The sequence below is a fragment of the Lynx canadensis genome, chromosome F2 (genome assembly GCF_007474595.2).
Source record: "Lynx canadensis isolate LIC74 chromosome F2, mLynCan4.pri.v2, whole genome shotgun sequence".
Classification (NCBI taxonomy): domain Eukaryota; kingdom Metazoa; phylum Chordata; class Mammalia; order Carnivora; family Felidae; genus Lynx; species Lynx canadensis.
Genome location: NC_044320.2, coordinates 21024420 through 21601135, shown reverse-complemented (window position 1 = coordinate 21601135; position 576716 = coordinate 21024420). Strand labels below are relative to the sequence as shown.

Below are 576716 nucleotides of genomic sequence, written 5' to 3'. Positions count from 1 at the left end.
GGTCAATGTTTGATTTGGGGACCCCTCCAACTATGGAACATAAGAACACCTGGCGCTTTTTTTTGCCTTATGTTATATAACCATTCCAGCACATCCACATCATTTGGTCTTTTAGTTCCATCCTCTTGTGTGTATCACTAAGCAACGTTAAGTATTTCAACCTTATTTGGTGTGGGCCATCGCCTTATCTAGTAGGAGCCATCCTAGCTGCAAGTTTGTACCATTTCCTAGAGCCCTTGCCAGGGTATTAAATCCTGTACCTCAAACAAGTGCCCCAGGCCAATAAACTCTCTCAACCAATCTTATGTTTGGACTCCCTTGATCACTCTCCAGCACATAGGTTCACTCCAGCCCCTGTTGATCCCTGATAGCTAGGTCTTGTAGCTCCTTTGAAGTGCAGTTCTTGTTTTCTTTTATAAGATGTAGTTCATCCCTGGCTGCATTATGCTGCTACTTAACTCTGGTTATAGGCTGGGAGTCAGGAAAGCAGAGGGCAGCTTCTCAGGTGGAATACCTATTTTTGTATCTTCTGGCTTGGTGGGGCATGGGAGTGGGAAAGGCTAGCTCTTAAAGGGAGGAGTGAGCAACTTCTTCAAGGCCAGAAGATCAGATAAGTCTGGAAAATCAATCTTCAGGTCAAATGTCCCCATCCCATGTATAGAGTTGTAAGTTTTTCCAATTTGCCTTGACTTTGACAGAACATATCTGGTTCGTTTGAACATTAAATCATCTTTGAAGTTCGGCCACTCTATCAAATCTTGAGCTTGATCTTCAGCTTTTTCTGCTCCTCTGCTGTATAAGTTAACAAAGAGTCTCAATGCAATTTAGTAATAATTATCCAATTCCATTGTTTTGATCTTATTTCTTGGCACGTTTTAAACCCTGAATGATTTCACTGGCCAGTCCATGTCCTATCCCAGCTCAACCTGCCAGGTCACCATGGGTGAAGATTTTAACAACTGGACTACCACCTTGTCCTAGGGGCTACCTATGGGGAATAGGATCCTTATTACTAGCTAGCCAGTGAATGATCAATTTCCAAATTCGCATCTTACCACGTGCTTTTTCAGACCACTTCTGGTACAACTGTACCATTTAGGATTTGCCAAGAGGGAAAGGCTGAGATGGAGTTTGAAATGCAAATAGTTTCTTAGAGAATAACCTCCTATAAAAGGAAAATGAAGGAAGCAAATTGGTCAGAAAAGCCAGTAGGCTGCAATACAGATCTCACAAGCCTCTCCCAGACAAAAGAAGAACTTCAGAGCAAGAACTGCTCACTGAAGTAGCTCCCACACTGGGTAGAAATGGCCAGGCCCTCATACCACCACCTTCCCTGAGACTTCCCTAGAATAGCAAGACCTTGTCTCAAAGGTTGAGGTGGGTCAAGAGGAAACAAACAACTGGAGACCATCAGCTAACTACATCCTTTGCAGCAGGGCAGGGAGTCCTTTCTTGAAAGGGGAACGAACTGCACACCTGCATGTCTGCTATGTCTAGGTTCTCTCATGCAAATGCCTTGGGGGTTAAACAGGCCCAAGCTCTAAATCACAAGGCAATTTTTGTACTGTATTTTCAGTAGATACACAAAACAATCTTTGACTTTTTAGTCAAGGTGAGGAGAGAGAGAAGGAAGACTGGGACTATTTAATTCTAACATAGTGTTTCTCAGCAGGGTTTCTGTGAATTGCTATGGTTCTCAGATTTGTGACTATGGGTTCCACAGCAGATTGTGACCAAAATAAAACACACACACAGACACATTTTTTTAACTTAATGTGCCACTCAGTGTTTAGAGAGGTAAACAGTGAATGACCCTGTTAGGGTCATATTTTGATAAAGGTCTTTCAGTCTTGCATGACAGGGTTTATAGTAGGCCCACATTCATTTGCTTGAGTTAATTTTTAGTTTTTGATGTGGGATTAAGGAGGTCATTGATAACTGGTAAGCATTTCATTGTACAAAAGGAAGGACAGGGGCGCCTGGGTGGCGCAGTCGGTTAAGCGTCCGACTTCAGCCAGGTCACGATCTCGCGGTCCGTGAGTTCAAGCCCCGCGTCAGGCTCTGGGCTGATGGCTCAGAGCCTGGAGCCTGTTTCCGATTCTGTGTCTCCCTCTCTCTCTGCCCCTCCCCCGTTCATGCTCTCTCTCTGTCCCAAAATAAATAAACGTTGAAAAAAAAAATTAAAAAAAAAAACGTTAAAAAAAAAAAAAAAAAAACAAAAAAAAAAAAAACAAAAAACCAAAAGGAAGGACAGAAGGCAAATAGTGTGTCAGCTTATCACTCCCAACTTCCCATCATATACTATCAACTAACTTATGAGAAATTTCTATTCTAAAGAAGGAATTTTTACACGCCATGGCTTAGCCTTGCCACTTTGCTGTTGCTGTGAAGGTTGCAAAATATGAATTGTGTAATTCAAACTCGATTGTGTTGAGAAGTTTTGATGCTTTGGGTGATTTTCTCATTTAATTCTTTTTTATGCCTTTATGTTTTCTAGACTGTTTTAGAAACATCTCTGATGATACAATGTGGTGAGTTTTTAGGGCATGTATAAAATGGAAAAGAGGATTCTAGTCCTTGGCCTACAAACAAGTCTGATACATTTACTGATGAAGAATTACAATCTTCTGAGTCATTTCACTGTGAGAGTGAAACACACACACACACATACACACACACACACATACACTGGCACTACGGTGAAAGCTACTTATCAGTGATTTTAAATGGGCTAATAATCCAAGTTGTCCAATTTTTTGTGCCTCCTCTATGGCCAGAAAGTTAGAATTGCAGCAAAGTTTAAAAGACACAAATATTAATCATACCCTTTTGACAAATAAGAGGGATAATTATTTTAAAGGGCTACTGGAATCTCAAAACAGTAAAGCTTTTGTTAAAAAAAATTAAAATAAGTAATATTCAGTGAAAACGCTCAGGAGCCAAGTTATTTAGCAGTAGAAACTACTGCCCAGAAAAGTAAAAGTAACATAATTGCTAAGCATTTGCCAGCATATAATATTCAAGTGAGTAAAATGTCAGGACATATGCAGTATCAAAAGTTGGAAAGGCTCCACTATTCATATAAGTAGGTCAATGTATTAATGACACTATCAGTAATTTTCATATCATAAATAACATTTATTAAAATCTATTTTCAACTTTAATTTAAATTAAATCTACCAAACCCCTCTTTGGTTGCCTACCAAGCCCCTTTTTTGACTTAAATCATTTATTTAACAGAAATTTGTTATCTTGCCTTATGAGTTTTAAAATTTTGTTAAAAGAAGGGAATCATTTCAAAAGAGGTGAGCTGAGCTTACCTACCTGGTTTTTTGTAAAGAAACTTTGGCTATAGGAGCTCCTAGGTGGCTCAGCTGGTTGAGCATCAGACTCTTAATTTCAGGTCAGGTCATGATCCCAGGGTCATGGGATCGAGCCCCACGTTGTGTTCAACACTGAGTGTGGAACCTGCTTGAGATTCTCTCCCTCTCTCTCACTCCCCGCCCGCCTCTCTCTCTCCCTCTGCCCTTCTCCCCCACTTGTGCTCTTTCTAAAATAATTTTGTAATTAAAAATTAGAAAAAGAAAGTTTGGCTACAAAGATTTTTTTCTTTTTAGTTTTAAGGAGACTAACACTGCTTTTGTACATGTCATCTATCACATTCAATAGCTCCTCAGCAACTGTGTGGTAAAAATTAGTGATCAGACTGTCAAACCTACTTGGATGAGGCTTAAAAAACAATCAAGTAAGAATTCAGAAACCAAAAGAACTGATGTTTCTTCCACCCTCACTACTGACTAGCATTAGCATGTGAAAAGGAAGAAACATACAAAAAGAATCTCAGAAGTTGACTGAATAAACCGATCTACGGAAAATATCTTTTACACCCAAAAGAGCATTGAGAGTTTAGTTGGATTATCATATTTACAACTTACAGATCATACCAATGTATAGAGGGCTAAAGATATAATAATTTTATGCAGGGATTCCCTGAGACCCGAAAATTATTTCAAGGGTTCTTCTGGGATAACAAGTCTAAGAAAGGCTTCTCTGAGTTCTTCCTCACCCTCCCTCTTTCCTACCATGTACAATTTCCAAATCAGGGTGAACATTTCTAAATACTAAATGTTTTTTTAAATGACTTGAGAACAATTTCCTGGATTCTTTGCTGAACTAACAAACATCGTTCCTTCTTTATTAGAGCTTAGTCTGAGACACAAACTACTAACTCAAATACTGGGAAGATAAGAAATATGAATGGTTAAAATGGACAGTTCTTTAGTGAAAGAGACCGAAATATACTCAGGAGAAAGATCTTGGAATAAAATTAAAGTCTAAACTTGGAAAAATAAATTTGGAGTGTTGCCATGGCTGATTTAGAGGCAAGCAAATTAAACTTAGTGAAATTCAAATTAATTTCACAGATGGTATCCAATTCTGGTGTGGCTGGCAAGGTTCCAGGTTATACTGGAAACATAAAGAAAAAGCAAAAATCTTATTTCAATTTTCTTTGGAGATGTGAGATGCCTGATCTTTATAATTGTGTGTTTATACGTATGTTTGTGTGTATGTGTACATATGAGTGTATGTGTTTTTGTGTATATCTAGTAAACATGAGATAAAAATTAAGAAAGGGAAGAAGTCACCAAGTCTGCTGACAGCTAGGAAATAAATTTTCAGACACATGTCAAGGGAAATATCAAGTAAATATTTATTGGGTCTAGGTTTAAGAACTGCCAGATACATCTTGTTATGACATTGAAAATAAACTTGAACCTTACTCAAGGGACAGGATTGTATACTAGTGGCATATATATTATAGCTGAAGTCTTGATTCCATACTTCTTGTATAGAAATTTAAAAAACCCAGCCACCTGAAATATATATGTAATATCTTATATTTAATATCCAATATTATATATATATGCATTTTTACTATCCCAGGCTATTATTTATTGATAGTTACATACATGAGATTATTCACCTCCTGATTGACTCTTGTCCTCTGAGACATGCTGCTCTTTTTAGATATTAGCAAGCAGAACCATGTCTGTTACGAGAACTTCTTGGTCACTCAGCATTCTACAGTTTGGAAGTTCCCACCCAAATCATTTCAAACATGCCAAAATAACCCACATCACATGTTAAATATGGTTTCTCTAGGGGCGCCTGGGTGGCGCAGTCGGTTAAGCGTCCGACTTCAGCCAGGTCACGATCTCGCGGTCCGTGAGTTCGAGCCCCGCGTCGGGCTCTGGGCTGATGGCTCAGAGCCTGGAGCCTGTTTCCGATTCTGTGTCTCCCTCTCTCTCTGCCCCTCGCCCGTTCATGCTCTGTCTCTCTCTGTCCCAAAAATAAATAAACGTTGAAAAAAAAAATTTTTTTAAATATGGTTTCTCTAAAAAAAATTTTTAAGTTTTTTTAATAATTTTTATAAACTGGAGTTTGCTTAAAGATAATTTATTTTCTTGTGGTTTAAACTTACTTACATTTATATTTAGGTAGAGTTGGACTGAATTGTGCTTAACTATTTGACATTACATCCGTAGAAACTTATTTATTTATACTTTTATTGATTCTGATTTTCCAGGAATTATTTTTTCTCCATTTAAAGCTAATGATTTTTTTTTTAATTTTTTTTTTCAATGTTTATTTATTTTTGGGACAGAGAGAGACAGAGCATGAACGGGGGAGGGGCAGAGAGAGAGGGAGACACAGAATCGGAAACAGGCTCCAGGCTCCGAGCCATCAGCCCAGAGCCCGACGCGGGGCTCGAACTCAGGACCGTGAGATCGTGACCTGGCTGAAGTCGGACGCTTAACCGACTGCGCCACCCAGGCGCCCCAGCTAATGATTTTTTTCCAGATCCTAAAACAGCCTTTGACAAGCTCACAGACTAATATAGTCACTAAGCCTATAGTAACCTAATAGATAAAACTGATGTTTAGTTACCATTAATAATGCTGTCTTCTCATTGTACTTGGTATAAAACCAAGTTTTGTATTATGACCTATAATGCTCTGTATGAATTTTACGAGGTCTTCTCTGGCCCCACTTCATGCACGATTCCCTTTTGTACTGTGTCCAAGTCATACTGGCAATCTTGTTCAAAGGACCCTTCATGTGTTGAAAAGAAAAAGGACAGTAGTTTGAAAAAGCATCAGTTGTTGAGGGAAGGGTTTTAGGGTTTTCATCTTTATTTGCATAGGATAGGGAAGACCTCAGCATGCCTATAGGTAGACAGGAAGTAGCTTTGGAAGCAAAAACAACCAGAAAATAAGAAAGGGCCTCTGTCTTTTTTTAATTGAATGACTCCCTAGCTTAGTACCTGGGTAGCACATAGGAGGAGACCTAAAATAAACCTTTCTTGAAGGGCAGTGTGATGCAGTAGATACGTTGATATCAAAGAGAGTGTGCTGCAAAGATACTTTTTTCCAAGCTCCCTTATGTGGTTGCTGATAGGATTCAGTTCCTCACAGGCTATTGGGCTTAAGGCCTCACTCTCTCACTGACAGTTTGCCACAAACTGCCCTCAGCTCCTTCTCACATGGACCTCTCCAAAGGGCATCTCACAATAAGGTAGCTGGTGTCCCTCAGAGTAAGCAAGAGAACAATAGAGGGTAAGCTTCCAGGATAGAAACCAAAGCTTTATACAATCAAATTTTAGAAGGGAAATCCCATTACTGATGCCACACTATTTATCAGAAGTAAGTCAATAAGTCCAGCCCACACTCAAGGAGAGGAGCCTCACAGGCATGAGTATGTGGAGATAAGACTCATTGGAAGCGTTCTTACAGCCACATTCACTATCTAGTAGAAGAGTCAGACATTAAGTAAATAATAGCAGAGGATGTTGAGGAATAATTTAAACAGCAAATAACCTATAATATTTATTCCTATCTGAAGTGGAGAAGAAAATCTTCAGAGAAGGTACTGTTTGAACTAAGACTTGAAAAAAGAAGAGAAAAAAGCATTATGAGAAGAATAGATGCATAGATGTTTATGGTATATTTCTAGGACTTCAAGAATTTCAGCGAGCTTAAAGGAAGTGTTGGAGAATGTGGCCATTGATGAGAGAGAAACAGATTAAAGTAGACCATGTAGCTTCTCATCTCTTAACATCAAAGAGTTTAGACTCCATCTTATACTTAAGAATATTACCAAAAGGGAAGAGATGAAAATCATATCTTAGAAAAAAACTCTAGTAACAGACTGTAGAATAACTGAAAATGGGGCGGGGGGAAGAAGTCATGTAGACCATTTGGGAGCATGTTGTGCCAACCTAGACAAAGATACAATGCACTAGACTAAGGTAACAGCCAGAGGTATGGAGAAGTAGTCACATAATTTGACAGATACTGACAGGAGTTGTTTAAAGAGAGCAAGAAAGGATGGCTTCAATTTTCCTGGCTTACATGATTAGGCAGATGTTAATGCCATGAATCATAGACGTATGAACAAGGATGAATTTCTCTTTGGATAGGTTGAGTTTTGAGCATCCTATAGGACACTGTAGATAGAATACGCATAGGCTTTACTTCACAGACAGGGAAAGGGAAGAGAAATAAAGAACAGTCATTACTTGGATGGAGACCAGCAAAATCAAGTCCAGTTTCACAAATATTTATTGAACCTACTATATTCTTGGTACCATACTAAATGTGGTATCATAGTGAATTATGCCAGAGCATTAATATATAGATTACATTTAAATTTTTTTTTAACATTTATTCATTTTTGCGAGACACAGAGATAGTACAAGCGCAGGAAGGACAGAAAGAGAGGGAGACACAGAATCTGAAGCAGGTTCCAGGCTCTGAGCTGTCAGCACAGAGCCCGACATGGGGCTGGAACCCACAAACAGTGAGATCATGACCTGAGCCAAAGTCAGACGCTTAACTGACTGAGCCACCCAGGCACCCCTATATAGATTATATTTTAAAGATGAAGTAGAGCTTCTGAATTAGTAAGTCATTAAGGTCAGATTCACCACTCCACGTACACTATTCCCAGAGTATAAATTCTAGACCTCTAAAATAAAGACAGGAATCAAGGTGAACATGAAGAAAAAAGTACATGATCAAAATACATGCATGCCAAGCAACTATATTTCAATCATATACACTGTTTCCCAGAGTTTGCCTTTGATATTTATTTTCTTTCCATCCAATTAGGAGTGCAGTCTGTAATTTTGAAGCAGTTCTACATTTTATGTGGCTGAGTTTTCCACAAACCATTAATAAAACGTAGGAAAGGACAATACTCAATGAATCTCTTAGGTATTAACTTGATTACTAGAATTAAGCTGGCTAGTTCCATTAGAAAGTCCTGTTTAACACATAATGTTTATGCGGCTTGGAACAGCTTGCATTTCACAGCTAGTTAATTAAAGTTTGTCATTGTTAAAAATGTAATTGCACAGTACCATGACTGTGGGTCTTTCAAAAATCAAATTATTATTTACCCAAATGACACTGATTTTTAGTGTGTGTGTGTGTGTGTGTGTGTGTGTGTGTGTGTGTGTAGGTGGATATGGATATTTGTAAACACACATGTGTGTATGTTTTAACAATACAATATTTCAGGCTTTTTGTTCTTTATTAATCTGTTTTTGAAAAAAACTATGAGCTATAGCTGCTTAGTTTTGGTGACAGGTTTGTGTGTTCTGTCCCCAGATGTTCCTCTAACCTGCTTTTTCTCACTTCTCAGAAGCACAGCTACAGGACTTTGCTTACCTTCTCAGGATCCTAGATATCACATGTTTTTTTTTTAAAAAAAGTACACACACATACATATTGGGATAACTACCAAATGGCAGTGCAAGATGAATTCAAACAGTTCCCATGGTATCACACTTCAACCAAAGCAATGCTGAAAATTTGCACCTTTCCTTACGTTTAGACCTCAAAAATAATATAAAAGACTTAAAATTGCACTTATTAAGAAAAATGCATTTATTTAACTAGCTTTACCTTTACCTTTAATTCTTATTTACTTGACTTTGCCATTTAGTTGGCTTTTTACAGAAATGTGCTTGTACGAAAATTTTCATTCCTTGAGATTCTCTATGAAGGCTTGAAATGCACCAGGATATATTTTCATTTAGATGCAATCTCACCAAAACTCGGCATAAGTCAAAGATTTCCAGGAAGAAATGCCAGCACACCAACGCAGGACCTTCTCAATATTGGAAGAATCTTGTCTATTTTATTCACCAATATATACCTTGGACATAACAAAAGGCCTGGCACTTGGAAGGCACTTGAAAAATATTTGTTGATTTAATAAATGAAGAGTGAATGAATGAATGATCAGACTGCACAAATGAAACATGATCCTGTATCCAAAACATGAAAGTCAGAGAAGAGAGAGTAGATAGATGCTGAATTAGACCTACCCACTAAGGCACAGCCCTAGACAGATGGGAGGACAGGCTAAAATGAAGTGATTAAGTGTTGAGATGTTAAGTAACTTTCCCAGGTCTATACAGCTAGTAAGCATTTCTTTTTACTGTTGTTGTTGTTGTTTTTAGTTTATTTATTTTGGGAGAGAGAGGGAACATGTGCAGGGGAGGGGCAGAGAGAGGGAGAGACAGAGAATCCCAAGCAAGTTCTGCATGGTCAGCACGGAGCCCAACATGGGGCTCTAATTCATGAACTGTGAGATCATGACCTGACCAGAAATCAAGAGTTCCACGCTTAATCAACTGAGCCACCCAAGTACTCCTCACCTCTTTCTTTAATTGAAGAGTGTGTGCATGCATGGGGAAGGGGCAGAGAGAGAGAGGGAGAGAGAAAATCCCAAGCAGGCTCCGCACTGTGGAGCCAGACGTGAGGCTTGAACTAACGGTTAGATCATGTCCTGAGCCGAAATCAAGAGTCCCACACTTAACCTACTGAGTCACCCAGGCGACCCCAGCTAGTAAACATTTCTTATGTAACTCTGCATATTCTTTCATGGTTGAAGGACTTAGGCAGAGGCTTGGAACTCTCTTGCTTTTGTGAGAGTGACCTTAGGGGATAAGTTGGAAAGTGAGAGGTAACAAGTTGACAATAAAATCTTTCCAGTAATTGAAGGTCTCCTTCTAGCTACAAATCTCTATAGACCTTGAAGGAGAATTTTCATGATAGGGCCACCACCATGGAGATGAACCGAGAAACATTTGAGTTTTACTTGTTTGGCCCCGTCTACAAGTTGAGAGTCGCTGTTCTTATTGAGTGGACACTTCAAACTCACCTTGCCTTGTAGTCAGTGCTTTAATAAAAAATGAAGACTAGATAAAAGAAGTCAAAAGCCAAGTGATTTGGGTTCTCTTCACATCTTACAGAGTTCGCTTTCCTACCTCCTGAAAGTGCCTAGTTAATTCATAGTGACATGAACGGTAATATACTGTTCTTATCCTTTTTCAGTTTCAAATTGAAAACACTGTGTTGGTTTCCCTGACTCTGCATGTTCCTGCTCAGAGTGGGACCCTGCCCTTAGCTTCCTTTCAGAGGTACTTTTTTGGGTCTTCTTTGTCCTTTCTTATCCATCGGCACTATGACCGGTCTTACATTTGTTTATTACATCTTGCAGTGTTTTCCAAGGGGTCCTGATCTCACCTGGATTTTCAGGTTGGATTCTCTGCTCTCATGCAAGTGACAAGAGTCAGGATCTTCTCTTAAATCTTGCCTTTCAAATATCAGCTTCTCTCCTCACCAATGATCTCAGAGTCTAAGAAATAAGAAAAACATTTCTGTATCTCTAAGGACCAATGACTCTTCTACCAGATTGTCTGAGGTTTAAGTGGCACTCATCCTCAAATGTTTTATTTTCATAATCTGCCTTCTGACCATCAGTTCTCTCTTCTGTGTCTGAACACTCATCCATCGCTGGGACGTAACAAGTCCTGGATGAGTGATATCTTCAGATAACTGAAACATATTTCCTGAAGTGTTAAAACACTTTAAAACAAGTGTTAAAACAGTTAAAACACTTAAAGCACAGTCAATTGCATGTGACTTCATAATTTCTCTACCTTAGTGGAAGATATTGAAAAAAAATTTAACCCTTTGGGTAACTCAGGAGCATGAGTTGATATTTCATTACTAGAAATGACATATTAGAGACTATATTTGATTTGAGTCAGGAAACTTGGATTTCTGATCTGGTTCTACCACCTATGGCTCTATAACCTTAGATAAGTTACTTAACTACTTTAAGATATCAATTTCCTCACCTGAAAAATTGGTCACAGTCACGCACAACTCAGGATTGCTATGATGGTTAGATACAATAACACGAAAGACTGCAATTCATGGTTTCCTATTACTGTATGCCTACTTGGTAATATATTATTTATTGATATGTCTTCACAGAGAAATATTCCATTTAAAATATTATGTTTACCTACTAAGATGATAACTTTTTAAGTAACCAAGTAACACAATGTAGTGAGCCAAGAACGGGATTATGAGATAGAAACCATGAGTTCTGGCATCAATTCTACCAACAAGTAGCTAATAACTTCCTGGTCTCAGTTTTCTCATCTTGAAAAATGAAACACTGAACAGGCTGACCCCTTCCAGATTTTGTTATTTTTCCCAGTAAAATCAAGAATTTTTATTATGCCTTTATGTTATATGCCAACATAGTTGTAAATGGTTTAATCTTCCTTGGTATCAACCAGCAGCTTTGGCAATTGGAAGGAAAATGCCACATGCACCTGTCTATCTGCCAAGGGAGTCAGGTCTTCCCTCCTGTTTGTTCTGGATGAGCTGTCCATCCTTCATCTAAGGCCAGCCCCTCCCTTGTGTTCTAGCCTCCGTCCCCTTCCCAACTTTTGTCAGTATTTCTCCACATGGTCTCCTGCATCATCATTTCTTCTTCTTTATTGGGTCATTTCCAGGAGCACCCAAGCAAACATCTTGCAATTTCTCTGATGTTATTAAACTAAAAAAAAAAAAAAAAAAAAAAAAAAAAAAAAAAAAAAAAAGCATTCTTGACCCTATACCTGCCTCCAGCTACCCACAGTTTGTCTACCTCTCTTTTAGAGGTAAATTCCTGAAAGGCATTCTTTACACTCACTGTTGGCAGTTTCTCTCTTCCAAGTATCTCTAAAATACTTTTGCAACCAATCTTTTGGCTCTTTTACTTGGCTTGTTTTACTTTGGCTTGTTTTAATATAGTCGTGATCTCCAACAACCTCCACATTGTTATTCCTCATCTTATTTGGCCTGTTAGCAGCATCTGATGCATTGATTGCTCACTTCCTTGAAATATTTTCTTATTTTGGGTTCCGGGACAAGCTGCTCTCCTGGTTTGTTCCCTACTTCACTGACCATATCTTCCCCGCCTATTGTTCTTCATCTCCCAGATCTCTTAATTTTACAGCACTCTAAGAATCAGTGGTAATCTTGACCATATTCATGGTATTAATTATTATTTATATTCTGATAACTCTCACAATTGTGGCTGTAGTCCAACCCGTCTCCTAAACTCTGGATTCTTGCATCCGACTGCCTACTACTGTGTGTCTGATGGACATTTCACACTTCACATGTAAAAACTATATTCTTGGGGCACCTGGGTGGCTCAGTCAGTTGAGCACCTGACTTTGGCTCAGGTTATGATCTCACAGTTCATGATTTCAACCCCTGAGTTGGGTTCTGTGCTGTCAGCGCAGATCCTCTGTCTCCCTCTCTCTGCCCCTCCCCAACCAACCTGTGCTCGCTCACGTGCATACTCTCGCGTGCTCTCTCTCTCTCTCTCTCTCAAAAATAAATAGAACATTTTAAATAAACAAACAAACTATATTCTTATTCTTTTGTAACATAGTCTTCTCAAGGCCTTCTCTATCTCAGCTAATGACAACTACATTGTTCTTGGTGCTCAGGTCAGGATGTGGGATTCATTCTTGACTTCCTCTTTTCTCTCATTCCACTCAGCAAACCCTTGCAGCTTCCTCTGCAAATGCATCCAGAGTGTGACCACTTCTCTCCCCTTCCCCTGTCACTGCCCTGATCCAATCCTTCAGGATCTTACCTCTGAATTATTTTCATTGCCTCCATTATTTTGTTCCTTTGATCTGGATCTCCTAGAGTCTATTCTATTCACAGAAATCCTGCTGAAATAAGAGTCAGGCCATCTCCCTCTGCTCAAGTCAACCCTCCACCTACCCCACCCCCATCCCCCCCAGGGTCTTCCTCAGAAACAGTGCTCTATGTGCTATAGCGATCTCACTCTCCCTATCCCTAACCCCCTTGCTTGCCATGCCCTGGCCCCACCGGCCTATTGCTGTGCCTTGAATGTGCCCACAGCTCCTTCCTCAGGGCCTCCCCTATGCAGGCCCCTCAAACCATTGGTCTTATACGAAAGATAACAAGCCCTCAAACCATTGGTCTTATAGGAAAGATAACAAGCCATTAAGGACTCTCAAACTGTCTGGGATGCTTTTTACTCAGATAGCCCAAAGCCTGATCCCTCATCTTCTTTAGGTTCTGGCACAAAGATTATCCACCATGTGAGGTATTCTCTGGCTTATTTAAAAAAGCACTATCGGGGCGCCTGGGTGGCGCAGTCGGTTAAGCGTCCGACTTCAGCCAGGTCACGATCTCGCGGTCCGGGAGTTCGAGCCCCGCGTCGGGCTCTGGGCTGATGGCTCAGAGCCTGGAGCCTGTTTCCGATTCTGTGTCTCCCTCTCTCTCTGCCCCTCCCCTGTTCATGCTCTGTCTCTCTCTGTCCCAAAAATAAATAAACGTTGAAAAAAAAAATTAAAAAAAAAAAAAAAAGCACTATCTCCTTTCTCCGACTTCTTTTTCTTTACATACCTTATCAACACTGACATACAATATATTTACTTTCCCCTTTGTTATTTTATTAATTTATTAGTCTATTCTCTGTCTCCCCCACTAGAAGGTAAGCTCATGTGGCCAATAGTGGGTTTTTTTGCTTTTGTTTTTGTTTTTAATTTTCCTCACTGCTTTGACCCCAGGATTCAGAACAGTGTCTGGCACATGTTAGGTACTAAATAAATGTTTGCAAAATGCACACTGAATGAGTCATAGAAAGAAAAAAGCCCTACCCTTTTCAGAAATAACCAAGTTCACAGACATAAACAGAACTATAATGTTATGGATAGAAAAGAATTCAGGAACAAAACTGCTGTGTTTTTGACTCTGAAAGAAATTAAGAAATGTTGAGAAATTTCTTAAGAATATATAAAACTTTAGTATGTATATCCATTAGTCCCCATTTCTTCTGTTGTGAAGCAGAGCAAGAAAAAAAATCTTGTAAGTGAAAGCAGACCATTGATCATACAAGACAGAGAACAGGCAGTTAATGAGTTTCAAGTTGTTACAATGTATGTGTTAAGGCACAACTGAAGGTACTATTAGATCTTTTAAATTCTATATGATTTTGAACTGCCACGGTTATTTCAATGATTCACTTGATCTCACTAAACACTTTCCCAAAGACTCAATTCATTTCAACAAGCATTTATTGAAGGTTTGTGTGAGCAAATACCTGGAATGTACTTTTTGATAAAAGGGGAACTACCTAGGGAAATGAGACTGGGCTTCCCTTTGTGATGCAAATAAAATTCTTCTAAGGCCCCAGTTTTTGTACAGATCTGGAAACCTACTGCATAGATGGTAACCCTTTTGGGAGGGACCATTAACAGCCCCCTAAGTCAAGAAAAGTAAATGATGCCTATGTCAAAATAATACAGAGAGGCAGAGACACACGTGTGTAGAATTCAAGCCCAAGAGGTACAGTGATGAAGGAAGAGGGAACAGGGCTTCAGTGTCAGAGATAAAAAGATTTGTCTCCCAGGCTCCACTGCTTATAAACTGTGTGACACTGCACACTGTGTTTAACCTTCCTGAGCCCCCACTCCCTAACATAGGGACACATAGTTGAAACAAATATTTAATCCTACACACATACAGATTAAAGATAATGTATATAAAGCACCAAGTGCAGTGTCTGGCACACAGTCCATGTTCAATAATGGTATTTATTATAAAGAAGCAGAAAAAAATTAAATATAGTCCATGTATCGGCACCCACTTAAGACCCAAAATACATACTCTGCGGTGGTCAGGAAAACCTTGACACTTTTGTCCTCTCCCCCAACCTCCCAACTTTTGTTTGTTGCGTATATGTCCTTTCATTTGTCTTGGCTTTACATATTCATGAAAAAGCAGAGAGAAAAACAGTGACCTGATCTCTAAATCCCTGCTCTGGTTCTACAGCTATTAGAGCAAGGAATAAAAGAGATAGAAGAATATACGGCAGAGTTTCACTTCCAGCAAGGTGGTATAACTCGTTTATAGATCAATCCTCCTGCTCATAACAACTACAGACCCTGGAAAAGAATTCAAAGCTGAGGATTTTGAAGAGTAAACAAAAGCAGGCAGATTGTGGAGGGCAGTAGAAATTTGCAGCACCAACAAGCAAGTTTGGTGTTTTCTTGTGGCTTTGCCCCACAGTTGGGCTGCAGTTACTGACTTTTACTGTCACCCAGGAAGCTTAAACTATGAGAGAAGCACCACCATCTTTCTGGATAGAAGAGCCAAGGAAAGAACCTGGGCAACCACAGCTGCCCCTGGAAAGTGAGAAGGAAACTCCCAGGGGGAGAAAGTAAGATGAGTGAACCCCCTAGTTCTACATATGAAAACTAAAAAAGGTTCAGGTTGCCCCCTTAGCCACGCATATGACAGATTTAAAGCAACACAGTAAACAATTAAAGAACTGAAGATTTAGAGCACTATCCACATGAAATCATAAAGGAGTTATAGCTTATGTCATTCCTGGTTAACTGATGGTAAAAAAAAAAAAAAATCTTCAGAGGAATATAATAGAGCCCAGAGTCTATGCAACAAAATTTTCAGAATGACTATAACAGACTCCCAAATTACTCAAAATACAAAGAACCAGAAAAATACAACCCATTCTCCATGACCTAAAATTCCACCTCAAGCAGATAAATGTAAATATTTAAAAATTAAATCAGGCAAAGGACTTGAATCCAAAATATATAAAGAACTCTTACAACTTGCCTATTGATACATGGACAAAAGATCTGACAGACATTTCACAAAGGAATATATACAAATGAATAGTAAGCACATGGAAAAAATGTTCAGCATCATTTGTCATCAAGAGAAAATTAAAATAATGATATACCTTTAAAAACCCATGAAAATAGCTTGAATTAAAAAACACTGGCGAGGGGCGCCTGGGTGGCGCAGTCAGTTAAGCGTCCGACTTCAGCCAGGTCATAATCTCGCGGTCCGTGAGTTCGAGCCCCGCGTCAGGCTCTGGGCTGATGGCTCAGAGCCTGGAGCCTGTTTCCGATTCTGTGTCTCCCTCTCTCTCTGCCCCTCCCCCGTTCATGCTCTGTCTCTCTCTGTCCCAAAAATAAATAAACGTTGAAAAAAAAATTAAAAAAAAAAAAAAAAACACTGGCGATACCAAGTGTTGGGATGATGTGTCCTCATAAACTGCTGGGAATTTAAATGGTATAACCACTTTAGAAAATAGTTTGGCAGTCTTTTTTATTTTGTTTTTTTATTGTAGAGAGGGCAAGGAGCAGAGAGAGAGAGAGAGAGAAAGAGAAAGAGAGAGAGAGAGAGAGAGAGAGAGAGAGAGAGAGAGAGAGAGAGAGAGTCTTAAGTAGGTTCCACGCTCAGCATAGAGCACAACATGCGCTCGATCCCACGACCCTGTGATCATGACCTGAGCCCAAATCAAGAGTCAGACATTCAACCAACTGAGCCACCCAGGCATCCAAGCAGACTTTTTAAAAGTTAAACATATGCCATGTATAATCCAGTGGTTCCATCACCTATAACCCTAATCCATATGAAAACCTATGTCCACATAAAGGCTTATTCATAAGTATTCATAGCACCTTCATTTGTAATATTCTAAAACTGGAAATAACACAAATGTTCATTAGCAGTGAATAAACAAAATGTGGTATAATCATACAATGGAATGGTACTCAACAGCCAAAAGGTACTACCTACTAATATATGCATCAACATTGAATGACTTTCAAAATTATCATATCAAGAAAAGAATACAGCCAATAAAAGAGTAATACTATATGTTTCCATTTCTATAAAAGTCTCTAAAATGTAAATTTACCTATAATCCTAGAAATATATCAGTGATTTCATGGCACAAGGTATGAATGTAAGAGGTACACAGAAACTTCTAGATGTGTTAGAAATGTTTGGTATCTTGATTATAGTCATAGTTTTGGGTGTAAGCATATATCAAAACTCATTAAAGTGTACACTTCATATATGTACAGTTTTATTGTACATAAAATTTTAATGAGAAGTAAAATTGAAATAATAAATACTTTTAAAAAAAAGATATCATATCTACTCTCAAAGATTTTTATAATCTAGATCTGGAGATGAGATACAGATGAAAGAGTAAAATAAAAAAAAATTGAGTAGAACAGATACAAAAAGTAGAGCCAAGAACAATAATTTTGAATTTTATGTTAGTCAACCTAAAATCTAATTTTTAGATGAATAAACAGGGCTCATTTACCATTTAATGACTTTCTTCATGCAAAAGTAATCATGAGTCTGATTATTAGTACTCAAAACACAAAGCAAGTCTTATTTGTCTAAGTTTTAATTGAAAAACATTTTAGAACTATGTTTACAAATGGTCCTTAAAATTTCCCCAGTGCTAACTCCAGAGCTCAGTACCTGTGGGCCTTTACTCCTCAATTAGTGGGACAATGATGATAGAAAGCACAGCTCCTTCTACTGAAAAGCTTTATTCCTGATAAAAGTAGTCTAGAGGGGCGCCTGGGTGGCGCAGTCGGTTAAGCGTCCGACTTCAGCCAGGTCACGATCTCGCGGTCCGTGAGTTCGAGCCCCGCGTCGGGCTCTGGGCTGATGGCTCAGAGCCTGGAGCCTGTTTCCGATTCTGTGTCTCCCTCTCTCTCTGCCCCTCCCCCGTTCATGCTCTGTCTCTCTCTGTCCCAAAAATAAATAAACGTTGAAAAAAAAAATTTAAAAAAAAAAAAAAGTAGTCTAGAACTTCAAGGCACCCTGCATCTCAATCTTTTGGTGAAAGGGTCTTGGGTCATCAAGTATTTATTAAATTTTCATAACAAGTCTGGTACTGTGCTAGGCACTCTGGGGAAGAAGGGGTTACATGGCATGAGCCACTGTCCCTACTTCTACTAGTGTATACTAGTGAGCACATAAAACAATTAAGGAATAACAGATAATATAATAATAAATGTCAAGTGTGCTTATAATGGTCAAAGTATACACGCAAAAGATTAGAAAAGAAACACCAAGATAGAAAAAGGAGGGAAGGGTCTTATGTCTGAACTTGAGAGAGATAGATGGGAATAAACAGAAGTGGAGGAACCATTCATTCATTACTATTCATTCATTCATTCAAAGGATATTAAGAATATACAATGTCCTAGGCACTGAGCTAAATGCTAAGAACACACTGGTGAACAAAAATGCACATAATCTCTACCCCACATTGCTTCCAGACTAATGGAAGGAGCAGTCATCAAATAAATAAATATGCAAATAAAAATGTAATTGAAAAATATGATTAATGCTATGAAAGAATGGCATGTGAAGTGCTAAGAATAAAACAGGAATAGTGTTTCAGTTGGGAGGAGCCATGGAAGTGACATTTCACCCAAAACCTAAATGACAGGAAGCAGCCAGGAAAATAATAGGGCTGGGAGTGACTGGGACGATGTAGAGCAATCCATACAGAGAGAAAAATCTGTATGAAAACATAGAGGAGGGAAAGACCTTGGTACCTTTGAAACGCTTCAAGGACAAGGAGACAATGGACAGTGCACGGATGGAAGAGAGGCAAGAGCTGAGTAAAGGTAGGATATGAACAGAACATGCAGGACCCACTGGCCAAGTTCAGGATCCCAGATTTTATGTGCAAAGGTGTTGCTACTTGGTGTAAAACAACATGCCCTCTGAGGTCAAATAAATCAGTGTAGGTAGACAGTACCCTCGGTTATACATTCCTCAAAGGCAAGTTCCCTCCATTCATCCCTCCTAACCCCACCAACTTCTCTGTCTCTCTGTCTGTTTCTCTTGAGGTTCACATCTCCTCCAGCTTCAACCATCTTGTCCCTTTGACTATTTCCTGATTCACTCTTTACCCTTTCAAATCCCTGAGAAAGACTATCTGATTGGCACAGTTCATTACCTCAAGCCTTGTTTGGGCAGAGATTTTTTTGTAAAAAGCCATGCGATGCATTGCTGAGCAGTTTATCAATTGGTTGCCTTTGGGTCACACACCCGTCACTAATCCAATCAGATGTGACCAGGGATCACATGGTACATAAGTGACTGTCACTTCAGTAGGAACAGCAGTTCCTTTAGGAAGGGCCATGAGGATGTCAAGCCGTGTGACTGATCTGCCCCATACAGTGAGAAAAAAGATTGCTCAAGTAGAGTAGGAGTAAAACATGGGAGGCCTTGAAAGGTCAAAGAAACAGACTTTTTATGGCAGTGACCAGAATTCATATGAAGAGATAAACAGAAATTTACATGATGAAAGTAGTTTCAGAAAGAGTAAGTTTATCTTAATTTTCTGCTTCTTTTCCAATTAGGCCATGCACTGAGATTTAAAGGTCATATAAGATGGCCTTTCTTTTAAACTCCTGGATCGTATGTGATGAGCAATATGCACAGAAATCAAAGGGATGAGGATACAACACCAGCCTTATTATTGATAAAGCTAGATAATAGAACAAGGCTTAGCTTTGCCTTCCCCTGGAATTGCCTGCCAGTCCCAGGCAGGGTAGGGGCATAGTCTGAGGGAGAGGAGGAGAAGGCATGCTCTGTGGCAGGGCTAACCTAAGACCAAGGAGGAGAGAAAGAGATTCTGGGTCCAATCTCATTATGCAATTACCTTTCTGACCTTGGGAAGGTGTGAGTGAAAAGGGGGAGCTGTTTGTCATAACTGGTACTTTCTGAAAATTTGGCAAGTGGCAAGTTCTTTCCCCTAATATCATCTCTATCCTAAACACTTGTGATTCTTCACCTCTGATTCATCTGTTTCATCCTCTGCCAATACACAAGATGCCTTCCCCTCCCTCTTTACCATGGTCTGTTACTCCTTTCTAAAATATGCTCATAATTCAATCTGTGTATGATGGCCCCCAAAAGAAACACCTTGACTTAGCATACCTCTATTTTTTACCTCAGAATGTGTAAATATTTTATAATAGGTAATACAGGTAATTTCCACTTTACTTCATCACCCTAACTCAACAAATTCACCCTATGACAACTCTCTCTGATGCAAGGATATTTTTTTTCTAACAAAAGGTCTACTCTTTTTTTGGGTCAGAGCTTCTCAATAGAATGAGTGGGACGTGGGGGGAAATTTTAGCAGAATACAAATATAATTGAGAAGCTAAGGGAAGGAGAGAGAATGGGTGCTATTGAAATAGTTTTCTAGGCATCAGCCAATTAGATACTGGAGCAATAGATTTTGTGTGGTTTAAAACAGGAGGAGTGGAGGTAATATTGATATTTTTGAACAAGTATCCAATCATTTTAATGTATTAAAAATTTTTGAAGACTATTATTTAGGCCATTAACAAAAATGCAGAAGATATTTCTATGTCATACTCTTTGAGAAGTTTGGGGGAAAAAAAACTTCAGGAGAAGTTATAGCAGAGTAGGGTACTGGATATTCTGACAGGTGTATTATTTGCTTTATTTTGCCTTGCTTACTACCCACCTTGAAGTATCATTATCACAAATGCCTTATAATAAGTTTTGATTAGTTTTTGATGACTACAAAACTAAAAAGGAGGAGTAAAATATTCACTTCTAGCACAACACAGGTACATCTATTACTTGGGCATGTGGTCATGAGAATCAATCACAAACAATAGGCAAATTCATATACAGCTTGACTACTTTCATCTCAAACCATGTTTCTTTAATTAAAGCCTCATGCTTTCATTAATGGTATTTACAAATGTCTCCTTATCCTGGCTATTTCTGAATACTAGTCTTTGATGCTCAAAGAGTCCAAAACAGTTTACCAGGGCATACAAATTCTCTAAACTTGGGGGAGGAACCGTTCTTGAACATGAAGTTGTGGTTTAATTCATTCATTTCTTAAGTATGGAATTCTAAGTGAGCATTTGTGAAGCAAAGGAAACCTTTACTAATGAACCTTCAGGGACCAGTTAGCACAGTTTGTTAAATTGGAATACTAATTAGGTTGTAGGCAATAGTCTGAATCAACCTAAATGCTTGTTAGTTTGACCAATTATAGGTGCCCAATAAGTGTTTGTTTAAATTCAATAATTCTATGCCCAGAGGGAATATTCCTGACATGCATGGCTGAATTGAAAAATATAGGCTATTCGTCATGAATAAATTGCATATAAGCTGGGGGGCACTTCAACATAGCTACTGGAAGGCCAACGTCATGGCAGTAATGGTTTACACACTTCCCTTTCCTTTGCTAGATCCAATGCAGTGATATTTCCAAATGCACCTACATTGTTTTGAGGCTTTTCCATGGCTTGTGTAATATATTGAAAAGTGTAAGAGTCTTAGGGTGACAAACCTGGATTATAAGGCAGTCAAGGACCACCCAACTACTTAAAGATAAAACAAGTCTGGTACCCACTGCACTGACTTGAGAGGAGTCTTCCTTCCATTATGTCCCACTACATCTTTCTGTAATCTACATTTCTCCCTTTTCTACTCCCAAATCCCATACTTCTTTCCACTCAGTGTGTTTTCAAATATTGATTTTTTTAGGGTCAGACTAACAACATGAAAAGAAGACTGACACATACCTGTATTCTGGGTGACTTGCTAAAATACCAGAAAACCAGATGTTATTTTGCAAAGGATAAGCCAGGGCAGATACCAGGTAAAAATAGTACTCTCGGTTTCACTCTCTCACTACTTACAGGACTTTGAGCAAACATTTCTTCTGATGAATACTCTCATTCTTTAAATTAAGATAATACCTCCTTCTTGTGAACTATTTTGTTTCACCTCTCAGCAGCATCTGACACTGCTCCCCCTGAGCTCCTTCCTGAAACAATCCGTGCTCCCTGAGACTTCCATGGTGTGATACTGTCTTCATTTTCCTCCAATCTCTCTGGCCAGTCTCAACTTTTGTTGTTATTGTTGCCTCCTTGCCCTCTGTGTCTTAGTGTTCCTATTGGCTCTGTCCTGGTGTAACTTCATTCCTCACTTCCCACTTTACCCATGCTTTTCACTGTGCCACATGGTGAAAGAAAGTATAACATATGTTTATTTACTATATGCACGGAACTGTGAGCACTTTATACATACACTCTAACTTCATCCTATCAACAACCCCAAAGGTAAATGCCATAGTTACCCCCGAGTTTAAGACAGAGGTTGATGTGGTTTGTCCACACTTAGACTGTGCTGGGTGTGAATTTTAGTCCAGGCTACCTGTTTTTGAGCTTACTACTACATCCCACCAATCAAAAACAAAACAAAATACCACATCCCATGAGTATACTCAGTTGCCTACTGCGTAGCTCTGCTTGACTATCTTGTAAGCATTTCCAACTCAAGATGCCCCATAGTAAACTCATACTTCTCTCAATAGTTATTTATTGAGCACTTACTGTATGCCAGGTGTTGCTCTAGGTGCTGAATCTACCAGTGTAACTTAAAAAGACAATCTCCAACTTCATGAAATTTACTGTCTAGCAGGGGAGACAAAGATTAAACAATCAGCAACCATTGTGATCAGCACTATTAAGAAAAATAAAGCAGCATAAGTAGACAGAGAGATGGAGACGGCCAGGTGGTAGGTAGAATAATGGCCCCACAAAGATGTTGACCTTACCCACCTAATCCTGGAACCTGCAAATATGTTTCACAATATGGGAAAAGGGATTTTGCAGATGTGATTAAGATTAAGGACCTTTAGATGGAGAAACTATCCAGCATTATGTAGATGGACCCAATAAAATCATATGGACCCTTAGAAGTAAAAGAGGAAAGCAAAATCGTGAGTCAGAGCGATGTGACAATGACAATGGAAGAAGAGTCAGGAGATAGTCAAAGTGTGAGAGGGACTCAACCCCCATTGCTGGCCTTGAAGATGGAGGAAGGGGCCTCAAGGCAAAGAATGTAGCAGCCTATGAAGGCTAGAAATGGCCCGTAGTTACAATAAGCAGAAAACGGAGACATCAGCCCTACATGCACAAATAACTAAATTCTCACAACAGCCTGAATGAATAGAAAACAGATTCTGCCCCCAGAGTTTCCAGAAAGTAGCACAGCCTTGCCAATACCTTGATGCTAGCCTGGCGAGACCTGTGCCAGCTGACCTACAACTACAAGCTATTACACTGGTGTTGTATTAGGGCACTAAATTCTGATAATTTGTTATGGCAGCAAGAGAAAACAAATTCAGGATATTATTTTAAGGGGGGTGTTTGGGGAAGACCACTCTAAGCAGAGACCTGCAGAGATACCTGGGGGAAGAGCTTTCTGGACCCAAAGGAATAACTCTGAAGTGAGAGGAGATTAGGATATCTGAGGAACAGCAAAGAGGCCAATGTGGCTGGAGTGAAGGGAGAGCAGTAGGTGCTGAGATGGCAGGGGAGGCCAGGGGCCAGCACATGTGAAGCTCTGCAGGTCATGGAGCTTTGGGCTTTATTCTAACCATGATGGGAAGACACTTTGGCAGAGGAGGGACACAAGCTGACTTATATGCTTAAAAGGCTCCCTGTGGGTGTTATAATGAGAGTAGGCTAAAGAGGGCAAGAGGAGAAGCAAGGAAGTTCACTTAGGAAGCATTTTTTTTTTTTTTACTGTTATTCAATAATCTAAATAAGAGAAAAAGACAGCTTGGACCCAGGTGGAAGAGGCAAAGTCATGAGAAGTAGTCACATATAGGATATATTTGAATTTTTAAATTTTTTAATGTTTATTTATTTTTGAGAGAGATACAGAGTGCCAGCCGGGGAGGGACAGAGAGAGAGATGGAGACATGGAATCTGAAGAAGGCTCCAGGCTCTGAACTGTCAGCACAGAGCCCGACGTGGGACTTGAACTCATGAACCATGAGATCATGACCTGAGCCAAAGTCAGATGCTTAACCAACCAAGTCACCCAGGCGCCTCAATATAGGATATATCTGAAAGTTCGAGTCCACTGTATTTTCTGATGGCTTAGAAAGTAAGGTGGGAAAGAGAAGTCAGATGAGCAACAGAGCACGTGGTGGTGCCAGTTACTGAGATGGGGAAAATCATGGAAGAAAGTTGGGGGGATCATGAGTATGGTGGACATGTTGAGTTTTAGATGCTATTTAGCTGTTCAAGTGAAGATGTCAGATAACTGTCAGGTACGTGAGTTTAAAGTTCAGGAATAATTTTGGCTAGAGGCATGTGGTAGACAGAATAATGCCCTCCACTCTGGAGATGTTGATGTCCTGATCCCCAGAATCTGTAAGTGTGTTATGTTACATGCCAGGGGTAGGGGCATTTAAAGTAGCAAACCAGCTTATCTTAAAAAAAAAAAAAAAAAGATATCCTGGATTACCTGGGTGAGTCCAATGTAATCAAATGGGCTCTTAAATGGGATGAGAGAGGCATTGGACTCAGAACAAGAGAAAGAGCAACATGAAATAGATTCAACTGGCCAGTGTTGGCTTTAAAGAAGGTAGAAAGGACCACAAGACAAGGAATGCTGGTAACCTCTAGAAGCTGGAAAAGTCAAAGGAACAGATTACTGCCGATAGCCTCCAAAAAGGAACAGGGTGCTGACGACACCTTGGTATTAGCCCAATGAGACTCATTTCCAACTTCTGTTCTTTCAGAACTATAAAATAATAAACTTTGATGTTTTAAGTCATTAAGTCCATGGTAGGTGGTTTTGTTAGAGCAGCAACAGGAAACTAATACAAGTCATAACTTCACTGAAACGTGTTTTTTTCTTCAGTGTACCCTATTGGTAAATGGCATAAACATCACCCATCTGTTCAAGGCAGAAACATGTGTCATCTTTAGTTCCTTCCTCTCCTTCATGCTCCAATCCAATCGACATCAAGTTCTCTAGATTCCACTTATAAATCTTTACTCAAAGTTACACACTGTACAAGCTCTCTAATACAGATCATCACCACCTTTCTTTGAGAGGGAAAAAGGAGACAGTACATACCCATCATTCTCCATTTAGCAGCCAGAATAAGCCTTCCAAACTGAATATTTCTGATAATTATTCCTCTCTCCTGAAACTCTTCAATGGCTCGCTGTTTCACTCAGAATAAAGCCCAAACTGCTTGACATGCCTTGTCTCTGTCCTCAGCCTTATTTCCTGACCCTTATCCTCATGCTAAATTTCAGACCCTAGAAAGCATTTGGAGGCCTCTTCACTTGCCACTGGCCTTCCTTGTCCCATGACCCTCTCATAGAAAAGGCTCCAATGTTCAGCATCCTCTTCCATTCACCATCAGGGCCCAACTTATTCCCTTCAGATTGTTCCTGATCTCCTAAATTGCTAGCACCTTGGTATTAGAAACTTTAACTTTTGCTTCAAAATACTCATCACAATAATCAGTGTTCTGTTTGTCTCAGGAGGACAGGGCTTTGCCTCACCTGTTCACTACTCCTATCTCCATTCCTAGTACCCAGCATATAGGAGGTAAAGATTTGTGAAATCATAATTGCTCGCTAAGGACCTGTAAATCACTATCGTTAAAATCTCTACAATGATTCCTGTGTAATTTTTAGTAACTGTTTCCTTTATTAAGTACTTACAATACAACGTTCAGATACTTTTTAAAATGCACAACTTCTGTGCCAATCACCATTTTTCACATTCTTGATTCACCCCCTCCCCTTTGCAAATGAGCAGTAAGAGGTAGATGGGAGAATGGCTTTATTTTAATTTTTCCTACATTTATAATGTCGCTCAACATGTAGTTATTGAGTGCTTTCTACATGCAAATCGCTAAGTGCTGAGAATACAGTAAATGAATAAAATAGGCATAGTCTCTGTGTTTAACAGTTGGCATTCTAGCGTATGTATAAGGTGAGGGGAAATCAAAAAGTAAACTTTAAATTATATAGAGCGTGGACTGTAATCAGTGCCAAAGTCAGAAAAGTAAGTAGGTAAGTGTGTGGGAGTGTGTGTAGTGTTAATTTTCTAGAGTGATCGGGAAAGCTATTCGAATAAACCAACATCTGAGCAGGGGCCAATAGCAAATGCGGAGTCCGTATCCGGTTACAGTGAAGCATACAAGATCAGGAATTTCATTTTCTAAATTCAAATCGCAGGTTACCAGTTAAGGGGTATGCGACTCAACAAAATATACTAGCCCCTCTGAGTCTGCAAACGTCACAGACTTGTTACGAGAAATCTCAGCAAGCAAACTAATACAAAATAAGAGTTCTTTTCAGGAATTCTAATGACAGGCTCAGACTCCAGGAAAGAACTCCGGGAAAGCTTAGCCACCTCCCAGCACGAGCACCGCCCTCTGGCTGGAGTACAGCCGATGATTGGCTGCTCAACTCCTCCGTCCCGCCCCACCCGGGCTTCCGGTCCAATCCCGGCCGGCTTTAGGCCGAGTTAAGTTCCCAGGAGGCCACCAAGAGGGCGGTTCCCGTGACGTTGAGATGACGCGTTACGTCACGGTGGGCGGAAGTCCCAGCCGCTGTTTTGAAATCGGGCCGCCGTAGTCTTACCAGCGCCTCTTTCCGCAGAGGCCGGCAACAGCTCAGCCCGAGGCAGACGGGAACCCCTGACGCCCGCTCTCAGGCCCTATCGGCCTGAGGCCGCAGCCTCGCCATGTCCACCCCTCCGTTGGCGGCGTCGGGGATGGCGCCGGGGCCCTTCGGCGGGCCTCAGGCTCAGCAGGCCGCCCGGGAGGTCAACACGGCATCGCTTTGCCGGATCGGGCAGGAGACCGTGCAGGACATCGTGTACCGCACCATGGAGATCTTCCAGCTCCTAAGGAACATGCAGGTGGGAAGGAGGGTGGGCGCGCTCCGGGCCGCGCGTGGAGAGAGCGGATGCTTCTTGGAGGAAAGGGGCGCTGGCTTAGTCGTTACGTGAGGCCGCTGGGCGTTAAACGGGGCTGCCCTGGGCAAACCTCAAGTATAGGGTCGCCCCATTTGTATTCAGAAGTATTCCCCAATGATGTGCCTGTCCCCAGGATTCTGCGATGTTAAGGTGATGTTTTCCAGATAGGACTTCTGGAAGATTGAAGCCTCATCTTCTACATTCCACCGGATTCTCTAGTTATTAGGCAAACTCTTGTACCTTTAAGGGTAACGGTGGGTCTCTCACTCTGTTAACCTCACTAGACTGGCTTAACTTTCATCTCGTTTTCAAACAAAATACAGAGGACCTAAGGAGCTGAAGAATTCAGATTCTGCTACCCAGTTTTGTTAAACATTTTTATTTTGGTATAACTGACATACAATAAAATGCATTTATTTAAAGTTTTGGCATGTGTATATACTTAGGAAACCATTATCCACCACTCCAAAAAGTTTTCCTCTTGCCTCGTTTAAGTCTTTACTCTGGCCTTACTTACATCCGCAGGCAACTTTGGTTTTGCTTTGTGGTACCATATATTCCTTTGTATTTTCTAGAGGTTCATATAAATAGAATTATACACTATGTCGTTTTTTGTTTTGTTTTTGGTCTGGCTTCTATGACTCAGGATATATCAATAGTACATTCCTTTTGATTGCTGAGTAGTGTCCCATTGTATGAATATATGACAGTTTGTGTATCTGTTCATCTGCTGACGGTCATTTTGGCTGTGAAGAATACTATGAATGTTCACCTAACAAATGTTTGTGTGAACACGTGTTTCATTTCTCTTAAGCGGTTAGATGCCTAGAGTGGAACTGTTGGATAATAGGGCAAATATCTATTAACATTTTGAGAAACTTTTCAAACTTTTCTACAATCCCATCAGTGTTTGAGGGTTCCAGTTACTCTTCATCCTTGACAACACTTGTTATTGTATGTCTTTTTGCTTTGCAGATGCCTTCTCCCAGTCTGTGGCTTTTCGTTCTCCTCACATTGCCTTTTGAAGAGACATTTTATCGAATTTATCAATTTGTTCTTTTACAGATTTTACTTTTGACGTCACACCGAAAACAATCTTTGCCTAACCCAAGGTGAAAAAGATTTTCCCCTGTGTTTTCTTCTGGAAGTTTTGTAGTTTTAGGTTTTACATGGAGGTCCATAATGCACATTGACTTTATTTTCCTGGATATCATGATAAATAAGGATCCAAATGCATTTTTTTTGCATTTGGATATCCAGTTGTTCTAACACATACTACTTAATTTTAACGCTTGCTTATCTTACTGGTATGTCATGTGGATGTCATTCTTGTTTTTGAGGCTTCTGGTAGAGAGGTGAAGTGACTTGTGCAAAGCAAGTCAGTGATAGGGTAAATTTGAAACCAGGTCTAAGACTCTTACAACTGATTTCAATAATGTACTGTAATTCAGTAATGTTCTATACTGTACAAGTAATCCAGGTGCATAGAAAATGTTTTAACCATGTCAATAGGCCAGTGTGAAAAACAATACAAAGGGAATCCAAGAGAAGATATGAAATCTGGTAATTATTTAAAAATTAATAGATTAATATCTAAAATGATTATAGTGTTAAATGATTTCTCAGAATTTAGTAAATGTTTATTTAAAATTTTTTTTTATTATGTTTCTTTATTTTTGAGAGGCAGAGAAAGAACACGAGTGGGAGAGAGGCAGAGTGAGAGGGAGACACAGAATCCAAAGTAGGCTCCAGGCTCTGAGCTATGAGCAGAGCCTGATGCTCATGAACCGTGAGATCATGACCTGAGCTGAAGTCGGACGCTCAACCCACTGAGCCACCCAGCTGCCCCATACATGTTTATTTTTAACCTACTATATGCAAAGTAGTGAATTAGGACTAGTAGATCTTCTAGCTAACATTTATCAAGCATTTTCCTTGCTCACACAAACTGTTATAAGGTTCTAAGAAGTATTTTTATCCTTATGTTACAGTTAAGGAAACTGAGGCTTAAATAGAGAAAGAAGAACTTACCAAACGTCACACATAACTGGTAGTTTTTTCCTACTAATTGCTTTATAATACTAACTTGCTGTCAAACACTTTGTATTATTAACAGAGGTATAATACACACCCATGACCTACACTAAAAGAACCAAACTTGGGGCGCCTGGGTGGCGCAGTCGGTTAAGCGTCCGACTTCAGCCAGGTCACGATCTCACGGTCCGTGAGTTCGAGCCCCGCGTCGGGCTCTGGGCTGATGGCTCAGAGCCTGGAGCCTGTTCCCGATTCTGTGTCTCCCTCTCTCTCTGCCCCTCCCCCGTTCATGCTCTGTCTCTCTCTGTCCCCAAAAAAAAAAAATAAACGTTGAAAAAAAAAAAATTAAAAAAAAAAAAAAAAGAACCAAACTTAACAGGAACCCATGGGGGAGGGGAAGGAAAAAAAAAAAAAAAAAGAGGTTAGAGTGGGAGAGAGCCAAAGCATAAGAGACTGTTAAAAACTGAGAACAAACTGAGGGTTGATGGGGGGTGGGAGGGAGGGGAGGGTGGGTGATGGGTATTGAGGAGGGCACCTTTTGGGATGAGCACTGGGTGTTGTATGGAAACCAATTTGTCAATAAATTTCATATATAAAAAAAAAAAAAAAAAAAAAAGAACCAAACTCTTTCAAAAGGTCATGGTCTCACGGTTAGTGAATTCAAGCCCCACATCGGCTCTACACTCACAGTGTGGAGCCTGCTTTGGATGATCTCTCTTTCCCTCTCTCTCTGCCCCTCCCCCCCCTCTCAAAAATAAACAAACTTAAAAAAATTTTTAAAGTATTATCAATAACTAGATTACATGTAGACATATATTCAAAACCAATTTGTAAGGGACTATGGTTGTTATTTCTTGGTGCCTCTTATATTGTGAATTCTGGGGTTTAACTCATGTAAGACTTTGAGACCTGTCATAATTGTCAGAAGAAGAAGCAAGAATGTGATCCTTCATTTCCAAAAAGCTGGAAGAAGAAGTGGAACAAACAGGACTACATGTAACCTAATTATTAATACAGTTTTTAGTATTAAAAATTTTTAAATTACCTTCCATATTACTAATCCAGAAGGATGAAGCACCATAAATACAAACTCCTGAGATTATTATTTTTAAAATTTTTTTTAGTGTTTATTTTTGAGAAAGAGAGACAGAGTGTGAGCAGGAGAGGGGCAGAGAGAGGGAGACACAGTCTGAAGCAAGCTCCAGGCTCTGAGCTGTCAGCACAGAGCCCGACGTGGGGCTCAAACCCACAAACCGTGAGATCATGACCTGAGCCAAAGTTGGACGCCTATCCAACTGAGCCAACACCCTATTTCTAAGTGTTTTTAGAGAGGTGGTTATTAGGTCTCCACTAGCCCCTTAAGAATTTGATGGGAAAGTATGGGTTCTCTTCTCAGAAAAATGCACATCTATATATTCTGAATAAAATTTGAGGGGGAATTTTCTTCAAGGATTGCTAGGTCCCAGGTTAAGCTTCCCTGCGTAAGAAAATATTGCTTTGGTTTTGTTATCCTTTAAATATGAAAAAAATATTTAATATGTAATATATTCAGAATTCACAAATTAAAAAAAGGACATTAAAATAGACAGTATCCCTCCCATCCCTGTCTGCTGGCTCTCTAACCCCTTTCCATAGACAATAAATGTTAATGCTTTTTATGATTATTCTTATGTATCCCTCTAGATATTCTTTGCATATTTTAGCAATGTGTGTATTTATTCTTTCATTTTTTCCTGTTTTTGCACAAATAACAGTATATTATACACAACACTTTGCACCTTGCTTTTTTCATTTGGTATATTTTGGATTTGTTGATATCTGCACAGAATATATCTCCTTTTCCTTTTAGGGTCTATTTACAGTAATACAATTCATGGAAAGACTGTAATTTATTCATCCCATTCTCTAGGCATTTGGGTTGCTTTTAATCTCTCACTGTTATGCTGCAGTGAATAACCTCCTGCATAAATGTGCAAGTATACCTGTAGGATGAATTCTTGGAAGTGGCTCTGTGCTTCTGTAATTAGATAAATTTTGATGAATTGCCCTCCATGGGGATTGTACCAGCTTATGCTACCATGTGCTAACCAAGACCAACAACCGGGCTCTGACTAATAGTGAGTTATATTTTTGGACCTTCGATCATCTGATAGATGAAAATCTACATTTCTTCTAGTTTTTTTTTTTTTTTTTTTTAATTTTTTTTTTCAACGTTTATTTATTTTTGGGACAGAGAGAGACAGAGCATGAACGGGGGAGGGGCAGAGAGAGAGGGAGACACAGAATCGGAAACAGGCTCCAGGCTCCGAGCCATCAGCCCAGAGCCCGACGCGGGGCTCGAACTCACGGACCGCGAGATCGTGACCTGGCTGAAGTCGGACGCTTAACCGACTGCGCCACCCAGGCGCCCCTACATTTCTTCTAGTTTTAATGAGGAATGAGTTTGAGCATCTCTTCATACATTTATGAATCATATTTCCTTTTCTGCTAGCTGCTTGTTTATATTATTTGCCACCCCTTTTTTGTGTGTTTTTTTTGTGTGTGTGTGTGTGTTTTTTGTTTTTTAGTTTGTGGGTTTTTTTTTTTTTTTTTGGTCTTTTTTACCCTCTCCCTCAATTTATAAGATTTGGCTATTTACGTATTAGAAGAACTTGGTCTATGTGATAGAACTTGCAAGTATTTTTCCCCTAGTCTGTTGTTTGCCCTTTGGCTCTGATTATGGAAGTTTTGCATATGTATTTTTTTAAGGTAGTTGAATTTATCAGTCTCTTAGGGCTTTTGGGTTCTATGTCTAGTTAGGAAGGACTTTCCCACTGCAAATTCAGGAAGACTTCTGGGTTTTGTTTCCATTTTTATATCTAAAACTTTAAACCATATGGAATTTATCCTTCTATAAAGTGTGAGGTATGGCCCCAGCCCTTTGTTTTCCAAAAGGTTGAATAATTCATTTTCCTCTTCCATTGATCTCAGATGCTACTTCATACAAAAGAATCTATATCTGGATGCTCTATTACATTTGGTTGCCTGTCATTTATGTAGTAATCCCAAATTTTCTTACATTTATTGTGACTCTATAATCTATCTTATTTCCAAAATTGCCATGGCTATCCTTGTTTATTTTTCCACATGTACTTTAGAATAGCTTGATTAGTTCTGAGAAAAACCTGCTAGCATTTTATTAGGTTGATTTAACCTAGAGAGACCTTACGTCAATGTGATGTTGAATCTTACTAACCAGGAGCACAAATACCTTTTATTTTGTCCTGTGAACTATTTAAGTTTTCTTCTTTATCTTGAAAATTTTAAAGTCTGTTCCTGGATATTTTATCTTTATTGTTGCTATTGTAAGTGGGGTCTTTTTCCTTTCTCATTTTCATTTGTTTTCATATATGAAAGCAAAGCTATTTTCTATTAGTTTTGTGCCCATCTCTTTCTTGACTACCTTTGTTGAGAGTAGCACTTTATCATTTATATCTTATCCATATATAGTGATGATTAGACCACTATCCTTTTTAATGTTTCAACTTTTTCTATTTTTCTAATTGCTTTGGCCAGGGCCTCCAGAATAGTGTTCACTATTTGTATTAGTGGTCTTAATAAACATCCTGTTCTGTTCCTGACTTCAGTGAGGATGCTTTTAATGTTTCTACATTAATCATGCTGCTGAGTTTTTAACCAAGATACATGTATTTTATAGTGCTGGGAAATTTTTACTGTTTTATATTTAAGAATGAATATTGAATTTAATTGAACCCCTTTTTAGTGTCCAGGGATGTGATCATATTTTTACAGATCTTCTTCAGTATTCAAGAGTGAGATGGTTATTGATGAGCTTTTCAGCTAAACGTGTACCTTACGGATATATACCAAAAGATCTTAGGCACTATTACGACTTATATTCTGTGGTAGAGGAAACCTTGCCTCCTATGTTCACTACTGTACCTTAGCTTTTAGAATACTGTCTGACACATGAAAAGTGTGAAAGAATTTTTTGGAGAAATTAAATCTTCCCTTCTTTGAGAATCTAATGCTGTCTATGAAAACTAATACCCAGACTTGGTTAAGTGGGTATACTTGAAGAGGGGGACACTTTGCATTTCAAAAGGATTTTGTTTTTCTTTATGAAAGGATTTACTTCTTTTACATAACACACACTTCTTAGTGAATTTTAAGTACAGATATATGGATAAAATAATTCATTGAAGTAAAATAATTCAGACAGTACTTTAAAACCTTTTGTGGGTATGCACTATACTAAACACAGGTATATAAATGTGAATAACTTACAGTCTTCACAAAGTAGAAAATATGGGCCAAGTACTAAACTTACTATATAAAGGTACAGGTAAAGGTACAGGGCTTTGTATGCAAGATGTAATCATTATACCGCCTATTGTCACCCAAACAGGAAAGCAGGGAGCCTCTGAGACTGTTCTCTGGTTTGTTAGTATTACGAAAGTTTATTAACTGAAGGTTCCTGACAAACTCTACATTGTATTCAGTTCAAGCCCTTTCTGGGGGTGAATTTGTAATGCCTTTTTTCTTTAAAAGTTTCGACTGATTCAGCCTTTGATATTTTATCACGTTTCTTGGAAGTATCGTCCTCAGAGTGTTGAAATGCTTGAGAATTTTTGAAAATTGGGACGTCTGGGTAGCTCAGTCGGTTGAGCGTCCAACTCTTGATTTTGACTCAGATCATGATACCAGGGCCATGGGATTGAGCCCCCCATGGGATTCTCTCTCCCTCTTTCTCTGCTCTACCTTGTGCTCACTCACACACTCTCAAACATTAAAAAAAAATTGCTGAAAATCCTAATAACTCATTTCAGATAATTTCAGAAGGTCCATCTCCTTAACTTATAAATCATAATATTGCAGGAAATTGGGAGATGATAGAAAAGAAGTAATTATTCAAGCTGACTTCCTATTACATGTTTTTATCAACTACTTGTAGGCCTTTCCGGTCCTTTTTTCATGTTTATGGTTTTATCTACTTGCAATGATAGTATCCTGTTTTCTTTTTTTCTCCCAAGTACTGTCCTATGCATTTTTTTTTTTTTGTATTCCTACCTCATCTGTTTAGAAAAAAAAGAGTAAACTGAGGTTTAGAAAGACTAGCTAATCTTATCTATTGGGTAGTAGTTAGTGTCTTGGTTTTAAGTCATTTTAATCCCCAAGATAAGTGTATGAGTGAATGCTTATAATCAAAGCACCTCATATACTAGAAAACATGGTACAGGTATTGTTAATTCAAATGTTAGGATGATTTCACACATCAAATTGTGGAAATAAAATACTGTACAGAATATTTTGATGTACAAAGAAAGGAAGAGCTTGTTCATGAGGTTCAGCAATGCACAAAAGGTGCATTTATTTATAAGTTCTAAATAATAGTCAATTTCCATATGTCTGTGATTTTACCATTTCAATACATACTTTTTTGGCTTCTTTTGATAAAAGTCCTGAATTAAAAATGTATAAGCATCCAAGACAGAGCTGTGATCATAGCAGTTACTTGCAATAATTTATTAATGATCCTCAAGTATAGATTGATTTGCATCTCTCTCTCTGCTGTTGATTTCTTTTTAAAGTAAAACTTTTGGTGACAGCTTTATGCTTTAGTGCATGCCTTGAGCATCTTAATGATCTTTTAGTTATTTTGAGATCATTTTGCAATAGCAGCAGTATACTGTTCCTTTCTTCTGCTGAAAAGTCATGATCTTCACTTTGTATTTTGTACTTTTCTTTTGCTTTTTCGTTTTTAACTTCCCAGTTTAAATTGCATTTTGTTTTTAACTTCCAAGGTAAGTTCAGCAGCTTGCTGCCTTTTTAAAATAGTAAGCAATATTAAAATCATGGCATTATTTTTAAAGTTTTAACATACTTCAAATATTAGAGGGGAAAGTTTTCCAGCTGGACAGAGACGCTTATCATGCAGTTTTTTCCAGAGCTGTTTTACAGCACTGAAGCAGTATGCCAAGGAGCTAACAAATGAGCAAATATTACTCTTCAAATCTTAAAATTTTGCACTTGATTGTGAGGAACAGTTTGCTTTTATGCAGTGCTTAAGAAAATATTTCTGTTCTGCCAGCTTTACTTCTAGAAAATCTCAATGGTCATTACTTCATATTTTTCTTGTTTTTGTTTTGTTTGATAAGCTGCCAAATGGTGTCACATACCATACTGGAACATATCAAGACCGGCTGGCAAAGCTACAGGATCACCTTCGCCAACTTTCTATTCTCTTCAGGAAGCTGAGATTGGTCTATGACAAATGCAATGAAAATTGTGGAGGGATGGATCCCATTCCAGTGGAGGCAAGTGTTAGTGGTAGAGGGAGGATGATATAAGATGCAGGACATTTGTAATGTTTTCCTGTCTCTCTATTTGCACGGTATTTCCAGAGTTTGAATTATATTGGTTTTACTTCTGACTAGAGAAGATGAAAATAGGATACGTACGCATAGAATTAGTACTATCTTTTCATGTTAATACCTTACAGATTTTAACATCTAGGCTTATAGTGAACTTTTGTTGTTAGAGAAGAGAGTGGTCTATGGCAATTTTTATTAATACTGCTGGTGTCTGTATTAAATCAGTACATGATTTTTTTAGCAGGAATTTTAGATACTGTTGTAAAATCCTTTTAAAATAGTTTTCACGTAAGCCCTTTACAGATGAAAGATTATGTTTTCATCGTTATTAATTTAGATTAGCTGAGTGGAATCACTTTAGTTGTAAAATATATTTCTTAAATTCATCTTGGGTCATAGATATATTCAGTTCACTAGGTATATGATATTTTTATAGGTGGCCCTTTCCTGTTGACAAGTTCTGTCTCTGCCAACACAAGTAGCTGGGAAGGTCTGGATGTTCTCACTACATACAGAAAACAATTTTTTGTGTTGAGTGCTTCCTTTTTGAGTGATCAGCATGTAAAGGATGAACAGAGAAAAGCGTAAACTGCAAAACAGCCTGAAAAGAAGTGGTCAGAAATACAGAAGAAAGATCAGAAATGTGGTCGACATTGTCAGATGCTGCAGCAAAGGGAAACAGAATGAAAATTGTCCAGTAGATTTTGCTAGCGGGAAATCATTGGTCTATATGAGCAGAGCTTTGGTGAGATGTTAGCAATTAGAAATCAGATCGCAATGGGTTGAAGATTAAACAGGAAATAAGGAACTGGAGCCAACAAGTAGACATTCATCTTCAAAACACTTAGATAAAAAGAGAGAAAAACAGTAGATGGAAGGATGGTTGGCATCAAGGGTTTGGGGGAAAGGAAAGGAAAAAAGCCGTTAAATGAGAGAGACCAGACATGTTTAGATTATAAAGCAAGAAAGCAGTAGGGAGAGAGACTGGGGGGAGGGTGAAGAAATGAGAGCACAGGAATAGAAATTAATCATCTTCAGGAGGGAGGACAATTCTGCATTGGGAGAGGAAAGGAAGACAGAGTGGTTGTGGATGTGGATAAGTTTATATCTGTCCCAAGAATTTGAAGTTTGGCCAGATGACTCCTGGTTGTACCATGTGTTCACCTCTGGCTGTTCCTACATTGTTAATGTAAGATGGAAAAGACTAAATGATTCCTGAAGTCTCTGTCACATTTATGAGGGCCTTCATCAAATAAACCTTATCATAAGCCATACATGTTTCATTATTAATTCTGATGTTTCATTACTGTATAATTTTTTCTTCTACAAAATATCTTTCTCCCAACCAGTTAAGACATCTAGAAATCTGCATAGACGCTGAAGTTCTACATAGCAAAGTAAATGACATTTATATAATGCACATCCATGAAGTTCCTTTCTTTCTAGTATAGATGAAAGAAAGTCTGTTCTATCTCAATGGACTATACATTTGTTAGGACTATACATTTGTAGGGGCAGGGATCACACCTTACTTGTCATTATTTTTGTAGTATCTCACCCAGTGTCTGGGAACTCAGTATTTGCTGATTGAATGGATAGGGTATTATTTAATTGTAAGCAACAGTTAATGTAATGTTATAAGGGCTGTTTTGCAAAAGAAACCTGAAAAGCTAATGTGTAGAAGGCACTGAAATGATAAACTTCTAATGCTGTTATTTTAGGCTATCACCTGAATTGAAATTTATTTATATACCATTAAAAGAAAAGCATACAAACTAACCTTAATCAGAGACATTTTGTATACCCATGTAATTGCAAACTTCATATCATGTTTTTAACTTTTAACTCTTGTCTCTCATTCTCAGCAACTGATTCCATATGTGGAAGAAGATGGCTCAAAGAATGAGGACCGCACTGGCCCACCTCGTTTTGCTAGTGAAGAGAGGCGAGAAATTGCTGAAGTGAATAAGGTGAGTTATCAGTCTATGTATTTTATATTTTGCAATCATGGATAAAAATTACAAGGGTGTCTATGTAACTCAAAGAATTTGCATTCTAGAATTACATGAAGTCGTTTCTGTGGCAAATGTAACCTAGTTAAGAGTATAACCAAGAACTAAAAAGGTAAGCAGAAAAGCCACCTGAATAGCCAAAAGAGAGATTGCAGAATTCATGCCATAAAGCTCTTAGAAAAACTTCATGGGCATTCAGTCACAACTCATTTACTCTTTTCTTTTCTAGGCAGAATTCTTGCTTTCTAGCTTATGGCATATTTGGAGCAGCAAATGATGAAAATTCACAAATAGAAAATTTTTGCAACACGTTCCCTATAATCTCCTAACCCAGGACATAGTTATTTGATTTCTCACTTGCTATAAAGTAATTGGATTGTAAGATCCTATTCACATTTGCAACAACAAATATTTAGTTAGGAATTACCTCAATGATTTATGTGACTAAACTTGTTAAGATACATAAAAAACGGGTGCCTGGGTGGCTGTCGGGTAAGTGGACTCTTGATCTCAGCTCAGGTCATGATCTCTTGGCTTGGGAGATGGAACCCTGCATCAGGCTGTGTGCTGACAGAACAGAGTCTGCTTGGGGTTCTCTCTCTCCTCCCTTCCTCTACTTGTGCGCGCGCTCTCTCTCTCTCTCTCTCTCTCTCAGAATAAATATAATACAAAATACATAATGAAGTTTTGAATAATTAAAAGAACACATAAAGTTCTTGTGTGGACAATAAATATTCTAAAAATGCCAGTATTGAGTGTGAATTCTCTTAAAAGTACACAAAATAATAAGATTTTAGTGCAGTACCAATGAAAAAACAAATCCAAATAAAATCCAAATTGGAATTTTTTCTTGCAAACAAACTAAAACATCAAGGAAAATTCTCAAAGAGTAATGAAACAGATCTCTTTGCTTCAAAAATTAAAACACAGTATGGAGAATATTGTAAAAAAAAAAAATTGTGAGGGGCGCCTGGGTGGCGCAGTCGGTTAAGCGTCCGACTTCAGCCAGGTCACGATCTCGCGGTCCGTGAGTTCGAGCCCTGCATCGGGCTCTGGGCTGATGGCTCAGAGCCTGGAGCCTGTTTCCGATTCTGTGTCTCCCTCTCTCTCTGCCCCTCCCCCGTTCATGCTCTGTCTCTCTCTGTCCCAAAAATAAATAAACGTTGAAAAAAAAAAAAATTTAAAAAAAAAATTGTGAAATACTGGTATGAGACAGATTAATAAAATAGCCAGAAAAAATAGTCTTCCTATTACATATGAGAATTTATTATGACAGAAGAGGGATTGTTTGGAAAATTTTTCTTTAAAAATAGAAGCTTTAGGGGAAGTTAGCTAGCTTTTACATTATGCCATATGTCAAAATTAATTTCAGAGTTGAAAATAAGACCTGAAAAACAAAATATTGGAAAATTAAGAGAAAAATGTATATCAAAACCAGGAGAAAGGAAAAAGCTGGATTTTATAAAGTTTTATTTCATTTTTTTCATAAAAGGAGAAATACAGATTAAGAAGATTTCAAGAAAATTTGATAGTAATGAATGAGCATAAAGAACGTACAGCAGGAAATCTGTAGGGGGTGAGGAGGTGATTAGGAACTTTTAATTTATATTTTGAAGAACAAATGGTGTTTGGTAGAGATACGAAGCATTCATTTATTAAGAAATATGTTTTGGGGCACCTGAGTGGCTCAGTCAGTTAAGCATCCGACTTTGGCTCAGGTCATGATCTCATGGTTCATGAGTTCGAGCCCCACGTTGGGATCTGGGCTGACAGCTCAGAGCCTGGAGCCTGCTTCAGATTCTGTATCTCCTTCTGTCTGCCCCTCCCCTGCTTGCACTCTGTGTCTTGTATTGTCTCAAAAATAAATAAACATTTAAAAAAAATTTTTTTAAATAAAAAAAAAGAAGTGTTATATGTTTCTGTTGATAATCTATGCATTAATTCACAATAGATGTGCTCTGTTACTTTTTCCTGGAATAAGCCTTTTTTAATAAAATACAATGGATTATGCACATAAACAAAATAGCATTATAGTGGTAACTTTGATTTCAGACTACTACATGTGACATAGAGTTTGTTCTCTACCATAGAAGATTTTATGTATTTTAGAGAAAAAAAGAAGGCTGTGTAAATTAAAGTATAATCTTTCTTAATATAGGTTTCATTTCACTTTTCATTTCTCTGAGTTCCTCTTCTTTTTTTTTCTAATTTGATGGCTTAGAAGTAACACTTGATTTTTTAAAAAAGGTCTTTTATCTAATCGGAATACAGTAATACTTTGACAGTATGTAATCCAAAAAATCTTATTAGCTATTGATTTAGAATTTTGTGAATTTTAAGAGAAGGATATGATTGATACAAAGGATAAGATATATAAAAAAATTTATTTCCCCAGTTGAGGATTTAGCTTTCTTCCAGTCTCTCCCTCTCATGGACCCACCTACATACTTTCCTTACCCCAGTGTTTCCGATACAGTTATAATTGAGGCTCAGAAAATATTCTGTGTATTAAGGCACATAAATATTGTTTATTCCTTAGCCACATATTAAACTAGTGTCCTTTTCTTGAATGATTTTTTTGTCCATCTGGAGTTAATAATTAGCCTCCAGGTTAATAAGTAATTTTTTAAAATTTTTGGTTAGTTCTTTATGCATCTGTAGCAGCATCTCAGTACTGTTTTCCAACTTTCCACAGAGTCAAAATTATCAGGAAATTTATTGGTTCTTTCCCCCCACCCCTACCCAAATCCTCCCATCATCTTGCAAGGTCTGGATTGAATGCTGTCTAGGCCTGCTGTTTAGCATTGTCCTGGAGCTTCCTTCACCCCTTCTGTTGGCTTCACTGTTCTCTCAGTCTCCTGTCTTCCCTTCTCTTGGTTTACTGCCTTGTTGGTTAGGTTCAAATATCAGTGGCTTCTTCAGAACGAATGCAGGGACTTAAGTTTTAGGCTTCCCATAGCTGTCCACTTGATAGTTCGGCTGGCTATAAAAATTCTATGTTGTAAATTAATTTCCCTCAGAAATTTGAAGGTATTCTTCCATAATCTTCTCAAATAGGGTTTGGCAAACTTTAAAGGACCAGATAATAAATATTTTAGGCTTTGTGAGACATTCATGATCTTTGTTGTGATATAAAAACCATCCTTAGCTCACAGGCCGTACAAAACCAGGTCATGTGTCAAGAGTTTGCAACTGCTATCTATTTCATTTTGTTGTCTTTCTAAATTGAGGCTCTAAAAGATCTGGTGAACATCTGATGTTTACTCATGAGCCATTTATATTTTAAGAATGAGGCTCTAGAAAGCTAATAATAGGCTTTGTGAGTGGACTTCATGTCAAGATAGGTGTTCTCCTTGGGGGATCCCCAACAATCATTTTCTGAGGCTTTTTTTTTTTTTTAAGTCTGTTCAGTTTCTTCAGAGAAGAATCTTCCAGTGTCCTACATAGATATGCTCTTGTCCTCTTGCATTCTGCTGTGCTGGTAGGACTAAATCCACAGCTGTTGTGGTTCAGTTTCATAAAAAACAAACCTCCTGATCCTTAGAGGTGGGACAGGGCACAGGGAGAGGGTACTCAGTCACCTGTTTGTAAGGAGTGGGAGTGAGCACGTGCGGCTCTTGGTAGTCCCTGGAGCTCTTTGAGCTGTTCCTCCAGTTTTCATCCCCAGGCCTCACCTGGTGCAGTTTCCATGGCACAGCAGTCTCCCTGCTCTCAGTGGCATCGTCCCTGCATCCACCTGGACTGTAGTTTCCTCCTAAGTCATTTACCACTCCCCTTCTACTTGTCCTCTTAAACTTTACCACCTTGTATCTGCTGCTGCTTCCTTTCCGATCATTTTTCTCCACATGGGTTTATAGCTTTTTTCATTTATCTCCTGCCATTTTATTAGGGCTTTGAGAAAAAGAGATAAGCACAGGTATTTAGTCCACAGTGTTTATCTGCAGCAGGTTTATTTCAATACACAAAATAGATACACAGTATTTCTGAAGGTTTGTCTATTTATGGAATAAAAGCCCATATTTCAAGTTTTGTGTTCCTATCTATACTTGAAGCATTTAAGAACTCTTTCTTTGATTAAATTATTTGAATGCTGATTTTGCTGTTTTAAGTGCTTCTAACTTTGGGGTAAAACTTGTTTTAGTTAACATATTGAAGTTTATTACAAAGAAGAAAGAATCTGTTTAGATGTTTTAATTGAACAGATTTAAAGCTTAGCCCTAGATTTCTATAGGAGCTATTTTTTAAAGGAGAATTTAGGGGGAAAGTATCTTGAGTGGCAGGAGAAATACTCATTTGATGGTCTCATACTCTCTCTTACTTCCTAGAAACTGTTATTATATTTTGAAACAGGAATGGAGAATAAGGCAGTAAACAGAGGTGTAAACAAAAAAGGAGGAGGGACGACTAAGATTTGGTTAACTCAAACTGAAATCCAAAAAATAAGGCAGAAGAGAAAATAGCCAAAACTAAGCAAAGTGGATTTTTTTTAACCTAAAAAAGTTTTAATTCATTCCTGAAATAAAACATTATGTGTGAATTGAATGTAACACATATTTTGACTATTAATAAAGTTACGTGTAATTAGTGCTACTAACGTTATTTTATTTATTCTTTTCTTCCAATTTCATTCAACTTTATACTTCGCTTCTAGAATACAAGATTAAAATGTATAATTGAAAAAATTTTTAATGTATATTTATTTTTGAGAGAGAGAGCGAGCAGGGGAGGGGCGGAGTAAAAAGGAGAGAGAGAATCCCAAGCAGGCTCCGCGCTATCAGCACAAAGCCTGGCATGGGGCTCGAACTCACAAACTGTAAGACCATGACCTGAGCCAAAATCAAGAGTCAGACGTTTAACTGACTGAGCCACCCAGGCTCCCGTAATTGAAAATCTTTATAACACTAAGCTCGTGATCAATGGATATATTTTTCTGCCTTGATGGCACACACACCTGAGTGTTTCTGTGAAGAATATCATTTTTTTTTTAAGAATTTTTTTTCAAATGTTTATTTTTGAGAGAGAGAATGGAGCGAGCAGGGGAGGGGTGAGGTGAGGGGTGGGGGACAGAGGATCTGAAGTGGGCTCTACACTGACAGCAGAGAGCCTGATGTGGGACTCAAACTCACAAACTGCAAGATCACAGCCTGAACTGAAGTGGGATGCTTAAGTGACTAAGCCATCTGGGTGCCCCAAAGAATTTTTTTTAATAGCTACCTACAGATGGTAAAATGTTGCCCTGATCTAATTTTGTGATCATATAGATGCTACTAAAAAATAGTTTAAATTCTTTGATTTGTTTTTTCAACTACTTATAAACTATATTCATAAACTTAAAATTTTACATGCCTTTTGTCTATTATTTTTATCTATTCTCTTTGCTGTTATGTAAAATTTTTATTATTAGGTGATAGTAGTAGAGCTTAAGGTTCACAGCAATCTTAGCTAGTAACACATCAAAGTAATTTGTCTTAGACTACTAAAATGAATAATTTTTAATAATGGCCGTATCTCTTTTTGTTTTGAAATACCAACATACCAGATTTAACTGGAAAACAGAAACAGAACAAGCTTCAAAATGATTGCTAGGGAATTTTTGTTTGTTTATTTTTTCTCCTCTAGGATTTAGAAAGATTTTTCTTTGGCTTTTTGGGGTTTTTTATTGAATATTAAAATACTCCTATATTTTGGTCCCTGCTCTGTGCCAGCCATCATTCTAAGTGTGGAGTTTCTGCCACGAATCAGTCAGGTGTGTTGCCTGGCACCATGCATATTTCATGCAAGTGGTTAGGTGTCTTCTCTGAGGACAGAAGACTCTAGTGGAAGCAAAGCAGCACCCTTTCATGTACCCATTTGTTGTGACAGAGATTTACAAAAATAACTGGAACTTAAATGAAAACATAAATATATACCAGATCATATTTTTAATACATTGGTATTTGCTTATATTAAATGATTAAGTTGCTTTATGGACCTAATCAGTAATAAAATATTCTTGGCATTCAATTAAAATTATTCAACAATTAATTACAATGTATATTTTCCTTTTACTGTAAATAAGCTATGTAAAATAAGCTTTGTATACCCCTCAGTGAACTCTCATTCAGTCATTTTCAAAATACTACTATATCTTTGTGTACTTAAAATTGTACAGTACACCACATTACTGGTATGTTTACTATTTAATATATGGTCTGCCTGGCTTCTAACAATGTATATACCACCAGTACCTACCATAGGCCATGAAATTTGGCGACACAAAATTTTATAATTAGTGTTTGATATAAATCATGAGATGACAGGATGGTCTAGTTTCAATAGTCAGATGTTTGGCTTATTTAAATACTTTTTATTTTCTCTTTGTGCATTCTAGACTCCATAATCCCTAATAACCCAAGTAAAGACTGAACACCTGTTTGAGACTATATGTTTTAAGGACATCAGAATGAGTTCTATTTTGCTTAAACTATTTTATTGATGGAAAAATGAAAGAGTGGGTAGTTTTTACAGGGTTGACATATCATTGAGTCCATGCATTTAGAAATTAAAGCATTTTTTGACCAGTGGTCACAACCTTTATGTGAATATTAAATTACATGGTATGACTTAACATAAACATTTTTAAGTGTCTGCTCTACTTACACATTCACCTGTTAATGTAACAAGTTAGGCACAGCTGATGGATTTTGATAATAGCAGCTGTCAACCTCTGTTAAAATCAATCCGGGCAAGACTGTATATATTAAATCCTGTATCATGTCATGAAAATTTATTTACAGTTTAACCACTCATAAGCATAACTGTCAGCTTTGCTGTTGATAGTTTCATGATGTGTTTTGGCTCTAGATATTTTTCTTTGCTAATTATTTTTAATTTAAAACTTTGTGGCATCTTTGAGAAAAATTTTCCAAGTGCCTTAAAATATACCATATATTTTTTTTTAATTACAGTTACCTAGAGTTGAATATTACCTTGAGAAAACCCTACATTTTTTTAGTTCTCTTTATTTCTTAAGTCATCCATCATTTCACCCAGTTATCTGGGTCCATTTTTGAAGAATGAGGCAAAATTTTTTTAGACAAGTACATTAGAATTTGTATTTCCAGGGGCACCTGGGTGGCTCAGTCGGTTAAGCGTCTGACTTTGGCTCAGGTCATGATCTCGTGGTTTGTGAGGTCAAGCCCCGCATCGGGCTCTGTGCTGACAGCTCGGAGCCTGGAGCCTGCTTCGGATTCTGTGTCTCCCTCTCTCTCTCTGCCCCTCCACTGCTCATGCTCTGTCTCTTTCTCTCAAAAATGAATAAACTTTAAAAAAAAAAAAAAAAGAATTTGTATTTCCAAAGGAATATTCTTTGAAAGTAGTCTTACTGCTAACGCATTTATGCCAGTGATGCACCCACTGTGGGAGCCATTGGACCTGTTTTGATATTGATTTTAAAGTGTATTTTTAACGACTCAAGAATATAATTTTATTACTTCCAGTTACTCCTTAATTTATACTGAAAATTTGATCACTGAGCTTGTTTCACCAAGCTTGGCCTTTGAATGGTTTTCAGTTGTTTTTAAAATTTAAATCATTCCTCTTTCTTCTTTTCCATGGGCACAGATTTGTCACCATTAAAATTATTCAGGAGAATCCATCTCACACATCTGTCTAGTTAACCTTTTTCATTCAAGTTTTAACCATATTTTTTCTTCCAGAACTTTAATGGGCCCCTACTACCAAGCCCAAGTTCCTCCTCCTAATACTGTGCTCACTACCAGTTTTCTGGACCCCTTGTTTGCTGCCCCACCGTCAGAAGTAGGGTCTCTATCTTCTGGGGTCACACAGCATCTGCCTTCCCAGGCTACCAGCCTAGTCACTTGGACATTATTTTCTTCCTCCTTGATGCAGAATTTCTTCAAGGCAGAAACTATTCCTTATTCATTTTTCTCCCTTTACAATGCCTGACCTGGAGCTTTGTACATAACATATCCTCAGTAAATACAGAACAGAATGTGTTACAGGCTCAGAATTCCATTCCAAAGAAAAGTTCTGAAACTTTTAAAAGTAATCATATTCAAGATATGTCAGAAGGTACTAATTTAAATGAGTTTTTTTTTTTTTTTTTTTTTTTAATATCAACTTGCCTTCTTTCTGTTCCTTGTATTCTTACTCAGTAGCTCTTTTGCACTGTCCCTGAAAAATTAGAGAGGGGAGTTGTGGGAATGGCAGCCTCTCATGGTTGGGGGAGTGAGCAATGGCTCAGTGGGGATGGCAGCGGACTCTGAACCATTTTGAAGCCAGCAATTAGTTCACTCAACTAAACTCACTGGCTTTCATCACAGGTGTCTACGTAACTGACTGTGCTCCCAGATATGGGTGTACAGATAGAACTGGCAGGGGCCTCGTCCATTATATGACGCCATCTCATAAGAAAACTGAGGAGGAATTTTTCTGAGATGAAATATCAAGTTAGGGGCAAAGTTAGAACTGGGCCTGAGGTTCCCCCCCACCTCCCAGTATACAGTAGAGCACCTTTACTCCTGTGTCCCTCTGCTTGCTGCTCCCCTTGATGGCCGGCAGAAGTACCTGTTTCTTGATCTCTAGGATGGAAAATACTTTACGGGCCTGGTACCCGCCATCTGGTCACCCATCATTCCACCCAATTATCTGGGTCCATTTGATTAGATTCTCTGCACAGTTGCTTCAATAACTGCCACATACTTGTGACAACAGAACTAGAAGATGGGCCAATCTGAAATCTAAGGAGACTGAGTAGCTAAAATACTAACAGTATCTTTTTCCCAAAAACAGTGTTAACGTGAGCTTCATGAGACTGCATACTGTACACATGCCCTGTGTACTGTATATCCTGTTTTTATCTGTGTTGTGTTCTCTCCTCAAATGTGAATTAAATTTAATATTAAACATTCAAATCTATGTGCATTGTTTTCTGTTTTCCAGTAAAAGTTTCCTGTTCCTCCCTTTTAGCTTCTTCCTGCTCTCTGACTCTAGATAAAATAGGATAACTTAATCCTAGTTTGCTTTTTAATGAAATCAAAATTAAGATTTTTAGACCTCTTTATAATGAATGTACTGCTTTATCTGGAGGTATTTTAATATAGTAGCTTTAAAATTATCTAATTAAAGATATTATTTCCTAATGTAAGGTTCTAAAAGGTCACTGAATAGTAATGATTATTATTATAATAACTAGTAAGTACTTTGGCCAGAAGTTCTCTATTTTGTTTTACCTCAGCAGACATTTGCCACATGGGATTTGAAGGAAGTGCTTACAGACAAGTTTATAAACCGTGGTCTGGTAGAAACCCAGATACGGAGATTCAGAGCCATGTGCGTTCGGGGAGGGCATCCTGCAGATCTTAGCTGTGAACAAGATTACATCAGAGACTGTGCCAATTGGTCTTCAGTTTTCAGAAGCAGAAGCAGATTGCACTTCCTGCTGTGGGCAAGGAGTGGCTTCTGCCACATTTTTCAAAGACCAGTTGCATCAGGCATTGTATTTGCATTAAACTTTATTTCCTGTATTCACGGTTTTTTATGTTCAGTGCCTACGAGGAACATTTGTTGAGTGCTTACTTATATGCCAACCTAATTTTAACATTTATGTGAATCAAATCTTTTAATCCTCATAATAACTCTTAGGAGGTAGGTTCAAATTTATCCCTGTTCTTCTGATGTGGAAACTGAGGCACAGAGAGTTTAAGTAATTGGGCCAACGTCATATATGTAGTTAGTGAAGGAGAGGAGCATGAACCCAAGAGATTCTGGCTCTAGAGGTTATACTCTTGACATTAGGCTACACTGCATCTTAGAAAACCTGTATCTTAGGTTTTATAACAATTAAACGTTTAGCTTAGTTTCTTTGATTGGGAATGGAGGCAGAAAGGGAGGCACATGGGTGGAACCAGAGGCCTCTGTGGGCTGAATTAGAATTCATTATGCCTTTCAGAGAATATATGTGGCCAGAAAAGATAGAGACCTTTTCTGCATGAAGGAAGTATTTAAGCTTATTTCTGTCTGGATCATTAGAGTTCTAACTTTTGACATGTTAATCTTCTCACTTCATGGTCTATAATTCATGAAACATTTTTGATAAATTCTTTTGTTTCTACAGAAACTCAAACAGAAGAATCAACAGCTGAAGCAAATTATGGATCAATTACGAAATCTCATCTGGGATATAAATGCCATGTTGGCAATGCGGAACTAAACTGATATTTAAATTTCCTGCTTTACACGTTATGCTGTTTTTTTCCCTCAAGTATTTTTTCCCTTTGAAGAAGATTATTTATCTGCTTTTATTCTACTCACTAGAATTAAAGTTCCTATTTTTACATTGCGGTTTTACATTAAAGTATTCATTGGCAGTTTTTTTTTAAGCTATTGATTCTGTGAATAATTATTGTAATAAACTTTGATAGCGTTTATGTTTTGGTTAATCTTCAGGAGTTTTTTAAGCAAAATAAGTTTTGTAAATAAATTTTCAACTTGATCAGTGGTGGTTTTGCTCATTTTATTACCCTTTTAGGAGTAAAGGTTTAAACATTTTTGCATATGGAAATATCAAGTACTGTCTTATCTGTAGTACAAACTAATTAAACTTGTAAGTCACCATTTCAGCTTAATTTTTTTTCGAGTCTCAAACAAGTTAATTTTTTGTAAATGTTTTAATGTTTATTTTTGAGAGAGAGAGACAGAGAGAGAGAACACGAATGGGGGAGGAGCAGAGAGGGAGACACAGAATCCGAAGCAGGTTCCAGGCTCTGAGCTGTCAGCACAGAGCCTGACATGGGTCTTGAACCCACAAACCGTGAGATCATGACCTGAGCGAGCCTAAGTCAGATGCTCAACTGACTGAGCCACCCAGATGCCCCTCCCAAACAGGTTAAAATGAGGAAATAATTAACTTGTATATTGCTGTAAATTGATGAAAATTACTTTTAATGTGTGCTTTAAGTGTTGGGTCTTACTTGGAATGATCTATGTCTAACCAGAGAGAACCAAATAATTTGAGTCTGGCACAAATTGAAATCACAACTATGTGCTTATTTGCTACCTGCTTTAGCCCAAGAGGCAACACCCTACCTCATTCTTCAGATACAGCCTAAAGTAACCTTGAGGGCCTTTTGGAAACAGTAAATTTTTAGCAGTTTTAAATGAGATAGCTCTATGTGACAAGTGCTTCTATAGATTGGTGGTCAGTCCACACTAAGTCCTTCATAGGTCTGCCTACAGGAGCACATCTCTCAGATTATAGTGTACTCTCAAATAAGAGATTCAGATTCTCAGACTAATCCAGAAGCCCCTATCTATCTTACTTGCTTCTGACTCAGTAATACTGCTACTCAACTTCTCTTGTATATGGATAAAGTTTCTCTGGAAGGTTACACAAGCTTCCTCTGGTGAGGGAATCTGGACAATTGAGGAAGATGCTTACTTTTCACTGTGTACCCCTTGGTTCCTTTGAAATTTTATATCATGCAAATACTGCCTATTCAAAAAATAGGTGACATTTCATTTTAAGTTCTATAAACTCCCACCTATACCAAGTGGCAGACGCACAAGAAGACAAGCCTAACCGTGTGTGGGCCTCTCCAGACCCTCTAACTTACACTTATCAAAGCAGTTCTCCTGAGCAAGCCCAGTGTTAGATGGGGAGTTAACTGCCCACACTGGGAAGCACTGCAGTTTCAAGCAGAAGTAAAGGCATATGAAGCTAGGACAAGGACAAGAACTAGGACCGATAATTCAATCTACCTCAGAAATCTGTAGTATCTAAGGGTAATATATTTTATTTAGCCTATCACCAATTGGACATGCAAGGTTTTTACAGATGTTTACTAATAATAAATACATCCTTTGCATGGTAGATTGCTGATTATGATTGCAAATTTAGTGTTTGAGTATTGACTAATAAACAGTTATAAAAATAGTGTTTTTTTAATGTTTATTTTTGAGAGACTGTGTGTGTGTGTGTGCGCGCGCGTGCGGGGTTGGGGGGAGGGGCAGAGAGAGGGAGAGAGAGAATCCCAAGTAGGCTCAGTGCTGTCAACACAGAGCCCAACACAGGGCTTGATCCTAGAAACCATGAGATCAGGACCTGAGCCAAAACCAAGTCAGATGTTTAACTGACGGAGCCACTCAGGCACCCCTATAAAAATTGTTTTAACTGAATGGTTTTCTGTTTAAACTGTCACACTCAATTCCTTGTATCATTCAAGGTGCCACAAACTCAGCTCTTGGAGCGAATGTGGAAATCATGTCTTTGGGGCCTTGGTTCTATAGACAGTAGCTCTACCGTGGAGCAAAAGTCAGTGTAGCTACACTCAGCTACAGAACTGTGGCCCAAATTCGGGGAGCGTGCTTTCAGCCATCAGAACTGATGCTGGTTTATCCAGTTATGCACAGATCTACTTGGGACCAATTATGAATGGGTTGGGGGTTATTAAACACACAGACCCCACTAATCCTGAAAGTTCTAGCTTTTTCTTGAGGGAGAGTATGCCAATAGGTAGACCAAAGAGCCAGGAGGGCAGTTCAGTTGTGATAGATGGCCTTGGGCACATTAATCTCAGTTTTCTTGTCTACAAAAGGATAGGTGGCATTTGTTGATCTGTGTTAGAATTTTAGTTGCAAATGTTAGAAACCCAATTCAAGATGGCTTGGGCCAAAAGGGATTTATTAGTTTCTGTGTGGAAAAAAAAAAAAAAAAAAATCTGCAGGAACTCAGGCTTCAAGAATTAGAGCCCAGATTCAATGCCCCAGGATTCTTGGTGCCTCTGTAATTTCTGCTGGCTCTCTGCTCCATTCTTTCTATGGCAGGTAGGCTTTCTCCAAATGGAAAGATGGTTCTCCATCTTCACATGTCTGTACCCTGACCCCCAAGGCTGGGCCACTTCTCTAAGTGGAGAACTCTAGTGGACCCTGATTAGCACAGCTTGGAGCCATATAACCAACCTTTGGACCAACTGTTGCATATGTGGGTACCATGATTAGACTGACCCAGGTTATGAGCCCATCTGTGTAGCCAGGAATTGAGTGTGAGAGTCATAGAAAAGTCATTGAGTGGAGAACAAATATGGGGGGGGAGGGGGGTGAAAGGGCACCAATTAGGAAAATTTGCAAGAAAAACAAACAACAGCAAACACAGTCCACTGATGCCTGCTCTTCCTTCGTTCTACCACTACCTTAAATAATGAGTGAAGCAACTCTCAAAAACCCAAGAAGAGTTTACAGAAAATCAAATGGATTATTCACGATCATGAGAAAACTTAAAATGTTTTCTGAATTTGTGGACTTCTATGTTGACATCTTCCTTTATAGCTGCTCTAATTAAGGACAGTGTGATATTGTCAGACCTTGGTTAGTCTAGCCTGGGTAGAAGCAAAGATAAAGAGCTAAGGAAAAAATAAAATAAAATGAAAACTCCAGCATCATGGTAATAAAATTATCTTTAAAATGAATGGGAAACCTAAGGCCCTGATCATTCAAACATTAGATCCCTTGGCACCATTACAAGCCAAAATGTGTTAACTTGACATTTTGATGTAGTTCCAGTTTGAGTAATTCATTTTATTTCCTAAATTCCCAAGGAAGTTTAAGCTAGATCGAGGAGTCTTTCAGCCTTAAACTAAAATGTGTGCTTGCCCTACAGCTCATAGAGTTTGTTATCCTGAGTGCTCCTAGATTTGTCCAACATAACTGGATGCCTTAAAATTGTTTCTATTCCTATAAAACATTGTGGACCAAGAACTTATTTTTTTAAGCATAAACTGAAAGCTATTTGGGATGCATATATATATATATATATATATATATATATATATATATATATGTATTTTTTTTTTACATGATAGGAATCTTGAATTCTTTCACATCTTTTTTTCTTAACTTAAAGAATTAGAGTTAAATTTATTTAATACCTTTTCAGTTTATATCTTCACACAGGATTAAATTAGGCACTAAGATATTTACGTCAATAAACGTATGCATTGATGATTCACACCTTTTTTTTTTCAAAAATTCTTACTAGTGTCAATAGGTAATCTACATTCCAAAATTAGAATAGTAAGATATTTACAAAGAAAATGTGAACCTATATTTTCTCCATACCTTGAGGTCTTACTCTTCTATGGCATGGAAACCAAAGAAAACCAAATGGCATGCTCTTTGTCAGAACGACCACAATTTGTTTTAAGTCACTCAGTTGCCTTTTTGAGGCAGAATCTCTTCAAGTTGAGTGTACACAAGAATTACTTGGGTGTACTTTTTAAAATACAGATTTTTGGATTGACCACGAATGTACTGAATCAGAATGCCTAAGGGAAGATAAAAATCTGCATATTTCACAAGTTTCCCAGTGATCTATCACTGACACTGGAAAAATATTTTTCTATGCAGTTTAGTGAGTCATTTGAGTAATTTTATATGAAACCTGTTCAAAAATCGCTATATTAATATAAAACAAATTATATTACACCGTATTTAGACTTCTAGCCTTTTGAGTATTTAAAAATAATACTCTATTATCAGCAGTTCTCAACCTTGGCTGCACATTAGAATCAACTGGGCAAATGGTAAAAATCCCTTGTGCCAAGGCCACACCCCAAGCCAATTAAATCAGAATTCTGGGGTGAGATCCAGGCATCGATGTGTTTTAAAGCTCCCTAAGTTACTCCAATGTACAGCCAAGGTAAGAACCATTGCTCTATGTAGATCCATAGGTATGGAAAAGAGCTTGAGCGATGGATTTTTCTAGTCACAGTTAAATATTTGGAGCAAAGAACTTCAAGAAGTCAAAATCCTAAAACTCACCTATACTCACATTATTCTTGTAAGGATACTTGACTAACTCCAGAGACAAAGAGCCCTCACTCTCATCATCCACAAGCATGCCACACAGTCAACCACTTTTACAGGCGAAGGGAAAGACGGAAACAGATGCGTGGTCTCTCATCCTCATAGGTCAGAATACTTCCTAGGCATTAAAGAGGTTGGGTGAAGTCAAAGGGAAGACATTTGTCTCTGTTCTCTGTTCCATGCTGAAGATGGCCATATCTTTTTTTTTACTGATAAGATAACCAACCTGGATTTATAATTTACTCATCTAACAGTCTTTACTGAGCACCTACAGACTCCAGACACGATGGTGGGCACTGGGTATACCAAGACGGAAAGGACCTTTCACTCAAAGTTATAGAATATGAGCTAGAAGAGAGTTATTCATATACACAAACTCTAGGCTAGTCAGGGGACTTCTGTGCATCCACAAGAGGGATGCTTACCAACCAACCCAAAGAACTAGTGAACTCTGTGAAACGCTTATTCCAAGGAGAATTGTGTTTTCATGATGCCTGTAGAGCAGATTATAGAGCTCAAGTTAGAGATCCCCTTCCCATGGGATACCATACAAAAATAGTATCTATGTGGTTAAAAAGTTTTATTGTTGTATATGCCCAGAAGTGTTTAATAGTCTAACTCAGGATAAAGATACAAGAAGGCAACACCATAAAAATGCTCAACTCCGGAAGATGAGAATGTAGCACAGATTTAATTGCAATAAGGTGAGGGAAATAGTTTTCAAAACAGCTTTCGGAGGGGGAAGAAAAGTCATTTGTGAAAGCTCAGTACTTAAAATCTACAGATGGCATAGCTAACAAATAAATCAATTAAAGAATGCAGAGTGTGAACAGAAACATAAATGTGAATTAAAACCATACAAACTTGAAGTTATGTATGAAGTAAGTATTTTAACCACTGGCACTAAAATTTTAAATTGAATTCTCTGATGAAACAGGAAACTGGTATAATTGCCTGAGTAAAGGGTGGTTTGAGAATTACAGCTGGTGGGGAAAAAAATAAATGTGTTTCTGTGTTTTGAATAGACAGTAAAACCATGACAGATGAACAGAAAGGGCTTGCCAGGAAACCAACAATAGTCCAGGTGAGAAATAACTAAGACATAAAACAGTCGTAGCAGTAGACTCTGAATTAAGTAGTAGCAAGTTTCTTTCTTATGATGCTCACCTTGGTGGATTCCTAAATGTTTGTTCTTGCCAATCCACACAAGATGGTAGCAATATGGTCTGGTGACCTGGAACGGTCAGAGAGGGCATTTCCTAGAGCTTCTAGCCTCTTTTCTGAGCACCTAATTTGGTGGGGGGGGGGGGGGGGCAGGGCATACCTCTACAGGATTTTTGTAAGGTATTGGGTTATTTACTTGTTTACAACACTCTCTGTAGGCAGGTATTTGTGGGGGACAGGGAGAGAGTGGATAGGGAAGGGTCTTCCTCTCTCAGATGGTAGAGAATAGGATCACCTGGCTCTTCGAGAATTCTCACCCTGTCCCATGACTGAGTCCTGAATTGTGGGTGAAAGTGTGGGGCCTGGAGACAAACAGCCTGTACCTCACCCATGCTGCTTACCAGCTGCTCCCTGGGTCTAACTGTTCAACTTGCTTAGGACTTGGCTTTCTCCTCTGAAAAAGGGACAAACAGTATTTTCTCCTGTGGATTTTACTTTTAAACTACTCCAAAAACAGGGAGGTTTAGATTTAAAGGATCTACTTAACATCTACCAATGTCTTACCTAACAAACACCTCAATAACTTATGAAAATATGAAAAGGATGAAATAAGAGGAGGTGTATTACTGTTTAGCCCTATGGCCCCCACACAGAAGAGAAGGGGATCTGTAGATATCAGACATTGCTTTCTCTACCTGGACTTCAGTCCAAAGTAAAGGTTTTGAAATAAATTCATCACTTCCACCCCCTCCACAAGCCATTCTCCCTCTAACTGCCTTCAGCAAAGCAGCACTAAATTTCCTCACATTCACAGTGGGATTTCAAAAACTCAATTAGATGCATCCCCATTGCCATTTTCTTTCAACAAGGCCCTAACTCCTTACCGTACCCCGAGCTTTTCTGATCACATCTGTTTCATTCTTTCACTCTTGTCCTCTTAGTCTCCAATTTCTGGCTCTCTTTTATTCCACATGTTTTCTAAATGCTAACCTCCCTTAGACACACTCGGGTAACTACAATGGTTGCCTTTCAGGATGGTCTACTTGTAGCCTATCCACCTCATCTAATGTTGGCAAATCCAACACCGGCTCATCCTCTTCCAAAACCTGGATGCCCTGTGAGCTCTTCCCTTTCTCTGATTAAATCATTAACCATCCTTTGAGATTCATCTGAAACCACACTGCTGCCCCTGACATCATTCCATACTGACTTCCAACATCTCTGAGCTCTGGGGACTCACAGCCCAATCACACCTTGCTTTCTGCTCTTATGTTCCAGTTTCATGTGTGTGCTCTGTCTGCCTGCGTAGATGGAAAGCTCCCTGGGGTTAGGATTAATTCTCCCTCTTTCCCCACCCAGCACAATGCTATGCCCATCACAGATATTCACTTAATAGAGGCTGAGTTTGCTGCTGTCAAAATCCATTGTAGTTCATAAGTTCACACTGCTGAAGAAATGATTTTTACTTTTTACACTGCCTTAAAGGTTTTTTTTTTTCATTATACTTGATGCAAGATAGAATTCTTTTGAGGTCAAAATATATATTAATGAGTATACATATATATTTCATTGAAAAGTTCAAACTCATTTACTGAGAGACCATTTATGAACAGACAGTATATAAGGCAATAACTTACATACATTAAGATAGTAAATCATTGGGGCACCTGGGTGGCTCAGTATCGGTTTAGTGTCTGATGTCAGCTCAGGTAACGATCTCACAGTTTGTGAGTTCGAGCCCCAGGTCGTGTTCTGTGCTGAGCAGAGCCGGGCGTCTGCTTTGAATTCTGTGTCTCCTTATCTCTTTGCCTCTCCACCACACACCCTCTCTTTCCCTCTCTCAAAAATAAACATTCAAAAATTTTTTTAAAAAGATAGTAAATCATTAAGACAACCATAGGAAATAGATATTATCCTCTTTTACAGATCAGGAAGCTTGATACCTGCTAGAAAAGGGGTGAAGACTGAACACAAAAGGGTATTTTTCCTCAGAGAAGATATAATAGAGAATCAAAGATAATAGGTTTTGTGTGCCAGACCCTGTACTACATGTAATGATTCATTCAACCCAAATAACTTCATGAAATAAGATCAATTATTGCTCTCACTTTACAGGCCAGGAGACAGGAGCCCAGACAGGTTGAATAACTTGCCCTGAGCCACTCAGCTAGAAGGTAGTAGAACTGGGCTCAAATCTCAGTCAGTCTGGCTCCAGCATCCTCACTCTTAGCCAGTGTATGGACCATCTAGAGGAGGCAAAAACATGGCTATAACTCAGACAGCTGTGCCACATTAAGACCTCAGTGTCCCTGCAAGATTTAGACTGTTCAGAACTTGAACTCCTCTTTCCCTGAGAAAAAGAAATTAAATGTGATAATATTTGTACACCTCTGACTTAGGCTTGGTTCATACAAGTACTTGGTAAATAAGTACTCCACCACCATGTTCCCATCCGGTACGCTGGGATGACCCGTGCCACTTAAGGACTAAGGTTCCCTAGAACATAAAAACGGCATCTCGCTTGCCTTCTCAGGGTTTCTCCTCACAGAGGGATTTAAAACCCTTTTCTTATTCTCTCCTCCTGCAGTGTCTTAAAGGCCTCTTTGAACAGGTAGGCCATAGAAAGGAAAAAGAACACTATACCTGAAAAAAGAGAGCTCACATCATCTTCCCTTATCTTTTCTGCCCCCAGATTTCCTTTGTACTTTCTTTCATCTATTTTCCTTGTCTCTGGTTACATACTTGCTCGGAAGCCACCAGGCAAACTCAAGGCATTTCACCATAAGGGGATCCAAATGCATCTAGCAAATCAAAGCAATACTTGGGCTAAGCAGAGCACTTCACTATGTGAGGCCTGTTCGGTAAAAATCCAGCAAGCCCTGGGTTCCCAGAATGCTCAGCAGATCTGAGACACTCTCACAAGCCAGGTTTGGTTACAGAACACAAAAGGTGACTGAGAAGGGGTTCTATCCCTGGTAGGGGGTAGACTGCCTTCTTCAGCCAAGGCCGTGCTTTCTGTGGGAAACTGCTCAAACAGCAGCTCATAGGAGGAGATGGAGAGCCGACCAGCAAGCCACACTCTTTCAAGTGAATGGACCATTGTGAACATCAGCAGGAAGGGGATAGTTCCTGGCATGAGAACAGTTCCTGGCGCATAATAGGCACTCAAGAATATTTACTGAATGAACGAGAACTCTTAAGGAGATTATAAAGAATTCATGAAAACAGTATATAACAGGTGCAGATTTCTGTGCCTTGTGGTTATCAACTTGCCTTTACAGGCACTACTAGGAGGTAGCCTTCATGAAAACCCTCAATTTACAAATCACAAAGTGGAGGTGAAAGAACTTGACCTGGGGACACGGAACTAGTAATTGACAGAAGATTCACATTCAGGTCATCATAGTGTAAGATGAATGCTTTTAAGAACCATGCTTTGGGGCCACTCTTGAAGGAGCTGTTTTGCTTGAGTAGGTATGTTCTAGAATGTTCTGGAAAGTGAGTATTGAGTCTGCCTCCAGGAGTTGACACCACTTGTGAAAGCTACCTTTTGGGCAATATTTGGGTTCTGAATTTAGGGAGATGTGACAATCATATGACTTCTATCTACATAGCGAATGTGGGTATGTGTAATGGGGCTCCCTTGCCCAACTCAGCACTAACCTATGCCAGACCAGCTGCCACAGTCACTTTTACCAAAGAGATGGGTCTCTGCATCTTGGAGTACAGTGTACTGCAAAAAAAAAAAAAAAAAAAAAAAAAAAAAAAAAAAAAAAAAAAAAAAAAAAAAAATTCCCAGTGAGGACAGGTCATTTTTTTTACACTTTCTTGAGAAGGAAGACACGGGAGGACTTTACTCAGACACATTAGGAGCAAAACCTTGGCTGCTTTCTGCCCCTGTGGAATTGGAAGAGACCAATGCTTTCTGAATTCTACTTGAAGACAGAGAGGAGGCTACAAGAGCTATTGTTGTCCTGACAATGGAAGATGATTTTCACAGACAAGTTCATCACTTTCTAAGAAGCAGAAAAATAAAGCCAATTTCAGCAACCACCCAAGAGTCTCAGAGTGGCCACTTCTGAAGGGACAAAGAGAGGGGAAACAAAGGAGAGGCAGCTTCCCCAGCAAGTGCATTTCCCCCATCTGGGAGGAAAATGGGTTTCACAATATTTTCATATTAGATCAGTGAGCATCCTGTGCAAGGTTCTGGTAAAGCCTGTGGCCTGCGGAAGCTTATAAAATCTTGGAAAATGTTACCAGGAAAATCTGATAGGATGAGGCTTAAACGAGCCTGGATAGATGTAGAGGGAGCTCTTAATGCAGGGCTATTGAAAGTAAACAGACTGTTTCCTGAGCCTTTAAACTCTGCGGTGAGAAACCTCCTTCCCCAGAGAAAGAGGAAAATAGTCTGCTCCCTAACAAAGCGTTGAAAAACATGTCAGCAGAAAAAAATATATATAAATGTAGTTTATTTACAAAAATGAATAAATGCATATTTATACATATATTGATAAATCAAGTAGTAACATAAAGCAATACAAAGCAAAAATTCATTGTACTGTTCATTCTATACATTAGGAGCCTCATCAAATAGCTGTGGCAATATTCATATTTGGTCAAAAGCTGTGCTTCATGCTCCCAATTTTTCTTCACATTTAACTAAAATGTACTGAGTACCTACTCGGAGGCAGTATTATGTCAGGTGACCTATGCAGATCCAATTATAAAATTATCCCCAACTCTCCTAGGTGGTGCCAGCCTCACTTTTCAGACAAGAGAGTTTAGATTTAGAGAGATTGTAGAACTTGTGTGTCACTCAGGATGCTTTGAAGCACAAGTAACAGAAGACCAAACAAACACTTAAAAAAAACACTTCGAGTTATCACCCAGAACAAGAAGTCCAGAAGTCTAGGCCCCATGGTTGGGTCACAAGCTTAATGATGGTATCACGGACTCCGGCTCTAACAAATAATCCAATTAAAAGTGGGCAGAGGACCTGAACAGACATTTCTCCAAAGAAGACATGCAGATGGCCAAAAGACACATGAAAAGATGTTCAACATCACTCATCAAGGAAATACAAATCAAAACCACAAGGAGATATCAACTTACACCTGTCAGAATGGCTAAAATTAACAATACAGGAAACAACAGATGTTGCTGAGGATGTGGAGAAAAAGGAACCCTCACACACTGTTGGTGGAAATGCAAACTGGAGCATCCACTGTGGAAAACAGTACAGAGGTTCCTCAAAAAATTAAAAATAGAATTGCCATTTGATCCAGTAATTGCACGGAGTACTTACCCTAAGAATATGAAAATACTAATTTGAAGAGATATATGCACCTCTCTGCTTATACCAGGATTATTTACAATACCTAAGTTATGGAAGCAGCCCAAGTGTCCACTGTTAGATGAACGGATAAAGAAGATGTGGTGCACATTTACACAATGGAATATTATTTAGCTATAAAAAAATGAAATCTTGCTATTTTCTTTTTTTTTTTTTATTTTTTTAACGTTTATTTATTATTGAGAGACAGAGCATGAGCATGGGAGGGGCAGACACAGAATCCGAAGCAGGCTCCAGGCTCTGAGCCGCCAGCACAGAGCCCAGCACGGGGCTCGAACCCACAAACCACAAGATCATGACCTGAGCTGAAGTTGGACGCTTAACCGACTGAGCCATCCAGGCGCCACATAAATCTTGCTATTTTCAACAACATGGATGGATCTAGAGAATATAATGTCAAGTGAAAGAAGTCAGAATAAGATAAATACTACATGATTTCACTCATATGTGGAATTTAAGAAACAAAACAAGTGAACAAAGGGGAAAAGAAAGAGACAAACGGAGAAAGTGACTCTTAACTACAGAGAACAAAGGGGTGAGGTGGGTGGGGGGCTGGGTGAACTAGGTGAAGGAGATTAGGAGTACATTTATCATGATGAGCACTAAGTAATGTATAGAATTTTGGATCACTATATTGTACACCTGAAACTAATATAACACCTGCATGTTAACTGGAATTAAAATAAAATAAAATGAGATAAAAAGGACCCTTGCTCTATCCATCTTTTCACACCTCCATCCCTGTTGTGTTGTCGTCTAGTCTTCAAGCTTCCTGTCTCATGATTGCATGGTGTCTGTTGTAGTTCCAGGCTTTGCTTGTTTACACTGCCAACACCACACAGAGAAGGGGATGCGACATGTCTTGCTGTGACACCTCTTTCATCAGGAAAGAGAATTTTACTCAGACCCTCTAACACATTTCTCTTGAACTCTCGTTTGGCAGAACAGGTCACATGCCGCCTGTAGCCATAAGGGATGCCCAACAAGGGGATATATGGTATTTTAGCCACTGTCACTGGAGGCTGGCTTTGCCAGGAAGGAGAAGGTGTTGGCCAAGTTGTTCTCCAACAGCGTCTGGTACACTTAAAAAGATCAGAGGTGGACAGAGCTGGCTCTCATGTCAAAACACAAGTACCTCTTACCCCACAGCATGTTGAAGGGGTGGGAAGCCATCCCTCAGTACTTGCAGTCTACAACCTCAATACCACTGCTGTGTTCAAGCATCAGTGAAAGGCTGCCAGGAACACTGTTGGCACCCATAGAATGGAGATTCTTTCTTTAAAACCTAGGAAATGTCACTCCCTTTCCTGAGGGGCTCTTGAGTTTGAGGTCTCTAGGAAGCCAAGCAGCCTTCCCCATAGGCCACTCAAGGTCATCTACGCCTTGCCCACGTAGAGCCCACACTCCTGGGTCTGAGGAGTAGGGATCTGAGAAGGGCCCCTCAGCCTTGGCTTGCCTCAGACTTCTCATTGGGTCAAGGCACTTGCCAGGCTTTTAAATGTCCCTCAGTTCTTTGCCCATGGCAATGAAAAAAGCTTATCCAACTCCATTCTGCTGTTGAGTTTGTTGCTTTCTCCCTGAGTGCTCCAGGTGTGTTCTCATACCACATCACATACACATTTCTTGCACATCATTCGTGGATTCTATCAGTTGCATATTGAAAATTACATGTAATAACTAGAAAATAGTATTGCAATTTTTTGCAGCACATTGACTGGTATGAACATATAAGTATAAAAATAATGTGGATTTAACATTTTTATTTTATTTTCACTTGCACAGTTATCAGACCCCAAAAAACAAACATCTTGTGTAGACTTTTGTGTATATAAACACATGTGCACACACAAACACACACATACAACTTACCTGGGTACTCCAAGATGAAATAAAGAAAAAAGAAAGGGTATAACCCTTATTGTTAAAAATTTAAAGGTAAGAAGAAGTGAAAGGTCAAACATACACAAAAAAAGGAGAAACAAACTTGGGTTTAAATTCTGTCTCTACCATTTATTCATACCTTGGCACCAGCCATGTTATATCATCTCACTACGCCTCAATTTCTCACCTGAGAATGGGGATTATAATACCGACTCTGCCTGAATGGTAAAGGATTTGGAGAGAAAGCAGATAAAACATCTAGCACAATGATTAACACCCATAAACAATAAAAAACACTCTACTGTCCAGACAATGGGAGGAAATATTTATTATTTCAGTAACAGGCTAGTTTTCTTGGCCCCAAGATTCAGTCCTAACCCTTCAAAGATGTTTGAGGAACCCTAAAGTGGTAAATCTAAAAGATGGAACCCCCACTTTCACTGGACGTCTCAGGTCCTCTGAAGTCCCTTATGGTCTTTATGGGCAATCAAGGTATCATGTCTGTAATCATCTCTAGTAAAGCAGATTTCAGAGTTAGCTTTTGTTAATGATCCCCATTTTCAGATACCTACCGAGGCAGGGAATTTCCCTTTGATTCTGGTCTCGAGGTAAGAGAAATCTTCCTTCCTATTCTAATTATTCCATTCCAGAAGAAGAACATTATGGAACTGGTTGGCCAAATACCAGGACAAGTTTTCTAGTATTTGGAGCTCTCAGTCTGGTACTAGTGTGGCTTTCAACCTCTTGGAATAGTTAAATTTGAGGCTTTGATTGGTATTTGAGGGAAGGGGGCAAAGTCAGTGAATTTGTTTGGACTCTAGGCTGAGGTTCTCAAAGTGTGGTCCTTGGTCCAGCATCAGCAGCCTCACCTAGGAGCTTGTGAGAAACAAAGACTCCGACCACAGCCCAGCCTACTGAACTAGAATCTGCATTCTAACAAGACCCACAGGTGATTCATATGGACATTCTGATAAGCCCAGCCCAGGTCTATAAACTGCAAACTATGTTGGTATTTGGTTTAAATTTCTACTTGAAAAAAAAAAAAAAAAAGACAGTATTATTCTTTTATGTAGCAATGCCATTGTTCCCCGTACTTAAATTTCCCTCTGGGACCACTTCATTAGGGGCTGTCTGTGGTGAGCTAGAGCCAGCTGGCACAGGCTAGTGACAGCCTATTCTTCATGTCGTTTCCATCTTCCTATTCAGTGAGGATACACTGATAGCATGAAATTGGCCATGAAGGGAGGGTGTGCCCCATAGAACCAGGAAAACACTACAAACGGGAGCACTGTCCTCTAGAGAAGTGGGTTATGGCACACCATACACCTAGTCTAAGGCGGGAGTGCTCTCTCATTGGCATAACAGCATCATGCAACTATCCCAATCCTACTGGCACTTCCAAAACATTCTAATTATTTTTGCAGCAGGTCAAGTGCATTTCTGTTTATGCTGTCCTCCATAGAAATGGAGAACAATTGGTTACCACCTAACATGATCTCATTCATAGGCTATAATAGCTCTACAACTTTAATATGCATAAAACTGATCTGGGGTATCTGTTGAAAGTACTATTTTCATGGCCTCACTCCCTGGATTTTTATGTAATAGATTTGGAATCATACTTGGGATTCTGCATTTTAAACATGCACTGCAAGTCATTTTAATGCAGGTGGTCTTTAGACAATACCTTGAAAATCATACCATTCTGGGGCACATTCCCGGGGAAGCAACTTACTACCTTCACCTGGGGATTCTGAGCAATCCCACCTCCTGCCACCGCTCACCACCCCCCCCCCAATGCCCTGTGTCTCCCTAGAGAAATAAAACTCTATTAATCAAACACCTCAAATCTGAACTCAGTTGTACATCACCAAGTTGCAAAGCTTATAGTTGCCACCTGTTCAGACAGTAATGCATGGTTAAGCAGGGTGTTTTCTGAACCCTTGAGTTTGCCAACAGAAAATCAAGACCCTGTTAGAAAGCGGCACGTTGACAGCCTTCCAAGGAGATCAACTCCAGCTGAAATCAGCAATGTATTCTCAGAGCCTTTGGTTCAGGTCTCCCAAGCACATCATTATTATTCTAATGGATTTGGGAAATTACATGTTCTCTAATAATAACCCATGAAAGGAACACACAAATAGAAATACAGAGAGGAGAAGGGACTTGCCACGGACCCTTTTAAGGAGTTGGTGACTGAGTAAGCTCAGCTGTTATTAGCTGATAGAATTAGATTTAGTCTATCGGGCCTCAATGAATAAAAATCATGGAGTTTTCCATTAAAATGTAGATTCTGGGCTTCTAAGAAAGTCAGAAGGTCTGACAACATGAGGCCCATGTTTCCGTGTGCCAAGGGTCCAGGCTGAGGAACGGGAGCTGACTTGGAAAGAGGCATGAATTCTCAGGTTTGCATGGCTCCCATCCCTCCCACCTTTCTTGTTTCCCTAACTGGCCTTGTCCCTACCAGTATCTGACTTTGCAACTTCTATTAAGCTTTTCTTCCTTCCCTGCTTCTCTCCTCCCCTTCCTTCCAAGCTCTCACAGAGGGCCCGTAGCATAACATCCTCAGAAATTTTCCTTCTCGCTTTCTGTTGCAAAGTGGCCTAAGCCCATCTCATGCTTCCAGTTATTAGATTCTTTTCAGTATCAATAAATATCTAAAGTCGGAGGTAGGTGAAGCCTGTAACAGAACTCCTCAAACTTTAATGTGTGCACAAATCGCCTGGGATCCTATTAAAATATCGAGTTTGATTCAGTACATCTGGGGTGGGCCTGATTCTGTATTTCTAACAAACTCCCAGGTGATGCCTATGCTGCTGGCTGCATACACCACATTCTGAGTAGCAAAGGTAGAAGTTTCTGCCCCAAAACTTTGCTTCCAGGTTCTTTTGGAAACAGACCTCAAACCAAAGTTGGCCACTCGTGAGAGTTTATTAGTAAAAGAACAAAACAGTCATACTCTAGAAGCTGAATGAGGTCCCAGATCTTTGCCCTGTTAATTGTTGTGACCGTACCTGTGTATAAACCAAAAGTGGCAGTGTTCTGGAAGCAGAGATTCAGTTAACCTCAGAAAATGAATCAGACGATCCCAGAATTGATTGCTAGACAAAGGAGTTTCAGAATCAAACTCCAGACACCACTGTGAACAGTACAGACTAGGGGTTCCCCCGATTGTTATGCTCTGTGCAAGTGCCATTAGGGTTTCCTTTAAGTTTGAGACAGACAGCATGCACCGGCAAGAGCAAGCATGAACGGGGAAGGGGAAGAGAGAGGCAGAGAAAAGAGAATCCCAAGGATGCTCCCCCCTGTCAGAGCAGCACCCAATTCAGGGCTTCAACTCATGAACTGTGAGATCCTGACCGGAGCCGAAATCCAGGGTCAGATGCTTAACCATCCAGGTGCCCCTAGGGTTTCTATAATATTTATAATATTTCTAGAATCCACATATTTTGAATACCAGCAATTTCATCATTGCAAACCCATCTATAACAACATGCTAATATCTGAAACTCTGGTGTCGCTGGAGATGCTAGAGATAAAGAGAGCTAGATGCTTGTAGTAACCGTCCCTATAGCAAACCAACACGGCGATGTGTGTCCAATTAGGTGCAGCTAGCAGCACCTGTTTTTATCACACTGTCTTGGGTGATATATTTTAAATTACAGCCTACATAACACACTCTTAACAAGAAATAGGCGCTTTAAACAGGTTTCTGCCCATGATCTGAAGCAGGCAGGATTAGTTCTGCATTTGAGAGAGATCAATGTGAAGGAGGCAGGAGGAAATGACCCCCTCTGGTGCAGAACCTTTCCACTGCTGCTTCTTAAGCAGGACTTGAGGGTCCCCTGAGCCAAAGCCCTTGAATCCTTGGCAGACTCGTTTTTCCAATTTATTTTTATCTGGGTCCTTTTCTCTAGCATGTTTTCAGCACAATATACTCTCATGTCACCTCATGAGAAACAGAAAATGAGGCCAAAGCAATCTAGAGATGGCGGAACCAATGGGTTTCCAACCTTAGCCTTGAAACCCTTTTTAAGACCGAACATCGCCCATAGTGCAATCACATCATTCATGTAATTAAGAGAGCTATTCTGGATGAGGCAGGCATAATTGTGAGCAAAGCTGGAACACAACATTTCCCCACCTTCCCCATCCCTTCATGCCTTTGTCCTTGATGGCTTCCAAAGAATATCATTAATAACACTAACCTGATCTGAAGTCACTCTTCTATCACCCGTTTTGCAGATAAGGCAGCTGAGTCCTTGAAGGGATAAGCACTGTGCTCAAGTTCCCATGGTTGGATGGGGCAGAACGCACTCTTTCTGTCCTGGGTCATGGAACACAGGCTTTAGGTGTGTGTGAGGCATGCTCTTGTCCTCAGACCGATGAAGCTCGTCAGGGCTCAGCGGGATAAACAAGTCAGGGGCCAGCCTGGTTGTCTCTCTACCTCTCCCAGAAGAGCACTCATGCCTTTCTCACCGAGTGTTGGGTCAGTTCGTCCCATCTGGGTTTCAGACCCATCTCCCCAGTTCCAGATGACAACTTCTCTCCCTGGTGTCACCTGAAACCATAATAAGGACATTCCACTCTCATCAATGTCCTCCAGCACTTTACAACATGCTGCCAGCCAGATACACAGCAGCTTGTCACGGTGAAGATGATGCGGCTGCTCCTCAAAAGGTGGAGCATTTCCTGACTTTCTTCGTGTGAGTTAATGCTTTTTATCTGCTTCCGTGGCAGCCCATTAGTTGATATTGTATCAACCTGTTCATCCGATTTCCCTAAAGGCTTTCTTTTCTCTTGGTCTCCACCTCTGACTGCATTTTACATCTTTCCAGCCTATCTGGTGGCCCGTAAGGACCTCTTTCATGCAAAATCAGGCCTTTCTGAAGCACACGTTCACATTTTAGGGTTAATCAGAGTAGTGGTGATAATCAAGGATAAATTGCCCCTTCACAAGATGATAATGCACCCTGGGAGATGATTGCACGTGTATGTTCTTTACACCGTGGGATGTCCCCTTAAGGGCTTTCTGTGGCTCTTCTCACCCTTCCCTTCCCACCTTCCTCCTCCTTCCTCCTCTACACAACGCCTCTGCTCTCTTGCCCCTGTCTCCACCTACCTCCCTTCTGGACAAGGGGTGATAAAAAGGTGTGCTCAAGTTTTTTATCATCTATAAAGTACTAACACTGACCATGCATACATTCCCACTCACCACCATGCCACATTATTTATCAAAGTAAGTGAGTCTACAGCTTATTCTTAGGATACAGTCATAATAGTGACATGAGGAGGGTTAATGGTGATAAGAAAAAAAAGAAGACATGAATGCAAAAAAAAAAAGAAGTCTGAAGAGGAAGAAGAATGAGAAGGAAAGAATTAAAGAAAGAAAAATAAGAACTATAGCCAATATCATTAACAGTATGAGCAAATAGCACTGATCATGGAACTTTTTGTATCAAGCACTACTGTGTGTGTGTGTGTGTGTGTGTGTGTGTGTGTGTGTGTACAAGTGTATTTGCAATGAGCTCTTATAGGTGCCCTGTTCTTTTCCCTTTATTTCATGAATGAGGAAACGTAGGTGTGTCCAAGCCCAAGCAGCAAATACAGAGCCAGGATTCGGTGCCAAGATCCAGATACGGGCAGTCCTGTTCCACAGTCGTAGCTCTGCACCCTCAGTACCTATGCGTCGGGACTCAGCACGATGACATGGAAGTATCCACCCATTGGTGGCCCAGAGATTCAAACGTCCAAAGATGTCATGATACCTGAGGTTCCTCCACATCAAGGGCACAGGATGAGGAGGAGTCTGAGTCAAAGACAAAGCTGTTTCTCATCAACAATCCAGAGGATACATTTTTACAGCAGGTGGAGCGATGGGGAGGAAACGGCTAAAGCCTGCTGTGTTCCCTCCCAAGACCTTTGCACTGATGGTTACCGAGACACTCGCCCATTTTAGAAGGCATAAGCTAATCTGTTTTCTTTTGTAAATCACTTCATAAGCTCTGGAGGTTGTTTCTACTCAATTACTGTCTTACTGTTGCCGAATTTCAGTTACCTGCAATTCACATATGGATTATCTGTTTTGTGGACCATTTTTAGGAAGTTTTAAATACTGGCTGGCATAGCTTTCCCAGGACAACCACTGGGCTCCTGCCTCCTTTTTCTATTGCCCAGCCATGGACACAAGTTAATTTTTATATCCACTGCTTCTAAATGATTTTCTCAGACACTGGTCCAATGAACTCCTGCTTATTTTGAATTCTCTAAGTCACTATTCCTCCTCCTTCTCCATCCCCACAGCTGAGAGGGGTTGAAGGGTTGATGGACAGCTATGCCATTGTGCTTTAAGAGAGACTTCTAAAGTGCAGAAATAACATTCATTTAAAATTTGAAGGGATGTCAACACAACCCCTCCTGTAAGGTCCCCCTCCTCCTCTTCATATTCTCCTTTTCAGCACTGTTAGACTATTTCTTTGGGCACATTTAGGAACCCAACATTCTGGCCTCATCTTAAATGAAATAATACTATTAAAACATAAGTGAGAAGACAGACTGATCTCAGAATACAAGTCAAGCTTCCCTGCCATCAAAATCCTACATGCGCTGCTTCCTGCTTCCTGCCTGATCTTCTCTCCTGCACTTTCCTTCCTGTTCTCTCTGTTCTGACTACCCCAGGCCCCTTGCTACACCCGCATATATCTGCCTTAGGGACTTTGTAGTTGTCTCCTCTGCCTGGAATTCTCCTTCCCCAGACATCTGCTCACTTATTCCCATCTTTCTCTGATCAAAGGTCATGCATCAGAAAGCCCTTCCCTGGCAGCCCAGTTTTATAACATTTTCTCTTCCTTACCCTGCTTACTTTTTCTTCACACCATATCCCAGAATTTTATATTTCTTTACTTGTTTGTTGCCTATCTTCTCTTCTGGAATGTAAGATCCGTGAACTTTGTCCACATTAATAAGACAACAACAAACACTACTGTACCCTCAGTGCCTACAACCCACTTGGTATGCAGAAGTATTTGTTGAATGAATGGATGCTGAACTAACATAGGGTAGGGACACCTGCATTCGTGGGGAAGGCATCAAATCTCCAGAATTAGGCTATTATAAGTTTGTGGATCTAACCCTGTCCCTAGGATGTATATTGCTGAATTGCACATGAGAGATGCTTTCACCTCTTCAGGGCCCAGTTCTGCAGCAATTGCTATTACTGAACCCTGATTTCCCCTTCTACTGGACAGCTGCCATCTTTTCCCAGAGGGGTTGCTCCTACTCTTCCTTAACAAAAGAAGACTTTTGCCAAACAGGCCATGGCTGTCACATGTTAAGTGAGTGCCTGGGGCATCACAGTTACAGGTCAGAGGCCAGTTCTCACTTTCCACTTTCAAACCCTTCTGGGTCAGTCTCAATCTGCCTTCTCCCTTGGACACCCATGTGCACGGAACAGGAGAATTCTAACAACTCAGGTGACCCACCCAGAAGAAATCCAAGAGACCTGGCAACATATTTAGTGGCCCGTTGCAACCACAATGCCAAGTTTAGAATTTAACTCACTCTCTTAAGTTTAGAATCAAATGTGAGCATTTAAGTGACACCTAAAACACAGACCTAGAATCCTTTTCCCATCTGTCTCTGCCTCAGTTCTGCTTTGTATTGAAGTTGCCTGCATTATGGTACATTTTGGGAGTGGGCTTTGGAGTCTGAGAGCTCTGTGTTCAAATCCTAGTGTATAATACTATTTGCATTCCTTGGAAACTGGAAAACTTGGAATCCCTCTTGCAAGGGAACCTCTTCTTAGTAGCTAACATTTATTAGGCAGTTACCTTGGCTCTGTGTCAAGCACCCTATAGGTTTTAGCTCTTTTCCTAATCGTCACAATTCCGAGGCAGTTACCATACTTAACCATATTTCACATGTATAAGAAAATCAAGGCTTGGGGAGTTTAGGTAACTTACCTAAGAAAAAATATCAAGGGAATGATCTGAATGACTTTGCTATATTATCACCATCATCATCACTGTTATTATAATTATCATTTGTGATGCGATGTAAGACCCCGATCCATACGTCCAGGCTATCCTGCCCTCCTCCTTGAATGCCTCTTTGAGATTCAGCTGCTCTACCTTTGTTTAAGGAAGCCAGATCATGTCCCACTTGTATAACTGGTGAGGCTCAAAAGCAGCCACAAGCCCTGGAAGAGTGGGCTTTCCACTCTATCAACTTTTTTTCAATAGGAGGAGATAGCGTGACATGATGGACAAAGGCTTTCTCAGGGACTCCTACTTTCTCTAGGGCATGTCCTTAGGAAAGGCTGATCTAACCTCTTTTTTTTTTTTTAAGAGAGAGAGAGGGCACACAAACAGGAGAGTAGGGGACAGGGGAAGAGGGAGAGAGAGAAAAAAATCTTAAGCAGTCTCCATTCTCAGCATGCAGCATGAGGCTTGATCCCATGACTCTGGGATCATGACCTGAGCCCAAATCAAGAGTCAGTCGCTCAACTGACTGAGCCACTCAGATGCCGCTGATCTAACCTCTTGATGCCTCAATATTCTCAACTACTAAATAAGACTCTGGATGAAAATCTCAAAATGAATAAATGGATAATATTTATCTTCCTACATTCAACGATTCTGTAACCAACATCCGACTTCTGATAGATTTGGTTTTCATAACCCCTCTGAGCTGTTTGCAGGGCTCTGTTGACCTGTTTCCTCCAGCACAGAAGTCCTCATTTAGACCTGTGACACTTTACTTCAATCAGGTAATAACAAACAGTAGTCCAGTCACCCAGCTGCCTCCTTAAACTGTAGTTTCACTCTTAACGTCCTCACTGAACTTTCAAATACTACCACAACTATCAGTACTAATGATGGCTGACACTATTGAGCCACACATTGTTCTAATACATTCCATTTAATTAATAACTCCTTTAATCCTCACAACAGCTCCATGAGGTGGTTACTATTACCAATATTCAGCAGTAAAGCAAGGAATCATCATCCTAAATCATTTAAACTCTTCTCCTACGGAATTTTGTCAGCAACCTTGGGCCGCTGGCCTCGGCATCTGTGAGGGCCTCTGGAATTAGTGAGAGGAGCAGGGGGCCACCCAGGCTTCGCAAGGAGAAAAAAGCAGGGAAGCCTCTTCTTAGGGTCCATGCAACAAAAGGCTACCCAGCTGCTGCTTGGGGCTCCTGTGTCCTTTCAACACTGAAAAAGGAGACATCTTCAGATCTCACCAGCGCTGCATAAATCCGGATACTACACAACACTGCCGGCCTCCCTCCTGTTACACAGGCATCTTCTCTCCCTGAGGAGATGCCTCAAAGACTGAAATGTCCTTCTGTTCTGGAATGTCAACAAAAGAGGCTGCTGCTTCGATGTTCTTGTCCTTCTTTACCCACAAACACCCCAAGGGAGCCATCTGGCCCCACCTCAGAGAGGATGCCTTGAGCATTCATTAGGATGTGCTGGACATTCTTATGGTGAAGGTGGTAGGTAGCTTTCTGGAAGTCAACAAAAATGAGAAAATGCACCAGGAGGGAGCTGTGTGCAACCTTGCTCTTTAAACAGCTCTTTCATTTTATAACTAGAGGATGCATTTTCAGGCTTGGTGATAAAGAAGGGGTTGTGTGTAACCATCCATTCAAAGAATGGGACTCAGTTTCAGTGAGCTTTGCCTAATGAGGCTGCAAGATGGCAACCTACCCTTTATGTTTACCCCCTCAAGACTTAGTACATGTTGCTGTTTTCCTGCCAGTAAAGGCAACTCCCACAGTTACATTATTTTTTGCAACAAGAGGGGTTGGAAATTGTTCAAAAGTGACATAAGTTCACCTTTAACTTTGTTCAAGGGGATTGATTTTTGTTTCCTTTAAAAAAATGTTCTCGGTGATTTGGAAGTTTCTTAATCTCAGCAGTTTCCAACTCAAGCTGAGAAAGTTCACGTTTGGTCTTTGCATTCAACAGTTGTAAATACGCAGCCTGCTTAATAAAGCAGCGGGTCTGCTCCTCACAAGTAGCATAGATATCAAACTTTGGGGAAGGAAGTCTATTGCTGTTAACTCACTACAGTGCCAGAGCTGCTGTGTCTCATCTCTCTACAAATCAAGGAGTAGCAGTAACTCCTAGCTCTTTAGATTTACTCCTTCTTTTGATCTTCCCTAGACTCTTTGCTGGAGGTTGATATCTACTAACACTTCAACGTACCAGGGGAGGCTGATATTTAAAGAAGTCCTCACAAACACTTCAATAAACAAAGAAATTTTTCCTGATGCCAAAAATCTATTCATAATTTATCTGCTTTGTTAGTTTGGATTTAGTTCAATAAATCTTTGACATTCATAGAGATATAATCAAAGATCTTCAAGAATTTCCAAATGTGAAAAAGTCATTATATTTTTCATCTCCTGCCCCAATAAAATTCACAAAGTATAATTGAATACTGTAAGTGACATCTTCAGATGCTTTTTTTTTTTAATACAGTATATCCTACTTTTTACTTTATCATGGACTTCAATTTTTTGGATAAGAACCAGTCAATTATGTAGACCTATTCAATATCTTTTTAAAAATTTTATCAATGCCTTTTATTTTTTAACTAATTTTGATTTTTTATCAAAGCAATACATAAACATTTAAAAAGCCAAACAGTAAAGGTTTATAAAAGAAAATGGCAGTTCTGTTTCCCAATAACAACCACTTTTGACTCTTTTAGTTGTTTCTTTCTAGAAGATACCTCCATAATTTCATAATGTGCTGATTCCATTGTTTCATGTATCAATTTGAGACACTCACTACTTATATTCTGGTACATAAAGGTTAGCTCTCCTCCTCACAGATACTGACACACATGGTCTTGCCCACATGCTTGTCCTTTAAAGATATTTCTGTCCACATTTTGTGGTTAAGTCATACTGTGTGTTTATATTTTACAGACTAAGCAAAGCTTCTTTTCTTGAATAACTTTTGTTTTTTCCTGGAGTTTATAGTTGTCTTGTTTTATTCATTTGATTAATCTTCTTAGGTGTCAATCATTAATTCTTCCTTATGGCTCTAGTAGATCTATTCTCCCTCCCTACCCAAAACACACACGCGTGCGCACACACACACACGTGCGCACACACACTATTCTCCACATGGTCAAATGTATCCAATAACCTATCAGCTATTTTCTGGACCCCTCATCTTCCTGTTCAACCTGAGCAGTTGCCTTTTAGGCCAGCTCACTATCTGTTTCAGGACTTTTCTTCATCTTATCTTTATACTAATGGCCTTTCAAGTCTTCTGGGTTTTTCTTTCTTCCTTTCAGCACTTTCCTAAGCAACAGGGCCTGGGAGGTAAAATGTTTGAGTCCCTGCAAAAATGAAAACATTTTTAATTCTATGCTCCCACTTGATCAAGATCTGGCAGGATTTGGGATTTAAAGTTAAAAACATATTTCCTCAGAATTTTTATGATGCCCTTTTGTTGTCTTTTGGGCTAGATTCAAGTGTTTTTCCTCAGAACCCCAGCTTCACTCTTATTTGGGGATCTTTTCTGTATCCCTGGTATCTGAAATTTTATCATAATATGTTTGATGTAGGGTTTTTTTTCTGCTCATCATTGGGCATGCCACAAACCACTTCAGTTTGGAAACTCATGTACTTCAGTTCTATGCATTTTTTATTACTTCTTCAAGAATTTGATCCCTTCCCCTTTTTTTCTTCCAAAATTTCTACATGTTGGATTTTTAAATGTTACAGTGAATTTCTAATTTCCTTACATTTTTTCTTGAATTTTCTTTTCATTGGTTTTTGTTGTCTTCTAGAGCATTACTTCAACTTTATTTTCAAAATTTTGAACTGAAAACTTTATTTTTATCAATCATGGCTTTTTTTTTTTAAAGTACCAAGAGTCTTACCTTATTTTTTTGACTGCTCCTGTTCCCAGCAGGAACACATATCCTTGTTATCTCCCTGAGATAAATATGTGTGTTTTCTTCAGCTCCTTGCATTTCTTTGCCCACTCACATGACTCTCATCCCAGTTCCTTTTTTCTATTTATTATTTTTTTAATTCAAGTTAGTTAATATATGGTGTAGTCTTGGCTTCAGGAGTAGAACCCAGTGATTCATGCCTTACATAGGAACCCAGTACTCATCCCAACAAGTGTCCTCCTTAATACCCATCCCCCATTTTGCCATCCCCTCACCCATCTCCCCTCCAGCAACTCTCAGTTTGTTCTTTAAGAATCTCTTATGGTTTGCCTCCCTCTCTGTTTTTCTTATTTTTCCTCCCCTTCTCCTATGTTCATCTGTTTTGTTTCCTGAATTCCACATATGAGTAAAATCATATATTTGTCTTTCTCTGACTGACTGACTTATTTAGCTTAGCATAACATACTCTAGTTCCATCCATGTTGTTGCAAATGGCAAGATTTCATTCTTTTTCATTGCTGAGTAGTATTTCATTATATAAATATACCAAATCTTCTTTATCCATTCATCAGTTGATGGACATTTGGACTCCTTCCATAATTTGGAAATTGTTCATAGTGCTGCTATAAACATTGGGTGCATGTGCCCCTTTGAATCAGTATTTTTGTATTCTTTGGATAAATACCTAGTAGTGCAATTGCTGGATCATAGGGTAGTTTTTAATTTTTTGAGAATCCTCCCTACTGTTTTCCAGGGTGGTTCCAGAAAGTTTCCATCTTTCATGTTGAAGGTTTTCACCAAAATTCAGGCAGTATATGGATGAGTTACTAAAATTTTAATTTTGTGTGAGTAGGTAGGGCTTCTTGACTGGCAGGCTTTTACCATAGGGTGATTGAGCCCTGAGTTGGCTTTTTCTTTTTTTTATGTTTATTTATTTTTGAGAGAGAAAGTGCACACATGCATGAGTGGGGGCGAGGAAGGTGGGGGGGGGGGGGGGGGGGGAGATAGAGGCTCAGAAATGGGCTCCACACTGTCAGCAGAGAGCCTGACATGGGGCTTGAACTCACAAGCTGTGAGATCATAACATGAGCCGAAGTTGGACGTTTAACTAACTGAGCCACCCAGGAACCCCTGAGTTGGCTTTTTCATTGCAGGGTTCCCTGCATTACAGGCACCAATATCTATAAGTTTTTTCCATAGAGACGCCCAGTTCCTTTACTAACAAATCCTTCCATTTCTTACTCAAGGTTGTATGCATACCTGTGAAGATCCTAAGACTGGGGAGAGAAAGCGACCTGAAGGACCTTCAGTTATGCAGGCTTTCACGTAGCTCCTCCTTCTCCATTTTCAGCTTCACCCTCAACCACTCTTCCTACTATGCTTGGTTCACTTCTGTTTTGCTCCTGTGGTTAAGTTTCTCTAAAGAATAAACTTGCATACATGCATGTGTGTACGTGTGTGTGTGTGTGTGTGTGTGTGTGTGTGTCGAGGGCAAGTGAGGGAGAAACTATCTAGCTGTAAGAGTTAGAGAAAAGGACCTGGGTGTCCAGATGCATACTACATTTTCTATCAATCCATCTGTCTTTAGTCTCGTGCCTTTCTCCCACTTGCCAAGATACTCAGTGTCTTAATCATGCAGTACCTGCATTTGTGGGCACTCAGCATGTAACTTCCTCTGCTCTGTAAATCAGTTATTGGCCCTTAATCCACTGACCATTTTTCAAAATTCTGTTACTATCCTTTGTCTCCTATTGCCTCTTCCTTAGCTCTCTTGGCTCTGATTAGTTTCCACGTTATAAATTCCCTTATTCAGTTTTAGAGAAGACACACACCTATGTATAACCTTCCAATTTGACCCAAAGTCTTCCTGACTTCCATTTCCATTCCCAGTCCATCAAATGGAATACATTGCAGGACTTTTTGCTTTTAACAAAGAAAGCAAGACACTACTCTATCCTAAGAGTTACTATTCTTCTACCACAAAACTCCACTGTGATATGCTTGCTGAGTTGGCAATTAAGTCCTCAATACATAAATAACTCAAACCTTGCAGGAAAAATTTCAAACTTGTGCCTCACCCGAAGGACAAATCATCGCATCAAGAACTTTTTGGGGTTTTGTGAGTCGTTAACACCTCCAAGGTTAATAATCCCCAAATACCTGTCTACAGGCCCAGTTCAGGTGTGGATATGCGTAAAGGAGCACAAACACATTGATACTTGTTTTCTGTAAATCAAGTGAGAGAGCGTTTGATAATATGTGTGACATACAGTGAAACTCTGAAACACAAGTGTGTATGGAGGTTGGGCAAATCTGTTAAGGGCTTGTAATGCATGTGTATACACACACACACACACACACACACACACACGTACACGTTTGCCCTGTGTCCTAATAAGTAAAGAGTATCTGAGTACATAGGAAGCTGGTTTTGGTTCCCAATAGTTTTGAGAAAGAGATTCGTTTTTAAAGACAAGGCACTTATTATCTATCCTGGGACTGTCAGTTCTGTCTCTGTGGCTTGTAACCTTGCCTCTAGGCATCTTTCCTGATTGTTGTTCACCTGGAATGTGTCCTTGCCAAATGGGACTACATTTGCTTTCTACACCCTTCGTCCTCCGCCAAACAAGGACACAGCTGCAATCAATAACAGACTGTTTCCAACTTCTGATATAGTGCAGGCTTCCAGAAAATGAGGGGTTTCAAAACCCAAGTCCCGTAAGAAAATTTAGACCCCTTAATGGAAGATAAAGCCCTCATGTTGCTCAACCGTCAGAGGCCCCCACTTCTTCTGACTCTTTCTCTGGCTGCACTCTAGTATAATGGCCACGCCTCCAGCCACGGACAACTGGGAATTGGGGGCAGAAAAATGCGTACAGGAACCCATCACTGTCAGTAGGGTGTTGAGAAAAATCACCTTGACTGCTGCTTAAAAATATCTTAATCCTATTATAATGAATCTTGTCTATTTATTCTAATGCATATTGTTTCCTCATTTAAAAAGAAATTGGAGGGGCGCCTGGGTGGCGCAGTCGGTTAAGCGTCCGACTTCAGCCAGGTCACGATCTTGCGGTCCGTGAGTTCGAGCCCCGCATCAGGCTCTGGGCTGATGGCTCAGAGCCTGGAGCCTGTTTCCGATTCTGTGTCTCTCTCTCTCTCTCTGCCCCTCCCCCATTCATGCTCTGTCTCTCTCTGTCCCAAAAATAAATAAACGTTGAAAAAAAAAAAAATAAAAAATAAAAAATAAAAAATAAAAAGAAATTGGAATAGTAATTTTTAAGTGTAGTCATCAGAGTGGGAGACAATAAACATGGTCCAGTCATGAAGCTGTAAGGAGTTTTTAAATGGACACCAAGAGTTGAGACAGAATCTCCTGGAAGCTGTGAACTGAAGAAGAAGGACAGAGATGGACTTTGTCAGTCACTCAAATGACCAAAATCAGGTGCGTTTGAAAAGCTTCACTGATAAGGTTTTTTTCTTTGACGTGATTGAACATTTGGGGTCTCATATCCATGTCTTCAATTTTTTTGTGAACTATGTCTTTTTTTTAAATAATAATCTTAGTTGCCAGTCATTCAAACCGCGATGATACATTAATACACCATTATGTTACCAATTCAGATGGAGTCAAAAACAGCTTGAAGAGGCACCTGATTTTGCATACAGAACACAGCACATTGAACTCTATGCTCCTTGAACAAGCAGAGGAATCTGTTCTTCTGTTTATCAGCATTAGGTCATTCGGAGGTGTGGTGCCAAGGGCTCCATTTTAAGCCATGTTTAGTAGCTCCTGAGACAGACAGCCTGGAAATTAACTGGTCAATTAGACATACAGCCTGGATGTACATCTAATTGACAATGAATACTTTTTGATACTATATCTGCTGAGGAGATTATCTACAAATTGCTTTATGCATTGGATGGCTCCAAATTGTTATATGGACATCTGTTTTTGTTGGCCATGAACATGCTATTTACAATAACAGTTTTATCATTAACTCAAATCATGGCCTCACCTACCTTATTTTTCTGTAAATTTTTAACTTTTTAATAAATATCTAGTGTGTGTGTGTGTGTGCATGAAAGAGAGAGAGGGAGGGAGAGAGAGAGGGAGAGGGAGAGAGAGAGAGAGAGAGAGAGAGAGAGAGAGAGAGAGATTTCTGTGGTGAAGGCTTTCTTATGAAATGTGTCCTTCTATTTATTCTTTCAAAACAATGTAGCTGACCTTGCTGTACATATGTACACTTTTCCTAAATGGCTCATTTAAAACTGACCCTGGAGTAGCACAGAAGAATTCATCCCTCATCTGTATGCCTTGGCTCTGGCAATATAAAGCTTATTCAAGAAATTTTCCTGATGATGCTATCATGCGTTTATTTAACAGTCAAAGGAGATCCCAGAGAAAATCATCATACAAACCCATACTAAGAGACATTCTACAAAATATCTGATCAGTACTCCTCAAAACTGTCAAGATCATCAAAAACAAGGAAAGTCTGAGAAACTGTCCAAGTCCAGAAGACATGACAACTAAATGAAATGGTGGAATTCCGGATGGGATTCTGAGACAGCAAAAGGACATTAGGGAAAAATTAAAATAAACACAAATAAATGACAGTAATTTATGACTAATAATGTAGCAATATTCATTCGTTAGTTGTGACAAAGCTATCATACTAATATAAGATGCTAACAGTAGGAGAAACTGGTTTCAGGGTATATGGGAGTTCTCTGTACCATCCTTACAACTTTTCTTTAAGTCTTAAACTATTCTAAAATTAAAATTTTATTTTAAAAAGCTAAACTTATTTTAAAAAGTAAAAAAAAAAGCTAAAAATTTTTACAATTTTACAATTCACTTCTGAGAAGGGCATTTCACTGGGTAAAATTTTTGAGTCTCTAAATTTAATTTTTGTGCTGTAGCTGAGAATACAGATCTGGTCTGAAATCATTTTACTTGATTTCTCTGAAGTTCTGCCTTATTATCTATAAAATGGGAATCATCATGCCCAGCTCATAGATACCTCCAAAGGATCTTATTAGACAAGGTTTAAAAATGCTACCACAGTGCCTGAAAACAGAAAGTGTTCCCAGAAACAGTAGGTATTGTTACAAATAACCAACAGAGCTCCAAGGTCACAAGAAGCTGCTGGGAGGATGAAGACATAAGGCACACTCTATGTAAATGAGGATGGCAGGAGGGATCTCTGTGAAGGGAGGGAAGTTGTTCAATGTAGACTAGAAGCCTCTACTAAACTAAAATGGAGGAAGTGACTTAGAAGCTGCATATAGATTAGTCACAAATTATTACTTGACTTAAATTCGCTGATACATTTGAATGGCAGATTGGGGTGGTGGGAGTAGAAGGCAGAGAGAAGTGAATAAATAAAGCCAACCTTGTCTGTTCTTCTTCAAGCATGTCCTTCCCTGCAATGGTCTACTCATCAAGGCACCATCATCTACATGCTCATAACCATGATGGGTCATTGATTTTCACATTCAGTTTGATACCTGCCTGCTGGTTTGTGACTTGAAAATCTATTCTACTCAGAGGAAGCTACAAATGACCACCAAACACAACAAACCTTGAACTCTACCCAGAAAATGACAGCCTCTGAAATTGATGACCCAATGGTCAAGGGCATTTCATTTTCTATTTCCAAAGCTCTAAGAAACATCAACTCTTTTAAAGGAAGAGTGGACATATCCTCCATTTTTTTCTAATCAACTGACAAACAGAAGTTCTTCTTGGAAAACTATTTTCTGCTTCCTCTAAAAGTCTTAGGAAGGACAAAATTATTTTAATGTGCTACAGGATGAGTACTCAGTACCTTACATTTGATAATTGGCTTACTATACATCCAAACAGTCTCCTGTATCAATAGCATATGAAAATCAGTGCCTAGAATCAATAGTTTAAAGAGTAGGTCAAAGCCAGTATGTATCTAACAATCTACTTCTCTTCATTTTCTCATTATTAACTAGTGGAGAGGCTCAGTAATTGGCCACTTCAAGACAATGCTGTCACATGGTTTCACAAAACCTAGCCAGGAATAGCATTACATTTATTAATCTATAAAGTTCATCCTAGTAAAAACATCACAAGAATATAAGTTACCTTTACAGACAGGCCAGGAAAAAACTGGTATGTTTCCTAGCTGAGAAAAACAATATTAAAAATCCACAACAAATGATGCAAAGCAATACTATTCCTTTCAAGTAAATCAGAGGGGAGCCGATTCTTTAAGAACATAAGCACAGTAATGATAAAAATGGAGTCAACTTACCTATTCAGATGAGATAGATGGCTTATAGGTAAGAACCCATCTTCAATAAGCACCCATTGGAGCATTAGCCACCATTGCATAAAAAGACTCCCAAGCCCTAACCAGGGTCCAATTGTCTTAAGTCATCATCCATTCAAGAAAATTCCTTTACAGTGAAAGAGTCTACACTACTTATCAGGTGTTTTATCAAAGACTCTAAGGGGAAGGAAGAATTAATTTATGGAAGGGAAATTTCAAACCTATTTCAGAAACATACCTACTACATAAGGTGAAATACATCCCAGGAGATTGCCGCTTAGAAGAGAGGACGTACTTTCTCCCTTGAACTCTCTCTAGATCACCTTCTCCCCTTGCTAAGAGAAAGGAATCAGACAGGAGCAGGGGGAGGCGTACTAAGTGTCAGGTTATCCTCAGCAAGCACCAGTCTCACAGTTCCCTATAGTCTCCGCACTATGGCAACACCCCTACCTCTCTGTACCTCAGTTTGTTCATCCTTAAAATGGACATCATAAAGAGCATATGATCTATGCATTGTGATGAGGATTATATGTGTTCATGTATGCAAAGCCATTCAATAAGCATTTACTATCGTTATTATTACTATTGCCTAAGCTGGAGAAGATGATTAAGTTTCCCCATGCAGTGCTAGCCTTATGATGAACAGAGAAATAGAAAGTATCATTTATGTAGTGAGATACTGGGGGCAAGGGAGAGCTGTCCTCCAATATATGAGCTTCACTGGATGGTAGCAGGAGTCCCCAGACCCCTGAACAAAGCAACTGATTCAGGGATGCACACTCTGCCTTAGTTACTCCGGTGAGTGCCCACCAGAAAGGGCAGAGACTTCACCTGCCTTTGCCCACTGCTGTGTCTCCTACCACTTGTTTGAGGAATGTTAAATGAATCTTGGGACTTAAGAAGAAAGAAACACCCACTTTCCATGGGGGGTTGCTAAACTAATGCAATATTTACACCTTAAGCTACTGGTGGCCATTTTACTTTCATGAACGGAAAGCCTGCTAGAGAATGAAGCCAAACCAGAGGACAAGAGCCAAGAGAAAAAAAGACAGTTTCCCAAAGACATTTTAGCACTTGGGTACAGCTATGCCTGAAGGAAATTACACCTGTACTTTTTAGTTACAGTGACAACAAACTTTCTCTCTCTCTCTCTCTCTCCCCCATTGTTATTACTGTTATTATTGTCTTTTTAAAAATCAATTTGAGGGGCGCCTGGGTGGCTCAGTTGGTTGGGCGTCCGACTTCAGCTCAGGTCATGATCTCACAGTCTGTGAGTTCGAGCCCCGCATCGGGCTCTGTGCTGACAGCTCAGAGCCAGGGGCCTGTTTCCGATTCTGTGTCTCCCTCTCTCTCTGACCTTCCCCCGTTCATGCTCTGTCTCTCTGTCTCAAAAATAAATAAACGTTAAAAAAATTTTTTAAAAATATATAAATGAAAATCAATTTGAATAGAGTTTCTGTAACTTGTAACTCACACAGGCCTGACTTTCACTATCTCTGTGCCCGGGTGTGTTCAATCACTGGATTAGATTGAACCAAGAAGCAGAACAGAGTTCACCATCCCAAAGGAGATGGGGTAGGATGTAGAAGACACAAGTGAGGGGTCTTCAGAGCCCTGCTCCCATGGACCCCTGAGGCTCCATCTTTCTCTTGAGTCACTAGGAGCCATAAGGAGAAGGAAAGTTCACTCCTGACAGTTTTCATCAGAGTCCTTGTGGCCAAGGTACTTTCTAGATAATCCAATTGTGCTCCCAGTTTTTGTAGAGAAAGAACCCAGGGTAGCCTTGGCCAACTTTACCTGGCCAGACAATCTTCGCACCGAATAATTTTCATTCCAACCCTTGCAAAGCTGACATGTTTGGAACCACACAGGGCTGGATCAAAATAACATCTTTTTGAAAAACTTTTCTTTTGGGCGTACCTGGATGGCTCAGTCGGTTAAGCATCTGACTTCAGCTCGGGTCATGATCTCACAGTTCATGAGTTCGATCCCCACATTGGGCTCTGTGCTGACAGCTCAGAGCCTGGAGCCTGCTTGAAGTTCAGTGTCCCTTTTTTCTCTGCCATGATGCCCTCCCCACTTGTGCTCTGTCTCTCTCTCTCAAAAATAAAATAAACATTAAAAAATTGTAAAAAAAAAAAAAAAAGAAAAAGAAAAAAGAAAAAAAAAGAAAAGCTTTTCTTTAAAAAAAATTTTTTTTAACTGAGATTTTCCTTTGAAGCGGCCTCAGTCACTTCCACTTTGAGGGAGGAAGCCTCTCAGTCAAAATCTTCGCTCAAGTTAGGGACAACATCTTGGTTTGCATTTTAATTCCTGTTCTGCAGAGCAGCAGCAAACAAGCGCCTCCTTTAATCAATTCCTACAGTGGCCAAGCCAGACATATTTCATCTTCTGATTGGACCCTCAGGGCTGAATTTGCAAAGAATGCATCTTAAGCCATTAAGCCAATAAATGAACCCATTTTCAAAAGGACCATTTAAGTCATTAGTTCGGTTACTTCCAGGGAATTTCACCAGTGTGAAATCACTGGTGTAGGAGAGGAGGAGCTGCAGATCAGAGCTCATCTTCTACTGATACTGAGCTGCCACGGCTCTCCCAGCAGCCACTCAGAACAGACGCCTTGACCAGTCGCTCTGACCACCTGCAACCGGAAACACACAAAAAGATGTCCCTATGACAGCTGTCTCAATAGCAACCTAAGGAAATACTGAAGTTGCATATTCTAGAGCTGTCATCACATGGAATTTCAACGGGAAGTGGTAAGCAGTTTCCGCAAGAAAGAATTTAAAGGCTTAATCTAGGCTGAAAAGCAATGGCTCTGGAATTTCTGCGGTTTTGCTTCAACTTGTGCTAAAGTCCAACAGTTCTCTTTCCTGAAGTGGCAGGTGACCCGGGTTCCTACCAAGCTGAGCTCTGGACCTAAGGAGACCTGCTTGTAGTTATATATAGTTATAAGTGCGGTGTGCTCTGTGAATTGCCATTTCAAAGTGTGGAAAGGTAAAACAAAGAAAAAAAAAAGAATTAGAAGGTTTAATTCCACCCTGCTAATACGAAAATGGTGTCAATGTCTTCTCTTTCTCATGATTGAATCTTTCTGACTCCATGCTTATTATAATTAACTCCATGTTAATTATGATTCAATTATCAAACGGAACCTGATGTCCTGTCTTCTCCCTTGCACTGCAGGGAAAGTTAGGATCTCTCCACTCAGCTTTCTCTCCGTTCACATTCCAACTCTGCCCCCTAAAGATCGGGGGTGTCTTTGAGTTTTCATTCTTGGCTGCACCCCCACACAAGAGTCCTATTTAATGCTCCTGTTTCTCACACAGAAATCTTCCACACTGATGTGTACCTCTCACCAGTGTTCTCCAGAATGTGTTCCACATAAAACTAGTCTTACAGATGCCCTTGGAAAAAAGGGGGAGTGGGGGGTCCCATGATGCAATCACTTTGGGAAACATTCCATGCTATCTATATTCAACCTCCAAGATTCACTATCCCTGGCATAGCATGATAATGGCTTGGAAAGTCCTACAGAAAACAAAAACCCTGTTAGTTAACAGAGATTCACCAGGCATTTCGAAAATTAATTTTGTCAACAGAAACTCTTTGTGGACCTCTATTAAGAGGGCACAAAGGTAACAGTCTGAGGATTCAGGTTTGACTCTGACTTCAGAGACAGGTGCTAAAGCTTTCTTGATGCCCAGAGCTATGGAAAAACAACTTAAAAGCATATTAATGGTATGTCAGTATTTATGCATAAGACTGCATTCATTTATTTAAGACCTTCAGCTTTATTCAGAGGTGTTTTGGCATGAAAATGACTCATCATCATGGTTTTCTGGTCTATAGTATAAGACCACTGCTGAGATATTTTTAAATACATATTTTGATATACTTGACAATATGGTTTTTAAAAATAGCGCTGAAATGCAATTCATAAAAGTTCTCAACACTGATGTTATATTTTGTCTAGGCAGGTCTGTGGTGGGCTCCTCTTGGAAGCCTAAGTCTAATCGGGCTCCCCACCTTCCCACTCAACCAGCACCCCCTTATCCACCATTCCTACCAGTCTGTAGTTTGGGCATTGAGGAAGAAGCAAGGAGGCAAAAGATGGGTGGCAGGAAAAAGAAGGCAGTGACAGAGAAGTGGGAACCACTCAGGAGTGCTGGATAGAATTCAAATGACAGGTAAGTAAATTAATTAATTGGTTAAATGAATACATTAAACATGGAAAGCAATGCCTCAGAGGGGAAAAACTACATTTGGATTCTTACAATATTTTTTATGCTAAAGGCTTACAATGCTTTCATATGATATACATTATTTTTTTATTTTATATTCATAGAAGTTATTTTATTTTTAAATAACTTTTATTTTTAAAAGATGCCTGTGACATTTGGGTATGGATGTAAGTGTTCTCACTTGGTCATTGAGATCACAAAGCTTACCAAATGAGTCAACTGCCCAAGGTCACAGAGGGAGCCACAGGGGCAGGGGAGGGTACCACTTCTTTCTTCTTACCCAATATACTAAATTCTGTTACTACATGCAAAATAAAGCTATACATGTGGCTTTAAAAGGCATTCTTCTTTACTGTCAGTGAAATATCATCAGATGTAGATCAGTCCTAACTATGTCCTCCCTTTCTGTTTCTCAATCCCCACCCCCAAGCTACTAAGTGATTATGTATTTCTGAAAGAAATAATAGATTAATGTCTGTAGAGTATCTTAAACGTCTAAGGGCATTTTATATAACAGCAAAAACCACCATATAAAGCAGAGGAAATTCAATCTACTTGCTGTTTTGTCTACAAATGTCAAACAGCCAAACACCTGGTTTGATTGATTTTCTAAATTGTGTTGATTGAGTGGATTGTAACCAACATGCCACTTAATCGTTCTCTTTCCTAAATGTAGCTTCGTGTTCAGCATCAAAGTCTATTTTCATGGTTATTAGGATGTCCGTGTTAGGAAATATTCCCCACTCTGAAATATGTCACTCCATTGTGTCAAGAGATGTCTGTCTGTGATAGACTTTTTGGCAGTTAAAAATTTTTGATAGATTTTTTTTTGAGTAGAGAATCTCCACACGTCATTGTGGAAAAGACAAAGGTCAGACGGTCATGGCCTCTGCCCCAAGAACTGTGGAAAAGAGATGATCCTTATGCAGCTATCATGAACAACAGAAGTAAGGATCATCAGATGGCTTCACAGAGATGTGGCATTTGACTTGAGCCTACAAGTGGAGAAAGGATTGGAAAAGGTTGACAGGAAGGGAAGAGTGTAAGCAAAATCACCCAAGTGGCAACATCATGTCTTTTTGGCAACATCATGTCTGTTTAGGTCAGGGTGTGACGGCTGAGGGCAGATGCTGTGTTTGGAAAGTTAGGTTGGGGCCAGCCTGCACAGTCCTGGATATTTGGCTATGGAGGCTGAGCCTCACTAGATGTGGGAGGAAGATTTTGATTTCTCGCTGCTCTCTCAGGGAAACAGAGAACAGTGGCTAAGAGCAGGGGCTCGGACCCCAGGGCCACTGTTTCCCGGACTGATTACTTAACCTCCCCTAAATTTAAGCTGTCTCACCTGGAACATAAAAAAAGACAACAGCTCCTTCCTCCTCAGGCTGATATACAAGTTAGGTGAGTTGATTCATTAGTGCACAAATACTTATTGATCACCTACTCTGTGCCAGACACTCTTCCAAGTGCTGGTGATACAACTATGACCAAAAAAGCCAAATACCATCCCTCCAGTGTCTTATATTCTAATGGGAGAAGCAGGCAGGAGAGCAGAGAAATCATCCATATAGATCACGTGAAGTCCTGCGAAGAAAAAATAAATAAGGAAAGGAAGATTTGAAGTAACAGGTTGGTGGACTGTCCAGAAAGGACCTCACTGAGAAGATGACTTTTAAGTAAAGACTAGAGAAGAGTGATTGTGTAACTAGAGATATTGGTTCTCAAAACATCCTATGCAGAGTGGGGAGTATATGCAAAGATCCTGAGGCAGAAATGTGCCTGGGCTGTTTGAGGAAGAACGGGGAAGTCCAGTGTGGCTGGAGCAGAGTAAGAGATGAGTTCATGTAGGTTACAGTGCGGTGGGTGAGAGGGTAGGTGGGGGAGCCATGCAGAGCATCTGAAAAACTTGTCTTTTATTTTGAGTGACACGGGAAGCTATTGAAGAGTTTCAAAAGGGAGTGACATAATCTTAAGTTTTAAAATCCTTCAGACGGCTGGATAATGCATATAAAGTAGTTAGCATAGGGCTGGTGATATGGTATGATTTCAATAAATGTTATCTATTATTCTTATTATTTTTTTAATATTGATATTATATGGTCTGGGGAATACCAGGATCTGTAGGACACCAAAGTCTGTACAAATCCTTTTTTCAGTCCTGTTTTATGACAAGGGCTTGCATAACTGTGACAAATGGGCTGTCTACCTTGATAATAGGATCAGACAGATCTGGCTGTGGGGTATGCCTTCCTTGGTGCACCCCCTGGATTTGCAGGGTGAAGTGATCACACATGTAAATATCAGGCTATTGTCAAGCTGCCATGCACAGACCCAGTTAAAGTGTACAGGCAGGAATTGGACAGGAAAACACTTTTCTGGAAGTGCCAGAAGCTCCTGAATGCTGCTGATGACAGCCTCCCATCACCAAGCAGCCCCATTGTGCTGAAAGCCCCAGAATTACTCGGGGATGGGGAGGAGGCAGCCTCTAGTGTGATTTGAGAACCTATTTGTTCCTTTCTATTCTCAGGAACTAATGATCATATAATGAGTTAAACATAATAGCAACCATGTAATATAACAACCATATAACCACCATAAAATACATTCTATCCACCAAGACCACCACTTTCATCCTTGGCCAGTGGAAGTTTAAATTGGTAAAAACTTTTTTTTAAGGTAATTTGGGTAATAGGTATCAAAAACCTTCACAAAATTCACACTCCTTTATTCAGTAATTCCACGTATGGACAAAAATGTCATGAAGTCATCTATGCATGTAGAAAAAGAACTGAATATCTACTCTGGTTCTCCATCACTTAAAACATAAGGGCTGGATTTTGTGTTTTTCAAGGTGGTTTCAAATGCTTACTCGGCATGATGCTAGGAGGCAGTGCAGTCAAGTAGTCAATGAGTAGTATGAGCAGGAAATAGAAGTGACTCTGGGATACGGTTACCCAAGAAACTACCATGGGCAGGAAGGGCCTGGGCTGAGCCTTGCAGAGAAAATAAGTACACAGCCTCTAAATCACTAGCCATTTTCTCACCAGCTCACAGGCCCCTGGCCTGCATTTTCCAGACCCCACATCATTCTCCTCCTCTCTTTCCACAATTAGAGTTGCTTGCTCACATTTGGGAACCCACGTTTCAGGGAATGAGAGCCTTTTTCCTATGTGAGTATTTTCCAAAATACATCCTACACAATGTTAACAGGTGTTAAGGATACAAATAGATGCTTTGGGAAAGTATTCCACAATCAATTACCTGGGGCGATGTGGTTGAAATTATACAAGCAACTTGGATGCAGAGCTTCTCAGAAATTTCATTATGCATCATGAAATTCTAAGAGTGAGGCATCGTGGGCAGAAGAGTGGTACAGACTTATTTGACTACATAGTTTTGTGGGGAATTTTGCACCTATTAACATTCTGCAAACCACCTTCCCTGAGGAATGCAATATTGGACACTTCTAGATTGGCCAGAATACTTGGACCTTGCCAAAGTAGGAAATAACCTCTTCAGACAAACCCTTGTTACCATGATTTCAGGAATGTAACTTCTAATTACCAGCTCTAGGAAAAGAGTATCCATTGATCAATGAATAACCCAAATATACAGAGAACTGTGATGGTACAAGGCACCAAGAGTTAGGAAGAATCATCCCACTCGAGATCTTAAACCCCTTCTATAAACAACACATGTGCCAGTTGCCAGAAGATTTACATGCTTAGATGACAAGACTTCTGTGCTAGCTGTCAGTCAAGGGAAGCCTGGAGAATTCTCAAGAGGGTTTTTTAAAAAATTCCTCAGCAGATGTGCATCTGGAACAAAATCCCACGTTCCATTCTCACCCTGCATGTTGTCTAGAGGCAAAGAGCCACATATCTAAGAGGACTGCAAAGTTCACCTTATATTGTCAACAGTAAATATGTCAATCATAATCAGAGAGCGCCTGACAGACTGTGATTCACATTTGCATTAAATCCAAAATAGCTGCCTACAGCTGCCTCTGGGTTAGTGTCCTTCTCAGGACCTACCAAGACAAGTCTTTCCCCATCATGTAGTCACTTTCTCTTCATTTAATGTCTTGGGGATATTGGTGGCCAATATTGGATATTGTATTTGGCAGCCATGACTTTGGGAACTTGGGCCTCTGGTTCTGCTTTCCATATCACAACACTGAATTGCACGAGAGTGTGCCCCAAATAAATGGCAAGGAAAACCAAGAATAATGTAAGCCAGACCGGCCAGTCCCTTCCCAACTTTGAATAAGCAAAGCTGTACAGATAGATTCTGCCTGCTGGCACGCTCAGATTTCTGCAGAGTTAGTACCCACAACTTTCGCTGACTACCCAAGTAAGAGCAACTGAGCTTATAGCTAGAAGGTCAGCAGTCGTTCAAGTAAAATTTAAACTTGCATAAAAAAGGAAAGTCAGGGACACTGTCAAGTACATAAGAAGGACTCACCACATTGTTAGCCACTATTACAATCACTTGTTCTCCCTTACTAGGCTTAGCTCAATATGGAGAATATGGGAGCATCTGGGTGGCTCAGTTGGTTAAGATTCCACCTCTTGATTTCAGCTCAGGTCATGATCTCATGGTTTGTGAGTTAGAGCCCCACATCAGTTTCTGCACTGACAGTGAAGAGCCTGCTTGGGAGACTCTCTCTCTCCCTTTCTCTGCCCCTCCCCCACTTGTGTGTGCGCGCACACACACACACACACACACACACTCTTTGTCTCTCTCTCAAAAATAAATAAACTTAAAATTTTTTTTTAAATATGGAGAATATGTATTTTTTTCCTATTTGAAAAAATGGAAAGTCAGGACACTGGATACTTTCTCCAAAGCAGAGAAATTCCCTGAGCCAAAAGTCATATAAAGGATGCTTACATTTTTCTTTTCAAATATTTTCTCTACTTCTCTGCTTCTCCCTCTTGTTCCAAGCACACTCTTCAAAAAATATATGATTCTCATGGGAATATGAATATGACCAAACTTGTCAATTATTGTATACATTAAATATGTGCAAGGTTTTGTATCTCAATAAAAAAATCAGATGAAATTGATTCAACTCCTTTTTTTAAGTTGTTATTTAAATTCCAGTGAGTTAACATCCAGTGTAATACTAGTTTCAGGTATATAATATAGTGATTCAACATTTCCATGCAAAATGGACTCATCACAAAAATTGACTCAATTACTATAAAAAATATGATTTCCTGTGGACAAAACAACTATGCTTGCATATTCCTTTCTTTGTCCAAAATGTGTTTATAAACCATACCAAGCAGATAAGAAAGGATTATATGTATAGAGATAGAGGGTTTCATGCTATTGCTATTCCTGGCCTGCCTGGATACTCTGATTCCTATCAACCTTTCACAGGGAGTTATTTTGAGGACTTTGATGGGTATCTGAGATAAGGTATTTGTTGTTGGCAAGGACTTTCCTGGGGGGCCTTTTGCAGAAAGCTACTTCATTCCATCACAAAGAATGAGTGGATCACCTTAAGACAAAGGGATACAGTAAACAGAAGTCATCCATGACCAGAGGGGCCTGCTCACCAGGGTGACATCTGGCAGCCAAGCTTTGACCTTGGGGGGCACGTGGACACCAAGGAGACAGTCTTCATGCCAAGTAGGACCTCAGAGAAAGTTGGAAAAGAAGTGCTGTGCCACAGGGCAAGCCCAGCATCACAGGGCAAACCAGTAGAAAGTGAGGAGCATGCAGAAGCAAAGTGGAAGGCAAAGCTTAGTCCCGGGAGGTGAGGCACAGGGCGTGCAGAGGCTAGAGCCTGCATGATGCAGAGAGGGCGATGAGCAGAGGAGACAAAGCAGAGGCAGGAGGGAAGTGAGCACCTACGGGTAGATTATATGAGCAATCAGGAGAGCAAAACCTGTGTCCTGGGCAAATCAAGTGGCAGGTGAGGAGCATCTGGGAGCACACAGAGCGAAGATGAAAGAGAAGCAACTCGAGATCAAGAGGTCCCAGAAACTGGGCTGAGACCCTCACCTAGTAAGGCAGAACTGGCCAACCAGAACCAGGATTACACTGTGGCCCTAGGTTCATAACCACTCATAATGTTTAATTTAACTCTTTAGTAATTTGAGTAATATTTAATTTATAGGATTTAATCCATTATTCACAAAGAGATAACTTTTATCTGAAAGTAGGTTTTCAGTACCTTTTAAAAACTTCCAGTTCAAAGAACTGAAACAAGGCAAATGAGCAATGGGTCAGACCCACACATGGAGCCTGGAATGTCACCCACACTGGGGCCAACTGCCCCCCACTGAAGGCCGACTGAGGTCTCCCTGCACCTGTGCCTCTCTAGTGGGAAGAAGCAGAGGCTGGACAGGAGACTTGAAACAGGTGGGTACACCTTCATGTCTAGTGTTCTTAGGTCTCACGGGGATGTTAGCTGTTTTCCCACCATTTTGAGGAAATTTAGGCCTTATAAAGGTTAATATTAAATAGTTTAAGGATATAGAAGATGCCAAAAAACTCCAACTCGAATCCAGAGCTCTCAATCCTTTTGGAAAAAAACCGATATTCAAACCAGTACAAAATTTAATAGCCCATTTTCACTGGCTTTGGGATTAGGAAAGGAAAAAATACCAGTGAATACCAGTGGTACTGGCATCTTTTCCTGCTCCACTGGAGAGCTTTTCAGTAATGGGAAACTGGGCACAAGCATATGATACCGACAGCAATAGCTTCTGTTTATTTATTGAGAACTTGTTTCAGGCCAGGCATTGTTCTAAGCACTTGATAAGTTAATTCATTTTATACTCACAATAATTCTATGAAGTAGATATTATTATTATCATCTCTATATTTACAAATAGAGACATGGAGGCATAGAAATGTAACATGCCTGAGGTCACACAGCAATGATGATAGAACCAGGCCTGGTACCCAGACTAGGCTGGAGAGCCTTTGATCTCAACAGTTACATTCCCCTGTGTGTTATCTGGGGATCCTTGGGCAAGATCTACCAACTATAGTGACTGTATTCCTTACACATTCATAAACCAAGTCTCTAGATTAGAACACTGGCATTTATAGATTCCTGTGCCATGTGTACCATGTAACCAACACCCACGTAAGCCTCGAAAGAAAGAAAGAAAGAAAGAAAGAAAGAAAGAAAGAAAGAAAGAAAGAAAGGAAAAAGAGAGAGAGAGAAAGAAAGAAAGGGGAAAAAAGACCCTGAGCTTCTGGAAGACAAGACCCTTATTCTACCTGGTCCTGTGTTTTTATGGACTAATAAAATGTCTGGCATAAATCAGTTGCCTGTTATGCATTTGGTAAATGGATAAAATAGCTACTGATGAAAATCTGGCTTTTCACCATCAACAACACTATCTGCACAGAACTCTGATTCTTCAGCATAGTGAATCATAAATTAGTAGCCTATACATCTCTCCCTGAGCTCGGGCTTTATGAGCACAGGGACTGTATTTTATTTTTACTTCATCCCGACTGAAAGGCAAAGTGCATGGGGCATAATTGTGCTCAATACCTTCTGGTGAATAGGTAAATTAGGTTTATACACCTACCTACAGGAAAAACTGGATTCAGTACCACCATCAGATGAATATTCCCTGTGATCTCATCTTGACTGTAGGGGGGGATTTGTTGAGTCAAGTCAACCAACACCCACTGAAAGGACAAAAGGCATAGTTCTTGAGCACTGAGCAATGCAGGTGACAGAGGAGGAGGGGTCACGAAAGCTGCTGAATTGGGGAAGATGCCCTTGGCAAAGGAGGGGGGCTCAGTCACTAATGAAATCCCAAGTACTCTTCAGAGGGAACCTTCTGCCCTGAACAAAGGCACATAACTCAGAATGTTCACTGCATGTACTGAGAATTAATGTTTGAAAGAAAGGATGGGACCTATCAGGGAAGACTATCAGGGGCCTTGTCAAAAAGGGGAGTGATGAAGTAAAACAGTGACATGTCTGGAGCACTTCCAGGGCTCTGCTGACAGAGTGGAGATTAAAGTAGGGACACTTGTGTAGAAAGTTCTGGAATAGGGTGGAATTTGTGTGTGTGTGTGTGTGTGTGTGTGTGTGTGTGTGTGTAGGGTGGAATCTTTTTAACTGGTGGAATGTCTGGCAGCATGGATGAAGAAAAAGAGGATCATTTTGAACAAAGAAGGGTCATCTTAGTGTCACAAGTCACACCAACCCTAATATGCAACATGAGATCTTAGAAACAGATCTGCCAATGTCTTATAAAGACAGAGATGGTCCCTGAGAGTTCATTTTCCTGCGGGAGTGCTTGTTTAGCCTTTTCCTACAGGTTCCACAGCCATGGGATTAGACATAGATTATCCTATTTTCCTAAGGGTATTAATTGATATTCTAGAGGGAAAAAATGGTTCCAGGGTCAAATAACATTGGAAAACATAGGTGTAGTGGAAAAAGCTCTGAGCAGAAATCAGAAAATATGAGTTAGAATCCCTATTTTGCCATTTCTTGGCCATATGACCCTGAAAAGTCACTTTTATCTCTTAATTCTCCATGTTTTGAATCTGAAATATATTAACATCAATCACTAATCAAATGAAATAAAGCATGTTGAATGAAGTAAAATCACACAAAAAATGTAATGAGAATTTGCTCGGAAACTAATACTTTTCATTGTATGGAGTGAATTGTGTCCCTCCCCAGTCAAATTCATATGTTGAAGCCATAACCCCCAATGTGATTGTGTTTAGGGATAGGGCTTTTAGGGGGTAAATAAGGTTAAATGAGGTCATAAGAGTAGGGTCCTAATCTGATGGGATGGTGGCCTTATAAGGAGAGAAAGAGAGAGAGAGAGAGAGAGGTTTCTTCTTATTCTTCATATAAAAAGAGGAACCCGTATATGTACTGAGGAAAGGCCATTTGAGGGCACAGAAAGAACGAAGCCAGAAAGAGGGTTCTTACCAGAACACAGTCATGCTGGTGCCTTAATCTTGGACTTCTAGCCTCCAGAACTGTAAGAAAATAAATGTCTGCTGTTTAAGGCACCCAATCCATGGTATTTTGTTAAGTCAGTCTAAGAAGACTAAGATATCCATATATGTTAATATTATTATCCATGCTTCTATTTATATTTTTCCAGTTGATATGAAGCATTCAGAAATGAAAGCTGGCATAAACATGAGAAGGAAACTGCTCTTGTCATAAAAATCCTCTGTGGGAGCAGAACTAGACTTTTGAAACTTGGGAAGGAAGATGAAATGCACAGAAATTTTTTTAAAAGAAAAAGTCTTCAGTGACACAGGTGACCCCTGTTGGAAGTCGGTACAAGGTTTCTAAGATGCAAAATGAAGCTGCAAAGAAGGAAAGTGCCATCAGGAAGACACCAATATGTAAGGCTGCAGAGTTTAGTGAACACTCTTTTTAATATAAGTGCCAATTCAAGGAAAATTAAAATTAATGGAACAGAATAGAGAGCCCAGAAATAAACCCATACTTAATGGTCAATTAATCTGTGACAAAGGAGGCAACAATATAAGACCATGTCTTCAATAAATGGTCCTGGGAAAAGTGGACAGCTACATGCAAAAGAATGAAACTGGACCACTTTCTTACACCATCTACAAACATAAGCTCAAAATGGATTAAAGGCCTAAATTTAAGACATGAAACCATAAAATTCCTAAAAGAAAACATAGCCAGTAAACTCTTTCACATCAGTCTTAGCAATATTTTTTTTGGATCTGTCTTCTCAAGGCAACAAAAACAAAAATAAACAATTAGGACCACATCAAACTAAAAAGCTTTTGCACAGTGAATAAAACCATTCATAAAATGAAATGTCAACCTACTGAATGGGAGAAGATATTTGCAAATCATATGTCCAATAAGGGGTTAATATCCAAAATATATAAACTCATACAACTCAACACCAAGAAACAAAAACAAAAACAAACCCAAATGATTAAAACATGGGCTGAGGACCTGAACAGACATTTCTCCAAAGAAGACATACAGATGGCCAACAGACACTTCAGTCAGATACTCAACATCACTAATCATTAGGGAAATGCAAATCAAAATTGACGTGAGATATCACCTTACACCTGTCAGGATGGCTAGTATCAAAAAGACAAGAATCAGCAAGTGTTGGTATGGATGTGGAAGAAAGAGAACCCTCATGCACTCTTGGTAGGGATATAAATTGGTCAGTCACTACAGAAAACAGTATGAAGGTTCCTCAAAAAGTTAAAAATATAAATACACAATCCAGTAACTGCACTACTCTGTATTTACCCCAAGAAAACAAAAACACGAATTCAAAAAGATACATGTACCCATAGGTTTATTGCTGCATTATTCACAGTAGCCAATTTATGGAAAAAACCCACACGTCCATCAATAGATGAATGGATAAAGATGTGGTATATATACACAATGGAATATAACTCAGCCATTAAAAGAATGAAATGCTGCCATTTGTGACAACATGGATGGACCTAGGGAGTATTATGCTAAGTAAAACGAGTCAAAGAAAGACAAATATCATATGATTTCATTTACATGTGGAATTGAAAAAAAAAATGAACAAACAAAAAACCAGAAAGACTCATGAATACAGAGGACAAACTGATCATTGCAAGAAAGAGGCAGTGAAGGGGATTAAGAAGTACAAACTTCCAGTTATAAGTCACAGAGATGAAAAGTCCAGCATAAGAAATATAGTCAGTAATACTGTAATAACTTTGTATTGTGACAGATGGTAACTACACTTGTGGTGAGCATTTCAAAAAGTATATAAATGTCAAATCACTATGTTGTGCACCTGAAACTAATATAATAGTGTATGTCAACTATACTTCAATTAAATTTTTTTAATTAAAATTGGTATGTTTTACATTTTCTCATTCAAAATAAAAATGACTATTAAAACTCATATTCAAAAATTGTATTCTTGGGGTGCCTGGGTGGTTCAGTTTTTTAAGCATCCGACTCTTGATCTTGGCTCACATCATGATCTCACGGTTTGTGGGTTGAGCCCCATGCTGGATTCTGCACTGACTGTGTGAAGCCTGCTTGGGATTCTGTCTCCTTCTCTCTCTGTCCCTCCCCACCTCTCAAAAATAAATAAACACGAAAAAAATTATATTCCTCCACCTAAGCTTATCTCTTTTACTGAGTAGAAAATTATAAGTGAGATTATTGGTCAGCCCTCTTACCTTCTTCTTTGAGAAATAGGTCTGGAGCTCTGAAACCACAGAGAATTTGCTTATAATGCTAGTCTGCATATTAATCCTCCCTTAAAATGTTAGGTCAATTTTTTTTCATTTTTAAAAAATTAGGTTAATTTTATCTCCGTATGTACCATAGGATGAGGCAGACTACCGGTTTCATAGGCCATTTTTCTCAGATAAAATTCTGGGGAAGAATTTATTATTATTTATTGAGGTAAAATCTACATAACATAAACATAAAATTAACCATTTTGAAGTGTATGATTCCATGATACTAAGTATATTCACAATACTTTGCTACTATCACCTCTATTTCCAGAACTTTCTCACACCCCCAAAGGAAACCCCATATCCATTAACAGGTAGTCCCCATTCTTCCCACCTCCCCCAGCCTCTGGAGCAACCAATTGGTTTTTTCTCTTAAGACTTTATTTTTTTAGAGTAGTTTTAGATTCACAGCAAAATTGAGAGAAAGATAAAGAAGTTTCCCATATATCCCCTTTTCCCATATGCACATAGCCTCCTCCATTATCAACATCCTCCACCACAGTGGTAACTTGGTACAACTGACGAACCTATATCAACACATCATAATCATCCAAAGTCCATAGTTTTACAGTTCACTTTTGGGGTTACACATTCTCTGCGTTTAGACAAATGCATAATGACATGTTTCCATCATTATGGTATCATACGAAGCATTGTCACTGCTCTAAAAATCCCCCGTGTTCTGCCTATTTATCTTTCTCCCTCCCCCAAATCCTGGCAATCACTGATCTTTTTTCTGTTTCCATAGCTTTGCCTTTCCCAGAATGTCATATAGTTAGAATCACCATACGGTATGTAGTCTTTTCAGATTGGTTTCTTTCACTTGGTAGTATGTATTTAAGTTTCTTTCATCTTTTTTTTAAGTTTATTTATTTTTGAGAGAGAAAGCAAGCACCAGTGGGGAAGCAGCAGAGACAGGGTGAGACACAGAATCAAAGGAGGCTCCAGGCTCAGAGCCCAACATGGGGTTTGAATCCACAAACTGTGAGATCATGACCTGAGCCAAAGTCAGACGCTCAACGCACTGGGCCATCCAGGCACCCCTCATCTTTTCATGGCTCCATAACATACTTCTTTCTAGTGCTGAGTAATATTCCACTGTCTGGATAGACCATGTTTATTTTAAACATTCACTGGGGAAGCATTTTAACTTCTCTGTAGGTGGCTGACTTAGTAGCTTAAGAGGATGTATGAAATGTTGCTTTGTAGATCATTACCCACCTCCTCCCACTCTCTTTCTTAATTCACGAAATTAATTCATTAGTTCATTCATTGATTCATTTTTTTCAACAAACAACTATTGTTCATGCTAGTGGCACAGAATTTCATGGAGCTTATAGCATAGAGGAGAGGGCAGATGATAAACAGCTAATTATATCATTAAATTTGTTTAACTATTACGATAATGGCTACAAAAGAATAAGTACTCTGAGAGTGTAAAATAGCATATGTTAACCTAGACCAGGATGGGACAGAAAAGTCTTTCCTGAAAACTTGCTCTTATAGCTGGGAATGTAAAGTATGAGAAGGTGGTAAGAAGAAAAGGAAAAGGCAGAAGTGCCTTGCAGGATACAGGTCAGCACAGGGAAGGAAGAAGGTAAATGTGAGAGCCAGCAAAGACCAATATGACCAGAGTATAGAAAATAACTGGGAGCTTAGCACAGAAAAAACCTGGTGCTGGAGGCAAAGGCCAGGTAACTTCTGACCTTGGGAGCTTTGGCAATAAATTTATACTTCAAGAGCAAAGGGAGGCCACTAAGGATTTTAAACAGGGAGTAGGATGATCACAGGGTAATCTTTCTCTGCTTCCTAGAGCATCTCCTGTTCTATCAGGGCTTTGTGCTCCAAACAAACATAATCCTGGTTAGAGGAAAATGGAAAGTCCTATCTGGTATTGGATAATGCCATGTGCTTGCCAATTTGGGGATTTTGCTGTTCTTTTCTGAACATAGTTAAATATTTAAAGGCAACACACTGGACAGCTATTGACTCTGGCCAAAAAGTAATTATTAATGGCTGCAAAGGGTTTTGTGGATGGAAAACAAAATAAGAAATATCATTACAATGACCCTACATGAGTAGTAGCAGGTGGTAGAGCCTGAGGACAAGCTTTTCTTCTGTGGTGGTCTCCCCATATCAGCTCATCTTGTCCTGCTGCTACATGTAGATAAACACAGACCCTTTTAGGGGAAGAGGAAATCTACAGCATGAGTAAGGCTTTGTTTGCTTCACTTTAATCTCAGATGCATGTTGTCCCATGAAGAACAGTCAAGATGGGCACCCATTCCAGTTTAATACAAAGTCATCAGACGTTGTGTGACTAATGTAGTCATTTCCTGGACAGTATAGAGCAACAGAATCAGAAAATCCTCCAAGCACTACCAACTGTATGAATGCAGACAGGTGACCTAAACAAAATTTAGTTAATTGGCCTTAATTAAGTCAAGCCTTAGATTACTCAAAAAGGTAGATTCACTCATTCACTCATCCATCCATTCACTTAAGTACTCATTCAATTATTTGGTAACTACTTGCTGAATGCCAGGCCTAGTCCTGGAGACAATAGCAAGCAGGACTGAGTTTTCTGGTGCTCACAAGGGAAAGATACGCAAACAGTAAGATAAGTTGTACTAAAAAAAAAAAAACCAAAAACAATAGGAGTTACTGTGAAAGCATATAGAAAATGTTAATACATCTATTTAAAAAATAGTTTTTATCCTGAATTGATTATAGATTCACAGGAACTTTCAAAAATAGCTTAGAGAAGTCTGCTGTACCCTTCACCCAGCTTCCCCCAGTGGTAGCATCTTACAAAACTATGGTACAATATCAAAGCCAGGACGTTGGCATTAGTAGGATCTATGGAATTTATTCAAATTGTACCTATTTTGCATTCTTTCATTTAAATATCTGTGTGTGTATAGTTCTATGAAATTTTATCACATGCACACATTATATAACAACCACTACAATCAAGATACAGAATCGTTCTATCACTACAAAAGAACTTTCTCATGCTATCCTTTAGAATAATATCTTTTTTTTTTTTTAATTTTTTTTTTCAACGTTTATTTATTTTTGGGACAGAGAGAGACAGAGCATGAATGGGGGAGGGGCAGAGAGAGAGGGAGACACAGAATCGGAAACAGGCTCCAGGCTCTGAGCCATCAGCCCAGCGCCTGACGCGGGGCTCGAACTCACGGACCGCGAGATCGCGACCTGGCTGAAGTCGGACGCTTAACCGACTGCGCCACCCAGGAGCCCCATAGAATAATATCTTTTTTTTAATGTATACATGAAGTATGCTTTAAAGACACACAGGAGAAAAATAAAAGTTGTTTCCCTCAAAGATGATTGGGTTGATGATTGGGTACTTTGTAACTTTTGATTACTTACATTGGGACAAAAGTTGATGTTTCTGAGTCTTAGCTGAGGCCACTACAGGAAAGAGGAAGAGATATATTATTTCAGTGACCTACCATATAGTAGGCATCCTGTTGGGAGCTTTACCCTACTAACTCATGTTTATCCAGTAAATTTCCTCTTCTAGGTCTATGGCCCTGCCCATTGCTGAACCACAAATGGACTCAACCAGTTCTCACTGTGGAGCATTTTGTTCTTAAACAATCAGATTCTTAGTGAAGGTCATGAAAAGTCAGTGAGTAGAGATTGGGACACTGAACTTTTTTAGCCAGAGGCTCAAGTTCTCAGTCTCAGTCCTAAGTACCACCAAATTACAACTGCCTCACTGGCAGGAACCATCCCATACACATATTCATATCCTCATTGACCAATGAGCACAATGTGTGCCAACAGACACATATCCAAAATAGATTTGTTGCTCTCTCTTACCTTGGCAATGACTCTCAGCAGAATCATAGAGTCAACCTGGACATTGAGTCAGAGGTAGAGGGTCATATGTGGTGGGGTGATGGGACAATGAACTTTGCTGTGAGTCTTTTTGCCAGGCACAGCAAAGAGTGCATTAGATTACCTAACTGAATTCTACAGTAAGTCTTGAAGTATATATTAATATTCCTATCTTATTGATGAAGGTACAGTGGCACAGAGAGGCCAAGTAAATTGCCAAAACCTATGCATCTACTGAGCTCCATCGGAACCCAGATCTTTGACCGAAGGGCTCTGTTTTTCCACATGGAAGCAATTCCAGGAGAAGGACCTTCCCAGCATCAATGTCCAATGTCCAATGTCCAATTGTCCAATGCCTAAAACTCTACACCTGGCACTCCATTCTTTTTGGTTCGCTCCATGAAAAGGCCAGTGAGACTCAATGCACTTTGCCATTATCAGTCATTTTTACCCAGTGGGAAATAATTTGTAAGCTTTTTTTCTAAACACTGCTAAAAAGCAGATGTGAAAAGTGGAAAGTTACTGAAGGATGGAACAAAATCAGGTGAGCAGGACACTAAAGACAAACTACCTATGTCAGAGGGTGGCCGGTCTACAAATCTAGTTCAGGAAGGACTGACAGAAGTACTGATTCCTCTTACACAGGGCAAGTCTGATTTTGACTGGCTTATCATGAACCATTTAGCAATAAATTATCCTTTTACCTAAAGCCTTCCTGCACAATTGGGCATGGTAAATTCATTGCAAAAAATGGCTCCAATTCTCCATGCCTTCCTGAATCCATGCCCTCTGCATGGGGTTTTGAAGCTCTTCCCATGCCCTTGACTCTGGATTGCCTTTGATTTGCTTTAGCCAAAAAAATGCAGAGAAGGTGAAGGCCTGCCAGTTCCAAATCTAAGCCTCAACAGGCCCTGAGTACTTCCCTTTGCTCTCTTAGACTTTGCCTCACCTGCCAAACAATTGTGGACTAGTCTACTGGAGGATGAGAGACCATGTGGAGGAAAATCAAGGCCACCCGAGATATGCAGCCCCCAGACACCCTGCCAGCTGACCACAAACACATGAATGAGTTCAGATAAGTTCACCCAAGCTTGACCCAGAATAGCAACACCACCTCATCGACCTATAGATACATGAACAAAAACCATGAATGTTTATTAACATATGCCACTGAGGTTGTGGTTGTTTTTATGCAGCATTATTGTGGCAACAAATAACTGACAGAGCAAGGGTCTTAATCCCTTTCCTATGGTGGGAATCTAATTTTCTCTGCCTAGATACAGAGTCCCTAATTCTAGGAGTTATGCTAGATTTCTATCTGTGAGAGTGAGCAGCACCCCTCTGGTAGAATGACAGTGATGTGTTTTGCTCTTGTGTATAATACAGCCCACAAATCTCATGTAGGCTGCTCTCTGGCAGGGCTAGAAGCAGGCTGCTGGCATCATCCTTCAATGTGAAAGAAGTTAAATCGAACGCTAGCTCCTGGGCCCGACCACTTCCCATCCAATCCCCGACAAGAGTAAGAGCTGACTAGGGAACTTCAGCACTCGGTTTCTAGTTTCATAGGCCAGAGGCACAGTATATCCACATGCAGATATTTGTTACAAATATTTATAGGTGGGGGAGATCATCTCTCAACACAGCCTAAATTGTGATACTCCCCACCGTCAGTAGATGTCATGTAACTCCATAGTTTCTCTGACCCTGATAGATTATTTTTGTAAAAATATGCTGCAAAACAGAATATTGATCTTACTAAATTCCTTTTCAGACGCTGAAATTTTCTCCAATAGACAAGGAAAGAATGCATTATGATGATGTATTAACAAGCATTTCACCAATTAATTCTCATTCATACTTTATGGCTAAACCTAGCAAGTCAGCTCGCCCTGTGTACCCTGGTTCCTGATTCCAAACACAAAGCCGTCAATAACTTCTATGACTATCTGCCTTCAGTACCCATCCTCACAATAATCCAATGAAAAGCTTTCATTCCTACGTAAGCCACAAATACAACTCAACAACTCAATACTGCCACTGCTACACATCATCTGACTCAAACTTGCAGCAACCAATCAATACGAAGACTGAGGTCTCTCTCTCTCCAATGGAAAACAGAGTACAAGGACCAAGAATCAGCAAATCAGTCTGGGCGAACCTAAATGCTGTCTCTTAAAGAAACTAACATTTCCCCCTATGCAAAGTCTCCCCACTCCAGGGCTCGAATTGCTCCTCACAGGCTGCACTTAGAGAAAAACGCAGGTCAATGCAAAATTGTTCAGGGGCTGGCTGGCACCTATGAAAACTCGTAGACCAGACTATAGACATCTAGACCCAGCTTAAGTTTTACACCCAGCTACATGCATTAGGCCTACTCAGAAGCTTCCAGAAATGGATATCCCTCCACTCACAGACTGTGTTCTCACTTTTTTAGAAACAGTAGTTAAGTGGTTAAGCTAACCTTAAAAATTAAGCTGAAAAAATCAAAAATAAATAACCATAGAATAATACTCAACACAGGAGTTAGGTTCTAGCAGGCCGAGTTCTGACTGAGAAAACAGTGATTTCACATCTTCCATCTCCTGCTAAGTTCAGGGCATGCATTCACTGAGTTGGTCTTGGGCAAAGGAGCCCACCCCATTGAAATTGTTAAATCTTTGTCTTTCTGAGTGCATATAATCTAACTGGTGACTGTTCATACACACAAAGTGAAATTCCATTGTAATAGTGCTGCAATTATTTCCCTCACTAACTGGGATGTAAGCCCCTTTAAGGTCAGGGACTTCCTATATCACTGCTGTATATCCAGTGCCAAGAGGGGCAGCATCTGACATACCTATGTATGGAAGACATATTTGCTGAATGAATGCATAAGTGAATGCATGAATGAATTAATGCATCACCAAACTAACTAGTGTATCAAGGCTTGTGGTTCATAATACTCTTCTCCGTCAGAGTTTAAGGCTCTCCATATTTATGGCAGCTTCCTTCACCATTCAGCCTGCAGAGACCTCTCTCCCTATAATAGATTCATTGGCACCTTGCCCAGATCCCTTTGAAAGGCTGGTGCACCCATCCTCTAGCTTTTGTGCATGTCAACTTCTAAGGGCACGTAGCTGCACCATTCTCTGGAAAATGTCATCAGTGAACAACAGCTACCTCAACTGTAGATGTCTGAGAAGTTAACATAACCCCTCCCTGGGAGTGGCAAAACAGGCAAAGACAGAATGATTCAAGGATCCAAAAGTGTGGTCCCTGTGGTCCCTTGTCCTGAAGATGGAGCAATCCTGTGTTGTCAGTCACCACAGCTCCCTGTAGGAACAGAATTAGACTAGACTTTAACTGAACTCTCATCTTTGCTTGGCTTCATCCCCTGTCATAACTCGCATTCTCATTTCTTTATTGGTTTCTCCTGAGAACACTCCTTTAATAAATTAATTGCACAAGAATCCCATTTTCAGCTCTAAATGGTAATCAAAGCCCCATCCTCAGAGGTAGATGGGTTATTGAAAGTCCCTGGCACGTGTAGCTATGGACTTGCAATTTCCACCTAGCATGAATTGGATTGTAATTTAGGTAGAAGGGTATGCACTGGCTTCTGTGTAACATCCCTGGCATTCAGAGGCATTGAGGAAGTAGTAATTACAAGGAGTGTCGAATGAGGTAGCTGCTTCATGAAGACATAACATGCAGTTTTGGGTAGATGAATCAACAGTTCAAAGCAAGGTGTGAACATCAAAAAGCCTCTTTGGTTGGTAGTATCTAAAAAGAGCCCTCTCTCCTACATCTTGGGGGGCCAGTTATGCTGAAAATTAAGCCCAAGAACCTAACTTTAAGAGTTAGAAAACTTCACAGGGAATTGAATTCTCAGCATTGACATGAAGTCTCCTAAACCAAGGTCAAGACACTGATAGGGGAAAAGTCATGCCTTGACACTGAGAGTAAGCCTGGGTGTTGTTAAAAGAGGTGAAATATAAAGCTGGATGGAGATAATTTATCAATACAGAGACAGCTCTCATGATGTAGGACTTAACATCTTGGTAAAAGCCTGAGCACTGTTCCTGGTACAGGGCAGGGATGGCTCTCAGAAGCTTAGAAAGAGTAATGGCCAAATTATTACTATTTTTTTAGTGGGAGAGCATAAGTACAGTATAGGTTAGAGGGGGAGGGGGAGAGAGAGAGAGAGGGAGACAGAGAGAGAGAGAGAGAGAGAGAGAGAGGGAGACTCTCAAGCAGGCTCCATGCTCAGCATGGAGCCCAATATGAGGCTCGACCCTATGACCCTGGGATCATGACCTGAGCCAAAATCAAGAGTTGGATGCTCAAACAACTGAGCCACCCAGGCACCCCAGTAATGGCCATATTAAGTGCAGAAGAGATGCCAGAATGTCATTAGCAAAGTATAAAGAGTCAAAAAACTCAGAGAAGTGAGCGTGCAAGAATGGATCTACTCTGTGTGACCAGGAACCCATCAACTGACTATGTTCCTCTCGAGGGCTCAGAGAATAATTTGTTTTTCCAAGCTCTGGTGATGGGGACAGAAGCACCATTGAGAAGCTCTTTGTTGTCTGTCCTCTGCAGAGAAGGACTGACAGCTGGCCATGTTATTATCAAACTAGGCTCCCTGGTAGCAATGGGGATGATAAGGGTCCAAAACAGACAGAAGGCAGGTAGCAGCATTTAACCATGAGAAGGAGGGTGGCCATAATTACCTTAACTGGCATGTAGGTTGGAATTGCTGCCAGGAGGCCCTGAACCACAGCAATCTACAGATATGGCTAAAAGAACATGGTGTTATTAAGGGCAAAATAGATGGACAATCCCTAAGAATACTGCTTAATACAAATAATCAAAATAAATTAAGGATGGCTAAGCAGGCTGAAGTCAACTGCCCCAAAGGAAAATCACAATCCTTTGGAAGGTCCACTGGAAACACGGAACCACCTAGTGCTATTTCCTTGGTTCTCAAATAAGAATGGACATGCTTAGCAGTTGGCAGAAACCTCTCAACCAAGATAATAATTAAAAACCAATATCAAATCCCAGGGGGAAGGGCAGAGAGAGGTGTGATACTGTGTGTCCAACCAGTGGAATACACATGGGTCCAGGAACCAAGGGATAAAGTAAGAATGGTCCTGTTTTCCATCACTCTCAGTGACCTAGTTAGGAATTTGTACTCCTCATCCCTGTAACTTTAGTTTGTGTGGTTACAGAGGTCTTCAATCACAAAGAAAGGATATTTCCATCAGGGATACTGTAAGAGTCTCATTAAACTTAAAACTATCACTCCTGTCCAATAACTTAGATTTTCTACGTGTACAGAGTTAACCGACCCTGTTTATCATGAAAAGTTAGAGCTATTGCTACATAACAAAAGTAGAAATATGTTTAGAACACAGAGAATAAACTGGGCACCTCTTGGCACCACCATGCTCAGGTTAGTTGTAAACAGGCAAGGACAGCAACCATAGCTAGGTAAGTAAGAGCATGGAAACTAGGGACTTAGACCCCCCCCCCCCCCCAAGGATGAAGATCTGGATCACACTACCAAGCAAGCCATATTGACTAGCAGAGATGCTAGATGAGAGGAGGAGAATCCAGAAAGGATAGTAAGGGAGGGATGATGTGTACTAATTATGACCTTGGGTTATTACCTTCACTAAGCCCCAGTCTTGTAAGTTTCCCTAGCAACTATGATCAATCAGAATCTTAGAGGGGCTTTGCATAAATGGAGTAAATATAATATGAGAAATAACAGGGAAATAGAAGCAGGGAACAGGAGTATATGATCAGAGCCCTATTTATATCCCCTTTGTAAGGGAAGTGCACCTATCTCCCAGAAACTGTGACCATGGCTACTGATAATCCCTAGCTATATCCTTCTCTGGAGAATTGCCATTGGTCAATGGGAGCCACCTTGCACAGGAATGTCTGCGAAGTTATACACCTCACCTCAAGCAACGGTCCACAGCAAATGACTAACTGATGCCTCAAGGTGGAATACAGCTGTGATACCATTACTGCTTCAGAGCTCTCACTGAGATAAAGATGATGCTAGCTTAGATTCTTCCTGAGTCCTATCTTGCTTGTCTCACTTCCTTACAGGTTTCTTTGTGAGAACAGCCTCACCTCCGCAAGAATCCCCATCTCAAGCTCAGCTTCCAGGGAATCTGACCAGGATACTAACCTCTAAATTCCTGTGGTTCTTATTACCACTAGTCAAGAACATCCATTGCTAAGACTTGCTGACAGTTGCACTTCCCTTCTGGGCAAGACGAGCTAGATCTGTTTCCTCCAGTGCTCCCTTAGTGTCTATAATTCCCTTTACCTTATCACTGATCCTTTTACATTGAAATGACAGACTTGTCTATCACCAGTATTCCTACTACCCCTGAATCTTAGGTTCAATGTTCATATGAACAGGGTATGAAATAATGAAAGGACATTATGATGAGAGACAGTATCTCTCACACTGAATATTATGACTGACTAGCCTGTAACCAAATACTGTGAAATGTGCACAATTTTAATCAAACTAATATTTTGGCATCACATTAACACAGACACACACACAAATGAAACCATGGGTTACTTGACAGTGTTCAAGTGTAAATTGTCTCTTTTCATTCACTTATATTAAACTGTTTTCTGTTTGTAAATACAAGCTGGGGGCCATCCTGCACTGTGTTCTTGTGTGCGAGGCAATGAAACATGTTCTCAGAGCCATCAGATATTTTGGAAAAATACTTGATTTCAGACCTTGTCTTGTGGAACAATGGCTGTATTAGTCAGGGAAGGCTAACTGCTGTCACAAATATCCCCAAATCTCCATGGCTTAGCGCAGTAACACTGTTTCTCATTCACATCACAGGTGGAGGATCATGCATGGAAGATTTTATGGGCCAGTCCACAAAATGGCATCCCTCCCTTCTGCCCACACTGTGGCATGCAGCTCCACCTACATGAAAAGGGTCTGGTACCATTTAGTACTGTGGCCAGGAAAAAAAGAGAGAAACAAAGCCGTTGGTGAGCACCAGCTCCCTCTACCAGTGTTGTGGCAGACAGAAATTTCCACTTAAGTGCTGTGCCCTGAAGCAACTCCAGAGACATCCAAATAGCCCCTGATAGGAAGGGCTTCTAGGGAAGTTGATTCCCACTTCTCCGAAGCACACAGCTGTCTTCACCAGTGGCAACACCAAGCAGCTCGTTTGCCACCTCATCCTGACATAAACAGATCTCAGGAGTACGTGTTTCTAACATATACCATTCTGGAAACAAAATACTACAGGTTAACTATTTAGGATCTCAAGTTCGGGCAGTACCTTACATTTTTTGCGCCACTGATCATAATAGTTGTTAATGGATCGATAAACACAATTCACAACTGTCAACATTAGAAAGTTCCTCTGCTATTTTCAACACCTCTGCTTCAACACAGTTTGATACAAAATAAGTTTCTACTGCTTGAGAACAGTCTGATTTCACTAAACTGTTATTTCTTTTTCTCCAGCCTGTGCCTTTACATATACCCATCACACTCACGTCTGCCATCATGGGAAGTTAAGGCTTTCACCCTGCATTTTGCCTCCAGAAATACCCTGATAATGTATACCCAGTCTCCTTTTTTACGGTTCCCCTCTGTCTCTCATTTGGTTTTACACCTTCTGTCCACCTCATTGCCAATCCACACTAGGACAGACAACCCAGCTGTCAATTATCTCCCTGGCCCTGATTTTTCAGCCCTTGGCATGTTAAAAGAACAGAAATAATATGGAATTCTCAAGAATGCATTCAATTTATTTGTTGAATGGCTAACATATGCCAAAGTATGATGATGAACAAGAGGGTCATGGTCCCAACTATTACCACCTGTGATGGTAGACACTGCTGACATGGGGTACACACGTCACATGTTCACACACACACACACACACACACACACACACACATTCAAGCATGCATTTATCATCATGACCACCATTATCCTAGCTCCCTTGGCCAGCAAGTCCTTTTCACCATTGGCATTCAGCACTTATTGATTGCACATAAGACTCACTAAGTCCCACTAAGATCACTATACCATATCCAATACTTCTGGCAACACTCATTTCTAGAGAAAATGTTCTAGCCATTCCTCAATGCTCAATACTCCAGAGCAGGCTGTTCAAAACTTATTTAGCTAACATCTGGGTCTGTCACACCATTATCTATCATCTTGTGGAATAAAGAGTTGGACAGAGACTTGCCCATGGAGTAGACACATTGCAAGTCTGGGCTTTTGGAAGACAGCCCAAATATTCCGCCAGCAGGACATGGGTACAGCACATAACTACCAAGGGCCCATCTAGGCTACCAGTGGTCAGACAATCCTATTCCAATTCTTAGTCCAAGTTCAATTCTGGCCACAGCAAATGATGATTTATGTCTCAGTGGGACCTAGGGTAGAAGATCTTGCCTGTCAGACTATAAGGCTTTAGAAGTTTTTCACCTGATTAATATAGACAACTAGTACACCCCGTGTTGGAGAGAGACCAGTCCTCATGACAATAATCTCAGCAAATGAAGCAAAGAGATATACACTGCTTGTTGGTGATCTTCACCTTAGTTCTCGCCTTCCCAGCCTGCAAAGGTATAATCAGGTATATCTTGAAATAAATATCCATACTATTTACTCTTCATATCAGGGTCTCTACTACTATTTGCAAGAAATCTTTGATATTTGCTTATGAATTTGCTTATGAGTTTACTGATGTCTCCCCCTCAGTACAGTCTTTGACATTGTTATTGGTGTGGAGTTTGCTTCTTTTAATAGATTAAAAAATACCAGTTGGCTTCCTCAGAATGGTTACTCAATGCCAGAACTATATCAGACTTCCTCTAATCTGATCACTGTGTATTCTATCATTTCTTCATGTTGTGTCTAAAAGAAAGATATTTTTTAAAGTCCTTGTGGTAGACAACTTCTAAAATGCCTCCCAATGATCCGCAGTTCCTAATGTTCCTCATGTAACTCCCTCCCTCTGAGTGTCAGCTGGGTTTTTTGATTCACTTCTAATGAAGAGAATATGACAGAAAGAATGGGATGTCACCTACCGGCTTAGATTCTAAGAAGACTATGGTTGCCATCTGAGTGCTCACCTGCTCTCTCTCACTTGCTCTAAGAAAGGCCAGCTGCCATGTTGTGAGCTGATTTATGGAGAGGTCTCAGTGGTAAGAAACTGAGGGAGAACTCTAGCCAACAACCAGTGAGGAACCAAGGTCCTCATTCCAACAATCCACGAGGAACTGAATCTTGCCAAGAGTCACATGAATGAGCTTAGAAGCAGATTATCCTCCCATGCAGTCTTCAGATGATTCCTCAGCTCCAGGCCACAGCTTCACTGAAATCTCATGAAAGACCTTGAGCCAGGAACACTCACCGTTATATTTCAGATCAATGGAGACTATGAGATAACAATTGTTTATAGGTTTTTTTTAAGTTGTTTTAATGTTTTCCTTTTGAAATAATTATAGATTCACAGGAAACTGCAGGATTCCTACAGAGACATCTCATGTGTACTTCACCCAGTTTCCCCCAATGATTGCATCTTATAAAACTATAGTACAAAATCAAAACCAAAAATCAAAGCAGGTAGCATATGAGTGTAGAGTTTTATGCCATCTTACCCATGGTGTAGATTCTTATAACCACCAGGGTAATCAAGACAAAGAATCAAGATACAGAACTTCTCTATCACCACAAAGATCTTCATGCTACCCTTTGATTGTCATATCCATCCCATACATCATCCTTAACCCCTGGAAATCACTGATCTCCATTTCTGTAATTTTGTTTTGCCAAGAATGTTATATAATTTATATCATATATGGCCTTCTGAGGTTGGCTTTGTCTTTTGCATGTCCTTCACATGCATCCTTTTTGTTGTTTAAGGCATTGGGTTTTGCAGTGATTTGTTACACAGCAACAGCTAATACACCACTCTCATGGGAAAAATTACTTCCTGATTAAAGTGTGAACTGAAAAAAGATTTCCCATTGGGTATAGGAACATGAACACTTACTGAATGTCTCTTAGAAACAGCCATCATACCACAGCAAAGATATTTACAATAACCTCAAACTCATGTTCCTAAGGGTCCTCTGTTCACACAGCAGAAGGGTTGGACAAGTTTATAATTATATAAATATGAACGAGCATTTCTGAAATGTGTTTCACTAACCGACAGTGCTGTGAGAGGTATCTCCTCGGAGTACACTCCCATTAAGTTAAGTATAAAGAACAAATTAAGACATATTGGTGGTTATGGTTGTCTCCTAAGTGTGCATGAGAATCAATTTAGGTTCTTGGGGAATAAATGAATAACCTGATATCTTTGAGCCCCACACCTAGGGAATCGGATTCCGTAATCTACAGTGGGAAGACCTGGAATTTTTCATTTTTTACAAACTTTTGACGTGCTTCTGAGGCAGATGACCCAGGACCATACTTGGGGAAATACCATTGAATAGCATTTTCTCCTTCTCTTGCATTCTGCTACAAGTCTCGAACACTTCCCACTTCATTCATACTTTCACTTGCTACCTCAGTATTATTCACTGAATAGCAGAGAACAAACGGGATTGAGAGTCATGCAGACGTGAGACATCCCACTATCTCTGCTACCTCCTCCCTGTGCAAACTTGACAGAGTTACTTAAGCGATTTCAGCCTTAGCTGCACATTCACCTCATATAGTTGGTGTGAGGCTTTCAAAATGTTGTATAAATTATGCCGATCCGTGGTAGGAGCGCTTGAAATCCCACCTGATTTGGGTTTCATCCCCTTCCTTCCTTCCATTAATTATCTGGAAGCCCGGCTGTTCCGTGTTATGGTTCCCCAGCACATTTGTCTCTCTTTCTTCAGATACTGGTAGCCCTCTGCTCCTCCACAGTCTCTGTGACACCGACAACCAGAATGCATTTTGTTATTGCTTTTACCACTGTTGTTCAGGTAGCAGCTCCATGGCATGATCCTCCTCCATATAAATCATTTATGGGCCCATTGCCAATAAAAATAACCACAGGAAGTATCTATAGCCTGATTTTGTTTCCTAATACAGTTTCCCTCTTGTAAAAGACCCCATTATTAAAATATTTTTAACAATTTCTGGGACCAGCTCCCTCTTTACAAGAGTCTCTGGTTGGTAATGAAAGAATGAACATTAAATGCTTTTACATAAGTGGCTGGGGGAAAAATAGGAATAGCTGTGTTAAGAAAAACTGTTATTTAATTATGAGCATTTTATGGTGCTCTTAAGGTATCAGAACCCCACAGCTTGCTTTACTAACACTGCATTTCTAAATCTAGCTTGTGCTGGTTTCCTTCCATTTTCAACATTTTGTTTCCTGGGCAATTTGAAAACAGCAGGCCAGTTTGGGGATAAACATTAAAATACAAATACTTCAGCTCTAGTGATTTTGCGAAGCAGCTACACAAAGCACTTGCAGTTTTAAGCATATTTTTTTTAAACACACATTGCTTGGGGACCGCTGTGCCATAATACCTTACCTTAAATAGGTTGTTGATTCGTGGCAACACATTTAATGTCAGTGCTTTTATTATTTAACATAAAATTCAGGCAATGGGCCTGGCCCAGATTCAGCGAGAGAGAAAGCTGACAAGCTCCTGTCTTGTTGATGTGCTGGTTCCCTTTAAGGGAGAACCTGGGTTTGAAAAACACATTGACTTGCCACTTCTAGGGGCTTCCATGGGACCTCCTTTTATGACCATAGGATTCATCATATCACTGTGGTTATTACTTTTGTAAACACAGTTATGACCAAGTATACTAATAAGGAGGTCTCATATATGCTTGCTGTTTACAAAAGGTTTCCTCCTTATGTATTGGCTCAGTGCTCACAATAGCTCAGTGAGGATGATCCTTGAGACTTCCATTATAGAGATGAGGATGTTGAGGCTCACACGACTTAAGCCACACATGCTGAGCTTCTAGCTGGAAAAAATAGAACGTGAAATCAGATGCTTGACCTAGTTGTTAGAGTAGCCAGCTTATCTTCCTTAGTAAATATTTCTCCAAAATGTCAAAATGATTACACATTCCAGCTCAACAGTGGATCCAAGTGGTTGGAACAAGTCAGGCAACTTAGTTATTTGGAAATGCACACTTGGTTTTAAATGGTCATATATGCATTTCCTCCATGGACTCCTCTGTACCCTGCAAAGTCCAGCTCCTCCTCTGTGTACCTTTCCTCAGCTCTGCCAGGAAGGACCCTCCACTTTCATTCTTTCTACAAATAGGTATAAAGTACTTTTGTGCCTGGTGTAGTCCTAAGCACTAGGGAATTAGCAGTAAGAAGGACAGACATGGTCTGGGGTTTCAAGAAGTTATTATCAAGTGGGATGGAAAAATGCAAAAACAATTTTTTTAAGTTTATTTATTCATTTTGAGGGGGGAGGGGCAGCAAAGGAGGGAGAGCAAGAATCCCAAGCAGGCTCTGCACTGCCAGTGCACAGCCCTATGTGGGGCTTAAACTCATGAACCATGAGATCATGACCTGAGCTAAAACCAAGAGTTGGACACTTAACTGACTGAGCCACCCAGGGACCCCTGCAAAAACAATGTTTAAGTTTACATGATAATAAAAGCTACCAAGGATAAGAACATGGAGCGTTAGGGTGCACAGTAAGGATGCCTAGGCTAGGTAAAGAGACAGGAGGGGGCACAGAGATGAGGGGATGGAGGGCTAACTAGCTGCAGTTAAAGAGCCAAAGGTGGTTTCTCTGAGAAAATAACATGGCTCTTATTCTTTGGAGGAGAGCTACTGGTTTATGTTATTTTATGTTATTCTCCCCCATTATTCTGTTTAGCCTTTGATGACAGGAAGCATATTTTATGCATATTTCTTTAACTTCTGAGCTTACAGTAGAAGCTCAATGTAGTTGTTCTGTTGTGCCTGTTGAACCAATGAGCCAGCGACCTTCCCCCTAAACTCCAAGATAAAAGCCCTAGGCTACCAAGTTTCCAGCGGATTGTTACTTGGTGTTCTAGGGAGATGAAGTAACCCAAAAGATTTCTTGCTTGTATTCCCTCAATCACTGCCTCCAGTAATATTAATACCACAATTAATAACCTTATGTCATAGTTTGATGTTGCTGCATGTGCTTAAAGCATATATCATGTTCATCCATCATTTCCTTATGTCAACAGGGCTGTCTACATTTAAGTAATATTAATATAATTAATTGGCATTAATTCAATTAATAATATTAATATTTATGAAGCACTTATTTTCTGCTACATCCTCTTTCTAAGCCCTTCATAAATATTTCCTAATCTTCACAATATTCTGAGGGGAAGAGAATTATTATTCCTACATTTTACAGATGAGGAAACTGATACAGCAAAAGGTTAAGTGATCTGTTCAAAGACCCAATAAAGACAGTGGCGTAATTTAAACTAGGCAATCCACATGTGGAGCCTGCAATCTTGGACACTATTCTAAAGCACGCTCTTCCGTGATTTGTGTAGTCTGGAGCCTACCTAGTCCAGTGGTCTTCCTTACTCAGCATTTGATTGCTGCCAAATTTTACCACTTTATCTAAAAAATCCACTCTGTAGATGTATCACATGAGTCAGTACATCCCAACATCATAACCTCAAAGGACTATTTATCCAATAAGGGAAGTTGGCATTGCCCAGAATCTAAAGATGAGAAGTCACAAACGCTGTATTTGTTGTATCCTACCAGTGAACCATTTGGACTGAATTGACCCATTAACGGAATGGGTTAGCCGTTTGATTAAATAGGCTTCATGGACAATCCAAGGGCTGGGGATGTTTTAACTGGTCAGTCATTCCCAGGGAATTCAAAGCTATTCTCCTATAACTCAAATCTTTGGCAATTCGTGACAAGCGTAAAGTAAAATTTCCTTTTCTTTTTCTTTCAGTTCCATTGATATTTCCCTTCACATTAAAGAAACTGTATGCAGACAGACCAGAATCTGTGGCTCCAGCTCAGCAGGTCCCCATAATGACGCATGTGTCTCTTCTCTAGTAGATGAAGCCCATGGAGATGGGAGGTTCACACGGATTTTCACTGCCCTCCCTCTCTTTTATATAACTGACTAGTTCTGTACTAGGTTTTGAATATGGAGTCAAGAAATATCAAGACAAAAACACCTTTGGTTCATTCAATCATTCATTCATTCATCTCCTTGGAGGGCCATCGGTGTTCACTCCTTTTAATCTTTAACAGACTCCTTTAATTTTAACACTTAAACATTAACATACTTCTTAATGTTCACTTTAGTCACATGCATATCAAATTCTTTTGCTTTCTTAGAATTGCACTCAATCTGCAGATGTCTCTTGCTCAGACTTTCTCTTTATAGGCTTTTCCTAGTTTTCCTCTTTTCTGCTATTCAATTCGAGAGCTCTAGATTGGGTTCTGATTATAAGCCAGTTACACGATTACGTCCTGTCCCAAGTCCTCAACTTTCTCACCTTTAAAATGAGGTGTGGGTAGGTAACTGCATGACCATAAAGAAACATGTTGGTTGTAATTTTTTTTCCCTGTTTCTATTTTTCTAATTTTAGTTAGGTGCTAAGCTACTTAAGGTCAGAGTAGGTGGAGGGATACCTGGGGAAAAGGTGGCTGGGTATCTCCTTGTATGACTTGACCACATTGCTCTGAAGAGGAGAGAGGAAGAAACTCATTCCCAGCTCACCAAGACGGGGTCTGATAAAACAAATATTCATTCCCTCTTGGATCCCTTAAATGACAGAGCACTGGCAGCAAGGATAAACTGGAACTCAACTTCTGCTATGACCACACTCGACCTGTTTGGCATGTCTTATCCAACTGTCTGTCAACCAACAAGAGACGGACACAGAATTATGTATGCCTCTGGATTTGGATGATTCTCCCCGATATTAATCACTTGTCAGTAGATTTGTCCCTGAGCCCAGGGCTGGCACTGGTACTGTGCATGGTATAAGAAACTAAAAGGACAAATTTCATTTATTTCATTTTCTTACAGCTTTATATATCTCCTGGCACAGCTGTAACCCCTACAGATTTGAAGGCCACCCTTCACACATATCCCAAGAGATTCCGGGGCTGTTGGCTCTGACAGGTCTTCTCATTTCTTTCCATTTCTGACTCTCCAAACTCGGACAGGGACAGCACATCACAATAGACACTGATATCTACACTTACTGCTGCAACCATAGGTATCCATTACAACAGCTAGATCCATTCTTTCAAAGCCTTTCCAGTAATCTGAACGAGGAGAGAAAGTCTGGCCTTGGAGCTGACAATCAAAGCCCTCCAACATTAGTCTAGAGCCTCAATTACTGGCCTGACATGTCTTGAATTTTAAGTTGCTGGAATTTTTAATTAAATATTGAAGAATTCTTGTGGTAGAATATGACAGCCTGTTGCCAAATAATTTACACTACCATGTCCTATTACTTTTTTAAAGCACTTTCTCTAGTATGCAAAATCCCGAGACATGCCATCAACCAAAAGCACTAGGTTTTTCCATAAATTGAATTTTAAGAAAAGATACTTGTGGTTTGGGTTAGCATTTCTCCTTCTAAAAGATTCCAGAGAAAAATCTTTCCTCAGCATCAATCTATTTGAGGAATTTCTTTTACAAACTTTTATTGAACTATTGAACACATTTTAATACGCTATCTTATTAACCTTTATAAAAATTCTAGCATAGTAATTCATTCCCCTTGAAGAGATGAGAAAACTGAGGCCCAACTAGAACAGCAACTTGTACAAGATCACAGAAGGAAAAAAGGCAAAACCAGGATTCAAATGGACTTGAATTCAAAATCTTTCTCCAACTCCAAACCTTTTGTGTCTTTGTATCAGTCTGGTTAACAATGTTAAATGTCACTAATTTGAGGCTTTTTATTTGGTTGGTTGTTGGTTGGTCTGGTTGTTTTGTTATCCTCTATACTCAGACTTTTCCTTGAAGCTTATGGGAAGGACGAATGCCCTTGCAAATTTCATTCCAGTCCTATGATCCTATGGTATTAACTCCCTCTCTCATTTCCTTCCTGCCTTCCTTCCACATTTCTAGAACACCTATTACGTGTTACCTGCCAAGCTTAAAGATGAAAATACACTGCACCCACCTTGCTACACATTCAGTATGCTTTTCCAATCCTATGATAGTCTCTGGCATTTCCCCATGCACCCACTCATTCCTTAACCAGGCAAATATTTATCAAGCATCTACTAAAGTAGTATACTAAGCCCTGAGGATTTAACAAATAATTCAGGCTTGGTCCCTGATCTCATGGAGCTGAGGCTCCGCTGTCTCCATCTGGGTTTCTCTTTAATTTCTTTTCTGTCCACATGCTTATTCTATAAGGATTTTTCTGAAACATGAGAGACTGGTAGGGTCATGAACTGAGGGTGCACATTTTTAAGTGGAAATTGAGATTATGAGACATTAGCAGATGCTTATTTCCACTTATTCAATAGTACCTACAGAATCATAGTACCTAAAGATATTTTCATTTATTCATTTCCTAACTTCATTTTATTTTTATTTAACCTTTTATAGCTGCAGTTCACACCTTCCCCAACTCGTCTATATGCTTCTTGAGTCACTCCATGGTGACTCTACTCACAGCATAGGTTATAAAAATATCCATGGGATAAATTCCAAACCCATGTCTTTGTCTCTTGTTGTTGCTATGTGTCTGTAAACATGAGGTAGCAACTCTAAAGTCTTGTTATAACAGGCAAGCCTGTAAATATGAATAATACATATATTCCCAAGCAAGTTCCCTGCCCCAGGCAGCAGATACTCAGTGAAGGATACTACCAGGGGCTATAACTTTTTGATAAATATAGCAAGTGCTCCACTAGAAGTCATACAACTCCCCAAAGTGGATTTTAGACATTTTTCTCCTTCTCAATAAAAACACTGCAGAACTAGATAGGAAGCATGAGGTGGGAAGAGGCATTTGAACAAAAGTTGCCACATTTGTCTTCATCTGTGCCTTGGTTTCCTTATTTTGAATGTATTCTCAGTAGTGAAAGATGCTTGGGGCACCTGTGTGGCTCAGTCGGTTGAGCGTCCAACTTCAACTCAGGTAGTGATCTCATGGGTTCGAGCCCCACATCAAACTTTGGATCCTCTGTCCCCTCTCTCTGCTCCTCCCCCACTCACATTCTTTCTCTCTCTCAAAAATAAATTAACGTTAAAAAAATAACAAAAAATGCTCTACCTACACCTCTTGGGATAGTTTTAACTATCCCATGAGATAAAATGTTAAAGTGTTTTATAAACAATAGCTATAAATCTATGTTGTGAACAAACTTTAAATTATATAGTATGCCACAGACAAAATTTAATTTGTATTCCTTCACTTTTCATTTATGCTTTTGACTTACCAGATTTGTGACCCATTCCCTCTAGGCTATGTTCCCAGATCTGATAACTTACTAAATAACATATAAGATAAGCAGATCAGGTAACATATCAGATAAGCAGATGTTAGTGCCTAATAATGGTTTAACTATCAACTATCTTCACTGACCAGTAAGGTTTAATAAGTGGGTATCCCCATTCCAAGTAGGGGAAATATGGTAGAATAGAGAAGAGTTTTCACTACTCTTCTTGCAACATATAAAGAGGTATCCAATCGGGGCACCTGGGTGGCTCAGTAGGTTAAGTGTTCCACTCTTGATTTCAGCTCAGGTCATGATCTCACGGTTTCGTGGGATTGAGCCCCATGCCGGGCTCTGTGCTGGCAGAGAGGAGCCTGCTTGGGATTCTCTCTGTCTCTCCCTCTCTCTGTGCTGCCTCCTGCTCATGCTCTCTCTGTCTCTCTCAAAATAAATAAATAAAACTTTGAAAAAACAACAAAAAACTGTTTAAAGAGGTGTCTGATCCACCTATCTACTCCCAGGGCCAACCCTGATAGAAGATCAAACTTTGGAATGTTGCAGAACATTCCATTTATTGATGTTTGAAAGGGAATGCACATACCAGTTAACATTTTTTGTACTCTACTGCCTATGCCAGGTATAATTCTAAATGTCATACATAGATTCATTATATCTTCACTGCACCCCTGTGAAGGAGACAATATCACATCCCCATTTTACAGATGAGAAAAGTGATACACAGAGAAGCCAGGAAAACTGTCCAATGTCACTACACTAGCACGAACAAGAGAACCCTGGCAGGCTGATCTCTGAACCCACCCCGTTAGCCACCATGCCACATTGAGAACCCCCACAGTGCTGGCTACAGATGAGTGGCTCCAAGTTTCAGAATCCCCCAGGAAGAAAACAAAGGTCCCTTCCTGTGAAGACTAAAGGTATCTGACTAGCCACCTCTGGTTTCCTTTCTTTTTTTTTTTTAATTTATTTATTTATTTTTGAGAGAGAGAAAGCATGAATAGGGGAGGGGGAAAGAAAGAAAGAGAGAGTGAGAGTGCGCGTGCACGCAAGAGAGAGACAGAATCCCAAGCTGACTCCACACTTTCAGCATGGAGCCCAATGTGGGGCTTGAACCAACAAACCGTGAGATCATGACCTAAGCTGAAACCAAGAGTCAGATGCTCAACTGACTGAGCCACCAAGTACCCCACTTTACATGCCTTCTTATGCCGTCTCGTGCCTTCATTTGTTGTGTACTATGTGCCTCTCACGTTAGCTTAATGCTTATTCATTTTCTAGGAGTTAGCTTAAGGCTCCCCTCCTGTAGACAAATGTAGATGCTTCCCACAACCAGTTCCCATTGCCCAGTACATATTCCCCCTCCCCCCCCACCTTTGGGTGCATTTACCTTCACATACTGCAATCGCCCACTTATCTGACAGCCACTCCTTGAAAGCTGGTATGGGTCTTTTCATCTCCATTTCACCAGGATCTTGCATGACATCTGGCTCAGGTAGAAAGATCTGTACAAGCCCATCAACTCTGAGTGGGGATAGCAGGAAACAGATTTTAAATTAATGAAAACTACATCCAGAATCAGATTCACGTACAAATTCATCTCCACAATTTGAAGGAGAATTCTAAAACAAGAATTCTGGAAAGCATTAAACATTTCTATTTTCTCTTATGGTTTTCCAAATCAGAAAACTACCTGGGAGGCATATTAAATGGCTTCAAAAATCAAGTAATGAAAGAAATCGCTCATTTCTTGTAATCAGCACTCTGCCATGTGCAGCCAGAACAAGATTTAGAAGTGGGTGTTTCTTCAATCAGCAAAACTAAAAGGAAAATCAATGGAATGGGAGAAGATATTTGCAAACGACATATCAGATAAAGGGTTAGTATCCAAAATATATAAAGAACTTATCAAACTCAACACCCCAAAAAACAAATAATCCGGTGAAGAAATGGGCAAATGACACGAATAGACACTTCTCCAAAGAAGACATCCAGATGGCCAACCGACACATGAAAAAATGCTCAACATCACTCATCATCAGGGAAATACAAATCAAAACCATAATGAGATACCACCTCACACCTGTCAGAATGGCTAACATTAACAACTCAGGCAACAACAGATGTTGGCGAGGATGTGGAGAAAGAGGATCTCTTTTGCATTGTTGGTGGGAATGCAAGCTGGTGCAGCCACTCTGGAAAACAGTATGGAGGTTCCTCAAAAATTAAAAATAGAACTATCCTATGACCTAGCAATTGCACTACTAGATATTTATCCAAGGGATACAGGTATGCTGTTTCAAAGGGACACGTGCACCCCAATGGTTATAGCAGCACTATCAGCAATAGCCAAAGTATGGAAAGAGCCCAATGTCTACTGATGGATGAATGGATCAAGAAGATGTGGTATATATATACAATGGAGTATTACTTGGCAATCAAAAAGAATGAAATCTCGCCATTTGCAACTACATGGATGGAACTAGATGGTATTATGCTAAGTGAAATTAGTCAGTCAAAGAAAGATAAATATCATATGACTTCACTCATATGACAACCTTAAGATACAAAACAGATGAACATAAGGGAAAGGAAGCAAAAATAATAATAGGGAGAGGGACAAAACATAAGAGACCCTTAAATATGGAGAACAAACAGAGGGTTACTGGAGGGATTGTGGGAGGGGAGATGGGCTAAGTGGGTAAGGGGCATTAAGGAATCTACTCTTGAAATCATTGTTGCACTATCTGCTAACTAACTTGGATGTAAATTTTTTAAAAAATAAATTAAATAAATAAATCAATAAAAGAAGTGGGTGTTTCTCGGTTTTCCATCTATCCTGTTTTTAATCTGAGTCTTTCCCAAATCAGGTACTAGAATACTTGTGATGCCAAATACAAAATATGGGTGGAAGGGGCAGGCCCAGGAAGGGACAGGCATATAGGAATATCTCCTATGGATAGGAGAAATGACTAAGCCAAAGTCACCATATTGATCTACGTAATACAGAGCAAGGCCATGGGGAGAGGACCAGAGAGAAAAATCAGTAGCATAAGAAGCATGGACTGGGATAGAGGATATGGAGGGGTGGAGTGCCTGGGTGGTTCAGCTGGTTAAGTGGGGTAAGCATCCAGCTCTTGATTTTGGCTTAGATCATGGTCTCACAGTTCATGAGATCAAGCCCTGAGTTGGGTTCTGCACTATCAGCGTGGAGCCTGCTTGGGATTCTCTCTCTTCCTCTCTCTCTGCCCCTCCTTCACTCATACTCCCTCTCTTTCAAAATAAATAAATAAACATCAAAAAAAAAAAAGGCTATGGAGGGGTACCTAGTAAAGGGAATGAGGATTTGTACATTTGCAGTGGAAATGATGAGAAATATGGTATGGCATGGATATGCTTTCTATGAGAGACGGGAGTAAATACAAATTTTTGTTACTATTATTTGTGGTTACTCAACTGCAGTTCCCCTTGAAAAAATAGCCACTTATGTTTCCAGGATACTTAAAATTATATTCATCATTTAATTCCAGAATTTTGGCTATGACTACAAGGGTGCTTTACAAAAATGCTCAAAAGTCAAAAAAGTCTCCGTTTTTAATTTCACTCAAGGGCAATGTCCAGGAGTGAGATGAATTTGCATTTCTTTTTCAATTTATTCCAGCAATGATTTAGCATTCCTTACAGAGGGCACTCCAGGAAGCTAACTCTCTTCTTTCCTTTAACCTGGTTCTGCTTAAGGCTGAAGACATCCTGGATTTAGACAGATTTGTGGCTATTTGCTATGGAGGGATATTTCCAATGTTTTCTAGGACCTGTATCCCTTTGAGAATCCAATGGAAAGTATGGATATTCCTCAGAAAAATAAATGCACACAAGAAAATACACACAAAATTTTGCTTACATTTTGAATAGACTCACAAATGCCCTGAACCGTTTCCATGGACCTCTCAGGTATCCATGGACCCAAGTCACCCTGGGTAACTACATGGATCCAAGTAGGGACAGTTAGAACCTACTGTCCCTAGATGAATTCACTTGCCTATCACGTTTAGCCATGTTAGAACATTTCATCTTACTTCCTGTCTCAAATAAGGAACATCTATAGCCAAAGTTACTCTGGGAAAATCTGGAGTTTTGCTTAACCCTAATGGGATTCTGGTACTCTAGAAATCCCTAATTTGATCCTTTCACTTACCACTGGAGACAAAGAATCACCCAGTGGGTTAACAAAAACAAATGTTGGTCTTTGTAATTTCTGAGACAATTTAAAGTCACAGTCCTGCAGTGGGCATTGTTTAATCATTGATATCCAGTGTGGAGTGCAGGTTCGTGATAAACATTTGAGGTCTTTAGGTAAGAAAGGTCACCTGTGAAGGAAGAGGTGGTTAGAGGAGGTCAGAGATAACAGGTTCCTTCAAATTTCCTGGACAAAAGCACTCAAGGGTACTCATGCTACTATACCAGGTACCATCTGTAATTGATGAGTGGTTTTCAAAGCCGTCCCCAGCTAAAGCATTTTGCAGTAATCCACTCAGGCAATACTTAACTTGCTGCCAATAAGTCACATAATTCAGGCTGTCTACCTGAATCATCCCTCATGGAGTGTAAGTAAAGGCTTCTTCCTCCTCCCCACCTCCTTATTCTCAGCAGCTAGCTCTCAGGAATGGGCCAGCAGTACTGAAGGCCAGTTAAATTCGTCTCTTACCTGACTGCCAAATGAAATGTTAAAATTCCCTCAACCCCCCCGAAGAAGCTTTCAATAATCAAATAACATAATTCCAACCAGATGTCAAATACTTTTAGAGTACCATTTCTCTTACATTTCTACTTCCCTCTAATGATTTTCTGTGGGGAACATTTATAAAAATATTATGCTCTGAAGAATTATATGACACTATTGTTTTTTCCTTAACTGAAGCGTGAACCTTTCTTTTCCAATAAGAGCAAAAGAGCAAAAAATTATTTTAATGCTTAATGCACAAATAGCACTTAACATGCTACTAGGCCAGAAAAAGCCTCCAATATTATATATTACATAACTATATTTACGTTACACAATAAAACAAAGTTTGAGTGAGAAACAAAAGTATGTTGAGTCTCAGACAGTAGATATTAGGCCAGAGCAGAGGGCTGGGCTTTCTTGAGAGACATGAACTGAATATTTTCTGAAACAGAAGAGTCATGTGAAATAACCTAGTCATTTTTTACAACAAGAAATAGAAAAGGAGGAAACTTCAAAATGTGTATGAAAGAGAATGAAGAAAAATATATCAACATCCAGAATAAAGCATACTCAGAATAAAATCAATCCCGCTGAAAACAAAGGGCTCAACTTTTCCGTGCAACGTCAGAAAGTGGTTAAATCTCATCAAGGCTAATTTCTTCCATATCAACCCTCAGTGTGTGTGAGTATATGTGAGTTTGGACCTAACATCTGTGAATACTTTACTCCCTTCAAGTTGAGAGAAATACACTTTCCCTTGCTCCTACCTTCAACAAGACAATAGCAGGAGTGTATTTTGACATCCATCAAAAGCCATCTTGCAACAGACCTCTATCCTTGTGGGTTGTGCTGTATCTGAAACTCATTCCTCCTCGGGGAATTCCTCTCTTTGTGGCAAAGCAGAACTTGTGTTTCACCTCTGGAGATTGCAAAGTCTCCATACTCCTGTTACAAGTCTGACTTGCTTCTAGGTACAAGCCCACAACGTGAGCTCTATCAGTCTGATTCTTGCAGCATGGACTTTGACGGTCACGTAGCAGAGCTAAAAAGGAAAGGTCCTAAAGACAGTCCCTGGCAGTGGTGGTGGTGGGAACAGCAGTAGCAACTGTGCTGACAGTGGTATAGCGTCGGGTACCAGCCACCGCAGCAATGCAAAGGGCAGTATCTAGCGCATCATGGAAGTGGCTGCTCTGTGGCAAAGGTCAAGCTCCTTGATGTTATGTGAAGCACTGTTTCCAGTTCTGAAGCCTTTTGGCCCGAATTTCTTGCAATCTAGGCTGTTCTTGGGCTATTCACTAAGTATCTTCCTCATTGTCTTTAGAGAATTACTAAAGCAAGCTCTTGTAACTAATAAAGCACTGCAACCTTAACTTTGTATAGCTTGCATCATTAAATTTTTTTTTACTAGATATAATTTCAAACTTCCACAAAAGTTGCAAGAGCAGTTCAAAGACTTTCTGGACACCCTTCAGCCAGTTTCCCCAATATTATTATTCTGCATTGCTTTCTTCTGTTTCTCTCTAGAATTCTTCTAAACTGCTTAATAGTAAATTATAGACATGATATCTTTTCCTTAAAATGTCACTTGGTATTTACTTAAAAAAATTATCTTACATACAGCACAATTTTTGTCATATCAGTATGGATAAACTGCTATTATCTAATCTGCAGACTTTATTCGGAATTTGCCAAGTGTCCCAATGATGTCCTTTATAGCAAAAGAAAATTTAAGATCATTCTGGAACTATTTAGTACATTTTAAATAAATTTATGTCCTGCCTCAAGCAGCCAGAGTTGTTTTCTGTTGCTTGTGGCAGATAACCCAAACTGATAAAAACAATTGGAACTGGGAATGAGATTCTGCAAGCGATAGACTTTAAAATGTGCAACTACCGGTGTGGAAAAAGGTAGGGACAGAAGGAAGAGAGGACGCTGGTGTGCTGCACTGGCAAGTTGTTGAACTATTTTTTGCTGAACTCTTGAGACCATCTACATGCCTAAGGAAGGCTGCCAATGCCAGCAATTTCTTAGGGTCATCAGTGGCATCATAAGAAAGAGACATGAGGAACAATGGCCCTTCTTTCTCTAAACAAAGCCATACCTGGAGGTGATGCCTACGACTCCAACAGCCCTTTTGTGACCAGAGAGGGACAAGTCTGAAGGCAAGGACAACCCTTGGAAGACAGCACGGCATCAATGTGGAAACAATGGATCCCTCAGGATATGGCTGAGCTATCCCATCTCTGGACTTTTAGCTTTGTGAGATACATTTTTTACCCATTATTTAAGCCAGTTTCTGTCAAGGTTTTCCATTACATGCAGCTGAAAACACCCTAAAGATAAACATACTCGCCAAATGACTCCGATTCCATGTTGACATTTTGTTTGACGGGTTAGACATTCTCATAAATATAAAACTGGAGGAGGTGCCATTATTCTCTACTGTATCATAAAGCTAGTTTCCTAGATCCTCCTAACATGGTATTTCTTTTTTCATAAGCATCATAGAGGATAGAATAAAATGTGTAAACCAACAATGACATGTAAAATACCACTAGTGAAAATAACAGCATAAAGAAGCCTCTTAAAATGAGTTTCTCAGTGTTTTTTGCATAATATGGATTAAATATCCTGTCAACATTTATTATAGACTTAATGGTACAGTTAACACTCGCACAACATGGATTTGAACTATGCAGGTTCACTTACATGTGGATTTTTTTCAATAAATACAGTACTATAAATATATTTTATCTTCCTTATGATTGTCTTACTAACATTTGATTTAGCTGACTTCATTGTAAGAAGACAGTATATAATATATATAACATACAAAATATGTGTTAATTGACTTCCAGTCAATTATGGGTAAGGCTTCCAGTCAACAGTAGGCAATCAGTAGTTAAGTTCTGGGGAGTCAAAAGTTATATGCAGATTTTTGACTGAGCAGGCTGGGTGTCACCCCTAACCCCCGGCATTGTTCAAGGGTATAAATTAATAATGCTAAAGAAATCTTCTGTGTGGGTTAATTGATTAATCTCCATGATATGCTATGCAATAGTTAGTCCCGTTTTACAGATGAGGAAACAGGATTAGGGAGATTTACCAACTGCATCAAGATCACAGAGATCTTAAATGCTGGACTCAAGATTCAAACTGAGTGAATCCCACTCCACAGAAGGTGTTCTACCTTTCTGATAATTAGGCCAAGGTGGTAACTCTCCTCAAGGGAAAATTAATTTAACAGGTTAAGTTGAACTGAAAACTAGACACATGAGTTGAATGGTGGGTGTGGAGCATTCTTTCCAAACTCAAGATGAGATGACCTCAAGGAGGGGCTGGGGGGTGTCAGTCTGGAGGAAGGGGCTGCCATATCTCCATCAGCACAGACTCCCTGCCCTACTCCCGGGCAGCCACTGCCACCCAACTGCGCCCACAGATGAAAGTGGTTGGCGCAGAGGGACTATAAGGGGAACTGTAACATTTGCAGAGGAATTGTTATGTTTAACAAAAACCTCTCAGAGAGCGGCTAGGGCTAACAGCCTCATTTGCGGGAAAATGAATCCGAGACACTTGCTCAATTATATCCCTGACCCATTCTCTTGTGCTTCAGAGGATAAGGTAGGCTTGTGAGCTGCCCAAAGGTGGGGAAATGCCTGCTTATTTTAACAGAGTTCACGACCCTCTCTTAGTTCTACGGAGGCCCCTGTCCCTACCCTATCTGTTCACTTGCAGCCTGATTTGCCAGTCTCATGGCTGGGCCTGGATAATTCTCCACAGAGAAGCAGAGGTATGTTTCTATCACTGATTCTCCAACTCTTAAAACATCACTTAACTGAATTTTACATATAGTGACTCTGAAAAGGATCATCAGTTTGGGCAGTGAGGACTAAGGTTGCAGGGGGCATTTATTTATTGGTGGAGTGTTTGGCTTCTATCCTATAGCAATAGTAGGTAGACTCACCTCTCCAACATAGTTCTGAACAATTAACCAATTCATCTTCCCAGGATTACTTGATAGTGATCCATTTCCATAGTTAGCCAATTAGCATCAGGGGAAAAGTAATAAAAACTACCGTTTGTGATCTACTTACTTTCGTCCCAGCACTGAGCTTAGTGCTTTGTATATATTACATTAACAACCTCCATAACAAAACTCTGGGTATTCTTATCCCCAGGTAACACACGAGGAAACTAAAGTTCTGGGAGATTAAGAAACCTTCCTACATTCTCATAGCAAGTGAGTTCTTATCATCAGTCATGTCAATGTAGACCCATGACCTTCCTGATCCATCAAGATGCCACTTCATCCACCTCTTATTATAATTCACCAGAAGGGAATAATAATAATACAAACAATGGGGGCACCTGGGTGGCTCAGTTGGTTAAGCACCCAACTCTTGATTTCAGCTCAAGTCATGATGTCACAGTTCATGAGTTTGAGCCCTGAATCGGGCTACGCACAGCATGGAGCCTGCTGAGGATTCTCTCTCTCCCTCTCTCTATGTTCCCCTCTCCTCTAAATAAACAAACTTTTAGAAATTATAAAATAATACAAACAATGACTATTCTGTAAATAACCTCCTTTCCAGTAGGATCAAATGCTAGGGAGAAGGGCATGGTATTGTGGATGTTCAGGAGAAATACAAAGCAGGAAACAGAATTAGGGCATTAATCAAATTTCAGCATTTGACTTTCTTCTTGCAGAAATATCTTTATCACTCTTGATTTTCCTCCAACCCCAACCTTGCTCCTTCTTAATTTCCATTTCTGGTTCCTCCTCCTCTGCTAACCCTTAACTCTGTTGTCCACCCTCTTTTCTCTCCAAATTCCTTCTCTAGGTGATCTCATCCTCTTCCATGGCTTAAAATAACACTTTCGTACTGATGACTCATAAATCTCTATCTCTAGCTCTTAACACTCCCCTGGGCTCTAGATTTATACATCCAACTGCCTACTTGACATCGCCTCTTAGCTGTCTAATAGACATCTCAAATTTAGTTATGTCCAAAATAAAAGTCTTGATTTACCCCCAGCTGTCTTCCTTATCACAGTTGATGGTATCATCACCACCAAGCTTCTTGGGCCAAAATACCTTTTCTCACTCCTCCCAAACAATCTATCAGCAAATCTTGCCAATTCTTATCTCCAAAATACTTTCAAGAGCCCGCCACTTACCACCATCTCCATTGCTCTGGCCCTAATCCCAGCAACCAATATGTCACACCTGGACTTCAATGGGCTATTTCTACTTCTTCCTCTGCAGAGTTCATTCTCCACACAGCAGCCAGCCAGAATGACCTTTTAAAGCATAATACAGGTCAAATTGATTAGGGCTTAAAAGCTTCCAACAGTTCCATTGGACTTAGAGTAAAAAACTCCTCCACATCACCAACAAAGCTATCCATGATACATTTCTTGCCAGTCTCTCAAACATGACCACATACGTCTCTCCTCACCATTCTCCAGCTTCTCTGGCCTTATTCCTAGCCTTCTAGCACACTGAGCTCCTTCATGTCACTGGCCTTTGAACCTGGTATTCCTCTGCATAGACTTTCTTTCCTCAGATCTTCTATGATTACCTCTTTCTCCTCATTTGAGTCTCAGCTCTGATGTTCCCTCCTTAGAATGACTTTCATTGGCCATTCCAGCTAAACTGTCTTCCTCCATTCCTTCCTCCAAGTTCCATTACATCCCATCACCTAATTTTATTAGTTTAAAAAGACTAGGGGTGCCTGGGTGGTCAGTCGGTTAAGGCAGCTGAATTCGACTCAGGTCATGATCTCATGGCCTGTGAGTTCAAGCCCCGCATCAGGCTCTGTGCTGACAGCTCAGAGCCTGGAGCCTGCTTAGGATTCTGTCTCCCTCTCTCTCTGACCCTCCCCCACTCACGCTCTCTCTCTCTCTCTCTCTCTCTCAAAAATAAACAAACATTAAAAAACTTAAAAAAAGACTTACATTATGTGGTAAGTGACATTTTGTGTTCAGTATTTGTTGTCTGTCTCTGCCCCTTAGAACGTAATCTACAAGGAGAGAGTCCAGTCCAAGAGTCCTGGTCAAAGAATAGCTGAGCCCCATGGTGACATAACAGAGGTCAAGCTCCACAGAGATTGGATGAAATATCCCACAATGATACCCACTCGTGATTGAGCAATACTAGTTTCTGGAATCTCTTGACTCAGAGAATAACATGTTCTGGTTAGAGAACACTTAAGTAGACTTTCAATTTTAATTAACAAATCAGCATTTTTATCCATAACTTCTTATGAGTTTGAATGTATATTCCAGTTGCCTGGGACAAAATCATTTGATGACAATCATATTTAAGGAACCTACAAACCTAAGCACTACAGAGCTCTCCCATCCTGGTCAATACAAAAATAAGTGCCTAGAAGTGCAGTAATAACATATCAAAAACCTAAAGTGTGTGGCATTAGCTCAGTGCTCAGCTGGTAGGCAGCAAGGAATCTTTGGTTACAGCTGCAAAATAGATTATCTATTTTGTAAAACTGTCACCTGTGATAACTTAAAAGATAATATACTTTTTGAACTTATAGCTTTACAGGAAGTAATTTGGAAAGAGAACTTTTCTAGCAGGTTGTTGACTGCTGTTGACTGAATGTGACAAGATACTATAATAAAAACGATGAGCTAAGAACAGAACTAACTGATTTGTAAGTAAGCATGGAAAGTAACAGAGATGGTCCAGAAAATAGGAGATTTGCAGGATTGGAACAGACCATTATTTCTTATCATTGATTGGTGAAAAACTGAAAGATTAGAACATAGCCTTGTGTCAAGGGATACATCAAGGGTATGGTTTTCACACCCAGTGTTAAACTTCTGAATGAGTTAAGATGGCACTTAGTTAGACTTACACTTGGACAAAATCATCCAAATAAAAAAGACTGAAGTTGTGGCTCTTTCCAATGAAGGCTGATGGGCTTAATACACCTGCAGTTAAGATGAAACAGAGAGAAGGATGTCTCAATAAAGAACGGTGTATGTGGCTATTGGCACAAGGAGCTGACCAAAATCAAGTATAAAAAGAAGCTGATTAAATTCTTGAGAAACTTGTACAGCCAAAGAAACTATGAGCCTTCTAAAAATGTTTGTGACAGTTTTGCGTAGTCTAAAGACAGAAACTTTAACAACAGTTGGGCTTGTGAGCTTCTATGAGCAAGCTGGAGGCTAAGAAAGCTTCTAAACCTTGAAGGAGGGCACATTCCACAATGCACTTTCTAGAAGTAGCCAAGCCAAATAATAGAAAAGGAAAGGCCCCTAAAGTACAGAGTCAGGGGCCCTGGAGAACAATGGACTCAGAAAACCCCTACCCTGGGGCCCGGTCAGAAACTAATCAAGAAGCTTTCTCACCGCCAGGGGGCTGGGACTTGCAGTTAGATTTCAGAATTGACGTGAAGCAGCGACTTCCCCTTTCCAAACAGGAATGTTGTAGACACCCGGCCCCTGTTCTATTATTGTGTACTAGATATGGGGGAAAGAGAGAATCTATTTTTTTCCAGTTGGCTTGAGGATCAAAAAGAACCACGTCCAGGGGCACCTGGGTGGCTCAGTCAGTTAAGCAGCTGACTCAGGGTCACAGGATCAAGCCCCACATCAGGCTCTGCACTGAGAGTGAAGTCTACTTGGGATTCTCTCTCTCCCTTTCTCTCTCTCTGATCCTCTCCTGCTTGTGCGAGCATGCATATGCACTCTCTCTCTCTCTCTCTCTCTCTCTATCAAAATAAAAAAATTTTTTTTAATTAAAAAAAAAAAAAGAACCACATCCAGACCATCAGGCATTACCCAGAAATCATGGACTTGGGAGTTTTTGATGCTCTGATGGAATAGGACTTTTTTTTTTTAACTTTTCTTTAAAGTTTATTTATTTATTCATTTTGAGAGAAAAAGAGAGAGAGAGCAACCAGGGGAAGGACAGAGAAAGAGGGGGAGAGAGAGAGAATCTCAAGCAGGCTCCAAATCGCCAGTGCAGAGCCCCATACAGGGCTTGAACTCAAGAACCCTGATATCATGACCTGAGCCAAACCCTGAGATTATGACACAAGTCGGATGCTTAACTGACTGAGCCACACAGGTGCCCCTAACTGAACAGGACTTTTGAGTTGTCTCCCTCACTCAGACTGAGTGCGCTGAATATTGGTGACCATGAGTGGTATCTTTAGCGCTGCTTACTGAGTATTTCTAATTCTCTCATTCCCAATTACATGAGAGAATTACACTTCCTTGTTCCCTTTTGGGTGGGTGGGACATGTGACTAGATCTGGCCAATGAGTTATAAGAAGAAATGTCATCTTTTACTTCCAGGTCAGAACATTTCATTCCTTTTATAAAAATGAATTTTGACTCTATGCACTGTTTCATGACCTACTTACAAAACAGTCTCATGCATCTTTTTGTACCATTTATATATTTTTCTGCAACATTATCATTTATGGCTGCTTAATAGTCCATAGTAGGGATGTTATGTAATTTTTACTCTATCCAATATCGGTAAACCTAAATGAGCTGTTCTGAGCTTTTAGTATTATAAGTAACAATATAATGTATATTCTTACAGCTAAATCTTTTTTTTAATATACTTTATTGTCAAACTGGCTAACATACAGTGTGTAAAGTATGCTCTTGGTTTTTGGGATAGTTTCCTGCGGTTTATCCCGTGATTCATGCAACACCCAGTGCTCATCCCAACAAGTGCCCTCCTCAATGCCCATCACCGATTCCCCCTCCCCACCCCCTCATCAACCCTCAGATTGTTCTCTGTAGTTAAGAGTCTCTTATGGTTTGCCTCCCTTCCTCTCTGTAACTTTTCTTTTTCCCTTCCCTTCCCTCATGGTCTTCTGTTAAGTTTCTCAAGATCCACATATGAGTGAAAACATATGATTTCTGTCTTTCTCTCTTACAGCTAAATGTTAACAGTAGGCTCATATAATTTCTAATTCTTATAAGTGAAATTTGTGCAACATTTTATATGCAAAATTGTAAACATTTTGGCATTTATTGATTTATTTATTCAAGTTGATTTTTAGGCATTAAAGATTGCATAGTAATCAAGATGCAAAAAGACTTCACAGAGCAGGTTACTAAAATGTTTCTAGAGAGAATCCACTGATGTGCTCTGATGTACCCTACTACCACCAAAGTATGAGTGCCCACTTTCCCACAGCCTTAGCTACAAAAATAACTTCTTACAATCATAAAACCACCTATTCAGAATGTCCTGCCCAGATTTGAAGATGATGATAATAAGCAAAATACACTTGTCTATTTTCAGAAGAGTGTGCCTCAAAAACTAAAATGAGCAGTCAACATTTTTTTCATCAACTTGGGAAAAGGGACAAAAGCACATGTTCATGGCGCTTTGTTTAGTCCACTTTATAACACTTCTCTCACTCCACAAGTTATTTGTTTATGTCTGTTTCCCTCACTAGATTATCACATCCTTGAAAAAGAATAAGGAAGAAGGAATGTTTAAGGAAGTGTTAGGTAGCCAATCACCCAAGCCACATCTTCAGATAAGGGTAAATCACTTCCCTGCCTATACTCTCCAGCTCCACTTTCTCAGTCACAACAAACATTGAATGTCCATGTTTTCCCTCTGTTCATACCATCCCAGTTCCCTGAAAGGCAAGTTAATTATGCAAATAAAGGAGGAAACTTGTGCTATTGAAAGAAACTGGTCACGATTACTGGACATCTTTTGCAGACTCATAAAATTGGAATAGGAGAAATAGCTGTAGGCTGGCATTATTTATGTGGATATAAACTTTCTACTTACATTGTAAGAAACCAAAAATTTTAAAAAGTAGAAAGCTATAGATTCTTCTTCCATACCAATTCTACAGGCATACACAATGGCCATACACAGTGATGTTACAGAACAGAATCTGGTACACCGAATCCATGGAAGTGAAAACCCAAACCAAAAAGTCCTGCCCTGAAAATTCACTGGCAAATTTGTATGATGAAGCTTTAGTCAGATTATTTTTTAAGCCTCTCAAGGGAGACTTTGGGGGAGAGCATAAAAGGAATATGATTCTAATACTTTATAAGGAAAATATTATTTTTCAATAAGATATAAAATATTTACTATATGCCAGTGATGGCATTCTGAGTGATTTGTAGGTATTACTGTGACAGCATAGTGTTTAAGGCTGCATTTCATCCTACATAAGCAATAATTTGAGCAGTATATCAAAAACCTTAAAAAAAAAACCAAACCCCAGTAGAGTAGAAATGGACTATTTCTGAAAATAAGTGCATGCATATCCTTAATATTATTAGTTTTGGGTTTTTTTTTCAAATATTCTCATTTAGATTTTCCACCAAACTAGTAAATTTTGATCAGACATCAGGAAGTGGTGTGCAATATAAAGATATGAAAAAGGAAACATGATACACTTACTGCCATACTTATTTAATTTGCCAGAATGATTTTCTTTCCTTTTGGGTTCCTTGCTGGGTCCTTGAAGAATACTTTGTCTTTCTCTAGACTGGGAATGCATTGTATAAATCTTCCAAAAACCTGGCTTACACTTTAGTCTCTTGCTAATAGATGAAAATTTCTCCAGGAGGCATTAAGCCTTCTTACATCAATAGCACTCACCTCACTGACCCAATCTCACCCCACCTGCTTCTCCACAGAGGCCCTCTGCTCCACTAGAGGTCATCTCTACCATTTCTGTTAATACTTGTCTAAGCCAACTGTCTCTCTTTCCCTTCTCATCTGCTCGGTTCCCCTTCCCTTGCCTTTTTCCTTGGTTGGTCACACCTAGAGTATCTTCTCTCTACTGTGTACATCCCAACTTCTGTATTTCCTTTAAATCCAGCTCCACACTCACTTCTACCCTTCCATCTTCCTTTTATACTCAATGTTGAATATTCTTCAAAGTCCCCCAAATCAGGCGTGCCTGATGATCCTACACTTGCTTACATGATGACTTGGAATTATTTATTCTCTCACATTTTAGGTGGTAGATATATGTCTGACTAACCAAACTGGTATCAGTAGAAAAATTATTAGAATAGGAATTAGGGATCCTGTGGTCTACCATAAAATTCTTTGAGTATTACATTACACAAATCACCTAACAACTGTTTTTTTTTTCTTTCTCTCTAAAAAAGAGTGTTGAATTACAATAACATCGTCTTTAAAATATCTTCACACTTAGAAGATTCTTTTTAGAGTCACAGAACTGTCTTTTGTTTCCCTGGTATCCCCCATAACATCTACTACAGAGCTGGACAAACAGTAATTTAATACATGTAACTTAATAAATGTAATAGGTGACTACTGGTAGATTGATAGATGAGTGGGTGAGTGGGTATAAGATGCAGCTCTGTGATCTTATCAACTTTATAACCATCCATTTCTCTGAACTAGCTAACATAAAAATCACCAAATATTTAATTTTCTTTTCTATATTGATCACATACATTACTAATGAATATTACTCTTTTTCTTCTCTCGTTTGCTGCCCAAATCTGCTCTAAAAGAAGAAAACTCTCTTCCTCCCTTCAGAAAAGCCCTGTGGAACCTACCTGCTCTAATGAATATACAGAGCTGCTTTTACAACTTTAATTACTAAAAAAGAAAAGATTCAACTCAACACTGAGAGATGTTATGATTTTTTTTTAAATGACTGGCTCTTACGAGATGAGATAATGTTCATAACCAAGACCTGAAATTTGATTCTCATCTATGGTAACTCTGGCTGTTTCAATTTTGTGAAATAATTTTCATCAACAATTTGACAGAGAAAAGCAAAAGAAAATGATTTTGTGTCTTCTAACAGCTGCAGATTTGTGAGCGGAGAGTAAATGACAGGCATATATTTGGATCAAAGTGTGAAGATATTCTTAATTCTCATCCAACACTCTCAGCCCCATTTTTAAGATATAAGAATTAATTCCCATGCACACAAACCAGATTCAGATTTCCATGTGAATCACTGCTTACATTTCCAGGCAAAAAATTGCCTGTGGAAAGCTTCTATGGGGAGAACGTACAGGAAAATTACATCTAGGAATCCTTTCTGGAAGATAGGGATATCTTGCAAATGGACAGGAATATTGCTTTCTCAGGAGCCTCTTCTTCATTGGTCTTTAGTCCCCATAACTACTACCCCCTAGTTTCCAGATTCCATTCCACAAACCAGTACAGGACACAGACCCTTATCAGGGTGACCAGTCACATGGGACAGCAAAAGTTGTTATGACCTAAACCCTTCACCCAAATATTCAACCTGTGAGATAGCTCTCTTCCTCACACAACACTCCATCCCATTTGGGGCATAATTAAAATACCTGTCCACTCCAAAATCAAAATACTCCATGATGTCAGAAGTGGTGACCATGTATTCTGGGTTTTTAAAGAGAGTTCCCATCTTAAATGTCAAATATGACTACTACCTAAGTACATACCCACTTATTAGGCTATATTTCAATTTCTAGTTTCAGTCATATGATCATCACAGCTGTGGGTCATAAACTAATTTCAGTGAAGATCCTGGCAATACAATTCTCAAACTTGTATTCACTCAACAAACATTTCTTAGATAGACATTTATTCACTCAGCAAACATTTATTGTGTGCCCGGTATCGTGCAATGATTTGGAGATACAATGATGAATAAAATGCAATCTCAGCCTTCTAGGATGTAAGCCAGCAAACTCTTTGTAAAGAGAGAGATAGCAAGTATTTTAGGCTTGTGTGCCACACAGTCTCCACCATAACTGTACAACTTTCCTGCTATAGTGGGAAAGTGCCATAGACAACATGTAAATTAATGAGCCTGGCTGTGTTCCAATAAAACTTTATTTACACAAACAGGTAGCAGACTAAATTTGGCCCACTGAGCATAGTTTGCTGAACCCTGCTCTGGTTGTTTACAGCCTAGACCAGTACCATCCAACAGGAATATGATGGGAGGCACAAATGAGCCATGAATATAATTTTAAATTTTCTAGTAGGCACAGTTTAGGAAGTAAAAAGCAAGAAGGTGAACTTAACTTTAATAATGTATTTAATTTGACTTGATATTTACAAAATATTATTTCAAAATGTAACCAGCATTTTAAAATTACTAATTAAGTCATTCATACTCTTCATACTAATTCACTGAAATATGGTATTTTATGCTTACAGCACATCTCAATTCATCCTAGCTACGTTTCAAGTGCTTGATAGCTACTATAGGTGGTTAGCAGCCACCATATTGGATAGCCCAGGCCTAGACAGATGAGCAAAGATCTAGTTGATAGGAATAAGCACAAAATATTTAGAGTGAACACGAAGGAGGAAAAGCCAACCTCATCTCCATGATGGTTGTAGCTGGAGGTCAGAGAGAGTTTCTAAAAAGAGAAGCATCCCATGATATGAAGAGGAGTACTTCAGTTGAGGATAGAGGGAACAGGATAATTCTGGACAGAGGGAAAGACATGCACAAAAACCTGGAGAGAGAGAGAAAGATGCAGCCTTCTTCAAAGTGCTTCAAGTAGCTCGGGATGCACAGGGCCAGGGTGGAGATGTTGACCATGAGCTAAGGCAGTGGCAGTGGAAATGGAGTGCAGTGCATTAGATGTGAGAGATATTAATGAGGCAGTATCGACGGAAATTGGAGATTGATTGGACGTAGGGGATGAGGAAGAAGGATGAGGAAAGGATGATGTTGAGCATTGCAGCTTACACAAAATGCAAAGACAGAGCTGTCATTTGTCAAGATGGGATGCTCAGGAGTAGGAGCAGATCGAGGGAAAGATGAACAGTTTAGCCTTGAACACCCTGGGCCTCGGGAACACACACAAAGGTAATGGGAGACACACACAAGCAGCACCCACACACAGAATATGTCTTCACACTCGGGAAAATCCCTTATGTCAGTGGCTGCCCTCATTCTCTGATCAAAAGTCTGTCTCTCTCTCCCTGCAACCAAGATGTTTTTTCTAGTGGCTTTGCCACCACAAGAAGGGCCTAGCATCCTGCTTCGCTCTGCCTGGAATGCTGGCTTTCTCTACTCCTCTTTATCTAGGTAGCTCCTGTTCATTTTCAGGGCCCAATTCAAATGTCACTTCTCAGAGAGACTCCTCAGATCCCCCCAGATGAGGTCAGATCACCCTTGCTATATAGTCCATGTATCTTCTTCCTCAGTGGCAATCCCCACATTTGTAATTTCACATCTATTTGTGTAACTATTTGATTAATTACTTTCTGCCTTGAAGGTAAAAATTATTCAGCAAGAGCCGTGTCTAGTCTTACTCCACATTGTAATAGTAGCCTCTACCACTTACCTACCACTCATCCACACAGTGGATGCTCTGTGTTTGTATACACACACACACACACACATACATATACATATAGTACTTTATGCATATAGTATTTTAATATAGTATTACAAGTCACTGTTGACATCCAAAATTATCTGGAAAGGATCATAAGCCTTAACATGAATCAGTGCAATGGATTCCAATATCATCTACCAACACAAACAGGCAAGAAATATTAACTTTTTCTATTTTTCTATAATTTCACTGAACTTTTTTTTCAATCCCTCATTTACAACCGAGGTGATAGGAACATAATCCCAGGCATTTCCCAACCTTGCTAGAGGCATTTCCTGCCTGTAACTGGCGTGGATTTTACCAAGAGTCCTATCCCTTCCTTTGAGGGCATAGGCTTTTACAAACTACAGCCAGGAAGACTGACTTTTCCCCTCAGTTTCTTATAATATCCATTTCTTTTGGCAATGTGTGTACAAGGCTTCAGCTGCATGAATGGAGGCGGGGGCAGAAGAGAGAGATAAAAGATAAATGCTGGGGGAGGGGTGGAATGGGTCAATAATTTTAAAATGTTATCCTATCACATTAGTTTATTTAAAAAGTAAGAGATCATAAATGACTGAATCCTAGACCACAGACATTTCATCTGCAGCAAGGAATATATGCAGCTGCAAGAAACATGAAGCAAAAAGCATAAGGTACTTCCCAGGGAAGGTCTAACTACTGAATAGAACAAAACCATGTCTTTTTCACTTCTGCGACCCTCATGGAATGTAGCACAGCATGGCATAGAAAAAGCCCTTAGTGTGTAGTTCCTGAATTAAACAGCATCTGAAATTTCTCCATCAGAATTACTCATGAAGTGCCTGTAGGATCACCACCTCCACCTCTGGACCCTCAGTTCTATCCAGCATGGACACTCAATCAGAGACACCGTGCCTCACCAGCACCTACCACAACGCCTTGTGAACATAAATGTTGGATAAATATTCATTGAATAAATAAATATGTTGAACAGGAAAAGGGCAGATGAAAATGCACAGAGCCAAAATCCTCCTATCCTTCGAGTCCCAGCTCAAACCCTTTATCATATTAGCAGTTCCTTCTAGAGAAAAGTCTTTGCTCCTACCTCTGACCTCTCCAAATGCCTTGGTTATCTCTCTTCTAGCATGTATTAAGGAGCAATATACATAGTAGTTAAGGATACAAGCCCTGGAACCAGAAGGCCATTGTTTAAATACCAGCTAAGGCATTTACAAGATGTGTTACCTTGGGCAAATTATTTAAGGTCCCTGAGTCCCTGCTTCTCATCTACAAAAGGAAGAAAATTATTCTATCAGTTTCATAGGGGTTGTTGTGAGCACCGAGGAGAATAATAATACATCAAAAACTTAATTCAATAGTCAACACAGTCAGCACTCAAAAATTATCCATCAGATTTATCACTCTCTACTTTCATGATGACAGTGTTAAGAACTGCTTAATTTTTTAATGTTTTTAATACATTTAATACATTTAATACATTAACATTTTTAATGTCGATTTATTTAGTTTTTAAATATATTTATAATATAATTTATAATTTATATATATAACATAAATTTATAATTTATATATATAACATAACTTATATAATATAAATATAATATATATAATATATAATAAGTTAAATATAATATATTTATAATATAAAATATAAATGTCAATTTATTTATTTTAATGTCGATTTATTTAGTTTTTAAATATAATTTATTGTCAAGTTAGCTTGTATACATCCATACGGTATGTATACAGCATTCTCTTGGCTTCAGAAGTAGATTCCCATGATTCATCACCGACATACAACACCCAGGGCTCCTCCCAACAAGTGCCCTCCTCAGTGCCTATCACCCATTTTCCTCTCTCCCCCGCCACTCCCCCCATCAACCCTCAGTTTGTTCTCTGTATTTAAGAGTCTCTTATGATTTGCCTCCCTCTCTGTTTGAAACTATTTTTTTCCCTTCCCTTCCCCCATGGTCTTCTGTTAAGTTTCTCAAATTCCACACTTATTGAACACATACTATACTCGGGGGCATGGTGGAAAGTGTTTTATATGGGTTTTCACAGTGAAGTCACAGTTGGTCTCAGGGGTTATTACTTTAGCTACCTACAACTATGAAGCTGATGCTCAAAGGGGTTCATAAATTGAGGTCATACAACTAATCATTACATTCACTGTCATTTGAGCCCAGACAATAATACAGCAACTCCATTCACTCTGTCCATGGATGTGTACACCTTATGTCTTACACTAGGTCATAAGTTCCATTGTGGGCAAGGATTTGATCTGATCTATCTTCATATCCCCCAAAGCATCTAGTGTAATGCCTCCTATGTCAACAGTGGTTAAGTATTTATTAACTGATTAAACATAGAGTGAAGGGACCCCAAGGTCAAATTTTATCAATGTCATCATTTTGGCGCATTGGTTCTATAGAAGCTGTTCACATGCAGATCGAATAGAGCCCTTTCCACATTCGAGCAGCACCTACACGAACACACACATTAAAAAGAGCAGTGTTCCCCTAAGAGAAACACCACGTAAATTGGTCCTTTGTACAACCAAATCCATCTGTGTGTTTGCTGGGTTCATCAAATGTGTAGTATCTTAAAAAATTTGTATTTACACCATGTCAGCAGCATGGCGACACAATTCATTAATGCCACCTACACATGTCAAATTTTATTTTTTTTTTTTAATTTTTTTTTTTCAACGTTTATTTATTTTTGGGACAGAGAGAGACAGAGCATGAACGGGGGAGGGGCAGAGAGAGAGGGAGACACAGAATCGGAAACAGGCTCCAGGCTCCGAGCCGTCAGCCCAGAGCCTGACGCGGGGCTCGAACTCCCGGACCGCGAGATCGTGACCTGGCTGAAGTCGGACGCTTAACCGACTGCGCCACCCAGGCGCCCCTACACATGTCAAATTTTAAAAATGCATTTATGCTGGGTGCAGTAGTCTTCCTCAGAAAACAGCGATGGCAACAATTACACACAATAATGCACTGAGAATACATGAAGCTTCAGATGCAAAACAAGAGCAGCCAGGCAGAGTCACCAGCTCTGAAGATGAGATGACTTAAAGGGAACAGAGTCTGAGTTGACAGGATCACAAAAATGCCAGAGCAGCAGTTCTCAGAGTTTGCCCCACGGACCATGAGGCTCCGCACCCCTTGGGAACTCTGCAGTAGTACCAATTCTCAGGTCCCAGCCAGGACTTCAGAATCAGAAACTCTGATGCGGGACTTAACGATCTGTGTTTGCCGACCCTACTGATGACTCTAATGAACGCCCAAGTTTGATAACCACTGATCGAGAGCAAGATCTGCACGGCACACATCCTAGTTTAGAGACATGAATTATCATGTACACGGTTTCTCCAAGATCACACCGCTAGTTGGTAAAGAACTTCTATCCTCTGGTTCACAGTAAGGAAGGTGGGGAGAGGTGATGGCAGGGACAAAGGGACTTTATGTTCCCTCGGTCTAAGCCCCATTTATACCTAAAGACTGTGTTCATTTGCTTTTATTTGAGCAGTGTTGACACGCGATGTTACATTAGATTCAGGTGTACAACATAGTGATCCCACAAGTCTATAGGTTATGCTGTGCTCACCACAAGCATAGCTACCATCTGTCACCAAACTATTATCATATTATTGATTATATTTCCTGTGCTGTGCCTTTTATTCCTGTGATTTACTCGTTCCATAACTGGTAACCTCTATCTCCCCCTCCCCTGTTCCCATTTTGCCCATTTCCCCTATCCCCCCTCCCCTCTGGCAACGATCAGTTTATTCTCTGTATTTATACGTCTGATTCTGCTTTAAGTTTGTTTGTTTATTCATTTGTTTTCTCTCTTTTTTTTTTTAAGATTACACAGATGAGTAAAATCATATGGAACACATGGCCTGCAATTCCACTCCTAGGTACATACATAAGAGAATTAAAACAGGTGTTCAGCCAAAATCTTATACATGAATCTTAATGGCAACATTATTTAAAGTAGCCCCAAGGTAGAAATAACCCAAATGTCCATCACTGGATGAATGGGTAGATGGAATGTGTTGTATCCATATAACAGAATATTACTCAGCCATTAAAAGGTACTGATATGCACTACAACATGAACAAACCTTGAAAACACCATGCTAAATAAAAGAAGCCAGATGCAAAAGGTTACATACTGCACGACTCCATTTATATCACGTGTCCAGCATAAGCAGAGGTACAGAGGCAGCAAGTAGATTAGTGGTTGCCTAGGGCAAGAAGAGAATGAGGGGTTAGGACAGTGACAGCTACAGGGTACAGGGTACAGGGTTTCTCTTTATGGTGACAAAAATGTTCCAAAACTGACTGTGGTGATGGCTGCACAGATCTGTAAACATACTAAAAACCATTGAGCTGCACGCTCTAAATGAGTGTGTATGAAATTGTATGGGATGTGAATGCTATCTCAATAAAATTGTCACAAGATAGAAATTTTTTAAATATAAATAAATAAATAAATACCGACCATGAAACCATTTAGCAGCCGTTCCTGGGTGAAGCCGGCAGGCACAGGCTCTGACTGCCATTAGGTCAATGGTTGCAAGTACTGCAGTGAACAGAGTTAAGCCAGCATTCTTGGCTGCAGAACATTTAGTAAGGATATAAGTAATATTAATCTTCCAGAGGATAATAGAGTATGTAGCAGTGTCCAAAACTGTTTGACCACAAACTCTATACTAGCTTACAAAAAAAAAAAAAAAAAAGGTAGGAAATGCTGATCTACGTAATGTCTAAACGGTAAACCATTTTTGTTACACAACTGATTGATTTCATTGTTTAAGGGCCAATCACATCAGTCAGACTCGAAGATGCTTAACTTGCAGTCCACAATATCCTAAATGCTGCCTGGCTCTCAGGGATCTGTAAAGCCCCTGAAATTACAAGCAACATTTTATGAATATGTGCAAATGCAATTTTTACTGGAGGGTTTCCAGAGATTTTTATTATGTTTTCTAAGGGACCTATGGTTTATTCAATCACGAGACACCCCAGTTTCATGAAGATACAGCTGATGAAATCTGGGCTTTTCCTTCAGCTTATGTTCTCAGGATTTCTCATTTACACTATTACAAAATTCTCCCGACTGCCATTTCCACTGCCCTTCCAGTCGCTCTCCACCCCACGCTCTAATTTTCTTGAACTCCAAGCCTATTAACATTCCTCCTCAAAACCACTGCCTACCAATTCAAGTGCAAATGTTTCAGACCTCCACAATAGGCTCTGCTGGCCTTGTCTCCCTATCCTTCAGGGCTCCCACACTCAGATGACTCATTTTCCCCAGGCACACTCACCTTCGCCACCTCCACATGTGGAACCACTCAACTCTATTTTCTCTTTAGACATTCTTTATACCCTTCTCTAAAATCTTCTGTTCCATGAAGTCATTTTGAGTCCCCAAATATTCACCAGCTTCTCCTCCACTCATGTCCCCAAAGCAAATACACGTCAGTCTCTTATGATACTAATCATACTCAGAAAATATATAGTCATGACTGGTGTGTTTATCACCCTTCTGTGCTTTAGCACAGTAACTATTATTACTCTTGTTTTTAATTGGTCAGTGAGTCCTTTTGCTAGGTCACCCTGTTCAGGGCTGTCACCAGGAAAGTGGTATTGACTTATCATAAGTTGTATCCTGAAATGATCAGATTTTGTTAGGGGGGGAAAAATGTTCCTTTCTGTTCAGAAACGAATTCTTACCCATTTAGAAATCAAAAGATCCTCAGATGTTTTGTATGGTTTTGTTTGTATTATAACAGGCTGCCTTTGACAGGGGCTGAGGAATGGCAAAAGCAGTAGGAATCATAGGGACACAGAAGCATCCAGCCAGACAGCATGTACAGGCAGCAGCTTCCGTGCAAGCTTATTTCTGAGATGAAAGAATACAATTAAGGCAGATCAATAAAACAACAAAGATTTTCTCTTTGTGTTTGTTCATCTTTTTCCTTGTGATGAAGAACCATCACACGTATTTTCAGAAGTCATGAATCAAAAATAATCATTGTGTTTTTAATACATTAATCAACCTCCGGAATTCATCTTTCCCTGTTCCCACTTTATTTCTCCTTCAGTAGAAAAGCCTTTATTTGAATCAAGGAAAAGAATAAAAACAAGATGTTGGGGATGGGGTATAGGAGGCCAAAGCCTTAATACATTGTTAGAAAAATAAATACAAAATTCCAGACCAGGCTGGAATTTCCCAGGAAGAAGAGCAGAGGATTAGGATCCTATTTATAGACTTTCTAGGACGGCCCTCTTCATAGAGATCGGCAGGGCCCAACCTAAAGCAAGACACATGTTCCTTCCTCCACTCAACGCAGGCTGCAGGCTCTAAGCAGCCTGCTTCAGCCAGAGACTTAGGGTCAAAATCACAGTAAAGTTAGGGCCAGAACAGTAGTGGGCAGTCATGACCATGGAAACAGCATGGAAGGAGCTCGGTGTCAGCTCTATGTTGGGGGCCAAGGGGGGGGGGGGGCACTGCAATGAGGAAGCTAAAATCCCCTGGTGGTCTTGGATCTCTTTTATTCCTTCCAATCAAAAAGGAGGATTATAAGGGCACCTGGCTAGCTCGGTTGATAGAGCGTGTGACTCTTGATCTCAGGGTTGTAGGTTTGAGCCCCACGTTGGGTGTTGAGATTACTTAAAAGTAAAAAGAAGGATGGGGCGCCTGGGTGGCTTGGTCGGTTAAGCGTCCGACTTCAGCTCAGGTCATGATCTCATGGTCCATGAGTTCGAGGTCCATGAGTTCGAGCCCCGCGTCGGGCTCTGTGCTGACAGCTCAGAGCCTGAGCCTGTTTCAGATTCTGTGTCTCCCTCTCTCTCTGTCCCTCCCCTGTTCATGCTCTGTCTCTCTCTGTCTCAAAAATAAATAAACGTTAAAAAAAATTTTTTTTTTAAAAAGTAAAAAGAAGGATTTAAAATGTTTTTTTAAAGTTTTATTTATTTTTGAGGGAGGGAGGGAGGGAGAGAGAGAGAGAAAGAGAGAGAGAGAGGGAGAATGAGCAGGGGAGGGCAGAGAGCAAGGGAGATAGGCAATCTGAAGCAGGCTCCAGGCTCTGAGCTGTTAGCACCACCCAGGTGCCCCTAAAAGGAAGCATTTTAAGTAATACCACTGGCTCTGGGCCTACTGACAAAACCAGACTGTTTTTTGAAATAAAACTAGGCACAGAACTTTGTTTCCACATTGAAAAAAAGTCTATCCTATCCATCACTTTATGCACTTATAAAAGATAATCTGGGTTTACTATTTCCCTTTCCTGTCCCTTCCTTGTCTCATTGGCTAGTGACTGATCTCAATTGGCAGAGACTGGCAAATGCAAACGGGATGCAAACAGAATGATGGTGAAGTAAATACACGCGTTTAATCACCACTCCTCCAAATATTTATAGTTAAGCATCCCAACTACCATTCTAAGAGTCTAAGAATTAAGTTTTCTTTTTTTCAATACACTTTATTTCTTCCTGAGATATACTTTTCCAGCAAATTCGGCTTATATACAAATGAAAAGGATAACCTAGCTAGGTTCTGATCTCCTCTCAAAATTTTCTGTCCCACTTTGGATGAGTCCTTCTCCTACCCACCTGCCTTAGTTACCCTCGCTGCAAAATGGGAATAATGTCTTGCTTTTCTCGTTACGTCTAGTGTCTGCTTTAAGCTGTATGATGCTATAATTCAATAAATGTGAAATGATACTAACAATTTGCATCATATCCTTCAAAAGCATCTTGAGTGCCTAGGATGAATCCAATAAATAAACTATAATAAGTTCGATCCCTAGGAGAATTACTTAATGGAAGAGTAACTGAGATGCTCCCAAGTTAATTACTACCAATCAGGGTATGTGCGAGAGATGATTTGCTTTTTTCCCAACTTCAATTTGAGGGATTGATTTTATGGCTTCTCAGGTCTCTTTCACTGTTGAAATCCTACAAAATAAATGGATAATCAATGAAAGAAAAATCTGCTGGTGCTTAAGACTGGGTTACTATTCCCTCCATCTCCTTATTTTTTCTTTACCAAAATAAGTGTTGCCATCATGGTAAAAACACCCTTTAGATTCTGTTCTGATTAAAAATCTAGATGCATAGTTGTCCTTTTATAATACACATACGTGTAGGTAACAATATTCGTTGCCATGGCCTTTTGCACATGCTGTGTGACATCCCACAATATTGGAAAACCCCACATTCAAATATTAAAACATTTGAGCTTATCCATTGGGTAAGCCATTTGATCTAGACTCTCATTCTGTTACTATGCCTGAAATTTGACTAGTTTGCTGCCTTAGGAACCACCATAAAGTTATGATATTGCAAAAATCATATTTTATTATAATATAAAAAATATGTTCTGCACTACACAATGGCACACTCAGCGACACAGAGTAATGCCTCATTTATCGGGATGGTTGGGTAATGAGGTGGTCCTGTGCGATTTTTTTGATAACCAAGACTGATTCCCTTGTCGTGCCAAAAAGTCTATTCCAACTAATTTTGACGGAAAGATTTCTCAAATGTATGACACAGTTTCCAGCTGAATTAAATATATACAAAAGCTATTAACAATATTCTGTGATAAAGTTAGCACATGGCTATCAGCCATTGCACAGGGCAACATCACAGAGGAAGCCTGGAAGAGGAAGGCTTGCTTGCTCCTTTGCTGAATGTTCTCAACTCTTTCTGCTTTCAGAGTCAGGTATAAGAAAGCTGTAGCCCTTATTTTTTTATACCTTGCATGTCCAGTAACTCACTGATACCGCTTAAGCTGTGCCTAAGTCAAACTTCTTTGGCCAAAGGATCTCTTTCCTTTGATCATGACAGTCAAAAGAATTTATGTGGAGACTGGTCCTCAGAAGCAAAATGTAAAGGCACTTTACATTAATTTACATTAATTTAAATATATCTGGCCCATTTAGATATTTATTCTGAAATTTTCATTTATCTCAATTATTTTCACCCTGCAAAAGTCACTTCAGGATATCATCTTCCTTTATGACATCAATTTTCTCAGCACCAGGTTCTTGATTTGCCCAGGATGTGAAAGTACGCACTTCCCTGGCCACACTGCAAAACATGTCTTGCCTCGGTTTTGATTGCTTCTGAAAACATTCTCTAAACCTGTAATGTGTCCACACCACTTGTCTGTAGACGCTTGGAAAGTGGAGTCAGAGATCTAACTACAACACATGGTAACATCAGACTCTGGTTATCATTTTGCACCTGCACAGGGATTTGTAGAATGACACAGACTTCTACACATTACCTAAGACCAAACCCTTCTGGGAAGTTCTGCTTAGATTCTAATCCTAGACAGTAATTCACTGGGTATCCCCTGTAACATGCCCTTCTTTTCTCAAAGCTAAATTTTTAAACACCCTCTCATCGACCTGTGAGAAAGCAGCTGCAAAAGTTACTTTTGTGACTTTTAAAAATCCAGAATGACCACAGCCTATCCTGATCCCTAAGCCATATTCTCTGTAAACAGAACATGGGAATAACACAATAGAGTCTGATGGCTGGCTGAATATATTTTTACAATAAAATATATGTATTAAAGAGTGAATAAAAATTTACACGTACTTCTGAGAAAGAAATAATAAAATACCCATGTGCTCACCAAAGTTTTGAGATATTCAGCATTATTACCCCATTAGTGCTCTGAGTAGCCCATCCCCAATACTTCCCTTCCTCTCCTCCAGAGGTAACAACCATTCTGAAACTGATCTTTCTGTCTTTCTCTCCCTTTCCTCTTTCTTCCTCTTCTTTCTCTTTTCCTAACAAAATAACAGCTACTTTTTCTTTTAAAGTTTATTTATTTATTTTTAGAGAGAGGAAAAGACAGCAGGGGAGGGGCAGAGAAAGGGAGGAAGAGAGAATCTCTAGCAGGCTGCAGGTTGTCAGCACAGAGCCCAATGCAGGGCTCAATCTCACAAACTGTGAGACCATGACCTGAGTCTAAACCAAGAGTCAGAAACTTAACCAACTGAGCCATCCAGGCGCCCTCCCCCCAGCAGCTACCAGGGTTTTTTTTGCAGAAATTAGCAAACTTACCCTGACATTCATATGCAAATGAAATGACTCAGCAAAACAATCTTGTAAAAGCATAATAAAATTAGAGGACTCCCTCACTTTCCAAAGTCAGAACCTACTACAAAGCTACAGTAACCAGGACTGTGTGGTCCTGGCATATCGGTAGACAAATAGATCAATAGAATAGAATTCACAGTCCAGAAGCGGATCTGTATACATTTATGGTCAATTTCTCTTCAACAAAGGTGCCAAGACAATCCAATGGGGGAAGAACAGTCTTTCAACAAACGATGCTAAAAGAACTGGAGTTCCATATGCAAGAGAGTGAAGCTGGACCACTATGCCATACCACACACAAAAAGTAACTAAAAATAAAAAATACCCAAATATAAAGGCTGAAACTCTTGGAGAAAAAAAAGGTACAAACCTTCAAGACTGTGGATGAGGCAATGGTTCTTAAATATCACAACAAAAGTACAAGCAACATAGGAAAAAATACATAAGTTGGGCCTTGGTGGAGAGTCTGGGTGGGTGGATCTTCCAACTGAGGGGCCACCCCCCACTCCATGTTGGTGGTTCCTCCAGGAGTCAGAGGGCCTGGCCATCCCTCTCAGTGGTTCCTCCAGAAGTCAAAAGGGACGGCCGTCCCTTTTGCTCCTGTGGCTGCACCCCTTCAAGTCTCCCTACCGTCCCCTGCCTGGGGCCGCTATGGCCATGGCCTAGGGTGCCATGGTGCCCACCCATTTGGAGCGGGACGTGTTATTATTACATGTACCTGGAGCTCCTGGCCGTCTAGCAGAGCTTCAGGCAGAACCCCAAGAAGCTCAGGGTCACCTGGATCCTGTGGGTGTCCGACCAAGGAGCCCAGCCCCGTTCCTGAATCCTAGAAGCAGTGGCTGCTGGGCCACCTGACCGGGGCCGCCATCTACAACCGCTGGGGCGAGACCTGCGGAAGGGCCGCAAGACGCTGCTCACCTGGCTGCCGCTGGCCTGGTGCCCGCGCCGAGAGTCCTCCTGGCTTCGAGGCCACCGAGCTGCCCTTCCGCCCCAGGAGCACCACGGGGCAGGGCGTCCAGCTGGTGCGCGCGCTGGGCACGCTGCACGGGAGCTACCGCGAGCGCCCTCGCCGCACGCGGGAGGCCGTACCCTTCACGCCGGGCCTGCGGCGGCTCACAGCCACCTGGTGGCGCTCGCCGGTCCATCTGCCGGTCAATGACAGGACGCCGCCGGAGCAGGAGGTGGAGATCCAGACCCAGGCCGGCGTCGTCCCGACACTCAAGGACCCCACCGGCTGGCTCCTGACCCCTGGAGCGCGCACGTGCAAAAGCAGCCCCGAGGTCCCGCCGGAGCTGTACGTCCCAGAGGCCGAGCGCGGCCACAGCCACCCCGCCTGTGCGCTGGGAAAGGAGCGGCCCTGCCTCCCCTCTACTCCATCAGGCCCGCGGGGAGGAGCGGCCGTGCTCCCCCCGAAGACCCCAGGGCAGGAAGCTGGGGACATTGTAGGAGAGACGCAGAGCATCAGCCAGTGCCTCCTGAGCACCCCCAGGATGTACTGAGGGACGCCCGCCCGCTCTCCAGCCTCCAGTGGGCAGGCCACCCACTGACAGGGTGTTTGAGGAGCCCAGAAGGGAGAAGCCAGATGGTCATGGTGGCTGGGCCCGGTGGTACCCCCACCCCCTGCCACATAGGTCCCCAAAGCACTACAGCCCAAGCGGGGACACCCGATGCCTCAGTACAAGAAAGCATCTTGAAGTTTGTACCCTTTATCTTAATGTCTTTAAAATACAATACTTGATTTTAAGTATATAGGACACTTTGATCTTGAGAATGATCATTTCCCTTTTTGAAATGGCTTTTCTCTTAAGATTTTTTTTTCCCCAAAAGTCCATTTGTACTTTTTCTATTTGCTCACCTGGGGAAATGGTGGCCAGTCTTTCCCAGTTTCTCTGGCTATATGTGCAGGCCTCCAGCCAGGGTCTATATGTTTATTACAAATCAGTTAAACGTGTTGGAGTCAAGATTAGCAGCTTTGTGAGGCAGAACATGGCCCTGACAGTCAGTGCTGTGCACATGGGCACCCATAAACAGCATGTTCATTAGAAAAAAAAAAAAAAGTAAACTAGACATCATCAAAATTAAAAATTCTTGTGCTGCAAATGATACCATCAATAAAGGAAGAATGGGAAGGTATTATTTTAAAAAATCTTTTTATGTTTTATTTATTTTCTTCTATATTTGAGAGAGAGACAGGGAGACAGAGAGTGAGTAGAGGAGGGGCAAAGAGACAGAGACAGAATCCGAAGCACGCTCCCGGCTCTGAACTGTCAGCACAGAGCCCAATGCGGCGCTTGAACTCAGGAACCTTGAACTCAAGAACCCAAGTCGGAAGCCCAATGGACTGAGCAACCCAGTCGCCCCAGGAAGATATTATTTTTAAACCACATTCCTTGCAGGCCCAATATCCAGAATATACAAAGAACTCTTAGAACTCAAAAATTAATGGGGCACTGGGTGGCTCAGTTAAGCATCCGACTTAGGCTCAGGTCATGATCTTGCAGTTTGTAAGTTCGAGCCCCCACCCCCTGCCGTCGGGCTCTGTGCTAACAGCTTGGAGCCTGCTTCAGATTCTGTATCTCCTCTCTCTGCCCCTCCCATGCTCATGCCCTGTCTCTCGCTCCCTCTCGCAGATAAATAAACGTTAACAAAAATTTTTAAAAAAAGAACTCAATAATTAAAAAGACAACCGAATTAAACACTGAATAAACATTTTTACAAAAAAAGATATACAAATGGGCCAAGAAGTACATGAAAAGATGCGCAACATAATTAGCCACTGGAGAAAAACCATGAGATACCACTTTACACTCACAATGGCTATAATAAAAAAGATAGAAGTAACAGGTGTTGGTGTTGATATGAAGAAACTGAAACCCTCAGACACTGCTAATGGGAATGGGAAATGGTACAGCTGCTTTGAGAAACAGTTCGACAGTTCCTCAAAAAGTTAAACATAGAATTACCATCAAGACCCAGCAATTCTACTCCTAGGTACATACCCAAAATAATTTGGTATATGTAAGTATAAACACACATACCCTTTATACCCAAGTACACCCTTGTATATATATAGGTATAAACATATGTCCACACATATGAAAAACTTGCATATGAATCTTCATGAAAGAATTACTCATTGTAACCAGAAGATTGAAACAACCTAACTATCCATCAACTGATGATGGATAAACAGGTGATGGAACAACTGATGATGGATAAACAAGTGTGATATATTCATACAGTGAAATATTATTTGACCATAAAAAAGATGAAGGTCTAATACATGCTATAACATAGTTTTGGTTTTTTTAAGCACTGAAAGCATTATGAAAAGCTTTGAAATCACTATGCCAAGCGAAAGAACCCAGTTTCAAAAGGCTGCATATTGTATGATTCCATTTATATGAAATGTCCACAATAGGAAAACACTCGGTGACAGAATTCATATTAGTGATTGCCGGGGGTGGAGAACTGTCAATAGCTACAGGGTTTCTTTTAGGGGTGATGGAAATGTTCCAGAATTAGATAGTGGTGATGGGTGTACCTATTTGTGAGTCTACTACAAAACATCTTAGTGAATTGTCCACTTTAAAATGGTGAACATCAGGGCACCTGGGTGGCTCAGTCTGTTAAGTGGCCAAGTCTTGATCTCTGCTCGGGTCATGATCTGATGATGCATGAGATGGAGCCTCACATCAGCACTCCTCGCTGACAGCGTGGAACCTCCTTGGCGTTCTCTCCCCACCCCCCTCTCTGCTGCTCTCCCTCTCCCAAAATAAATAAACTTAAAATAAATAAATAAATAAATAAATAAATAAATAAATAAATAAAATGGTGAACTTTATGTTGCATGAATTATATTTCAATTAAAAAAATCAACCTTTGGCTTGTTGATCCTCTCTTTTATGTGTTTGCTTTTTCTTTTATTACTTTCTGCTCTAATCTTCGTTCTGCTGTTATTTTTCTAATTCCTTAAGTTAGAAATCTAGCTCATTCTTTTGGACCCCTCATTATTTTTAATGTTGACATTTAAGGCTACAATGTTTTCCTGTAAATACTGCTTAAGCAATTACTTATACATCTTGATAATTAGTATTGTAATTATCATACAGTTTTAAGTATGCTCTGATTTCCATCATTATTCCATGAGAGTTGATTAAAAACGCATTCTTCGACTTTGAAGGATATAGCTTTCTTTTCCCTCATTTTTTATTCCAGATTTTTAACCTATCTGCAGTTTGTCAGAGAATATAGCTTGTACAATTCTATTTTAGGCAGCTACTTGATATGATGAGCTGTTCTAGAATCTCAGTGGCTTGACACACACACACACACACACACACACGCACACAGCAACTGGTCAGTGGGCTTTTCCAGAGTGGCTCTCCTCTGAGCAACAGCTTATGGGGCCCGGCAGCATCCGTGTCGTAGCTTTGCTTTGCTCCGGCCCCACTGGACAGCCTGCCACACTGAGCTGGCTGGTGAGTAAAGAGAGAAAGTACGTTAAGATCACGTAGGATGTGTGGAGGTGGCATAACCACATTCACCTACTTTCTTTCCTTTGATTGGAATGAATCCCACGTTCCCATTCCAGACACAAGGAGAAAACGTGGGCCCAGAAAGAGGAAGCTTGGTTACTGAACATCTAGCTCGTTCTTTGCCGCAGATGGCCATCTTTTGAAATCTGCTCAGACTAGTTTTGTGGTGGAGCTATGGTAAAATTTCATTAATTTTTTTTATGTTTGCTTGGAAATAAGATGAATTCTGGATTCAGTTGTTGGATACAGGACTCTGTAAATGTCTGTCAGTTTCCCTTCAAGTCTTGAACGCTCTTACTGATTTCCTTATGTGCTTGACCTATCACTTGAGAGAAAAATTGGATCCCCAAAGCGCTACAGTTGCACCTGATACTGAAACAGTCACTTTCTCCTTGTAGTCTTACTAATTTTTGTCGTATATATGTGAGGCTGTTAAGTGCATACAAGTTTAGAGTTATTACATTATCCTGGCAAATTGGATATTTTTTCATTAGTTAGTGGTCACATTTGCCTCTGGTAGTACTTATTTCCTTCAAGTATATTTTGTCAGTTATTGATATAATTATATCAGCTAGCTTCTGTAAAAAATAATACTTATATTAGCTAGCTGAAATGATATGTTTTCAACCGATACAGTAATTTTTTAAAAGATATTTTTACTTTTGATGTACCATTCTTGTGTTACATTAATAAGTTAGGGTTTTTTTAATTTTATAAGATATTTTCAGATGTAGTCTTATAATTTTTTCCTCAAAATATTTCATTCAAGAGCACCTGATGTCATTCTCTCACAACATCTCATAGCTATCAGCTGCCAAGCAGCATGCAATCATGTCCATGTCTACAATGATCTCAAATGATACCTAAGAATGCTGACTTAGTTAACATCACATAGAGAAACTTCTTAATTAATCAGCTAATTCTAATCAGAAATTAGAATTCCATAGTCATAAAACTAGGTTTAAGTGTGTTCTCTGTTCTGCACATATTTAAAATGTGCTCTGACCTAGCTAGACATCAAAATGAGTCATTGATTTTTCACCAATACTTGCTTCGGACTTACATTCACTCCCGAAATCATAAACCTTCTTGATCAATAACTTCAATCCATCAGTTTATTATTTGATCACTTTCCATTGCCTGCTTTTGCTGACCTGTGTTGTCCTGGCAATTTCAAGTATGGTACCATTCCATCAGCAATGAAAACTTTTCATCTCATATATTTCATTGAAGAATGCAAAACACTTTTAGATAGCTCAGTAGGTATTCAATAACCATTTGTTCAATTGAATCATCCTACTTATTCATGATCACCAAATAGGAGTTTAATAATGACACAATCAAGAATTTTCTGTGTGTGGCATTGAATGCCCTGAAAGCTGAATTTGTTCCCAATTTCAACGTTGCATGTCTGCAGCCCCATGAACTTGAAATGTCTGCTGCGATCTCATTCTTTATTATGTGCTAAGAATGCAGCCAAGAAAGACTGCTCACTTCTATGAAGTAAATCTAAGCCAAGGACATTAAATTCCATCTTTACCATTGAATACAGATTTCTATGAAAAGGCCAATCCATTTTTAAAAGCTGAATGGAGAGCCTCGAAGTAATTTACAGCTGATTAATATTTACGAATCCCCCCCCCCCCAAAATCCAGCAGAAGAATATTTCCCAGATTTATTGAACTTTACTCTGATTAGGACTTGATTGAATTTTCATTCACTCAGTTCTTACCTTTCTTCGGTTCTGAACTAGTCAATGGTATGTCGCTGGCCATGTTGAGCTCCATGGTTCTGCCACCCTTATTGAAATGATCTATTTCTATGGCAAGACTGCCAGCTTGAGATAGTCTTTTTCCTGCTGAGCCATTTGCAGTGATAGATGATAGAAGGAACAGTAACGCTTTCCAATTTGGCGTCTTTTAGGCATTAACTGGGTCTTTTATTCCACATCCTTTCAACCCTACCCTTATTTTTCTTTGAGCTCATTGACTTCTAGACAAGAAAATGACACATTTCCTTAAGGAATTCCCGTTAGCTAGGACTTGATGTCATTTTTTAAAAGAACTTTTTAGAAAAGGCAGAAGTGATTCTTAAACCTCAAGTTCTGTTGGAAACAGGGTGGGAATTTTATTAAAATACGTGAACAAGGATTTGTTTACCTAATAACAGACTGTATTAAGTAGAGGGAACCACCTGAAGCTTGAAATAGGGCATTTTACAAAAAGAGAGACTAATAAATCACAACATTTGCAGTAACTTCACGTGTAGCAGTGATTATTGCTGTTTGGCAATTATTTTCATTTCTCCCTTTGCATACACACAGCAGAATTATACTTCCTGGCCCTCTTGTGCTTGGGTGGGCCATGTTTTGCCCAATGAATTATCTGGGCATATGAGTATGTCACTTGTGATCTGGATCGTGTCATGTGAGTTCCTCAATGCCTCTCTTCCCTCTTGGCAGGTAACTGGCAATGGCTATCTTGTGGGTCTGCTTCCCTGAGTTACTACCTTGAGGAGTTAATCCCTGCTAGTTTGCAATAGGCAGGTGGCATGACCCAGAAATAATCCCTTGTTACCTTAAGCTACTGGAATCTACAGGCTATGTGTTATTGCAGCATACGCTCCATTTATGGCTTTATGGTTAAGACATAATTGGAACTTGCTATTGCCATCAGGTAAAAATTACAAATAGGCCCAGAACACTGTTCAGATAAACTTGGAGATGAAGCATCCCTGACAGGCTTTTATGGACTTCTAACTCTTTGAGGTTGTTAATAAGAAAAGACAGCCCTATCTTTTCATAAAATCCTACCTAGTATTGATGAGCAGAACCATAGGTTGGACATTCCAGATGTGGGTAAACTGCGGACGTTTTTAACTTCCAAAAAGTAACATAGTCAGAGGTAGAAAGTATGGGCTTAGGAGCGTGGGTTTTATTTCTGATGACAATCCTTGTGAGCTCTTGTTCTCTAACCTCTTGAAGCCTCAGTTTGCTCATCTGCAAAATGGACGTGATGGTGTTACTGCCCCCATGTGGCAGTTATGGAAAAAAACACCAGTATGCTATTATAGCCCGGTTATAAAAAGGAGTAAGTACCTGTTCCAGGGCTGGACTTAAAGAAGTGCTTCATAAATCATGGTTCTCCTCCTGTGTTGAAGAGCTAATGACACAAATTTAAACCATCATACCAACACTGCAGGGCCATTACTCCAACATAACCATCGACCTACTTTTCTTCCCTTTTCTGTTTGCCCTGAGCCTTTTTGATCCTGCTTCATTTTTCACGGGAAAAATTAGCCTTAGTAGCAACCATCTCATGGTATTGGTGCCTCATAAGTCATTGGTAAGAGAAGCATGGTAATAATAACAGTTCTGCCTCATGTTGTGATGTTATTTTGTGCATCTGGTCTTTGCTCTAGGTACTTTTCATACATTTTCTCCTTACAACAGCCTGGTAAGGTAGACATTTTTGCCTTCATCTTGCAAATGAAAAGGTTGAGGGTTGATATTTACCTACGATCATGTACCTATTAATTGATACAGCCAGAATTTGGTCCAGGATGGTCGGAAGATTGGGCTCTTAACTGCCAAGTAGAGGAAGCATATACCAGGTTTGCCTCCAACAGTCTCTATTTATGTCTAGTATTCTGACATTCCATCTGGCTTAGCATGTGTCTCAGATTTTTTTTGTTTTTATAAGAGTATTATTATTAATAGCTGCATTAAAAAATGCTGGATTCACTTTCACCTCCAGCTTCTGCCACAGTTTCATCTAGTCTATGTGTGAAACGTGCATGCCATAGAGTTCAGAATTTAACAGTTAGTTATATTTGGAAAGCAACCACAGCTGACCTCTTTCTTCTCTTTGACCCTTTCTAGATGCAATGCAATAATACCTCCCTTTGAAGGAAAGGAAATGATATTGTACCCTAGGAGCTGGGAAGATGTGTTCAACACCAGTTCCCCTCCAATGAAGGTAACATATGTGCAGTTGGGGCCGTGGCCAGTCCTACAGCCTGCAAGATGCTTGAGGCCACCAGAACAGCAGGCCATAGAGGCAGAGAAACTTTGGAAATTTTGGATAGGTGTATGTAAAATGTGTGAGAAATAGAGACTGAGCGCCCTTCCATAGAAAGTGTAGAGCATAGTTCCTACTACTGTGATTTTAGCATTTATTACACACTCAAAATGTACAACTTTTTTTATAAAAAAAATTTTTTTAATGTTTATTTCTGCGAGAGAGAGAGACAGAGTGTAAGCTGGGGAAGGGCAGAGAGAGAGGGAGACACAGAGTCTGAAGCCGGCTCCAGGCTCTGAGCTGTCAGCACAGAGCCTGATGCAGGGCTTGAACCCACAAACTGCAAAATCATGACCTGAGCCGAAGTCAGATGCTTAACTGACTGAGCCACCCAGGCATCCCTGTACGACTTTTTATTTATGGTGCTGTTTGGTCACTCACTGCTTTAAAACTTTTTAATAAATCTTTTCAGCAGCAGCGAATTCTAGGAGGGAAATGTACATGTTTAATAAAAAATTTAAGTACTGGGTTTCTAGTTATTAAATAACTTTATGAACACTTAACTCACACAAAATGTTTTCTGGTGTGTGACATCTAATGTGGGGGCCATGATGATATTCGTGACCATATGAAGATTCATGACCATATGAAAACTTACCATGCAAATCTACTAAAAAGGCATCAGTATCTATTTCAAAAGCTAGTAGTTACTTTGCTCAGGTTTGCCTGAAAGTAACAATTTGATGAAACTTATCATGAAAATATCAAAGGAGGAAGTGAATAAACAAAAAGATGAACCCTTGTGTTGTGTATAATATTTAAATTTGAAATTCTAGGAAAGCCTGGGTGGCTCAACTGGTTGAGCGTCTGACTTCAGTTCAGGTCATGATCTCACAGTTTGTGAGTTCGAGCCCCGGGTCGGGCTCTGTACTGACAGCTCAGAGCCTGGAGCCTGCTTTGGATTCTGTGTGTGTGTGTGTGTGTGTGTGTGTGTATGTTCCTCCCCCACTCGCACTCTGTCTCTCTCTCTCTCAAAAATAAAGATTAAAAAATTTTTAATTTGAAATTCTATACATGTACTTTGGAATGTCTCAATTTGTGGTGAGATTCTGAATTTAACTCTTCCTGTTAATTAAATAAATTTATATTCCATACTTGGAATGGAGTGAAAAATAAGCATCCGATTTTGCAACATAGGAGTTTGTGGAAACATTCAAAAAAAAAATCACAAAGACGTCTCAGCCTCTGATTTTGCAATGTAGGAGCTTATTTGAAAATAAGCCTCTGATTTTGCAACATAGGAGTTTGTAGAAACATTCAAAAAAAATCACAAAGACGTCTCAGCCAAAGAGTTTCAATTAAAATATTTTTCAGGGATGCCTGGGTAGCTTAGTCAGTTAAGCATTTGACTCTTGATTTCATCTTAGATCATGATCTCACGGTTGGTGAGATCAAGCCTAGCATTGGGCTCTGTGCTGACAGCATGGGGCCTGCTTGGGATTCTCTCTCTCCCTCTCTCTCTCTGCCTCTCTCTCACTCTCTCTCTCTCTCTCTCTCTCTCTCTCAAAATAAATAAACTTTAAAAAATAAAATATTTTTCAAAGGAAGATATTCTGAATGGAGGCAAAAAGAGCCTAAGTCTGAAAACATTTGGGATGACATATTTACCCATTTTGATTTTAGAATGGAACTGACAACATACTCCATTAGCAGCATTTTCTCTTAGCTACCAAGTCCTTCTGTATCTAAAGAGAATTTTCTTAACTAAAAACATTATGGTCCATAGATGAGTCAATTAAATATGCTAATAATTATTTCAAATTTATTAGCCATAAATTGCAGTTGGAAGAAGACTGTGGGCAGTTTTATGGGAAAAAATTAAAAATGAGATCATTAGAAAAAATACATTTTTTTTAAATTTTTTTAAATGTTTTTATTCATTTTTGAGAGAGAGAGAGAGAGAGAGACAGAGTACAAGCAAGGGAGGGGCAGAGAGAGACACACACACACACAGAAACAGGCTCCAGGCTCTAAGCTGTCAGCACAGAACCTGATGTGGGGCTCAAACTGATGAACCATGAGATCATGACCTGAGCCTAAGTCAGATGCCTCCCCAACTGAGCCACCCAGGCACCCCAGAAAAAATACATTTTTGAGAGTATGAGAATAAAAGGCATTGGAAACAGATAATGCTAAGGAATTGATTAATATATGTAAAGTAGATCAAACATATTCTGTTTATGTTATTTTTAATGTTTCCTATAATCACATAATAACTAATGTAAAACCAAGACATAATAACCAAGTAATAACCAAGGCCTTTTTATTTTGTTTAAATATAAATGGATATATGCTATGTTTTAGAAAGAATTATATTTTTGAAATGTTTTTTTTCTATAGAACTATTCTACAAATACAAATGTGTTCTATAAAAACAAATACATTGATCAATAAGCAAACGTTTCAGAAAGCGTAATTTAAATTTTGAAGCATCCCCTTTTAGTCTAACAATAATTATATGGCCATGCATCCCAAACAGGCAGTCTGTATGCCACCAGAAAGTGGCATAGCCTGTGGGGTGTGGTGACCTCCTGTTTCCTTCCAGCTGTTTCCTTCCCAGCTTTCTGGATATGGTAGGTCAGCTTCATCTCAGGCATCTTGGGGAAGTGTTTTAAGTGAAGAATTGAACATAAGCTTCTCGCTGTCTCTCCTACTTTTAAAAGGAAGCGTCTCTTCTGGGTTCTTTTTGATTCGAAGGTATCAAGGATTCCAGGACACACAGTCACCTGAGAGTTATGGCTGATAAATGTCTTCATTGCCTCAAAGAAATGTTCTGGGGCTGTGACGCTCTCCAGTGTTGCCTGAATTCCAAACAGAACTACATGCCTTTGTGACTTTGAAGATTAATCTCTGTCACTCACAGCTCGTTGGCTTCTCCTGCTCATTTCTGCAATGTCTGCAGATGGTGTGGAGCTGTGTGCCAGAGTTATTTATCTACAAGTTCACTTCTCACATAGCTCCCTCTTTGAGCCATTCCAGGGAGAGTTAAATACTGAACAATTACACAACTCTTCTGTCAACCCACGGGTCTTTGCAGCTCCCATCCAAAAGGGTGACTGTCCAGCAATACCCACTATTCCTGAAGGCTGCTGCTTCTATCTCACAACTGAATGCAACAGGGACGTTGCCTTCAGGAAGTCGCTCAGACCACAAAATGAAACATTTTCAAAATACACATGAGCAACAACAAACTTTTCAGTTATAAGAATTCCCTACTATGCTTCCGGTGCTGCCTACTTCTCTGCTGAATACTTATTCTAGAACCTGAGTCATGGAACTCACCAGTCCTCTAGCTTTTTATTAATTGACAAGTCAGCAAGCATTTTGACACTGGGGACCACAGCTTTGGAAGATAGAGGTAAGGTGGAAGTGAGAGTTGGAAAAAGGAAGAAGGGAACACAGTAATTGTGGTAGTGAGTCCTTCACATTCATTACTAATGTTTCCATCAACTCTATGAGTATTTTCGTATCCCATTTTACTTGTGAGGAAATGGAGACTCAACAAGATGAAATAACTTACACAAAGTCATATCCCTACTAATGACAGAAATAAGGTCCTGAATCCAGGCAGTTTGCATTTAGAGCCTGCAAACATAAACCGTTAAGCTGTATCTCTCCAACACTCTGAGAGAGGGGGAACAAAAGGAAAAGAAGAAAAATATATATGGGGGAAGGAGATGGGAAAGAAGAGAAAACAAGTGGGGGGGTGCCTGGGTGGCGCAGTCGGTTAAGCGTCCGACTTCAACCAGGTCATGATCTCGCGGTCCGTGAGTTCGAGCCCCGCATCAGGCTCTGGGCTGATGGCTCAGAGCCTGGAGCCTGCTTCGGATTCTGTGTCTCCCTCTCTCTGCCCCTCTCCCACTCATGCTCGCTCTCTCTCTCTCTCTCTCTCTCTCTCTCTCAAAAGTAAATAAACATTAAAAAAAAATTTAAAAAAAAAAAGAGAAAACAAGTGGGAAGAAGAAAAGTAGGAGATGATAGAGGGATGAGGAGGAATAAAGGGAAAAATATGGGAGAGACTGAAGAAAAGTGAAATATGGGAGAGACTGAAGAAAAGAGACTGAAGAAAAGAGCAAGAGAAAGGCAGATGGAGTGAGTGATGGCCCTAGAGCCTTCTATGGTTCAAAGCTTAAGTAATCTGTGCCTTGATAAGTCTTGCATAAATTTAACAATTATTAAAATAGCTCCTGTCTTTTTTTTCAATAGCCATCTTTTTTTTTTTTTCATATTGTAAGAGTCTACTGCTGCTGCTTTGCTACAGGAAGCTTCAAGTATTGGAAGAATACTGACTTTCAAATTAGTGAAGTTCATTTTCCTCTTCCAGAAATTGGGAACAAATACCCATCCACCTGACATCTCATAAATAAGGTACTGTAAGTAAAGCCTTGGAAATTACAAGTCAACCTCCTGTACACTAAGTACCATAATTTTAGTCAAGAAATTAAGGTGTAAAAATGGGGAATTGGACAAGGGAAGGACAAAGGAAGAGGAAGAAATAATAATAACAAATAGAATTCATTGAGCACTTGCTATGGGCCAAGGACAGTGTGTATTACCATAATGCACTCAGGAAGTTTAAGGTCTCTTCTTCTCTCCTCTGGAGTGAAAGCAAGCACTGGCTGTTAGTTCCAGACCCCCTAAACCTCAGGCAAGGCGCGGAATATAAAGCAGCATTTTAAGAATAGGATCAGAGCAATACTGGGTTTAATTGCTACTCCACCATCAAGTTCATCATTCTCATTGTCCCCTCAGATGATTCTCTGCTTTGTGCTGACTTCTATGGACTGCACCTCTGGGATCCTTCGTCTTCTAACTTCTGGTTAGATCTGACCATTAGGAAGCACAGGCTCTCCCCTGTGCTCCATTCCTCCCAGCCAGCCAACACATGGTAGGTTTGGGAAGTAAAGAACATCTTCTCCTTAAGGAGACAGCTCACATCCAGGGATCTCTCTCACACACCTGTTTTGCTGTTTCAGTAACACTGTGCTGAAGATGGGAAAGGATTCCAGTTGTTGCCTATCTTTGGAGACCTTGGAGCTATCCTTCAGGGGTTCCCATAATCCTACCCTCACCTCTGTAAACTTTTCTATCGTTGAACTATCTTCAGTTGTCTTTTAGAATCTGCCATCTGTTTCTATCAAGACTTTGTCCAACACAGACATGTACTTAGATGTGATCTTAGATAAGTTTCCTAGCATTATATGCCTCAGTTTCATTACCTATAAAATGGACAACTTGTATTTCAGGAAGATGCCATGAAAATTAAATTAAATTCCATGTCCTTTGGTGCTTAATACCTTTGGTGCTTAAACAGCAGCTGTTATTGTGTGCAGCCTGTGCAGGAAATATGAATGCTTATAAGATCAAATCTTAAATACAAGTCCTCACACCCCCAACACACACACACACACACACACACACACACACACACACACACCTTTACTCTAAGAAGTTCTCTGCAGTATCCATAATTTAAGTGATTATCTTAGTTTTAAGATCTCTGGTAGTTCCTGACTCATTCTATTTCAAATGGGTCTAGGATTCTTAGCATTTTTATTGAGTTTATGAAACGCAGAGTATGAAGGATGAAGGGATATAGGTATATGAGGAACCAGTCTGCCTGGAAGAAAGAACACTGGCCCTTTATCCAACTAGATAGAGGCCAACACAAATTCTAGTAGGTTCTTCCAGAACTCAAGGATCCCCAAAACCATACTGTAAATTTAAGGAATAAATCCCAATTTATTGTATAGTATCGCAACAGTAAATTGGCCCAGTATCTCCAATTATCGCATCTGTTAGATATATTAAATATAAAAACACCCCACTGCTCTATCATTGTTCTGTATCTTGAGATTGCAAATAGGTTTCTTTTTTAAGTTCCAACTCGGATCAATTGGCAGTGGTTGCCTGGAGTGCTGGGTGGAGAAAAATTCTCAGGCCAAGTGCAGGCTCAGCAGGAAAATTAAGTGTTATAATTGATTAACAGTATTTGCTATGGACATGGAATGAGGGGGAGCACTCCCAAGTTGCCTATTTGCTGACCATGCATTAAAGCATTGAGATTTTCTGGAAAATAGCAGAATAGGGTGGTGGCACTCCAGTGACTTTTCCTCTTTCATGTAATGATACTCTTCTTTGCACTCTTCTACAAAACCTATTTCAAATAAAAGGTAATGATGGAGATTACAGATACATTTTCTCATTTGGATCTTCCATTTTTACATCCATTTGCATTCAGCAGTGAAATTATAACACATATTTGGTATCTGTTGTAAGCATCTGGGGATGGTTTATATTAAATAGATTCAAGAAACAGAACTCTCTACTGGACAGTGATTCAGTCAAAGATTTTCAACATAGCTCACTGAGCTCATCTCATCAATGACATGTTCACGCAGCTAAAGGCAAATGTTTAAACATTTACTTAATGGACCATATGTCTTAAATGTTTTAGTTCCATCTGACATTTTTAAAAATCTACTTTAGTGGGAAGACGCCAGGCTAGGTAGCTCTATCTGATATGGTTTATATCCTGAGGGCCACATGGCTTGTTGTAGGCAAAGAGGTCCCTAAGAGAAACCAATTGTCAACCATGGGGGCTCACAGTAGTGGTAAGAGAAGAACAAAATGGAAGACTAATAAAACAAAAGGGACAAGGTCAGAGAGGTCAAAGAAGTGGAGGAGGAAAAAAATGAGAAAAAAGACAAAGGCAAATAAAGAACATTGGCCACAGGATACAGTTGTAACTCTTATTTTTCAGATCACACTTTCCTATGGATTAAAAACAATACATGGGTAAAAATAATAACCATATAACTCTGAGGTTTAGGCATAGTGGTCAGAAACAGAGAATTTTATACCAGATAAATTAAATCTTGCCTCTACCAATTGTCAACTGTGACCTTAAGCAAAGTATTTCATCTCTCTGAGCCCAATTTCCTTATAGGATTGATTAAAATATCAAACAAGCATGGTGGGTGTGTATAAAAATTCAGGTCTGAGAAACAAAAGTAAGTTTTTTTTTTTAAATAAGTGAATTCAACTTAAAGTATAAACTGCCAGTCTGCCTATAGCAGGAGATATATTTTATCACATTCCAGTGCAGTCCATTCTTATTCAGTGATTTTTATAAAGCCAACTTAAAGTATAATTTTCTCCATTTTTATCCCATTCAAATTTAAGATGCTTTTGGGTAAAAATTATTCTTTCTAAAGTTTCTCCTACTGCACCTCACCTTCTACCTTAGGGTGAATAAATTTGTGGAGAAGAGTGTTTTATAATATCCTGGCTTTGGATTTTTGCTGGTTCGCACTTGCGACATCTCATTCTTTTTTTTTTTTTTAACATCTATTTATTTTTGAGAGACAGAGAGAGACAGAGCATGAGCAGGGAAGGGGTAGAGAGAGAGGGAGACACAGAATCTGAAGTAGGCTCCAGGCTCCGAGCTGTCAGCACAGAGCCTGATGCGGGGCTCAAACTCACAAACCACCAGATCATGACCTGAGCTGAAGTCGGACGCTCAACTGACTGAGCCACCCAGGTGCCCCGAGAGATCTCATTCTGTGTGGCATTTGGTGGCTGGCCTCTTTCCTTTCTCTTCAGTTCTGGTAAACGGGGCATCCTAAGTTGGCATCTATTCAAGTAGAGCTGGCCCTGCCTGATTTTTGTGATGTCTTGCTGGTACTCCCAGCCAAAGATCCTTGCCTTCTTCAGCTTCTCTCTCCTTACCTCAGACTTCTTCCTGTCTATCAGTTTTTTCTTTAGTATTGTAGCCCCCATGGGAGTTTGGAGAACTCTTAACTACTCCATCTATACCATACTAGAGTGCATAAGACCCAGGAAGGCTACCTGCAGCTCACCACCTATGCCCATCCATCCTCCACACTTACTCTACCATACTGGACACCAATATAGTTAATAAAAGGACTTCTCTGAAAGGATGTCAGTCTCCCAGTTTCTCTCCAGTCAGTGAAGTAGGAACTCTAGGCTAATCACAAACTCTAGATTTGAAGCTCTGGTCTCTCTACCTAGAGAGGAAGCATTCAGGAATAATCAAATGAAAGAAGAAAAGGATGAGTAAGGAAGCAACTTAAAGTTCATTTCTTGAAATCTAAGTCTCTGAAAAAAACAAAACCTTTCCTGAAAAGGGAAGGGTAATTGTATCAAGTACAAGACACCTCATTAGTTTGGTGATTTGGACAGGCTATGTTTTAGAGAAAGAACCCAGATTCCAAACTCAGGCTGGAAAGACAACCCATAACTTGGATTACAAAGAAGTAAGCTTGAGGTCATAGCCTGGAGTCTACTCTTTCTCGCTGGTGGTCTCAGTGCAGCCAGTGCTGCTCTTTGGCTTGCTAAGACCAGAGACAAAATGGTCAGTCAGTCTGGGAAATGATGAGGATGCAGATCAGAGTGGCAGCCTTTTCTTCCTCTAGACATTAACAAAAAAAAAAAAGCTGCTTAACATCCTCTGGTAATTCAAGGTCATTTTAAGACTTATCTCTACTCCCCCCAAAAGCTCTGCCTGTTGTCTTTGAACTCTGTTAAGAAGAGGGAGGAGAAATGAAAACAGAACGTAAGCAGGGTATGGCTCCCACTTTGTTTGAAAGGAGGAAGGTACCAAGACAAAACTAAAGATATTTGAGGGGAAGGATTGAGTGTGGGAAGATTTACTAAGAGAAGATTATAGCAGGAAGAGTATGTTTGAAAATATTTAATCAATGTATTGTCTTCCCTTTAAACCCTTAATTATTATTCACTTCCCTGTCACCTTTGAGGCATTCAATGTTAGAGACAGAAGCTAGAACATCCTAGATCAAATAAATCATTGCTTGGCTTTGAGTTTTAAAAGATAGATTTGTTGGGATGCCTGGGTGGCTCAGTCAATTAAGCGTCCAACTTTGGCTCAGGTCATGATCTTGTGGTTCGTGAGTTTGAACCCCATGTCAGGCTCTGTGCTGACAGCTTGAAGCCTGGAACCTGTTTCAGATTCAGTGTCTCCCTCCCTCCCTGCCCCTCCCCTGCTCGTGCTCTGTCTCTCTCTCTCTCTCTCTCTCTCTCTCTCTCTCTCTCTCTCTCTCAAAAATAAACAAACATTAAAAAATTTTTTAAAGATAGGTTTGTTGTTGTTCATGGTAGGACAATAGGCTAAAGACAGGCATTTTTAATTTTCAGAACCCAGGATTTTGATAAGGTGTGTTCTTTGAACTCCAAAAAACTGAGCTTTATACATCAGAATGTAAAGCTAGAAAGACTAGAGTACAGGGTTTTAACATAAGCCTTGAATTGGAGAAGTGGAGGATGGGACTGAAGGGCAATTGATGTCACTGGAGTTGAAGTGGAAAATGAGAATACAGATCCTGGGAATGGGGGAAGAGGAGAAGCTGGGGAGCAGATTAAAGTGAATTTGTTTTCCTGTCACTTTGAGATCAATATGGGAGGAGGAGTGGTATCTAAAAACCTCTCATTAGAGTCAGGGATTACAAAGTAGGGTCCTTATTCCTTGCCCCCACCTCCCGAGCTCATGCCTTTCTCAGATGACCTGAGTCTATGTGGCAGCAAGGCCAACAGGATGTCTAATTGTTAGAGTAGAAACGACCTAGGAAAGTACCAAGTGGAAGTGCTCCGGTGCTCGCTTCGGCAGCACATATACCAAGTGGAAGTGCTCCAGAGAACATTCTTCCACCCTCTTCCCTCAACCCTGCCCCTACCTCATTCCCAAGGTCTGTGGAGAATTTGAAGTTCCCAGGAGCCCTAGGGTTGCAACAGGAGTCACAGCCAGCTCCAAAGGACTAGCAGCCCCAGGGATAACTAAGGTGAAGCCCAAGTCAACCATGGAGGAAATCACCAGGCCCTTAAATGTGATGCAAACTAGTTATACTACTGCAAATACTTCAGCAATGGATGTAGCACAAACTCCTTCCCAGGAAAAGATCAGAAGGACCTCATGCCCCAAAACCTCAAGAGGTAAGTGTTCCTCTACTTCCAGGTAGATGCCATCTTGGGAAAGTAGAGGGGAAGGAGTAACTGTACAAACAGTTGGATATAAACCAGAAAGCCAAGAAATCTTTGATTGACAAGATTAACTGCTCTCCCCATCAATATGGTAGGACAACAAAAAGTTAAGTCATAGAAAATAAATGAAATTATGGAAAATAAAGGATTTGAGGGAGGGTTGGTTTTATGTTTGTTTTTAATGTATGTGTTAAATTTGCTCAGACTGCCATAATAGAATGCCACAGATTAGGTGGCTTAAACAACAGAAATTTATTTTCTCACAGTTCTAGAGGCTGGAAATCCAAGATCAAGGTACCCACAGGTTTGGTTTCTGATGAGACCTCTGTCCTTGGCTTACAGATAGTACCTTCTCCCTGTGCCCTCACATGGCCCTTTCTCTGTGCTCACTCTGATGTCTCTTCCCCTTCTTATAAAGACTATCAGATTAGGGGCCTACTTTATAATCTCCTGAGGGCCCCATCTCCAATAACAGTCCTACTGGGGCTTAGAGCTTTAACATATGGATTTTGGAAAGACACAATTCAGTCCTTACCAATATATAAACTAAAGGTGAGTGATAAAAAATATTGTCCATCTTAGATAATTAAAGACCTTAGTCCAGTTCCTGAGCTTGCTAAGTGCTTAACGAGAGGGAATAGTAATAATAATAATATTACATATTATATCATATCATATTATATCAATAAAATTAGTAATTTTAATGTGTACCAGGCATTGTTTTATGTGCTTTGCACTTACTATTGCATTTAATACCACAGTCTTACACAACATATACTATTACTCTCTGACTTTACTCCTATCAGCTCTACTGGAAAAATAACTTTCCCACTCCAAAGCCAAAGTTCAGCCACAGATAATTCACAGTAGATATTGTCCTTGGAACATTAGTTTAATCGCAGACCACAGAGTTTCAATTCCTTTCCTCCCCTCTCTCTTTAACTGTTATGGTGAAATCTTCAGCTACTCATGACATCAAAAATGTCAATTGCCATTGGCATCCACTGAAGACACCAGGGCAACTGCTTTGGTCTGATGACAGTTACTGCTGTTGCTGCTGCCACCACTGAAGATATATATGGAACAACAAGTTTATTGAAGCAGCCACCATTGATGACCACAACCAACCATGTTCCTGTCATCACCAATGTCATCGTAGCTATACTCAACCTGCTGCTTGTCCAAGCAATGCTACCTTGCTATCACCCAATGACCCTTCAGATCAGATTGCTGCTAGAGATTCATTGAGTCCTACTGTGCTACACCCAGAATCAACAGTCCCTTCCTAACTTTTGCATTTTTCCTACTCTCAATTCTACCTATCCTCAATACCTACATTGATATTTCTAAAGTGTATGATAAATACACCTTAGACTCAACATACAGTTGAAAAAGCAAAAGGAGACACAGAAATTGAATAAGAAAAACAACACTCAAAGTGGATAAGCAGTTAGGACTAAGATTGGAAGTGCAAAAGATAAAATAAAAGTAGTTTTGGGTTACATAATATGATGAAGATAATATCTATCAACATGAATGATTTTCTCTGCCATTCAAGAAAAATATACTTTAAATATTAAGTAAAAATAATCCTCTGTACACATTCCACTACCTTTCTTTTTTTGAGCCTTATTTGATATGAAGCTGCCATTTCTTTCTGAACACACCAAAGCTCTGAGCTTACAGAGAGAAATAAATCTGCAGTTCATCTTCCCACAGATATTATTTTGGAGCAACTCCATTAGATGCCTCCTAGATAAAGCAATCAACCCGGAAAGGAATGAGGAGCCCATATACTAAAAAGTGACACATAATTATTACCACACCTATTAAGTGAATAAACCAGCCAGAGCCCAATTACATCTTTGCAACATACAATGAAATACCTCTTAAACAGTTCTTCAACAAAGAAATAAACCTGTCATGGAAGAAAAATTTGCTGTACATCAAGGCTATGTATTGAGGAAGTAATGTTGGTGTCAGGGTCATGCTGGCTGTAATTCAATGAGCAATTAAGGGAAATTAGAGGCAGTCCTCATTACATACATTTTACACTTTGTTTATTGTGCTACAAATTCTGTAGTGGAATCACTGACTTGTAGCAACAATAGCTCATTTAATGGAAAATGAGAATGTTAACAAAGGATGTTTGATGGCTGAGGAGCAGAGCACAGCAATTTACGTTTCGTGCCACGTGTCCCTTCTTCCAAAGCACATATTTGGATTGACTTGAGTATGAAGTAGCCATAGGCAGAGCCAATGTAATATATCTGAAATGTTACTTGAGATTCAAAAGAATAGAAAAAAGACAGAAAACAAAAGTATTTCAATGATATTTAGCCCAAAGAACAAATTTCCAATCAATCATTTAACAAAGAACCAGAAATGAAGTGCACAAAAATGGCTGAGAAGCCATGTTGGACTGAAACTCACCAAAAAGAAAATGCTGGTCAATAAAGATCACTTTTGAAAGCTAATGGTCCCCTCAGGGAATATGCATTGAAAATACCGTAAATCTTAAATTCTGATATATTCAGTCTCAAAACCCTACAGTTGCTTCCAATCATTATTTCCATAAACTTCCACCATCTGATCATAGGCAAATAAAAAATAAGACTAGAAAAAGATGAATTATAAGGTAATAATGTGGTATGCAGATGACTGCCCTGTTGGGAATCTCAGGCTTGAGGGTTAAGAAGAGGATATTGGTCACATTGAGTGTTGGTTTATAAACTGGCCCCTGTTCGTGGAGGAACATACATACTAGGCTTGTCTTGGACATCACAAGATGGATAGATCTCCACCCCCTCCCCACCAGAATCTTAAAAGTTTATATAGAGATCTTAGCTGAGTTCAGTTAGTATACCATCAAGATGGTCTCAATAACACCTTACTCTCTCAAGGCTACATCCTTGGAACAGCTCCTACTGTGGAAACAATGGGAAGAACTTCTATTCCAGGAACAGGCAGAGGGGCTATTGAGCCTCCAGTTGTCCCAATTAAGCTCACAGCTCAACTGGCCCTCACGTCTTCTCAATGACCTCCTCCAACAAGGAATCAGGTAAGCATTTTAACCTGCCTCTTGGCTACTGGATCACTTTGTAAACCTCTGACAGAGAGCAAGTGTTCAATTTCCAAAATTAGAAAGGATTCATGGCTTCCTGTAACCCTACTTAGACTTTGGAGGGAGAATTCAGGTCTGTGGCAGTAGTATCAGGAGAAAAATGAGACCACACAGACTTTGGAAAGCCTCTGACAGGAAATAAAAGTCCCGGATTACTTTTGGATGAAGTCTCTGCCTCTGAGAAGTTTGAGTTTTTCCCTCCCTGGAGCTTCCACAATCTCTGGCATCTTGACTGGTAACTCTCTCCAAACGAATCAGGCGTATGGATATTTGATGCTAACTACCCATGTAATCAGACTACAGTTAACATTATTTTCCTTCCAAAAAAATGAAAATGACCCAATTACATTGAAACATCCCTAGCCCCTTTCATTTTAGAAACTCTTCTGAAAAAAAAAAGGGGGGAGGGGTGCCTGGAATATAAGGTCAAATAAACTCTCACTGATGCTTAGCAACTGCACAGATGTGTGTTGGGTGGGAGAATGGTAGGAAAGGCAGGGAAAGCTGAAAAGAAACAGTAAAATGCCTAAATCACTTGCCAGGATTCTCAAGGAGAGAAGGTTGTGCTTCTGAGCAATTAGAGGCATCCTCCGAAGTCAGAATACTGCCAAGCAGGGGAAGAAGAGCTATTTAAAATTCTGCTTTTCTTCCATGGGGAGAAAAGAGATGATCACATCTTTAACCCTTCCCAGACTTCAAGAAATATTTATAAAATAATGATTTTTAAAGTGTATGTTCTCAGGCTTCTCTTATGCTCTTCTAAAAGTAGGTTTGCATTGCTAGAAAATTTTTCCTGTTAGTACTTTGATACCCAATCTTAATTGGGTCTTTGATTCATTGGAGACTACGGGGGAGGGTGCCTAAAATACTGAAAGGACTGAACTGACCAAGGTTTCAGGAATTTGGCTTCACCTCCCACCTCTTCTCTTTGGGTAAATGACTCAGTAAATGATAAACATCATTTTGAAGTCTTTCTCCCAATTGTCCCTTATGGTGGGTCTGGCTTACTGCCTGGCTCTGCCATCACTTTTATTTATTTTTTTTTTAATTTTTTTTTCAACGTTTTTATTTATTTTTGGGACAGAGAGAGACAGAGCATGAACGGGGGCGGGCAGAGAGAGAGGGAGACACAGAATCGGAAACAGGCTCCAGGCTCCGAGCCATCAGCCCAGAGCCTGACGCGGGGCTCGAACTCCCGGACCGCGAGATCGTGACCTGGCTGAAGTCGGACGCTTAACCAACTGCGCCCCCCAGGCACCCCTGCCATCACTTTTAAGCTATATGTCCTTAAGCCAAGTTATTTCATCTTTTTGTGCCTCAGTTTCTTCATCTGTAAAATATGAGTAATAATGTTCTTTATCTTATAAGCTTGCTGGGAAGAATAAATTATTTAAAACATGTAAATTACTTGGAACTGTGCCTAGTGCATAGAAAAGTGCTGATTACCTATTAGTTATTATTTGGAGAATAGGGAAATGTGTGATTAATTCTGTCTTGATTCATCAGAAGAGATTTAAGCAATGAAGTGCTAAACAGAATAATGTCTGGGACACCAAATCAAAGAATGCCTGGTAAAGAGGATGAGAAGGTACATACATGGTAGAGTGAACCACAAGGGAATGGTTTGGAGGCTAAATCAGCAGAGCGTATTTAGAAAGTCAGAAGAATTTCCAAAGAAAAAAATTAATGGCTTCCAGTCCCCCAATCTCACCTAAATTCTAACCTCTTTTCTTGAACTTTTAACTTAGGAAGATATGGCAGATGGTATTTACCAAAGATGACCACAACAATACCTACCATCCTACATGCTCACCTTACACCATGACCTTATTCCCCTTTTCAAGTCTCCTCCATGTTGAACCTGGGTAGAAAGTTGTTATTGTCTCAACCAATAGAAGAGAACAGAAGGATGTATCAAGAATGTCATTCTTTCTTGCTGTCTCAGAACACTGGCTCTTGGAAACCAGCTGCCGTGCTGTAAGGAAGTCCAATTAGTCCATTCAGAGAGACTAACTGGAGAGGAAACCACATGAAGATGCTCCAGCCAACAGCCTAGCTGAAGTCTCCAGCTGACAGTCAGCATCAACCTCTAAAGATAAAAGATGCTTCCAGATGATTCCAGCCTCCATCTATCATATCACTTCTAGTCATTTGGTTTTTCCAGCTAAGGTACCAGACATAATGCAACAGAGACAAGCCATCCTTACTTTGTACTGTCCTAGTTCCTGGCCCACAGAATCTCTGAAAAAAATAGATATCTGTCATATTCTAAGACATAGGGTTTTAGGGTGGCTTATTACACAGAATAGTAGTTAGGACAGGAGATATTCCTTCTCTTTCTGTGGGGGCAGGTGTTGCTTGCCATGTCACCATTCAAGGCTACCACTCCCATTCAAGGGGTCAGCTCTACCCAGAGCCGCAAGAGAAGCCAACAAAGGTAGGCATCATGAACATCCCCAGAATAAGAGGCTTATCCAGGTAATAACGTCAGGAGAGCAAGCCTGAATTGAGGATAGGGAAAGGAAGAAGGAATGGGCTACATAGTCAATCTTTGATGTCCTCCTTCTCTCTGCCTCCTACTCTGTTTTACTGTCTTACCTTTATACTGATTCTTCTAACATTTTATTATCACTTTTAACAAGTATGCTGTCAATATATTATCTTTAAAACATATTTTGAATACATCCCTTTTGTGGATTGTGCCTAGATTACACCTAGAAACACACCACTTTGGTGTTCAGCCCCAGGATGCTCTAAGAGCCTCACCACTGAATATAAGAAATAAGGAAAGTCACAGCTATACTACATATTATGAGCCTGCTGCCACAGAGAATACCCAGCTGTGAATAAATGCTCAGTAAATATTTCTTGACTGCATAAATGGCCAAGGCAGTTCTCTTTTCAAGTTAATGTTCTCTTTGCCCCTTCTCTCCCAAGCCTCTAAATGGCCCAAAACACAAGCTCAGAGGAAAGCACAGAAAAAAGAGGAAGACCATGGAGAGGTTAAAGCTTTGCCAAGCCACAGTTTGGTGAATATCCCTATTTGGTGTAACCTGATGCTTCCAGAGAAAACTTCAGTGTTCTGGAGAAGACTGAACAGTTGGGCGCAGAGATCTAGTTCAGTCCCAGCTGTCTTCTGGGAGAGCGCTTTGTGGTCCATCACAGCTGGAGCACAGCTGCCGGCCAGAGAACTGATTTCCTGATGGAGTCTGGATTTGGAAATCCCTGTAAGTCACAGCTGTGCCCACCACCTGGCCTTAGCCAACTTTTGCCTGTTACGGGGAAGGCAGTTTGACTTCTGGTAGAAACCTGCAGACTTGACAGAGACAAGAGCTTGTCTGTTTACCTGTAGCACATAACATTCCTTGGAAGACTATTTGAGGTGTGTTTGCAGAGGGGTCTTTGACTCCTAGCCAGAGTGCATAATTTGTGATACCTTGTAGTGTGTCTAACAGTCTTGAAACCCTTCTCTCTCATCACCACTGCTGGCATGAGAAGGTTAAGAAGGCAGCATTGGTTCAGCACTGTTCCTGTCACTATAAAAACAGCTAGAGCCCCTGCCCTCGAAGTACTTACACTAGTTTCTTAATTAGCCTTTTGCATTGAGTGATAACTTCTTGTGGACACAGCAGGAAGGGATGGGAGATTTCAATCAACATCACTTATGTGTTATAAATGAAGATGTGATTATCCTCTGAGGGGTAGAAGAGATAGCAATATTGGTAATAACATATTAGTTGTGGTATTCTTTCTGAACTTTAATGAGGAGGATGGTGCAGTGTGCCTTGGTCTGTGTAAAAGTTTTTCTTATGTGATTGATCTAAAAACAGAGTGACAAGCCATTCCAATTTGCCCACAACTATTCCTGCATTAGCAGTGAAAGTCTCACATCCCAGAAAACCCCTCAGTCACAGACCAAATCAAGACACTTGATCACTCCACGAGTCAGAGGCTCCTCCGGGGGTGGGGGAGGTTGGGGGGGAATGGGTGCACTAAGAGCTTGTTAATGGAAGAATCTAAAATTCCTGCCTTTTTTTTTTTTACATTTTTTTTTAACGTTTATTTATTTCTGAGAGAGACAGAGTGCGAGCAGGGGAGGGACAGAGAGAAAGGGAGACACAGAATCCTAAGCAGGCTCCAGGCTCTGAGCTGTCAGCACACAGCCCGATGCAGGGCTCAAACTCACAAACGGCAAGATCGTGACCTTAGCCGAAGTCAGATGTTTAGCCAACTGAGCAGCCAGGCGCCCATGCCCATTTCTCTTAAAAGGCAAAAATTCCTGGGGCGCCTGGGTGGCGCAGTCGGTTGGGCGTCCGACTTCAGCCAGGTCACGATCTCGCGGTCCGGGAGTTCGAGCCCCGCGTCAGGCTCTGGGCTGATGGCTCAGAGCCTGGAGCGTGTTTCCGATTCTGTGTCTCCCTCTCTCTCTGCCCGCCCCCGTTCATGCTCTGTCTCTCTCTGTCCCAAAAATAAATAAACGTTGAAAAAAAAAATTTAAAAAAAAAAGGCAAAAATTCCTGAAAAGCCAGATATTAACATCTGAGTACAGATCACTATCAAATCATCACACTTTGTCAATTGAATATATATTCAAATATTTATTGGACACCTATTGCAACCCAGGCACAGGATGACTTACTAGGGATATGGTGATAAATCAGCCAGGATGCCCAACCTGAAAGAGCTTAATGGACATGAACACAAGTGGGCAATGACAGCAGAGTAGGATAGCCCCATACTCTCTTATACATGCCGTGATACCAAGACACACAGGAGGGCAGTTACCTGGCCTTGGGGGCAGAACAGGTGTCTGGATGAGGTGACATCTGAGCTCTGAAGTTTACCAGAAATTATTGGAGGTGAAAGTAGAGGTAAGGGAGGGATATTCCGTGGAGAGGAAACTGTAGGAACAATGGCCTCAAGGAAAAAGAGATCTTTGTTTTTCCAGCATATGAATCACAAAGGAATAGGACAAAGGAAAGATGGGTTTTCTTGGTCTAGGATAGGTCAGGGAAAGGATTACTTCTCAGTCTTGTCTGGGGTCAGGTTTTTCATTAAATTAGAAAAAAAAATGTCACACACGCTATGATTATGATTCCTTGATTTTCTCAGAGAAAAGGGTCAAATCTGGTGAGAAAGAGAGATTGAGAATGTATTTGCCAATCTGCTTTCAAATTTCCCTGTTTGTCTTCATCCCGGTGACTCAGAAACATAAACTCAGGCAGCGACTCATATGGACACCTCCCTTCACTTTTCTCCACCTACTTCCTCAGCACTTGGGACTAATCTCAGGTTAGATCTCGAGTTAAGTCTCTAAGGAATGAATACAGAACTTGTTTTTGTTTTGTTTATCAGAGGCTTGACATTTCTTGTGGATGTTTTCCCCACCAGAACCCACAGTACAGTATAATGACATAATAAAGGTATAGTGACATAATAAAATCAATAGTCAAAATTAGAACAAATACCCAAAATAGCAAAGACTAAAAAGAAAAACCTTCCTTAATATTTTTTATTATTAAAAGTAACACATTTTGATGAAAAACTCAAACAGGTAAGTTAAATTAAATACGAAATGCCTCATCCCTCTAACCTTCCTTCCCTCAACCACTTCAGAGATGCCTACTGTTGACAGTTCTCTGCACATCTTTTCAGATATTTTCTATACATACACAGGTTAGGATGGATGGATGGATGGATGGATGGATGGATGGACAGATGGATGGATTTTTTAATGCCAGTTACATTTATTGTTAGGTTATATACTTTCTTCACTAAGCTTATTCCTGACATTAATTTTTTTTCATCTTTTTTATTTCTTTATTTTTTAGTTTACATCCAAGTTAGTTAGCATATAGTGCAATAATGATTTCAGGAATAGATTTCAGTGATTCATCCTCTACATATAACACCAGTGCTCATCCCAACAAGTGTCTTCCTTAATGCCCCTTCCCCATTTAGCTCATCTCCCCTCCCACAACCCTTTCAGCAACCCTCAGTTTGTTCTCTATATTTAAGTGTCTCTTATGTTTTGTCCCCCTCCCTGTTTTTATATTATTTTTGCTTCCTTTCCCTTAGGTTCATCTGCTTGTATCTTATATTCCACATATGAGTGAAGTCATATGATATTTGTCTTTCCCTGACTAATTTTGCTTAGCATAATACCCTCCAGTTCCAGCCACATAGTTGCAAATGGCAAGATTTCATTCGTTTTGATTGTCGAGTAATACTCCAGTGTACATATATACCACATCTTCTTGATCTATTCATCTGTTGATGGATATTTGGATTCTTTCCATACTTTGGCTGTTGTTGATAGCACTGCTATAAACATTGGGGTGCATGTGCCCCTTTTGAAACAGCACACCTGTATCCCTTAGATGAATACCTAGCAGTGCAATTGCTGGGTCATAGGGTAGTTCTATTTTTAATTTTTTGAGGAACCTCCATACTGTCTTCCAGAGTAGCTGCACCAGTTGGCATTCCCACCAGCAGTGCAAAAGAGATCTCTCTCTCCGCATCTTTGCCAGCATCTGTTGTTGCCTGAGTTGTTAATGTTAGCCATTCAGACGGGTGTGAGGTGGCATCTCATTGTGGTTTTGATTTGTATTTCCCTGATGATGAGTGATGTCGAGCATTTTTTTCATGTGTCAGTTAGCCATCTGGGTGTCTTTGGAAAAGCGTCTATTTATCCTGACATTTTTTTGAAGTTAGATGTACCAGTCAGGTTTTGTTGTAGTAGTGCTATATGACAAACATCCTCAAAATCTCAGTGGCTTACAACAAGTATTTATTCATTGCTATTGCTAGATGATGGTTACAGATCATCTGTGGTTCCATGGGCTTCATTTGACTTAGGTGGGCTCCTCTGGTTCTTCCCCAATAAGCTCTGTTCAACTCATTTTCTCATTTTGGAATCTAAGCTAATAAAGTAGCCACTATGTAACATTATGCTCATGTGATAAAGAGTTGGAGCAAAAGGCTTAGCCAAGCTAGGCAATCATATTTTGGAACATGGCATATATTATACCCATTCATATCCAATGGCAAGACATGTGATATGGCCAAGCATAAGTCAATGGAGCAATGAAGCACAGCTAGGATGAAAAGAAATGGAATGATTAAAAAAGAAACAATGCCATCTACCATTCTTCTGAATATCTCCATAATATTCTATGGAGAGGGATATAGATTATACATTTATTTTTATTTTTGCAACCAATGCTGTAATAAATACCCTTGAAATACATATTTTTAAATACTTATGGAAACATATCTATAGGTGGAATTACTGGGACAAGTGATACATGCATTTAATTTTTGTGTTGGACACTCCTAAGTTGACTTCCAAAATTATGGTGAATCCAGTTTCTCTTAACCCAAGGTGAATGAGACAATGTTTCTCCAAACCTTCCCCAAACTCTTTACATGATCAAACTTTTAATTCCAAATATAAAACATTGACATTTTAAATTGACTTTCTTTCTTTAATGATGCAATATTTTTAAATGTCCTAAATTTGGAGATAGTTCTATCATAGCCCCAGACATCAGATTAGCTCAGATCTCTTGGAAAATAACTGTTGTATTAACACCAACAATTTTCCCTGCCCACTACATACACCGAATTTCTTTGGCTTTGTTCCGGAGGAAAACAGGGCAAGTCAGCTTGCCTTAAAACAGAGATAGTAATAGGTTTTCAACTAGAGAACCAAGTCCTATCATTCGATTGTGGCTATGTTTAGTGCCATGATGAAATAGACGGTGAATTGAGAACAGTCTCAGCAGGGAAGAGTGGTATGATCCATTAGTGATGTCTTCCATGAACTTGGGAATGGCAGACAGCAACAAATATAGCATTTATTTGCTGTCCCTGCCTCTGAAACTGCTAGAACTCTGCCAGCATTTTTAACCCCCTCGTCTACCATTTCATTTGTCTCAAGTCACAGATGATAAGTATTGAGCAAATATTTCATGAAAGATAACTTGAGCTCTTTCCCCTCCTATACTACTCATCTGGATCACATGAAATTTTCAGAAAATATCACAGACAGTTATTTGGAAAAAAAGGGCCAGCAAACATTTTGGTAATGTTCTGGTGTGGGCTTCGTTTGGCATCTTTATCTTTGCTGAGCTAAGTGGCTTAGGCTTTTAAAGATACTTTTACCAGCAGAGTAATATTATTTTGATAACCCACTTCCTGGTGATGTTTGAAAGACAGTTAATTATTGTGGGGGCTTTAAATACAGTGTCAAAGTAAATCACAACAGGATTCTTTGGTCAGGCTCAAGGTTAAAGACAACCACATTTCCCAACAACAGAGCAACATAATTGTTCTTTTTCCCACAGATAACCCTGGTCTTCCTGTCAGCCTACAGGAATCCCATTCCCTTTCCCCCAGTGTAACTGGACTCCCTGCCACAGAGAAACAACACTCTCCTCCTTCGCTTCACCACAGGGCAATCAGTCATTGCTACATGAGCCAATCTCCCAGTGCTGCAGTAACCACAGAAACCACACAGAGCTTGGACTGAGCACGTGACTGTGGACACAATCATCATTTTTAACACAGATGAAGTCACTCAGTCTTCTCTCTGATGAAAATAAAATATTGAAATACAGCATAGGAAACAAATACTCTTCCTCCCAATGGGGAAATGTGTGCTAGGAAGACCAGACTCCATTCTACATCTCTGAGTAAAGGAAGCAAAGACCAATGAACAAAATTCCAGGAAAACCATTAAAAACCAGACAGAAGGTAAAAGGGAGGTGACACTATAGGGGTAAAGGAAATTGTCATCCATAGGACAATTAGGCATGTTCTCCCAGAAGAGAGAAAGATTGAGTCACCTCAGTTGCAAAAGGATGGGAATCCCATAGAAGAAAAATAGTGAATTCAAAATCACTGAAAAATAACTAAGCAAAGAAAAGCTTGGCTTTGAAGTGAAATTTTTGTTTCTTCTGGTGTCTGAACAGTAGTCTTCTAAGGAGAATAACAAGAGCCCCTTCCCAACAGACTTTTAAGCTTCAGCTGTGAAAAGGCTATTCTTGGCTCACCGGCTCTGCTGATTTATTCTCACCTTGAGGCAGCTCTGTAACCTTGCTTTCTACCTCAGCTTCCCAGTCAGCCAAGTGGGACATCCTACTTGCAATCTGCTTCATTTGCCAGGATGTCATGAAGATTAATTAACAACATTAATACACTAAACGTTCTTTGGGATGGTCAGGGAGAAAGCGTGATTATGATCATTATTGCTATGGATTACTAGGTAGAATATTGTCAGAACTATTCAAAATGAGATGGTTGCAGGAACTATATTTGGAAGTAGGAAAGCAGGCCAAACGGTGATCTTTGAATGGTTTCAAATACCCCTGGCCCAAAGATACTTCTTTCAGATTCTGGCCCAGGTATTTAAAATTTCCATGAATATGCAAATATAGTAGAAAGTGTACTGGGTTTGAAGAAAACCTATATTCCATTCTATCTTTGCCACTTATTGGATGTGTGATCCTGTAGAACATACTTAGTTGTCCTGAGCCTCAGTTTCTTCATCTGTAGAATTGGCATACTGATGCCTCCAATATTTATATGCCTCACAGTGTTCCTGAAAAGTCTAAATGAAATGTGAATTTTTCAAAAAATTGGGCTGACTATACAAAGATAAAATATTATCTCTGAGAAAAAATGCTTCAGCCGTGGTAGACTATAAATTATTTTAAGAGACGCAATCCACCAACATAAGTACATCTAAGACAGACCATCTTTGACTCTGAAGAAGGACCAGAAATGTTGATATGGTTGTCAAACTGGGGACCTCTGTTAGCCATGGGTCTATTTGGGGTGCCTGGGTGTCAGTGACACCACCAAACAGGGAGATCCCAAAGAGCAACTGTGCCTTTCACTCTTTCCCACATGCATGGAGGGCAAATCTATGATGGCTTAAAATCTTCCTATCTTAAAATGTTAGGCTTGGAAAGGAATTGGAGTTCCTGTTAGTTCAATTCCTTTATTTCATAAAATAGGAAACTTGGCCTCAACCTTGCTCTGAAAACCTCTTTCTTCCTCATACTTAGATGAGGGTTATTCCCATGACACACCATCCCCAATAGGCAGCTAGTTATTAAATGCTATGGGTGCAGCGACATTGAATTATTACTCATACCCACATCTCTCATTCCAATCCCACCGTCCACACCTAGGTCCAAACCCCTAACATTATAGGTTTGAACTAGTATAATAGTCTCATACCCTATCTTCGTCTAATTTCTTCTCTGACCCCTCGTCTTCTCTAAACATTTCTCTCAGATTAACCTTCTAAAAATGTTCACTGAACACTGCCTCCTCTGCTTAAAATCCACTCATGGCCATTGTGTACAAGAGAAGAGCAACAGCAATGTCTGCCTACCCTCTCTGTTCCTGAGGGGGTGACACTGTGCCATCGCCCCTAGTGCTCACATTCTAGAGAGGGATTGACAAAAATGATAAATGCACCACTTCCCTGGGTTTGCTGTTCATCTTAAAAAGAAATCCAATTACAGTTTGCAATTGCATTTTGGTGAAGCATAATGAGCTCTCTTTGGAGTTGCCTTATTCAGATCAAATTACTTCTTGGTAATTTAAAGCACATTACATTTCCCAGATACCTCTCAATGCACCCACAGTGTTCGAGTCTCTGTGTAACTATTACACAAACATTGGCAAGTCAACTCTGGATGAGTTCATAACCAAAGGACCACTTTGTGGTTACCCACAGACAAGCCACTTTTCATTTCCCTCATGTGGAGAGGTCAAAGATCATATAATTCTTCAGGAGCAACTTACTTCTCAAGGGCTAAAAATGGCAAGTTAGGGAGATCATTCCTCTAAAAAATATTATTGCAGAGAGGTCTAGATACTTGTGTATGAATGATCAATGTTATCAGTCAATGAAATGTCTTGGTCAATTATTCCCATATGTTGACATAAATGACACAGAGCCATCTGATGACTAACCAAAATGACAAACCCTGAAAACATCGACCAAGACTCTCAAGGATGACATTTTATAGTCTTTTTCTTCCAAAAAAAAAAAAAAAAAGACATGTGACCAAAAGTTATGTCAGTGAGAGAGAAGAAGTAGAACTAAAACTTTATAATGGCAAATTGTCCCCTGATTTCTCTAGGAAAGTTCAGTGCATAAAACATCAATAGATCTGAATATCATTAAAATTTTCTCCACTAATTTTGACAGGCCAGAAAGGTCATCTAAGAGTTTTTAAAGTGCAGCATGACCTGATTTTTCTGCAGTATTATTGAGCCAGGAGTCTCATAAAGATATGTTTTCCTCCGTGCATACAGTGAGAACAATAGCCGTTAAGATCTTTTGTTCTGGACATTTTCATCTTCATTTCAGAGATTGTGTGCCATTGGACTATATCAACTCTTAAATTTATCCTCTGATGATCCTCTTACATTTATCTCTACTAGTTTTAAGCAAGAGTCTAAGGTTCAAAGGATCTTTGGAAAATGGAGTCAACTTCCACTCAACTGCTAGAGTCACATTTATACCATTTCTGAAAATCACCAAACAATGCTTGGATGTTTTCAATGGTAGCCTTGAATATTTTCAGTTGATTTCCTTTGTTGGACAGTGATCCTTTTAAAAGAAGGTCTGTTTGATTCCATATTAAATGTATGCTCTTTTTGCCTACAGAAAAGAAAGCAAACATATGTAGAAGTACACAAATTTGGAAAATCACAATTAAGTGACTATTGACCACAGACAAAATAGATTGCCTTCTGAACATCAGATTGCAAAATAAGAACTATTGGTCAGAACATACATATGTAGAGACCCTTGATGGAGGAAGGATGGCTTTCAGGCCAACAGAACTTTGAATGTATTATCATAGTTTTGAGATTATGTAGATCTTGAGTTTGAGGATGGAGAAAGGAAGAAATTTGGTCAATTATGAAAACAAAAAAAGGAAATCATCAAAGCCAATATTGGTGGTATCCAGCCAAGCATTGTCCAGGAAGAACAGAGCTTTAGCTATTGGATTTAGAGTATTCTAGTTTATAGAGTAATGTAATTCCAATATGTAGCTGGATAGAGACTGTAGATTTTAAGTGGATTTCATTTCAATTTATTTATGATGAAATAGAGGCCTATATTTAATAAAACTTGATGGTTTGTGACATCTATATTACCTTGTTCCCCCAACCAGAACCACAACTCACACCCATCCTCAACTCACCTTTGACTTTTTTAGCTTCAGGTCTTAGGTTATAAATAAGTTTCTCCTGGAAGGCTTTCTCCAACACACCTGATCTAAATTTGATAACTCTCCTGTATGTTTCTACAGCATCCTACACTTCTTTTATCATAGGCCTTCTTATCAGTATGTTATTATCTGTTCCTTGGTATTTCAAAACTTCTTTAAGATTCCTAATATCAGGAGCCAGGTCTCTCTTTTGTCTCCTTAGAGTCTGAGAAGCTAGCACAGTGTCTGGCACATTATAGATGCTGAATAAAAAGCACTGAATTAATGAATACAGTTTGACTACAAGAAGGGAATGTATTGATTTGGCCAATGTTAATCATTCTGGTTGTGGATCTGCCTCAGATTCCAAAGTGTTGTACTTGGTATGAGTTTTCTCAGGCTTGGTCATCCCTAGGACACTGACCAGAGTAAGACTCTCTTTGGCCCTTTAAGCAGATTCTATTCAATTTGCCTTTCCTTTAGATGGTGCCATTTTTATACATCTTAAACTTCTTTCTAACTTCCTTTATCAACTCCTATATATGCCAGAAGCCCAGCTTATACTTGTATCTCTCAATTTTATAATCTCCATGATAAAAAAAAAAAAAAAACTTGAGTCTTTTAAACTCTATTTACAAATTTTACAGAAAGAACTCCTTGGGGGGGGGTGAGGTAAGGAGAGAGTTTGTTAATCTGATCATCAAAATTATGAATACTAAAGGAACTGTTTTAAGGGACTTCAAAGTGCATGCCAAATACTTAACTGCATTTGCTGTTTACTGTTTATGTATCCTGTTAGAGAAGAACATGAATGAAAGAGTTGAGAAATACTCTCCCACATTACCCTTATAAAAGAGGATGATAACTTCTGAAAATGGATGGTAGAAAGAATGCAAACAGAAAGCAGTAGAGCAGTATGGGGCACCTGGGTGGTTCAGTGGGTTAAGCATCTGACTTCAGCTCAGGTCATGATCTCATGGTCCTTGAGTTCGAGCCTCATGTCAGGCTGTGTATTGACAGCTCAGAGCCTGGAGCCTGCTTCAGATTCTGTCTCTGTCTCTGTCTCTGTCTGTCTGTCTCTCTCTCTCCCCCTCGCTCATGCTCTGTCTCTCCCTCTCTCTCTCAAAAATAAACAAACATTAAAAATAAAAAATAAAAAATAAAGAAAGCAGTAGAGCAGTATGGACTAGAGAAGTGAATGGTCAGAGTTAGGAGAGAAGAATGCAAGAATGAAGGGAAAAGTAAGTGGGGAGAGCACAACAGAGTCTTCTCCTGGAGATTAACTTCAAACGTCCTGGTGAAGGAGGACTACCCTGTACCGACTGCTAAGAATATAAAGGTTCATACTTTGGGGAAGAACACAGCTAGTTCCCCAAAGGGAAGCGACTCATCGAGGTGGCTGGTAAGTTCCTTCTACGGGGCTCAGACCTGAAAAAAGCAATTGCGTAGGTTTGTGGTCTTGAAACATACATCCAAGAAATGGCAGAAAGTCTGACAAGGCTCATTGAGCCCACAAATTGCTACTTACTTTTGATGAATGTGGAACAAATGACAAAGTTGGAGAAAATAATTCAAATGTGTGTCTAAAAATTCTACAATTCTCATTAGGAATCTGACGGCTAGAAAACTCCAGTGGTTTTTTTTCTCTTTTTTTCCTTTTCCTCCCTTCTTCTAGTTATTTTTAGGACTAAGGAAGAAAAGAAGACTTCAGCTTTTACGGTACAGATGAGCAAGGACTATGACTATTTTGTTTAGCACTAAGTGGAAAAAAAAACCCCACAGAGCCTAGTACTGAACATGGAACATAAGTATTTTTTTTTGATTGAAAGAAAATGGAAGTGAATGGATGGCTACATAGATTATATAAAAGAGTTCACTTTCTCATTTAACTATGGCTAAAGTCATTAAAGTAGAAGGGTGGAATGCATATGGGGTGGAGATTGCAATTTAAGATATCAATGAAGATCATATAAAAAGCCCTTCATTTGTTTAATAAGTTTTAACCAACAATCCATAGAGAATTGCATTCCAAGACACTTAACAAAACTCACAGGTGTAATCTCAGAGCTACTGTTATTAACATTCAAGCAATCATGAAAAATGGAAGAGCCTTCAGAAGCTCAGAGATGGTAAAATATTATTCAGGGCTTTAGAAGGTGGGAAAGATGGATGCTGGCAGTGACAAACTAAGAAGCTTGATGTCAATCCATAACCAAATTAACAATTATTTTGCTTGTAGTCATTTAGAAAAGATGGTAGTAATTATGATCACCCATCAATAATGACCTCCAAATGATTCTAAAATTAACTTGAAAGAATAGGAGTACAAGTATTAAGTAGTATTCATAAAAGAACTGTGAGGGAAAATTAAACTTATGAGATCTGTTTTAAATCTTATTTTAAGCAATAAATAAAACTCATATGGTAATATTTCAAAATTAGGAAATTTAATCCATGAAACACAATAATTTAATATATTATTTTAAATTAGTACAAAAGCAAAAGAAGAAATGTGTTATAATATATGAGATTGAGGTAATAGTCTGAGGGAAAACAATGTAGATGTATTCCAGTAAAATTAAAGAATCTTAAATGCTTTCATTTTAATCAAGCAATCTGGGGGAAAAAAACAGATTACACATTTATGCCATCAAGAAGAGATGGTCACTTTGGAGGATTTGAAGCAATAAAATATATTTTTATATAATAAATATTTATTAAGCAACTACTCTATGTACTAGGAAGTCAGTGTCAGTACATAGTGCCCAAGCACAGGGTAGACAGGACCCATGCCTTCAAGGAACCTACATTCTAGGGAGAAGAGTCAGGCACTAAACAGGTACACAGATTAGGAAAGAAGGCAATTCTGAAGAGTGATACCATGACAGAAAGTTATTATCAAATGTGTATACAATAAAAAAGAAACATAGCTACAAGGAAAATATTTGCATCAAAAGTGATAGAAAGGGATGATTCCTTAATGATCTCAGAATGCAACATATATTTTTAGAAACTACCCACAGGACTGCACTAGCATGATTAAATATCAAACAAACAAAATTTACACAAGAGAAAATACAAATAGGAAACAAATGTCTGGGAACATGTTCAAACTAACTTGTAATCAAGAAATGCAAATTTAAGCAACTTTTTAACATCTGCTAAGCCTAAAAAAATGTTTGAAAAAAATAAAAACCAGACTTACAGGAAGGATAACAACATAAACATGGTCTCTATTCCGCATCCCACCCCACCTCCCCCACCCACCCCGGCCCCAGGAAAGTCCTGAAATGACCAAAGTGGAAAGAGATAGGGCAGGGATAAGCTGCCCTCAGCAACCCAGGGAACAAGGGCCAATCACACATAGACCACAAAGTGGAGGATTCCTTCCAGCTTTGGTACGAACAGTGAAAGAAGTAACTACTTTCTCTCAAAGGCAGTTATAGGAAGGAAGGGGATGGAGAATTAGAGTGAAGGCATGGAGCAGGTTAAGAGCAGACAGAAGACAGCCATATCTGGAGTCCACTTCTCCACAGCTAGGGATATACATAGCCCTGTTAGCAAGAAAGGGAAGAGAAATCATGGTGCCATTCCTGGCCATTTTTCTCATCTTTGGAAAATTGTAGTGGCACTAGTCAAGGTGAATATGGGCTTGAGAGGGGAAATTCTCCTGATTTGAAGGGGTAAGATCTAAAAGCAAACTCATACTGTGGGAGAGATGAAGATTAATTAACTGTGAATAACAAGGAAAGGCAGCACTTGGGGAGTTTATATTTGCAGCCACATCTAGCAGAAAGCCCTCAGGCCGAAGGGTTTTTCTCTTAACTGGATTATTTTTAACAGTGTTCCTTTGCTCTAAGCCAGAAGCTCAACACAGGACTGGAAAGACCCTCCCCAAGGGAGGGAAACTCCCCTAGCTCAGTGAAGCCACCGCTTCCACGGTAGTTTCAAGAGAACATTTATGTGAAGTACCCAGGTTTTCAATGTTTATGGCCCATGGGGCCTTTGCACCTTTCTTAGGTAAAACAGACCCACCTGCTCATATGATGTTGCCTCATCCAGCCCTCTACTTATTTCTATGGGGAAAAGCCCGGTCGTACACAAACAACCATAGAAGGAAGCTTACCTATGCATTATTGAGGGATAAAATTTCCCTCATTCAAAGATAAGAAAGGAGAAAACCACCAATATGCATCTAGAAGACAACATAAAGTCATATAGGAAGCATTTAAGCATTGAGTTTCTAGAATCAGAATCCCAGCTCTACCATTTAGTAGCTATACACCCTTGAAGCTTAACCTTTCTATGCCTCATTTATAAAATAAGGGAAATCGCTGTGAAGAAAATGAACATTGTGAAGATTAAATGAGATATGTATGTAAAATATTTCCAAAATGTTTGGTGCATGGTACCTGTTAGGAATTGTTATCATCACTATAGTATTATGCCTTTTGCAAAATAAATATTGGATGTATCATTATGGCTTTTTACCAAGTATTCCAGTTGCTTTCCCAGGTATGTGAACTTCCCATCTCCTTTAGAGTTAGGCAGGGTGGTATGACTTGTTTTGATCATCCAAATGTGAGTAGAAGTCAAGTCTATCCCTTCTGGGGTGCTACTTTGAGTTACTGCATGAATTTGCCAAGCAACTTCTCTCTCTATCACAGGACTGAGCTCCAGCCAATTGCTATCGCATGAAGGCAAATAAAAATCTTATGGTCTTAAGCCACTAAGAAGTTGAGGACTTTTTTTTTTTGTTACTGTAGCACAACTTCACCTGTACTGGTTTACACAGAAGTATAAGGTAAATGAGGAGACTGTTTTTGAAAGGTTACCTCAAGAAAAGAGGAAAAACAAAGTAAAGAAAAATTACACAGAGACCACAAAGATTAAAAAGGCCTATGAAACAATAGTTAAAACGTGAGATAACAAGATATCTGCTTATAGACTGAATGTTTGTGTCCCCCTAAAATGGATATGTTAGAATCCTAAGCCCCAATGTGATGCTATTCGGAGATGAGGCCTTTGGGAGGTGGTCAGGTTCTGCCCTCATGAATAGCATTAGTGCCCTTAGAAAAGAGATCCCCCTTTTCCACCACGTGAGGCTAGAGTGAGAAGACAGTCCTCATGATCCAGGAAGCCAGCCTGCCACCAGACACAGAATCTGCTAATGCTTTGATCTTGGACTTCCAATTTCCAGAAGTGAGAAATAAATGTTTGTTATTTAAGCATTCAGTTTATGGGATCTTGATGATAGCAGTCTCAAAGGACAAAGACAGAATCCAGATGTGATTAACAGTGAGGTAGCAAAGTCAAAGAAAGAAAATCAGGAAACCAGTGTAGCAAGAGCTGGGTCAGGGCTGAGACTGGTATGTGCCATTATGTTGGAGTCAGGCCTTGAAGTTTAGAAAGTCAGCATGGATCTGCCCGAAGATCACTACAAAAATGTTCTTTGCTGTATCATTTAGAATAGAGGAAGAAGTAAGTTGGGGATAACCGAATATCAAGAACAGAGGATTTGTGAGGCGCCGGGGTGACTCAGTCGGTTGAACGTCTGACTCTTGATTTCAGCTCAGGTCACAATTTCACAGTTTATGAGTTCAAGCCCCATGCTGAGCTCTCACTGATAGCACAGAGCCTGCTTAGAATGCTCTCTCTTCTCTCTTTCTGACCCTCTCCTGCGAGCTCTCTCTCTCTCTTCTCTCTCTCTGTCTCCCAAAATAAATAAAAAACATTAAAAAAAAAAGAACAGAAGATTAGTTCAACGAACCTGTGCACACCTTTATAAATGTGTAACAGTGCTGTACAACAAATTTTTTTAGCATTAATGGAAATGTTCCATGACCATGCTGTGTAGTAAGTAGTCACTACTCATATGTGGCTAATGAGGGTTTGACATGTAGCTGGTGGGACTAAGGAAACTGAACTTCTAATTTAATTTCATTTGATATCATTTTAATTGATTTAACTGAATTTAAATAGTCGCACTGGCTAGTGACTTCTGAAAACATCAGCTCATATTTAAAATAAGAGAAATCTGCACTTGTTGGCATAAAAAATATCCATAATATATTGCTAAGGTAGGTCACATAGGGAGTATTTACAGCTCACTTTTTTGTGTGTGTGCACAAGTGTAGGTGCTCATGTACATACAACTGAGGGCTCCACACCTAAATGTCATCATAGATGCCAGAGAGTGGCAATATGGGTGACTTTTGTTTTCTTCCTCAAACTTTTTTGCGTTGTCTGAAGTTCCCAAAGCATATTTTAAGATTTTTATATACAGAAAGGTGCAACTATTTTCATTTTAAAAAATAAAATTGTTAGAAGCTAATACTGTAATACTGCAGGAAAATTGCCAATGGTATCACAAACTGATACAATTACTTTGGAAAAAATTAAGTATGTCTGCACCTCAAGAATGTATCCTAAAATAACTCTCAAAAGAAGGAAAAAAGATTTCCTCGGAAATCTTGTCCTTAGAGAATAATGTTCCCAATTATTTTGCAACAAGTTAATTACAACTCCCTTTAAATGTGTCTATAGGTTATAATGGAATGTAAAAAGGGAAAAATGTTAAAAGCTGCTTTAGGAAAATACAACATTATCTGTTTTGTTTCCCTTTAATGTTTTAATAATACTATCACAAGAAATAAATCTTTGTGGGAGAGCTGGGCATCAAAAGGATAAGCAGCACTAATTATGGAAAATTAGTCCCCTGGCTCTCAGTGACTTAACACAAGTGAGGTTCATCAGTCATTCACATCATAGTCTGATGTAGGTGGGACAGCTGCCCTCATTGGTTGCCTTTTGAGTAGTAACTCCTTTCATTTCTTGGACTCCACTGTCACTATGAAAGGGAGGAGAGAATACAGAGGATCATGCAGGAAGCTTGATGGCCAGATCTACATTCCATTGACCAGAATCCAGTCACATGGCCCAGACTCAAATGCAAGGGATCTTGGTAAATGTAATCTTCCTTAATGCCCAAGAAGAATAAGATCAGGGCATACCTACCCAATTTCTGATAAACTGGCCATGTCAAACCAAATTCATTGGCTTTCCTGATAAGTTTATGAAGTAGGTCAGCCATATTGATGGATGCTGCTGTAAAAATGCCAAAGACTGTATCTTAGTTTTTTTTTTAATATAAAAAATCCCAAGTATAATAGAATTGTTTTAGTCCATTCAGGCTACTATAACAAAATACCACAGACTGGGTGGCTTAAATAACAAACGTTCATTTCCCACAATGCTGGAGAATGAAAGTCTGAGATCTAGGTACTAGCAGATTCTGTGTTTGGTAAGGGCCTGCTTCCTGCTTCGTAGAGGGCTAGCTTCTTGCTCTAACCTCATAGGGCAGAAAGAAGTGAGGGAGCTCTCTGGGATCTCCCTTCTAAGGGCACCAATCCCGTTTTTGAGGGCTCCACCTTCATGACCTAACACCCCCCAAGGTCCTACTTCCAAACACCATCACATTGGGAATTAAGATTTAAGATACAAATTTGGGGGGACAAATATTTAATCTATAGCGATAATAACTTACCCATGTTCCTACTGCCCAGAATTGACCATTTTTAACATTTGTCATATAACATTTTGTTATAATATCATGTTGCATTGTACAGGTCAAGCTGCACATTTTCTTTGTCATCAGTATGTTTTAGGAACAGTGTTCATACTTAGCATTATAGTTGGCTTCTTTTAGTTATATGATGTATTTCATTGCCTGAATATACCATGTGTTTATTTCTCTACTAATTATGGCATATTGTGTTATTCCCATTTTTCTCTAAAATAATTCTGCAAAGGACAGCTTAAGTATAAGCTTAAGTACTTAAGTCTTCTTAAGTATATGTGAGAGGATTAATGCGTAGAAGGGAAATTGCAAGGTCAAAAACACTCAAGTTTTTTCAACATTTTGAATATGTATAACTTGGATACACATATGAAGATGTAAAACACACACATATCAAATTTATAGATGTCACGAACCCAGAAAGGAGAGAGAACGTGTTAGATGACAAAAATCAATGTTCAAACTTTATGTATGTTAGGACATGGGATTGTAACCCCAAGATGGAACTCAAGAAAGACAAGGATAAAATATTGCATTTATTCAAAAGAACTAAATGCCCATTGCAGAAAGGCAGAAATATAACTAGACAAAAGTTTATCTGAGAAATGTGTAGGGATGTTACTTAACCTCTACTTTGCTGTGAACCAACAGTGTGACACTGTTTAGACTCAAAAATTTATGCTGACACAACTTTATTAATAGAAGAATAAGCTTTACAGGGTCTCCAGTCTAAATGTATTCCACTCTACTGAGGCAGAATTCCAAAACATTTAAATGAAACTAATTCATATTAACATAAACAAAAAGGAGAAAGCAGTGACTTCATATACTGCGTTGTAGAGAGGATGAGATTGGAGTCAGGCTATAAGAATTAAACCAGGGCCTCCATGCTGCTATGACTCCATATCTCCCTGTTACTATCTCCCGTCTATGCATCTCTCTGCCTGCTGGATTTATTCTCTAAGCCACCAACTGTGTGAGGCCAGTCATGGCCATAGCAGATCTAGATGATCCTCATCTGCAATTTCAATTCAGAAACTCCCAGGGGAAGCTTCTGCTGAACCAATGCAATGGTCTGAATTTTGTGTGCCCCCAGTTCTCATGTTGAAATCCTAACCCCCAGTGTGATAGTATCATGAGCTGTAGCTTTGGGGAAGTAATTAGGTCATATGGGTGGAGCCCCCATAAATGGGATTAGTGCCCTAATAAAAGTACCCCAGAGAGCTCTCTTACCATTTTTTCCAAGCCATTTGAGGATATGAGAAGTCAGCCATCTGCAACTTGGCAGAGGGCTCTCACCACAACCCAACCATGCTGGTACTCTGATCTTGGACCTCCAGCCTCCCAAAGGGTGAAAAACAATTATCTGTTGTTTGTAAGCCAAGCCAACCTATGGTGCTTCATTATAGCAGCCCAAACTAAAGCACCCAACACAGGTCTTGTGCCCATATCTTGGACAGAGTGGCAAATCAGGATAGAGGGGTCTAGAATACTGGATGGAACAGGAGAGGAACAACTACTTTATAGTCTTAGGAGAATAGAATCACTGTTGACCAGGAAGCCAATCTGTGTCTTCTAAAGTTATTGTCCTTCCTGCTGAAGTCATTAGGAATATAGTTATCTGCAAGCACGTTTACTTTACTTGCTTTTCTTAGAACTATGTTCTGATTCTGTGAGTCTTATTTATGCTGTGTGATCAACATCACGTAGACAACGGGTCCTAGATATATAAAGCTAGAAGAAAACTCCTGATATTTTGTTCACTATGTGATTTTTTCCCCATCAATTTCATATTTTTAAGACTTATAAAAGTAGAATACTTATTTATAGTGGCTAATATCAAGAAAAGTACTTCTATCAGTTGAATGGAGCCTTTGCAAATGTTTGCAGCAGGTATAATCAGAACACCTGCTTGAACTAGGTGTCTGGATCATTACCAGACTTGATATTTATTGAGCTCTGTGTGCAACCCCATAGGTGTGGGGTCTATACCAAGATATTTATAATCTCACAGGTCCAACCAAATTGTGTGGATAACAACCAGAGAAGATGGATCCCATACAGGGGAAGGACTTAATCAGCCACTAGTTTCTGAGCAGCGGTTTCTGATCAACATCAGAACTTCTTAGGGGGCCTCAGTAGAAACCAGGCAAGAAAAAGATACTTGGAAGAAACGAGATTCTAACAGGACATAAAGGAGTAAAAGCAATACATTATAATGAGAGAAAGAGACTTAGGGTAGGACACAGACATGCATTTAAGAATATGTCACTGGACATTCTACATCAGTGGGTCTAAAACAAAGCCTAGTGGCACAATCACCTGAAAAACCAAAATAAATAAAATAAAAAATAAGGATCCTGGGCCCCAACTCCAAAAGTTCTCATCCAGTCCATCTGAGCAGAGTTTCATGATTTATAATTTTAGTAATAATAATAATCGCTGATAATCTGTAGCACTTACTATTTGACAGAAATTAGCTTGTGTTTTATGTATAATATTAACTCTAAATCCTCATTATAACCGTATGAATTAGGAACTATTATTATCATCCTTTATGATAAGAAAACTGAAACCCAGAGAATGCCACATACTGCTGGGATTTGAACCCAGGCAGTCAGGTTGCAGAGCTTGTCTTTAATCGCTGTGCTGTACTGATTCTCAAAAAAAGAAAGTGAAGGCTGCAAATCTCTCTGGGTGATTCTGATGAATCCAGTTGCCAAACCAGCATTTGAAAAGCACAACACTGGAAACGCGAGAAAATTTCATTTACTGAACTCTACAAAAGAGAAGGGACTCCATATTCCTCAGTGCCTGGCATAGAGTATGTGCAGAATGCTGTTGACTATACTCCGGATAGAGGGAGTCCGTAGAAACAAGGAGCAAGGGGAAATCTGGAAAGCCTGCTACCGCAGGAAGAAAGTGGGACAAACTGAGTGACTCACACCGTGTTTCCTGTCCTCATTAAAGGAAAGTGCCAAGAATCAGAGAATAAGAGATGTATCATTTTGACCCCACTTGGAATGCCCTGCCCAGCCTCTTAATCCTTCGCCTCTTTGTGCCACATACTACCTTAATTACTTGGAGAAACAAGGTTCCCGACTTTACTCTTTCAGCACCTTCTTCCTCTAGTTCTATCCTTTTTAGAAACATCACAGACGAGTAAGGAAATGTAAAACTCCAAGAAGCTGGTTTCCCTGCTTGTTAAGAAAGCCAATGAACTGTTTGTACATCATAGATACTTTTTGGATAGGTGAGTGGATGAAAGAATGCACAAAGAGATGGATAGATATCTAATAGTTAACCATGATTTCTGTCACCTATGGACTTGGCAAGACTGGCTTTTCCTCTGGTGACGTGCAATATGATGTTATGATAAGTGCACCATCCTTAGAATTAGGCGGCTTAGGTTCAATCCCGCCTCCACCAGTTACTAGCTATGTGACCCTGAGCAAGTGACTTCTCCTCTATCAACCTCAGTTTATTCTTTTTTTATTTTTTTATTTTTATTTTTTTATTCTTTTTAAAAATGGAGATCATGATATCACTTCACTTAAACCTGTGATAATAACAGCCTTTACTTCCACAAGGTATTGTGAGATAATGTATATGCTAAGCACAATGTCCGGCACGTTCAAAAAAGCTCAATTGTGGATAGTGATTTCATAAGAAATGATATTAAATTTGGTTGCTTGAAATTTCCCTTCTAATATCATTTCATGGGAAAACTTTGTAGGTGTTATTTATTCTGGAAGGTAAAACTTTTTTTGGAATCTGAAAGATAAAGTCAGACTTTATTCAGATTGGCATAGAAGGGGGGAAAAAGAAAGGAAAAGGGGAAGGAAAACATGACAGGGAACAAAAGGGAAGGAAAAATATTAAACAATAGATAACATTTCTTTTTCTGAAAACCACATCAATATTTCTTTATACTCATGCAATTTGAAATGTTTGCCTGCCAGTGATGAAGTTATCCCAATTATAATTCTCAGCAAAGAAACAGTCAATTCCTAAGGTTTGAATATCTAGAAAGTCTTGAGGGCCTAAAGAGTCCATGTTCAATAAAGAGAAAATTTCAAGGTTATGAGCTAAGGTCACCCCAACCAGAGAGCTGAATTAATATCCTCAGGGTTAAGTTTGTTCTAGATATGTATATTATTTATTTATTTATTTAAGAATTTATTTTGGTGCATCAGAAACAGTATAGTACGTTAGAGTTGGACAAACCTTAATTTGAATTCCAGCTCTCAAACATTTAATAGTTGTATGACCCTGGGCAGATTGCTAGCAACAATACACCTCAGTTTCTTCATGGGTAAAGGGGAAATCATGTTACCTTTTGCATCCACATGTTGAGATGATTAAACAAGGTCCTGTACATAAAGCATTTAGCCCCAAACCTAGCATATGGTAACCACGCAGGAAATATTGTCTGTACTTACGTTCATTATTATTATTATTTTCATAATATTTTCTGCTCCCTTCCTTTATGAAGTGCATCATACCCTTGGGCATCAATACAAGTGGCCTAGAGTGGGAAGTCCTCTGGCTTTTGCTTTGTTAAAGGCATACCCAGAGCCCACACATGAAACGAATTCACACCTCCTCTTGCCCCCATCCTAATTTTTCTTTTGTTCCAAATTCTATAACTGGAGATTTCCTCTTTGCCAAAATGGCTTCAGGCTACTTCTGCTCTCTTCCTATACAAAAGTCTTTAAAACCTCCAGTTTGTTTGTTTTCTCTTCCAACTAACTGGAAGTGAAGAAAGATTCCCCTCCCTTCATCTAGCACGGATTTTTTACTTATAATTCCATTTCAACAAAACCACTTGCACTAATGCTTATACACAATGTAAATAATTCATTAGAATTGTATATTTGTTTGATGTTTATGTACTTGCCATGTGTCTGCAGAGTCCGATGTCTCAATCAAGGAAATAATAAAATTCTCAGTCACCAAGAGGGGATGGAAAATCCCCCTCTTTAAACAGATAAAAATTTAAGGGGCATGCAAGTCAATCTTGGAAATACAGAATGCTAGCACAGCAAGGGACTTTGGAATCTATATATTTTAACACTGTCAGTTTATAAATGTGGAAAATAAGTCTATATGACTATAGAAGGCTTTGCAGAATTCTGGATTGGGAGGGAGGCTGGATGCTGAGAAGGGAAAAAAAGATAGGAAGGATAAAGCCAGGCATAAAGTGGCTAAAACCATGATACTGACACTGTGGCTACAACCAGGATACTGACACTGGAGACCACCCTAGGAAGTATTTCACCCTGGGCAAGAAATACCAATATTCCAGTAGTAGATCCTGTTCCTTGTACCTGGAGAGGTAGCCAAGCATTTCTCACCTATCCCAAAAAGAGTGGATTGTCTTCAGGCGCCTGGGTGGCGCAGTCGGTTAAGTGTCCGACTTCAGCCAGGTCACTATCTCACGGTCTGTGAGTTCGAGCCCCGTGTCGGGCTCTGGGCTGATGGCTCAGAGCCTGGAGCCTGCTTCCGATTCTGTGTCTCCCTCTCTCTCTGCCCCTCCCCCATTCATGCTCTGTCTCTCTCTGTCCCAAAAATAAATAAACATTGAAAAAAAAAATTTTTTTTTTAATTTTTTTTTTTCACTAAGTGAAAAAAAAAATTAAAAAAAAAAAAAAGAGTGGATTGTCTTCAAACAGCCAGGATCCTTACCATCTCACTATCTTTCTCACTAAGACCAAGAATGAAACATGAACTGAGAATTAAATTTAATATTTCCTCATACTGAAGAGGGACAGAGTGGTATATTCTCTGCTGAGTTTCTTTACCAAGCAGGAGTGCTGGTAGCCCAAGGTTTCCAGGGCCCAGACCTTAAACCCACATCAGCTATGCCCAGAGCTGGCAGGTACAGCTTAACCTGGGCTGTGTTAGTACTCCATCACCATCTCCGAACATGGCTGTGGATGCCTCAACATAGCAACAGTGAAAGGGACTTGGGAATCCAGAGCAGAAAGTTCTATATGTTTACCATTATTGGCTCTACAGAATACAGGCAACCACACAGCTATTTCAGCAGGACTCACACATGGAGAACTGTGGGAGTGGATAGGGAATATTCCTGTCCATCTGAAAGAGGGACAAGCATATCCCCTGACATCCAGCAGCAAAGAAAATTTCATACTGTAAGGCCTAAGCTAGACAGAGTGGAGAGTGGGCAGAGGTCACTCATGAACTATAAGAAAAAAAAGGGAAAGAAAAAGAAAGAAAAGGAAATTCTAGGCCCAAATGGCTTTATTGGTGAATTCTACCAAATATTTAAGGAATAATTTAAACCAATTCTACATTGCTTATCAACTCAGCCTATGAGGCCAGCATTATTCTGACACCAAAACCAGACACAGACATTTCAAAAAAAAAGAAACTACAGACCAATATCAATACTGTGAAAATAGGTACTGAAATTCTTAACACAGTTAAGCAGCAAAGTTTTATAGTCCCACAGAGCAACTGATTCAAAGGAGCAGGGGAGAAGGAGAAAATTCAGGGAAAGGAAATGTGGGAAACTCAATCCAAAGAAGGTTGAAAGCAAATGATGGACGACATTGTCTATACGAACATCCCAGGCATTTGATCTACTGGAGGGTATTTTACAGAGAGTCCCTACCACTTAGTTCATGAAGATTCTTTGGTTGGGCTATCCAGAGGCAGAGCTTGAGACAGAGATTCTAGTGCACATGATTTGCTGAGGGACTATTCTCTAGGAAAAAATAGATAAACAAGTGAGGGAAAAGGAAAAGAGCAGAAACATAACAAGGATACAGTCCCAGATAAAGTCTAAACTTTACCTGATCCTCAGGGTGTGCTGGAGTCTAGACTGCATGATGGAGTTGTCCCACTTTGAGGCAAGGGCCTGGGCATCATATGTACTCTGATTCAGTCAGTCATTGGATGTGCCACTCAGTATTCCTGTGTTAGATGGATCAGAACCTAAGGGTAATTCTCTGCAGAAGTCAACAGGTATAAGCTCTTAGCTTATACATGCACTGTACCTGGGGGAAGAGTTATAGCAGCTGCAGAGGGACCCCAGCTATGGCACCAAAAGCATCTACCACACAGAACTCAGGACACTTAGAGTCTGAAGTAAGTATGGTGTGGAGTTAGTTAGGATGGGAGGTGTCTAGCTACTATTTAGACTGTAGAATTGGGAGGACATAGAGCTAACTGCATATGAAGGGACAAGGGGAGATTAGTTGATGGACCATAAGAAGTACAAGACCATACTCAGGCCCTACGGAAATGCAGGAGTGGTGGGACCATCTTCAAGATACGGAAAGAAAGGAAAAGGGCAGGACTTAGAAGGATGTATCAATTCTGTCTTGGGTATTTTTAAAAATTTTTCTATGTTTATTTTTGAAAGAGAGAGAGAGAAAGACAAAGCATGAATGGGGGGAGGGGCAGAGAGAGGGAAACATAGAATCCAAAGCAGGCTCCAGGCTCTGAGCTGTCAGCACATAGCCTGACGCGGGGCTCAAACTCATGAACCGCAAGATCATGACCTGAGCCGAAGTCAGACACTGAACCAACTGAGCCACCCAGGCACACCATGGATATTTTCAGTTTGAAAAGGAGATAGATTCCTCTTGAATAGCATACCTGGAGCTCTCTGGGAGGTTCAGGGACCAACCTCATGAGGATGGTGGGGTCAGCAACATGAGAAAAGGACATGAGAAAGTCAAGCGATCTCACCCTAGGTTCCTCATCCTTTCTATACCAGAGTAAGTTCTACTGTCTTGATTTGGTTCCCCCAAATTTAGACTCCCAGGAAGCACAAATACAGATAGTGAAACTGGAAAGGGAGAAAGAGCCACAAGTTGTGTATTAATGAGTAGATTTTCTGAGGACAGCAGAGACAAAGTCTGTTGGAGGCCCTCTGAAGATTTGTGTGGAACTCACCTCAAATATTTCCCACCAACTGGCAGGCATCTAGAGAATTTTTCCACCATGTTCGGAACCCATTGGTTGAGGGCAGCCCTGAGGGGATCACAAACCCCTCAATCCCATACACTCCTGCAGGCCACCTGAGGGAACCTCTGTAGAGGCTATAGAAGAAAACTCACGGGCAGAGAAGCAGGGATACAATCTGCCCATCTTGGCTGGTGAACTCAAACCAGGCCAGTGCAACATGGAGCAAGGCATCTATGGCTCCTGCTACATCTGCCCCTCTGTTTCATATATTGAATTTCCATGTAGGATATATTTTTTAAGAGAAGATCTCCTGTGAGGAAGAACAAGCTGGTCAATAGTTCTAAAATCAAAAGTCCACAGCAGAAGGCATTTCGAAAGAGGGGCTTTTGCCTTCTCTGGTCTCACCTCCAACTTTTCATGCAAAATGAATGACGTACCCTGGGGACATCCCTCCTATTATCTAGTCTTGGTGAAAAGGGACAAAGGTAGAGCAGGATAATCTCTGCCATATCGATTTCCTGTGCAAGCTCCTCATGCCTCCAGGGAGACACCAGTGCTTTCAGTGCCTGTTAGCAGTTGTGTCTTTTAACCTCCGGGTCAGCCTGGCAGTGGGAGTCCAGCAGAGGCTCCAGCTCCAATTACCTCACCAGCACACAGCCTGGCTAGACGGGAGCCCACAGCACCGCATGTCGAAGCTGGAAATTGCACTTTCCACCAACATGGGGACAAGCAGAGAATGACATTCAATAAAGCCTAAGCTACAGCCCAGCATGGCAGGGAAGCAGGAAGGACCCACACACCAATTAGCCAGGCAGCTGTGGCCATCAATCAAGTGTGACCAGGGTTCCCTGCATGCAGGTTGAGTCTGGATCCTGCCATAGAGATCACACTGAAAACCTGTTTCCAGAGGAGGACTGGGACGGCTGACCCTGCAAGTGGCAAAGGCTATCATTCCAACAAAGCAGTCCAATCCCACAACACGAAAAAGAAGGACCATATGACCAGTATGGTACTAAAAATCTGTTACTCTGTATAGGAAATAATTTTTTGTTTGTATCTATTCCCAGGAAATTCTTGGCAAAGGCCCCTACCTTCCCAGGAAAATTAGATATAGAAATGACAATAAAACAGATTGGATATTTAAAGATGTAGAACCACCTCACTGTGGCTCAGACAGAGGTCCTTTTTGATACTTTAACATTTCCTGTAGGTTGGCCTGAGGCCCAAGAGGAAGCTGTAATTATCTGCCACTTATGCGTTTGGTATGGGGCACCTGGATGGCTCAGTCAGTTGAGCATCTGACTTCGGCTCAGGTCATGATCTCACAATTCATGAGTTTGAGCCCCATGTAGGGCTGTTAGCACGAAGCCCACTTCGGATCCTCTGTCCCCCTCTCTCTGCCTTTCCCCCACTCGTGCTGTCTCCCTCAAAAATAAATACATACTTGAAAAAATTTCACAGTGGCCATTTAGTTCGGTACTTCCTATAGGCCTCATTATGCTCTTTACGTAACAGGCAACATTCCTGTTGATTTGTGAATTACTATCCACCTGCACCTTCCCCACTGTTTTCAATGCTCTCTCTTAGACCTCAGAAACCCATCCAGACATACATGCTCCTGGGCTTGGAACTCAGCCCTCTGCTGTGAATATTCATTAAGGGTGGTTAACATGGTACTTCAGAACAGGGCTCTGGAGCCAGACTACCTGGGTTGAATTCCTATTCTGCTATTGATTGACCATGCAACATTAAACGACTTACTTAACCTCTCTGAGCCTCGATTTCATCATCTGTTAGTTGAGGATAATAGTGCCTACCTAATAGGGTTGTTGTAAGAGCACATAAAATCATGCGTGGCCCAAGTGCTAATTTTTATCTCTTATTACTGCATAGCTCTTTCTGCCTGCTCCCCTGGTCACAGTTACAAAAGTGCCCTTGAACTATAAGTCCTCACGAACTACTCCCTAAGTGGGTAATGGAGAGTTGTTGGAGCATGGAAGTGATGAGAACAGTTAACATTTCCGAGAGGCCAGCAGGAAGGTCAGAGTATGCTTCAGAGTCTGAAGCAGCCACAGTGGAGGTAGCCGTAGGCACCCACCATGTGATGGAGCAAATGAAGCCTTGTTCCTGGAGGGAGGAATTCAGTGTTACCAGATGATAGCAAAGGTGGTAAGCATGACCCTGGACCAGAGGGGTGAGTGAGAGACCCAAGCCAGCTAAGAAATTAACACGGGGTTGGGATGAGTTGTGTCAGCAGTGAGGTCCCTCACCATTCTCATTCTCCTCTTGCCACATGGAACGACCCCCACAAGGCCATGCTGCTCATAGGACCTGCCCTCTGGGAAGGGCCTGGTGGAAACCTGGCCTTCAGCATCAGGGAAAAACAGGCCTGTTTTCTCAGTTTTCCCCCTTCCTGACTCCACATTTTCAGAAGCAGGTCCATAGTTCAACCTTAAAAAGAGTTGATCAGAAGAGGGACTTGGGCTTCTGGCTGGCTCAGTCAGTTGAGGGTCCGACTTTGGCTCAGGTCATGATCTCATGGTTTGTGAGTTCGAGCCCCATGTCAGGCTCTGTGCTGATGGCTCAGAGCCTGGAGCTTGCCTTGTATTCTGTGTCTCCCTCTCTCTCTGCCCCTCCTCTGCTCATGCTCTGTCTCTCTCTGTCTCAAAAATAAATAAAACATTAAACAAAAATTTTTTAAAAAGAAGAGGGGCTTACTGTAGTCCAGGAATCAACTAAGAAAACACTTAGAATGAGAACATCTGGAAGACTAACAAAATGTTGGCAAAAAGAGGTGCTCATCTTGAGAGCAGTGGGGGTTTCTAACTCTCTTGACAGATGATCTGTTTCTGCAAATGAAATTTAACATGGAGGTTCAGGGTATAAAAAGACAAGATGTAGAGCTGCTCTGTTGAAAGGGGCCCCTTGGCTGGTCCTCCTCGGACCCTGAGGCAGCTCTGAGAAGTTTTCATCTCTCAGGAGCATGTTAGAAGAGAACTGCTCCAGTGCCTGAGGGACAAACAGAAGAGGAAGAAGAGGTCCCTCATCTTTGGGTCCAGTACTAGCTTCTTACGGCCACCACTACAAAGTTTCCAAACTGAAGAGCTTAAACAATAGACATTTACAGTCTCACAGCTCTAGAGGCTAGAAGTCAAAGATCAAGGTGTCATCAGCAGTGCTGGGTCATTCTGAGAGAAAGGAGGTAGAATCTGTTCTGTGCCTTCTCTTTCCTAGCTTCTGGTAGTTTGGGGGCAATCATTGGTGTTACTTGGCCTGAAGAAGCATCACCCTAGTCTCTGACTTCATGTTTACATTAAGTTCTGGGCATCTGTCTGTCTCTGGGTCCAAATTTCCCATTTTTTATAAGAATATCAGTTATATTGGAGTAGAGTCCACACTAATGACCTCACATTAACTAATTACATCTACAGTGACTCATTTTGCAAATAAGGTCAAATTCTGAAGTACTGAAAATTAGGACTTCAACATACAAATTTTGAGGGACAGCACTCAACACATGACAGTCCCAAGCTTGGACTGCACTTCTGGTACTTTCCAGAGCATCTCATGCTCCTTTTCGACACTGTGCCCCCATCCCACCTCCCCAGGAAAAGTCCCAAGAGCACTGGAAGCCAGGTCAGAACATAAGAGACCGTGAAGAAACCTGAGCTGGTCATGTAATAAGAGCTTGCAGGACATGATGGAAAAGGCAAAAGTGCAGTGGGGAGGTGAAAATGGCATTCTTAGCTGAGAAATTACAGGATCAATGGCTCACGGTAGCCATAGGCCTCCCAAGAAGAGAGCAAGCAGCAGCTTTTCATAAAGGACGTGGCTGACAGTGAAGCCATCTGTGCAAAGACTGTGCTTGAGAAATCCAATGCTTGCTATTGCTACCCTGCCCTTTCTGCCACCAGCTGCATATGCCAGATCTTTCTCCTGGTTAAGGAGGCTTGCACCTCCATGCACCCTTTTTACACTGGCTGCCCCATCTTAATAGGCTACCAGATTCCTGGCAGAAAATACTGATTCTACATGGGTTTGGAGCTCAGCTATTTTAGCCAGCCAGGTGAGAAGCTATTTGGATGTCCCACTCTTCTAATGAAGAATAATGAGACCAAGGAGAATCTAAATGCAGGAAACCTGAAAAACCCACCAAGATGGCGCAGGATTCCCTGCCCATGAGGTAAAAGAATCTCTCTACTCATTTACAGAAAAGCTCCCTTAGGAAAAGGATAAATGTCATTATTGGGGCAGACTTTGAAAAATTCTGATGCCCAGGGTACATCCTAAACCACTTAAAGCAGAATCTGTGGAGACAATATCCAGATGCCAACAGCAGTGCACTACCAGTGCTACCAAGCAGCAGTATCACTGCTTTAGAAGTTAGGGAGGTTTGGGGGTGCCTGTGTGGCTCAGTCATTTGACCATCCGACTCTTGGTTTCAACTCAGATCACGATCTTACAGTTCGTGAGTTCGAGCCCTGCACCAAATCTTACTTAGGATTCTCTTTCTCTTCCTCTTTCTCTCTCTGCCTCTCCCCCATTCTCTCTTTCTCTCAAAATAAACAAATAAAAAAAAAGAAGTTAGGGAGGTTTTACATATATATCTGTAAAATAGAAAATGTATGTATATGTGTGTACATCTGTATGTACATAAATATATAGACTATGCATGTTGTTATATATAAATATGTATGTATATACTATATATATACACATATAATTTGGATATATATCATATATACAGTACATACATATACACATATAAACACACACAAAAATGCACATACACAGATATAAAACATCCATTTCCCAACACTTGGAAAAAAGAAAGTATATCCTTTCTAGCATCATGCTACAGTATTATTTCACAGGCCTACCCCAAAATCATTTAATCACCTAGGGGAATATACCTCTGTTTGACCTTTTCCTTGCTATTGATTAGAGCTCAGCACTTTTACAAGTCAACATGTACATTTTTATCCAGTCCACATGCAAACGGTTCCTGTCCAGCAGTAAAGATAACCCGAGGTTATGCTTAAATTGCCCTATAGGACACTTAGTATCTTTGTATACTTAGTATCTTTGTATACAAAGTATAGACACTTTGTATCTTATCTGACAACCTATTTCTAACCTATCAATCCTATTCAAACTATCTTTGTTCATTGTCTATAAATACCTAGTTCCTCCATTTTTTCTTGAATTAGTTTTGTCATATTATTGGTTCCCTCATTAAAGAGCTGAATACATTTTTGACATAAATTCATGGTATTTTGTATGAAACTCCTTTTTTCAACTTTTAAAAAATTAGGCTTTGAAAGTACTTAGCTTCTTGTATACCCCTTTAATTTGCCTGCCATGATGGCACTCTCTAAAAAACTTCTCCAAACAGCTCCCCAATGCTGGAAATTTCCAAAGCTGGAAATTCCCATATGGGTCATTCACAGTTAAGACTGCATTTCACCTTAGGTGAATGGTTAACTAGATTGTCCAGCTCATCACTCATCAGAGCTCTGTGAGAATAGGGATATGTTTCAGAGAAGTGGCAAGAGTCAAAAGAAGCAACTCAATGCTTAGGAGGAAGGAGAAGGAAGAGAGAGGGTAAAAAATGGTGGCCCTTAGCACCTGAGGATGAAGGGGAGAAGCAGAGCACCTCAACTAAAGATGTGGTGAGAGGCACAGGAAACATCAACTACTATCTTCGCAATTTTGGCCCAGGGCTAGCCTGGACCTGCTATAGAACAGATATAAATGGTTAGAGACTGGATCAAACAGGCTATATTGATCTCATCTCCAAATATGAGCTTCTGGAGCTGCACAGAAGCTCCTGCAGCTTCAGGAAGGATGCCTGCCTGCTGCCCCATATGTGCTCCACTGATATTCAGGACCCACACCTAGACCCAACGATCATTGACCCTGCCTTGTCCCTTGACTCTGACCTTGACAAAGCCATTTGTAGGCTGATTAAAAGGAACCTCAGCCTCAATTTGGAAATTCATCAACCTCTGCCCATTTTCCTACTTAATGATCATATGGTATAATTTACCATGGAAAGTAACCCTTCTTCCTTCTTTACTATTGCTAGGAGGACTTATTCCCTGTGACATTAGCTTCTGAGAGACTCAACTGAGCAAGCAAATTATAGGACTGAAGTCAGGGATATATCCCACTCCGATCCCTGACTTGGTCACACGCTAAGCTGAAGTCAGCATTTTTCAGATAGTTCATCAGCAATACTAGGAGACCTTTCCAGCAAGGTCGCTGTACCACCGAAGCAATCATGTGTGAGTGCCCCCAGCCAGACGGAGCTAATTTAACATGAAGTAATCAGAGATAAGAAAAAGCCACAGGAGTTATAAAAATATACACATCAGGTATCCTTGCTGAGGAGGAAGGAGAAGTTTACTGGAGGTTAAGGGAGTGCACCAAAATGATAAGAAAAGTGAAGTCAAGAATGAAATGAAGATTTTATGAGAAGTTAAGATAAATAATAGAACAATTCTTTTTCTACTATAAACAGAGTAAGAGGCCAACTAGGGACTCAGCAGGGTTTGCCAAGACTAGAAGGAAGGTCACTTGTCAGAGGAGTTGGACATTACAGAAAATATGGATGGATGTGTCTTTTCAGCACTCACCAGGGAGGAAAATGCTCTGAGAGCAAGGCAGAAGAGATTTCATTAAGGAAAACAATGAGTAGTGACAACCACTGGGGTAACAACATCTCCAGGGTAGAGGGAATCTGGAAGTCCACTTGGAAATACTCAAGCCAGGGAATCCCTGGAGCTCCTGAGGAGGAAGAGAAGCTGTTATGAGCACAAGCCCCGTGAGAGAGGCTTAGTCTTCCATACGTTCAGAGTCTTAACTTCAGGAGGTCAGAGATCAGGCATGACCCACCTCTCCAAACTTTAGATGTGGGAGGACCTCACTGCTTGAGCTGAAAGTCAGGGCTGGTTATGAACCCCCTTCCTTACACCCAAATTTCCTTTCAGCCTCTATATTTCCTGCTATTCTGGGGGTAGAGCTGGGATGAACACTTTGGTCTTAAACCAAGGAGAACTAGTAAGGGAGCTAGATAAGAGCTTTGCCAAAAGCTTGTGCTATAAACTTCTATCCCCAAGTTGGCACCAAACAGCAATTTCCAGGGTTTTGGGTTTTGTTTTTTTTTGTTTTTTTTTGTTTTTTTTTTTTTTTTGTCCCAATGGTCTGTTTCAATGACTGGTGTTAAGAAAACTCATTTGCCATTGGGTAAAGATCATCTTATATCTCTACCTCACACCAGACTGAAAAATTAATTCCAGGTAGGCCTTTTAAACCATAAAAATATGAGAAGAAAATATGAGCCAATGTTGGAGACCATTCTTCTACCTAGAAGCAAAGTGTTAGGAAGAATGAAGTGAAAGATGATGTTATGGATGCTGTTGGTACCTCGTCCAGGTCTCCTGGGATCTTTTTTCTCTTGGGAGTGCCATGGCCCCACTTCTGCAGGTACTGCTACCATAGATTTCTCTGGAGAATTGCCCATTGTCAATTTAAGGCAAAGTTGCTGTGACCTTCTGACCTTCTTTCATCACCTGCTTGAAACTGAGGCTGGACTCAACCCAAGAGTATACCCATTCTCCTTCCCAAATTTCACTTAAAGACTTAGTTTTCCCCTGAGAGTATTTCTCTAATAAATCACTTGTAGACAGATCTCCAGTTCAGCCTCTGTTTCTAGGTACCTCAACTATGATACCTGATATAACTAAATAAAAATGTAAATGACTATTATGTGGAAAGATATCATGAATAAATTTGAAAAGATATTTTATCACATGTATGCATATATGTGTGTATAGACATATATCTATGTTATGGGTATAACTGTGTTCCTCCCAAATTTACATGTTAAAGTCCTAAATCTCCAGTATCTAAGAATGTGACTATATTGGAAGATTAGGCCTTAAGAGAGGTGATTAGGTTAAAATGAGGTCATTAGAGTGGGACCTAATCCCATCTGACTGGTCTCCTTATAAGAAGAAACTGAACACACAGAGGCATAGTTGCACATAGGGAGGACCATCTGATGACGCAGTGAGAAGGCAGCTGTCCAGGGAAACTCCCTGTGTTTTTCCTTTACTCACACACACAATACTTCTAACACCAGATGCACGTTCTTTCTGCCCCCTCTCCCCCAAATCAACCAATTCTCTCTCACCAGCTGGGTAACCTGCAATTCAATTCAATTGAATTGACACTAACTGACACTAACTGACTGACACTAACCAATGTAAGAGCAGACCCTCAGTCCCTTAAGACTGCCCCCCAACTCAGATTGCAAGTAGTCAGTCCCCAGGTTGCCCACAACTTCTAACTTGGATATAAATTAGAGGTTCCCACCACACCTTATTAATTCAATTGTTTGCTGCAACACCTCACAGAACTCAGAAAAACACTTACATTTACTGTTTTATTATAGAGTAAAAGATATGATAAACGATATAGATGAACAGTCAGCTGTATCAGATACATAGGGCAATGTTTAAAAGAATCCCAAGTGCAGGGGCTTCCATCCCTGTCGATTTGGGGTTCCCCCATCGTCCCAGGGCATACATATGTTCAACAACCTGGAAGCTCTTCAAATTCTGTACTTTGGGAATTTTTATGGAGCCTTCATCATGTAGATGTAGGTATGATCAATCAATAAGTCAGTCTTCAGCCCCTCTGCCCTTCCCAGAGGATGGGGAGAGAGCTGAAATTTTCAAGCTTCTAACCATGATTTGATCTTTCTGGTGACCAGCCCCCATCCTGAAACTATCCAAGAACCCACCAAGAGTCATTTCATTATAACAGAAGACAGTCCTATCACCCAGGAAGTGTCAAGAGATTTAGGGACGTGTGTCAGGAACCAGGATCAAAGACCAAATGTTAGAATTAAAGATGCTCCTAGTTCTCTAATCACTTAGGAAGCTATAAGGGGTTTGGGAGCTCTGTGTCAGGGACCAGGGACAAAATATTATTTTTCTTCTATTATTTCACAGGTGCCATCTATAAGCCAAAGAGAGAGAGGCCTCAGGAAAAACCAAACCTACAGACATCTTGATCTTGGACTCTGAGCCTCCAGAACTGTGAGAAAATAAATTTCTGTTCTTTAAGCCATCCAGACTGTGGTGTTTAATTATGGGAGTCCTAGAAAACAAATCCAATCTATATAGAGATATATAGATATCTTTCTCTCTCTCTCTCTCTATTTCACACACACACACACACACACACACACACACACACACACACACCATAACATTTCAAAACATAATCAAAAGATACAAAGATGAGCACCTGGCTGGCTAAGTTGCAAGAGCATGTGAATCTTAATCTTGGGGTCATGAGTTTGAGCCCCATACTGGGCATAGAGATTACTTAAAAAATAAATAAAGTAAAACTTAAATATATATATATATATATATATATAGAGAGAGAGAGAGAGAGAGAGAGAGAGAGAGAGAGAGAGAGAATAAGTATTCAAGAAAAAATAGAAAAAAGGACAAAGGACTTAAATGGATAATTCACAAAAAATATCAAATGCCAATAAATATCCAAGAAGATGTTTAGCCTCATTATTTCCTCCTTTTGGGCTGCATATTCTTTATCCTGAGTCCTGTCTCTCTACCATGCCTCTGCATGTTGTTGTCCACTCCAGCTCTCCCTCATTATTATACCCACACTGAGAGCCTGGACAGTTCTGCACACAGGTGTGTATTTAATAACCATTGGCGGCAATTTAATAGTGTTCTGAGGTAGAGAAAAAAAACTAGTTTTAAGAGAATTCAATTCAAGAAGCTATCATAATCGTTCTAAGAAAATCACAAAAGAGAAAGAATAACTAGCTCTAGTAAGTAAAAAAACCCTGTTTATCACAAGTCATGAAAAAAATGCAAAACAAAAGGCAATGAGATTACTTTGCAAATTTGCATAACACAACAAAAAGCTAGAAAACCTTGATACTTGAAGTTCAGTAAAATGTATTTTTAGTTTGTTAGTGGCATCATCAATTGGTAAATACAATTTGGCAATGCATTTTTTAATGTTTATTTATTTATTGAGAGAGAGAGAGAGTGGGGGAGGGGCAGAGAAGGAGGGAAAGAGAGAATCAATCCCAAGCAGGCTCTGCACTGTCAGCACGGAGCCCCACTCGGGGCTTGATTTCATGAACTGTAAGATTATGACCTGAGCTGAAACCAACAGTCAGGTGCCTAACTGACTGAACCACCCAGATGCCCCTCTTTTCTGAAACCCTAAAGACTAAGTCAAAATTTGGAAAAACATCATTTGAAAGACAATGTTTATAATCATGGTTATTTATGACAATCAAAAATTAGAAATACTTCCAAATATCCAAATTGTCAGAAACTACAGGACAGTCACTCAAGGGAATAATGTAGAAACACCAAAAAGGACAAATATAAAGACCAAATATCAATATAAAATTAATATAAATGCATATATTGGGGTATAAAGTTATATATGCATAATGACTATAGCTATGCAAACACATGCAAATAAAAACTAGAAAGAATACAGAAAAGAATTTCAACTTAATTTTTTTTAATTTTTTTTATGTTTATTTACTTTTGAGAGAGAGAGAGACAGACCATGAATAGGGGAGGGGCAGAGAGAGGAAGACACAGAATCTAAAGCAGTCTCCAGGCTCTGAGCTGTCAGTACAGAGCCTGACGCGGGGCTCAAACTCACGAGCCGTGAGATCAAGACCTGAGCCGAGGTCGGGTGCTCAACCAACTGAGCCACCCAGGCACGCTAAGAATCTCAATTTTAGTACTCATCACAAAGATGGTTAGCTGCCCCTCCAAGATGCACACCTTCCCCTCTGCAATGGAGAATTGTGGCTGGGAAGCAGCTGCCAAGCCAGAGGCATTCCCCAGTAGCCCCTATGACTTTGCATCCAGGTGGAGCCACCTTACCAGAAGGCGAGATATACATCCTGTGACAACACAATTTGTCCACAGGGCAAACACTAATCCATACAAGAGGATCAGATCTATAAATTAGTCAAAAGTCTGAAACTAAAGGTGTATGAATAGCAGAGATAATTGTCCTTTTCATTTAAAAAATGGTGTTAAAATATGGCAATATCATTTGTCACCAATTCAACTGCCAACATCTGAGAAATGTTACTTCCCAGGATTGAACAGAGTGCCTGGAAATGGGCCATTTCCTATCCTACTACTGGTGAGAAGTAAGTTGATGCTGCCTTTCTGTGGCTTAGTTTGTCAACATGCATCAGGAGTCCAAAAACTTCAGAATTCTGTAAAATCCTTGACCTAGAGATTCTTTGGGAAATTATCCTAATGAACTAAGAGATCTGAGTAAAAATATATAGCAGAAGTATTGTCAATGTCAGAAATTTTTATAAGACTAGCAGAAGCCACATAAATAGTTATAGGGAAGTGGACAAATTCTACTTTGGCTACACAGTGAGTTACTATGCAACTATTTTAAATTATATTCCAAAATAATATTCAACAGCATGGAATGATCATGATACATTATACAGTGTGATTCCATTCTTACTGTGTTTTTAAAAACACATCTATATCAGGCATGAATTTTCTTCTTCCATACAGGTGCAAGAATTATTACATTTCCTTATTTCTCTAAATGGAATGAAATCTGGCTTAGAGTCCCATCCTGCCTGGCTGAGAGGAAGAACTGTGTCAGGGACTGTTGCCCACCCTCACGCACACGCTGCTCATGCCTTCCTCTGGATCTTCCTATTTTCCCGGGGCTCATGTGGTACCAAGAAATGGAAGAGGTGCCCATCTTTAGACCATGGTCAGTGCCTCTGTCTCCACAGCTCCTCAAAGCACCACTTGCTATTGACAAGGGCTGCAGTTCTGGAGGTGGGAGAAGAGGGGATGCTTGTATCACTGGACTTGTCATTGGGTGGCTATGGGACCCATGTACTGCTGATCTCAAAGCCATGGCTGTCAGTGTTCTATCCCCAAGGATATGCCACCAGAGGTTTTGCCCCTCTGGGGGGGGGGGGTTGGGTGGGAGGGACACAAATCTCTGACTCGAAAGGAGCCTGTGCTATTCTCTCCTCTCTATCTCTTTTAGGGACTTCAGCTGTTTTCTAGGGTCATTCTACCCTTTAATTGCCATTGTATTTTCCTCCCCATTTAAGACAATTCTGCCTTAATTCCATGATCAGTCCAAACTTCCAAACTAAGGCCTTGGTTGGTTATTTCTTCAATGACCCCTGAGATCCAAATAAATTGTCAGTCTCCATCCCTCAAACCCAATCCACATTCACATGCACACTCACAATCAAACCCCACGCAAGCCCACACACAGATGAGCTTAAACCTTAGAATACAAAGGGAAAAATGGTTTTTATATTTTTCTTCTCAAAAGTTTGTGTGTGTTGAGAGAAGAGGATAAAAATGGAAGGCATGGAATGGGAGAAGTGGGGGAATTAATTACATTTTTATCCTCTTTCAACTCAGCACTGAGAACAGGTCATCAAACCTGCCACATATATGTGCATTAAAAAGCCTGAGAGATGTCAGGACACCTGGGTGGCTCAGTTGGTTAAGCGTCTGACTCTTGATTTTGGCTCAGGTCATGATCTCACAGTTCATGGGTTCAAGCCCTGTGTCCCACTCTGTGCTGATAGTGAGGAACCTACTTGGGATTCTCTCTCTCCCTCTCTCTCTCTGCGCCTCCCCCACTTGCATGTGAGCTCTCTCTCTCAAAATAAATAAATACATTTTTAAAAAAGGCCTAACAGGTGTCATATATATATATATTTTTTAAGCCTGAAAAATGTTACAAGTGTTTTTCATTGGGTATTAGGATTATAGGAAAATTCATATGTGTTTCTTTGTATTTATTATCATTTTCTAAATTTTCTACAATTAACATAGGTCATTTTATTATTTAAAGGAATGCAATTAATTTTTTCTTGCTAACAGATCAACTATATCTCTTTTTCTAATTTTCTTAACATCGATCCTAATACACCAATGTATTTTTAAAACAAAGAATAACTAGAAAGCAAAGAGATTTACTTTATTGATGTGCACAGACCATGGCTGTAAAGGGATTTTAAAAAATGAGAAAGAAATTCTAAAAATGTATTTTGAGTGGTAGCTTCACAGAAATCCATGTGTAACCTTCTGAGGTGACTCAGTTAATGTTAGCGTTGATTTTAGGTATACACATCTGGATTGATTGTTTTGTTCACTTAATTTAAATCATTTTCTCTCCTTCTATAGATATTCCAAGCTTGATACCACTGTGGAGGTGTGCACCCACATTGAGACTAAATGTTTCCATCTTTAAAGAAATGACATATAACCATCCCTCCAACTCAAAACACAATCTCATTAGAAGATGGGGCCCTGGATAGCCTAAAGTTCAAGAAGAAATTGCTATCATCTCCCATTTTTCCTCTTTCAGAATCAGAGATTCTCTTGCCAACTGTCAACAGCCCAACCATCAAACAGGAGTAGAGATGGTGATCATCCCACAAAAAAGCCAGAAGCCCCATAGAAGTGCCTGGAATAATGAGAATCCTACACACTCTCCCACTTATTTTCCATTCTAGAGGCATTCTATTTCAATGCTCTCTCCTCTTTTCATACTTGGGCACCCATCCAGCCATTAAAATTCATATCTTCTTTAAGAAATCTCCATCACAACTAATCTTTACAGTTGCCTCTAGCATAGATAAGTCTTACATATGTGGTTCAAAGTACCCCAGAGGGAGACAGGCAGTGGAGGGAAAACAAAGAGTAATAAACAGAAGTATCCAGCAACATGTCCCTCATGTTGGGCCCATCTGATTCAGGAATGTCTCATGTTCAAAACCAAACCCAGGGATGATTTGATACAGATGTACTTAAGGGGTTCTTGTCTTTTTCCTCTTTCTAAGTGGCCCTTAGTCACCCTGAAATTATGACCAGATTTTTTTAGTACAAAGGCAACCCCTACAGACCCAAGGAATGAACGCATCTGCTAGTCATTGGCTCCAAGCTCAGGTACTGTTTCCCACCTGGGTTCTGTATGTCCTTAGTTTTCAGAGAAAATCCTATTCACAGGGAGCTCAGAGAAAGAGAATGTACATGTGAGACACTAAGAAGACAGACCTAGTTCCAACAGTTTGTCCACACCCAGCACATCCAATGATGGCCTTTTAGTTTGCAGCCGTAGCCAAGATAATGATGTTCAGAACATCTTTTCCCAAGTTCACATAGTCCTGAATCTGAACTAATGGACTGTGAGGTCCCTGAGGGTTATGTCTTTAATTACTTCAATATTTATTAAGTAGTACGATAGGCCAAATGTTCTGCATTTTTGTTTTTGTAACACCAGTCTCAGTCATAATAAGCATACAATAAATGTTTGTTTGTTTCAATGGATGAATATTTCCCCAACTAGAATGGGAGCTCTAAGTCAGGGACTTGAACTTGACATATCCTAGGTACTTAAATTTTGTTGAAATGATGGATTAATTAATGAATGAGTGACTAAAGTAATCAACTCATGCCAAAAAAAGTTGTAACCCAACAGTAGTGGAAATAATATATTTGTACAATAGAAATATTTTGGTTTTTGGAGTTAGACCTGAATGCAAATTCCAGGCTTATATTCTCAATTTTGATGTCCCCATCTATAAAAGAAAATAATGATATTTATCTGACTGAACTGTGAGGATTTAATGAATTAACAAACATTAAATGTTTGGCAGAATTAATGAATATAAAGTGCCTGGTTCTTTTTAATAGGTCATAACACCTAGTTCTCCACCTCTATGTCCTGTTTCTGAATCTCAGTTCATTATTTTTAAAGTGCAGGTAATAATGCTTATTTTATAAAGGTGGTAGAAGATTAATTTGCTGCAGAAAGTTCCTGGAACAGTGCTCAACAAATATTCTCTCCCTTCTTTCATTTTCCTCAATTTCATTAGGAGGCGGAAGGGTGTGGTGGGAAGAAAGAAAGTAGATCAGTCCTTGTAAAGAATTTCAGTGCGTGTATGTGTTTCTTAGTCATTAACCCTTCAACAGCCTCCTGGAAAAAGGAGAGTGGGTGGGGTGGGGAGAAAGAAAGTAGATCAGTCTTTGTAAAGAATTTCAGTGCGTGTATGTGTTTCTTAGTCATTAACCCTTCAACAGCCTCCTGGAAAAAGGAGAGTGGGTGGGGTGGGGAGAAAGAAAGTAGATCAGTCTTTGTAAAGAATTTCAGTGCGTGTATGTGTTTCTTAGTCATTAACCCTTCAACAGCCTCCTGGAAAAAGGAGAGTATAACAGAAACTGGTTGTACTCTAAAATTTATGCTTCTCTTTTCCTCAAGGCTAAAATTCCTGGGTTTCTCAGGATGCTCAGAAGAAAACTACATTTCCCAGCCTCTCTTGTAGCTAGCCATGGCCGTGTGACTGAGTTCTAACCAATGAAATATGAATGCACTTCTAGGTCCTGCCTTTATGGGGAAAGGGTGTACTTCCTCCCCTTTCTCTTTCTCATTCCCTGCATGAGACACAGACACAGTGGTGAGCCATCTTGGACAACATGGGCAAGGGCACTACCCTCTGGAAAGTTGACATCAAGATAATAGTAGCCTAAGTCCCTGAACCCTGGAGGAATCATGTTAGCCCCCAAATGATGAGAGAGAAATAAATACCTGTCCTGTTTAAATCAAAGATATTGTCAGTCTTAGTTATTGCAGATGAAAGTAAATCGGATCTAATACAGAAGTATCAGGAGATCTGTGAATATCCCAGACTTGTTAATGACAAATCCTCACCTCAGGCAATTTTTCAGTCTCCCCTGAAGTGCTTTCAGGCACCAGACAAGGCTGGTCTGCTTGGCTGGTGCTGCCTGCCCATCTCCTTACTGGCTTGCTTATCCACAGATTTAAAGTCCTCAGCCGCATCATGGGCAACCAGTCAGAATCTAACCTAGTCATGAAAGCCTCTTCCAAGATCAGCCTTGTTTATGAAGTCATCCTCATCCTCAGTGAATGGCTGCACTCCTGGATCTCTCCCTTGTCTGAGCTCCATAGCAGCTAACTATACCACTATGACTGGGTCTCAATCCCACACTATTTTCTAGGTCATGGGTTTTCATTTCATTTTGTTATTCCTCCTTATCTTAACAGCAAACTCATTGACAGCTAGAACCAAGCTTTTGACATTTTAATCAAATGTTTGTATCTTTATCTGATTTTGGAAGTAATCTTTAACCATGAAGCATCATGCTCTGAACTTTGAAAACATTGTGGACTTTAGTGATTTGTTTATATATAGCCTTAAATTGTGATGTCCTCAAAGGGAAAAAATGTATTATAATAACCTCTGCACTTGATTCATACATGTACCTCAGTAGTACTTATTAATTGATGAATAAATGTATTTTGGTAGCCTGCTAACATTTAGAATGATATCTTGTACTTAATGCCTGCATGGCTCTAGGCTAATGAGTTAATGCAGGTATTGCCAGGGTAGGAAGTGTTTTGATCTTTGGGTTTGGTACTCACATGAGTTAAAACATTTTCAATTGCAAGCAGTAGGGGCTTGATAAACTGACTTATGCAAAAAACAAACAAACAAACAAACAGTTCAGTCTCATATAACAGGGAAGTCAAGTAAGTGACTTCAGATAGTGCTAGACCAGAGGATCAAAATACATCATCAGGGTTCTGTCCCTCTCCTTGTCTTAGATGTGCCTTTCTATGGAGTCTCTTCCTGATTGTTTCCAGTAGCCCAAGATCTAGCCAAGCTACCCCAGCAGCCTAACAAAAACTATGTTCCCTAATATCCATGTCAAAATGAGATCATAGAGTGTTTTCACCGATTGGAACAGGCTGATAACACATGTCCATTCTTGAATCACTATGGCCATCACCATCCTGGAGCTGATACATCTTCCCAGATTCAGTTTGTCCAAAGTTTTTGCCTGGGATCCACACCATTCTGGATTTCTTCTTACCATCTTCTTGCCACTGTTATTATCCTGCAGTCACCTTAAAACATTTCTTTAGTATTTCTCCCTTGCCCGCCTGCTCTACAGTGTCAAATTATAGTTAGTAGTTTACCAAACAGAAAGGGAGTAGCCACCCCAAGACTTGGGAATCTGCTTTACCTCCTAACTGCCTCAAACATAGGGTCTGGGGTAATTGGAGCAAGTCCCTGGTGATGCCACACAAGGGGGCTCTGCTTCTAGGCATTCCTTTCTTGTAGGAAAGAAATTCAGTTTGACCTTAGTGACTTGCCCGATTAGCCTGTCAAGAAAGTACTTGGTAATCCAATGAAGCAGTTTGCTTTTTTATTGAGATCAGAGTTATTCTCTAAACTCTTCAGAAGATACTGAATTGCTCTAGTCACTGTGGGGGAAAAAATGGCATCCATGAATAACAAAAGAATCTCAAGGTCTCTGTGTTCTTAGTTTGCCAAATTTTGTAGCACTTGTTGAACACAGTTGGTTCCCACCAGGAGAAAAGTCTTTCAAGGTTCTGAATTGAGTGGTTAAAAACATGAATTCTGGATATAACTCTGCCCCAGAGTCGCCCTACATTTTCCATGCCCTTGCTTCCTCCTACCAAACCACACCCATGACTTCTTTGAAATCTCAACCTAAGCCAGACTTTTTGCAAGACTCACTGGAGTTCTTTGGCTTGCCTGAGTATTCCCTAAAGTCAGTGCCTTCCTTTGGTTTCTCTCTAGCACTTCCCAGGGTATCTATAACACTCTTGTGATCTTCTTTCATTACTAACATGGAGTAAAAATTCACAGTTTGTAAACCACTTTCCCAAGCATTTTGTATGAGTGTCACAACAGCTCTGAGAGATAAATATTATCATTGTGCCCTGATTAAGGAAGAAATTGAGGCTTAAAAGGAAAATGTAATAACTTGAAGTCACATGGCTAGTTAGTGGCAGAGATAGCTCCTAAACCCAGGCCCTCTCATGACAAATCCCTTGCTTTTCTTCGTATAATGCACTGCCTCTAATTATATTCTATTTGATGATTTTGACTCCCCAGTAAGTCAACTTGAAGGTAGGATGCATGTCCTTTTGCCTTAGGGTTCTACCTGCAGAAAGCCCAGCACAGCACTATGGATTGATACTCCAAAATAACTTGTTGGTTGAGGAAATGGGCACCTGGCTGCTGTTAGCTGGGTCATTTTGGGAATTCAGCCTTGCAGGCAGGATGGTACACACACAGATAGGCTATTTGCTCACTAGCATTTGGAGGATGTACAAAGTGAAAACTTCATCTAATAGTGCTTAGAATTAGCTATTCATGTATCCATTCATTCAACTGATTCTTGTTTTTTGTCTTGTATATACCAGGCACGGTGATAGGTGTTCGCTATATATTGGTAAATAAAACAACTCCAGCCCTGAGGAGCTTATACCTGTGGGAGAGTTTTAGAATCAAATAGGTACAATCTAGTGATAAACTCTTCATTATTCTTATCTGTATTAGTTTTCTATTGATGCAGAACAAATAACTACAAACTTAGAAGTTAAAAACAATATCGACTTATTAACTCACAGTTCTATTTCAGAAAACTGGGCAAACTCAACTGAATTCTCTTCTGAAGGCCTTGCAAGGCCCAAATCAAGGCGCTAGCTCAGCTGAACTATTATCTGAAGGCTCTAGGGAAGAATCTACCTTGGAGCTCATTTCTGGTTATAGGTGGAATCTAGTTCCTTGTGGTTGTAGGATTAAGGTCCCTGTTTTCTTGCTGGCTCTCAGCTGGGGTTTGCTGTCAGCTGCCAGAGGCCACCCTCCAGTCTTTCCCAGGTGACCACATCCATCCATCCATTGTTAGCTTTTGCTGCCAGCTGGAGAAAACCTTCTGCCCCTAAAGTATTCAGGCCCACCTGGCCTCTCTTTTTTATAGTCAACTGTGCCATATAACATGATCTAATCACTAATTGATATGTCATCATATTCATAGATTCTACCCACACTCAAAAAGGAGAAGATTATACAAGTGATGAGGCAGCAAAAGGCAAGCTGACACCTCACAACTACCCTCTCCACCCGCCACTGCTGACTCTTGGGTGGGACTTGCATGACACTCTTCAGGCATTCTTGGCTGCCCTAAAGCTAAGAGAAGGAAAAGACAAATAGCTAACTGATAGAGACCACAGTCATGGAGGATATGAGTCTCCAACTGTTTACAAACAGATATTTGTAGTGAATTACAAGAAAAAAAGCAATCTTATCAATAGCCTAACTTCTAGAAACCCAGACTCAGTTTCCTAGAGCCCTAACATTACCCTCTCCTCCATAGTGATGTGAGGAAGAAAATGTAGATAAAACTAAATTTCTTTATAACCTTCAGCCCACTGATAAATGCTTGAGAAAGGTAGAGGAAAACATTCTTCCAAGAAACTCCTGTCTTGCCTTAATGTTAATGCCTTACTAGAGGGAAAAATAAGTTTAGCTCAACAATAGCAAGGCCTCCAGTATCTTATGAGTCCTCTTTAGCATATGAAAGTCCATTTGGAAACCTCCCATTTCCTTATCCCCACCCCCAACTCCATAGTATATAATCAGTCACTCCTCACAACCCCAATGCAGCTCTTTCTGCCCACAGGTCCTGTCCCATGCTTTAACAAAAGCACCTTTGTGCACGAAAGATGTCTCAAGAATTCTTTATTGGTTGTCAGCTCCGAACCCCAACACTTCAAACCTCATCACAAGGGTATTAATCATTGAGTATCATCTTAGAATCTGCCTACAACACAACCCTGATCAAATTTGGGAATTTAAAACTTCACATGAACTTTTGTTACAACCTAACATGTGCTCTTACCTTGTCTTGTCTCATCCATATTCATCCATATGATGCACCTCTACAGCTTCGCATAGGCCAGTGTCTCTGCTATGAATACTTCCCTTGGTTTCAGTTCCTTCAACAAAATCCTCCTCAGCACCTACCACCTTTTGGGGGGGGGGGGTCTTCTCAGCACCTACCACCCCTCGACCAGTGTTAAATACTCCCTTCTCTGTGTTTTCATGGGACTTTGCCCATCTCGCCACTTCAGAACCTACTATACTAATATAATCTTAGTCACCAAACTGTGAATCTCTGACAGCAAAAGATTCATTCATCTTTGCTTTTCCAGAGACTCCCATGGATCTTGACACATAAATACTTGGTGAATGTTTGTTGAATTGAACTAGACCTTCTATCCTCTGTTGTGGGGATTTATGATCAGAAGAACAACACAGGTATGAAACCTAGTCTATTTAGGGGTAGGGTAGAATGTCTGTAATTTTTACCTCCCCAGCACACATTCATTAAGGTTCTGCTTACTGCACCCCGATTTGCCATTAGGGAACCACCATATTCCCATTTCCATTCATTTGGTTCATGTGGGAATGACCCTATTACCCTTTCAAGGACAGACTCGCATGTGACTCAGGCTTTGCCAGGAAGAAGAACCAGGATTTATTCCAAGATGGACACAGTGCAGTTCAGCTATTGAGAGTCCTTCAGTACTTGTACACTGAAATCTGTGGGAAAGGAGTTCCCCTTTTATGTTGAGTTTATGCAGCCAGTAAAGGCTTAGATGGCTCTCTCTGCCATCTTTTGGGGGAAACTTCCTACATAACAGAAAAGACAGAAAAATGTAAAGCTAAGAGATTACAATAGAGAAATATGGAAATACTGAGTCCTGAAGACATCATGAGCCTCTGGATTGAACCATGCCCAAGGCATGTCATCCTCTGAATTTATGAATAAACTAAATACCCTTTGACTTAAATTTCCTCTAACACAAGCACTTTCTCATTTATTAATTTAAGTTAGGTTTTTGTCCCTTGCAACAATAACAGAAAAAGGTGGGTGGGGGTTGCTGAAAACATGCAGTGGTAATCTAGGGTTGTGGACAAATTTTTTAAAGAACAACCCCCCTCAGGGACTAAATCCCAAGGCCTGAGATCTCTTAGCTCTTTATCAGTCTTGCTGAAAACCAAACAAAAGGGACCATCAGACAATGCAAGAGGAAGTGCCCCTCTGCCTCCAGCATCTCCAAACGAATTTGCTGGGTCCTTTGTATTTTGTTTTGGAATCCAGATAGCAAGGATCTTTGGGCTGATACTGTGTTGACTGATGGGACACAGAGTAATTACTGTTATAACCTTCAGAAACACTAATGTAAGTCTAGTCGCCAAGATTTTCTGAGGGACACCAGGTGTGCAATTTGCAAGCAAATGACAATCGACATGACTATTGATTGCCCTGACTAGCTAATTATGAGCATGTAATTTCCTGGCCCTAGGATTTATCCCCCACTGCTCATACTGGAATCTCCCACAGGATCTCATTTGTTTGCCTTAGGTCATCCCCAGAGAGGAATGTCTCTCATCAGACTTCCCCAGGTCCTTCTCCAGTGCTAGCCTCTCAATAGCTGTGTCACCTGATTTCAAAGGGGGCTTTCAGCTTGTTGCAAAATCAGCTCCTCCCTGAGTCTTTCCCCACCCCCACCATTACCTCAGGGTGCTGGAACTTTGCTAGGAGCTGCTGACAGATCATTAAAGATCCCAGCTGTTCCTGATCCACAACAAACCCTTTCAATTGGGTCTCCTTCAAGGAACAGCTGCAAAAGCTCCAGAAAGGAAGGGAGGAGGAACATTTAGCATGATAACAAATCAGTGGGGAGTGACCACTTTACCCAGAAAAGCTGTGATGCAGATGTATCCACCCTACAGCACTCCCCACACCCCAGGAGAGAGGCCAATGTGTGCTGTCTCTGTGTGAAAACTCTCCCAGAACCAATGGAATGAGATCAAGAATCCCCACCCTTGCTCCCAGGAGAGAAGTTTGAAAAAGCATCCTGCTTCCCTCATAATGATTCACAAAAAGATCTCTCAATGTTTACAAAAAGTTTATTATCGTATACACCCATACAAGTACTATGTACTCATTTATACCAAATTAGCAATATTAAAGAAGTGCTGGTGGCTGACATCTGATGGCATACAGGACACTGGGCAAAGTGCTCTGTATACATTTTCTCATGGATACTCACAGCAAGTATTGATGGGCGAGGAAACCAAGACACAGAAAGATTGAATAATTTACCCAAGTTTGCACAACTCAGAAGTAGTTCACAAGTCTATCTGACACCAGAGCCTATGCTCTGAACTTCTACTCCATTCTGCTGCCTATATGCCAGCCTATCTGAACCCCTGCAGTTCCCTGTTGGACCAGAGCCTGGCAGTGGGTACTCAGTAAAGTTTGGTTGAATGATTATTTTTTAAATGAAGACTGATTCATACCACTATGTATTTATAGAGATTGTTCTCTCTTCTTGAAACACTCTTCACTCACAACTACTTTGTCTACCTGGGAAACCTCAAATGATTCTTCAAAATTTATCTTAGTTATTATGTACAGTATGAAAAGCACCCTTCCCACATCTAGGTGATAGTCTTAATCTTTTTCATAACCATTTCCTTCACACTTTCACATATCTTTATTATGGCACAATTCTTTATTTATCAGAGATTTTAATTATCTCTCTAACCATTACAGCTAACCAAATTTCCTTGAACTCCCCATTCCATGACCACAGGAAGTACTCCCTCAATATTTGTTAATTCCCAAAGGTTTTGCATCTCCTGCCTTGTTCTATCTCTCAAGCTTCATCTTTCCCTATTATTGCATATGCCTGTCATCATACACTTTGAGATGAAACTCAACAGTTTCTTTGATTTCTATAATCAATACCAGGTATTCATGAATCTCATAATTTTGGAGATTTAGGACATCAAAAGGAGTCAGGAAGTGCAGTACTTTGCCTTTTACTGTCTTCTTGCTCTGACCCTTACTTTTTCTCCTCTTTCTTATAAGCAAAATATTTCCTCAAATTCTTCATATGCAGAGCAATTTTCCCCAGAATCCTGATACCAATTACCATCAAGGTCTTGGAATGAAGGAACCATAAAGAAGTAGGCATAGAGTATTGAAAATTGAGAGTCATAACCTACTCCAAGCCCTCATGTATTCAACAATTTTTTATTGAGCACCCCTATATGTGAGGAAATTGGGATACAGAGATGAAGAAAAACAGATGAGAGCTCTACTGTTATGAAACTTACATCCTAGTACAGGGGACACACACACAAAAAAACTGGTAAATGAGATGATTTCATCTTGTGGTGATGTGATATTTACTTGGAGGGGTGGACAGTGATGAATTAGGATAGTGTAGTCAGGCATGGACTATCTGTGGAGGTGGGATATTTGAACTGAGAGTTAAATATACAGTAGAATCAGCTTTGTGATGAGCTTGAGACAAATGTTGTAAACTGAAAGAATTATAAAGACAAAAACTCTGAGATAGTGATAAATTTTGTCTGTCCTGAAAAAAAGGTAGTAAGTGAGAGCATGGCCATAAAAGACAACAATAGACAGGTAGTGGTAGATCACGTAAAAGGCTTAGATTTTTTTCATAAGTTTAATGGAACTCTATCAGAGATTTTTAAGATACCAATGACCTAATTAAATTATCAAACCATTTGTCTGAACAAGACAAGAACTTCTTCATATCTACTTACATATAAGTTTTGCCCACTAGACTATCAGTTCTTTGAAACCAGAAACTGTGTCTATGTTATGTTCATCATTTTATACTAAGGAACTAACCCAGTACTTGGATACATAGTCAGTTGTTTTACAGATGAATAAATAATGGTTGAATAAATAAATTATTCTACAAAAAAAATACTTAGCAAGTATTTTGATATTTCTGTAGTATTTATAAAAGATCTGGCAATGAGGAATTTCAAGGAGAAATCATATTTTTAGAGTAGGCAGTTAATTAGATTTTAACAGGATGCCTGGAGGAGGCCAGTAAAGGAGGAGTCAGGGTCAACTGTCAGCAAGGTTAGAGACCTGTCCTCCTGTCCTGGAAGCACTCCAAAAACAAAGCCACAACAAACTGGATCAAACCAGACAGACCCAAGACAAAGAAGGCCAGAAACCCTCACCAAGTAAAGGAGAAAAGGCATGAAATCCAGCTCCCAAGAAATCCCTTCCCCAAATAATAAATATTACACCCCTAGTTAAGAACTGTCAATAAAAGATAGAAACCCAAACCCTGGGGCATGCAACTCTTTCCTGAGCTTGCCTGCTGTCACATCTCAAGAGTGTATTCTCACTTTAATAAACTTTCTCACTTCTACTGCTTAACCACTGTGTCTGGTCTTTCCTTGAATTCTTTCCTGCTAGGAGATGGAGAGCCTCTGGCGACATTCTGGGGACAGGCTGGGTAGAGGCCTCAGGTCCAGGAGTCTCCCTAGTCCACTTGGCAACCATATCAGAGAGTTCTCGGCTTTTTGTCATCACATTAGCTCCTGCTGTACTTCCCATCCCCCCATTCTCTTTTGTGTCCCCCTTCATCAAATATTAAGCAGAGTCCTTTGCCAGCAGCAAACTAATTGTGGCCCTATCCTGCCCGCAAGCTTTTACCAGAAGAATTCTGGTAACAACTATTAATATAAAAATAAGTAATAAAGCCTTAAAGTAACAACAATATTAATATCTTGTAGTACCCATAACATATATTTACAAAATATATGCTTGATTAATACAAAAGAAGACAAGAAAAAGAAATAAGGAACAAAAAATAGATATAATAAATAATAAGATAGTAAGCATAAAAACTGTATCAGAATTACATTAAATGTAAATGGGTTTTAAAGATCAAATTAAAAGGCATATGTTGTCAAACTAGATTAAACAAAAATCTACATGTTGTATGTAAGGATCAAAAGTTATATAAAAGGTCCACAAAAAAAAAAATGTGAAACTAAAAGAATAAAAAAAAGCTATTCAATACAAACCTAATAAAAAGAAGCTGATGCCACATTTATATCAGATAAAGTAGACATCAAGGCAAACCAAAAAAGAGCATTTCGTAATAATAAAAGAGACAACTCAATAGACAGATATAACATTCTGAATTTTTATGCAATTAACACAGTTTCCAAATATTTAAAGTAATGTTGGCAGAACTAAAAGGTGAAATAAGCAAACCTGAAACCATATGCAAATTGTAAAAAGTCATAAGGAAAATTAGAAACATTTCAAACTGAATGACAATGAGAAGACTACATGTTAAAATGTGTAATATAAACCTAAAACAATGCATATATTAGAAAAAGAGGTTTAAAATCAATGCTCTAAGTTTTTATTTTAAGGGGCTAAAAAACAAAGAAAAATTAAACCCAGAGTAAATAGAAAAAAGTGAAAAATAATCACAAAAGTAGACATCAATTAAATAGAAAACAGAAAGACAATTAAGAAAAACCAACAAAGGCAAAGAAAATGTTTTCTTAAAGATTAACAAAATTTATAAACCCCGAACAATACTGATCAATAAAAAAAGAGACAGAGAAGACACAATATAAGGAAAAAGAGAGAGACACCACTACAATTCCTACAGAAATTATAAGAATATAATACATAAGTCCTACAAAATACTCATAGTCCAAATAATAATTCACACAAATAATAACAAAAAGAAACAATCCAACTTAAAATGTTTTTAATGTTTATCTATTTTGAGGGAGAAAGAGAGAGAGAGAAAAAACAGGGGAGGGACAGAGAGAGAAGGAGAGAGAGAATCCCAAGCAGACTCCATACTCCGCACAGAGCCTGATGTGGGGCTCAATCTCACAACTGTGAGACTGTGACCTGAGCCAAAATCAAAAGTCAGACACTTAACTGACTGAGCCACACAGACGCACCTCCAACTTTTTAAAAGGCAAAATTATTAAAAGACAGTTCACATAAAAGAATATTCAAATGTCAACAAACAAATAAAGGTATTAATCATCAAGGGAATGAAAATTAAAGCCACAATAAGATATCATCACCCCTGCATGAGGATGACTAAAATTAAAGAACTAACTAACAAAACCAAGCTTTGCTGTAGATACAGACAATATTAGGCCAAAGAAACTGGACACAAGCAGATCCATACAAGTCCATTTCTATGAAATTCAAAGCCACAAAACTAATCTATAGGGTCAGAGGTATCCTTTTGGATGGTGCGTCTTGGTTAATAAGAGGCATTAATAGCCTTCTGGGGTGCTGGGAATGTTCTATACTTTGAACTAAATGATAGTTCCATGTGTATATATGTATATATACATGTGTATATATATAAAGATTTATTGAGCATCATACCTAAGATTTGTGTACTTCACTATATATGAATTGTACCTCAGTTAGAAGGTACAAAACAAAAGTTGTGCATTACTTAGGCATTCTTTAAGCAAAGAAAAACAATTAAGGTATTAAAAACAACAGCCATGCAATAATAATAATAATAATAGTCCTTTTTCTTCCTCACAAGGCTATGGGTTCCTCCAGACAAAACAAGAGCTTGTTCACAATTATATTCTTACTTCTTGGCACCTTGTAGGTGTTTAATATGTAATTATTGAATTGAACAGAATTACAATAATGAGAGGGCATAGGTTTATCATGTTTCCCCTTTTAGAGTGCTTTCTCTAACTCATCCGATGATGTAGTTCAGATGGTAAATCTCTAGGAATCCATTGTTTCCACTGTGTTGGGCCAATAAATCATGCCAGCTATCACATGGAGATAGTCAAGGTTTTGAAAACACCAATCCCAAATAAGCCCAGAAACTGAGGGATATCTAAGAATGCTGAGATGTAAAAGAATGTCCAGTGATGTCAAATGGCCTCAGTAAAAGTTTGAAGGGCACCCAATATAAATGAAATTCAACCACAGTAGGCAATAGTATGGACAAAAGTGGAGTGACTTAATAACTTAAAAATGAGGTTACTCTGAACATAACATTACTAAAATCAAGGCCTAAAATATGACCCAAGACATCTGTCAGTGCTGACCAATCAGTTCTTAAAGAGTAATTCCAATCAAGGCAACTAGAGAGTAGTGTAAGGAAGTGCAAGTTATATGAGTGTATCTCAAACTGCATACACACGTCATCAGGGAGAGCCAACTTAGAAAAAAAAAAAATTATTCTTGTAACGTGGTCAGAGCTTTTATCTCATCAACTGCATGAATCTTGTTGGAAGAAAGGATGTGCAAGCATAATGGGGCTGGTGGGCATGCCATCTATAAAAGCCTATTCTAAAGGGAACAAATGTATCAATATTCACCTACCTCGTCTTGACTTTGGATCAGAGGCTATCATGGTTAGTAGAAAGGAGTTAATTATTGAGGGGACAAGTGGAGTCATTGCCTGGATGAAATTTTTTTTAGGTCTAAACACTCATTTCCTCTGATTCCTTTGCTCATAAATGTTTGAGAAAGGTAAAGAGGCTTTGTTTAATTTCCCAAGTGGATCATATACGGGGAGAGAATGGGACCCTGAACATCATGGTCTGATTGCTGGCAAAGGTTATTAGCTAACATTTGTTAATCATTTTGATAAGCTAAATCAGAATAGGCTAAAAGTGCTACATTAAAAAGCCTAAATCTCAGTGGATTAACCCAATAAGTTTTTAAATTTCCACCTCACTTATTGTCAAGCTTATTGTCTTGGGTGAGAAAGAATAGGGAGGCATTAATCCAGGCTTTCAGTCAGACATCCAGGCCTCCTATCATTGGCACCATTGTCCTCCAAGTTCTCAGAACGTATTAATTCAATTGGTCAGTGGAGAAGAGAGCAAAGATTGCACATAGTAGGTATGTTGAGCCCGTCTGCAATTGATGCACATCACATTGTCCACATTCGAATGGCCAGAACTCAGGCACATAGTCACATCTAACTGCAAGAGAAGCTGAGAAATGTCTTTCTGACATTTCTGACATTCTGAGTGCTCAGAAAGGAGAACCTAAACATTGACAGATCCAAAAATTTCTTCCACGTCTACTAACTTCTTTACATGAATTACAGCATGTAATCTTCACCCCATTCCTTAAAAAGTGGTACTCATATTATCCTAACCTTACAAATGAGGAAACTAAAGCATAGCTAAGATGAGTAACTTGTCCTAGAACACAAAACTATGTCTGAACAAAAGCAAGGTTAGAACACATCTCTGGAGGGCTGCCTGGGTGGCTCAGTCAGTTAAGCGTCTGACTTTGGCTCAGGTCAGGTCATGATCTCATGGTTTGTGAGTTCAAGACCTGCACTGGGCTCTGTGCTGACAGCTCAGAGCCTGGAGCCTGCTTTAGATTCTGTATATTCCTCTCTCTCTGCCCTTCCCCTGCTCATAATCTGTCTCTCTCTTTCTCTCAAAAATAAATAAACATTAAACAAAATTTTAAAAAGAACACATCTCTGGAGTCCATATTTTTAACCAATACAGCACATAGCAATTATATTTATTGTGCCAAATTAGTAAACTGGCCTTCAGATTTTAAGCTTTAGTGAATTTATAATCTATGAGCCTGAACACGCAAATGGAGAACTAGATTCTAGAACACAGTTACCCAGTAAGTTTCTTCTCCTGTGAGGCCATGATGGATAGTCAGCCAAACCTCTAGAGGATAGTACATCCTAATGGGTCACTACCACAAATGAGAATATGAGGTAACAGCATATTATCACTTATCACCAAACCAGGTATAACTCTGAATGTCTTACACGAATTGAGTGTAAATGGCTACAAAAACTCTATGAAATAGGCACTATTATGAAGCAGCTGCAACATGGAGAGATTAAGAAGCTTGCCAAGATCACACAGCCAGAAAGAGTCAGGGGCAGGATTGGATGCAAGGCAGTTTTAGTTCTAGAATCCATGCTCTGAAACACTATATTAAAGAAACACCCAATAAAGATGGTACCAACACTGTTATTGGTATGTTGTTTTCCTCCACAGTGGTTCCCGTAATTACCCACATAGAATCAAAACTTGACACCTCTCAGCTAATACCAGCTCCTGTTCCCAGGAATGGACACTTCTTTAAATAGTTACATGGGAAATATTTATGACCCTGAAATTTTTCAATTGTGTTAATTGAAGTTTGCAGTGTGGTAACCTGTTTCCCTTTAGTCTGTGGCCAATAAAATAAAAAGTAGCTAAAGCACTTTATGTAACTCATCTCATTTAAAACTAATAACACCCTGCCATGGATGTAACTTTACCTCCAATTTATAGATCATAACACTAAGTTTTAACATAAGGAAACAAAGTCCAGTGATAACTGACTTAGATATGAGTCTAGCCCTCCTGGTAACACTTTCATAATGAGTTCTAAAATCTGTCTAGATGACAAGAAATATCCTATTCTAGCATTCCAGATATAGTCTGTTAAAAATTCGAACTTTGCTTTCACAATTCTGTCTTTTTTACTTCCAGGGAAGTCATTTCCGTGAAGCACTGGTGTGAACAACAGTCACAAGTGGGAAGAGCAATGGGACAAGGAGAAGGAAGGAAACGGTTCCATAATTTTAGAAAGAGTGTGAAGAAAAAAAGAAGACTTTTAGGTTCTATTTCTGGCTCTGCCTCTGTTTTCTAACCAGCCAGCCATCTCTCTACCTCTCTCTCCATTAATTAGAAAAAGTTGAGAAGAATACAGACTGGGTATAAAGCACTTTGTCGTTTTTGGATGAAAGATCCTGTGTTATGGCCAGCACAAACTCCGAACTAATCATGTTGTGAGATCCACGTTGTGTTATAATATATCACTTTCAAGTTTTACAGGAATACTTTTACTCTGAATTCATGAGGTCAGAGAAGGCAAAATCGCATTTTTAGGTGGGAACACCAAAAGTGGGTATAGCACACTGAAAACAGAACGGTTGTGAGCAAATCTTGTCCTACACCAACTTGTAATGTCAATGAAATCTGTGACCCTTCCTATCCTTTCTCTTCCTGCACTCTTTCTTCTTCATCAAGTGTTCCATTTCCTTATGTCATTTTTTTCACATTATTCTACATCTTCAGTATTAATAACTAGTAGGTTACTTCTCTCAAGAGTGTTGCATATTAGAAGAAATCCCAAGGAAGAATGAGGCTACATGCCCAGCACAGTGACCCATTAACTGCTCTCCTCTTTCATATTCACATCATCATCCTCTTGTTTGGAGAGGATGGTGAAGGAGGAGTAGGACTGAAGAATGCTGATGTCCTTCTCAATACTGTGATATACTCTTCATCTGTGCAGAACACTTGTTGAACTTAAACAATTAATGTTTTCCCTCCAGTGACACCAGGATAGACCATCCTAATTGCTTGTGATCCATAAGCAAACCTTTATAATGTCTAAGTAGTGTCCTTAGAAATAGGGAGATACCTCCTTTTTCACAGTCACCATCATATTGTTAGCCCCTATTTCCCCCAAACAGGACCACTTCTTCTCAAGTCTCACTGGTAGAAATGAGGCCTCCAACTTCTACCAATAAGTAGCCCTTGCACACCCATACCTGAACCACCACAGGGCACCAATATGAATCTATGAGTATGGGTTCAGACACTCAGATATTTTCATCATGTCCTCCAACCCTCTTTCTTTTCATGGACCAAGCATCAATCTCTTTTTAAAAGAAGCCCTCCTGGGGCACCTGGGTGGCTCAGTTGGTGTCCAACTCTTGATTTCCTCTCAGGTCATGATTTCACAGTTTGTGGGATCGAGCCCTGTGTCTGTCAGGCTTCTGAGCTGACAGCACGTGAAGCCTACTTAGGATTCTGTCTCTCTCCTCTCTCTGCCCTCCCCTGCCTGTGCTCTCTCTCTCTCTCTTTCTCAAAATGAATAAACTTAAAAAAATAAAATTAAAAAAATCCCTCCCTAACTTCATATAAATCACCTCAGATAAATAGATGGCTCAAGGCTATTGCCCCCACCACCTCATAATATGCCCAAATATCCTGAATTTTTTTTTAGGCTCACCTGAGACCTTCATCTCTCACCCTACACACAAAAGTACAGAATCTATGTAGCACATTGTCACAATGTCTCCCCTCCAATCCTGTTTTATTTAATTTCTAAGATATCTAAGTACCTAAAAATAACTAATTATCTAATACACATATTTTTAAATACCTAATATCTAATAAAATATATAAAATTAAAACAATCTTCAAAAAGTCCTTAAGACTGAGAACACTTCTTTGAATAACTTAACATGTTTTTTTCTCTCTCTCTCTTTGCTCTACATGCAACAATTCTCTGCTTCCAAATACATAGATGTGACTCTCATAACAACTAAGCTTCTCCTATTAGAAATATTACTACTATAATGTTTGGTCTCAAATCTCTGAATAGTCTCCTTTTGGCCTTAAGAAGTATTATGCAGAGGGGCACATGGGTGGCTCAGTTAATTGAGCAGCCAACTCTTGATTTTGGCTCAGGTCATGATCGCAGGGTCGTGGGATCAAGCCCTGCATTGGGCTCCATGCTGTGCCCTGAGTGTGGAGCCTGCTTGAGATTCTTTCTCTCTCTGTCTCTCTCTGTCTCTGTCTCTGTCTCTCTCTCTCTCTCTTTCTCTCTCTCTCAATCCTTCTGCCCCCTCCCACACTCACACTCTTTCTCTCTAAAATAAAAAATGTTTTTAAAAAGAAGTGTTATGCAGAAAATGTGTACACTTTCATTCCTGCTTTGACACTGGTTGATGGTGTCTCGAGGACTGATGCATCTCACTGATTTTACAGCCAAGATAAAACATAGTTTTTAGTTTAAAACATGAGCAGCTGCGACATACATCCCTGTGTTTTGGTAAATCCATCATTAGAGAGAGAGAGACCTCAGTAAAGATTAAGCCCTTTGTCTTTTTATGTAGCATAGAAATTCTTGGACTAAATTAGCTATGTAGCATCAAGTTCACGCTGGTTCTATGATCTCATTATTTTGGGTCCTTATTAAAAGCAAGGTACTAGTTATTCTAATTTCAAAGTGTTTCCCTGCACTCTCACACACAAAACCTTGGTTAAAAAATAAAAAGCATACTCTTATTCAGACACACAGGAGAAGGTTAGTCACTTTGGTTCATTATTTGTAAATAATGCAACAAGCCCCAGAGATTTTTTCATAAGCTTAGAATGGTCCTGCAAATCTATGTGGATGGTGCGTGTCTAGAATCATGATTGCCTCGTGTCTCTCCCTGGATTGTTTACGGAGAAAAAGGTATGAAAATATATACTCATGGATTATTTGGAGCATTACAGAATTGTAATGATCAGGGACTAACTGTAGCGATTCAGAACAGTATGGGAGCTACACAAGTACCGGCAAAGACAGGGAACCTCCTAAAAGATGGAAAAACACAAACGCCTTCTCATCATCTTCAGATCCTGACCATATATCTTTTACATGGATATTCATTTAACAAATATGGAGTATAAAATGTGCCAAAAGTTGCATAGACCTAGGAGTTACAACAATGAAAATGTGTGGTCTTTTCTCCAAAAGCTCAAACTGTTGGGAGACATTGATTTATAAGGAAGTATAACCATCTATAACATAAGGGATATAAAAATATAGATACAAGGTGCAATGGGAAATCATCATACTAATAGATTAAAGGAGAAAATTCTTAGGATTCTCTCCACAGGTGCTAATAACATTCAACCTCCTAGCCACAAGGTGAGAAACCTTATTTCTTGTCCTCACTAGAAGGACTTTTGTTCTCTAATGATAATGGGGGCCATATGAGAACAAGCACTTAGCTCCCTTATTCCACCAGCTACTGGTTTACTCTCTCAGGAGACAGCAGTCAGGCTAATTAGTTGCCATTGATGGAGCCCCTCAAAGTGGCCTCTTGCTCACTTGGACATTTGTGCTTTCAGGCAGAAAGGGTCTTTCTTTTCTGCTTCTTGCCTCAGTGTGGGAAGGGCTTCCCTACTATACAGGACCTCTCTGTTCCTCTACCCTCATCTCTTTATGTGTTTATCTCCACCCCCACCTCCAACTCCATCTCTTCCTCATCTCCACCTCCATCTTGTACCAGTGACTGTGTGTGTGAATTAGGCCCAAGATTTTAGGCAGGTAAGCTTCTCCAGCAAGGTTACCAGGAGCTCTGAATTATAGGGTAAGACTGACTCTTGCTCAGTATCATTAAGTAGACACTTTGGTCCTGTATGACTTGTGATCCTTATTATCTCTTCTCTATAGTTCAGAACATAGAATGAAGAGGGAAGAGTCTTAGCCTCTCCATCTCCAACATCTTACACTGGCTCACCATGCCAGTCCTCTTTTCTGGTGGACTGAAAATACTCTTACCACTATTTATGTCCTGAAATTTAACTACTGCCAATATCATTCATTCACTCACTCACTCACCAGATACTTGAGTACTCAGTGTCTAGCTCTGTGAAATGTCTTAGAGATTCAGCAGTAAACCAAAGAGATATGGTCTCTGTCCTTGTGAACATATAGTCTGGCTTGGGCAATAGATAGTAAATAAATAATCATTTGGATAATTTATAACTGCACTTTTGATACATGCTGTGAAAGAAAAGTTGAGTAAACAATAGATCATGAGCAAGACAATTTTAACCTGGTCATTGGAGTGATGCAAGGCCACCTTCAGAAAAGTCTACATTTCTGTGAGTGAGATATGAATCACCAAGATTGAGAGGAGGGGAGATAAAGTCCTTGAATAAAGAAAGAATTTGAGTCACAGAAGAGAAGGGATGAGGCTAGAGAGCCATATCATAGAGGGTCTTCCTGATCTTTATAACTTAATCTTAAAAGCAATGGGAAATCACTGAAAATTTTTAAGCAAGAGAGGGACGTGATCAGTTATGTGTCACCCGGGGCAGCCCTGTAATGAATAGATTGCAAAGAGGCTGCTGAGAGACCAGTCCAGAGGCCATTGCTTGGTCCATGATGGAGGCAGCGAAGATGGAGAAAAGTGGATGGAGTCAAGATACACTTTAGAGGTAGAATCAACAACCCTAAGTAGTTGGAGATTACAAAGAATGAGGGAAAAGAAAGTGACAAAGATGATTTCCAAATTTCTGGCTTGAGCAACTGCCTGGATAGAGATGCCATTTTTTTAAAAATGGGAAACTGCAGAAGAAGCCCCTTAAGACCCCAAAGAAGGATCAAGAGCTTCCTTCTAGACAGGTAGAGTTTTAGGAGATGTCCACACAAACTGTCAACAGTCAGGCAGATACCTGAATCTATGGCACGCGCGCGCGCACGCGCGCGCGCACACACACACACACACACAAGATGACTAAAATGAAGATATAAGTTTAGAATTCGTCAACATACAGATGGTATTTAAAGCCCTGTGAGTGAGGAGATCCCCCAGGGAGAGTGAAAATGAAAAAGAGAAGAGATGGAGAGAGTGAGATCCGGTTACCAACAGAATTAACTACTGTTAACTGTCACTGGGGAGACCTTGGCTTTGAATGCTCAAAGAATAACGTACAGGTTTTCTTTCAATTAAAATGATAGGATTAGGATGTGGGGAAGAGAGGATGCCTATGACTTTTCTAGGCCACCCCAGTAGCTGGCATCTCCTCCCTCTCCCAATTCTGAAATTCATCTATAAAAGGACAGCACTTTGGGATGTAAGAGTCCTTGTTAGGTGAGAGTAGAGAAATACTCTCTTGGATGTGTGTTATTTACTTTTGAGGATTAGGTTTTCTCCACATGAGTGCCATCTGCAAATCTGTAGTGTTAATGTTCTCACTAGCCCTGTTAACCAAGTGAAATCTCTAAGGAGTCAGAGAGCAGGTCTCCTACCAAATCCTACCATGCAGATGCTTTACGGAAATTCAGTGAGTAAATCACAAAAGGAAGAGCCAAACACCAAACAGCAATCTTCCCACACACCACTCCCTAGGTTGGTATTTAGGCAACAACCTGTGTCTTCATTTCAAAGACCTCTGAGTCTATGAAGTTTCTGAAATGTAACCAGTTTACTTAAAACTTCACATCAAGAGCCAGTGAGTCTTTGTCACTCAGCTCGTTTCAAGTATGCCAATTTTCATATGCACCTCTTCTTTCTTTTTTTTTCTATGATTCTTGTAAATGGTGCCCAACTCAGCACAGGTCAAACACAAGGAAAAGAGGTCTCAGTGTGAGAAGAAATACGTGCCAGCTAGTGAAGCAGGGCCCTAGTGTGGGAAAAAATAGAATAAGGTCAATTTCAAGTCTTCCCACAGTGCTTTGAAAATATTACCTTGTAAGTCATAATATTTGGGTGTAATCGTGGAAAGTGCTTCATTGCACAGAATTATTATATACCTAAAAATGCCAAATCAATTCACTCAAGGTTATAGTATAACCATCCATTCCCCATTTACTCTTTCCTGGCCTAAAGAAATGAATTAGTAGAAACTACACCCAATTTTTTGCTGCTCATGGGGCTACACTAACTATAGCATATCCTATCCCAGTGGTTCTAAAAGTTGACTATGTATAAGAATCATCTGAAGTATTTGTTAAAATAGTTTAATACGTGCCATCCCCAGAAATTTTACTTCACTAGGTCAGAGCAGAGGCTGTGAACTTGCATTTCCAATATGTTTATAGGTAATGCTGCTGCTGCTGCTACTACTAGGACTATTTTAAGAATTACTTTCTACCTGATCTCCCAGAGGCCCCTGGGGGATTGAGCCCCAGCTGCTAGAAGTGGTAATCTCCTCAACAGGGCACTCTTTCTTTCCTTCCTTGTTTGATATTCCCATTCTTCTACCAGTGTTTCCAGGGATCACCTCCCTAACAGACCACTTGCATTCAAATCCTAGGCTCAGCATCTGCTTCCAGGACTAATCTAAACCAAGACAAAGGCAGAGCCAGAGGCAAATAAACCTCTTATTAGAGGGCAAAGGAAACAGTCAGAAACATGGCATCAGGGTGCCTACCTCTGTTGTTCTGCAGGACACTGCTGCTGACCAGGGGTCCTAAAACATTCCAGGGGTGCATTGTCTTTGCATGCCTCACTCCAGATCCAAAGTCTTAGACTAGAGCCTCAGATGGACTAAGCCTGGGGCACACACCTGCTTTTGGCTGCCTAAATGCCCAGATCCAAAATCTTGAAATAATCTTGGATTCCTTGCTATACATTTACCTTCTTCATACTGATCATTATACCTCGCCAATTCAACCTCCTCATTTCAAAGTTGTCTCCTCATCCATATCATGTGTGTCTGGTTTGGGCCTTCATCCCTTCACAGAAGGCTTTCTGTGATCAAATCCCTGCTTACTTCTCTAGCCTAATTCCTTATTTCTTCAAAGCATATAGTCTATATTTAAGCCATAGCAAATTACTTTCATTTTCCTAAACAGATGTTCTCTTTCACTTCCATGCTTCTCCCCACCTGCCTGGAATTCATTTATTTAACAAATATTTATTGAACTCCAGCTCTGTGACAGTCACTGTTCTACAATCTAGATGGTGGTTATATAGCTGCATAAAAGTACAAAAAAGGTTCTGTCTTCATGGAACCTACCTACCAGCAGACAATAAACAAAATCAGTAAGTAAGATGTCATATGGTGACACATGCCAAGGAGAAAAACAGAGCAAGAAAGAAGATAGGATGCAAAAGAATAAGAAGTTCGGTTTTAAATAGAATGTGGATGGAAGGCCTCAATGAGAAAAATTCTGCTGGAGGAAGTCTTGCAGATACCTGGGGAAGGTCATTCAAGCAGAGGGAACAGCAAAGTTGAAAACCACTCCTTGTCCCTCTCACTCTGCCCAGCTTCTTCTAACTTCTCATCTCTCAGAACTCCTCTTGGGTGCCTCCCACCAGTCAGAGCATTTCCTGACTCCCATTGCCAATTCTCAATTAAGGATCCCATCTCAATGCTCTCAAAACATGCAGGTATATTGTGGTAGCCTTTAAAATATTGGTGATAATAAATTGCAGTTAACATGTATAAAGTACTTGCTGAATAGCAGCTACTGTGCTGATGGCTTACTTGGTTGGGGTCTTTTTATAGTTCTCACCAACACTGGAAGAAGGTATGTATTTATATTACCTCATTTTACAAAGGTAAAAAATTGAGATACAGAGACATTAATTAACTTAAGATTACTATGAATTCTAATCTTTGTTCCATGAGCTCTCGCATAACAGGGACTGTGTGTCCCTCATAGCTGTATGCTTCATAATGGTGTGGCTCTAAAAAAAGAGCCTCTGTCTTAATGCTTTGAATACACATTAACACATTTGTAAAATAAAATGCAAGTGCTATCTGCATGTATCTTAATAAATCACACGAAAATGGTCAGATGAATTTGGACACATTTGGTGAGTACATTTGTGATGGTCTGACTTAGAGGTCAAATTTATTTGGTGAGTCTCTGGGGCCACCTCACTGAGAAAGGCTGGTATCTTTCAGAGAAGTCAAAATTCAATGCCACGTGGGAGAGATCTACTCTGTGTTTTGACTCTATAGACTGAGGACATCAACAGTGGCTTCAATTATGAGTTCCAAATGGAAAGTCATTTATTAGTAATTTTCAGATTTTTGAAACATGGGTGTTAATGCACAATCATGCCGCTTCTTATATTCTATGTTGTTTCCCAGGTAAGTAGCTCCAGGGAGTTATTTGTAATAATAATCAACAAAAATCAATAATCAACAATTCTCCCAAGCAACTCTATATAGGCCTGCAAGTGTCTAATATTGCTAAAGTTCTATTAGCTACTATTTTTCATGTCCAGAATTGTCCCACCTATCTTCCTAACCATTGTTTCTCAATTGGGGGTAATTTTGACCCTTGGGGGACATTTGGCAATGAGACATTTCAAGTTGCGGTAACCGGTGGAGGTGGAGTACTACCGGCATATAGCAGGTAGAGGCCAGGGTTGCTGACAAGCATCCTACAGCATATGAGTAGCCCCTCTATAAAAAGGAAATTATCCAGCCCCAAGTGTCAATAGTGCTACAGTCCTATCTTGTTACCATGTACAAACCCTATTGTCTCTCTTTGATTCCCATCCACTGACACAGCAGGGATCCAATGATATGTCAAGCATTGTCCTTGCTATTGTTTACTCTGGAGAATCCTTGTTGCATTACATAAATTCCCTCATGTCATAATTAGGATGAATCATTGGAGCAAAAATGCCCTCCACCCCCTTCCACAAAGTGAACACTTATTCTTTGTTAAAGCTCCTGAGCGTCACTTCCAATATAAAGACTTCTCTGACACCTCCCAGGAAGAACTGACCACCCTTTCCTTTGTACCCCCAACCATGACTTATGCATGATGCTAGCACGGGAACTATAATACTTTCTTTGCCATTATTGATCATATACTCATCTCCTTTACAACTTCCCCATTAGCTCCTCATTGGAGCTCCGAGACCATGCCTAATTATTTTTACCTTCCCGAGACCTCACCTAGCACAGCACCTAGTCCTTAGTAAGCACTCAGTCCAAGGGTTTGAAATGAATGCATTCTCAGGGGAAATCTAAAGCTGCAGTTGTTTTACATTCAAGGACTCTGATTTTCACTGTAAATGTGACTTTCTTCTCCAGTTTCCAAATAGGATAAAAGCCAAGCAAACTTCACGGTCCATCCCTTTGCCCTCAGCCTCATAGGCCACCGCTAATGTTCATGTTCAAAAGACATTACTCCAATGTCCTCCAAACAACAATAAGAAGTCCTGGTAAGTGTGGGAAAGGATGATAAAAATAGGCTGCTTAAAAATCAAGCACTTTTGCACAGAAAAAGGAGACGCAAACAGCCTCTGGCACCTTCCTGTGAGTAACAGAAGTTTCTATTTTAAAAGAAAGGCAGTCAAATAAGAAGCAACTTTATCACAATGCCGCTTTCCCAGATTTCTTGGCCAAGACAACACATCAGCCTGTATTAGGCTCTTGGCGTTCCATGACGGATCCGGCTCCAGTGATGATTCAGAGCTGCCATGTGAGGAATGGAGGCTTTCACACGAACTTGCCCCTTTAAAACGAAAAAAACAAATGCAGTCCAATATAAAGCCCAGCTCTATCAATCATGCCTGTGGCGCTCAACTTCTCTCCCTGGCAGATAACAAGGTAAGTGATGAGGATTGCCAAAGGCACGGTCTTCCAGTGGGTCCCCAGCTTTCTGCTCTTACGTAGCTAAGGATGTCCACTTCTCCCTCGGCTCTGATGTGCAAATCTCCCAGAAGTTTCATGAACACAGTGGAGAAACTGGCTTCATGAATCGAATCCTCCTCTTTTTTCCTCATCCTGCAAATTTCTTTGGTTTTGAATGGTCTCTATAGTTTCTAGATGAACTTCATGTTAGGCATTAAAAAATAGCCCTACTTACAACATTTCCAGTTACAAGTATTATTTGGTTAAGATTAAGTATGTTTATGCTTCCATTAAGTGAAGGTTCTAGCACCTTCTGCTCCTGATAGGATTTAAGAAACAATGCTAACTGTTTACGAATAAAACAGTGCAGTTCATCTGAAGGAAACAGAAGGGATACATGCTATCCGTAGCCTGAAATGAGTTGATTATCATTCTCTGGCAAAATGTTGGCTTAAAGTTTTCCTGAAACTAAGCCAGAGAAAAGGAACAGATTGGAAGTGTTTGTAAGTCAGCACTGAGGAATTCGAATATTGAGAAACTGGGAGGCAGGCGTCAGCATCTCTTTCCTGAGGGAGCTCCAGGGGCAGCAGGAGCCCCTTCCTGCTCAGCCCTGGAGTGGGAGCTCCCACCCTGTGCAGAGCCCTGGGGGCTGAGAAGAGGTCACACTGGGACTTTCCTGATGATGCCTGGAAACACTGAGTTTCCAATGATGCAACCAGGGCATGGGACCAAGAGAGAAGCACCAGAACCCCAAACTCGGCCTCTGGGGCAGGACAACCAGCATACTGCAGGTTCATTATGCTTGACTTTTCAAAGCAGTCCCATCACGGAATTTCTAAAATTCAGGTAATCCCCTTAAATAGTGAGGTCCTAACAACCCCCATTGCTATTACCATCTATTAAGCATTTCTCATAGGTCAGATGCTGCATTCATTTGATAATGATAATAAGAATGGTAAGAACAGGAATAAGATGTTTATGAAGAACTTATGGAAGTTCTTGGGTGGCTCAGTCAGTTAAGCATTGACTCTTGATTTTGGCTCAGGTCATGATCTTGCGGTTCATGAAACCAAGCCCTGCACTGGGCTCTGTGCTGACAGTGCAGAGCCTGCTTGGGATTCTCTCCCTCTCTTTCTCTGCCCCTCCTCAGTGCTCTCTCTCTCTCTCTCTCTCTCTCTCCCTCAAATAAAATAGTAAATAAACTTAAAAAAAAAAAGAACTTATGGGTGTTGGGTACTGTTCCATCCTCTTTATATATTTTAATGCACAAAGTCCTTTCCACAGCCCCATAGAACAGGTACAATGATTCTAATCTTACCAGTAAGGAAGTTGAGGCATAGAGTTATCTACTGGGGCCACCAGCACATGGGTATTTGACTGCAGGAGGTCTGACAGGAACACAGACAAGGATTCTGCCTCTCAGACCACATTATTATTTTTTTAAATATTTATTTATTTTTGAGACAGAGAGAGACAGAGCATGAATGGGGGAGAGGCAGAGAGAGGGAAACACAGAATCTGAAGCAGGCTCCAGGCTCTGAGCTATCAGCACAGAGCCTGATTTGGGGCTCGAAGTCATGAACCATGAGATCATGACCTCAGTTGAAGTCAGACAGTTACCCAGGCGCTCCTCTTTTTTTTTTTTTTTTTTAAAGCAGTTTTATTGATATATAATTCACATACCATACAATTGAACCATATGAAGTATACAATTCAATGGTTTTTATCATGTTCACCGAGTTGTGCAAACATCACAGTTAGGACATTTGTATCACTCCCAAAAGAAACCCATAACCTTCAACTGTATCTCCCCATCCCCCATCCTCTTTAGCCCTAGGCAATCACTAATCTACTTTCTATCTCTATAGATTTGCCTCCTCTGGACTTTTAATATCAATAGGATCATATAATACACAGTCTTTTATGAGAAATGAACTTTAAATGAAGCTCAGGACCAAGCAGGGTAACTTTAAACAAATCATTTAAACTTTCTACACCTTTCTACTCCTAGACGTGGGAGATGCATGTCAACAGCATTGCCCAGTGCCAGGTACTTCATAAGAGCTTAGTCATTATTAACCCCATTCTATCAGGTTGTATGTGTTGAGGCAGGCCTAGGACAAAGAGGGAGGTTAAGGAAGAAGGAGGAAGAGAAAGCAAACAAAACTGTGAGTGAATGGGACTGTTGAGGTTCTTTTCCTGCCTCTGGCTCTAGCACAAATCAGCACCATGGAACACTTGTGAGTATGACTTCATCTACCCAAAGACATCTGGAGAGGACTCCAGGGAGAGTGGCCCCATCCCCCACTTTTCGGTGCGTCTGTGGGTGCCCTACTTGTCATCTGCATGCTTCCAGCCCTAAACCCATTTGATGCCAAAGAATTCAAAAGCTTTTGGTGGGAGTGGAGACTTCAGTACATTCCCTGGGAAGCCTAAATAGGCTAAAACAATAACCTTAATCCAAGCATGCCAATTACATATTCAACCACATTTATTTCTGCGTTCTCCTTCATGCAATTAGAGAAGATAAGTATTAGGTTCAGGCTTCGCAGTAGGTTTCTGAGTTTTGAAATGAAATCATTTATAATTAATTGAAAATTGTCTTTCTCAAAAGTAATGCAAGCCTATTTTTAAGCTCTTACTAGCAGGCCCTGTATCAATTTGGAAACTGCAGACATAAAACAAGGAATATGGAAAAGGCAACAATTAAAACATGTTCTTTTTAAAAGGGGAGATAAAAGGGGAGGCTAATTAATATTACAAGCTGTAAAAGAGCAAGTTGTTTCAATCACTAAATGGATTTTTTTTCCTGTTGCAAATAAAGCCTTTTATTCATTTATTCAGGTAATGTGCACCTATCATTAAAACGTAGTGGCTCTGCTCCTGGTTTCAGAGAATTCATTCCTTGTCAATAAAATATTTTTTAAAAAGTTGTTCATGCACAGTGAACAGAGGGACATGAGATCTGAGGACATTTTTAGATGGTTCATCTCAGCCTCAAGAAAACTGCACATTTTAGATCTAAATCATTGATCCACCCAGCCTTGGACTCTTTGCACATTAATCTAAAATGTTTATATTTTGGGAAATGGAGGGTGAGGGAAGCAGCACATTAACAAAGGCTTCTTGGCACCTTCCAGGGCTATTTGAAGATTGTGTGCATTGATTCCAAGAATAATTCATAAGAATCTATTATAATGAAGAAGAGAGGCTAATAGGTATAGAATCTGCTCTGAACACAGGATTTTGGTGGCAAATTCTCAGTTCTCACTTTTTTTTAGTAAACCTCACTTTGGTGGCCACTAACAAACCATGAATGCCAGCATCCATGACTTGTGACTTCTTACCTGTCCTACTGCCCCTACTGATCTGGGCATGGCCACAGGACTGGCTTTGGCCAAAGGGACATTAGCAAGCATGATGTAAAGAGAGAATGCTCTTGGAATGCTTCTTTTGGAGACATGCCTACCCAAATCCCAGCCACCATGCAGTGAGAAGCTCAAATGGAGGAGAATTAAGTCCAGCACTGAGAGTGCCAGCTAAGCTCTCATCAACAGCCAGCATCAACTCACTAGCCATCTCTGCTGAGTGAACAACAGTGAGTGAAGAAGATCCTCAGGTCCCTGTTGACCCTCTACAGATGAGCCATTCTAGCCAGTGCTCCATGGGGCAGAGATGAGCTGATTCTCCTAAATCCCATCCAAATTGCAGAACAGTGAATAAATAAATGACTGCTGTAATTTTAAGCTAATGTTTAGGGGTAGTTTGTTATATAGAGTTTTAAAAAAAAAATTTTTTTTTTTTTTGCACAGAATTTTTTTTCTGGGAACTAGCATGAATCTATTACACATTTATGTCCTTTATAGAGATCCACTAGATAGATAGATCAGAGAAATGCTGTAGGTATAGTATACCTGATTTTCTGCAGGACTTTTTGATGAAGTTTTACATGTTGTATTTGTGAACAAGATAAAGAATGTAACACAGAATTTTTTTTATTTTTAATTTTTTAATGTTTATTTTTGAGAGAGACAGAGAGTGGGGGAGGAGCAGAAAGAGGGCAGGACAGAGGAGCCAAAGTAGGCTCTGTGCTGACAGCAGAGAGTCCAATGTGGGGCTCAAACCCATGAACCATGAGATCATGACCTGAAGTCCGATGCTAACCTACTGAGCCACCCAGGAGCCCCTGTTAAATAGCTTTAGATAATCAAAATAGTGATTGGAGCATAGCACCAAACAAGGATGTGAGTGAACTCTGCTTTTCCAGTCCCACATCCATCTTTATGAACCATCAAGAGGAAGAGAGTGTGCTTCTGACATAAGCTGAGTTTAAGAATACTGGCCCATGGCCTGCTGTTCCCCCAAAATTCTATCCTTTAATCAAACTGCAAAAGCATCACTTATTTAGCTCTTTCTAAGTGCCAGGGACTATTCTGAGGGATATATGTGTGTATGTATACACACACACACACACACACACACACACACACACACACAAAGCATACCTCCTTTTATTTTGCTTCACTTTATTACCTTACACAGATAATTGCATTCTTTTACCAAATGAAGGTTTGTGACAACCCAACAGTGCCATTTTTCCAACAGCATTTGCTCACTTCATGTCTCTATGTCCCATCTTGGTAATTCGTGAAATATTTCAAACTTTCTCATTATTATTATATTTGTTATGGTGATCTGTGATCGGTGATTATGACTCCCTGAACGCTCAGATGGTGGTTAGCATTTTTTAGCAATAAAGTATTTTTTAATTAAGGTATGTACATTGCTTTTTTTAGACATAATACTATTGCACACTTAACAAGCTACAGAATAGGATAAACATAACTTTTATGTATGCTAGGAAACCAAAAAAATTCCTTTGGCTCACTTCATTGCCATATTCGCTTTATTGCGGTGGTCTGGAACTAAATCTGCAATGTCTCTGAGGTATGCCTATATAGAATATCATTTTGTGCATGTAATAAGTCTATCAGAAAAAGAAATAACTCTGGAGGCACCGGGGTGGCCCAGTCAGTTAAGCATTGGACTCTTGATTTTGATTCATGTTATTACCCCACAGTTCATGAGTTCAAACCCCGTGTTAGGCTCCGCTCTGGCAATGCAGAGCCTGCTTAAGATTCTCTCTGTCTCCCTCTCTCTCTGCCCCTCCTCTACTCACTCTTTCTCTAAAAATAAATAAATAAACTTTAAAAAAAGGAAAAGAAATAACTTTATATAATAGATGAGGAAATGGAGACTTCGAAAAGTTAAGTCACTTGCCCAAGAGGTTCTAGCCAATAAGTGATACAATTAGGATTCCATTAGTCCTTTACCCAGAATACGCTGCCTCTACCCCAGGAAGGCAATGTTGACCCACCTCCGTAGTCTAGGTATTGCATACCCTTTGATTTTCCTTTGTCTTTATGCATTTATTTATTTTACATTTTATTTTATTGTGGGAAGAACACTTAACATGAGATCTACTGCTTAACAAAATTTTAAGTGTACTAACATTATTTTTGACCAGAGGTAAAATGTCAGCAGCTCTCTAGAGCTTATATTCATCTTGCTTAACTGATACTTTATGTTTATAGATTGGGCCTCACATTTCTTTATCAGCAGATACAAGGGGATTCTACTAACCTTTCCAGTCTCTAGCTATTGTCTTCCCAACTTCCCAAGCATTTTTTTCTTTTTTCTTTTTTTTTTTTTTTTTGTCCTTGTTGTTGTTTGTTTGTTTGCTTGGTTTTGAGATGTAAATGCCAAACATCAGACCACTTTTCTCTTCTGGGAGGGAAAGAAACCTCAGAGTAATTCTCGCCCCTGGATTTTCTCCAGCCACCACACTCCCATCTCAGTCCCATTAGTGACCTGGAATCACCAGTGGTAAACACCACCCTATCCTGTCATGGCCACAGTCCTTTATGTTCACGGGAGACAGGGCCAGGAAAAGGACGTGTGAGGCTTGGGCTCTAGATGCCAGTAATCACTCTCGGTGAACTAGGCTAGATCACATGACACGTCAAGAATGTGCCATGTGTTGGCATGAAAGCCCCTTATGTTTTCCTGCCTGGAGGATGGATATCAATCAAATACATATGTACACAAATACTAATAAAAACTACACATATCCTTTTGCCTTTAGTTGATAAGTATGACTTTTGGACTCTAAGCATATCGCTCTCTTAGGCTCTATCTTTCTGTGGTGTTTTTGTGCATGTGGTAATTTTTGCAACAATTTAAAGTATCCTTGAAATCACTTAAGCCTTTTGAAAGATTTAAGCCTTCAAGAGAAGAAGCAGAGGTGCCTCTCCTTACCCCTCACCCCCTCCCATTTCAAGTAGTTGGGGAAGGGCAGATCTAAAACTGATGTTTAAAGCGTTGAGCTGCAGTCTTTACCATGAGGACCTCTCTCCAAAGCCGCCTCAATCCTGTCTCCAGAGCATTGACTAACAGCTGACAAGACTGAGCATTGAGTTAATACCCTACATTAAGCTAAGTCAAAAATCAAATACATCAATCACTTAACTAAAAGCTCATTTCAAAGGAGGACATAGCCAACTGGATAGCAATCCTGAGCAAAGCTTGTCCTGGCAGGTGTCTGATGAAGACACTACTCTGTAATGCTTTCAAAGTCCTTCTAAGCAATCAGCTTGGCAGTCCACTGTTTTGTTGGAAAGAGACGCCTCTAGTTCCAGGAGCAAGAGCTGAGGAAGGGGAAGGCAGACCACCCACAAACAATAACAGTTTGTCCTATTTTCCTAATGCCACACCAACACTAGCACACTGATCTTGCCTACAGCCTTCACAAAAGTAGATCAGGATCCCCATTCTGCAGTTGAGGAAACAGATATATGTTTTCCTCTCATAGTCAGTGGGTCAGCTTTGCCTCTGAATCCCTGAGATCTGGGATTCCTGCCCATTGGCCACTGCGTCACCAGTGCACTCATCCCCTAAAAACCAGGGCATTGCCACAGCTAAAAAATTAAAGAAGAGGACTGAGAATTGGTGGGATAGGAGGGTAATGGTGCTATTGGTATTTCCCCACCTTCTTCCATGCAGACTTCTCCAGTGTTTCATATGTCCATCATTTCTCTCACCGATCTTCCAGGGAACACTGTCATCCTGGGGTACCCAGGACTACCTGAAGCAGAGAGTAGGTGAATGCTTTTCCCAAGGCCACAGGACAAGCTGTGGGAGGTCCTGATTTGCTCCATCAATCCCCCTTCCCAGATTTATGCTTGAACTCTTCCATCCTGGTGCTCAGACAGAGGAACAGGACACTCAAGTGTGAAACAACAAAATACACTTTCTCTTTCACAAAGCAAAGCAACATACCTCAGTCACAAAGCTTGTCATGATGTTAAAATACAGTGATAGAAACAGACAAAACAAGAGCCACAAGAAAGAGGCTGAGAGCATGTTAGGGCTCTCAAAAGGAAGTGGTATCCCTTGAGAACAGTTCTTGAGATATACCCGTTACTAAAAGATACCCAAGTCACCCACCCTACACCAATTCCCATGTGTGGGTCTGCTATAACCAGGGAGGGTCACAGATATATTCAGTTCTGTAAAAAGCAGCTTTTAAAAATAAAATTCAATTCTTGGCATGTGTTGGAATACTTCCTCTGTTCCAAACTTAATACTGAAGCCACCCACAGGAGTGCTGTCCTAGCCAAATACAGTAAAGGAAACAAGCCTTCTTGCAGAAGGCCTAGATGAACAGCATCCAACAACCAGTCTCAGGCTGTAAAGGCTTCCATGATACAGCACCACCGGACGTGTTTCAGCCAGGCAGGCCAGAGCTGTTCTGCTACTGCTTTCTCCAAGTACTGCTCATAACGACAGTTCTATAGACTTTAGGAAAAGATGTCCATTGGCACTTGGAACTTCGGACTCCAGGGAAGACAATGCGCAGTTTTTGCTGTGAATCCAGTCTCTGCTAGACATGGAATGATGAGCAGAGAAAGAGATCTCTCATCTAATCTCTCTATAATCCACAATGCTCATTCAGTTGCCCTTGAGTATCTACATTCTTACATAATTCACTAATATTTTCCCTATATAATTCTTACCTTCTCAGCTAGGTCATAAGTTATATAAGGGAAGAAACCATCCAGTTCTTGAACAATTTAAGCCATTAGAACTCACCCTCCCAACATACTGTACACTTGGCTTCACATACAAGAAGGCCTTCATTCCATGTTTTACATTATTCACAATAGAGTCCTGAGACATATGTTCTAATTCATCTCATTTCTTGCTTCCTGAACTATTTTTCCTGGTTTTAACCTTCTAGTCTGTCTTCTGATAGATAACCTTTCCTTGTTCCTTGTATTTAGCCTTGAATTTGAGACATTCATTGGTAGTGGGTAAGAGTACAGACTCAAAAGCCAGCATGTCTGAATTCAAATCTTGACACCACCATATATTAACAGTATGACCTTGGAAAAGTTATTTTAATTCTCTAAACTTTAGTTTTCTCAACTGCAAAATGGTGCTCATAAGAGCACCTACATCTTGAAATTGTTGAGAAGATAAAAATGGCTTATATGAAAAGCAATTAAAACAATGCCTGGCACCATAGAATTGCTCAGTAAATGTTAGCAGTTGCAAGGCATTTTTCTACCACTTCTATGGCATGTGGACACTTTCATCAACCTGGCACAGCTCATCATCTCACTGATGCTTATCTTCCAGGTACTTTACACCTGAAAAACCATGCCAAGTTCACTCCAGCAGACAGAGGAGAGAGCACTTATTTCAGTCACGCAAACACATCGTGCCTAATGAAGAGCAAAGCATTACAGCAAGTGCTAAGATTTTCTGATCCAGTGATTAATATCTTGTTGGCTCCAGGTTTTTTTAAACCGAGCTCCACAAAGCCTTAGCTAAATTAAACGCAAAAAGCACATTCCCCCTTTTCACTGGTTTCCTATCAAAGAAACACATGCCTTGCTCTTTAATAGAGAGTAGAATTCACAAATAACCCACTACACTTACCACATGTATACATTTCCAGTCTCCACATTGAAAGGACACCAAGAAAGCATTATTAATTCAATCAACCAACACTTACATGCCACGGATCCTGCCTTTATCTGTTAAGACAAGACTGACACATATGACATTATCAAACAATAGAAAGTATATAATTAAGTAAATATTGATTATAAACACAATATTTCTAAAAAGAGCATATCAGGTAGGGGGTCATGGTAATTCACTTATTCATTCCACATACACATACTGAGCATTATCTAAGTACCATGTCTTGTGCTAGAGATTGGATGTACGGAGAGAGCACTGTGGTCTTTCTTCACTACAGTCCTGTTCTTCCCTGCTAGTATTCCCTGGGATAACATCCATATGGTTAGGGGAACTGACTCACCTAAGCCAATCATGACACACTCATTCATCTTGCTTGTGATTTATTCCTACACGGCCTTTGAGATTAAGAAGAGTTGGCTAGAGACTTCTGGGAAATCTCTTCCTTGGTCTGAAGAAACCATCACAGGAAAACACCTCCCTTTTCTTCTGGTTATGACCTCATATGGATGTAAAGACCCTAATTACTGCTCACATCTTGCCACCAGTTTGAAGACAGAGAAACAAGGGCCAAATGCACTATAGGGAAACAGGATCAGTACTACCAGATTAACTCAGCTTTTAACACTGCTCTAGGTCTGAGTTTCCAATTATTTAATCTCATACATTTCCTTATTGTTCAGTTAGCTTGACTTTTTTCTGTTACTTGCATACATATACATTCTAACTACTAGAACATATGAAGATCAATGAGATACAATCAACTCTCAAGGAACTCACAGCCTAATCTTGGCAAACACACAATCATACAACATTGCAATTTATTAGGATTAGTTATGTACCATGGAATCATGTTCCAGAAGTAAAAGTAGATCAGAAGAAGGAGGAGTTGGTAAAGATGTAAGAAAGGTAGCTTCATCAACTTCAATTAGTCCTTAAAGGACAGTCCATGAATGATGGTAAAACAGTGAGAAATTGGCAATATCCCCAACCTATCACTATAGAACTTGGCTTAATTCTTTTTTTTTTTTTTATTTTTTTTAATGTTTATTTATTTTTGAGACAGAGAGAGAGCATGAACGGGGGAGGGTCAGAGAGAGGGAGACACAGAATCTGAAACAGGCTCCAGGCTCTGAGCTGTCAGCACAGAGCCCGACGTGGGGCTTGAACTCACGGACCCACCGCGATATCACGACCTGAGCTGAAGTCCGACGCTTACCGACTGAGCCACCCAGGCGTCCTGTGGACTTGGCTTAATTCTTACACCTTCACCAATTTTTGTTGTTACTCCAGATATCTTAAAGAAGAAAAGAAGCTCACCTTCCTGGAATTAAGAGCTAAAATACTAAACACGTTCCTTCAGCTTGATTCCTGTTCCTGGAATCAGCCTGAAAGTTTCTCTTTTAAAGGCTATTTTTGATCTCTGAAGACGCAACTGGCTGCAAAATTATAGGAAATCAGAATGCATTGCCCAATGTGCATAGATCTTAGTAATTATGTGCATGGAAGAAAAAATTTTTCTCTCTTTGATATCATTAGATACACTTTTAGTCACCTTTCTGTACAGAAAGAAATGTTTACTGTCAATTTAAAAAGTAGACCCCCCCTTGACTAGACATGTTATTATTTAGTTTACATTCATTACGTGCCTATTACATTGGGGAATTCCAAAACAGATTTTTAGAAATAAAGTTAAAGTCGTGGTGAGGAGGAGCCAGAATATGGAAGCTTTGTTTAGTTGAGGTTCAGAGCCCCAAATTAACTTTCAGCTTTCTCCAAGCACTAGCACTGGAGGGGTATTTAGGTCCTTAGTGTCATGAGTTCAAAGAAACATGGGAACCTTAGAAAGATGCATACCTCATTTAAAGATAAGGAGATGGAAGGATGTGGTGAGGCTTATAGAATTAGTGTCAGATCCTGGCCAAGAGCCAAAAACCCCTTAAGTCCAGACAAAGGGTCGTTACTTTGACCTATGCCATAGTATTGTTCTGTTGGACTCATGCCTCCTCTGACCCTCTCGGTTGGCATAAAGAGAGCAATGGTGTTTGAAATCACACTAACCACTTCATAGAAGTTGTACAAGGGCTAGGATAAGGATGAGAACTATGCTGCTAAAACCAAGGGAAGAAAAGACAGGGCCAGAGAAGGCACGAGAGCACAGAATCCCACCAAAATATATACTCCTCAGTTGCCATACATGAGCAGCACCTCAAGTAAGGAGCTACCAGTTGTTGATATCAGGAGTATGTATTGAACTCTGTTCTAATTAATCAAATTCTGAAATCTTAGCATGGAAAGGGAACTCTATGGTTCTTCCAACTCTTCTCAGATGTTTTACACCATTTGCAATAGGTCTGCCTGGAAGTTATCAGTCTTATTTTAAATATCTCCAGTGAGAAAGAACTCATTGCTTCTTAGGGGAGCTCATTTTGCCTTCCAGCTTTCACTGCAAGAACATTCTTCAATACACTGAGCTAACAGTCTACTCTCTAAATTCTCTGGACTAGTTTTGCCATCTATGGATATCCTCAAGGCAGCTGTCATAACATCCCTGAGTTTCCCTTTTGCCAGGCCCTTCAATCACTTTTCATATGGAATGACCTTTCATTGACATAGGATTTTCTTATCTATCTCTCCCTCTCCATGTAGTTAAGTGTATCAAATTTCCTCATCAAGTAGGGCTTCAGGTACAGGGTGAGCAGCTTAGAAGCCAGAACTTTCCTCGCTCCAGAGTTATATTTATGTGATGTAACTAAAGTTATTAGTCTTTGAGTGCTCACAGCCACCCCCACTCCACCTCCAGTCCAATAAAAATAATCCTACATTGCCTGCTCAGTCCCCACTCCTTCCCAGTCCTGCTAAGGAAGGATTTTTGCTTACTGAAAGAAGCTAAGTCAACCCACATAATAAAATGATAGAAAGAGGGATAAGGAGAATAAAGATCAAAAACTTTACAGCCTGTTACCATAGGAAGAGTTTTTGGGAGCTAAATTTTTAAGAGAGAGATACTGGAGTGGCTACAGGATGTAAGGGAATTGCAGGAAAAAAGGAAAAGTGATGTTACAAAATGTCAAGGTGGCTTAGTAATGGGATTCTCTTTGATGATCCCCAGGAAATGCAAATAGAGATTTCTATTGCTTTTAACTACCTTTAGTTGTTAAATTGTTTCCTTGAATGTGACATACCACTCTTATGATTGGACCATATGGGTCACTGAATTTATTAGGTTATGCACATTCAAAATCATCTTATAACAATTATAATAATTTGTATTCAGAGTGATTTACTATGTACCATGAACTGTACTAAAGATTTTACATTTATTATCTAACTCTTACAGAACCTCTTCGAGGTATCTATTAAATCCTTATTTTTTTGATGAGGAGGCTATAGGAAAACTAAATCCAATACATTATCTCTTGTGGTAGCCAGGGGTCCATTGTTGTCCAAAAATAAAGAGAAAGAGCCAGAGCTACGTGCCTGGAATCTGGGACTCTTCTGATGCCCCAGGGAGCTACCTCAAGTTTCTCGAGAGTGGACAGTCAAGTGCGGATCCAATACTGAGATCACAGCCAAAAGTATAACACACTAGTTGGGATTTGGGGCATATTCCTTAGAAAGAGATTCAGACTTTCAAAAACTTCAATCTCATTTCCCACAATGCTGATTACATAATTTTAGCCCATGGGTATTTTTTCCCTTAGCATATCCATTTAGAAACCTTAAAAAACAAAACTGGGTTCACACAAATGTAATTGATAAAGCTAACTCTTTCCTAGCTGACTTTATGGTTTCAGCTAAAATGCAAGCTAAACCAAATTCTATAATGGACTATACTTCATAATAATTGTAGGCTATTTGTATGCAAATAGCTGAACGGCATCTCTCCATTTCAGGCTCTGGCTGTAAACTCACATCAGTTTTGGGTAGATTCTAATTATGCATCTGATATAATAGGTATTGAATCAATGAGAAATTCTGACACCAGTTTTGAGAGTTAACACTCATTATTCACTATATGAACTTGGGTTCAAAAGATGTGCCTTTATAATAAAATGTGTTGGGTTGTACCATTATTTAGTAACTGTTTAATGTAAAACAGGTTATTTAATTTCTCTGAACCACAGTGTTGTAAGAATGGAAATACTAATGACTCTCTTATAGGGTTATTGGATAATTAAATAAGATAATGTATACAAAATACTTGGACCAATATTTGGATCCGTAAATTACAGTTTTCCTCTTCTCTGTTGCCAGATTACCCTGATGGTGATTGGTACCTGGAGGGGCCAAATCTTAATTCATTGGCTTGCTAAAAACACCCCAAAAAGGGGTCCCTCTATGACTCCAGTCTGACCTTTAACGAGAAGACAGAGCTAACAGTCAGTTGGAACTGAGGGAGCAGGAAGCAGGATCAAGCAGACACATACACAAGGTTTGCTGTGGATCCACAACCTGCTCACCTAGTCTCACATGATATCCTCAGGCATGACTGATGCTTACCTAGCCCTGTATTTCTGAGGACAAGGGCCATGGAAGGAAGAAAACATTCTTTACAGGAGATGTTTATTTTCCCATTAATAAAGGGAAATTACTTTGTTGGTTGGGAGCCCAGATTTTTAAATTACTCCCATGGCTGTATCTAAAACCGATTCAATATTTTAAAACTCAAATTTGTTTGGTATAATAGACTTGAGGATGTCATAACTTGTGACATGGCCAGTCATAAAATGTTCCATGGGAACGGGAGGAGTGGGAAGAGGAAAGTTGCAATCATTTATGTCTAGAAGAGTCTAGTAAATGCTTGGGACAAACCTAGCTTCAGAGAACAGGGGAAAATTCATCCAAATGGGTGGGAGATGCTTATACTATTTGTTGACCATAAAGTGGGATAGAAGGAGGTCAGGCTCTAGAGTTGGACAGACAGATCTTGGCTCAAATCCAGGCTCTGCCCTTTATTTGCTGGGTAATCCTGGGTAAGTCACTGACCTGGCTAATCCTCAGATTCTTTGTCTATGAAATGTGAATTGTAGTATTAATTTCATTATGGGCAAAAGGCTAAAGAAAGCACTTGGTTCAATGCCTCATACATGCTAATTTCTCAATAAATAACAGCTATTGTTAGTGTTAGGTTGTTGTTATTGTTCATGTGTTAGCAGCTACTATGTGTTAGGTCCTCCAATATATTTGTCTATTTTCCTCCAAGATATAACACTCTGCCATATTAATTACCATCTCCATTTTATAGATGAGAAAAATGAGCAACATGTCCAAAGCCACATAGTTAAGAAAAAGTCAAGCTGCAACTGGAACCTAGGTCTAGCTTATTTTAAAGTGCACATTATCTCCATTGCCCATCCTGACACTGTGGAAATGAAAAGTCTCATTAATAAGATATAGGCTGTAATCTAAGAAAGGCTTTGGCCAGTGAAAGGAAGAGGTAGCAGGACATCCTGAGTATGAAGGATCCAGAAGAAAAATCTCTTCAGAGATCTGGACAGACAGGAGGACAATAGGCTGCATTGAGGGCCATCAGAAAAGGAGATCCCAACTCTTGAGGGCTCAAGGCAACATGGCCAGACTCAGAGCAGAACTGGCTTGGATACCAGGGTGGGTGGTGCCAGCTTATCTGGAAGCCTACTAGAGTTCTTCAAATCCCTACTGACAGCAGGAAGGGTTAGGCTCAGGGTATAGGGTGGTACCAGCTGAGCTACAGGTGAGATTCAAGTAGATCTAGCTATGCAGAGGAACAGATGAGAAGACACAAGTCCCGACATCAGCAACCAGTTGATTGGCACATTTTTTAAAGCTTTGCAAACAGTTTCCCTGAGATCATGCAGACATAGTCTTAAACCTGTCAATTCTAGAGGCTCCAGATTTACACATGCACACTGCTCTGTCATTCTCCAAGTACAAGACTGCAGAATGCAATGTATCTTTCTCATTATTGCTATCCACTGTTCCATGACCTTGGGTTTAATGACAGCTGCTTCTCTAGCTTCTTCAAATTAGCCAGTACCTTCTCCTTGAGCATTGGCAATTCTGGAAATTATGTAACACTCCTTGGTCTATGACTTGCACCTGTGATCTATGACCTCAGAGTTTATACAGAGTCAGTATAAACAGGGGAAGTCAGTACCCTTTTAACCATTTCCATGGTAGACATCACTAATCAATCACACCATTCCTTTCAATTTTGCCGAGAAAATCCTCATGACCATGCCCCAGGTGGTCATACCAATGGATTAGATTTTGCAGGTGATAACACTTACTGACACCAGAGATATTTAGTGGTTTACCTTTAAACAAGTCCTGAATTAAAAATAAAGCTAATAATGGATGCTTTAAAGTGACCTCCCTATTAATTCTGTAAAGAAATCTCTGGGGCTCCTAGGTGGCTAGTCAATCGGGCATCTGACTCTTGATTTCGCCTCAAGTCATGACCTTACACTTTGTGGGTTCCAGCCCTGCACTGGGCTCTGAGCTGGCAGCTTGGAGCCTACTTGGGATTCTCTCTCTCCCTGTCTCTCTGCCCCTGCCCTGCTCATGCATGCGTGTGTTTCTCTGTCTCTGTCTCTCTCAAAATAAGTAAATAAACTTACAAAACAAAACAAAACCAAAAACAACCAAACAAAAAAAAATCCTCAAAAACTCATTATATAAGAAGTAATATGGGGGATGCCTGTGTGGCTTAGTTGGTTAAGCAGCCAGCTCTTGGTTTCCACTCAGGTCACGATCTCATGGTTTGTGGGTTCGAATCCACGCTCTGTGCTGACAGCACAGAACCTGTTTGGTATTCTACCTCTCCCTCTTTCTCTGCCTCTTTCTCTCAAAATAAATAAATAAATAAACTTAAAAAAAAGAAGAAGAAATAAGGAACCCTGGATTCCCTCACTAGCTATCTAATTAAATTTAGCTATGTAAATACCCGCTATATTCTAAGGCTATATTCTAAGAGGCTATATTCTAAGAACTTTACATATGTTATCACATTTAATCTACATGACACAGTAAGTAGGGACTTTTAGTATCTTTTTTCACCAATGAATAATGGAATATTAAAGTGGTTAAATAACTTTGGTCACATGAGGTGATTAGAAGCAGCAATGGGGTTCAAAACCAGGTCCACCTAACTTTACAATCAGACACCTCAGAGTTTATACAGAGTTTATACAGTGTAGGTTAAACTCTACATTTATATTGTCTCCGCTAAATATTTGAAGGTCAAAATAAGACAAAAAGCTAAGTTGGCAAACAATGGATACGGTCTAGAATATTCTTAAGGCAGATAAGAGCTGCCAAGACAGTGGAGACTACTGAAAGTCTTCATATGAGTCTGTTGTCTCAGGGACCAGAGAATAATAAACAGCCATGGCAATGCAGGACAGTCACTCTCCACAATACCAGGGGGACCAGGATATCAGAAAATGTTCCCATGGGAAATATAGCAGTTGACCGGGAGATGAAAGAAAGATTACAAGGGCAAACAGCCCACTGATTCTCTCTGCTCTGTCAGGTTCACTGACTTAGCAGAACCTGTCTTCTCTCCATAGCTACGTGCACAACACATCTCCACAGTCTCAACAGATGCCCTTGCCATGGGAGGGAGTCTGAGATATGACAGTCAATGCCAAATTATCAATTACAAGATGGACATCAATCCCAAAGACCTCACCATTCCTAGATCTGTTCCTGCTACCATTCTTTCCTTTCTTTCCTTGGCTCTGGGAGGAAGCATAGCACCAGTCCCAGAGAGACCCCAGTTCTGTACAAATAGCAATTTAATCCCACGAATATTCTCTGGCACTGAAAAAATTGTGGCTACCCCAGCATGAGCTTTCTTGACTTCTTTTCATCTTTCAGATTTCTCTGTTTTCACCTTATCTTCCCTTGCTCTCAAAGGAGAATTCTCTCCCTATTGACCAATGTTACTGCCTTTACTGGCACAGTATTCTCCATTTCTCCTGAAATAATGCTCCTCCCTGTCTTAAAGAGAAGTGAGATAAGTCAGGCAGTTAAAGTTCTCCTCCAGCCTGAAAAGCATACCTTCCCTTGAGCTTGCTACCCTACTAGTAATATTTACTGTTTTTATAACACCAGAAAATTTCTGACATCAAATGTGTAGATTTTTTTCACAACAGCAACCAATTCTTCAACTCTCCAGATACCAACTGGGTGTCCAACAATTCAGTTCAATCCTGACACTAACTACTGGGAGTTGGAGTCAGACCACACAAGTTAGAGGCACAGACCCACAAGACTACTCATACTTCAGATGCCAATTCAGGCCTCCTGTACTTCTGTCTGACCTGTTATAAATCGGGGGTGTTTATGACCCCTTCCTCAGGCTCAGTATATTGCTAAACAGGTCACAGAACTCAGGGAAACACTTTATTTAGACTACTAGTTTATTATAAAAGATGGTATAAATGACACAAGTGATCAGCCAGTTGAAGAGGTACGTAGGGTAAAGTTCAGAAGGGTCTCAAGAGCACGAGCTCCCATAGGGTTTGGGGTTTGCCACTCTCCGGGCATGTGGATGAGTTCACCAACCCAGAAGCTCTCAGAGCCCCTTCATTTGGTGTTTGTATAGAGATGCCATTATGTAGGTATGGTTGATTGAATCACTGGCCATTGGTGATAAAGTCAATCTCCAGCCTCTCTCCTCAGAGGTTAGAGGGTGGGGCTGAAAGTTCCAACCCTCTAATCACATGGTTGGTTTCTCTGGCAACCAGCTCCCAACCAGAAGCTATCTAGGGGCCTACTGAGAGTCACTTCATTAGCATAAACTCAGGTATGGTTGAAAAGGGCTTACTATGAATAATAAGATACTCCTCTCATCCGTATTTCTCAGGAAATTCCAAGGGTTTCAGAAGTCCTGTGCCAGGAACCAGGGAGGAAGACCAAATATATATTTCTTATCATACCACAATATCACACCTACTATAGCCTAATCTCTTTCTTTCCATTCTCCACCAACATTCTTGCAAGAGTAATTTGTACCCACCAGCCTCTGTTTAGTGACAGTCCCTCACTCTATTGTTTCTGTAATATCATGTCTGCTACCACAACTCCAAGAGAAACCACTTCTTGTTGGTTATCCATATGGATGTTTGTATCAGATTATACAATGAGGACTTCTGTTTATAAGGGACAAGAACAAACTCAACTGTTCTAGGATTTAAGGGTGAGAGGGGGCATACTGGTTCACATCCTCAACCCTGGGGAAGGGAAGGCGTGGACCTGGCTAGAGCATCATCAGGATGCTCTCTACAACTCATCCATCTGTCTCATTTCTATAGCTGTGTACCAACAAGGAAACTGGGCTGGAGACCATTCTGACCTCACATTTTCCCCTGTGTCACCAGTTTGTTGGGAAAATCCAGACAAAGGACAGAATTGGCCTGTTTGAGTCACATGGCCACCTCTTGACCCATTCACTCTGACAGGGGAAGCTAATGTTGATTAGTCCAACCTAGGTCCAAGGTCTTTGAAGCTGTCTAGAGTTGGGTAGTGTCCGTTGCTAAAAGAGCTGGGGAGTCACATACACAGCTACTGGGGAAATAATGAACTGTGAAGCCACCATCATTTTGTGTTAACTAAACACATGTAATGCTGAGAATTATGCCCAATAAAATAAGAGATGGCAGAAGTGGGGTCATTATCAATACCAAACAATCATTAAGTCCAAGCAGCAATGTCAAGGGATACTTGTATTTCCAGCCAAATATGTATTTAAGATCCTAGACTTGTGTGGTACGTGAGCTATACCTTTTGAAGGTACACCCAGTAGGGCAAGGCGTCTCTGAATATTATCTCCCCCTACCTGTTGCCTTTTTGCTTCTGGACAGCTAGCTCTTTTAGTTTCAAAATCTTTCAATGAAGCACAAACCCCTATAAGAGAGCTACTATCATAGCTACAAATTAACAACTTGGGAAGGGTAGATAACAAATAACTGAACAAAAGACTCTAGCACCACAACTAGAAAACTACTGGAAATTTGGGGCCGGTGGAAGGTTGAAGAGGAGCTTTAGGGGCAATTCAGCTTCCCCAGCTTGAATTCAGCACACACGGATATCCTATAGCAGGAGAGTGCTTTGAAGTTTTCTAAACGTTATTATCCCAGTACGCCTAGGTGGCTCAGTTTGTTAATCATCCAACTCTTGATTTTGGCTCAGGTCACAATCTCAATCTTGGTGAGATCAAGCCCCACATTGTGCTCTGCATTGACAGTGCAGAGCATGCTTGGGGTTCTCTCTCCCATTCTCGCTGCCCCTCCCCCACTTGTGTTTGTGCTCTCTTTCTCTCTCAAAATAAATATATATATATTCATATATATTATTATTATTATTATTATTATTATCCCAATCAACAGAAATGTGAAGCCAAGAAAGATTTTCTAAGGACTTGCTGTGGGTCAGGTATGCTAATACTCCCCAGGATGGAGTTCAACCCACTTTGCAGATGAGAACACTGAGGTTCAGAGAGCATAAAGAACCTGCCCAAGCGTACACAGCCAGATAGTGACAGGCTTGGGATTTTCACCCAGTTCTATCTGTGCAGCTCCCAAACACTGATGACGGGCAGTTCATAAATAAGCAAATTTATGTCAGAAACTAGGTTTTTTGACTTCCAGTATAGTGCCCTTGTCTACGGAGTACAACACCTTATTTGTGTACGCCATAATGTCAAACAAAGCACTTTCACAAGAGAAGCAGCATTCTTTGATCCCCTTACAACGTAGTCTGTGAGACAGGTGGGTGATTTTCCCCACTTAACAGCTAACGGAGCCCAGCCTCTGAAAGGACAAACTTAACCCACTAAGGATGTCATTCTCAATCCGGAAAGGCTAGGACCCCTGGAAATATCTTTCTTTTGCTTTTAGTAACCACATTCCAACAATTCAGCAGATCCTGGAACCAGGCCAGGCGGGCTGTTTTCTAGTGAACTCATCTGTCCTGTTTTTAGCTTCAATTCCTCATGACTGTTTTATATTCTGAGCCCTGCCCTTATTTTCAGGCTCTCATAAAGAAAAGTTGTTACATTAGAATTGAGTGACTCTGTCTGCCTCCTTCCTCATCTCAGACTGTATTTTTACATTATCAAGTAAATTAAAAGCCATACATTATGTGTACGTGCATTATGGAAGCTCATTTAAAATTCTGTTTAGCACACATTTTCAGAACTTTTGCTGATTCAATGGCTGCCACAATTACCCATCAGGTATAAATCAGCATTTTGCTGTGAGGAATACTGAGGGACTGGCCACCCCAAAGGGGTCCATTTTGTACTTTCTCAAGTTTCAAGTTATCTCCTGGCCTCATGGTCTGAGGAGGTGAGGAAGGGAAAAGCTGAGCTCAGGAAGGCAATGTGAGACTGTGGGGCTCTTGCCCAGGACGTCCCAGCTCAGGGGAAAAGGCGAGACACCCCATCCTTGGGTGGTGGCAACGTCTCCCACAATCACCACCATAATAGGAAGACTGTCAGTCCCCAAGGCTGGCTTGCTGGGTATGCAGCCTGTATGACTGCAAAGCCTCTGGCTCTGAGAGGGACTCATGCTTGGTTTACTTCTCTGCTGTCACCACCTTGAAATTCTTAATAACTTTTTCACAAGGGGTCCTGCATTTTTATTTGGCACTGGGCCTCACAAATTATGCAGTTTCATCATTCGCTACCATTAATGAGCATTTTCTACAAGTCAAAGTTGAGCTGAGGTTTCTCTTGCATCATCTAATTTAATCCTTGTACCATTCTGTTATTTGAATAAGTATTGAGCCATCCTTTAGGTCCACGCACTGTGTGAGATCCCAAGGATATCCGGAGAAACAGGATGAAATGGTTCCTGCCTTCATGGAAATGACATTCAGAACACTACAGACACAGGTGATTTCAAGTTGTAATAATTTTTCTCAAGGAAAAAATATAATAAAGTACTGAGGTAAATATAAAAGGAAGGATCCATGTAAAATAAGGTAACCAGAAAGGGCCTTTCTGAGAGCCTAATAAGTAAGAACTATTGTACTCATTTTATCGAGGAAGAAACTGAGTCTCAGAGTTGGTGAATTAGCCAAGGTCATAGAGTCAGACAGTACCAGAGCCAAGCTTTGGAGTCAAGTCTGGCTGGCTTGGTGGCCAGTATTCGAGAGCAAAACTTCTCAAAATTTAATATGCATAGAGATCACTGGGGACTGTATTAAACTATAGACTGAGTCAGTAGATCTTGGGTGGTGATGATCTTGCTGAGCCCAGAATGACATTTGGAGTACAAGATCCTAAACCCCTGTGCAGAAGAACATGGTTGGGGTGGCTGCAAGACAGAGCATGACATTGAGACCTGGGAGGCTAGCTCTCACTAGGGAAGTCTGGTGGGGTCAGTGCCGTGGACAGGCCTAGAGGGGCAGAGCAGGAACTTGGGGACCACAAGCCCCCAGGAATCTCACGCATCTGCCTAAATCTTGCAGAAAAGAATGGAAAGATCACCATAACAGTTTCTGACCAAGAACTTGGAAGGAGAGAACTGACCAACAAGAAAAGGAGCTTTTTTCTCCTCTCCAGATTCTTCCTAGATCCCAGAGCCTAGGTTTCTCACCTTGAGTGTTAAGAAATGTTTCTTCCTTAGGTAACAACGCAATCTTTTCCACGGTGCTTAAGTTCATTTCCTTTTGCAAAGTTCTCTATGAAGACAGAGCATGGCCAGTTCACATACTCCAGTTAGTTTTAAGTCATCTTTAGGTTTCTAAATTCTAATTTAAACACCTCACTGTCATTTATTTCTGTCCCTATGGGAGTCATTTTTAAATAATCTTTTTTTCTAATTCTCCTACAGTTTCATGAGCCAAATATGACATTATAAGATCTGACTAATTTATAGCAAAAATAACTCCCTCTGAACATACTCCCCTTATTCCCCAACAATGTATTAAATGGAGGACCAGCTGTGAATGCCAGGACTTTCTCTGCCGTATATGTGTGTGTTCTGTCTCTCTGTTCTCTGTAGCTGTGTGTGCGTCTGGTGGGGGCGGGGGGGGGTGTTTGTTCACCTGTTTGCTCATTACTGAAAGCATGGTGATTAACACAATAACTGGCACACAGTAGGTGATTAATAAACATCTGTCAAATTAATGTTATAAACAATCTTGAATTAGTTTCCACTGAACTATAACATGAATTTAAACTATTACCTGTCTTTCAGAATATTAGGAAGCTCCCAAAAGGGGAAGTGACCTCACTTTAGAGCCAAAATGTAAATGGTGACATCTAAGAGATATTTTTCATGAGTAGCGGTTGGCCAAAGGAAGTATAGAATCTGTAATTTTTGAGAAGACAGGGAGAAAATCTGTCCACAGTCTTCCTAGTGGTGCATTTGATCTGCTCTCAAAATTCCCACTGACTTTGTGCACTCGCTGCCGGATAGGGCCCATTTAACCTGCATAACCATCTGACACCAAGGTGGGTAATCAAACGCCCTGTGGATTTTGGGTCTATTCTCCAAGATATCATCTCCCTGAGCCCCAGCTCTCCCTCTCATGTCCTTCAGATAAATCACTCCCTCTTCTACACTTCACAGGGGCCGTGGTCGGGAGATCCTGGCTTCAGAGGGCAAGCTTGCTTCATCAGTCAGCCTCCATTGGCCTCTGCTTCTTCCCGCCTGCCCTATACCAGGAACCCATTTTTGCCAAGAAATTTTGTTTTTGTCTGTTTCTGATCCAGTACACAAGCTTCCCACAGGTATCTAATGTGCCATCTGCATTGGAGCACGTATCATCCCTGCATTCAGCCTGAATCAAGGGCTTTTCTCTCAGCATCTGGAATTTGTAGGTCTGCTGGAGGCATTGGCAGAGCAAACCAGGAGTGACAACAAAACAGCATCTGTGAAATGGGATAACCTACAGACAAAGGCCAAGGAGCTTTGGAGTAAGCAAAGGAGAAAACTGGCTTTGGGTCAGGGACGGGGAAGCAAATGAATGTGGACCCTGGGCTGTGGACCATCTGTGCGCTTTGCAAGGCACTGAGTGCTTTTAACAAAAGTGGGTCATCTCAGCAACTCTGTAGCAGAACTTCCAGTTTACAGATGGAGAAAGTGAGGCTGGGAGAAGGGGGACAATCTGCCCAAGGTTGAGTGACGAATGAGAGGGTTCAAATCCAGGCCTGCTTAACTTCAAACTCATGTTCTTTCATTTTGCATCAAATTGCTATGAGAAACGGAGGAAGAGTCAGGATAAGAGAAGGAGGTACAGGAAAGGAGGGGAGAGGAAAAGGAAAGGAAGGGAAGAGTGGGGGATCATCTATTGCTGCGTCATGTGGCACTCAGGGTGTGACATCGACGTCAGAAAACACCCCCTCCTCACTTTCTGGTTTGGTTCTAGGACAGCCACATTCAACAAGTCTCTGAAGTCTTTCTTTCGTCAGGCTTCTTCTCGCGGCTTTCGCCGAGCAGGTTCAAGTGTCCACTGTCACCTGTCACCTCTTTCATGGCCCATGTTTGGCGTATAGCTTCTAGCCTTGCCCACCTATGTACAGGCGCTACTGTTTAAGAGTCTATGAGCACGCATCCCAAAATGTAGCAGCTTAAACAACATCATCAGTGTATTATAATCTCCGAGGGCTAACTCGACTCAGTAGGGTGGTCCTTTCTCAGGGTCTCTCATGTGGCTTCAGTCAGACAGCACCCGCACTGAAGGTACATATCATCATGGCTTCCTTGCTCACAGGTCAGGTCATTTGAGACCTCACCTGAGGCTGCCTTCCAAAACATCTGTGTGTGGCCCCTCCCTGTGGCTGGAGGTTCCTCACAGCATGGGGCTAGGGTCCAAGACCCCCTGGTGGAAGCTGCACTGACTTTTATGGTGTAGCTTTGAACATCTGGTAGCATGACTTCTGCCATAGCCACAGGCTTTCCCAGATTCAAGGGGGAGGGAACAGAAAGTTCACTTCTCAGTGAAAGAAGTGACACTGTCATGTTGTATAAAAGGTCACGTGAGATGGGAAATCTCGTCATGACCATTTTGGAAACTATATTCTGCCAGAGTCTGCCCTTTGACCACATGCCACCCCTTTCTCGCATACAAAGTACATCTTCCCTTCTCCCAAGACCACCAAATCTCAAACAATTACAGCACTCGTTTGAAGCCCAGGAGTGCATCAACTAAATAAAGTTTAGCTATGGGTGAGGCTCCTGGTATGTCTCTCCCTGAGCACCATTCCTCATTCTGAGCACCAGACTCCTTTCTGTGGTAAAGGAGAAAAATAGAGCATCGTAATTAAACAGTGGAGAGCTTGGACCACCCCTTGACTGGTGATCACAATGAACATTATCAACATCATCAGTGAGAGACATATGGTGATGGCAGGCTTCCAGATGTGGTTCCTGAGAAAGATACCTCTGCAGGATTCTGGCCTAAAATGCATAATCTGAATCTGATCACAATGAAACATCATACAAACTCAAAATGAGGAAATGTTCTTGTTTATTTGTTTGTTCATTTGTTTGTTTTCCCCATGGGGGCAGGGAGGAATGTGGCTTTTACTCTCAAAAATATCAGCATCTTAAAAGAGGAAAAAATAATGTTGTGGAAATATATTCCAGATTAAAGGAGGCTAAGGAAGAGAACTAAATGGAACACTCAACTCCACACTGGATCTTGTACATATAACCTCATTAGGTCAACTGACAAAACTGGAAGAAGGGCAATAGAAATGTGTTGTTAATGTAACTTTATGTAGTTGATAGCTGTACTGTGGTTATGGAAGAGAATACCTCTCTTCTTAGGAAATACCAACTGATATATTTAGGGGTAAATGACGATGTGTGTAACTCACCCTCAAATGATTCAGCAAAAAAATAAATAAATAAAATAAAGATGAAAAATGAGTGGGGGTGGGGAAAAGGCAAATAATAAAGCAAAGGGAATAAAATGTTAAAAATAGTAAATCAAAGTAAACATATGGAGGGGCGCCTGGGTGGCGCAGTCGGTTAAGCGTCCGACTTCAGCCAGGTCACGATCTCGCGGTCCGGGAGTTCGAGCCCCGCGTCAGGCTCTGGGCTGATGGCTTGGAGCCTGGAGCCTGTTTCCGATTCTGTCTCCCTCTCTCTCTGCCCCTCCCCCGTTCATGCTCTGTCTCTCTCTGTCCCAAAAATAAATAAACGTTGAAAAAAAATGTTATAAAAAAAAAGTAAACATATGGAGAATATATGGATGTTCTTTGTGTCGCTTTCGTTTTTGAAAATGTTTAAATTGACAATTATTTCCAAGTAAGAAGTGATGAAAAAGTAACAGTGAGTCAAATCACTAGCACTTTGGCACACCTTCAGGCTGTGTCCCCAACAGCTCTTGTGGCCATCGTACTGCTTTCTTCACCGCCACATGCTAACAACTTTTTAAAGGCCAGTTTCATTTTAAAATGTCATTGATGGGGGCACCTGGGTGCTCAGTCAATTAAGCCTCCAACTTCAGCTCAGGTCATGATCTCAAGGTTCGTGGGTTCGAGCCCCACATCGGGCTCTATGCTGACAGCTCAGAGCTGGAGTCTGCTTCAGATTCTGTGTTTCCCTCTCTCTCTCTGCCCCTCCCCCACTCACACTGTATCTCTGGCTCTCTCAAAAATAAATAAACATTAAAAATAAATATATAGGGGCGCCTGGGTGGCGCAGTTGGTTAAGCGTCTGACTTCAGTCAGGTCACGATCTCGCGGTCCGTGAGTTCGAGCCCCGCGTCAGGCTCTGGGCTGATGGCTCAGAGCCTGGAGCCTGTTTCCGATTCTGTGTCTCCCTCTCTCTCTGCCCCTCCCCCGTTCATGCTCTGTCTCTCTCTGTCCCAAAAATAAATAAACGTTAAAAAAAAAAATTTTAAAAATAAATATATAAATATATAGTCATTGGTGGTGCAATAAGAGTGATTAACTTCTTAAGTCTCAACCCATGGGTACATGTCATTTTAATATTCTTTATGATGAAATGGGAAGTACACCATAAAGCATTTCCATTTTCTGCAAAATTATGATCATTGTCTCATGGAAAAGCATTTGTACAATTGTTTGAGTGCAAGCTGGATTAACTGGGTTTTTTTTTTTCCTCCCATGGAATTCCATTTCGACTCAAAAGGATGACTCACAGATGAACTATGGTTTTTCAGACCTGAGTACTGATTGGGCAGACACTTTCTCAAAAATGAACAAAGTGGGCCAGTCACTTCAAGGAAAGCCACTAACAGTATTTTTGCTACTAATAACACTTAAGACTTCATATAAAACTTAGAAAATATTACAAAACTTAGAATCTGCCACCATGAGTCTGACAGTGTCCCGATGCTTAAATACTTTACTCATGAGATCAGTGGTGATATTAATCACTATGATTTTGCATATTGTAAATAAAGCATGTCAATATTTGGAAGATCTGCATAACTCAGTGAGCCAATATTTTCCAAATGACCAATGCAGGATGATACAAAATCTCGTGTGGGTAAAAGACACATTCAAAGTGCAAAAGATAGTAATGGATTTTAAAGTATCTGAGGAAGAAATGTTTATTAATAAAGTTTCAGATTTTTAAGAAGTTACTATTTGTTGAGTTTTGGTATAATATGAAAGAAGAATCTCCACAATTATGTGAAAGGCTATTAAAATACTCCTCCTTCTTTCTCCTAACATCTTTGTGAGGACAGCTTTTCTCTAAATACTTTAAGCAGAATAAAATATCAGAACAGAGTGAGTGCAATATGAGAATCTAGCTATCTCTCTCTTTTTTTTTAAGTTTATTTATTTATTTTGAGAGAGGGAGAGAGCAAGCGAGCCAGGGAGGGGCAGAAGGAGAGAGGGAGAAAGAGAATCCAAAGCAGGCTCCATGCTGTCAGTGTGGAGAGGCTCAAACTCACAAACCTTGAGATCATGACCTGAGCTGAAACCAAGAGTAAGTTGCTTAACCGACAGAGCCACCCAGGTACTCCTAGCTGTCTTCTATTTAACCAGACATTAAGACATTTGCAAAAAATATAATACAAAATTCTTCCTACTAATGTTTCTGGCTTTATTAAATACAGCTATTTTTATTTTTAAAATATAACATTTATAGGGTCTCCTGGGTGGCTCAGTCAGTTAAGCATCTGATTCTTGATTTCCGCTCAGGTCATGATCTCACAGTTTGCCAGATCAAGCCCCAGGTCAGGCTCTGTGCTATTGTCAGAGCAGAGCCAGCTTGGGATTCTCTGTCACTGTCCTTCCTTCGCTCTCACTCTCTCTCTCTCTCAAAGTAAATAAACATGTAAAAATAAATAAGTAAATAAATAAAAAGAAACTGGTTTATTGTTACTTTTAAGTAAATTAGCAAATAAATATTTTAAAATTTATCGGTTCTAATTTCTAATATGATATCTACACAAGTCAAAGCTCTTTGGGGTCCCCAGTAATTTTAAAAGGGTCCTGAGATCATTTTGTATTCTCAGTGGGAAGGATGGTAAACCCCAGTGCCTGCTCTTCTCCCATGGCTACTGAAGTTGTCCCTGGAGGCCACCTCTATAGGTATTTTGTTAACCACACCATCGAGTCAACCGCAGGCACATAACCTAAGCTTGGCCAATTGTATTTTCTCTTCTGGGGTTTTAATTCTGGGATGAAATAGAACTGTGGCAGAAGGTACGATTTCTGTTCATTCATTCTAATTTTTGAGATGATCTGGAGTTACCTGCTTCCTCTGTTCTAAGCCTGATTTCTTCAGCCTTTCTTTTCACCTGATGAGGTTCCTTCAAGCAGGACAATGCATTTCTTTTTGTTTCTTTCCCTCTAGTTTAGCCAGCATAGGATTCTGTTGCTTGCTCCCAAGGAATCTTAATGATTTATTAATTTCTTGCTTTACCCTGGAAATGCCTTCTCTTTGTGTCTCCTCTAAGCTACAGTTCTACTCTTTACACTGAGTCCTGTGTGTCCTGATTCTGAAGTTTTGTTCTCTGCCTCACCTGATGACCAAAAGCCTTACAGTCTGCTCCTTCTAGTCAATCTTCATGACTGGGACCCAGGATAAAAACAACGCAGAATTGTTGAGAAACACAACTGCTCAGGCATTTCCAGTTAAGCTTGGTTAAATTTCTCTTTGCCTGGAAGAGCCCAGGGCATTTCCTGTTTAGCCAATTAAAGCCCATTGTTTTGTTTTGTTTTGTTTTAAATTTAAGTAGGTGAAAACATTATGAGAACAAAAAGGCACTCTAAAAATAACAATATGGTTTTGTGTTATTATGATGTGGTAAATGAGGAATCAGAGGGACCTCATGGGGATACAGTAAAGAATACTAGATGTGGAATTAGAAAACCAGAATTATACTTCTTTTTAATTCACCCAAGGTATGTCTTTGAGCGAAGACTGGATGATCTCATCAGTCCCTTCCAGCTCCAGTTATATAATTTAAAGTTCAGCAAAGCACCACCAGCTATCACTTCCTCCTCCATGCCTCCCTAAACAAAAATCAATGCCACTTTTCCTTAGCAGTATTCTTTGGTGGTTAATGTGGGACCCAAGGAATTTAACAAAAATCCCCTACCCCTGGACAAGCAGAGCATAACTAACTCCATTTTGTGCTACACCCACCATCTCATGTATAACCCCCACATGACCTACTTATTGCTTAAGACACTCCCCCACCCTAGTCAAGCCGCTGAGCACACCCTTACTGGAAACCGGCTCATATAGGAATGCGGAACCACTAACTGCCAAAGAATGTAAACCCCGCCTTTTGCCCGCCAAACTTGCGCGCCAATTCTGACCAGAGTGATAGGCTAGTTCAAACAGTTACTATAGGGTAAATTGTAATTCAATTGGCCACCTGCATGTGGACTGACATGACTATGCAACTTTCTGTGTGTGTTACAATCTCATTGGACACTGGCCCCTATAAAACTGCTACGCCTCTTAACCTAGGGGTCCAAGTCCCTGCTCCGCTGTGTCAGGTATACTTGGGCCCAAGCTCGAGCTTGCAAATAAACCCTCGTGCATTTGCATCGGTATCGGCTCCTTGGTGGTCTCTCGGATTCGAAATCGGGGGCATTACAGTTAATAGCACAGGCTCGGAATCCTGGTCTACCTGGTCTAGCTCAAATCTGAGCTAAGTCACTTTACTTCTCTCAGTGTCAATTTTTCCCATCTAAAAAATGGGAATGATGATATCAAGGCATTGTTTGTGGATTAACAAGGTGGCATATATAACAAATTTAGCACAAAGCCTGTAATAGAACAAATGCTTAATGAAGGCGATCTGTAATTGTATTATACCTACAGGTGAACATTATCTCCATGGATTATAGTCATCCTGCCACTGAATACATTTTTGCAGACAGCTTGCTATTTCTTCATCTGTAATTCCAAATGCGTTTTACCTACAACTCAGAAAGAGTTAGGCTAAATTTATCACTTTGCATAGAATCAGCAAAAACAGTAATAGGATGTACTGTCAGTGAGTAATGGCATATATTTGTAAGGGATCAGAGCTTCCTGTAAAGAACAGGAGGGATTCAGACCCCATCTAGGAGAGCTCCTTTGCTGCTCTGTTTGCTACCCTTCAGTCTATCACTTTACTGAGAGATGGCTCAGGAAACAAATCAAGAGAGCATCACGGGCAAACTGCTCACACTCAAAAGAAGCTGCCTCTCAGGATCTGTCTTTTTTGTGCCCAGCTATATCCCATCTGTTGTGCCCTGACTTGTGTTCCCTCCAAATCCATGTGTTGAAGCCTTAAATTCCAGTATCTCAGAATGTGTAAATGAATTTGGAGATAAGGTCTTAAAGAAGTCATTAAATCAAAATGAGTTCATTAGAGTAGGCCCTAATCTAGGATAACTGATGTTCTTTTAAGAACAGGAAATTTGGACGCAGACATGTGCCCACATTGCGGAAAGGCCATGTGAGGACAGAAAGGGAAGATGGCCACCTACAAGTCAGGAAGAGGGGCCTCAAACGAAATTGGTCCTGCCAATCGGTATCTTGGTCTCAGTCTTTTGGTCTCCACAACTGGGAGAAAATAAATTTCTGTTGTTTAAGTCCCCCTGCCCCTGCCTCAGTCTGTGGTATTTTGTTATGGCAGCTCTAACAAACTGATCCCAAGGCCTAGAAAAGTGTGTAGCACACAGTAGGTGTTCAGTAATTACTTGTTGAATGAATACAAGGATAAATGCAGCAGCTGATAGTTGACACCCAGGTTTTGGTGAAAGTAGGTCTCAGACCACATGCAGCCACACATTTATCGTGACTAGACAGAAACTAGTCACACAAGCATGTCTGGAAGCTCCGTGGACTCCTAACCCTCTCTCCTATTTGAGGCTCAGAAGATGCTTTGCATGAAAGGTCACTGGGGCAAAGACAATGATACTCCAGCAATGTCTAACATCTAACGACTTCTAACACCCATAGAAGGAGTCAGGTCCAAGTCCATTTAGGAATCAAGAACAGCATGGGGTGCCTGGGTGGCTCAGTCGGTTAAGCATCTAGCTTCAGCAAAGGTCATGATCTCACGTTCATGTAGTCATGCCACTGAATCTTGTCCAGCTAGAAACCTCTTAACCTATTTGGAAGAATCCATGGCTTTCAGAGGAAATGCAACATGAGAGAAGTCAACTTCGATGGCCTCAAGCACCACAACTCAACAGGTAGATTTTGCCATCTTTCCCCAAACTCCCTATTCCTTTTCTTTTTTCCTTTTATGGGTATAGATGCTGAGGCTAACATGGTGAAGCAACCTGCCCAAATCCCAAACTAGTTAGTGGCTGTTACCAATTAAGCTGCTTTCCGAGGCAAGGAATAGTAGTGATTCAAACAGCTGTTAACAACTAGGAACTTTGTTGGTTCACAAACCTGCAAATCCAGAAATAGCATATAATTTAGAATTATTCTATCTAGAAACTCCAAAGTGTGCACAAGCATTCCTGTTCCTTCTGCCAGACATTCACAGTTCAGTGTCACCCTACAGACAGTTCTTTTTATACCCATGGGGATGGTGGCTTTTACTTCACATTTAGTAGGGTCCCTTTAAGAAGACATCCCTGAAGGGTGAGCAAGAATTTTCTTAGAATGCCCCAGCAGACCTCTCCTCATTTCTCTGAGGCCCAATTTGGGTTCATATGCCCATTCATGAACCAATCATTGACAAGGGGAGATGAACTATCTAAAGCCAATCAGGCATATTCCTGAACCACAAAAAAAGCTGCTCTCTTAATGAGAAAGACAGAAAGTATGTGAGATAGGCAATCATCTATACCCACCACCGTGGTCCAACTGGAACATGAAGCAGGTCTGGCTCATGCCAATGCCCAGGCTTTTTCCTGTCTACCTCACTATTCCTATCTGAAGAAACTTCAAAATTTACAAGCCAAATAAATGAGAAAATGGTTAGTCACACTGTTAAACAACTTTTTCCCAACACAAGTGTAGCCTAGTTTCTTTAAATAGTGAGCTTCTCGCTAGCAATTAAAAGTGGCTACAATATAGGAATTTTGACTTACCTAGAACTTTCAAGAATAAGTTACTAACACCAAGCAAGGTCTTTCTGTATACAAACCATCCTCTCCCTTGTCCCCCCTTTCTGTACACTAAATACAACTAGGGCTACTCCAAGAATACTGGAAGCCACTATTTCATTACAAACAGTATTTTGCTGCTCATTAAAGTAGATACATTACTCTTAACAAAGGCTCAGTAAGTTATCGACAAGAGTCTCAGGAGGAAACCATCATGATTGCCAACCTTGTGCTTTCAGCTGCAGAGCATCCCTGGAGGCGGTGTGGGGGCACGCTGGGGGAGCTGCAGCTCCTTCCTGCAGATGCCTTGGCACTGGAGGCTGCTTTCTTCGAGCCCAGCCCTCCAGGCAATTGGTCCTGATCCTTTGGCTCAGAGAATCATTATCCTCTTTAGGTTTTGCAGCAGGAAAGCAATTGAGCCAAATGAAGAAATTAGAACCATACTCAGGCTTCACTGAAGCTTGAGCCCCCGCCCAGAAGAGCCCACTGAGAGAATTCCATACACACTCCACTGCACTTGAACAGCTAATATATCAGGTCAGACTCGAAAGTGTGAGATTCCATAAGGCAGAGAGGCATGGTCCAGGAAGGAGAAGAGATAAAGCCTAAAAACATATAAAGGCGCCACGAGCAATCCCCGAGTCAGTCAAGAACCTAAATCCCAACTCCATCCTCAAAGTCCTTTCTCTCCCTCAATTCTTTTACTCTGTTAATGCTTTCACCATCTGTCAGTCACTCAAGGTTGAAGCCTCACAGTGAGGATGAAGGCGTCCTTCTCCCTCACCCACCATTCCTAATCAGCTGTCAAGACCTGTCACTTCTACCTCCTCGACTCCTCTTCTTTCTGCCTCTTCCTCTCCATTCTGTTTGCTGTCACCCTAATTCAAACCCTTATTAACTCTTGCTTGGGTTATTTAAATGGCCTCATAACTGGTCTATCCACCTCCCATCTCCCTGCTGTCCAAACCGCTCTACTGATAGTTGAATTGACATTCATAAAGCAGAGCTTCAGTTCTGTCACATCCCTGCTTGAAAAACTTCAGTGAATCCTCTCTCCTATGAAAGTAAACCACAATCAGTGGTTTACTTTCAGAGAATCAGAGAATTTCAGTGTTCTGACATCCCAGTCTCACCTCTGTGTATATTTATTCAAACAGTACTTCTCATGATCCTCCACATTTCCCTCTCTGGTTCCTACTCAAGAATCCACCTGACCTGGAATCCCTCAAATCCCCACTTTCATCTGCCATCTTTCCATCCTCTAAGACCCAGCTCTGATGCCATGGCTTTGGAGGTGACACCACTTGGGACCTCTCCATCTTCTGAATATCCAGAAAGTGTTATTTTTTCCCCTATTACATCTACACTTCTTTTTCCCCCCAAAATATAAACCATAGCTTTCTCACTGCATTCAACTCATTTATTCATTAATTCAAGGAGTATTTATTGAGTACACTGCTATTCTTGCTGTGGACACTATGGATACAATAACGAATGTATGGAACAGACCAAAACCCTTGCTTACAGTTTATACTTCATTAGAGGGGAGAAATTATTATATTAAGAAAAATCTGTATTACATTAGATAGTGGTGGGTGCTAAAGAGGAAGGAGAAATCAGGGAAGGGGATAGGAAGTCTGCATGAGGGGTTTGACATTTTAGATGCAGTGGTCAGGAAGGTGACTTGAGTGAAATTCTGAAAGAAGTGAGGCAGCCAGCCATGCAAATATCTCAGGGGAAGAGCACTCAAGGCAGAAGGAACAGAAAATGCAAATGTCCTGAAGCGTAAATTTGCCTGGCATGTTGAAAGAAAAAAAGGATGAGCCCTGAATGGCATGAATAAAGGCTGATGAACAGTGTTCCTGAATACAAAGATTGTGTTTGTAGTCAAAACACAGTAAAATCTTCCCTCAAGTAGACATGAAATAATATTGTCTGAATTAATGAACATATTCCTTCATTAATTTCTGCATTTTTAGGTTTACAAATGGAGTCTTTGTCTTTTCCTTAAGAATTCTCATTACATGCTTCATGCAGGACTGCTGGAAATTAACTTCCTCAGTTTTCGTTTGTGTGGAAATGTCTTTATTTCATTTCCAATTGTGAAGGATATTTTGTTGGGGTAAAAAATTCTATGTTGGTATCATTTTCTTTCAGAAACATAAATATTTCTTCCATTGTCTTCTGGGTCCCATGCATTATGTTAACTAGTCAGCTGACTATTCAATTGAAGCAAAGTTTGAAGTTTGAGCCAAACGGCCCCAGTGGCTGCTTTCTTCAAGCTGAGCCCTCCAAGCAATTGGTCCTGATCTTTTGGCTCAGAGAATCATTATCCTCCTTAGGTTTTGCAGCAGGAAAGCAATTGAGCCAAATGAAGAAATTAGAACCATACTCAGGCTTCACCAAACCCACTGAGAGAATTCCACACACACTCCCCTATACTTGAGGAGCTAGTATATCATATTGGACTCAAATAGGGCAAAGGACATGGTCCAGGAAGGAGAAGGGGTAAAACCTAAAAATGATAGTGGTGCCACAAGTAATCCCAGATCCAATCCCAGCTTTATTTAGTGGTACACCAAATGACAAAGATACCCTCCTTGCCCTCACTTATCTCTCCATCTGTGATAGACACCTAGGCAGAAAACTCCAGCATAATGTGGTATGTGCTATAAAAGCAATATATACAGGATATTATGGTATAACAGGTGAAGGGACCTAATACATTTTGGAAAGAGGACTGGGGAGAATGGATCAGAAATTCTAGAAGAGGGGGGCACCTGGGTGGTTCAGTTGGTTAAGCGTCCAACTTTTGATTTTGACCTAGATCATTATCTCACAGTTTGTGAGTTCAAGCCCTGCATCTGGCTCTGCACTGACAGCATGGGGCCTGCTTAGGATTTCTCTCTTCCTCTCTCTGTCCTTCCCCGGCTTGCTCTCTCTCTCTCTCTCTCAAAAAATAAATAAACATAAAAGTTAACAGAAAAAAAGAAATTCTGGAGGAAGTATTGGCTGAGTTTACTCTTAAGGAATCAATGAAAAAATAGGTTTGGGAAGGAAAGAATCAGATCCCAGGCGGCAGGGACAGCATGAGCAAAGGCAACAGGCTAAAAACAAATAGGAAAGGAAACTTAGAAGGACACAAGAGGCTTCAGTGGTGACATTATGGGAGACCTAGAAAACCATGTAAAGGAGTTTAAGAATCTGAGAATGCCAGGAAATAGAGAATTCTTGAGTGCTTATAGGCAGCAGAGAAATGTAATCAGACATGTTATTTAGATGAACCACTCCACATACTTTTTTTTGTATCTATGCTTTTTTTTTTTTTTTTTTTTACAAAATTGACCCATAGCTTTCATCAGATTCTGAAAGGCATCAATGACACAGAAGGATTATGGATCCCGGTATAGGAAGGAATAGTAAATGTGAGCATATATGAGAAATGGCTGGTCACATTTTAAAATATTTAGATGATAGAACTCACCCCATGCTTATTGAATCAGACTCCAAACATGGGCTTAGTAATCTATGTATATCTGTAAAACTTCTTTGGTAGAGTTCATAGCCAGATAAATTCAGGAATGATTCGTCTGGAACAAGAGGGCTAGGCCCTAACTCTTGCCTCCCGAGGAATCACCCACATTTTCATTTCCTGTCTCTTTTGTTTATTCACATCATGAATGACTTCACCCCTGAAGTGAGGTCCTAACTTCACAAAGAATGTGATTTTACTCTCAAAGGTTACAATAGAATAATCCTAACTGAATAAGGTTTTCATGTAATGGCTATAACCTACTCAGAATAACATAGTGAAGTGATTCTCTTAGATGATCTGAGACCTGGATGACCTAAGGATACTTGGCTTTTGGGTGGCCATCTTGGGAGTAGTTTTTAGCATCATGTAGAATGCCTAAGGTATTCACCTAAATAACATGAAGACAGTTGTTTTTGTAATTAAAGATTCAGTGATATACTGCAGAGTTGTTGCCTTTAAGCAGCTTAAGGCTTTATTTTTATAGACACTATGAGTTGATGGGTGAGGAAAAAGGGGCCTCAAAATAAAGTATTTAGACAATGTTATGCAAAAAATAGCTGAAGGAATTTGTTCCTGCCAATATCTAGAAGCTATAAATAAGGAGTTAGGGAGTGAAAAGAAGAAACCAGCATGAAATCCTTCTGAGATATGCTTGGCTTAAAGAGATTTTTTTCTTCAAAAAAGTTGGAAATAGGTTGTAGATACGATACTCTAAAAAAATCTGAATGTTCTCTTCTTACCTCAGGAAGGGGGTGGAATATCATACCCACTTATTGGAAAAACTAGGTCAGATAATATCTGTGCATAGTCTAAACCAGAGCTAGTCAAAGCACTTGGGATCGTGAAGAAAACAAATTAATTAGCCAAAGAAAATTTTGCACATCTGTCAAAAATACAAAATGTCTACCATCTCATAGACCTGGCCTCTTCTCCCATCTTTTAGAGCAGTTTTATATATCATGGCCATGCAGGCATTTGTTTCTACTAAGTGGTTCTGTGTCATGAATCATATTCTTGGTAATATCTACTCACTGGTTGATCCTTTGACTCAGAGTGACTTATATTTATTTATTTGATTTTTGAGAGAGAGTGTGTGTGTTAGAGAGAGAGAGAGAGAGAGAGAGAGAGAGAATCCCAAGAAGGTTCCATGCTCAGTGTGGAGCCTGATGTGGGACTCAATCTCATGACTCTGAGATCATGATTGTGAGATCATGACCTGAGCCAAGATCAAGAGTCAGATGCTCAACTGACTGAGCCACCCAGGTACCCCTAGAGTGACTTACATTTAGAATTGGGTTCATTTTCCCAGCAAGAATCCAAAGGCCAATGAATTCAACTCCATTTTAGGACCTTAGGTAATTGACACTTTTCATTAACCTTGGGCACTCCCACCAGTTTGGATAGCAAACAGTAACAGAAGGTTTGTTGGGATTTGACATGTTATATTTAGTGGAAATGTCATGTAAACTGGAGGATGAAATGTTCTTACAAAATTACAATCCAGTATTTAGAAAGAGCACTTAGGAAACATGACTGTCTTATTTTGTAAAACTAGGTTCTTGTGCTGTAGCTTTCTATGGCTTTGAGGATTTAGGGAAGCAATTCTTATCCTGGTGTCACTGGAATCATAGGAGCCCATGGATACCTTTCAGAGAGTTCATGGACCTCTTATATAGTGTGTCGAATATTGTGTGAATGTGGCTTATGCATATCTCTGGGCCAGATATCATAGCTCTGATTGAATTTCAAAGGAGTCAGAGACCCCAAGAGTTTGAAAAACAATTGCTTTAGTGTCTCATAGTAGGATAAAACCTTCCTTCCTATGTTCAAATGTGTCACTTTGGTGCACCACCCTACTTTTAAGAAAGGTGCTGCTTTGTCTTCTCATTGGCTAATATTTGAGGCCCTCATTAGCCAAGGTTGGAATCATGGTACCCTATTTTAATTTTTTTTCAAAATTGTGTTTATTTTATTGCTAGTGAATTTACGTATTCTTAACATTTTTAAAAATTGATGTGTATAAATAACACACAATAAAATACACAGATAGGTGTACAATTCCTTGGGTTTTGAAAATTACACACACTGATATAATCATCTCCTATTTCAAGATATAGAAAGATAGCCATCACCCTAGGCTGTTGCCTCATACTGCTTTCTAGTTACTTTCATATCTACCCCAACCTAGAGGCAACCACTGTTCTTATTTTTATCACTGTATATTAGTTTTGCCTATTTCAGACTTCATAGGAGTATTTCCTAATGATGTCTTTTGATAAACAGAAAGTTTTTATTTTAATGGAGATCAATTTTTTTCCTTTATGGTTGGTAATTTTTTTTAATCCTTCGACATTTTGCTTACTCCAAAGCCAAGGTCAAGAAGATTGTTTCTAATCTTTTCTTAAATACCATCAATTTTAACATTTGAACTCACTTTGTTCCCAGCTTTATTGAGATATAATTGACATATAACATTCTATAAATTTAAGGTGTATGATATAATTTAATGTAATTGTAAGTACAATGTGGTGATTTGATATATGTGTGTATATTGCAAAATTATTCCCACAGGAAGATTAGTTACTATATCCATTGTCTCACATATTTGCATTTGTGTGTGTGTGTGTGTGTGTGCATGTGTGTGTGGTGAGAACTTAAGATCTCTCTTAGCGACTTTCAAATATACAATACAGTATTGTCAACTATGGTCACCATGCTGTACATTACATCCCCAGAATTTATTCATCTTATAATTAGAAGTTTTTACCTTTGACTACCTTCTTCACCCATCTCCTCACCTTCACAACCCCCATCGCCTGGTACCACTATTCTACTCTCTATTCCTATGACTTTGGTTTTTTTAGATTTCACATATAAATGAGAACATACAGTATTTGTCTTTCTCTGTTTCACTTATTTCACTTAGCATAATGCCCTCAAAGTTCATCCATGTTGTTGCAAATGACAGGATTTCTTTATTTTCTAAGGCTGAATAATATATATAATTATTACATATATGCAATATATATTATATACAAAATGTTATATATAATATGTGTATATATCACATTTTCTTTATCCATTCATTCATTGATGGACACTTACATTGTTTCCCTATGTTGGTTATTGTAAATAATGCTTCAGTGAACTTGGAGGTATAGCTATCTCTTCCAGAAAGTGATCTCATTTCCTTCAGATATATATTCAGAAGTGGGATTGCTGGATCATATGGTAGTTCTATTTTTAATGTTTTGAGGAACCTCCATACTGTTTTCCATAGTCACTAGTGCAATATAAATTTGCTCCAACAGTTCACAAGGGCTCCCTTTTCTTCACATTCTTGCCAGATGGATGGTTCTATGTATCTCAGGGCATCTATCTTAGCTCTCCTGCCCTGTCCCCAGCTCCCAGTAAGCCAATGACTTGCATTTGATACAGGCTTTGTGTACCTTGAAGGGACTCTCTCGTCTTTCATGCCCTGCTTCCACAATTTGAGGAGTTTCTGCTTTGCATTTGGTGAGGGTCCTGTGAACCTCAGGGGGATTTTTTCTTAATTTTCTTGTCCTCTCCCAGCCTTTGGTTGGTCATGGTCATGTATTAAGTGGAAGTCCAGTGAATCTTGAAGGGGGTCTCTCCTGCGTGTTTTGGGGGGATCTCAGCTTTCCTGCTCTTCCCCCAACCTTCAGTGGGCCACTGTTTTGCACTGTGATGGTCCTCTACATGTTGGGATGAGAAGAATTTTCTGTTTTCCTTCCCTTCCTCCAGATATTCGTAGACCACTGACCTTCACCCAGTGAAGACTCAGTGTGACTCAAATGGTTTCTATGAGTTCTCTTGCCTTGCATTCAGTCTCCTGCTATATAAAATTGGTGAGGATGTCATGGGAAAGAATTGGCAGGTGGGCATGGATCAATAGGCAACGGTATCGCCTGGGAATTTGAGTCCTTCATGCCAGCCTGCACATGGCCACTGAAAGTTTATTAGCAACTCACTTGATTTCTCCTTTCCCCACTCTCTAAGGGAGTAACACTCTGGTGTTGCTAGGATGAAAGCAGCTATAGGATACTCTTCTCTTGGGAATGGATTGTCTCTTCCTAAGATTTAGCTCATTTAAGTTTCTGTTTTTAAGTTACTGTTTTCTGCCAGGCTTTAAATTACCATGATATTGTAACTTACCGGACTTACACTCATTGTCAGGATGAGTATGACAGTCTCCTGCAACTTTCTACATCCTAACCAGAAATGGAAGTCAATTTTTCCATTTCAAAAGTCTTCAGATCCAGACCGTTCCTAAAGATTTTGAGAAGAATATGCTTTCTGCTCCCCTCTGCATACTTTGGTGAGTGCAGTAAAATCAGATATGACCCACAATTTCAGTGTTCTGTACTGAACATTTTGCATTAGGAGAAAAGAAAATGGGATTCAATGAAATTATTACTATTACTATTATTATTACCTCCTTACTCTAGTTTTTGCTGAGAGCACCTGCCATTAGCCACACAGTCGTCCTAAGCCATGTCAGACTGAACCAACCACGTCTTTGTGTGAGGATAATGTCTTTCACAGATCTAGGCTCTCACTTTTCCCTTTCATGTCCCTTTGTAAGTAGTGTCCTTTCCACTCTTTTCTGTTAATTGAATTGATACTTATTTCTTTAAAAAGCCCAGCCCTGGCTTTTTTTTTTTTTTTTGAAGTTTATTTATTTATTTTGAGAGAGACAGAGACAGCATGAATGGGGAAGGGACAGAGAGAGAGGGAGAGAGAGAGAGAATCCCAAGCAGGCTCCAGGCTGTCGGCATAGATCCCGATGCAGGGCTTGAACTCAACATAACTATGAGACCATGATCTGAGCCAAAACCAAGAGTCAGACACTTAAACAACTAAGCCACCCAGGTGCCCCAAATTGCTACTTATTTCTTAAGGTCTCACTTAAACACACATCTTCAATGAAGTCTCCCCCCAAGACATGTGAAATGCCTACTCTCCAACATTTCTGGGATAGCCTTGCTATGCCATTAGTGTAAAGGTTACCACGTTGTATTATGCACATAATGTTAGAGAAAAGATGGTATCTCCTTTTTAAGGTACCAGTGGGGGTGCTTGGGTTGGCTCAGTTGGTTGAGCATCCAACTTTGGTCATGATCTCATGGTTCGTGAGTTCCAGCCCCAAGTCAGGCTCTGTGCTGACAGCTCAGAGTCTGGAGCCTACTTCAGACTCTGTGTCTCCCTCTCTCCCTGTCCTTTCCCTGCTCGTGCTATCTCTGTCTCTCTCAAAATAAATACATAAACTTGAAAAAAGAAAAGACATAAGGGACATGTTACCTAGAAAAAATTTTCCAATATTCAACGAGAGGGCTAATACCAGTAAGCTAGTCCTTCCTGGGGAATGATATCCAACTGTTTTTTTTTAACCACTGAAGATGACCATTTGTTAATTTTGCCTTCATGGACCCCAATTTTAAAAATATGATGGATGCCAAACTGCAATTGTATTTTCTAGACAGCTTTTTATCAGGTCAATTTAAATTTTCTTTCAGTAGGCATTACAGTACATTGAAATATCTTGTGAATATGCAGCAAAAGTCTAAAACATTTATAATATGTGACCTGCTAATTTTAGGTCTATCATTTATCCTAAGAGACTGGTTATGGATGTGAACAAAGATTTTTCTTTGGGAATACTTATCGTAACATGGCTTACATTGACCGAATGTTGATTACAATATTTATCCCATAATTATAAGAAAATTTAAAAAACGTAAATTTCCAACAGTTAAGAATTGGGTAAAGAAAATATAGAATGGCCATAAAGCAGAGTACTATGCATTCATTACAATTTGATTATTCAAGATGTGATGACATAGAAATATGTTTGCTATATATTATGTGTTTTAAAAAGCATGTTATAAAATAACATGTATATATAAATCTTTGGGGAGCAGTGCATATATCTTCCAAGTCTCCCTTTTCATTGCTTAACCTTGTTTTCCCTACTCTGAGATGGGATAACTGATCCTCTCTGATTAAAGACACATTTTAGGTTTGATTTACAAGTAGATTTAGCCAAAGAAACCAGGTTATTTGCCATTTAGTTCGGAAAATAAATTTCAACTTGGCAAATCATTTACATATTGGCAAGAGCACGTTCTCTTTCGTAATGTGATTGAAGCCACCAGGAAAGAAACATTAATAATTGGCACCTAAACTTCCTTTTAGTCCTCAGCCACCTTGACTATATTGCATTTAATGAGAATAAAAAACAGACCATTCCTCAAAGAAGTTCAGCCAGAAAATAAAAACCTGACTTTGTGTAATTTCTGCTGATGGATTGCCTATTCCTGGATGCTATGATGATTTCATGTCAACAGACATTAAAATATAATTGTAGATGAAAACAAGAGATGCCTGGGACACTAGAAAGATCACAGTTTAATCTGGGTCAGTATTAATATCCTGAACATTAAACTCAGAATGTTTCCTTTTTAACAGATTAAGGAAACGATTCTTAAACCATTTTGGCAAAATATTAACTACTGATGTTAGGTAAAACTTACGTACTTCTTATGCTATACTGAATGCTATTTTAAGAACTTTGTGTTTATTAATTTATTTCACCCTCATGAGAACCCTATGAGGTACAGGCTAGTGCAATTCTGAGGAAAATGAGGCACAGAGAGGGCAGGTAGTTTCCATAAGGTCACAGAACTATCAAGACCAGAATCAGGATTCAAACCAGGTGGCTGTGTTCCAAAGACTTTGGGGGTACCTGGGTGGCTTTGGGGTACCTGGGTGGCTCAGTCAGTTAGTTGAGCATCCAATTCTTGATTTCAGCTCAGGTCACGATCCTGGGGTTGTGGGATTAAGCCCAGCATCAGGCTCTGCTTAGTGTGGAGCCTGCTTGAGGTCCTCTCTCTCTCCATCTCTCTCTCACTCTCTCCCCCCCACTCCTTGCCCCTCACCCCTGCATGCTCTCTCTCTCTAAAAATAAAATAAATCTTAAAAAAGAAGATTGGGACTTTAACCAGTGCACTTGAACAGCTCATCTGAGTGAGGTCAAATGCAAATAAAAACCTTGGATCCTCTGTAGTAAACAAATACCTCCATTATATCCTCCAAAGTATAGCTGAGCCTCAAACAGTAGAAGACATAGACTAATTCATTCCCCCTGTATTATGAGTTCCTGCAATCAGACTAACATTAAGGGTGGCCAGTATGGAATGACTCAGGTGTCCATTAATAACTTCTAGTTTTCTCTTGTCATGAAACTTGGTGGAAACGCTCAGATTATAAAGCAACACCATGTTTAATTTATTAAGTAGGTTTGCTCAACGTGTTTTTGCATACTATGCATTCGTTGAAACATCTGTGAGGTAGAGTTGGACTGAATTTTAAAGCTGCTTCTCCAATGGGCCTTCTAATGTGCTCTCACACTTGGGATTCTATCATCAGTAACACCATAGGGCCAGATTTTACAAGTAGCACTGTCAGAACCATAGAACCCCGGACTTGGCAAATTCCTTGCTGAGACTCCTTTGATGGCTTGCCTTGTCCAACCAGACCCTGACCCCTCTCTCCCTTGACAGGGAGTTGGATTTCTAAAAAATTCCCTCCGATGCATCTAGCACAGGGCTGAGTATACAGTAGTTGCTTACAAAATACTTGTAAATAAATATTCGGAAGTAACCATTTTACAGATGGACAAACTGAAACACAAAACATAAACCTTGATTGATACCCGAAAGGAAATCAACACCCCCAAGTGCAGTTGGGCGTTTGCTCCCCTGCAACTTGGTGACATTGGTGACTGATGTTTTTTCTCTAAAAATGTCCCAAGAAAGAGGGTAGAAAAATCGATGAGGAGATGCCCCTGGAAAGGAAGGAGGGAAGAGGGATTGACAGGAGTTTCCTTACTGGATAAACCTGACTACGATGGTCCTGACGCGTGGCGCTGCATTCACACCTGGAACCATTTATAAATTCTTTTGAGAAATGCCAGTCTAATAAATGCTTCGCCAGCCAGTAATTCACGAGCTCTACACAGTAGTTGAAACCAAAGGAGGTAATGGCCACAGCTGTCAGGCTCCAGATGCTCTGGACCTGGCCTCACCACGATGTCCCAGCGCCTGCGTGGAGGAACACTGGGAACTGGGCACATCACCAGCATTCACCCTGGCCAGCTTCCAGCAGCCCCAGCTGCGTCTGGCCTGGAAGACGGCTGCTGGCAGCACCGTGGTGCCCGAGAGGCTGGGCGCTGGGCTGCATCCGGGCGGGGAGAGTTGGACCTGCACCCAGTACATGTGGTCCAACCTCCTCTGCCTGCCCCCCACCGCCCCAAATCTCCCCAAAGCTTTGCCTTCCCCAGCACACAGAGTCCTCCTGAGAACCGACACCTTTCTGTCATCAACAGAAAAGATGGAATGAAAACCACGCAGATGAAAAGTCATGTCATTTATTAATAATCTCTCTCTCTCTCTCTTTTTTCTTCTTCTATAAATTGGAAGGAAACAGTCTTTGGTGACACTTGCTATAAAACAATCTATCTTGGATGGCAAAACTCAGACATAAAGTTACACAGGTCAATGAAGTAAATCAAGATCTATGGCTTTGTATTTCCTCGCACACACTCTCTCCAATGCACTTTAGGGCTTCGTTGCATTAATTAATAGTCTATCACAAATGGGGTAAACACTTCCGAGAAGTCCTGTGATGATACTACAGAGATATCGGCAACATTGTTAGAAAACTGTCCCAAACGTACATCAGACACAAAATAAGGTATATTTCTTTTTCTTTTTTTCTGCTTTACAATTTGCCACCTAAATTAGTTCGTTTTTACTGCCTTTCTTCTACCCCTCAACATATCCTACACATATTTTTCTCTCAAAGTAAACATACAAGGTTCATTACATGGTAACCAGGTCATTTGCATGGCCCCAGTTTTAGTAATAATCACAACCCAAAGGAAAGGGATGTAGTCCTGTAGGAGAAGAACAGAGAACTATTGCAGAAATCAAATGGCCTTTGAAGCCTAAAGGGCAACTTATTACAAAAGTAGAGTGACTGTAAAGCTAGCTTGACTTGATTTTAAACAAGGGTGGGACCATGCCAATCTGAGGGCTTTCTTATGGGCGGCTACTTGCCTCTTGTTCCAGAGGATAACACAGACTTCCTCACCTACTTAACTGGGCTGTGGAGGTCCGCAATTTGGAGAGTTCATCTAGGCTCCCAACATGGAACATGTTGGAACTTTAATGACAACTACAGATAAGAACCTGCTAAGTAAAAACGATGACAATAAAATCCTTTGGTTTCTGGAAAAGGTAAAAAGAAGAGATGGTTTTCAGGAGTCATCTTCATTATTGAGATTACTTTGTAAATAGCAGCTTTTCCATATCCATCCACAGCATCCAGACAGTCTCACGGAATCGATGGGGGAGGCCGTGTTCTCAAGGAGGCTGGATCCCATTTTTAAAAGTAGACCCGGAGTCTAAGAATCATCTAATGTCTGCATGCTGAAGTTCTAAGACTGAGGGAGACAAGTTCAGCACAGTTTGATATTAATGCTTATTGACTGAAAACGCAAGTCAAAACAACTTTGTCCCCCTCAAGCATGCCTGAGAAAATGAGGCCGGCAGTAAAAGAACTTTCTGGGTTAAATCTGGCCAAGAATGACAAAGCCAGCTGAAAATGGAAACTAGGTAAATGAATTCAGCAACGGATGACCTGCCGCACTGGCTGCATGTCGATTCTATTAACTATTAGAAGGCAGGGACATTTTTATTTCAGAGTTCATGGCAGTAAGTGGTACTTTTTTTTTTTTTTTTTAACTGGGGCTCTCAGACCGGGGGGAACATAAGACACATTCAGGTCTGGAAGTTTGCCTCGGCTTTTGCATCCTTAATTCAGCTTGTCCAGCAAGAGTCTTATTCAGATTCTAACCTGGCGGAGTTCTCTGCCTTTTCCCTACTCCTGCCCTCCAAACAGGTTTGATGAAAATTTCATTAGTTCTTAAATCAAGAGCCCACTTAAAAAAAAAAAAAAAAAGAAGGCAGTATATGGGTCTCTTCAGTATATGGGTCTCTTCATATTCATTCATGTCGCCCCCGGTTAAATTAAGTTCAGTAGCCTTTATGAAAGGCCACCGGCACGACAGACCTTCAAGTGACCAGGTATCCAGAACAGCTAAAATAAAGGCTAACATAGCCTACTGGAAATGAAAAACAAAAATCACTCCAAAAGAATAATTGAAGGAAGTCCTTTGAGCAGCAGTGGCAACAAGAAGAAATTAAACCGTGATGCACATGAGATTCCGGGTAGGAGAGATTTCACTTTCTTCTGAAGCATCCTCTGGAGAGTGTGCTTTTATGTCCAGGTGGGTCCACCTAGGTATGTGATATTTTGTGCATGGCTACCGCGGTTCGTTCATAGATTTTTCTCTACGCTCTCCGTTTTCGGTTATCTCGTTTTCAACAAAGGTGATCTATTTCAGGTATGTGCAAACTTGATTGTGTATTTGCAAACCATTTCATGTAAATACAGAAGCCAGCTTTGAAAAAATTATTCTAATGTGGAACTGGAAAACGTGTGGAAATCCTAAGTGGCTGAGTCCTCTACGGAGTTTCTGCATGTAATTCATTATGGGATTGGCATTGTACTCTGGCCTTGGCTTCTTCCCAATTCATGTTGGCCCACTTAGGGACACCTGGTTATCATTAAACTTGACTGAGAGAGATGACTCTGGACACCCTACAGAGATGCTTATGATTTGTCAACTTGCTGCAGTGAAATACAACTCTTGCCTAAGTGAATTAACATTACATCTTGCTGAGCCTCACTGATTTGCTAAGCATTGTTCAATTCCCAGCTGTATGTTCCGAATGGGAAAAGAACATACTAGCTAGCATCCCAAAGAGATTTGCTCAGACAATGACATGAAATGAAACCATGGAGATTTGAAGTGGCTGAGTGTGTCAGATGTTGTTCTCATTTATAATTACTTTTTTTTTTTTCCATGGAACACATACTGTTCGTGGAGAATATGCCCTGTGAGCTTTGGGGCAGGTAAATCTGGCAGGGCAGTCCCTCAAATCCATTCATGTGACTGGTACAATCAGGGACACTGCTCTGCAAGCCAAGTGACAACATGAGTTTCAAGTTGGCTTGGGGGTCATTGAACAAAACATTGCATGCGTTTTTGCAAAAGAGAAAGACGCAAGAATAATTTGGCAGTCCTCAAAAATTAATTTAAATACAAATTTGCAAAGGCCAGATGAGTAAGGATTAATTGCTAACCGCTTAAGTCACTAAGAGTTGCAGCTTAAATGGCAAAGAACCTATTAGACGGGGCATTTCAGAGAAACAAGTGCAGGTACCGTGGACCTAAGAATTAGTTTTCAACAAATACGGAAGACAGAATCACATCCAATTAGGAGAAAACGTCATGCTTGAGAGTGGGCTAAAGCTGGGTCAAACTGGATGAGAGAGAGAGACTTCCAACAACTGTTCTGAGTCATGAGGCTGCAAAGGAAGGCCCCCCCTTTCGCTGAACCTCCTTGCCTGCCCACCACTCACAACACAGCGTCTGGATGTGTGGGCCGGCCCTCGTGCTGTCGTGAGGCAGCATGGAGTCACCTGTCTGGGACTCTGCAAACACCCAGTGTCTGTCCTGTTTGTGGGGGCCCTCCGTCCTTGCTTTCTAGCCCACCCCTCTTTCCCTTCCGGACGTCTACAAAGCAAGAGGAGTTCAAGTCTCCCCGATTTATGGTTCCCACTGACCTAAGCCAGGCACTTGGAATGATTGGAACAGAATTCTGTAATGGGATTTTCTTCTAAGCAACACTAGAAATAAGTTTATGAGCTATATGGGAGTCCAGGGGGAAAGAACTAAAGTGCGCCTTGTTTATTCAGAATAACAGGGGGACCCAATAATGTTCTCCTCTATTCTCTCTTGCCTCTTCCCAGTGGAAGGAGGCATTTGATACCAGAAATCTCCGTCTTTTAGAAGGGAGTGAATGGATACATATATATTTTCTGTTTCTATTTGCAGTTTCACAATAATCAGAGACTGAAAGCAGCATTTGCAGGAATAGAAGTGTTCTTTTTAACAAGAAGCCCTACACAGCTTCTCCACACACCGAAACATTAACGTGTCAGGAAACGGTATTCACATTTGTTTCTGATTATTTTGTTTGCTGGATTCTTGCTCAAAACAAGGTTTGACCAAAGAGTGGTATAAGGATCCCAGTGGTGAGGTGAGGTGTACCCTCAGTTCCTTGTCAGCAATGCTCATGTTCAATGGGGAGAGTGTCTATATGATTACTTCTCATGAGAAGCTTCCGAAACTCGAGGTTTTCACAAATATAAAGAGCTTGTCTTGTGATTGCTGGTCTGCCATGGACACATTCACTGTTCCTTTGCCTCTAAACCAAAGCCTTCCCCCAGCTCTCAGAGGCCCTGTGTCAACGGTTAAAGGTATGATCTAGCCCACATCCCTGAAGAGCCTCGGGTCACTGTTGTGGGTCGCTATTTCCATCTCACTAATATGCTGGTGGATTGGATGGTTCCTTGTGTGTACTGAACATTCTTAATTATACAGTCTTTTCCTGCTACTAACTCCCCCCACCCCCCAATGCCAAAGATGATCAGACCTCTGTGTCTCAAACATAAAGTTTTCTGCTACAACTGTCTACCTGGAGGTCATAATACTTTCTCCCATGCAGCAACATATTAGAGATAGACGTTCAAGTGGATCTGCAAATTCGGAAGTGGAAAACATTTGCACTGGCAAAGTGGAATCATGAACTTGTCTTAAACTTAGGCTCGGTTATTTCTTGACACTGGGTGGAGTGACTTCTTGTGTCTTCCATGAAGTCTGAGCGTCTGTAACTGCTGCGGACCCTGCGTGACCGACGGCAATGATGTTTGTGGGAAGAAGAGTAGCAGCTTTGAAATATTCACAACCAACACAATTTTGATTAAAGAAAGAACTCTGGTTTTTAATAGTTTTGATCATTAAAAAAGTTTAAACCTGCATAGCAATCATTTCAAAAATAATTATTTAATGTTCCATAATTAAACTGTACACAACCTAGTCTTGGGACATAGAAGCCAGTGAGGTGAGTTTGAGCAGTCCTGTGCAGTCCCAGGAGCCAGGAGTCGAGTTTTCATTGGCCTTTTTTTTTTTCTTTTTTCCTTTTTTTTTTTTTTTTTTGTCATTCTGTTCATCTAAGATTATTTGGATACTTGGCACAATCTGGCTCCGCTGCTAGCGGATCTGCACTGGGAAGAGAGAGCAGCCTGACCCCGTCCCTTCTCGCTGCCCCTCCCCCACTTGGCCGGATTCCTCAAAGTCGCTCAATGTCTCGGTATTTCTTCCTCAGAATGGAGACCTGGTCTTTAAAGAGGACAGGGTCGAGCCTCATCTGAGAGTGGATCAGCGGCATGTAGCCAAACCAGCTGGCAAACGTGTTCATGCAGCTCTGTCGCTGGGCAAAGTGGTCGGGGTCAGCCCAGCGGGAAGCCCGAGAAGTCTGGGGAAAGGGAGAGAGACGAGGAAGACAATGAGACAGTGCAAGGTGAGCTGGAACACCGCAGAAAACCAAGTCAGGTTCCAGGGCAACGACAGAGCTTGGGGTCTGGACGGGCCACCAAATGTCCCACGCGCCTGCAGAAGGTGATGACAGCACTAGTCCTGGGTTTCAGCCTCGCCAGAAGGTTTTCCCAAGATATGTGACTTTCCTTGATGTTAAAAACAGGCGAACAGACAAAGCTCCATATTGACTAATTCCCTGGTCTGGAATGATTTACCGGTTGAATTCCAACTACTATGGTCAGTAAACATAAACCTTTGTACTTGCGATCAAATACTGTGACTAACAATGTGTTTATGGTGTCAAAGACAGTTTCTAAAACCTTCTGGTTTACTTGGTTGATTCTGGGTAAGTAGGAAAGATGCCTACCATCTCTTTAGCTCTCTGTGTTTCCCCTAAGGTTGGTTAAATATTTTTAGATCATGTGGATAACACTGATTTAAAAGAAAGCCTTAAATGGCTTAAGCACTGAAATTTAAACAAGCATAATATCTCTGAAACCATGTTTTTATGAAACAAAGAAAAAGGGAGCTACCAGATTATGGGGGAAAAACACAAACACATTTATCAATAGGCAACTGTACAATGATGTATATGCATGTGTGTGTGTTTTTATTCTCATGTACTGTTAGAAAATACTTTCCTAGGAAGGTACGTTTTACTGTGAGAATCACTCAGAGTACTTAAAAACATAAGTGTCAACGTGCTTGAAAGGAATCATTGAGGGTAAACACGAATGTCAAGTTACCTCTGAGCAGCAGAATAACAAACAAAACACTACTTGTAAAGTGTTTCCATGAAGCTCATTTGAGCCTCATAACAACCTGGTCAAGTTATCTACCCAGGTAATAACATCCCCCCCCTGCATAGATGAGGAAGCTGGTTTAGGGAAGTTACATTTACTTGTTCAAGGCTAGAAAGGGGCAGATCTCGAGTTCCATCCTCTACCATTTATGGTAGGAGAACTCTACTTGGTAAGTCAGAGAAAGCTTCTAATTAAGCTGACCAGTTGAGTTCATAGCAGAGCAGACTGTCCCAAAGGGCCAGACTCCCTACCCCCAGACATTTGCTCACATATGCAAATGTATGCAAATGAAACTACTGTCAAGAGCTTGCTTAGTCTCTCTTACAAATGAAAAAAAAAAAAAAAAAAAAAAGAATCCAGTTGAGTCATTCAAGTATCATTTTTGCCTCTAGATTTCAACATTTATTTTTTGGTCAACTAACACCTTAGAGAAGATACATTTCCTGTGTAATAAAAACAATCATACCACATGATATCCATTTACTTCACCAGTCATACATTCAACAAACTAACGTGCATGATAGGAAGCAGGGGCACGTATAGTACATATTAACTAGATACATCAAGTTATACCTAAGGCTGAATTTAGATGTGTCCCCAAATATGTGCAAAATCACTTGAAATACTGGTTTGGTAGAACTGGCAAGTCTATGAAAAGAACATAAAACCAATGCCTAAGAAAACATGTGTTATTAGAGTTCCACCCCTAATTAGTGCATAACCTCAGGGAAGTTCACTGAACTCTCTGAGCAAACAATGTTAAAGGAATGTTGTATCCCTAAGTGACATAGATGAAAATGGCTAGGCACACAGTAGCCACTCAATACATCTTGCTTGAATTTGAATACTCTGTCAGCCTTCAAGATGAAAAATTCTTGCAAATCCTCTTGCTTGTTCTTTTAGTAGTTAGAGGGAAACAAAATTTTCCACTAGACTCTTTGCTCATTAAGGACAGCAGCTCTGGGGGCGCCTGGGCGGCGCAGTCGGTTAAGCGTCCGACTTCAGCCAGGTCACGATCTCGCGGTCCGTGAGTTCGAGCCCCGCGTCAGGCTCTGGGCTGATGGCTCAGAGCCTGGAGCCTGTTTCCCATTCTGTGTCTCCCTCTCTCTCTGCCCCTCCCCCGTTCATGCTCTGTTTCTCTCTGTCCCAAAAATAAATAAACGTTGAAAAAAAAATTTTTAAAAAAAAAAAAAGGACAGCAGCTCTGTCACAACCAGTATCTAAAACAGTGTCCGATACTCTACACATTCATAAATACTGAATTATGAAATTTTATATACTTAAAATCCTGCACGTTTTTTGTTCTTACTAAATTCAGTGAATGAAAAATCATCAATTGTGTTAATATGAGCCCTGGCTAAGTGTTCCTTTGCAAAAAACTAGATCTATATACGATTTTCAATAACGACTGGAACAGGTACATGGGAAGCTCCAAACAAGTGAACTGATAGAACCCTCAAAAGTACATCTTTCCAGGTTGACTCAAATACTGTTGGATTCTCGATTTAACTTGGGTGGATCTAAATGGTCTAAAGGTTTTTGGCTTCTTGTTGGTACTGGGCTCTGTCCAGGACAAATAAAGGCAGATGAACTACAGCATATCTAGATCATCCTGCTATGGAACCTAGAAGTGTAAAATAATGAGCAGTGGAAGGAACAGAGCCTGGGATTCAACTCCCAGTTCTGTCTCTAATAGTAGGTGACTTGTGGCACTATATTTAAAGTCTCTGGATCCTAATTTCCTTACTTGTAAAAAGAGAAAGTTGAATTATATTTCCTTGCAAGTATCTTAAACTTACTACTACTACTTACTACTAACCTTACATGACTCAACAATATTTTACTTTCATAAAAGTTTTCATACATGTCATCCCAACCCCCTGAGGTAGACTTTTACTACTTCCATTTTAAGAAATGAACCAACTGAGTTTCAGAAGGTAGCTGACTTGTGTATAGCCTATAGATGTTAGTTCTAGGTGAAAATCAAGGCTTATGACTCCTGGTCTGTCACTGTGATGCTCACCCAACTCAAGAGCACTTACCAGAAGGCTCTGTTGAAGACAGTATTATTAGCTATTCATTACATAAAGCACCTACAATAAACTTACATAAATTCTTGTAGGTCTTTAACTCTGGATAAGATACATCTTTCTCATGGCACTTTGTAGGTCATATAAGAGCTTTTATGTTCTTGATAGAAAGATACCCTTGACTTAGGTCTTCCTATTCATCCATGTGCCAACGATATACTCCCTTAAAGCTTTTAGGTGTGTGTGTGTGTGTGTGTGTGTGTGTGTGTGTGTGTACGTATGTATGTATAAACACACACATATATTTCTTCATCATGCTTCCTAGAAGAACAGTGAGTCCTTATTACCTTAGGCTGATCCACCAGAGAGCAAAGCAGAGGAGGAGAGTTCTATTCTTACCTGCCCCATCATTGTCTCCTTATACTGCTTCTTCTGGGTGACTTTGATTGGAGGCAATTTTGTCACAGCAGACACCAGGAAATTCATGAGAATGTCCTCACAGTTGGCCAGTTGGTCCACCATGTTCTTCAGGCTGGCTGGCAGGTAATGGGTGTACAGGTAGTGATAATATCTGTAAAAACCAGACAGGTTTCATAGGTGGCCATCATTATATAATGACAAGTGGTCTTCTTTGACAGGAAACCTATACTTACTCTTTGAATCCCTAAATGGATCACAGATGATGACAATAGCTATCACTTACATGGTACTTACTATATGCCACATAATGTTCTAAAATGCTTTACAAGAAAGGCCTCGTGTAACCCTCATAAGGAGCCTATGATACAGGTACCGTCATTACCCGTGCTTCACAGATAAGGAAATAACATGCAGATATGCTTAGCCAGTGTGACTTTAATATCAGGGTGGTTGGTTAGAAGGTGAATATTTAGATGGTAAGAGAAGTTATTCACACATTATCTACCTATCCTTAAAAACTGCTGTATAATTTTAATTATTGGCTTAATCAGAACTGTATTCAACTATCCTATGGCTCTGAGTCCAACAATATTCCATTTTTGTGGCCTATAAACCATACATTTTTACACTGTTAGATCAAAACCCTAATTAATCTGGTGGTCAAGCGTTATGGAGAACCCAAAATTAAGTTGAATTATTTCTCCCTCTACTATTTTTTCTACTATTAAGAGAGATATAATAGCATATATTTATAGGAAAAATCATTTGAATGAATCAGATTCATTGAGTGGTAGGGACAGGAAGAAAGGGAACAATGAACTTTCAAGGGGTAGAGTCTTAAGGGGCACCTGGGTGGCTCAGTTGATTAAGCATCCGATTCTTGATTTTGGCTCAGGTCATGATCTCACAGTTTGTGAGTTTGAGCTTCATGTTGGGCTCTGTGTTGACAGCATGGAGCCTGCTTGGGATTCTCTCTCTCTCTCTCTCTCTCTCTCTCTCTCTCTCTCTCTCTCTGTCCCTCCCTTGCTTGCTCTCTTTCAAAATAAATAAACATTAAAAAAAAAGAGGTAAGGTCTTAAGATCAAGATTCAGTCAACCTAAATGCTTCTACCTTGTACACTTGTAACTCTGTCCCTGAGATGGCAAGACTCTCTATTCTTTACTAAAGAAGACTAGGTTAAGATTAGTGTGTTCACTTACTAAGGCAGAAGAATGGGGAATTTATTAATGACTGAGTCACTAACATTAGCCACCTACACTCACTAATTTGGTAGTCTTACCCAAGTCCTCTGGCTTTAAAGTCCAAATATATTTAAACAACTCCCATATGTGTATCTCTATCCTTGCCCTTTTTCCAACATACCTTTTTGGAGGTCTTAGCATGCACAAGACTGAACTCCTGTATTTTCCCTAATACCTAATTCAGCCATATGAGCTTTTTCCATCTTTTAATGACTCCTATCCATCCAGTTCCTTAGGTCAAAAAAACTTAGTCATCAGACTGGAGCATCTTCAAAATATGCCCATAATCTGATCCCTATTTACTACCTCCAGTGCTCACTTACAGGTCCCAGGCTCTATCATCTCTTGCCTAGATGTCAATCACCTCCTAATAGGTCACCCTGCTTCTACCCTGTCCCCTGTATCATCTGTTCTCATCACAGCACCCAGAGTAGATGCCTAAAAAAGATGTCTCTACTCTGTTCAAACCCTTACACTGGTTCCCATGCCTCTCTCCCCTGCTTTCCACTCACTCCACTCTTGGCACATTCGTCTTCCTGATATTCTGGCTCAGGGCACTCGCTTAGTTCAGCTGTTCCCTACACCAGAGCACTCTTCCTACAAATATCCTCTTGGATGATTTCTTCTCAAGGCTCTGTTCCGATCTCACCTGTTCAATAAGGATCACCGGCCACCTTCGAACCTCCCCTCTACCTTCAGCACTCATGATCCTTGACCTGTTTGACTTTGCCTTTTTGCTATATAACTCACTCCCTTAACCTATTGTAAAATTATTATGAATATTGTGTCCTCCCCTTGTTAAAGAGAAAGCCTACTTAGGCAGGAATTTCTTTTCCTTTTTTTTTTTTTTTTTTTTTAATTTTACTCAAAGGTAAATCCCAAGCACTCAGAATGGTGCCTGGGAATGCACAATTAAGTATTTACTTTTGTAGTTGTTATTCAAAATGTTCAGTTACTCAATGTACATGAGTATGTCCTCCAACTTCAGACAAATTGAAGGTGTTACTCTACCGTTATTTCTGGAAATGCAGTAAGCCAAGGGGTTTTACTGGTTTCAAAGACACATGCTGGCCACATTGACAGAACTTAAACAGTGATGCAAGCTAATTTTTGTTAATACTGTTAACAAGATCTGGCCCAAGTTCCGATTTATGCAACAGCCAGAAGCTAATCTACAGGAGTTACGTAAAAATCTATATGAGAGATGTCTAAATTCCTCACTTGTGGTAAATAGCAGCTCCTGTCAAAACCATGGAGTAGTCGTTTGTCCACTTGGACGTGTACCCCCACCGTTCCTTAGAGTTATCCCAGAAATGGCTGCGCGCAGGGTACCCCACAATCCTCTCGGGGAAGCTCTGCCACACTGTGAAGGCAAAATCCACCTGCAGGCAGAACACAAGCCAAACAAGCAATCAACAGCGTCAACAAATGTCAACAAAACATTACCTTCCCCCTGCTAATTCATAATGCGAAATCCCAGGACTGTTGCGCAACATTAATTCCATGTATTCATCAGCAAATTAAACTGACTGCTTGACATTTTGCCCCATAATTATGCACATTTTAATGTTTTCTGTTGAAGAAACTTCAGATGAGTGTAGAAATGAAAGAAGAAAAGAAATGGCTGATAGGTCCTTCAGAATCCAGTTTGTTCAAGAAAAAACACAAGTCAAAAAAGCAGTTGCTTTCTCCCCTCCTTCCTCTAGGGTGCACGTGACCACTGATTCACACGAGGCACAAATGTGTCTGTTTTATAAAGGGAGATTTCCTGTATACATCCAGAGTATGAATATAGAGCATGCAACATGACTAGCATACGGCAAAGCCAAAGTGACTAGAATCAAAGCATCCTCTTAAGAGCAAGAGAAAAGATGCTTAAAAACCACACAAGTTCTACCAGAAATTCAGAGCAGATATCATAAAGAAATGTAAGTCTGACCTCTCAGCTTTGAAGATGCTCAGTAAAAAGGAAATCTAGAAGAAGGAGCCACAATGAAAAATCACTAAGGGTAAGTGGGGAAAAGCTCCAAGTGAAGCCACATGGTTATTTTATTATTATTATTTTTTGCCACATGATTATTTTAAAGGAAACGCAGGTAAATGACTTTCCAGTGCTTATACTAACCCAAAGCAGGTACTTCTCCAAACATGCTGGAAACTGACATTTATAATTAGCAAATAATCTGTTTTCAAATGTGTGAGCTAATTTCTGACTTGCTATTATTGTTTGATGAATGAAAAATAAATAAAAAATAAAAACAGTAACAGCAAGCGATCAGCTAATGCTCATAATCATGTAATGCTTTGGTGCGAGGTGCTTACACATTTTAACTCATTTAACCCACATAATAACCCTGTGAAGTGGGTAATTTTATAGTCTCCAATTTACAGAGAGGGAAGCTAAGGTATATGGAAGTTCACGTAATTCTCCTGAGCTAGTAAGAGGCAGAGCCAAGATTTCAATCCAGCCATCTGGTTTCAGACTTGGTATGTACTGTTACCATTAGCCTCCTTTTTACCTCTGTTGCTACAGTACTGAGAGCAATTTAACTCTTATACAGGTCCCACATTCACCCCATGACCTGTCTCCAATCTCTTCTCAATAAGCCACGCAAATGGAAATTCCATTTCTTCTACAAATTTTTCCAGTTGCTACGCTGGGATGGTGGCTGGGAACTGAGTGATGGCGGCAAGGCCGGTTCCTACCCCCCAGAGGTTGAAAAGCGTAGCCAGTAACTACTCACAACAGCCAGCAGCGAAAACGACCCAGTTCTATCAACTGATGAATACATAAACCAACCATGGTATCTCCATCCAATGGAGTATTATTCAGCTATAAAAAAGAATGAAGTACTTAGAACATGGCTGAGCCTTGAAAACAGTATGCTGAGTGAAAGAAGCCACACACAAAAGGCCACATATGGTATGACATGCCCAGAATAAGGGAATCCATAGAGACAAAACCAGATCGGCGGTTCCAAAAGCTACGGAGTGACTGATTAATGGATATGAAGCCTTTTTTGGGGTGATGAAGATGTTTCTGAATGACACAGAACTGATGATTGTCCAGCATTGTGAATGTAGTAAATGCCACTCAATTATTCACTTTACAATGGTTAATTTTATGGTTATGTTGTGAATTTTACGTCAAATAAAGAGCACAGAAAATAAGCCTAGATCAGTATTTCCCAAGCATTCACCACATGCATAACATCATTCTCTTTTCTGCCACACTCCCACACCACACAATCACGTATTTAATATTTTTCTTTAAATTGCCTATGTTTGTTTTTTTTCCTTTTCTTACTTAGCCTCATCCTATGTAAACATGTCAGTGAAATCCTGGGTTTCACTGCTGGCTATATTGTTTTCTAGCAAACAGTAAATACAATTGTTGAAATGAAATATGCTTGCCACGAACCACGCAAAACTACTGTGCACAAACCATCCTCTAGGAAACACTGGCCTGAATCATCTGTGTGGGTCCTTCTATCTCTGAATTCACTGGGGGACAGAAGTCACTATTTTTGTGAACAGCCATAAATTCAAAATTTTCTGAATATCTAGTTTCCCTAACTCAAGATAAGAAAGGCTTTTAGAACGTAGCTTGTTCCCCCAAATGCAAACATCGGGCGGGGGTGGGGGGTGGAAAGCAGCCAGGCGTTGGGAAATACATTAAGAAAGCTTGGTGGGGGCAGGGTGTCTCGGAGCCAGCAGCAGGGGAGTGGACCGTATCTGCCAGAAGATTGAAATCGGTTGTGACAACCTGCACACCGTCACTGGCGCTCGATACTAATGGCGCCAACTGATGGGCCCGTATATTATGCAGCCCGGCGTCAAAGAATCAGCCTGGCTGTCAGCGCTCTTTGGGGTTTTCCATTATTCTTTGAAAAGGAAACACACGCACTGGCAACTGCTATAGAACCCGATGGGGTTTTTTTCATCACATGAATTTCTTACTATCTCAAAGCCGTTTCAAGTCATTTCAAAGGAACTGGAAAGTAAATTCAGATAAAACTACGATTCTTGTGATAGTTCTGCTTTCACGAAGATCATTAACACATCAAAGGAGGCAAAGGTCAGCTTAGGGCCTTTTCTCTTAAAAACCAACATCTGTTTCCTTTTGAGAATTTGCAGCAACCCAGATAAATGTAAATAACTGTAAACCAACTATATCTAATACCCTTTACAGAATGCTGTTTAAAAATCTATCCTTAATACTACAGAGAGGCATTTAAACAACCAAAGAATCCTCAGAGAGGGAATAAAATGAACCGACATCCATTCACTTAAAAAGTGGGAAAAGAGAAGTCCTTGCCCTTGGCCGTTTTAGGTCACACAAGCACTTCACGGTCAGCAGGCAAAAGTAAACCAGACCCCTGGCCAACGACGCTGACACCGCTCCCCCCCCCCCCCAACGCTGACTTCTCATTACTTCACACAGGACTCGTGTCCCTCCCAGCACGCCCTGGGCGGTTGGAATTGCCAGTCTTTGAAAAGATGTTCACCAGCCCATGGAAACGTCAAAGAAGCTGCAAGATACCTGCCCGTGGGACAGATAAAAACACCTGTAGAGTGGGACTAAGTGCCTTCTGCCCAGGGGAAGATGCAACGCTCATCAGTATTTGAGGCCATGGGATAATGATTTAAATAGACGCCGCAGATGTCTTGACCACACATTCTACCAGGCCAGCGTGCTGCTTTTCCCCGCGTCTGCTCTCCGACGTCCCCTCCCTGCTCTTCTGGCCATGCTCTGTGGCTGGGCAGGATGGAACCCTACGGATGGCACAACCTGGTCTCCCTTGCAGGCTGCTGGCCGACTGAGTTGGGTCAATGGCAGTCACCAGGAGGAACATGGAGGTGGGACAGAGAGGGAGAAAGAGAGAGGTCCGGGTGTTTCTTCCCAGCTCCCTCCTAGGTTTGGCATCAGAGTTTTGGCAGTTACCATGCCCCGCCGCCATCTACCCTATCCCACAGCCACGTGCCATATCCCGCTGCTGTCGTCCTTACCCCTCCACCATCTTCCCTATCCCACCGCCATCTTCCCTATCCCGCCGTTATCTGCCCTATCTCGTCCCCATCTGCCATATTCCGCTGTTGTCACAGCTCCTGGAGAGCAGTCTCCTCTCAAAGATGATGAAACACGATTTCCTCCTCTCCCTTCTTCACCCCTGGGGGTGGGGGCTGCTTGTGGTTCTTGTCGCTCTCCAGGTACCCGGGCGCCTACAAGCCCGCCCACCTAAGTCATCCTAAAGCCCTTCACTGAAATCACTAGACTTGAATTCTCTTTGCTGCCACCACTGTGATGGCTAGAGGCAGGAGCTGGGTCATCAAGGTACCCGGCGTGGAGACCAGAACAAGGAGATCCCCCAATAAATACTTGAATGAATGTGCTCCTGGGATGCCGGCTTCCCTTGCAGGAAGCAGCAGAAACATGCAAGCTGGAGTGTCCCACACCCTGTACTCCACAGCTGTCTTTCCCTTTGAACATTAGGCACAGCTTGTCCCCCCCCAAACCCCTTTCTCCTGCAGACTTGCACGTGCCGCAACTGGCTTTGTGCTCAGGCTTTAAACACCTCAGCACACATCTCTCCAATCATTCATTCACTGAGTATTTATAGAGCCTGGGCTGCAGAAAAAGCATTTACCAAGGTGAGTGAGGCCCAGGGCATTTCGTCATGGGGTTATTTAGGCAGCTCTTGCACATAACTTCTGTTCAACTCCATTTGATGGAAATTGGAAGCATCCACCGAATTTCAAGAAAGAGGCCGTGGGACTGTTGGCCTAGGTTAACACCAAGCGCTGGCTGCGCAGGCAGCAGGCCATTAGAATCGGTCCAGCGTCCAGGAAAGTGCATGCTGGTAAGTGTCGATGTTTAAATTGGAAAGAAAATGATTATGAATAAGAGGGAGGAAAAAAGGTAAAGGTATAAGTAGCTCAGTCTCTGTGCTTTTTAGCAGCCACCATTAATAATGCATTTCCGATATATGACATTTTTATAGAACTGTCTTTGGTCCCCTCGATGGTTTAAAGTAAGGTTTCTGAGATCAATACTCATTCGGGTTGTAAAAATTGGTTTTCTATCATATCTATCTCTCCTCCTCACACGTTCTTTGTGCAATCTTATTTTTGGCACAAATACCTGAACATCTGAAATAGCAAGGATCTCTGACTCCGTCTTAAGAGTGAAATCGTTTGCTCTTGTGTGGGTGAAGGAAAATGAGCGCTTGAATCCGAGGCAGAAGGCCTGCCTTCAGAACCCAGAATAGTTTTCCCTAACAATGGCAACACACACGCACACAGGCATTAGGATAACCGGGGAAGGATGGGCTGTTTGCTCTGGATTGTGTGGTCTCAAGATGATGCTAGCCAGGTTCCCCACCCCTGCCCCCACTACTCCCCTTGGCTCTGCACACGTGCCCACAGCTGTGCTGTTGAAAAACAAAAGGAGGGCAGGCAGGAGGGGAGAGGTGAGGCACAGCCATGCAAATGAGGAGCCAATTAGCAGAGAAAACAAAGGGGGAAAAAAATGCCCTCATCAGGGTTCCAGGTGGTGGCAAGGTGCTATCAGGAACCAGGTTGATTAAAACCGACTGTGCAGGAAGATTTGAAAAAGGTTTTCAAGTTAGCCGAGGCAAGGGCAAAGGAAACGCTGGCCCCTTGGGGTTTGGGACACCTGCCTGAAGAGCCCACGCCCGCTCCTTACCTCCGTGGTGGAAAGCACAGTGTCCTCATCAAGGCTGAGCACTGCGTCTGTGACGATGTTGTCATAGGGCAGGAAACGGCTGCTCATAACCTGGGGTGGGGAGAAAGCAGACAGGAGGAAAGGAATTAAAGAAAAGAAGTAAATTTGGAGACCCGTTTTCAGGAAAATTCCCCCATCCTCACCTTCGAAAAGAATGTTCTACCACCGTGTCATCCTTCAACACTGAATATTTCCATTTCCCATTGGTGGAGAATCATGTACCCTTACTGGGCACCTACTGTGTACAGACACCTTGCTAGTCAAAGGGAGGACAAGGTAAATAAGACATTTTCTCCTGTCTTGGGAAAGTTCACAGTCTGCAGCCATCGAGATGCCGCTGACCAGTCCTAGCCTGATATGGACCATGCCAAGGGTGCAGAGGACACAGCAGCCAGCCACTTGGAAGCGCAGGTGAAAACCTTAGAGAAGACGGGACATTTAAGTAGGACTTGATGGACAGGAATCCACCGGGTATAAAGAGAAGTGAGGCAGAAACAGCGCTCAGCAGACATAAGGCACAGAGGAAAGAACCAGCACCCTGAGGCCTGGAGAGAGTGGATGGATGGAGCCATGATTCCAAGAGTGGGGCACACACTACTGGAAGGCCATGTCATTTCAGGAGGTGTAGACACACATTTGAAAATTCTACTCTTCACTGATGTTAGCACAGATGAGAAAATATACATACACAGAGATTAGTGGCTATAGCAATAACAGGGAGCAGTAAACTTATTCAAAAATAATTTCACTGAAACGAAAAGTAAGCTGATTTATAGAAAAATATTAAATAAACATAGCACATGTGGTCTATGGATTTAGGCACATTGTGAAGGTACTATATGAATAAAGTTTGGGCAACTCCAGGATAAGGCATGGTGAGGTGTGTGTGTTTTGGTGGGGGTGGTGGTGGTGGTGGTGGTGGTGAGGGCTTTGGGGATAAAGGGACCAGCTGGAAAAATTAAGTCTAGAAAGACTTCTCTATGACAGTCATACCTTCAACCTCTGTGCTGAATGTACCACAGGATAACTAACCATGAGAATGATGATTTAAGAATAACTAACATGGTAAAAAACCCATTTACTTTGTGTCAGAAATGTTCCAAGTTCTTTATACACGTCATCGCATTTCATCTTTATAATAACCCCATTGTACAGCTGAGAAAATTAAGGCATAGAAAGGTTAGATGTCTTGCTCAAGATGGACCCACCAGCATTGCATCCCAGATGGTGAGCTTCTACAGAGCACCTCATCCACCATGCTGGACCTGCCTCAGGTTTGACAAGGACCCCAAAAGTGAATTGGGGGCACATAAAGTGATCTCATATTCACCACCTTCCTCTGGAAATTATATTCACAGTTGTGACATCCTCTCTAAATTCACACTTGGAGACTGAGAGAAAAGGCACATTTGCCACCAACTTCCAAGGCACAAAGGGCCAGGGAATGCAGCAGTTGGTCATTGGGGACAGAGGGAGAAGGGAGACCCTGAACCTGGCTACCAAGGGTCTGCTCTCCACAAATCTGAGGCCCCCAACCCCCAAGAAGCTAGCTCATCCATGAACCCACATCTCAGAATCGGCTTCTGTGCCTGTGTAGCTACTGGAGGGCTTCTGACATCAAAGGGTGGGAAGTGCCCACATTTCCCATCTCTGGGAGCTCAAGGGATGGATCTGTAGCATAAATGGCTCCAGGGTCTGCTCCTACACATCTGTCAACTGGGTCAAGTTTTCTTTTTCTTTTTCAGGCTTTCAAAATAAAATAAAATATAAAGTGATCAGCAACCCCATATACACATGCTCAGAAATCTCAGCCTGAAGCAATTCTCCTGATACTGTTTACATGTCCACTGACTAACACAGAAACCATTAGCTGCCAGCTTAGTGATGCCCTGACCTTTCCCTTGTTAAGTCTTTAGGGGGAGAGCTGCAAAGACAAGGCCTATAAATTCAAAAGAGAATTTTGCAGCCAAAGCAGCAAACACATCAACTCTAAACTCAAGGCTAGATATGGAAATGTAAAATGGGGAATAAGGAGACCTATGACTCCTTTCCCATTATGTTCCCAACCACTGGTTTTAAAAGGATCCACTTCCTTTTTCTGAACATGCTTCATCGACAGAGGTTAAGAGCCCATAATCTAGCCACTTCAAATTCTAGTGTAGAAACTAGATGCTCTCTTTCAAATACCTTGCCTCAGCTACATTCCAAAAGTTGAATGCTTTAGCATGAAAGGAACTGGTGTACTTACAAAGTCAATCCTGAGTGAACTGGCTTTTGCTTGTTAGTTCGTGTAAGAAACAGTTAGCTACTATATACCAGCCCAACCTCTTCTAGGATTAACAAAAATGACTACCAAGACTCAAGAAGTTTATTATCTAATGGGCAAGATAAGAAATATCCATAAGCAATTATAGAAAGAACAATAAGAGTTAACGTTTACCGAGCACTGACCACGTGCACACATACTTCTAAGCGCATTTACAAGTACAGTGTTGTACCATTTGATCTTTTAGCTACCCTGTTAGGTATTATGATTGCTTCCATTTACTGAAGGAGGAATTGAGGCACAGAAAGTTAGTAACTCGTCTTACAGTCCATGATACGAACATTACAATACCTCCGCAGAAGAGTAGCTGACATTTATTGTACTCTTGGTGTATAACAGGAACCAGGCTAAGCACCTATAATGCACTATCTCACTGAATCCTCAAAATGGGCCTGAGTCTTAGCCTAGGGTAACCGGAATACAGAGCCTTAAGCAATACTTAATTGAGTGCAAATGCTTTACTAGGTGGTGCAATCCCAGAGTAGTGGGAGTGAGAGCAAAGGAATCACATGGTCCACTGGAATCAGTGGCCAAGGTGGAGGCTAGGACTCAACAAATGGCAAGACGCCACAGATATGGCGGGGAGAATATGAAGTATCTTATAAGCTACATCTGATAAAACCCACTGTCTCGTAAATAAAGAAACTGGGACTACTTGCAGGGTAAAAATATAAAATCAACCAATGAATCTGTGAGCCATAGAAGTCAGAACGGCTCCCAGTCAGTCTGACTGGAGCCTGTATGGATATTCTAACAAATTCAAAGGAAGACTTCTTTACCAGAAGATCTAGTCACCCATGTAAGCACAAAAACAATGAATTTCCAAGTCCAAAGTTGACAGCATGCATCTGAGCACCGTTCAGGACCTCAGGCATTGACAATGGCGTGAAAGATGTATGGGATTATAGGCGGGAGATTTTTGTGCACCCATCCCTCTTGTAAAACCACATCTGTGGGGAGATGGATTTCATAAGAGTAGGTAAGACGCATGCCGAGAGGCAGGTGATTTTCTAATTGCCATCTTTACTCATTAAATGCTTATGAAGCAGCTCTGGGATACCCACGTCGCTGGATGCCAGCCCTGGGAATGCTGGGATTCTATGTATCGTACTCTACACTGTGTTCCATCACACTGCATGGTGCCCAGCACACAGTAGGCAGTCATAACATTGGAAATGACAGGATAATGCACTGATCATCTTGCCCACATGACAGTCACAGTTCTCACTGCATCATGTTCAACTGTGTGAAACTGCCACTTTTAGCAAGTCAAGTGATTGTTTTGAATGGTCTGACCCAATTGATATTTTTTTATTCTGGCTCAAAGATGTTTTACTTAGTGTGAGACAATCTCTCATGACTGGACTCCTTGGGCACTGACAAAAGAGGTCTCTTGGATGACTGCTTCACCAGTCATCCAAACAGTCTTGGATGACTGTTTTATTTAGGAGCCACTAATTGCCTCACAATGGATTATGGCCTACAAGAAGTAACAAGCAGAAGCTAGAGAAAAAAAGAATGCTGCTAAGAGTGCAAGAAACTCCAAAGGGGAGGGTGCATGGGAGCAGGGATGAAAGAATACATGGGGATTTTGATAACAGAGATGAAGAGTTGAGAAGGGATAGTCAAGACTTAGAGCAAAAGGGAAAGACAAGAATTAGAGGCAGGAAGGCAATTTAGGTAACCGTGGATGATCAAATTTGGTGAGAGGACAAGGTCTGTGGGGGAAAGCAATGAGAGAGAAGACTGGTAAGGCTGGCCAAGAACACATTACACATGGCCTCAAATGTTAATGTAAAGCACTAGCAAACAGAATCCCTTGAGGCTGCGAGATGATTAAGAAGTTCATTCCGCTCTAGGCAAAATGAATTGGAGAATGGAAGCAAGGGGCCAGCTAGGTGGCACCTGTGGGTCTCTGGTGGAGACACGCAAAGGAAATTAAAATGCAAATGTCCTTTGGAGGACAAATGTGAGGACCAGCAACTATTCTGAAAGGCACAAGTAATCCAGGCTAACCAGCCAAGCAAACCTCATGCATCACCAGCATTGGCAGCCTCATCTGGGTACTCATCTTTTATAGAAAGATCACCATTGCCAGGTCCTGAATGCATTTAATCCTAATAGCTACCCTACGAGTATGTGTTATTACTTCTGTTTTATAGATGAGGAAACTGAGGCTCAGAGAAGGAAAATATATTCAGGGTCACAAAGCTCCTAAAGAGTTAGTATTAGGACCCAATCAAAGCTGAGGATATTCAGCGACAGGGACAATTTTATTTATTTATGTATGTATGTATGTATGTATGTATGTATGTATGTATTCATTTATTTATTTATATTTTTGAGAGAGAGAGAGAGCGCACTCAAGCAGGGGAGGGGCTACAGACAGAGGGAGACAGAGGATCTGAAGTGGGCTCTGCACTGACAGCAGAGAGTCCCCGATGTGGGGCTCCAACTCACGAATCGGAGCCACCCAGGGGCCCCAGGGGCAATTTTAGAGAAAAGAGTCCAGGGCCAGAAGCTCCCCTGGGCAGGAAGAAGTAATCTAGAGCCAATGCCCAAAGCACCCCACAGAGAAACAAAGGCTCCATGGTGGTTCCACACTCAGGGCCACCTTCCCATCCTACCTTGCTTTCTCCTTCAATGACGATGACAGGCACAGCCGTGGCAGGCCAGCGGTGTTTGGCTGGTAGAGGCTTGTCACAATTCCATAGAACTATGATCTGAAAGGGAAAGGGGATCGTTAGATGGCTCGGGAAGGCTGGCTTTATATAGGCCTCCAACCCAGCTCCTTCTCGAGACAGAGGGAGAAGAGACGGAAGCCTTAGCAGGAGGCAGACATCAACCTTGAATTTTAAAGAGGGTCCCCTCCCACACAACCTTCAGAACCTGGTGACCTCAACAACTAGAGAGACAGGGCAGAAAGAGTAACCTAACACAACAAGGAGGTAGGGGAAAGCTGGGGAGAAAAGAAGTAAACTTCAGGGTTGCTGAATCTTAATATAGTGGTTTCCTAAGTTCTGATGTCTTACTATGAGCAAGATAACAACACTGACCAAATTAAATAAAAACATATAGTGAGCATCTGAATTCTGGCTATGAGCCAGTGCTACTCCACACAACGTGGGAGAGAGAACAGAATTCAAGAAGGAACCAGCCTGGTAAGCTCACGATTTGGATTCTCCAAATCAGCATTGGTTGCTGATTTTATTGACTTTATTATTTCCAATAAATGTGTTCCAAAAGGCATACTTCAACATGATTTAATTCTTTCCTTGTTTGTAAGCCTTCTTATACAACCTCATTTATAAATCAGAAAACCACTGTTAAGAGTATTGGAGTGACACTGATTTGGAAAATTTTATTGTCAAAGATGTAATCTTCTGCTCCCAATTTTATAATTAAGTCATGGTTGCTATGAAAGATGCATCCTGAAACCAGCAAGTCTGTTCCTTCCATTGAAACTTAGTTTTCTGGGTCCTCCCATGGCATTTCTGATGTTACTTTACCACGGTGACATTTAAAAACAAAATAGTGTGCTTACGCATTCTTTAAAGAATGTGTTGGTGTATATATTTAAACGTAACCCCAGCGGAAAATCTCTTTGTAACCCATCCCTTACCTGTGCTAGATTTCACTTCCAAGAACCTCTAAGTTGATGAAAAGGGAGTAACAAGGCATGACAAATGAAAGGGGAGTAGCAGGGCATGACGTTAGACGAGTCCCAGGGAGCAAAGCGGAGGGCAGGTAAAAGCGGGGGCTGGGGGGGGTCTCGGGTCCACTGAGCTGGAGGAGGCAGGTGCTGCTGGCACCCCCACTCACCTGGGCACAGTACTGGGATTTGGCCGCAGCCACGAGAAGCTTCAACACTGGCTGGGACTGAGAGACCAGGGGGGTCACTGCATGGATGACTGCAGTGAATTTGGAGGGGGGCTTTAAACCTGAAATAGAAAGGGGAGAGGAGCCAATGAAACACTGAAAAACAACACTCAGAAAATCATTCCTCCTCGCTCCATTGCCTCACCCTAAGCTAATGTTCCCTCCTAGCATATTTGTCCTGCACCTCTTATGTCCTGACAGAACAAAAACAAGGTGAAAAGCTGCTAGTTAACTGCTGCCTGAGGCTCCAGGACCTCGATAATTTACAGCTCAATGTGTATCTGCAGGTTCTTCCTTTGATAACATTTTCCTCCCCTGGGGATGCATCTTTGATCACCCGTCTGCTCTTTAGGTACCCAAAGTCTTAACACACACCCCACCACTCACCTCCGTCTACTCCAGAAAGAGTCTATGCTAGTCACTTATATCGTAATATGGATTTAAGAAAATGTACTCTCTCTCCTTGGGTATTTGAATAGCTCTTATTCTTAATAAAGTAGTTAAGGGTTTTTTATTGTTTTTTTTTGTGTGTTTTTTTTTTTGCCTGATTATTACTATTTCAAATTATAACCAGCAAATGGTAAAGGTTAAAAGAACAGCTTCCAGAGCCTCACTGTCTAGGTCTGAATCTCTGTGCTACCCCCCAGTGGCGGTGGGATCTTCCCCTCGGTGTTTCCCCTGCTATGAAATGGGGCTCAGGGTCAGAGCATCAAACCTGTGGGGTTATTATCAGAACTGAATTAAAGGAGTGAATGCTTTATAAGCAGGTAGCAGCGGAAACAGCAAATAGTAAGTGCTCAATATTTGTTCATGGCTATCATCTCCATCACCATCATCATCATCACTGTCATCATCACCATCATTTGGGAGTGGAAGCTTCTATGCTCCCAAGAAGCTCTTTCTGTGCGGTGCTGACAGAAACTGAGAGAATAAGTGTGTGACCCAGACCTCTGCCAACTGTTGTGCTCTGAAGCCTTAGGTAGAAAGGTGTCATAAATATGCAAAACAGGCACTGCCACCAAACCGAAAGAAGTGAGATGGCTTCTCCCTCAAGTGAGTTTTTCCGTAAGAACTCACTAAGAAAATGAAGACAGGTTTAAAAGCTTTTTAAGACTTCACTAGTTTAGACCCACAAATTTTGCATTTTGGTAGCTTAAATGCAAACAAGAGTGTGCAGTGACATTCAAGTTCAGCTTTGGTGTTGGTAAAGGGAAGAATCAGACTATACATATTAAAGAATTCAATGGGTGTTTTGTAGAGCAAATTGTATCTTCCAATTGGTACTTTAATAGCATGTTAGAAAGAAGCTAACTTCCCCACTATCTAGATACACAATCAAAATTTTGCCAAGGAAGAATAAATATGATGGAGGGGTTCCTTTTTCACGGTGAGGACAAGTCACTGCTTTAACGTTTTCCTGTACTAGTTTGAGCAGCATCATGTACACACTTCTAATGTGCTTGCTCCACATGAAGATCTCACTAGCTCTACAAAAAATACGTAGGGATTTTTAACAAATATGGCCTTATTCTAAAAATTACCAAATTCTAAATGTATTACCCAGTGTGGACCATACCCTGGTTTTACTACCAGTCCCCATAACATGTTTGGTTTGGATTAAAGGGTTCTTTGTCACTGGTTGATACTTCGGGCCAGGACTTTCGTTCAGTTTCTTTTTTATCAGTTTCAAGTTAAACACCCACAACTCACGGGTGAGATCGTTATGGGGAACATCTGCACAGGGCGGAAAATCTAGAGTCTTTTCCCCACAATATCTTGAAAGATGCTTTCCTGTCCCAGAGTTTCTCCAGTTTGGAACTGTGAATGAGGGGAAATGTCTAAGATGTTGTTAACACTAGTACAAAGTGGGGCTGCAAAAACGTAAACGTCTATGGCAGTAATAGCCGAGCTCTGTCTAGGACCCTGCCCATTCCCTTTTCCTCATTGGGATTAGATTAGAAGCTGCCAGAGAGCAGAGATTGTGTCTCATCTGATTTTTTATTTCTACCACCTAGCATTGCATTAATGGAACATATAAGAGGAGCACAATAAATGTTAAATGGGTGAATAGGTTTGTCTCTTGTCATACATTATTAAATCTTTCTCCATTCCCTTTGTTAATTCCACTTTTCTTTGGTAGGAGAGAGATACGTTGAGATCGCAAACGAAGAAACAAGAAAGAGTTAGGGAGCGCTCTTCTGGTTCCATTTCATATAAGAGGAGACGTAAAATTACAGCAAACCCTTCGTCATGTTCAAAATGATCCATCATTTGGGGAGCCCATGTCTCAAAAGGGAATGACTCCACTAAATGTGAAGTGCTGCTCAGACAAGAAAGGAGTTTTTTCATCTTGCAATGTTCTGCTAGATTTATAATTCTTGATCTCGATACGCCAGGTATGACAGGGCCCTAGGAAGCAATGTCGCATGCAGGCTGGTAGGAAGACCCTGCTCTAGAACAGAAAAGTCAAGGGACTTTAACCTGGACAACAGCTGGAGGGTAAACACAAGGTAGCACCCTGAAAGGAACTCACTTACCTAAATTAGCATAGTAGTAAGGAAAGTCTCCCAGATAAGATGAATACTGTGGTAGTACGAACAGTCCTCCAGGATGTTTGTTCCATATTAAACTGTTACGTGATATGTGCTTGAATATTCTGTCCTGAATAATCTAGAAAATAAAAACACAGTGTGTGGTGAGGATGAAACCCTGATGGTATTTGATAAGGAGCGTGTTCAGTCCAAATTTGGGGAATGATGACCCTCAAAGTAGCGACTACCCCCAAATTCTTCACAGATAAAAGCGTCTGGGACACAAACAGAGTGACAGAGCAATGGAAGAGAGTGTGAGAGAGAAAGAGATGAATTATGGCTAATCAAATTTCCTAATTAAACTTCAGTTTAACCATAAATTCTACCTTGGCTTTCTATAATAGTAAGTCCATTCTCATTTGAAAGCAGAGTGCATGGAACAGTTGCCTTGATGGTCGAGCCTCCAGCTGTGGTTCTAGATCCTTGCCAGGATGATCTATTCTCGGTCCACACACATATCCATGTGGAGACAGGGTGGGGAGGGTACAGAAGGCATGGCACATTCTAGAAGCTGTTGAAGTTCTGATCTGTTCCTTTAATTTAGGAGGCAGATTTACCTGTCATATTTCATTTTCCTTCCAAAGTCAACTGTAGGACTTTGGCATACTGGTTAGCTGACGTTTTTTACATTTCACCTCAAAAAGCAGTGAGTTAACAATTGCTCCAAACATCCCACATAATAGGACAAGAATCATGGCATATAAAGACTAATAGCCATGCTAGTTCATTAGTTTCTTTGGACTTTGGGACCTCGCAGATCATTAAATTCTACATTTAGAGTCAAACATTCTCCCATCCTGAATCATTTGTCAGATGAACATGATTAGTCCACTTTACAGATTTCTCTCTGTGACTTTCAAACTCTTGTAATTATACCATCCACTCATTAAGATATGATTTGGCAAATAATTAACTTGATACAGGATCTCATGTTTGTAGCAATTTTTTTTTTTGCACTTAAAAAAAAAAAGAAAAAGCCTACCATGCCTCTCAAGAGATTTAAGACCTAAATCATTATTTTCCAGGTTCCCATTTAATGCAACGTGATTTTAAGTAAAGACCATTTTAACTGGAGCTTTATTATTTGTTAAGGTTATTAACACATTTGTCTCATCCCACATAGTGATAGATAAGTAATAAAGCAAGCTACAATTATTTTTGCAAACCTTATCATGTTTATATTTCTTAATGAGAGAGAAGAAAGGAAGCAAGGAGGTAATTTGAAAGAACTCAAATATCTTAGTTTAGTGATTTCTGTATTTTCTCTTACTCCCAGATCAAAACTGCTAATTTTATATGGCTAGGTAATGGTTTCTAATTTGGTGGAGAGTTTAAGAAGCTAGCTAAAATATGAATGTTTACACTCTGTGGTACAACAGGGGTGTGTTAAAAATGCTGTTGTGTAGGCATTAATTATGAGAAACTTCTTATGGTTGTTAAGGGTTTTTATGTGGTTAACGATTTCACTTTCTATACCATTTATTCAAGTTTTATAATATTATTTATACCTTCCAAATCTACTATTTTCCCTTTTAGTTTTTCATTTAGATCCTCTTTTTTTGCTTTCCAAATTTATGTGGTCACTTAAATGAATTTGGACATCAAGACACAGAATAAATTGAAAGTAGACAGCATCATAAATCCGACATATATACGAATGACATGGAGCTCAGGATGCCACAAAGTGGTTCACCATTCACTTCGAGTCTCGGGGCAGTATGCTTCTCATTGTCATACTCCTTCTGGTTCAGTATCACAATATTGTTATCATTTCAAATTCAAGGATACAACAAGTTATAGCAATCTTCTGAGATACCAGTAGGCATGTTATACTCTCTTCAAATGAATCTTGATAGGAAGATATCGGTAAAGTTATACGAGTAACAGGAAATGTTTAATTTAACCTGGGTCAAGCAACTTGCCATCTTTATGTCTCACTTTTCTCATTTGTAGTAAAATAAAATATCATGTAAATTCTAACAACCTCTCAGAATTTGTTAGGAAGAGCTGCCCAAGTTTTTATACTTAAGACTTGACTTTTTTGCCTTAAAAAAAGTCTCATTCCTGAATCCATTTTCTAGGCATAGATTTTTCCATTTGTACATAGTTTTAATATCACAGATATTAGATATTATAGGTGTCTTTCCATATGGTTAATAGTATTCATGGGCTATGTATCCTAAAGGACCAACAATAGTGTAATTTTTTCCATGCAGAGCAATGAATATATTTACGAATTTATGTAAAAATGGAACAATTTATGAATAATTTAAAAATTTCCACATCTAGAATTGATTCATTTTTAAAATGTTTATTTATTTTTGAGAGAGAGAGAGAGAGGCAGAGAGAGGAGGGGACAGAGAATCCCAAGCAGGCTCTGAGCAGACCCCAATGTGGGGCTCAAACCCACAGGCCGTGAGATCATGACCTAAGCCAAAATAAAGATTTGGACTCAACCAACTGAGCTACTCAGGCGCCCCTAAAATTGATTCTTTAGAAGTTTGTCAAAGGGTATAAACACTGTTAAAACAGTTCATATGTACTGACAAATGTTTTCTAAAAGGTTTGTATCAACTTGCCTTCTCAAAAGTCTGAACAAGTATGGATTTCATCTCACCAAACAGAAAAGTCATTCTGTCCCTCTCCTAATGGCCAATTCTCCCTATTGCTACACTGGACAGCTCCTGGGGTCCTTTCAGGGGTCTAGAGCTCAATCTTTATCATTGTGGAAGAAGACACGACATTTAGAAGTTGGGCATTTCTTTGGCTATAAAGAAAATCAACACAAATATACACATAGATACATATACACTCATAATACAAAAGTTCTTCATTATAGACCCAAATGGTACCCTCGATAAGGATAATATTTCTCATTAATAGGAATTCAAAGGGAAGAATGGCAGGCTCCTTATTTTTCTTTTTTTATGTGCCATCTGTCTTCTAAATAATGGACTACTGGTTACAGGTTACAGTCATTCTGTGTGGCCCTGACTTGGTCTTTTGACCAATGCAATATTGCCTCTCACACACAGTGCCACCATATGCCACCTTACTCTGAGCCAAAGCATTCTATTTCCATTATTTCATTGATTTTAATATTTCACTGTACAACAGCATCAGCAATACCACGGTTTGAATGTGCATTGTTAGGTAACTGAAGACAAAAAATTCATAAAACTCCATTAAAAATGTGCTTTCCAAACTACCATTAGCTCTATTCATATATTATTACGATCTAGTGCACTTTTCTTTCACTCACCTTGATTCTGCCTGAGCTCGTATGGTTTAATCATTAGTGCCAGGTCACTGCTGTGCAATATTCTGACAAATAATGGAATCCATGAAGGAGCACTGTCTTTGCAATATTTGATCATTGTCCCATCATCACTTCTCAACTTGCATACACACACAAAAACTGAGCTCCAAAGAGCCCAGCTCTATTAAATAGCTCCTTACTTCCAAGATGCAGAATGAGGAAGTTTCTATCAGACTGGAAATGCTAGCCAACTCCCAAGCATGACAGAGTGCAGTGCAGCGGAATGCACTAACAACTTGACCCTGGCATTGGAGAGAAGACGTCCTGTTTTCAATTGTGTCTAAGCATTACCTACAACACTAAGGCTCATAATCTTCAAAGACTGAGTAATCCCCTTCCATGGCCTCATGTATAGCAAGCAAGGAAGACCCAAAGTTTTAGAGTCTGAGTGTAGAACATCCTGAAAACAAAGGATCCTCAAATCTATGTTGTCTAAGGGCAATTTTGAATTATCCTCATAACTTAGTAGCTCTAGTACAGACTGACTTATATCATCTAAGTTCTAAGCCGAGGAGACATTTTTGATATGTGATACTTAGGTTGTTCTCATAAACATGTTGGCTTTATTTGTGTATGAGGATGGCATTTCTTGCTATTTTCTCTGCTCTTCTAGTTACATTGAATTCTGGGGTAATCTGATTCTGAATTAAAAAGGGAAATTGGATGGTATCTTTCATGCAATTCGGTTGAGAGGTCAAACTGTTACAATCCAATCTTGGAACTATATACGGAGATTTGACAGTTGCTATAAATTTGAATGAAGTATATGGTTCATAGTGTTTTCAAAACAACTGTGTCGCTAAAGAACTGCATGGCTTAAATCCAAGGGGAAGAAGGCCTTTCCAGCAGAGATGACAACAGCTTGACTTAAGATTCTACTCTGATGAATATAACACATCCAACTGTTCTCTCGGGATAACTGCACACTGCTAACTGAATAGGCAAGAGACTGGCTCTATGCAGAATACTCAAAAGAAGTGTAATTAATGAGATACCATCTTTCATCTGGCAAATCTGCAAAGTTGTGTATGTGTGTGTTTTAATTATGATCCTTAAGGCTCACAAGAGCATAGCTAGAGAAGGTGTCCCCCCAGATGGCTTATGAGAGTCCAGACTGATGGATCCTTCTGGAAGGGTAATTTGGCAATGCTTATCATGAACCTAGACTCTGGCTCAGCAAGAATCCCACGTTAAGGACTCTAGCCTAAAGAAATAGAGTTGTAGCCTAAGATACATGCAGAAACTCATTGCTTGGATAAAGATATCTAGATCTAGATCTATACAAAATAAATAACTAGAAACAACATTAATAGTCAATAATAGTAGGTTAGGTAAACAAACAGAGGTCCGCCAAAGGATGACATACAGAGCAGGAAAATGAAAACAAGTGGCCTCGGTATTTTAGAGTGGACAACTAATAGAGCAAAATCAACAGGCCAGAAACAGGGCGCCTGGGTGGCTCAGTTAGTTAAGCATCCGACTCTTGGTTTCGGCTCACATGATCATCTCATGGTTCATGGGATTAAGCCCCATGTTGGGCTCTGTGTTGATTATGTGGAGTCTGCTTGAGATTCTCTCTCCTTCTGCCTCTCCTGTTCTCTCTCTCTCCCAAAATAAATAAACATTAAAAAAAAAAACCCACAAAAGGCCAGAAACAGACTCAAAGATGCATAAATGTGGCATGTGACAATATTGAGGAAAGAAAACAATATGTTGGGACAAACTACACAATAATCTGTCAAAAAAGAAAAAAGATTTTTCAACATGGATCCTATATATGATCATATATATAAAAGTAAATAGGATTAAACAGCTAAATGTAAAAAGTTAACCATGAAAGTACTAGAAAAATATAAGGGAGTGTGTGTATAAATTAAATTATCGGTCAAAAGATCTTTTCTAAACAGTAGTAGCAAATGAAAACGCCACAGATGAAAAGATTGCCTCATAATAGAAAGGGATACTACAAGTTGGGGGAAATATTTGCAACAAGAGAGTCAGAGGGTTAATATTTTTAGTAGAATAAGCTCTTATTAGTGAGAAAAAGTGGGACAAAGTTGTGGCCATTTCTATTTCTTTGTGAGTTGCCTAAGAAATATGAAAAATATTCATTCTTACTAATAGCCTAAGAAATATAAATTAAATAATAATGATTTATCATTTTGAAAGATATAATGTCCAATATTGGTGAAAGTGAAAATTACCCAAAATAATAAAAACAGGTCCTCTCATATAAGCTGGAGGGAATATAAATTAGTTCCATTCTATTGCAGGAAAATTGACAACTTATTAGAAATCTTAGCATTTGTCACATTCTTTGAACCAGGACTTTGAATTCAAGGAATTAATCCTCAGGAAGTCATTTTGAACCTGCACAACAATTTGGTGCTGAGACTATTTGCCTCAACAATGCATATAAATATTTAAAAAGCAGAAACCACTGTAATGTCTTCAAATTGAGGATAATTAAAGAAATTAAGTGATATTATGAATGGAATATTATATGGTCACTAAAATCAGTATAGAAACATCTAACATGACAAAATGTTAACAGCATATTATTAAAAGCAGAAAAAACAGATTATAAATAAGTTTAGATTATATGTATAATCTAAATAAATTATAATCTAAATAAATTATATATATAAGTTATATATATATGATTATATATTATATATATATATATATATATATATATATACACACTGAAATCTTGGTTTGCGAGCATAATTCATTCTGGAAATATGCTTGTAATCCAAAACACTTGTATATCAAAGTGAATTTCAAGAACCATTGGCTCAGCTGTGATGATGTGACATTTGGCATCACGTACTAATATTGCAAGACATCACCCGTTCATCACGTTAAAGTTTAGTAGAAATGTTTGCACGTCTTGCGGAACACTCACAGAACAAGTTACCTGCAATCCAAGGTACATATGTTTCCATGTAGGCTCCATGCTCAATGTGAGGCTTGAACTCACATTGAACAACCCTGAGATTAAGAGTCACGTGCTCAGGAGCCTGGGTAGCTTAGTCAGTTAAGTGTCCAACTCTTCATTTCAGCTCAGGTCATGATCTCATGGTTCGTGAGTTCAAGCCCCATGTCAGGATCTGCACTGATGGTGTAGAGCCAGCCTGCTTGGGACTCTCTCTCTTCCTGTCTCTCTCTGCCCCTCCTCTGGTTGTTCTCTCTCTCTCTCTCTCAAAAATAAACAAATTTACCTTTGAAAAAAAAAAGAGTTGCAAGCTCTACCAACCCAGATAGCCAGACACCCCCGAAAGACTATTCTTTAAATTAAAAAATGCAACATATGTATAAATTCACATAGAAAAAGCCAATATATATGTGTTTGTGCATACCTATACATAAATAGTGATTTTGTATGGGGAGATGATTTTATTTGTATGCTTTAAGTATTTTCCATTATACATGTACTTGTTTAAATAAAAAGCACTCATTCCACAAAGAAAAAGAATTGACATTCAACTTTCCTTAAGAAGGGCCCAGGAAGGGTCTTGGATGGAAGATAGGATAGAAAAGTAAGATCTATTATATATTCAAATCTGCTGCTATGAACAGAAGAGAAAATGCAATCAATGTTAAGGAATAAGAGCTTTGCTTGCAATAAGGAAGCCCTTGGAAGCCATTCTGACCTTGTCCCCTTCATGGACTGGGCCTGGGTCCTAAATAGCCCTTTTCACCTAGGTCCAGGATGAAAAAAAAATGTGCACCACTCATGAGAAGACTCTGACCAGAGCAGGGGCCCAGGCTAGGCTCGGGGCAAGTAAACACCCCACTGTGCTCATGGCATGACCAGCACAGGCTGTGATACCCAGGATGGCAGGAGAACAGTGTTGTGGACAAGACAGGGTGATTTTCAATTTTCCTTGGTACTACTGAGACTTCTCAGTGTATGCTACAAATCCCATTAGCTTCTGGAGCAGTAAACACTTTTCCAAAGTAAATACTCCAAAGTGAGGCCACAAATGCCCCCATTGCATTATGCGAACACCTCAGAATCACCTCAATGCTGTGCCTCACGAGAGGACCTCTGCTCTCCTTCCTGCAAGCCTGTAATTCATGAGTGTGCAGTTTCCTAAATCTTTTCTTAGCTTAGCTTTTTGTGCTAGTGTGGTGTAGCCTCGGGCCATCACTATCTGTTCTACTTCCAAAGGTTTTAATCATCTCCATGCTTCCCTCTCCTTTTTCCCTCCTGCCTTAATAAAAAGCAACTTACAAGGGGCACCCATATGCCTAGAAGATTTTCTGCATTCATAAAGTTTAACACTTTCTGCACCAGAGAGGTGCAATCCTGATTTTCTTCTCGACACATCCTGACGCTGGTTTCTTCTCGACAACACTGATGCTGGTTGGGTTGCGCAGGTGGGGTTGAAAATTACTTTTGTTGTACCCCAATGCCATTGGTGTCCAATAAACTGCTTATATTTTTAGAATGGTAGAACATATTCCCCTACTTGGTCATTATTGGTTTTCTAAATGAGGTCCAGAAATATGTCTTCAAAGGATGTCACTGAGTGTGAAGGACAGTAGGGTAGTCATTAACCACATACTGCTGAAATGATTTAAGACTGAGCCAATCTCTGTGTCAAGGAGTGGAATTTCTCCTCATGTCAGTTTTCTCCTATGGAGCTTTGTTAGGAATGGAGGGATTTGCTTGGGCTTGGCAGGGCAGGTAAAAGAGGGTTAACTGACATATCCAAGTACATAAAATTCAGTTTTGTCGCATTTGACTCAATTACACCTCACCAATAACAGACAAGAAAGCCAACAGAAGTGTATAAAGGACCATTATTCAAGACAAAGAGCTAAGTGGTCTCACTTACCTCTAGTGTAGTTAATACAATCTTCTCAACTGAAGAAAAATAAGCCTCCCACAAGAATTGTGTCTGCTGTCTAAGTGCTAGGATTTTATCCTGATGAATAGACCTGATTGTAGAAGGAATCTGTAACACAAGGTGAACACATAATAACTAGAACTGTAAAACAATGAGATACCATTTGATCAAAATAACCCACCTGGGTTAGGCTTTTATACTTCATAGCATTCAGGTTCTAGCGTACAGATCTCCCAAAAATCACCAATCCTTAAACTGAAATGCCCTTAAGAAGGTGTCAGGTACAGACAAACAATACTTACTGGGGATCAGCTTTAACCACCTTTAATGCATGGAAGTTAAAGTTACCTCTAAGATTTGGTAGCAGCTTATCAGTTGTTCAGGGTTCCACAAATCCTCAGTCCTGCACACAACCACATTCTATAGAGAAAGAAGCTATCAGCTTTGGGGAAAGGCTGGAAGATATCATCCTCCAAACACTTCCAAGACATGCCATGCCAGGGACAACAAATGATCTACAAAAGGGCTTTTAAGGGAATGTCTCTGAGTCTCTCCATTTAATCTGCAGCTGGACAGTCATTTCTATATGCACACACCTGCTACCTCACCCTGAGAGCTCTTCTGCTCCCTGACCTCTCTTCCTGCCTCTAGCACTTACCCCAATGATCTGCCAAACATCATCCATGTTCAGCCATCACTGTTCTCTACCAGGCTACATGATTTTAAAGGAGAGATCTATGTCCTGTCCATCATGCTACACATTTTAAGGCTAGAAGAGTGATTTTTATTCAAGAAATAAGAGTTAAACTGAACATGGCCATCTGAAGCCACCATAGGGATATCATTATTTTTTACCAGCAATATAGCTTAATGATTAAGCACAGGGACACCAGAAGTTAGACCAAAGTGGGATTCTTGGCTCTAACATTTACCAGCTGTGTTTTCTTGGACAAGTTACTTGATCTCTCAAAGATTCTATTTCCTCATTTATAACATGGGGATACTGTACGAACATAACAAGGTTGTAATGGAGATTATCTAAGTGCTTCGCACAGTTTCTAGAACATGGGAAGCTTAATTAACATAGCAAATTATTACTACCACTATTATTATTATTATTATTATTATTATTATTATTTACATAAGGGTCAAAGTTGGATCAGTTGCTGCCTAATGTCTGCATGTGAACTTGCTTGGATCTGGAGCTCTGTCTGACATGTACTTCCTGGGTTTCTGGTGAGTTTGCTGGGCTTGCTCCCTATCTTCACCTATAGTTCAAGGTCTATTTCATTTATGGAGTCTATACTCTTAGAGGAGAGTCCTTGTGATTAGCAACTGCTCTCTTGTGCTCACCTCTTTCTGCATGCTTGCTTTGCTAATGTGTAACTAATCAGACAGATGTGGGGGCCTGGGCTGAAGTAGGGATGCTCTGTTAGCTGCTTTAATAAGAAAGTTACTCACGGCATTGTGACCAAGCCTGTATCTGAATTTCCACTAGGGGAGAAGGAGGTGGTAGCACATTTTTTGACTTAAGACTATTCTTCGAAGGAGCAATGAAACTGCCTCACAGTAAGAACACAAGGACAAGCTCACTTGCTTTGGCAATATCCTAAAGCAGATACCAAATCTGTGCCCCAAAGTGTGTATCTGGATGCCCACCACTGAAGAAGCATGGCGGCAACAGGTAAAGGAAAAGCAATGGCAGGCAAACATTAGCCCGGAATCAGAGCTCAAGGTCAAATGGAAGTAAAATACCCTTGGAGAAGGTAGAAAAACCATCCATATTGTGGATCCTTGCTACGTCAAAGACTATTTTTATTTACTGAGAAAATTACCAAGATTGCCAAAAAAGACTAGGAAAAAGCTACCATGACCAATTTCACGATCAGGTTCTCTTCTAAATGCCAAGGGTATTTTCTAAGAGTCCTATAGGTAGACTTCACTGTTTTGTCATGATCACAGGAAACCAGTCCCTTAGAAAATGCCAAAAGCTACTGCCACTGTGTAGTCTCCAGAAAACTAAGTGGGCTGAAGTTATGAAAGAAGAGAGGGAATATCATACATTAACGTACCAGTACATTCCCCTCTTTTATAGAAGCCACAACTTGATGTTGGGACATCAAATAAAATACATGCTACCTGTTTATACATATAATATAAGTGACAGCCCTTTGCAAAGTGCTCTGGAAGAGAATTCCAAATGACTGAAAAGACAAGAGTTCCAAGTTTTAATGGCATTTGGCTATTGGTTATTAATCTGCTTGTCCTGAGAGACAGGTATATGTGAGAGTGATAAATTAATTCCAATTTGGCCGGATTGTTCAGTGTGGCAGAACTCAATGTAAGTCTTAATAAAAGGTCACGTATGGCAACAAAACTAATGGAATCTACCAAAGTAGATATAGGAAAGCAACATTCAGCTCTCCTGGTGACATAATGACAAGAATATATTCAAATAAAAACATCCGAGCTGTTCTAAAACAAGAAACGAAAAATTGTAACATAACAACAACATTTCCCAGAGCAGACATTTGGGCTCGGTGCCAGCCCTTTACAACCATTGTCAACGACAGTGCAGTCGCTGTTCAATATGGAGGCAGCTGTGCAAAGACAGACTGCATACGAGATGGGAGAATGAGAGCAAGTTTGGGTGGGTGTAGGATCGAAAACAAAATCTTCAGAGTCAAGCCAAAAACTGCTGCGGAAGGTGAAATACATATCACCTTTGGTGAAACATAAGAAGCTGGGCAACCGCACTCAAGTATCCCGGAATGCCCTCCTGTCCAAGACAAACTCCCAAGTTATTCACATCAAATTCACAGGAGCATTGGTAAACAATGGGAGATATTAGGGCTGATGTTTTTTATTCCTTTAGTTCCCAAACTTCCTGTAATGATCATGTGTTATTTAAAAAAAAAATCATGAAAAGGAGGAAAGAGGCAACGTGGAAAGGACCCACACAGATCAGTTTTGTCTGGCCTTTCATGAGTCAATGTTTTCAGCATATGCCATTCTGCCTGGGGAGGATTTTGCTAGGTGACGTATTCTTCTTTTGTGTTGGAGGTCCCAGGGGCCATAGAGTGATCTACCTGAGTACCAGAGAGAAGCCATGTTTTGGGAGCTGTGTTCAGCTTGGCTTGCCTAATCCATAGCGCTCTTGATTACAGGTACGTCACCTGTTACTTTAGGAAGACTACTGTGTTCCTTCACCAGCCAGCTAGCAGACTGGCCAGCAGCACAAGCAGAAGCAACAAGAGAGTTAGAAACTCAATTTTCTTTTTTTGTTTTTTAATGTTTCTTTATTTTGAGAGAGAAATAGAGAGCAAGAGGGGGAGGGGCAGAGAGAGAGGGAGACAAAATCCCAAGCACATCCCTGATGTGGGGCTCGAACCCACAAACCATGAGATCATGACCTGAGCAGAAATCAAGAGTCAGACGCTTAACTGACTGAGCCACCCAGGCGCCCCAGAAACTCAATTTTCCCGATAATTTTTTTTTTAAAGCTAGGACATTAAAAAAACCATTCTACCATATTGTGGTAGTTCAAGATAGAGTATATACTGCCATCAAAGGAAAACATTAAAATATTCTATAATTTTAGAGAAAGGAGTATGACAAATTATGTGGAACCTACAATATTATTACATGAAAGGGCTTTAGAAATCCTCAGTGACTGACAATTACTGCCCTTGGATTTCTCTGTATCATATTCCTCTCCCCAGGCAGCTCCTGAGAAGTTCAAACTTTTATTAGGTATCCTTGTAGAAGACTGGTTGACCATATATGAGTGGATTTATTTCTAGGCATTCTATTTTGTGCATTTGGTCTGTATCTCTCTCTATATGCCAGTACAATATCATTTTGATCACTGTAGCTTTTATAATGTATTCTGAAATCAGGAATTATGATGCTTCCAGCTTTGTCCTTTCTCAAGACTGATTTGGTTATTTGAGGTCTTTTGTGGTTCCAAATGAATTTTAAAATTAGTTTTCTACTTCTGTAAAAAAATGCCATTGGGATTTGGATAGGGACTGCATTGAATCTGTAGATCAATTTAGGTAAGATGACCATTTTAATAATATTAAGTCTGATTTCTGCAATACAGGAGAACATGGATGAACCTGGAGGATATTAGGCCAAGGGATGTAAACCAGTCACAGAAAAGACAAATGCTGTATGATTCTACTTACCTGAAGTCTCTAAAACAGCCAAATTCATAGAACTAAAGAGCAGAATGCTAGTTGCCAGGGTTGGGGGTGAGGAAGAAATGGGGAGTTACTAATCAGTGGGCATAAAGTTTCAGTTAAGCGAGATGAATAAGCTCAAGAAATATGTAGTACATTTCCCCACAGTCAGCAATAATGTATCGTGCATTTAAAAATAAGAGGATAAATCTCATCTTAAGTGTTCTTGCTACAGTAAAATAAAATAAAATAAAATAAAATAAAATAAAATAAAATAAAATAAAATAAAATAAAATAATAAAATAGAGATCCAAATGGCAAAAAAATACATTTAAAAAACCAATTTTATCAGAGGCCGCTCTTTTAAATATACATGTTAAAGATTAACACTGCTCAGGCTCCCAGACCAGATCATTTGAGCAATGATAACACTAATTATACGAATCAACCCTAGAGACCTCCCTCTTTCTGAAAATTAATCTGAAGGCAATTACAGAAACAAGGGAAAGGAATATGGAGTGGCAGGATGGTACAAAAGCTCTCTTGTATCATTTCTAAAACTCCTGGATAGGGAAGAGGATGGGTGTACACCTCTTCTTCCTTTCAAGTTCATGCCCTTCACCTGCCACTTCTCCTTTTCCAAATATATTCCCTAGACCTGGGTGGATTTTGTGTTGGAAAGTGAACAATGTCATATTAAATGACTTCATATTCGCCACGACACAGGCAATTTTCTCCTGATAAAATTTCTTTTATAGAGCTGACCTTTTGGATTCATCTTCTTTGAAAGTTTGGACAGCGGCAGCAATAATACACTCATCTGCTGAAGGCTGGAGCCCCTTCCTTACCTGTAATAACAATCTCTCATCGCCTATGACGGCAGCTTGGTTCCAATTAATCACTTCAGAGAATGGCAACTCCCATCCATTGCTGAGCATCACAGGGACACAGGCAGCCTGGGTGAGGAAGGGGGCATTCATGAGTGTGAAGGAAGCAGCAGGGGGACATTCCAATCAGAGGTGACATCAGTGCAAATTCAATTACTGGCATTTCTTGCTTGGATCATTGCATGGATCCTGGACTGCTTAGTCCAGAAGAAGAGTAAACTTACGGGGGTGCCTGGGTGGCTTAGCTGGTTAAACTTCTGACTCTTGATTTTGGCTCAGGTCATGATCTCACAGTTTGTGAGTTTGAGCCCCATGTCAGGCTCTGTGCTGAGGGTGCAGAACCTGCTAGGGATGCTGTCTCTGTCTCTGTCTCTCTCTCTCTGCCCCTCACCTGCTCATGCTCGCTCGCTCTCTCTCTCTCTCTCTCTCTCTCTCTCTCTCTCAAAATAAAGAAAGTTAAAAAACCAAAAAGGAAAAGTAAGCTTATATGAGTTATCAAGTCATGTGAAGGCTGTACATATCCAGCCAAGATTTTAATGTTTGCAAGTCTTGCCCTCAAATGCTAAAACCCCATTTCTATTCTAGTACATGGTTTGGCCGACCTTACCTCCATGGAGACGGCTGGCCTTGTTTGAGAAGTTTTATTGATGTAACAAAATCGTGCACCAACAATATCCTAGCATAAAACCAACCTTGAATATAAACAGTTTTGTCAATGTAACTGCCACAAGTCTGCTTGTGAAGTGGTTTATCCCACTGTCAGGTGCAACAAAGAGCAAAATGGGGCTTGGCATTCCTAATGAAGCTTTTTGTGGACTTAACTATTACAGGGTGTTCACCTTTCCCTTGCTGTGCAAACATCTGAGCCAGAACCTTGTTCCGTGTCACTGTGGAGGGATCCAAACCACTGTCGTAACAATGTACTGTCTGCACAGTGATCTGACAGCCAAGAAACGCCAGGCTAAGGACACGGGTCTGGTTCCAAAGCAGAGAACAATTTGCTTTGTGCCACATCCGAACGAGGCTACCAGAACATTAGTGACCGTATGCTTCACGGAACACAGAGCGCACTGGAAAGGACCTTAAACAAAAGGAAGCTCTTCTGTTGAAGGACATGACAGAATGGCATACGTTACGGAGTACTGTGCAAAAAGCATAGACTCTGGCAAGGTGCAGAACATAGAGGGGGAAGAACAGAGAGGCCAAGAGGTAAGGAGTGGAGGAGGAGAATCTTAGCTGGGAGCACGCTTTCTCGAGATCCAGGAGGGCTGGTTGCAACTCTCAGGTGGTTAATGTCGGACAAGTGTCTCATCAGGTGAGGCATTTCTGCAGAGTGAGGTTAATGAGCAGAACCTCACACAGGCCCCGGAGCTGCAGAGCCTCAGAATAGCTGGGCCAAGTGAATAGCGTGACCCATTGTGCATCACTCTTGGAATTTAGAGGCACCAAGAGATGACTGAGGAGGAAGGGCAGAAAAGACAATTTGCTTTGTTTTTTAATTAAAAATTTTTTTTTTAAACATTTATTTTCAAGAGACAGAGATCGAGTATGAGCGGGGGAGGGGCAGAGAGAGAAGAGAGAAGGAGACACAGAATCCAAAGCAGGCTCCAGGCTCTGAGCTGTCAGCAGAAAGCCTGACGTGGGGAGCGAACCCATGAACTATGAGATCATAACCTGAGCCGAAGTTGGACACTCAACTGATTGAGCCACCCAGGTGCCCCAAGACAATTTATTTTTTGGAAGCACCACCAATAAGCCATTTTCTTTTCTTTTCTTTTCTTTTCTTTTCTTTTCTTTTCTTTTCTTTTCTTTTCTTTTCTTTTCAATGCTTACTTTTGAGTGGGGGGAGGGGCAGAGAGAGGGAGACAGAGGATCTGAAGCAGGCTCTGCACTGACAGCAGAGAGCCGGATGTGGGGCTCGATCTCACAAACTGCGAGATCATGACCTGAGCCGAAGCCGGATGCTTAACCAACTGAGCCACCCAGGTGCCCCCAATAAGCCATTTTCTTAAGCCAGTGCTCTTGAGACCGGCTTCCAGGAGCAGAATAGTGTCTGCAAGGCTGCTGTTGGGCAGTCAGATCCACCCTCTGTCGGCAAACATGTCTCTAAAGAACACCTCCTCCCTGATGGTGAAACTGTTGAATCTTCTCAGGTCCAAAGACAAGGAGTGAATCCTCTTTCCGCCCCCTCTCTTATAAAAAATGTCACAGACTTCCTTGGGGAAACAGATTCCAGGTGTTCAAGGCAAACTATGCATTCTGCTTAGATCCCCACAGAAGGGTTAAGGTTAAACCCACCCCGACTTCAGTCCTCAGCCCTATTCTGGGGAGGTCTCAGGGTCTCTTACCTGCAGAGCCTCCAGGAACCTGAAGGACCCAAGCCTGCGACCACGAGGAACCAGACAGAAAGTGGCATTGTGCAGCATTTCCCGATAATCATACCTAGAAGGAGAGGAGGAACAATCAGGAACAATCAGCAGACGAAGACCCGTGAGGAGTGGCGGGGTGGGGGGAGGGGTCAGTGAACATCTGCGGGTGTATACGTAACATGGAATTACCCAGAGCAGCTCAGGAGACACACTGGGCAGGCAGTTCTCACTTCCCCTTTGGGGAGTGAGGGGTGTTGCATGAACAACAAATGTGAACTTTCACGAGGGGCAAAGTAGTTAGGGTGTTTTGCAAGCAGTACATGAAAGGCAAGTCTGATGTTCTCAGTAACAATTTGGCTTGCCCACGGTTTGCTTCCAAAAATCAGATTTTTTGTGTCTTGATCAAATGTCTTGTCCCCATGAGCTTAAAAGCAAAAGATCACAACGAGTAGTTCTTGTTTAATGCCATGTCATTCAGCAAAACTAAGACTGTCCTTGTTCCCCACCCCACAAAACCATGCTGTTAAAACCTACCCAGGAAACCTCCATTACAAGCACAGAACATTTACTTTCTCCTTCAAGCTGGAGTTTCTACGTTTAACCAAGAATATGCAGCGACGCCAGACAAATACTCATATGTAAGAATGGATAACATAACTTACAGCGGAAACACAAGAGAGACAGAAGGAGCTGGCCTAAGAAATGTGAAAATAAGAATAACAGGAGAAAAAAAAAGCATAGCGTGGGGTGCGGAAAACCAGGGTGCAGAAGAGAGGATTGTTTCTTTTACTCAGATACCACTTGACGGTACAACACGGTTCTTGCGCTTGAAAAAAGGCAAAATATAACATGAGCGCCGGCTGTCTCTTTAGGCTGGGGAAGTGCAGGAAAGGCGACAAGCATTTCATTTTGTTTAGGGATATCCCCTTAAAAGTGGCTTCCACAAACACATTCCTAAACATGCAGTTTCAGGTTCATTATGAGTTTAAGCAAACTTGGGGAAGCAGAAATGGCTCGTGCCCTGTGCAAGCCTAGATTCTCAGAGCTAAGATGAAATCACTCTCATTTTTCAAGAGCTTGCAATGCTCGGCAGACAGGTGTGACTTTGACAGTAGCATATGTCACCAGCATTTTCTGACTCTAATAGTCTAATTTAATCATAGCCTGAAGGCATCGGATTCTTCCCTCCTCGTTTTGGGATACTGATATATACATTTATATTTTTAAAGTCCACATCTATTTTTATATTCTCATACAAACCAGGCATATGGGAGTAAGCCAATTTTCAATTATAAACCCGTCATTAAGAAGAGACATCATGCAAAGGACCATTTGCTTAAACAAGCTTGTACAACTAATTTGCACAAGAAAAGGTCACCATGAATGGATTAAGATTATCTCCATTGAGAGTAAAATAAAAACCCTTGCTTCATTAATTAAACTGCAAAATAGACTTGAAAGTAGAAAAGATTTTTAAGAGGGCTCAAATTTGGCTAAATAAGAAATATTAAATTATGATGGTAATGCCTTCTCCTTTGCTCACCAAACACGGGGAAGTAATTGATTAAGTATCTTCAAATTCAACTGTTAAAAAATGTCTGGCTCTCTCCCTTAACCGATGAAGAGGGAAATATGTGCACACACACATATACTTATAAAGTTTAAACTCAAATTGTTTTAATATAAAAAGGTCAAATACACTTCAGACTACAGCAAAGTTTAGTAAGTGCCCAGAATAGAAACCCCTGAGGGATTAGCACAGAAGGTCCTACACCCTCATCATTAGGCTGCTAAAAATGTAGAACCCTATTAATGTTCTGGATTGTAACAAGTTTCAAAGTTGCCAGTTGCAGAATTTACTTTGGGGAAGGAGTAGAGGTAGAGAGAAGGCAGAAAACTTACAGCAAAAAAATCACCTGACAGTTATTCTAGGGTGTTGGTTTTTAAGTGGTGGCACAGGAGTATTTGCTGATGTAGGGGATAAAGCTTACATGATTGAAGCTTGTGTTCATTCATACAGCAGGTAAAGGGAGATGTGGGATGAACATCCTTGCCACTAGGTAGCTGTGACATTAGGAATAAAACACATGAGCACTCCGGGCCTTACTTTCCTCATCAGCAAAATGACTAGAGATTGTCTGAACACTCCATTATTCTTTATGTTATTTTTAGGTGAGGAAGAAGAATGTTCTGGGGTGCATGGGTGGCTCCGTCAGTTGATAAGCATCCGACTCTTGATTTCAGCTCAAGTCATGATCTCACAGTTCATGGGATGGAGCCAGCGTAGGGCTCTGCACTGAGTGTGAAGTCTGCTTGGAATTCTCTCTCTCTGCCCCTCCCCCTGCTCATGGTCACACACACTCTCTCTCTCAAAATAAAGAAACAAACTTAAAAAAAAAAAAGAGAGAGAAGAATGTCCTTTCAGAATATCCCACTGCTCCAAAGGTTTCCAAAACCCTTGTATAAATGTATGTGTGCATATATATATATACATACATATATGCATATATCTATGTATAAATATCTGCTCATGTGTATACAATGTATGTTTAACACATAAAGACATATACATAACATGTGCACACAAAACTTAGAACAATGATTTTCAGACTTCTAACCATGCTCAGTCCGTCAGCCAGCCTCTCTTTTGGGCTCTAGTGAGAGGGAACCTATGAATGGATAAGTGTGTTCTAAGTGAGGGAGTAATGATACCCTGAAAGGGGGGGGCAGTTTTCCCAGGTGGGCCGCACTTGTGTTTGGTGCCCTCCCACTCAGCCTTTCTGGGACCCATCTCTTCATTTTGGTGTTCTCACACACCCACATCTACCTCCTTCTCGATGCTTGAACTCATTCAATTTTTTAGTCACTGTCTCAAAAAACACTATGTCCCAGGCCCTGTTCTAGTCCTGCAGATGTTGTGCAGAGAAGACCCTTCTCCAGTCACTAGGCTTATCAAGGAATCATCAAGGAATCATCTGATAATTAGGAGAGGCTGATCAGAACTCCAGGTGTAAAATTACCTGGAAATCTGCATTATAAAGTACACTCGAGAAGACTGGCCTTGCAAAGGGAGACACTAAGGAACTCTGGACACTCTCCCTAACAAAACAACAATTTAACTGGTAAAAATTATTTAAAAAAAAACCCAAAACCAAAAACCTCATTCATTTAAATTTTCTGGAAATTGTCCTAAAGGTCTAATGACAAATGGAAAAACATTTGTTCGGGAGAAGCTACAGAATCTTGGCAAGAACACTGAGTGTCTGTGGCGTTTGAACCATGGTCTGCTCCATTACCAACCCCTCCCAGCTCTGCCTCATAGAATCTCCATCTCAGGCAAGTTCAGTCAAGAAGGCTGGGCTCCTTCTCCCACAAGTTGCCATCAAGAAAGTGAAAAGACAACCCACAGCAAAAAGAAAATATCTGAAAATCATTGATCTGGTAAGAGACTGTTATCCAGAATATGTAAAGAATTCTGACATTCAACAATCAAAAGACAAATAATCCAATCTTAAAACAAGCCACGAGTTGACTAGATATTTTTCCAAAGAAAATATACAAAATACCAATAAGCACAAAGATCCTCAACATCATTAACCGTTAAAGAAATGCAAATCACCCACAAGGATGGCTATCATCAAAAGGACAGGTGAGAACAGGTGCTCATGAGGCTGAGGAGAAATTGGAACCCTCTCATATTCCTGCCGGGAATGTAAAATGGTGCAGTCACGTTGGAAAAAAGTTGGGCAGTTTCTTTTAAAACTAAAAGTGGGATTAGCATATGACCCAACAATTGCACTCTTGGGCATTTAGCCCAGAGAAAATGAAAACTTATTTTCACGCAGAAACTTGTCCATGAATGTTCACAGCAGTTTTATCCTTAATAGCCCCAAACGGGAAACTATCCAAATGTCCTTCAATGGGTGAATAATTCAACAAACTGTGGTACATCTACAGCCTAGAATACTTCTCAGCAATAAAACGAAATGAACTATCGATACACACAACATCCTCAAGGAAATTATGCTAAGTGAAAAAGCCAGTCTCAAAAAGGTGAACACTGCCTTATTTATTTATATAGCATTCGTGAAGTAACATAATTTTAGGGATACATAACAGATTAGTAGTTATGAAAGGTTAGAGATGGGGGAGAAGGACAGGCAGAGAGAGGACAGGTCAAGTGAGGGGGACGGGCTTCTCAGAGGGATGAATTCTCCCCTATTAAGTTTAGAAGTGTAAATCACATCAGAATCATAAACATCTTCAAAATGAGAGGTAATTAACACATGATATCCTAAGCAAAAAGGTAAGTAGATAGGGCAGGCAACTAATCTCAGACACCTTTCCACTTCAAGTCAATAAATGGTTTTGTTACCCTCTTCAGATGGGCATTAAGTTCCCCATTGTGTAGGTGGTGATACAGAAGTTAGAGCAGTTTTTATAAATGGCTGCAAAGAAAAACGCAATAAAGTGACACGGCCTGAATTTAACCTAGAAACCAGGAACCACTCTATGGCCGTAATAATTTTCGCCTTAAAGTTGTGCCGAATAATGGATGGTATACACCCCATTTCAAATGGGCCCTGTAACAATGCAAAATTGAAGTCCTTCCCCCCCATATGAAACACATTGTAGCTGGCGGCAATTCAGTGTACCCGAGGAAGGGGGGGGTCAGCGTGGCAAGTGCAGGGTTCCCCAAGTGCCTTCCCCCACAGGAACATCATCCACACCCCCTGGGAACTTTGTGGAAATGGGAATGCCCAGCCCACCAAGGCCCAGTGGTGTAGAAACTCCAGAGGAAGGGCCCAGAATCCTGTTGCCACAAGCCCTCCAGGTAATTAGGACGCATCCTAAATTTTGTGCGAAGAGCTCACAGAAAATTTGAGTTAAGAGGTCAGGAACACAAAGCTTTGTGGGTTAAGCAGCTTTAGACACAGCCAAACCTGGGTTCCCCTTTGCTATTTACAAGCTGGGTGATCTTGGGAAAGTTATTTGACGAAATCTCAGGTTTCCTGGTGGGCAAATGGAGATACTTCTACTGTGAGGCTTAGCTGGTATAATTTAACTGAAGCACGGGCATATCCTAACCCATCCATAAATGGTAGCTATTATCATTACAGCTGAAGGAAGGCAACAGATATAATGGAAAACAAAGCCGACCTGAAAAGTTAGAGGACCTGGCTTGAGGAACCTGGGTTCTGGATCTGCCACTTCCCGTATGGCCCTGTGTAAAAGAAGTTCTCCATGCTTCAAAGCAGTTAAGATCAAATGAGATCGAGTCCGTGCCCTATAAACTGCAATGCACTAGGCAAACTGTAAGCTGTTGTGGTAAATTACATCGGGACGAGAGGAATAAAAACATTAAAAAAAAAAAAAAAAAGAACAATGAAAAAAGAAAAGAAAGAACAGATTCCCCAAGACAGAGCCAGAGACAAATGTGGAACAGACCCTTTAAAATAAAATGCAAACAGAAGCTGGGAATCACAACAGAACAGCAGCTTCTAATTGAAAGGATTTTGCCTTATTTTCAAAAGCTACACAGACAAGGATGCTGCCGGTGCAGCGTGCCCACCGGCCGTCCCGTGCTTCCCTCAACCCCTCTGTAGCACACACAGTTGCCATGTGAGCCTGCTTTTTGCTAATCAAAGAATCAAAGAGGGTAGGGAAGAAGCCAAGCGATCCAGCCTCTCATCTCTGTAGTCACGCAATTCCAGTCTCCCCGTGATGTTGCTACAGTTTGTCTCAAGTATTTATTTATAAAGTGAACATCTACGCTATCTGTTCCCTCCAGTCCCCATCCTCATAAGTACTTAATCTTCTTTGCTTACACCCAGGTTTGAACTGTATCCTTTAGGAGAAAAAGAAAGAAAACAAAACCAATGTATGGCCACTGTAGTTCCATTAAGTACACTGGATGAGGGAAATAAAACAAGGTCCTTAGCACCTCCCCTGTGCTTTCTTTCACTCACTCAAACAACATCAATTAGCTGAATGCCTACCATGTGTCACGCACTCCTCAAAGAACCAACGGTCCAGGGAAAAGGCAGATGTGTTATCAACTGATTGTTATTCATGAGGGAATATGATGATCAATGATTATTATTTATCGGTAGGATGGAGGCATGAGGTGGAGATTATGCAGAGAAACAACAGCGACAACTTGGCTTTGGTGGGGAGACTGAGAAGCAGGGATGCCTCCAGGAGGAAAGGAGATGGAGCTAATTATTAATGGAAGAGCAAGAATCAGCCTGGTAAGGCTGAGAGGAGGCAATCGGCATTTCTGGGGGTAGAAACAGACAGCGGGAGCAAACACCAAGATGAGAGAACCCACCGCAGTTCTGGGAGGGCGAGGCAGTGGGGGAGGGGGGAGGGGAGTGAAACCACCAGTAGGGCGGGGTCCCACTGGGAGGACAATGTGTGGTATCTCCTGGAGCTCAGACATAACCCTGTGTGGTGGATTGAGTCACTGAAGGGCTCAAGCAGAAGGACACGCTCCCAATGGCATTCTTACAACTTGATAGAACACAACTTCACAGGCAAGTGCTTAGTGCAGACAGTCTGATAACCCTGCCAACAATGCAGGTCACAACTACGGAGCCATAAAGGGCTCCACTTCCACGCTTTCTGATACCAAAGAGCCTGTACCTTCCACCACACCATGCTGCCTCTTTGGTCAGCTCACACAAATGCAAGGTCTGAAAGTACATTTCTTTCTTTCTTTTTTAGTAATCTCTGCACCCAACTTGGGGCTCGAACTCACCACCCCAAGATCACGAGTCACGCTCTCCACTGACTGAGCTGGCCAGGCGCCCCTGAAACGTTTCTTACGGAGCGAATCCCTAAGCAGTTCATCTAGTGTCAAGCACTGGTAAGAAGTGGCTACCGCTAAGAGGACCCTTTCTCCTCTACTCAAAGCCCTGCATCATGTCACGTGAGCAGTTCGGTCCAAGACGGTGCTCTGTTTTTATTCACCATGTTGCCTTAGACCCTTTCTTGGACTTCACAGATTCAACACGAAAAATTTCAATGACTTTTGAGAAAACCCAAAGCCCATAACATGTAATAACATGAAATTGGCCCAAGACACAAATTTGAACTGAGAAACATACCTTTCAGTCAGAAAATGGGTCCAGTTGGCCACTATAGTATGGCTATCTGTTGTCACGTAAGCATACATACAGAGGAGAACAGGCCCCCGTGGTCTTTGAGAATTCGTGGGACACGCTAAGCCTGTTTCTTCACCACTTGCTCACACAGCTCTTGTGCACATGAATGAACTCCATACGCTCCAGTGTCGGGTAAATGATCAGAGCTATACTAATGTGTGGTGCTGGCCCAGGCTGACCAGATTGGCTGCAGCCTCAGGGACATTTACTGCCCCGCAGCCGGAAGGCACTTGCTGTGGAGGTGCTGTGATTCCTCACATGGGTGATTCTCGCCTGGAGCGCTGCCTGCTGCCAGAACCTCAGGGGCACCCGGTCATGCCATAGGTGAGGATGCGATTTCTCTTTAATGCTTCTCAAAAGGATGCTGCTGGCCCCAAGTTTTCCAATGCAGACAGCAGCGGTTGGCTACAAGGAGGGACATGCATCTACATCCATCCTTCACACTTGAAGGGCTATCCGCAGAAGACCATCTCCTCTTTACTGTCCATTTAAAATCCATTTCAGGGGCGCCTGGCTGGCTCAGTCTGTGGAGCATGTGACTCTTGATCTTGGGGTGGCATGTTTGAGCCCCACGTTGGGTGGAGAGACTACTTGAAAATAAAATCTTAAAAAAATCCATTTCAATGTAGGGAAGGGATGGAGGTTAAGGTTTTGCAGGCTCTCGTTGGGGCATGAGGCCCCATGGGAAGCCGGACTCTTGCACACATTTTCTCACCTAAGCCTCACAGCCACACTAGGAGGTAAGTATGGTTATGCCAGCTTCTCACAGGGAACAGGAGTCAGAAGACACTTGGAATCCAACACCCCGTCTGAACACGCTGGATCCTAACCCCATATCATGTCAAAATTCCCTTACACCATCTTCACCCTAGCTACTGACAGCTCAGAACTGTAAACCTGGACCATGTGGTAATCGCCACCTGCATATACTAATGAATACAACAAGTGCTAGATGCATCTCTTATTTCAAGATGGGTAGAAGACCATCTTGGTTCCCCGTCATTAAATAGCAGCACAACGGCTAATATGTAAAAGTGATAAAATAGGACAGTCGTGAAAGGTAACATTAGAGTAATGACCACCTGCCCCCCTCCCCCGCCACATACACATGCTGATTACATGTTCCCTGTGTGCAGGGCAACAACCTGTGCTCATTATTGCACTTTATCTCTACAAGCACACGTGAAATGGCCCCATTTTACAGATGATGAAGTACAGTAGTAAAAGTTTTATGAGACTTGTAGAAGGAGGGCAGAATCCACAATATGCTCTGTTGTCTCTCAGGGCTGCCTAGAAGGAAGGAGTAACACGGGGACAGCAAAGGTGAAAACAAAGAATTTCCACCACATTGTGCCAGGTGACGCTGATCTCAGCTGTCTGGCGGGGTGAGGTTTTAGAGCACCGGTTTCTGTGCTCAGCAATAGCCAAACTCAAACGGCTCCAAGGTAAATGCAATTCCAGGATATGTGGGTCTCATCAATTCTCTGGTTAGAAATAAAGCATTTCTGGGGCACTTGGTGGCTCAGTTGGCTGAGCCTCCAACTTCAGCTCACGTCATGATTTGGTAGTTTGTGAGTTCGAGCCCTGCATTGGGCTCTGTGCTGACAGCTCAGAGCCTGGAGCCTGCTTTGGATTCTGTGTCTCCCTCTCTCTCTGCCCCTACCCTGCTTGCACTCTATCTCTCAAAAATAAACATTAAAAACAAAAAAAGGAAAGTAAGCATTTCTGAAAATGCTACACAAAGCGCTACCTGGGTACAGGGGGACAGAAAAGGGAGAGGCCATAAAAAAAGCCAGCAGCAACAATGACCTCAGGTGGATAAATGGGTCCACAAGAGGTACACCAAGGTCTTGGCTGCAGGAGCTAAATGTCTTCTCAGTTCCCAAGGGCCACTGGGAATCCCGAGGTCATTATCTTACCATTAACTTTTCACCAGGCTCTGCACCAGGGAGACTGGCCAACGGGAGCGGGGCCAGGAAGTGTGGACCGAAGCTGAGAGTGCCAGCACGGAGTATCCGTCCTAAATGGCAGCTCCCCGCGCCACCCCCCAGCGTCCCCCCCCCGCCCTGGACAAGCCGAGTCTTAGGGAGCAGGAGCAGGGGCACGTCCCCTCAGCACGCCCCTCTTTCCTTCCTCTGCTTTACATGCATTGCTGGAGGAAGCCTTGCTGCAACCCTGAGTCTTGGCCAGAGACCCTCTTGCTGCTCACCCAGCGCCCTGGTCTGACCTGTCTTCCACTCACATTGTATTAAGTTGCCTATTTTCTTGTTTTCCTTTCATTGGACTCCAGGAGACAGGACCTCGGTCCTACTTGCTGTTGAACCAGCCCTTCCCCCAGGGCCTGGCCCTACAGGAGCCACTTGAAAAATAGTAAATGGATGGAAAGTGTCAGCATGCACTGGTTTGCATTTCGGGTGCAGCAGGTGCGAGATCAACAGAGAGACCAAGAGACGCAAGCCCCTCTTCATTACGATCATCTCCATTTAGCTGTAACAAACATCTCTGTGTGTGCCTGGTCTTCCGAGGACGACCTGCACCTCTCTGTTGAGGCTGAGCCCAAGCTAGACAGTGGAAAACAGGGTCTTTTATTTATTTTTTTTCTCTTCCTTTTGTACATTTTCTATCCCTTCTTCTTTGTCTTTATTTCTAAAGGCCTGGCAGTTTGTTAAAAGTTTCATTTTCTTTCTGCACCGTGGTGAGGGTGGGGGATTTGTGTTTCACCAGCCCTGATAAATAGCATTATTTGCAAATCGAGTCAAATGTATGGGCAGTGCTATTCAAAGTGAACCTTCTCCTGGTCTTCCTCCATGTCTGAGCTGAATGAAAAAAACCCTGAAAACCAAAAAACAAACACGGTCCACCCTCCTCCTGGCTTCATCACGACAAACACTGCTTTGGTCCAAAGGCAAGGCCTCCCCATCCCCCAAAGAAAACTGGGCTCAACCTAGTGTTCTGACCACTTCCATTCTTGAGCCAAAACATTCTTTCCTGCCCAGCCGGACTTGGTCAGCCCTGGGATTAGGAGGATGTCTGGAATTCCTTCTGGGCTGTTCTCGTCACCACGGAGTGGCTGCCCAGTGGTGAATACGACATGCCCTGCATTCTTTGTCAGCCCTTAAGCCTTTCGTCTGGTCCTTGCACTTAAGTGATTATAAAATACCTTGAGAATCCAATTACAGTTAATGAAATAACAGCTGGCTCGGCCAACCTCACCTTCCTAAGTCTGCTCCTATTTTTGCCATTCCTGGGCATCTACCTTCTAACTTTGACAGTCAGGGCCAGCTCACTTCTGGGACTCTTCATGCTGAATAAGCAAATGAGGTCTCCGAATTCTGCACAGGTGAAGACGGTGCATCCTCAAGAAATTATGGGACACCAACATAATATGAAAGCTGCGTGAAGCTAGTTGACTAGGGAAAGTTTATTCTTTCCCTCTGGGTATGAGAATGTATAAATGTCCAGGTGCATATGGGTCCATGGGACATACAAATGTGTGTTATGGTTAATGACCTGACGGTGCATATTGTTTATTTACCAGAACACCCTCCCATGAGGGGTTGGTCATTGGAGACTGGAAAGGCCCATAAACTCAGATTGTGCCATTTCCTTTGGAAGAAGAACTATAGTGCCCTGGGGATAGAGTCTGAGCTCAGCGTCACCCCTCCTTCCTCCTCCAGCTGGCTCTGGTCAGCTCAGCTCCCCTTGAGAAGCTAGCCAGCTCCTAGGTGGCCTCATTTTGGGAAGAGGCTGTGAAACAGAGGAAATTTAAGCACTTAATAGGGGAGGGGTAGACCAGATGGCCCTAAGATGCCTTCTTGCTCTGATATTTGTTCACTGGACACATGAATCCTGAGCGACTCCTCTGTGCCAGACAGCACACTGCGCTCAGGGGAAACAACAGTGCCCTCAATGGTTTTTGTAATTACACAGGACCCCCCAGTCTCTTCACGCCCTTCCCTAGATCTCCCTTAATTCTATTCCTTTGGGTCTCCACATGAACAGAGCAATAACAAGCATGCTCTGGTTCATGTTAGTTTCAGGTCAGAGTAAGTTCAATCTTTATGGGTTCAATCCATAGAGCAACCAAAGTTACCCTTAAAATGTTAACTCCAAGGCTGAAAACCCCCCAGTGGCTCCTCATGGCACTTAGAATAATATTCACACCCCTTGCCATGGCCAACAGGACTCCGTGAGAACTGGCCTCTGCCCACAGTTCAGACTGCCCTTCTCCTCACTCACCAGCTACTGCTATACTGCCCTCTCAGCTTCTTTACACACAAATCACTCATCACCATCTCCTGGGCTTGTACTTGCTACGCCCTCTGCTGGGAACATTCTCCCCAGTCTGCCCCAGATGCAAATCAGCCTTCAGATAAACAGTACGTCTTCAGAGAGGCCCTCACAGACTAGCCTGTGTTCCGAACACTCACTGTCCCATCGCTGTGTTTCATCTCTGTCTTAGGATTTACTACGGTCTGAATTCACCCGTTTTGTTGTTTTACAGGGTCACTCTCCTTCTTCCTAAATATAATATATATTATATATATATAATATAAATGTATATGTGTGTGTGTATAATATATATATTATACACACACACGTATATACACATATACACACATGTATGTATGTATATATATATACATATATATATACACACACACAATGAGGAAAGGGGTTTACCTGCTCTTATTCAGCCCCTAGACCTGTGCCTGGACCGTAGTGACCTTAAGAAATATTTTTTGTTGGGGCGCCTGGGTGGCGCAGTCGGTTAAGCGTCCGACATCAGCCAGGTCACGATCTCGCGGTCCGTGAGTTCGAGCCCCGCGTCGGGCTCTGGGCTGATGGCTCGGAGCCTGGAGCCTGTTTCCGATTCTGTGTCTCCCTCTCTCTCTGCCCCTCCCCCGTTCATGCTCTGTCTCTCTCTGTCCCAAAAATAAATAAAAAACGTTGAAAAAAAAATTAAAAAAAAAAAAAAAAAGGAAATATTTTTTGTTGGGCTGCCTGGGTGGCCCATTCGGTTGAGCGTCCGACCCTTGATTTCAGCTCAAGTCATGATTCCAGGGTTGTGGGGTCAAGCCCAGTGTCGGGCTCTGCAGTGAGTGTGGAACTTGCTTAGGATTCTCTCCCTCTCTCTCTGTCTCTGTCTCTCTCCCTCTGCCTCTCCCTGGATCATGCTAACAGGTTAAAAAAAAATTGTTGTTGCATAAATACCATATCTCTCATTCCTCAAGGGATAATACTCACGAGGCCACAAAGTGTCCCAGTTGCTGGCCATGCTTGTGGCGATAACCCACAGGACACCCTTCTAAAAGAACATAGAGAAGTTCTTGTTCGTCTTTTTTGTGTGTGTGCAATACCAGCCTCATCTCTCCGGTTAATGTTAAGATTCATCAACTGCTCTAAATGCCATCTTCTATGAAAGCAAGATCTCATTAAAAATGTCTGTGGAGAAAAAAAATTTTTTTTAAAAGAATGTCTTTAAGAGAGGCTTATGTAGAGTGATAGGATGAAACCTGCATGAACAAATATTAAAAACTATAGTTTCTGGGCTTGACTTTGTCATTAACGGCTTGATTTTAAGCAAGGCGCTTTGGTTCTAAATGCGCACTTGTTTGTAAGATGGTGCAATCATACTAGTCTTGCCTGCCTAACGAGATCTACTGATGATCTAACGGGATAGAGTGCATGAGAAGTTTATGGAAACTAAAGCATGTAGCAACATCAGGGAACACAAGGAAAGAGGCTTCTTGGAATGGCCTGCGTATTGTGAGGCATAATGGAGAGGATGTCAGAGGTTTGGTGCTGTTTCGTTTCCTTTCCTCTTTTTTGAGTCCCAATTATTATGGCCTCCACCCCAAACACATTCAATGCTTCAGAAGTGCAGGTCATTTTCCAAAAGAAGCATCTGGAATAGCTAATTTGTTACCAAAGCCAATGATGAAACACGCAGGACCCTAAAAGGGTCTGGAAAACCGGCCATGATTCCCAGTGCTCTTCTGTGTTAGTTTTCAGCTATTAGCCAATCAGTCTGTTTTCAGAGTATGAATCTGTAATGAAGATGGCTCAGAACTCTTGGCTACAGGGCCCTTAAAGAGAGAGCAATTCTGTCACATGGAACCTCTTGTTGCTTAGTTTCCACTAAGGTATCTTGGCTTTTAAATAAACCATCAAGTAAAACTTGGCATCAAAACACAAAGTGAGTAACTTCCTTTGTAGAAGAGCTGACAGCTCGGCGGTGTATCAGATAGATAGCTGCTAAGAGTCAGCTCCAAAGGCGGCTGCATCCTCTCTGGAAGGGAGCTGGTACCATAAACTGCCTTCCTTGCTTGGGGTTAAGTCAGAGCAAAATTTAGGGATGCTCTTTATGGAAAGTTAACCCTGCAACGCCGATCGACCACATCCCTCTTCACGAGTGTTGGTTTTGGAATTATAAAAGTTTTGGAGGTGTGAAAACATAATTGGAAAACTTTTTTTTCCCTGCTTAAAGGGCTAATTGATTTCACAGGTGTTTAATTATCATTTGCTGTGAGATAATACCTTGTAGTGCCATAAAAAATGGATTTAATTTTCGAGTGCCTGCAAAACCATTGCCAAAGCCAAGTGAGAGCTAAAGCTAGATAATTATTCTATAAATCAAACACACTGCCTCCTTTCTTTGAAATTTTTAATACTTGGAGATAATGATATCTGACAACCTTGAAACTAACATGAAAAGGATTTTCCTGCCAAGTGCCGAAAGGCAACCATCACAGCATTTTAGGCGGCCTGGTTCATTAACAGTGACTCAGACAGCCTTAAGGTCCTGCCTGTGGGCTTCCAAGACACGTCAAGGGTAAGGGCAATGGTGTATGTCATGACACAATAGGTCTCTACCAAGATCGAATGGCCACACGTCCAATAAGGTCTACAACAACAACAACAACAACAACAACAACAACAAAAACAACAGGGATAAAACCCAAACCACCATTACCACCATTAGCACAAAAAAACTGCCTGAAAACAACTGTAACTCTCTAAGGCCAAACTCAGAGTCCTGGAACGTGGCAAGCGGAGGTTTTTCAACTTGATCAATGAATACTTTCCTATCTTATGCTTGCGGCACAACACTTGTGCTTTCTGTAATAACAAGGGAGAGAAATCATGAAATCAAAAAAATGTTAACAGCTAGAAGGCACCACAAAGATCATCCATTCCAAACATCCCAGATGAAAAAAGCGAAGCTAGGAAGAGGTCAAGTAACTTGCCCAAGATACTACCACCAGGGGCAGAAGCAAGATAAAAAGGTTAGTTCAGAGCAAGCGGAGAAAGAAAGAGACAGCTTGAAAATAGATTTGGAGTTCCAATCTCATCCAAACTCTAAAAATAAAAGAAGGAATTTTTTAAAAGGGAAAAAAAAAATCATTCTGTAAGAGGAGTGGCTATTTCTTCAACAGAGCCCAGTTTCCGTGGAAGTGCCGAAGTTGCCTTAAATAACCGTATGGGAGTTTTAGTTGGTGCCACGTTAAAAAATTTTTTTTCTCCAACTTTTCTCCAGAAGCTGCTGCAGTCATAATATGTTCCGTGAGATTAAGTGTGCTTAAATGCTTTAAGAAAGCAGGGCAATCTGGTGGGGCACACACACACATTAAATTTATTTAATTTAATAAATTAAAATTTATTTAATACCTGTACACAGTGTGTGCGCACCGGCAAATCACCATACAGTACAGATTTTCAGGTGGTCCAAGTTGGCCTTTACAGTAGTGGTTGAGGTATTAGAAGGCAAAATGCAGCATCACTGGTGTCACTCCTGGACACTGTGCTTGGGGCCTCATAGTAAAAATGGGAGCTCAGTACACGTAGGCAGAGCAGGGAGGGCAAGAAAACATGGGTCCCAGCACAGACTAAAAGGGGTTGGATGGACAAGCATTCAGGGGGACTGGCTTGGAATTGCAATGGAATTCTTGCTATCGATAAAAATGATGATGACAATTAGGGGCGCCTGGCGGCTCAGTCAGTTAAGTGTCTAACTCTAGATCTCAGCTCAGGTCATGATCTCACAGTTCTGAGATTGAGCCCCTTGTTGGGCTCCATGCAATTCTCTCTTGTTCTCTCTCTCTCTGCCCACCTCCACCCCCACCCCCCCCCCCGTTTGCCTGTTCGCGTGCTCTCTCTCTTTCTCCCTCTCTCAAGAAAAGATGATAACAATTAGAGCTAACATTTCTTGTGAGCTTCTTACATGCTCAACCTTCTGCAAAGCACTTTATATCTGGCCATTTGATCTTCCAACAACCCTGTGAGGTAGATAATATTATGTCTCCTCCTTTATAGAAGAATGAATTGAGGATTATACCTAAGTTGTCTAAATTCACTTAATAAGCAGGCAGGTAGAATCTGAACTCAGGCATTCTTTTTTTTTTTTTTTTTAACATTTATTTATTTTTGAGAGACAGAGAAAGATGGAGCATGAGCGGGGGAGGGGCAGAGAAAGAGGGAGTCACAGAATCCGAAGCAGGCTCCAGGCTCTGAGCTGTCAGCACAGAGCCCGATACGGGGCTCAAACTCACAGACCGTGAGATCATGACCTGAGCCGAAGTCAGACGCTTAACCTACTGAGCCACCCAGGTGCCCCTGAACTCAGGCATACTGACTGGAGGGCCCAACTTAACATATAGTAGCACAATATCTTGCTTCTATAATGCTTCTTGGAGATGGCCCAGGGACTAGCTAAGTGAGCCCTGTCTTGAGAGACACCATGAGAACCACTATGGAATCTTCTGGGCAGATTCATGGTCTTTTGGCTAGAGACAGGCCTGGCACTGCACCAGTTCTTTTATCTGGCTCTGAATCAGAGAAGGCATCCTTCCTGAGGTCCCCTCCCAAGAGAAGTGTTACTCCCAGATCCTGGGGAGTAGACAGAGCAGGTGAGAAACAAACGGCTGCCCGTCTGCTGTATTTTATCCCAGTCAGGACCACTGTCAGAACAGTGAACCTCAAGGCCTCTTTCTAAGAACTTAGATAAGTTTACATCCCCAATCCACCACAGGGCTTTGGTACCAAGACCCACAATGCATCCTTTGGTTACCTAGGAAACTGTGTGGAACCCCTCCTATGTGTGCAGGTCCCTGGAACTCCTATGTGTGCAGATCCCTAAGGCCATGTGAATGGGACAGGGAAGAGACACAAAATGAACACTATAGGAGACACTGGCATCTCGCTCATTCACTTACTCATCCATCCACCCATTTACCAATAATGCTTCTTGTGAAGCCACCTGAGAACCAGGCATACTGCTGTTAGGAGTGGGGAGTACATGGGGAACAAACATTCATCATCGTCATCATGGCATTTCTTTACCTTACAGAATTTCCAGTCTTGTTGGGAGGGCTGATATTAAATATTTATTTATTTATATATTTATTTATTTATTAGAGAGAAAGAGAGAGAGCATGCACATGAGTGGGGGAGAAGGATGGGGGTAGGGAGGGGGAGGGGAAGAGAGAGAGTATTTTAAGCAGGCTCCATGCTCAGTGTGGAGCCCAATGTGGGGCTTGATCCCACAACCCTGGGGTCATGAGCTAAGCCAATAGCAAGAGTTGGCTGCTCAAATGACTGAGCCACCCAGACGCCCCGATATTAAATAATTTTTAATGAGTGTTCAAAGGATAGTCTAATGGTTCTACAAGAGTACATAAAAGAGGAGAGTGACCTTGTCAGGAGGAGGGGATTGAGCTCAGACCCCGTAAGGGTCAGGAGGCCTGGGGTTGAGATGAAGTGCTGTGGGCAGTGTTGACAGAAAACTGTCAAAGGCCATAGAGAAATTTAAATTCCTTTTGGGCAAGCAAAAGACACATACTACATCTTGTCATCTCAACAAGTCAAAAACGTCTTGTGACAAAGATGAACTCTTTGGATGTGTGTGTAAAACAAAGGTTGGGGCTTCTTGCTGCCTGGTAACATGGAGTGGAACGAAGGATTGGCTGTCCGGGTGGATAAGCACTTTCCGTGAAACACGCCCATTGTGCACAGCATTCTAGATGCCACGCACCCTCTCGGCAATGGCACCGGGCAGCGGGTCTTAACTTGTGTTACAGAAGGAAGGCTGTGGCAGGAAAGAGCCTTCACATCTTGATTCGAGTTAACGAAAGCTACGTGGGACTGCTCTGTTCGTTTTACCTGCTCTTCCCTCCCAGGACCTGCCAACTCACCTATTATAGCATGCTTTTGTGAGCCCCTTTTCCTGTCGTCACAAAATTCTACAAGCCTGTAGAGATTGTGCTGAGTCCCTAAATAATCATATTTTCACAGTAATTAAAAGGCAAATTCCCCAACTCCCTAAATGCTATGAGCAGCTTGAATGCCTGTATTTTGCCCTACCATCGAACATCTCCAGGGGGAAGGAAATCATGAGAGAAAAGGCAGAGGTGACACAGTCTCAGAAAAAGGCAGCCTCACAGTGCCGTCGAAGTGCATGGAGAGGAGAAGGCAGCCAGAGCTCCCACCAGGAGGGTGCACTTGGCCCCTGGGGTCTGGCTTCTGCCCGTCCTCCCGTGCTGACTGCTGTGTGGCCTGGCCCAGGGCCCGTGGCCGGGTGGGGGTGGGGAGGGCTGTGAAGGCATCTTTCTGCCACTGTGATACGTCCTTCCTGCTGATTTAATAGTCCTTAAGGTGAAGGGTGCAAGAGGGAATTTCAGTTATTAAGGCATTAGTTTGGATTGGAGCCGGGAACAAAAGAAAAGCCACAACTGGGCTTTGCCCAACAAAGACATGGCTTTCATGCATCTGCCTCCTAGACTCACTTAGGGATTACAGGACCTACCAAGAACCTCCGACACAGCAAAATAAAGATCGGATCGTGAGGTCAGACCAGAGCAAACCGCTGCCACCTGTATCTTTCAGGCTGCTAAGCCCTTAGGAAAGAATTGGAAGAAAAGGTTGGAGGGAAAAATATATATGTGTCTAACATCACAACATACATTCTCCATTCTTTAAATCAGAATCCTGCCTAGAAAAAGAAAGGTGATGATGAGAGTCCAAGGAAAGACTCCCGGTAAAAAATAAATACTCAAATACAATAATGGCAAAAATATAACAATTGCTCCAGCTGACAGCACACGTGTATGCTAATAAGCACCATGCTAACTGCTTGACAGACGGGGGTCACAATCGGAAGTCAGTACGATCACCCCCATTTTACAACTGAACACGGAGGCTGACAGAGGTTCGATAATCTGCCCAGAATTATAAAGCCGGTAAATAAAGACAATCAGAATTCAAGTGTGTTCTGAGAAGTTTGAGAACCTGCCTGTTGTTCTTCAGCGGTGTTTTGTACTGGCAGTATTTGAGGTCTCCAGAAGAAAGAGGCATAGAGGAGATATTTCAAAGCATCAGCACTGGAAATATTTTGATGCTTGTTCCAACAGGCAATTCCAATGAAGTATTACCAAACCTTAACATTCAGACCTTACATGCGCGCGGATGTTACAATGGCTTATTCTGAGGTTTTTCCCGATGGCTGCGTTCTGGTTAAGTTAATGCATTGGTTACTTGGCTTTCCATTTTTTACATCTCTGCTCTGGGAGGGTGCTAGACACTCTCAGGTGTCTGAAATCATCCTGAACCATGAGAAACCAAAGTAAGCTACTGGTCTGTTCACTTTGCACTGACACTGTGAAATCCTCTCGTGCTAAACAACTCAGCGACAAAACACAAAGGCTCAGAAAACCAAGCTGCATTCAACACCTTCCCCTTTGGGGACTGAGTGGAGACTACAGAATAACAGTGAGGAAGAGTAAGTTAACAACTACCTCATAATTTTTAAAAGAAGAAAAAACCCCGTAATTGACAGCAAGTGGCCTTAAAACTTAAAATTAAGATGGTTTCATGCTTTTGCTATTTCTGATGTGGCAATCTGGAGGGGGTGGTGTGAGGTAAGATGCTTCTGGATGGGTATGTTAGACAAATCCTTGGAAGGTAGCACACGTTATAAAAAGCTATAAAATACCCACCTGAATTCAACGTTCAGACAGCGGCATCCCCAATACAACAGCAGCAGGGTGTCAGAAACGCTACCCACTTAGCCCTCAGCCCACAGACCTGCTGGGCAGCCTTTGCTACATCTACTTACAAGCTAATCCATAAATTACACAAGCATAATGTACACAGGGAACAACAAAATGGTGCACGCAGATGTTAAACAATGGATTTTAACCCGTGGACACAAGCGTGAAACTAACTTCAAGCTTGCAAAACCCACACGACAGAATGTGTGCAACTCAGATAAATACCTAGGCACTAGAGATGCTAGAACACGTGCTCCATAAACAAACTGTGCTTTACCTTTAATTTCGTTGCCAGCAGGATAGCAACGTGTGACCCAAACACCAGCATCATCTCAACTGCTTTTAAAGACCTTAACTGCACAGGGTAATGCCATCCACGAAGAATGTAGCCACCGGATTCAACCAGTAGATGGGGCACATCCACATGCAAGTGTTCCCGCTGAACTTGCCTGGTGAGAAAGGGGAATAGGTCCTGCTTCCCCCTCCTTAGCTCCCAGATAGTCAAAAAGATACGTGGGGAGGGGGAGGATATAGCTCATCTTTAGAAGAGGCATTTGATTATTTCCTGGACTTCTCTTGCACTCCTATTACAATGTAAATAAAAAGGGGTAAAGACCAGCTGCACTGGGGAGAATGAGAATTGGCCAGCTCAAAAGGAAGAAATGTTCTCCCTGCCCACACACTGTGAATATACTCTAGAAAGCACATCAGTTATACAGTCAGTCACTTACTCTAACTATGGACCATTATTTTCTGAGTGCCTATATATGGTGGCACTATACTGGATTGCATGCTAAATCTACAACAGGGGCTCAAACAGAAATGGGACGTGCCCCATCATCCATTGCGGGATGCAAACCCTGTTAAAATACACATGCAGGTCATAGGTAGCTACAGCTACAGATCCTAAAGACGCTGTAGAACAGGTAGGCGTTAAAACAGTTATGAGCCGGCAGAGGCATAGAAGTGGAGATGAGGTGATCAGGAAAGCCCTTCTGAAGAAGCAACACTGACACTGGGCCTAAGGACTGAAGAGAAGCCAGTGTCCTAAAAGTGGCGTGGAAAGAATGATTCAGCAAGTGGGGGCCATTTGGACAGAGCCCCAGTTTCAAACATTCCTGACGCACTCAAGGAACGAGGGAAAGAAACCATGCCAGTCAGGGTGCTGGTGGCGGACGGGATGGCAGAAGAAGGAAGGTACGTGATAACGACCAAAGGCATCTGTCCAACAGGGCAGTGGGCGTCCCTCACTCTGATGCACACTCACGCCTTCCAGGGAAAAAACAAACACACACAAAATTAGATAGAGCTTTATTTTCCAGGTGCTATTTTAAGTTCCTTACATGTATAAACTTCATTTACTTCTCAAAATAACCCTAAAAGGTAAATACTATCATCCCCCTTTTACGGATGAGGAAACTAGGGCACAGAGAGGCTAAGTGCCTTGCCCACAGTCACACAGCTACTGTGTGACCACAGGAACCCCGGTGGTCTGACTCCAAAGTGCATGCTCTTGACTTCTACACTCTAAAGACTGTGAGAAGCATCATTTTGTTTCATTACTGCCGTGTATATTTTGATGTATAAGTCTGGGCTTTTTTTTTTTTCTTTGCATTTTCGTTTTGGTTTTGGTGGCACAGAGGACCGATGTGGCCCCAAATAAGAAATCTACAATTTGGCACTGAATACAAGGCTAGACAGACGTATCAAACGTCCTGATAATCAAGCACAATTGTGTACCCCGACTCTTGCCAGACGCCAGCTTCCTCATGAGTCTGGGTTCTGTACACAGGCTCCCCAAAGGACTGTAAATCAGTGTGCTACATATCTCCATGAAGTTTCAAACAGATGTTCACCCTGTGCTTACTCTCCCAGGCTCCAGATGGCTCCAGATCCTGGCTCTTTCCTTCTGCAGACCCTCAAATCACACTTCAGACATGTCAGCAATGCAGGCTGAGGAAGAAGGCTGCAAGGAGCAGCTCCAGAGCAGTTCTTTAAGCAACCCAGTGGAGCCCAGCGGTATTTCACATATGCATATCAGGAGCCGAGAGCCGAGTCAGCATAAATCACTGTCAGCCTTTACTACCTGGGTACGATTTTCCAAAAGATGAAGTTGTTTTACTTGTTGGGGGAAGTTTCTGCTGCCAGTGAGTCTGGGTCGGCTATGATATATTCCAACCTCTTTCATAGGCAACAAGTTGCACGGAATTTTACTATATTGACATAATCGCAAGACAATTCCACCCCCACCCCCATCCTCTCAAGAGGGTGAAGAGTCATCCTGAAAAACGGATTACAGCAAAACTTTTTTAAAAAAGTGCTTAAGTAGACGTTCCAAACCAAGTGCCAAAACACAAAAATCTGAAATTAAAAAAAAAAATCCATTCTCTCCCAGACCAAGGAACAGGTTTACCCACTATTCTTTCTTCCTATAAGTATCCTTGAGATTATCTAGTGATTTGTGCACATGGGTGATAAGGAACCCCAGGGGGCAGAGCTTGGTTATCAAGCCTGGCTTGTTTTCTTTTGGTAAGTCTAGAGATTCCCTCCCTTAGTCCCTTTTCTCCAAAGATACACAGACTTTTCCAAAAAAAACAAAAAAAACAAAAAAAACAAAAAAAAAAACCACCAAAAAAACACAAAACAAAACAAAACAAAACAAAAAAAAGAAAGCAGAAGCCGGGTTTCTTTATGGATTCCAGGCCTCTAGTATCTATTCATCTGCGTAAGAGACCAATTACAACGACAGAAGCCCAAAGAACATCTGCAGGCCAGAATGAGTGTGAGCTGTGATGTGAGCCCAAAGCAAACATTTGTTGATTTTGTTACAATTCCTCGTAAATTTCACTTCCAGTTTGACTTTTCATGGAGGCCTGGAGGCTCCAATCAAACCTCCCTGACTCTCACCCTGTGGTGAAGGGAAGTCTATCAGATCATCTTCCACTCAGTGGTAGCTAGGCCTTCAGATGACACAGCAAGAAAAGTATCAGATGAACTTACTTTGAAATGACTTACTTTTTGTCTTAGACTTTATGAAAACTTTCTCTATTTCCTTCATCCTTCTTGACCCTAGGAGGCTAGAGTGTTTCATAACCTTGTTCTCTATCTACCACATTCTACAGGCAGAGATAATTATGGGTAAAGTTATGTATTTCTGACTGTCAAAACTCACAGCAAGGCTTACTAGGAGCAGGTATTTGATAGATATTCATGCGACCTACAGATGATGGCACTCACTGTATAAATTGTGTAAATAACCAGGTGTCTGAATATCTAGAAATGCATTTGGGCTGACAAATGTTTGCACTGAGCTATAATATTTTAATTTACCCTCAGTTGCGGGGGGGAGAAAGGTGAGGGCAATATCACATTAATAAAGGAAGAAAGTATTACAACTTATTACATGGAGGTTTCCCTTCTTTATGTAAAACCCAAATGTATAAAAAGTTAAGCCATTTAAAACTGAAGATAAAGATGTTATTTAATTATAATATACAATTTCCAATTAAGTAGAAACCTTATCTCAAGAATGGTTGGTTCAAAAAAAAACGTGAAAACACGGGGAGGTTAAGTGGTTGCTCAAGGTCACACAGCTGGTAAGGAGGACCCGCAGGATTCGGCCCAGCTCCACTGTTTTACTGCATTCCCAGCTAGCTAACTGAACAGGTCCTTTAACAAAATGGAGGGAATGCTATCGATCCCACCTGCCCCTTAGAAATGCTTGAGCCCAAAGGTAGTCAGCGCTTGATAAGGCCAACTTTCAGGTGTAAAGGAACCAGATAGCACAGTTATAAAAACCCATATGTTTATATTTGGGGGGGGGGGGTCCTCTCAGTAGTACATGATTAGACATTCTTGGAGATGATTCTGTGGGCTGGCTGTTTTTGTGGGTCAGTAGATCTTTCTGGAACTATTTCTAGGTGGTATGAATCTTTGTCTAGGAATGTTTCCCTGGCCATCCAAAACATGAAGTGCATTTTGCTTTGTTCACAGATAACTTCCCTTCTACTATCCTTTGCAATGAAACCAATTCTGACAATACAAATGACCCTGAAAATGTCCCAAGGACATTCAGTTTACTTTTCTTACCTCTGATCTGCTCCCTCTTTTAGAAAGAAAGCTTGGGGAAATTTATAGCCCAGGAAGATGGGTGGGAAAATGATGCTATTTAAATGCAAAATCACTCTAGCAGGCTGTGTATGTGTGCACACTGTGTGTGTGTGTGTGTGTGTGTGTGTGTGTGTGTGTGTGTGTCTGTGGATGGGTGGTGCTGGTCAGGGAGAGGAGGAGAGTTGAAAGAAGGGGGTGGGTGGAAGGAAATGTCCATCTCCACGGGCAATTCAATTTTGGCTGCTCCATGGAGACAAACCAATTAGTATGGATTGTCAAGGTGTTTTGTATGAATTGGCTACCTGCCCATTATGAATTGGAATGGGATTAACTAGCTATTCCAAACACCCCACCAAATAGCAAATGGTCATAAAATAATGATTTTCAGTCACCAACACCCTGGCTGGATTGAAGGCTTGGAGGTAAAAAGGCTGAATGTAATAGTCTTCAGAGGGACTTTGATTCCTTCAAACCTACCTACTTCCTCTAAACATATCCTTTTCTTTTCCTTTCTTTCTTTTCCCTTCTTTTCTCTCTTAACTTCTATTTTTTAAAATGCTCTCCTGCTAATTGGGAGGATGTATGTTCTTCTGAACAAAACCATACCTACTGACCAACGAACCCCATAATAATTTGTACACTGTAGCGTGTAAGTTTTTTAGTCCCCTATCCCTGTAGTCTTCAAAACCCCATAGTGAAACCCATTACCACCAAACCTACAAGGTTCTAGAACCAGTTCTTCCTCTAAGAGAAGCCCTGAGAAACTTAGGTTCAATTCAAGTTGAGGGATTCAGCAAACAACCAATGCCATTAGCTCTTGTTACTTATTGGTCTCGACTTCTTCCCCCTGCTCCAGACTCCAAGTCCATGCTCTGTACTTTAGGCTCAAGACGCTGGCTCCAGGAACCACCCCCCACTAGCCAACAACATCTTTGTCCACAATCTGTCCAGGCAAATGGAGTCTCCCACTGAGGTGAACAACGTTGAGGAAAAGAGTCCAAGGTAGATTTCAGTCCAAAGCACATGTGGAATTCTGGTGGGATTATCCTACATTGAATAATTGTTCACTTCCTTCCTTTCCAATACCCATTTCTCCTCTGGGGAGCTACCCAGTCCCTTTGGGGTGGGTGGGACTGATCCTTATTCCTAGCCTTAGGGGTCTTGGTGATCTAAGTGTAAGCCACCAGCACAAAACCACATTCCCCAGGCCACGGTTTTCCAGGTATGGTGCTGGGAATCCTTTAAGCCAATATGGCTGCTTCCTCCTGTCAGGTTCTTTTACTCAATATTGGTAGTATCTGCAAGAGTGTAGGAAGAAACTATATATACATCTTTCCACACATCCTCACTATCAAGTGGTATGTTACCATGAAAACATGTCTCAGAACAAATTCTGGAGTCCTGCCAAAATCCCATCCCAGGAAGTAGGGCCTGATTCCAATGTCAGACCATATTAATGCTGATGAAAAGCAGCCGAGTATGTGCATTCTCGCCATACCTCTGCTCCTCAACTTCCTCCACTCACCTGCCCTGGGGCTCTCAGGACCTCCCTAGTACCAAGTGCCTGCCAAAAATCTCACTTTTTGCACAACTCTGGTTTCCCTGCTGTGTGTGTTCTGCCCGGTGGGCTCCAGTTGCTGCCAGCACCTGTAGATGTCCACCCCGCCCCTCTCCAGTGGGTAAGGCTTCTCTCCAGGTGCAGGATTTCTGGTCTGCTCTGTGACCCTTAACTAATCTGTCCATGCCTGCCTCCACATCCAGAATGGGGAAGAACTTAAATGAAAGAACCCCGATTTGCCAATCCGTGGTATTCAAATGGAAATTCCAATAGGTTAAGAAGCTCCATCTTGCCTGTGAACAGTTCTTCTCTTCAACCCACCCAGGACTGGCTAAAGGGCAACTCTTGTTCCAGAGTACAGAGTGCATAGGAATGTTTTAGTCTTGAGTGAATTCAATTACCAGAAACTTTTTAAATCCTCTAAAACGTCTCCCTCCCTCCCTTATAAACCATGCCTGGAAATCAAAATAAAATATCTTAGTAAATTTCCTTTTTTTCTGGTCATCATTGGCTCTTACTGAAGGACAGCATAGCAGGAACAAAGCCCATTTTCAATACAATATTTCATTTTATGCTATTCCTATCTTAATGTCAAATATAAACACAACCAGCACATACATTTCTGATTTTAAAATAATCTTATTTGATTAAGCTACATTTTAATGGATTGTTTGGAAAAGAATGGAATTTAAATTCTTTTGCCATAAGTATTTATTGTCCCTCACATTAAAAAAAATATGCATGTTGAGATTTTCTCCTTGAAATAAGGTTATGCTAGGTGAATAGTGCTATTAATAATGTAGCTCTGAGAAAATAAAATCAAATATAATAACACTTTTGGGCTGCCTGGCTGGCTTAGTCAGTAGAGCATGTGAGCTTTGATCTTAGGGTCGTGAGTTTGAGCCCCATGTTGGGTGTAGAGATTATTTAAAAACATTTTTTTTTTTTTAGTTACAAAAATTTGTAATAGTACTTTAATTTTTTTTTAAATGTTTATTTTTGAGAGGGAGAGAGACACACACACACAGAGTGCGAGCGGGGGAGGGGCAGAGAGAGGAAGACTCAAATCTGAAGCAGGCTCCAGGCTCTGAGCTGTCAGCACAGAGCCAGATGTGGGGCTTGAACTCACGAACCATGAGATCATGACCTGAGCCAAAGTCAGATGCTTAACCGACTGAGCCACCCAGGTGCCCCAGATATGTAATAGTACTTTAGACTATGAACTAATTTTCTGAGATTTAGGGAAAAAAATATTTACCATGTAAGATAAAGCAAGAATACAGCATGAGGTGACATTACTACCCTCATTACAGGAAACAACGGCCCCCAAAGCTTAAGCACTACTGATTTCAAATGAGAATATCATTGCTGTATTATTGAGGGCTTTAGGGCTTTACTTCTTACCTAAAAAAAAATAAAAACCAGATTTAGGAAATGGACACTTTGTTTAAAGATAACCCAATTATTCATAAATTATTTCCATGATGACTCCTTTTTCTTAACGCGTAAGCAAAACTAAAATCGAAGCAACTAATTATGACAATATGACATACCTCTCAAATCTCAGTAAAATGGGATGCATGTTGCCTTAAAAATCCATCTTTGACCCCTAATTTTCCCCTGCGACTTTCAAGGTGTGGGTCCCCTTTATTCAAACATCTGAGAATCACTATGTCTGAGCATCTGCTCACATTCAATATTTGCTGCCAGGGTGTTCTTTGATAGGGACTTTTCTAGGCACAGGTGACGCACAGATGTCAGTCCTCTGGGAGCTGACAATTAATGGAGCAAGTGGGCACCAAGCAGAAAGAAGGAAAGGTGTAATGGTGGTGTTTATAGCTTGGCTCTGCCATTAGTTCCCTACTTCTAGCACACTGCCCGACAGCCTATACTAGTCCCCGCTGAGTGGCTCATGCTAACAGTGCGTCTGTAACTGTGGACACGTGGCTCGTTTATGATCAGTCTTTAGCTCTACATTTTTTTTTTTCCTGTTACGCAACTTGCTGCAGGGTGGTCGCCTCTTCCCACTGCAAGTGCTAGAAAATAGAAACCAACTTCACCATTCCAGGAAGCGTCAAGAGATTGGGAGCCCACTGAAGGTAGGGGCTACGTCAGTCTATTTTGTGTGCGGCATCCATCTCAGCACCCATCAGGTGCACCATAAATATTAACTGCTTCGTGAGGAAAACGAATAAAGGAACAAAATGAAATTCACTTTAATGGTTCAGTGATTAAAGTCACATATTAAAAACAGTACTCGCAGGAATGCCAACTCAGTTTCTGTTCCATAGTAAAGCGATAGAGAAGAAAAAGAAAGTTAAATGACAAATACGAGTTGATTGCTAACTCCAAGGCCTGAGCTCTAGCTTTCGCTTTTTAATGGTATTTTCACATGCATTGCCCATGTCTTACGGAATTATTTAAAAGCATCCTCTAATCTGCCTTTCGTTAGCTGTAACTGGATCCCCATATGGTTTCCTGACATAATTAAGAAAGAATCAACACTCTACTAGTACTTTATTTTACAGTCCAGTTATTTGACGAGTTTGGTACCTTCTGAGCATGTCCCTGAAACAATTAACTCCCAAGGCGGAATTGTAGTTCTGCCGCTTTATGCTGCATAAATGCACATATCGGAATACACTGGCACCGACAACGGGATCAAGTGATAGGAGAGCTCTTCCTTCCGAAAGCTCAGCAAGAAGCCCTCATCCCCTGCTCTGTGAGGGGCTTTTGCACACATCTGTTTCAGCTCAGTCCCCCAGAGATGTCTAAAATCTAATTAACCAATTAATTTGCAAATATATTCTAATTTATTCAAGGAAGAATTTCTTGGGTGTTAAATTATCTGACAGCGAACCATATGCGGTACACAAGAGCGGGACCTCACTGAAATACCACAGGTTACCCCAATGCAAGAACGACTACGCATACTCCAGTCCCTAAGAATTTCTATCCCCTAATGAGAAAACGAGTTGGCATTTCCTCTACTCTGATTAAGTTGTGTATGTCTTGGTGAAGTCCTGCTCAATGCCACTGAGAGAGCGGAGGGCTGATAAAGCACACTCAAGCATGTTTCCCGACAGTGCTTCCACAGTGCCCCCCCAGGGTAGTGCTGGGGTAGGCATGGTTGGCTGTGGCCAAGAAATTGTGGAGAAAAAGGATAATATGACGACGTGTTTGTCTTAATCTGTTTTCCTGGGATGGGAGAAGGGGAAATTTAAGTTCTAGAAAAAGTATGCTCCGTCATACTGGGAATTACTGACTGTTGTTAATTTGCATGCAGAACTCTGTTCTATAACAAAGCAGCCACAGCCGGTACCATTGTTTACTCAGACAATCAAGTCGTAATTTACTGAACTTGTGGATTAAAGAAAAAAAAAGGATACGGTGTTCTTAATTGCTACACTGCGACATTTTATTCAGCTCAATGACTGTATAGCTACAGATAAGAATTGAGAATAACAATATCAAATGTTAAGGGGATTGCCTAATTTACAAAATGAAGAGTGTCTCGATGTACATTTTGTTACCTAAATGCTGAGTGTGGATTTTAACATGTTTACCACGAGATGTCTGGATAGTTGCTAATTGTGCAGCATTAAAAAAAAAAAAAAAAAAAAAAGTTGACCTTCTTTTTGGTTGTTGGTATTTTAGTTAAAGGATAAATTATTATTTTTAATGTGAGCAACGTGGAAAAGAAAGAAATGGCAACATCATACGATGCCATTTGGTATCTAATTTCTGTAACATACATTCTTCTACTATTTACTCAATTTCTAAGATTTCCAAGCACGTGAAAATCAAATACTGAGGTAGTGAAAAAACTGAAAGGGAATATCCAGTTTAGGGTTGAGGAAGCCAAATGGAATTTTACAGAACACATTCTGAATTTTGTACAAGGACTAGGGAGAAGTTAAAGAAAGAGGGTTTTCTCATTTTTAAATACTTGGATTGCTCAGTTCACACTAGTTCCCTAAAAGAGAAATCTCTGACCACAAAACTCTTTTTGAAGGTTAACTATAATTTCCGCTGAAACTGGGAGAGGTTAAGGAACTGGAGAAAACTAGCAAGCACAGTTAAGACCAAGACTGATCTCTCTCTCACTTACAAAAAGAGAACCAAAGTGGTATCTATAGATGTGCACGCCCACAGGATCGGAGTGACTTTTGACATCCATATGGATAAGAGTTCGTCAGTACCCGAAAGGGCATTCACTCTGTATTTCTGGGCTGCATTTCTAGTTGGTTTGTTTAGGATGCCAGGAAAACACAACACACTAAAGCCTATCTCCCTCCATCTTGAAAGACAGGTGGGAGCGAATGTAAGGTTACCGGTGGCCTGGGCCAGCTTCTCAGGTATCTCCTTTGTTCGAGACACTCCAGTCCTCTTCAACCTTGTTAACCTCAGCATTAATTTACATGTTAATCCCCAGTGGCTGAGTAGATCTGGATAGGAGTTTGCCCAATTGATTCTGTGAGGAATTCCCAAATTTTAAGTAAGCATTTATTTCGAACAGAAATGAACAGAGAGGTGCAAAATAGTTTTAGTAGGCCAGTTCATAATGCATAATGAGGAGTGAATGCAAATTGACAAGTCTGGCGATTTTTCCTACTACATCTTTAAAATAAAAACCCTATACCTTTCCCCCAATTATCCTGGGTCATTAGCTACATGAACTTTCATACAGCCCCACCAGTTGATCTCCTGACCCTCACTCAGGTGTCCATAAAAATGTAGGCAAGACTTCACTGACAACATCAACCTCAAAAGGTCTCTCAGCCAAATGGATTCCAATACTAACGACCACAGAAACTAGTAAATATGTTCCTTTTCCATCTTCCTTAGTGTCAAGTCACAGATACAGGTGACTGGCTGCATTTTAAAAATTACTTTATCCAGCTTCTAACATTGCTTTATTTCCTGAATTCCTTCTCTCCAACGGTCTAGTAGGTGCTCCTACGACAGAGTTACCCAGCTAGCTATTTTTTCTACATATAGAAGCTGCAAGAGGGAAAGATTTTAAACTGCAGCTTGAGGAAAAAAAAATGAAGATGTTGGTCAGGTTTTCCACGGATGAGACAGCTAAGGAGACTGTCAAAAGAAATGGTGGTCGTCTTCCCTATGCTTTGATATTAAGGCTGAGAATCACCTGCCCAGGATGACCAGCTAGAGGTAAAGGATGAAGAAGGAAGAAGCCTCTGTATGTGTCCCTTCCAGCCTCTTGTTTCGAAAGCAACAGCTGGGATTTCAGAGCCCTGACTACTAATTCCACACGCAAAACTGTTTTAGGCAATGTTCCAGCTGTGTTCAGTGACTTTGTCAGGGTCACTCTTTAATTTGCTGTATTTCTGTGACATTCAAGTGAGCAAAATAATCAGTTCTCAAGCCCCACTAAGGGGAGAGGAGTTGAGGGGAGGAGAAAAAAAAAAAAAAAAGGACAGGGAAGAATATGGTTGGAAGCCGAGCAACATGTATCAGGACCCAGGATTCCATTCAACAAATGCCTCTCTGGCCCTTCTTCCCACACAGCGGTGGCTATGGGCTCTGCGGCCGCAAGTACGATCAAGCCCTAAATTCAAACCTCCTAGGCAGAGAAGAAGGCGATTACCTAACCTAAAGACAGATGCTAAGGGCGATAAGCACCTAACTGAGGCTTTCTTTAGAACATAAACAATTCGATTCATGCAACAAATATTCTGAGCACCAGTAGGTGCCAGGCAGCATGCCAGATGCCCACCAAACAGAAATGAATAATATTCAGGCCATGACCTACAGGAGCTAAGAGTCTCACCATCTAACTGCTAATCAAGCAGCAACAATAAACGGTGATAAATGCTCAATGCTGGAAGTGTACTCACAGTGTACCGGGAGACATGGAGATTGAGAAGCATCTAATTCACAGGGGGGTGTGTCCAAAGGAAGTGACACTTGAAATGGATCTTAAAAGGATAGGGATCTTAAAGGGACAGGACTATCAGGACAGGGAAAGGAGGAAACACACTTGTGCAGTGGGAGAGAATGCAAAAGAGCGCAAGAGAAGTGAGAACTTTGCACCAGAAACAGGCAGAAGCAGAGAGCAATTTATTTCCGAAGCATTCAAATTCATTTTCAGAGAGACTACACCCCAGACCCACTGGCTGAAGACGGATTCTTATAAAACTGCTTTGTAAAAATGCCCCACACCTGTGGTCCAGCGGGAGTTTAGAGAAATGTATTCCAGTTCTCGTCACTAGAGAGTGTTGGGATCATCTGCCATTTTTTACAAAGGATTTTTACCTGCTGATCGAGGTAAGGGCAGAGGGTAAATAATGACCGATGATGAGGATGATGATGCATGTGGGTCACGGTGAATGAAGCATCGCGCGGCAGAAGATCTGAACTCTGTCTGAGTCCTCTTCCTGATATAGTCAATAATCAGACCCCAGGGTCAGTAAGGTACTGAACACAGACATAGAATTAAAATGACGACTCATCACCAGGAGTCAGAGATTCATTTATCGGTCTGTCATGCACTCTTCATGGAACACCTATTTACTGAGCATGTATTAAGTGCTGGGCGCTATTCTAAGGTAGCAGAGCTACAGCAGCAACGACGAAAACCAGTGTCCATAGATAGTGACGCCCCTCGGTTGTGGTGAAGGGGATGACATTAAAATAAGAGCATGATACGGCCAGGCAGGAGTCTACTTTTGTACACAGAGAGCCCCCTGCATCTGTCCCAAACTAACCAAGTCACAGAGGCTTGATTTAAGCGGCCCTAACGACTGAGCCAACGGGGCATCCTGGACCTTAATTACAGTCTCTCCTTGCTATTTTCCCTCCCAGTCCTTCAACTTTGCCCAGGGCAGATGTCAAGGTGTGCAGTCACCGGAGACCAGGGCAGCTGACATGGCTGGGCCTTTGTGCGCCTCCGACGGGGAGGTCTGTGAATGAATGAGGAACTCCAGGGTCCACAGGGAGGGGAGGGAAGCAAGCCCGGCCAGCTCCGTAGGAAACCACAGGAAGCCTCGCTGGCCGGAGTCTATAAAGTTGAGGCTTGTTGTTCCCACTGCAGCGCAACTATAGCTAAGCTGAGGTGAGAAAAAATAATTAGGTCCCAAATCTGCATTAAAACATTTTTGCAGGATTTTGTTCTTGAAGTGGAAAACTGTTCCCACAAGGTCTATTTTTAACCATTTTATTTTAAAGAGATCCGAAAACCTCTTCGTGTTGAAATTTCACAGTGGGAAACCTTACAGAAATGCTACTTAAAACCAGCCTAACGATGACAAAGCAGAGGAAATGAGTGAATGTGCTAAAAAGTCTGCGGAAATATGCCGGCCCCTCACCCTTAAATGACAGGCATGGCTTAGAAAGGCCATGAATACAATATAATGACGTATATTTCCTTCCTGATCCAATTCAGTCTTTAGAATGCCAAAGTCAAGCAGAATCTGGGAAAGGTACTCATTCAGAATCAATTCTTCCTTTAAACTACCAGTCTTTAAACTTTTTTGCCAAGATGAGGCGAAGACAGTATTTCAAGCAATTGACAATACCTTGGTTATAATAAACTGAGGTCATGAATCTTGGTGACTTAACCTTGTGGTATCTATTCATTTATTGAGAAAAATAAGTATTCGGCTTATTAACCAGAATCTGATTTTCTAGTAGAGGCACAGAGGAATAGTTAAGGAATGTGATTATTTTGACTACACACTCACTAAAATCAAAAGAGAAACCCATTGGAAGTAAATGACGTAGTTCATTAATTCACCAAATATCCGGTGAGCATGTACTGTTGTGGTAGGGTCCTCTCCGTAAGGGGGGAAAAAGAACAGAAAACCTCAAGGCAACCTGGTTATACGCGTACATGACGACATCCCTCACAACCTTGTAACAGGAGACCACTTAATCAGACTACATGTTTGTGTGTTACCACATATGGGAGACAAAGAAGTAGAAAACATATAGAAAACTATGCCACGTGGCGTTCAGGGCTCAGTTCTTCGGGTTTGAACCCAACTGCCAACTATGCTGGCACAAATAAAGTTGCTTCCTGGAAAGAACAGCCTCGGAGTCACGACTCTCTGTGTGAGAATCCTGCCACACTCTACACCAGGCACTTGAGACACTTCATCGTAACCAAGCTGTTGCCCACATGGAACTTACTTTTTTTTTAATGTTTATTTTTGTGAGGAAAACACAGAGAGAGAGAGAGAAGAGAGAGAGAAGAGAGAAGGGGAGACAGAGAATCCCAAGCAGGCTCTGCACTGTCTGTGTAGAACCTGATGTGGGGCTTGAAAACCCAGGAACCAGGAGATTGCAACCCGAGTTGAAACGCAGAGTCAGATGTTTAACCAACTGAGCCATCCAGGTGCCCCGCCCACATGGAACACATGGATTGCCCACAGGCAATCATTACGTACGCAAAGATCCTTTACAAATTAGGTGTCCTTCCATAAGGATGGCCAAGTTCTTGTGATTTAGTTTAAAGTCTCTCAAGGGCTAATTTGAGGAGAATCAGGGAAGGGGAAAGAGGATTTTTAAAATCACCTATCACTACACACAGAAGAATCCACTGTTCTAAAGGCAATGGCCCAAAGCCCTCCCTTCTTCCCACATTCATGCAAGTCCAGGTTTCCAATCTTTCCATGACTCTATTCCAGGACCACAGAAGTATGAACAGGCACTACCACATATGGGTGGCATTTCAGTCAGCTTGGGTGAAGTTAGGCAGCTGTAGTAACAAACAACCACAGCATCTATATCAATGGCTTTCTACAAGGTGTCCATTGTGGGTCAGCTGTGGTCTATGTTCCACATCTTCACTAGGGGACCCAGGATGTAGGGCAGCTTGCCCCTAGGACATTACTGCCTTCATGGCAGAAGGAACACAGAGAATGACAGAGCCATTCAATGGCTCTTAAAGCTTTTCCTCACAAGTGGCACAGGTGACTTGAGCTCACATTTCATTGGCCAAAGCAGGTAACACAGTATGAGGTCAACAGGGCAAGGATATATTATTATCCCACAGGCAGGAGTGGCGAACAAAACAATCAATGATGGGTAGGTTGTAGCATTTATCAGAATGTAGCCAACTACCAAAAAAGATGTAGAAAATATTTCCAACCCTTCAATTTCCCCAAACTTGTGATTACTATTAGATTGTTGCCGAATCTTCTGAAGGGAAATAACTCCCTTTCACATCATGATTCCTCACCAGACCAAAAGCACACAGGATGCAGAATGGAACAGAAACAGAGCCCGGAGAAGTTTGAGGAGACCAATTTTTCCTTCTGTGGTTAGATGTCAAACAATTTCTTTTCCCCTCAATCATTCCTTCCCACTCGAAGGAAAAGGAACTCAAGAAATTACAGTGTGGAAGACTGCGTTTTACTTTGCAGCTAGTAAATTCGTTCTGAGATCCACGTGATACTTTACACTGCCAGGTAGAAGGAGACAGGCTGGGTTAACACACACCTCTTGGGAGTTTCCTTCTGCAGCAATTAAATGGAAGTGGGATACGGGAAAGACATACCATAACAATTCAAAGGGCCATCATAGCCCTTCTGGTTTCTTAGCAACATGCTGAGGAATGACACTTCAGTATTCAGCCATATGAGTTCATACCTGGCATTAAAACTTTTGATGCCGATTTCAGTTACTGTAAGGGTTGGCAATGGTGACTCTGTGACACTCAAAGAAACCCAGTAGACATGAGGGTTTGTTTTTTTTTAACTCTTTAAAGCGAGAGTGAGCAAGGACAACCTAAGGTGAAGGTATATTTCATGGTTTTCCCCAAGAAACACAAAGGAGAACCAGAAATTGTTCGGTCAGTCTCTGGTCACTCCTGAAAAGATGTGGTCCTAAAAGAGATCTGCACTGGTATTCTTTTAGCTAGTTTGTAAACCAAGAGCCTATCACTTATGATTAAAAATCCATGGGGTGCCTGGCTCAGTCAGTGGAGCATGTACCTTTTGATCTCGGGGTTGTGAGTTCGAGCCCAGCACTGGGTATAGAGATTACTTAAAAATAAAATCTTAAAAAAAAAAAAGTAAAAAATTAAAATTAAAATTCAGAATGGTGTTCATTGGACCATTCTTTCAACTTTTTTACATGTTTGAGAATTTGTAAATGTCAAATTTTTAAATAAAATGTCAAGGGGAAAATTAGATGTATGTCCAGAACTGAATCAGCCTTTGAACTCCAGAAGCAAACACTTCCTGTACACAATCATGGATGAAATTTCCTTGTCATGCAGGAATTTTTGATAAGCCCTATAACCTAAACAACTAATACCATTCTACCAGCAAGGTTGGTCCCATGCATGTATTTATAATGGATTGAGAAACCCAAAGAGCATTTTAAGTCACAACGTGTACCTAGAACTACACTTATTTGTTCTAGCTTCACCTGTCAAAAATCGATTTGCTCAAAGTCAACATGCCAAGCTACCAAATCAATGAATGACCATTTCACCAAATACAGCATGCTGAATAACCACTTTGCTGGATTCACCAAATTTGTGACCATCTTCTTCCTTTAAACTATGCATGGAGTAGTCTTAAAAACTTCATATTTCTGATGTTAATAATGAGTTTCCATCTTGTCTACATAGCACTGAAGGAAAGGTCCGTTCATCCAAAACTACAGATGACTTAGTTTTATCTGGGAAACATATTCCAAAATTATTTATCATAATTAGTAAATGAATCGGCACGATTTAAAAAATATAATCACTTTGTTTTAACTCGTTTTTGAATCTTTTTGTTTGTTTTATTGACACTGTAATCTTTTCAGGAATCCTATACCTTGTGAAACTAAGCTTCAAGTTTTGAATTTTTCTTGTTTTGAATTAGGTGAGGTGTTTCGGAACAGATCTTCCTTATAAAATATAACCACCTAGTAGAAATCAAGTGCACGTATGCCCTAGTAGAACGTACACTCATCAAGAACAAAAATATTATGGGCTGGCTAGTTCAGGGGTGGTAAACTATGGGCCATGACTGCCTGTTTTTATAAATCAAATTTCATTAGAACATTCAGCCCATATTTGCACACTGCTATGGCTCCTATTTTGCAAAACATAGCAGAAATGCATGGTTGCAACAGAAATGGTAAAACCTGGAATACTTACTATCTGGCGCTTCAAAGAAAAAGTCTGCAACTGCTGGTCCAGCTCGTTGCTATAGCCACAGCCCCCAAAGTCATACCTGTCTAATTTGGGGGTCTCCGTAAAAAAATAGTAGAATGAATGGATGACTCTTGGTCTTTTACCATAGGCTGGCCAGCAGTGTCCATTCTTTCATTTTTCACTGTCTGGTGAGTGGAGCTGGTTCCTTATGGTGACACAGGAGTTAGGCAGCATGAGTCAACTGGTAAAGCAAACCACTTCTGCGGTTCCAGGAGAGAGGCCAACCTTAGCACAGACGACTTGGTTTGTAGCAATGTAGAAACTAAGCCACATTTCTGCAAAGACTATATTGAAGAGCTCCAAAGACAACTAAGCTGCCTGGTCTCTAAAAACCCGAGTCACTGCTTGTCCTTAAAAAAAGGAAAGAAAATGTAGGCTGGCCAATATATTTCTTTCCCCTTTTGAAGGCTGGCAGTGATTCTGTGGTTGAAGTGATGAGCTGCCCTGAGAAGAAGGAAACCACGAAACCACGCCCACTGCCGCTCCCAAACTGTAGCTGCTGCTGCACACAAAATACATGTCTTCTTCCAGAGATTCCCTGGGATTGTTCTGGCATACAGTAGCTTCCCCAAACGTTATTCTCTGAGAAATGCAATTAAGAAAAGCCAAAAGTGATAAATCTAATGGGATTTTTTTTGCCATTTAACACTTACCTCAAGACTGAAGGAAACACACCAGACAAAACCAAGTAACTTGGATTTTTACTGTTGTTATTTAGTTTAAGTAGCAAGTGGCAGGTTTGTTTGTTGGGCAGGGGGAGAGATGTCTAGCAACCTGCCTTAATTTCCTATTGTCTGTTAATGTCACTGCTATTAAGGCTGTCTACCCCATTAATACTCAGTTCTACCAATCCCTAATTAGCCTCAGTAAACTCTTCAGGGTCGAATAAGGACAGGGACCATTACTTAGCAGCTTTAGAGGTGCTGTAAGTTGACTCATTTCATCCAAGGCAGGATCTCGCAATCAGTCCTTTGTGCTTATCACTGTGCTAGGTGCTCTGGGTATAAAAAATATGATATGGCATTATACTTTTGTTTAAAACGTTTTTGGTTTGTCTGGGAGAACAAAATGTCTAAGCCCATGAAATACCAAGGACTAAAAAAGAAAAAAAAAAGCAATGAATACAAAATACTACAACTCAATTTTCAGTGAAGGCTTCTAATCCACTTGGCCCACCACAGAGGTGTACATGTTGTCCTCAATCACACATAAGAAAAGCGTCCACAGAAGTGGTCTTGAATGTTCCTTTTAAGTACTAGAGCATTTAAAAAGTGGTCTTGGCACCCAGCATTTGGAAAAAAAATCAACTTTTAATGTCCATTTGTTTGGCATCTTGCCAACTTCTACTTCCTTTATAAACTTCTTTCTGGACCCTGTGCTACCATTCCTGAGATTACAAACCACTTTTAAATAATTTCAGAGACTGCTCTTCACCAGACAGAACTTACTCTTATTGCCTCTGGATGGTTCTATCAGTGAAAGCAACAATAAAAGTCCCATCAAAATCATCACAGCTATGAAACACTGGCAATTTGGAAAGACTGGAGCTAACTCTTGAGTCATTCGGGCTCTCATCCAAAGGCACGTCTCTCCATACCACTTCTCTTTCTGGCTTTCTAAGATCCCTGCTACCTTCACAGCACACAACTAGACAAACTCAAACCAGAGCTATTCTTAGGAAGGTCCCCTAGCTAAGCAGTGGCTGCAGTGGAGTGTGCCCTGGAGAGGCCTTTCAGAGGGGTAAGGAGCTACGCTTGGGGCTTTACGTGGCTGTCTTTTCAGAGACCACAGATCAGCTGGAGTCTAGGTGAGATATCACTGTGATAGTATGAGCAGGGAAACTGCCGTCAGTCTTGAACGTACATTGAGAATTTTCGATTATACAGGGTACTTTCTCTGTAAGAAGACATCAAAGTTTTCATGCCACGAAGGGCAAATCTGCTTCTGTCTTCACATCTCTGAGCTTTTAACCTTCTCAACCAGCTCTGAGTAGCACTGGTGATTTGGAGAGGGTTGGAGGGAGTGCTGGATCTTTTCTCTGTGTCTCCAAGGAGACTCCAGAGCTCCTCTTTACGGAAGTAGAGGTTAATAAGTGACTCCAATCGAAAAAATGAAAATTCCTTAAATCTGTTTAAGCATGAAAAGAATAAAAGTAAATATTATCATACCTCCCTCTCACTTCTCCGCCCCATTCCATGGCATCAGTTTCTCCATACTAGACAGCAGGAAGACAAAGAGGTGTCTGGTATTCCCAAGAGTCACGCCCCACCCAACCCCCCCCCCCAAAGAAAAGGAAGGAAGAAAGGGATTAGCAAATACCTCTGCTATATCACTGCTTAGTAAAGAGTGAAATTAGCCACAAGTTTATCGCCCCTACCCCCACCTGCCCAGCTGTTGGCATTTGTACCCACTTGGAAATGGCAGAGGCAGATGAGCGGTCTTCCTAGATACGATCATCAATGTCAAATGTATGAGGTGGGCCATCAGCTCCCACCACCTGGATTAAGCAAGTTGTTTTCTTCTAAAGCTTTTGACGTCTGGGGTCTTGGAGACACTAGTGGGGCTGCCCATTCCTACTGTGGGCCCCCAGCTAATTGCCAGAGGCAGGAAACAGTCTGAGTGTGTCTTTCATATGCAAAGCAACCAGCCCAGAGCCCACACTGCTAATCACCTCCTTTATTAGGCTCTTACACCCTGTGCATGCCACTATTCCCTTGCCCTAATCCCCCCAGGGCTGGGTACCAGACAACTAGAAGTAGCCACTCTGCTCCAGGGTCTGCTGAAATTATTCACATTAGCCAATCCTAAACCTGTTTACTCTGCCCCACCCTGTCCTTCCAACAGAAACCACAATAAAGACTCTTGTCCAGATTTTCCCCTTATTCTGCCTCCTGACCAACCTAGGTGCTTCCCCATGTGGCCCTGGGCATGTCCCCCTCCCCTTGGGAATGGTCAGTAACAAACTGTCTTTTCAATAGCAACAGTAATCACCTGTTGGCCCCACCGTATCTGAATAATAATAAAAGGGTACATTTTATTTAAAAACATTTTTTTTAGGGGCGCCTGGCTGGCTCAGTCAGTTGAGCGTTCGACTTCAGCTCAGGTCATGATCTCACACTCCATGAGTTCAAGCCCCACGTCGGGCTCTGTGCTGACAGCTCGGAGCCTGGAGCCTGCTTTGAGTTCTGTGTCTCCCCCTCTCTCTGCCCCTCCCCTGCTCATGCTCTCTCTCTCTGTCTCAAAAATAAATAAAAACATTAAAAAAGTTAAAAAAAATTTTTAAAAATGTTTTTATTTATTTTTGAGACAGAGAGAGAGAGAGAGAGCACATGTGCATGAATAGAGGAGGGGCAGAGACAGAGAGGGAGACACAGAATCCAAAGCAGGCTTCAGGCTCTGAGCTGTCAGCACAGAGCCTGATGCGGGGCTCAAACTCACAGACTGTGAGATCATGACCTGAGCCGAAGTGGGATGCTTAACCGACTGAGCCACCCGGACGCCCTTAAAAGGTGCATTTTAAAACAGCACCCAGGTGGAGCGCCTGGGTGGCTCAGTCGGTTAAGCGGCTGACTTCGGCTCAGGTCACAATCTCACAGTTTGTGGGTTTGAGTTCCGAATCGGGCTCTCAGCTGTCAGCACAGAGCCCGCTTCAGACCTTGTCTCCTCCTCTCTCTGCCTCTCCTCCACTCATTCTCTCTCCCTCTCTCTCTCTCTCTCAAAAATAAATTAAAAAAAATTTTTTTAAGCAGCACCCAGGGGGTGCCTGGGTGGCTTAGTCAGTTGAGCATATGACTTCGGTTGAGGTCATGATCTCACAGTTTGTGAGTTCCAGCCCTGCGCTGGGCTCTATGCTGACAGCTCAGAGCCTGGAGCCTGCTTCAGATTCTGTGTCTCCCTCTCTCTCTGCCCCTCCCCCACTTGGCGCCTTGTCTCTCTCTCAAAAATAAATAAACATTTGATAAAATAAAACAGCACCCAAGGATGAATAGCCACTAATTACAGTAAACACATGCATCAAATTCACAAACACATCATGCTTCAAATTACCACTGTGTCCATAATGTATAAGAGGCCTCACACTTTCCTTAACAGCATGCTGGAAATAGCCCCTGCCCCCATTCTTTTCTATTCTTCTTGTTGCACCGAAATGAAACTACCTGCATCCCACTAACACCTAAATATTCACCTGCTGGGTTACTTTATTAAACAAGCACTTAGGAGAGGGGTTTGTTGGGGAAGGGGGTGGGCATGGAACCAAGCTGTATGTGTATGATTAATAAAAAAGAAACTTACTATTACATCTGTTCTTCTCTCTGGCTTTCTGAAGTAACAACATGGCTCAATTTCCCTTGATTAACACAAGGATTTAGATCTACTTTTCAAAAAGTGCTAATCAGCTTTAGCTTAAATGGATCCAAATGCAACACAAAAGTGGTTTCCCAGTTAATACAGGTCTCCTGAGGTTTTTTTTTCCCCCGAGTGCTACATTAGAGATGAATCTTAAAAATGCAGCTAAAAATAATTATTTACTTTGAAAACATCCAGCTACCTTACACTATCGAAGTAGAGAAAATGGTGCCAGGCATAGCATCGATATACTCTCTAGGATGAAGAGTTAGTGGATGTAATGACCCTCTTCTAACTCATTCCGATACAGATGGCATTATCTAGTAAAGAACAAACCAAATAAATCAATACTCATCTTAAATGCATTCCCACCAAGTGCTGTGTATATGTATAAAAGTAAATATTTTAAGTAAATATTAAATGATGAGAACTTGCCTAGAGATTTACATGTAAATTAAACAGTAAAATCAAATTGGTATATTAACTCACTGTTTCTTAATATCTATCATCTAAAGTTGTCCTAGCAATATTGACATTAGCATTGGTGGAGGAGGGGGAAAGAAACCCTGTAATATTTTTTTCTGAAAATGAAAAACGGAAGAAAAAATCTAGACTATCAACTCATACAACTCGTTCAGTGCCTGTTAGAGGTTTAAAAGAGTATGTCAGGAAGAGGGAAGGCGATAGATACATCCCTTGGCTCAAAAGGTAGTGGTAGAATTCTTGACAGGGTTCTTTCCCAGCTAGCTGGTACCATCAAGATTTTCCTTCCTGTCTTGACTCTGTGTTTTTTAAATTTTTTATTTATTTATTTTGTTATTTATTTACTTTTGAGAGAGAGAGAGACAGAGAGAGAGAGAGAGACACGGAGACAGCATAAGGCGGGGAGAGGCAGAGAGAAAGAGACACAGAATCTCAAGCAGGCTCCAGACTCCAAGCTGTCAGCACAGAGCCCGACATGGGGCTCAAACTTGCAAACTGTGAGATCATGACCTGAGCTGAAGTCAGGCGCTTCAACAACTGAGCCACCCAGGCGCCCCTTGACTCTGTGGTTTTCATAGCCATTCACACATTCAAAGAAGTTCAGGGCTCCTCCTTAGTGATTAATTTATGAAAGAAGTCACTCTTTTTTTTTTTTTTTTTTTTTAACTTGCCTCACACTTCACTCTAATCCAGTGTACAGCTGGGGACTTCCTAATTCCACAATCTCCCTGAAGGACACAATGTCTAAGGTCTTCTCCAGGATACTGGCCCTTTGGTCTTTAATCCACCACTGGTAGAAGATGCCAAGGGAATGGTGAAATCAATTTAGAATTAGGAGTCCACTGGAGCTGGTTTCAAATACCAGTTAAAAGTTGTATAACTCGAGGGCCTGGGTGGCTCAGTCAATTAAGCGTCTGACTCTTGATTTGGGCTTAGATCCTGATCTCACAGTGGTGAGATCAAGCCCTGTGTAGGGCTCTGTACTGGGCATGGAACCTGCTTAAGATTCCCTCCCTCTCCCTCTGCCTCTCCCCCTGCTCATGCTTGCACACGTGTGTCCTCTCTCTCTCTAAAAAAAAAAAAAAAAAAAAAAAAGGTAAGAAAGTTGTGTAACTGTACAAATTCAACTGTGTGACCTCTGAATCTCAGTCTTCATGTTTATATGATCAATCTAAGAATACACACCTCATAAGGTTGTTATTAGCCATGAATGAGAAGATATATTTGTTAAAAACCTGACACATAATATAGAGATTTAAAAAATGGCAACTACATTAAATGTAAAATTATACCTTTTAAGTGAGCTTACCTCAGAATAAAGTTCTTTTAATGTCTCAGCAATTAATTCTTCTTGGGTGTAGTAAAGAATGGAACACCTTGTACTGTATTCAGTCACATGGTGAATGCTGGTCTCTAGGGTTTCTTCAGTGTTAATTTCTTTCCATCTCATATTAGTGAGCTCCAACAGAAATGCAACCCAAGCAATTCGTCAGTCAATCTGATTCCACAAACGTTTGGTAGCTACCTATTGTGTCCTCCATACAAAAATGAGTGTAAACATTCCTACCCTCAAAGACAAAGTGTCTAGGTTGATGACTTGGTAAACATTTACTAAACAAATGGCCAGTGCTACTTGGCATCGGTGACTGATTCACCTGTAAACTGGCTGAGCACAAAAAATGTGAAATCCCGAGGAAAGTTACACATCAGAAACTAGATCTTCACGCAATCACTGGGCAAGACTCTGGAGAGACTCCTAGATCTCTGCTTTACCCTCGGTTTTCCCTTTCTGTGCTCAGGCTAACTAAGTCAATTATGTGCATATCACTTATTAGTTTCAGATGGTGAACTTACCTGCTCTCATGTGGTGCTTAAATGGGCAAAATTATTCAAGGGTTTCAATCTTCCTACTTGGAAAACCCGTATAATATAGAAGTTAAAATCTTAGGATAAAAAAATAAAAGCTTAGGATCTGGTTAGACTGACAGAGTTTGAATCCCAGCTTTGCAACTTACTAGTTTGTGACTATGGTCACATTAATGAATTTCTCTGTGCCTCAGCTACACATCTATTAAACAGTAATAAAAGAAGTCATGGGAAGGATGCCATTGATAACACCATCTCTGCTCTACACTTCAACGAAGAAAGCTTTCTTCTCATGAAAAGTGATCATCTATGTCTTACTTTTATTGTAACAAATATTGTTCTATTTTCCAGGCCATACCTTAATATTCGAAGGCCAATATTCTACTGGCCAACAATTCATTACACAGATCTATGGGTTCACTCAGAATGATACATATTTATATGACGCAGGTACTTTTTATTCTTCCTCTAAGGCAGACTATGCCATAGTCAATCTTCCAGAAATACTGTAAGGACTTAACACCAAGCAGAACATGTTTTCAGAATGTCTCCAAACCCTTTCCTGTTCTTTTCATTCAATAATTTTTCTGTCTCTCATTGCTTATCTGACTTCTCTTTTTTATCAAATATCCACAGTTTGAAGGATTATTGACAAAAAGTGGATAACAATAAGACTATTCTATTAAACGAAATGCCACTTCTCTGAAATATTTACTTTTAAAGAACACATTAGAAACTAAAATTCTGCAGACTTGTGGTACCTAGACACACATATGAAGTTAGCAGAAATACATGTCAAGTCATTTGCACAGAGGTTGTCATTTTATGCTACGATGAACTGTCTCAAGATTATGGTGATAATAAAAATAACAGATGATATAATAATAGATTAAATAATACAGTTACATTCATATAGATTCATGATCCTTGTAGATGGAAACAGTATGAGTCTCAGACCTTCTAAATTGGTTGCTTAATAGCTTGAAAAATAGGTTGAATCGAGTAACGTGATATTTCTCATTCTGCAAAATCCTGAAGGCCGTCACCACATACAGTCATTATATATATATAGAAAGGGCAATATGGGTTAAAGGTTTTGTAAGTGGTCTAGAAAAAAAAAAAACAGAATACTTACTGGACCTCCATGTACAAATCTATTTTCTATTCTCAGGTCTTAGCTAAATGCCCTTGAACTATGGCCTGTAAAGAAGCCAGAAACTGGTATGTCTCTTTTTAGTGGACTCTGTTTGGGTTTCCTGTCTCTGCTTACCCAAGCTCTTTCTATCAAGGTCCCGTTCAAGTCCCACTTCTTTGCCTTTGCCTTCCTGGACTGCAAAGGCCCCTGATCTCACACTTTGTTTAAATTCTGGTAACATCTGTTGTCAATTAGCACTTACTTTCTCCTCCCTTAACTAGTAAGTAATACAGACTGTATTCAAATTTTAGCCTGCCCAAGTCCATTCTCTTTTCACTATTAAGGAACCAATCTTCTTCCCTGAAGCAAAAACCTAATCTGATGATGTTCACATGGTCAATCCAAACACATTCCTCACCTGGATGGTGGCTTGCCAGGAGCTAGCTCCTATGGTCCAAGAGAGATAGAAGGTGTAATTTCCAGGAAATGTTCTTTAAGGGAGGGGCCCTTCTCTGATCCCTTTCCTTCTTTTCCAAGAGATGGAATGCACTTGTGATAGCTGGAGCTGGGGCAGCCACCTTGGATCACAAGATGAAAGCTCTATGTTTAATGAATAACGTAGGGAAACAAAACAGGAGCCTGGATCCCTAATGATTGTGGAGCCTGCTTACCAGCCCTGAGCTGCCTACATTTAGGTGATTGAGAGTCAAACATGTATCTTGCTTGAGGCACTGCTTCCTTGAGTTTTGTGTCATTCATAGCTATTTATCACCCTAATTAAAACTGCTGCTGTAAAGCAGAACAGTGGGGTTGTATGAACTTTCCTAAGCAGTTAGACCTAACGATAATTTCATATCTTTGGCACACTGTGTTCCTTCCATAATTAAGGATCACTGAATGCACAGTAATTTCTGCAAATGTTTTTCTGGGGATGGCAGGGGAGGGGGAACACATCGAATATGTCAGCAATTATCAAAACAGGTCTACAGAGCACCTTTCCTATGCACAGGCATGGAGTTAGGGATTAAAAGTGGTTTCTGACTTTTAGGAACTTGCATATCATCATGGAGATAAAATATACATCCTTTGACATTCATCAAAGATTTATGGGGCTCTCTGAGCCAGACTGTGCAAGCCCTCCAGGGATGTGAAATCACATGAGAAACAACCTCAGCTTTTAAGGAAATTGTGATCTAGTGGTTATGGATTCAAAAATGCAAATACCAGTGCAAGCTATAGAACAGACAGTCCCTGAGCCAAATCTATTGTACACCTGTTCTTCTACCTCACGGCATTTATTTTGACTCTTTCGATTATTCAGTTAATAACGGTTCCTCACGTCCACCAGCTGACACCAAAGGTGTGAACAAGTTCAAGGTAACAGGTTCTCCAATATCTCATCCTGTCACATAAGAGCCAAAGATTCTATATAAGCATTCAATTTTTTTTTCTTTTTACACACATTTTCTTGTTGTTTCACTGCGGCCCCTACTACAAAAAGTATCGCCTGAAGCTTGAAAGAGAACCAAACATAAGAGAGGGCAGTTCTTTTTCCTCCATGACCCACTGCTCTCCTTCCTTCAAGTAACTCCCAATCCCACACTGCACACCCGTCCTGACCTCATGGCCCAATCCCTTCTATTTCCACAGAGTCCATCAAGTTTCTCAGGGGGACTGAGTTACTTACTTATCCCTAAGGACCAACAGAAGTAAAAAATTTCAACCACCTCCATCTTTCCCGAGCTTTGTGCACAAGCACGCCAAAAAAGCCCTGCTTTTCTTTGGAAAGTAGGCTGCCTTTCCTAATTAGAGGCAGCTTGGCTAATAAAGATTACAACAAGGCATTACGAGCGACACTAAAGGCAGCTCTCAGGCGGGTCAGTGGGGGTTTTCCTAAACATTTTGATTACAACTTTAACTGCTCTAAAACACATGTGAAAGTCTTATCATTAAATTTAAACAGCCTGATGATATGCTGAACAAGACTATGAGAACGGCAAATAAATTGCTGTAATCTGCCAGACTGTCACTTTCCCTGCTCTTCAGCAGCTGTAATTGACTAATAGGATAATAAGGTGGCAGTTTACAAATCTGAAAGCTATACTCCTTTGTTGGAAATGCCCTTGAGGGGGAAAAAAAAGGCTCCAAGTCAGGAAGACAGAGTGGGTGCGATCAACATCATGGCCCTGGATCCAATATATTTAAGTATGCTTCTCATAGGAAGTCAAAAGAAGTCACTGAGCATTCCTGGATGTAGTGGCAGCACCAAATGCCACGGTGCTTATTTTGCTCTTGATTACTCCAGACATAGAAACCATTCAGAAGGGCTTTCCCCATCCCAGTGACACAGGCTGACGGCGGTGTCCTAAGCAGGAAATGCCTTCTTAGCACGAGTTTACTGATGGCAGAGGCTGACCCCTGACAGTGGCTTCTGTTTCCAATTTAACCATCTCCTGAGCTTTGGACAGTCGAAGAAAGATTCCAGCCTACCCCAAAGCATACAACCCAGTGCCAGGTGCTGCCTCAGGACTGCTCAGTAAGGTCTGCAACGCACCCACCTAGGAAATGGCTCAAAGCAAATAATCTCACAAGGATATTTTTGATGTGAGGATTCTGGCCAGCACAAGTCAGCTTAAATCTGGTAAGAAAATTATCCCCACTTCTTCTACTACTACTACTGTTTGAACAGTACACGTCAACCGGGAGACCGGTGAGGAAGAGAAGTGTTGGAAGATGGTATCAGGCTTCGCACCTTGCAGGTCACATGAAGGGACGCGGATCCTGCTGTGAGGAAACTACGGACGATTTTGAGTACAGGAGGGATGAGAACCGACTGATTTTTTTTTTATTTTTTATTTTTTTTTAAATGTTTTATTTATTTTTGAGACAGAGAGAGACAGAGCATGAACAGGGGAGGGTGAGAGAGAGAGGGAGACGCAAAATCTGAAACAGGCTCCAGGCTCTGAGCTGTCAGCACAGAGCCCGATGCGGGGCTCGAACTCACGGACTGCGAGATCACGACCTGGGCCGAAGTCGGATGCTTAACCGACTGAGCCACCCAAGCGCCCCGAGAACCGACTGATTTTTTAAAAGAATTCCTCTGGGGGATGGGGCGCGAAGAAGAATTTGTAGTGGGGCACAGGTGGGGGTAGAAGCACGGAAGTCCATTAGGAAGCTGCTATGGTCTGAACGTTCGCGTCCTCCAAAAACTCTTGTTGAAACCTTAATGCCCACTGAGATTAGGAGGTGGGGTCTTTGGGAGGTGATTAGGTCATGAATGAAATTAATGTCCTTATAAAAAGAACCTAGAGGGGTGCCTGGGTGGCTCATGGGTTAAGCGTCAGGCTGTTATTCTCAGCTCAGGTCATGATCTCATGGTCGGTCATGAGCTTGAGCCCCGCATTGGGCTCTCTGCTGACAGTGCAGAGCCTGCTTGGGATTATCTCTCTCCATAAGCCCCACCCTCACCCCCACCCCATTTGCGTGTGCTCTCTCTCTCTCTCAAAATAAATAAATAAACTTAAAAATCAAAAAAAAGGAGGCCTGGAGAGATCCATAGCTTCCTCCACCATGTGAGGACACAGAAAGAAGTCTGTGACCCACAAGAGGGCTCCTGCCTGACCCTGCTGACATCCTGATCTCAGACTTTCAGCCTCCAGAACTGTGAGAAATAAATGCTTGGTAATAAACCACCCAGTCTGTGGTGTTTGCTATAGGAGCCCAGATGGACTTAGAGGCTGTTGCCATGGCCAGGTGAGCGGTGACCACAGCATGGGCGAGGGAGAAGGCCGTGGAGATGGTGAGGGGTTAGATTCTGAATGAATCCCAAAGCCACAGCAAACAGGATGTTTCGATGAGTTGGACGTGGTTTATGAGAGAAAGGAAGGAGTCAAGGACAACGCCAAGGGCTTGGCCTCAGTGACTGCGAAAGGACTTGCCTTTCACAGAGATGGGATGCCTACAGATAATGCACATTTGGGAGGGTGAACAGGGAGAAATTAAGAACTTGGTTTTGGACATGTTATTCCAAAATGTATTACCATCTTCTATGCTTAAAAAGCTGTGTTCACTGTCTCATTTCTGGACATTCCTGAAAAAAGGTATCTGACACATTATAGCCACATTTATACACACATGTATGTGTATCTATTTATGTGAATGTGTATGTGCACATTATATGTGTATTGAAAATAAGAATGGATTGATGGATGGATGGCATGCTTCCCTCTCTTCATGAGCTGGGCAATTCTCTCAAAACAGAAATGGCCATGATATGCCATCTTTCTTGTCTAAGTGAACTCTCTGCTAAATAATAATTAAACGAGTAGCAGTATAATGAAGTTAAAGGAAAACCATGAGCATTTTCTAATCTTTCAAGAGGAGACACAGAAAAGCCATTTGGGCCGAACCAAAGGTCTCCGAGACCAGCCAAAGCCGTGCCGTTAATGCCACGGGGTTAGATAAACCTGTTCCACGCCAAGGCCATATGGGAAGCTTACCGGGAGAATAGCACAAAGAAACGAAAGGTCTCTGGAATCCTCTGAGGATTGCTGGGTGAAAATGGAATTTGGGCAGTGAGGCAAGAGGCATCCAGGCTGACCTCTGTGGGGTAGAGCATGTAAATTCAAGATGTTTGCTCTCAAGCAGGCTGATAAACTCCAAGTGGTGCCTAACATCTATGCCTGTCCCTAATCCCTGGGGCCTTCCTCTCTGACCCTGAAGGGAACTCACTGCGCTTTGAACGGGTGGGTACATTTACTGAGACCAGACAGTGACCAATGGAGCAAACAGCTCTTGGAGTATTTCCCTCCATAGTGGTCCTGGTGGAGTTATGAATGAGGATGGCAGTAAGGTGAGTGAGGTGACTGGTGGTGGCACGGGGTTCCTGGTTCCATCTTTATCGCACAATGCTGTTAAAATGGACAGAATCAGTCCAGAGAGAAGTCAACAAAGAAGACAGCCCCGTGAGTACTTACATTCCTAAGACTGCTTGCTCCGCTCACCCCCACCTTGAATTTCTTTTTAAGGAATACAGGAGAAACACGTATTCCCCACTGGTAATGCACTTAAAGTGACTATGAGTTACTTATGCCACATCCTTCCCACCTCGTCCAGGGCCCCGTTTCAAAGCAGAGAATGGACAGTACCTGTGTCTCTTCCCAAGACCACCACCTCTGTCCCTTGTAGTTAGAGATGCCTTGGCTGATCCTGATGGTGGCAGGTTAAATAAAGTGTAAGAAACAGACTCCCAATGATGCTGCCTCCTTTATCACAATGTCCAGTTTAATCCTGGCACTGTATCTGGGGATAAGGAGAGGGCAGCAAAAGAAAATGACAGGAAGTGATAAAGGAGCTAAAAATAAGCGTGGAGATGTGGAGATGTGAATTTCACTGAATATAAACAGGCTGAATGGATAGAGGATCAACCAGTGAAAACAAGGTCTGTAAGCTCCGTGGCCTTGCTGCATCAAATTGGCCAAACCTCTGGATGGGTGAACTAATCCACTGTCAATGGGAAATCTTAGATGACATGATCAAAATGGTTGTAAACCAAGGAAGGCTGTGAAGTTACAGAGACTGATTTGATAACATCCTAGCTTGCTTGGGCTCAGCTCTAATAGAGTCTACATGGGGGTATATCTGTGACTTGGGAAAAGCACTCTATAGTCCAAAAATATCCCAAAGTGTCGACAGACACAAAGCAGTCACGATGACAAGAGTTATAAAAGGCTCCCATGTTTTGCTTAACAAATATCATAAGAACGGCTATCATTCATTGAGCACCCACCTTGGCCAGACATTGGGCCAGGGCAGAAAGAATGAAGATAATCTGACTGGCAAGGCAAATGCAATCATATTATAAAATACAGCAGGCCCAGCAGAGTCCACTCTCAGCCAGAATCGTAAGTAGTTTCAAGCACTCCAAAATCAAACAGTAAACAACTTCACGCAAGACTAAAGGGAAGTCATTAAGACCCATCCAGGTCTAAGTGTTATATGAAAATGTTCATGTCGTTAATTACCTTCCAATCATAATGCAAATTATGGAAAATAATGAGAATGTTTACCCACCAAACTAATAGGAGCTGGTATTTCAACGCCGGCCGGAATAACCCAGGCAAGAAGAAATCTTATTCTCTGACATCTGACTGGCTTTACTTTTTCCTTCCTTTCCTGCTGACCCACTTCAAAGGTTTCACGCTGGAAACACTAATCACATCCTTGTCTGCTGGAGTCAGCCACACTCCTTTTGCTTCCTGCCCAGTGCCTCCATTCACACCCAAAGTGATGCTCAGTACCTGGGCACTCATGCCTTCAGGAGATCACAGACACATCCCAAAACATAGCCTTTTACTTCTACACTGGCCTCCCCGTCTTAAAGATTGCATGGGTTTGTAAAAGACATATATGAGGGGCGCCTGGGTGGCTCAGTTGGTTAAGCATCTGACTACTGATTTCAGGCTCAGGTCATGATCTCACAGTTGGTGGGGTCAAGCCCTGCGTGGGCTTGGAGCATGGAGCCTGCTTAAAATTCTCTCCCTCCCTCTCCCTCTGCCCCTCCCTACCAGACACACGCGTACACACTCTCTCAAAAAAGAAAGACATAAATGGGCACTTAAGGAAAGTAGTAAGATTTTAAAATGTGACGGTTACATATTTATATTTTATATGGAACATTGCTAGAACTGATGACATGTGTTGGGTTTTATTTCTCCTCACATAGAAAATACAGATTTCAAGGGTATAAACTTCAAAAATCGTGTTCGTGCAGACGTATGCATGAATATATGTATACATGAGCACACAATCAGTAAGAGTTTACATTTTTTCAAACATTTTTTTAATGTTTACTTTTGAGAGAGAGAGAGAGAGAGAGAGACAGCATGAGCAGGGGAAGGCCAGAGAGAAGGAGACACAGAGTCCAAAGCAGGTCCAGGCTCTGAGCTGTCAGCACAGAGCCCAATGTGGGGCTGGAACTAACAAACTGCAAGTTCATGACCTGAGCCGAAGTCAGACGCTTAACCCACTGAGCCTCCCAGGCACCCAAGAGTTTATATTTTTTAAAAACCTGTATCCCCAAACCTCACAGATTATAATGCAAATAATCAACCCCGTATTTTATTATAGTGCAAATGATCATAAACACAACAACTCTCTCATGCATGCTTTGGTGCAAAAATTCAGATTCAGAGGAGTTAAAAGTCGGCCAAAAGAACATTAAAAAAACACCGGCGATATGGGAGGGAGCATATGTGGAGCAAAAAGAGAAAACCAGCTGGTTAGCTGGCCTTTTAAAAGCTATCTGGGAATTAGGCTCAAGGCCATTAATCCTACAGTTTTCACTCCTCTGCCAACTCACTGCTTATATTACCAAGCCATCATCCAGATTAAAAACGGGTTTCCATAAGGTTCCTGCCTCCCCAGGAACCCTCCACTTTACCCTCCCCACCTGCTGCCCCCTCAACATAGCAGCAGAGTGGAATCTAAAAGAAAAATATTAAAATCAAATGAGGCTTTAGGGATTTGGGGAAGTGGACAGAGAGCGGGTTCTTATCTCGGCTTTAGCACAGTATTGCTTCTTCAAAGTCTTCTTAATTACATTTAGAGAGAACAGGGCACAGAATAGCTGCCTTCTAAACTCACTGCCCTTAAACAAAGGGTTCACTTTTGCAGGTTTTGTCCCCAAGGGAAATGGTGAACTTTTGTGCTGAAGTTCTTTCACTGGCCTCAACCCACTTAGCTCCCATCCCCGTCATCATCTCCTCCTCCCCACTGAGTGCCCCTACTTGCCAGTTATCTGTCCACAGAATTTCTCTGCTGTGCAACTACATTACATTTTTCAACTGGAAAGAATACAAGGCTAATAGGCTGTTGTTTCTACGATGCCAAAGCAGCAGCTAGTCAAAAATTGGCTAATTCAACCAGAACCAGTTGTTCTCGCCATTCAGGACAAAAGTAGCTGCCTGTGGCTTTTTTACCTGTAATGTAGAGCATGTTGATTCCCCTCCCCCCATATATAAATGAGAATATTAAACTGTATCCAGCAGGGCACAGAGCATACACATCACCCACCTAAGCGGAGGTGATTTCAAAAGTGGCTGGTCATCTCGTATTGGGGGCATGGCATTCTTAACTCTAAGGGCCCAACTAAAGGTCTGACTGCTTTCCCCAAGGAATGGAAGCTCCAGGTTCACCTTTGCTGTGGGCCTACTATGTGCCAGAATCCAATGCCAGGCACTATTCAAATACGTCGATGAACACTTGTGACAATCTGTAAAGTCATACTGGTTAAGAACCTGAGCTCTAGATCGAAAGCCCACCTTGGTTTCAATCACACTTCATCACTTTCTAAGAGTGCCATCTTGGCTGGTCAGCTGGCATTTTTAAGCCTCTAAGTTTGCTCCTCTTTGAATGTAAGAACCTACCTATAAGAATAATATTGAGCACAAGACTTGGCACATAGGAAGTGCTTCCTAAGTGGCTCTTGTTATTATTATTATTTTTTTTTTTTTTTTAATTTTTTTTCAACGTTTATTTTTATTTTTCGGACAGAGAGAGACAGAGCATGAACGGGGGAGGGGCAGAGAGAGAGGGAGACACAGAATAGGAAACAGGCTCCAGGCTCTGAGCCATCAGCCCAGAGCCTGACGCGGGGCTCGAACTCACGGACCACGAGATCGTGACCTGGCTGAAGTCGGACGCTTAACCGACTGCGCCACCCAGGCGCCCCATCTTGTTATTATTTTAATAGCCATTTTATAGATGCAAAGTAAAGTCGTTTGTCCGGGAAGCAAATCCAGGAATGCGCTCCTAATCTGACTTGACTCCAAAGCGTGTGTGCTTTTTCTACGACACCCTATTATCTCCATATTCTGGGGAGAAACACCAAGGATGGAGGTGCCTAGGGCTCTATTACAGTCCAACCTTCAAATTAGCCATGAATGATCTCAGGGCTTCCATAATCCCATACTGGAGTCTTGACGATTTCCTTCATCTCAGAAGGAACGTGTGGTGAGTCGCTTCTTCAAAGGAAACGCTTCCCTATGGGACCCCAGGCACACTGTCCCAGATGTGGCTATCATGAAGGCATTCTGAAGATTCATTCTTTTTCCTAGCATCAATCTTGCAAGTGCGGTGGAATATGAGGTTGGGACTTTTAGCCATGGAAATGCTGAATGAGACAGAGGTGGCTCAGAGATGTAGTCTGTTTAATGGCATCGCGATGTCCTCACATTTTCAAGTGTGATTTTAATCACATCTTTTTGATTCAGCTATTGTTAAATTATACCTCTGTGACAAGCTGACTTCTAACCTCCCCCACTGCCACCTCTGCAGGTTTTGTGAAATGTGTGAACAGCTGAGGGCCACATGAAGCTTTGTAAGTCATAACGGTAAACATCCTAAAAAGCACACTAATGGCCTTTCCAGGCAGAGCTGGATAGAAGGGAGGAAAACAAAACAAAACAAAACCCAGACAAATGCAAGCATGGATTCCAATTCTGTTTGTTATCTTGCAGCAATTTATTTATGGTAGATGGTTTTAACATTACCTACTAAACTCAGTCCGCAGAAGAGAAATAAAAATGAATGAACGCGGCTCTCCCCAGCTCAGAAAATGATACCAATCAGGTCAGTAAACAGTCAGAAAACTACAGTTTTGCCAATTCCTGATTTGTTTTGATTCAAAAAAAAAACAAAAAACAAACAAACAAACAAAAAAAACAGCCCCACATGCTTTCTTTCTCTAATCTCCAAATCTGTAGGTGGAGGAAAAATAAAGTCATTGATAATAAAGTGTTCACGATTTCAAAAGTACATATATGCAATTTGAGTAAAAGGCCATTTACTCTCTTTTTTGAATACATTTATTCCATACTGATAAACACACATTACACAGGAGAGAAGACTGTCTTCAGAATAGGCATTTACTAGGATTAAATTTACATCCTCTGTCTAAACACACACACACACACACACACAAATTCACAAATACACATACTTTAAACCGAGTGGAACGTGTTGCCCTCACATTTGCAAAGACTAATAAGGCAAGTTTTTTAAAGAACAGTTTTACGACTTTTGAAGCTAGTACAAATATAATTTTCTAATACCAGCTTTAAGGACTTGGAAAACATAATAGAAAAGTGACCTATTTTTTAAAATATTTATTTTTGAGAGAGAGAGAGAGAGAGAGAGAGAGAGAGAGAGAGAGAGAGAGAGAGAGAGAATCAGTGGGGGAGGGGCAGAGAGAGAGGGAGACATAGAACCCGAAGCAGGCTCTAGGCTCTGAGCTGTCAGCACAGAGCCCGACGTGGGGCTCGAACCCACGAACCGGAAGATCATGACCTGAGCCAAAGTCGGACGCTTAACCGAGTGAGCCAACCAGGTGTCCCAAAAAGTGACCGATTTTAACAACAAAGCATTCATAACATATCTTCTCATACTTAAAAGCTGGCTCAGTCTCAGCCTACCGCCTACCGCCGGAAAGGAGAGAAATCTGGGTGTATAAATAATTAGGCAATCGCAAAATGAGTCTGCAGTTGCTCTGAGATGAGCCTGCTGACAGAGTCACAATGACAGCTTGCTAACATGTTCACAGGACATCAGCTTCTCTTAAAAGTTGCTTTTGAAAGGATCAGCTGGGTTCCTACTGGGTTAAAACACAAACATTCTGAGACAGCTTGTGTTCAACAGCTACATAAATCTATTAATCCAATCTGGAGGGAAGGGGGGAGACCAAAGATTATGTTTCAGAGGCAATATAAGCCCGTGTTTCGAAGGAGCAGCAAGATAAATGCAACCAACATAAAATCAAAGCTTATCAGCTGTTGGGGTTTTGTAGTTGGTGCCACCTTTTGGGGCTGGAGAAGCAGGAAAGTATGTATGTGAGGAAAATGGTTCTCTAGATGTGGCAATTTGTGCAAAGGACGGTCTGAGTCAAAATATCTTCCCTTGCACTCCATGCGTGCTCAGAAGTGTTAGTCTAAATCCAAACTGGAGTTAGGACAGGTATGGAGCTCTCTAATGCACTGGTGAGGTTTAGATCAACCAGCACAATGGATGGAGATCACTTCATCCGAGGTGCTGGGCTGAGAGGGAGATTCACCAAGATGGCTACCAGGAAGATCCTTGCCTTTGTGGGGCTTGAGTCTTGTGGGGTAAGCCAACATGTAAACAGTTCACTTCTACACCGTGTGGCGGGTGCTTTGACAGAAGTTCCATGGGAGCATGGCAAGGACGGAGGCCCACCTGGAGGTGAGGAAAGACGCCAGAAGTGACATCTGAGTTGAGTGTGGTCTCCAGGCACTCAGCTAAGCAGGACAATAATGCTAAGGCCACGTGAACACGGTCATTCCTCACAGACATGGAATTTTATAAATGTTACATGCTTCTCGTACAGAAAATGTGAGGAAGCTCTTCTATTTTTAAAAGCAGGCTGAAAACAATTGTACCGTATTCTTTGTGTCTGGCAGAGAATACCTACACATGGTTGCTTACGGAGTTCATCCCAGGTCAAGATTCAGAATGGCTGGCTACACGGCTGATGGTGGGTGTTCACTGCCAGTCTCTTCAGGAGCAGAAATGTGTTCTAACCCGAATCACTCCCGTTACTGACAAATAGGGGAAAACTACCACATATTGCTCAGCTGCAGACGCCATGGTGAGTGAACTCAACTCCGTTGGCTTGGAAGCAGCAGAAGCCTAGAATTAGCTGGAGACCCAACCTCCACAACGCAGTGTACTGTCTCTAAGCCCAGGATCCCACAACCTTTGTGTGATTCGCTTTTAGTAGCAATAGATTCGATGGCTTGTGGAACTAGGGGTAAAGGCAAGATGAAGAAAAGGGAAAGTTGATATCAGTAAACTAGTAGCTACCATTACTGGCAGTTACTTTTCCTCAAGTCCTCGTTACTTTTGGAAGTAGATGATACCACTCCTGGAATTACAGATGAAGTTCAAAGGTTAAGTAACATGCCCAAGGACATACAGTTAATGAGTGGAACATCCATGGTTCAAGCACGGGTCTGCCTGATCTGAAAGCCTACTGTACCATTAAAAACATTTTCTGAGGGGCTCCCGGGTGGCTCAGTCGGTTAAACATCCGACTTCAGCTCAGGTCATGATCTCACAGTTCTTGGGTTCGAGCCACAGCTTGGGTTTGAGCTGTGCTGACACCTCAGAGCCTGGAGCCTGCTTCAGATTCTGTGTATCCCTCTCCTTCTGCCCCTATCCTGCTCGCTCTCTCTTTCTTTCTCTCTCTCTCTGTCAAAAGGAATAAATATTAAAAAAAATTTTTTCTGATTCCTACTGAGATAGAAACTGTGTGGCCTCTGCAAAGAGTTAGTCCTATACAGAAGCAGAGGACCCCGTAAGAAGTCCCAGTGAAGCCAGAATTCTGATCTGCCAGAAATGAGATCCAGTAGTGTTGAGTCCAGCATTTTCCAAGGCACTACTTGGCAAGATCAGAGCATTTTACAATACTTGGCCAAGCCCTGTTATGATAATTAGCCACCCAGCACTTACAGGGCTTGCCAGCCAAACACGGTGGCATAGCAAAACATATAAAGAACATAACACCATGCCCTGCGACAGCCTCCGGTAACCCTGTGCAAAGCAGGCAAGGGAGGGGCTCCCGAGGGTGAAAAAATATATGACATATCTTCTCCCACTCACTTTTCCCTCTCTCCTCTGTTAAGCCCAAGGAGGAGCTCAGGTTCTTGATTTAGCTCACAGACCCTTAAATAGAATCCTTGTCACTGTCAGAAACAGGGATATTACCATTCAATAATCTGGGCATAAGAAATGTCTTTCTTTCTTCACTAAGGTCTTCCTTGGTTTTCCCATCAAATCTCTAGCTTTATAAAGGGAGCTGTTTGTTTTCATTCCACCAATGAGAGCTATAAATCAGGATCTGCGTATATCACCGCACCACTGAACTATACAATCTTCAGTGTCAAATCGTTCATCCCTTCACTCCGTTAAGGGTATTTAAGTCCTTAATACGCACACGCCACCGTGTGTGTCTACAACTACGCCAAGCACAAAGGAAGAGTAAGGCCATGTATCCTTCCTTGTGGTATTTGCCTATTTGGGGGGTGTTTTATTAAGTTCGGCTCTATTTGAAGGCTCAAACTAAGAAGAAGAAGCAGGAAGTTGCCAAGGCAAAAACTCTAATACTCCAGAAGCTATTAAGGAAAGGAACGGGGGAAGGACAGGGGTGTTCATTTAGCTCCGTGGATTCCCCAGACGTCCACAGAATACACTTCACGGAGGAGTCAGAACTCCCCGATGAGTGATAGGAGGAAAGAAAAGACTCATTTTCCACTTTAAAAACTCTATGTTCCTTATGAATATATTATAGCGTTTTATAAATTTCCAAAGCATCAGATCACTCAAATTAGAATGGACTCTTAAAAAACACAAAACGTTTAAAGATTTACCACGGATTCAACTAAACATGAAGCAAAATGGCATTCCTGAAAGGACGTGGACAGTATTAAAAATTACCATCTCTGATGGCCTGTATGGAAACTCCCATTTCCTCCACGCAGAGACCCTTGCTTGCACATAGAAGTTAGTCTTACAACTTGACAGAGTCTTTACCAAAATATCAAACTGTATGGTGCCTACAGCCAAGAATCTAAGGGCAACAGGCTCAATCCCAACGGTTAGTATTCCTGTATTTGCAAAGACATGAGAAAGAACTAGAAATAATAGACTCTCAGCCCACAAAACTCAATCTGTGAGATTGTTCTAATGATAGAAGGTGGAAACAATCACGTCCTCAGATGCCCCTCTTTTGAACTTTATTTGTATCAATTCAAAGGGCATGTAAAATATTTCCTGGGTTACTCAAGGGACAGTAATTGAACTTAAGTTCTTAAAATTTGTTTTTTTAATTAACTAGAAGGCAAAGAGATCAGATTTATCTCTTGCTGGTATCTCCTTAGGAACTTCTAGTTCTGCTAAGAAAGTCAGTTGCAACAGCTTTAAGACAACAGTGTTAGTAAACAAGGCTGTAAAGACCAGCTTCTACAGAGATCTGGAAATGTGAGAACAGCTCCTTAAAATACGGGACTTAGTCTTATTTCCAGGACTGCAATTATCTGGAATCAGAGTTCTTATTCTAAAAAAGAAAGGGAAGAAACAAAACAGGTCCTATAACAAACCTGGTGTCTATGCTCTTCTTCTTGAGTTTTATTCCTAAGCGAGCAAACTTATATTTAGCAAAGAGTGAAGGTAAAAGCAGGCAGCTATGGTGTATTTTAAAGAAAAATGAAGGAGTGTAAAGAAATTTACCATTTACGAGGTAGTTTATAACTTTGCACAAGTCACTTAAGCTCTTTGAACTTCCGTTTCTTTGTATGGGCATATTTATGAAGAATATATAGCCATTTCACAGCTATATTCTTTAATATATTCCAAGTATATGATAAATGTTAGTAGAATGTGACTTGAAGTAGAATTAAATCAGCACTCATGATTTCTGTTACTTGTCATATTCATTCTCTATTAAGTGATTCCCAGACAAGGGGTACCTCAGGGCACTGTCCCCTCCGGTCCCTCAGGTAGCTTCATGCAAGTCCTTGGGACAAAGTTCTGAGCTCAAGAAGTCCAAGAGATCACACTTCAGCCTGGAGGAATTAGTGGGAAAAAGGCAGGGGAGAGGGGAATAGGAGAGAAAGAGGAGGAAGGAGGGAGACAAAGAAAGAGAGAGAAAGAAATATACAAAAAAAAAAAAAATTACTCTATGGATCGTCTCCACTCCAAGTGAAATGAAAGTCCATTCCTCTAGGCAGTGGTTACAAAGGGTGTGTTCACTTTGTGAAAACTGGTCAAGTTGTCGACTTCTGATTTGTGGACTTTTTTGCATGAATAGTATGTATGCTTCAATAAAAATGCTCCCTTTAAATGTCTTTCAAAAAGAACTACAAGAACATTCTATCTCTAGCTCTGGGCAAAGGAGAATCTAAATCAAGAAGGCCCATAAATAGACCACCTGATCCAAGTGTACTTAGAAGAATTCCTGTGACAAGACGCCAGAATTCAAGTGCAAGAGATCCAGAGTCAAGTCTAGCTCTTCAAGCTGACCTTGGGCAAGTTAACATTTTGGGGACTTCATTTTCCCTTCTATATAATGAAGCTAATGATAAGTTCCTTAAAGAGACATGTAGGTATGACCAGGCAGTAATTGCCTTCCTGATTCCTACTCTACTCTGAAAAATCCTCACCAGATGACACCAAGTCCTGTCATCGCAATACGGTGCCTACTATATGGCAAGCAGCTTAATAAATCTTAGCTGCATGGAAGGAGGTGACTGATAGCCCGTTTCTTACCTTCTAGAGACCTATAATCTAGAACACAGTAGCAAGAGGGACTCATAAAAACCATTCATTTCCAAGACCCTCTACCAGCTTGTGGCTCCCCTTTTCTCCCAATCACAAACAATCTCTCCAAAGAGGCTGTTCTCACATTCCTCTGAAAAGACTACCCTTCTTGCTAGCTGCCTTTGCTTACATAAAACCATCTCTCCCTGTGGGAGCAGCTTCCTCTTTGCCATTCCTTAGTGTCACTGATTCCAGAATTTTCCTAACTCTGGCCTGGTATTTGCTCCCTCCCAATTCCTACGGCAGGTGTCTGCCCATTCTCCACCATTCAATATCTTACCTAATGCTTTCACTTTAACTTTGCACATCTATTTTCTTCACAGCAAGTAACGCATGATAAAGAGCTCGACAAATAATTAGTTTTGATTGACTTAAGTCTTGGAACACTGGTAAGAACCATCTAAATATTGGTTTAGACAAAATCACTACTCAAACTGTCTCATGTAAGAAAAATATATAAACCAGCAATGGCAAAACACATGATAAGACTGATTCCTGTGGCAGATATAAGTAATGGATTTCTTTCCCACTGCGCTCAGGAGCCCTTAGAATCCTTCTCAACACAGCAGTCCAGGAAGCCACTACCAAGGGATCTGAGTTGCCATCAGTTGAAATCTATTAATTATCCCCATAAATAAATATCCTCCCCAAATGACATCTCTCCAAGACCTTATAACCCCAGAGCACATTTCCAAAATCTGCCCTAATACATGCACCATTTCCTGTGTAAATCCTTACAGCACAAAACATTCATACTTTATATGTCAAACTTCTTACATGGAAATGGTATACCTCAAAACAACCAAAAGATGGTATATACCATGGGCACCTGAAAAATTAATGAAAAATACTTTACAGGGAAAACACTTGTCTCCATGGGAAAGAATAGTGTAGGTTTTACATCTATTTTAAGGAGAATGATGATGACACATTAATAGGTATCAGATCTATGAGATCAGAAGACAGAGGTCATGTCATACAGGTCTACTTATCCCACTCCACTAACCCATTCTAAATTATTTGGCTGATATGGAACTGTCATTATTCAAAATTTGAAGAATTCCAACTACAGAAAACACAGATGGCTTGTTTTAACACATGTCCCTTATCCCTCAGTATCATGATGGCCCAGACCATGCCGGACCCTACATATTCACCCATCAACAGCCCTGATTTCTAGTAAAAGACATAGCATTCCCCATAGAAGTCCTTCTTGATATCCTTCACCCCACACCCCCTGTTCAAACAATTTTCAGATCAAACAAGGCTGCCTCGGCAAAGCACATGCTTTCACAAAGGTAAGTCAACCAATATCCAGACTGTTGCCCAAACACAAACAGGTGACAATGAATTCTCAAAGTTTTCATAGTTAAGACCATTAACCATCTAAGGGTCTGGCAATTTTTACCATTAAGAATTTTGTTCCCTCCTCGTCTCCATTTTCCAGAGGTTTGGAACACTATAACATGCTTGGTGTAGGGACCTACCAACACAGTCCTGTGCAATCCAGAAAGCCTCTGTCTGTTTCAGGACGAGGCCCGGCTCTGACAGTAAGTGCATTTTCTGCCCATCCTCTGACTTTTGTTGTTAGCGGGAACACCGTTACCTTAAAATAACATTCTGTAATCGCTTACTGCTGAGCACACTGGTGCTTTCAGTACTGACACTTAGAAATGAAAAGCTCTATTAATTATTAATAATGGAAAATGAGATGCTCTGAATGAAAAATAGCCTCTTGCTTTGCTGTTTCTAGTAGCCACTAGTTTTGCCGTATTATGTATGAATTAAGAAAAGCTGCTGTGAGGTTTACTGTCATTTCACATGTCACTTGGTCTTCCTGATCAAATTGACATTTTTTTAAACAAAGGAACTGGTGGGTATTTTTCCACTATTAGGAAGTTCTCACTGTTTTTTTTTTTTTTTTTTTAAGTTCTTACTTTTTAAAGTAACCTAGAAAGTTTGCTGATCAGCCTGTTAGTAAATTCAGGTATTCATATGCCTATAAAACACAACAGCCACATATGGGGTTTGTTTTGTTTGTTTTTAAACACACTTGAGTAGTAAGATAGAGGTGGTTAGAAAACATTTTGGAAAAAGCCAAACACCGACTTCCTCATCATTTGTAACATCGAGAGTCAATCTATCAAGATGGATTACACTTCTCTTGCTCAAATAAGGTCTAAACTTCAAAGAAACAACTCTCTGGCTCATTTTAGCCAACATTACTTTTCCACTAAGTTAGGCAACATTTATTTGATATCCACAAATGAGCCTAGTCTTTTTATACAAAGAAATGTTATCAATGACATAGAATTAAGGAAGATGGTTATTTTTTTCTGCCAAGAGAACTAGGTTCCAAACCTGGAGAGGAAAATAAATGAAACTTAAAACTGCTCTATGTCTCATACAAACCAGTTTCTGAAGATTTCATTTTACAATAGGATCAGACGATTAAAAATTTAGAACCATCCAGGTAAACGGAGCTGTGGTGAAATGAGATGCTAAGTGCCCCACTCCCCCTTCAAAAATGGTTTAGTTGGTGAAGAAGGGAAGCAGGTGGTACCCAGGCTTCCTGGGTCCATATATGGTCCTCCTTTTCAAGGAGTTCTTGCTCAGCCTGAATTTGGTGTTTTTGTGCATTTGAAATAAATACAAAACAAAATGGGAACAAAAACCAAAAAGCTTTTTTAGAACTTATTCGTCATTCATATTGTTTACTAAATAAATTAGTATAATGCTTGCTGGTCCACAAACAGGATCAAATATATTCATGTTTATAATTTTAAAAGGGGTGCCTGGCTGGCTCAGCCGGAACGTGCAACTCTTGATCTCAGGGCTGTTAAGTTCAAGCCTCATGCTGGGTAGAGATTACTTGAAAATAAAATGTTAAAAAAAAAAATCGGTTCACATTTCATTGCCTATTATTATCTGATCTCTTTGCACTCATCCATAAAATGGACTGGTAACATTATAAAGATGGCACGCTAGAAGTGAAGTTTCTTTCCCTGTAAGCCAAAAGGGTTGTCTTACATTTCTAATTGCATCTGAATGGCCTCATGTGGCATCTCTTAACGTCCTACTCTTAGTTTAGAATGGCTCACAAAGACCTACGGTTTGTTCATTTCTAGTCCATGGCAGGAGGGTCCCTGTAAATCACACCTAATGAGTTGGCTCAGTAAACTTCATTACAAAAATAAATAAATAAACAATAAAAGCCTGCCCAGCTCTCCAATGAAACAGGTCTCCACCCAGATGGAACAATACGAAAGCATAGCCTGGGGGTGAGGTACAGGCCTGAGGAAAAGAGGAGCTGCCCTTTTGTCTCAGGCTGAGAGTCCTGCCAGGGTGCCTTAAGGACTTCCGTTCTTTTGATCTGCAGGCAGAGGCCCATCCCAGGCTCCTCCATTGCCACTCCTATGACAATACAGTATAAAGGAGCTGTCAAAAGTCACAGAAATGTGTTTAAACCGTGGCATTTTATTATCCTTTAAAGACTCTAATTCTACTCCAAATGTTTGGGAAAGTGGTGTCCTGTAACACCTTTAAGGGAAGGGGAGGTTTCTCAATGAAAAGAACACACCAAAGGCCTAGGGCAGAGCTGACATTAATTTAAATACCTTTGAAATGCTCATCATTTTTGCTGTCTCTTATACTGTTCAAGTTAAACGGAAAAAAAAAAAAAGGATGGGCAGCTTTAACAAAAGTGCTATTGTGGCCCTAGGTGTGGGGACCTCCAATAAATTCTTGTTGACTGGGACTCAGGAAAGACTTCTCACATGCTCCAGAAGAAAGAGAAGGACAATGTAACAATTCTCTCAGAAAATGGCCTCACTTGGTCAGCTTATTTATTGAGCTACTTCTTGGACTCCAGGCACGGGTTCTAGGCTCAGGGATACAGTCCTGAGCAGGAGATTACCACGCTCATGGAGCTCATGTTCTACTGGGGGATAGCAAGCAAGCAAGAGGTCACCTGCAACAGTAAAAGGTGAGAGGAAGAAAATAAACCAGGGTTTAGCAATTGAAAGTGATATGGGGGCATCCCATATTAAAAAGGATGGCCAAGGAAGGCCTGTCTGAAGAGACTGTCCTTGAATACTGGAGAGGCCAAAATGGGAAGAAGGATGTAAGTAGCCCTGTGAAGATTAGGCAGAAAGCTATGTTGGCAGAAGGATTGACAAGTGCAAGGGCCCTGTGGTGGTGGGAAGTAAGAATAAGCTTTTAATGTCTGAGGGGGAGAAAAGGCCGCTGTGGCTAGAAACTAATGAGGGAGGTGGGGAAACAGGGCAGATGCGGTGGGCAGGCAAGCCAAGGCTAGGTCTCTGAGGACCTTGTACATCACAGGACTAGATTTAATTCCAAGTACAATGGGAAAAACTTTACAGGTCTTAAGGAAGGCCTTTTCTTTCTTTCTTTCTTTCTTTCTTTCTTTCTTTCTTTCTTTCTTTCTTTCTCTTTTTTTTTTTTTTTTTTTGAGAGAGAGAGAGCGAGAGAGCATGAGCAGGGGAGAGAGGCAGAAGGAGAGAAATAGAGAGAGAGAGAGAGAGAGAGAGAGAGAGAACCCCCAAGCAGGTTCTGTGCCCAGTGGGGAGCCTGACATAGGGCTTGATCCCACGACCCTGGGATCATGACCTAAGCCAAAATCAAGAGTCAGCCACTCTGAGCCAACAAGGTGCCCCAAGAAAAGCTTTTAATACAAGGACAATGCCACACCTGCCTAACCTTTAGAGCCTATCTCTAGCTTTGGGTATGGGAGCCACGACTGTAATTATGCCTATACAGATAGAGAAGGTTCCCACGTTCCAAAACACTGGGGCTGGGGTCTCCATTAACCATCCCAGTCTGTGTGTCTCTGGCATGTCCCCTCACTCCGCTGCCCTCAGTTTCTTTGTGGGCAAGACAAGGGTGGTTGGAGAAAACTACTTGTTTCTTGCTCTTTCTGTGATTATTAGAGTGTAAGGCCTGAATCATTAAGCCAAACCCTAACATTCACCGCAGACAGAAATTCTAGCCACTTACCATGCCATTCATTCATTGAAAGTGTCTTACTTTGAGATGCTAAATGGAAAAATATAGCTACAGTACAATAATGTTGACTATAAAACAAATTAGAGATAAGGACTGGAAAGGAGCAGTACAATGAATTAATGACTGTCAATGTCATGAGAGATAAGACTGGTGACAGTCACAGACCGGAGGAGCTGAAGGAGACATGAAGACTAAAGGCAGTGTGGGATCCTGGATGGGATCCTGGAACAGAAAGAGAAGCAATGAAAAATCTGATAGAATCCAAATAAAGTCTGTAGCTTAATTAATGGTATTGTACCAATGCTAATTTCTTGGTTTGCATAATTATACTATGGTTATGTAATATGTGAACTTTAGGAAAAGCTGGGTGAAGAATATGAAGGAAGTCTCTATCCTACTTCTAGAACTTTTTGTAAAGCATAAAATTATTTTGAAATAAGCTAAAATAGGAAAGGCTGATTTGTGGCCTATACTTGTTGGTGATATAGATCTCCTAAAAACTTGCTATTTTTATTTCCTATGTCAGTAACTTTATGTTGTTAATAATTTCAATGCGGAAAAAAAAAAAATCACAGCAGGAGGTTTATATTCATTGTCACCATTTCTAGGATCATTTTCCTTTCCTGGAAACTCCCGCTGGAGGAAATTTATAAATGAATTCATTTACAGGATGTCCAGAATGGGGTCTCAGACGCTTTCCCTAGGATGAGCGCCATCTGCATTCCCTTTCCTCTTAGGAGGCTGCTTCCACAAGCAGGTGAAACGCCCCCCGCAAGGTCTGCAACATAAGAGCCAACATTTTCCCAAGCCCTGTTGGATTGCCATGAGTCAAGTCTGGGGAGGTCAAGATGGACCTGCTGATGATGAAGATGAAAATCACTCCCCCATCAGAGAGAGACGGGAACTGGAGTGTGTTCCACTTGCGGGCCACCTCCCCCTGTGATGCATTTGTCTGCCTGCAGGCGCTGCCTCTCCGCTCCAGGAAGGATGGGGTTCACCTGGTGCAGAATCTGACCACAGCTAACACACGCAAGCAACCGGCTCCCCGAGAGCCTGAGACTGCCGTAAACACGGCCAGTTCTGCTTTCTTGCGACTTGAAACGACGCCCGGCAGTAGATGTGCTGAATTACTGCAACAGCAAGAGAGAAAATCAAGAAATAAAGGCAGAGAGGGAGACAAATGAGTGGGGAAAAGGAAATGAAATGAACTGAGAACCAATGACGTGTGAGCCCATCTCTATTTCATGTGTCACGCAGCTTACCCATCTTCACAACCCCCCATCACGGGCCACTGTCCTCATCTTGCAGATCAGTTGACCAAGGCTGAGAGAAGTCTAGCAATGCGACTGTTGGGGCTCCACCTTGAGAAACCTTTCTACAAGACTGTGCCAAGATCCATAAGATCCTAGACTAGCAAATCGATGCAGTCAATTAGCGCTCAGCGCATGTTGGAGAAACAGTTTTGCTGTTAGGCACCACCTGTACATAATGAAACCACAGACATGCCCAGGAGGTGTAAATCTGCGAGATGTCAGGCTATAGGGATGGATGATGTTGGAAGGCATCAGGAGGAGAGCTTGGACTCTGGAGTCAACCGCCCAAGGCTGACTTCTGACTCCAAGACTAGCTGAGTGACTCTGGCAAGTCACTGGTCCCCTCCACACTTCAGCTTCCTTATCTCTACAATGGGCATAATAGTACTTGCCTCTGGGTGTAAGCAGGTGCTTTGTGCAGCTCCTGGTACGCAGTGGGTTCTTTAGAGTTACTAAATAAGTTCTTCCATGATCAATTCTCCCCAGTTATGTAATCAAACCAAGGGCAGGACAGGATCACAGACTAGATGATCCTCAGATAGGCCATAGACACAGGCCAACGCTTTCTATCTCCTGGTATCCAGTGGGGTAGCTGGAAAGCATGTACCACTAACCATCGGAAGAAAGCAGAGACTCTGAAGCGTGATTACTCCGACCACAATACCCGGAGAGATGAAATCCGCTCAGTCTGAATGGCCTGCTCACAGTCCCTACCCGATGAGTAATTGAGCCTAAAAACCACAAATGAAGCATTTAGAGATGCAAAAGTCTACAACTGACCGTCAACAAAAAGTAACACCTGACAAGCCAAACAGAAGCAAATCAAGAGCAAAGAGCAAATGGGAAACCTTCTCAGGGAATCGGCCTCGGGGAGAAGGCAAATGGTGGATCCAAACTGTACGTTTCCCATATGCTTTTGGGGGAGCTCATAAGAAGCATTATCTTTAACATCTGTTTCACCTTGTCAGCAAAGAGTGCTGATTTCCAGGACACCCAGAACCCTCCCTCAGCTTTCATTTCCATCTGAGCTGGCCAGCCACAAATTTTAGTGTCATACCACATCATCGCACCTTTTTCTCGGACTCGCTTTGATGTCTTATCCACAGTGAGCTCAGTGAATATTTGTGGATTTGACTAATGGAATTAATTTATTTTTTAAAACCAGTGGCGGTCTACAATAGGAACATTCTTTGTCACAGGGAGTACAAGGACTTAGTTATTTCTAGGACGCCCTTGGAGAAATGCAGAAGAGGAAAGAAAAATGAAAGAAGAGGGGAGCTGGAAGAAGGAGGAGGACAGAGACAGGAGACAAGAGAGCTACATTTTTTTTTTTAAATTTTTTTTTCAACGTTTTTTATTTATTTTTGGGACAGAGAGACAGAGCATGAACGGGGAAGGGGCAGAGAGAGAGGGAGACACAGAATCGGAAACAGGCTCCAAGCCATCAGCCCAGAGCCTGACGCGGGGCTCGAACTCACGGACCGCGAGATCGTGACCTGGCTGAAGTCGGACGCTTAACCGACTGCGCCACCCAGGCGCCCCTAGAGAGCTACATTTTAAACACAAGCAGAAGAAAGACTACTGAAGCAGTAAGTTACAAACAGAGACATGCCAGCTGCTGACCACTGGAGGCACCAGCTGCAAAGATCCCTTCCCTGGGAATGGTTCTGCCTATTAGCAGAGCATGCAACACAATACCTTAGAAAACCTTACAGGGCTACACGATGCCATCATTAGAGATAACCTCGACAATTTTCAAGCCCAGAGATTTCCCCCTTTATCTTCTGGGACCTACGGAGGGGGCACAACTTCCATTTTTTACCTTATTCTTTTCCATACTTTTTAATTTCATTTATTTCTTTCAATGAGCAGATACTAGTTTTGTGTTTAAAAAAAAATAAAATTGGCATTTTAAAATATGACTAGGGGGTGCCTGGGTGGCTCAGTTGGTTAAGCATCTGACTTCAGCTCAGGTTTGTGAGTTCAGGCCCTGCATTGGGCTCTGTGCTGACAGCTCGGAGTCTGGAGCCTGCTTCGGATTCTGTCTCCCTCTTTCTCTAATCCTTCCCTACTCGCACACAGTCTCTCTCTCTCTCTCTCTCTCTCTCTCTCTCTCAAAAATAAATAAAACGCTAAAAATTTTTTTGAAAAAATAATTAGAAAGAAAAAATAATCTTCCTTCAGGGCTAGAAGAGGTCTTGAAAATGGTTAATTTCAATCTCCTCACTCACTGAGGAGAAAACTGGGGGCATAAGCAAGACCATATCAGGGCTAGGATGCAGGTTTGCTAACCCGGGGTTCCGGGTTCTTTGTGCCTCCTGCACTTACCACGTCGACACTCATAGCCCTGGGTTGCAGAAGCCAAGGTGAGACAGCAAAGCGTGATGAGTTTATTCTGGCTAGACTGGATACTGACCCCGACCAGTGAAATGTATCTCTAACCAACATGGCCACCAGAAAGTATATAAATATAATGTCTCAAAGTCAAGACCAATGCCCTGAAAAATTTCCTCCCAGAATTTACAGAAATATCTGGAAACCAGTACACTATTGGTAATAACTGTGGACAGGCTACCATGTGAAAGCCATGACAGGTTCCAGATTATAGCCCAATACAGGGAGGTAATAATGTGGGTGGTAGAGCTCCCACTGGTAACAGGACCATTGAGCATCTGTCAGAAGGTATCAGGCCTTCCAAGGAAACCCCTGCCTACATAAGGGTCCCAGTCTCCCTTGTTTGCCTGTCCCCTCACCGGGGGTTAACCTCAAACCACGGGAATGCCTTACTAACGACACCTGGGCTCACCTCCAGTCTTGGGACCTCAGCACGTGATGGCAGTTCAGGATCTCTCTTAGATGTTTCAATCATTCCAGGGACTCTGGGCAAAGTTTCCCCTCCTTAAGCCAAATGGAAGATCCTCTCGACGATACCATGAGTTGGGTATAAAATCAAGAGTAGAGACGTTCTTCACTCAACATGGCCCCTTTTCCAGAGAATACCCAAGAGATCCTTAATTGGTATGGCCCGAAACTGGTTCCCAGCCAATTTAGGTATCAAAGCCAACAATACAGCAAATCACTATTTGAGAGAAGACCTGAGATATTCCACTTACGCTGAATGCAAAAACCTAACACCATAAAGCCGAATTGCTGTGGGCTGTGTGAGAGCCAGTTTTATAGCAGGAAGCCATTGCCTTCTGTGGATTTCTCTGACAGAAACTGCTTTTTTTGGCATTTCACTTTTTTCAAGGAAAAGACGTTATTCTGGAGGGACTGAGTGATACTATGTCTTGACACAGAAAAGTTATTTATACATAAATTACAGTAACTTTACCCATGTTAATGAGGTTGTCATCCTCTTGTGTGATTTATTGCAATCTTTTAATAGAAAAGCTTCATTTCTTTGACACCTGTGTGGTAATGGGACCGATAATTCCACGCAGCAAATGTTTTTTCCTCTCTTCTACTGGAGGTGTGTTAAAATCTAGAGTGCATTTTTAGGTCAAAGTAATTCTGATACCAGTTTCCAGGGCCCAGAGCACAAGCACGCACGCATACACGCATGCCTGTGCGAGCACACACACACGCACGCGCCCCCCACCCCCCCAAAACCACAGTCATTTCTTGGAAACCTAGCTAGACCTCTTCTTTCTTTTTCTTTAAGAGATTTATAGTTTACGAGGATGGAGCCCTTCACTTGTCCTGAAACTTCGTTTTTGGAATGACAATATGCACGTAATTAAAATGGCATGAAAGGGTAGAAAAGTTAAAAATGACTAAGAATTAAAGTCGGTAATTAGCACTTTTAACAAAGAATTGGGATTACTATCCAAATGTTACTTAACAATACTGATTAAGGAAAACACTATTTCAGAGTATCATCGATAAGAGAACACACATCATTCAAGAACACCTATCAAAATCAATTTCTTCCCTCTGGACGTTACCGAAATAGTAGCCTTAGCATTAGTATTGATGGGAAGGAAGAACACAAGGAGAAGAGGGAAAGGATTTTCAGAAGCTACCACAACCTAATAGACATCTTTTTCACCAGTAGCTACAGTCTTTTTCAAAAATCTTCATCCTAATACTCACAGGAAAGTCTACAAAACCATTTATGCTTCTCTAAGATTTCATTGTTAATACACCCTCATAAAATCCTCACTCGAGATTTTTTGAGAATGGATGGGCTAATACGCATCTAACAGAGCTAATGGCATAGCCTGAAGGCTCTCCTCGGACTGGTAGGATTAGAACAGTTGCACATTCCCATGAGCACAGAGTACACGTCTGTCTGTCCAGCAGAATGGTGTCGGTCAGCACAGAAGACAGAACGGGACACGAGGGTGTGCCTGAACAAGCAATCATACATTCCGTGCAGAAGTCCTCGCCTGGTGCGGATACTGGTGTACAGGACCTACAATCCCTCATTTCTTTTCACTCACTCACTCACCAACTGGGGATTTATCGAGTGCCTAACGTGCGCTCTGTGCCTTTCTGGAGATACACAGATGACCAAGGCTCGGCCAGCATACTGTTGGGGGAGCTGGCAGCACAGATCCTGCCGCAGTGAATGTTAATGGGGGAGTCCTCTGTTCTTTCCAGAGATGTGACTTAAACCACCAGCGAGCACTGCTTTCTGCCGAATGACTGCCTTTCTGAGCTTCAAAGACTCCTGTAATGCAGCTTTAAGCAGCATGACATGGTGGGACAAGAGACATCACTACACGACACATGAAGTTAGTATTTCCTATCTTAGGATTTATGTGATACTCAACTTGCTAAAATTTCACAGCATGCTCTTCGTTCAACAACAGCGAGTTCCTGCCTTGCATGAGGCACGGTGTCAGGTCCTATGAGGAACATGAAAAATACTATGGTTCCCGCCCCAAGGGAATGCCATGTGTCATTTTCACCTAGAAATGTGGTCCAGCGTGCATAGTAATGATCACTGCACAGGTATAATGCACGCGCTCGTCTCCACTGACGGCCTCCGTCAAGTCCTCCCTTCCCTGAATGTGTATGCTGTTTCTCCCATCTAGAGGTGAAATCCGTTTCCCCTCTTCCTGAATCCAGGCTGGTCTTGTGACGTGGCTTTAACCAGCAGCACTACCGCAGATGTGACACTATTTTGAGTGTAGCCCTTAAGTGGCCTAGCATTTCTGCTTTTGCTCTCTAGGAATCTGCTCTTGGGACCTGCTGTAAGGAAGTCCAAGTTCTCGTGCTGGAGAGAGGTTGCACAGAGGGGAACCAAGGTGCCCCAGCTGAGCCACCAGCTGAACGTGACCGCATGAGTAACCCCAGCTGACACCACGTGGAACAGACAAACAACCCAGTCAATGTAGAAATTATAAATTGTTGTTTTAAGTTCCTATGTTTAGGAGCGTCTTAATACTCATGCGATTAATCACTAACATGAGGCATTAGACCGACTGTAGGAGTAGAACATGAGAACAAAATCCATGGATCAGCTCCCCTAAGTGACTACCTAAAATTCTTGAGGGAAACACAAATCTACAGGTTTACTGAATTCAATACCCCTCGTGGAAGAGACTCTTGTTTTTGCCCCACATATCCTTGGACAACCAAGAATGCAACTTTATAGAAAAATACTAAAAGGATTTCTCTTTACTTTCATACTCAATAAAGTGAAAAATAAAAGGACACCCGCCTTTTTAAAAAAATATTTTTTAATGTTTTATTTTTGAAAAGAGAGAGAGAGAGCGTGCATGCACGTGTGAGTGGGGGAGGGGCAGAGAGAGAGGGAGACACGGAATCTGAAGCAGACTCCAGGCTCTGTGCTGACAGCAGAGAGCCCCGTGTGGGGCTCGAACCCATGAACTGTGAGATCATGACCTGAGCTGAAGTCGGACGCTTAATCGACTGAGCCACTCAGGCGCCCCAAGGACACCTGACTTCTCTAGAAATAACCTCTTTAGATTTCAAGTCCAAATTCAAAATAACATAGATTCAGTCTATGTTATTTCGAAGGTCAGCTAATATGGTATTTTATAAACAATTAATGTAGTAAAAGATTAATGTACAATGTGTCACGAGTTTTTAAAGTCTGGTTCCTTTTTCTCAGATTCATATGAGGCAAGATCACTCGACGATGTGGATGGTGGTGAGGAGGGAGGGAAAGAAACCAGTGGAAGGAATAAGGGAGGAAATAACCAAATGTCTATTTTTTAACAGCATCACCGAGATTTTAGCAGCAAAATTATATACCAATAGTAACATATTCCTGGGTCCTGGTCTAGAGTGTTGTTTTTCTCCCGCATTATGTCCTAAGCATGGGCAGCATTTCCACCTCCCAAAGAAAACACGATGGAAAATCATCGCCATAAAATCTCCTGGGAAGAGGAACTGCTGTGTCCTTATTAGTTATTGCAGTTAGTGTTCGTGGTGTGCCTTCATATGTCCAAAATGCCTTTACAACCATCCCCTAGTTACTCTTTCCAAACGCCTGGGGAAGTAGGTCAGCATTAAACATGTCCGGGATTCTGTGAGGGAGGAAGAAACAGGCCTATGGACTTAAGCAACTTATTCACGGCTGTCCTGGAATAAGAGGAGTGGCTGGTTCATGTGATGCCTGGGTGGCTCAGTCAGTTAAGCGTCTGACTCTTGGCTCCAGCTCAGGTCATGATCTCGAGGCTTCGTGGGTTCAAGCCCCACGTGGGGCTCTGTGCTGACTGCGTGGAGCCTGCTTGGGATTCTCTCTCCTTCTCTGTCTCTGCCCCTCCCCCACTTGTGCTGTCTCTGTCTCTCTCAAAATAAATTAAAAACACAACAACAACAACAACAGCAAACTTTAGGAGTAATTTGTGTCCAGTGTGCTCCCAGTTTGCTCCTCCAAAAAATTTTGCACGGCCCTGCTAATAGCATGGATCTATTGGTACCTTCCAGCCCTAAAACACAGGAGATGTAAAATTCAGAACAAACCCAGGTCTTCAAATTCATAGAACACAGGATCATAGTAACAGATTATCCTTTATCCTTTTACATCAAAAAGATGATTTCTGTTTTCCTTGCTCTGTTTTCAAAATGCACTTACAGTATATAAAGTACCATCCTGGTCGGGGTGCATTTCCTGACAGTAATGACTAGTAAAGGCTTCAAGCAAAGCCCAGGACATCTGGCCGGCGTCTCGAACAAAAAGGGAGCAGCACTTCAAGAAGCTCTACTCTTTCATAACCAATACTAACAGGGGCGCCTCTCATCTGAGGGTCCTTCTGATGCTCCTTACAGATACTACTCATTAAGTCTCATGAGGCCGCTCAGAGCCAGACCCAACCAGAACATAAAAGGGCAGCCCGCTCACCAGAGCGAGAAAAGAGCAACCAGCTCATATACTAGACAGAATAACAACAATTTTACTGGAGGATGCCATTATAAACATTGCCTAGAAATCTCTGATCTGGATGCTTTCTTCTGAGCCTCATTCCCTCATTGGCAAAATGAGAATAATAATGTCCGACCAGGCAGCTTCACGAGTTAGAGTCAAGTTCAAGTCAAGGAATAGATGTAAAGGTGCTGAGTAAACTCTGATGCCTACAAGTAAAAGGCCTGATTTCTATGATCCAAGCCAAACCTAGATTTGAGGTGGAAAATGCCATCTCTAAACATTTTGCCCTAGACAGGAAGCCTTTCCTCCACACAGCTTGGGCATTATTTATATAGATGCAAATTCTATTTCTATGTCTGTGATCATATTCCTATAGGGTACAGGAGATGAAAGAGAGAAAGCAAAATCAGAGTCACAGCATACAGACACAACAATTATCCTTGATTGTAATGTTTGCATATATTCAACATTCAAAAAAATTTTTTTCCTCTGCCTGGAAAACATTCAGGATAGAAGAAATAGACCTACACACTCAAACTCTACGTAGGATTATCTTGCCTTATTCAGATTTGTTTTCTTTTTTTTTCACCCCAGTTACAAAAATTGCAGCTTTGAAATTGCACTTAAATCCCTTTAAGAACTGCAAATGTTCAGTTGCCAATTGGATTTGCCGCTGGAGGAAATAATCCACTTTGGTTCAGAGGAGGCTGCTCCTGGAAAGGAGATATGTCTTCTCAAAACTGTCATGGGCTACCTGAACTATGCGGCCCTTAGCACTTAGCCCCAAACGCCTTCCTACAATTCCCCAGGGCCTCCCTTCCTAAAGGAGAAAGGGACACACCTCCATCCATTTGAAGAAGTAAACGGATTTTATCTTGCAAGGTCTAATGCAAAAGAAACCTGGCAATTTGCTCAAACACATATACAGTATTTCCCCAACGGGTTGACAGTGTAGTGAGAAACTATCAGTAGAAGTCAGAATTCAGAAGAACAGAGGGGCAAGTTGTTGTGTGACTTGAGCTGGCTGGTAGGCAACTTGAGTTTCATCAAGAAACTTTTGCTAAGTAGCTTTCCATGAGCATAAAAGTGACAGCGGACACCTACCGTTTTTCTGACTTCCTAATAACTGATCCCATCTTTTTGACTGAGGAATTCTCCACTGTGAGAGGCTTTGGGAGGGGGCAGGGTTTGCCTCCCATTATGGAAGCAGGAAAAGGCCACCCTCTCTCTCTCTCCCTGCCCCAAGGCGGTCAGGTATGGAACCTAAGGTAGCCAGCCAGATGCCGCATCTAGGATCCAGTTGTGGCACTGCCCAGGATCCAGTACCTGGCATTTCCTGAGAAGGACCCAGTCAGGGTTCTAACCAGTATTTCTAGTCTCATTCTTACCATCCTGTCAATGCTATGAACTGTCCAGTGTTCCTCGGTTATTTCTTTTTCTGCTGAATTTGGCTACAGTCAGTTTCTATCGTTCGTTGCAATGAACCTTCACTGGACTTCTCATGGGACAGAGGCAACATTTTCTTTTCTTTTTTTTTTTTTTTCAGAGGCAACATTTTCTAAAGCTAATGCCAGATGGGGCTGTGGATTATCATGTGTGTTAACTGACTTAAGAAACAGGGAATATAAGGATGACCTTCCTGGACGCCTCCAGCAAGTATGGTCTGGAACAAAGCTCTACTTGACCGGTATTGGGGATGAAATACCCCACTGAGAAAGTCTGACGCTGCATCTTGGGGGCTCAGAGGGAATGAGCTCACCAGTCAACTAGGGCTAAAAGCTGTGTAAGAGGGAGAAGGAAAGCACGGGGGAATGTATTCACCACCACTGACGTGGGGGAAAGAACTCCCAGACTGAGAGTTACAACAGCTGGGTTCTGGTCCCAGTATCGCTTAGCTTGTACTCAAGGAGGCTCTCGGATCAGAGGAGCCGACATCACATGGTAGCAGGTTAGAAACCCAGACTTTTAGACTCCACCTTAAATCGACTGAACCGCAACCTGCATTTTAAGAAATTAAATAGGTGATTCATACAGTCAATTCTAAAATTGCCTGATTTGGAAACAATTCTTTTCTCTTTCTCTACTTTATTAGTGACATTTCTTAAATGCCCCTCTGTGCATGGTATTGGGACTAGAACTATTGGAATACATACAAGGAACTGACTGATCTATAGCTCACATACAATGAAGAGATTTACTTTATATGTCATCAGCTACCCTCCAGAGTAGTACTGGCGGAGGGGAGGAGGTATTTTTGGCTGCTATAAAAGCCAATGGGAGCAATGCTAAATGAGTGGGATTCCTTTAGGTTGCATTGCTAACAGAAGCTAAAAGAAAATTATCTGTTTATGCCTTTATGCAACATCTTTCCAAATCTTCTGGGCACAAAGGCAATCAACAGTTTCCAGTAATGACTGTGCCATGTGAATACTACTGACCTCACACTGGCCTCCTTGGTAACATCACGCGTTTTAGAGAAAAACAATTACCACTACAGGTCAAAACAGGTAGAGTAAGTAGCAAATCCAGGGAAGCACAACAGACTTAGAGAGAAGAAGGGCAGGGGTAGGGGCTGGGTGGGGTGGGAGTGGGGGGCAACGGTTCCAGTAAGGTTTAGAAGGACATAAAACCAACACAAATTGGCTAGAGGGTTCGCAAAATTTACATCCCCTTATTCTGTGTATTGGAGTCCGCCAGTTTAAAGGCGATTTTATATCATCCATAGGAGTTATTAATAAGGCACTTAAGTAAATGGCCCTTGAAATACATACAATTTCTGATATGTAATGGACTGGCTATAAGATGCCCCAAACTGCAACCTATTTCCTATTTCTCTAATAATCGAAAAACTCCTAAGAATGTGTTCTGTTAATTTTGTTTCCTAAACGATTTTTATTATAAATGTAGACATGTTTCCATGGAGGAAAATATCCCAAAAGATAGATCTGAAATCTTTCAGGGAGTTAGGGACTGTATTAAAGCCATCCCAATGCTACAGTAGAGATCTTTAGACTAAAGAATGCTTTTGAAATATTTTATAAAAACAGTAGCTCCCACTCCACCATCCACAGGGGATACATTCTAAGACCCCCCCCACTGGATACCCAAAACTGTAGACAGTATATATAGGGTTCGGTAATATGTTTTTCCCTATACGTACATCCCTATGATAAAGTTTATAAATTAAGCACAGTAAGAGAGTAACAATAATAATTAAACAGAATTATAACAATATATTGTAGTTAAGTTAGGTGAATGGTCTACCTCTCAAAATGCCTTTCTGTACCTTACTTACCCTCTGTCTTGTGACAGTGGGAGACAATGTAATGTCTACGTGATGAAATGATGTAAAGGGCATGATGCAGGCACTGTGAGCTAGCTTTAGGTCACTGTGGACCATCCGACGATGCGTCAGAAAGAGCATCACCAGCTTCTGGACTACAGTCGACCATGAGTAACTGAATCCATAGAAATGGAAACCTCAGATAAGGGGGACCACGGTACTTGTCACCTCCCGCCCCCCACACTGTAGTCTATGGCTTTCCTACATGAGAGAAGGCTGTAAGAGCTTTCTCGGCAGGAGCTGTGCTTGTCTTGTTGACATTCTTTTCACAGCATTTAATATAGTCGTTGGCACCTAAGTGTTGAAAGAGGGAACAGATCAATTAAACAACAACAACAATAACAACACTTATTATTACAGGTGTAAACTTAGCAGCATACTCTAGAGTTAGAGTGGAAGGTTGCAGAGAGAAGTATCTTGCTCTCAAAAAGCCTGCAGACTAACGGTGCTGTAACCTCCCGGCGTTCCCTAAGCCTTCTCCAGTCATGGAAGGCACAGGATTCTGGGTATATGAGAATATATCTGATGCACTCTGGGCTTAAAAACAAGAAATTGCCGGGGCTCCAGGCTGGCTCAGTTAGTAGAGCGTGACACTTGATCTGGGGATGGTGCGTTTATGCCCCACCACTGGGCGTAGGAACTAAGAAAACAAACAAGTAATAGCTTTTCTAAAACCCTAGTTATCTTGCACTAGCCATCTCATAGGTTGTCTCCTTGAGCTGCTTCCTTTCAAAAGTAAGGAAGCCAAGCCCCTGAGGGTTAAGCGATCTATCTTGGGTCTGAAGGAAGAGCCTGGACCAGACAGAGCCCAGGCTGGGCAGCTCCCCAGCTCAGTACAGCCTTTTTTTCACTCGGTCATGCTGACACCTCCTGCTCTAAGAGGGAACTGTGAGCCTCCCAGAGGAACATAGATCTGTAAGCCCAGTACAATCCCAGTGCAAGGGTGAGGGCATAGCAGACTTTGACCCTATTCTTCAGATCACTCAGGTGGTAGAACTTCTCTTTTTCTTTATCTTTTCCCCTCTCTATAGTCACAATATTTTAGGAAGATTTACCGGTCCCCAAAGGGACATAAGCTGATCACGGCTTCACGGCCTACAATTCTAAGGATCAGGACTCGGGTGAGTTCCTTTTAGAACAAACCAGGGAAGGGGCACCTGGCTGGCTCAGTTGGTAGAGCATGCGACTCTTGATCTCCGGGCTGTAAGTTTGGACCCCCACATTGGGTGTAGAGAGGACTTAAAAATCTTTTTTTTTTAAATTTTTTTTCAATGTTTATTTATTTTTGAGAGACAGAGAGACACAGTGTGAGTAGGGAAGGGACAGAGAGAGAGGGAGACACAGAATCTGAAGTAGGCTCTAGGCTCTGAGCTGTCAGCACAGAGCCCGACGCAGGGCTCAAACCCATGAACCGTGAGATCATGACCTGGGCCGAAGTCGGATGTCCAACCGACTGAGCCACACAGGTGCCCCAAGAAGACTTAAAAATCTTAAAGAGAAACAAAAATAGACAAATTAGGCAAAAGCCCAGATCAGGCCCTCATCTAATGCTCACCTAACTGACTGCTCTTTGGACACGGTCCCTTACTTTCTTGTATACGCTGTTTCCTCCTTCAGGCCTCATCATTAACGTACATTGTCATGGCTCCGTGCAGAGATGGAGTGGTGGGGCCTGGTGACCGAACCCATAAAAAGTCATTAATTGCCAAAATCACTGAGTAAATCCAAAGGACCTGAATGCATTAGCTCATAATGACAACTTGCTTCTAGGAAAGTGGGGGGGAGAAGGTCACTGAAGCCAAAGCCACAACGTAGGAGGTCAAAGAGAATATGGAAAATAGGGCAGGCAGTTTAACTCTGTCCATTTAGAAGATCCACACCCAGCAAAAATGCTTTACAGAAAAGCCTTTGCCTACAAACATCTTTATTTACCTTCTATTTGGACGGATTTCTAAATTTTCCTGGAGAGTCCAGGTTATTGAAAATAACTGCTCTGCTGGTTAAAGACCTGCCAAAAATTCTAAAAGAAAGCTAGCAACTAAAGCCCCAAATGTCACAATGAATTTCATCAATCTCTGCTCAGAGGCTTTACCAGCACTCAGAAGTCCAGCCGTTTACATGTGCAATTTATAACTCCTTCGGTGAGCCCTCTTTTGGGTTCTCTGCTATGTGGGATATACACAGTAATAACTATCCACTACATAAGAAAACCATTTATTTAAAATATCACGCAGAATAAATGCAGAATTACGAACACCGCCAGCCTGTAAATTTCGCTCACGGATTTTCTTTCTTAGCTCTACCTCACCGGGCTACCATCTTTCATAAAGTCCCTACTAGCAACAAAAATACTGATTTGTGTTGCACTGGAAGGGTTTTTTTCCAACTCACTGTGATAGGAGTCTCTTCCCTCTTACAGTGTATAGGCCCGGTTTGATTTCAGAGCACTTCGCCAAATGGCCCATCTCAGTTCCTACAAACACCTAATTACACTGGATTCCTTTCAACTGGATTTTTCAAACCCATTTCCCTGGGAAAAAAAAAATCACAATTTCTCCTTACAACAAACGGACATTGCATTCACTGCATTTGACACATACCTCATGCCAGTCATCTGGCTGCAGGCAATCATAAATTTAGGTAACCTGCAGACCCTGTCTGAGAGTTTATACTCTCGTAAGAGAAGAGAGGCAGGGGGTGGCCTCTAATCATAGTAAGAATAAAAATAATAACTCATACCCATTAAATCTGCTTACACAATAGGAAGATACTTGTTTCCGTCCTTAGATTCACGTGCAGGTAGGGCTGGCTTCGTGGGTGTGTGGCCTATGAGGTGACACAGGAACCCTGTACTCCCAGAGCAGTGCTGTGCTTGCTTTAATGCTCTCCAGAGTCTTAGACATTCGTAACCAATTTTGAACAAGGGGCCCATGTTTTCCTTTTGTGTAAGACCCTGTGAATTATGTAGCTGGTCCTGCCTGCAGGCTAAGACCTGCAAACATTAGTCTCGCTGGCTTATGAACAGCTCCCTTTCATATTAGCCGCCGTGGTCAAATGAGAAACCCTACCGCAGGCAGAATAGGGAAGATTATTGGTTCAGGACAGCCTCACGCTGACAGGCCAACCTCTAATGGAACACACCTGATATGAATGATGCCTGCCGATCTTCACTGGGTGGGCACATCCCTCGTCATAAATCCCTGAGACCTTGGAGTCGATCGAGAACATCTTGGCCAACAGCCTCGTTTTGCAGGTGAAGAGCCTGGACATTTGGGTGACTCGCCAAAGAATAAAAAGTTCCTAGAAGACAGCATAAAACCAAGGCCACTGCTCTTTGACTACTTTAGGTTCCATTTGATGAGCTGGACGAGCCAGGGGCAGGAGTCCGGCTGGCTGGCTGATTATTGTAAATCTGCACCTCTGAACAGAGCCTGGCACACTGTCCATATGGGGCAAATAAATATCTGGTTGAATACACACATGTATGTACGTATGCACGAGCCAGCAAAAAAAGTAATAAAATAAATTGTATCCCACAGGGCACAGAACCTAAAAACTCTGTTTTGTTTACTTAAACTTTCTTGAAAACCTTCAGCTTTTTATTTTTTGGTTTTTTTTAAATCTTTCAAGAAAGGAATGCCTCTCCGGAAAAATATCAAGCAGGGTTCGCAAAATAATGATGATGATAATTACCACAATAACATTTATTTAGAACGCGACAGTTGAGGAAGGCCGAGACACCTCTCTGGCAAATGGCTCAGACCTCACATCCAACAGAGGGGAGCTCTATCCACTCCCCCCCTCTCCCCCCGCCCCAGCTGCCCTGGAGTAAGTGGAACCTTGGGCCTGAGTGTGTACCAGACAGGTCTGCAGATGCAGGTACTCTGAGCCCACGGGGTCTTCCGGCACATGGGTCGATATTTCAGAAACAAAGAGATTAAGCCGATGCATTAGAGGAGGATTTTAAAGACTGAAGTAAAAGTGAGACTATTTCTTTATGGAGCAACTACCTGTGACACAGATTAAAATGGGTCTGAAAAGGCGAAAGACTTTGAGTAACGCTCCCATTAAAACGAGCCCAAAGCCCAAGGCCAAAACAAAAACGGAAATACCTGATCTGATGGTTGGTTAACGAAGCCTCCTTTATTTTGGTGGATCACGTGAGCTAAGTCTGAATGCCTTGTGATCCTTGGCTTTGCCAATCGGGTGCTAATGGAAGCATATACCTCCTGAGTCTCTGAGAGAAGGAAATGCGTGCGGACATACGCAGTGCGAGGAAGAGTTCTGGAGAAGTGTTGTCTGTTTCTGGGTTAAGCCTGACCACGTAGTGTTCTGTCTAGTAGTGTGTGTGATGCCGAGCTCAAGAGAGAGAGATCCAAGGAAGGTGAAGACACGTACATGTGGTGAAGACACCGGTCAAACGCTCAAAAAAGATGATCTATGGGCAGGTGACCTAAATATAGGGAGCATCACCTTCTCAGAGCACTTCCCCGATGGTTCCGTGCACAGATATGAATAGGAGCACCTACGCCATGCTATGCATTGCGAGAGACACAGGGACACGATAGCATACAATGTACATTGCCCTCCTGTTGTCATGCTCACAGACTAGCCAGGAAAGCAGTTACAAGACATGGAGTCAGAGCTTAGGATTTGTTGAATGAATGAACCAATGAAAAATGATGACAAAAAAAAAAAAAAATCCAACAATTAGAAGTAGGCTCAACAGATTTTTCCGGAATGTCCTATTGGGTTGTAGGGATGAGGTCGGAGCAGTGCCCCAAAGACGAAGACCTTCCCAGCAACCCCTAACTAGCAAGGCTTGCACAGACACTAACGTGCTTCTCTCAATATGGGATATCTGTCTGCAGCTACGTGTTTGATGGGAACTTGGAAGAGCTGGCCAAGTGGGTGATCCTGTCATTAATCGAGAAGTGTGAGACTACCTGTCACTCACTGTCACCCCCACCAGTGGGTCAGTCCTCATTTTTCCTGAAATCTTCACACATGACAGGAAGAAATGAAGCACCAAAAGATACTGGGGGAGAGGCGGGAAGAGTGACACCAAGTAACAAACCATCATTTCCCCCCCAGGCTATGAAGGCAGACTTAGGCAATTAAATGCAAATTAATTCTTTTATCCATACATACAAAAAGAATAGGGCAATTATACACACAATCCAGGTGTCAAAGACCATACAGACTTCTCCATTTGGAAAGCTGGTAGACCTATCTTTGAATATCCACATCTGGTCCTTTCCCCACCCCCAAAAACCATTTCTAAAAATGGACTGGGCTAGAGGATGTGGGAGAGAAGAAGAGAATGTGATGACAAAACGTCTATCGGGTTTTAAATATATGTTTCTATATTTATATAGGCAACATGACAAGGTGACAACGTTTTCTCCAACAGCCAAGCAGACTGATATATGGATACATTTCCTGTACATGAACCCCAGAGGATGTGTGATTAGGAATAACGCAGACTGAGATATTAGAAATTGATAAATCTTTATAAATTACAAACTACGTTGATGCATGCATGTGTGAAGGAGGGAGGGAAGGAGGAACGGAAGGAGAAAAGAGGAGGGTGTGGAAGGAGGGAGGAAAAACCAGACAGTTAGGAGTGGTTATCAGCTGGATATTAAGATGACTGTTTTAACGACGTTTATCAGTCTTTCAGAAACCCAAAGTTGAGAGACATGGAGAGGCTGAAGACGGTGACTTTCAAAAATATGCTTCCAAAGGGACCTGACTCCAGTTACACCAGTGAACAACAGCTACATGCTGCAAAATCCCATTCCTTTCCTGGGACATCACAGCAATAACTGTATGCACCCCTCAAGGAGCTGAAGGCAGAATCTCAAAGCTTTGCATTCATTGCATCTGGGCCCTAGAATCTGGACAACCTGAAATGCTCTGCAGCTAGTTTATAAACTGGGGCAGTGAATCTCAAGTAACTGTGGACCATATTTGAAGAAGAAAATGCCCACGTGGGGAATGCATTAAGTGAATGCATTTGCTTAAATTATTATTTTTTTATTGAAACGCTCCTCCTTATGCACAAATACAAAAATTTAAAAAACCAGAGAAATTTACATTCTTTTCATTGAAATCATGTTGTTTTGCTAAAACCCACCGGTCCATATTAAGTCTTACAGTAGAAAAATAGCGTGCCGGCTGGGTTCTGTACTTAAGGGTTTTTTGGGGTTTGTTTTTGTTTGTTTTTGTTTTTTTTTTTTTTTTTTTTTTTTTTTTGGGGTTTTAACTTCCTTTTACAGAGGCAGACTGAACAAAAGTTATCAGGGACTTCAAAGTTTTGTTTTCAGGTTTTCAAGATAATCAGCCTTCAGCCTAACCAAATGGAGACCAGGCAGCCATCCTGCCTTTGATGCTGACCTGACTGAGCAGTCACTAGGGTAAATCTGAAAAGCTGTTTCATTCAAACGAAGATAAGGCTAGTTTTGAGGCATTTGAAAGCTGTGTTAAATGGTGTCTAATCCAGGTACTGAGCCAGAGACCAGGGGACAGAGCTACGGTGCACACGTGCCATAAGCCTGCTCTAAACACACGTGGCCAGCTGAAAGGTGAAAGTGGAATCCCACTCTGCACACACATGTACTGAGTACCTGGCCCAGGTTCTTGAGCAAGGCCGGGACACGCCTCAGTATCTAGGATGGCTCACTTCCCCTGCCCCTTTTGTTCTAGTCAAGCTACTGCAAAAATCTTCCTGCACGAAGCATGCCCCGACTTCCTGGGCCTTCATTTTGGCATGAGCCGATTGCAAAAACAAGCACGGATAGTTATGAAATCTGCAGCTTTGCTCAGACCTGGGATCATCAAGATGACCCAGAAAATGCTTTTATGACTGTTCTCAAGATTATGATCAAAATGAAGACATAAAGTGAAAGAGAACTTGGATTCACATCTGTGGGCACCCGAAATCTCGTCTGTAAAGCCCAGAGCTGGCAGCAAGGCCAGAGAAGCACAGAGAGGCTGAGCGATTTGCTCAAGGGCACTTAGCAGGGATATAAGACTTATCATTCCCAGCACTCTCCCCCTTGCTCACTCACCTCCGGCCACACTGGCCTTCTTGCTCTTTTGGTCTGCTCAGGGCCTTTTCATTGGCTCTTCTCACCCACAGGTAATGTTCTTTCTTGACCTTCACAAGACTGGGGCCATTCTATGCTCACATTTTACCTCAAAGTCCCCCTCAGACAGGCCTCCTCGTCTTAGAAGATCAGTCACTTCCTAGCATTACCATAAACCTATTTAAAAAATTTTTTTAATGTTTTTTATTTTTGAGACTGAGGGAGACAGGGCATGAGTGGGAAAGGGGCAGAAAGAGAGGGAGACACAGAATCCGAAGTATGATCCAGGCTCTGAGCTGTCAGCACAGAGCCCCACAGCCCGACGCAGGGCTCGATCACGCACAGATCGCAAGATCATGACCTGAGCTGAAGTCGGACACCTAACCAATTGAGCCACCCAGGTACCCCATACCATAAACCTATTTTAATTCTCTGGGGACATTGTATTTTTTTTTTAAGTTTTTAAGTCTTTTGGAGTTTTAAAAAATTTTTTAAGTTTATTTATTTTGAGAAAGAGAATGAGAGAGAGCACGTGCTTGCGTGTGTGTGTGGGGGGGGGGGGATGGTGGTGGTAGAGAAAGAGAATCCCAAGCAGGCTCTGCACTGTCAGCACAGAGCCCCATGTGGTGCTTGAACTCACAAACTGTGAGATCATGACCTGAGCTGAAACCAAGAGTCAGATGCTTAACCAACTGAGCCACCCAGGTGCCCCAGGGATATTGCATTCTGAGTACTGTCTTGTTTCGGTTATTTTCTGTTTACCAGAATATACGCCCCATGAGAACTGGTTCTTCTTGGTCTTGAATACAGCTGTGCCCCATGTTCCTGGACCACGGTTTCCATTATAAGTAATTAATAATCATCTGATGAATCAACAAAGGAAGGAGGAAGCACAGGGCACAGGAAGAGGACACAGCTGGCCCTCTCTCTGACTCTGTCCGCTATTGCCCATTCTAAGCGGGCCACATCACACTCCTCTTCTTGCTTTGTTCCCAAATGACCAAGTCCAGACTTGCTAGCAGGCTTGGTGGGGTCCTACCCCCTGGCCCTGCCCCACCTGAAGCCATCCCCACTCCAGGCCCCAGCTCTGCCAGCCTCTGCCACAGTCCTTTCCCGTCTCAGACTCTGGACAAAGGTTACCTTCTGGCTGGCATAGCCTGTGCCTCCTTCAGCAGGCATGGCTTGCAGCACAGCATTTCACAACTCTTTCGGTTGGGGATACACCTGTAAGTTTTCACTACCCCCCCCCCCCCCACACACACACACGAGGAGCAAGGTCAAGGAGAGCTTGTTTTGTTCTCTTCCGCAGTTTCCCTGCAGGGCTTCATGCCATAAAGGAGAGAAAAGGCCTGTGACTTGCCTTCGGGAAGAAGGAAGAAGGAAGAAGGAAGAAGGAAGAAGGAGGGATCCAGAAGGCATGAGGACACTGTGGGACAAGGCTGGCTCTGTAAGAGAACAGGGAGAGCAGGGAGGTAGGCCAGTTTCTGGGCCTCCAGTAAGGAGAAATGGCAGAATCTGGGGAGTCCGCAGGGTGTGGGAAGAGGCCCCCGGGGCATCAGCAGACACAGTGGAAATCGGATTTCCCATTAAGCTTTAGTGTGGAATTTCTGGAGGCAGTGCCCTCTGGGGAAATTCCCTCTGAGGAATGTCACACTCCATTTCTCTTCCTTCTTGTCTTGATGGCCCTCATCACTTCCCAGTCTCTTCAAAGGGCCCCTTCCTTTGGCTTCCTATAGAAAGAGAGCTGGAATGCAGTGTCCCCACAGGCAGCCAGCAGGCTGGGCCTCAGAAAAGCTGGGACCCCTCTGCCTCTGCTCTCTCTATAATGCCACCACACTGGGTGCCCTGTACTGTGGCTAAGGAGAGCCCTGCGCATGCTTCTCTCCTTTATCAAAGCACAGGGCCTTTTCCTCCACAAAAGTGGTCTGTTGAAACTCAAGATAGGAACCCACTAAAAGCAGAGGTTGGGAGTCTCAAAGCCACTCTGGCTCTTTCTCCCTGAATCGATCCCAGACATGCATCTGTCCTAGATGGTCTCTAGGATTCAGCAGAACACAGCCTCAAGAGCACCCCTGGGGAGAACGCACAGGAGCTTTGTTACCGAAACAGACCTGGGCTTGAAAATCCACTATTGCTTACTAAACTCTGCCTCGATTTATCTCTAAAATAAGGACCTGTGGAGTCCCCAAGATTGTGGGCACAATGAAGTGATAAGGGGGTTAAAGAAGTGGGCTTTCAAGAAAACACAGCAGCTATAGGGGCAGGAGACCAATGGGGTCATTGCCAACGTCAGGCTGCCCACTTCTATTCACCCGATCAAACCCAGATCTGTCTTCTGCATAAAATTCTGTTCTGTCACTGTCACACTTACAATCCGTGCCATCCAAGCTCCTTTCTTGAATACTGCCCAATGCAAATATGTAGTTCTCTAACTCTTGCCTTATTTTATTTTTCATGTATGGACCTCTGTAATAGTCTCAACACAGAAAATCACAGTGCAGAGAGAGCCTGGGTTGTCAAAACACTAGGTTGTGAACCTTACAGGCAGGTATAATATTTAGTGAAAGCCATCTTCTACAGCTCAATACTATGTCCCAGGCTCCCTGCTTCTGGTTTACAGAAGAACACCAAGTGGAGGAATGAACGAAGACGCTTTTATAAAATCTTGCTTGGTCAACAGAAGGGCTAAGGAAAAAGAGCAGGGTTGTTCTTCAGTTCAGCTCAACACCCCACAAAACTTCTTTATTTGGAAAACCAGGCATGATATTTACTCAAGAAGAATGGTGGTCTGATTTGGCAACCTAATCCTAATGCTTCGTGCAAAACAAAAACAAAAACAAAAACAAAAACAAAAACAAACGAAAACAAAACCCCCAAACAGGTGCTGCGGGATCATGATTACCTCCGTATCCATGTTCTGCTTAAACAAAAACCTCTGAGACTGGAATTTCCCTGACTGGCTTCTAGTGAGGCGAGGGCTGGAGCCTGTTCAGCAGTGCCTCCAATGGAGTGTGGGTCTAGAATTTCCAAATCCCCTGTCACTGACACCTCAGAGATCTCTACATGGGATTTCTCACAACCCAGGCACCTCTCTGGCCAATGAAATCTGCACGCATCAAGAAGTATGGAGGCAGCTGATAGTTTTACTCTTCAACTTGAATGTCACCCAACAAGACCAATGCAGAGAAAACCAAGAGAATCACGGACATGTCAACTTGGAATCCTGACACAGGGGTCTGCTGATTTACACACAAAACACAATGAGAAGCACCACTTTAGAGCTGTCTACCTTCTCAATTCTTTTTAGGTAAGATAATAACTTTCTTATTTTTAAGCTACTTGGACAGTCTCTTATGTGTGGCCCAAAGCATTCTGATACATTCACTTAACCCAGCGCCTGCCATATGGGAGATCAATAAACAGCACCATTCCTGGAGCTATTATTACTGTCTTCCTCCAACTCCTCATCCATCCCCTTCCCCCATTACAACCCACCGGCCTAACACCCCCCCCACCCCCAAAACCCCATTTAGCTAATTCAAAAACCTTTTTTAGCTTTATGCTTATTGGGCATTTTTGTTTCCAGACAAAAATGTGTGTATTTAATATGATTAACAGCTTTAGTCATTAAACAGTGCTTTCTTTAAGAGGATTGCACGAGATTACCCTTAGGGTCTTGGGCTGAAATCATTGCACAGAGACTTGAACACAGCCAAGCTAGGTAATGGAAGTTCATCATCATGTAACAACTTCACTCAGTACTTAATATAACCGACGACACAACCCATAAAAATATTCTTCCTAAACTAATCAAATCATTAAAATGTCAGCTTCCGTGCAGACACTCCATGGTGCTCATGCCCCTGGCCCAGATTCAATTCAAAAGGCATCTTGCTGAATCGTCCTGATTTATGAAGTCTGTGTTTCTTCATGCTGCCCCCTCCCCATTGCTCAACTCTGCCTGCCTGAATATAGTCGTCCCAGCAAGCAAATAAACTGGCTGGAGGCCAGAAGCCAGGACACAAAGTGAGCTCTTGTCAAACGGTTTCCTCATTAGCCGTTCACGCACAATAAAGGCTGTAAGGTTTTCCCCGTATTCAATGTGTTTCAGAGCCTTTTCCCATTTGTTTAAAAGCTGAGGCTGGGTAGAAAAATAACAATGTGCCAGAGTGAACACTGGATTGAGAGGGAGAGAGGAGAGAGGGAGAAAGGGGGGTGGGATGGGTGGAGAACACACATTGGTTTGTGGTCTGTAGTTTATTAACAGAGCCTGATTATGACAATTGCTTCCTGTGGCTCCATAATCAGCCTGGTATTTTGCAAGGCACTCTACTAAAGCACTGCTTACCCTAGTCATAGATTGCCTGAATGTTCTCTGAAACAATACTAATCAAAATAAACAGCTAGTTTTGTGGTCCTTCCCTTTTGGAATTACAGCAGCAGCAGAAGCCTCAATAAGCAACCTCTCCCTCATCCCACACCAAACCAAACCCAATGCTTCACGTCTGTATATTCCCTCTATGGATACCCCAAATAATTTCTAGACTCAGGTGCCATGCATCATGGTAGCCCTTAGCCACATGGGGCTACTGAAATTTAAATGAATTAAAATTAAATAAAATTTAAAATTCAGTTTCTTAGTCATAGAAGCCACCTTTTGAGTGCTTACTAGCCCGATGTGATTTATGGATGGTGCACTGGACAACCCAGATTAAGAAGCATGCCAATCTCTGAAAATCCCCTACCTGTTAAAGGCGGGATGCTCATAATTATTTTCATTTTGTAGTAAGATAAATTTGGACCCAATGCCCCCTACCATTAACACAAATGTTAGTTAACACATGAACAAAAAAAGTAATTCAAAGTTTACAGATCAAAGAAATTTAGAAAATATTTATTGAGCATTCACTGTCTGGAAGGTACGGACCCTAGCCTATCTTCACAGCTTCAGCACCCACAGAAACCCATCAAACATTCCTCAGTATATCCCAGATAGTCCAGACCACTTGTAAATTCCCTAATAAATTACCCCCTCACTTCTTTTTCCAGGCTGTTTCTTCCACTTGGAAGCCTCTCTTGCCTTCAATTTAAGACTTCACTCAAACACCACCTATTCTATGGACTCCTACCCTCTGTGAGAATTGGCCCATCAATAACAGTCTTAATAATGGCTAACATTTATCAATTGTGCCCAGCTAAATACTTTATACAGATAATCTTATTTAATTCTCCCAAGCCCTAAGAGGTGGATACCACTGTTATTTCCATCTGACAGATGAAAAAAGTGAAGCCTAGAAAAATTACTTGCCCAAAGTCCCACGGCTAATAAATAACAGAGCTGGGATTTGGCCTCAGGGCCCTCCAGCTTCAGAGACTAAATTCTTAACCCATGCCTTATATGTTTCTTTTCTTGTGGAGCATATTCTATTATTCCTTTGATAGTTGAAAGTTGTGTACCTATCTGCCTCAATCCCATCCTCCTTCCTTAGAAATCCCTTGAATGCAAAGACCACACTTGACACATTTCTGCCCTCACCCGGCACAAAACAGAAAACAAGGAATAAAAGACTGAACAAGCGAATGAGTGAACAAACGCTTTCATTTGACTATCGGACTAGGACTGCATCTTTCAGAAACCAGTTCTGGACCAAACTACAAAGTGGCAGCCCTTTTCCATGGCCAGAAATGGTGATTTGCCAAAGGGGTATGCCAGGGAGGTCTCAACTGTCCTCTGAACAATTTTCACAGTTGCACCAATAAGCCATGACATTCAACAACACAAGCCAGGATTTACCAACTGCCAGATTCTGAGTGGCAGCCAGAGTGTCATCCAAGAAGTGATGCTTGTTTTGACTCCTCTCCCTTGGGGTCCAGCCCACGTGGGCAGCAGATGACAGCAAGCCACTGGCCTGGGCTGACTGGTGTTGGAGTAGGGTGCATGCAGGGATACAGGTGGAAGAAAAGACTAGCCCAGGAAGAAAACCCAGAGAGGGGTGCACCATCTCAATGGCCCTGAAACTCTGCAGAGAAAAGGGCAGCAAGCTGAGCCAGCATTACTGGAAAAGCCCCACATACCCCACATTGGAAAGGCTTGGAGGAATAGCCCCTTGGAGCTAAAGCACTAGGTAGCCTGGAAGAATGTTCCAGCTCATTTAAATTCAAAAGGCCTTTACTAAACAGCCACATAGAAACAGTCCTGGGGTCTGGAGTGTGTCGACTTAAAGGTGAATTAAAACACACTGTGCCGTCAAGAAATTCATTAGTCTAGCAGGGAGCTGGACATGAAGCCAATCCAGTGACACATGGTAGAGCTTGATAAGCAAAAGCAGAGACGAGAACATCATTAATTCAGAATGAGGATTTCTAGGCTGGGGGAAACCTTACACAGGTGGGTGGCATCTGTCTGGGTCTTGATGGATCAGGAGTCCGAATGGCGAGAAGAGTGGGAGCTGCTGGCGTCCTACCCAGATCCCCCTTATTGGACCAGCAGTCGTTCCTGTGCCTTGAGTGTTGGCTGCTCATGTCTTCAGAGAACTGTCCCAGTAGCTGGCCTTTTCACTTCCATCAGAAATGCTTGGGTGGTTACCTCCCCGACCCAGAGGGCAGCCTGCAGCCCAGGGACTGATGGATCCGGGGAACCTAAAGGCTCTAAGAACTCCCAGGGTCAGACTATAACTGAACCCACATCTTTGCCTCACTTCTTGCCCTGCCCTATCCTGCTTCCTTCATGCCTTTACTGGTTTCCATAAAGCATGCTCTCTCAGTCAATGACTGCAGGAGAATTTCCATCTCAGTCCCTGTCTCTAAGGAACCCTACCCATCACAATGGGCAAGAAGGGAAACAGCAACCAAGACAGAGAAGCTGTGGAGGGCTGGGGATGAAGGCAGGGTGATGGCCATGTGATGAATACAGGCAGCCTACTAAGCGCCATGGTAAGAAGCTTGGCATATTCTTATGACAGCAGTGCAAAGCCACTGGACAGCTTTAGAGGCGGAGAGCGTCATCAGAGTCTCTAAATTGCAAAATTTGAAAGCCACAACGTGGCTCCTATTATCTATGGAGGGAAGAAATACCTTGGCTAGGCCTGTCATTTTACAAATCGGTGGACTGAGCAAACTCCAGGCAGGCTGCATCTGGGGCTGTGGCGATGGGGACTGGGAAGGAGGGTGAATGCAGAAGGGGCAGCTCGAGAAACAGCAACAAACACACCTTGCAAACTAGCCGCCGCCACAGCGGACCAAGGCCTTCGCCACGTACCGTGTACGAAGGGCTGATTGTAAATGAACCTTCTCCAGCCAGATGTCACGCAGGCCTCCTGAAAGGACTGGCACAGAAGGGCTTCGTTCTTACACCTTTCACACCCTCCTACCGGAATCCTCCGTCATTCCAGAACAGGTCCTGCGGAAAGCTCTAAACACAAAGCTCACTGTCCCTTTTCTTAAATTTTTTTTTTTAACATTTTATTTATTTTTGAGACAGGGAGAGACAGAGCATGAACGGGGGAGGGGCAGAGAGAGAGGGAGACACAGAATCTGAAGCAGGCTCCAGGCTCTGAGCTGTCAGCACAGAGCCCGACGTGGGGCTCGAACTCACGGACCGCGAGATCATGACCTGAGCCGAAGTGCTTAACCGACTGAGCTACCCAGGCACCCCGCACTGTCCCTTTTCTTTAGGGGACCAGTCATTTTGTCCTGCAACCACAGGGCAGACATCACAGCTTTGAGCCTCATGCCGTCCAATGTACGACAGAGTGAGAAGTTGAGAAGCTGAGCGGTCCGCACCCCCCACCCCACCCCCCGGCCCCGGCCAGGTCACTGCATAGTGTTGACGCCACCACGGTCATTCTCTGCCACTTCTACTTGCCATCTGCCTGCCAGGCGCTGGGCTAATCCCACAATCCAGTTTCTACACGTTCAATACATACTCTCATCCTATTTCCAGCGGGGACTATGGAAGCTCACGGAAAATAATAACTGTTCAAGGGGCCAGACCGACCTCTTGATGTGTTTAGGTCTAACTGTCTCCAAAGCCCACGATCTTTCCTCCATGTCATACGGCCTCCTCAGCTTCATTAATGTCCGCACTCGTTAATTTTAACACGAGGACACACTGATCGATTAAATCCCAATTCCTCACTCCCTTACACTCAGCTCACGGTTCACTCCTATTACTTTACCTCAAATGAAACACAGCTTCCCCTGCCTCCTCTCTGTACCCTTGTGCTCATCTGTATTCTGTATTCTTGAGGCATTTATTCCTTTACCACGACTCTTCTGGGCCTCTCCCCAAGGAGACTATAACGCCACAGGGCAGGGGTAGACCTGACCCACGTCTTTTATATTCCCAGAGCCCAGCATACTAGTTGGTAGAAACTGTATACATGATAAGAAAACTTCTAATTTCAAAACCCCACCAAGTCCTGCCAAACAATCTCATGCAACAAGAATCACATGTGATAAAAAGTCAGATGGTCTAGGGGTCTCCTCCTCTCCCGGCACATAGTGATCAAATGATCACGGGAAAATACGGAGTTTCCCCAGGCCCGTGGATCACAGGAACCTGTGAGGCCACTGGGTTAGAAACTCTCCAGTGATTACGAAGATCTGTTCCAATCTAATCGATACACACATTTATGCTAAAATGAGATAGCCCACATCTAATTCTCTAGCAGCTCTCTTAAATGTGTATTTGTGGAAAATACTCATGCGGAAGCTCTAAGCGACTTAACCAGAAAGCCTGACTTTCTTCTTTTCAGAGTATTTAAGGAAACATTTATTCAGGCAATTTTTAAAAGTGGTTTTATAAAATCTTTAATGTAAACATGATATTCTGCCCTGAACCATCCAGATTGAAGCCATGAATATCTCAGCACCATCATATGACTGCTCTGCACAGAAGCTTTCTCCTACTCCGTCTTTATTGAAAGGGAGAGGTAGAGAATCACTAGCTACTCTTAAAGTTCTAATAATGAAGTGGTGACTGCCTGTCTTCTCTCAAGTACGTCAGGCGAGCACATATAACTAATTCATGTAGAAGCATACCCTCTTTATGGCAACCAATCCCTAAACAGTCCCCAAACAGTGGCTTCCTATTTGTGAAGAAACGAGGAATCTGCCGTACTTGGGTTTTCTTTCTCCTGCCTACAGAGAATCATACTGTACCCAGGATATTCCCTTTCCTGGAAGATCATGTCCCTGTCGTGAGGAAATTCTGCCAGGATTTATGACCAACAATGAGAAAATAGGTTGAATATGTGAAGAGTTCTTATAAAATAAGAAAAATAGAGCCACCATAATAGAAAATTAGGCAAAGGGCATCAGCAGGCACGTCACAGAAGAAAAAAAAATGCATATGGTCAATAAACAGATGAAGAGTTTTGCAAACTGATCAGTAATCACAAATATACAAATTAACACAAGGTACCTTTTTAAAAAATTTTTATTTTGAGAGAGAGACGGAGACAGAGAGAGAGAGAAGGTGAGCAGGGGAGGGGCAGAGAGAGAGAGAGAGAAAGAGAGAGAGAGAGAGAGAGAGAGAGAGAGAGAGAGAGAATCCCAAGCAGGCTCCACTTGATCCCATAAGCCAAAATTGAGAGGCGGATGCTTAACCAACTGTCACCCAGATGCCCCAGCGAGGTACCTTTTTTAGTCTAACAGATTGGCAAGAATTTTTCCCCCTTAAGATGACTACCTGGTACCTGCAAGGGTGAGAATAAATAGACACTTAGAAGCTGCTGGTAAGAAAGTAAACTGAGGGGTCTTTTGTGGAGGGCAATTTGACTACTTCTCCTACAGAAATCCCTAAGGAGGCATGTAAAAAAAAAAAAGGCCTACGTTTATTATAATCACAGCCCCAAATATGACAATGCATATGGCAAACAACAACGTGGCCCACAATAAATACTTCGATAAGTAATAGTCCATCTATGCCAAGGAACACTACACGGCCACATACAAAAAAACGTTTATGGCAGGAAATCTGCTAGAATGGAAAACTGCTTACAGTGGACTGCTGGTTGAAAAAAGCATGTCAAAAAGCAATGGTGGTATTCTTGCAAAGGAAAGTACGTACGTATGCACGTGTGCAGTGCACATGTGGGCACACAGTTCAAAATGCACAGGAATATCCGAGGTGGGTAACACTCGTATTTCTCACACGTGTACTAACATGTGGATTTTGTCTCTCGTTTGCCACGTGAAATAACTTCCTGATAGCAGGCCAGGATGGGTAGCTCGGGCACTGCTACCCTCTGATGGCCGCCTCCTACTCCTGGTGGCATCCTGCAGGCAGCCCCGGCAAACCTCACCAAGCTTCACCACCGCGGTCTGTTCCCTAGGTGACTGTCCCATTATCTACTGGCTGTTCAGTTCCAGTTCCTCAGCTTCATTTCTGTATAATGGGTACAGGGGAGATCAGGAGGGTGTGGTGTTTTTTTTATCTGTTGATCTCTCCCTAATTCTACCTTTAACTACAGGAAAGGAAATGGGTACAGGGAATAGAAAGCCCCTAAGGCTGTGCGTTGACCCAGCGCTCAGTCACTTCTAACTGTTCTCTTGCTACTCTTTACAGCTATTTGGTATTTCTTTCCCACTTGCTGATTGTGAGGAAGTAAAAATTCATTAGACACCAGCTTTGCCCAGCTGCAACTATGCTGCGCATACAGGCTCTACTTAGGACATACATAATGGGTTGTAAGACAGAACCACTTCTGGACTTCCCAACTGGAAAAACTCATACCATGTTTGGAATGCCTACTAAGAACACACCTGTTACAAGAACGGGCAGTTTTTATTACTGATACCGTTTCTGTTCTTAAACCTATTCTCCCAAATTCAAAGTACGATTATTGATTTTTTATAACAAGAGAAATAATATTGCCAGAACTCACTGAGCACTTCTGTGGACCAGGCCCATGCAGAGGTCTCTAAATGGCGTGATCCCTTTCACTGTTCCCACTTTATTGATGACAAAACTGAGGATTGGAGAGGTTAAGGACCTAAGGGCACACAATTAATTAGCAAGTTGGCAAAGCTGGGAACTGACGCCAGAGCTCTCCCCATGGGCTACCTTTCCTCAGTCATGTCGTCAGGCTCTCCCTCTGTGAGGCTCCGTGCTAGCACTTAGGGGCCCTGGGGGTTTTCCCAAGCTTCACTCCAGAGTCCCTTCAGAGGCCATTTGGACACAAGGGGCTGAGTTTCATGGATCTCAGAGAGCTCTACCCTCCTCTTTCAGATACCCTCCTCTCTCAGATACCCCTGAGATTCTAGAGTTACAGAGTATTTGACAAGTGTCGACGTAGAAGATTCCTATGTCGTGTTATATTCGAGGAAACTAACGTTATTTAAAAAAGCATGACCGGGGTTTCGAGGGTGCCCATTTTAACCAGGACATACTTGTGAGGCCTATGTGACTTGCCTATCTCAGTTTCCCCTTTGGCGTTAAGGCCCAAGTAATGATTTTTCACTTTACATCAATGCTCTCAGTGAGAACCAATAAAAGAGAAGGCAAAGCACTTAGCACACAGGAAAACCCTGTGTTAAGGGCTGTGGTGCTTAATCCTGGCACCCTCCGGGGCCTGTTCCTGAAGCCAGTCACACAGAAGGAAGGTACAGACAGGCCAAGGCCTGCTGAGACACAACCAGGGAGCTGAACAACCCACAGGAGCCAGCACGTAGACTGGGATCATAAGAAGGCAGACAAAAAGCTTCGTCAACAATGGGGCTTTGGCATGAGGACCAGGGGCAGGCTTGCAGCGTGTCCCAGCAAACCACAGGCACTGATCCAGGGGGAGGCGGGAGGCCCACGGCTTCGTAATTATTAACTTCTCATGCTCCCATGTGGACTTCACCACAGGCCCTTGTGCCACCTGGCACTGTCCTGAGGGATTTTCCACCATTCTCTTTGGGGAAAGTGAAACTTACATTGGGGAACAGCAAAGAATTGACTTCTGGCTCCTCCTTGAGAACGCTCCTTCCTTCCTTCTTCCACAACTGCTTCATCAGCATTTCACAGAGGAAACCAGGGAGGACTCTGTGGCCAATTTCATAACATTACGGGATGTATTTTTGAGAAGTATATGGGCACCTGAGCCAAGAACTGTTATAAAGGAACCTTCTAAGCTTTAAGCAGAGATCTGTCCTATCTTGTTTAAAGGGACCATAATAAGTTATTAATTCCACTTAGGATTTGAGGGAGAAGAAAGGGCAGACATGATTATACACAGATGTGCTTAATCCACATACACAAGGAAAATAAGCCACGTTTGTGGGTAAATACACTTGCATCCCAGTTACAGAGGGGTAGAACGTTCTACATTTCAGGGGCCTCAAGATCTAGCAGTTAGTTCAGGTCTCAAACACATAACACATAAGTTGTACTTGACATTTACCTAAATTCACCCTTTCCTTTCCATTTCTTTTGAGATAGTGTTTGTATGGAAAAGACATACCTGTGTCTTGTAATTTTCAGGGATCGGCTACTAGGAGGTTAGACTCGATCACCTGTCTTTAAAAGGGAACGTTTCTGAAGCGCTGGTGCCAGCAAATTGTTTGGGGAAAGCACAGGTCATCACTAAGTTCTGAAACTTTTGGGAAGCTGATGACACGTGGACCACAAATGGGCCAGTACGGCTCACGTTAGAGTCCTCCACAAGCAGACAACGTTAGGCTCCCAGGCAGGAAAGTCAAAAGCTGATAACTTGCATCGGTGAGAGATTAGTGTCTTGATCATTAACTGAAATCACATTCTTGCCTACTCTGTGGGAAACGCCGCCGAAGAACAACGGACAAACAGGCATGAGGGCCCTCATTGTTAAGGAGCTCAAAGTCTGCTGGGGGGTGCGGAAGGCGGGGGACACAAGATGAACCAACAACAGCAAGGACGTAACCTCTGGTGGAAGCAGGAAAACAGTGTAAGTAAGCATATTTGAATAAGTAGTACCAGGAAGGCAGAAATTATCTTTGTTTCACTTCAAAGGTCAGCCAAAGTCCCCGTTCCTCCCTTCCTGGGCCGCTCATTTGAAGAGAGCTTTCCCCACTCTCCAGAAGTAGGACAATTAGAGGATGTAGGTATTCCCTCAACCATCATGGGGAACAGACAAGTATCCTCCATTCCCCCTTACTCTGTAATCAATCAACAGGCACTCTGAGATCTTGCGGAGGCCTGTTATTTATATTCCACCTGCTTCCAGAGAAGATTGACAGTGGCTTGCAATAAATACACATATGTCCAGAGCAGTTTTTTAAGAAAAAGAATAAAGTGAAATACCTAAATATGTATGTAGTAAGAAGAGAGAGAAAGATGCTCTGAACCAGATACAAACTAGGTGGTCTTGCTAGAAAGCACCAAGTTCGGGTGAAAGCATTTTAGTGGTCACAGTGGGGGTGGGGGTGGGGATGGGAGTGGTGGAGCCATTTAACTCTCCTTGCCTGGAAAAAAAAAAGCTGTACGTTTATGAGAAGACAACTTTTAGTTCATTTAAATGACAGAGACCAAAGTTAACAAGTGGCCACATTGCTCATCAGCAGCTTTGACTCTTATGTCTTAAGATCATGGATTCCAGTGAGAATCTAAGGAAAGTTCTAGACCCTGTTCCCGCATCAGCTCATAATCATATAGTTTTGCATATACTCTTCAGGGTTCCACAGACCTAGGCTATATACTTGCTATGGGAATTCTCTTTAAAGTTTATATTCACCTAGGAAATCCTCAATATTTCTTCCTCACTGAAGGCATACAAGGCCACTTATTGAAGGCAGACACCTTGGAGTAACCCTATGAATACGGTTTCTTCCACCTGCCATGCAACAGCCAACAATGGCTTGTAATCATAAATCAGAATCGTTCCGCTTGAAGGGAGCTTTAGTAAAACCCTAGTAATTTGTCTTGATCTTGTTCTTTTTTTTTTCTTTCTTTATCTTGGGACCTGCTTGCACTCGTATGCTGAGATATTTTCCCTGTTTATCTACTTATGTTTTTGAGTTGTTGGTTTTGAATTCTTGGCTTTCACATATTCTGCATCTTAAATTCCCCTAATTTACTGTGTAATTAAAACACCCATGCACATTTGTTCTCCATTAATGGAGACAAATTATTCCCCAGTGGAAGACAACTCTATTCCAACTTGGAACTGGAAGGGCGGATAGGGCTGAATTTTAAATGTTGTCTAATGACGCTAATACTCTTTGTTGACTGTGTTTGAGATAGGTTAATGTATCCTTAGGAGACAAATATCCCAAACACTCATCCCCACCCTCAGAACCAGATGAATTTGCAAACTCCCAATCAATTTTCTAATCCTTATTGTCTTAAATATGTCAGAAATTTGTTAAGATCATTTTCAGAAGAAAGAAAAAATTAAGTTGAATAAACAAAAAGGCAGGTGAAACTGGCTAAATAGCATCGAGGTGAAATAACAAATATCCATTTGAGGTCAACAGATCTATCATAAGCCTACATAGTTAAAGCTTTGGAAATATTTGACAGCATTAGAAAAAAAATCAACAGTGGACTGGAGAGATAGCTGACACTTAAAATTTGCAGGTGAAAGTAATGTTAGTACCTGTAGTTTTAATGTCAATACCTGTATTCATATATGTATATGTACACGCACGTGTTTATGCACACATACGTGTATATGTACATGTATATATGCACATGCGTGTGCCCATGTACATGCGCATATACATGTATGTGGATGACACAAATATCGGGGCACAAAGATCTAAACGTCTGAACGTTATTTTCTCAGGCTTCCTTAAGGAGTCAATTGTGAAGAATTAACAAAATAAATTGAAATTAGAACTCAGCTTTTTTTACACATCATTAATAATATGACATATAGTTCCAACAATATAAGATAGCAAGTAGGTTATATGGTAAAGATTTCAACCTGGTTTAAAAAAAAAAAAGATCTTTTACTAATTGAGACTTTTTTGGGGGATGTTTAGAAAAGGAAAGAGAACAATAGGTAACAGTCACTCATTCTTGAGGACATACTAATCTGAGAAACTGTGCTAAGTACTTAAAAATACTTCTTTTAAGCCCAACATCAATCCCACATGGGAAATGAAATTATATCCATTTTGTAGACAAGGGAACTGGTGCTCAGAGAGGGTTGACTAGGGGACATCTGAGTGTCCCTCTAAAATTACTACCAAGGAAACCTCTAGTAGGCTGGCCATAAAATCTACAACATGACCTTGGAGAGGCCACAGACCTCCCATCCAACAGGTAATTCATATCACTGATTCTAAACCAGTTGGTTGTAAAGGCCAGATGAGGATTTACACTTAGTACTTTGTTCAGGGTTCAACACACTTTAATTACATCAGATAATACTTGCTGTTCCCATTTTTTCCTGGAAATGGGGTGTGAGTCCAATTCCTGTTTATTTAATCTCCTGCCACAGTGAACCTTTACTTTGTCAAATAGAAGAACGTGACAGTTAAATGCAAGTGGTCACAATAGGAAGAGAAGCTGTGTTCGGCCAGTATCATAGCCAAGTCTGAATCTTCCTCTTGGGCTTACATAATATTAACCTGATAGAACCAGGTATGAGCACACCAGGGTAAAAAGCAGGTTGAAAAGACAGGCTTTGAAAGAAGTTAAAAATCTGTATATTGGACCATTAAATGGATGGCCTATGAATTGTGCTCAAATATAATACTCAAATTCACCTTGATTGTTGTAGTGGAAACTAGTCCAGAGCTTTAACTACACTGAGTATATGCCCTTATCTATCATATTTATTAATGGGAGGATTTTACTGGCTCTCTACACTGTATCCATGGAGAAACAAAAATGTAAAAAGAAAAAAATGTGGGTTTCCTTATTTTTAAACAAAGGGAGCAAACATTATTGAACTTTGACCTTTAATTAGATAATCAATGCCAGAAGTAAGAGTATCAATACATATAAAAAGATGGTTCTTAGTTACAAAATCTAATCCCATTTGAGATCATTTACTTATAGAAACCTTTCCTAAGGGTTGGCCAATCAGACCCTCTGTTTAAGTGGAAAGCTGGAGAAGAGGTAACATTTTAGAGTATCATTAATGCGAGATCATTTTCAGGGAAGAACCGAAACACCTTGGCAACCCTGGGTCAGTAGGAATGGAAAACTTTTTGTTGTTGTTGTTTTTTAATTTTATTTTTGAGAGACAGGGAGAAACAGAATCTGAAGCAGGCTCCAGGCTCTGAGGTGTCAGCACAGAGCCTGATGCAGGGCTCAAACCCACAAACCCCAATATCATGACCTGAGCGGAAGTCGGACGCTTAACCAACTGAGCCACTCAGGTGCCCCAGGAATGGAAATCTTCTAAAAATGATTTGCATATTTCCCAACTAAAACAGCCCCCCCCTTCACTGGTCACTCCTCCAGATGTTCTACAAAGCCTATTTATGAAGGTACAATGTCTCCAGACAAAATGATAGCACTGCAGTGGGTCTCCTCTTTGTTTTTCCTCCAAAGAAATGTCATCCTTTGTAATTCAATAATCATAAGCCCCTCCTGTGACACGTAAATCTGATTCTTTGATTCTTTTGCTCATTCACTCATAAGCACCAGACCCCAGGACTACAGGGAAGAATGAACCAGGACTCTGTCCTCACTTGGGATATCTGTTGCCTTAAGAAAAAACAGATAGTAAAGAACCAGTGGAATTAGGACTACAATCGAGGTAGGTACAAATGGCTACCTATAAGCCATTCTTCTGCCTACTCCTGATTCTTTAAATGAGGCTCTTTATATAGAGCACCTCCTCTGCTAACCGCACATTTAGTAAGTAGACGACTTCAGTCTACATAGGGGGTCTGCAAACTACAGCCCAGGGCCAAATCTGGCCTGCTGCCTGTTTTGGTACAGCCTGCAAACTAAGAATGATTTTCACCTTTTTAAATAGTTGGGAATAACAAAAGAAAAAAGTCAAAAAAAAGAGGACTACATGAAATTCAAATTTCAATGTTCATAAATGGTTTTATTGGAACACAGCCATGCTCACTCATTTAAGTATGATCTATGGCTATTTTCACGCTACAATGGCAGAACTGAATAGTTATGACACGGTACATATGGCTCACAAAACCAGAAATATTTTCTATTTGGCTTATCAAAGAAAAAAGTTTGCTGACCCTTGGTCTAGAAGGTTAGGACCTTATTGAAGGGTAAATTAAATCATTATCAGAAATTATTAATATTGGAAAATACAAAAACATGGCTCCTAAGTGGCTTCTGAAGCTTATTTTGTGATCATCTTAGGACAATGCTAGGACCCACCTCAAGTCAGTCATAAATAATCCTTTTTTTTTCTTTTTTAATATACATCATCACATTCTGTGTGTGTGTGTATATATGTATATATATAAAATATATATATATGTTTTTTCAAGAGACAAACCTAGACTCTTTTTTTCTAAGTTTATTTATTTTGAGACAGAGAGAGAGTGTGGGGGTGGGCGATGCAAAGAGAGAATCCCAAGCCGAAAGTACGGAGCCTGACTCGGGGCTTGAACTCACGAACCATGAGATCAAGACCTTAGCCAAAATCAAGAGTTGAATGTTTAACCAACTGAGCCAACCCAGGTGCTCCCACATTCTGTCTTTATTAAATAGCACATGCCTGGGGTGCCTGAGTGGCTCAGGCAGTTAAGCATCTGACTTCGGCTCAGGTCATGATCTCATGGTTCATGAGTTCAAGCCCCACGTCGGGCTCCATGCTGACAGCGTGGAGCCTGCTTGAGGTTCTTTCTCTATCCCTCTCTCTCTCTGCCTCTGCCCCACTCAGGCTCCCTCTCTCTCCCTCAAAATAAACGAACAAATAAATAAATAAATAGCTAGCACATGCGTCAGTAGTATAGATAATAAAGAGTGAAATACTAAAATGTTATCTGAACACAAAATTAGTGTCATATTACCTTTGAAATAGAGTTGGTTCACATGTTCAACACCTACTCAGCCAACATTTGCAGAGTAAGGACTTCATTCCAGGTACTCTGCTAAAGGGGAGAAAAACATGAGGCTGCCACAATTCCTTGAAGGAATCTATAATTTAGCACGAAAACAAAATCAACTCTCAAAAAAATGTGGGTGAGAAGACGTTTTCTAAAGAAGCCTCAGGATTCTCTTCTCCCTTCCGATTCTGCGTTGCCTTATGTGAGGTAAGCCACGGAAGGACAGGAGAAGGATTTGTGTGCACCAGAGAGGTTCAGCAACTTCCGAGTAATATGGTCTTCACTGACTGACCTATTTACAAGCCATATTTAGTACAGGGCTGAATAATATAGTTAGAAAACTAAAATATGTAATAGCTCTTCATACTGGCAAGGACGTGTATATTTTAATTAATTTGCTTGTTGGCTTTCTACCCACTTTCCCCAACAGTGTCCCCAAATAACAATTCTCTCGTTTGTTTCTCAAGCCTTCCAGGGATTGGTAGACTATGATCTTATTTTGAGCTCTAATCCAGGTGGCCCCTCCGCTGTCACTTACCCAAGCTACACAAATATACGTATTGCTGCTTTAATCTTTCCTCATAAAACCATCCAGTCGGCATAACTGTGTTTGGGTCCTCAGATTATGGGAGGAATAGCCATTCTGCTCCCATGATGCTGAGAATGGTTTTGTTCCAGTACTGTGAACACCGATGAAGCTTACGGCCTCAACAATGCCCTGAGTGTGCATTCAGTTGTCCTGCTCTGCTTCTGCTGCTCCTATCCTGGTGGGCCACCCTTCTTCCGACCATGCCTTCCCGAAAGCTCCCAATACCTATGGCTCAGGTATGCCAAATGAGGAGCCTCAGATGACCAAGCCTGAATGATGCCCGTGCTTCTCGTCCAGACGGCAGTCTCTTGCGCAGCCATGTAGTTGGGTCATTCCCACCACTGTTTTATTGCCTCTTCCATTTTCAAATTTAACATTTATTATGAGACCAATGAATGATAAGACTTTCAACATTGTAATAATCATAGCTACTGTTTATTAAGTGTTTCTTTTTTTTTTTTTAATTTTTTTTTTCAACGTTTATTTATTTTTGGGACAGAGAGAGACAGAGCATGAACGGGGGAGGGGCAGAGAGAGAGGGAGACACAGAATCAGAAACAGGCTCCAGGCTCCGAGCCATCAGCCCAGAGCCCGACGCGGGGCTCGAACTCACGGACCGCGAGATCGTGACCTGGCTGAAGTCGGACGCTTAACCGACTGCGCCACCCAGGCGCCCCTATTAAGTGTTTCTAATGTGCCTGAGACTCTTCCAGGTGCTTTATATGTATTAATCCACTGGATTCTCACCATAACCCTATTAAGTACCATTATTATCCTTGCCTCTACCTCTGAGGAAACTGCGGCTGTGGTAAGCTTCCTGATTATCCATTTCTGTACTGGGCCCTCCTTTCTAGAAGAATCTCCATCGAATATCTACTCCCTTCCAGGGCTATTTGCCTGAGGGAAGACTAACCCTAGCTCCAGCTGATCAAGACTGGGTCAGCTTGTCACAGCGCTGCCCTTCTGCTCTCCAGGGATGATGTGGGCAGGGGGTCTGCCAAGGGGTTCCCGGAAAGGTCTCCTTACTCCTAAGAGAAGACCAAGGAGGAGACTGCTTCTAAAAGTCACCATGCCCTGAGGTGAGGAAAAGAATCAGCTTGTGACCAAAGCTGGAGCGCAAAAGCGGGAGGGTGCAAAGTGCCTGGAAAGCCACAGGTGTGCCTGAGCCACGGAATAAACCAACTCCGGAGCTCCCCACCCACCACCGTACTCCTTGCGGGCAGATTAACCTACGTCCTTTTGCTAAATGATACAAACAATGAATGGACTGGAGCTTCAAACCCTGGCCTGAATCGCGAGCCTTGCTTTAAACCCCACCAGTGCCCAGCAGGGTTATAATTTAAAACTCCATTCTGCAAACTGTCTGCATCTGTGAATTATTTAAGACAAATGTGCTACCAAGAGCAAAGCACCACCTAACCCCAGCCTCCCTAGGACAACGTCCCACCCCAAGCGTATGGGCATGACTAGTTCTCTCATTATAACAACAGACTCAAAGAAGATGGAATCATAGAAGTAACAGCAAAAGCAGTCAATTTAAAAGTTACATCAAAATGATTTTAGAATATCTGCTGTTTACAGATAACCCGAACCTCCTGTACCTCTGCAAAGTGTGGTTATTAATAAATCATGACACGATAGCAAAAGGTCCCAAAGTTGTTAAGTATGGATTTTTTTTTTTTTTCCAAATAGCAAAATGGCAGGGGGCAGGGGGAGCTAGGTGGCTCAGTTGGTTAAGCATCCAACTTCGGCTCAGGTCATGATCTCACGGTTCATGAGTTTGAGCCCCAAGTCCACGGAACCTGCTCCAGATTCTCTGCCTCCCTTTCTCTCTCTGCCCCTCCCCTGCTCATCCACACACTCTCTCTTTCTCTCTCTCAAAACTAAATAAACATTAAAAAAACAAACAGCCAAATGGAAAAGTAAAAACAGTATTTCCTTACTACTGTTGGAAGACCCCAACTTCTATCCTATGAACAGGCACAAATGATTCCAAGAAAGTATTTTAAATCACAGAAAACAGCTAATTTGCTTTCTCAGCTTAAGAGTCTCCGGTGCGAGGCAATGGACATACTGACCTAGGGTTCCTTCCCAATGGGTAAATATTCCCCACGGGTAGAGGAGAGTCTGGGGGGTATCAATACACCGGAGAGCCGGCTCAAGATACCTGCCTCCATGCGGAAGGCACTGCCTTCAGTTCTGCTGAACTGAATCCTAGGACCGAGGCAATCTCCAGCCTGATAAATGAGGTGGCAAGTTTGAAACCCGCCGTTTCACTTTTGCCAGGCTGTAACAACACAGTCATAATCTCGTTTGTAACTTGACCCATCTGACAGCTTGGGAAAAGTGGTCCTCCCAGCTTTGTGTCTTGGTGACAACAGTGTGTTAGCAGTCACAAAGAGTTATACCCAGGCCGGGGGTTAGAGGCTTGCAAGTGCAGAGAAACAGTAGCAAACACGAAAAGCAGAAAATCCCATGTGTAAGTGTTTCAAGAGTATTCGTCATCGCCTCATTATAGCGGATGTTCTTTGAAGACTGCTGAGACACCAAGATAAAAGCAGGGAATTGGTTAAATCCATTACTTTTGACAAAGTTGCAACCTATTCAACCAGCAAAACAGTGCCACTAAATTAAATTGTCTAAAGGGATGCCAGGGCCTCTGATAAACAGCCAATAATTCCTTGAATGCCGATGAGTTTGTGCTGCCCGTGCTCAGAACAGAAAGACTGCTCTTCATCGGCTGCAGATCTTACCTACGGGGCCTTGAACAGTAGACAGACCCTGAAACAGGAAATGAGAAAGCCCTGGCATAGGCCTGGCCCTGCCCCAGAGAAGTGACTTCCACTCACTGGGCCTCAGTTTCCTCGCCCAGAAGATCAGAAACCCAACACACTTCTACCAGTCCATGACTCTGGAATGGGATATAACCACGGCTGTAGAGTAGAAAATCCAAACTTTTATCGAAACAATAAAGGAGGCAAGTGCTTACTAGGTACCATGTAATGTTTTAATCAGGACTGTGTCTCACTGTGAAATTGCGTCTGCAGAGTCCCAATCTGATCTGAAAAGTATTAGGGATTTGACTGAGACGGTTCTACGTACATCTGTGTATGTGTGTGGGGAGGGTGGTTATAGAAATGCAAACTCCTCCAGGTCCCTGTACATGTAAGTTTTCAAGACAGCTACACCCTGTCCTGCATGTTATACACTCAGAACAAACGTGTGAGACATTTTAATGGCGCCCCACAGGCTTTCAAAGAATGTGAGCATATTTGTATTCGCTCTTTATTTTTTAATGGATGGTTTGGGGTAGAAGGAGTGCAAAAAGTCCATTCTTTTCTTTCTCTCTTTGACCAGTTTCTAAAGGAAGATTAAAATGCTCATTTCCAGCTTTAAGTTGGAAGTGTATCTATGCAGGTCAAGATACTTAACTATGTTTCTGCTGAAATGGGCTTCCGTAGAATATCACCAGTAGGTATCAAAACGATCTTATCTTCAGGGCTATTACAATCGGCTCATTCTAAAACTGAGACAACAGAACTCTGGCTTCTTTGGAAAGGGAAGGAACGAGACAGCTTCTAATGCCTCTAACAAAACCAAACACCACCTCGAGAGTTTCTGCTAACAAGTGTCCCGACTTGGGTGCCCTTTATTTTCAAAGGTTTAGAGACTCACTGAAATGGGGACAAAGTTAAAGCAGAAGGGGAATCCTGCAAGACTTTTCTCAAGGGCAGAGTTCTTTGTGAACAATATTCCAATCCCACAGGAAAGCCTCCAAGTACTGAAGTACACAAGAGAACAAAAGTTGAGGGAAAATGAGAAGTGCCAGAGTGTGGACAGGGCCCAGAAGATGAAACCCACAGAGACACGCCATGATGACCCATCACACGCCTAAACCTTCCAAAAAGGACCTGAATTCCAAAACGAACCAGACCTGTGTCCAAAGTGTGTGTCCCACACTTGAGTCAAACATAAACCACTGTTGGTAAAGGAAAAACAGGGATGCTGAATCCACTCATAAACCAAGACAAAACTTGGGTCATCAAACTATTCTCTGAATCAAATCTAGTCTAAAAACTCATCTTTCCTTCTACTGAAATTGCTACTTCTAACATAATTCTTTGGCTGCTTATTTGCTTTCCAAATTAAAACAACAACAATAATAAACTAAACTCAGAGAAACACAATAATCTTGATCCACTGCTTAGCAAATGTTTATTGGGTATTTAACTATGACCCAAAGGCACCAGTTTTAATCCCTGCCTGTAGAACCAGACCCTTTCTTCAGTTCACCCAGTCAAAAGTAAGTGATTTTCTAAAATTTAAATTGTTTGGCTAAAAATATGGGGCGCCTCCATGGCTCAGTGGGTCAAGTGTCTGAGTCCTGATTTCGGGTCAGGTCATGATCTCGCGGATCATGGGATTGAGTCCCGCATTGGGCTCTGCGCTGATGGCATGGAACCTTCTTGGGATTCTCTCTCTCTCCCTCTCAAAATAACCAAATAAACATTAAAAAAAAAAATAGATTCAAAGATCTTCTCCCCTCACCTCCAACACACCATTTCCACCTACAAGTCCTGCACTTCCTTTCTGGCTTCTCTATTAAAGCATTCCCATTGTATTCCATGTGTAAGTCTTGCCACTGAAGCCACAGAAAACCAGCAGTAGGATGGGCTTATCTGCACTGAGTTCCCATTACTGCCCTTTATCAAAGCGTCTAGTTTTTGATAAAATCAATGGGCGCCTATCAGCTGGGGGCTCCACGGATGAACTCTGGGGTCTAATGTTCAACACCTGCTCCAACAAGCATCACTTTACACCTGGGAAAATCGCAACACGTCGGTTGGAGTGAGGGAAATGAGCACAGCTTGAGAATGGTTAGTGTGTGGCAAAGCTGCACTCACTGGGGAAAGCTGGCTGGGGGCAGCCCATTTTCCTGGAGGAGACACAGAACTCTCACGCCTGGCACACAGGGCCCGCCTGCTGACCTCCTGTCTCCCTCCCCAGCCTTGCTGCTGACCAGCCCTGCTTTGTTACTGGCACTTCCATCATCCTGCTCTGCTTCAGGATCCCCATACACCAAAGATGTTCCATCCTTCCAAGCCAGCAGTGACCTCATGCTACAAGCACGGGGATGGGGGTGCTTCCTCGGGAGGGGAACATGTAACTACACCATCCTCATGGTCGTCACTATTGTCACCACCTGCTCGATGCAGGTGCAAGATAAATACCTTCGACTATCTTACTTAACCTCCTGGTCACCCTCTGTGGTAACTAGTCATTGTCCCCATTTCACGGGGTGGGAACACTCGAGGTCATAGAGAGGAGAAAAGATGGAGAGAAAGCCCAAGTTTGTCTGATTCCAGAGCCCAGACTCATAAGAGCACATTGCAATGTTTCCTCATGATACAGTTGTCCAAGCTACACTGAACCGAGCATTGAAGACTGGTATTAGAGGTGAGGAACCCACACTGAAGGAGGCTGGATGTTTAAGTTCACATCCCACCTCTTCCCTGGATGCCCAATTTTTGCCATTTACTTTCTCCATAACCATGGGTTAAGATACCTAGAATCTCAAAGCTTCAATATGACTTCATAGGGTTATGACGACACTGATTAGAACATTAGATTTAGCACAGTGAGTACACATAATAGATACCCAATATAAAACCTAAGTTATGGATTTACCTGCAAATTGAATAAGATTTGCATTTTCTATGGCTAACCTCAAAACTATTTTGTAAGAGTAATCTAAATGTATTCCCCCCATATTTTATCCCCACTATGCCTTTGCTTTCTTCAAAAACTTACAAAAAGTTCCAAACCTAATGGACTCTTCCAGTTTTCATTCACCTACACCAAAAAGAAATTATTCACCACCACCACCACCACCACCATCACCTCGTTTTAGAGGTACTCCACTGAGATTAGATAGAAAAGGAAATTAAGGAGTGAATGAATCTTAGGAAACAATTTCTTTTGTACATAATTAGAAGTACCTGGATCTGGGCAATGAGGAATTTTCACCACGCATAATAAACGCAGAAAAATGTGAAGGCATGTGCGTGAAAAACGAAAATAGTTTAATTACAATTTGGTTTTGACTGAGTCGACTGCCTTAGGCAGCCATCTTGGGGAAGTGATAATAAGCATCCTGGATACTGTGCCGACAAAGGATGTTTAAGCAGTGAAATTAGACATTTAATTTTGGATACTGCTACTTATGAGAAGCCTGGGGCAAACTATGCGAGTGTTAGTGCATTGAAGGGCTACAAGGAATCCTTTGTTTTTCAAATAATAACGAGGTAGAATTCCACAGTGGTGAGATATGCCCAAGATGTTCTATGCTACGCCCTCCTTGCCCCGGTGATTCTCCCAGCAAGAAAACATTATTGGGAAATAATCTCAGTACCATTTGCTTTGGTATTGAGGAGACTCTAAGCCTGATGAAATTTCAGGCCATTTGCTTGTCCAAAGAATTTCTTGAGTTTGAAGCAGATGTCGAGGAAAGAGCATATGGAATTGAGGTGGCGGGGGGGATCCTAGTGCACAGGCCTGAGGATAAATAGATATCTTTGACATTAATCACTGACTTGAACATGCTCTGCAATTAAAACTTATAGTGAATTCAAGCAAACCCAACATACAGAAATCTGGATGTACCCAAAAAATCATTATGAAGTGAGCTGACATTTATGTGGATTCCTAAAAGCTTTTAAGTTTTCAAATGGGATGCTATTTGCAAACATGCAACTTACACGCACTTATTTTCAGAATTCACATAGAGTGAGACGCAGCTGTGTTCTGTTCGGAACAAATATTCTCACAGAAAATAAGCATAGGTCTTGCACCTGAAAGATAGGTCTTTCTCATGAAAGTTTCCAGCTGCAGGTCCCTACAACAAGATGCAGCTAGAACAGTACTTTTACAGGCAGAAGAGCAGCTGGAGCCTTGAAATATGGTGTCTAAACAACTCTTTCCCATGTGGTTGCCTTGCACAGAACCACAGTCGAAAGGGGTCATAGAGGGGTGCCAGGCTGGCTCAGTTGGTAGAACATGCAATGCTTGATCTCAAGGTCGTGTGTTCGAGCCCCATGTTGGGCTTCGAACCTACTTTAAAAAAGGGGGAGTCTTAGAGATCCCCCCAACTCTCTGAGTGAACTATGAATTCTTCACTTAGTAGCCTTCATAAATTAGTGATTCAATATCATCTGTTTTGTAAGCAAGACCTCAGGTTATAACTAATGATCAACACGCAGGCAAAAAGCTCACAAGACACTCAATTCAGTCTTTCAGTTGCTTCAGATTTTGTCCATTTATATAGAGCCACCTCAAAGTGCTCATGTGTCAGTTTTGGTCACTGGTTTCTCCCTTAGTCAGTTACCAGGTAATCTCAATCTTGGTCAGGGGATCAGCCTCCTGAATTGAAAGAGTCGCCACCTCCTGGTAGAGGAATGTACTGTGGGCTATACCGCGGCTATAGGAAGCCATTATCCATTTGGAATACTCTTCTTTCTAGGAATCTGTGCTATGAAAAGCAAAACCTGCTAATGTTGCTGCTGGAAATGTGGCAGATCAAATTTAGCCACTGCTAACTATTTTATTCCCAAGAGCGTAATGTGTACGGTTGTTTACCCCAAATATAAATTGATTTTATTACATGCAACCCACCTCCTCTCCCCATCACTGGGGAGTCAGGTTCATTTGAAGAAAGTCTTAATAATTTTGACTAAGTGGTTATGCTGATTAAAGCTGGTGAAAGCTATAAAATATGGAATATTAATTTTAAGCACAAACCATTGTGCATTCTCAAAGAACCTGCTTTGGGGAATTACAATGCTTTTTATCATTTGTTTACTTATATACTTTAAATATTTCCCTCTCTATCCTCTTAATTTGCATGATCTTTGAAGATAGCAATGTAAAACAAAGATAAGCTTCAGTCTAGACAACCCTCCCAGTTGATCCAAACTCCAGAATTACTAGAATTCCAATGAAGTGCTTACAATTTTTGTCTGCTAAGTTTTTATAAGGATCCCCTGAGGTCAGCTATCACATTGGCTTGTAGAGTCCTTACTGCACATGAAAGAGAAAGAAATAAAAACTGCCATAATCATAAATTTATGGAGAAGGTAGAACTTTTGGTACCAGGAAAATGAAGAATTGTCCACTGGGGCAACAAGGAAAGAGTCAATGCCGATTCCATAAAATACCAATTATTGAGACTAGAGACTGAGTTATACAGACTTCGGTATGATCACAGCAAACACTGCCATGTACAGTGTATTTTATCTTATCTTCCCCTCCTCCTCCCACCAAGGTGTGTGGGTAGAAGTGTGGAAATTGTGGGGGGTGTGGGAATAGAGGTTTGCTTACCAAAACAGGATGTGCGGTGCATTTTGCCTTCTGGTTTAATTCTTCATTCCAAATACAACCACAGGAGGCAAAGGACACCTTGAAGAATCCTAACAACCTCCCTTCAGGAGGAGAGTGAATTTCACACAAATAAAAATTTTTGTTTTCCTCACTGTTACATTCCAGGTGCCTAGACATGTATCCCCTAGTACACGGTGGGCGTTCAATAAGGATTTGTTGGCTAAACAAACGAAGCAAAAAGGAGAGTCAGAAAGAAATGAATTCACCCTAATTTACTCTCAGTATTCCCTCACCTTGTACTTGAGATAAGGGAGGACTTGAGAGTGGAAAGATACAACCAGCATTTCCACTGGAACTTGAGGGTGAAGATAAAATATGGTCTAAATTATGTGTTGTTTTTCTTCAGTCTTGTGCACAGGATGATTTCGTGTTCAATTACAAGACGTCTGGTGTCCTGGGCGTCAGTCGGCAATATTAGAATATTAAAGATCACACAGGCTGATTGCTACCGTTCAATTACCAACCTGGAGCCAAATCAGTGCTGCCAATTCGGGGGGCTCCCCCCGCAGCAGAGCACTAGATGTCTCCATTTAGTTTTTCAATGGTTACATGGAAAACAAGGGGAAATTAGCTTCAAAGTCCACCAAAGATGATGCTGGCATTTTGGGGTCAGAAGCCGCTGATTACATAGTTTCAATAGATATGGTGCAATTGAGAAGACCATATACAAACCTTGACACTTAAAGGGTAGTTCTCTAATACACAGAGACAAAGAATCTCTTTCTTCCTCTTCCCTTCCAGTTATTATTTTTTTAAATTATTTTCAGAGAGAGAGAGAGAGAGCGAGAGAGCGAGTGTGTGAGCAGGGGAGCGGGGGAAAGGGGCAGAGGAAGAGAAAATCCCAAGCAGCTCCATGCTCAGCACAGAGCCCAGCGCAGGGCCGGATCCCATGACCCTGGGATCATGACCTGAGTTGAAATCAAGAGTCTGATGCTCAACCGACTGAGTTGCCCAAGCTCCCCTCCTTCCAGTTATGCTTAAGGTAGAAACTGTGAAAGCACTAAGTACATCATCAGCTATGTAATAGGCTCAATAAATATTAATCAATCTCTTGAACTTCTTTCCTAATACTCAAAAAGAAGCTACATTTTTAGAATTAGAAGGAAAAAAAAAAAGACTTTCTATAAACTAGTCAACGTTTAACCATATGTGTGACGGTTCAGACCTGTGGAGTAAATGGCAACTCCTCTCACCATGAACAGAGGAGAGGGGCAATGTCCAAATTTCCCACTAGAGGAATAACCAAGAGAAGTATTTCTTCTTCATCGAGGGCCAAGTGTATGACAAACAAACAAACAAACCCCAAAAATAAAACACAAAAACAATCCACAAATAAAACAACTCCATAGAAACCACCTATTCCGCTAGCCAAATTACCACAAACAGGTCTATTTCAACATTTAATTCTCCTTAAAAGGTAAAAAATGATCCAATGGGTGACACGGGAAATTCCTCACATCAGCACACTTGTAAACTTTGTATCGTCCTCATTATGACAGGTCCACAAAGCAGCGTCCAATTCCAACACAGAATGAGATGTCTACCTTACGTATATCATATGACTGTTTAGGGTTCCCCCTTGCTCTCCAGACTATTTTTAATCAGCCACACCCCTGGCTGACATGATAACCACATCTAATATTAATTTATCACTACTATATGATAAATGTGTCTGAGTGCTTTATATACATTATCTTACTTAATCTCTACAGCAAGGTCTGGTGGACTAACATCCCCACTCTGCCAATAAAGAAAACGAGGGACGGAGGCTAAGTAACATGGAAGGAAGAAGAGGTCACACAGCTGGCAAGCATGGGAACTGGGCTTCAATTTTGGGACCTGTCTGAAGTCAGGCTTCATACTGCTCTCATATAGTAAGGCATTCGCATATGCATTTCCTTTCTTACATGAGACATTTATTCTTTCCTGTATTTAATCAAATCTGAAATACACCAACATCACTGCCATCTAAATGCAAACAAATCATTCTCCATTTTGATCAAGGGAAAGATTAACACAGTAATTTTTCCTTAACACTGATGATAAGATCCACTGATAATTTAGGTAAAAAAATTTTTTTTTCTTGATCTCTTCTTCATTTTTCAATCTAATACAGTTCACTTTGTCCCTTAAATAAGGTGTTTTACTGCTATTGGGAAACCAATTTTCTCTCGAGACTTATTGCAATATTATCGGGAAACTGGCTACTTAAACAGCAGGTAATCTTTTATTTCATGCATAATTACCATGCACTATATTTTGATTTGATCCTAATGGCCCTAAGTACATTTTAAACAAACCCTCAACCTGCCCAAATGAAAAACATTTTGCTTCCTCGGTTGCACTTGTGTGGCGATGATAATTAACACATCTTGGGAAATTCAAGCTACATCTGATTAAATCATAACACACCATAAAGGTCTTTACAAATAATCCTTTGAAGAATCCAGCTGAGAAAATCATGAAAAGAAGAATTATGAGAAGAGAAAGCTCATTACAGTTTTGCGCCTGGCACTTAAAGGTGACCCTGTCAAGGTGAGTGTTTTGAATTCAGTTAACTCTCCCAGAATGCACCTGAATGTCTGATGGGAGGGGAGCTATTGAGATGACCAACTCTTCACTCAAAAACCCCCCATTTCTATTCAGTTTCTTGTTCTTATTTTTATGTCTTTGTTTGGGCCCACAGCCAAGGAAATGCTGCCCTTTCCTCAGACCAAAAACTTGAGAAGAAACAGTCATCGAACAACAACACCAAATTCTTCCCGAACAGGAGATATCTTCAGGCTGCCATGCTTAGAATTTCAGCTTGGTTAACTTGGGAGAGTATGTTTAAAATGGAAGCATCATAAAATATGGATGTGAACTGAACACACCATACTGTGGGGGGGAAAAACCCCAAAATTAAGCCTATCTGTTCCTTCCAAAGGTCAAAAGTCAAATGAAATTGGCACCTACCTAAATAATCCGGCACAGCCACCCCCTTCAAAAATGGACCGATTGGGGCATCTGGCTGGCTCAGTCAGTACAGTGTGCGACTCTTGATCTCGGGGTTGTGAGTTTGAGCCCCATGTCAGGCGTAGAGATCACTTACATAAATAAAACTTTAAAAATTACATTTAAACAACAGAACAAAAATGGACCTACTGCTGTTACTGTTCCTGCTAAAAACAATAATACTAGCCATCACACTTGTCATTTGCTTACTCATGCATTCTGCTACTTAATCTTCACAACATTGCCGAGTTATTTCTAACTCACAGAAAACAAAGGGTAAGTGGTATTCAGCAACTTGTCCAAGATCACACAAGGGGCAGTAAGGATCACCGCTGGGGATCAGAAAGCCTGCCTCCTCCCAAAGCGCATGTTCTGCATTAAACCCTACCCATCCTGCCTTATGCAAAGCAATCAATATTTGACTACAAACTACCTACTGCATGCAGCTGTGTTCAGTAATCTGGATGAAGTATAACATTTAGCAGAGAAGGCATGCAAAAACACCATGTTGAAAGAAAAAACAAGTATGTACCTCCTTTTGTGCCCCAAAGTATTTATTAAGCAAAAATAGGTTCTATACCTATGATGGTATATAAACAAACCAAAAAATGCAAAAAGCAGATCTCGTGCAAAGGAGTTTACCACCTCCAATGGAAAGGGAAGACTTACAAATGAAACAATTAGGGAGCAAAACAAAGCAGTTTCATTATTACTGAAGGCCTGCGGGCAGGGTCCAAGCCTTCTATGAGAAGACTCGTTATTTGGGATCCCAAGGGAAAATGCAAACAAGCAGGATTCAGTGTCTTCCCCCACGGACCCCCATCCAAAAAGTATCTTTCACGCTATTCGGTCTATGAGCACTCATAAAAAAATAAACAAACTGTACTCAGGAATTTGTTTCTTAACTGAATTGGACAGTTTTCCAAAACAATCTCCTCCACATTTTGTTTTTCCAGGACTGTACCGCAATCGATGCATCCAGCCCTGTAAACTAAAATGTCAACCACAGTGTGAGGCTCCCTGTGTAACAAAAAGTGAAACGGCCCTGTTAAAATATACACGTGGATCCCAGAGATGCAAATTCTCTTACTTCTGAGGCCATGGTGAAATTCTAGCTTAATCTTTATGGAACTATTTCAATGTACAGTTTAAGAAATCATCTCCAGGGTGCCTGGGTGGCTCAGTCGGTTAAGGGTCTGACTTCAGCTCAGGTCACGATCTCACGGTCCGTGAGTTCGAGCCCCGCGTGGGGCTCTTTGCTGACAGCTCAGAGCCCGGAACCTGCCTTGGATTCTGTCTCCATCTCTCTCTGACCCTCCCCCACTCATGCTCGCTCTCTCTCGCTCAAAAACAAATAAATGTTAAAAACATTTATTAAAAAAAAAAAGCAATCATCTCCAAATACTGAAAAAATCCATGGAAGTCTTGCATAAATCCTGCATGTCTGCCTCATGTTGTGATGGATCCACCTGCAGGGTGTGTGTGTGTGTGCACGTGTGCACGTGCCTGTGTTAGACAGAACCCTTTTTAGCTAGCTTATTGAATCTTTCCACCTCCTACAGAGAACGCAGGAAAATGCACTGTTTTTTTTTTTTTTTCAACATTCAAATGAGTGTGAATCGGAACGGTGGTTCTCACAGGATTCATCTTTTATGTGGAGTGTAGGGTCACTGACAGGATTGAAATGGATCCAAGTTTCCTTGATTAGCTGATTTTTAAAAGGCTGGAGGCAGCAAGCTTCAGCGTAGAGAAAGGAAAACTGGTTCTAGTCTACTCCACTCTACCACAAATAAGCCATGAGAATTTTAACAAGTTACTTAAACCCTGTAAACCACAGCTTCCTTTTGTGTAAGAGGAGGAGATGAAACCAGGTGATCTTCGAGCAGAATTCACAAACTGGCAGTTTGTAGACATACTCTGTCCCCAAGGCCTTTGCAGGGGGAGGGGGAGACGGGGAATCTATAAAAAAAAAAAAAAAGTTGTATTGCATGGCTCTAACATTTTAGTGCACGAACGAATCACCCAGAGTGCTTATAACTGGGCCTCACCCCTCAGAACTTCTGATCTAGTTAGTCGGAGGCAGGGCCCAGGAATCAGCATAGTCAACAACTCCTTCCCTGCGCCCAGTCCTCCCAAGTGATTTCAAGGTAAGTGGTCTACAACCACACTTGAGAAACTGGGTTAGTGGAAATTCTTAGTGATCTGGATGCTCACATCATGATTTAGCAATTATAAACTTGGCTGAGATAGAGCCAAAATTCCTTGCAAATCTGATTTAAATGAACTGAGAACACATATGTGGGAGAACGCACATGGTGGGTTAGACTTGAAAAACAAGGGTTTTAAATCTGCCATTTTCTGTTACTTCTAGACAGTGTAATCACAGGTTATCTCAGTTTTTCCATGTGGAAAAATAAAGCCAGTAAGAATTACCTCACAGGATTCTAGGAAGGACGAGGGACCTTGAGGGATTACCTAGCATGGTCTGTCCTACAGAGAAGGTCTTCAAACCCTGTGACATCCTTTCCTGGCTCCAGTCCCAGCCCCCAGGTGTCCTCCCCTGTGTAGGCTTGCCTTTGGCTCCCTGAAAGAGCAAAATGACCTTAATTTGTCTTGTTTGGAAAGGGAGGGGCCTGTAACCACCTGAACTTATTTCCAACCAAACCATTTCACTTGCTATAGAAAGTCAAAGGAAAATGCATCTCGTACCTCTTTCCACAACGCTACTACATTTCCCCTGCCCCCAGAGCCTGAGTAATGGGCAAACTCCTGGAGTGGAAATGATGTGATAAACTCTGGCCAACCCACACAAAGCACAGCTGGAGCTAAAAGGCACAAAATAGTTACTGACACCTGTTTCCTGATCAAAATCATTCCACGGGATTTACTTCTTGTAGTGAAGGGGACCCCAGAAACCTGAAGGGACAAAGTCAGTTTTGAGGATAAATTAGAGAAACGGTCTATAGTCAAAGGATATTACTCCTTGGGTTTCACTTACTGGTGAAGATTAAATCCAAAGTTTATAGACTCCTCATGATTATTAATGACTTAACTGCAAGGAAATAAAGAAGCCATTGAAACCAACATCAGTGATGAAGAGCCAAAGAATGCTCAGCATCCTTCCTCTGCCCTCAGACCTATTGAATGAATGGTTAGTGTAAATTATAGATGCCTGATGGTCATCTGGGTTGAGTCCTTCTGCAAATGCTACCCCCCATCTTGATTTTTTCCGAAAAGACATTCTTGAGGTCTCTGCCAATGTGTTTGGGATCACCAAGAGGGCCATTCATAACACAAGACAACCTGAACAACAGAAAAATTAAATCAAGTTTGGCACTAGAAGAGGTTCCTGGCTTTCCGGAGAGCAGTTGAAGAATCCATTGTGCAATGTGCCATATTTTATAACCTCTGCCCATTTATTTTGCAGAGCAGTAGAACACTGTAGAGGAATATTTATCGTTTTCTACTTGAAAAGCAAATTTGTGGCAAGGGCGCTGGGCACAAATAAAATTAGTAAGTAATAGGTAGACACGGGAAAGGTCAATTGCTGGCAGAGAATATATGAAACCATCCTCGTTCAGATGGCAGGAAGAGGTGAAGAGCTGTGAGGGGAGCAACTTCATTATACTCTAAGCACCTTTTGTCTATTCCAGGGGAGAAAAAAGGGCATGTGCTCACACAACACATGCGTGCACCCATATTACGGTGGCAAATGCAAAGTCTAATACCAGTAACTTTTCTTCACTAGTTTTCATAAGTTTCAGCAGAAGTCAAAGAAAGATCCTGAAATCCAAGAAAAGCCCTGGTGTGAGGCTCAATGCTGTTTGCAGACACACACTATGTGGTGGTGGTGGTGGTGGTGGTGGTGGTGGTGGTGGGAGAACTCGTAGACCCAGTGGAAATGTTTTATTTTTACAAGAAATTCAGTGCTGGTTCTCCTCCTTGATCTGATGTGGACACTCCCACAGTGCCGACAATGAACTGATGGCCACACGTGATGCAAGGGCAGGAGACAAAATGACAGGAGAGTGGGGATCACCAGTAAGTCCCTCCTCTTCCACTACAACCGCTCGACTGGAAACGGTCTTGGCTCGGGTGCGCAGGTACATCCTCGGGGGCATCCTAACCAAAACTGCATGAGAATTTGTAACGTGTGTGAAGAAATACATGACGACTCTAGCAGTCTTCAGGATCTCCATCCCCAAGTATGCTGTTGGGTATTTGCATATTAACAGTGATGCTAGTGTAATATGGGGTCTTTACACCTTATAGAAAAAGTCTGCAAATACACCTGAAAGATGCTGGCAAAACTGAGCTGGGAACCTAATTACTCGGAATTACATGGTGTATGTGTTTTTGTTGAAGCCAAGTTCATGATAACAACTCAAGTAAACTGTTGAGGCAGTGGAAACAAATAAATGACAGACAGGACTCTGCGTAAGCTTGTAGACCAGTGTAGGCCAGCTCCAAAGTTTAGTCCCTCGTTAAATAAAGTCTTTACATGATGTGAAAAATTTTATCATTTTTCCCATCCCCTTTCACCTCACTGGGTCATAAAACTATTCCCATCTTCAAAAATAACTCAGATTGATTAAAAACATGGGAAATAACAGATAAGACCTATCATTTGGTTTATTTTTGTTTACATGTCATATGAGCCAAAGAACTAAGAAAAGGCCAACTCAAAATATACAGCCAGAGGCTAGGCATTTAACTGAGCATTGCTCTGTGGGGCCAGCTTCCATGACTCTCCAGGCTCTGCCTCCTACTTCCCCGGCCCTCTTCTCTACTCTATTACCCTCCCTCATCCTTCCCCTGCTGCCCCATGGCTTCATGGATCCTCCTGTTGGCCGAAATCAGGCTGATACCACTGATGACCATCACCTGGATTTTGCTTTTGCTTCTCAGGGCTGTCTCCCAGAGGACCCTTGTTTCCATGGGTTACAAGCCAGTTTCACCAAGCCTAGGCTAATTATAATGCTACATAATAAAGTTCTTCCTCAAAAAGACCTGGGTTTACGATGAAGCACATCCACTATCTCTCGCCACATAAAATGATCCAATTTTGACCAAAAAAGTTTCTAAAATAGAAATTTGGTTGAAAGACAAGTCTTTGGGAAACTGAGCCTCAACCGGAGAAGGTTACAGACTTATTCCAATGAGAAGTGCTTTTTGCACACAAGTACCGTTTTGGAATTGATGCCTGAGACACACAAGCTTTTGAATGTTCTTAATAGTGGTTAAGTCTTAAAGCCTTCTGAAGACAGATTGTATTTCTTTGAAATGAGCCAAAAGTGTTCAGGAGACAGCTCTGGCTGAGTATCCAGCTGGGGTGTATCATTTGGGTCAAAGCTATAAGGTATCAAGGGTGATTTTCTGGTGTGGCTTGAAAATTAGCTCTGAAAGTCATTCCAAAAGAGGCATTTCAGAAATGTATACAGCAATAGCACCATTAATGGAATAAAAACTTTTTTTTAGGTGTTTGTTGTTGTTCCCTAAAATTGTTGTTGTTCCCTAAAAATGGCTACTAGATGCATAATACTATTTCATGCCTCCCTTCCTTTAAATATGCTGTCTGGACCCCTTGCCTATAGTACAAGTCCCTTATCCCGACCCTACCTTCTCATAATACATCCATTTTTCTCTTCCTTCAAAATCTCCTCCTCTAGGAAGCCTTCTCTGAGTCCCCGGGTCTGACATACATGCCCCCACACCCCTGCCCTCCCCTCTAACATGCAGGACAATATATAAAGGACATTAAAAACATTGGTTTCCTTTTCTGCAGGCCCCCGCCCCCTGCCAGTACCAAACTGTCAGCTCCTTACAAATAATGGCTATGTTTTACGGTACCTGACAGAGTGATGGGTTCATACAATGCTAGTTGCCCAAATAAATCCATTTGAAAAATTAACCTCCTCACTTGAGTTTTAGTTTTGCTTCATATAATTTGGCAAACTTGTCATCTGTAGTTCAGTGTCAACCCAGGAGTAATTTCACAAGAAAGACTCTGACAGCGTTGACCCTGGATCCATATGTTACTATTTTTCAAAAAGAACCTGAATGCTGGAGGAGAAAGGAGGCTAATATAGAAAATAGTCACATGAGCTACAAAAAGTGGGCTAAGACATAAAGAAAACAAACAAACAAACCCCAATTCATGTTCAAAATAACACTGGAAACTTGGAGGAATAGTTTCTCCAAGAGTAGCAAGCAAAAAGTATTCAGACCTCCATTAGAGCTATTTCCCAACTTATGGAAAAATATACCCCACAAAGCTTACTGTAAAGCATAATTCTCAAAATCAAATTCAATTTCTCCCATTAAAAGTCTCATCTGAATAACCTATCACTTAGCAATTCCACTTGTGGCTATATAGCCGGCAGGGGAAAAAAAAGTGTTTCCATCAAAAGATAATGTATAAAAATGTTTATACAAGCTATATTCATAACGAGCCTCAAACTGGAAACAACCAGAATGTTCATCCATAACATTAATGGGTAAACACACTGTGGCACATTTGTACGATGGAATACTGCTCAGCAAGAACAAAGAACGAACCAAGATGAATACAAGCTCCTGGAGGAATCTCACAGACATAATGCTGAATTAAGGAAGGTGGGAACAAAAAAGGTACATGCAGTATGGTTCCATTTGTATGAAGTCTAAAATCATGCAAAGAAAATATCAACGAATTGCATGGGGGATATTACAGTGCACTGGGAATGTTCTATATCTTGAATCTGGTGATAATTACATGGGTGCATACATGCATAACATTTTATAAGGTTTACACTTCAATGGAAGTTTAAATAAGTATACATTTGTTTAACAATTCAAATGGAAGATTTAATCCTAAAACAGTACAGCAGGAGAAGGGCTGGTGGTGGAGAGGGAGATGATCCTGGGGGAGAGAGGGATAGGGACTTTCTTGGATGAGCGGAGTAGTGATAGCAAAAAAGATGTCAGGAAATTGGTATCCCAGGCGTGACCCCCTGAAGGGAGGAGTGGCCCTGGATATTAATGTTCTAGTGTTTGCATCCCTGGATAGAGTGAGCAGAATCTTTTGGGACTGATCTCTCAGGAAACCCATTGTTATACAGTGCATTAGGGTTTATAAGGACCCTTAATCCTAAGATCTTTCATATATCCAAGTGCTTCTTTAGTAGGGACACCAGCTAGTATGACAAAGTAGTAAAAGAAACTGCTAGCTGGAAAAGAAACTGCCTGAGGCTAGGATGAACTTAGAATGAGTTGATAAATTCGAAAGGCAAAGATGATGTGGGGCTCACAGCAGACCAAAAGCCATTTTAAATCTGTAAACCTAACACAAAGAACACATATAAAAAGAGCAAGGAACACAGATGGCAGAAGAGGTAGAGAAATCCTTGTACGAAATGAAGCACAGGGTGGTCCCTCAACAGGTTTTGGGGTCCTCTCAATCACAGCCTGGCCTTGGTCATAGGAAGGATTCGGTGAGAGGGATGAGATCCACGTAAACATCTCTGCACTCGGTATCCAAGATCGGTGGCCTGATAGGTACACAATAAAGGACACAAATCTATAACACCAAACCCTGAAGTTAGTCGAGAGGGGCTACGCATAACCCAGCCATTTAACAAAAGAGTGAGTGTGGAAATAGGGAGAGTGATAGGAGTTTCATTTCAAGGAAAATAACTCCAGAGCACAATAATTAACAGTGAAGTTACTTTAACTCAGCGCCTAGGACCTTATCTGTTTGCACAAAGGTGGTGTGGAATGCATGCCCTCTCAATATCCACTCTGTCCCATGATGTGAAGGAGCCTCTCTGCTGAGGAAGGGCGTAGGTGCTGTGCAATAAATGGAGATATCATACTTTGCTTCAAGGATTGCAAAGATTTAGTAAACAACGATACAGGATGCCCAGTGAAATGTGAATGTCTGGCAACCCTTTGCTTACTTATTTCTGAACAACCACATCTGGCTCCAACTAAAACCACATCATTACACTCCTATTTTATACAGAGCCTTATTCTAAGTGGTTACAAAATAAAAACCGAGTAATGAGCTAATGACTTTTTCCCATCTCCTCCATGTCAGCTTCCTCAGCCAGTATATCACCCCTTTGGAATTTTAATGCAAATGCTAGGAGACATAAAAGAATCTAGAGGTCACATTCAACCATGTAAAAGTACTTCTTATCTGAAATGTTCTCCCTAAAACTCACAATTTATCTAAACTAGTGAAGGTGGGGGGGAACCAAGACTGGGTTGTGTTTCCATATGAGTCTGTGGGAGGGTAGAGCGGGGAGCGATCTCCTCTAGATGACATATATAGGAATAATTAACCAAACATTCCCAAGACAGTCCAGGAAGGTTTATCCTTTTTCAAATGTGCTGCAGCTATATTATTCATACTTTCAGTTTGGACCTTTGGGTGCTTGTTTGAAAGTAATGGTTACCACCAGACGAAAGCAACTAGGAAGGCTAGGTTTGGTTGGGGGCTACACCTAACATTCCCGTGACTGGTGGAGAAACGACATCAACAGCCACGGATGCTAACACGGTCTGTACAACTGACAAAAGCCGCTTCATGCCGGACTTTTCTCTCCCAGTTGATTTTTCACTCCAACCCTGTGGTGGAGGCAGGGCAGGTGCTGTTACCACATTACACGTGAGGTAGCAGAGCAGAGCGAGGTCCCACTGTGAGTTACCGGCACAGCTCAGCTTTGGACCCTGTGCAAATGATTCCGAGACACAGGCTTCTCCCACCATCTCAGGCTAAGTCCCCCAGGCCCTGGTCCCAAGAGGAAGATATCATTACTATGACGGGTTGAAAACCAAATGGAATCATTTAGTCTGCAATCCCCATCTACCGTTTATTTTTGCCTTCATTACCGATTACCAGGGCATATTTTTATAATTTGGGGGGGAGGGGCGGGGATTGGATAGTCATGGTAAAGCAGGTAATGAAAGTTCTAAAACTGAGTGTGATGCCTGAAAAATATCAAAGAAGAGAAAAATGTACTCTAGACAATGGAAGACACCAGACTATCATGGTACAAAGACACTGGAAAAGGGGGTAACAAGAACATTACAAAGACAGCTCCCCTCCACAGTTTAATAACCAGACCAGGCAACACATAGTTAACACATAAGTAAATGCATCATCTCTGCAATGAAATGTTCCATCTTTCCACCCCTAACTTCTACCTCTGAATGAGTTAAGTGACTCTTTTCATCTTTCCAAAGCTCTGTAGTAAAACAGAGTGCCATGGGGAAACATACATACAAAACAGCCTTTATTTGGACCACTGCACCTTTAGTGAGTGACATACAAAAGCTAGAAAAAACAAATTCCCATGTAACTAAATTGTTTCATTATATGCCTGCATCCCAATATTTCCCCCAGAGTCCCATGGGTTAGTGCAGGTGTTTTCAGTGATACCTTGGGACCAAAGTCTTTAATGCGAAGCTTGTAGACACGATGGACAAGGTAGCAAAGCTGTAATGAAGAGGGCCCAGTGGTGTAAGTGACTGTGGCTGCCTGTCTACAATAGCATGGGTATGTTATTAATTCAGCAGGTTGGCGCTCTATATCAATGTCCAGAGGGCTTAAGATGCTCTGCACAGAATTCTAGATGACTGGGTTCTGGCACTGACTGATCAAAGCAATGATCTCAGAAGCCCATTCTTATTTTTCCTGAGATGCTAATAGATAAGAAGAGGGGTGAGGCAAAGGGTTGAAAAAATGGTCTGGGTATCATCCTGGCCTTTCCCCCCCTCCCCCATTCTCCACCTTCCACATGCCACCCATCATCAAGTCCTGCTTCTGCCAAAGGATTGTTCCAATCCATCCCTATCTGCCTCCACTGTCACCTCGCCTTTTGCTGCTCCCCTTCCCCTCTACAGTCCCTTCTTCATAAAAGTAGGCAGAGAGGTCTGAAATGCACAGCAGAGCATGGCACTCCCCTGCTGTATAACCTTCAATGGCTCCCCAACACTCTGACACTATAAAGCAAAACCTCCTTGAAGACCACATGCGAGGAACCCCAGCTTACCTCTCCATCCTTGTCTGGTGACATCTTCCTAGTGATCACTGTCCCAGCCACACCGGCCATCTTGGAGTTCTCAGACTATATCAAACTCCTTCCCAAGTCAGGCTTTGAATGTGTTTTCCTCCATCTGGAGGATTCTTCCCTACTCTTCAGGGGCTGATTCATCCTGAATTCCTGTCTCTGCTTAAATGCCACCTCCTTAAAGCGGCCTCCTCTGATGGCTGTGTCTTATTGTCACTGTGCCCTCCCCACGGCCCACCCCAGCACACTGTGTATCACTACATTCTGTGACTGTCTTCCATTTCACAGCAAAATTTCTAACGATAAGGCTACCCTGTCCAATTATTATATTTAAATTCCAATTTAAAATAATTGGTATTTTCTATCTCCCCCAGGAGAGCATTGGCTCCAAGAAAGGAGAGATCGTGGTATATTTTTACCAATCCTGTGCTGAGAACCTAAGCCTGGCTCCTGGGACACAGTAAATCCCCCCCCAAATTGCAGGCCATATGAAGCCAGATCCCCAGCACATACTTCACTTTGGGGAGACCTTCAGAGATGGGGAGTCTTTGACCAACATGCACAATTAATCCCACTGCTAAAAATCTTCATTACAAACAGTACAAACCGCATGTGAGCCAGTTTCTGGTTTCTCACCGCTGGGCCATTTGCCAACTTAATATATGGAAATCCCGCTCGGAAAGTTTGCTAAAGAACAACTATTCTCATTACATTTTTCCTGTCATCTGGGTTCTAACCCAGAGGGCTGTGTTTTAACCCAGATGGTCTTTCATTAAGAAAGGTTTGTTTGTTTGGGCAGGGTTTTTCCAGGCTAATAAGTTCATGAGTGGAAACTTCGCTCTGGTTTTCCAACCCTGTTTTCACAGCAGCTGGAGGACAGAGGCTGCCGTCCTCTCTCTTGTAAACACAGAGGCCAAACCACAGTCCCCAGTCGGCAGGACAAACACACACTCCCGCTGGGAGGGCAGCCCCATGCGGTGTGCGAGCCATGGCAGGGGACAAGCAGGGAGCGGCTGTCTGCTCTCCCTCTCCCGTTACTGCACCGTCATTCATGAAAAGCCAGCCTGCAATTACATCCGTGGCTTCCTTGCACAAAGGACTGTTTGCGTGAGTTTTTTGACTGCATGTAGACAGCATCTTGTGTAAGAATGCCTTGCTCAAGTCTAAGGAAAGGGACCTCATTTACTCAAACCCATTTTATTTTTTTTTATTTAAAAAAAATTTTTTTTAACGTTTATTTATTTTTGAGACAGAGAGAGACAGAGCATGAACAGGGGAGGGGCAGAGAGAGAGGGAGACACAGAATCTGAAACAGGCTCCAGGCTCTGAGCTGTCAGCACAGAGCCCGACGCGGGGCTCGAACTCACGGACCGCGAGATCATGACCTGAGCCGAAGTCGGCCGCCCAACCCACTGAGCCACCCAGGCGCCCCTCAAACCCATTTTAAAATCTGCCTCTGTAGCAAAGCATCTATGAACATCATGATATTCATCAAAGAGGGCTATCTCTCTGCATGAAACCAGCAACACTGGGAATCTTAAGTGCTTTATTTACTTTATTTTTTTAAGACAATCAATTCCATCCCTGCTAATTCAGAAACTACAGTATTCAGACAGGAGGAGAGCTGAAACCAATCTTTTACTGTCTACCAAGAAAGAACTGTTAAATTATAATGCACGAATAAGGCTGGTTCCAAGAATGGATAAAACACTTGGCAGAAACTATTTTAGGTCTTCCCTAGTAATTTGGAGCTACTCATTAATTTATAAACAGTTGATCTACTAATTACAAAAATGTTTTATCTATTCATTCAACCAGGACCCAAAGGAATAGGCAATTGATGTGAGCTTGATCCCACTGGCTGTGTGCTGGCTATTTGTACCTGAGAGAGGTACTTTCCTTCAGAAAGCAAACTGTATTTTGTGTTTAAAGTTTTAGGAGGGTTTTTTTTTTTTTAAATTTAATATGGATGACATCTCCTACACTAGTATTCTATTGCTATTGTAATAAATTACCATAAACATGGGGACTTAAAATACCACCAATTTATTAGTGCATAGTTCTGTAGGTCAAAAGTCCTGGCACAGCATGATGAATTTCTCTCTGCTTCTTCCAAGCACATAGGGCTGTGGCAAAATTCAGATCCTTGTGGTTGTAGGACTGAGGTCCGTCTCTTTCCTGGACATCTGTCAGGGGCCACTCACAGCCAGGAGAGGCCACCTTCATGTCTTGCCATATCCCCCACACCTCGGACCCCCAATCTTCAAAGCCAGCAATGGAGAAGCTCCCTCAGGTAGCATCCCTCTCATGGCTTGAATTGCATCTTAAGGGAAGTATTGAGTCCCTTTTTAAAGGCTCATCTGATTAGGTCAGATCCACATAAGATAATTTCCCTATCTTAAGGTCAACTATTTAGAGCCTTAATTACATCTGTGATCATCTTTTCAAAGTGGCACCCACGTTAACGTTCAATTAGATAGCTAGGATAAGATGTGTATAGACCAGGGTGTGGAAATCTTGGGGGTCATTTTTGTTTTCTGCCTACTCCCCCATTATAAAAAAATTAATGATGTTTTCATGAGACAAAATATAACTTTAAATTTGCTGCCCAGCCAGCACCAGTCTTCTGCTCTGGATTTAAGTGTTCTTGATACCTCATTAAGGCCAACATAAAACAGTGTTACTTTAAGACCCCCCCCCCCCCCCCCAACAAGATTTGTAGTTTCCTTGAAGGCAGCTATTAAGGCCTTTCTCTTCTTTTCCTCCACATAAGTAACACCAGTCAGGGCAGGGAAGAAGGAGTAATGAATATCAGCCTTAAATATCACAATAAAGACTATCAGAAAACTCCAAACATCAACATGCAAGACTCAGTAATAGCAGCCCCCCCCCCTTCTCAGGCATGTTCTAAATACCTACCAGTAGTTCTAATACCCTTCCTTCCCCTCAAAACAATAAAGGCAATCCTACTTCAAACAAGGTCAGCATCACAGACATTAAAAAAAATGGAATACCGTTTTAATAGGGCCTTTTAGGGGATATCTAACAATTTAATATATGTGTGTGTTTATTGCATAGGGCTACACAAATAGACGCATTATTGTTTTCAGACCTAACCATAATATTGAAGCAGAGGTATTTTTCTTAGTCATGATGATGCATCTTGCCTGGTCCTCCATACTCTAAATTTATCTATCTTGCCTTATTTTGTTGATGGTATCTGTCTTCTCGGCTCCCCCTCCTACTGTAATTTTCAGAAAATGAGATTACATCATAAAGAAATGGAAAACAAAAATCCACTATTCAACATACTTCAGCAATAAAGACTTCTTAAGTCCCTACAATATGCCAGGCACTATTCTAGGTGCTATTGGAGAGACTGATTAACAAAATAGAGAACTCCCCTACTTTTGTGGCACCCTACTTTATTCCAGGGCAGGGGAAGAAATGTAACAAGTGGTAATTAGGAAAAATAAGGCAGGGTGGTGGCCGCAGGGGCTTGAGACACTTCTAGATGTGGCAAACAAGGAACGCTTCTTGGACGATTGAGCACAAGGTGAAGGCGTGAAAAAGGATATAGAAGTCTTGAGGAAGAGTGGTCCAGGTAGAAACCCGGAGGCTGGAGCCTTGCAAGAGTGTCTGCAGGGAGCTGGAAACCCTGGGTGGCTGAGGCAGAGTGAACTGAGCAGCCAGTGTGGTGAGGAGGGAGGCCTGAGCGCCCGAACCACATCTTTTGATGAGAAGCCATCGACAGGTTTTGAGCAGATGAATGCCATGATCTGGCTTAACACACAAAAAAGAGCATTCCCACAGAGTGCAGAGAGGAGACCAGAAAGGATTTGAAAGAGGGTACTGGTAAGAATCTGAAGATACGGAGCTGATCACAAACTGGCTGAGTGAGAGGGACCCTCCTCTGCAAACAAACAAAACAGTTTAACTCCTTCCACCACCTCAGAAATGGCCAAATGAGTCCGTGGAGCTCTGGCTCCCCACTTGTGATCTCAAGGAAATTTCCTCAAAATGGTTGCTTATGAGAAAGCGGTGTCCGCTTGCCAGGCTCCCCAAGAATCAGGAAGAAACTCTGTTAACAGTTCTATGGAACTCTGGAACGCTGAACCACTGAATGAAGGAATTAACAAAAAGAACCCATGCGTACCAAATTAAACCTCTGGAGGACAGAGGAGTGGCCTGGCCACTCACCAAGTCTCTGCTCGCTCATCCTGCCAGCTCTCGAAGGCACAAGCCACGTATCTCTCTCCCTAACTTCCCTTTTGCTTTGCAGCTTTGCACACGGTTGCCCTTTCAGTACCAAGGCTCTCCTGGCCATGATACCAGGGAGAAAGTTGTGAGTCAGCGCTGATCTTGCCTGTTAACACCTTGTAACTCAGTCCCTCAATTAGGGAGACTTCCCAGCACATGGCACCAGGCACAGCCCAATGTTTGCAGATTTCTCTATTCATGGTGATCTTTAGAATGGGACCCCCGGGAGTAGAAAGTGTTCCTGGTTTGGCAAAACAGCCAAAAGAAAAGATGCCTTTGAGTCTGCATGTACAGGGTGCTCTGAGTATAAAGTGATCCTATGCCTTCGAGGAAGAGAGGAAATGGGAAATAAATTAAGAGGTCATTTGAAGAAAAATGTTAGAAAAACTTTCACTGAAAATGTAAAGAAATAAACTCTTCATTTTCAGCTACTGTTTCTAACTTTATAAACTGTATAGGGACGAAGTGACGGGGGGCGGAGGTGGGGGGGAGTACAGACACCGTGATTGCATTTGTATTCTTGAAATCAAAACATATGCGAACATGAGATGACATCAATTGCTGGCTCCTTGGCTAATTTATCAATTTTGTGATTTACACAGGCCTAAAAACGTTACGGTCGACTCACAAATCACTTTTTTCGAATATTGGAATAAGGGACAGTTTCCCGCAGAGTCTTCCTCAGCTTGAACAATATAATGTGATGTTGTGTCCCTATTTCAGGGATTTGGACTGTACATTTCTTCCTTAACAGAAACCTACTGTACTCTTGCCTTTTTGAAAAAGGAAAGTGGCGGTTCCTGGATATTAGGCTATTCCTTTCATAGAGGTACCAAATATCTGTTACTGTTTGTGACCCTACATATTCTGGGTTAAAATAAAAAGGAACCAATTCACAATCGATAGCCCACATCCACTTCAGGAATAAAAGGGTATCAAGGTCTTTCTGTGATGTTTAAGGCGAATCCTACCATTAGGTATGTATGTATCTACATGTACGCGTGCTTGCGCTCTCTCTCTCTCTCTCTCTCTCTCTCACACACACACACACACACACACACTTCGCTCAAAGCCTCCTCTTTCTGCTCTTGATAGAAAGCTAGAAACTGGTCTTTTTCTTGGACCTATACTCCTCTCTTCTACGAAGTTCCAACACTCTGGTGTCCCTGTCTCATCTCAAAAATGCTCCTATTTACCTCTTTTTTTCATAGAGAATAACTTTAAGACTGAAAAGAAGACCAAAGCCGATTAATCCAGAACATTATGGAAATAAAGTCTCTACATGGCACATCTCTGCAGTATGTGTGTTCTATACCCAGCCCTTCAACAGAGGGAAGAATCTCAAACTAACAATGAGATACAAGCTCTAGAGAAAATTGGTACATGGATCATACATTCATTTTCCAAAAAACCATGCCAGAAAATATGAAGAGTTCTTATCACAAACAACTTGTAAAATGCATACCAAGACATGGAAACATCTGGCAAGTGGTTAATGGGACACTTAGTCTTAAATCTTCACATTGCCACAAACAAACCACACTTGCAAATGTTTAAGGTGAAAGATCATTATGTTTCAAAATTACTTTTTAATAAAGACTCGCCTTTGGATCTTCAATGCGGTCACAGCTCTAGTGAAGTTAAAGCCAACAAAACTCCTTTCAGAAGTGCAATTGTGACCCAGGTTGAGGCACAAGTCGAAATTTTGTGCAGGGTCCAGAATCTGAGATGCAAGCAGAACATGTTGGCAGAAACCTCTCCCCACCCATCTGATCCTGTAAGATATTCTCTAACGACCCTCAGGTCCATGCATACTGAAAACCTCTCTCCACCTTACCTTACGTGTGAGGTCGTCTATTTAGCAAATTCCTCCCTGGAGTTGGAAGCAACGGTAATCTGAAGAAAGTACTATGAATGGAATGATTGATTTTTATCTTCAGACCTGCTTGGGCTGGTCCTATTTTGATGGCCAACTTTTCTCAGACACTAATCTGGAACCACGAAGAAGAAAATAAATACGTTTAGCAACCTCCAGACATTGGGAAAACCCCAGATTCTCCGTCTCTTCACACAGCCTCCCAAGAAGCAGAATAATGGTGAGGGGTGTGGGGGGAGGGGGGAGAAGCATGGCCTTTGACACTTGCATGGGTGCTGGCCCCTTAGCAGAGAACCTTCCAGGTGCTGGCCCAGGGCAGTTGAGAGCATCTCATGCACACAGAGTAAGTAGCACAGGAGATAAAGTTTACGAGAGAAGCAGAGCCACACAATGGGGTCTGATGGACCGAAGTGGACAAAAAAGAATATTCCTTAAAAATGATGTACTCAGGATGGAGACTTAAGTCAAAATCCCAGTCAAACCTCAGGCTTTAATGGAAGTTAAAGCTCAATTTTAAAATATTCTATGTTTAATTTGTTAGCTTTTATACAACATGAAGTCACCCTGTACTCGGTTTAAACTTAGAAGATTCAGGGGTGTCTGGGTGGCTCAGTTGGTTGGGCATCTGACTTCGGGTTAGGTCATGATCTCGCGGTTTGTGTGTTCAAGCCCCGCGTCAGGCTCTGTGCTGACAGCTTGGAGCCTGGAGCCTGCTTTGGATTATGGATGTCCCTCTCTTTCTCTCTGTCTCTCTCCCGCTGGCACTCTGTCTCTCTCTCTCTCTCTCTCAAAAATAAATAAAACATTAAAAAAAAACAAACTTAGAAGATTCATTCATGGAATATCACTACATAAGAGAGGCCAAAGAGAAGAGAAGGACAAGGGCTGGAAATCTGGATTTAAACACTGACCCTTTAATCCGTATTTGAACAACTTGTTTAAATCCCTTATGCCTCAATTTACCCACCGATAAGACAACATTGTTATTAGGATCTATCTCTCAGGCATGCAAAACATTGAGCAGCGTCATACAATAAGTCTACAACAAATATTAGTGACTATTATTAGTCCAAAAACAAAATCAGATTTTCTGAATGGAGAGCTTCCCCAAATTTAGGGTGCACAGGGCTCGCAAAATAGCTCGTCGGAAAATGCAGATTCTTGGGCCCGGCCTCAATGATGCCGATTCAGGAGGTCAGGGGTGAGGCCAAGAGTTTGCAGGTTTATTTAACAATGATTTCAGGTGGTTCTGCTGCAACCCGCAAACCACATGGTAAGAACCAGTGCTGGAAGGGCTGAGCGCTGCGTTATCAGGGAAGAAGGCGCAGCTGCTAGGAACCGAGAGACCATAGGACGGCGAAGAGGAAGGGCAAGGCGGGTGTGCGGCTGCCCATCTCCCGACCCCCAACTGCCCTGCCTCCAGCCCCCCACGGTGTCAGAAGCAGCCCTGCAGAGGTGGCAGTGGGAGCGGCCGCAGCTGCCTCTTCCCTGCAGCAGACCCGGCAATGGAAGGGGCCGCTGCCTCCTAATGCCAAACGCCAACCAGGTCCCTGTGGACGCAGCAGCACAAGTTCCGGCTGGCCCGACTCAGAGCCAGGCACAGAGAGAAGACAGGGGAGGGGCTGTCCCCTGAAAACCAGCGTGAGGTGCCTGTTCTCTGACAACAACTTAGATAACAACTAAAACATAGGCGCATTTGAAACTCTGTGGAGTAAGTTCACTACTATCTCCCTTTTATGGAGGAAAAAAAAATGAAGGTTTTAAAGACAAGAGGCCACAGCAGAGGCAAGACCCAGCAAATTCCATTGGCTTTCCCTCCAACGGGGAGGGAAGAATATCCCGTCTCCCCTGGCTCCCACCTAGCTCTAAGCTGAATTACTAAGGTCTGGAGTATATCAAGTGCCCCTGAGGGCTCTCCTGCTTCCGCTCCCCTCTCCCGCTCTTCTGTAGGTTTATTTCCTTTTGTTGCCATGTTTCTTGTCCATCAGCCCCCACTAGACTACGTTCTCCTAGAGAAAAAGGACCGTTAACTGTGCCTTTCATTCCTGTGGCCCCAGACCTCATAATGGAGCCCAGTGAGTACACTCAGTAGTTCTTCTGAACTGACCGACTTCAAAGCCCACCATTTGTTAACTATTCCTCTCCTTTGGAAGTACCGCTTGGAGAAGTCTGTTAGGCATCATTTACAAACTGCCAAGTCACCCACTCGGACCGCTCCAAAGAGAAAAGTCCAGGACAGGAAGTCAGATTTCAGGATTGGCAGTCATCAGTCGGGGTGAGAGGTCATCTACTGATAGGTGCTGTCAGTGCTGAGGAACTCCGGAAGCCCTGCCCCGCCAGAAGGTGCCCACACCAGCACATGTGACACCAACGACGCCACAAATCAAATGCATTTGCTTGTGTGCAAAATGGAAAAAAAATATAATGACCCCTTGGAAGCCAGGTGGGGGTCTCCCTCTCCTCCTGCCCCGGAAGACAGTAATAAGCACAGTGATTCTGTTTCAAGACTGTAGACCGGAAACAACTGGCTTCCTTTTCCAGAGAACTGAACCACCCAGCAGCTGGGCACAGCATCCAATGAACCGGATTGAACGAAAAGTAGCTGAGGAGGCATCTTGACACATTCCAGCCTCCTAGAAAGTGAGTATTTGTACGTATTCACCTAAATATATGCTTTTCCTGACAACAAAATGCTCAGGAGCCGTTTGTACCTATTTGGGTGGTTAGTGCCTCAGTACTGAGACTGACAAACAGGAGTTAGGTGTGCTGACCCACGGCCGGAAGTCAGACCTTCCATTTGTATCCTCGCTGCCCACAACCTGATTTCCTAGAGATTTCCAAAGATGGGGACGTGGCCATGTGCTTCATCCCCTTACTTGCCTTAGGCACAACTGTCCTGTTTTCATCTCTTTTACGGGCAGTTTTTGCCCAGTTTGTCAAGTTGTGCCGGGCACCATGAATTGCATGGAAGTAAAAACTCTGGAAATCACTTCAGAAGCCCTTTTCACTCAACCTGCAAAATGAAGGTGGCCCTCAGCTGTCAAAAGGCGTTTTAGGTTGATGACAGAAATAATAACCACCGCTCCAGCACAAAGGTCCATCCCCGGGGCCGAGTGCTGGGCTTGAAATGGGCTCAAACTCTGTAATCTTCATACCAAACGTGTGCAAATGGTGTCTATTGTGCCTACTTCACAGATGGGAAAACCGAGGCACCAAGAAGTTAAACAACCTTCCCAAGGTCCATACACGGGATGGAAGGTTGCAATTCAGTTCTTCTAGACCCAAATGTCTTCAATGTAGGTCTTCAAATATTATCTTATTCAAACTCACCAAATCTTGAGAATAAAAAAGAGATGGGCGAGGCCCATCACAGAGGAGGGAAAGGGCCAGAAGACCACCACCATCACAAGGTCAACAGCCCTGCCCAACCCTTGCTAGGGACTCTGGCCATTCGTGTCAGGAGGTACTCCCTAGCTTGCCTGTTCTCCGTGCTCAGAAATACAAGTTTGTGGCTGGCACAAAACTTCTGGCAAAGACAAGTGTTTCACTACCTTACAGAACATGCTGGCAGCTGCCCGGAGGGGTTCCTCCTTTCCTTGGGGTTTCATCTCCCTGCTTCATTCTGTGAACAGTGGCTAAAGTAAATATGGCTGAGGTCTCTTAGGAAGAAAGATCTTATACAAGTGCAAAGAAGAATTATTGCCCCAACTTCAGAAGCCTCCCAAACACGTAATAAACTCTTCCTTGTGCTATTGTAAATATTAAGGTTTGCATTAAACATTCAGGAGAGCTGCTCTGGGTACATAATTAGGGAGAGCAAATATTTGTTCAAATAAGCCTCAATGGGACCTCTTCTTTTTGACTAGCTAAAAAAAAATTTTTTTTTAAGCGGATGGATATAGGATACAAAGACTTGGCCCCAAATCTTCCCCTAGCCCTGATTACTCCACTCCTTGGAGACCCATGAATCTCCTTAACAAAGAAGAAGCTTCCAGGCCTCATACATTAGCCCAGCATTTTCTCCCCAGGTCTTCCAGGTCCTGCTCCCAACAGAGATGCTGTTGACACTCCTCACAGGCACCTACTTGGCAGACCCTTTGTCTCCTGACAAGATAATCAGCACAAGCCTGATAAGCACAGAGGCGGAGGGAGGGAGGGAGTGGCGAGGGCTCTCACTCCACAGCAGCAGGCCTGCAAGATGGAGAAGGACACAGGGAGGGACAGCTGTAGACTCTAAGCCTGTCTTCTTCTCGGAATGCTTTCTTACCCCCGCGATGGTGACACCGTCAAGCAGAAAAACACCACTTTTTGCTACTTTCTTGTCATCTCATCAAGCTCAGTATTTCAGCTTCACAGACAGCATCTGGCTGATTTCACTTCTGTCTTGTGACAGAAACTCTCCCTTCCAACCAGAGGGGGACATGCCGAGTTCAGAAACCAAATTACATTTATTCTTTGGGAGACAGATGTTTTCTGCAGATAACTTGTTGAACAATTTTTGGAGAGAGAGAGAAGAAAGAGCAGGACAGTAGGGAAATACTTCTTTCTTCCAGTTTTCCATTTCTTTCTTTTTCCCACCTTTTGTGACTCACTTGATTAAATGAACAGGGTGATGTGCTCTGCTGTATTGGTCTCTTGCTGGCTCATCAAGTTATAAAAAAAAAAAAAAAAAAGTTGGAGAAGCAAGCATGCATTCATATACATGTCTATATGGAGATCAAGGGAAAAAAGAGAAAAAAGAGAGAGAGTGAATAATTATGGATGGAGGAAAGGCCAGCATCTCTCCAGTACAAGAACTAAACTCGGCCATTCAGAAAGTCAACAGCAGAGGCACAAAAGTAGTGGGGATAGTAAGTCCCACCTTTTCCTATGCAGAGGCCAAAAGCAGGCTGTCCCCAAGATGGGCCGCTTTGGCATGAAGATGATTTTGAGTTAATAAACAATCAAAACCCAGCAGATTCAGAAAAAGCTCTTTATCACCCCCCCCCCCCCATACACACCCAATTGCCTAAAATGAATTTAGATAGAAGATCTGCACCAGGAAGAGAGCTATTACCATAGATAATCACATCATCCTATGGAATAGGTCTGGCAGACAGGGAGGAACTTAGCAAGGCCTGATGGATCAAAGTCCTCTATATCCCATTGTTTCTGATGGGAATGTTTACCGAGCAAACATTTGTTTACTAAACATTTACTCTTTTTCATCTTCCTGAGAATGACATTCCCAAATCCCTAACCCCTTCTCCTTAGTTCAGAATGACATATATACCTCACTATCATTGGTTTTACCTCACTATCATTGGAATGTCCACGTCTGTGTGGATTCCCTGTACATATGAAATTAAATTTGAATTTTCTCCTATTAATCTGCCTCGTGTCAAGGGAACAGGATAGCCTAGCTCCCCGACACCTACATTTTGTGCCAACGCTGGGTATTTCGGCCCTGGGTTAAAGGGATAAGGCTGTAAAAAGAATACACCTGTGTCCTTGGCTTTGCAGGGTATGCAGTCGGGCCAGGCCAGCCTGGGTATTTATGGACTGCAGGAGTTAACTGCAATGCAAACACAGTGAAGGAATGATTAGACTCTAAACACAAAAGCAGATTTTTAAACTCTACAAAAATCCAGAAGAGGATAGATGCGTTGCCTATAACACACCTGAAGTTTATCATCTCTTTTGGCAGAGAATATGTCATTGCTTAAATCCATACTTCCCAAAGCACGTCTCATAGAATAGCATCAGAAAGAGAAAAGGGGTCTGTTGAGATCAAATATATTTGGTACTGATATATTCGGTCCCCTTTGGAGATTCACCACCCATATGAGCATATTTAAGGCTGAGAAAAGGTTCAGAAAGGAAACCTACATGATTGCATTTAGCCAGGCCTTCTCCAAACTGTTTCGGCTATCTAACCCACTAGCAATATCCTGGTCATCTTATAGAGAATGCTATAGGAAAAATGAGTCATGGCTGGCCTGGTGGTCCTTTCATAATCCTGTCCCATTCCCCTCCTCCCCCCAGGCCTTAGTGTACCAATGCCACCCCAGCCATGCTTCTAGAGATGGCTGCTACAGAAAAGAGGTGACTCCCGAGTTAAGGCACTGCTAACAAGTTAGAGAGTTAGCCAACCAGAAGAGCATGTGACTCTTGATCTCTGGGTCCTATGTTCAAGCCCCATGTTGGGTATAGAGGTTATTAAAAAAATAAAAAATAAACTTAAAAACTCATGGTCGTGGGATCAAGCCCCCCCATTAGGCTCCACACTGAGCATGAAGCCTACTTGAGATTCTCTCTCCCCTCCTCTCTCTCTCTGCCCCTCTTCCCTGCTCATGCTCCCTCTCAAAAAACAAACAAACAAACAAACAAACAAAACAAAAAACAAAAAACAAAAAAAGTTAGAGAGTTAGCAAAGTTCTTATACTCACCTCAGTAAATACCATTTCTAAAAACAGATCCTAGAACCGTCTTGCCCAATGGGATACTCTCTAGCACCGTGTCGCTAAGTTTAAATTAAATAAAATTTTAAGACTGAACTCCTCAGTTGTGCTAGCCACACTTCAAGTACTCAGTATCCACATGTGGTTAATGATTAACGTGCACATTTAGAATTTTTCATCACTGCAGGAAGTTCTATTGAGAATACAGCTCTGGAAGGACAAACAAATTACAGGTTTCAAAGTAAAGGAACAGAATTTGAAAATCTTCATTGAAAGGACTCTAGATCAGGCTTCTAACGTCCTGTATTTAAAAGAAATGACTGAACTAAATCCAGACTTATCCCTCAAATAACAAGCTGTTTCACTCAATCTAGATCCACGGAGCTAGCAAGTCTAATTTGCTGGAGAAATGCTCCTTTTACAGTATCTTGTACATCTGGCAGTGAAGGAGATATTTCTAACTCAGTTGACAGTCAGATGCAATCAGTTAGAGCCACAGCATTTTCTACCAGTTTATGAAGAAACCAGCAGACGGTCTGAATTCTAAATCTGAACACCATTGAACATTAGCCGTTTGGACATTCTCGTTTAGTTAAGGGGATTTAGCACAACATTAAGAAATAGTCACAGATCCGGAAAAACACTACGCCGAATAGGAGATAGAGAAGTGTGGTCCAAGACCTGTGGCCAGAGCAACAGAGGCCAACTGGGAGAGAGGACCTTTGCCCAGCTGTGGGTTCTCACTGTCACTTCTGCCCTTCCACCCGTTTAAATATTTCACCTTCATTTTTGAGATCTTAAAAATAGACGGAGCTTTTATTCTGGTCAATCAGCACAGCTAATGGTTTTCCGCACCCCAGCACTTTTTGACATCAGACTCTAACCCACTCTAGCTCAGCTTCCTAGCAGGGGCCAATCAATATTTGTTTTCAATGCTGACCATGTGTGTTCAGGCATCTTTGTTCCTCTCTCAGAGCCAGACCTTCTTTAGAAAAGCCAGCATGGTATGAGGATTCTCTAATCCAATCCATGTTTCCTGCTGACAGGCAACTTGTCTGTAATTCATCAATGATATCCCCTTGGGCTATGGATTTTTCTGGATTGGCAACCTGCTAGGTATGCGGCTGGTTCTCAATATGCATGGTATGGGTGGGCACACACACTCAAAATGAAGGACGTGGTTGGCAGGGTTAACTGTACAGTCTTATTTCTTGAACAAGCACTGTAGAATTGAGGCATCCCCAGGAAAAGCTTAGCTTTGCACTTTCCTCCTTTGTAATATGTTCAACCTTTTCCCTAAATTACTCATCTCTCTCTGGCAAACTCCTTGGTCAGTCTAGTCTGTCTTTAAGATCCAGTTTTCCAGTATGGAGGTTCCTCAAAAAATTAAAAATAGAACTACCCTATGACCTAGCAATAGCACTACTAGGAATTTATCCAAGGAATACAGGAGTGCTGATGCATAGGGGCACATGTACCCCAACGTTTATAGCAGCACTTTCAACAATAGCCAAACTATGGAAAGAACCTAAATGTCCATCAACTGATGAATGGATAAAGAAGATGTGGTTTATATATGCAATGGAATACTACTTGGCAATGAGAAAGAATGAAATCATGCCATTTGCAGCAACGTGGATGGAACTGGAAGGTATCATGCTGGGTGAAATAAGTCAGTCATAGAAAGATGTATGTTTTCACTCATATGTGGATCTTGAGAAACTTAACAGAAGACCATGGGGGAAGGGAAGGGGAAAAAACAGCTACAAACAGAGAGGGAAGGAGGCAAACCACAAAAGACTCTTAAATACAGAGAAGAAACTGAGGGTAGATGGGGGGTGGGGGGAGAGGGGAAAATGGGTGATGGGCACTGAGGAGGGCACTTGTTGGGATGAGCACTGGGTGTTGTACGTAAGCCAATTTGGCAATAAATTATATTAAAAAAAAAAAAAGATCCAGTTTTCATGTTGCTTCTTCAAAGAGATTCCTGTGCATCTGAGCTACTCATCTCTTCCTACATATTATTGTGGCACAGACCACACTACCTTGGAAATACCTATGTGTACCCTCTGCACCCACCCTTTCCACCCTATGCTTCATTACTCTCAACTGCCATCCCCTAAATAACTGGATGCCAGCCTTGGAGGGGGCACTAAGTGTCTGCTGAATGAATAAATGAATCGATGAACTGGCTACTAGAACAACTGGGGCAGACTGTATTTTCCAGAAATGACTAGAGTGGTATTTTTAGTCCAAATGCTCTTCCAGAACCTTGCCACTTGTCATCAAGAAATGGAGTCTACTGCCCCTCCTCTTGAACCTGGGTGGGATTTTGTGATTGCTTTGATGAATATAGTATGGCAGAAACAGTACTATCTATTCCAATGCTGGGTCCCTCAGCTCCTTCTCTCAAGAAGCTCACCCTTGGAACCCAGCCACTGTATGCTGAGGAAGAGCAGGCCACGTCATGAGGTCAAACAGGGGTGTTCCAGTGGAGACAGCCCAAACTAAATTCTCAACTAGTAGCTATTGGCTGCCATACTAGATAGTGCAAATCTACATTTAGCTCAGTGAACAAGTCTTCAGAATTGTGTTGCCCAATAATCACTAGTGATTACTTAAATCTGAATTAAAATAAAAATTCAGTTCCATAACTATACAAGCCATACTTGAATTGCTTAGTAGCTGTGTGTGGTCAGTGGCTGCCATATTGGACAGCATAGATATAGAATATTTTCATCATCACAGAAAGCTTCATTAGACAACACAGCTTCAGATGATTCCAACCCTAGCCTCCGAGCTTTTCAGCTGCGGGCCCATATATCACAGAGCAAAGACAAGGCATCTCTGCTCTGCCCTGTCTTAATGCTTGACCCACAGAATCCATCAACATAATAAACAGCTGTTTATGCCAGTAAATTTTGGAGTAATTTGTGATACAGTCCTAGTAACTGGAAAAACAGTATTTTGCATTACAATTTCTACATATTTCTTTGTAAAACTACCTTATTCCTACATTCCTTAAAGCAGGATTGGAAAAGGGGAAGAGAAAAGCAACAGGCAGAGGGCAGTCATTGTTGAGATGGCTTTTACTACAACACCTGAACACTCAGTATCTATCACTAACTGCTCTACCCAGAACGGGCTGATGGTCAACATTTTGGAGGAGAAGCAGCAAAAATTTCTACCAGTTTCTTTTCTGAGTGCAGGCCAGTGGAATACCCACCTTCGTTCTGGAACACTACTCTATGGTCTTATCCTGCCCTTGGACATCTCACTGAGAAATGAGATGCCAAAATCTCAGGGAGCGGTCAGCTCTCTCTCCATGTTCCTACCCCTTTGCAGTGGCAGTCTTGAAACTGGGAAGGCCATCTGAAAAACATAGCGCCACTCTCAAAATCCTCTATTACAATGCAACTCAGTAGTTAGGAGAGAGGGAGAGTTCCCTTCCATTTGTCTGTCAAGTTGAGAGGCGATCCTGGAAGTTAGGCATTGGCCCTTCTCTGTGTTTTGGTGGTTGTTTTGTGTTTGTTTTTTCCAAATTGCCATAGCACACTGGGAAGGGATAATTCCCAACTTTCAGTATGATCAACTGGAATACAGCGACAGATATATATTTAGACTTCTACCCACCTATGTTCAAGAAGAATTTGAAGTTGTTTACAATAAATGCACAGATACAATCAAGCCAAAATCATTAATATAGGTCAAGACTGACACAGTTTTTCTGTAAAGTGCCTGGGCCATAGTTTGCCAAACCCATATACAGACTGAAAGATAAAGGGTTAATGCCATGAACTCAAATAGGAATTGCTTTGGGAAAGAGATCAAGAGAAATTAAAACTTGAACTAGCTGAACTGACATGCACACTTTCCATCATTCAGTAGGGGCATAGAATAGTAAACAGCCAACTCTGGCCTTTGTCTGAAAGCATGGGCTCAGATTCAGCTTATTCTGATTATTTTTTATAAGTTAATAGGCACAACGTCTGTTCCATTAATATCCCAGGGCACTTGAAGTCACAAAACTACAAAACCTTTTCCCCTCATTTGGCAAGAATGTAAAAAGGAAAATAGTTTGCTTGGATGGTTACTGGATTAATCAAGTGTCTGGATTGCTCTTTTCTTATTCGAGATGAAGGCAACAGATCATACAACCTCAGGGTTAGGTAAGCATTTTGACAATTTACATCCTCACTTTACAGATGACAAAATCAGGAGCACATGGTTGTTACCCCAAGGCACACCCTGGCCAATCTGTGAATAGAGCCATCCCAGCCTGACTGTTTCCATGACATCATAGTGACCTGTGTGATCACCCAGGATCTAAAGTCACAAAGCAAATGTACAGGAAGCACCACATGGCTCATACACTTTTCCAGTTCTTTCCTACAGTAAAGCTCATGCCCTCCACAGATGACTCTGGTCTCAAGATCCAAAACTCACACTTTAAAAAAAATTCAGTACCAGTGGTTCTCCCTCCTCCTAAGAAACTCCACAAAATGTAGGCTGTCATCAGTGACTATTCCCAGGTGGCACAGAATCTCACCTCCCACGCTGGTTTTCCCTACCAAGCCTTCCACTGGCCATCCGCACGCTGCCAAGGGAGAGCTCTTCCAGAGGGCTGTTAAAATGATACACACACGCGCAGTCCAGAGATGCTCTCCTTGGTAAAGCACACCCTTTATTTTACGGAGACTGGTCTCCTCAAATGTCTCTTAGTCAGAGACAATAAGCTCATCTCTTAACAAGCTAATAAGCATCTTATTTAAGCAGGATGCTTGCTTTTCACTCCCTCCCCATCTCTCATCTCCTTGCTCTATGGTTTCATGCAAAGCTGCTTCATCTGGGGTCACCTCTGCTCCCCAAGGAGCTCCCACAGCTCCTTGGCCCCAGGAAAGCCATGCTGACTGCATAGTCCTTCCCTACAGTATCCTCTGTGACTGGCAGTTGTATGTTTTTGCAAAGCATCTTCTTTGAAAAAGGGAACCCACTCTTATTCATTCTCACGTATAGGTAAATTCTGCATTTTGAGGCAGGGAATTTGTTTCTGTTGGTAGGATCATGCTGGTCTGCAAACAAGAAAGCATAAATAAGAAAGTGCTCTGTGCCTATCACACAGATACAAGAGAGCTGAACATGGGTGAAGGCTCCTAGGCCCTTGAAACCAAACGCCAACTGGGAAAACCCCAGATGAGTCCAAATGAGCCCATTTTCACGAAAGCAAAGCAGGATGATTCCAGGCACTGAAATCAGAATCCCAGCTTGACCACTCCCTAACTAGGTGGCCCCGCCCAGGTAAACTAACCCTTCTGCACTGGGGAAAGATGGTGATATGGCTAACATCCCAGGATGTTCTCCTTTCTCCTGAGAAAGGAGAAGACGTATGTCTTACAGAGCACAATGCCCTGGACCCAGCAGGCCCTGGGAAATGCTAATTCACCTTCTCTTCATCCTCTCAGAAATTCTGGAATGAGAGGCTGGCATATAGCACACCAGCTAGATTTTTTTTTTTAATTTTTTTTTTCAACGTTTATTTATTTTTTTGGGGACAGAGAGAGACAGAGCACCAACGGGGGAGGGGCAGAGAGAGAGGGAGACACAGAATCGGAAACAGGCTCCAGGCTCTGAGCCATCAGCCCAGAGCCTGACGCGGGGCTCGAACTCATGGACCGCGAGATCGTGACCTGGCTGAAGTCGGACGCTTAACCGACTGCGCCACCCAGGCGCCCCAACACACCAGCTAGATTTTAAAAGAGAATGTGAAAAACCAACAGTACCATCAATTATAAAGTTGGCTGTTCTAATTTAGTGTCTGACCAAATTATTTATAAACAATAGAATGCATAACTTTAGGGTTTAAAAACAACCAAATTCTGCATAAAACATCCCCCCATTACCTGAAACAGTGAAAATCTGAACAAAGAATGCCCAAGTAACAAACAAGTCAATATTTGATTCCAATTTTAAAGGAGAACAGTCTGATTAAATTCATACAAAACGCCCCACAACTTAACTCCTATACTTCGATTGTATTAGAGACTAGGATTGCAGAAAATACAGGGTGGTCCCAAAGATTTGTGTCCCCAGCCTGACCCCCCTTCCTGACTCAGGCATACACGGTTTATCATCTTTGTAGATTCATTAAATGTAATTAAACAACAATACAAAATATACCTGTGCTTTAGTTTTAGATGCTCTTTTTTTTAAAGTTTATTTACCTACCCTTGAGAGAGACAGAGACAGAGACAGAGAGACAGAGAGACAGAGAATCCCAAGCAAGCTCTGCACTGTCAGCACAGAGCCTGATGTGGGGCTTGAACTCACAAACTGCAAGATCACGACTTGAGCGGAAACCAAGAGCAGGCCGCTCAACTGACTGAGCCACCCAGACGCCCCCAGATGCTCTTTTTTAACTCCTAACGCCACTCTCATTGATCCTCCTCACCCCTAACACACTGCCCCTAACAGAACAAAACTTTTCACTATAAGCAAGTGGTTAGAAAAACACACAGAACACAAACTCTGCGTGGCTCACACAGAAACCTAGTCCTCAATGCTCTTTTAATTAGAGGAACCAAATGAAATTACCTTACTTGGTGGTGGGGGTGGGTGACAAACACTAGTATTTACTCCTTGGGGCCCTGGAGTCTAGATTCCTAGTGTTTTCCCTGCTCTAGCCTGTCCTTCCTCCTTGGATAATTGACAAAAACAGCACATTTTTCATTTAAGAAAAAAAGAGAGAAGAAACATTCTTTGACAACTTCATAATTTTTCTTTTATTTCTTCACAGCCAGAATATAAACCTGAAGAGCTGAGCTTCAGAACACAACCTAAAGCTAAAAGGAGATTTTTCACTACATATTTCTTTTAAACACACACACATATAGGGGCTCCTGGGTGGCTCAGTCGGTTAAGCATCCAACTTCGGCTCAGGTCATGATCTCGCAGTTTGTGAGTTCGAGCCCCACGTCAGGCTCTGTACTGACAGCTCGGAGCCTGCTTCGGATTCTATGTCTCCTTCTCTCTCTGCCCCTCCCCCCCACTTGTGCTCTGTCTCTATCAAAAATAAATAAACGTAAAAAAATGAAATAAAAAAATTTAAACACACACATATGTTATATGTTATAATGTAATATATTATTATGTAATATCATATTTATTATATGTTATATTATTATAGCTTGATTTTTTTCCTGATTAGTGCACCTCTGAAATTCTTTATTCATTGAAGCACATGTAAAGTGTGCTTGTATTTCATCAAATGTTATCAAAATCTCTCCTGCCCCTCTCTCATTTTAATGCTGATTTATGACTTTCAAAGGAAAAAAAATTATAAATAGGTTTGTGTGCATAAAGATGATTAATAGATAGATACACAGGTAAAGATACACACAAATAAGTAGACAGATCAGCATTAGGAAACATGAACCAAAACACCTCACCAAACCAAAACCTTGCAGTGAACTTGGGTGTACCTAATAGAGGTTTCAAAATGAATACTCCATGTCAACCTTGAGGAAGGCTAAGTCAAAAAAAAACCAAAAACCAAAAACCAAAAACAAAAAAAAAAAAACAAAGAAAAAACAAAACAGCATCATGGACCTGTCTCAAAACCTTTCCACCGTGACCAAATAGGCCAAAATTCTGACAGACACGTGGGATGCCTAGAGCTGCAAGCCTTGTTTCCGTTTGCACACCTCTTCACGTAAACGGAAGTGGCCGGAGGTGATCTCTTGTCTTCCTGGCTCGGAAGCAATGTCTTAGCCAGTGTTGGAAGGCTCTGTTTAACTTCTTATTGGTCAATAACATGCCCCAGCAAGCAATAAATACACCCTGACCCTGCGGCTGCCCTTTAGCACTACATGCGTCGTTGATCTTATGGGTCTTTGGAAAAGAGCCAATCTGAACAAAGGTAAGCAGAGGCCGAGTGCCACTTCCAGCGCCTTCTTATGACTCCTTGGTAACTGTAACTAGAAATAGAGCGCTGGGCAAATCATATCATGGATATGGGAGTTACACTATTATTTCCATGAAAGAAAGATAAGGAGGGAGAGAGGGGGGTGACCAAGGGAGGGGGAAAGAAGGGAGGGAGGGAGACAGATTCTACATGCTCTAAGAAGAAGGGGATCTGACCCATATATAGCAAAATCTGATAGTCCACATAATTGAAACTAGGAGTTCAGCATATCCTAGAGAAAGGGATCTGAAAAAAGATGGATTAAGAGGGGAAAAATCGGGGCGCCTGGGTGGCGCAGTCGGTTAAGCGTCCGACTTCAGCCAGGTCACGATCTCGTGGTCCGTGAGTTCGAGCCCTGCGTCAGGCTCTGGGCTGATGGCTTGGAGCCTGTTTCCGATTCTGTGTCTCCCTCTCTCTCTGCCCCTCCCCTGTTCATCCTCTGTCTCTCTCTGTCCCAAAAATAAATAAACGTTGGAAAAAAAAAATTTTTTTTTTAAATAAAAAAAATAAAAAAAAAAGAAGGGAAAAATCATTCCCCATAATCCTGTATGTTTTCATCATTCAATAATAAAAATGCATGTCATTCATAAAACACCTACAGTAAAATGTACAAGGAGCCCGTTCCTGGGAGGCCCCTGCCAAGAGAGTAACACACCAGACAGTTAAGTATTATTAACCCTTTGGCACTAATAGGATATCATCTCATACACCAGTTTTCTAAATTCCCTACTGCGTACCCACCCTAGTAATTAAAAAATTTTTTTTTTAATTGAGCATGTAATATACATGTTCTACTCTACGAATAAAAATATATATTATGGAATATACAATAAAAAGAACAAACTTAAGATGCAATAATATTTTTAAATAAATTTTATCTTATTTTTTAATAGTAAGAAAAAATTTAGTGAAAACTACAAGCGACAGAACATGCTTCATTAGGGGCACCTGAGTGGCTCAGTCAGTTAAGCGCCCAATTTCAGCTCAGGTCATGATCTCGCAGTTTGTGAGTTCGAGCCCCACGTCGGGCTCTGTGCTGACAGCTCAGAGCCTGGAGCCTGCTTCGGACTCTGTGTCTCCCTCTCTCTCTGCCCCTCCCCCACTCCTATTCTGTGTCTGTCTCTTTCAAAAGTAAATATTATAAGAAAATTTAAAAAGAAAAAGAACACACTTCATTATTTTTATACTTTTTATTTTATAGGCAAATCATTCAAAGGCCGGGTTTGAAATTCAAAGTTTCTCCCCCAACGCCTGGGATTAATGAGGGTTACCACTGCAATAAGAGAGCTACCAAAGAAAAGTAAATCTAAATGTAAGTACATTTGGGGATATACTTAAATAACCATGACCGAGATGATAAATCCTACCCAGCAAGTTCATAGGAAAGAGTCTACTGAAACTCACTAATATATTGTTACTTTACAAATGTTCTCTAAAACTTATCAGAAAAAATTGGATCTTTGTGTTTTTAACAAATAAATTTTATCTTTTAAGTTTATTTATTTTGAGGGTAAGAATGAGCAGGATAGAGGCAGAGAGAGAGAGAGAGAGACAGAATCCCAAGCAGGCTCCACACAGCTTGATGTGGGGCTGGAACCCATGAACCATGAGACCATGATCTGAGCCGAAACCACAAGTTGGACACTTAACCAACTGAGCCACTCAGGTACCCCTTTAACAAGTCAATTTCAAAAGAATACCACTGAGATTCCTGTTGGGAGATTTTTAGACAAAGTAAATAGTCATTGTCTAATGTTCAAAAATGAGAAGATAGGAAAGTGGGGGGGGGTGCTATATTCTTTATAGTAACAAAATCTAACAATGGAAATACATCCATACACTATTTTCAAAGTCATTTTTCCTTAGTACGAATTCCACTTAAAAAAGATGTCATTTTGACACACTGTTAACTGTTATCTTCACATTAGAGAGATTTAAATAAAAAATGTGTTTGTATGTTTTCTAAAGTTCCAACCAGCCACTAGGCAATGAGATTTTTCTAGTTCTGAGGCCCTAATATACCTATTTACGCAATGTTTATGGGAATCTGGACTCCTCAAGTCAAGAGTCAAAAAGATAGAAACAAAGAAATGGAAAAGAAAACCATCAGTTTTCTCACGGGCCAGCCAGCTGCACCATAAGCTCAGAGATTTTGCCAAATGTATCTACAAGCTCAAATTGAAGCTTAATTTTATTGTCAGCAAGTTCCATTTCCCCATAATCAGGCATACATGTTCTGGTCAAAATATAGATTTATTCTACTTTGATTTCAATTTAAATATTGCTCAACATACCAACCCAGTAGTTACTAACTTTTTGAAGAAAAATCCCACAGAAAAACAGAATACATTTGAAACTGACCTCCAGCAGAGCTTAATAATATACTTCATTTTCATATTTATTGACTCCAAACAGGTACATGTTCACATTTTGTGTACTTATCTATACTTTTGCTTTTAGCACAACAGAAAAGCAAGATCACCACCACATTCTAATATGTTAACAAACATTTGAATGAATTGCAGATCAAACCATGCTCCCTGAAATCCTGTGAGGCTCTACAAAGAACCGGTTTTGTGAACTTTAAATAGACTAGAAGTCCTTCAAAGAAGAGAAGCAGAACGCACAACCTCCCAAATAGCAGAGGGGAAAAAAAAAATATGGAGAAACCCTCAACAATCCTAAGGAAAATAAACTACATATATCACTGAAATTTTGAAATAAATTTTCTGTCCTCCTCAGCTAGAATGTAAACTCTATAAAGGGAGGGATTCACGTGCACATGTGTGTGTTTACATATATGCACATGCATGTGTGTGTGTGTTTTACTGCTGCACCTGCACAACCTAGCGCATAACAGAAGCTAAATATTCATTCATTCGTTCATTCATTCATTCATTTATTTATATTTTTAAAGAATTTATTTTTAAGTTATCTCTACACCCAATGTGGGGCTCAAACCTATAACCCCGAGATTAAGAGTCGCCCACTCTACTGACTGAGCCAGCCAGGTACCCCTGAAGCTAAATATTTATTGAATGAATCAGCAAATGCAAGCAAGAGAGTGTGGACAAAATACAGGAAAAAAAAAAATGAGATTGATTTGGCTGGGAAGGAAGAGCGCTAACACTCTAAATCTTTAAGCCATTGGAGGGGAGAAACTGGACCCGGAGCAGAGTGTAGATGTCCAACTAAACTCAGTCCATGGCTCAATCTTTCTATTACTTTTGCAACCACTTGCAATCATTATCCTGGGTCCTGCACATGGGGTGTTTCAGTTACCCTCTATTCTAACCACTGCCAACTGTGAACTTCCCTGCATCACAAATCCAGGAGATTCTTTTTAATTTCATCTCAAGCAAGTCACTCCCTGCCAGGCTGCAATTCATTTACCCACGTTCTCCAAGTAACATGCAATCTGTATGATTTCAGGCACACACGCACACCATATATATATATATATATATATATATATATATATATATATTGCATATATATATTGCATATATATATTGCATATATATATATATTGCATATATATATATTGCATATATATATTGCATATATATATTGCATATATATATATATATATAGCCTATGGAGTTAGGGTAAAGTATTTTGATTTCCGGCATCCGAGACCAGAATTTTTCATTGATAATAATAATACTGAGAGACGCTGGCACTTACTGAGCATCTACAAGCCCACCACACACCACACTCTCTGGGCATTTACCGAACATTACTTATTCCCTGCACAGATCCTGAAAGATGTTATTTTTATCCCACTATTACATGGGGGTGAGGGAGACAAAACCCTGCATAAAGTTGAGTTGCATGAGATCCTAGAGCTGGGGACGGGTGGAGTCAGAACTCAAGGTCAAGTCTCATGTTCCTCCCCAAGGTCACGGGTCTTTTGACAGCCAGGGGTTTGTATGCAAGGGGCTGTCCCAGCCTCACTACAGGGAATTAGTCAGTGTCTTCGCATTAAGGTTTAGGAATGAAGCCCGAGACGATACCCATTTACAGTGTCTGTGCCCACCACTTTCTTGGCTCTAGATCCCAAGCTCTGTCTGCTACAACACAGCAATTCAGAGACAGGCATCTCAACAATGATTTAAAAAAAAAAAAAAAAAGAAAACAAACAACAAAACAAAAGCAAGAACAAAAACAAAAACAAAAACCAGCAGCAGCAGCTAATACCTATGCACTATTTAGCATGTGCCAGGCTCCGTCCTCCAAATTTTTCACAAGTTACTCACTGAGCTTCCCAACAATACTATGACCTATGAATTTATTTTCTTAGTTCTACAGAGGAGAAATATGAAGCGACAAACAGTCCAATAAATTAATGATCTAAGGTCACACAACTGGTAAGTGTCAAAGCCAGGATTTTAAACCTGGCAGGCTGGTTCTGGGTCCAGGATCTCCACCACGATACCGACTGTCTTTGTGATCCTGGGCCCGCTTGGCACCTTTTCTTCCACATTACTGGAAGTGAAGATTGTAGGCTGACTGCCAACTCTTCAATGGGCAACCTCATCAGGGTGAATAGCACACCCCATCTTTCTTCATTCATGGCAGAGAACCTCCACCTTAGAAATGTAGTGGCTGATACCCAGCATTAATTAATATGGTCCAAATAGCACTATACAATGTCTTAAAAGAACTCTCCATCAAGCATCAAGCAGCCATCTCTAACTGATATCATACAGCATGACAACCCTTTTACTCTATAAGAACACAGTTGAAATAATGTTAACATGTACTTATTGAGGTGTAGTCTTTATAAAAGTGCTTAAATCCTTCCAGCTGTATACAGCTAGGTCCCCATCAGAGTTTATAGAGCTCTGGAAAGCAATCTGTTATCCCTGTTCACATCTCTCCTGCTTTCATGTTCTACAGCTCCCAGACCAGTTAGTGCCTTGCAAGGAGTGAGTCTCCTACAAGTTGTTGTTTGACCCCCATGAACTTTCCACTTGTTCTAAAACAACATCAACAATGAGGCTCCCTCCACCTTTCCTGCTTCTGTTCAGAATCAAATATGTTAGAATCATTAATGTTTCCACTGCAAAGAGTCTTGGAATTCATATAGGTCCATGTAGTTTATGGATACAGCTAAAAGGGTATAGTGTCTGGATTCAGAAAACCTGGGACCAGATGCCAGCTCTGCCCTGTTGTTATGTCACCTTCCTTTTTCACAGCAGTACCACGTTTTGGTTTGGCCATCCGAAAAATGGACGTAATACTTTACCCATCTCTAGTAATGTTATAAAGGTCCCATAAAATCATGAGAGACAACTGTGGTTTGGTGGAGAAACCATTACAGTCGGATGATCTGAGTTCAAGTTTCATGTTATCCTAACCCACTTCACTGTGCAACATGGGCTGCTGTCATTTCATGTCTCAGAGTCTCCTTTCCATCCTCAGCAGACAACGATGCACATCACTGTCATGAGTTGCTTTAGGGATAAAAGAAACTAGAATCCGCTTCTCCTCAGACCAAGCCAATGCCATTTAGACTAGAGCTGGCTTTGACTCATACTGAGTGTGATCGGATGCAAACTTGAGAAAACGACCCCCCACGTGGCTCTGGAAGAGAGCCGCCACGGAGTGATACAAGTCTAGTACTGTCAGATTCCTACTGTCTTCCTTCCAATTTTCCTACCTAAGCACTGGATCCCGACATTTATGTGAAACTTCCCAATCATTGGAGATGGTAATAAATTCAATTTTTTTTAACTGTTTGATGGTCAAAGAAAACACGTCTGCAGACAGGTCACATAAGAGTCACCACACACCGGGTGCTTGGGTGGCTCAGTCGGTTAAACATCCAACTTTGGCTCGGGTCATGATCTCATGGTTCATGAGCTCGAACCCCACATCGGGTTCTGTGCTGACAGCACGGAGACCACTTCAGGTCCTCTGTATCACCCCCCAACCCCACAACTCTCTCTGTCCCTACCCCCATCGCATGCACAGCAAGCCCACGGGACAAATGAAACATGTTATATTTAATTAGACATACATTGAATAGGTTGTTTCCAATCTCCTGTTATTAAAAACAAAAGTGTAGTAAAAAAAAAAAGAAGGAAAAAAAAAGGTCAGTCAAGTTACTTAACTTCTTCCTGCTTCAATGACCTTATCTAGAAATAAAGATGTGATTAGCCTTATCTCACAGAGCTGTTAAATCCTTAGTTCCTGAAACAGGGTAAGTGCTCAGCAAGTGTCAGGTGTGGTTATTATTAATTACACAGGTCATCTCATGCCTATTTAAGTCTATCTGGAGGCTAAATTCCTAGTAGTAGAACTTCCAGGACATTTAAGAGGAAATGGGAAGGGGGTTTTAGTGGTGGAAACCCCAGAAGACTGGGGAAATCAGTATGTGAAATGAGACGGCTGTGGGCTTCAGTGAAGGGGGATCGGATGGAGGCCCCGGGTGCTCCAGAGGCTACACAGCACAATAGGGACTTCAGAAGTTTGCTAGTCCTTTCTGGTGAAAGTGGCTTTTGAGCTGCTTTCGGGAAAATAACTACACCTCTCAGACTCTAATACCCTTCTCTGTTCTAAGGAACCACCGAAGTATCCTGGAAATGCCGAATTTTTGGCAGCCAAACTGCATTTCCCAGATTACCTCTCGATCCTGGAAGAAACATCAAAAACTTGGCCAAGATCTCACATCCCTATTTTCAGCACTACAAAATGAGCCCTTAGGTGAGTCATGGCGCTGGTCCACAGAGGGGCAATTTGAGAAAAGCGTGTGGAGAAAAAGGACCGGTCGAAGCAAGCAGTGACCAGATACTGGCCAACGTTTGCGGGCTCTGTAATGGCAGGGGTATCACACACGCTGACACCCGGTCTACATCTGCCTGCACCAGAAATGAATCTAGTACAAAGAGGGGAAGAGGCCGTTGAGGGTATGGAGGTGTAGGAGGTGGTCAAGAGTTAGGGGCAGACTTAAGAACCAGGGAGGGCAAATCCGCCAACAGGGCACTGTACCACGTGTAAGAGAGACGGGAAGTTAGAGCAGCCCTTGCCCCACAGTGTCTTTATTTGTCTATAAAAAGATGGATGTTGAGGGGCGCCTGGGTGGCTCAGTCAGTTAAGTGTCCGACTTTGGCTCAGGTCATGATCTCACGGTTCATGGGTTTGATCCCCACGTCGGGCTCTGTGCTGACAGCTCAGAGCCTGGAGCCTGCTTTGGATTCTGTGTCTCCCTCTCTCTCTCTCCTCCCTGGCTGGTGCTCTGTCTCTCTGTCTGTCTGTCTGTCTGTCTCTCTCTCTCTCAAAAATAAACATTAAAAATATTTTTTAAAAAGATGGATGTTGAGATTCAGAGTTGGCAGGATCCATGTATATTTTCACACTTGGCAGCTTATTCACCCCCACCTCTACTTCAACTCTCCCCAAATCTCAGCAAAATAACAAGAAGAAAACAGCACTTTGACCACCAGCTGGGGAGACTTCCAGCTGTGGCTGTTTACAAAGAAAACCAACACAAATTTCACTTGCATGTGTTACACTGACCTCCTGAAATCCATCTCACCTATTTAAAAGGAGAAGCTTTAGAGCAGTTAGTGCTGATATTAGCTTTCAGGACCATCAGAAGTGTATTTACAGAGCACCTCAGTTTGCGGGGAGCCTTCCATTAGCGTGGCTGAAGGCATCAATTCTCTCGAGCGGCAGAGCGGCCCCCAAGTGTCGTGGGTCTACCGAACCTCATGAAAGTTTTAAGAACTCTGTCGGCTCACGTCTCCCTTTTTCTCACTCTAGCCCATCTCAGGCTTCAGTCTCTCCTTTCGCTAGAAGCTCTTTCGGCGGTAGGCTCTCATGGTGCCAAGGTTTCCGGTAACACTCCAACAGGAGAGCAACATCAACGAAAGCTTTCTGTGGGTAATTCTATTCTGTCCGGTAATGTGACGCTGGGAGCGCAACGGTGAAGGAGAGAAGAGGGGAAAGAAAAGTGAGGGCCAGAAAGACGCACAAAAGAAAATGGGGTCTCCATGAGGGGAAGGTGCGCCTGCCCGCCATGGCTACTTGTCATCTCTAGCAAAGCAGCCATCTCCTCAGGGAGGCAAGCACTCCCTGCCCCCACAGCTAAATCCCCTGTGTCTCTTGTCCTCACCATCATACCTGCCATTAAAAGTACACTCCAGGGGCACCTGGGTGGCTCAGTCAGTTCAGCACCCAACCTCGGCTCAGGTCATGATCTCACGGTTCATGAGTTCGAGCCCCACGTCGGGCTCTGTGCTGACAGCTCGGAGCCTGGAGCCTGCTTTGGATTCTGTGTCTCCCTCTCTCTCTGCCCCTCCCCAGTTTGCATTCTCTCTCTCCCTCTATCTCTCGAAAATAAGTGTTAAAAAAATTAAAAAGAAAAAAAAAGTAGACTCCAGGGGCACTTGGGTGGCTCAGTCGGTTAAGCGTCTGACTCTTGATTTCAGCTGAGGTCATGATCTCACCGTTTGTGAGTTCGAGCCCCGCACTGGGCTCCAAGCTGACAGTGCGGAGCCTGCTTAGGATTCTCTTGCTCCCTCTTTCTCTGCCCCCTCCTCTCCTCTCACTCTCTCAAAATAAATAAAGAAACTTTAAAAAGAAAAAAGTACACTCCATCTACTGATTTGTCTATTAGCCATCTCCCTGCCTAGAATGGAAACCTGCCCCGTGAATACTCTATCCCCGAGTGCCTCAAAGCATACCTGCCATAGGTGTTGACAAAGTATTTCTATTATGAACATCAATAAATGAATACCTGGAATTATGCAATAGCTGTTTTTTAATTTAAAAACTCCTATAAAATGAGATTTCTATAAATCAAAATCCATTTCCCACTACCACCTTATGATATGGAGAAGATTAGGAAAAATGTGGTCCTGAGAAACTAAGACAATTTATCCAAAATCATAGATGTGAAAAGTGATTTTGTCTGGTTTCTCGAACTCCAAAATTCCCCACCTTTTGCCTCCCACTTTCCCCCCTTTTCTGGCTTAGAAGGCTTTTGGTTGAGTTTTCAAGGATCAGGTATGGCTCTGCCACGCCTCTGACACGTAGTTGAGATTCACTTAAAGACAAATCCCCAGCTTTGATCTCACTATTTCAAGGAACCCTTTTAATTGCTTAGAAATGGGGAGAGTCTGTATTTATCAACGGTTCTAGAAGGGAGAACGTCTGCTGCAGCCAGAGTACCGGCGAGGCCCAGAGAGAAACAGAAGCAGCTGGCCCTGGGGCGAACAGAGACGCTCACACATGTAGCTGCAGGGGCACGAGGCAAGGGCACGTCCAAAGTCCTGCCCTCAGTCTTCACGCTCCGTCTTCACAACAGCATGGAATACTACTGTGGATGTGTTTCTTTTCTTTAAAGTCTTCGTTATCATTTACTAATAAAGGAAAACCCATAGATGCAGGCTTTCACAAGCTCTCTCCAAAAGCAGGGAATCTTGGTTTAAGTGCATGCCAGAGCCAGTTTTAAGTCCAAAGCAATTCTGCAGTCATCGAGAGTTAAGCAGCTTGCTGGAAGCTTCTGCCGCACACAGGGCACATCTGACAGTATTTCCCCTGGGACAACAGCTAAGTCCTCAAGAAGTCGCAGTGGCTTTCCCAGTTTGCCACAGGTATTAAAAGGCACTGCTGGCATGGCCCCGTTCCTGGGAAGCTACTATGTCTAAAACTACAGGGAGTGAGGTGCTCGTGTCCCCATGTACAGTCCCGATTTCCTCACCAGCACACTCGGGCCGAGCTCACAAAACCCTCGGGGACTGTGGGCCTCTGACGCCACAGCACAGATTACTACAAGGGCCACCTGACAGGGCAGTTTACAGCAGCAGAGGGGGGAGGACTGCGCCCAACTAACAGGATTTATAGCACTAAGGGCAGCAAAGGGCACAGAAGAACAGTGCTGTGGGGAGAGACTCCAGTCCTGTGCGTCACTACCATTAGACCTGGGACTGGGGCCGCGCGTCACTTCTCTATCAGCTTCCACATCTTTAAAATGGGGCTGATAATAATGACTGCCTCACAGGGCAGCCTGTAAGAATGATGATGTATGTAAATTGCCTGGCACGTAATAGGCACTCAATCTAACATTAACTGGAATATAATTGTTATCGGGCACTGGATCTAACATTAACCAAAATATAATTATTATTTTTCTCACAAAAATTTTACTCCAGGGAATATTTTTCTTAACTCACCCTTACCGCTCTGACTCTAATCACTGATACCCAAAATAAAAGCCTTTTCCCTAAATTTGTTGTGGCTGAGTAGTGGCCTGATTCTATCACCACTAAGAAGGTACTTGACCCTGGCCCTTGCTCTTATCTCTAAAATTCAACAAATGAAAATATCTACGCTATGGGTGAAGAAAGTGCGAGCTATGTCTAGGTGTTCACTGACTTCAGATAGACCCTATTCTTACCTGAGCTATGATCTACCTACCTAAGAATAAAGGACAGAGTAGATAGGCCATTCATTTTGGCCCCAAAGAGAAGAGGGAAGAACCCCAGATAGGAGTACAGAATGTGGCACTTAGAAAGAAGGAGGGAATGGACTTGGAGTCAGAAGTCAGGAGGAGATGACCCTATGATGTGAAACCCCCTAGCCATATACAGGGTGACCAGATTTAGCAAATAAAAATAGAGATGCCCAGTCAGATGTGAATTTCAGATACACAATGAATTTTTTTAGTATAAGTATACCCACTAATTTTGGAAAGTATAGGTTTTCCCACTAAAGTTTTAGTAAATTTAGTATATGTCCCAAATACATCATGAGCCATACTAAAAATACACATTGTTCACCTGAAATTCCAATTAAACTGGGCATCCTGTGCTTTGACAATCTTAAAAATCTACCTGATGTAGTAACAACACAATGGATTTTGAACTCAAATACAGCTGTGTGTGAATCCCAACTTAACCACATGCTAAATGTGTAATCCTTGCAAGTTAGGCGAACGACCTCTCACTTTCTATAACTATAAACGGTGATGACATCTCACAGGGCTGTTCTACAGGCTAAATGAAATAAAAATAATGACAATACCTATGAGTATTGTTGCTGCTTCATTTCTTAAGTGATCAACAAATGTTAGTTTTCATTGCTCTTTGAGCCTCAAATATTTCCCATCTGAAAAATGGGATTAAAGGGAATGGCAATAGAACTCTAATATATTCCCTGGTAAGAATGATACTTTAGCCTTCCTCCCACAGATGTCTGGGAAAAATCTCCAGCATTTCTTTTCTTTGGGTTGGCAAAAACTCCTTCTCCCACTCAAATAATTTTTGGTCCACCTAGTTGTGATAAATATATTTAATGGGAAATCATCTTAAGCCTCCCCTCAAGAGTCCACATACTCTTTCCCTCACAGCCCCTAAACTTGTTATTTCTTTAACATGTGGTCTGAGGATGTCAGTACTGGAACCACCAGTGGTTCCAAAGGACTTTCCTGGACCCAACCACAGTCCTGCTGAATCAAAGTTTCGGGGGTGGGGCGCAGAAAGCATCCTTCCTAACTTAACCCCCTGGATGACTCATCAGTACAGAGAAGTCTGGACACCCAAACCCTCAACTCCAGACCCAGCAGCCACAGTGGCAGATTTGCCTCTCCCAAAGTTAACATCCTCAAGGAAAAGAAATGGGTCCTAACTATGCTGTGACAGAGGGGCATGGAAAGTTCTAGAGTGATACAGGAATGGAAGCTTCAGAGCTTTTATATGAGGAACAGATCAGCTCATCTAACACTCTGTTTTGGAGCATTTGTGTCAAATTGACATTCCAATTTCAAGACCGTACATAAAACCCCATTCAATTATTTAGCACTGTACAGATTTTACATAACTCTTGAAGTTACTGACTCAATTCATTTTCCTTCGAACTACAAGACAGATTAATCTAAAATGAATTAAGACAGGCAACCAGAAGTAATGTTGCCACGGCCAGTAAACAGTCTTTAAACGGCTGGATCGGTAAGCTGCTTAAGGTCCTCGAGAGCACTGGATCCCACATCTGTTCCACAATTGTGTGATCTCAAGCCAAGGATTTAGAAACTGCATTTGTCCACAATGACAAAAACTCAAGAGAGGGGTTAACGTTTCATCCAAGGTTTTGCTTTTAGGTAAGTGTTTAAGTATCATTTCTTCCCCCAAAAGAGGAATGATACCAATATTTCAAGTTACATCAAAATGCATAAAGGTATCCACATTTCTATAACGTAACACTTCCAAGAATTTGAAAAAATATTTCTAAAATATCCTGAATTATCTCTGACATCAGGGTTCTTAGAGCCTAGCAGAGGGCTAAAAACACAGAGTCAGTTGTGAGATAGGCTAAGAGGCATTCCAGTGAGGAAGTTCTGGCGTCAAAAGGGATGCTTGACATCCTTGACAGCCAGATGTTGGAGAAAGCAGTATCACGTAAGACTTCCCGGAGAAGGTGACATCTAGACCAAGAATGAGGGAAAACTAGATACTATGGCTTGACCTGTGTCCCCAAAAGCTATGCTGACGTCATAACCCCAGCACTTCCGAATGCGATCTTATTTCGAAATAGGCTGGTTGGAAATAGAGTTCATTAAGATGCGATCATCCAATATGACTGGAATCCTTATAAGAACTGGAAAGGGACAGTGAGGAGAATGCCTCACCAAGAGAGAGACACACACAGACACAGGGAGGGCGGCCGTGTGAAGACAGAAGCAGAGACTGGAACTGTCCTGCCACAAATCAAGGAATGTTGGGGGCTACTGGATGCTGGAAGAGGTGTGGAAAAACATGTGGGGTCTTGAGAGAGAATGCAGCCTCAGCAGTACCTTAATCTGGCCTCCAGATCTGTCAGAGAACAAATTTCTGTCATCTAAAGCCACCTAGTCGGTGGTACTTGGTCACAGCAGCCCTGGGAACTAACACAGCAGCAGGGAGGTAAAGGGGATGAGACCCGGACATGCGTGCGCAATCAGTGAAGAAGACACTTCCCTCCACAGTCAAGGCCATCGTCAGCTCGTGTCATGTCAGCCAGAAGCCTCAACTCTAAGGGGTGAAACCCAGCCTCCAGCAGGGTGAACAAGACACACGAAAACACCCCCAGTCAAAATTAAACTACGGCTAAAGAAACACCGCGATGGAAGCATGTTCTCAAAAAATTTACCAGTATTTACTGCCGGTGGAAAACAAAGCACCTTTTCAGCACAATCGGAAGTCTGAGTTAGCGACCGGAAGAGAGAAACGAGCAGCCTCTGGGGGCTCTGCGTCCTGACCTGCACGCTGGTTACACAGGAAGGGGTCCGCTTTGTGAAAAATCATCCAGCTGAGTGTGCGACTCGTGAACTTCTTTCTCTGTCTGCGTGCGGCGTTTATAAAATGTCCAGCGAAAGAGGCAAGGCATGTAACATTTAGCATGTTGTTACCCCAGATGGACTGGTCCAAGCATATTTCTAAGGAGAAGACGTCCATCATCTTCAATTTAAGATACTTCTATCCGTTTGTCTCCCTGGACCCTAATCTGATCACTTTAGGGTGGATTTTAAAACCCCAAAACATTACTAAGTAAAATCAACCTCATTCTCTTCCTGTATTATCCTCTCTTTTGCATGCTAATTAAAGAGTGGGTCTTGGCTGGCCTACGTTAATAATAGACTACTACTTCATATTTAAACAACAGATCTCACTTTTGAAAGGTTTTGTCGACGGCAAAACCTCACGTTTTATATGCAATGGAAGAGTTATTTGATGCTTGTTTGTACCTGAGTTGCTAAACAATAATAATGCCAGAATTGGGTCCTCAAAAAATCTGCGGATGGGGACTCCCCTGGTTGGCATGCAAACACTCTTACCCTTGGTTTCGAAAAATACTTAAAATGGGCCTGCAGTCTAACGAACAAAACAGGTATTGGATAGAAAACCTAATTGGAAGATTATATTTCTAGTTATAACCCCGCGATGGCTTTTGCAAATTACCAAAGCAACTCAAATCTGCACAATCTTAATTCAAAGCAGCGTAATTCGAGCCTGCGAGGAACCTAATTGCCAGCTAAGCAACTGCTTCCAACCGTAATTGGCTTCGCACAACCCTGCACACAATCGTGTACACACATGCATAACCACCGGACGTGGAAGGCATCTGGACTGAACACAAGGCTGCCAAAAGAATCCTTGGAAGAATGCAACAAAAGGAACGAGCTCTCGCACAGGATTTTCCATGCATTGATGCATTGGCTCAGAGCAATTTCACTTTCCAGAAATGTCAAGAAGGAAATTAGTACCGTTCGTTGCACAAAATTCTTTTTCTTGCAACTAATTCCTACACTTCTTAGAAATTCTCAACAACCTATAGCATGAACATTGTGATATATATACATATACCAATAGAGAGAAATCTATAGCTGTATGTTATGGGTTGAATTGTGCCCTCCCCCACCCCCACATTTATATTTTGAAGTTCCTTGTTTGGAGATAAGATAATGATAAGATATATCATTGCAGATATAATTAGTTAAGATGAGGTCATTCTGGATTAGGATGGGCCCCTAATCCAATGACTAGCATCCTTATAAAAGGGGGAAATTTGGAGGGACGCAGACATACACGTACACACCCAGAGAGAGAGAGAGAGAGAGAGGAAAAGGGAGGAAGGGAGGGAGATAGAAAAAGTGAAGGAGAGAAGGAGGACCATGCGAGGATGAAGGCAGAGTTAGGAACCTTCTTTCTATAAGCCAAAATACACCGAAGACTGCCAGAAACCACCAGCCGCTAGGGGAGAGGCATGGAACTGTCTCTAACAGCCCCACAGAAGGAAGCCTGCCGACACCTTGATCTTGCACCTCTAGCCTCCAGAACTATGAGGTTTGTGTTTAACCATCAAGTTTACAGACGTTGCTATGGCAGCGCAAACAAATACATGTATCTACACAAAAATTTTAACTAAAAACCTTGTGTGCCAATGTGTCCTATTTGTATATAGGCAGTCACCCACCAGTGAATAACCTTAGATTACTAACCTCTCGGCTGTTAGATCTGCAATAGTTGTGGGTGTGTGAGGTTAATCACAGGACTGGGGAAATTCTGACTCATAATCCCAAAAGGCTAAAGTTCCAAATTTTGTCACGCAGCCCTGAATTCACTTCAGCTCTGGGAAACCTCAAATCCCAAAGAGAAACATGATCTGGTTTTCTCTCTCTTCCTTCCAATACAGATGCAGGTATAATTTAATAATAGCGCCCTGCTTCCCAAGTGCAATTAAAAATGGCCTTCATTACTCCTCTGAATGAGTGTGTTTTATAATGCTGCAATCTATGGTTCAATAAAAAAGCAACTACTGCACCTATCATGGAAAAGCTGTAAAAAGTGATCAATGTGCTTTCGGTAGCTTCAGAGGCAGAGACGGGGCGGGGGGGGGGGGGGGGGGGGGGGGGAAACCTTAAAGAAATATACACAAAATAACCCGGTACAATGTGAGTGGCTTTAGAAATCCATGGTTCTTCATTTCTGAAACCTTTTATTTCCCTCCCTTTAAATGATTCCTTCCCCCTTCACTTAGGAAATAGTAAGGTGGGGCAGTCCAAAACAGGAGGGAGACATGGAGAAACAGACTCAAACTCTCATACAGAGGAAGACTCAAGTCTTGAGCGCACATAACCAACCCTAAGTAGTCCTCTGAACTGTTGCACTTGAAAAAAGTGTGTGCATGCATATGTGTGCATGTGCATGCACATGAGGAGAAAGAAAGAGACAGAGAGAGAGAGAGAGAGAGAGAGAGTGTGTGTGTGTGTGTGTGTGTGTGTGTGTGTGAGAGAGAGAGAGAGAGAATCGGACACCTGCCTGTCAGAACAGGAATAATGATGAATAATGAATAACCCAGCATTAAATTGTTAGCAGAGCCTCAGGGAAATGGTAGGTTCCGGTTCTACTGTGGAAAGATTCATTTCCCGTGGCTATTCATCCCACCTCATCCGGACCCAGGAAAGCAATCCTTAAATCTTTGTTGGAATGATCTTCTACCATGCCGTGAAGTCCCCAGATTCTTTATCTTTCTTTTCCCACCATCCCCAACCATTCTAACCTGGTGATCTGAACAGAATGAGGATCCTGTTGGCCACAAACTACTTTGAATACTTGAAATGGATTACTGTCAGCATCGCTTTTTATAGTCGCAAAGGTTAAACAACTGCCCAAAGGTACTTACTCGGTTGGTAAATGGCAGAGCCAGGATTTGAACTCACCTGGAATCTAGAATCCAGGTTCCAGATTCTGGTCTTTTAACCACCACCAATGCTGCTGTCTAAAAAACAACAGTTAAGTAACCAGAAGCAATATATCCAGTGCATGAGGAAATGCGTCTTTAGTCTCACGTCCAGAACCCCGGTGATTCCAACGTGAAAGAGTGATTCCAGCAACATGGGCCACTCAGTCAGCCCTGGTTACCAACTTGGGGGATTATTTAGTCTCTGCTTCCCCTCCACCTTTATTGGCAGTTATCATTTTAATGTTCCTCCAACAGCTTCGAAAAAAACCCTTGGCTTTGTTTTCATAAAAGAAAGGAACCTAAAATTTGTATTTTAGGCTTTATTAATAATCCTTACAAAGACACTTGTCTGGAGAGAATTTTAATAAAATTTCATTTGGAAATGATCGACAGATGCAATCGACCCATCTGGTCTCAGTTCCTACAGCATCATAAAATGTAAACACAGTTCACTGTGACACTCTTAGAGTTCACTCTGACATTATTAGAGATTCTATTTACAAATCTCACCCCCCCCCCCTTGCTAGAATTAGAGACAGCTCATGGTCTGTCCTCTACACACCTTTGCTTGTAATGTCAGTGCTACATTTCAATCCAGATCTAGTTATTGATGTATGTGTCCAAGGTCAGAGGTGGCTTTAAAGGCATCACACAAAATAGGAGCTATTTTAATTGTGTTATCTAAAACACACTACAGATGCTATGGTAATCCTCTATAAAACAATGCTTAGTGTATTATCTGATCGAAGATGCAAATACAGAGCTTTTTCAAACATGCAGCTATCCAGCATTAGACACAGGGACAGCGATGCTAATCCTTGCTGCCATAGTCTTCTTTGATTAAAACGCAGCATATGCCCTTCAGCGTTAAGCACTGTCTGAGGTTATTCCAGGACTGTGCCTGACCGAATGGTATTATATTATGGGTTAGCATGGCTGAAGGGAGAGAGGCCCGGATTTGTGAGTCACAGAGTCTGTGTGTTCTTCAGTCCTCACTCAGCTACTCGGTGACCCTCCACGAGCCTCTTGTGACCACAGCTCCATTGGCTATAAAACCAGGATGTTAAGACCTACCCTCCTGACTTACAGGGTTGGTTACACAGATCAAATTAAACGATATACATAAAAGGTACTTTGCAAACTGTTCAGCATTGTACAAAGTTATCGCTGAGCCACGAGGGGAAGACAGAGTTAAACCAAATCTACATCCTTTAATGTAGCTTAACTTTCCAGTGATAAACTGCTGTACATTTTACAGCTTCCAGTATATTTTGTATGTTACAACAATATTTATGAGTTCATTTCAAAGCTTTCTAATTTCAGTTAGACTCGGTGGAAAGCTTACACATTAAAATTTCTCTATAAATCATTTATTGTGCAAATATGAACTTTTATTAAAAAAAATTTTTTTTAAAGAAGGAGGCTTTAATTGGCAAGAACTGCCTAACTATATATTTTGGGTTGCTTCTGTGAACATATGTTTTACATGGCAGGCAGCTGACAATATATTACACAGGTTGTGCTATGACCACTAAACTAGGAGATCTTTAGGTGTCTGTCCCCAAAGTCTGAGGAAACTACTTCTAAACCGAAAACCCTCACTGGGTGAAGTCATTTGGTAGCTAAGTTATAAGATATATGTATTTAATCTCTCTTCTTGGACTAAACATTTTGCTAATAATTGTCAGGAAGGTTTTGACATTAAAAATTTATGACTCAAATAAAAATTCTCTACAGAAGTTCAGGTACTCAGGGATAAGCACGGTAAAATGGAGACTTCTGGAAGATGGCCAATTTGAAGAACATAAAAACTGCCACCCTGGGTAGGACCAGAAGTCCACGTCTCACCAGACATTATGTCTGACAAGGGCATCAAAACCTAGTCTGTGCAACAGAATCACTCGCCTGTGTGACGGCACACTCAAAGGTTTCAGGTGTCGTCTGCACGTTGCCTGGATGTCGAAAGGACATCAGCGGGTTTTGCCTAAATCATTCTTGAATCCACAGCCCTGGCCTGCCAGAGGGCACAGGGGCCTGGGATAATGAGCTCGATGTGCCTGCTAGCCTCTAAGACATTCCAGTTCCCTTGATTTGAACTAAAACTACCTCCCTCTAGCTCAGAGACATGCCCTTTTGTGCCAGAGCAGGCCCACGGCCTACCTGCCCTTCCCCTACACTCTCCCTTCATCCTGTAACTCTGGAGTCCTAATTTTTTTGCTCTTTGCTTTCTGGAACCCACGCTACCCTCTTGATCATTTTACTTGCCCCCATCAACCTATTTTAGTGAATGTAGAGCGAGATCCAGGTTTTCCACCTGTAATGAAATAGAAACTTGGCTGAAAACCAAGAATTCCAGTAAGTCTCCCAACTGATAAAACTCCGGGTAAACTGACCCCATCAGAGAAACCTGGACACAGCTTTCATAGTAGGTGCAGATTATGGTACCCAAGAGCAATAACTTGTTTGGTTATCTGTAAAGTTAATATAAATGAATATGTAATAACGGAAACAAACAAAAAAATACACAGAAGAATGGGAGGGATGTTGAAATAGGATAAATTCTTCATTTCCCTTAGGATTAGTTCCCAAGGTTAACCCAACAACATCTATAATTGTTGCTCATTATTTCAATAATTTCAAAGATTTATTACTTTCTGGAATGCAGCTGAGCAGATTAAAAGAAACAACCAATTACTTTTTATGACAAAAAGAAAGTGTGTCCTATCACTGATGGAGGTAAAAAGCCTGGGGAAACCGGTGAGGGTCAAATATTTGAAACCCTAGAACATTCACTGCATAAGGCTCGGCACCCAGGCATATTTTCGGATGTGAGAACTTCATCAAAAGTCAAAAGCCAAACGAATGAAGGGTAGCAAGGAAGGCCAGGTGGCTAGAGGATTTAAGTCCGTCGCTTCCGTCTGGTGTCATAAACCCAGTCATAAAGCACACAACGTTTCAAGACAAGGTCCCATTATTTCCTGGAAAATAACTGAATGTTACATAAGTATTCAAAATGTTCCATAAAAGGGCAAAATGGTTTCATTACTTAGGATGAACTAGAGGAAAGTTGACTTTCCAATTAGCTGAGGAAAAAGGAAGTTTGCAGAGAATCAGGTAAACAAGGAGATATCCTTGATTTACGGGAGATTAAACTATTTTCAAACACTTCAAATACGGTAACACGACTGGTATACTACGGGCTAATTATAAAAACGTCAAAAATTCCTATTAAGAAGGAATGACCCTGACCACTGCCAATTAAGTATGGCGTTACCCCACTCAACACAAAGGTAGCGGGCAACAAATTCTCCTGCCCTGGCTTTGCTTAGAAGAAAGCTCCGTCAGGGGCACCTGGGTGGCCCAGTCGGTTAAGCATCCGACTTCAGCTCGGGTCAGGATCTCATGGTTCCTGAGTCTGAGCCCCGCAACAGGCTTGCTGTCAATAGCAGGGAGCCTGCTTCAGATCCTCTGTCCCCCTTTCTCTGCTCTTCCCCCCACTCATGTGTGTGTGCTCTCTCTCTTTCAAAAATAAGTAAACATTATAAAAAAAAAATAAAGAAGAATAAGAAAGCTCAGTCAGCAGAGAGGGAGTCTCAAAACAGGAATGGCTCAACTCCCTTGGCCACTTTACTAAATTTTTTTTTTTTTTTTACATTTTATTTATTTTTGAGAAACAGAGTGAGACAAAGCGTGAACAGGGGAGGGGCAGAGAGAGAAGGAGACAGAATCTGAAGCAGGCTCCAGGCTCTGAGCAAGCAGTCAGCACAGAGCCTGATGCGGGGCTTGAACCCACAAACTGTGAGATCATGACCTGAGCTGAAGTCGGACGCTCAACCGACTGAGCCACCCAGGCGCCCCACCCTTTGCCACTTTAGATGCAAGAAGTGGACTGATGGAAAGGAAAACTGAGTCCTGGGCTACAAAGAAAGCGTGGTGTCATCAGCTAACCCTCAGCCTTCAGAAATGAATGAGCACCAAGTCCAGACACAGAGCAGTTCCCGAATATTCAGCATCCTGCCCTGACCCCAAACTCTCCCTATCTTTTCTTTCTTTTTTGGAGACAAAAGATGGAACTGAGGAGTTAAGATGAAAAAAATAAACAGGAAAGAAGCGATGGTCAGTTTGGAAGAAAAAGTGACCACAGCAGTGAGCAACGCACATCTCTAGAAGCTTATCAGGACCAGGGCTTGAGCAAAGAAACAGAACTGCTCATTAATGATAATGTCAGTTCCAGAATTAGCAGTGTTGTCTCTTCTTTTCTTCCTGCACATTCGCTCACCGTCACGCTTCTGCTCCACACCTCGCATTAAGCACATCACTTGTGCCAGATGCTGGAAACAGCGATCTGATGTGGATCTTGCCCTCAGCGGACTGTAAGTTTAGCTGGCAGTCACTCACTTTCCCCTTCTTCTTATCTCTGATCTTCCCCTTCTCACATGCTAGATGCCTCACCGGTAGATGACAATGTGGGAGAAATTTCAAAATAAAAATAGGGGGTATTCGTGTTTGAAAAAATAAACCACAGCTGAAACAAAATAGATCAAGAAAGGTGAGGAAGTGTAAGCACTGTGAGTTAATACCCAATATAACCGCCAAGGTTTTTCTTGACAGTGCTTTATGATCAACCTTTCCAGGATGGCTGACTTCTTAGGAATTGGTTAAAAACAACAACAAGAAATGTCTAGAATCTAAAGATAAAAAATGTGTTTGGATACTGAAGTGCAACTATTTTCCAAAAGGCAGCATTTCCTCCCTACCCAAAGGAAGCTTCTATATCATGTATTCATTCATCTAGCCAGCCACCCGTTTGTGTTTCGTTCACTCATCCATTCATTCAACTATTTTCTATGGAGACCCTACTATATTCCAGGCAATGCACAAGCTCTAGGGATAAAAGGGGAGGAAAGGGGAGGAAAGGGGAGGAAAGGGGAGGAAAGGGGAGGAAAGGAAAGGAAAGGAAAGGAAAGGAAAGGAAAATGTTTATTTCCATAGAACTCTTAGTTTTCAGTTTACTTATTTTGAGAAAGAGAGCACAGGTGGGGGAGGGGCAGAAAGAGAGGGAGAGAGAGAGAGAATCCCAATCAGGCTCTGCATGGTCAGTGTGGAGCCCAATGCGGGGCTCAAACCCACACACCACGAGATCATGACCTGAGCCAAAGTCAGATGCTTAACTGACTAAGCCACCCAGGCACCCTGGGACTTGTAGTTTAAATACGAGGGAAGAAGCGCTATCTGAATAGTCACACAAATATAGAATTTACAAACTGTGATAAATACTATAAACAAACAGTCCAGGACACTACGCAGCACATAGCGGGGTAACTGGTCTGATACAAGGAAGCAAGGAAGACTTCTGTTCGAGAAACTAACAGAAGAACAAGACATAGGCAAAGGAACTCAGAAAGAGAGGGAAAATGATGCTAGATGAGGCTGGAGAGTCAGGAAGGAACCAGACCACACGAGGCCCGTCAGCACTGCAGGACTTTAATAGGATTGTCTTCCACCAAAAGAGCAGGAAGGAGACGCCAGATATCGACGTGTTTTAAACAGAGTCAGAAATCCAGATTTATGAGTTCAGATCCTATCAGGGATGTTGTTGTATACGTATGTGCTTCTACATATGCGTGTGAGTGAATCCTTATAGCTCATGAAATATTTCTAGAAGGATATAAAAAGAACTGATATTATTGGTTGCATCTGGGGGAAAAGACCAAGAGACTACAAGCGAGAAGTAGAAGAGAGACTTCATTGTCACCATACCCTGGGGATAGAGAGGGAAGGGAAAGGAGTCTGTTGCTATAGAAAAAAACTGTCATGGAGGAGCCTGGGTGGGTCAGTCATTTCAGCGTCTGACTTCGGCTCAGGTCATGATCTCGCTGTTTGTGGGTTCATGGGTTTGAGCTCCATGTCGAGCTCTGTGCTGACAGCTCAGAGCCTGGAGCCTGCTTCGGATTCTGTGTCTCCCTCTCTCTCTGCCCCTCCCCTGTTCATGCTCTGCCTCTCTCTCTCTCTCAAGAATAAACATTAAAAAGAAATGTTTTTAAAAACAGAAAAAAACTGTCACTGAATTAGGAAGGATTGAGGTGAGCAAAAGTAGAAAAAAAGCAACAACAACAACAACAGAATCACTCTACACAGTAAAGAACCAGATCCATTCCTGACAGGTTTTCGCTGGCTGAAGTGTGGGGAGAACTCCAAAGTGCAAGAGCAGTTTTCTAGGTTATGAAAGCAGCCAAAGACCTGGAGAGCCTGTGTTCCAGCCAAAGAATGTTGGCTTATGGAATAAAAACAAAACAAACCACACCAGGTTTAAGATAACGGAAAGAGCTTGACACCATCTATGCAGGCCCCACTCTGATGTATCTTGAAAGACTTGAAGAAAAACCGAGAAACTTTCTCCAAAGTGCCACTTTCAACGGTTTTTACCATCTGGACTAGAAAAGGCCCCATCAAGCAAAATACGAGGCCCAGCAAATGTAGGCACAAGACTGTAAAAGGAGAGTGAGTGGGGAGTCGTCTGCAAGGTCAGCAAGTCGCTGAGTGGCTAAATGATGGGCTGCGAGCCTCAGGCAAAGCAGTTTTGGGCACAGGGGAAAAAATGTGGTCAAGGAGCTTTGTTGTTGTTTTTCCCCCCATATTTTTTTTTTCCAGAACTACCATTTCAATCAAAGTTTTGACAATTATGAAACATGTCAGCTGATAGTGAAAATTCATCAAATGTGCCATAAATGACAAGAAATGAGAACCTGAATCTTGAAATTGGATGGGCTTCAAAAGTCCCTGACAATCACTGCCATAAATCATCCAGGCACATCAATCTTTGGCTGGAGAAGGCTCTGCAGACAGCAAAAACGTGAGACAAAGGCTCATGCAGAAAAGGGGTGCCCCACGCCGGTGGCAAAGGATGGCTCTCTGTTGTCAGGACTGCCCCTTGAGTTACAGAGGTTGGGGGTCAGCTATGCAGAGATTATGGAAAGAGATACCACCCACCTCTGTCACCATAGTGAAAATACATAGGTCTCCACCTGCACAACAAGAGACCCAGGGGCCAATGCCAAGCCCTACCGTCTTCATGGGATTTACGCTGGCTCTAAGAGCATTCTAGCACCTAGCTCACAGAAAACACTAACCCCTCTGTCCACGACACCCCTGGTACCCAGTTGAAATGATGACTCGGAGAGAAAATAGCACAGCTGTAGCATTGATCTCATTAGGATCCCAAGATGAAAAGCTTGGGTTGTTATTTTTTATTTACTCAGAGTCTGTGGCATAATCTTGATAACAATTTAAAAAGGTAACAATCTCTATACTCTTTTCTCTTTCAATTCCTCTAATCTTTTTTTAAATTTTAACTAACCATAACAAACATGACTTCTAGCTCTCTCCGTGAGATAATCAATATATTCATCATCATCCTCATCTTGAGTATGACCGACGTTAAGCCACTGGGAAAAATCCCCTGAAGACGAGAAGCAAAGTTGATTTTCATTTGACTTCCAGCTCTGCCACAAATGCTGTTACAGTCAACTTAATTATCTCCTGGGTCTTTTATCTTTGGAGATAAACCTGGTGCTGGCTACTGAAGCCCACAGTCAGTCACTGATTCACTGGATTGTTGGGACCACATCTAACACCTTCAATGATCCATTAGTCACACATTCTGGGCAGTGTTGTCTTCAAACCCAAGAGGGTTCATTTGGAACACAGGGAACAGGATCTTCTCAGGCATCAGATTGTCCAAACTAATGACTCAATGTGCAGCCGCAGGGATCGGGATTACCAAAAATGGCACTTCCAGCCCCAGGCAATGAGTCATGGGCTGACTTTTTTAACAAAAAAAAAAAAAAATTTTTTTTTTTTTTTTTCAAAGAGACAAACTACAAGCACTGAGTACTCAGGGTTGGTGTTTTGAAAGAACCTGCAGTACAAGAAACAGTTTTACAGGGATGTTTCCCTTGGGTCCATTTGTCTCATCAGAAAATTAAGAAAGGTAGGTATCCAGGTTCCTCATGTTTAAAGAGTGCTTTCCGGTTTGCAGAGGAACGTCCCATATATACATTATCTCAGTTAATGTTCACAATAGCCACAAAGCAACAGCTACATTCGCATGTGCAGAGGAAACTGAGGTCACTGAATTGAAGGGCTGTGGCTCAGGGACATTTGGCTAAGGGACAGAGCCAGACTCCAGCCCCCACCTTCTGATTGCCCTCATCACCTGGTCTCTACAAGGGATTGCTCAGGCTATCAGCTTACATGGAATGTGGATCCAAAAGGCGAGCAGATTCCTTTTTGACCATACAAGGTTTGTGCTGAGCTGCAATCTTCTGGGAAGCACTTGCCCACGCGCTCTGAGCAATTATCAGAGTAACCACCTGCCTCGTCAGCGGTCACATCTCATGTCCCCACCTGGACACAAAGTCTTCACTCTCCAGTCACCCTTATTTAGCACGCCCCCCCGCCCCCAGCATCCCAATGCATTACTGGCACTCTGATCATTTCCCACTAACTTAAACATAGCGAAATGGCAAAATGGCAAGGGCTGACTTTACAACCACTCCCCAGTCCCCTTCCTGGTTGTCCTGGAAATTATGACCTTTTATTAGCGGAATCCAGGAGTTTATGGTTATCAACAATATGCAATTATCAACACATATTAGCCAGGCTGTTTGATGCGTGAGCTCACTTTTCCATTAATAGAAATGCTGCAGTTTCTACCTGAATTACGGTGGAAATTAATGGTTGCCAAAATGAGTTTTCACCTACAGTGAAAGTTTTACATCCAATTATGCAGCTGTAAGGGAAGAATCAGAGGGAGAGTTGTGGCCCCGACCCTCAAAGGCCCTTGTGGTGAGGACAACATTTGAAGCCATGAGAGCCTACAACACTGGACAGACGGGGAAGAGTCCACTGCTCGGGCCCCAGAAGCAGTCACTCTCTTCTAGAGATACCAACACTCCACTAGCGGCCCACAGCCACGTCAGAGAAAGGGCAAGCACACATCTGGCCTTGAGGAAACAGGAACTCTTTAGAAAAGCACACTTCCGAGTCAACTGGGAGAGCACCACGCATCACCAGATAATTGACACATGAAAGAATCTTCGATGGAAATTCCAACGTGCTCCATTCACCAGACACTGCTCTTTTTTTTTTTTTTTTTTTAACAATATTAGAATCTGCCTACTTTATTTAGGTGGGTGTGTGAAAACCTTAACTAAATGAAAGTTAAGTGGTTTCCAACTTAACTAAATGAAAGAAAGGAGATTAAAACATGAATTTCTTTATATATATACATGGCTGGTTGGTGGCGAAATTGACTACAAGAAGGAAAAAAAACAAAGGTAAGGCATAAAGCAATGTGTTATATGGTAAGATGTACTCATCATAATAGATACACATGTGTAAATAAATACTCGTTAAAAATCAAAATATGTTCAGACACATGAAAAGATGCCCAACGTCTCTAATCATCAGGGGAAATGCAAATCAAACCCACAATGAGATATCACTTCAGAGAGTCAAACTGGCTAGTATCCTTCAAAACTGTGGTCTGGCCACCATGAACTACTTTTACTTCTAGGGTACCAAGTGTTTTAGCCCCTGGGATACTTTTCTTTTGTGTTACTCCTCTGGCCAGACGTCCCTCTGGGGATGCTCTGTAACATCTTGTACATATCCTAGCCAATATATAATCCTGTGACCTAATTGCCTCTTTATTGATCTATATTCCCCTCTGTCTCCTGATCTCTTCGTGTCTGCCAGCTTCATGAAGGTAGAGACAGCTTGTCTGTCTCTGTTTTGTGTACTTTTCACCAAGGCCCAGCAGGACATATGGCCCAAAGCAGACTTCTGGATGAATGAACAGTGCCTTAAAGTCTTCCGCTTCATAATATGGTTAATTATTAAGTCCCAGGAAATCCATTAGAAGGTCTCTTACATCCACCTCTTCCTTTCCATTTTCACCGACACTGCCCAGTGCTGTACTCGTGTTCAGTTCTGTACTGTTCAGTTCTGTGCTGTACTCTGTCTCAACAGTGGACTGGTTTTAAGCATTTCCTCATCGCCCAGCCTCCTCCAGGTCTGTCTCTTCCATTCTATACTTCACACTTCTGTGATGTCGAGCTTCCTGAAGCACCCTAAACACAAGCCTTTCATCCCTCTAAAAGCTTTTCAAGGAATATGACCTATAAATGTTGAAGATCCTAACACCTTAATGATCATTAAATCGCTCCCAGTGATAAGCTAGAAGTCTTGCGCCATGTACTTGAGAAGATGGGTGCAAGCTGACATGTGAAAGTTCTTAGCAGCACTGTTCGGAAGAGTAAAACGCTGCAAACAACCCAAATGCCCACCAACAGAAAAGTAAATAAATGATATCTTCATACCAAAAACCAAAAATAAAAACAAAGTGGCTAGGATCAAAGAGACAAGAAATAACAAGTCCCAGAGAGAATGTGGAGAAAAGAGGACCCTTGTGCACTGTTGGTGGGAATGTAAATTGGTGCAACCGCTGTGGAAAAGAGTATGGATGTTGCTCAAAAAATAAAAATAGAAATACCAAATGGTCCAGTAATCCCACTACTGCCACTGACCCAAATAAAAGAAAAACGCTAATTCAAAAAAGATATACACACCTCTATGTTTATTGCAGCATTATTCATAATAACTAAGATATGGAAGCAACCAAAGTATCCATCCACAGATGAATGGATAAAAAAAGGTGTGCTATACATACAATGGAATATTACTTGGCCATAAAAAAGAATGTGACCTTGCCATTTATTTGCAACAGTGTGGATGGAATTCAAGGGTAATACACTAAGTGAAATAAGTCAGGCAGAGAAAAATAAACACCGTATGATTTCACTTACATATGGAATCCAAAAAACAAAATGAATAAACAAATACAGAAAGCTGGCGGCTGAAAGAGGGGAGGTCGGTGGGGGGATGGACAAAATAGGGAAAGGACATCAAGAGATACAAACTTCCAGGGGCATCTGGGTGGCTCAGTTGGTTAAGCATCCAACCCTTGATTTTGGCTCAGGTCATGATCTCACAGTTTTGTGAGTTGGAGCCCTGAGTCGGGCTCTGCGCTGACATTGTGGAGCCTGCTTGGGATTCATTCTCTCTCATTCTCTCTCTCTTCCTCTCTCTCTCTCTCTCTCTCTCTCTCGCTGTGCCCCACCCCCACCCCCCTCAAGCTCTCTCTGTCTCTCTCAAAATAAAAGAGAGAGAGAGAGAGAGATAAACTTCCAGTTACAAAATAAATCATGGAGATGAAAAGTAGAGCATAGGCAATATAATCACTAATACCGTAATAATGTATGGTGACACGTGGTGACTACACTTACAAGTATGAGTGAGCAGTGAGTAACGTATAGATTTGTCAAAGCACTACGTCTCACACCTGAAACTAATATAACATTGTATGTCAGCTACACTTCAATAACTTTAAAGTTTAAAAAATAAAAATATGTTCATGCCAGGGTACCTGGGTGGCTCAGGGGGTTAAGCATCTGACTCTTGATTGCGGCTCAGGTCATGATCTCAGTTTTGTGGATTCGAGCCCTGTGTCAGGCTCTGTGCTGACAGTGAGGAGCCTGCTTGGGTTTCTCTGTCTGCCTCTCCCCTACTCACACATGGGCGTGCGCGCGCGCTCTCTCTCTCTCAAAAATAAATATTTTTAAAAAGGGTTTAAAAAATATGTTCATGCCTAGTTGGATAGACAGTGTATGTATGCTAGGCAATATACAAAGAGCTATATGTACCCAGTTTAAAATAAGAAACATTTATAGAGATGTCTTTGTAGATTCAACATTTATGAATATAAAACCCTAAGATTTGCAAGCAATCCTCTTTAAGGACCATGACCTGCTCACATAATATGTGATTCAAAGTGTGGAGTCAAGTAGAGCTGGGCCCAAATCCTGGCTCCTTCACACACAAGTGTGAGACCATCACAGAGTAACGGATCTCCAGAAGTCAGCTTCCCCATCTGACAAGTGAGCATGCTGACGGTGTGACAGCGCTTAAACTCCTGTGTTGTACCACGTGGCACAAAGAAAACGCTTAACAAATCTTACCGATCATTCATCTGTAAAAAAACTTGACCTGCGCGTGATAAGCCAAGCAGCCGGTAGTAATGTTCCTTAGCAAGTCAATGTACCCCACCGAGAGTCAACATCTTTGCTCTTCTCTGCTTGCTGTGGACAAATGCCATCCGGCACTAATCTCAGCTGAGAACCAGCGCTCCCAGAATGCAGGCAACTTACTTGCACTTTCCTTACCGATTCTGAGTACAAATATTTTCCCACAAGTATTTGTTTGCTCTCCCCCAGGTTAAGTTACAAGTTCACCCAAACTCTTGAAACGCATCATTTAAACTTCTCTGAACAGGTCTATGCCCCACACGATGTGGGGGGCCTGAATTCCACAGGCTGCTAAAAGTTAAGAATGGTATTTATCCAGAAAATTCCCAGGGATACTTCCTCATGAAAGTTGCCAAAATATTTAGCTCTCAATCTGATAATGATCAGATTTAAATCCACGGCTTTTCTCTCTGAGAATCTTCTGTCTCCCTCACCACACCCCACCCTCGAATATAATAACCACAGAGCAGCTCGGGCAGGTGGAAGATTTTGCCAGAAGAATTTTCTTCTGACCTGGGTTTTCCCATACTAACAAAAGCTAAGGATATAAAAGCCAACCTGGCCAGGGCAGATTCAAGACGCTGAGAGAAAAATGGGAAAAGAAACAGTGGAGTGACAAATAAATAACAGGATTCTGTAAAGTGTTTATACCATATAAACAATAATTAAAGCACCTAGGAGCGTGTGTTTTCTTATCTGGAATCCCCTCACCTAGACCTCAGGTCTATAGTTTAGAAAGCAAAATAAGAGGGTTCTCTGTGTTTTGACTTCTGTTTCTAGAAAGGGTAATTCCTCTTTCCTCCTTTACAGTTCCCAAAGTAAAGCGGGGGGGGGGGGGGGAGGCAGCGTGGTGAGAACACTGGAGAAGGAACACAAAGAAACGCCCAACTCACTTCCACTGTTAAATTCTTAAAGGTTCTCCAAGGTGATCAAATGCTTCTCCTTCCCCCACTGGAAATTTGCACTCAGAAAGGAGGATGCATATTCATTCTCCCGGATTTGCATCCTCAAATGGTGCAGAGGGCACAAGGGCAAGCTAGAGCTAGCTAAATGAAAGTAGGTCCCTCATGAGGCAGAGCTGAGGGCCTGGGGAAAGCCTGGAAAGCCTGGTAAGCCTGTCCCCTCTGAACCAAATGCTCATGGAGGAAGAGGAAACCGCTGCTACTCAGCTCCAGTCCCTGGCTGTTGAGAAAGAATCTGGGCCTTGAGTTGCCACAACTTCTAATGTTTCATTCAATAAAAGATAGAAATTTAGGGTTTGTCTATTTCTTTTTTTTTTTTTTTTCATGCAAAGAATCTCCAAGTCAGCAACAAATTCAAGATTAAAAGGCTTCAGAGCCAGTAAAAACGCTTCCGTGGGCAGCCAGCCTTTGAGTTTTGAATCTTAGTGTCCACTGTGCTTTGAGCACAGCCATCTCCATCTGACCCCCCAGGGATAAACAAGGGTTTATTTTTCATCCCGCTCCATACCTGACTCTCAAAGAGAAGGTAAGCCTCTGTCTCTCAAGATTAAATTAGTTTTCCTTCTTACTTCCTATACTTTTTTTTTTTTTTTGATGGTGGTGGCAGTGGAGGAAACACCTGAGGTCTACTCTTGTAGCAAATTCCAAGTATGCAACCCAGTATTATTAACTACAAGTCACCACGGTACACGTTAGATCCCCAGAACTTGTTCATCTTATAACTGAAAGCTTATACCCTTTGACCTACATCTTCCCTTTCCCCATCCCCCAGCCCATGACAACCAGTCCTACTTTCTGTTTCTAGGAGTATGAGTTTTTAAGATTCCGCACACAAGTGATAGCATCCAGTATTTGCCTTTCTCTGGCTGGCTTATTTCACTTTAGCAACATGCCCTCAAGTTTCATCCATGCTGCTGCATATGACAGGATTCCTTCTTTTTTATGACTGGATAATACTCCACTGTATATACACACATTTCCTTTATCTTCTCATCCACTGACAGACAGTCAGGTCGTTTCCATATCTGGGCTACTGTGAATAATGATCCAGCAAACATGGGAGTGCAGATATCTCTTTGGGAAATTGACTTCATTTACTTTGGATATATACCCAGAAATACAGATGATCATTGGATCATGTGGTAGTTCCATTTTTAATTTTTTTTAGGAACGTTCATGCTGTTTTTCCGTAAGGCTGCACCAACTTACGTTCCCATCAACAGTACACATTCCTACCAACAGTGCACAGTTTCCCTTTTCTTAAAGTTAAATGTCAGCGTGACCTTTGATACTTCCTTAGGATTCAGAGGTGTGCTGAAGACAGATGATTGGTAAATTTCGGGAATTTTACACAAACTGGTTGATAGGTAGCTTTTAAACTGGTCATGATGTGGGAGGGAGGGGAGGGTGGGTGATGGGTATTGAGGAGGGCACCTTTTGGGATGAGCACTGGGTGCTGTATGGAAACCAATTTGACAATAAATTTCATATATTGAAAAAAAAAAGAATAAATTGGTCATGATGGAAGTATTTATGCCACAGAAACCAGCAACACTAAAATTAGGTCTCCTCCTGAAACATAAAGCCAACTGTGAGCTGTTTACCAGCACACTGCTGCTTATGATGTTCTAGAGAAGGTGCCAAGGCCTTTGGGTGATGGGCTGAGCAACCAGGCTGAGAGTAAAAAGTGCCAAAGTCAATGGAATACTTCTGGCACAGTTGCTGATATGTAACAAGTATTCAATAAATGTTAGCTAATATGAAAAATAATAAATAAACAAAATACTTCTATTAGAGTAAGTAAATAGTTGGGTTTTCTATAATTCAGAGGTCTTCAAAGTGCAGAATAGCAACATCTCCTGGGAACTGGTTAGACATGCAAATTCTCAGGCCCCACCCTCGACTTAGTGAGTCAGAAATTTGAGGGTGATGAGGCCCAGAAACCTGCAGGAAGAAGCCTTCCAGGTCATTCTGGTACAGACCGCAGTCGCAAAATAGTGCTTTAGGACAAGAGATTTGCTTCAAGGTCTGTGGAAATTCTCATGACTCTAATCATCTGGAATCGAAAATCCCATCAAAACCCTACCATGTCTTTCACAGAGAGGGAGAATATAACTTTCAAACTAAGCTGAAATTCTAATCTCAAAAATATAATTTAATTAATACCCAGGCATTAGGCTTAAAATGTGCTCTCCAGCACTACCGACAACAGTCCAATTATGGAAAGAGCCCAAATGTCCATCATCTGATGAATGGACATTCATATGGATTATGGACATGTGGTGTATATGTGTGATGGAATACCACTCGGCAATGAAAAAGAATGAAATCTTGCCATTTGCAACAACGTGGACGGACTGGAGGGTATTACGCTATACAAAATAAGTCAGAGAAAGATACATGATTTCACTCATATGTGGAATCTGAGAAACTCAACAGATGAACATAGGGGAAGGGAAGGAAAAATAAGATAAACACAGAGAGGGAGACAAACCAAATACCGGGAAAACAGGATTGCTGGAGGGTGGGGGTGGCTGGGGGGGGGTGGGTTAAATGGGTGACAGGCATTAAGGAGAGCACATGCGGGGAGGAGTACGCACGTCATTTGTAGGAGATGAATCACTGGGCTCTACTCCTGAAGCCAAGATTATGCTGTATGTGAACTAACTTAGAAATAAATAAAATAACAAAACAAAAATTAATACTGAATAAGTAAAATGTGCTCTCAAGTGAAAATTCTACTTCTTTCCACTTCAAACTCCTAAACTGTGAAACATATCCCTTAGAAAAATGCAGCATGATTTCAATTTACAGCTTACTTCGAGACAGCCTAAGGCTGAGGTGGCTACCCATCTGGCTATCGGGAGTCTGGCTATCAAGAGTCCCACCAAAGGTTAGGTAACTTTAAGTTTGTGCCCCCCTGCACTTCACCAAATACCTGCCCACCCCCTGTTCTCTTACGCCAGACCAGTCTGCAACATTGTAAAGCCTGCCTGGCCGCTGTGGCCCATGAGACTGAGACCCTTGCATTCAGAAGGATTGTCTTCATCCTTTTACTGTTTGTGAATTCTGTATTTCTTTCCTGCTGTCCGGTGCTCGGAAATCTTTTGTTAACACAAAGAAATGTTGAGATGGTGTCGGTAATCATTCGACATGATCTGTACGACGCTCGGTCTCTGTGTGAAGAACATTACCAAAATGTGTATATTCAGATTCAAGGCACGGCCTCTGCCTCTAAGGAACTCTCCCTAAAGATTCAGCTTCTCATTTATTGAAAGAAAAGTTTGTATATTATTATCTCCCAAATCAACTCCAATTTCTAGGATTCTAGACAAGATGCCTGTACTGGCAAAATCCATATGCAGGCTGGGTAGCTGTTGAGCTGCACTGCCACTATATAATTTTAATCACTGACTGTTACAAAGGGGTGGGAAGAATCTGAAAATCAACTGGGAATAGGAGGCAAACTAAGAATAAGAATTAGAATACAAATAATGGGGCAAGAGCAGAGGGAAGTTCATCCCAGGTAAGATTTATTCAACATCCATTTCAGTGGATGCAAGATTCAGATTATGCAGGTGGGAGGATATTATACCCACAATGCACTGAGTTGCTCTTGTAAACAGTGTGTTTTAAACGAGGTGGTTCCTTGTGCACTTTGCTAATTCTTGATACAGTTTCTGGAAGTGACCTAGTTTAATTTCAAATCCCTCTGGAATCCTGTGGGTGCTTCTGAGACAATCTCCAAAAGACACTAGCATTTTTTTAAAGGCAGCATTGGATCAGGGACGTGTTTCCTTGGTTACCAGAATCACAAGCCCATGTGCCATTTCAAACACTTCCTTCCAGCTATCTTAAGACAACATTTCTGAAACCCGAGTCTACCTTCTTCTCAAAGAGAAAAGTGATAAAGGCCGATAACATCTCTCAGAGTTGTGGGCCGTGGGCTGTTTATTTGAGGCGACATTTTTTAGACACAGAAACAACAGCAGCCCTGACAATGATGGAAAACCAAAATGGCATTTAGATCACACAGATATTAATGTGACAGTGGCTCGGCCTCATGCACACATGCGAAGTCACAGCGGTCCTGATGACTGGCAGCATGTCTGAATGGGGTGGCACTGGAGAGGATCCTTGCTTGCTACTTTCCTGACGTGGTCTACATTTCTGGGCCGCTGTGATATTCAGAATGACTACCAGTTGACATAGGGGCCTCTCTGATTCTACCTTTTCCACAGGCTGCAGAGGCAGGAGCAGTAATTCCACCGATGGCCAAAACATGGCATTCATCACGTTCTATTTGGACGCAGGGGTTCAACTTACTACTGGGAGAGCAGGGACTCCGTTGTTACCAGCAAAGCAGAAATAGAAATCCCCACCCTGCTGGGTGTCAGCAGTAAAAGATGAGTTTATGAAACTAAAAAGCTTTAAATTTTTAATGAAAAATTATAAAGTGCACTAAATGCATTGGGAAACATGGTTTCTGACAGTGTATTAAGTATCCTGTTAAAACAGAATGTTACAAAAGAGTCTTAACAGAAACAGAGCATGATTTTTTTTTTCCAGAAAGGACAGAACGGAAAGGCAATGGACATTTTTTGAATACCGACCCTGGGCAGGTTCCAACTGTTCTTGGGCTTTTCATCTAGAGTGTAACTTAATCCTCAAACCATCCTGAGCAATGCTGATTGCTATCCTCACGTGCAAACAGGAGGGCTGAAGCTCAGAGGCACTGGGTCACCTCCAGAGCCATGCTCGGAAGCCCTGGGAAGCCGACGGGGCTGAAGCCGCGGGAGGTCAGCGCGCTTTCCAAACCCACGCTGTTCGAATCTGCCACAAACCCACGTACACGTAACACCCTATTTTAAATTTGAAAAATAAAATTATTTTTGTGCCCTCTTTATTTAAAGTTCAAACTTTTTAAACTAAGATACAATTCTGGTCAATTCTTCCTAATCTAGAATATTTAGAGAAATAGGAAAAAAATGTAGTTCATGAACAAAATTTACCCCAGAAGACAAATGATTTCTCTCTCTCTCTCTCTCTCTCTCTCACACACACACACACACACACACCCCTGGACACTTCAGTGTTGACAGGTCCCCAACATACATCTTCCACTAGATTCCTAAGCATGCTTAATGATACCACTACCCAGCCAGTTAACTCAGAGCCAGAAACCTCAGCGTTCCCTCAGATTCTCCCCACATTTCCCGCCCCCCCCCCCCCCCCCCCCGTCCCAGCACCTCCAGGCTGCCTCCCCTGGTCTGTATTCTCTGGTGCCTTAGTTCGGAGCCTCTTTCAGCCCCTGCCTATGACAGTGAAATTGCATAATCTCTCTCTTTTCTCACTACATTTCCTCGCACCCACTGCCAGAGCTAGAATTCTAAATCACTCATCTGACATGCCGAACACTTCACAGTGGTAATTTCATTTGAGTGGGGTGGGGTAGAGTTATGGGAAAATTTCTCTTTGGGGGTCAACTTAACTCTATAATGTTTCAATTTAATAAACAAACATCACTTTTGTGATCATCAGTAAGAACAAAAAATGTACATGGTGAATAAGGTCACAGCACCGGGCCAGCAATGAAGTTAAAACTCTTTAGCCTTGAACACAAGGCCTTCCTCAAGTGCCTGTCAAAGAATTTACAGACTTTCTCTTCCTACCGCCCTAACCCCCCACCCAGGACCACGCCCCTTTCTTCAATACTCTTAGAACCTGCAAGACTTTGCCAACTCTGTTCCTAGTGTCACCTCCTAGTGAACTTGTGTCTTATGCCCCTTTTCTCATCTCCCTGTGTGTTCCAAATCTGCCTTATCGTGAGAATCACCAGAGGTCAGTGGCACACACCAGACCAAGGCAATCAGAATCCCTAGGCGGGGAAAAAACCTCATAAACCAGATTTTGCTCCCCAGGTGCTGCTTGTATCCAAGCAAGAGTGGGAAACACTGACCTCGAAAATGCTTGAGGGAAAAAGGGAAAGGGAAGTTAAATTCCTATTTTGGTGTCCTTTTAGAAGTCACATTTTCTAATTTCATGATCAATGCATATGACTCTTCAGAATTTTCTCCAGGATAACCTGAATAAAATGTCTGTGTGAAATAAGCTAGCCCCAACTGACCTTGGAAAGTTACAGGTGTGCAGTATGTAAAGGCAGGAGATGTGGGACGTGAGCTCGCACAGGCTTGCACACCTAAACACACATAGATCTAAAGACACTGATGTCTGCCCCCACGGACCTTACGATATTCCAATGAGAACATTTTTTTTAAGCTTATTTATTTTAAGAAAGAGGGAGAGGGTAGAGAGCAAGGGAGAGAGAGAGAATCCCAAGCAGGTTCTATGCTGTCAGCACGGAGCCCGACAAGGACTAGATCCCATGAACTGTGAGATCATGACCTGAGCTGAAATCTAAGAGTCAGACGCTCAAGCTCAACCGACTGGGCCACCCAGGCGCTGGCCCACCCCCACCATGAGAACATTCTTGTAAGCATTCCCCTCTTATGACATGCCCTAAAAGAGAAATTCGTGTTTATTCTCTCTTACGCACACACATGCTTCATGACCTGACTGCCTCTAAGCATCGCGCACGTACATTATTGAGCGTGTCCTACCAGTTACACACAGTTAAAGCCAAATATGGGTTCTCCACTGCAAACTGAAAACTGCAAAACCTCTTCTTTTCTCTCTGACCAGTCTTTCAATATTCCTCCTATGAAACATTCTAGATCCTCCTTGTATCAGGAAGAGATTTCAAAGGAAGGAAAAAATCAGCTGGAAAAGAAGAATGTGAGCGCCGGGCCCCAAAAGTATTCTGTTTTTAGTGGGAGAGGGAGAGACATCCTAATGGTATTTAAAACATGCAACACGTGAAAAAAGAAAATGTTGAATAAGGACAAGTTCTAAAAAGAACAACTTAACGTTGGAGGCTTACTGGCTCCCTTAATGGATTAAATATAAATTCTGAGGAAGTCAACGGCTACTTCATACTGCAGACTGTTGTGCTCGCTCTGTGCCAGGGACACTGCACGATGCCCCGGCAGGGGTCGAACCTGCATATCAGGCAGGAGGGGTGGACCTTTCGAGGGCCACCAAGTTCAGCTACCCTCCCTGTGTTGGACTCTGTTTCAACACAGCCTCCAGGCTTGCCTTTGCCAAATTATATCAGGTGGTTTTAATTTTAATTTAAAAACGGTTCAGATCAGCCACGTCCCCTTCTTCCAAAGTTGTAATTCACTTTGAGGACCTGTATAGGACACCCAACACTAATAACAGCCCTTCCTGTTTACTGAGCACGGACTGTGCCCTGGGACGCTGTGTTTTGTCTTTGGTCCTTTTAACAACACTGCAGATAACTACTTCTCCTACTTGCTAAGAGGAAATCCAAGAATAAAGCTGAGATTTAAAGTTAGCACTCTCTCATTTTAAGCCATTATTCTGACTTAGTCCACTCGGCTGCTCTAACAGAATGCCACAGATTGGGTGGCTCAGAGCTGAAATTTACTTCCCACAGTTCTGGAGCCTGGAGAGTCCAAAATCAAAGTTCAGGCGGGGTTCAATGTCCGGTTCACTTTGCGGTTCACAGACTCTGTCTTCTCACATGGTAGAAAGGGACAAGGGGTAGGTATCTCTCGAGTCTCTTTTATAAGGGCTCACTCTCATGACCTAATCACCTTGCAAAAGCCCCACCTCCAAATATTGTCACACTGATGATTAGGTTTCAACATGAAGGAGTTGGGGGGTTGGTGCATAACACAAACATTCAGTTTATAAGCATTCCTCATTAAATGATACCAGAAAGATCCTAATAAATTTGTCCACTCAGTGCCTCCATCCATTTCAGAGAAGGATCCTTTGAACACTGACCATAGATGCTTCCTTCTTATCATCTTCCCTTTCACATGGACCATTTATTTCTTTCACAGAACTTACTGTATTCTGAAACAATCTTGTCAATTTATTAGATTATCTATCTTCTCTCTACACACACTCCGACAAGAAGAATGGAGGCCCCTTCAGGGCAGTGGTTTTGAATTTCTAGTTCAGTCCCCTGTCGCTAGCCATCTGGAAGACTGAGCTCAATAAATATTTGTAGGGATGGATGAATAACTCAACAGCTTTTGTGGCATCATCTAATTCCAAATGACAGAAGTTCATTTTTTATTATTTTTTAAATTGATTTATTATTTTGAGAGAGACAGAGACAGTGCTAGTGGGGGAGGGGCAGATGAAGAGAGGGAGAGAGAGAATCCCAAGCAGGCTCCACGCTGCCAGCGCAGAGCTGATGCGGGGCTCACACCCATAAAGCCATGAGATCGTGACCTGAGCAGAAACCGAGAGTTGGACACTCAACCGACAGAGCCACCCAAGACGCCCCACAAGTTCATTTAAAAAAAAAAAGAAAGTATGTTGGGCTAGATGGGCCCAGATAATCTATTTGCTAATTCTTTCTTTCACTCCAAGGTTCAGGTCTACATTCTGTTTCAACATGAAGAACCAGGAAGTGCAATGGAAAAGACGCCATCTGGTAATATCAAGGCAAAATGACAGAAAAATGAGAATTTTTGTGAAGAAAATGCTAATGAATTATTTTCCTTGAACACCCAAGCCAGCACCAAAAATTCACATAAATTATGGGAGAAGGTGACAGGATCTGAAATGGTCTGCCTTCATTGGGCTGGTGAGGTCAAGGACTGAGCAGGCTCGATGCTTTTTTCCAAAAATAAATGAACATACACACAAAACAAACCCACTATGGGAGGAAGGCAGATAAAAGCACATCCACTCTGTCCATGTTAGCATCTGCACTTGGCATTTTCCTCCCAAAGTGTGGCTACATTTCAAAAATTGTGTGAAAAGCACAACAGCTCCCCAAAACAGAGAGTCCTGCAATGTCGAAACTGCTGTTTCATGAACAAGCTATTCTGGCTCATAAAAATTTCAAATGAGAAGTAGAAAGAGCCAATGTTTGACCTCTCGTACCTTCCTTCTCATTATGGTGAGAAACAAGATTTTGATGTATTTTTTAAAACATTATCTTTAACAAATTGCTCTATCACTAAAAAAGAAAAAAAAATACACAAAATAAAACACAAAATCTGCTGGCCTCATTCCCAGTCCTCAGACTACAGATTCATGCTAACCCCGGTAGCAACTCCCTTCCGAGAGTGTCTTTGTTCCCCAGAGATGGGAATCCCAAGTGTTGTCAAAGTGATGGAAGGCTGCAGGGAACTATCTTTATGGAACTCTCTCTTGGTCACCTTGGGAGATGAGGGTAGGAGGAGCCGCTAGACAGAGTTGTTTGGGTTCCTGAATTGCTTAGACACCTTTCTCTTCATTTCCTCCTTCCCATCGTCTCTGTTTTTGCTTTGACTCCATAAGCTGGATAGCAAGCCTCCTGAACCAGTGCCATGTTCAGCTCTATTAATGGAAGTTTCCTTTATGCTTCCTTCAAGAACGCCCATGCTACAACTGGAACGAGACAGAAAATCGTGGTGTTCGTCCAGATCCAAGGACCACGGAGAAATCTGTGAGACGGCCTCCAACGTTCCTCTCTTCTCTCCTCTTTTCTCCTGCAGCCTCTACTAATGCACTTACCGTGGTCTGTCCCATTTCCATCTTTATCTCCTCCCGAGGAAGACAAGCTCCCTGGGGCAAAGAACGTTCTTACTTCTCCCAGTACAGAAGACATGGCCTGAGAAGACAAGGAAAGAACTCCTTGTCTGATAAGGACTGGCAGCAAGTGCTCACAGGGACTCTGTCAGCTGAGCCACTAAATCTCTAGCTCTAGGGTAAGTCCAGACTCAGGCCTGACCCACACCCAAGGAGCAGGCTTCACGTGCTAAGCCACATCTCCCCCAATCTGTCCATTTGGGAGTTGGGTTCCTGCAGCAGACCCAATTCTTGTACAGAGCAAGCACTGTCAGGAGATGGAACCAGAAGTACACACACACGTTGTTGCTAATATATGACATACAAAGCCATTTCTAAACATCACCTCGTTTATTGTAAACTTTTTATCCATAACAAATACGAGAATGACCAGAAGTATCTGTGCAGGGTGTTTCACAACTGGAACATTAAAAAGGAGTCCTCAAGACCGAAAAAACATGGGGATCTCCTCCGTAGGCATCAGGGAAGTGATATCGTACAGAGTGAAGGATCCACACTTTGAAATCATGTTTCTGGTCTCCGATTCCCACATGGAACCAGTATGACTTGGATAGATTATGTCTGCATTTCACTAATCCTTTCAAAGTCCAGCACCTACTATGTGCCAGGCGTCTTTCTATGCATGGGGCATACAGCAGAGAACAGATGAGGTCTGCCTGAAAGCAGTAGCAACAGGGATAATAACAGTACCCATGTCATAGGGATATCATGTAATTCCACACCAAGGATTAGAGGTAAAGCCGTTAGAACAGTATCTGGTGCATGAACATGCTCCTCAATAAACAGTAACTATTATTTAGAGCAGGAAATGTCTTCCTACAAGATGGAGGAAGAAGTATGCTGGGTATACTTTTTTTTTTTTCAAGGCAGGTTATGTTGGCTGAGTATCACATTTGTCACCCCACGGAACCCAGGGTTGGGTGAGGTGATCTGGCCAACTGCATGGATGAGACCCCTGCTCTCTACTCTCACCCCACTGTTTGCCCTGCTGAAGAAGACACTTCTCCCGTTAAGGGTGGGAACATCCATAGGGTCTTTGATGCTTAGAACACAAGAAGGGACCCCAAGAAATCTAACTGTGGTCCCTGCATCAAAGAATGTCAAGAAGTCAGTTTCGGGGTGCCTGGGTGGCTCAGTTGGTTAAGCGTCTGACTCTTGATTTTGGCTCAGGTCATGATCTTATGGTTCATGAGTATGAGCCCCGAGTTGGGCTCTGTGCTGACAATGTGGAGCCTGCTTGGGATTCTGTCTCCTTCTCTCTCTGCCCCTCCCCCACTTGTGCAAGTGCACATACTCTCTTTCAAAACAGATAAGCAAACATTAAAAAAAAGAAAAAGAAGAAGTCAGCTTCAATGGGGCTCCAGGGATATGTGCCCATGACCCTTAAGCCTTTGGCTCCCATCAAGGAGGGCCTGCGACTCCCCGAATCCATCTTGTTCTTTAATCTCACCATGTCTTTGCCCAGCTATTCACTCGCCTGCTAGGCGTGCCCTTCCCTGTTCTCCTTACCTTGGTACGCCTGGTATCGTTCCGCCCACCCTTTAAAGATCAAGTTCATACAATACCACACCCGAAGCCTTCCTGAACTCCGGGGTGGACAGCTGGCACTCTCATCTCTGCCCACCTGAACACTTATCACAGCCCCCATCTGTGGAATAATTCTCACTTGTTTCATACCCATTCTGCCATTAGACTACTCTGCTTGTACGCCCAACACCAGATTGAGGGCACTGGGTGCACCTCACGTACTTCTTTTGCTCACTTATTGAGAAAACATCGAGCTCTGACTCTATGGCACACTCTGTTTCAAGCCGCTGGGTTTATGGCAGTGAACCCAACAGCCCCCAATGCCTGCTCCAGGCGGCTGCCATCCTGGCGAGGGGCTACTCCTCATCCCTCTTCCAGCCCTTCTCACCAGATCAGCCTGACCACCCACAACAAGAATTCCAGGTGCAACGAGCAGTTGTGTGCAGCATGTTTTCATGAATAAATAAATCACCTCACTTTTAGGTTCTTTGAAGTGTGAAGGAAAACTAAATGCCTAAAGCCATTACTGTCCCCATGGGCTGTCACCACAAAATTCTACCCTCTATGTCACTGCATTGGTGACTCGGTGCCGTTTTTAAAATGAGGAGACACTTTATCCACCAAAAATCGACCTTGATGCCTGTGGGGAACAGGACTGAATTATTTCCTAGGAAAGATATCTATGCAGCCAAGATAAACTGTACTCACAAGGCTCCATCCGGATTTTCTCCAGGAAGTATCCACTGGGGTTAACGCCACCTGATTTGACTTTTTTCCTCAGGCTCAATCTCCTCAGCACCTTTATATGGCCCCCTGTGTCATATGAGCCCTCACTTTTTTTATATCCGATTATATACATTAGCATCGTGCCTGGCTGTTTCACATACATCCATATTTCTTTTCTAACTCCACCGCAAACTCTAGGATAACGGAAAACACAACACTCAATATGAACATACAGCAGGCGCTCAAGAAGTGCTTGTTACATCTCACTTGCAGAAATTATTCCCTACACCTCTGCTGGGCGGGGGGCTGGAGGGGAGCCCAAATCAATGCCAAAAATTAGGTCAAAGTCGAATTCACTCCCAGAAAGGGAATGACACAGAATTTCCAAGAAGAAAACCATCCAAAAGAATAAACAGTGCTGGCCATGTGGAGTGTCCATGATGTCATCAACTTCTAGTCTGTGAAAGCCAATACATAACTAGTTTATAATATCGGTTCACTGTGCAGGGCTGGGATCTTACATCATCCTGCAAAAATGTTGCTTCACATTCTCTCTGTCTTACCTTAAAAATGACTGTAGTCAGGGGCAACTGGGTGGCTCAGATAGGTTGGTAGCATCCGACTCTTGATCTCGGTTCAGGTCATGATCTCACGGTTCCAGGGATCGAGCCCCACATCACTACCAGGACAGAACCTGCTAGGGATTCTCTCTTTCCCTCGCTCTCTGCCCCTCCCCACTCGTGCTCGTGAGCGCTCTCTCTCTCTCAAGATAAATCAACTTTTACAAAAATGACTGTAATCAAACATCACGGTTGTGTATGATACAGACTGAAATGGGACATCGGTTTTGTTTTTGTTTTGCTTTTTCACTTTCACTAACTTTCCTGTGCCCTTCCTATGTTCTGGTCACTATGTAAAACTAGTCCTGTCATCTCATTTCATGCCAAAATAACCCCTATGAGGGTGGCTCTTCTACTGATCCCATTTTACAGCGGACAAAATGGAGAGTAAGGCACACAGCTGAGAACTGGTAGGTGATACCAGACGCTCTTCCTCCGCGGCCCATCTACTACCCCAGGAGTCAGAAAACTGAGGCCTGAGGGCCAAGTCCAGCCTACCACGTATTTGTGTAAACAAAGCTTTATTGAAATGCTGCACAGCTCATTTCTTTGCATGTCGTCTATGGCTGTGTTCATGTTAGAACAGCAGAGCTGAAGAGTTTCCACAGAGACTGTGTGGCCCACAAAGCCTAAAATATTTACTGTCTGGCACTTCACAGAAAAAGTTTGCCAACCCCTGGTCCAGGCTATACTGGCAAAGATAGAATGTTTAAGTGTTAGCAGTCTTCTAAAAGGCTCAACATATCATACACAAAGTACAGCGCTTGCAACAAAAATGGAAGCTTTCCAATGACCTTAAAAATCTTGAGTGGGAACAGTCTTTCCGAGTCATCTGCCTTCTGTTTGTGAATTATAAGTTGAGCCTGGCATTAGTAAATGTCTCATTACTCTCACTCCCCTTTAGAAATAAGTACACTCAGGATCCCGGAAGTATTTATTACTCGCAGAACTGTCTGATAATAAAGAAACGGCCCCATTGGCCAATAGCAATAGAAGATTTATCGATTTCCTTTTCAAAGTATTACACTCAGACCTCACCAAACCAGGCCAGGAAAGCCCAAGTTCAACATAAAGGACAGGTGGGATGGGTAGTAGTGGTATGGACCTTTCTTCACGCAGGTGCTACAGCCAGTGTAAGTTAAAGGGAGACGCTACATCAGCCCCAATGTGCAGCCACAGCGTGTACATAATAATGTGGAATGTGGCCCTGCTTGGCTTGTGATGAAGGTTGCAATGTAACTTTGCCCAGAACCTATTTCATCATCCTCTTCCCTTTAACACTCAGACTCTCCTCCTGTGTTGTCCATCTGTGAACGTCACCATCAAGGCTGGAAGCTGTCACCCTCTTTCCTTCACTCACCATATGTCATAGGTATCCGAGTCCTTGCACCCAAAGCCTTCCCCCTTTCTATTTCTGCTGCGTTCAAGCTTGTTAAGGCCCCGATTCACTCTGGCTTAGAAATCCTTTCTCCTTTTTCTTTTTTAGCCAACTCAGGCTCTTGGGGGTCCCTTCCCATCCCACTCCAGTTCCTACTGGGCCAGCCACAGGTTATCTTCTGGAAATACATCTAGTTTCCCACTCCTGCCCCTTCCTGACTGCTCACCAGCTACCAAACAAAGGACAGTCCTTGGCCCCGTGAATTCAAGCAACAATAGCTAGAGCTTAGTAACCTACTATTCACGCCCTGGCTCCGCGGCCTGCTGGAACAGCGCCGTCACCCCGGCCGCGTCGGCGGTCTGCCCTCCACGGGCACCGACCGGCTCCCGCTCCCCATCAAAGGCCTGGCACGTCCACTGTGCCAAGGAGGGCACGGAGACCGGCGGGGCTGAGGAGAAGTGGCAGAGCGGGAACTCGTCCCAGGGCTGCGGCCGGCAGAGGCCACTCTCCACACCGCTTCGCCCCCGGCCTCTGCCGTCCCCGGATTCCCTCCTGCTCTGTACTCCTCCGAAGTGACTTTGAGAAAATTAAACCTAGAATTACATTTATATACTTCCCTTCCAAAATTGAAAACCCCTGGAGGGTAGTGGTCTAGTTTTATTAATCTGTAAACCTCCTCAAATACCCAGCCTGGTACCCAGCTGGGGCTAAATGAAGAACAAAGGGCTATTCCCTCCTCCAGGAAGTAGAACAGGAATGAGAAAGAAAAGATCGCTCTGAAAATCCATCAACAGAATGCCCCCAAGAGGTCTTTCTTTGTGGTTTGTTTATACCCCAACATATATTCACCAAGACTTCCTGAAAATAATTTTGAGGAAACAAAGACCATGAAAAATTAGCTGCCAGATTTGGAATGGTGAGTTTCTGTGGAGGAGGGGTTGGAACTAAGGGAATGGCCACATAGAGCGACTCAATTTCCTAAGGAGAGTAATTCATTTTACGCCAAAAATGGGGTAAAGCAGCCGGTCTCAACCCTGGCTGCACATGAAAATCGCCTGGGGAAGTTTTAAAAATCCTGAGAGCCAGGCCAATCTCAGACCAAGTAAATCCAGCTCTCTCGGGGTGGGCCTGGGTATCTGTGGCTTTTAATGGCTCCTCCCCCCCACCCCCGCCACCACCCTGAGGGGATCCCAATATGCAGCCAAAGTAAAAACTGCTGGAATGAAGGTCCTGCATTGGAATCCTGGCTCCACTAATTACCACTAATTATGTGACCTTGAGCAAGAGACTGCTCATGCATCCTTTTTCTTCAACCCCAAACAATCCTTTACTAGCTACAAGACCTCAGCTCAGTTTCCTCTTTGTCCAGCGGGAATCCTAACAGTACTTACCCCTCACAGAGGTTATTTTCAGCACTGAATGAAGAGGTTACAAGGAAGTTCTTAGAACAGTGCCCAGCATGTTGAAGGCACTCAATAAACGTTAGCTCTTGTTATCCCTAAAGGAATAAGGGGTTTGTAATGCCTATCTCACAAGCTGAGGACTAACTACGCAGGATTTGATATTAAAAATGCTTAATAAATGGCGCTCTCTTTTCCCACTTTTTTAAAGTTTTACTTTAAGTAATCTCTACACCCAACGTGGGGCTCGAACTCAGGACCCCGAGATCCAGAATCGCATACTCCTCCCACTCAGCCAGCCAGGCGTCCCTCTTTTCCCGTTCTTATATCCCACCCACAATTATCTCTGTGTTCCTGATCTAATTTGAGGGCCCTCAGGATAGAAAAACCTAGCTCCTTAACACTCCCTTAGAGTTGCCAGATAAAATACAGGGACATATTCAATATTTACAAATTATTTGCTGTGTATCTGAAATTCAAACTTACCTGGTCACCCCGTATCTTTGTTAGTTAGATCTTGCAACCCTACATTCACCTGTCATCTAAACGTAGGCTGAAATTGAGGTGAGGAGGCAGAATCCAGTCCATGGATGAACCAAAAAACAAAAACAAAAACAAAAACCAAATGAAGAAAGGTAAAACAAATCAGTACCTGGGACCTTTACCGCTTCGCTCCCTGGTAGCCAAAAGACATGTTACTATAATGATAAGCAACTAGCCAGCTCCCCTGTAGGGCAAGTCAATGCATTGTTCAGATGAACAAAACGCACTGGGAAACTATTCAAAGGCAAAGGAGAGCAGAAAGAAGAAAGCTTTCCTGAGCTGGCCCCTCTATTTTGCAGTCATTTATCTGATACATAAATCAAGCAAACTGTAAATTTGAACAGAAACCCTTGCCTCTTGGTGGAACATGTTGCAACCATCCCACAAGGCAAAAGCTTAACTATAAATTATTTAGCCCTATAAATGATGCAAGACCAAAACCCAAAGCCATGGTATAGGCTTTGAGAGTTCTAAGCCACACAGGTCTCTAAAGGGTCACGTGCTTTATGTTTTATTTTGTTTTAATCCTCCATTTACAAAAAAAAAAAAAGCTAAGTTTATTTTACTATTTCAAAGCAATGTTTTTCCCATTAAAAGAAAGGCAGAAAAAACAGACCCATCAGAAAAACAATTTTCTTGAAACCCATTTCACAAGGTATTTATTTTGAATTCTCAGAGCAAGGTCCCTGGGGAAATGTTAAGTTCTGAACTGTGTCCACTGTAATATTGGTATATGTGTAAGAAACTGAAGATTAAAACACTGCATAAGAAGTTAAGAAGCATTAAGAGCCAATGAGTCAGCTAGTTCTGTAAGAATTGAATTAAATCAGCCACTAGATTGTTCATTGATTATCACAAACACCAAAAGCTCTCCTGCAAAGGCATGTTTTCCAGTTCACTTGGCTAATCCCTTCTGTACAAGGATCCAAGGAATGAATATTATTTATCCAATGGCAAGCTGCACAAATTAATCACACCCAAGCACCATGCTGGCAGCCAAACACAATCTATAAAATAATTCCAGACTATCATCATAAGCCAATAACAAGAACTAAAGTAGCTCTGTTATTCACCTCCCCCCACCAAAAAAACTCCCAAGTTATAAAAGATCTGAAATGACATTCTCCTGCCCTGCTTTATGGCCAGCTAACTGGGGCTGATAGGTCACATGAAAATACTTTTAAAAGAGGAAAAAGATAGGAAGGTAGAAATTTGTCTTTTTTTTTTTTTTTTAACCAGCAAGAGAACTAAAAGGCCAAATGGGCACAACCATTCATCAACTTGTGCAAAATTCACATTAAAAACCAAACTGTAAAGAGTGCATAGCATCAGCCTTACCCCCAGTGTACTTAGATGAGCTACCGCATGTACTAATAACCTAAATAGGTTTGATAAAATCTGATTAGCTTTTTTCTGCGAACTGTAGAAACGAACTCATTCTGCTAGACAAGCGGCAGATTTAGGCAGCGACCCACGGGATCCAGAAGCCAGGCGTTGGCAAAGTTCCGACTTCACAAGGTGGCTAATAATACGTGGTAGAGACAGCACAAAGGGAAGGGGGGCCAGGAGGACAAGAAATGCTCCTTTCATGACGCCCCGCATCCTTGGCTCAGTCTACTTGAATGCTGCTCTTATGAGGCTGCCAGCTTTGAAAGTAAAAAAGAGGGAAAAAATATGTGTAACTTAAGTCAGAAAGGAGTTCTCTGTTTGCTGTGCTCACTAAGAGACGGAGGAAAATAGTGCCAAAGAACCTTCATCCTCACGCGGAGAAGCTTTTTATTTCTTTTTGGCCTGTGGATATGCAGTTTAGAAAGCAACCACAGGGGCTGAACAAGAAGCGTGATAACGGAAAGAACACAGCTCTGTAGGTGGAGGTGGCCACGTGACTGCGGGGGTCCCTCCCTCCGCCCCTCCCCCTTCTGTCCGCGGAGACATTCTGCACCGGGCTCAGAATGTCACGTGTGAAAGTCTCCACCAGAGGTCAATGCACCACGTTACGCTCAGCCAGCGGCTCCTCTTAAGTTCCACTGACTGGATGCTGCCTGACGTGCTTTGCTCTCATTCAAGGTTAAGACCAATTCTATATACCCATTCACCTCAAGGTAAAATGACATTTCACTGCCCTCTCAAGGGCTGAATGCCGGCAAGTTTCGTGGAGGAAAGAAAGACACTGAATAAAGGAAAAAAGACGGTGGGAGTGAAGGAGGAGTTTCCTTCTAAACTCTTCCGCTACTTGGGAAAGGTATTTTCTGCTATAGTTCTATTTGAATTCGTGAGGAAATGAACTTGAGATATCGGTAACACTGAAAAGGAAAGACACGATGAGTGCCCATGAGGTGTGTATATAAATATGTATTTTACAGATACAATTACAGATTATTCCACGTCATATATACATACACATATATAATACATCTGTGTAAAGTCTACACGTGTATAAATGCACGTATACAACTGACCCTCGAACATTAGGGGGTTAGGGGCCTTGGCTCAGTTTAAAATCCACCTATAACGTTTGACTCCCCAAAACTTACCTACTTACAGCCTACTGTTAACTGGATGCCTTACCCATAGCATCATCTGTCAAGTCAGACACATTTTGTATATGTATTACATATTGAATTCTTAGAATTAAGTAAGCTAGAGAAAAGAAAACATCATTAAGAAAATCATAAGGATGGGGCGCCTGGGTGGCGCAGTCGGTTAAGCGTCCGACTTCAGCCAGGTCACGATCTCGCCGTCCGTGAGTTCGAGCCCCGCGTCAGGCTCTGGGCTGATGGCTCGGAGCCTGGAGCCTGTTTCCGATTCTGTGTCTCCCTCTCTCTCTGCCCCTCCCCCGTTCATGCTCTGTCTCTCTCTGTCCCAAAAATAAATAAACGTTGGAAAAAAAAAAATTAAAAAAAAAATAAAAAAAAAGAAAATCATAAGGAAGGGAAAATATATTTACAGTACCGGACTGTATTTATTTTTTTTTTAAATTTTTTTTTCAACATTTTTATTTATTTTTGGGACAGAGAGAGACAGAGCATGAACGGGGGAGGGGCAGAGAGAGAGGGAGACACAGAATTGGAAACAGGCTCCAGGCTCCGAGCCATCAGCCCAGAGCCTGACGCGGGGCTCGAACTCACGGACGGCGAGATCGTGACCTGGCTGAAGTCGGACGCTTAACCGACTGCGCCACCCAGGCGCCCCCCGGACTGTATTAATAAAAAAAAAAAAAAAAAAAATCCTTGTAAGTGCATCCACAAACTTCAAACCTGTGCTGTTCAAGGGCCAAATGTGTGTGTGTGTGTGTGTGTGTGTGTATATACATATATATATATATATATATATATGTATATATATATGTATATGTATACACGTATACATGTGTGTATACATATATATGTGTGCACACATGTGTCTATAAACATATCTATTTATGTTACATTCACTATCTCATTTCATCCTCACCAAAACCTTCAGAAGTAGAACAATCTGGAATCATTTTACCTTTGAGGAAACCAAGGAATGGACTCCATACCACCTGACTCTAAGCCTGTGCTCCTTTTCTTGCTGATGGCTTTTTCAGTCGGCTTCCACAGAAGGGGTGGGCAACTTTTCTGTGAACAGCCAGAGAGAGTAAACACTCTAGGCTTTGCTGACTATAAGGTCTCCGTTGCAGTGACTCACCTCTTCCACTACTGGGAGAGATCAACCCGAGACAGTAAGTAAAGGAATGAGCATGACTGGGTTTTAATGAAGCTTTATTTATGGATGCTAGCATTTGAATTTCATGTAGTTTTCACATCACAAAATGTTTTTGTTCTCTTGATTATTTTAACCATTTAAAAATGTGAAAGCCATCCTTAGCCCGTAGGCCATAGGCCATAGTTTGTCAGTCAGCCTTGCTCTACGACATTCATAGATAACATTTTTTTTTTTTTTTGAGAGAGAGAGAGAGAGAGAGAGAGAAAATACAAGTGGGAAAGGGGCAGAAAGAAAGGGATAGTGGATCTGAAACGGGCTCTGAAGTGAGCCCAATGTGGGGCTTGACTCATGAACCACAAGAACGTGACCTGAGCCGAAGTCGGACACTCAATGAACTGAACATCTTGATTAAGCTGTGGGTAGGGGAGAGGGAGGGAGATTATACTGTCCTAAGAATTAGATGGGAGAATTGGGGGAAGGTGTCCTGTGTTGTTTAATCTAAAACCTCATTTCCATTTCATGGCAGGCCAGGTATCTTCTCCATCACACCAGTGGAATAAAAAATAAAAAATAAAAAATAAATTGCTGCCATTGATACTAGCAGAGAAAGAATAATCCACACATACAGATATAGCGATGTTTCATTCAAATGAACTCAGCTCACACACTAGCATACAATTTTGAAATTTGCTCTATTTAAAAAAATCTCTGAAGCATCAGTTTGCTTCCTGGGTACAACTGCCCCTCAGGTATTCTAGAAGGAAAAGGAGATTAAATTAAACCAGTTGAGGGGTGCCTGGGTGGCTCAGTCAGTTAAGTGCCAACTGATGATTTCAGCGCAGGTCATGACCTCACGGTTCATGAGTTGGAGCCCCGCATCTGGCTCTGCGCGGACAGCGTGGAGCCTGCATGGGATTCTGTCTCTCCCTCTTTCCCTGCCCCTACCCCCTCTCAAAATAAATAAATAAACAAACTGTGAAAAATAAAATAAAATCATAAATAAAATCAGTTGAAAATCATAAAACTGGAGACGACTTGACTCGGCAAGGAAAATAGAGAGAAGCAACCACGGCCAGAGATTAGTAAGGCATACAATACTTTGAACGTCTTTCCAAGATAGCAATGACAGGCTGATTTCCTAACGTTAGTGTGGAGTTAACTTACCATCTAATCAATGTGTTTCCTCCCAGGATTTCCCCCAAGCACAGAGTGCTGGCCAGTTGGGTAAAGCCAGTCAACGATAACCACTACACTAGCAGTATCAGTAAGATCAATCATGCACTAAATTGCTCCTGAAAATATACTGTCTCTTCTGGTTCTGTTTCTCCACATGGCTGGCCGGCTATTTTCTGTTATGCATTCCCAACATAAAGTGTAACCACGTTTTGAAATCAGCAATGGCCTTACCATTCGCCTTTGGAAAGGGGGTTACCATACCACATGCTACCCGCAAAGTAAATGTATGCTAATGGGTGGGAGCGCTGCTAAGTGTCAGAAGCACCTCTGAGGGGAAGAAGCTTACACACGTAGACACTGGGAGACTTTGCCTTCAAGGTCTTTATGCATTAAAGTCATCCGTGAATCACGTCAACTGACCCTTACAATTGTCCCACCTTGAGCAATAGGAAAGAGACTTACAAGTGAGCAACAGAAACACTACTGCCTAAAATTCAGAGACTAACGTACCACAAAACACTAGCCAGTGGGTAACAGGATAGGTTTTTATCCGTTGTCAGTCAGCTTGAAATGTTTAGGAAAGACTGTCCAAGAAAATCTTTAGAACATTTCCTCCTGATAGTGGCATTTGAAGTTTTAACATCTGTGCACTTTGGTTTTCTCAATCAACAGGTCTGAATGACAACACGTGGACAGACATTTTGCTTTTATTTCACTGTCTGCTTTACTAGCTCTTTTCTTTTGTTTTGGGTTACTTGTATTTCTGTTGTTTTCACATTTGAATCAGCCCTAACCATAATAAGTTTAGCCAAGAATGTCAAATGAATCTAAATTATTGGGAGGATTTTACATACTTTTTTTAAAATTTATTTATTTTGAGAGAGAGAGAGAGAGAGAGAGAAGGGGAGGGGCAGAGGCAGAGAATTCCAAGCAGGCTCCGTGCTGTCAGCGCAGAGCCTAGCACAAGGCTCCCTCTCACAAACCATGAGATCGTGACCTGAGTCGAAACCAAGAGTTGAACACTTAACCTACTAAACTACCCAGGTGCCCTGGATTGTATATACTCTTAAGACAACTAGGCTAATTTAAACATTGTACTCACAGAATAACATATGTTAGGCCACAGAACAAGCTTCAACTCTTGTAAGGTTAAAAAAAAAAAAAAAAAGTCCTTAAACCCTTTTTAACAGTCACCTTCTGCAAAGGAAGTGTGGGGCCAAATGATTCTCATTTTGTTTTGCAACATTTCAAATGATGTTCCAAAGCAGTTTAGATTCATGAAATTAGGTGATTAAAGAAAGTTCGTGATAAGAAGCAAATGTTATTAAATATTCTTTATTTAGAATAGATGAGGCCCATCTTTCTGTAGTAAAAGCAACACAGGGGCTTAAAATAATCTGCCTTCCCCGGGAGGGAGGATCGCTCCAGCACTATGGCACTGCCTTTGTGTGTGTGGAATCTGAGGAATTTGGGTGAGAATCCTGGAGTGTTGCAGTGTTGGGGAATCCTTCTTTGAATGTGGGACAATGGGGCCAGCTGCCACTCCTGACCTTGATAAGCCACTGCATCAGTCATTCTGCCAGGCTCTACGCTGCTCCCGCCCTCGCTAGGGTGGCGGGGAGGAAATTCTCATTTGTTGAAGCCTGACACATCCCTAATAGCATTTCCTAAGCAGCCTCTAAAACGAGTGTGTTGTAAAAGCAACAGAAGGCTTCAGTTGGAAATGGTCACAGAAGACAATCTGGCTACCACACGAGGTCTCCAGTGTCACTGAAAAGTCCCGTTGGAATGAAGGCCCTTTCACGGTCTGCTTTTGTGTCTGGGATGGTCTTCCTTCAGTGGCGAGAAGATGGAGATTTGCCTGGGGCCAGTGCTGCTCTCACAAGTTCCTTTACAGCACACAGCCACTCATGCCCTCCATGTCATTTTCTGCTCTGCTCAAGGATACCTGGCTCTTACATAATAACACAAGGCTCTCTCAGTGGGTCCACGGAGGAAGAAGAATGAGCTTGGGGACAAAGTACCATTTTCTACATTTATCTTTCAATACCTTCCTTTCAGGCTAATTTTTTTAACAGGTCTTTTCAAGACATGGGCGCTTTAAAAATCAACTGAAGATTGATAGAGACGGAAAGACTTGCTTGTCTTCCCATATGTGGCTTTCAAAGTCTTGTGAATACAGGAAGAAACGGTAGGCTGTTTTCTTTAAGCAAATAATTAATGGTTTCAGTTACAATTTATTTATTCTCACAACAGCCCTATCAGTAAGTACCATAATTGCCCCCATTTTACAGATAAGTGAACTCAAATACAAAGAGGTCATTTGCCAAAGGCCATGTTTGTAATTGGCGGTACCAGGATCTGAATCAGTTCTGACTCCTGATCAATGCTGGAAACCACTCTCCTTCTGCTAAACCTCTACAAGAGAACAGCTTACTGCATTATTATACAAGCTCCAATCCTTTCTCCCTTCCCATGTGGAAAAGAAACTATCCTCTTCAATGAAGCCTGGTCTAACCACTGGAGCAGTGGTCCTCCGTGCCCCCCCCCCCCCGCCCCAGGACACACTTGGCAGTCTGGAGACAGTTCTGGTTGACTTGAATGGGAAAGCAGGTGCAGCTGGCGTCTAATGGGTAGATGCTAGGGATGCTGCTAAACATCCTACAATGTACACGGCAGCCCCCACACTAAAGAACTGTCCAGAACAAAATGTCAATAATGATGAATAACCAGGTAAGTCCTCTCTTGACAAAGATCTTCCTTCCATTCCTTTCCTCAACCACTGCCTTCAAATCTATTGACTATTTGCACCCAAAACTATTTAGGAAACCAACTTTCCTAAAGTTGGCTTTCTTGCTCCTCCCCTATTTGACCTCTTCCTTGCTACCCACCCCCCCAAATACCCTGATTTATGTAGCCATTTCTGCACTTGTACATTTCAGTTCATTCTACTTCATCTAACTCCTGCACAGGCTTCAAAAGCTATTTCAAGTGAAGTTTTGCCTGAGACGGCCAGCCTACGGCCAGTATTTCCTCCCCCTATAATGTGTGTCTCCAGTTCACCAGTTACAATGCACCCCCAGCTCACAGGTTTGACAAGAATGATCACTGCCACTACGTTCCTACCATGTGCTCCAGACTTTGGCCAAGCATTTGATATATATTTATATCCTTAAGACAACCTCAAATAAAGATACTGTTATCTCCATTCTCCCCATCACAAATCTGAAGCTCAGAGAAGTTAAGGGAATTCAAAGGCTTCAGCCTGAAAAGTGAGAGAGCCAGGATTCAAGTCTATATCCATCCAGCTGACTGTAATGCTCAGGCTCTTTCTGAATGGGTCCCACTGCCGCACACAGCAAAACTCATGCCTCACACAAACCTCAGATTCTCCCAAAGTGCCTTCTTCAATAAACACCCACTGATAGTCTGATCTCACAATAACAACCTCTCTGGGGTTCAGAGGTCACGCTGCGAATGAGGTTCCCACTGTACAAATTTCTTTTTTCTTACCCCCACACATAAACACACCATTCTCCTTGCTTTTTCCGATTGCATATATATATTTTTAACAGCTTTATGAAAGTAAAATTGATATACAATAAACCTCACACATTTTTAAAATGTGCACTTCGGAAGTCTGACATAGACACATGATCATGAAACCATTTCCAAAATCAAGTTAATGATATATTCATCACCCCAAAAGGTTTCTTCACGGTCCCCTCCTTAACCACCACCCCACCCCCACCTACCCCCAACTCTACCCAGCCAACCACCAACCTGCTTTTTGTCAGTGTAAATTAATTTGCAGTTCTCAGAATTGTACATAAATGGCATCATATAACACAAATACTCTTTTTTTTCCTCTAGTGTAACATTTTGAGACTCGTCCACATTAGGGTGTGTCAATAGGTGATCCCCTCCTACTGCTGGGTATCATGCCATCGTATGGATATGCACAGTCTATCTATCCAAATGCTGAGGGACACTACAAGTTGCTACGAGCATTCGTGTACAAGTCACTGCTCTCTTTTAAATTCGGCCGCATCCAAAGAAAAATTTTGCCAGATCATCAAACTGTGTTAAATTCCAACCCTTTTTCCAGCATCAAGCACGCCCTCTTACTGAGCGCATGCTGCAGAAATGGCGAGGAGCGTGTTCTTCCGGGACAGATGGCTTGTCCCGTCGTTTGGATTCATCCCTTAGTAATACTTTAACCTTGTTTCACTTTCCTTATGTATAAAATCAAGATAACAGAAGCTCCTGAACAGGGCTTTTGTAAAGATTAAATGATGATGATAATCCATACACGATCATAACCCTGCGCCCAATGGATGGTGAGTATTGCTAACTATGGGATATGATTACTGTTAACGTGAATATCTATTGTGAAAAATGACTAAGCTTCATTATGCCTTCAAACAAATTCCTATTATTTCTACCAAATTCCTTTATACTGATTTTACCTTAAGATAATCACAGTACCAGTTCGAAATCAGAGAACAAACAAAAGATGATCTAACACAGTACTTCTTAAACATTTTTTAAACTCTGCCTCCTGTGTGGAAATTAAAAAAAAAAAGAAAAAAGCTCTTAATAAAAAATCTCAGAAGAACTGACACATTGTGCCTAAAAACATATCAAATATAAGCTTTTCCTCCAGTCTGATAGGACAGAGCTTGTGAGGACATGTTGCAACCTTCTAACCAGTAGCTCACTGTGAGTCACCTGATTATTCATTCATCAGAGAGAAGGAAATGAATGGATTCAATGAAACCCAACTAGTTTCCAGGAAGACGGTGATAAATAATTCTTGAACACTGGCTTACTTACGCCACCTCCCCCACCCCCATCAACCTGGTCCCTAACACCCACCCCTTGTACCTACCTGCACATGTGCAGGCAAGTCTGACAAGGGAGTGTTCGGAAGGGAAGTAATTGGCCCTGGGTGGAGAAGAAATATGCTCTGTAATTTGAGCCTGGGTGACCATCTGTGAGGAAGGCCAGGAAGGGATCCTGCACGGGGCAGTCTGGCCTAGACAAACAGTAAGCTTCCCACAAAGATGATGGGCACACTAACTAGACACTGATGTAATGGGAAGAATGGCAGGACAGGGCAGAGTGTCAGGGACTGCTCCCAGAGAAAGAGGCTGGGGGTGGGGGGGAACTTTGTGTGAGTTTCCGACCCTGGCTGGCGATGAAGTGCCCAGTGGGCTTGGCAGGTGTAGCCGGAGAACTCAGGAGGCGACTCAGTCAGCCTGGACAACAGTTCTTCGGAGTAAGAGGCAGCTATGCCTTGTTAACCAACAGCCCTGGGGGTGGAACTTAGTTTCCCAAAACTAAGGATGCAGAACAGGAACACGCTCAAGGATGCTCTCCTTTCCGATTACCATTTGCAGAGGGCAGCAGGATAGCGTGAGGCAGACACAGCAGAAAGGCCAGTCTCTCTTCTCACAGCCTCAGCTGTTCAAATCCCTGCGTTCTCTCAACAGCCTTCCCCGACTCCCCTAGTGAGATCCCCAGTTCATGCTCCTGTCACACCTGTTAGGTCCCCTCAGACATTTACCATAGTAATGAATGTATATGCTTACTTGCATAATCCTTTGATTATTGTCCACTCCCCAGCTACACTGTAAGCTCTAACAGGGCTGTCTTTTTGCTCACCATTTATATCCTTGGCACTCAGCCCAATGCCTGAGGCATATACTATGTGCTCAATAAATAGGTACGAAATTAATGAATGTAATGGGTTGAATTCACGAACGTTCAATTTCCATTCTTTTGTTCTGCACCTGGGCATGGGCATGACCAGTAGGCAATCTTCCTATTGAGCACATAGGATGGCCGAGTACCCAGGGCAGTGACTGGCCCATGGAAGACTTTAATAAATGTCTGCCCCGTTAAAAAAATCTAAAATGATCTGCACCTGAGCCAAAGGCTATCTCTACCCAGAATGTTTAGCTGCTTCGTGAGAATATTCCTTGATGACAATATATCTCTCAAAACTTCGACACCACGTGACTCTCCCACTCTCTCTCTCTCTCTCTCACACACACACACACACACACACACACACACATAAATATACACCAGAAACATACAACATGAGAAGGAAAAATGGGGCTTGATCATTTTGGGGGCAAGCAAAACTTACTAAGAAACATCTATTAAATTGGGAGTAGGTGATACGAAAGAGTTTAGTTGCTGCAAGAGGAAATAAGGGGGAAACCTGATCCTGTGCTCTAGAATTTCCAAATCAATGTTCTGAGGTTTGAAAGTAATTTACCTTCTCTTATTCAGCAGTCATACTACCCACCAGTCAAGAAGTGCAAGTAGCCAATATTTCAATAAAAAGCTGAAGTATCACCTAAAAGCAGCTCATACTTCGGCAAAAATTGCCAAACTTCAGCCATAAAAATACAAAGATGTTTCCCTTCACCACCAAGACTTAACTCTTTAAGAACAACTCTGGAGTCAGGCAGAGGGTGGACAAACTCGGGAGTTCTTATCCACCTTAGCATCCCCTCATATGGAAAGAAACCAATGATCTCACTACATGGTCAAAAAGAGCAGACACCTAAGATGGTTTTATTTTGCATGAGAATTTCTAAAATTGAAATTTCTTATTACGAGGGGCACCTGGGTGGCTCAGTCAATAGAGCATCCGACTCTTGATTTCAGCCCAGGTCATGATCCCAGGGTTATGGAATCAAGCCCTGCATTGGGCTCCGTGCTGAGCGTGGAGCCCGTTTAAGATTCTCTCTTTCACTCCCTCTGCCCCTCCCCCGTTCACATGCACGTGCACACACGTGGTCTCTCTACAATTAAATAAATAAATAAATGTACTAAATAAGTAAATAATAAATAAAAGTGTTTACCTGATACAGAACACTTTTAACATAGGAGGGTCAAAAACCCATAAAATCTCCCATTATAAAGCTTCTCATGTATGTGCATATAGTATGATATAGATTAGATAGATATACTGTAAATAAATAAATATATATATCTATATGATTGATGGATGAATGGACTGACTGACAGACAGAGGGATAAGCAGATGGACAAAACTATAATGTAGGAGATTTACACGGGTTGGACCCAAGGCAAAAACTGAACTCAGCTTCCCTCAACCCAACCTCCAAAGTTTCTGTCTTGCCCGCGTTGCTTCTTGGCATGTTGGTCCCCAACATCCCTCTTTCCTCCAACCTGCCAGACCAAAATTTTCCAGGAAGAAAGATCAGATACAATAATTAACCTGAAAATGCATGTAAACGGCTGATTAAACGTGGAGAGGATCTTAAACAGAAAAACACCTACGTTGGCTTGACCATGGCAGGAGCCCCAAACCCCATTACTTAAGTCCTCTGCTTCAGAGTGGGAAGAAGCCCTTCAGGAGCAGAGGGGAGAATCCAGCAGTTCTCTGAACCCAGTTCTAAGGAGGCAGTCGTTCTTATTCACAGAGTACACGGACACTACCACTGTCAACTTGCTTAGCTGGGAACTCCATTAAACAGAATGCACTTCCCGCTGTGATCCAGCTCCAGCTAGCCACATGAGGGGCTTGTGCGAGATTTGAAAGCACAGGTTAAGTCCAGTCCATTACTCTCAAACAGCTGGTAAACAGATGGAAGGTTGCTGGTGGGTCCCAGCTTGTCCCTGTCTCCCTCTGCTCTCACTCCCTTGTCTTCCCCAAAATGGCCCTGCCACCCAGCAGCGGCCCTAGCCTACTAGGAGATGCTTGGCCATACCTGGCAGAGGTAGGAACTACACAGACACAGTGGCAATGGCCTTTAGACTCCTCTCGTGTGCTTCCTTTCGTGGTCCCCATTGGGTGGCCTCCCGGTGGAACTTCCTCTAACTCCCTGACACTCCCATCCCCTCCTCAGACTTTCATTTCCCAGCTCCTCCCATATTTCAGGAAGGGTCAATTTCTATAAATCCCTTAATCCTATAGCACTCACCATGGCTCTGCCTCTTAGACTGAAACCTAGCTGATAAAAGGATAATAATGCATACTACTGACCCACTTGCGACCAGCAACAAGACCCAGGGACCAAAACACAGCTCAGTAAGGAACATGCTTCTACAGTCCCACACATATGACCTACCCACACACTAGAGCCACGTGGCACCCCTGCAGATCTGCATGCCAAAGCTGACTACCTGGCAGACAGCCCTCTACAGCGCACCAAGTACCCCAAACAGCTAAGTTTCCAATATTTTGCTAGTCGAACAATTAACTCTTGAGTAATGATGAATAAGTGACTTCCTTCCTGTGAGTTATGTTCTTACCCGAAAGATAAAATAAATCTTTCCCAGACCCTGTTAGTCAAGTACCGATAAATTCACATACCAACAGTGGTCGCCAGCTGGGTTCCTGAATGATTCCGGCCCACAGGCATGTTCGGTTTGGCCTTCAGGCTTTTCCAAATGGTTGAATTGGTTCCAGATCTTGAGAAATTGGGAGATTCCTCCCCAAATTTCACATTTCCAACTTCTCCGGAAAGACCAGACAATTTTACCCCCTTCCCGCCCCAGCCCCACTTTCCTACATGGCCACCATCTCGGTTTCCACTTTGCACTCCACTCACTACCTGCTTAGACCCTGAGAACATGTGAGGCTGCAACCGCCAACTGGTGTTCATTCTTGGGAAGCCAGTACTCGGGGGCCTCCAAGGCTCGAAGACGTAGCCTTTGCGTGCCGTCTGAGTTTCCCTCAACTGTTTTGTCCTAGGGTGTTTCTCGGCTGGTGACTTGTAGTTTTGAGGAGTCTCTGCCAGGGAGGGCCATTTACATTTGGGGTTTCTAGAAATGCCTACATTTTCCAGGTCACAGTGTAGCACAGCTCTCACATTAAAGCAGAGGTGATTAAGAAGAGGTACATACCTGAAGCAATTAAGGGGCTGTATCAACATGTCCAGGAGCAAGCTGTAACACCACCCCGCTCGGCAGCTCCAGATAAAAATCACGCCGTCAGAGCCTGTGGAGCACGTCTGTTACTCTCCCCCAAGGAGAGCAGTTTAAGGAAGATATATATGTATCTGCTTTCTATTATTAAAAACACTGGCTAGTGTTGTTTTCTCTTTCTTTACATCAGAAGACAGCGAAAGGAAAAGCAGAAGTTGCTGCACAAGGGATGCTCTCAGGTGAAAATGCTTTGCAGCCCAGATGCCCAAGCCTGAGAGAAGAAAGCAGGAGTGTCAGAAAGATATGCAAAAACTCCATAGAAAGTCCGTTTCTGCAAACTGGCCAGGCACCTGGGGTAAGCTACTTTCCTCCTTGCTGCCCTGGTTTTCCAATCTGAAATGGGTCATCAGAAGAGCACTGTAGTGAGGAAGAAGTAAACACTGCATGCAAAGTGCTTGGCAGAGGGGCTGGGATACACATTCAATAAAGGCTCCAATGACTGTTATTGTTTTATTACTATCAACAAAGACCATTCACGCCAAAATTAAAAGCACATTCAACCAAGACAGGGAAGGGGACGCCTTTGGCAGCCACTCCAGTGGCTGTAAATCAAGACATTTGTAAGTCAAGAGTCTTTAAGTTGGGGCTGTTTGGGATGCAGTTTGGAGACGGTGTTTGGTTTGCTTCAGGAGTAACCAGCAAATACATTTGCTAGAAAATGTGGTAATAAAACTGTTCATCTGTGTAGAAACATGGTGTGGCTCATTAGATACCTAAAACCATTTCATAACCCACAAGGTTTAATACCCTAAACTTTCTACCCGAATGTTCAAATGAAAAATAAGGCAAATTGCCCCCCATGACTGGCTCAGCACACCCTTGGGTGAGGGGTAGGATTGGCTAGATCTCTGGGGAAGTTTGAAAAGCACTTTGTTCAACCTGAAACTCAAAATTCAACCACAAGTCATGTGAAAGGGGGAAAGCTAGAAGGAAAATACTTCTACGTTTAGTCGGTCAGCAAAGTAATATTCCAAGATTTTAAAATCACAGGCTGGTTTTGGGTATGGAGACCAGTCAACAGAGTTGTTCATCTCCAAAGATTTGCAGATCAGATAATATTTCCATTCTATCTCCCTCAAGATAAATTAATAGCAAGGACACTATCCCCATTTTACAGGACAAGACTCTGAGTAACGAGGCAAAATGAAAAAAACTGCCTTGATTGGATTTATAAATTTTAAAACGCCAAAACATTACTATCTTGACAAGGAAAGAAATTCCACAGGAAACTCGGAGAGAGGAAATGGTTTGTAATGGTAGAGCTTCATTAACGAAACAAAGACAACTGTAGTCAGGTAGCATTCATTCATCTTTAGAGGTGAACTAAAGGGACATCGTACATTCAATGACCTTTTTCTAGCTTCTTGATCATTATGAGTTCTGCGTCGCAATAATCCTTCTCCAGTTAACACGTATTCTATGAAAAGATCATCTGGTGCCTGGTAAGCTACAACGAAGGCTCATTCATTGACTTTCTCAATATTTAGGCAGAGGCCTGTGACATGTCAAGTCCTGGTTAGCCTCGAAGTCCAAAGATGAATAAGCCACATCCCAGTGGGGGAGACAGAATTGTAGACAAAGATTTCACAATGCAGGGCAGTCTGTGCTTTACAAAAGATCACTCAAGGGTTTGGAAAGCAGAAGAGGAACCAACCTGGCCAGCTTTACCCAGGGCATTATCCCAAGACTCAACAAAGTGAGGACATTTGATCTAAGTCTCCAAAGTTACCAGCTGGCAGAAGGAGGGGATTTTCAGGACATCCAAAGCAGAAGGAATAGCACGTTAGCAGTCTAAGGATGTGAGACATTCATGAGTAACAGAAGTAAAGATGAGCTAAGAAGAATGCTTAAGGCCAATTTTGGAAGAACTGTGTCTCCAGGCTTGAGTGTTTTGCCCACAGGAAAGGGGCAGATACAAAAAGCTTTTAAACAAGAAACTGGCCTACTTGGATCAGTGCTTCAGAAAGAGAAGTTCTGTATGTGGATTAAAGAAAGCAAGGAGCTGCATGTTAGACTATGTGTCAAAGATAAGAATGTACAATTTATTCCGCTTAACATTTTTCTGTGACTTACCCACTTCCTCCACCCCCAACCACGTCATAACTATTATTAGGTCATTATAAACCTATAAACTCAAAATAATATGGACGCCAACCTTTCTGGAACCTCAAAGGTGCAAATCTGGAAGGAAAAAAAAAAAAAGCAGAAAATGTCTCACCTCTACCTGAAAGGAAAAATCAAATGCAAACTTTTTGACAGACGATGGCTTCTGCAGAGTTGGTACGTTTGTTAGTTTGTTTTTTATTCGTTTTTTTTTTTTCATTTTTTTTTTAATGTTTATTTATTTTTGAGACAGAGAGAGACACAGCATGAGCAGGGAAGGGGCAGAGAGAGAGGGAGACACAGAATGTGAAGCAGGCTCCAGGCTCTGAGCTGTCAGCACAGAGCCCGACGCAGGGCTCGAACTCACGAACCGTGAGATCATGACCTGAGCCGAAGTCGGATGCCCAACCGACTGAGCCACCTGGGTGCCCCAGTTTGTTTGTTTTTTTAACTGGAGTTACTTCTAAAACTTGACATCACTGACGAGCACAGATTAGTGGGGCCAAAATAAATTTTTTTAAGATGGTAGAGATGAAGCAACTGACAGTTACAGTAAAAAAAAAAATTCAAGTTCCCTTTTAAAACAAAGAAGCGCATATCTGCTTAGTAACTATAGTGCTAATCAAGGCAATCACACATCATTCAAAATTATCACAAACCCGTATTTTCCACTGCAGTTCATCTAGCGGTCTTTGTATGAAAGGTGTACACTTCGACAAGGCTGGCAGTGTTCACTGAGAGCAACCACTTATTTTTCTCCCTCTCACAAAAGTGGCTGAGGCATTTTCCTAAGCTTCACTGAAGCCCTAATCACACAATCGGTTTGGACAGAGTTGAAACATGGCAACTGATGTGACAACCAGGTTCACTGCATTTGCTGATATTCCTACCACATGCAGATGTTTTGCTCTTTGGAGTCTTGAAAACAAATTGCCTTATTTCTCTGTGGGGATACGGAGGAGTCTGTTTAACTGTGATGGACTAAATACCCTCTTACAAATAACACTGCAGCACTCGTTGTAAGTTCTGACCTTGAGTTTACAACGGGACTGGGAGATCACCAGCCTAATTCAGAAGACCGAAGGTTTTACTTAAAGTATGAACTTCTCAGTCCTTACATTACTATTATTTACATGGAGACAAACATCATACACTTTAGTTAAGACTGGAGCTACACGCTTTTAAACATGCCTTTAAATATGCCTCCAGATGGAGTCTTTGAAAAGAATCAATTCCCCAGGAGCCAATGGATTACATTCCAGAAGCTCTCTAAAGTAAACACTAGGACAGATCAAGTGAGGAACAAAACGGTAGCAACAAACAGACCAGAAAGACCAGGAACACCGTGATTTCACAAAGTTGTGTCAGAAAGAAAAAAAAAAAAAAAGGTCCATTCTCTATTTCTTCTCTAGCTTCAAATCAGAAAAATGTTAAAGGTTTTAAATCAGAGTCTTCACCAAATGAATCTAAGAATCTAGTACGTGTTGTAAAACTGCATACTGTTAAAGCATTCAGGGGGAAAAAAAAACCTTCTGCATTTTAACATACTTCTTGGGAATTTGCTAAAGAAAGGGTGGTTCCAATCACACATTCCGTAAACCAAGCACAATCAAAGGTAAGTTTTTAAAAAAATGTTTTAATGTTTAATTATTTTTGAGAGAGAGAGGGAGAGAGAGCGCATAATCAGGGGAGGGGCAGAGAGACAGAGACAGAATCTGAAGCAGGCTCCAGGCTCCGAGCTGCCAGCACAGAGCCCAACACGGGGCTCAAACTCAAGAACCGCGAGATCATGACCTGAGCCTAAGTCAAAAGCTTAACCTGGGGCGCCTGGGTGGCTCGGTCGGTTAAGCATCCGACTTCGGCTCAGGTCATGATCTCACGGTCCATGAGTTCGAGCCCCGCGTCGGGCTCTGTGCTGATCGCTCAGAGCCTGGAGCCTGTTTCAGATTCTGTGTCTCCCTCTCTCTGACCCTCCCCCATTCATGCTCTGTCTCTCTCTGTCTCAAACATAAATAAACGTTAAAATTTAATTAAAAAAAAAAAAAAAAAAGCTTAACCTACTGAGCCACCTAGGCGTACCCCAATCAAAGATAAGTTTTTTACCAATTCGAGCGTACCTGTGGGGGCAGGGGAGCGGAATTAGGAAGATAAAATTCAGTGGGTGAGCATGTTTTAAATTTCCTCTCTTCCAGGTTTTGCAACAGAGCAGGGGGGCTGCAAAAACGGGCCAGAGTCTGCTCTGTCACTAAATACCTGCCTGACCTAGGCCATGGGTCTGAAATTGCCCTTGGTCCCAGCTGCTACATTGGGAGAAAAAGCTCATGGAAAGGAGATGAAAAGAAACTGAACTCAAGAGTTTAAAGACCATTCTAGTTCTTTTTTTTTTTTTTAAACATTTATTTTTCAGAGAGAGAGAAAGAGAAATAGAGAAAGCGCGGGGTAGGGGCAGAGAGAGGGAGACAGAGGATGCACTGTCAGCACAGAGCCTATACAGGGTTCAAACTCACGAACCATGAGATCATGACCTAAGCCGAAATCAAGAGCTGGCCGCTTAACTGACTAAGCCACTAGGTGCCCCAAGACCATTCTAGTTCTAATAAGGTTACTGTCCTGAACAGTCTTAAAAGTTCTTGCTTAGCCACCACCCCTGTTGGAAATGTAGGCTTTATAGAAGTGCCAATCAATGATTTGCAGATGAAGTTAAACTCTGAAAAAAATGTTAAAAAGGGAAAACTTAAAACCTAATAGCATGACACTCTGCCATCCAATATTTGTTTGACAAATGTTTGCTCATAAATGATGAAGCCAAATGGGAAAAAAGACAGATGCCATCTCTAAGTCTCTGGTAGATTGTCTGCAACGTGGCCATCATAGTCCCTCTCCCTACATGCATGACACAGACCAGTCCCCTCCCTCACGGACCTGTGACCAAAACAATGTAGTGGAAATGACAACACAAGGCTTTCAGGCCTAACCTGTGAGAAATCTTACTGTTTCCACTTACTGCCTTCTTGGGACACTGCTGTCACAAAAACAAGTCTGAGCTAACCCGCTGGAGAAGCCTTCCCCCTGGGGGCACCTAGACCGCCCCCCTCCAGGCCCCCCGCAGAGGATCGGGCCCATAGCCAGTGCTCATTAAGTGGCTGTTCTTACCTGGACAAGCATAGCTTGCCATGCACCAGCTGGAAGAAGCAAGTAGCGTGAAGTAACACAACAAAAACGAGAAAGGACGCACTAGCGAGATGGAAGTAAGCTCTACAGCATGCACTGGCTGACGCCTTTTCTGCTTAGGAGACCCGCTCTTCTCTGTTCCTTGCTCAGTTTTCTCCAGTTTGAACAGGGGACAAAACTGAGCCCAGTTTTAGGTGTGGACAATGCATGCCACAGCTGAGGAAATCAGACCGAGACAAAGGGATTTCGTCCCCAAAGCAGCAGTCAGATCAATACTAATTGGGAATTATGGGAATTATCCTCCCCCAATTACTAAAATTGCAAAGCAACTATCCAGAGAGATCTTATCTCAGCAGGGATAAGGCCAGTTAAATGCTGGCTGGTTTTTAGAAATTGCACATTAAGTCAGAGACCTTATCTGGAGACAGGCCTACTTCTGCTAAACTCTCTCCCAGCTGGTTAACATTTGTGTTGATCCATGATTCATAGGCCCCATGCTGTATGCACTGCGAGGCCAGAGCAACCCGGTGACAGCTATGGAAGGGAAGTAGTCACTTATTCCTCCGGTGGGGAGGGTGAGCTGCTGTCACCATCTATAAGAAGCAGCCACTGAGGGGCGCCTGGGTGGCTCAGCCAGCTAAGTGTCCCACTTTGGCTCAGGTCGTGATCTTGCTGTTTGTGAATTGGAGCCCCGCGTCGGGTTCTGTGCTGACAGCTCAGAGCCTGGAGCCTGTGTCTTCCTCTCCCTCTGCCCTCCCAACTCGTGCTCTGTCTCTGTCTCTTTCTCAAAAATAAATAAACATAAAAATATATATATTTAAAAAAAGAAATAGCCACTGATGCCTGCTTTCTGAGCATTTGCTATAGTAGTAACAACTACAATTTCTGAAGACCCCCCCACCAGTGTACTCAGATCTTTAGAACTACATTCTCATTTCATCTTTATACAAAGATATTATTATTCTCATTTTATAGTTCAGCAAATTGGTTCAGCAAGCTATGGCCACAGAACTTACCTACTCCAGAGCTGGGCAAGGACCGCTGGAGTCTGGCAGACTCCAAAGCCTGAGTTCTTAACAATTCCTAAAACACAGTGGTCAGCCTCGTCTTGGCATCTTGAAAGAGAACTCAAAAACGTAGATATACTTCTAAAATCTTGTCTTGAAGAAAAAGCACATTTTTTTTAATCCACATGGCTAATGTGGTAACAGGACTGGCTAAATGCAATAACATGAAAGATAAACAGAAACTAAAAGTGATAAACTTGCACAGCGCCTGTATCTGAATAAATACTGGCTCTTTTGAGGTGGCAGAACATGTTACAAAAACACATTATTCCAAGTGCACATGCCTGATACACAACACTCAGAACGATTTTTAAAATAATCTTTAATGTTAAATATTTCTGATATTCAATGAACAAAGAGATCTGTCTCAGATTTCCTAGAAGAGCGGTTTATATTATTACTGTTCCTGTTGTTGTTTTGCCACTGTTGTTATTCTCTCAGTCCAGGTCTACACTGCGAGAAGCCCTTTGGCTTCCACTCCTGCCATCCTGGAACACTGGGCCATGTGAACAAGGCCAAGCTAACCTGTTGGGGAGGCCTTCCCCCTGAATACCTACCCTCCACCAACAGCACAGTGCCTGGCTCATAGCAAGTGCTCATTAAATGGCAGGTCCTACTTGGATAAACACAGCTTGGACCAGCTAGAAGAAGCAAGTAGTATGAAGTAACCCAAGACAATGAGAAAGACTACAGGAGGCGGAGGATAAGCCACTTAGATTTTTCTACTTGCCCATGACTTGTCTTTGTCAGTATTATGTAGCAAAGGTTAACTTCCCACATGTAATAACTTTACAGAAAGAGAGGCAACAACCTGTCATTTTTAGCTTAAGGTTTCTTCACATAGAACCAAAGGACAGTCTCCTACCTGTCACTCTGGCAGTGTCATTCCCAAAAGGCTGCCTGCCCACGTGATCTTCAGCTGGTGCCCTGTCCTCTCCCATTCTGTTATTCTGATTCCATTTCCCCCTCTCTAGACTAGTTGTCTCAGAACTCCTGCTGGAGGCTAATCTTGCAAACCTAATATTCTCTCCGACTTGCAAATCATAAAATTCTCCCATTTAGCTGAAAAGAAAGCAAAAGGCATGGGGCCAAATGTGTATTTGGCAGGAGTACATATTTAGAGTTAGTGGAGATGGACAGGCTGAGAGGTGTTGCAGAAATCAAGTGAACACCAAGACAGGTCATCTGGATGGCCAACTTTACCTCCAGGAAATAGCTTCCCAGGAAAAGTTGAAAGATACTTTGTAGCAATGTCATGGGTGTTTGGGAGGGATTTTTTAATCTGCTACTCTGTATCATGTACTTTACTACCAAATGATTCATGGTAATACCCAGCATGAAAGCCTACCTCTAGGAATGTAATAATGCAATGATATTTCTGTATAGGTTACCTGTCATCTAGGCACACTACAAAGATCTGCACTGTATTAATTAGCTAATTTAATTCTGACAAGAACCTCATGAACAGGATGATATCCTTGCTTACCTGTTTTAGCCATGGGAATGAGGCTTTAAGCAAAAAAAGTGATCATTTTTATACTGTAACTGATGTCAACATTAGATATATCTGGTTATGTCCAAGCTTAAAGTAACTATAAAAATGTGGATTGTTTTTAAATTTCAGTAAATTTAATTCATACAGAAATGTAACACTGATGGTATATTTTTATTCCAGGACATATATTTTCAAAAATTTTTATTTTACTTTACTTTTTCTGACAGATCCAGGATTCTAAAAACACGTCATAAATTTCCATATATGTGTTTGTGTGCATCATAAACGAATACACACACACACATAGACCTAATATAAGCATTATGGCTATTTCAAAAAATACCTCTAAAACACTGGAAGTTCTTTCTTAGGATTTTTGTTTACATAGTCAATCCTCTCAAATCAATTAGTGTTTGGCATAAGGATTTTGGAAATTAATGTAAATTAAAGTTACTTTCCTTTCAGAAGTCTCAGAAGGCAGGATTAACTGGGAATCACCCAAGAGTTTGTAAAATCAAAACTGAAAATAACTGATTTAATGAAAATTGAAACTGATCTCTGAAGAAAGCCATACCATTTGGGAAAAGATTCGATTTTTGGACTTGCGTATCAATACAAATACAAATAAGCTCTGAAACTTCAGGAGTTAAGTCCAAACTAATGTCTTCATGACAGCTGTGTGCAAAGTCTTACGAATCCTACTTTATCACACACAAATAACACACTGGAATCATCAGAACAGCACCTATCGATACAGTTAAGTGGAGAAAAAAGAGACAAGGGCAGGAACTTGCTGGTGATCTCCCCTGACATACACTGAATTGAAATTACTTACTGCAAATGGAGCTTCATGTAACTTTCTCCCCAACCCAGCTAGAAAAGGGATCTCAGGTGGTACAAGCAGTTTTTAGTGCTTTAGAAAAAAAGGCTTTCCATAAAATATCTAATCTAAACACAAAACCATGTAAAATATTAAGACTGATTTGAACGTTCCCGAGACTGTTTTAAAGCCTCCATTTATGATCTGACCCTTTCAGACTAAATGCTAATTTATTTGTTTTGAAGTAGCTTTTACCAACAAAACAGCCTCTCATTTGGGTCGTCTAAGTGGGTGTAGTAAACATAGTTAGGCCGTGAAAGTAAGAATTTAAGTAAATAAAAATAGTGTCAATAAAAAGCTACTTCAGTCTGCAAATGATTCCGTCATTCAATTATTGCAAATTGGTAGGTAGTGCATTTTGCAGCATCTGTCAGCATTCCCTTCCTTCGGACTGAATAAATAATTGAAGAATAAATAATCGTGCCCACGCCTGGTCTCAGGAGCCATTTTTATAGATTGCTAATGATAGGACCTTCTGTGCGACAATGTATTAATATGGGGTGAAATTACATAGTTCTTCGTTTGTGTTGACACTGTGATGGTACAACGTCCTTTACTATTGTCTGGAATACAAGACAGGAGTAACGATGCAGTGGGTTTTTACTATTAAAATCTCCATGAGAGAAAGAGACACCTTTGTTTGTGTTTTCCAAAGGAAATAAGTAAGTCAGGCGGTGACCGTTTCCATCACAAATGGTGGCAGCTAAGGCTAATAAAATTAATAAATGATGAGTAAGGAACAGAATAACTCCATTGGAAAAGGATGATGCTTCTGCTCGCTACAAGAGCTCTCCTGGCCCCTGTCCTGTTCTGTCTGTTTACCCATCCATTCCACAAATTTCCCACAAAGGACTGATACTGTACTTGGTACTGGAGTTTAAAAACTTGTCAAGGCTGACATGTTCCTTTTCTGCACAATTCCAACAGGTCTCTTTGGGTGGAGAATGTGATAATGATATTCTTATCATTATTTTTAATAAACAACAGTTCCCATTCACTGAGCACCTATTATATGGGAAGCACTTAAATCCTTAAAATAAGGATTCATTTTACAACTGAGAAGCTCTGACCAGGTTAAGCAACTTGCCCCAAGGTCCTACCTACAGAGGTAGAAGTAGGTAAAAAGAAGCCAGGACTAAAATCTAGGCTCTCTTCACAGAAGGCAACACTGCCTCTCCTTGGCTCCCTTCACTACAGGCCTCCCACAGCAAGAGGAAGGAATTAATCAAAGCTCATGCTGAGTGAGTAATAGCCACCCCACCTCGGTTTCCTCATCTGTAAAATGGAGAAAAGAAGCATATCCACCTTAGAAGTATGTGGTGAGGGTCAAATCAGTTGGTATCAGTACAGTTCCTAGACCTATCCCCTGATACACAGGAAGTGCTCAGAAAATACTAACAATTGTCATTGCTTCAAGAAAGGTAAGTGTCAATGACAGTGAAGAGCCTCAGAATAAAGAAGAGAGACTTGCATGAAACAATTTTGAAATCCGTTCCAGATGTAAGAGATGTAAGAGTCATTTTTCCCATTTCAGAATTCCTATCATCTCCTCCAGGTAATTTAGCACTTAATTACATATTACCTTACACTGTTACCTAATTGTCTGACCCAGCAAGGCTCTAGCTTACTTCCAGAGGAGAGACCCCTTTTGTTTCTCTCCCTCTTTCCTAGTCCCCTGTGACCAGACCCTCCGCGCTTGTTGACTTAACATCAATTAATATTTGCACCGAAAGTATTACTTACAGGAAACATAATGGGATGAGATCAAAAGCAATGTAGAAATTGGTTTATTCAAGAAACGGATCTGGCTATATGTGTTTTCTGTTCATCCAGCCTAATCATACCAACATCTGTTCACAAGTATGTTGGAATTTTTGCAAGACATCTGACAAGATCTTTCCAGTCAGCCTCAAAACATGATAAAGAAATGGAGAGGAAAATACTGCCAGTGGGAACTCTGACCCAAAGGGACCTACTAATGGGTCTGAGTCAACTCAAGGCAAGTAGGTCTATAGAGATGCACCAAAGAGCTCCTTCCCACTTACTAGTCTGTCAACAAAGCCATCGCAGACACCAGGGGCATGCTGACCAAATCGGAAGAAAGCCTGAAGCTGAGAAAGGGTGATCTGACAGACTTCAGGGACAGAATCCAAAACTATCTCATCAGCTGGAATTAGGGGCCAAATCTATTAACAAGAAATTTAATATAGAAATCTATAAAAGTTGTAGTCAAGCCCACCGAACAGGAGAGCGAAGGAGATGTTTAATTAGTAGCCCAGGTAGAAATCTTTCAGAGATTTTCATTGATTGTAACTACACTATGAATTAGTGAGATAAGGTTACCCACACGCTAACTAATTAATTTTAGGTTACCCAAAGAGAAATGAAACAACACTCCCATCAATTAAGCACACAGCGGTAGGTGTTCATTAGAGATAGATAAGCACTTAAGGATCTAGTAAAAATAATTTGTTCTGAGAGAGGGACCCACTCACTGTCATATGTTTTTATGGATTTGCAAATGAACAGGCTCCCAGAAGATAAAGCTTACTCACGTTCCCATTCAGTTCCTTCAATAGCTATGTGCATTCCTATGGCTAGTGCACTGAGCTCACCAAATAACGATTACTACTCACTGGCAGGCAAACAGGATGATTCTACTGGAGCCCAAGGGCAGGCTAACAGAGTCTCCTATAAAATTTGTTTGGTGACTTTCCTGAAGCTGCGGCAATTTTTTCCCACTCTTTCCTATAAGAAATAACCACTTAATATCCCCAAATAAATGTGACTTACGCACAGGCCAGGTTCACTACTAGCTTTACAATAAGTTTCACTGGGAAGTCTAAAAGGATTAGATATCACTTGGGACATGGTGTTTGCTGTGATGTTACAACATCTTTTAATAGTGTCTGCAATTAAAGGTAGGAGGAGACACAGAGAATTTTTACTGTTATAAACAGAGGAAGTGGGAGAGGTATGGAGACCAGCTGAAGTGCCAACACAATGCCCTGCATTCGGGATCAGGAAGAGACATTACTTTTGAGGGTTTATAAAATGTGCTTAGTGGCTAAAATCACACCAAAAGGAACTAAGATTAAAGTCTGATCCAAGAGATAGAAAAAGGTAGAAGAGAGGCCCAGGATACATGGAAAAGGGGAAAGTCTGAAGCCAATAAAGAAAAATCCAAGTTCATGCTCCTTAGCTTTGTATTTAACCGTGCAAAAAGAAAGCTATATTTGGACACATAAAAAATAAACAGAATCCAGCTCAGTTGCCCTAACGTTTATTCCCACTCTACAATTAATTAAATGGAAAAAGATTTAGAACACATAGGAATTTTTGCGACTACACTGAGGAGTTTCTGAAAGGAGGAAATGTGTATAATATTAATTATAACATACAGATAACATTTATTGAGCAATTACTGTAGTCAAATACCGTGTTCAACATTTCATTTGGATTTCCTTGCCTACTCTTTCAAAGAATCCTTCCGGGTATCTAGAGGATTGGTACTGGAGATCGCACATTTAAACAGCTTCAACTTCAATGGGGAAGGGAGACTTTACTGCCTTTAACCTTCCCCTTCAGTTAAAGATTTAGCTCATCGGTCCCCTCCCATCCTCACCTTTAGAATCTTCACACTCCCCTGTCTCCAGGAGCAGACAAGGCAAACAGGAAAAAGGGAGAGCCAGGATGGGAGGTGGGGAGAGGCGGGAAAGAGATGGAGAAATTCCACAGTAAAGTCTGGGATGAGGGAAGCAAGGGAGGCATGAAGGGAGGCAGGAAGGGGGTGATCCAAGCTACCAATGGGAAAAGTGCATTTTTCTGAGATAACAACCACCAGAGTTCAGAGGTTGCTCTAGACACGGTAAATCTTTTAGTGTCTTCAAAAGTCATTTTCTGTCCCAGACATTCACCCTTTTTGCTGTTGCAAAGAGAAAGGGACCAGCGACCCGTGAAGTGTCAGGAATGCATCTGAGGGAGCCCCAGCAAAGTTGCAGGGCAGCTATTGTGCTTCAGTGAAGTTCAAAGGAAAGGACCGTCCGGGACTGCTTGGGGGGGCGGGGGAGGGGGGCGTGCGGATGGGCTGCAGCGCAGGGCTCAGGAGACCGGGGGGAGGCAGAGCCCCACGCGCGACTGTCCCAGCGCCACCGAGGGCCACCGCGCCAGGGGCTCACAAATCCTGCAGGAAGAGGAACTGAAAGAAAGGGAGGAGGGGAAAAAAGTGCAGAGAAAGGAAAAAAGAAAAAAGCCCTTGCCTTACGGGGTCAAGGCTTTGAATTGAGGGAGCCCAGGACCGCTTTGGGACCCAGCCAGGGGTGCGGGGCTGAGATATTTACATTTCTCCTAGCTGCCTAAGCGGGGGAGGGGGACGAGGCTGGGAAAGAAAGAAAAAGAAAACAAACCATGCTCACCATTAAATATTCATGACAGCAGCTTTGCTAAGGCTAATGGAAAGCATATAAATCCCTTTACAACTTTGTTAAATGCAAAAAAGATGGATGAGGGTCACAGCACGCTCTGGGGCAAACTGGGAAGAATATGAAAATCTGGACTGCAGGAGGTTGGGATCCAGGAGAGCAGGGCTGGCTGCAGGTTCCATTTAGACCCATTCCACTAGTGTGGATCCCAATCCTATTCCTTTCCAATGACTACAATAAAACACTACTCAGAAAATGGGTTTTCAATTACCCCCACTCTCCTCAAGGGCATTTTTCCCATAAAAATGTTTCCCCTCAAATATTACAACATGGTCAACATTTGACAGACGTTAACTGCTTTAAGCCATGCTTAAACACAGGTCCAAATTCTTGACACAGACAATCTCTCTTGACCAAGAAAATGAGAGATGCAATAAACTTGGATCTGAGACATCTTTCCAGCGGTATCTGCAAGAAGGTCTTTCAGAAAACACCCAAAGTCTTGGGTTCTGAGAGACCATGCTGTGTAGAGTGTTTGCATGTGACAGAGGACAGGGTCAGGGAATCCTAACATCTAGGCTTGGCTTGACCCACGCCTCTGTGCTTTCGGGAATCTTGGTTGTGTGGGGTCTCTACATCTCACTCCAGCTGTACAAATGGAAGAGAAGCTAATCTATTCATCTTAAGGAAGGGTCAGGAAAACACTAGGAGGCACGGAAATGTTTGTAGTAAGGGGACAATGTATAATAAATAATGGTACTAAGGACACACATTTCTCATTATTTAAACAAAGAAATAAGTTCCTTTGGAAGAAGAAGTTGTTATTTGTACTGCAGGGGGGACTTATTCTGTTTTCTTTTATATTTTATATGCTGAAAAGAGAAAATAAATACAACCAAGGTTATGCTTTCGGTTGGGGGTAGATTTATATGTTCCCATCATTATAATTTAGGGGAGAGGAAAGCATATCCCTGAAACCAAACATAAAATAATTCCAAAAATATCTTCACAGATTAGTCACCAGTCGATAATACAAGGATTATATGATCTCAAAGGCCATAAGACACAAAATTGGCTGCTTTTTAATGTAAACGCTATCCTCTCTGCTAAGGTTTCCAGAACAAATTTCATTTTCCCCTTTACATTCCCATTCTACAAGGGAAAGGGGATGGTTTCAGCTGTGGAGTTTTGAACACTGTCCATGATAATCCTTGTGTACTTTCATTCCTGAGGGTGTAGATATCGCTGGCTGCTTTCCGATGAGTTTTAACAACAAATGTTTTCAGAATGTCTTCATCTCTGCTGCTCTCAACATCCTTGTACTCTTTTCCATTAGGGCTAAGTACTCCCCCCTTGCAGGCGTCCACCTTGGTCCCTCTCCCCACAGCACACCCTCCATCTTTGAGCTGTTGGAGGCCAATCAATGGCTTTACATCACCATCCTCCCCAAGACCAGTTTGGGTACTGCATAGACTCCTCAGGAGACCGAATGCATGGCACAGAGTAAATGTTCCATAAACATGAGCTACTATTATAAAAAAGTGTCTGTTGAATGAACATTTGATAGAACTTTTGGAGACAGAGACGCTTCTTTTAGAAAAATCAATTATTTACTGAAATTACTTTTATCGTGTATTCAGACTGTAAGACCGTGTAACTGCAAGGAAATGACATCGTAATTTCTGGTTGACTTCACATAGGTAAGACATAAAGAAAAATTATTAATAGGAAAATTAAAATGGAATAGTAATGTAAATAATCACAGACCTTACATGGATTTTACTTGTGGAGGGGTTGTTTCTGTTAAAATGTTTAGAAAGCAATGTTCCCATATTCCTCCTTTTAACAATAGAGAGAAGGGAAGGAGGCTGAAAATCAGTTCCCAGAAAGAATTTTCAGTTAAGGAACCAACACATATGGAAAAGTCTAAGTGGTTGCAGTGAAATTAACAGGTTCATTTTTCTCCCCAAAGAGTGCATTTTAGATTTTATTTTGAAAAATAATGGACACATCGCTTCTCGGCCTTTTGGCTAAGATCAAGTGTAGTGAAAAATAATGGACACAAATGATTCCCACAAGGTCCAGAATTCCTAGAAGGCAATGAACCGTCTTTCAACGGAGCAGACTCAGAACCCCAAGGCTCCTGCTGTACATCGAAGGGATCATCAGTGGGCAGTGGGCTTCTGGCTGCACACATTCACAAGTCTTTCAGACCACCACTAGGCTTTGGACAATCCCCTAGGATCCAGCTCAGAAGCCTCCCTAATGAAGATTCAACGGAGACCACCCTGAGCAAATTCCCACAAAACAGGGCAAAATGTGTATTTAACCAAAAAAGAAAAGCCATATACCCCAGGAATGGCATTGTAGGATGTATCTTGAATACACTTTTACAGCAAAAACAATTTGAGTCCTTACGACTATTCAAGACCCTATTCTGGGCAATCCTTAAAAGCAGGGTTACCTTATGGTATTTAATCACAGTAGCCTCAGCGCAAGGCCCAGCATAGTGAAAGTGACCAAAAATATTTGTAAGATGCACGAACGAAGCAAAAGAAGTCAGAAAATCAAGCAGAATTCAGCAGAAGATTTAGGTCTTAATTATTCTAAAAAGCAATAAAACCAGAATTAACATAGGGACTCTAGTAATAAATATCAAATACAATGATGATAAATTTACTTCACAGTTTAAAAAAAAAAAAAACAGAGCCACCTTTCTACTTAGTATTCCTGCTAGGTCTGTACTTCAAAAAATATTCCTTATATTTTTACTAATAACTCAGTACTTTCATATTAGGTACAATTAACACCTGTGCCTAGAGCCTATAATCTGATTTCATTTGTACTTTCTTAAAAAATTAGAGAGAACACTTATAAATACCAAAATGCTTCTGTCATAAATTAAGTGATCATTCTGTGTACTACTAGCAACATAGACTGCTTTTAATAGTCATATGTTGCATTTCCATACAGTTTTATCATCCAACTGTGCCTCCCTAGACACTATGATTTAGACTTGCCCGTTTTTTAAAACAGAATTTGTTATATCCTTTATGTCTGTGGCTCCACAGGTTGCCCTTCTAACCCTTTCCTCACATAACTTACTATTCATCTGTTAAAAAATGAGGGGCATTTGCCTAGATTTTTAATTTTAAAATTTTAATAATCAGTCTTCCTAGGTGAAGACCATTTTAGAAAAAAAAACCTCAAGGTCATGGGGAGAGACATTTTAGGTAATAAATATGTAAGTCATCTTTCTAAAACTGAAAGGTGAGCGAAGAAATAAAGGCAAACAAGGGGTGGCCTCCAGCGAGGATACACCTCGCAGAACACCATGTCGGAAAGGTTTAAATCGCTCTTATTCAAAAACAGGGAAACAGTGAGTAAAGGACGTATTTAGTTAAAAAAAAAAAAAAAAAAATTAAGACTAGAAAAACCAAACATGATATCTCCATGTGCACTGGAGAAAAAAACAAAAAACAAAAACACCTCTCTGTGAAGGACAAAATGCAACAAATACCAAACTTTGAGAATACAAGGAATAGGGGATTCAATTCAATATTAAGAACTTACCATGTGGCAAAACTTTGCTGCCAAAACGAGTTAAGATTTTAAATTCCATTAAAAGAGAAGTTCTGTGAGAAGCACACCCTTCCTGACTCATGTTTTTCCTATAAAAGGTGTTAGATGCTATAAAAATGTTACTAAGAACATGCCCCCCATGGACAAGATTTTTCATGAGTAAGGTTAACACAGTTAGATGTACTGGAGAATCAGGGGAATATTTAAGTCACCAAAAACAAAATAAAACAATCTTTCATCAAATTCAATCTTGCATAAGGAAAACAATTTTAAGGGTATTAAAAGCAACACGTGGAAACATTAGAGAAATGAGACCTTCCCGTCTTAAAAAACAACAACAACAACAACAACTATAGTCCAAATAAACTAAGCAAATGAAAGTTACTAGTTTTTCCACCATCAGTCCACACGTCTGATGCTAACTTCCCTCTGTACCCTGAGAGTATTAATTCCTTGCTTAAACATTTTTGGTACAGCACAGAATTCCTTTTGATGTCAAATACACAGAAAGTTCAAAGGTTAGCCTGCCACTCAACATTTTGACTCCTCAAAAATCTGAACAGGAAACCCAATTCTAAACTTACCCATACAAGGTACTGCAACCCCAAAGGGAGAGCAGCCGGCCATTGTTTCGCCTGCTGGTGTTTTTGTACTTTGCTTAAGATTTATTCAGAAGGGTGACAATGCCTACCTCATCACCAAGGAGAAACATTCTTTCCGATACAAAGACTTGCAGCCATCTCTTCTAACACTTTCCTTCCCACTAATTACTTTCTCAACATTCTGGAAGGCTAAGAGTCTAGTCAAGTTGAATAGCCCTGGATTTAGCCCACATTATATTCTATATTGTACTTCACACTTCTCCAAAAAAATTTTTTTTAAGAAAAGGAAAAAGCACGAGCCACATGGGGTGTACACATCAAGATTTAACATGGAAAATAGAAAAAAAAGAATAGAAATGGCTAATTATATAGAAATGGTTTCACTTACAAAAGGTTACAGGGCATATAAAGTCAGGGAAGCCAGGTTTGGGCAGAAAGTGATTCATTCATTCATTCATTCATTCAATGAACATTCACTTCTCTGTCCAGGCACCCTGCTGGGCACTGCATGAAAAGATAAAAGTGGTTCTCGTCCCCGCAGAGCTCACAGAATAACTGCAAAAGAGAGACCACTACACAGATGATTGTAATACAACTGTAACACTGCGCCACAAGGGCCAGGAGAAGAAGCAAAAGTAGGGTGCTATGGAATCCAAATGAGAGGGGCCCCTGGCCCAGGATGGCCAGAGGAAGGCAAGAAGCAACTTTCTCAGAGGAGGTGCTGTAGCGGAGTCTTGAAAGAGACAAACCCAAGCCAAAAAGTCAGGCGAGGTGAGGCTCACGGTAGCCGGTGCACCAGGCTGGGGAAAAGCACATGCTGGAGTGTGGACTGGAGCTATGAATGTCCGTGTCTGCTTGGGAGAGAACTCAGACAGTCACGACAGTCACAAAAGCAATGCAGAAAATTGGACGGAGGATGTCTGCACTCGTTCAAATCATCTGTGCGGCCTGAGTCGCTCAGATGATAAATGCCACTTGCCTGTTATCAATGAGAACTTCATACCACGCTGAAATCTTATCAAATAGCTGCTTCCTGAAAGTACAAGACATGTCACACATTTTGTAAGCACTGGACTTCTTCTATTATCTAACACCATTTTTTAGACTCAATAGATCAAGTCTGGAAGTTAATAAACGAGTTAAGGAAGTGATTGCCTTTTCTTTTAACTCCCGAGAAATGGGACCCCACCATCAGCAAACATCGAAGCTCCCTTGGAGAAGATCGGATGGAGATGGAGACATTAGTCTTTAAGGGACGTTGGTTTTAATCAAATACTTTGCCTTTTTCTATCACTTGCGGTTCAAATGGTGTTCTGCCATCTTCATGCACAATCGAAAACTGTGAATGTTTCTCTGAAGGTAGTTCTTTTATTTTTTTTTTAATTTTATTTTTTTAAATGTCTTATTTATTTCTGAGAGAGAGAAGGAGACAGAATGTGAGCTGGGGAGGGGCAGAGAGAGGGAGAGGGAGGCACAAAATCTGAAGGAGGCTCCAGGCTCCGAGCTGTCAGCACAGAGCCCGACGCGGGGCTCGAACTCACAAACCATGAGATCATGACTTGAGCCGAAGTCAGACGCTCAACCGACTGAGCCACTCAGGCGCCCCTGAAGGTAGTTCTTTTAAAACTTGGACAATGATATGGGGCGCCTGGGTGGCGCAGTCGGTTAAGCGTCCGACTTCAGCCAGGTCACGATCTCGCGGTCCGTGAGTTCGAGCCCCGCGTCGGGCTCTGGGCTGATGGCTCAGAGCCTGGAGCCTGTTTCCGATTCTGTGTCTCCCTCTCTCTCTGCCCCTCCCCCGTTCATGCTCTGTCTCTCTCTGTCCCAAAAATAAATAAACGTTGAAAAAAAAAAATTAAAAAAAAAAAAAAAAACTTGGACAATGATAATGCCTTCCAAAGCGCAGAGATTTTTGCCACCAACAAAATCAAGGCAACGGAGGTTCTTAAATATATAAAAATTTATTCTTAAAGGAATAAATATAATGCCTCAAATATACAATGGGGTATTGTATGTATGTAATAGAGGTATGTATGTATGTAATAATGTATGTAATGGGGTATACAATAATGAGAAAGTATAGAGGCCAAATGGAAAAGTTCATACAATCCCTACGGGCTGTGTGATGCCTGGGAAAACAGAAGAATTCTTAAGGGCGCACTCTCCTCTACAGAATGCAGAAAAACCCCCTACCTACGGGCAGCACCATGGTCCCATGAGAAGTCCTAAGATCTGGATCCTAATTCTGGCTCTACCAAAAATTAACACGTAATCTCTCTGGGTCTCAGCTTCCTCGTAGCTTACCTTTCAATAGGCAGATAGAATCGCTATGTTTTTCAGGTTTTGTGGCAGTTCTTTTAATTCTAAATTTAAATTGATAATAAAACCAGTAAATAACTTAGGGAGCACGTACCTTGTGCCAGGAACTATGCTAAATGCTTTTCATTCAGCATCTTGTTTAATCTCACAGGGCAACTAGAGTAAGACAGAATCCCCACTTTCCTGACGAGTAAGTGGGGGCTTCAGGTGCTAGGACAGATTCCCCACTACACTGTTTGACATCGAACATGCTTAACCACTCAACTCAAGCCTTGAAGGTCTCGCTAAACCATGCAGGCAATCAGATTCCAACTGATTCTTAAAACACATTGTTTCCCTAAGTGGAAACATTTTTGCAGTTTTTTTACACAAGACTGCCAAATGTGAATTCAGTATTCTTGAGGAATAAAAAGATTCTAATCCAAAATTTTCCACAAGACTCATTCTGTTGTACCCTCAAGCAGATTTCTCCTACCCAGGACCTGATGATGAAGTCCAGAGTGCTTTGGAATGCAGTCCCAGATCGTCCCCCCACGATGCCCCATTTTCGTTCCCAATGTCTACAGCTGCAAAGGGGTATTTGTTGGGGGAGGGGGGTTCTTGTATAAAATCTCTGCATCAGAGGACCAGCCTCTGAAGAGAGGGAGACAGATGGGGGGCGTGTAAGTAACTGTAGCCACTGCCCGGGCAGCCTCCTTGCTCTCTGGGCTTCTGCTCTCCTCCCGGAAAATACAGACTTGCAAGAGGAGAAAGACCAAAGGGGCTGACAAAGAAATTGCCATTGTCATTTAATGAATTGACCCCGACATGCTTTTAATAGCCCCCATTTAATTGTACCATCATATGTTCTGGAGAAGCCCTCCTGCCATTAATGTATTAACAATCTCCTACCCTGTCCCTGGGGGATACAACTGCTCCATTTTCTCCTCTTTCAACCCAATCCCTACACCACTTGCCTTCCTCTTAACACCATCACAAAAGCTGAGAACAAAACAAAACATTACAGGATTTGAGCCAAGCATTACTTAGGTGTATTAAATTATGGCATTTCACTTCTGGGGGAGGGGGAGGGGAAGTGGAATTCTCGTAAAAGAGGAGTGTCGTTAATAGCATAAAAATGATAGAGGGCTGCAACCACGATCATGGGGGCAAGAAATGTTAATTTTCAGTTATTTTAAACCCATAACGTCATCTAATCCATTACAGAGAACTGACGGCTACGTATGACCTCAGAACAAGGCAAGTGGATGCTTTTTCTCACCCTAAGATAACACACCAGGCCAAAAATAGCAAAATGTATTAAAAATAGTAGATGTCTTAACTAAGGCCTGTTGTGTCCAGGGGTGTGTTTATTTCTAAACCTCAACCTCATGCACCATAACACAATGCAAGAAGGACAATTCTCAAGCACTCTCGCCATTGTCCTAAAGAGCATTGTTACTCACACCTGGGGGAAAATGGGTTTCTAAAAGTGGACACCAAGAGAGGGCATCTTAAGATTACAACTGGAAACCTCATTTTATTATTTGGAAAGTTCTACATTTATTTTCCTATAAGATCTGCCTGCTCTGTCTCAATCATACCAATGTGAATAAAGCTCTCCAGAAATGAAACCGTTACAAAGTCATAGTAAGATCACTATGTACTAAAACAAAGATATTTTATCAGATGCCCACAGTTTTTTTTTAAGCAAGAAAAGGATGAGCTAATTTAAGAAAATGTAGGGTGTCAATATCCCCTATAACAAAAAGAGTTTGTTTTTTTTTTAAAAAAGGGTTTTATTTTTTTAATTTTAAAAATTTATTTTTGAGAGAGAGAGAGAGAGAGAGAGGGAGAGAGAAAGCACAGGGAGAGGGGCAGAGAGAGAGAGGGAGACAGGGGATCTGAAGCAGGCTCTACATTGACAGCAGAGAGCCCGATTAGGGGCTCAAATTCACGAGCTGTGAGATCATGACCCGAGCTGAAGTCAGACGCTTAACCCACTGAGCCACCCAGGCGCCTCTACAACAAAAAAAGTTCCAAACACAGATAATGTGACCCAGAACACTATTTTGGGCTAAAAGTAATTACATATGGAGCCGACCACGTTTTAAAATCCAACTTCAGATAAGTTTGTCACAAGTCACCCCTCTCCACACTACCAATGACATCTTTGCTGGTCTTCCCAACTTCCTTTTGATTTCCCTCACTCATTCTAAAGTTCTTCTGCAATTGAAAACAGAGATGAAAGAATTAAATTTGTGGTGAGGGAAAGAAACCTGAAATCTCAGAACCCCGAGGCCACCGGTAATGATTACACTTCTCTTCTAATCAGATTCTCAATCTGTGTTACCAGGATATGCTGTGGAGTGTGGTACTTATGGCTCAAGAAATTTTTATACCTCCTAAAACTGTTGGACAAGACCAATCAATAGCAGAACTGATGGGGCTTGGAGGATGGAGAGACAGTTTCTCCCTTATTTTAAGCATAATTTGACAAAATTCCTTTTTGAGATATAAAAATGCTTTTTAGCTAAGCTTTAGACTTAAGGGATCAAAGAGCCAACTTTGAAATTTAGACTTTTCAAGGAGTCTGACATACAAAAAGCACTTAATAAATACGTCTTCAATGCGTGAATGAATAAATCCACAGAACGGTCCTCTCCACAATTAAAGAACAATTATGGAGAACACCTTACTATTCAATACCCTCCATCAGGTCCCCACTGCTCCTATTCGCTGTTATGAACACATCTCCTTATAATGTGGCCAATCCCCCAACGGTCACCATAAGTGTTTAATGATCCTGGTGGTCAAAGCCAGCCTGGCCTTAATCCATATTTTGAATATAAGGAATTCAAGAACTAAATCCCAGGATCATTAGAGAGATGGGTCTTCTGCCTATGCCTTAGCTGACACCTCAACACCTGCCTTCCTAACCTAGACAAGTTTAATGGCTTCTAAAGAACCACTGTCATGCTGATGTCATCACTGCCCAGAACGGAAGCAAGCAGCGAAAAAGAGGTTTTCTAAACTCAGGAATCAAGCATTAGCTTTTGCTCAATGGGTCTCAATAAGAAAAGCCAGCAAAGCCTGTCTTCCTTCTTAGTCCTAGCTGATGCTTTATCCTTGATCTAATAATCCCATTAAGGTGGACCCTGAGGAATACACTCATTAGTTTGGGGAGAAAATTGAAGCAATAGACAAACAACTGGTCTTACCACCCAAGCTCTCCCAGACAAACTGAATGGAGAAGATTCAAGATCCCTGACTGGGACTTTCAGGAGAACCGAGACCAAGGCTCTCCGGTATTTAATTGTAGGGTTTGCACGGTAAAGACGCAACAACTCTTCTGAGCTAGAATAAACAGGACTTGCAGAAGTGACTATGTTCTAGATGCTACCTCTTCCACTGTAACGCCCCTCATGAGCATTACTACAGAGCAGAACGCCTCTATCTCCCGCCATGATCTGAATGTTTGTGTGCTCCCACCCACCAAAATTCGTATGTTAAAATCTAACATCCAAGATGATGGAATTAGGAGGTGGGACCTTTGGGTGATTAAATCATGAGGGGAGAACTTAATGAATGGGATCAGTGTCTTTATAAAAGAGGCTCTCCCCCTCCACTCTGTGAGGACACAGGGAGAAGTCAGGAGACTGCAGCCCCTCCTGGATCATGCTGGCACCCTGATCTTGGACGTCCACTCTCCAGAACCGTGAGAAATTCACGTCTGGTGTTTAGAAGCCACCAGTCTGCGGCATTTTGTCATAGCAGCCAGAACAGACTAAGACACCGCCGCGGCACTCGTCAGAATGCATCTTGCTCAGGTCTGGTTGTGCGCGCACGCATTTCCCTCACTGGAATGCAGGCTTGAAGACTGTGAGGATGAGATTGGTCAGCAGCCCAACAACCAAGCGAGAAACCGAGCCACGGAGGTGACAGGATTCAGTCGCTGTCAGGTTTGCGTGACAGCATCAGAGTCACTTGTGAACCTTCAAGACACAATGCCCGGGGCCAGGCTCCTCAAGATGCTGAGTCCACAGTCATCAGTGTTTTGGTGAGTCCCTGGGTGATTCTGCAAGCACAGCCCGGGCAGATACCCAGGGCACGGCAGGAGGTAAGTGTCCAGGTTCCAAAGTTCCAGCTCAGCTGAGGGCAGATGCCAGCTCTGCCTCTTACTCTTTGAGTGACTCCAGGCAAGTCATTTAACAAGTCTGTGCCTCACTGTCCTCATCTGTAAAATGAGGACGTGGGGCTTTTGCAAGGATGAGAAGAAAGAGTGCGTGTGAAGCACCGCGCCTTCCTGATACAGATGGTGCTTAATACGTGTCAGGCATCTGGGGAGGGGGCCCAAAGCACAGCTCCGTCGACAGTCCATGCTGCCTCCCAATAGCTGATAACTCAAAGGAACTGGGGTGCGTAAGACTTTGTTGCTTCAGAGGTGTGGATGTTTCGATGGTTAAGCATTAACTATCATGGCTAACACTCCCCTGTGCACAGATGCTGTCACAAATTGGTGAAGAGGGAGGACACAATGTTTAGAAAGAGGTATTTTCAACTTCTATATTTAAGTTATCAAAACAAAACTTGGACGTTAAGTGTATACAGGTAGGGAGACAAGGCTGCTGAGACTGTTAAAATAACCTACGTGCTAAAACCCTGGGGACTCCTCTCTCCCGAGGGGACGATGGGAAGAAGTACCATTCTCAGAGCTGTGACCCGACTGTGTACTGCCATTCTGTTATTAATGCCATATACTCTCGCTTAACTGTGACAGGCCATATTTTGAGTGTCATTAGAAGCTTCGTCAGAAACTGCTTCCTTTAGATTTACGGTATTGAAAGGATTTCTCCTTTCTCTTCTTTTTTCTTGGTAGTCTTACATGAAAACATATTACATTCACAGCCCGGCGGAAGACAACACTATTTCCACAGAAGTCACTAGGGAAAAATAATTCACTTAAGTAGACCCTCACTCTACTGCCAACTTTAACGGGATGCTTCTGTTATAGAATTGGGATTACCCAATGCTCACACACACTCACCTATGTTACATGTGTATGAATTTGCTCAGACAAAAAGCAGTGCTTTCACTTAAATAAAATGAACATTTTTTTTTTCTTTTTGGTGCACAGCACTAAAAACGGAAAGCTTTATCCATTCTGCATTTTCACCACCAACAAATCTTGTGGCCCTGAGTTTCCTCCCCAATCATCTATTTTAAAGGAATATTTCAAGCACCAGAAAAATACAAGAGCAATGCCCCTTAGATGAAGCTGACTTGTAAATAAGGAAAGCCATTAAGTATTTAGTGTTTTTGGTCTTTCTACCATAAATACTAAAAATAGTCTCAGCATATACAGCTCACTGGGCTCTCCTCACGAGCGCTTCATTTTGTAGTAAGGGGTAGCACAGTATCTGGCAAATTCTCTGGCAGCTAACCCTCACCTCTTGAAAAACATAAAATTAAATAAAAGAAAATAAGAGCTGGGAGGAGGTGGCCAACGCAATAGAATAGAGTCCGAGAACGTAGGCACTCTTGTGTAATGAAGATTGTCACTTACGTGGCTAGTTGTAGTTATCAACTGCCTAAAATTGTACGAGAGCATAGCACCAAATATTTTTCACACCACCACCACGACCAGTATTTTGATGGACTTGGGAGTCTCTTTAGGTAAACCGGTTTAGGAGCAAGGGTACAGAAATAATCCTGAAAATGTCTTCTATTCTAAGTACCTGACATAAAGCTATTGTGTCCAGTGACTTCCATACATTAAGGAAATGCCCCGAGTCCTAAGGACTAATTGCACATCCACAGACTTCCTCTCTCTACAGTTCTTTTTAATTGGGCACTTTAAGTTGCCAAGTATGTTCAAAAATGGTATTTCGAATAAAGCACACAAAGTGACTGCTGATCTAGAATTGGAATATTCAGCCTCCCTTTGGATGAGGAACTGATGCTCTTATTTTAAGCTATTCATTCTCCAACAGATGACAACACGAAGGGAGAAATCAAGTAGCTATGTCTATTTAATTCAGCGCACATTCATAATAACACGAATGTTTCAGTGCGATTTCAACGCAATAGGATAGTGTAAAGAAGGGCTAGAACTCTAAAATTAGAAATGACTACTCAAACTGGATATAAATATTACATACATGTACTTTCACTTCCTGTAAGCAATTAAGTATAATAGTAGACAGAATGGGAGAACTATTTAGGGGCTTAATTTTGTGTTAGACTCTGTTATTTCTAGAGCCTCCTTTCTCCAGTAAAACTCTGTGCTTTGATTCTAAAGAAAAGGGTCGATACCACATACGAGACTCCGCGACATCACACAACCACATAAAACTGTCATCTTGAAATACCGCGCTGCATGATTTTGTTACTGCCCCTTTTATTCTTGCCGCAACGGACACACACCCTCAGAGGATGGATTTGCCACTTCAAGGCTCGTGCCCAGCGCTGGATAGAAACAATAAAAACAGTCTCGGGAACAGGAGCCCCCAGGGAGGTAGGCACTGCCATCTAATCTGACAGCAAATCCACCTCTGAATTAATAATTTTTATACTTCCCACATTCTGAATGTTTTTTTTTTTTCCTCAGATGAGAGGATTCCTCCATTCCTAGAAAGGTGCCCAACCCTGAAATTAAATCCAATGCTCCAAAACCAAATTTATTCCATCAGATATCCATGCACGAAAGCTAAAACCCTAGCTTCAGATTATCAGCACACTTTTCAAAATCATCAGCAGACATTACCAGGGGTCTTTAACCAAGGATCAGAATGTCTCCAAATCTCATAAAAACATATGCAAAAGTTTGATGTGTACTTTTCCGCAAGGGTTCAGAATCCACAGAGTGGTCTGAGACCAAAAAAAATGCAACAAGTGACTACAAAATTAAAGGGAACAATCAGAAATAAAGCTATACCGGCTGAACAGAATATAGAAACTGCCTTCAATCTAATGTGTTTGTGTAAAAGAAATGTGATGACAAACTTTTATCGTACACACTATAACAGAAAAAAAACCCATTTGTTTAATAAAAGGTAAGCTGAATTCACACGTGTAATTGGGAAGCTTTTGTTGTTACTGCTCTTACGGATTCATGTACAAAGAGATTCTTTATCGTGTAAGTAGAATTTAAAAACCTGGTAGAAACAAGCCCATTCTCAGGCTTATAAAACAAGCCTTTACAGATAATTATGTTTTATTACTCTTCATTTTATGGGGATTGTGTTATACAAAACAAATACCAGATGCCTATTTGTTTTATTCATTTCAGGGGGAAAAAAAAATCCTACAAGTACCTCTGCGAATAGAACTGCTTTTAATTAAACACAATGCACAATGAGCACATAAAAATTAATACCGTTTGAAGCCAGCAGGTAGAAAGTAAATGTATCGAACACAATAGTGGAATACCCCTTCTTTTCCTGCTGAGCTGAGAAAGCGGACATTCCCAGGCTTATTACTTGGGAGCTAAAACCAGCAAGGGACACTCAAACAAGGTTATTCACAGACTCGTTTGGGGAAAATTAAGGCCAATGTTCATGGAAATATAAAACCTGGAGGTGAGAAGAAAAAAAAAAACTACCTGTTTTAATGGCACCCATTTGAACCAGACCCCACGTTAGCCTTCCTTTATGAAATCAGTCTGGTCCATTCTGAGCCCTTTGGGTAAAGCTGTTGAGATGGAATGAACCAGGTTCATTTCTGCTACATCAGAAAAATGCAAAGTGATTTCTGGCATGGTTCTTTCTGACATGGTGATTTCTGGCAGACTTGATCTGCAAACACTTACCACAGAAGGACATGTCAAACAGTAGCTGTCTGATTAATACAGCCATGCTTAAAAACAAAAAAAAGGAGAGAAAGAAAGAGAGAGAGAGAGAGAGACAGACAGACAGACAGAAAGAAAGAAAGAAAGAAAGAAAGAAGAGAAAGAAAGAAAGAAAGAAAGAAAGAAAGAAAGAAAGAAAGAAAGAAAGAAAAAGGGAAGGGAAGAGAAGGAAAGGAAAGAGAAAAAAAAAGCTCGGGGGGGGGCAGGGACAGAGAAAAGAACAGTCACACTACAATCTGACAGTTTCTTCCTGTCTATATTATTCTTGCAGCAATGGACACACAACCTCAGAAACAAATCATATCTGTTCAACTGTCAGTTCTAATCGGAAAGTGAAAATCCAGCACCCAGCATGTTAGTCCCCAGATGAGGAAATATGGTATTCTTCTGTTACTTTTCTCCCCCTTTGCTTCTGTTTCCTTCTTCGCTTTTGATCAAGTCCGAGTGAGCCCTACTCGCTGCCTCGGGCCCAGAGCCGTACCATCCCGCCAGTCCTGGTTTGCAGACACCGGTGCCAAGCAGACAAGAAACAGTTTGACTGCACCGTGTGAAGAAAGGTGGAAGAGTTTGTAGTTGTACCTGGCAACCAACTTTCCACAAAGAATATCAACAAACCTTTTCCTGGTCATGCTTACTGACAGGGGTTACACCCCAACTTCTTTTTTCTTTTTTTTTAATTTTTTTTTTAATGTTTATTTATTTTTGAGACAGAAAGAGACAGAGCATGAATGGGGGAGGGTCAGAGAGAGGGAGACACAGAATCCGAAACAGGCCCCAGGCTCTGAGCTGTCAGCACAGAGCCCGACGCGAGGCTCGAACTCACGGACTGCGAGATCGTGACCTGAGCCGAAGTCGGCCGCTCAATCGACTGAGCCACCCAGGCACCCCTCAACTTCTAAGACCTGTGATTCTGAACCTCCGGGTTGTCCTGACTGAGGCAAAGCTTTCACTCAATTTTCCCTCCACAGGAGACTAAGTCTTTTCAATTAGTGGACTGTGGTCTCTTGCTTAAATGGAAAAAATAAACTGTTTATGATTTGAAAAAAAAATTTTTTAACATTTATTCATTTTTGAGAGACAGAGAATGCAAGCAGGAGAGGGGCAGAGAGAGGGAGTCACAGAATCCAAAGCAGGCTCCAGGCTCTGAGCTGCCAGCACAGAGCTCGATGTGGGGCTTGAACCCATGAACCATGAGATCATGACCTGAGCTAAAGTCAGACGCTTAACTGACTGAGCCACCCAGGCGCCCTAACCTGTGTATGATTTTTATATTTAAAAAAAGCGATTAAAATCCTAAGGTTTTTTTTAGCCTTTAAAATAGATTTTTAAACAGTTGTGGGAAACTGAGAAAACAAAGCACTTAAACTAGTGATCCCTCCAAAAAACTCATTTTGCTAACAGCAAACAAATAAACAAAAAAAACAGCTTGGGGCTACTCCTCATTCTGACTAAGGAACTGGGGGTGAATATACAGGAAGACAGACTGTGATCAGGAGTCAAATGCCATTTTACATTCTATTATAATCTAACCAAAGGATTATTTTCACAACAGAATAGTTTCAGCTGTTAGAATAAAGTGAGACATCTATATGTATGGACATGGAATGATGCTTGATATATAATGAAGTGATTAAAAAAAGAAATTAGAAAAGAGAACATATATATATATGTTCTAGTAAATAGGTAGGGAATGGGAGACATAGCGTAGGTAACTTTCACTTTCTGTAATATTTGAACTTTGAACAATGCTCAAGTATTATTGCTGCCATCTGCAATCTGAGTTTTAAAAGAATTTTCTTCCCCAAAACATCACCAGATTGCGGTTTGTGCTGTAACTCTTGGGTGGCTCTATCTTCAAGGTTAAATGTAAAACTGAGTCTCCAAGATGAGAATTGTTAGAAGTGAGAACAGCTTGACTTGAATGGCCCGAGGAGGCCTGACGTAGGATGAGGGACAACAAGGGGTCAAGAAGAGTGAGTGTGTGTGCACCTGCCCTTGGGTGTGCATGCAAGCACAAACCTTCCCAGGAGGGAGGGAGAGTCAGTTATTGAAAGGCAAAGTAATGAGGGGAGCCTGGGTGGCTCAGCTGGTTAAGCATCTGACTCTCGATGTTGGCTCAGGTCATGATCTCCCTGTGGGTTCGAGCCTGGTGCGGGGCTCTGCACTGACAGTGCAGAGTCTGCTTGGGATTCTCTCTCTCCCTCTCTCTCTCTGCCTCTTATCCACATACATGCTCATGCTCTCGCTCTCTCTCTCTCTCAAAATACATAAATTTTAAAAGATAAATAATAAAAAATAATAAAATTTTTACGAAGGAAAAAAAAGGAATGAGAAGGAAGAGGCACAAAGTAAGTGGGGTGACTCCGGCTGAGAGGGGAGCTTTCAGAAAGGCCGCAAATGCCTCTGGTGGCTCCCTGGTACAGCTGGAGAGGACCTAAGGAAAAAGAGGAGTGGTAAAAAATCCATCCTCGTGGGTGGGAGTGGGAGGTGCCAGGTGCTGCTCCGCAGAGAAGGGTCAACTGAAATCCTGTAAAAAAGAATGAAGTGGCCTGGGGACGAGCCTTGGAAGCCAAAGCCAGCTTGTAGGAAACCATGTCCCTGGCGGAGGGGGCCACAGAACTGTACCCCTGTGCCTCCGCAGGAAGGCCGGAGCTACAGGGTGAGAGCCCAGGAGAGACGCTTCCCCCCAAGCGGCTGGCCGAGCGGGGCAGGCTGTTGTACCATTCGGCAGCCGCCGGCGGGGAGCGAGCCGCGGTTCCCAACAGCACGGTGGCTGCCTTCCTTGGAGGGGGGCAGTCAGAGCACCAAGGGACAGACAGAGAGGGCCCTTCCGCCGTGGGGTAGCCTGGATCCACCACAATTCTCTGCAATGGATCTCTGCAATGTCAGCCTGCTCCTCAAAAGGAAGCAAGCTTCGGAGCGACAGAAACCATAGCTAGCCAAGAACCGAGGCCTGTCCCACGCCATACAGTGCAGTTCAGGCTCCATAAAGCGGGCATTTAGGGATATTACAGAGTTATGATCGGGAACCCACTCACAGCTAAAATGACAAAGACACAGCTTATTCCAAAGCTGCAAATCATCGTGTGATGTCGGTGAATCTCTAATTTCACACCTCAAGGGGGAGAGCAGGAAGGAGGAATTCTTCTAACCACATTTCCCTATTCAACATCCCCTCTGGGTTGCTGATTCCAAACAAAATTAAAGGATCCTGATAATTCAGTTCCAAAGTCTTCTATTCTGTACCACAGGCCACCATGACCAAAAGACAATCGATTGGCAAGTATTTCTCGAGGACCTACTGCATGCTCAGCACTGTGCTGATGCCAGGGAAACAGATTCTAAAGAAATACACACCATCTCTGTTCTCTCTCAGCTGACTGACATTCAAGACTATGACCTGACTTAAATCTGACTTCTACAGACTCATAACTTACAATGGACTTTGAATGCAAGTAGAATATAAAGTGTGAAATGTCCCAGTAACTTTGTGATTAAAAGGTATTTGGAGACAAATGGTGGAAAGAAAGAGCCTATTGGCTACATTTTTCCACCGTGAAAGGAGGTGCTGTATACTTTGATCCCAAAATATACGTACATATATTGGTCTGGCTCTCTTGATCTGTACTTGAAAAAGACATACACTAAAAAAAACTTTAAAAGATGAAGAATTCTAGAATGTACCATAGCCTTTCCTCCATCTGTTTTGGTTCAGGAATTTCTAGACTAAAGAAAGGAGGACGGCGAGCTAATCAGATGTAGGAGGCACCGTCGAGCAAACTACTGCAGGGGTGGGTAAACCCTAGGGTACAGAAGAGGGGCCAGCTTTCCCCAGGAAGGCACAGAAAGCTAGAGAGACAAGAACTAAGTAATTGCAAGGCAAGGCAGAATGATCTGAGGTTTAAAACTGCCTCAGCCTAACTTCTAGAGTTTCTCTGGGCCCTGTCATGACAGGACAGAAGAAGGACCCTCAAAGCCTGCATGCCCAGATCCCTAAAATTACACAGGGTGAGAGGATGGGGGTGGCGGGTAGAAAAACTCCAGAGAGTCCCTTAGATTACCATCTCACCTGCCCTGTGTGGACAGAGAAATGCTTCATCCAGGCTTCTGCTGATGAGGTTGGTGATGACCAGACAATGCCCGGGACTGAAGGGCAGGCCAAGTAGCGGGCTGATTTATGTTCTGCTCTCTGAAAATTCGCTAGACCATTTCTATACCCCCAAGGGGAACTCAAATGACAGCCTCAAATGACAGGTCTTGTACCAGGTCCTGAATAGGAGCAAACTGAGAAAACGTCCAAGCCATGATACCCCGGAGTTTCAAAAGCGAGTATTTTACTTTCAGAGACATGTCAAAAAAATCCAATTAATTCACCTCATCTAATGAAATGAGTTCACTGAAAATACAATACGGTATTCTTATCAATCTGCTACCTGAATCTACAAGTCAGCTTACCAGGAGAAAGAAAGGCCATTTTTACTTTGTGGAGAAGAGATAAGAAGACTTTGGGACAAAGAAAGGGAAGGGGTGGGATGAAAAAAGTAGTATTTTTAAAAAAATAGCACATTGACTCTTGGCAGAAAATAATATCCAACACCTGACTCAGGAATGTTTCCAGAAAAAAAAAAAAAAAAACTTTTAGAGTTTGAATATTTATTCCACAGACAAATACAAATACCTCTAGTCAACCTTGTGAATAAAATATATACACTGCTTCCTGTGTATATACCCTTACTTCACTTACCCTTAGTGAAACATATGCAGAGTCCCTTTTCCAAGAGCTGACATTAGAGAACCCTCTGTGATTCTGTGATTTACCACAAGGATATAATGCCATTCTAACATGTTTGTTCATTTGTTCTGATATGATGAAGCTCCAAAAGACAGGATTTCACTGGTGGTATATCCCAATCACAGCGAGGGCTGCTACCGTGTGGAATCCAGTAGGAAGCAGATCACATCTGGGTTTGGTGGCAAAACTGGTATTTTGGAAAAGCTCTTACGATATGTTTGTGCATTACTGCAGCTGGGTCCCCTTGCAGAAAGAATGGAAATGTAACTTATGCTGTGCCTGAACACCCCCCGTCACCTAGATCTTCCAAACACCGGCTAAAATTTCCTCCCTAACGTTCACCCCGACTACAGTTAGAGGACAGGCACTGTTACTGCTGGTAAGGCCATCCTAAAGGAAAAGCCATTGATTGTTAATAGCCATGCAGATTGTGGAGAGTAGAGAGGTATTCCTTGTTAACGCTTCCTGACTTGCTATGTACTGCACAGTGATGGGATCACAGAATTGCTGGCGAAGAAAAACTAGTTTTATCTTCTCCATCTCGCCCAGGTTTATCCCGGAAAGTCATTTCAGGTGATCCCACTGGTACATCTGCCACTGTTTTAATGCATTTCCAAGAGGCAGGGACAGGAAGACCCATGTGATTGCTCAGCTGCACAGAACCAGTAGGAAACATAACACTTCTGTAAAAGGAGAAAGAATTTTTTTAAAGACACAGAGTCATACTAATGATTCGGACTCTTGGTTGAACACCTTCCTGGAGATGAAAATCTATCGTATGTTGGCAACAGTTAGAACAGGTGGTTGGAATTCTGGGCACCTGCCAAACCACCTTGAGCACCTATATGACTGGCAAGCTGCTGTATCATATTGCGCACTACAATTATAATGAGCTGTAAACAGATAGGTCAAATAAAAGAAATGAAATGAAAGCAATGATAAACACACACAAACGCTAAGTCTGAAATGATACACAGTGTAACATGTTTTTAACGGATCAGATTAAAGGCAATGGTTAAGAGTGGTTATTGACTGAGCCCTTACTATGTACCAAATACCATTGGAAGCACAATGCGTAACGTTACTCATTTAATCCTCATAGTAACACTATGAGGTGGGGACTATTATTTTCCCCATTTTACCAGTGAAAAAACAGACGCAGAGAAGAAAGTTGCCCAAGGTTTCACAGTGGCAGAGCCGCCACTGGAAATCGAGCCACTACTCTCCAGAGCCCACGTGTATAATCTCCATGTGACACTTGGCTGGAAGTCAAGAGATGCATGTTCCATTTCCGATTCTGTCACCACTGGCTACGTGACCTTGGGCAAGTTGCCCAACTTCCCTGGGTCTCTATTTCCTTATCTGTATAATGCAAGAGTTACACTGAATCTTTAAGGTTATTTCCATGATCTTATGGCTCTGTCTTCCAGACAAAACTATCTGGTACCATGACTGAACACCATCCTCAGACAAACATATGACAGACCTACAGACACAAATGTATGTGTACAGAAGTTGCAATCAGCCATGAGCTCATAAGTCTCCGTGCAAGAAAACCGGATGAGGGAGACTGAGGCCCAAGGAGGCTCAACAGTCACCAGTACTCCCAGAGAATATCTACTTTGTATTTTGAATTTAAGAATGTTCATTTCTTGACTTATTTTTATAAAAACTGAAGATTTATTCTGATAGCATTATTTACAACAGTCAAGACATGGAAACAACCTACGTGCCCATTCACGTATGAATGGATAAAGAAAATGTGGGATAGATACACAATGGAATATTATTCAGTCCTAAAAAAAGAAGAAAATCCTGCAATTTGTAACAATACGAAAGGACCTCGAGAGCATTACGTTAACTGAAATAAGTCAGAGAAAGACAAATACTGTATGGTCTCACTTCTATGCAGAATCTAAAACAAACCAAACATAGATATGGAGAACAGATTGATGGTTGCCACAGACAAGAGGTGGGAGATAGGCAAATGGGTAAAAGGGGTCTAAAGGTATAAACTTCCAGTTGTAAGATAAATAAGTCCCGAGGATGCAATATAGAGCATGTTGACTATGGTTAATAAGAATGTATCATATACTGGAAAGCTGCTAAGAAAGATCTTAAAAACTCTCATCACAAGAAAAAAACTGTTATGTATCAAATCATTATGCTGTACACCTAAAACCAATACAATGTTAAATGTCAATTATATATTGGTTTAAAGAAGGATTTATTTTGATATTTAATCTTTTTGGCCTCTTTTGTCCTACTTGGGTTACTTCTTAGACACGGCTAAATCTAAACGAAGCACAAGGAAATATCATTCCAAGCCTTTAAACTATACTATACCAAACAGAGAGGTACCTAAATTTTATCTTAACACAAAATACTGTTCACTTTAAAAAAAAAAAAAAAAAAAAACATGTAATATAACTCTCCAACCTAAATACAGAAAATATTATACATTTCCACTCTTTGAATCAATAAAAGACTGCCCTACATTTACAGGTTGGCAACATTACACTTGCATACTTAAAAGTGCAGTTATCATGAAAGGTGTTGCTTACAGGTAGCTTTTTTAATGCAGTGTGAATTTTAAAGGAGCCATGTAGCATATAAGAAATGGTGTTTTCAAGAAAAATTTATTCTCCACCTCTCAGTAAAGCAAAAGCATTTCAGTATGAGATTCCCTGTGATTAGGTCTTCAGATTGGCTTAGATATTCAGATCTAGCAATAATTTTGGTGAGTGACCTCACCAAGCTTTGTAAAAACATGAAACATAATTCATATGTAATCAAGGGCCATATGATTGCCACCAAGGCTGAATCAATTTTTGAGACCCATTAGAAGTAACTGTGATACAGTGCGTCCTCCATTTTATTTCTCTCTACACCTGCAGCACTTGTACACGATACTGCACACACAAGCTAACACAAACCAGGAGACTGTAAACGCAGGAAATGGAGGCCAGTGGGAGAAACAATCATACACCTTTCCCTTTGCTTTTTCTCCCCTTTGCTCTTTAATTAAATGATAAATCTCAGTATGAATTCATTAGAAGCCTGATGGCTCAATTAAGCACTATGTTATTATATACTCTGGGGCAATGCTTCAATATCAGTTAACAGAATTTGGAAGTAACCTGAGCGAAAAACACAAGCCAAAAGTTATACCTGACCAACCATTTCGGAGAAAAATTGCAGTTAAGGAGGAACAAAAAGTCTCAATATCTACAGACTGTTAAAATTAAATAATAAAAAGACCATAACGGCTTCTCGTATAACAATAAATTATTTAGATTCATATTATGCAGCAAACCCGCTCAATTCATTTTAATTTGGTTTCACTAACACACTTACCCAACAGAATGGTAGAAAGAGAAAGAGAAAGAGAAAGAGAAAGAGAAAGAGAAAGAGAAGAAAGAAAGAAAGAAAGAGAAAAAGAAAAAAGAGAGAGAAACTACCTTAGGGTTAAAAAGTCTATTGATAGAAACATCCCCTTGAAAATGAAAATGAAACAGGCGTCTGGCTGGCTCAGTCGGTAGAGCGTGTGACTCTTGATCTCAGGGTTGTGAGTTTGAGTCCCACATTGGGTGTAGAGGTTACTTAAAAATATATATAAAACATATTTCTTTTAGTTAAAAAAAAAAAAAAAAAAAACGAAAATGAAAAGAAATTCTGGGTGAATCAACAAGTGATTCAATGAACCCGGAGGGCACATGGGAAGGTCTGTCCCGTAAACCAGATCATGGCGTCTAGAGAATCCGTACTTTGAATACACAGTCAGAGGTGGTAACGTTTCCATCAGTTTAATAAATGTAAGTTGTTTTCACTTACCCAGCCAGAACTGAGTGCCTGGTATGGGTGGGTCAGGCACAGTGCTAGGATGTGGAAATGTAAGGGCCACTGAGCTCAATGGCCCTTCCTAACGAGGCTTTCCTTCCCCTCCGTATTTAACACTGCAAAACCTTCCCTCACCCCCATTTGCATGGTGCCCCCAAATCACCTGGTGAGAGCTTTTTAAAAACCTAGAACTTCGTCCCTACAGTCTGGCCACAAGTAGAGCCCAGGCCCCATTTCCAGAAACTACCCAGGCTGAGATCCACTGCCTTACTCCCTGCCATGTGCTGCTTCTCTCTGCAGCCGTCTGGCACCTTCTAATACATGCCATCGCCGGCAGCTGCCAGCCTCCAGCCACTAGAGGGGGAGCGCCGAGAGGGCGGGGATGTTTGGCGCACTGTTGAATCCTTGTGCCTGCAGTAGGTGCTTAATGAATATCTGTTGAGTACATTACTGAAAAACCAACACGAATCCTCCCCTCAGGGCCTGTACAATCTACTAAGAAAAGAGAAAAACAAATAGTTAAATGAGCATAAAACAGTAGCTGCAGCCAAGTATTACACGTTCTGTTAGAGCACATACCAGGAGAATCTGACCAAATCTGAGGCATCAGGAAGTAACTGTAGAAGAAGAAAAAATGGAGCACGGGGAGAGCTTTCCAAGAAGGACAGAAAAGGGCATGTGGGGAGAGGGAGGAGGAGGAAAGGGGCTCTGCCATGGGCTGGCTGCAGGACAGGCAGGCAGAGCTGGACCAACCCCACCTTGATATCACGTCAAACTAGGAGAAGCCTCCAAGGCAAGTCCAGCCAGGGTGGTGGCAGGTCGTAGTTTCCGTCAGGGGCTGTGGTGATTTCCACCAACCTGTCAGGGTGCCAGACCACATGCAGGAAGCGTGAAATCCATGTTATACCTCCACCCATCAGTGCCCATCCCGGGCACCCCTGGGTGCCGGGGAAAAGGCAAAGCAAGCTGACGTCACGTGCTCTGACATGCCCGCCAGGACGACCCCTCAGCCACACACTTCATGCCTCCTCTCCTCTCATGGGCACCTCCCTTCTCCAATCTCCAACCTCTGTGTGCCACACCTGGGGCAAGCCGGCCAGCACTGGCCCGGGGCCACTCTCTCACCTGAGCCCACGGCCCAAGTCACTCTGGGTATTAGTCAATCAAGAGTAGCTAGCGTCACAGGCCCACACCGCAATACCAGGAAACTTTTCATTTCTCATAACTTTAAAGTACTGATATGTGTCATAAACCCCAAGAAATCTGAGTTAGCAACAAACACCCAGAAATTCAATGCTAATTCCAAGGGCACCCCATGTATCTAGAGCCCTTGGGGAACTTCCTAGGCTGGGTAGACACATTTTCAAATGGAGAACTTACTCTTAGGAGCAGCAAAACACTTTGCTTTTAACCGTCAGGGTTAAAAGAAAAAGTTATAAAACACACTACTTGTTCCTCTACTTTCTTTAACAAAGGACGGCGTACATAAACGATGGCCCACAGTGTCGTTCATCGGACATTTAAAGCAGCCATGCCTGTGACAGGTGCGGCACTAGGCGGTGGGGCTTACAGGGACACTCCCGCCGAGTCTCTAGGACACTGTCTCGGGCACTGAGCCAGCTGTTCTCCAACTGTAGTGCTTCTTTCCTTCTTCTGGGCATTACGGTTTATAACTCCCTGGCCTGCTTCCTCACGTTCACATCGCCGGCTGTCCCGTCCTCCTAGATCTGTCCGCAAGAATCCCCCCCTTTTTCCATTTTACTGCTTCTAATCTACTGTGGGCTGAGAAACCAGACTGCCAAACTGCTTAGAATTGTCTCTCTAAAGTAAGATTAAATAAATACTAGGGGGCAAGTCCAAGGGATAATCGATCACACTGTTGTGGGTGAGGATGTGGTCTTTCTGACATCAAGTCCAGCTGTGCAGAAGCAGTAAGGAGCCGTGGGAAAGAAGGCGGGTTCAGCAGCCGGGCGGGCCTGGGTCACATCCCAGGTGTGCGCTCTCAGGTAAGTGACTCACAGAGACCCTCTGTCTCGGTTAGGCATCCAAAATGCGTATCTTCCTGCTGGGTGGGCATAAAGACTGAAGGAGATACGGCCCATCACCAGGCACACAGTACACTCTCAAGAAGGATTAGTTGCTATTGCCATTATCGCCGTCTCATCTGGGCTCAAATATGTCATGCCAACAGGATATGGCTTCAACAGTGCCTGCCACCGCCAACTTCCCCTAACCACAGTCCCCTGTTCCAGGAAGCAACTTTAGGCTGTTCTTTGCAAAAGGATGGCCACTTAAATCTAGAGCGGCAAAGTGGCGGGGCAGTCTTTTAACTGATGAGATCACCACCATACCCGAGATGTGGCCAACTGTGAACGGCTCTCCCCAGAAGGAGTAACAATGGCCAGTAAAGTCAACCAGCCTGGTTTCCTCCCGGGCCTGGACAAGAGTTTTCAGGAAAGACAGGGCAGTAGCTGGCAGACACACACAGGAACAGGGGTGCTAGCCAAGGGAGATATCAAGGTGCAGAGTGGGAAGAAGGGTATTCTGCTGAGTTCTGAGAACCTCCTGGAGCAGTTCCAGACGAGTGTCTGTTCCACGTCCCCTCAAATAAATCCTGTGGCTTAAAGTGACCTGAGTAATTTTCTGCTTTTGGCAACCTAAGGGCCTGCCGAACCAGCCCAGGGAGGTTACTGCGTAGCTCAGCTCCATTCTTACGACGGGTCCCTCACAAATGTCACCCTCGGCCGGTGAGGGCGCACAAGTCAACTGCAGAAAGGTAACCTGTATTCTTGGAACAGCCCACCAGGGAACTTGGGGAAGGTGGAGTCAAGGAAGGGCCTGATGGCCCCAGAGACCACCCTGTCCCTGCCCCATGCCACCTGTAGGCTGCAGCTTGAAGGCCCTGTGTAGGTCTTTCCACAGCCCACAGACACAGTAGCTATGTTTCCCGGGTGCCTACCACCATTTCTTGGGGATTAGGTGCCAAGGAAAAGAGGAGCAGAGTTATTTCTGGGACTTAAGAGTTAAGGAAACTTAAGTTAAGGAAAGCCAAGTGATGGGGCACCTGGGTAGCTCAGTCAGTGAAGCGTCCAACTCCTGGTTTTGGCTCAGGTCATGACCTCATGGTTCATGAGTTCAAGCCCTGCACTGGGCTCTGTGCTGACAGTCAGCAGACTGGGATATTCATTCTCTCTCTCTCTCTCTCTCTCTCTCTCTCTCTCCCTCCCTCCCTCCCTCCCTCCCCCCCCCACGCCCCTCCCCCATTTGCTCCATCTCTCACTCTCTCAAAAATAAATAAACTTAAAAAAACTAAAAAAGAAAAAAAGAAAAGCCAAGTGATGAAACTAAGCAAACCACTACAGTTGATTAGAAAATGGCAGGAAGATGGTTTTTAGTAATAACACCACCCTGCAGAACACACTAGCATTTACAAGGAAGGTTCATACACACCGCCTCATCTGAACCCCTTAACGACCCCGTGAGGCAAGTGTTAGGGTCTCCACTCGCAGATATGGAAACTGAGGCAGAGGGTGAGCACCTCATCCATGAATCTGTGGGGGTCACTTCCTTCCTCGGTCTGGGGTCACAGGCTGTCTTCTAAAGGTTCTCCAAGAAGACTAGAAGGCACACCAAATGAGGCCCTGTATCCCCACAAATCCCACTGCTGTTCAAAGCAGTTACGATGCAGAGAAGGCCCTGAACGGAACTAGTCGTAAACTGGTGGCCGGCTTTGTTTTCAGTCTTGGTTTTTAAATCACTTGGACGAGGGCCTCGTTTGCACTGAGGAGTCCAGACCTTAAGTGGATGCCCCAATCCACCTCCAAGGCACCGTGGAGTCAACAATAATATACAAATAATAAGGAGGAAATACAAACAGGGCTCTGACGAAGTGATACTGTTCGCTGAGAGAATGACATCTACTCAGGTCAGGCCTGAGGGAAGGCTGTGAGGAGAAGGCAGTCTGAGGGCGCCTGCTCAGTGAGAGGCTCCCCTAGGTTTCTGGCTCCAGCAAAAACAAAACTTCAAAGGGAGCAGAAGCTGTGGGAGCTTCAAAGACCCCCTGCAGGACCAATTAACACCTACAAATGTTTATCTAGGCAGCCATTTAATGATGGCTACTTCACTAAATGGGTGCACAGCCTCCCCTCAAAAATAGCTGTTCCTCTCAAAAAGACTGGGTTGGGGGGTGGGTGGGGAGAGGAAGTTCTGCCATGTTTTCTGAGAGACCTCACGGGGGGGGGGGGGGGGGGGGGGGGGGGAAGACGAATACGACAGTGAAATTCACCACAGACTTACTTATAATAAACAATAACAATTATAATAATAAAAAAACCAACACTAAAAAAACTCTTATTTGTAATAATAAAAATGAGAAATAATCAACAACCAATCTCTTAAGAAAATGTAAATGGCACCAGCTACGGGTTAGTGAAAAACCTCACGCAGCCATTAACACCCGATTTTAATATTTTAATAGGATTTTCCTACTTAGTAGAAGTGGAAAATGTTCTTGGATAATGTAAAGAGAAAAGCAACATGCAAAAAAACATCTGACGTCTGACTTCAAGACCGACGGACCGGAATGGGAAGGAGAGTCGAGTGGTTTGTTCGCGGCTGCAGCCCTAGCTCCAACCCCTGTGCGTCTGGCACAAACAAGGCACTTAAGGAAAATGTGTGGAATTCATGATTTGCTTCCTATTAATTAATAGTAACTAACATATCCATATGAAGCACTTGGACCCGAGAGGTACAATGATACCCTCATAAAGGCGTGTATGCTCACAGGCCAGCTACACTGAAGCTTGATCATAGTGGTTACTTTCCCTAACAGGGAGCTCTTGTCAAGGGGATTAGAGAAGGAATTTGTTTGCAGGTTTATATCTTCTCTATTTTCCCAATTTTCCACAAAGGCACTCGGTAACTTTTATAATATTTTTTTTATAATTTTTTTTTAATGTTTATTTATTTTTGAGAGAGAGAGACAGAGCGAGAATAGGGGAGGGACAGAGAGAGAAGGAGATGGAATTTGAAGCAGGCTCCAGGCTCTGAGCTGTCAGCACAGAGGCCGACGTGGGGCTCGAACCCACGGACTGGGCCACGAGATCATGACCTGAGCCGGAGTTGGATGCTTAACTGACTGAGCCACCCAGGCACCCCTGACTTTTATAATATCTTAAGCACTGCTCCTCTTCACAGAGCCTGAGGACCCGGAAGCAGTGGTGTGGTGCATTTCTTTCACAAATGGAATCTTCCGTTGGGTCTCCCATTTCCACTGGAACATGCTGTTTACCTAGGGCGACAGTCAGTGCTGTGCCATCTCACAGTTCACTTACAACTAGAAAGGGAAACCCTGCACTTTATCGGTGAGGGCAAAGGTCACCCATTGTCCCTTTTCCTCGCTTTTTTTTTTTTTTTCTTTTTTGGAAGATCTCTAGGAGAGAACTAAAAGCAGAATCTGCTTTTATGGGAAGGGTTTAAGGAGTTCAATGCTTAAATGTCAAAATTAGGGGCCACCTTGATCACATCCCTGAGCCAAATTTTCTCCTTGGGAACATGTGTTTTTAAAAAGCAGTGGAAACAAAGATAAGATCCACCAATACCTGGATCACACTACACTCACTAATAAATAACATAAGAAACATAATAAATAGCATAAGGTAGAAATTTCATTAGATCCTTTAAGGTGGTATCATTTTGTAGAGGAAAAAAGAACGGACTCGGGAATCCACGACCCCCGGTTAGAACGCCACCATTGACTCACCACATGTGACTCTGGGCACCTTACTCTCCCCTCTCCGGCCTGCATTCTAATCTGTAAAATGGGGATTTAACCCACCTCACACCGTTGTTGAAAGGCTCAAATAACAGGCATTCAACAAATCTCGCAGTTTTGAGGCAGTCCCTGTTTATTAAAAGAATGTGGTCACAAGTGAAAGAGCCTCCAAGGGAAAGCAATTAGTCACTAGGCTCACGGACACATGAGCCCGGTGTTCACGTTTGCACATGGAACACGCTCAGGAGACTGCAGAATCCAGTGACCACTTAGCCTGACCTGGTTCACCCTGAGCAGCTGTGCAGAGGCAGCAGCAGGCCTCAGTGAGAACCGGAGAACCGGGGCCAGAACACCTGGCTTTGTGGTCTCAGTTCAGCCACTTATGAGCTGTGCCACCTGTGGTCTCAGTTTACACATCTGTAAAATGGCCTCACAAGACACCTTGCAAGATGGTTGTGAGCAAAGCAGCCAGGCCGCATCCAGTGCAATCTTTGAAGTGATATTAGCATACTCAAGGTGACTTTCTAGCACTGTCTTCTGGGGAGGCAGAGCTACAGGTCTGTAGACAAAGAGAACAATCACCAGCGGAAGGTGTGACAGCTTCCCCCTCTGCCAAGTCTGTGCCATCTAAAGCTGCTGGCTCAGTCAGCAGCACCAAAGGTGGCCTCCCATTGGTCTGGCCTGTCCAAGCCTCAGGAGCAAGCCATTCGCTGTATAACAAAATCCTGCAGAATCCCAGTTTAGGTCAGATTCTACTCTAAACCAAGTCCTTTGTTGAAGGGGACTCAATCAATATGCAAACGTCCCCAGATGTAGCACACAGCACCCCTACCTTTATTTGGGGGATTCCTTGTAAATGAGACTCCTGGGTCCTCTCCAGAAAGCAAGTTCAGATGGAGGGAAGAAAGGGGAGCAGAGAGAACTAGAACCATGGCACCAGAAGACACATTTGCCAATTTCATAATTTTGCATAATGTTCCCTATCTTTATTTTTAAACTATGCTTGTATGGTTTATTTTAGAAATGCTTTTGTGCTCTCATACAACTGTGGTGAGTAGGGGGGAAGGCACTCATATTTTACATTTAAAACCCAAGAAGCACAATTTCTACCTTTCATTTCAGAGGAGGAAAGCATTCACCTAAGGTTCACTGCTGGCTCATGAACTTGCTCAAGGGGTCTGTTAATATGCTTTGGGATGATGGGGAGTAAACAAATAAATCATTTACAAAGACTACTTGTTGTGCACATTTTCTTTTCCTATAACTGCATCTGTATTCTGCTTCTCTGTTAGGTTAAGTCACAGTCCAGTCCCCAAATCCCTTAGGTCCAAAATGCAAGGTCCAAGAACCTCCTACTTAGGCGAAACAGCTGCAGGCACCTACACCTTAGGCAGCAATGAAAAACAGAAGGTGAGCCCTACAGCAAGAATTTGGAAGTCTGAGGATGCCCTGACCAGCGGCTGTGCATCCACCCAGAAAATTCTGTGACAGGCTGTGCATGTATGTAGTTCCTAGGGCTTTTTTCAAAGTTTGTCCAAGGTCTTCATCAGCTTCCCCAAGGATTCCAAGAGAAATCCCGTAAGAACAGCATCAGTAAGGCTCTCCTAGTGGCTGGAGGGCTTTCAAGTATATCTGTAATTGAAGACGGAGCACTGTACGTCAAGGGGGAAAATTCACCCACCCCTGCCACTAACCAGTTTCTTAACCTGCAGCAAATCCCCGAAACATTCCATCCCTCAGTTTCCACATCTGTGAAAGGAGGATCCTAGAAGCTGAATGATCACTTAGCTTCAAGACTCTTAAAAATGCCAAGATTGTGAGGTACAGCTTCAGCAGACACAGGGAAAGATACCAAAGAGGCCTGCACAAAATCCTGCCTGTTCCCAGAAGAGCTGCTTAAAATATTCGCCACTGCTTTCCTCGGAGGGGTCAAAGATAGAAGCCACCTCTCATTTCCTTCTCTTTCTTCTATTTCAGAAAGCCAAATTTGAAGCTTCACAATAATGCCCTTTCAAGGGATTTGAACTACAAAGTTCATGCAAGAAATATAGGAGCCCTGTAAGGATGCATGAGAAGCTCAAAGGAGTGAAACAGAATTTCTCTAAAGCTTCACTACGAATCATGTAATCGCTGCAGCCACTTGTTTTAGCCAGTATCATCGACATCTGTTAATGTATGTAACTGATGACAATTAATTATGGGTGTCGTGAAGATGGATGTTTTAATGTAATCCTAGAAGTCTGGCGCTCAAAAATATTGCTATTACAGGAGAAAAAGTACTTCCCCTCATTCTGTGTCTTTCTTTTGTACTTTGAATAATAAATGTCTGATTTTCACAAAAGTGCAGGTGAGATGGAAGTCCTCAACCCCTTAGCACTAAACCTTTATCATCACATGAGGCTCAATTTCACTAAAGGCAATTTTTTTTCTTTTTTTAGTTGATACGCTTATATATATTCTGTCATACCCTAGCTAGGCCATGATACCATATATTTTCAATCTAATTATCTGACCCCGTAAGACCAAAGCAAACTTCTATGTCAGTTGCTTGGGGAGCAAATTAAACTGAAGACTTTTCAGAGGCACTTGCTAATAAAGAAGAGAAGTGGATGAAAACTGATCCTGTTTTCACAAGCCATCACCAAATGAATGAGTACAGCTCTCCCGGAGCAGTCAAAAGCCCATTCCACAGAAGGATAAACTGATGTTCAAGGTGACAATTCAAAAGTCGTAAGTAAGAAGTCAGACTTACATGACTTGGACAACCGAACTTCACTACCACTTCCTTCTCTAAAACCCTGAAGGGACACTAGCATTGGATTTGAGTTCTGCATCTCAGGTATACAAGACAGACTTAGAGAAAGCAACAGAGAGCAAAGGAGCGGCTCTTCGTTCTGAGCCCAACACGCAGTTGCTGGCTGCGCATTTCTCACGGTGTTTCAGGGCTCAGTCTTTATCTGCATGTGTTTCAAAGGCAACACTAAAAGGCGATGATGTTTGCAAGCACTGTTACTCAGTGATCAAGAGTTCTGACGATCCGGGGAGAGGAAGGAGTTAAAACTCCAGGTAGACCAGGCTAATGAACATAAACGTTCCACAGCAGCATCCCGTCCTACTGAGCAAGGTTAGAGCTGGAAAGTATGCAAAAGGGGAACATGAAAAACATCCAGAAGTGCCTCTGCTAAAGAAATCCCTGCTCGGGAGAAAGAGCAAAAAACTTGGTTTCCTAACTAAATGCCACTTTTCAGATGAGACCCAATCCTGAGGGCCTGACCCCTTGTGGTCTCTAAACATAAACCAAAACAAGAGTGTGGGTGTCAGATTTCCTGGCCCGATCCCAAAGAGGTCAAAAATTAGTTACATTTAATTGGCAAAAATTAGAGGTTCTAGGAAACCAACCCTTCCTTCCTTCATTGCCAAGCTCTAGAAAAAGCTTCAGTGGAGAATGTAGAGACTTAATACTTATTTGGAGGAATAAGAAGGTAAAGAAGATGATTGTTCTGTTGGATTGAGGGTGTTTCCCAAAGAAATGTGCAATTCAGATTTCCTAAACTGAGAACTCAGCTCCAGCCGCTCTGGAAGAATGAGGACCACCGAGACCCCTGCACAAAATTCAGTGAGAATGCTTTAGAAGACACTGAAGGGTTAGACTTCATTGCGAGTTACTCCACCATAAGCCAGACAAAGAAATTCCTGAAAGGCTACAAGCATTTTTTTCTTACAAGCACCCAAAGGAACAGGTCAATGTAAATGTTGTGGAAACAAAGCAGTTTATTACTAACCATAGTTTGTTTCCCTTGTGAGAAAATTTTAATCCATTGCAATTGCACCCAACATCCACACACAACTGCCCCTGAAGAAGGGGGAAATACAGATTTCACAATTGACCCTAGCCTCGGGCTTTCTCTTATGCTTGGAAAGCAAGAGGTGTTGGGGGTTGGGGAATTCGAGTGTTTGATACTCTCTTTTTCACTGTCTATGATCGAGGATAGGAGGACTTTAATTTCCCTTCCAATCACTCCTACGGAGGCCTGAGTGTCTGAGGAAATCCACAGACAACAATCAAACCTTTCATTTTCGGGGCTGCTTCCCACCGTAGCCCTTCCTGTGCCAATCAGGTCTGCGAAGCGTTTCCCCTATTCTGCATTTCATGAATCAATTGCAAAATCTGCCAACCTCTGCCAGTTCCTCTTGTACTCAGCTGAGAGGTTCCCCTTCCTTCCCTGGGTAGCACAAGGCTGCTCGGGTTTTTAACTGGCGTAACGTGGAAATGCACTGTAGGAGCTCACTAACTCTTTCACAGCCAGATGCAAGTGAGAGTCTGGGGCTCCGACCCCACCGACTTGGGAACTGGCCCGCCAAAGCTCCGGTTAAAGCAGATTTGTGGAAACTAGCTTTGACCCCCAAATCCCTGTGTCAGTTACTGTTCCTGGAAGGAAAAGGAAGAGAAAGAAGGGCTACAAAGTATCCAGCTCAGTTACTTAGCAACTAGACAAAACTTGCCTCACTACTGAGGGTAAGGAGGCATCTCATGCCCATTCAAAGAGTAAGTCTCCGATTTACATGCAAATGATAAAGACAAAAGGGAAAGGAAAATCTAAATTAGCAACTGGAGTTTACAGCAGTGGGGCTGAGGCCCAGATTTTAAAAACAGCTTCTCCCTAGGAAGGAGACAGGATACAAACATACACATGAATGAATGAATGAGTGAATGACTGAATGAATGAAAGAAAGAAAGATCACAGGCCTAGATCAGCTTGAGGTATCCCTTCACAGAGGCCAATGCCCCGGAGGGTAGGGGAGAGACAGGCACTGAAAGTTTAGTAGCTAAAATTAAAACACTTGCAGCGCTAACACAAATTTAAGGCTTACAGAAATTTGACAACTGGAGGCTGGGAAATCCCCGGGGAAAACAGTACCGCCCCCCCCGCCCCCCCGCTCGTGAGAAAAACAAATAAAGCATCAATCTTGGGATGGAAGGTCTCCAGACTATGGGTGGATTTACAGCCTCTCCGGGGGCCCTAGACCTCCTCACAAACACCCTCCTGCACCCACTAAAGAAGCGGTCTCCAAACTTGGAGCAAACCCACACCTTTCATAGGAGACACATGGCCCTGAAGGGTTTCCAAACAAGAGGGAGACACGGGCGCCTACTTGGCCCACGAAAGTGCTCCGGGCTTTTCCGTTGGCCCGAGGAGATCCAACTCTGGGTCCCCAGCTCCTAGCCACACGCCAGAACCAGGCTGCTCAGTCCCAGGCTGAGAGAGGGCCCCTCGGCCGCGCCCCATCCCCCAACCTCACACCTGGCCCAGGTGGGCAGGGCCCAGGGTGACCGGCAGAGGCCCGCCAGCCGAGCCACTTACTTCTCATACTCCGTGTTGTCTCGGTCACAGCGAGAATCCTTGTGCTTTTGCCAGTCTTTGCCATGCTTGCAGGTGGTGAGGAGCACCACGTCCTCCCCGTTATGGACGTGATATAAGGCATTCCTGGTGTCTGACCCTATCCCTGTCAGGTACCTCTTCCCCTTGAATACCAGCATATACTTCCTGAGAGGAGGGATGGTGTTAAACTTCAAAAACCCCCTCTCCCCTCCTGTCCTGGGATGATCCTTAGAAAAGAGGGGGATGGAAACATCAAAGTTGGGTCGGAAGTTTTCAGTACTGATGCTGGCTTTGGCCAGCATCGCCTGGCCGATGTCAAACCCCACGTCCTCGGTGTAGTCAGGCCAAGTGCCGGAATATAAATTAAAAATTAAATGATTCCTACCATTGTTCCACAAGTGGAGACTCTGCACTTTGGATCTCAAATTGTGCACATACTGAGGTGACAGCTGGTCTCTGTCTAAAGTATCCAGACTCAGGACAAAGAGGCACGCCTGGCTGGGGTCCGAGGTGTAGAACCTGGAGCCCTCGATGGCCGCTAGAATGTTTTGGTAACTTTCGGCGATTTTCTCCCCTTTCTGCTGCGGGTACACGTAGACTTTGAAGCCGTTTTTCTTGCAAAGGGTGAAATCGAAGCAGGACTCCATGCGGCACTTCTTGCCTTTGTAGATGCTCGAGTTGGCGTCTCGCTTCTGCCGGGGGGATATGTGCACGCTGGAATCCTCGTTTTCCAATTGATCCCAAGGAACGAAGGGGCGCAGAGCGTCCGGGAAGCGGGGCCAGAAATGATCCGGACTCGGGTGGTGCAAGCCATTCCGACCGCTGTGCTCTTCTCTCCGGCTGTGGCTCCTTGATGCCCTAAACTGCAAGCCTCCGAAATAAAACAAAAGGGCGAGACAAGAGCCAGCTGAGAGCAGGATGAAATAGCGTTTTTTGGCCTGCATGTGTCCTGCCTGGGTCAAGAGGATTGTAAATAAACACAAGAATCACCCAAGTTTCCCAATCAACACTTTCAGCTCCAGTCCGCCATCTTCCCGCCTGTAAAGACTTCAAACTCTCCGCTCCCACCTTCTCTGGATGCCTTTCCCCAAGCCGTGGACTGATCCAGCGCATGTGGGCGATTTCTTTAACTTTCTCCCCTTCGGTCTTTCATCTTTGGGTTGCACAATGGACGGGAGAAAGCGGGGCTGAATATTTCTCACCCCGGGCGGGCGAGCAGCGGACTGTAATTTTCTTGCATGCAACAAGACGGAGGAAAAGAAAGAGAGGGGGGAAAAAAAAGCTCCCGATGCCCAATCAATGGCAAGACGAAGTGATTTCCTTGCCTCTCGGATTCCTCTCGGCAGCGTGGAAAACGAGCCCCGGGAAAGCAACTTCAACTCATCCACACTCCCGTGCAGAGCACTCCGGTTCCAACAAGTCAGCCGATCCCCGGGTTCAGCCGGCTAGTGCATCTTGCAGCTGGGGCGCCGTAACCTCACAAATCCCTGCATCTCTCTTTATTCCCTTCTGCAGCGGCTCCAAGACTCCGGCGGTGTTTACTCCTGCGCTCGCGGGGCCGGCCCCCGGGACGCGCGGCGGCCCGGCTGGAGGCGGCGGCGGCGGCGCTGGGTGACGGCGGCGGCGCGTCCTCCCCGCGGGCAGTGCCGGCCCCGAGCGGCGCTTCGCAGGCCCCCGCGCGATCGCCGCCGACCGCCGCGTTCGGTCGCCGAATGTTACCCGGTTCTGAATGTTACACTTACACATTCCATTCCCGACACGACAGCGCTGACCTCATCCATCCACGCAGCCCGCGCTTCCATTGGCCGAGCGTCACGTCCGGGGGGGGCGGTGCTTCCGCTGCGCCCATTCATAACCCCCGGCCGCCGGCAGAGGCGCCGGCGCGGCGCGGGGGCGCGGGGGCGCGGGGAGCCTGGGGCGCCTCGGCCGCGGTCGGCGGGCGGAACGCGGGGCGGCCCGGTGCAAGCCCCGCGGCCCAGAGGGCGCCCGGGCCGGTACGCGGGCCTGGGCCGCACCGCCTGCAGCCGCCACGCCGGGAGCCAGCGCCGCCCAGAGGCGCCCGAGGGCGCGCGGCCGCCGGCGAGGCAGGGACCGGCCGGCTCTCCCCGGGCGCCCCCGTGAATCCCGTCTTCTCGGCTGCCTGCCGGGAACGCCTCCTCGGGCAGGCGGCAGGGAGTGTGCGGGTTCCTGGGGAAGGATGCTCGAAAATGGAGCGGTGAGGCGAGCCCGAGGGATGGGGGGAGGAAAGAAAGACTTCAAAGAACGCGACCGCTGACCAGAAGGAAGTCTCTCCCCGCCCACCTTCGACCCTCTGAGGACCAGTATTTTAATTTCTTACCAAGCGTTTAAACAGGTCCCTTATTCCCTACATAGCCCATCTTTGCTTTTTCTGTCCCCGGAGACACACCCCAATCCCCCCCCCCGAAAAAAATAAAGAGGAAATCTTATAATCAAGAGGAGTCGTTGCAATTCATGTCTGTTTCTGTGCTGAGAAAGGACATCTATTCTAAATTCTCATTACATGCACATCCTTTCCTTGCTTCCTGAAGCCCTTAGTCTATTCTGTAGAGAGCTTCCAAGAGATCCAATCACAGTGAAAAAAAGATTTTCTAATGGTTAAAGAGGAACTGGTAAATTTAAGCTGGTTCCAGTCCCTAACGTGATGTTCTCCTCTTTTTGTAGCGGTGGGGTGGTGGTTTCTAAGGAGATGTCTCTTAGGAATGGATGACTAGTAGAACTGCCAACTGTCCCAGCTGTACAAGGGGAACTTGAGGCAGGAAATGACCTTATTTCCAATTAGTGCAAGATGGTTGGTCCTTCTTTGGACTACCCTCCCACACTGCAGCCCCAAGCTCCAGCTGCCCCCAGGGAACTTCATTAGCTCAGATAAAGACCTGCAGCCTCTGGAAGGTGTCCTCCAGGCCCACAAAGATGCGCTAGGTCCCAAACAAGGTTTCTGGTCAAAGCCACGCTTCCGGGCCTCAGATCCCGATTTCTGCTTTACAGAGAACATCTCCCACCCACCTTCTTCCCTCGCTGAAGTCTGCAGGGTCTGGCCAAGCAGGACAAACAGTTGCCTAGGGCAGCAAGCTGTTTAGTGATTGTTTATTATGGGAGTGACTGAGAGCTAGGGACAGACACTTCCCAGCTTCCCTCAGGCTGCAAAAAAACTCCAGCAGGGCGTGGACGAAGGGCATGGTTATAACAAGGCAGGGTGAAATGATCCAGTGGAAAATTTTAGACATTTGTTGTTTTAGATTTGTTTTAATAAAGGGGGGAAGGGGGCATGGGTGGGACATTACTGTACATTCCCAAAGCCTCTCCCTATTTCTGATGAGCTAGCTTTTCCAGATTTGGTCTGTACCCCCTGCACAATTCGGAGAGGCCTGGGACAGAAATGAGGGTCCAGTCATCTTCCAAATATGATGACAACGATGCAGATAAATGCAGTGATTGAAACCACATGTGACCCTCGGTTCTCTCCAGCCTAGAGTTGGGAGGCTGAGAGCAGCCATCCAAGGCAGGGATCCTTCTGTTGAGATCAGGATGCGGATTATCTGGGCCCTATGAGAAGTTGGCATGTGGGGATTTTAGCTCCTCTATATCCTACCAGTCGTCCTATGTGACCTTAGGAGGAGCCAGCTACCATTCTTATTCTTTCGCATTCTCTTCCTGCTTTGGCACACGTTTCTAGTCTTGCCTGACCATTGCCGATCCCCTCATCCCATGTTCCAGGGTTACCCAGCCCCACTGTCTGTTTCACAGTGGTGTATGTTGTGAGAAATGTTCGGGTACTGAAAATTGAAGAAAACTTGGATTCAGAACCCAAATCTGCCATTTACTAGTGCCTTGGGCATGTGGCCTAATCTCACTGAACCTCAGTTTCTCATTTAAAAAGTCAGAATAATTAACATTTTTTTTTTGCCAGCCTCTTTGAATTTGTAAACTGTAAATTGTTCCACACATGTAACATTTTTTGCCTAAGTTCCACATTTCAAAATCCAACTGAAATCTAAAGTAGCCCCTGAAAATGGCATCATCATTACATCTCCCTGTTTTATTTTCTCCCTAGCCCCTTTCATTAGCTGAAATCTTTTATTTGTTCATTTGTTTACTGTCTGTGTTTCTTCACTGTAAGAGAAGCTGCCTGAGAGCAGGGGCCCTGTCTGTCTTACTCCTGAATCCCTAAAGGCTCGGGGTAGTTCCTGGCACGTAGGTGCAGCTCAATCACCGATGTGAATGATGAATGAATTACTAAAATTCAACCTCACCACTTGAACATGCTTGAAAGGAAAGCCCACCCCGCCCCGCCTCGGCAGGACTAAGTCTCTTGTTCACAACAGAAATATTACTAACCAGGAGTATCTTAAGAGAGGGCAAATCCGTGCATCATAAATCCTCCAACATTGTATGTCAGATGGTGTAATGCCTCTCTGGTCAAAGCCCTTAAGGCATCTCTGTCTCTGAATAAGAGCCTAAGCCCTCACAATGGCCTGTAAGCTCCTTTAGGATCTTCTCTGTCTTTCATCTCCTCCCCAGATGCCTCTCACCTCATTTTCCTGCCAGTAACATTCCCCCCATCCCAACCTTCCCTTTCTTCTCCAGCCAGATTGGTTTCCTTGCTGTTTCTCATATGTACGCAACATGGTCCTGCCTCAAGGCCTTTGCACATCTTCACCTCTGCCAGTCTGCCCCCAGTATCACATGACACACTCCATCACTTCTTTTCAGTCTCTTTTCAAATGCCACTTTACTGTTGAGGCCACCTCTGACCTCCCTAAGTAAAACAGCAATCCCTCCCTCATTTTCCTACCCTGTCACCCCACTTTATTTTTTTTCCTTAATGGTAATCCACATCTACCATACTATATGTTGATTGTTAATTTATCATTTATCCGTTGTATCTAGAATATGAGCTCCATGAGGCAAGGATGTGGTCTTTTCTCTTTCATATCCCCAGGACCTACAACAATGCTTATCACTAAGTATTTGTTGAAGTAACGAATTTGAACCCATCGTCTATAGAGCAAACAGAGAATGTTCAAGGCTAGAGTTCTATTACAAAACACACACACACACACACACACACACACACACACACACACACATCCCTACAGCTATCCCACTGTTCAAGTCTTGCTTAATTTCCTCTTCCAGGAATAATTCTTTCCCACAGGTGAAAACAGCATGGTACACATGACACCCAGAAGATGGGGATTCTCATCTTGGTTCTGTCACTTACTCTATAACCTTGAATGAGTCCCTTCACTTCTTTAAGCTTTGGATTCTCATTGGTAAAATCAGGAGTAACTGTATGTTTGTATATATATATATATATCATGCTCAGCTCAGTGGACCACTGTGAGAATCAAATGAGAACAAATGGATAATGTATGAGAAAGCTCTCTGCAGCCCACAATGCACATAGCAAATGCAAGGTCTGGTCATCACACTCTTGGACAGATATGGACACAAGTGCATGAGATCATGTTTCCATGCTGACAGCATTAAATACATGAAATATCACCTACCAAACACAACAATTTCCAGATGCTTTATAGACTCTGGAATGGTCACTGACTGTTGTAAGCAAAGAGGAAAAGGGAAGAAGGAAAACTCACCAATGGACAAAAAGAAGATTTTTTAAATGTATAAAGCACCAAAGGCATAAATGCTTTTCAAGGGTCTATAATTACATTTGCCATAAGAGAAAATAATTGACTCCAAAATGGGAAAACAAACTAAAATACTGAATTTAACAAATATTTATATTCTGTAAAATGTAACTGTAAGGTTGAGGGGTAAGGCAATCCAATCTTCATATAGTTATATACTTTTTTTTTAAATTTGATGTGGGCACCAAAACATATCATGTTTTGGTGATGTGTGATGGGGTCTCTGACAGTAAGTATACCTGGCAGGCTGGAGCCCCTCCTGGGTACATGCTGACTGACTGGTTGCAGAAGACAGAAAAGACCAAAATGGCTGAAAAGAGTTGGGACATTGTTAAGGAGTGGAAAGATTCCCAACCAGGAACCAGGAGCCAGGAAACTCAGGGAAACCTGGAGCATACTGTTTCTGAATATCAGGCCTTGAGGGTTCCACCTGGAAAGCACAGAGTAGGACTTGGTGATACCTTTCCACCTGAAACAAACAAGCCCTGTTTAGACCAAGGGGGTGGAGAAGGGATGGACTGGGGAGGGAGGAAGTGGCAACCCGGCTGAAAAGGGAAGGAAAACTGAAGCGGAAGCGAGAGGCCCCATCAGGACTCTGTAGGGCAGGGCAGCCAAGCAGGAAAACTGACCAAAGGCCAAACAAGGGCAATTCTCCCACGGGTGTGTTAAATCCTGAACCAGCTGCTTTATATACGTGGTCTCTGTAATCTCACAAGGTTTCCAGGGCACGAGTACTATCCTTATTCTCTGTCACAAATGAGAAAACAAAAACTCAATCTTGGGAAGGGACTCCTGGCCCTCCCTCCCTCTCTCCCTCCCTCCCTCCCTTCCTCTCTCCCTTTCCTTCCTTCCTTCTTTCCTTCCTTCCTTCCTTCCTTCCTTCCTTCCTTCCTTCCTTCCTCTTTTCCTCCCTCCCTTCCTTCCTTCACTGAACAAATATTTTTGAGCATCTATTCTATATAAGGCATGGTGCCAGACACAGGCAGAATTCTCTGTTGCAGGGGGCTGGCCTGTGCACTGCACGATGTTTAGCCACATCCTATCCTCTACCAAACAGGTGCCAATAGCAGTCCCAGCCCCACCTGGATCTCTGGTTGACACCAAAAACACCTCTAGACATGGCTAAATGCCCGTAGGAGGCAAAATCACCTAATCTAGTTAGATGACTTACCCAAGGTCAGGTGATTTTCAAGTGGAGAATTTAGAATTTGACATTCATCGTCTGACTCCATCCCTGGGCTCTTCTACAATACTGCAGCTCCCTGTAGAGAGTCTAATTTATCTCCTTTCTATAAGTCAGCCTGATTGAAAAAATCTCACAGACGTTAATTTAAGAAACTTTTATTATGAACTTCTCATGTACATACAAGGCACGCTTCTAGATACTTGGGATCCAGGGTATAAAAAGTAGATAAGGTGTCTCCTCTCATTCTGACGGGGGAGATAGTAAGAGAGCAAATAAATAAATAGGCCAGATAATTTCAAATAGTTCTAATTAAAGGATTATGGCATAGAGTAGGATGAAGGAGAGCAGGGAAACTCACTTTAAGTAGGTGGCTGGTGAAAGTCTCTCTGAGGAGCTAGCATTTCAGCTGACATCTCGTTGATGAGGAAAGAGCCCTGGGAAGAGTGTACCAGGGAAAGTGTCTGGCTGCTACAAAGGTCTGGAGGCAGAAGTGCGTTTGAAAAATTAGAGGTGGTTTTCAAACTTCAGCAGTCACCAGAATCACCAGATGGGTTGGTGAAAACAAAGATGGATGGGGCCTGCCCCCAGAGTTTTCTGATCCCGTAGATCTGGGGGTATGACCCAAGAATGTGCCTTTCCAACAGCTTCGCAGGTGATGCTGATGCTGCAGGTCCAGGGACCACACTTTGAGAACCACTGAGAGCATCAGCAGAAAGGCTACTGTTTTGGGAGTGTGCTGAGTGCAGGGAAGAGGGTCACGAGATAACATCAGAGAAGTTGCAGGAAATTGAGCATGCCCTGGCACCGCAGGTGGGTGAAGTGTTGGCATTTTATTTTCTGTGGGGTGGGTAGGCCTTGGAGACTTTCAGCAGGGGAGTAATAGGATGTGACTTCCGTTTTTCACAGCTCCCTCTAGCTGACAGTATGGCAAAAGTGGAAGCAGGAAGGCAAGTTGGTGTATCTAGTACATATTTTCGAAAGTCTTTATTCCTTAGCATAACAACTATTGCAAACCAGGATAGCAAACCAGGAAGGGAAGGAGAACTTCAAGTCTTGTGTTCATGACCCAGAAATGATGACAATCAGAGTTGAGCCATAAGGTCTAGTCACTGGACATTCAGCCTGTGATTCCTAATTAGGCAAGATAGCTTGCCTTAGTATATATCAAAACTGCATGCTTAAATTGAGAATTCTTTTTATGAGAATAAAACTCCAGTGCTTGATATGCTGATGTTCTCTCTATGATGTTAACATAGAGTTGATACAGTCCAAGCCATATATTTTTATATTTAACTGTGCTTGTTGTACATGTTTAACAACTTGGAACTGCTATTCCCAGTGACAGGACATCTCCTTGTTGGTGAATGATTTCTGAGGGACAAAGAGTGACCAAGATGTTGCCCTTATGGAAGTCTGGATGCCATCCTAGGAGTCTTATAAAAGTTTTACTGACCCCTGGTGGAAGACACAAACATTCTGCCCTGCTAGCTTGTCTTGGTAACTTCTGTTTTCTCCAAAGACTTTCATCCCTTTAGCAATGCATGGCCTTCTACAGACTCAAACCTCAGGCGTAAAACCTCAGGTGTAAAACAAGACATGGGAAGAAATGATCACAATAAATCTGGCTCTATAGTATAATTTACTAGAGGAAGAAGTGGCTAAATTTGTGTGGGTCCCTATTAACGTGTGTAGATCTGTTTAATAGATGGGTGAGAGAGAGAAAATAAGAGATGGAAACATCAACTATGGAAGGTGATGAAATCAGGAAGTCACCCACTATTCGAGCCAATGTTTCCCATTAGACTGTAACACATCTTATTATGCAGTGGTCTGTCAATGCTCCC

The 576716-nt window shown here is 41.7% G+C and overlaps 2 protein-coding genes and 1 long non-coding RNA gene across 4 annotated transcripts; 1 reads left to right on the top strand and 2 right to left on the bottom strand.

Annotated features, from left to right (window-relative positions):
- The first annotated feature begins 26684 nt into the window (after positions 1–26684).
- On the top strand, positions 26685–47971 carry MED30 (mediator complex subunit 30). Of its 2 annotated transcripts, none has more exons than XM_030304186.1 (4): positions 26685–26999; positions 35249–35407; positions 37330–37434; positions 37524–37766. In XM_030304186.1, exons 1-4 carry the CDS (start codon positions 26823–26825, stop codon positions 37554–37556), a joined length of 474 nt encoding a protein of 157 aa, XP_030160046.1. In that variant the 5' UTR covers positions 26685–26822; the 3' UTR covers positions 37557–37766. The 2 variants fall into 2 exon arrangements, with proteins under 2 accessions (XP_030160046.1, XP_030160045.1); XM_030304185.1 differs by lacking the exon at positions 37524–37766 and adding an exon at positions 47594–47971 and having other exon boundaries at positions 26692–26999.
- Positions 47972–116109: 68138 nt separating this feature from the next.
- Positions 116110–139182, bottom strand: LOC115506334. The gene is made up of 3 exons (XR_003966321.1): positions 139128–139182; positions 124876–124879; positions 116110–116121 (listed from the first exon to the last, which is right to left on the bottom strand). It is a non-coding gene; the product is annotated as an uncharacterized LOC115506334 (long non-coding RNA).
- Positions 139183–281483: 142301 nt separating this feature from the next.
- EXT1 (exostosin glycosyltransferase 1) lies at positions 281484–569534 on the bottom strand. The gene is made up of 11 exons (XM_030303756.1): positions 567994–569534; positions 317734–317827; positions 315347–315454; positions 310303–310422; positions 302083–302215; positions 299489–299607; positions 298294–298389; positions 293302–293391; positions 287817–287977; positions 285333–285504; positions 281484–282038 (listed from the first exon to the last, which is right to left on the bottom strand). Exons 1-11 carry the CDS (start codon positions 568953–568955, stop codon positions 281853–281855), a joined length of 2241 nt encoding a protein of 746 aa, XP_030159616.1. The 5' UTR covers positions 568956–569534; the 3' UTR covers positions 281484–281852.
- Positions 569535–576716: the final 7182 nt, after the last annotated feature.

Excerpts from the sequence above, each read along its gene's own strand:
- EXT1 (XM_030303756.1), bottom strand. The coding sequence starts at position 568,955 with ATGCAGGCCAAAAAACGCTATTTCATCCTGCTCTCAGCTGGCTCTTGT. Across the intron at positions 310,423-315,346 it reads ATGAGAGATTGTTATTACAG|ATTCCTTCTACAATCAGGTC; the intron begins GTAAGGAAGGGG and ends CTTGTGTTACAG. Across the intron at positions 287,978-293,301 it reads CTGTGCTTTCCACCACGGAG|GTGGATTTTGCCTTCACAGT; the intron begins GTAAGGAGCGGG and ends TTCTGCCTGCAG.
- MED30 (XM_030304185.1), top strand. The coding sequence starts at position 26,823 with ATGTCCACCCCTCCGTTGGCGGCGTCGGGGATGGCGCCGGGGCCCTTC. Across the intron at positions 35,408-37,329 it reads TGGATCCCATTCCAGTGGAG|CAACTGATTCCATATGTGGA; the intron begins GCAAGTGTTAGT and ends TCTCATTCTCAG. Across the intron at positions 37,435-47,593 it reads AAATTGCTGAAGTGAATAAG|AAACTCAAACAGAAGAATCA; the intron begins GTGAGTTATCAG and ends TTGTTTCTACAG.